This window comes from Antedon bifida, chromosome 4 (genome assembly GCF_963402885.1).
Source record: "Antedon bifida chromosome 4, ecAntBifi1.1, whole genome shotgun sequence".
Classification (NCBI taxonomy): domain Eukaryota; kingdom Metazoa; phylum Echinodermata; class Crinoidea; order Comatulida; family Antedonidae; genus Antedon; species Antedon bifida.
Window position 1 is genome coordinate 7247294 of NC_136229.1, and position 430326 is coordinate 7677619.

General features: G+C 32.7%; 24 protein-coding genes and 1 pseudogene across 31 annotated transcripts in view; 7 read left to right on the top strand and 18 right to left on the bottom strand.

Moving 5' to 3' along the window:
• Window positions 1-1167: 1167 nt before the first annotated feature.
• LOC144839814 (uncharacterized) lies at window positions 1168-33220 on the bottom strand. Of its 2 annotated transcripts, none has more exons than XM_078695320.1 (25): window positions 33023-33220; window positions 32347-32418; window positions 31803-31862; window positions 30009-30080; window positions 29588-29647; window positions 28770-28841; window positions 28303-28362; window positions 27070-27141; window positions 26600-26659; window positions 26386-26454; window positions 25372-25443; window positions 23756-23824; window positions 22269-22346; window positions 21769-21843; window positions 19844-19912; window positions 19569-19640; window positions 19196-19261; window positions 18296-18430; window positions 17945-18013; window positions 17481-17555; window positions 17282-17353; window positions 14693-14752; window positions 4883-5061; window positions 3029-4735; window positions 1168-2900 (listed from the first exon to the last, which is right to left on the bottom strand). In XM_078695320.1, the coding sequence occupies exons 1-25, from the start codon at window positions 33217-33219 to the stop codon at window positions 2776-2778; spliced, it is 3717 nt and encodes a 1238-aa protein (XP_078551446.1). In that variant the 5' UTR covers window position 33220; the 3' UTR covers window positions 1168-2775. The 2 variants fall into 2 exon arrangements, with proteins under 2 accessions (XP_078551446.1, XP_078551448.1); XM_078695322.1 differs by having other exon boundaries at window positions 2796-2900; window positions 3024-4735.
• A 2174-nt stretch (window positions 33221-35394) lies between these two features.
• Window positions 35395-43618, bottom strand: LOC144840652 (uncharacterized). Its single transcript, XM_078696555.1, has 7 exons — window positions 43391-43618; window positions 40294-41332; window positions 39484-39681; window positions 38397-38573; window positions 38016-38078; window positions 37255-37490; window positions 35395-36791 (listed from the first exon to the last, which is right to left on the bottom strand). Exons 2-7 carry the CDS (start codon window positions 41330-41332, stop codon window positions 36669-36671), a joined length of 1836 nt encoding a protein of 611 aa, XP_078552681.1. The 5' UTR covers window positions 43391-43618; the 3' UTR covers window positions 35395-36668.
• A 4619-nt stretch (window positions 43619-48237) lies between these two features.
• Window positions 48238-52359, bottom strand: LOC144840105 (uncharacterized). Its single transcript, XM_078695767.1, has 5 exons — window positions 52250-52359; window positions 51131-51181; window positions 50498-50545; window positions 49444-49603; window positions 48238-49167 (listed from the first exon to the last, which is right to left on the bottom strand). Exons 1-5 carry the CDS (start codon window positions 52308-52310, stop codon window positions 48360-48362), a joined length of 1128 nt encoding a protein of 375 aa, XP_078551893.1. The 5' UTR covers window positions 52311-52359; the 3' UTR covers window positions 48238-48359.
• Window positions 52360-56119: 3760 nt separating this feature from the next.
• LOC144839632 (uncharacterized) lies at window positions 56120-60943 on the bottom strand. Its single transcript, XM_078695074.1, has 6 exons — window positions 60839-60943; window positions 59610-59666; window positions 59418-59468; window positions 58768-58815; window positions 57690-57855; window positions 56120-57043 (listed from the first exon to the last, which is right to left on the bottom strand). Exons 1-6 carry the CDS (start codon window positions 60897-60899, stop codon window positions 56236-56238), a joined length of 1191 nt encoding a protein of 396 aa, XP_078551200.1. The 5' UTR covers window positions 60900-60943; the 3' UTR covers window positions 56120-56235.
• Window positions 60944-73438: 12495 nt separating this feature from the next.
• LOC144839789 (uncharacterized) lies at window positions 73439-78343 on the bottom strand. Its single transcript, XM_078695280.1, has 7 exons — window positions 78187-78343; window positions 77948-78016; window positions 77651-77710; window positions 76490-76591; window positions 76011-76196; window positions 75288-75453; window positions 73439-75110 (listed from the first exon to the last, which is right to left on the bottom strand). Exons 1-7 carry the CDS (start codon window positions 78257-78259, stop codon window positions 74303-74305), a joined length of 1464 nt encoding a protein of 487 aa, XP_078551406.1. The 5' UTR covers window positions 78260-78343; the 3' UTR covers window positions 73439-74302.
• A 1577-nt stretch (window positions 78344-79920) lies between these two features.
• Window positions 79921-88467, bottom strand: LOC144839788 (MFS-type transporter SLC18B1-like). The gene is made up of 12 exons (XM_078695278.1): window positions 88447-88467; window positions 87787-88035; window positions 86981-87076; window positions 86039-86112; window positions 85393-85540; window positions 84714-84782; window positions 84064-84154; window positions 83809-83945; window positions 83125-83315; window positions 82242-82412; window positions 81372-81515; window positions 79921-80541 (listed from the first exon to the last, which is right to left on the bottom strand). Exons 2-12 carry the CDS (start codon window positions 88033-88035, stop codon window positions 80355-80357), a joined length of 1557 nt encoding a protein of 518 aa, XP_078551404.1. The 5' UTR covers window positions 88447-88467; the 3' UTR covers window positions 79921-80354.
• Window positions 88468-89098: 631 nt separating this feature from the next.
• Window positions 89099-99046, bottom strand: LOC144840010 (MFS-type transporter SLC18B1-like). 2 transcript variants are annotated; one of them, XM_078695625.1, is made up of 13 exons: window positions 98791-99046; window positions 97858-97976; window positions 96761-96982; window positions 95344-95439; window positions 95030-95103; window positions 94477-94624; window positions 93417-93485; window positions 93092-93182; window positions 92664-92800; window positions 91670-91860; window positions 90728-90898; window positions 90217-90360; window positions 89099-89980 (listed from the first exon to the last, which is right to left on the bottom strand). In XM_078695625.1, the coding sequence occupies exons 2-13, from the start codon at window positions 97900-97902 to the stop codon at window positions 89884-89886; spliced, it is 1485 nt and encodes a 494-aa protein (XP_078551751.1). In that variant the 5' UTR covers window positions 97903-97976; window positions 98791-99046; the 3' UTR covers window positions 89099-89883. The 2 variants fall into 2 exon arrangements, with proteins under 2 accessions (XP_078551751.1, XP_078551750.1); XM_078695624.1 differs by lacking the exon at window positions 98791-99046 and adding an exon at window positions 98600-98757.
• Window positions 99047-100729: 1683 nt separating this feature from the next.
• Window positions 100730-108636, bottom strand: LOC144840189 (MFS-type transporter SLC18B1-like). The gene is made up of 12 exons (XM_078695914.1): window positions 108426-108636; window positions 107834-108097; window positions 107251-107346; window positions 106821-106894; window positions 105955-106102; window positions 105296-105364; window positions 104434-104524; window positions 103915-104051; window positions 102933-103123; window positions 101988-102158; window positions 101230-101373; window positions 100730-100944 (listed from the first exon to the last, which is right to left on the bottom strand). Exons 2-12 carry the CDS (start codon window positions 108056-108058, stop codon window positions 100812-100814), a joined length of 1479 nt encoding a protein of 492 aa, XP_078552040.1. The 5' UTR covers window positions 108059-108097; window positions 108426-108636; the 3' UTR covers window positions 100730-100811.
• A 691-nt stretch (window positions 108637-109327) lies between these two features.
• On the bottom strand, window positions 109328-116989 carry LOC144840196 (MFS-type transporter SLC18B1-like). Its single transcript, XM_078695920.1, has 11 exons — window positions 116736-116989; window positions 115405-115500; window positions 113855-113928; window positions 113284-113431; window positions 113102-113170; window positions 112625-112715; window positions 112027-112163; window positions 111396-111586; window positions 110815-110985; window positions 110063-110206; window positions 109328-109961 (listed from the first exon to the last, which is right to left on the bottom strand). Exons 1-11 carry the CDS (start codon window positions 116976-116978, stop codon window positions 109889-109891), a joined length of 1437 nt encoding a protein of 478 aa, XP_078552046.1. The 5' UTR covers window positions 116979-116989; the 3' UTR covers window positions 109328-109888.
• A 1917-nt stretch (window positions 116990-118906) lies between these two features.
• On the bottom strand, window positions 118907-134895 carry LOC144839813 (uncharacterized). The gene is made up of 24 exons (XM_078695319.1): window positions 134874-134895; window positions 133708-133829; window positions 133261-133299; window positions 132801-132833; window positions 132597-132662; window positions 132149-132487; window positions 131412-131750; window positions 130758-131011; window positions 130290-130451; window positions 129948-130058; window positions 128935-129076; window positions 128400-128542; window positions 127948-128117; window positions 127067-127198; window positions 126017-126165; window positions 125614-125789; window positions 125108-125308; window positions 124595-124734; window positions 124243-124461; window positions 123533-123788; window positions 122929-123095; window positions 122216-122411; window positions 121782-121937; window positions 118907-121416 (listed from the first exon to the last, which is right to left on the bottom strand). The coding sequence occupies exons 2-24, from the start codon at window positions 133781-133783 to the stop codon at window positions 120910-120912; spliced, it is 4173 nt and encodes a 1390-aa protein (XP_078551445.1). The 5' UTR covers window positions 133784-133829; window positions 134874-134895; the 3' UTR covers window positions 118907-120909.
• A 5035-nt stretch (window positions 134896-139930) lies between these two features.
• Window positions 139931-216881, bottom strand: LOC144839818 (exostosin-1-like). The gene is made up of 8 exons (XM_078695332.1): window positions 215855-216881; window positions 152458-152659; window positions 151754-151873; window positions 149526-149777; window positions 147650-147745; window positions 144877-144966; window positions 143581-143741; window positions 139931-142026 (listed from the first exon to the last, which is right to left on the bottom strand). The coding sequence occupies exons 1-8, from the start codon at window positions 216742-216744 to the stop codon at window positions 141645-141647; spliced, it is 2193 nt and encodes a 730-aa protein (XP_078551458.1). The 5' UTR covers window positions 216745-216881; the 3' UTR covers window positions 139931-141644.
• On the bottom strand, window positions 163554-249913 carry LOC144839820 (GATA-binding factor 2-like). 3 transcript variants are annotated; one of them, XR_013611786.1, is made up of 8 exons: window positions 249764-249913; window positions 245219-246142; window positions 237038-237076; window positions 236581-236726; window positions 235346-235471; window positions 231970-232080; window positions 230857-231502; window positions 163554-163575 (listed from the first exon to the last, which is right to left on the bottom strand). XR_013611786.1 is itself a non-coding variant. In XM_078695336.1 (7 exons), the coding sequence occupies exons 2-7, from the start codon at window positions 246099-246101 to the stop codon at window positions 231194-231196; spliced, it is 1614 nt and encodes a 537-aa protein (XP_078551462.1). In that variant the 5' UTR covers window positions 246102-246142; window positions 249764-249913; the 3' UTR covers window positions 230513-231193. The 3 variants fall into 3 exon arrangements, 2 of the variants coding, with proteins under 2 accessions (XP_078551462.1, XP_078551463.1); XM_078695336.1 differs by lacking the exon at window positions 163554-163575 and having other exon boundaries at window positions 230513-231502; XM_078695337.1 differs by lacking the exons at window positions 163554-163575; window positions 249764-249913 and adding an exon at window positions 249403-249484 and having other exon boundaries at window positions 230513-231502.
• On the bottom strand, window positions 206415-277311 carry LOC144839821 (uncharacterized). 2 transcript variants are annotated; one of them, XR_013611787.1, is made up of 6 exons: window positions 276536-277311; window positions 274295-274390; window positions 273363-273483; window positions 271427-271551; window positions 270408-270815; window positions 206415-206427 (listed from the first exon to the last, which is right to left on the bottom strand). XR_013611787.1 is itself a non-coding variant. In XM_078695338.1 (5 exons), exons 1-5 carry the CDS (start codon window positions 277083-277085, stop codon window positions 270553-270555), a joined length of 1155 nt encoding a protein of 384 aa, XP_078551464.1. In that variant the 5' UTR covers window positions 277086-277311; the 3' UTR covers window positions 269039-270552. The 2 variants fall into 2 exon arrangements, 1 of the variants encoding a protein (XP_078551464.1); XM_078695338.1 differs by lacking the exon at window positions 206415-206427 and having other exon boundaries at window positions 269039-270815.
• LOC144841491 (serine/threonine-protein kinase RIO3-like) lies at window positions 218659-227161 on the top strand. The gene is made up of 12 exons (XM_078697844.1): window positions 218659-218761; window positions 219422-219698; window positions 220224-220378; window positions 220836-220934; window positions 221137-221252; window positions 221999-222142; window positions 222765-222892; window positions 223464-223646; window positions 224058-224217; window positions 224464-224634; window positions 225092-225199; window positions 225688-227161. Exons 2-12 carry the CDS (start codon window positions 219514-219516, stop codon window positions 225835-225837), a joined length of 1599 nt encoding a protein of 532 aa, XP_078553970.1. The 5' UTR covers window positions 218659-218761; window positions 219422-219513; the 3' UTR covers window positions 225838-227161.
• Window positions 277312-283050: 5739 nt separating the features above from the next.
• LOC144839544 (solute carrier family 22 member 18-like) lies at window positions 283051-289696 on the bottom strand. The gene is made up of 8 exons (XM_078694957.1): window positions 289276-289696; window positions 288823-289066; window positions 288321-288453; window positions 287348-287460; window positions 286501-286715; window positions 285852-285953; window positions 284349-284469; window positions 283051-283991 (listed from the first exon to the last, which is right to left on the bottom strand). Exons 1-8 carry the CDS (start codon window positions 289558-289560, stop codon window positions 283837-283839), a joined length of 1368 nt encoding a protein of 455 aa, XP_078551083.1. The 5' UTR covers window positions 289561-289696; the 3' UTR covers window positions 283051-283836.
• Window positions 289697-289952: 256 nt separating this feature from the next.
• Window positions 289953-309249, top strand: LOC144839513 (uncharacterized). Of its 3 annotated transcripts, XR_013611760.1 has the most exons (15): window positions 289953-290086; window positions 295245-295536; window positions 296324-296482; window positions 298190-298288; window positions 298785-298988; window positions 299288-299495; window positions 299795-299981; window positions 300333-300490; window positions 303982-304110; window positions 304329-305240; window positions 305435-305860; window positions 305982-306316; window positions 306538-306635; window positions 306912-308628; window positions 308772-309249. XR_013611760.1 is itself a non-coding variant. In XM_078694904.1 (14 exons), the coding sequence occupies exons 1-14, from the start codon at window positions 290067-290069 to the stop codon at window positions 307444-307446; spliced, it is 3762 nt and encodes a 1253-aa protein (XP_078551030.1). In that variant the 5' UTR covers window positions 289953-290066; the 3' UTR covers window positions 307447-309249. The 3 variants fall into 3 exon arrangements, 2 of the variants coding, with proteins under 2 accessions (XP_078551030.1, XP_078551031.1); XM_078694904.1 differs by having other exon boundaries at window positions 306912-309249; XM_078694905.1 differs by having other exon boundaries at window positions 305985-306316; window positions 306912-309249.
• A 1217-nt stretch (window positions 309250-310466) lies between these two features.
• Window positions 310467-312750, bottom strand: LOC144840651 (uncharacterized). The gene is made up of 2 exons (XM_078696554.1): window positions 312672-312750; window positions 310467-311446 (listed from the first exon to the last, which is right to left on the bottom strand). The coding sequence occupies exon 2, from the start codon at window positions 311444-311446 to the stop codon at window positions 310619-310621; it is 828 nt and encodes a 275-aa protein (XP_078552680.1). The 5' UTR covers window positions 312672-312750; the 3' UTR covers window positions 310467-310618.
• Window positions 312751-315422: 2672 nt separating this feature from the next.
• Window positions 315423-316752, top strand: LOC144840818 (uncharacterized). The gene is made up of 2 exons (XM_078696856.1): window positions 315423-315457; window positions 315873-316752. Exon 2 carries the CDS (start codon window positions 315873-315875, stop codon window positions 316698-316700), a length of 828 nt encoding a protein of 275 aa, XP_078552982.1. The 5' UTR covers window positions 315423-315457; the 3' UTR covers window positions 316701-316752.
• A 3373-nt stretch (window positions 316753-320125) lies between these two features.
• On the bottom strand, window positions 320126-321277 carry LOC144840562 (uncharacterized). The gene is made up of 2 exons (XM_078696412.1): window positions 321234-321277; window positions 320126-320989 (listed from the first exon to the last, which is right to left on the bottom strand). The coding sequence occupies exon 2, from the start codon at window positions 320987-320989 to the stop codon at window positions 320162-320164; it is 828 nt and encodes a 275-aa protein (XP_078552538.1). The 5' UTR covers window positions 321234-321277; the 3' UTR covers window positions 320126-320161.
• A 540-nt stretch (window positions 321278-321817) lies between these two features.
• LOC144839142 (leucine-rich repeat-containing protein 51 pseudogene) lies at window positions 321818-322432 on the bottom strand (annotated as a pseudogene).
• Window positions 322433-325595: 3163 nt separating this feature from the next.
• LOC144840930 (intermembrane lipid transfer protein VPS13B-like) lies at window positions 325596-365695 on the top strand. The gene is made up of 50 exons (XM_078697023.1): window positions 325596-325664; window positions 326122-327055; window positions 327447-327640; window positions 328286-328519; window positions 329335-329569; window positions 329992-330186; window positions 330663-330823; window positions 331212-331397; window positions 332026-332153; window positions 332290-332468; window positions 332704-332838; window positions 333670-333849; window positions 334309-334479; window positions 334945-335111; window positions 335737-335968; window positions 336512-336723; window positions 336938-337292; window positions 337818-337932; window positions 338042-338773; window positions 338890-339105; window positions 339348-339462; window positions 339726-340503; window positions 340913-341050; window positions 341524-341703; window positions 346447-346647; window positions 346760-347031; window positions 347181-347298; window positions 348205-348389; window positions 348789-348970; window positions 349057-349229; window positions 349495-349631; window positions 350117-350320; window positions 350941-351111; window positions 351468-351623; window positions 351923-352186; window positions 352722-352802; window positions 353178-353353; window positions 353816-354001; window positions 354325-354577; window positions 355199-355363; window positions 355868-356008; window positions 357038-357280; window positions 357513-357687; window positions 357849-359186; window positions 359494-359670; window positions 359795-359965; window positions 360225-360395; window positions 360788-360890; window positions 361372-361621; window positions 363053-365695. Exons 2-50 carry the CDS (start codon window positions 326131-326133, stop codon window positions 363329-363331), a joined length of 12135 nt encoding a protein of 4044 aa, XP_078553149.1. The 5' UTR covers window positions 325596-325664; window positions 326122-326130; the 3' UTR covers window positions 363332-365695.
• On the bottom strand, window positions 342166-346127 carry LOC144840931 (uncharacterized). The gene is made up of 5 exons (XM_078697024.1): window positions 346091-346127; window positions 343546-343821; window positions 343100-343237; window positions 342910-342996; window positions 342166-342645 (listed from the first exon to the last, which is right to left on the bottom strand). The coding sequence occupies exons 2-5, from the start codon at window positions 343808-343810 to the stop codon at window positions 342197-342199; spliced, it is 939 nt and encodes a 312-aa protein (XP_078553150.1). The 5' UTR covers window positions 343811-343821; window positions 346091-346127; the 3' UTR covers window positions 342166-342196.
• A 51508-nt stretch (window positions 365696-417203) lies between the features above and the next one.
• Window positions 417204-418360, top strand: LOC144839117 (perlucin-like protein). The gene is made up of 2 exons (XM_078694425.1): window positions 417204-417521; window positions 418142-418360. Exons 1-2 carry the CDS (start codon window positions 417218-417220, stop codon window positions 418282-418284), a joined length of 447 nt encoding a protein of 148 aa, XP_078550551.1. The 5' UTR covers window positions 417204-417217; the 3' UTR covers window positions 418285-418360.
• Window positions 418361-425799: 7439 nt separating this feature from the next.
• On the top strand, window positions 425800-428237 carry LOC144839143 (perlucin-like protein). The gene is made up of 2 exons (XM_078694456.1): window positions 425800-426010; window positions 428107-428237. The coding sequence occupies exons 1-2, from the start codon at window positions 425800-425802 to the stop codon at window positions 428235-428237; spliced, it is 342 nt and encodes a 113-aa protein (XP_078550582.1).
• A 1825-nt stretch (window positions 428238-430062) lies between these two features.
• The window catches only part of LOC144839144 (perlucin-like), a 22343-nt gene continuing 22079 nt past the window's right edge, over window positions 430063-430326 (top strand). Inside the window, exon 1 of the mRNA XM_078694457.1 lies at window positions 430063-430192. Coding sequence (XP_078550583.1) covers window positions 430063-430192 — 130 coding nt within the window. The remainder of the gene's footprint in view (window positions 430193-430326) is intronic.

Below are 430326 nucleotides of genomic sequence, written 5' to 3' on the forward strand. Positions count from 1 at the left end.
TTTTTTTTTCACGTTTTAAACTTCTTTCTTCTGGCTAATTATTTTATCGTTTGTATCTGGTATTTGTCCTAGGGTGTATAGTTGTCCTAGAGGGTAGTTGTTCAAGGCAGAGGGGTAGTGGTCATAGGGTGCATAGATGTCCTAGAGGGTAGTTGTCCTAGGGGTGGTTATCTTATGGATTTTTCTCCTAGAGGGTAGTTCTAAGCAGAGGGGTAGTTGTCATAGGGTGCATATATGTCCTAGAGGGTAGTTGTCCTAGGGGTGGTTATCCTATGGATAGTTGTCCTAGATGGTAGTTTTCCTAGATTGTAGTTCTCCTAGAGGGTATTTGCCATAGGGGAATAGTTATCCTAGTTGTCCGGGTGGTAGTTGTTCATAGCGTAGTTGTCCGAATACGCCATTTTATTGTGCGCATGCATTTGAGTTTGGTTGGGCATATTTGGTAAAGTCGTTGGACTCAATTTCATCAATTCTAGGTCCGGTTTACGACTTTAGATTCTGTATCATATACGCATGTCAACCTTGCTTGGTAGCAATGTCGTCGCGAAAGTTAGTGGACGATTCGGGACTAATGACATAATGCATAATTTACTAGGTTTTACTGTAGTTTATCACATATCGAAATCTCCATAATATTTGATACCCTTAAGCTAAGTTAATAATAAATTTAACCCTTTAGATTATGTCTAGATGTTACTGGTTACGTGCGCCAGTTGTTGCACTGTTTGGACTACAATATTTGTTGGCATATTATTTTATGCGCCGATAAAACCAAACAGATAAGAAAAAAAAAGGTACTTGGTTTTTGTCTTTAAATTAGGAAAATATAGTGAGAGTGTACAGTAAAGTAGTGTTCATTGAAATCCACCAGGTTTTGAAACAATCTGACAATATTTTACCTAATTTAAACAAAACAACGAACAAAAAGTTTCCAAAAATTTAAATTTAAAAACATGAGGAAATCTATTTTAAATTAAATCAGTTGGTGTCATATTATTTGCTTCAATGAACCATAGCTAAAAAACTATTCGTCAGGCATATTTGTGTTGTAGTACGTGAGACCATGCCCGGATTAATTTGGAAGTTTGCTCCCCGGGTATCAAGCGTGCGAAGCTTGGCTCAAATGAATACAATATCAAGACCAACAGAAAGACAACAAGTTGTTGATTGCCGTTACCATACCATTTATTGTGCACGAATCAACGTTACTCAGAAAATAAAGAGAACGAAGGAAAGCCCTGCAAATATACAAACAAGCGTTACATAATTTCAATAACAATCAGTTTATAACTTCACTTTACCACTGTATATATTACCACTATAATTACTGTGTACAAACTGGTTACCATTAAGAACAACACAATCAATTGAACGTCATTACAAATGATTAATACCTGAATCAACTTGAATGATGTATTTACAAACTAAGAACGAAAGATCGTACAGCAATCAACCATTTCTCTATATTGAAGTAAAGATTTGAGAACATTATTTGCTTTATTTAAGTTGTATGCAGGCAATTTCGTATAATCAAATAAACAGGCAATGATCTGTCTATCGTGTAATAGATACAAACAAGACACGAACAACAACTGATCCATGACATTTGTAATCGGTGTTAAATGTGTCGCCGTTCAAATCAGCTGGAGAGGTACTATACTATATTAAGAGAAAGAATCGTTTTTTTTTATTCATCAATTTCACTATTCATATAAAATAAACAAAAGGAATCCACATAAAAACAGAAATCGTTAAAAAAACATACCAACCAACAAACATTCCGTTCACATTTGATCTAACAAATCACCAACAAGTTAAAAAGGTACAGTATTATATACGGAATATTGTTAATACGGTACAGCATTATTGAGTTTATACAATTACATTAAACACCCAATAATCCTAAATTAGCTAAAAGTGTGAATATAATAGTGTATATATCACAGGCACAGAATAAATTCTAAACCGCCCGGTGACATACTGAAATTTAACATTCTCGGCGTTGTACGGCGGAACAGCACTAGTCCCTCAGTTGTACGCACGCGCACCAGAGATCAAATTGATACGCCCTCATCTTTCAGTATTTTTATTCACGAAGCGGGATCTCTGAAGAGATACTTTTTTATATATAAACATCACAGGCACAGAATAAATTCTAAACCGCCTGGTGATATACTGAAATGTAATTAATTAATTTGAAACGATAAGATGAGGAAATCTGTGGAAAGAGTCGCTATCCAATCGAGTTTGAACAATGCCATGAAAGCCCCCAGTGGTCTAATGGTTAGGACATAATTATGCATATCAAGCAGAAGGTTCCGGGTTCGAGACTCGAGGCTCGAGATTCTCATAGATTTCCTCATCTAATCGTTTTAAATTATAAATATATATATATTTCCAAAGGCAAATAACTGAAAAAATGACAATGCTGTGGGTATCAGTGGCTGGATCTCAATGGAGATACAAAAAAAAGCAAGCGAAAAGCTAAATCAAAATTATAAAGTAAAACAGCTAGAAAAGTTAGCAGAACTTTCGGGCAACACTAGCCCTTCATCAGTGCAAGTGTATATATATATATATTTATATACAAATATAAATGCAAAATACGCAATGGTATACAACAACAATGTTTACCATACGTATCAACGTTTTGTTTTCTCAATTTACTTAATTTTTATTGACATTCTTATTTGCACTAATATTTATCATTCCAACTGTGATTAACTATAAATTAATAGATTAAATATAAATATTTCCTTAATAAAAAAACTAAAGCTATATTATAACATTATTTTCCTCAATTTGTGATTCTTCAAGCTCATTTTCATCATCGATCTGAAGAAGCAGTGGCCAACTCTTTTGACGACAACAGTCTGTTTTAAGTTTCTTCAAAAAATCCACTGAAAACAAAAGAATAAAATAATTTAATAAAAAGTACTCACAAACTATTTTTGTTATAATCAGTTGGCTAAATCTGGTGGTTTGATAGGCCTATATATCCATTGTAGACCTTCGATAAATACCTTACCAATTACGATCAGCATGATAGAAACATTCAGCATAATTAGAATAACGGGAGTTATCTTGTGTAGCAAACCAATGACGTCATCTTCATTGACATTTTGATTCAAATTTACGATCGCCCCAATGGATAGATTGACAACGATAAAAACAAGAGTCAACAATTGAAATCTCTGCTCTGACTTCTCTTTCATTGGTTGAAGGTACAAATGCAATACAATAAAGATGACAGTAAAAAACAGAGAGTATGACAAACTTGAGGACACGTCATCTTTTAAGTTGGCAATAAGTGCCAACAGAGCTTTGTTGTACAGCTCAAATGATTCCCAAAACCAAAATTTGTGCTTGTATTGTCCACAAAAGAACCTCACACCAATCATCCGTCCTTGATCCTGGTTTTCTTCATGCTGATCACAATGTACATTTAGACAGTATAGCATAATCACTATGACCAATGGGAAGCCAATGATGTATGTTAAAGAAATGTAAACAAGTGTTCTGTTGACTTGATATGTAGATCCATCATTTTGGTCCAGATCAATCGAGTAGTCTGACGTTAGTACTGTTTTATTGACATTACCATCTTCTGTAACGTTATATAAACGAATTGACCATGGTCCAACCGCCATGATGTCTGCACATGTGTTTGCATATGTAAGGTAAAGAAGTAGCATTGACACAACGATACATTTGTCACGTGTGCGGCTCTCAGCTATTGCTACCCCATGACACTTATTCCACGTATAAAACATAAGGTAAATGGCGGACATAGTGATTACTATGAAAAAAGGTGTGGAAATAGCAACTTGAAGTGACGAATATGCATTCCAAGATTCAAGTAAACATCTTGGGCTTAGCATACTAATATATCTTATGACGTCAAAATACTCAAGTATTCTACCAGCATATTCATAATTTTTAGGCCAGTGAATTTCAGTTACTTCTGATAGTATACCTAAAACCTGATAGAAGTTTATAGCAATTTTTAGATATGTCACAAATGAATCTAGTTTTGTTTGTCGGTGTTGGTCGGTATTCCTTTGTTGTAATCTCCAAATGAGACAAATAACTCCAAACGTTACAAAAATAACACAGATGAATGTGATAACAGTCAGAAGAGGGCCTTGGCATTTGTGACATTCGTTAAATAATTGATAATATCCTTTCGAACATGCTGCACAAAGCCAACCAGTGTATCCTTTAGCACAAGTGTCATTCAATTCCAATCCAATACTACAACTATTATTTCCTAGCGGACACAGGTGTATTTGTGGTAATGGACCTTTGTATACAGCATATTTTAGTTTGTTTGGATCGTCAATTGGAAATGTGTCGTTTTTTAAATTAATTATAAATGTGTTGTACGCCGATAAACAAGAGCTTTTGTTGTGTTCTTCATCTACAATACAATCACCAGTGAAATCCCAGGACCACCAGTATCCCCGTGTTAGATTTTGATACCCTCCTTCACACGTAACACCCATCGGGCAAGGCATGCATGGACCAAACCGATCAGTTCTATGGAACTTGTCGAGGCAATAACAAGCATTTAGATTAGCAAAGGTACTGGTATTGGTTCCAGATGGACACGTCTGGCAATCAGCGATGGACGCCGCTCCTGCATTATCTGAAAAACTTCCAATAGGACATTGTTGACAGGTCTCGCTATAATCAATCCTTTCAATAACTCCGAGTTTATCTTGATAGAAGCCACCTGCAACGATGAGATAAAATGTTTGCTAAAAACAATTTAGATAAAATCGTTTATGTTGATCAAATTTGTTTAACTGAAAACAATTTGATGTCATAAAAAATATTGGACATAAAATAATTGAAATAATTAATAAATACCATCAATTACCTGGAGGGCACTTTTTACATGGTGTATGCTCGCTCGACAATATTTTGTATGTCCCCTTTTTGCATGGACTGCACGTTCCCGTTTCTGAATTACACGCCAACCCACTACCTCCATTAATATCACGTAATAGGTCTGCAACAATGTTTATATTGATGTCAGTATTATCAGTAACACAAATACTAGTAAAAAAATAAATTATAATAACAATAACTTTTGAACATTGAATTTTTGTCTTAGTATAAAACATAGGTACTATAACTGATAAGATGCAAAAGTTCGCAGTTAATTGTCTAAATTTATATCTCATCAGGATGAGCCCAACGCGTTGGAGCGTTTAAACTATATTAGAGAGAGTTCACATGCACGGCGTACATCTGGCGTATGTATTGCGCAGCATACGCCTTTATATAACTAAGCAGTAGTTTTATTACGCAACTCACTACGCCACGTCCTTGGCGATAGCTACATACCCTATCTTAACGTACGCCACTAACTACAGCGAATCTTGAATAATTTAAAGCTTATTTCAAGATATTCATCAATTACTTCATGTTTTTTACTGTTGTATTGTAAATGTTATTGCTATATAAAAACTATTTAGCTGCTCTCTGTTCTTCGATATGAAAGCGCATGTTTAGGGTGAAATAAAAGTAAATAATGACTAAAATTAGATTGACTTTTGGGAAAGAATTGAACTCAGAAATTGGAAATCTAGCAATATCAAATAAAGATGGGCGCAAGAAATGAAAAAACCAAAAGACGGCCATCATTCATTTATTCATTCATTTTATTGCAGTTAAGTTTAGTCATTAAAGGGGTTGAACTTTGGCGTGAAATACCTGATACTTGTAAGTTACATAGGAATCCTATAACTTTTAAAATAAAACACAAACATAAATTACTTTTGGTTAAAACAAGTATTTTGTTGTTTGTTTATGTCTCCTTTTTTAATGATTAAAACTGAACAATTCCATTTTACTCTCCTTTTCTTTGTTAAGATAAAAAAAAAAGATTGTTTGCATTTTCTTAAAAGACACATTTTGTTTGCCTATGCCCTTGTGCTTCTTTAACTATTTCTATATATATATATATACTCTTTTGTAACAGGGGGTTTCTACTTACAAGCTGTGATTCCCCCTTTCTATTCTTTTGTTTTGTACTGATTATTTATGTATGTTTATGTTTTGTGAAAGGAAACAAACAAACAAATAACTTAAGAGTGCTTGTCACCAAAAATCAGAAATATTCATAATTTAGTGGTCAAAATTTCGAATTGGCTCATTTTTTGCACATTGGTAGACCTTGATGTAAGTAAACCTAGTGTGTAGTTTGTTTGGTAAAATATCGCTTAGTTTTCGAGAAAATCGAAAAATTACGATTTTCGGCCAATTTTGTTAATTTTTGGTGTATAATTTACATTAAGTTTAACAGCCTCTGGAAGCCAAACGTAGCAACTTAGCATTTTAATATTTTACACTTACGTTAACTAGCATCTTGATAATAAAAAGTAGGGTAAAAACAAACGCGTTTTTTTTCATGTGCGACAATTTACAGTTTAGATACTAATATTTATGAATCAAGTAAAACAAATTTGGGGAAACTATTTTCCGCTCCGCGCCAGAGCCACAAAGTTGTAAGGAATTCAAAGATTTTATCTGTCGGCAAGATCAATCAGATGTACCTATTGTTCTCTATTTACGGATTTAAGGTAAATTTTACTACGAGAAACAAACTTTAAAGGTAAACTGAAAGGTCCCGAATAATTTGGAATTACGGTTTAATATAAAAACATCTAAAAATAAATTTCTAGTCAAATTTAAACGACTAACCCATGATGAAATTAAGCAATTACTATCTGAGCTCAACATTATAACTCGCTTAGCTTCATCACCTGTTATGTTTTTCACTTTATTCTTATTTTGTTTGAAGGTTTGCATGGCGAAATCGAATGTTGATATAAAGTTTGCGGTACACCACGTGTGTTAGTTCTGAAAAGAACTGTTGAGTTTCTCGACGTTTCGATCAATATACTTTGATCGTCCTCAGGAGTGAGAATGCAGAAAGTCCAGGAAACTTGGAATATAAGTGGGAAGGGTGGGACTGGTGTGAAAGCCAGAAACAATGGCAAGTTCACACAGTGGGAGGGATTGAAACTAGCTATAGCAGAGCATTGTTTCTCAAGAACAATAGTGAATGGAAACTTGCTATAGAAGAGCATTGTTTCTGATAGGTGTGAAAAGCAGGGTGAGACAAGCTAAAAACAATAGCATTGTCTCAAAGTTGGGTGTGGACTGGCCAAACAAGACCATGTGTCCAGACTGGGTTGTGAAATGTAAACTGGCCAGAAACTATGGCATTGTTTAATGTCGATGAAGATTCTTGTTGAATAAAGATAGCCAAATGTCACTAATAACAAATCCAATATCTTGATGAACAGTGTTTTGTTTGTAGATTTCAATAGCTTCCGTGGTTCGTCTGGAATGCCAAGAAGGAACGGTAGCAATTAGTTCAGCATCTTTCCAATTAACTCGGTGTTGTTGTTTGTGAGAATGCATAACTATTGATGATTTGTCTTGCTCTCCTCTTCTGGCATGGCCTTGATGTTCTTTAAGCCTGGTTTGAAGGTCGCGTCCAGTTTCCCCAATGTATACCTTTCCACATTCACATGGGATGCAGTATACACCAGGTTGATTGTGTTTAGCTGGTTTGTCCTTGTGTGTTTGAAGACACTGTGACAACTTGTTGACTGCACTATGAAATACTTTTATGTCGGCGTTTTGTAGTACTCGCTGGATACGATGAGAAAGCTGTCCCAAATATGGTAAACATACAGACTTTCTGAACTCTACAGGATCGTTTTTTTTTTTTTTTTGTTGGTTGACGATGACTTGAAGTCCTTCCTGTTGTAACCATTGAGTTCCAATGCTTTGTTGACATGATGTATTTCTTGTCGGAGACACTTCTTGTCGCTGATGGTGTGCGCTCTTTTGATAAGAGTTTTACAAACTGATTTCTTCGTTGACGGATGGTGGAAAGATCGCTTGTGTAAATATCTGTCCGTGTGCGTGGGTTTGCGATATACTTTGTGGGACAGAGTGCCCTCAGGTTCCTTTGTGACAAATACGTCAAGAAATGGTAAACTGTGGTCGTTTTCCTCTTCCATGGTGAATGCTATGTTACAGTGTTGAGAGTTGAGGTGTATTAGAAAACTACCTTGTTGTGCTGCCAGATGATAAAAGTGTCGTCTACATATCGAAGCCAAAGTTTTGGTCGCTTGTTGGCGGAGTAGAGTGCTAGATGTTCGAGCTCCTCCAGAAAGATGTTGGCAATGACCGGGGATAAAGGAGATCCCATAGCCGTGCCTTGAGTTTGTTCAAAGAATTGGTCTCGCCACTTGAAGTTGGTAGATGTAAGACATAGTAGAAGTAACTCATGGATTTCTTCTGCAGAAAGTGCGGTCCTCTGTTGGAGTTTAGGGTCAGCTTGCAGTCGATGTTTGACTATAGTGCAAGCTTCCCTAACTGGAACATTGGTGAATAAAGACTTGATGTCAAAGCTGATCAGTTTGTCTGTTGGTTCCAGGTAGACGTCTTTTATTCTTATTATTATTATAATATAATAATAATAATATTATTATTTTTTGCACTATACGCGCGCATGCGCAGTTTATTTTTATCAACAAAGTGTTCCATTGGGCGTGCGCGTATACGCGAAAATGTTTGATTTGCGCGAATAATTTCGCCAGATAGTCATATTTCCACTCTAATAAGATGCTGTAGGCATTTCGTGTTGAAAGCGAAAAAACATGTGTTTTAGGGTAATAGTGGAAAACAGGCTTTACAACATATTGTTCTTATCTTCTCATATAGGGAGTTTTCGCACGAGCACGTTAACGCTATTTTCCAAGCTCCGCCCACTTTGTAAACAACTTGCTGTGCGTGCGCAAGTATTACGAAAAACTTTAATTACGTGCGTCGAGAACCTTATTTCTGAAAAATAGCGTAAATGAAAACGTTAACCAAAACATGATTAAACATGCCTGGCTAGGCTTAGTCTCTATAAACCCAAGGTATTCCATGATTTGTTTTAATACGTGTGGCGTATGTTGCGTGCGCTACACATGCGTTGCGTTCTACACTTCCCGTCGAAGCGCGAAATCAAAAGGAGCAAGTACGTTAACGCAAATGTTCACTGAACTCTGTTGTTATGCAAATGAGTAGAATGGTGACATCCGATAACGTTCATGTGCTCGTGCGAAATTTCCTAATTCGTAGCCTAAACAATAAATTATTGTTTGGAAACTTGTAAACAATTGTTTCACCCCTTCGCTTTATTAAAAATTTACAGAACGCGACTTTAAATACTAACAACTTAGATAACAGAATCGTCCCACATATTAAATTGTTATTTTAAAGAATTCTCACAGACACAGTTTTACCTTCGTTGCTACCTTAATCAATCAATCAATCGAGCAACTGCACATGAAAACCAGCTTTCCCAGCAAATCAATGTATGACTTCTTGCGCTTTATGGTTATATCTGTGGTATCAAGTTCAAGAGAAGTACAAATTTCTTGCAACATTGGCAAAGAGAATCTGGAGAGTTTTTCTTGAGCTTTCAGTTCACAAATATTATGCCTTTCAAACATTATTGGATGCTGCAAGCCTATTGTGTCCAGTACGGTTTGCGACAAAAGTTGAATTTCTCTTTCTTTTTCCGTTTTTGAATCGTCTCCATTTTCTTCGACTTCGTCACCATCTTCATTACTATCGTAATCATCATCTTCGTCATCATCATCATCATGAACGGCTGCATCTGTCCTCCGTTTTTTAGCCAAGCGTGAGAAAAAACTTTCAATCTGCTGTGCTGTTAAAAATTCAGTCTTGCTAAATTGATGTGAACCTGGCCGATCTCATCTCTCGTGAGACATCACATGGATCAGCTTTCTGTCCTGTCTGCTCTCCAGCGTCAAAAACATCCATAAGGTAGGTTTTCTGTGGTACAGAAAATCGGGTTTTTTTTGCAGAGGACTTTAACGCCCATTTGCAGGTCGGGGCCAATGTCAAACCGTGGCAAATCGTTGGTTCTTGTGGGTTCTGGATTTTTAGAAGTACCCTCTTCTAGTTGTGTTGCGTATAATTTCATTGCCCTGTCATAAAGTGTTTTATGTTCTAGTACGTTCTTGTGATTTTCATAATGTGTTTCTCTAGGGAAGAGTACCTCTGATATGACCTAATGCAACCTTGTTCGCGACAAAAGAACAGTTTGCTGGGGGTGCCAGGACTTTCTTCACTTTTTAGTTGGTCGTCGTCATTTATATCAGCTTGTTCTTCATGAGATGTCTTGGCTTGTATTCTTGCTTTTACCGCAAAAAACGTTGTATCTTTGTTATGAATTAAATTGGGTATTTTAGAGGGCACACAGAATTTACTCAAAAGTAGATTTTGTCCTGCACCAATACCATACGCCATCCACACCTTCATGGACCTGCTTCCATACTCTATGTTTTTGATGTGACTCACACCTTTCCATTTTCCTGCTGCACAAATAGTACCAGTAGGTAAAAGCACAAACTATGACTTTCACTACAGGAATGCCTCCAAAGGATTCAATTGCTGCCTTCAACTGCTATATATAGATATAGATATTTATTCATGTGATTTTTGATATGGGCTGCCTTCCGGTCACATGTACCCTTCCCCCCTTGAGGATCCGAAAAATCCGTCGGATTTTGATATTCGTTTCTTTCGCTATCTCTTTAACGAGAGTAATGTTAGGGCAGACTGGTAGCATCCTGCATTATCTTGACGCAGATACACAGAGTGTATATCGGGTGCAATAGACGGCAGCTGCCTTAACACATCGTCGATGATTGCCACAACAGTAGTACTATCCTGACTGCAAGATTTAAAAATATGCACAAACGTAAGCATCTGTACCTCTCTATCTCTATCTATCTTCTTTTTCGTCAAGACCGTTATGTGCCACGGAAGTCCACGCTTTCCAAACCAGTCTCTTTGGCTTTCGCGATATTTACGTGGTACAAACTTCATCGCCCAGTCTAAAACAATTAGGGCACAACCAGGATTCAAATCTCCTAAAATATCATGTCGTGCAGCGTCTTGGTTAATGGATCTTAAGATATGCGCCTTCCACGTCTCAATGTTTTGAACTGACTGTGTAATTACGTACTCCATGTCATCTTTTTCTTCAGAAGAGCAGCGCACTTCGTTTAAATCTTTATGAATTTCAGACAAAGCTTCTGGAAATATACGACATCTGTCACATCTTGCATTGTGGTCATGATCACAGACAGTATGGTAATCTTTGTCTTCGCAAGAATCAAGAGCATACGCCCTACAATGATCGGCAACTTCAGAATGGTTAGAAATGTGAATCTGCAATAATATATAAAATAAATTGTATAAAAAAATGTAATTAGTCTTGAATGTTTCTTACATGCATTACTGAGCAATACAACGCGCTATTTTGCGTTTTTTTTTTATTATATTGCTTTTCTATTTATACTGTAGCAGTTATCAAGATATTTAAACAAGATTGTTATTACCTTATAGTCACCTTTTAGGTAGCGCTTGTCATCTTTTTTATTTTTTTTGTTTGGCCCAAGTCAAACCCATTTCATAGCAATCTCCCAGCTTATCAACGATGTTCTCCAGTTCATCGAAGGCTTTTCCACAATTGACAGAAATATAATCAAGGCCTTGTAAGGATTTGCGTACAGAAGCAGAACAAACGCTGATAACTCTACGCAATGTACTGCGGCTCATAGGTTGAAATTTCTTCTCTTGACAGTAACTCTCGTATTGAAGAATACATTGTTCTTGGATAAGATTACGCACAACATTTAGGATTTTTATAACTCTGTCTGTAGAAAGTTTTAGAGTTTTTTCTCCAAATGGCAAGTCTTGTATAACTTGAGAACTTGTTATAAATGTAACAAGGTGGTCAATTTTCTCTGGCTGTACGCATACTCTAGTGTTCTTTAGAGGTTGAATTACAGAACCTCTACCATGTAACAATAAATGGTGTTGGCCACGTTAAAACGGTATCTAGTCAAGTTAGGTATCCATCCTTGAAGGTAACCTTATCAACCATGATCGATAAAATCTGACGTCTTGTACTCCAGTGGTTAGTATGAAGATAGCATACTGATAGAGCATCTAATAGAGAAGAATCGGTTCTTTCGTCAGCTTCTGTGGTTTTATCACTTGATAAGCCCTCAAGTAAAGTAGTCGACTGACCAGGTGCGATTTCTTCCAGGCACATAGAGACAACTTGACGAGCCTTGTGCATGTAGAAACGTTTAGTACGGTCTGAAACTTGCTCCAGCGGTGCAGATAAAGGATATCTAATTGGACTGACGTCCCTTGAAATGAGAAATGCATTTAATTTTTCTCTTGGTGTAGATTGAATTGATTCATCTTCTGAGGCAGTTGAAGCAAAAGTTGGATCAAAAAATTGATATAGGCTCATTTGAGTATCCATAACATTACACGCCGGTGTTTGACAAGTTGGAGTTGCTAATGGTATGTAGAACTCATCCTTATTACTTTCCTGAAAATAAGAATAATATTGGTAAAAAATTACTACTGACTTTGATTCAATTATTGACACACTGATTCGTGATATATATAAAATGATGATGACAATGGCAGGGAATGCAGACATTTTTCCTCCTACCACCAACATAAAATGAACAAAGTAACATGAAACACATTATTTACTTATTCTTTCCGCCAATAAATGCGTATTCATAAATGTCATACTGTACGGTATTTTTTAACTTACAGTTGTTAAATTATATTTACCTGAACCAACTTGCAGGAAAGTTCCTGTTTTCTTTAATATTAGTTGCGAATCTTCTTTGCTAATACCCCTATCGCACTTGGGTCCCTTTCCCTTGCTTTGGATGTGATTAGAGAGATCAGGCGGCACTCTACATCTGTTGTTATTTCCTCGAGACCAACCTAAGCCAAGCTCCGATCGATGCAAGGGACAAACAGTCCAACTATGTATATCAGCGGGCAATGTAAACATGGCTGCTCGACTAAGAATTAGGTCTACCTCACTATCGATGCCCGTAAACCTAAACATGTATTTGTGTGCAGCGATTTCCTTCTGGCATGCTTATAAAGGTAGGTTCAGTGCTCTGTTTGCGGTCTTTTCTATCGAATCCACAAGCTCTGCCGACAACCGATTTAAAAGAACATGAAATCTCCATTTTGTTTGAACTTAAAGCCATCAGACAATAATTATACACTATATAACAATTATTTTCAACACGTCTTTACATTGTAAAACATAAACAAAAATGGATAACAAATCAGTTCCGTTGTCAACGTCAATGAAGATATCGTTGTCTATCGAATATACGCAGTAAAGTGTTTTGTCTACCGTGGTTAATGTTTTGAAACATTATCGTTGAGTAAGTTCGACCAGATTCGACAAACAGGAAAACGATAACAAGTTAAAACAAATGTGTTTTTCAGTTTTATCCAATAAATTATGAGAGGATGGAAAATTTATAATAATGTTGTTTGACAAAGAATAAGCGAGTGATTTTTAGTTAATTGCTTAATTTCGTATATTGGTTAGTAATTGAAATTTTACAAGAAACATATTTTTAGTTTGTGTTTAAATTGCAACTTAATTCAAAATTATTCCAGGAACTTTCAGTTTATCTTTCAAGTTTGTTTCTCGTAATAAAAGTTTGGATCAAAGCGACTTAGATTGCTAAATAGAGAACAATAGGTACATCTGATTGCCGACAGATAAAATCTTTGAATTTCTTGCAACTTTGTGGCTCTTGCGCGGAGCTCAAAATAGTTTCCCCAAATTTGTGTTACTTGATTCATAAATATTAGTATCTAAACTTTAGATTGATGACTTTTCTATTTTAAAAAATTTCGTCGCACATGAAAACATGTTTTTACCCTACTTTTTAAGAGTTTTATATATGCTAATTAGTAATTAATTAGTCACTTTGACTGACAAACACGAAGATCTTCGTGTTTGGAAACACAACGCTTGACTGCCAAACACGAAGATCATCGTGTTTCGCGTTTTGTTACGAAATCCGGTAGATAGGTTGATTATTGGTATATACTATAAATGTGGACACTATATTCGGTCTGGTCAAATTTTTTGAAACTTTATTAAATTATTGTCAAGATGCTAGTTAACGTAAGTATAAAATATTAAAACGCTAGGTTGCTACGTTTGGCTTCCAGAGGCTGTTAAATTTAATGTAAATTAAACACCAAAAATTAACAAAATTGGCCGAAAATCGTTATTTTTCGATTTTCTCGAAAACTAAGCGATATTTTACCAAACAAACTACACATCAGGTTCACTTACATCAAGGTCTACCAATGTGTAAAGTATGAACCAATTCGAAATTTTGACCCTTGCCACCTAATGTTTGATTTTTAGTGACTGGCTCTCTTAATTAGTAAACAGAATTACATTAGGTGGTTAAAATCAGTACCGAAAGTACGAACCGACTTTATATACCTTCTAATACAAATTCTAGAAGTTACGCGCGATTAAACGAATTTTGCCTTTACGTAAATTTATATATAGATAAAACCCGTGAACATATAAACAATGTGTAACTTATTGTTTTGAGGCGATGGGCTATCCAATAATACTTGTCTTAGAAAGGAGATAAAATCATAATTTCCCAAATTCCCAAGTTTCGATTACAATAAGTATCATGTTCTTGTTGTCGATGTGTGTAAATGAAACAATAGTAATTCAAATATTTAATTCTGAGAAAAATGTGTTTACGTTTTTATATGTTTTTCAATACCATTCGGGAGTGATTGTAGTCCACCGCAGTTCAGATATCTAAATAAAGATAAGGTTGTATTAAGTGCATGCTAGTTCATTGACATAATGAAAAATGATGATACTAATAGTATACAAATAATTAATGTTTATGAGTGTAATGGTACAAATAATGGCATGAGGTGAATGATGAAAGGTTATATATCAACGAGGCAACGTCGAGTTGATATTAACCTTTCATCATTCACCAAATGCCATTATTTGTACCATTACACGAATATAAAACATTCATTATTTGTTTTATATAACATCTAAATAGATTCCTGTCATTTGAATCAAATAAGGTAAGGTAGCCCTAGCCAAAGGCATACATGTCATTCACACTGATTAAAAACAGTAACATTTGGTTTTTAATATTATATTAAATGTTATATTTATATGGATTTTATAAACACACATACAAACGACCAAACAATCTTAGGCCTAGCAAGGCTAAAACGCCTAGACTAGGCCTAGCCTAATACTAGCATGGCCTAGGCTAGACCTAGGCTAGTAGCCTAGTACTAGCTTGGCTGATCGACAGACAATTGGAACTTATCTAGGCTAATTATGGTTTTTCCAAAAATTCCACGTCTTGTATGGATGTCCCCATTAATTAATCAAAATCATAAAAACGATAAAAAGCTATATTAAATGCCTTTTTGCATTAAATTAGTACATATATATGTCCAAATCGTACACAAATATCTGCTGCTGTTGCATATCTCGCGGTGGTGAATGAAATCAAAGATCTTAGAAAGTAAGATCTTTGATGAAACTGAGACCAGACGACATGTGGCGCTGTTGTATTTCACAGTAATTTGTATAGTAGATTTTTTTTCATCCGCGAAACGTTTTTTTTTTCGTACACAAATGTTTAAAAGAGAAACGAAACTGAGGCCAGACGACAAGTGGTGCTGTTGTACTTCCCAGTACAGAGCCATATTATAGATAGGGTAATTTGTATATTAGATTTTTTTTCATCCGCGAAACGTTTTTTTTTTTCGTACACAAAAATGTTTCAAAAAGTACAATTAAACGATCGTTTAATAGTGCGTACTATTGCACGCCATGTGACCCACAATCGTCCAATCAAATGACAGGAATTTATTTAGGTAATTTTGGATAATGAACAATACTTTTATGAAATAATGATAGTTTGTTTCTATATATAAATTATGATTAATTCCGACAATTGAATACCTTTACCATTGTAAAGCTAAAATCTGTATGATTATTTTAGTCTAAATTACATATAAATCAGATCACATACATAGTTTCAATCAGCTTTAATAAAAACATCGAATTGGGCTAAAAACGCTGGCGGTTTCTAACTGGAACAAGGCCAACAGCCATAAGTCGCGTGCTCTCAGAAAAAAATGAACTTTCAAAAAGTAATGTACTTTGAAACTTTTCTGTACATCAAAACAGTTCAAAAAGTACAGAAAAAGCGATAAAACGCAAAGTGATACCGGACCGACCAACCGACCGACAGACCGACCGACATAGTTAAAACTTGTCTGTACATCAAAACAGTTCAAAAAGTACAGAAAAGCAATAAAACGCATAGTGATTCCGGACCGACAGACCGACAGACCGACCGACCGACATAGTGAACTATTGAGTCGCGTCCAGGCGACTAAAAACCACTGGCAGTCAAAGTGTTAAAATTTCATCAAATTTTTTGAAACTTTATTAAATTATTGTCAAGATGCTAGTTAACGTAAGTATAAAATATTAAAACGCTAGGTTGCTACGTTTGGCTTCCAGAGGCTGTTAAATTTAATGTAAATTATACACTAAAAATTAACAAAATTGGCCGAAAATCGTTATTTTTCGATTTTCTCGAAAACTAAGCGATATTTTACCAAACAAACTACACATCAGGTTTACTTACATCAAGGTCTACCAATGTGTAAAGTATGAACCAATTCGAAATTTTGACCCTTGCCACCTAATGTTTGATTTTTAGTGACTGGCTCTCTTAATTAGTAAACAGAATTACATTAGGTGGTTAAAATCAGTACCGAAAGTACGAACCGACTTTATATTCCTTCTAATACAAATTCTAGAAGTTACGCGCGATTAAACGAATTTTACCTTTACGTAAATTTATATATAGATAAAACCCGTGAACATATTAACAATGTGTAATTCTAATTGAACTAATTGTTTAAATATGCTATTTATTATTCATTTAATCAAATTTAGGTGCGATTCAATGTTACTAGAGGTCTGGTAGGCCTACCAGGAAAACACCTTTACTGTTTATATTATCGATTATTTCTGTGGCTTGCATGCTCTATTTATAATTATAAATTTAAAACGGTGTCTACTATGACCGGGTAAGTAGGCTACGAAAGTTGTTCATGAAACATCACAAAATAAACATACATTACTCATCAGTCATATGCATAGATGTCACCCGGGCTTCAATTTTTTCCGAGGCGTTGGTCATGTTTTCGAGGACCATTCGGATAGACCCACTAAAGGGTGCGCGAGCGAAGCGAGCGAACCCTCTAGTATTTTTAATTTTTCCTATCAACATACATTGTTCCATTTTCTGTCATATGTGAAAAAGCATTTTCCCCAATCTTCTCTAATTTATTGTCAAATAGATATCTGAAAAAAAAAACTTTCATTAGTTTAAAATATCTTTGTATTGGTTAGATTTTTTATTATTAAAACGTGCATAACACAGATAAAAAATTTAGTATTTTACTTATTTTAAAATAGTAACAAATCTCACATGTATTTCAGCGTTTTACCATTGGTTTTTAATGTTTGATACGTAATTTTAGTAATTCCATTCCCATAAAGGAAGCTGGAGAAAAAATAATTAAAACTTTGTTAAATAAATAGGCCTACACAATTGTAAAAGACGATAACGAAAATGAATGACTTTATCATTTAATTAAGTTCAATGGCGTCATCATCATCATCGTCATGATATGTACAGTAAAAGTCCTAACAATTAGAAAAGTTTTTTGCTCGTTTTACGTTAAAATAGCATTTATTATTCTTAAAATGTTCAAGTGGTGAAATTTCAACGTTTAATCTCGTTTGCTTTAAAACATATAAAAGCTGCATGCATTATATAACACTTTCTGTTAATCTAATAGAAAGCCACGGATATCTTTGTAGTCTAATAGTGTTGCAAGTTATTTAACGTGCACTATTATGTACACGGGACCAATATTGTAATTAACTTACAGAAACTGAAGATTAGTTCCACTAAATGCCCCTTCTTGTATAGAGGTAATGTTGTTTCCCATAAGCATTCTAAAAAATAATATTATAGATTAAGTATTGTTTTATATGGCTTTGAAGACGAAAACTTGATTTTTTAAATGAAACTTTTAAAGGACCTATAACTTGTTTAGATTATGGTTCATGAGCAAGACATGTACATGTTTTAAAAACATATCTGAGAAGACGTTTTCCACCACCAGTGTTTTGGTGAAAGAGAGTCTTGAACATGTGCCGCCGACAATGTCGCTGTGACTTTCTTATCCGTTCGGCAATCGATTCGACTATACTCTTGATCTATAGGTTTATACTTACAGCTTCTCAAGGGATACCATACCAGAAAAGATATTTTTAGAAATGTGCTGAATATTATTTTTGTGTAATAGTATGTTCTTAACTGTAGGTATCCGGCCGTCTTCCAAAGATGTCAGATTGTTCCAGCTTAAATCACTAAAAGATACACAGTCGTAAGATGGCATCAAAATAAGGTATTGCCGATTGTTTGACTGAAAACAATACGTAACTACTCCATGTGGTATCATAATAATGGTTTTTTTTTCAACCTTTCAATATAAAACTACCGGTATGATTAATTGAAATCCTCACAGAGTACTTTTATCAGAACTGCAAAATGATTCTCAATTTATATTACATTAATTAAGATACTATAGAAGAGGAACGTACAATTACGAGGAGGGCGTGAAATAGTTAATCACGGACTTTTCTGTAGAAGCAATTGCTTTCAATGCTATAATGTACTAAATACTAATGTTAAATTATTTCGCCTTTATCTTTTATTTTATTATAGTATAAAATTGTAGGTGATATATTGGAAATAAATCAACTTAACGGATAATATCTGTGACAATGACATTCACACAGATTTGTTCATCTTAGTCGTTTTAAAATGAGTTAATTTACCGAATGGTTCAGAGTTGTAAACGTACACTAAATGTATATCAGGTAAATAAAAAGGGTCATTTTAAATACGGTACTATAATTATTGTATGTACCAAATAAATAATGTGTACGTACAGTACACGTTACTATGCTGTAGGCTACAAGATCAAACGTACGACATACCAGGTTTGTAATTTTGTTTTTTTAGTTTACAGCAATATTCCACATTGAATAAAATTTAAAATTGTATTGCATGTACTACCACCAGTCAAGATTATAAATTACTAACAAAGGAGTAGGAACATAAACACTCACAGTATATAATCTATTTGTAAGTTAACAATGTTTGGTAGTTCCGTAAGTTTGTTGTTCGTTAGCCGTCTACATAAAGTATTGATTAAAGAGAAGTAAGAATCATTTAATTTACTATAATAATGAATTTTCATTCATTTACGATATTATAATCATTATAATGAATAATAATTATTAATAAGATTGTGATATCTATAACAAATTCTGGTTTACAGGAGTATACTAAATATGTATAAGTGTAGAGAAGTGAGACAATAGAACTACAAAACTGTTTAAAAAATCTTTTTTTTCTTTTGCATTACCGTTTATATACTATACAAATAAAATTCTTTTACAAGACTTTTGTAGCATTGTTTTACGCATACACCAAACTCACAGTATACGGACATAGTCCACAGCAACGAATGCATCCTTATCTATAAATCGAATTTTGTTTCCTCTGAGTGAGCTGGAAAAAAGTATATCAATAACTGGTAAGACTATTTTGCATGGAATAACCAACATTAGTTGCTCAATCATCTTTTCAAATTACTATCGATAGTAAATTAGGCCTAATATTATTTACAAAACAGCAATATTAACCAATCTAACAAAAGCTAATTCATAGTCAGAGGATTGTTAGCTAAGCAGTGAGGAAACAAAAATACTTACATCTCGCCAAAATATTTACCCTGAAAAGCTCTTGCTGGTATGCTCTGCAGACTGTTTTGAGATAAAAATCTAGGACAATATTATTACAAAAGTTGTTATAGAATTTTAAATCTGTCGAATTATTATAAACACATTTGAAGTGAAACTGCATGCAAAACTTATGTTTCATAGTAAAGTAAACACTATTATGCATAATTTTGCAAAACTTCATAAATATGCACATAACTCGATTGCCTTTCATAGAAAAAAATGTACTACTTTTTTACAACGATAAAATGACAAAAAATTAAATTACATTAAATGCAAATACAAATATTTAATAAATTAATTATGGTAAAGAGACAAAAAAAATGTTTTAAATTTTGTCTTTAAAATTCGTAAATAGTCTATTCCACAAATGCGGACCTGCTACAGTGATAAATAATTGACCTTTCCGAGTCGGTACATTAACATATATACTTCTTAAGTTGTAATCATGGGTTGTATCAAAATCTGTGAACATCAAGCATAGAAGCAGAGAGTTAGTTTTGATGATAATTAAACATAAATATTGCTATTTGGACCTTGTTTAGAGCATGTACATTTAATAATTTAAGTTTAAATAATGAATCAGATGGAGCTCGGAAAGGAGATTGTGTAATTATTCTATTCTATTCTTATTCTTAAATAATGTTGCAGTATTGTAAATATGATTTATACAGGGTAAGCAAAGTACATTTAGGAAAAAAATGCTTTATCTTAATTATTATTTCAATTGCTTTTGATAAATAAAATTATTTTGACTAGTCCATTTCAAATTATCTTGAATAAAAACACCTAAGAATAGTGTTCTTTACGTTCAACAATTCGGTTATTGAGCAGAAGATCGTGATTTAGGTTTACTCTGAATGTTATGAACAATTAAATAATTAGATTGAATAACATTTTAATAAAAAAAAGAATCCGAAAACATATTAATGATCATCTAATCTTGAGTACATTAATTTTTCTATTTTTTTAGAGAATACTGAAAGCAAAGAAATCGGTCTATAATTAGCGAGTTGGTCTTGGCCTCCCTTCTTGAAAATTGGTATAACTTTGGCTATTTAATAAGATTTGGAACTATACCAGATAAAAAGATGTTTTTGTTAAAAATTAGAGAAATTAACTTTAGTAAATATGGTATAACGGAATCATGGCCACTACCCTACCCTACTCTACATTTAAGAACGAATTTGGAGATTGAGCAGACATAATAAATAAAGCATCTTTAGAACAGGAAGAAATTGATTTTGAAATGTTCATACCAATTAAGAAAAATATTTATTGAACAGTTCGCATACTTCTCGTTTATCGGTAATAACTGCATCATCAAATAATACAGTGTGGATTTGTAATGTGTTTCCTTCCAGAGTTTATGACTAAATTTATATCAGACGAAACATATGCTTTCAATTGTTTTGTTTTTAAGTTTAGATGTAGAAATTATTTTTTTTTAGTTCGACAAAGTTTGTTAAATATAATTATTATTATATTGATTGTATTCAAGCTTATGTTTAGGGCTTGGATATATTTTTTGTATAATTGATTTACTGCATTTTAACAAGCTGGATGACATTCATTGCTGTTTGATTTTACATTTCTTTCAATTAATTGGCTTAAGATGTTAGAGTGAATACTATACTAACATTTGTTTAAGAACATTTGAAAACTAAAAACAATCACAATCATAGATTTCAGACATGTTTCGTTGGTTAGATCAATATAAAATGTACTAATATCATTGATTTTTAATGATTGACTTGCAGTGGGCCTTTGAAGATGAAAATCTTCTCAATAAATAATCTGAAAAATTGTATCTCTCCGCTGAGAGAGTATTTTTTTTTTCATTTCGACAGTACAAAAAAATAATATGCGGATATATAATATTAAACAAATATACCTACATGCTTCCGCCGATTGTTATGTTTTTGAAAGTACCAGTAGATATTTTTTCCAGGTTAGGATTGTGTCTTACAAACCTATTAAAAAATATATAAGATATAATTGTTATTTACATTAACAAATAGTTCGCACCCCAGACACCCGCCTCTCCACACTCATTGATACATCTACTATTACAAACTTTTAAGATGTACTAGAGTTTCCACACACCTATATAACACATTTGTTTAGCTGTTTCTTGCCCTATTTGTACAACATTTTGTAATTTACGAGTGCATCGTTTTAACATTGGCGGGTGCAATTATTTGGTATTTCCCTGTGTTATTATTATTTTTACATTTATGGATAAAAAGTGTTGGAGTCTGCAGTACAATGTATTGATGTTCTTGGCATGTTTAGTGTAGTGTAGAATTGTCGCGATTGTAACAAGGGCCTTCAAAACAATTGTTTTTAAAAATAAATTACAGTAAAAGAAAATGAATAATTCACGAATGTTACTTACACTTCAACAGTATAATCTGTAGCCAATGCAAATGCATTTTCACAGAGCACTTGAATTTCGTTGTTAGACTGAATACGCCTAAAGATTAATATATATAATTATATTAACTGCATATCAAGCAGAAGGTCTGGGTTCGAATCTCGGTTGGGGCGACTTTTTCTCATTCTCACAGATTTCCTCATCTTATCGTTTCAAATTAATTATTTAAATTTCACTATAATAATAATTAATTAAATTTCAGTATATCACCGGGCGGTTTAGAAATAAATGGTCTTTGCCTGTTGTGTTATATACAGATTGGAGAAATATATATATTATATATATAAACACAACAGGCAAAGAACATTAATTCTAAACCGCCCGGTGATATACTGAAATTTAATTAATTAATTTGAAACGATAAAGATGAGGAAATCTGTGAGAATGAGAAAAAGTCGCCCCAACCGAGACTCGAACTCGGACCGCCTGCTTGATATGCAGATGTCCTAACCATTAGACCACTGGGGCTTTCATGGTATTGTTCGAACTCGATTGGATAGCGACTCTTTAACACTTTCAGCGTCGTACGGCGGAACAGCACTAGTCCTCAGTTGTACACACGCGCAACAGAGATCAAATTGATACGCCCTCATCTTTCAGTATTTTTATTCACGAGGCGGGATCTCCGAAGAGATACTTTTTATATATATAAACACAACAGGCAAAGAATATTAATTCTAAACCGCCCGGTGATATACTGAAATTTAATTAATTAATTTGAAACGATAAAGATGAGGAAATCTGTGAGAATGAGAAATATATAATATATCCAATCTGCAGACAATGCTGTGGGTATCAGTAGCTGGATCTCAATGGAGATACAACAAAAAAAGCGAAAAAGCTAAATCAAAACGATAAAGTAAAACAGCCAGAAAAGTTAGCAGAGCTTTCGAGCAACACTAGCCCTTCATCAGTGCAAGTGAAGGAATTTGGATAACGTCATAGAATAAGAACTGGCAAGTGCTGCCTGTGTGGACAGGAATAAAAGAAATACAACAAAAGGAGAAAGGGTGGTGAATGCTGGATGGAGACTGAATAGGAGTAGAAAAAAAGAAGGTAGCTTGGTAGAGATATAAACAATTTTGGAATGAAATTAAAAAAAGCTTAAATGGTGGTTAATATTGAAATTTCAATTTTGGTAGTCAATGGAATAATTTTACCGATCTGGGAGTATGTTCCTAATGTTAAGTCCAAAAGGTTTTGTGGTTTTAAGTTGTAATTCCCAGTGGTTTTCTTTGTCTTTGCGAGTTTTTTCGCTCCATTTGACATCGTGGTCTATTGCAATAACTCTGAAATTTACAATCGAGTGACCAGCTGAATTAAAATGTTCGGCTACAGGTTGATTAAGCTTTAATGTTTTGATAGTTTGATAGAAAGTTTTTATTTTTTTTTCTCCATGCAAACCTTTCAATTACAATGAAACACATTACCTATTTCAACAAACTTACAATAAATTTAACTGCACATTTAAGAAAGTAAAAGGTTCAATGACAAGTATATGGTTTGACGATATGTATCTGAAAAAAAAAGTTACATCATTATTATCATTATTATTATTATTATCAGTAGTAGTGGTGGTGTTGGTAGTAGTGGCATTTGTATTAGTGGTAGTAGTGATAATGATAGTGGTAGTAGCACTTGTAGTAATGCTAATGGTAGTAGTGATAGTGACAGTAGAGAGTGGAGTGGTGATAGCGTTGATAGTGGTAAATTAGCGATAGTAGTGGTAGCAGTATTAGCGGTATCGGCAGTAGCGGTAGTGGAAGTAGCATCAATGGCGGCAGCATCAGCAACAAAGTAGTAGCATTATCATTAGTAGTAGTAGTATAAGTAGTAGCAGTAACGGTAGTAGCAGCAGCAGCAGTAGTAGAAGTAGCAGCAGTAGTAGTAGTAGTAGTAGTAGTAGTAGTAGAAGTAGCGGTAGTAGCAGCAGCAGCATTAGCAGCAGCAGCAGCAGTAGTAGTAGTAGCAGTAGTAATAGAAGCAGTAGTAGTAGTAGTAGTAGTAGTAGTAGTAGTAGTAGTAGTAGTAGTAGTAGTAATAGTAGTAGTAGTAGTAGTAGTAGTAGTAGTAGTAGTAGTAGTAGTAGTAGTAGTAGTAGTAGTAGTAGTAGTAGTAGTAGTAGTAGCGGTAGTAGCGGTAGTAGCAGCAGCAGTAGTAGTAGTAGTAGTAGTATTAGTAGTAGTAGCGGTAGTAGCAGCAGCAGTAACAGCAGCAGCAGCAGCAGCAGTAGTAGTAGTAGTAGTAGTAGTAGCAGTAGTAGTAGTAGTAGTAGTAGTAGTAGTAGTAGTAGTAGTAGTATTAGAAGCAGTAGTAGTAGTTGCGGTAGTAGTAGTAGCGGTAGTAGGAGCAGCAGTAGCAGCACCAGTAGTAGAGTAGTAGTAGCGGTAGTAGTAGCAGTAACAGCAGCAGCAGTAGTAGTAGGTAGTAGTAGTAGTAGTAGTAGTAGTAGTAGTAGTAGTAGTAGTAGTAGTAGTAGTAGTAGTAAAAGCAGTAGTAGTAGGTGCGGTCGTAGTAGCGGTAGTAGCAGCAGTAGCAGCACCAGTAGTAGAGTAGTAGTAGCGGTAGTAGTAGCAGTAACAGCAGCTGCAGTAGTAGTAGGTAGTAGTAGTAGTAGTAGTAGTAGTAGTAGTAGTAGTAGTAGTAGTAGTAGTAAAAGCAGTAGTAGTAGGTGCGGTCGTAGTAGCGGTAGTAGCAGCAGTAGCAGCAGCAGTAGTAGTAGTAGTAGTAATAGTAGTAGTAGTAGTAGTAGTAGTAGTAGTAGTAGTAGTAGTAGTAGTAGTAGTAGTAGTAGTAGTAGTAGTAGTAGTAGTAGTAGTAGTAGTAATAGTAGTAGTAGTAGTAGTAGTAGTAGTAGTAGTAGTAGTAGTAGTAGTAGTAGTAGTAGTAGTAGTAGTAGTAGTAGTAGAAGCAGTAGTAGTAGTTGCGGTAGTGGCTGTAGAGTTTGTGGTGCTGGCGGTGGTGGTGGCGGCAGCATTAGCAGTAGCAGTATTAGCTATAGTATTAGTAGTAGTTTTCAGATTTTCGTTATTGTTAATATGCATTAAAAAATGTATTCACTTACAAATGATTTACCAAATTGGAGCCTTTAAATGTAGTATTTTTTAGTATAGATATACTGTTGTGATCTATATTTCTATTCCAAAAGCAACACAAAATAAAATATTATAAATAATAAATATCATAAACTAGCATTGTTATATTCTGTTATTGCAGCAACGACACATTCCCATTGAAGGGTTGTGTCGATTTCCTTTTTTCCAAATACTTTTTTGTCAACAGCTAAAACATTCTCATTTAGTTTCGAGAACGAATGGGTCAACTGCAATAAATATCAAGTGAGAACTATTCTCATCACCTAATATGTTTTCTAAAAACACAAACATAAGAGCAAGCATTGTTTGACATTATTACCAACATTCCTGTCTCTCATTCCTAATAATATCCATCACAGTAGTTTGTTTACAAAACACATTATTAACAGGCAAATTCTCATCTTCACAACCTTGAAACCCACTATCAAGTATAGGTAATTCTATACTGTGTTTCGGTTTATTATTTTTGGAACATTTTTATGGCGTTTCATACGTATAAAACTTTAGCTAAATTCACAGTCTATGAAGACGCCTACATGATGCGCGTACACTTGACGGTGCATACGATTTGGTCACTCGAAACCTGTTGATATTCATATTTTTGAGAGATTTAACAGCTCTGAACATGCGTTCTGTTACGTTCGACGACATGGAAAGACACGTGTACGTCTGAATACACATCAGCTTCGTCAAATTGCGTAATTCAGTCATAGTGTACCGTATTAGGGCAACCATACGGTTATACCAACCTAAATCATTGACCACATGATTGTATAATTCTACTGCAGACTACTTCAACGTTTCATTTATCTAGTTCCGTTGGATTATAAATGCTTTTAGGTAGTAATTACACCTTTATTATTAAGTCAATAATCAATGTATGTTTTGGCATAATACCAACACATCGTTTTTTAATGCAGGCATATAAAAATATATTTTAGAAACAGTTGAGAAATCGATTCTTAAATGGATGATAAACTTACACAGTAAAAAGATGTGGAAGGTCATTAAAACATGTCGATACTTCCGTCAACATGTTATTCATTGCATATCTAGAAAATAAAAACAAAATGTCCGAATATGTCAAATTAAATAGTGTTTTTTCCAATAATAAACAAGCGAAAACAAGATTTTCTTAACGTAGGCCCTAATACCGAATACGATACAACAAGGAGAGATTTTATAAATAGTACTTACACTGAAACGATTGTCTTTGGAAATCTTGGTAAACTAGTAAGTAAATTATTATTAAGGTTTCTATCAAAAACAAAAACAAAATAATTAAAGTTGTATTTTATTTCAGTAATTAAAAACAAACAAACAAGAACTAGCGTATCAATTTGTGTGTAATGGTTCACCCTAATAATTTCGTTATGGGATAACACCTAACTTACACTCAGATCAGGTGTTTTCACTTTGCATTTCACATTTGGTATGTTACGGATGTACACGTAACCAGGAAATAGTGAGGGTTTTATTGTAACACTTTCTTGACGGAACACCAAAGTGTAAATATAGGCTGTGAGTTGTGTTATCAGCATTGATGGCGATATTATGACTTTACTTTCTGTCAAATCTCAAATAGTGGGTTATGTATGTTAAAATATAGTTATCATTACTGCTACTTTATGAGTCATATCAACAAATTATATAAGTCTAAACCTTACATTGATGTAAGTTTATGTAGATCTAACAAAGCATCGTCGTCGATTTCCTTCAGGTTGTTATAGCCCATATTGCTGTAAAATAAATTATGTTAAAAACAAGCCTCTAGTTTAATTTAAATCGGCCACTTATGTAACTAATATAATAAAACCACAATGCAATTTGTAAAGCCCAAAATGTTCGCGGCCTTTCATTTTTAGACTCTACAGCTCACTATGTCGGTCGGTTGGTTGGTCGGTCGTTCGGTTGGTCGGTCGGTCGGTTAGTCGGTAAACACTAACTTGAGCACGCGACTTGAGTTTCTTGCCGTGTTCTACAATTTGGCAAACCAAATTGGCGAATGTATTTCGCCTCCACGGTGAACGTAAAACAATTGAATTAGCGTCAGTCAAAAAAATGACTGAATACGCGATTGTAAATAGTGGCAGTAGACGATATTGATAAATAGTTTGTTTCGTGGTGCGGAGTGTAGAAATATCTTATGCATATCTTCAGTTTAAAATGAAATACAATTAGGTCAGAGGTTATTTAATACACACATCTTTAAGAAAATCCTGAGAAATACAACATCTAGACGTAAACAGTGTAAGTTTAATTGAGTAGTACATTAACTGTACAGCACTTTTATAGTAAATATAGCTTTAAGTGAGTTTTAAGTTTACCGTTTAGTTCACTATATAGCCTTTATATATTGCTTAGTCTTAGCCTATATATTTAAACATTTGTTTATACTATGATTGCGAACATTCTGATCATTCATAATTGTGAAATAAAGATGTTTGAAAACGTTTCAAACGTGTGACACGTGTCTTCTTTACAACTGGACATATATATAGTACCGATAATCGGTTATTTCAAAATCGCAATTCCACATATTACTTGTCTGTATTTTAAATATTCATAATTCATAGATACAATTTATCACATGAAGACATGATGAGCTAAAATCAAAAGAAAAATATGTATGTTTATGTTACGTTTAGCGATGTGTTATCTTGGTTCAAATTGACAATAATTATTTGCATGAATCGCTATCTTTTCAATGCTGCATTGTTGTCTCCTTGTTCTCTCAAATTGGACGTTTTTTTAGGTAATACTTAATTTGTATTCATCAGTAGGAAATACAATAAATCTTCACTACTCTCATTAACTAGTGATCCAAATAATTTAAAAAAAAGATCATGGTTTTAATAAATGTACAGTTAGTAATTAGACGGTATACTAATAGTACTTACACTGATTCTATTGTCTTCGGAAACTTTGGTAGGCTTGTAAGTGAATTATTAGCAAGGTTTCTGTAGAAATGAAAAAGTAAATTAATTAAAAAAAAACTTATTTTATTTTCTTATATGTGTGCCATATTTTAATAGGAAGTATTTAAACATAATGACTATTACAGCGTGATGGTAACTATGTGAACAATTTTGATAACCATCTCTAAAGTCCGAACGTAAAATCAGACAAGGTACAATTGTAGGACATATTCTTTTCCCTATGGATGATGAATGTGTAAGGATGAGAAATCAGGGAATTTCACTCTTCCATTGTGTCAGTACAGTTTTTACGAATATTCTTTTTAGCATTGTTAACAATAACTATGACCTTTCCTGAGTAATGGACACATATAACTTATGTATCATTGATACATTAGATATAAAAAGAGCAAAAATAGATAAAATAACTCTAACTTTTGAAATCTTACATTGAAATAAGTTCCTGTAGCTGTAACAAAGCATTGGTGTCGATTTTCTTCAGGTTGTTATCGCTTAAGTAACTATAAACAAGTAATTATGTTATGTTAAAACTACTAGTTTATTTTGAATCCGTTGTTATTAGCATTAATCAACTATAAACTAATGTTAAGGCACCAAATACTGGAGAAATACATGTTTGTCGAATGTGTTGGGTTGACGACTTCGTATTACTTCCCAAAAGTTGTCTAATAATGAATTTTTGGTTAGCTAAATATTTATGCGATTTTCTCAATACGTTTTCAATTTTGACTTATATTAAAAAAACAATAAATACAATGGTGTTCTACAAGGTTAAGTTCCTGACGGAAGTATGCGCATTCGCTATATTGTATATGGAATTGGGACTACCGTATCCGGGAAATTACATCTGAATTATAACCTACCCTATAACTACAAGTGCAACGTTTTATTACAGAATTATATATTTAATATATTGCAAAGTTTATATTTGTACTACTTTTTAAATATTTTATTCGTGAATAAGCTAAATTACATGGAATGGTTATGATGCTTGGCTACCACTTTAAGGGTCCTTGGTTCAAGTGTCAGGACAAAAGACCCCACTCCCAAAGACTTGCAATAAGACTTTGTTTATTTAGAGCATCTTGTGTATATGTTTGTCTTGTGAACATCTGAGGGTTCCTAATTGCTGAATGGATTACCCTCATTAAATATGGGCCAAAAAAAATAAAAAGTGAAAACAAGATTTTCAGGATGTAATACTAATACCAAATACGATAAGACAAGGAGAGATTTTAGTACTTACACTGAAACGATTGTCTTTGGAAATCTTGGTAAACTAGTAAGTAAATTATTATTAAGGTTTCTATCAAAAACAAAAACAAAATTAAGAACAAACACAAACTAGCGTATAAATGTTGGTGTAATGATTCACCCTAATAATTTCGTTTCGTTTCGTTACACTCGGTACATTACATTACATTCGGTAAGTTTCGGATGTACACGTTACCAGGAAATTAATAGTGAGGGTTTTAATCTCACACTTCTTTGACGGAACACCAGATAGAAAATATAGGCTGTGAGTTGTGTTCTTAGCATTGTTGGCGATAATATTACATTACTTTTTGTCAAATCTTAAATAATGGGTTATTTATATTAAAATATTTTAGTTATTATTACTGCTACTTTATTAGTCATATCTGAAATAATATAAGTTTAAACCTTACATGGATGTAAGTTTATGTAAATCTAACAAAGCATCGTGGTCGATTTCCTTCAGGTTGTTATAGCCTATATTGCTGTAAAAAAAATTATGTTAAAAACAAACCTCTAGTTTAATTTAAATCGGCGGCTAGCCTACTAATTAACCTAGCATCAACCACTTATCTATATTGTAATAGCACTAATCCAAAATGTGTTCCTCTATCTCCTCCTAAACCGCAAGTCGCTTAGTTTACTTTAGCCTTTATATAGAGATCTGCGGTGCTGACGTCACGACGGTAACCAACCAAAAAAGGCGTTCAACCTGCCGAGTGACTCCAAGGTCACCAATTGTTGAAATAGGCTGATTGAATTAACTTAATAAAAACAAACTAAAATTTCAAAAGATCACTAAATATTTGTTTTTAATAATCTTTTTATTGTTCAACTACAGTTTAAGTTTTAAAAAATCAATTTTAAAACTTAAAGATGTATTGTCCCTTGAAACACAAACAAATGAAGGTCAGAATATTCTAAATTTAAATTGGCCATATCAAAGTAATATTAAAGTTATTCACTTTAAGTCGAAAATTCGAGCCAAAAACAACAATTTTACGTAATTAACAGCTAAATTAATTTGATTACATTTCGTCTGGAAAATCGTCGCGAGCGAAAGTAAACAAAGATTTCAAACCATGATTATACATTATGCATGATGCTAATTAGGATTGTTTACAACTCGTCACGGTTGAGAAGGTGTTTTCACACAGATCGCGAGGAAGTTTTATGATTATGCGTACAGAGTAGCCAAATAAGCGCGTTGCATTATGAGATATGTTTTGATCGAAAACTTTGACTGGAAGTCAAAGTTATTTTTTGAACCAAAAAACGTCTGTATTTCAGTTAAATGATTTTTTTTCCCACTAATTTTTGGTGAAAGTTAATAACTATTATGATACTTCAAAATGACCCACGTTTTTTCGAAATATTTAATTTTTTATTTTTTTGGAATTTGACAAAGGGACAATACATCTTTAATAAAAACAAACTAAAATTTTAAAAGATCACTAAATATTTGTTTTTAATAATCTTTTTATTGTTCAACTACAGTTTAAGTAAAAAAAAATCAATCATAATTTTGATAAAAATACACAGATCTATTCAGTTTATCAACATAGTAGCATTGAACGCTTTTTTTGGTAATTTTATGCAGCGCCATCTATCGTTGTGACGTCAAACCGCAGAACTCTATAATTGCATAGTTTTAGACTATATATTTATACATTTGTTTATACTATTATTGTTTACAGATTGCGAACATTCTGATCATTCATAGTGTAATAAAGATGTTTGAAAATGTTTAAAACGTGTGAAACGTGTCTACTTTACAATACTGGACTTAGATATAGTACCGATAATCGGTTATTTAAAATTCACAATTCCACATATTATTACTCGCATGTATTTTCAAAGGTTGACTTATCTGTATTTTACATATTCATAATTTATGGATACAATTTATAACGTAAGACATGATGAGCTAAAATCAAGAGCAAAATATTTATTTTATGTTACTCAAGTGATGTGTGCTTTTTTGACAACTTTTTTCATAAATCGGTCGCTTTTCCATCGGTGCTTTCAATGAAAAATATACCTTTTTATCTCAAATTTGAAGATTTTTTTGCAATACTAATTTTTGGTTTGAGTAAGAATAAAATACACCTTTACTACTCAGACTAGTGATCAAAATAATTTAAAAAAAAGATCGTGATTTTAATAAATGTACAGTTAGTAGTTGGATGGTATGCTATAGTACTTACACTGAAGTGATTGTCATTGGAAACTTCGGTAGGCTTGTAAGTGAATTATTAGCAAGGTTTCTGTAAACATTAAGTAAATTAATTGGTAACTTATTTTATTTTCTTTGAAATAAGCGCATACATGTTTGTGTAATGTGTGCAATAGTCTATTTTAATGGGAAGTATTTCAACATAATGACTATACAGCGTCATTATAATTATGTGAAAAATGTTGCTAACCATCTCTAAAGTCCGAACGTAAAATCAGACAAGGTACCATTGTATGCGATGACATATTCTTTTCCCATGGATGATGAATGAGTAAGGATGACCAACAAAAACACGGTGTCAATCAGGGAATTTCACTCTTCAATCCAGTTTGTGAGAGTGTCGTTTTTAGCATTGTTAACAATAATTATGTTCTTTCTTTCTGTAAATTATATCCTGAGTTATGGACACAGATAACATTAATAAAATATGTATCATTGATAAATTAGACGTATTTAAAAGGACCAAAACTAGATAAAATAACTCAAAACAATAACAATTAATTTTGAAACCTTACATTGAAATAAGTTCCTGTAGCTCTAACAAAGCATTGGTGTCGATTTTCTTCAGGTTGTTATCACTAACGTAACTATAAACACGTCGTTATGTTATTTTATGTTAAAACTACTAGTTTATTTAAAATCCGTTATTATTACCAATAATCAACTATAAACTAATGTAAAAGCACCAAACATTAGAGAAATACATGTTGTCGAATGTTTTAACATCGATGTACGTACCCTCTTTTTTCCAAAATTTTCTAATAATGAGTTTTTGGTTAGCTAAATATTTATATGCGATTCTCTCAATACGTTTTCAATGTTGGCTTATATTAAAAAAAACAATAAATAAAATTGTGTTCTACAAGGTTAAGTTCTTGACGGAAGTATGCGCATGCGCTATATTGTAGATGAAATTGGGACTACCGTATCCGGGAAATTACCACCTGAATTACAACCTACCCTAACTACAATATTGCATCTCACATAACACGTACCGTACATAGTTAGGCCAGGGAAAACTTTATTACAAAATTACATATTTAATATATTACAAAGTTTATATTTGTACTAATTTTTAAATATGTTATTGGTGAATAAGCTGAATTACATGGGATTAAGTTTTATTTACTTACTTTTTGTTAAATTACGAGATTTATAAAATTCAATATTAATTTAAAAATCTAAACTTACAGCACCAGTGTATTTACAGGAATTCCAACCGGCCATTCATTGAGTCCACGGTTTGTACAATTCACTGTTCGTGTTCTTTCTGTACATTCACAAACTGCATTCACATTAGTCTCATTACTACATGCAACCTCAACACATTTAGAAGAATCCACCAACAAACAAAACGAGAACAAAATCAATAAATTATGAGACATCATCTTCAACATTTTTGCAGGTAAATGCAAGTGTAGACTGCGTCTACGACAGTTATAGATTGTTACAAACTTTACTAAAGGACAATGCTTTATTATATGAACCTATAAAATCCAACTATTTAAGGTTTTATTTGTGTTTCTTTATAGAAAAGTATGTTTTGAAACTATTCAGTGTCACCAATACAAACATATTTCCGAGTTCAATGCATGGGTCATGTGTTCTAGTAATATGGGCTGCTCTTTTAATACAAATACCATTAGTACGCAGCCAACAGACATTAAGGAAACGTCAACACAAAGTGCGTAACCTCGTGATTAGTTCAGTCTATTGTTATCTTAACGTTTAACGATCCTAACCATTGACTGTCCCATGGTAAAATACAATGTAGGACTTGATTGTAGAAAAGTAAATGCATCTATATATAAATTATGGATAATTCTGACATAGGCGAGCACAATAGAAAAACTTCGGGACAAATCTCCGCCTTGGATTCCTATTTATCTATCTTAGATGTACCGCGAAACGTAGATTATTATGATATTGTTCCATATTTCTATCTTATGAAGATATTATAAAGGGTTTTATAGCAAAATTTCTGATTTCTTTACGGTGAAGGTATAGTAGTACATAAATATGTTCATAAAACATAGGAGTATTGTGGGGAATAAGTATATAAAATTACATCGAGAGAACTGATGATGAGAGCTTTTGTTTAAAATCGAATAAAACCCTGATAGCCGAGTTGTTGAATAAGCTGCCAGGACTTTATGTATACTGTGCGCTATCTGTGTCCCGTTAAGACCCTGGGATACTTCTGCCCATGTTGCAACCCGTCTAAAACGTCTTCCTTATAGGCCAAAACGGCTCACTGTGTCGCGGAATAATGTATTAATTATACCAATTAGGATGGTATTTATTTGAATAAACACCCAGAACACCTGCTCAATAAAACATCAATTAAAATAAAATTTACATTTTAAAGGAATGAATTCAGAATTCTGATGATGATCTTTTTAATGCAGTGCTGTCTAAAATAAACAATTAAAAAGAATACATAACTTATTTTAAAAACATGCTAAAAATGTTTCACAGCTTTACCTAAATATATAGTTTAAAGTAGTATTGTAACTACCCATAACACAAAACAACTAAAGAATAGTGAGCCCAGCAAGCGATAAATGAATTAATCCAACGTTACTATATTAGCCGACTCATTTATCAACATTTAATGTAGTTCATGAACATTTGAAACTAAGCATCATTGACTGTTTTATGCATATAATATTTCAATAATTCACTTTCCAAACGGCAGTTTTTCGTACCTAAAGTCTGTTTCTGATATGAGTTAAAGTGGTTCCATATTAATAACCTACTTTTTATTGGCCAGTTTTACACACCGTTCGTTTCTTCGTGATTTCATGTCACTAAAATCCATCATGATGGTATACTAGAATTGTAGCAATGTGTTCGAGGATATAAAACATTATTGTCCATAATTAAAACAATGGATACAAATTAGAAAAATATTTTTTTGCGATAAAAAAGAGCATGGGTTCCGTATCTTAATTCACAAGTTCGATTAAAGTATGAACAATGGGGCGTACTTTAATTTATGGAAAGCCATTTTTATTTGAACATTTTTAAACACATATCTGTATATATTTTAGTTTAAATTTGGATTTCTTTTTATGTTATGTATTTCATTATTATTATATTTTCTATTCTAAACATACTGCGTGAATTCCATTATGGTAAGAGCTTATGCCACGATAGGGTGTGATTTTTTACTGGACTAAATACAATGAATACAAATATTAATTAATTCATAAAAATAACCAATGAAAGTAGCATGTTTGTTACAATATTAAAGAGAAGTGATCAGGTGGAATCTAAAGAAATGTATTTTTTTTTCATAGAATAGGTACTTATCTACATTATGTTCTTTTGTTTACATAAAATGTTGTTTTGCTCCCTGGGCTGATTTTCAATATGTTTCTTTTTCGTCAGAGCGGAGTAATAAACATTGTAAACCTTTGGCCTGCAATGTTGTCATGTCAAACTGAGATCAGTTTAAGTGTAATTAAAAGATATATTTCAAAACAAACAAACAATTTAGTATAATGCAATTAAATCCTTTATTCTGTGTATAAGGCTAAAACACTAATAAACTAGCATTATTCAAACAAGTCAGGGATTTTTTTTCATTGAAATCATGTGTCTATTACATACTTTTATTTCACATTGTTTTATCAATTAAAATGTGTACGGAATTAATTTTAAAAAGGTGCCTGTCTGCGTAATATTCAAAATCATGACAACATTTTAAATAAAAGATAGTCTGTTCAATGAAAAGCTTAAGGTATTAACTTTAAAGACATTTTGCTTCAGATTGAAATCTTCATTCTGTGTAATACATTTTTATAATATTGTGGAAAGCTCAGTTTACAAGGAAGAAATAAATATAAAATACCAATAGATCAATGCTATTCTGTCAGGGGCATATATATCACAAGCAAACTTATAAACGTAAACTATGTAATAATCTGGGTATTAGCTTTGGCCATCGTGAAGGGATGAGTATGCGTATTTTCAGTTTCTTTATTAAAGATGTATTGTCCTCTAATGTCTGAGAAGGATTCTCAGAATATGGTGGCCATGAAATGAGGATCTCTGGGTTAGGACTGGACAAGAGCCAGTGGAAATTGAAATTGACAGAAGGAAATATAAATGGATTGGTCACACACTAAGGAAACCAAGACACAACATAACTAGGCATGCCCTAACATAGAATCCCCAGGGAAAACGAAAAAGAGGACGCCCAAGGAACACATGGAGGAGGGAACTGGATAAGGAGGTGAAGGAAGTTGGCTATAACTGGACAGAGGTGGAAGGAATTGCCCAGAACCGTGTGAGATGGAGACGTGTAGTTGATGGCCTATGCACTGCTAGGTGTAAAAAGGCTTAAGGTCAAAGGTCAATTGTCCTCTAAAACATGAAAAATGAAGATTAATTAAATCAGACTTTGAATATGTTATTTGTTGTTTTAATAAAGTAAATCTCTTCAGTAAAAAACCCATTGGCTCAGTTGGCTGCCAGCCAATTTGACCATTTTTTTATTTAAATTACAGTTTTTGTAGGTAAATACATTTGTTTTCGATTAAATTTTTGTTCAAAGAGGATAACTATCATGTGACATTAAAATGGCATATTCAACAAAAGCAATTTAAAAAAAATATTTTAAAATACATCTTTAAGCAATCAAGGTCAATTAAAATATTGTACATACATATCAAAATAACACTTAAATAGAACACATTTGCGCAAAGGAACAGGCCTTGATCACAAGGATGGCCAAGAAAACTTTCCTTATTTCCACTAATAAGGTAAGTATGAAAATGTCGATTTTTAAACACAACAATTTAAAACAAACTATATTGGAACGTTTGGGTTATTACTTCTTACTATCATTACTGGGAACATTCATTGCGACGGCGTTACTTTTACTCACTACAGACGGTTCACTCATGGCAGTGCCATCCGTGTTGATGTACTCGGCTGCTAAAGTACATGTTATCTGAAACAAAAAAAATAAAATAACCTCTAAACGAATCCTAGTTTTTTTTATTGGAGGTTGTGCTGTGGGGTAGTTGTCCTTAGGAAGGAAGTTGTTCCTGATGGAGAGGTTGTTCTGATGGAAAAGTTGCCCTAATAGGGTATGGGGACGTTTTTACTAGTAATAGTTCAGAAAATGTGTCCATTGTTATAATAGTACCGGATTGCTTTGGGAAAACCTAAATAAAGTCTCGTAGTTCCCGGATTTGCGGTGACAAACTAAAAAAACATCGATCAGATCTATGTTTTAAATTTAATTTGAATATAATAATTGTTAATATTTATTTAAATATGCATTTTTGTATGTATTTAAGTTGTTATGTATGATTGATTATTATGTCAATTATGTTTATGAATTTAACACCTTTTTGCTTTTTATTGTAAATGTTTATGTTGTGGTTTTTAATAAGTTGGTTGTTCCTTACCATTGTACTGCCAGAACCAAATACGCTTCTCAGCTGTTGAGTGCCCAATGTTACCGAATTACCATGAACCGCTGAAAATGCAAAGCTGTTTCTATTATCTCCTTCCGCATACCATTTCACAGTATACGACATATTGCTGTAGTGTTGCACATTGAATCTACAGATAAACTCAGTGTCTCCTAAGCTTGTCTGTATAAACTCCAATGTTGGCGAAAGTGAGTTTACAGGAGGATTGTCTGAAAAACATTTTTTGGTACAATTAAAAATAAATGATAACAAATGTAATTTTCTCATCCTTGCTTCTGCAATTTTCTGTTCTTAAATTGTTTAAAAGTTGGAGAGGAAAATGACCTCTTTTCTTACACCAAGGTCCTTTTCACTTCATTATGATGATAATAATACATACATTAATCAAAACCTCAGCTGAGTAGATCATATGATAAATGTATCCCTTTCTAAAGCAACGTTTAATAGTTCATTTGCAAAGTAAAACATATTACTTATTAACGAGAATACTTTGTATTTATTTTTGTTTTTATGTGATTAATTGTTAAATTGTTTTTATGGGTGTATATACTAATGCAATTTTTGTATATGCCTGTGAGCAGGGGCAACAGTATAACAGACTCTATATCTATATATGAAACTTTTTTGTTGTTTTTTTTTTTGTAAATGTACATAATACAATGTTGATGCTTGCTGATTTTCGTCGAAATAAATGTGGAATTGATTTGATTTATACCAAATAAAGATTAACTTACGCATGCAATTAGGCGTGTAACCATTTGATGAACGTTTTCCTTGGGAACAAGGAACCTCTTTACCTGTAAAATATTAACCTTAATATCAGTCAACAAATAATAATAATTTTATTTTATACCTCTACAAATATCGTTTTTCGAAGAGGCCTAAAACGTAATGACTTAATATTATTATTAAACATTATCAGGATCAAAATTTGTCGAACATTTAGATGACGGAAAAATTAATAATTCGATTTAAAACGCGTTTTGTGTGTCGGTGTAATTGATTACGGTATTGTCTAGCTTTCAAGTATGTTTGGTTGAACTTGTGTCATACTAATTGTATAATATATAAAACTGACTAAGAAAATGCGTTAATAAATGATACAAAAAATGTACCTGCACAAAATCCCTCATTACAATTAGGAGGCTGGAACAACTTGTAGACATAGTACCCATTGCAGTTTTTTATATTAATGGTGCGTGTGTCTGTACAGCAGTTATTGTCTCCATCGGTACTTTCACTCGTGCACACTTTTCTTGTCACAATTCCTTCTTGTGGACTTGGATGATTACCTGCAGAATCATACAAACACAAACGTAAGTTACTTGGGGTCGTTAAATTATGATGGAATCAACCGAGATTCGAACCAGGAACCGTCTGCGTGATATTTATTAAAACCCGATTGGCGTGGTGTACGACGGGAGAGCACTAGTCCCTCAATTGTACGCACGCGCACCAGAGATAAAATTGATATGACGCTAGATTTAACCTTTTCACGCACTAAAAAGCAACTATCATTAACTGGATGGCTGGTTTATAATTTGCCCAGTATAATTGTAAATTAAGATACAAGCAGTTAATAGAATGATTTCCCTCTTATTTCTTTTACATTAAAATGTTAACGCGTTAAAATGTCATACTGTAGGTCCAGATCTATTATTTTTAAATAACTCTTACAGTATTGAGTTAAATGGACATGAATAGAAAGTAGTACTTCTGGATCATTTGCATTATTTTCGTCTTTCTAGGATGTACGCTTTACGAGTTCTGAGGAATTGGACATTATCTGAGGTAAAGGTTAAATGTTAAATATAAAATCTTAAAAGTTGCGGATATCCGATATGAGTTGCCATACCAATGTTCATGAAGTATAAACCCTTTTTGTATAAATGTCTAAATTCTATGTTCATTTGTAATCTTGTAAAATGTTTATTGTCTCTATGAATGGTATATTATTTGTTGTAACAACTGTGTTTGTCAAAATCCTGAATTAGATATCTTTTTTGTACCTTTGTGTAAGTGTAAGTGTATTGTGGTCGAGTGAATGTCGGTCAATTTTCTGTCGTCCACTTGTCTGTCGGCGAAGTGTCCTGTTGGCTGTATTTTCATTAATCAATTTCATGTCATGTCGTCCAAATGTTATGTTGTAGACCAAATGTTCGGTCGGCGAAATGTGTGTAAGCAAAACATCCGATAACCTACCAAACAACCATATCGGCTTGAGAACTCCACATCTACCCGTCTTAACACACTCTGTTGGCATCTCCCCACCGCCTGCTCCCGTAAAACGATACCAGTAGTCCATCAGTCCAGTGTAACATATGAGGTTTTCGGCATCAGCAAAGTAGTTAATACTTCGCCAAGGTTGATTAACATCAATATGTGCAGTACAAGGGTTATCTAAAATTAATGTATAGATGTGGAGCTGCAGAATTTTTTTATTGTTAATCTTCATCTTTCGGTAATTGTTAACGAACTATGCGTCAAATTTATTTATTGTCATCAACATATGGTCAACATTTTATTAAAAAGTAGGAATAAACAACTAATGTAAGATTATATCATACTTGTTATATTAGTTATTTTTTTAAAACTCATAATATTGCTTTGCACCCTGGCCCATACATTTTAAAGTTTAGCGGTTTTGTAAATTTACCATATTATTAATCATATTTTCATAACTACTTTTCAGATATCAATTCACTACACATAACTTAAGCACAAAACAAAAACCCTTACGCGTACGTAGAAACTTTGCGTGCGTCAACATTTTAAAATTCTCAAAAAAGTGTTTTACCAATACATTATAAGTTCTCTAAACTAAGCGTACAGTCTTGTTGCCAGTGATCTACGATTACTAAATTTATATTATACTTTATTAATTATTATGTCATATATAATGCGTAGGCTACGTTTACATAAGTGAAAATATTATGGTTATAAAATAGAAATAAAATATGTTATTTAATAAAAACCAGTACTGCATGACTGTAAAGGGTTTATATAACTTACCGTCAATTAATTGTTCACAACAGCTACCTGTATACGGGAAAGGACAATCAACACACAAACCAGATGATGCTGTTCCACGCATACATCCTTGTAAACAAGCGCAACTACTTTGATTTTCACATGTTTTTTGTTGTTCTGATGAGCCATTACATGTCATACCTCCACAGGACTCTGGCGTCATTACAATACGGATTCTTGTCTGTGTACCATTTCCACAAGTTACAGAACAGGATGTCCATTCTTGCCATTCACCCCAAACGCAATTAATACTTTCACCAGAGCAGTTTATTTGTTGATTTTTTGGCCCACTACACACCGCGCCTCCGCAAAACTCTGACGTCTCCACACATCGTGTTCTTGTCTGTGTACCACCACTACCACAAGTTACAGAACAAGCTGTCCATTCTTGCCAATCACCCCAAGTACAATTGACTGGACTGTAACCAGAGCAACTTCTCTGTTGTTCAGAAGGCTCACTACATGTGGTGCCTCCACAATAGTCTGACGTCTCCACACATCGTGTTCTTGTCTGTGTACCACCACTACCACAAGTTACTGAACAAGCCGTCCATTCATGCCAATCACCCCAAGCACAATCGACTGGACTGTAACCAGAGCAACTTCTCTGTTGATGAGAAATTCCAGTGCATGCAGAACCTCCACAGAATTCGGATCTTGCCTTAGTACGTACTCTTGTCTGTGTCCCACCACTACCACACGATACGGAACATGGCGACCATCCTTGCCAGGTATTCCATGAACAATTAACAATAGCTTGACCTGAGCAACTTCGGCTACATGTAGCACTCCCAATACATGAACCTCCACCTGACGCTGCGGTCACCACACTTCGTCTTCTAGTTTGTGTACCGCCATTTCCACAAGTTACAGAACAAGCACTCCATGCTTGCCAATTGCTCCAGACGCAGTTAACGACAGGAGGTGACCTTCGCCGACGTCTACGTCTTCGGAATGCATCCACACAAAGTAGCTGAATTACAACAGCACATAAGAAGAGCATTCCAAAAGAAACCTTCATCTTAAAAAAGCAAAATTCACAAAATAATTATCAATATAGAGTGATATCATTAAAACCCGTATTATTTAAAAGTGTACATAATGGCAACATAACTGAGTATTAACTATAACTTTTGAAAATTTTCTCCTATCTTTTAACACTAGCAGGTCTGAAAATAATATCTTTTTGTTATTTTGTGAAGTTATTAATAAACCGATTTTCTTAATTTTCAATAGCTATTGTCTGTCTACCTATCTACACTGAAAAATTCAAAATGATAACTTGACAAGTGTAGGCTAACAAACATACAAACAAACAAGTAATAAACAGACACACGCGATCGACTACATAATGTGAACAATAAAATAGGAGCGCATGTATAGGAGTGCACAAGAAAAAACATATACATCTGATTGATATTGCAAATGTTGATATAATATATAAAATTAATTACTAAAAAACGTAATTTTATATGAAATTATTATTTCGACAACTGTGTTGTTCGTGAATTCGCAAAATGGTCACAGAGGTCGAAATGTGTTTACATCGTGCGCGTGGTAAAAACAATAACCATTTTCGGCAATGCTTAGGCCCTATAAAATAAAAAATGTGTTATTGCATCATTACCCTTAGTAGTACTACCCCATAGTCTCTATGGAAAGAAAGTTTAAAAAAATACTTATTTATGCTTATGAAATATCATATCAACTGATAAATATAAGTGGGCCGAATCGTCTCAGGGCCGAATCGTTTAATTTTCGGTAAGTAGTATAGCATAATTATTTTAAAATCATTAGTTATAAAACATCTTGTATTAGGATTATAATTTCTTTTAACTATCGTACTTAGGCCTTACATTAGGTCTTAGGTTTTCGTGATATTAGGTTTCGTAACCGTACCTCTGGCTCAGCATATAATTATATTGTGCCAGTTCTGTGTCCGATGGGTTAAAATAGTAAACTATGTAGGCCTAAAGTAAAATGTGTATCCTACTTGGAATCAATTCTACAAACAGGATATTAATACTTAGTATAATTTAGTTCAATTTGAAAAGACGAAAAGATGTAGAATGTTAGGTGGGTAAGCGAGAGAGTATGTAATATTACATCGGACCCACAGTGGTTGGGCTAAAGTAAGAAACGTTTGAGAATATTGATTTGCTTGCCAGGAATTTGACCTCTTAAACTTAAGTCTACATATCTTTCTTTATTACATTATATATTTGAAAATAAAATCTTATATTTTATATTAGTTATTTTTTTACAAAATATTCTATTTATTCATTTATTATACAGCTAAAACTATCGTGGTTACGGTCATGAGATTAGCTATTTTGTCTCGCTTGCGCAAATAATTTGTGAAATGTTTTGGCCTTCCGAAAAAATGATTCCCTTAAGTTTCTTGGCAGAAGGTTCTAGAAATGATTACTATGGTGTCCAGTCAACTTTCTACAACCAGCGCCCAAATTGGCACATATTTGATTCAGTGATTCAGTGGAATTAAGATCACTACGACCTATTAGAGCCTTAATAACTATTTTACTGGTAACAATGTCAAACAAGTTTTGTCAACTTTACAAATTTGCATAAACAATTTATCTCCTAAACAGTGTATATTAACCCTTTGAAGACGTGGCCCGTATCCCATACGGGGTAATTTACTGCCCCATGACACGAGGCCCGTATACGTTCGGGTTGACCTTTTGGTCACTGAATTGCACTTTTTGAGCATTTGGCCTTTTGACCTAGGTTAAAAGCCAAAACAAAAAAAATGCAATTTTTCGGAAGGCCAAAACATTTCATATAACAATAAAACTAAAAATTTCAGAAAGTTATAGTCATAAAAATGTATTTTGCATTTTTTCCTAAACCTATTAAAATACCTTATTTAGCCTCAGTCACTTGGGGTAGAAACCTATATTCATGAAAGAATTCTTGTTACAAGGGAAGTCACTAAAATTATCCCAGCCTGTTTATCTACGACAAAAATGTCACTTTTAATTTAATGATTGGTCGAAATTGTTTCGGTAATTAAACCTGATTAAAACAATTAGTCTAGTAAAAAGAAAAACAAACTTACCTTGATTTTCAGATTCGGAAATAAAACACTGTTTGATAGGGTAACAACGGTGCGCTTAAAAGAAGTTTGTTGTATTACCCTCAAATGAATTAGTCCGAAAGTAAAATATACATACACATTAAAAAGGTGTATTGTTTTACATATTTTCAATTTTGAAGACAATATTACGATTACAAAATTGGTCCACAGCTCGAGTATAAAGAATCGTAATGGTAACGGAAACACAAGTTTAAAAGTTTAATACGTTTATTCAAATGTGTTGATAAAGATGAATGAACAGTCCAACCTCTAAGCATAATTCCCTCATGATATATTCCGAAATAAATCAGTATGCGGAAAAACATTCAATCCAAATCATTTCTTCTGGGGATTTTTTTAGGGATCTAAAACTTCAATTTATATGTTGATATAAGAAATAGTTCTTTAACTGCTTTAGCCTAAATTTAGTGTTTCCAGCGATTATTTCGCCGATGCATAACAATTTAATTTATTTTAATTTATTCCGGATTTTACAAGCAAATTCTACTGTTAGATGATTATGTCCTATAGGAATACAATTAAAAGCTACATTGGGTTCTTTTTCGGAATAAGTTAAAAGATATAGTGTCCCCCAAAAACATGAAAAATTAAGATTAATTAAATCAGACTTTGAATATGTTAATTTGTAGTTTTAATAAAGTTAATCACTTCCATAGAAAAAAAATGAAAAAAAAAATGTTTTCACCTATAAATTGACTAAATAAATGATTAAATTCAACCAAAAACCCACTGGCTCGCAGCCAATTTGGCCATTTTTTGCTTTAAATTACGGGTTTTTTCAGGTAAATACATTTTTTTCGATCCAATTTTTGGTCAAAGTGGATAACTATTATGTTACATTAAAATGGCATAATCAAAAATTTGTTAAGAATTATATTTTCAGGGGGACAATACATCTTTAAGAGCTAGCTTTTGCGATCGTTATTCGACTAATTCGCAAATGTCTTACTGTGTTTGGTACATTTTTTAATAAACACCGAAATACAAATACTGTACACGTTTTAATGCAGTTGTACCCGTAAGTCACTGTTCTGCTACGTGTATTTCAATTAACCATGGCAGTTTGAGCAAAGTATATATAAACTAACAAATACAAATAAACTGTATAGGCCAGTAAGAATTGTAGCTTTATGGCAGTGAAAAATGTATTATGTTGTGTAGACTAATATCTAACTAATCGACTTTACTGTACTGACATTCTATTCTATGTATAATAGTGTGGTTTAATTTACTGGCGTGTGGAAAAAGGGTTGACAATTACAAAGAAGACATTTTTAAATGTTATCTTTTAATCTTATTGTGAAAGAAAATACACTGCCAGAATAATATGTTGATCCGTATTTGCTTTATAAGTACCGTTTATAGGTAAATATTTATTTTCAACATACTGATATTCTTTTATACTAACAACAAATACAGTGTTTTACTTCCTCCTACTTAACATTTAACCTATTCACGATGGGTTTTGTAGGGAAATTACCGAAAACTTTTACACCCCATGTCGTGTTTTTGGGGGGTTCATACACGATTGTTGTTGTTGTATTCATTTCTCTATCCATTGTTTATGATATTTTCTTTTATTTTATACATATCATCTTTAATTTCTCTTTTTATATTCTTATACATATTTTCTACTTATATTCCTTTCTGTATACATACATTATCACTTAACACAATTAATGTTAAATCTCATATGCAAGAAGAAAGAACAATTTCTTACTCTTTTATCTTTTTGGTATTATATTAATTTATTTTGTATCTCACTTTATATCCTGGCTCTAATACTCACAGCATTGACATTTATCCAGTACTCTACATAATACACATTATGTAACTTTACAAAACACAATAGATATAAACATATCTTAATTTTTGTTCTAATATGGCTATTACCCATTTTTATTTAAAAATGCTATTTGTGATAATAACTAACGAAGGCACCGAGGGCCCTGATGGGGAGCCATGCACGCGAACCCAGATGAGACCGTCTTAATAGGGTCAGAATCGTTTTCAAATTTTGCACATATGTTTACTAGACTCGTCACTGTAGCCCAAAAAAATGTGTGCTATATTTGGAGCATTTTCAAAATAGCAACCAAAACTGGTAGGGGTAGAAAGTTCAATTTAGTGTCAAAATGCTCAGAACATAATATTTTTCTATTTACTCTAATACAAATGTTGTTTCGAGGAATTGTGAACTTTTGACCCTATTATGCTCAATAACTACTTGTTATAGAGACATGCGATTGGGTTTAAATTGATAACGACATATATGTTAATATTTGGTATAATGAAATAGTTTGTCCTAAAGTGACCGGAAACCATAGCATTAACCCTTGACCTGATAGTCTCACATTTCGGTAATCAAGGGCATACACAATCGTGATATTGGGCTTAAATTATGCAAGGCGCGTATATATATATATTTGAGCTAATGACTACATTTGGTAATATGTGGTCTAATGAAATTGTTTGTTCTTAAGTGACTGGAAACCATAATGACCCTTGACCTGAGACCTGATAGTCTGACATTTCGGTATACAATGGGCACAACATCGTGATATTGAGCTTAAAAAACTATATAGTTGTGTTGAAGAGGTCTGTCCTAAGAAAAGGCCTGAGAAAAGAAAACAGCCCTGAGAAGATGATGCTGATGAAAGAAAGCAATACAGATCTAATAACTTTCATTTGTCGGTCGCGATGTTAAAATACATAGACATAAAGATATCAGAAAATACCAATAATCAATACCTTCAAAATACGACTGAAAACCCACTTGTACACATTTCCTATTTAACGTTGTCAAGCGCCTTTGAACATTATTTTATGGATACTGGCGCTATATAAGTCTGATTGATAGATTGATTGATTGATACATGAAACCAAGCCTATTTAGGCTAAAACAGTTAGGCATCCATTTTGTCAACCATCTTCAATCACAGATCCTTCCAAATATCTTTTAAACAACCCCGAAAAATCACATTATTCTGTTGATCGATTTTTTTAGTCAAGAAGTGATTAGGCCTACATTTGAATAAACGTATGTTCTACCAAGGTTCTACAAAGTCCAATCGGATTTTATATGAGTTTACTATTACAATATTATTGTACTAAGAGATGTGTACGGAATGTGCATTCAAATCTAACAATGGTACAGAAACTTGTATTTTTGTTTTTTTAAACAAATATGTGAAAACTACACTATTGTAATGGTAGCCTTTGATAGTGTGGTAATTGTCCTAGGGTGTAATTGTCCTAGGTGGGTGTGGGTTGGGGAGTATTGGTTGTCCTAAGAGGGTAGTTGACCGTGGGTAGTTGTCCTAGAAGGGTGATTGTCCGGAGGGTAGTTGTCCGTGTGGTAGTTGTCTGGGGTAGTTATCCTGAGGGTAGTTGTCTGTGTGGTAGTTATCCTGAGGGTAGTTGTCCGTTAGGTAGTTGTCCGTTAGGTAGTTGTCCTAAGAGGGTAGTTGTCCAGAGGGCAGTTGTCCGTGTGGTAGTTGTCTGGGTGTAGTTATCCGGAGGATAGTTGTCCTAGACCCCAGGGAATATGTCAATGACCTTAGGTGATTCGCAGGTAGTCAAATTTATTGATTTATGAGAGTATATTAAAAGTACTCATAAAAATGTCATCAAAGAAACTGTATATTGATTGGAAATAATAAATAATAAGAACAGATTTAGCTTTAGTATTATTTTCATAATGAATTAAGTAAATTTGAGGGTAATCAAAGTAACCGTAATTTTAAATATAACTTTGTACTAACCACTATTAGGTAATAATAACCGATTAATTGAACATAATATAAATACTACTAAAAGTAGCAAATTTATGTTAGGTTAGATAATCTTATAAATCAAAATGATTGATAAGTGATGGACCTATCTAATTTACTGTAGCAGGTTATGACATTTCGTAACAGGATAATTTCACTGAATCGTCATGGGCAGCTGAAATTGAAACTATAATAGTATGTGCAAATGTACCGAGAATCGGGTGTAATAGAAGAAATACTTGAAAATAACCAATATTGATCAATTCAGCTATGTAATGTTAATTATTATCGCCGAATTAAACATATCAGTTGAGTTGTATAGTTTTCTGGTTTATTTACCTCCGCCAAGGAGGTATATGTAATCGATCGCGTGTGTTTGTCTGTTTGTTTTTTACCTCCGCCAAAGAGGTATATGTATAATCGATCGCGTGTGTTTGTCTGTTTACCTCCGCCAAGGAGGTATATGTAATCGATCGCGTGTGTTTTCTGTTTGTTAGCAGGATTACTCAAAAAGTAATTACAGGATCTTTACCAAAATGAATCTACAGATGGATATGTCAAGAACCATTCCATTACATTTGGGACCATTTGGGACCACGGTCCCAATTCTGAACCAGAAGTAAAGTATACTCTTCAGACTTGCTAGTGTTAAAAGAAAGAAATTGCAAAAGCCGGTGAGCAGGCAAGAGTTATATTTTGTGATTCGTAATTTTAAAACATACTTAGATTTAATGTACAATTTGATGCGAGTAGTTTAAAAATCCTATTTCTTTTCAAATTCACTCGTTTGATTTTCGCGTTTCTGTTCTATTGTTAATTGAAAGGCGTGTTACATAACCTTTACACCAAACTCGCATACACATGCTTGTAGTGAAATTAGCCTAAATCACACACAGCATTAAGACACACACTTTCCGGTGACTAAATCTGATGTAGAAGAATGTTACAGTAGGCGGATGTATGCACTCTCGGAGTGGCTTTCTAGTTAATATTATGTATGTAATACACAAAAACACAACCAAAATACAATAATAATTATGTGCAAATCCAACTATTTGTTTATTTCCAAATCGCTGGTATACAATATGCTAAATATATTGTTGAATATCAGTAAGTAAGTGAGTAACCTACTTTAGTATTTTCTAACAATCGAAAATCTATGGCGTTGGTATTTGATTAAAAGCAATGTATTTATTGCCGTTTGACGGGTAATGACATACCATGTCATCCCCGCCATCTCCATTTACGTCAGCAATTATTAACTTATTATCAGACGTACACCAGCCCATATCACTCTCCCAACTTGTTGAAGTAAAGGAACCGTTTTCTCCAGAGTAGGCTATCCATTTTCGACCAGTGGTATCGCTGCACATCATGTCAGAACGCTTATCTTTATTGAAATCACCAATCAAAATTTCAGCGCCTGCGTGGTTGCACCATCCCATATCTGCTTTCCATGTTGTCCCAACAAATGTTCCACTCGGAGTTGCTGCTGCCACCCACTTTTTCCCGTCACTTTTTCCATGGCAGAGAAGATCAGCTCTACGGTCCCCGTTAAAATCTGCGACGAAAAGCTGGTAGTCGTTGCTTATACACCAACCCATTCCTTTTTCCCAACTGGTTCCCGGAAAGGTGCCGTCTTGTTTTGCATACGATACCCATTTGTAGCCGTCTTTGGCTCGGTGACACAGCATATCATATCGGCCATCTGCGTTGATGTCAGCGACAAAGAGCTCAGCACTATCATCTTTACACCAATTCAAATCTTTTTGCCAAGTCGTGCCCAAGAACACACCTCCAGGTTGAGCTAAAGAAACCCATTTTTTACCGGTTTTAGTGTCATGACACAAAATATCTGATCGACCGTCACCGTTGAAATCACCGACAAAAAGTTGAGCCCCCTCGTGGTTGCACCATCCCATGTCCTTTTTCCATACACTCTCAGTCGCTAATGATCCATCGGGCCTTCAAATAAAAACATTTAAAACATTTTTTTGTTCAATACTGTTTATATTATTGCTTTAATTCATGATACGTAACATTAGAAAATTACGGTGCTATTTTCTTAGCTATATAGATCTCATGGAGGGTAGTTGTACTAGGGGGTAGTTGTCCGGGTGGTAGTTGTCCTAAGGGGGTAGTTGTCCTAGAGGGTAGTTGTTCTAGTGGGTAATTGTCCGTAATTGACATTAAACTGTTGTGCTATTTCAAAATGTCAGTATGAGTGGATATAAAATTTACCTTGTAAGATATATCTCTTTGGAGCCGGTGTTGCTATTATGGCAGAGCACTTCTTGCCGACCGTCTCCATTAAAATCCCCAGCAAAAATCTGGTAATCAAGCCCTGTACAAACTCCTACGGGTTGTTCCCATGCCGTACCCACAAATACATCAACAGTTACTGTGGGAGAAAGAAATCAATAATAAATAGATGTTGTTTATTATGATGTTAATTGAGAAATACTGTACTATATGAAATTATGTTTTAATATGTGTATGATAAAGCATAATTTTAGAATGTCACCACTTTTGTCTGACCCAATATAACCCACTTGTATCCAATTAGACCATCTTGGACCTATTTTATAGTAGTCTAAATTTTACCCAATTAGGCTCAACTATAATCACACGTTCAGTTTATTAAATACTTTGGCCCACACTATGTATAGTACCTGGTACAGATGATTGCTCTCTTAGCGACAGGGCGAGAGAGCGTCTTCCACAACTAAACCTCAACATAGGGGGCCCAAATTTGAAACAACAAAATATATATTGAAGGCACATGAATTAACATTTTTTGGAGATAGTCAAGTTACTTTTTTTCATTTTGTGCACTTTATTTATCTATTAATTGTGTTCTTTCATATTGCTGGCACAGTATTATACTAAAATGAGCACCATTTAAGCTGTTTTTTTGTTTAATTTCAAAATTGTTTATATCTCTACCAAGCTACCTTCTTTGTTTTCTACTCTTATTCGGTCTCCACCCACCATTCACCACCCTGTCTCCTTTTGTTGTATTTCTTTTATTCCTGTCCACCCAGGCAGCACTTGCCAGTTCATATTCTATGACGTTATCCAAATTCCTTCACTTGCACTGATGAAGGGCTAGTGTTGCCCGAAAGCTCTGCTAACTTTTCTGGCTGTTTTACTTATCGTTTTGATTTCGCTTTTATTTTTTGTATCTCCATTGAGATCCAGCAACTGATACCCACAGCATTGTCATTTTTTCAGTTATTTGCCTTTGGATTTATATATATATATTTTTAAAGAAGATTAGTTTTTATTGACATACCCCTTTCCTCTGCACTTTCAGATGAGCTTCGGCTTATTGGTCTATGTGCTGCAATGTAGGTGAATATTATTTGTAATTAATGTACAGACAAAAATATTATGATATGTACATGAAGAAATGAAGATGAATTATATTTATGCAGCAGTGGAACAGGCTTATCTCGTGTCCTGGCAAAACAGTAATCAACAATAAAAAATGGTCTCCTCTCAATGCTTGAATCATCAAGCATTCTCCAAGGAATTGAAGATTTTCAAATAATGTAAGCCTAACTTTTCCAGAAATGGAACATTCAGTTAATGTAAAGTAATTTTTTTCAATAAGGTATAACAACATTAAGAACATATTCAATGAAGTCAACTTTTCCCAACATATAATTAATTAAGTTTTCTTTGCCAGGAATCTCCCAAAATAACTTTTTTTGATAGATTAGTTTTTATTTATATACGCGATTTTAAAATAATAATATAAGTCTAACCTTTCTAGAAATGAAACATTCACATAATTTAAAGTAATTTTTTCCAAGAAGATATAGGAATGTTTCCAAAGAATGTTTAGTTTAATTTCCCACAAATTTCCAAAAATAACTTTCTTAATAATATATATTTTTTAAAAGATTAGTTTGTATTGACTTACCCCTGTCCTCTGCACTACTTTCAGATGAACTTCGGCTTCTCGGCCTCAATGCTGCAATGTAGGTGAATATTATTTCTAATTAATGTGCAGAATATGTTGTGCAAAAATATTTTGATACACATATATTAGAAATTAAGATAACATTTAAAGAATGATCAGTCGGTATGGTAGAACAGATGCAAATTGACTTACTGGTATAAAAAGTAGCATCTAAATAAAGATACCATTTCGTTTTTGTCTTACGTAGGTTCGATTCACATTTATTTTTTCATTACTAAAAAGTGTTCACAACTATTGTATTATTGTATTTAAAGTAATTGTCCTTTTCTTCTATTGTATACTCCTTTACATTTTGTTTATAAATAATCAGTGAACCAAGTAAAATAAGTAAACCTAGTAACATGCATAGTGTTCTATTATTAACAATGTAAGTATATTTAATACAAAATTCGTTTAAATAATATTGACACTTTTTTTTCATTTGTTATCTTATCGTTTCAAATTAATTAATTAAATTTCAGTATATCACAGGGCCGAGAGTTTAAATAAAGAGTTTCTATTTAGTTGGGTTTTAACAGTACCATGAAAGCTCTAATAGTCTAATGGTTAGGACATCTGCATATCAAGCAGAAGGTTCCGGATTCGAATCTTGGACAGATTTCCTCATCTTATCGTTTCAAATTAATTAATTAATTTAAACATGTTTGAACATGCACCGTCGGTGGTAATCTGCTTCATTATATTATCAAGACAATGTTCAACAACAAGACGATGAGCTCGTCTTGCCAATATAGGAACTTGTAACATTTTGATTTTCGGAGCTCAGCATCCTGTTGTTAGATTACTTTGATTACATTTAGGCAACCGATGATTATGCTATTGCAAAACTTCAATAAGTTGATAAAGATCGTAAAAAACGGGTTGCAATTTTAATCTCCAAACACTGATGGTCAATAGCAAATCAAAAAACTTAATAACAATCCCTTTCAACAGTTTTTGCAAAAATATTGTGTGCCTAACGCGATTTGTTACTAGAGTGTCCACGGCAGAACCCATTTATGATTAGGTTACGTACGTTAAAATTATAAAAAATATAAGGCCTACAGGCTTAAAACTTACCAAATGTAAGGAGAACAAACGACAGACAGAGACATATCACGAGCAAGGTTGTGCGTGCCATTTTCACTTTTCAATCAATACCGTAACTAAAAGTGAATTATATTCATCATTTCGGGTATTTATGTTTTTTTAACAGAGGGGAAGGACTTAGCTTATCATATTTCGGGGCTGGTGGTAAGATAAGATAAGGTGATCACATACAGAAAGGGTGTGATAAAATAAGTTCAAAAGTTGACATTGAGATGAATTGTCAAATAACATTTTTTAATCTTCTGACAGACCAGCTTCCCAGATCATTGACAGATGCTGCAGTCCTAGAAAGCCCATCAGCCTTCATTAGAAAATTTTACATTCATTTTGATTCGCTTTACCTCTATTTTGTGCCTTGTGTGTGTATAAAACTGACTTTGGGGTTGGGTCAACCGGCTCAGCTACAGTGATTAAGTTCACTTAGGTTGACCCTGGTCTCCACAATTTCAGTTTTGTTTTGTATGTATATACGGAAATATACAGAATAAATACTGAAATGAAATGAAATGACAGAAACAAAGATTTTATATCATTTTAAAGCACACATTAATTAAGTGTATAGATGACTAATTTGCTTTATTGTAAAAAAAAATAAAGGCAGAAAGTTGATAAAAAAAAATAGTGAACTTTTCAAAAATTTAAAATGAGGATCATTTGAAAGTCACATGTATACTCATGAGCATGATTTATTAGCTTCATATCTTATCTTCAACATTTCAAAATGGAAATTATTTTTACAATATGTTTTTTGTTTATCTATTGCTGATTCGCATAGAATGTCAGTGCTATCTGAATCGCAATATGGTGCCATGCTGTATGTGTTCGATCTTTAAAGATGGGACGTCCCCCATAAACAAGAAAAAAATAGGATGAAAAATGAAATGAAAAAAAACATTTTGTAGTTGTAATAAACATAATCACTTCTATAGAAAAATGTCTTACTGTGTTTGGTACATTTTTTAATAAACACCAAAAATACAAATACTGTACACGTTTTAATGCAATTGTACCCGTAAGTCACTGTTCTGCTACGTGTATTTCAATTAACCATGGCAGTTTGAGCAAAGTATATATAAACTAACAAATACAAATGAACTGTATAGACCAGTAAGAATTGTAGCTTTATGGCAGTGAAAAATGTAGTATGTTGTGTAGACTAATATCTAACTAATCGACTTTACTGTACTGACATTCTATTCTATGTATAATAGTGTGGTTTAATTTACTGGCGTGTGGATAAAATGTTGACAATTACAAAGAAGACATTTTTTAAATGTTATCTTTTAATCTTATTGTGAAAGAAAATACACTACATATTTTGATCTTTATTTTCTTTATAAGTACCGTTTATAGGCAAATATTTATTTTAAACATACTGATATTCTTTTATACTAACAACAAATACAGTGTTTTACTTCCTCCTACTTAACATTTAACCTATTCACGATGGGCTTTGTAGGGAAATTACCGAAAACTTTTACACCCCATGTCGTGTTTTTTGGGGGTTCATACATGATTGTTGTTGTTGTATTCATTTCTCTACCCATAGTTTATGATATTTTCTTTTATTTTACACATATCATCTTTAATTTATATTCTTATACATATTTTCTACTTCCTTTCTGTATACATACATTATCACTTAACACAATTTATGTTAAATCTCATATGCAAGAAGACAGAACAAATTCTTACTCTTTTATCTTTTTGGTATTATATTAATTTATTTTGTATCTCACTTTATATCCTGGCTCTAATACTCACAGCATTGACATTTATCCAGTAATCTACATAATACACATTATGCAACTCTACAAAACACAACAGATATAAACATATCTTTATTTTTTTTCTAATATGGATATTACCCATTTTTATTTAAAAATGCTATTTGTGATAATAACTAACGAAGGCACCGAGGGCCCTGATGGGGAGCCATGCACGCGAACCCAGATGAGACCGTCTTAATAGGGTCAGAATCGTTTTCAAATTTTGCACATATGTTTACTAGACTCGAAAAGTCACTGTAGCCCAAAAAAAAATGTGTGCTATATTTGGGGCATTTTCAAAATAGCAACCAAAGCTGGTAGGGGTAGAAAGTTAATTTTAGTGTCAAAATGCTCAGAACATAATATTTTTCTATTTACTCTAATACAAATGTTGTTTCGAGGAATTGTGAACTTTGACCCTAGTATGCTCAATAACTACTTGTTATAGAGACATGCGATTGGGTTTAAATTGATAACGACATATATGTTAATATTTGGTATAATGAAATAGTTTGTCCTAAAGTGACCGGAAACCATAGCATTAACCCTTGACCTGATAGTCTCACATTTCGGTAATCAAGGGCATACACAATCGTGATATTGGGCTTAAATTATGCAAGACGCGTATATATATATATTTGAGCTAATGACTACATTTGGTAATATGTGGTCTAATGAAATTATTTGTTCTAAAGTGACTGGATACCATAATGACCCTTGACCTGAGATCTGATAGTCTGACATTTCGGTATACAATGGGCACAAAATCGTGATATTGAGCTTAAATAACTATATAGTTGTGTTGAAGAGGTCTGTCCTTAGAAAAGGCCTGTGAAATGAAAACAGCCCTGAGAAGATGATGCTGATGAAAGAAAGCAATACAGATCTAATAACTTTCATTTGTCGGTCGCGATGTTAAAATACATAGACATAAAGATATCAGAAAATACAAATAATCAATACCTTCAAAATACGACTGAAAACCCACTTCCTATCGTTGTCAAGCGCCTTTGAACATTATTTTATGGATACTGGCGCTATATAAGTCTCATTGATAGATTGATTGATTGATACATGAAACCCAGCCTATTTAGGCTAAAACAGTTAGGCATCAATTTTGTCTACCATCTTCAATCACAGATCCTTCCAAATATCCTTTAAACAACCCCGAAAAATCACATTATTCTGTTGATCGATTTTTTAGTCAAGAAGTGATTAGGCCTACATTTGAATAAACGTATGTTCTACCAGGGTTCTACAAAGTCCAATCGGATTTTATATGAGTTTACTATTACAATATTATTGTACTAAGAGATGTGTACGGAATGTGCATTCAAATCTAACCATGGTACAGAAACTTGTATTTTTGTTTTTTAAACAAATATGTGAAAACTACACTATTGTAATGGTAGCCTTTGATAGTGTGGTAATTGTCCTAGGGTGTAATTGTCCTAGGTGGGTGGGGGTTGGGGAGTATTGGTTGTCCTAAGAGGGTAGTTGACCGTGGGTAGTTGTCCTAGAAGGGGGATTGTCCGTGTGGTAGTTGTCTGGGGGTAGTTATCCTGAGGGTGATTGTCCGTGTGGTAGTTGTCTGGGGTAGTTATCCTGAGGGTAGTTGTCTGTGTGGTAGTTATCCTGAGGGTAGTTATCCGTTAGGTAGTTGTCCTAAGAGGGTAGTTGTCCAGAGGGTAGTTGTCCGTGTGGTAGTTGTCTGGGTGTAGTTATCCGGAGGATAGTTGTCCTAGACCCCAGGACGCCTAAACTTCATTTTTGTACAAGAGTTATATTTTGTGATTTGTAATTTTATAACATAATTAGATTTAATGTACAATTTGATGCGAGTAGTTTAAAAATCCTATTTCTTTTCAAATTCACTCGTTTGATTTTCGCGTTTCTGTTCTATTGTTAATTGAAAGGCGTGTTACATAACCTTTACACCAAACTCGCATACACATGCTTGTAGTGAAATGTAGGCGGAGGTATGCACTCTCGGAGTGGCTTTCTAGTTAATATTATGTGTTTGCTTCCTACAAAAAATGTAATACACAAAAACACAACCAAAATACAATAATTATTATGTGCAAATCCAACTATTTGTTTATTTCCAAATCGCTGGTATACAATATGCTAAATATATTGTTGAATATCATGAATAACCTACTTTAGTATTTTCTAACAATCGAAAATCTATGGCGTTGGTATTTGATTAAAAGCAATGTATTTATTGCCGTTTGACGGGTAATGACATACCATGTCATCCCCGCCATCTCCATTCACGTCAGCAATTATTAACTTATTATCAGACGTACACCAGCCCATATCACTCTCCCAACTGGTTGAAGTAAAGGAACCGTTTTCTCCAGAGTAGGCTATCCATTTTCGACCAGTGGTATCGCTGCACATCATGTCAGAACGCTTATCTTTATTGAAATCACCAATCAAAATTTCAGCGCCTGCGTGGTTGCACCATCCCATATCTGCTTTCCATGTTGTCCCAACAAATGTTCCACTCGGAGTTGCTGCTGCCACCCACTTTTTCCCGTCACTTTTTCCATGGCAGAGAAGATCAGCTCTACGGTCCCCGTTAAAATCTGCGACGAAAAGCTGGTAGTCGTTGCTTATACACCAACCCATACCTTTTTCCCAACTGGTTCCCGGAAAGGTGCCGTCTTGTTTTGCATACGATACCCATTTGTAGCCGTCTTTGGCTCGGTGACACAGCATATCATATCGGCCATCTGCGTTGATGTCAGCGACAAAGAGCTCAGCACTATCATCTTTACACCAATTCAAATCTTTTTGCCAAGTCGTGCCTAAGAACACACCTCCAGGTTGAGCTAAAGAAACCCATTTTTTACCGGTTTTAGTGTCATGGCACAAAATATCTGATCGACCGTCACCGTTGAAGTCACCTACAAAAAGTTGAGCCCCCTTGTGGTTGCACCATCCCATATCCTTTTTCCATACACTCTCAGTCGCTAATGATCCATCGGGCCTTTAAATAAAAACAGTTAAAAAATGTGACGTTTTTTTTGTTCAATACTGTGATTATTGCTTTAATTCATGATACGTAACATTACAACATTACGGTGCTATTTTCTTAGCTATATAGATCTTGGAGGGTAGCTGTCGTAGGGGGTAGTTGTCTGGGTGGTAGTTGTCCTAAGGGGGTAGTTGTTCTAGGGGGTAGTTGTTCTAGTGGGTAATTGTCCGGGTGGTAGTTGTCCTAAGTGGGTAGTTGTCCGAGAGGGTAGTTTTTCTAGTCGCTAATGATCCATCGGGCCTTCAAATAAAAACATTTAAACAATGTGTATCGTTTTTTTGTGTTCAATACTGTATATATTATTGCTTTAATTCATGATACGTAACATTAGAAAATAACGGTGCTATTTTCTTAGCTATATAGATCTCATGGAGGGTAGTTGTACTAGGGGGTAGTTGTCCGGGTAGTAGTTGTCCTAAGAGGGTAGTTGTCCTAGAGGGTAGTTGTTCTAGTGGGTAATTGTCCGGGTTGTAGTTGTCCTAAGGGTGGTAATTGTTCAAGGGGTAGTTTTCAGGATACGCTCATTTTTGTTGACATTAAACTGTTGTGCTATTTCAAAATGCCAGTATGAGTGGATATTGAGCGGTATAAAATTTACCTTGTAAGATATATCTCTTTGGAGCCGGTGTTGCTATTATGGCAGAGCACTTCTTGCCGACCGTCTCCATTAAAATCCCCAGCAAAAATCTGGTAATCAGGCCCTGTACAAACTCCTACGGGTTGTTCCCATGCCGTACCCACAAATACATCAACAGTTACAGTTACTTTTTGAGAAAAAGAAATCAATAATAAATAGATGTTGTTTAGTATGATGTTAATTGAGAAATACTGTACTATATGAAATTATGTTTTAATATGTGTATGATAAAGCATAATTTTAGAATGTCACCACTTTTGTCTGACCCAATATATATATATATAACCCACTTGTATCCAATTAGACCATCTTGGACCTATTTATAGTAGTCTAAATTTTACCCAATTAGGCTCAACTATAATCACACGTTCAGTTTATTAAATACTTTGGCCCACACTATGTATAGTACCTGGTACAGATGATTGCTCTCTTAGCGACAGGGCGAGAGAGCGTCTTCAACAACTAAACCTCAACATAGGGGGCCCAAATTTGAAACAACAAAATATATATTGAAGGCACATGAATTAACATTTTTTGGAGATAGTCGGGTTACTTTTTTTCATTTTGTGCACTTTATTTATCTATTAATTGTGTTCTTTCATATTGCTGGCACAGTATTATACTAAAATGAGCACCATTTAAGCTGTTTTTTTGTTTCATTCCAAAATTGTTTATATCTCTACCAAGCTACCTTCTTTGTTTTCTACTCTTATTCAGTCTCCACCCACCATTCACCACCCTATCTCCTTTTGTTGTATTTCTTTTATTCCTGTCCACACAGGCAGCACTTGCCAGTTCTTATACTATGACGTTATCCAAATTCCTTCACTTGCACTGATGAAGGGCTAGTGTTGCCCGAAAGCTCTGCTAACTTTTCTGGCTGTTTTACTTATCGTTTTGATTTAGCTTTTCCCTTTTATTTTTTGTATCTTCATTGAGATCCAGCCACTGATACCCACAGCATTGTCATTTTTTCAGTTATTTGCCTTTGGATTTATATATATATATTTTTAAAGAAGATTAGTTTTTATTGACATACCCCTTTCCTCTGCACTTTCAGATGAGCTTCGGCTTATCGGTCTATGTGCTGCAATGTAGGTGAATATTATTTGTAATTAATGTACAGACAAAAATATTATGATATGTACATGAAGAAATGAAGATGAATTATATTTATGCAGCAGTAGAACAGGCTTATCTCGTGTCCTGGCAAAACTTTTTGAGAATAATGAACAGTAATCAACAATAAAAAATGGTCTCCTCTCAATGCTTGAATCATCAAACATTCTCCAAGGAATTGAAGATTTTCAAATAATGTAAGCCTAACTTTTCCAGAAATGGAACATTCAGTTAATGTAAAGTAATTTTTTTCAATAAAATATAACAACATAAGAACATATTCAATGAATTCAACTTTTCCCAACATATAATTAATTAAGTTTTCTTTGCCAGGAATTTCCCAAAATAACTTTTTTTGATAGATTAGTTTTTATTTATATATATTTATTTTAATAATAGTATAAGTCTAACCTTTCTAGAAATGAAACATTCACATAATTTAAAGTAATTTTTTCCAAGAAGATATAAGAATATTTCCAAAGAATGTTTAGTTTAATTTCCCACAAATTTCCAAAAATAACTTTCTTAATAATATATATTTTTTTAGAAGATTAGTTTTTATTGACTTACCCCTGTCCTCTGCACTACTTTCAGATGAACTTCGGCTTCTCGGCCTCAATGCTGCAATGAAGGTAAATATTATTTCTAATTAATGTGCAGAATATGTTGTGCAAAAATATTTTGATACACATATATTAGAAATTAAGATAACATTTAAAGAATGATCAGTCGGTCTGGTAGAACAGATGCAAATTGACTTACTGGTATCCTCCTGTGAATTTAAACGTTCATGTAATGATCTTCGTCCTCCACTGTGACCTGCAATAAAAGTGATTATATCAAATAATATGATGACATCAAATTATACAAAGTTGATGCAAATAAAAAGTAGCATCTAAATAAAGATACCATTTCTTTTTTGTCTTACGTAGGTTCGATTCACATTTATTTTTTCATTAGTAAAAAGTGTTCACAACTATTGTATTATTGTATTTAAAGTAATTGTCTTTTTCCTCTACTGTATACTTCTTTACATATTTTTGTTATACATAATCAGTGAACCAAGTAAAATAAGTAAACCTATTAACATGGCATAGTGTTCTATCATTAACAATGTAAGTATATTACATATATACAAAATTCGTTTATAATAATAATATTGACACTTTTTTTTTCATTTGTTATCTTATCGTTTCAAATTAATTAATTAAATTTCAGCATATCACCGGGCGGTTTAAAATGAATGTTATTTGCCTGTTGTGTTTATTTAAAAAGTATTTCTCCGCTTTGTGAATAAAATACTGAAAAAAAGAGGACGTATAAATCTCTGGTGCACGTGCGTACAATTGAGGGAATAGTGCTGTTCCGCCGTATCACGCCGAGAGTTTAAATAAAGAGTTTCTATTTAATTGGGTTTTAACAGTACCATGAAAGCTCTAATAGTCTCATGGTTAGGACATCTGCATATCAAGCAGAAGGTTCCGGATTCGAATCTCGGACAGATTTCCTCATCTTATCGTTTCAAATTAATTCATTAATTTAAACATGTTTGAACATGCACCGTCGGTGGTAATCTGCTTCATTACATTATCAAGACAATGTTCAACAACAGGACGATGAGCTCGTCTTGCCAATATACGAACGTGTAACATTTTGATTTTCGGAGCTCAGCACCCTGTTGTTAGATTACTTTGATTACATTTAGGCAACCGATGATTATGCTATTGCAAAACTTCAATAAGTTGATAAAGATCGTAAAAAAACGGGTTGCAATTTTAATCGCGATAGGAACGAACCATGTGCCATCTCCAAACACTGATGGTCAATAGCAAATCAAAAAACTTAATAACAATCCCTTTCAACAGTTTTTGCAAAAATATTGTGTGCCTAACGCGATTTGTTACTAGAGTGTCCACGGCAGAACCCATTTATGATTAGGTTACGTACGTTAAAATTATAAAAAATATAAGGCCTACAGGCTTAAAACTTACCAAATGTAAGGAGAACAAACGACAGACAGAGACATATCACGAGCAAGGTTGTGCGTGCCATTTTCACTTTTCAATCAATACCTTAACTAAAAGTGAATTATATTTATTATTTCGGGTATTTATGGTTTTTTAACAGAGGGGAAGGACTTAGCTTATCATATTTCGGGGCTGGTGGTAAGATAAGATAAGGTGACATACAGAAAGGGTGTGATAAAATAAGTTCAAAAGTTGACATTGAGATGAATTGTCAAATAACATTTTTTAATCTTCTGACAGACCAGCTTCCTAGAAAGCCCATCAGCCTTCATTAGAAAAGTTTACATTCATTTTGATTCGATTTACCTCTATTTTGTGCCTTTTGTGTGTATAAAACTGACTTTGGTGTTGGGTCAACCGGCTCAGCTACAGTGATTAAGTTCACTTAGGTTGACCCTGGTCTCCACAATTTCAGTTTTGTTTTGTATGTATATACGGAAATAGACCGAATAAATACTGAAATGAAATGAAATGACAGAAACAAATACTTTATATCATTTTAAAGCACACATTAATAAGTGTATATATGACTAATTTGCTTTATTGTAAAAAAAATAAAGGTAGAAAGTTAATAAAAAAAAAATAGTGAACTTTTCAAAAATTTAAAATGAGGATCATTTGAAAGTCACATGTATACTCATGAGCATGATTTATTAGCTTCATATCTTATCTTCAACATTTCAAAGTGGAAATTATTTTTACAATATGTTTTTTGTTTATCTATTGCTGATTCGCATAGAATGTCAGTGCTATCTGAATCGCAATATGGTGCCATGCTGTATGTGTTCGATCTTTAAAGATGGGACGTCCCCCATAAACAAGAAAAAATAGGATTAATGAAAAAAAAACATTTTTTAGTTGTAATAAACATAATCACTTCTATAGAAAATAAATTTAAAGAAATATTTTCACTTATAAAAAGCCAAATAAACAGTTACATTCAAGCAAAAACCCATTTAGTTCAAAAACAATTTACTATTTTTTTTACGTTAAATTGCAGTTTTTTCAGGTAATTCATTTTTTGTTTTCATCAAAATATTTTGTCAAAGTTAATAACTATTATGGGACGAAATATGAAAAGAAAGAAATACTTATTTCAAGGGACAAAACAACGGGGAAAAATAATCCGCGCGCAATCCATGTAGGGATTTATTTCAGGCCGCTTCAATTATTATAGTCGACTATTTTGCACACTTTTAACAGTTTAAAAACGAAAACAGTTATGGCAATAGGAACAATAGTATTTCTTTTTACATTAAATGTAGTTTATGACCTTAAATTAGATCTAAAATACGCAGGGAATGGGACTTTAACTTTACCAGCTTTTTTCTTAAAACACTGATTGTAACAACAACAACTTTAGACTGTGATATCTCTTTAATTATAGTATTAAGATGTTTTTAAAGTAGTTTCAGTATTAATTCAGTATAAATCTCTATATTTTTTAGGAGAGCATAAAAGCTCTATTGAAAAGGTTCATTTGGATTTCTTATTAGTATTGTTATAGGATTTTCTTTTCATTTTTGTTTTATCATCCAACAATAAATTGAATAAAACAAAAACATATGTTTCATTCATTTTTGTTGGATTATCAAGAAATAAATACAAACAGTTAGAGTTTTTTTAACCCTTCAAAACTGCATGATCGAATAAAAGAAGGATAATGGGCGGACAGCCGTTGTCTAGCCTCGGATAATAGATAGAGCATAACAAAAACCTTTTTTTTTGTCTAAAACCCCATGCTAATTTACCGCCATGCTGATAAAGAAATATTATGACGATTCTTGATTGCAATATATATATTAATAAGATCATTTGATAATAATAATCATTTTTTTAAGGCAGATAATTTAATTCATCTACACCTTGTTTAAGGCGATTTATTATTGTCAGCTAGGATTTCGTCACGTAGCCATTTCCCGTGTTCTCAGTCGTTCCACTGCCAACTAGCTATACCACTCTATGACTCTTTCCAAAGCAATCTGATCTTGTTTGATAGCCTTGCTATTACCATCTTGTCGAAGAAGACGGTAATTTAATAGACCGTGGCGAATGGAACGTGTATTCCGTCCAAGTTACGATCTGTTAAATGTCCGCCTTGATCAAAACAGAAACAGAATACACACGGTAATAATGGAGATAAAACATAAATTTCGTTTTGCAATGCATTTATTATTATTCTTACCAATGGAACAATTAACATGAAATTAATTTTAGGCCTTAATATATTGTGTTAATAATAATAAAATTAATGCAAGGTTTAAAATGATTAATTGTGCTGTAGGGTGTATATATTATTCAATGATTATGTCTACTTATCATTACAATCATCTTTGTTTTCAGTAACATTCTAAATCAACATTCGTTAAATCATTGTACTATATAATAATACAATATGAGATTGTCCTACGGCAAGTCCATTACTAATAGTAATGTTTTACAAACTGAAAATGAAAGGAATAATGTTAGCAAATACAATTTTTGAATTAAAAACAATAATAGGCATAATTGTTAAAATTATTTTTATAATTATTATAACAGAAATTACACAAATATTATGTAGGTATGACATATGCTTTTTGGTAATCCTGTACCTGTATAATAACATAACATAATAAAGCTCCCATGAGCCAATTTGATTTCTACTAACAAATACAATTTTGATCAAAAAACAGTAATATACTGATTTTTTTATGGAAATTGTTTTTACCATGACTATAATACACAATGGTTATTTCAGATCTCCAAATTAATTATTATTATAACGAATGTAATGCACTCATAATATTATTGTTTCAACATTGTTAAGGGAATACGCATTATGGCTGTCGATTCAAGGCTATTTCTTTGATGCCAGCGCTTGGATAATAACACAGTAGATCATCTGCACCATCTCCGTTCACGTCAGCAATTAACACTTGATTACTGGGTTGACACCATGCCCCTCTACGCGACCAGTTGACTATACTAAACGAACCACCCTGAGCAGAGTAGGCTATCCACCAAGGTCCAGCAGTATCGGTGCACATGATATCGTCACGTCTATCTTTATTGAAATCCCCGACTCTTAACTTTATATAGGAGTTAGACTTTTTGCACCAGTTAAGAGCTTTGGACCATGATGTGCCAGTGAAGGTACCAGTCATTGACGCTAATGCTACCCAAATGGTACCACTAGAATCGTCATGGCAGAGCATATCGGCTCTTCGGTCTCCGTTGAAATCTCCAGTAAATAATATTTGTCTGGAACCTGAACACCACCCTTTATTAAATGTATAAAAACTGGCCGAAAAGGTACCACCTTGTCTTGCATAAGTTATCGATTTGTCGCCATTACTGATGGTATGACATAATAGATCATCTCGTCCGTCTCCGTTGAAGTCGGCTACAAACAGTTGTTGACTATTGGATTTACACCAATTTATATAATAGTACCAAGGTGTACCGGGAAATGTGCCTCCAGGTTGAGCCCAAGAAATCCAAATTTTACCAGCTGTATCATGACACAGCATATCAGATCGACCATCACCGTTGAAATCGCCTATATATAGTTGAGCTCCGCTGTGATGACACCAACTCATCTCCCTTTTCCATGTCTGATCTCCAGTAAAAGAGCCAGAATACCTATGAATGATTAAAACATAAACAATAGTTGTGCTGCCCTTACGATATGCGGGTTGATAAGATCCAACACTATATTGAGGGATTGTAAAACGACACTAATTCCCGAAAATACCAATATTTAGTGTTTTTTTTTATGGTGGTACTGTTTTAACTAAATATTGTACTATTATGATTTTTCTAATAATTTGGATAAGTCATACTAGTTATAAGTATTTATAACTCAACATTACGTTGCGTAATATATCCGCTTTGCGCCAGTCTTGGTATCGTGAAACAGAAGATCAGCGTCACCATCACCATTGAAATCTCCAGTAAATGCCTTTTGGTGAGAGCCAATGCAGAAACTCATATCTATTTTGTAATTTGCACCCAGGAAAACATCACTTGAAGCTGGAAATAAACATAAACATGTTTAGATATCAAAACTCAGAAACTGAACGAAGGGAGACGTGTTATTTAAAAATTCGGCCAATATTGAAGATAAGCTACGTGAAATTGACAATTGACATGTACTTCTGTCAGTCTAGATTTTGTATTATTATAAGTATAAAATATTGGGCGTTGCACACCAGTCACAACAAAAGGGTTTGGAAGGATTGGTATAATCTAGCAAATGATTTTGATGACCTAAAAACGAGTAAAATGGATCTACCTTTTTTAGAAAGACTTTTTCCAGTCAGTTGTTCCAATACACTTCCTAAAAGAGGTATGACAAATTCTGAATACAGACCATAACATGTCTTACTATTTCAAAGTGTTACAAACTGATTTTTAATTCCGACAATGGTTACGATAAAGTATCATCACGGAGTGATGTATTAAACGTGAGACCTATTATTAGAATACAATATATTGTTTTAAATGTTAATAGTAGGTTGTGTGAAATTACCGTATATTGCTGACATATTTTTACCCTCTTCAGGTTTACTAACTGAAATAAGCAATACATCAATATAATTTAGCACTTTTGCATATAAATTTTATCTATTTTATTTTTTATTTTACCATTACATGTTATAAATTATTTGCAAGTCTTTTGCACGACGGTTTTCAAAAGTTTACATGTAAAATATCACCTTATTTCAATAGTGCATTATAGTTGTTAATAAATAAGGGGAAAATGGAAGAACCAAAATTAAAATTGTTTTTTTTTTTTCAGATTATTATCATACCTGTTGTTACAATCGTTTCCAGTCGGTCATTATCTGAAATTATCAACAAAAATCATTAATAATAACAACAATGTTTTAATGGCTTAGTGATGGTGAAAAGAAAATGCCGTTATCTAAGATCCTATCCCTATCGCTTGGGACCCACATAAGACGCAAAGTACGTAGACGCAACGTAGACGAGTTGATTAAGGATATGCAACAGTTCATATAATAATTTGAATAATATTACGTACTTGTGTTGCTTCTCTAGTGGTAATTAAGCATAGTATTAGACCCATCATCGAATACAGTTTATTATAAAATAGCGGAAAATGGAAAAATCAAAATTAAAGCTTTTAGTTTTTTCTCAGATATCGGGTACATACTTGTTGAAATACTACTTTCGGTCGGTTTCTGCCGGTCACTTCCTGAAATTAACAAATATTAATAACAATAATGTTTTAATTGTTCAAATAATTTCATTTGGCTTCGTATGATTATTTTCGCCTAGCTCATTCACCTGAAAATGAAAGGTTGAAACTGTAGTGGTATGTAACTTAGCTTAGAAAAAAAAGAAACTTCATAAAAAAAAAATAATAATAATGTTTAATTGCTGTTTAATGTTGCTGTAATAAACATACAAACATAATATAGGCAAACTATAGACACCCGATTGACTACGTAAATAACAAAAAAACAAGAAAATGTATCCTACTACCTACTTTCAGTCGGTTCCTGTGGTTCAGTCAAGTTAACAAATCATATATCAACAAAATTCATTAGTCTACAGTGTGATTAGAAATTAAACTAAACAACCCATAGCTTTGATTGAAATTGAAATTATTGAAATTGAATTATTATTATTAGTATACGACGGAAATTAAATTATACGTTACGCGTATAATTTTTATTTTTATGCCTGATTCCGGACCTGGTGTGCTGAGGTCATTGTTTATAATTGGTTTAAACTTTCATACTAGTTTTATTAATGTAAAACAGAAAACAAATTACCTTTTTTTGCCGGTATACTTTTTTCGACCGGTTGGTGTTTCTTTGGAACACTTCCTAAAATAAACGAGAATAAATATTCTTTACTAGATTATTTATACATATAATAAGATTTAGCCGAAACCATATACTGCTAACTTAATGGGCTGCAATTTTTAACTTAGTTTATCGTCTTCAACTCTGTAAAAGTCAAACGGGCTTAAGACTGCTAATAGCGTTACACCTCATAGTAGCCAGTACAGCCAGTGAAACGCCAACGCCGAGGCGTCGTTAAATAACCTTGCAAACTCGGGTAACCCGAGAGGGAAGTGGAACCCCAATGTAGGAAATTCTATTGAAAACCTATCCGACGGCATCCACAAACCTACCAACCTGCACCCGACCAAGTTATGGTCGAATCCTCTCAACTATGATAGTAGCCTACAACCCAGCAGCTTTGAACCCTTAAATGAAGGCAAACATTTGACAAGTGAAAGAGCAGAGGTGCTAAGAATCTCTGGGGAATAAAGAGTTGCCGGAAGAGAATAAATGTATGTACCTATAATACAAGATCCTTGATAGGCAAAACAGACTTACAGAAGTATAAAATGAGCTTGAAGGACTCAAATTAGACATTAGGACTCAGCGAATTTAAAAGGAGGGATGAGGAACTTATACAACTTAGAAGTGGCTCAAATTTTTATCCAAATTACAGAAAGATACAGACTTCAGATCATTCAAGCATATGTACCAACAAGAAGAAGGAATGGAGATATACGAAGAAATAAATAAACTTTACGATTAAAGTTGGAGATTTCAATACAAAATTCTGGAAAAGGCAAGGAGTGAAAAAATATTGTTTCAGTGGGCAACGGGTATAAAGAGAGAAATAACAGAGGAGAGCTCCTTGTCGAGTTTGCACAGGCAAACAAATTGAAAGTAACAAACACCTTCTTTACAAAAAAGAACTTTCGCAAATGGACATGGATCAGCCGAAAAGAACAACACAACACAACGAAATAGACCATATAATCTGTGATAAACATCAGACGACATTAATTGTATTATTATCAAATACATCGGTCATCACCAGCTTCACCACAGGAAGTGACCGTAGACTCGTAAGATGTAAAATATCTTTTGAAGTAGAGAGGGAAAGCAAGAAACTTATGACAAAGAAAATTAAAGTTTTAAAAGACATGAAAAACATTTTATTTTCGAATTAAAATTGAAGAAGGGATTTGAAGCATTGGATGTAGAAGACTGCATCGAAGAAATCTATAATATGCGACGTCATAAACAATTACAACAGAGTAAATGGAAAGAAAAATTTAAACCACACAAAGAAGCATGGGAAGGATGATGATTGGGTATACGAAGAGGGACATGTAGACCAACGAATGGGTCAGAGGACAAACAAATCCAAAATGTACAAAATAGAGGTGGGAAGGGCACCTAGGAAGAAGATGATGATGATAGATGGACACATTTGACAACTGAGTGACAAGCATTATGGGATAAGAAAGAGGGGTAGACCTCATTCGAGAAGGGGGATGAGACAGACGTTTAGACATTGTTTGAACTGGCACCAATTGAGAGAGGTCTTTGCCCAGCAGTGGGACGATATAGTATGACTGACTAGATTATCGGCTGCTAATAACTGGTTATAGGCTGCTGCCTCTTATTCACTAGGTCACATTTAATCATCACATTTAACGTTGGCAGTATGTTGTCGGTTAATAAATCTAAATCTGTAGGTTATGGGCTGATGATTTTAACTCACAGTACCGTACGTTGCTAACTAGATGTTAGTCGGTCCACTAGGTAAACTTCATATAATTAAGTTACAAACTTACCAGCCTCAGAGTTGTGCAAAGCGCACGCCAAATAGAGAACCAACACAAATACAGTTAGACGAGGCATTTTGTAGATCGTCAATGCAGCTGAATTACTGTAGCTACTTCTTGAATCAAAAGTAACAATGATATTATTCTTCTGGTTTAGCATCCTCACTTATATATGCTCTCAAAAGAGGCTGGCCTCATTTTAAAACTCGGGGCAGTGACAAAAAATAGGCTATCTTATTACATAAATAATTCAACACCTTTTCTCATCACAACATTATTAAACTTTGAGCTTATTATGTAAGAACGCAATTTTATCTTTAAAATGTTTATTGTTTTTCTGTACATAAGGTACTTTGATGTTTACTGGTTGTCCTATTTGTATCAGACGGTTATTATACATTTGGCGCGACAGAACATTAAGTTCAATGAACTTCAAATCAGATCAACATTTTTTTCTGAAAGGGTATAAGCCAAGAATATAGATAAGTAGAAATGATACCAATTACCTTAAACTAATTAATTGAATCAATTTAATTTTAATTTTGTAATAATATAATTTTTTTAATATAAAATTTAAAATTTTACCATTTTACAGTTAAACTTTTAGTACAATCAGTATGGAATAAATCATTTTGTATCCTGTGCCCTTATTCTCTAGGCAAATTTAGTCGCTCGAATCCACTGTTTTCGCAGAGAAAACAATCGCACTATTCGAACTACTGATGTCGCTGAAGCAAAAATTCAACTAGAATTCGTAACAGAAAAGAATTCTGAAAATAAAATTACAAAATAATTTTTTTTAATTCACGCGAACAAATTCGCCTAGTGGAAAGGCTTTGACTTGATGTGGGAGTCAAAGTATGAATTATTCTAGATGTAGATATAAATGGAGTTTTGAAGAAAATTATTAGGCCTAGACGTTTTATAACTTGTTTTTAGTCGAGTGCAACACGACTCTACATCTCACTGTACTCTGTCGTTCGGTTGGTCGGTCGGTCTGTCGGTTGGTCGGTAAAAACTTGAGCACGCGACTGAAGCCATGTATATGGCCTTGTTCCACCTAGACACACATTAATGGTGGCGCGACTATCGCAAGGTTATTGACCTGTTAACTCTCCAGTAGATCCTCTCCTATCGACAATGTTAAGTTTTGTTTAGCTCCGATTGGTTACGTTAATTTTCACACGGAAAACAGCAAATATAAGACGCATGCGCATTGACCAACGTTGCAAAATAAATTCGGCTATCCAAGGCGGATACAAACAGTTGATAACAATTTTAGGTTATCACTTTTTAAAATATGGATGAATTAGATAAACTTAATTAGTTTTAAAAATAATAATAGACAAGTAGGACGTGACAAAAAACATGTTCAAAAGACGCGGTCAACGAACGCAAAAAGGACAAGCTCAACTTGGTTTCAACTAAAGCAGCATGTAAAACAATTGGCGTAGAAATTGAAGGTATAGGTATTCTTTGTGATAAAACGGCTCTTTTTAAATTAGAATGGATACAGATGTGACTAATCCACTAAATAGTATTGTAAGTTTTAATAGATCTGGTAGAATTCGGCAATGCAAAATTAAAACCGACCGTTTTTCTCCCTTATGCTTGTCATCTATATAATGTACATTTGTCAAGATAATTATTTAAGGTGTTACGTTTTTATATTGTGTTTTAAATTGTATTGTATCTATGTTTCTAAGCTCAGCAAAACAAATTCCATGTATGTAATATTATGTGACAATACATTGAATATTGCATCTTGAATCTTAACTCTTCAACTTGAGTTCATTGAAGAATTTAACGTAATTACAAGCGACAGTGTTCAGATGTTCGTGAACAGAAGATTGGCAACCTTAACCATGTATTGTTTAATAGAACTATGTTGGCCCTTAACAACTAGAATCAAGAAAATATAACATGATAAACATTTTAAAAAACTGCAAGAAGCTCATGAGAACAATTACATACTTATAATAATGTTGTGACGTCTTTAGTCGTTTGTGGTACGCAATGAATTATTTGCATATTTTCCACCTTTGGGTTGGTGTAAATAGACGAGGTATTTGTAAAGGGAGGAGTTCGGACAGGAGGTTGTGCACAATGAATGAATAAAGTGAACGGTACCGAGTAAAATATGTTGCGTATTTGTTGTCTAAGCATAAAAATAATATTATGATAATAATACATCAAAAGTCGTTGGTACAATTTTTTTCTCCAAGTAAAAGTATTATGTAACAATTACATTAATACATTATACACTTTAGGAGCATTCTGTATTTATAACAAGAAAAAACATCAATCAATCTCTTACAATTGTTTAATTCTGAAAAAAAAATAAATAAAAAAAAAATAAACTAAATCAAATTAAATATGTTTGTAAATATGCTTTTGAAAAAAGATTTGGAAAGATTTTTGTAGATTATGTAGATGATTAAAAAAACAATGCTGAAGGATAAAAAAACATGTAGCAATTTTAGTTTTATTTACTTATTATCACAAAAAGCATTTTTAAATGAAAATGAGTAATAGTCACAAAACATGTTTAGAAATTTTTTAAAAAGAAGATATGTTTATGTATGGTAGGTATGTTCATACATATACAAAATGGCTGTTTAGAATTAATGTTTATGTGTCTGTTAATTGTGTTTTGTAGAGTTGCATGTATAAATCCAAATATAGATTACTGGAAAAATGCCAATGCTGTGAGTTTCACAGCCTGGATATCAAGTGAGAAACAAAATAAAGTAATGTATAATATAAAATGATAAAGTAAAACAGCTAGAAAAATGTGCACTTTATATGCTTATCTAATAATGTGTATGATGTTTATATGTTTGAAGTAGATAACAGGCAGAGACATGCGTACAACAACAACAATAATCTTGTATGTAAACATGTTACCGACTCGCTCATTTATTTTAGGAACCATATCAAAATTATTTCTGCAATTACTCCAGTAAGTATATTTTTTTACTGCAATGACGTATGACTTCAGTTTGTAGTATACATAAATGTTTATGAGGCAATATACAATGTGAATAATTACCACAAATAATTGGCGAGTTTCTGCTCGCTGGTCGATGCGTATGAAAAAAAAGCTTAATAGATAATATTAAATAAAGTAATCATGTTAGTCCGGCCCTTACATAATTTTCGTTGATAATGCATGATCAACAAATAATAATATTATTTCGGTTAATCATGGGTAAATGACACCACTAATTGTAAGTCTTCTTATATACGGTATAAAGTGCTTATTAGAAGAATAAACAAATAATTTGATCACGTAGACCTTTTGTAATTATACTATGTGCCAATGACCTATACATTCAACAGCTACTAAAGTTCGTTTCTGTTTTCCTTCGTAGACTAGTCTACTAATGTTTGCTTTTCGTCTTGACTATTACAATTGGGAGGGTAAACGAAGGGAAGGGTAATTAACAGAGCGTGACGGTTATTTCGAGACATAGTCCGCAGACAACGGGCGTGTTTGAAAAGGTTATGCCTAAGTCTTGGATTCGCGAAGTTAGTTCAAAGGATGAACTAAAATACCAAATTAAAACCAAGAGGCGTACGAGAATGTTTTTTTGTAATGAATCTAAGATAAGTGCATTCACAGTCTACACATACTATATATTAATATACATACAATATGATGTTTTAATTAATTTTACAACAAAAATTGAAAAACCTAGGCCTGCCGCGTGCATTCGCTTCGTACTGATCGACCGTTTTTTACTGTTGACAAGTTTTAAAAAAATTACGTCATAAACTATGCTCCTTCTGTCGAACCGAACCTTAAATCGACCAATTATAGTCGAATAGTGACAATCCAAGCATTTAGTTGTGTGTTGTGCTTGTGTTGGTAGCTCATCGGTACCCATCACAATAGATATGACCATCAATTAAGTGTAACAACCATGGTTTATGCAAATTAGGACATAGCTTGATAGTGAAAACATTTTCTTCTGGTTTCTATTGTTATATTAATATGATAGTTCGTTGAGTGTAAACCTGTATATATTTTACCTTACGTTTCAAGACAGGTTCTTTCTAGCTGTCAGCTTGACTTCTTCAGTTGCTATCCTTTTTAACAAACGAAAATATAGTACAGGGAAATTGCCAAATTTCAACCTTTTAATTTTTGTGACATAATTGATTTCTATAATCATTAATAATTTACATGCGCAGAATCACACAATATGTCCTGCGCATGTTACCTCAACATTTAAAAAGACGATATGTTGGCAATTTTGATTTTAAATCTGGTTACTATTATCATTATTGACGAAGAAGAAGAATCGTATACTGTGCATGTTACTTCAACATAAATTGATGACGTGATATTTTGGCCAATATTCGAAATAATATCTGTAGGCCTACAGGGAAAGTTTCGAAAAATTGACAAATTTCAAGCCTTTTATTGTTTGGCATATTTGATTATTATAATCACAGATGACATGCGCAGAATCCCACAATGTGTTCTGCGGATGTTACCTCAATACTTTTTCGATATTTTTCCATTTTTAAAATAAATCCATGTATTATTATAATACAGAGAAATTGTCGAAAAATTGCCAAATTTCGATCATTTTATTTTAGACATAATGGCATGCGCATAATACATACAAAATGAAACGGCTTAATGTTAGTTCTCATCTCATTCATATGTTTTATTCCTCTGTTGTTCAATCAATCATTTCTTATTGTATTATTGTTTGGTTTTCTCATATCAATGTAAACAGTAAAAGTCAAATTCAGAGAGTAGTAAATAAGGCCAGCAGAGTTATCGGTGTAGAAGTGAAACCTTTAGATGAAATGTTTAATACATTCATACTTCAGAAATTTGACACAATTATGCAAGACCCATCACACCCATTACATTCAGACATCATTGTAAGTAGATCAGGTAGGGTTAGACTGACACAGAAAGAAATATCCACAAATCGTTTCAGATTTTCACCAATGTACATAGCATGCAATTTATTTAACAAAAACTTTTCAAGATAGTCACTTGTATCATTTGTATTTATTTATATAGTTATCACATCGTATTATTTATTCTACTCAGGTACAAAACATATCTCGAAATTGTTAACAATTTTGACAATAAAGTTATCTTGTATCTTGTATCTTGTATAATCACATCAAATGGTCTACCCATATTTCCTCAATACATTTTGAAACAGTCGATATTTGCCCATGCTTTTGAAAAAAATATATTGTTAAATTAATTGTGGTAATTGTGATGTACCCAAATGTGGTAGCGATATTCCCAAATATGGTAGTGAGATGATGTCATTGTTTATTTTATTATTATTTTTTTTTTTTTATTTATTTATTCAACTTCTCACTAACACTGTTAGTGAAGGATCGGGACCAACAGGTGGTAAACACCTCTAAAAACGGTCAAGTCCCAATTGCACAGTGACTGTGTGTGACTGTGGCTGTGTTTGTGTGGACTAGTACACCGGGGTAGCCCCCTACTCGTCTCGAAAGTTGTACTTGGTTCTTTAAAGTGCACATGAGCTATGTGTACACTGGACCTACGGTTTATAGTCCTTATCTGAGAAGACTGGTTCTACCATAATATGGGCACATCACATAGAGTACACAGAGATTTAAGACATCAATCATGAAGATAATTGTAATAATAGTAGCTCATATAATTTCTAAATGTCTAAATGTTATTTTTATTTGACGTTTATTACAGTAATCTCTGGTATAGGTCTATTCTTAACAATTTTAATTAAACGAAGAAACTATTATTTTAAAACAATCGATGTAAGTATCAAACGTTGGGTATCAATACTCTATGACGTTGGTACTTGATTAAATGCAATGTACGTATCGCCGTTCTGCCGTGTGTGACATACCATGTCATCCCCACCATCTCCATTCACATCAGCGATTAACAAGGTATCACCATTGCTGCACCAACCCATGTCACGATGCCAACTTCCAGGTTCCTTGAATGAACCGTCTTCTCCAGAGAAGGATATACATTTATTACCATCAAAATCACTGCACATCATATCAGAACGCTTATCTTTATTGAAGTCACCAATATAAAGTTCTTCGCCTTCGCGACTGCACCATGTACCATATGATGATCTCCATGATGTACCAGTGAACGTGCCTTTCGGTGTTGCTAAGGCCACCCACTTACGTCCATCATTTCTTTCATGGCAGAGAAGATCAGCTCTACGGTCACCATTAAAATCTGCAGTGAAAAGCTGGCCTGAACCTGTACACCAACCCATTCCAAGTTCCCAACTGGTTCCCGTAAAGCTGCCGTCTTGGTTTGCATACGATACCCATTTGTAGCCGTCTTTGGATCGGTGACACAACATATCATATCGGCCATCTGCGTTGATATCAGCAACGTGGAGATCAGTATTACCTGTACACCAATTCATATCTTTCTGCCAAGACGTACCTAAGAATACACCTCCAGGTTGAGCTAAAGAAACCCATTTGTAACCGTTATTAATGTCATGACACATCATATCTGATCGACCGTCACCGTTGAAATCGCCAATGAAAAGTTGAGCCCCCTCGTGGTTGCACCATACCATATCTTTTTTCCATGCACTCTCAGTCGCCAATGATCCATCGGGCCTTTAAATAAGAAAGATGCATTTGATACGTAATGTACAGTTACAAAATCACGGCTCTATTGTAGTGTTTGATTAGTTTAAACAGTATAAATTTGACTAAAATGTAGGCCTAATTATTTTGAAAGGAAGAGTAACCCTCTTGGTGTGAATTAGATATTAGGCGGTGCAATCGTTTTACCTTGTAGGATATATCTCTTTAGAGCCAGTGTATGTATTGTGACAGAGTACTTCTTGTCGGCCGTCTCCATTGAAATCCCCAACATAAAGTCGGTAACCACGTTCTGTACAAACTCCCCTAGTTAATTCCCATGCTGTATCCAAAAATACATCAACAGTGTCTTTTACTGTGAAAAAAAAGAAATTAATGGAAATGTTGTTGAAAATGTATATGACAGAGCATCATTTTATATATACGCATTAGTTGTTCGATTTTGATACAATTTTGCAAAATGCGGCCATCTTTGATTCATTATTTTGCCAATAGCTCAGCTTGGGCCCCTACTATTAGTAGTGGCTTATAATTTGTAAACAGAATGTAAACCTCTAGCTCACCTCACTACCGATAGGCCTACACAATGTTTGGAATAAGGGTTCAAGAGTTGGACGGACTAGAACTATTCAAATGATTGTGGCTAAAGTGAGACAATTTTGGAAATATGTCCATAGGCTCCCAGCAATTACTTTTATGCTTGTAAAACCTCACGGGTAGGCCTACTATGTTATATTGTTTATATACAAATAATAATACAATATTAAATTAAACTATGAAATAAAGTTTGAAAGTCTAAGGTATTATTGACAAAAAATATAGTATAAACCTAGAAAGAGAATCTGATTTAGTCGTTCAAGAGATCGAACAGTTTCAACAAGAATAGGTTTATGTTATGTCCTCAGAACTAACCTCTTGGCCTATCGCAGAACTTTCCAGTATAATCGTCTTCGCAGTGACATTGGAATCCAGTCGTCACAACTTCTGAGGGTAGATCACTTGAAGTTCTAGTTTCGTTACACCCAGCTCCATTCTTGCAAGGGGATGGAACACATGGCCCGATCTTATTTCTTGCTTTATCGGCTATTTTTTTCTCACCTTATATACAAAACAAGGCATAATTTATTTAAATAATTTCAAAAATAGAATCATCTTGTAAAACATTAGAAAGTTGTATTAGAGTATAAAGTATGTCAGTTTATTGACCCTCGCTGGTCAGCCGATTCTAGGTAAAGTTATACAACAAGGAAACAATTTGAAAACAAACTTTAAATTCAATACACTATAAAATGTTTAAATCTTCATACACAATAGATTTGATTATTGTATATTAACCTCAATAGTTTTTACTGTAAATTGTTACTGTTATTTATTTTAAAATTTGCTTTTACTTTTGATTCTTGACCGGTTGGCTTGAAAGGCATAGCACGACCCACCATTTAAACACGGATGAGAATCGCATCCAGTATCTGTATCAACGTTTCCTGAATGACCTATGACATTACAGAAGTTTGTAAATAATAATGGTAATAATTCACATTATATAAATTTGCTACGAACATTACCACGATTGAGCAACATTATTTAAAGGTCGGTTTGTGAAAGTATCTATGAGTCGTTTGGTAAATCGTTCCAGATAATATTTTTTGGTGATATTAACAGTCAAACGAAAAGATTTGAAACTAACGATAGTTTTACGTTTTGTACAAAGTATATAGATTTAAAGTCAAGAATTTAAATTTGATGAGGCATTAGGTAGAGCTAGAACAGTTCATTTTACAGATAACACTAGTGAAATTGAAGACACCAATATTTTCTGAGCATTTAATCATTATTCACCTAAATTCCATATGTATTTCCGCCAAAATCAAACATTTACATACAATAAAAAGATAAAAAACAATCGTTTTGTCGATGGAGGACATGCAATACTTTGATAAAAAATTGCGGTACACCACGTATATAGTTTTGATCTGAAAAGAACTGTTGAGTTTCTCGAGGTTTCGATCAATATACAGTACTACTCCTGAGGACGATCGAAGTATATATGGGCCGTACATGGTGTACCGCAAACGTTATAAATAATTGTTGATGAATGCAACTTTTTTAGAAAAATTTGTTTTTTTATGAACCAGAATTGTTTATAAAGATAAGTCCTATATATATATATATTCTTCCCCTGAGTTTATAGCCTCTCTACCCAGACACGGACACGAACAGAATAAAACAATAATAATCACTTTTTCATAAGTACGTTTTTTTAAAATCAATTTTTATCGTCATTTTATTGCCATCGACATATTTTAACTAATTGTATTTTTAAAAATGTATATGAATGTAAATGTGGTTTCTTTTTAACATCAAAATAATCTTAGCCTATGTATATACTGTTTAAAAGAGATGTATTTTTTTTAGCAATATACCTTATAAATAAGAGAAATATATAAATGTGCATATATATATAATATTATATTTATAACTGTCAGAGAACTATAATAAAAGTGGGACGAACCCACACAAGACAAAAAAAAGATAAGTCCTTATTGACTCACTTTTATCCTCTTGTAAATTTACAGCTTGAAATCGTCGTCTTGATGATAAAGGCTTCGGCGCTACAAGATAACATTATTTTAAAAATACTACCATAAAAATAATAACAATGACATGAATGGCATACAAATGTACAATAAAGATTATGCAAAGAAATAGCATTCAAGGAAGATAACAAATCAGAGAAACATTAGGAAACGTCTGTTGATTATTTGGAATATTAAAATGTAGGCATTGAGCCGAAGAGTGGCACAGACTTAATTTAGTGGCCAGGTAGAAGTATATGAGAATTGACTTACTTCCATAATCTTGCGAATTCGGCGTTCGTCTTCTTCTCCTGCTAGCACTCGGCAGTCGTCGAACATTCTCTTATTAATAAACATTTAAAATGTATTGAAATTTGAAACACAAATGAGTGCATTCAGAGAACATGCGCCGACAATAATGCTTTATTAAATGTAGGCTACTGATTTTAGCCATTGGAGTACTTACGATTACCCGTAATCTAAATGATATATGCTGTAGGCTTGAAACTTACCGGTACCACTTCCAAAGGCAAGGAGAACAAACGACAGACAGACACATAACAATAACAAGGTTGAGAGTTTCATGTTTACTCTCCAAGAAATAACTAGAATTGAATATTGTTTATCATTTCAGGTATATATGGTTGTCGACAAGAAAGAAGGACTTAATTTAGCACATTGAGGGGCTGGCCAGATAAGATAATGTGGTGACATACAGAAAAGATAAGTTCAAATTTTGACATTTGAGATGCAACAAAAATAAGGACAGTGGTATCATCTAAGAGTATGAATATTAGAGCTATGTGTACCTATATGAATTAAGGATAGTTTTGGTATATCTTGGGCGATAATGGATGATGGATTCTATATATTGGAGGGAAGAAAAATCAGAAAAACCACGTGCCATTATACAAAGCGAATAAGATGATATTATTTCTAAAGTTGTGTATAGGCCTACGCCTGTACATTTTAACAAGAGAGAGATTCCATCACTATTCCTTGTTAACAACATACGTCAAGGCTGACCGAGATACAAGAGACTTAGTGGTGCAGCCAGTCATGCATTTGGACGTCTAGGGTTTTTGACAAGGATCTATTCATCAAATAAAGATGAAGGTTGCCATAATATCAACTTTGTTCTATGGATCTAAAACATAGGTAACATAAAGCATACATACATCTGAAAACAAAGAGAGATTGTCTATTTAGCATCAAACAATGGATGGACAGACATATACAAGTATTCTGGAAGAATCTAATGCTACTAGTATCGATACCTGCATAATCAGAAGTAAACTACGCTGGATAGGTCATGACGGATTTCAAAATCAGATTTTGTGGATAGAATTTAATGCAACGGAAAAAGAACAAAAGTAGAGAACAACGTAAGTGTTTCAAAGTTAACTTAAAGCAGTGTAACAGATACAGACATAAACAGACAACAGCGAAAATCTACAATTCGAGATCCGAGATACACCAAATGGATCAGTACTAGGCCTACCTAAAAGATACTGGTGAGTTCATATATCACCATTGCCAGGGGAAATGACGATCCATCTAAGATTTAAATCTTTTCAATCATAGCAAAATGTATCATCAAGCATCGTATTCTAACTAAATGGATTGCAGATGATGAAGATGATGAGCAGCAGCGACCACACGCTACGTAATAAGTTTGCAATGCAAAACTTAACGGTTTGAGAATAATAACCGAAAATGTAACATGCTTTGGGGTGTGCGCATGCTCAGTCCAAGTTTATAAATACCCTTTTCTTCAGCCTTAGCAAACTATATGCTTTAACATGGTAACTGTTTCCGGATGCTTCCATTCTCTTAAATATAACGGCCTAAAGGCGCGGGGCGAAAGCAAAAAGTAATGTCGTCAGTAGGGTCAGTGTAAAGTCAGACATGTCATACAATCATGATTTATTACTATTAGCTTCATATTTGATATGTCTACAAAATGGAAACTAATATTACATTGTCTTTTTTCTCCTATCGATCCGTATAGAACACTGTAATGTAATCACTGCTATCTGAAGCGCAATATGGAACCATATTTATCCAATCAAAAACACCTCAGGAAAGAGTGAAATATATTCTGTACTCACTTATTTTTCAAGGCAGTATTACAATTACGGTTTTTTATATCCCTTGGGAAACTGCATAATATACCGACCGAACGAATAATGATACAGATTCTGAACCATATAATACTGCGCAACAATTATACACAGCACGACAATTTACAACAAGTTGTGCAGTACGATCGTTTTCGTTTAATTTTCAGTCAATATCACTAAACAGGCTGGCAGAAACTTGTATATCAACTATACCTAAAGTTAATCAATCAATTATCAAGGCTTTGTATTTACTCTTAAATAATAATAGTGCCTCATCTAGATAGACAACGTACACATATTTCAATGCATAATCCATATAAACTTATTAGAGAAATATTGCATTATAAAAATATAGTTAAATGAATTAAAATGATTGTATTTATATATTATATAGAACTAAAATCAATAATAAAATAATTGTAAAAATTTAATTTTGCATCCTTGATTCACATTATGTTAAATTATAACAATCAACTTTGATGGGGACTAGTCACAGATAGATTACGCCTATTGATAAAATAATTTTTAATAATTTAATTGAATAATTATTTGTACAATCAATTTATCTTTATTGCTGTTTCCCCATTTAATTTATTTTTCATTACTGTATTAGGTGCTTCTGTTTCGTCTATATTTTCGTTACGCTCTACTGAGTCGGAGTTAACACCATTTTCATTATCTATCAGGTTATCTGTGTCCTCGTTGGTAACACGGAACTTTGCGACATACATTGTTTTACGTCTCCTGTAGAAGATATAGTTACTTTAATATTTATCTTTCGTTACCTATTTTCTTTATTTATGAAAAAAAACATTGAGAAATATATATCCAGGAATTATTAAATTGAGATATAAATTATTATAGAGTCATCAAGTTGAGATATAAATTATTATAGAGTCATCAAGGCAATGTAGCTTTAAATCAAGACCACTTTTTAATACACCCTTGTTGTATACAGTTCTTTTGGCTTGGATTCTTCACCTGTACCTAAACCAGTATATGTTTCTTATAAGATGCAAATGATTCAACAAAGGCAACTAACAAGATAGAGCAAAGGGTTTATCTGTAGTTGCGGCACAATTAGTTCCATGCCCCCTAAACGATTGACTGATTTTTGATTGTCCAATTGGTTTCCTCAAATTTTTTATTAACAGATACTGTGCCGGAGAATATATGTACAGTACTGTATTTGGTAATCATTTATCTAAATCAACCACTTTCAATTATTCAATAAGGTAATTTTCGGTAACATTAAAATTAGTCTACATAATAATTAGTTTGTGCAACTAGTACGCATTTGTCGCAGCCAATCATAAAAGTTTAATTCCTTTCTTGGCAAGGCGAGCTCAGCATCCTATTGTTAGTTTGTCTTGATTCAACGCAACAAGTCCCACCAAAGTACCAAGAGTTTTTTGTTAAAGGGCGGTATTTTTGGCTGGGTCAGCCATCTACAAACACCAGAGTTTCCTATATCCACTCTTTTTTCAAAAAGTGTGGGGCTTTAACCAACCCTACTGACCTCTGAACCTATGCATAGTGTGTCCAAAATAAATAGATTTTGTTGAATTACTCACCCTTTTCCACATCTGAATTCCCATAACGAAAATACAATAATTCCAGCTGCAGATATTAGGTTGAGCAAACCGAATATAGATGAAGACACAGCAAAGTTAAATTTATCCACTAAAAGCCCTCCCATAGTAGGACCAAAAAAGGACCTGCAGAAATAGAGTTAACATTTTGTTATACACAACCAAAAAGCAATCTTGTTTTGGGAAACTTTTTTATAAACATTTTTTTATTTCAGCATGATGCTGAGCAGTTTCTTTTTGTCTTTGAATTCTAAAGCTGTCTACACTATCAAACTAGTGATAAAAAAAGTGTTATGTGCCGAAATATGGTAGTGATATCACATCATTGTGTCCGTATCACACATCACAGTTTGTTGTCACATTTTGATAGTGTAGACAGACCTTAAAAAAAGTTGAAGGCATACCAATTTGACTGTTGATACGTGTTGCTATCTAATAGTAATACTATGAACATGTTCAAATTGTTGGACATATTAAGCAAAACTGTTCAAGTCTAGTTAGTGTCTCCTTTTTCCTAGTCTTGGAAGATCACTGTTTAGCATAGCATGTATATGAGAAAGTTTATCTTAAATTGTAACATCAACGTGTTAAGGGTCTTTCACACCTGTTCCGGTCTGGCGAATCGAATGTCAATGTTTCGTTTCACAACTCTGCACACAGTTATGCGCCAATCGATATGCGCATAGCCGTGTGTAAAGGAAACATTGACGTTCGATTGCATTTACCAGCGCCGGACTGGAACCGTGCCGAAACGGGTGTGAAATACCCTTTATGCATGTTCTACTTTATACTTGCATCAGGGATAAAAGTTAAAATTAAGGTAAATTCAAAAGAACAGCAATGCATACTTACCCAAGCGAAAAGGCACTATTAAACATCCCTGAAACGACACTATGTGTTGATATTACATCTGGCATACCATTGTGTACTACTGTCGTTAGCAAATCTTGGTATGTAGGTGTTATTGCACAGCCAAGTGCCACATACATCAGTACAACACCAATAGTGATTAGATACAGTTTACTGGTTGAAAACAAAAAATAAAATTGTGAGACAGTTTAGTGTACTGATGTTTAGTGTAATGAAGTTTACCCTATTCAAATTTAGACTGGAAGAAGTGAATTTACAAAGCAAATATCAAATTCATTTCAAGAACTTTCATTTGGGATTATGTAAATGTAAATGGGGGAATAACCTGTTGCTTGCAGCCTATTGGGTTGAATTGCGCACAGGTGTGGACGACACATACTACAACTCTCTACTCTCCTAAGGGCCCCTTCGTGTCCCACCAAACGGTGCTCGTTCGTCTGTCTACGACAGGGACTGAATGGACCAGTACACCTGGGTAACCCCTACTCTTTCGAAAGATGTACTGAGTTCTTTAAAGTGCAAATTGAGTCAGATGTGTACTGGACATCCAGTTATAAGTCCTTATCTGAGAAAACTTGTTCTACCACCAGAACAGCTCGGCGACTCGAATTATGACATGTATACGAGGCAAGGCATATTTAGTAATATTAACAACCTCATTTTCATAATGTACCTATGCAGCGGTAAAGACGAAAATTTATTCTGTGCACGCTGAAAAACATGAGCATGAGCAGAATGGCTGTTAGACTCAATAACTGCAGTCTTGCTTTTTGAAAAAGAAAGTTCACAAATGCAGCCTTAGTACTTGGTACAGTATACAGACCTAACAAAAATTAAAAAGCTATAGAAAATAAGACTGACTTACTTTGGTAAATGAAGGACAGGCCATGGGCCTGCTATGAGGTATGATATCCCAGCTAAAATGTAACCAAATGAAAGTAGAGTGCGTGTGTTCTGACGTTTATCAGCAATCCAGCCAACTATTGGTGCCGATATTGTGTATCCCAAACCCATCAACAGAAAGACAAGGCCAACTTGTGTAGGTGTCAAGTTATACTAAACATTATAGAAAAATGTGTGTTATATATACAGTATAAAGTAAATAAAATAATAATATTAATAATAATAATGGTAGTCTTATATATAGGTAGCGCCTAATACAATGTTTCTAAGTGCTTTACACACAAAATTGATCCATTTTAATGGATCAATTTAAAAATATCCTAAGATTCAAAAATGAAGAAGCAGAGGAACCATTTACACCGCTCCGTTCTCACATCTGAGAGCTCATCGGAACAGAATTCACAGGAGTTAAAGTGAAAAAAGGCATCTGTCTATCCTAGAATTCATTGATTATTGAATTGATGATCTATAATTTACCAAGCATTTTTATTTTGTACTGTATTTTATCACTTCATTTTATCAATTGTTTTGCATTTTGTTCATGTCTAGGGGTTGGCGTTTATTCAAATAATTATGGTATTTTCTTTTTTTGTACACATATGTTTATTTCTTATAGAAACAATTAAAAACAACTAATTACTCAAACCTGTTGTAGTTCAGTTGAGAGAGTAGGTTCCATAAATGTTAGCGCTGCTGCCCCAATAAAAAGGCTAAAAACAACTACCCATGTTCCAGGAATACTCATTAGGTGGATAAAAGAACCAGTTTTCTGCTCGGATAAATCTGGAATGCAAACATTTAAACAAAATATACAATTCCAGGAAATAAGACATAATCTCATAAACTAAAAAAAATGCAGTATAGAACTTAAGAATATCTGCATACATAATACTATACCTACGATTATCAGCTGGTAAGATGAAAAATAAACATAGCGATAAAATCATGGAAAATCCTCCAATGGCTACGAAGGGCAACATAAATCCACCAAGCTAATATAAAAAGGAAAACAAAAAACAACAAATACATAATACACACCACAATAATTATTCAAGGGCCGAATATCCAGAAGCATTAACATGTAATAATAATAATAATTATCCAAAAAAAATATCAAAAAGCAGTATAATAATGTTATAGAACTAAGGAAATGGGGAAGCACATGCTCCAAGCCCCTGAATTCATAAAATAAAACGTTTTCTATATCATATAAACAACTACTGTCGGTAATTTGTTTTACCTAGTGCGTATATAAATTATGCTTTTTATTCTGATATAGCAGCTATTACAATATAGGCGAACACAATGTGAAAACTTTGTGTAAATAACCTTCTTGGTAAAACAGTATTTTGAATAATGGTTGTTTTTTGTCACAAAAACGGTTCATGATATATCCGAAGATAACCAAAAAGAAGAAGCAGAGAAACCATTAGTAGTAATATTATAATAGTGGAGTAGTGGTTTCTGGCCCCATAATACACCTGCACAATCTCATTTGTCATGTACTACACACTATTATGTAATGTGTCAGATGAGGGAATCACAAATTACCTGATATAAAACACCACCTAGAAAAGGTCCAATTGTGAGACCAATACCAGCAAAAATCTCAATATTACCCTAGAATAAAAACATATATGCAGTAAGAACCAAATGCATGAATGAGTTGAGGATTATTGAAAAGGGCATAAGGGAGACCTGGAGGGAAACCTGAAGGGAGACTTGAAGGGAGACTTGAAGGGAGACTTGAAGGGAGACTTAAAAGGAGACCTAAAAAGAGACTTAAAGGGAGACCTAAAGTGAGACCTGAAGGGAAACTTAAAGGGAGACCTAAAGTGAGGGGAGACCTGAAGGGAGAATTGAAGAGAGACCTGAAGGGAGACTTAAAGGGACACCTAAAAGAGAGACTTAAAGGGAGACTTAAAGAGAGACTTAAACGGAGACCTAAAGGGATAGCTGAACGGAGACTTAAAGGGAGACCTGGAGTGAGACCTGAAGGGACACTTAAAGGGAGACGCAAAATGAAATTTCCCAAGCAATTGATAAAACATGGACGACAAAGTACAAAATAGACAGTCTTGGAAAGGTATGCCAGTGAGTTGAAAACGGTTAGAAATGATAGGATCATTTTCAATTTTCATTTTTACAGAAAAATAAAAACAGTAGATTATGTAATTTATTTTTTCCCCTCCATGATGAATTCATTCCATTTCTACATTATTTAACTCACCATTGTCTGCCCAACTGAATCTGGAAATTTGTTTGGAACCAATGCCATTAATGCAGTAAGGAATGAGGTAGTACCAATAGCTTCTATACTTCTTATTAAAATACAGTACACAAGAAACTCTGTACCTGGCTCCACTCGGTCTAAAAATCTGAAACCAACATTTAGTTACATTTATAAGAAGATTTATGGATAATATTAATTTTTCTCTTTATTTTAAAAGTTAATTTAAGTTAGTTTAATTACTAGAGAACTTTCAATTTGGGACGACCAACAACACATGTGTACCATTTCCTCACCTCAATACAGGTACGATGGTTTCTAGGGCCAGACGACGACCTAGATCAGTCGTCATCCGTCACAAATCGGAAGCTTGCTATTATAAGCAACATTTTATATATTGAATACAATTTCTTATTTGGTGATCGTTTATGTTTGGTTGTGGAATGACGTCATCAATACTATCCACAGAGAGTATTCAAATGTTCATGCCATTTAGTGACCTTTTGAGGTGAGGTCAATTAATACTGGATCAATGTTGAAACTAGAAACTATTTTGTTCTGACTTGCACAGGCCTTTAAGCTTGGTACCCACTTTAAAAAAAACACCTTACATGTGTTTTTTTTATAGTCATCCTTTAATACTTACCCGTATAAAATGTTACAACCAGAATTGACAAAAAATCCGGATATAAATGCAAACCTACAACCAATTGTTGGAAGCTAAAAGTAAAAAAAAAGGTTTAAAATACTGAATAAAATACTACCCATAAAATGCTGATTAAAATACTACCCATCAAATGCTGATTAAAATACTACCCATAAAATGCTGATTAGAATGCTACCCATAAAATGCTGATTAAAATACTACCCATAAAATGCTGATTAAAATACTACCCATAAAATGCTGATTAGAATACTACCCATAAAATGCTGATTTGAATACTACCCATAAAATGCTGATTAGAATACTACCCATAAAATGCTGATTTGAATACTACCCATAAAATGCTGATTAGAATACTATCCATAAAATGTTATAGATCATGTCATTATCAAACCGTATGCAAGCAGGTACGAATTATTTGCCATATCTATTTGTTTTGATTTTCTGTTGTATAAGTCTGTTACTACGTTTTCTTTTATTAAATTTATAGTGCGGAGGGTAAGCGTGAACTTTCAAAAATAATTTTACACTAATGTTAAACATGGCGAAGAACCTCAAGAAAAAGATGTTCTAAACAAAGTTTTGGAACAAGTCTTTGGGAGTTAAACATGCGGGAAAGAATGCTGAATTAAAGGATTTGAAGGCAGGACCTGCAAGTGCGTGCGGGATGCCTTTTTAGACTCGACAGGAGCATAGTAAAATGGTAAAAAGCATTTAAAAAAAAGGAAAAATGTACAGATTAGTTAGTGCGATTAACATACAGTAACATTGATGTGCTGGAGACGGATACTGGTATGCAGAGAGAGGAACTGGCTGTCACAATGGCAGATAGGAAGTTATGGAGGAATCTAGTCATAATCATTTAAGTTTGGGTATGTCCCGAACTAAGTAAGTAATATTTAACACATACAATGTAAAACTTACAAACTTTCCAATGATTGGTGCTGCAATGAACTGCACTAATGAATAAACACTAAATATTAAACCAACTTGAACTTTTGTAGCCCCTTGCTTGGCAGCCTACAAAAAATAGTGTTTAAATCGTAAGTATAAAAAAGATGGGACTCTCTTTTGTTCAAAATAAAAATGTTGCTTTTGCCTCACTTTGCCAAGAAAATTGTAAAACTGAGAATTTAATTGTTCTTTAATTTCTTAATTAAAAAGAAATAAATAAAAATGTTCTTTAAATAAATTAAAAAAAAAAAGAATGTTATTGAATAATAATTTTAATTTATTAAATGAAAATAAAAAATGTTAAAACTTTTGTTTTTGCCTACTTTGCCCAGAAAGTTGTCAAACTCAGAATAATGTTCTTTAATATCTCAATTGAAAAGAAATACTTGAATTAAAATGGATGTTTTTTAAATAAATTAAACAAAGTAAAAAATTAATTTGAGAATGCATTTTATTAAAGACGTATTGTCCCCATAAAAATAATTATTAAATTTTTTTTTTTTACCAAAAATTAGATCGAAAAAAAATGTATTTACCTGAAAAAACTGTAATTTAAAGCAAACAATAGTCAAATTGGCTGCCAGCCAATGGATTTTGGTTGAATTTAACCATTTATTTTGTCATTTTATAAGGGAAAACATTTTTTTTCTACGGAAGTGATTAACTTTATTAAAATTACAAATTAACCTATTCAAAGTCTGATTTAATTAATCTTCATTTTTCATGTTTTTGGGGGACAATACATCTTTAATTTAAAAATGAAATTAGAGAATTACCTCTGCAGGAAAGAAAGGGGCTAAAATAGAAAATGTTAATTCATTGGTTAAATTTGTTAATCCAAAAATAATAAATAGGATCTTCTGTTCTCTTGTCATTGAAGATTTCTTAACCTTAACTTCTTCTGAACTACCTCCAGGTGTCAACATACTATCCGACTCCTGTTGACAGCCATCTCCATTTAGAAGGCGAGTTTGATCGTCGTTTATAATGGTAGTTTTATCTGAATCTTCTTCTGCACTATCCATCTGTGCTTGATTAAATAAAAGAAATACAAACCAAAGTCAGTAGAAGTACGCCACTTGCAGGGCTGTAAACATTTGAAATAATATGCTAGACCATGGTCTAGTTGGGCTAAAATATTAACTAGCCTAGGCCTATCCCAGCCTCAATTTGCCTACTACTTTCTAGGCCTACTACTGCATGCATAGCCTACAGTATGGTGAGTACGATGGGGTTAGATAGATAGAGGGTTAGGAGGCCGCTCGGCCTAGCAAGTACTACTAGGCCTAGGCCTAGTTGTAGTATTAGCTAGGCCTAGCCTATCTACTCATTAGCTATCCTGCAGTCAGGATGTATATGAATGAAATATTTGGGTAAATTTAAGTAGCTAGTCTACCTAGGCCTAGGCCTAGATAGTTAATTTAGGCCTGGCTTACGTTTTGTTTACTTCGAGAAAATCTTTTGCACACATGAATTTTGAGCATGCGCAGCAAAATCCAAACTTATCTTTGCCGTTGGCGGCGTTGTCTTAGAAAGAATTAAAGGTCACCTCCGGATTTAAAAAATTGCATTGATTAAAATTTTATATTGCTTAAAAAATGACATTTACAACTTCATGCCTAATAATAAACACTCTTTTCCAGCAACAGCCAAGCAGAACAATATTCGTAAAATGACTACCTAAGTCGGAGTCGGATTTACCCCTTTAAATGTTGTTAATCAGTGTTTAGATGTTCATTTAATAATTGTCGAGGATCCCTTCTGAAACAAGCTTCCCAGCTTAAAGGGTTATCCTCTGATATACCATAACAGTATAATTATTTAGTTTCTGTATGATTTTGTTAATTCCAAATTGTAATGTATTGTATTGTGTATATTATGGATAGCAATATTGCAAACAAACAAACAAGCCTCCCCCCCCCCCCGCCCCTAGAGTTAGGCCCCAGTTGGCACAACAAATGCTTTCGAATTTGTAGTTCACAGAAACTAAGGCACGTTATTTATCACATGTTTGGAAGCTTTTAATGCAAGACTATACAAGAATATACACAAGAAAACATTGTTTTTTTTTGTTTTTTTTTATTAGAATATTCCTGGTATTATTTGTGACTTTCTAAAATTTATTCAATATGCCTGCCCTGAAGCCCTCTCACATTTCGGATACTGTTAATGTCTCACAAAATGTTCTTTATGTTGGGCATTAACAAAAACTGTTCGGTTTCACATTTGGCGCGCAAAACATACACTAGAGGCATATTTCTGTTTATATTACCTCGTCGACGTCTCTCTTGCAATCCCTTAATGTGACGCATGCGAATGGCATGAGCCACAAACACGTACGTAGGCCTATCAGAACACACCCTTTATTATAAGCTTTTATGCAGCAGCAACCCACCATCTCTCTGAAATATTAAACCACGACTCTAAAACAGCACCCTCCTCGCCCTCAATCTATTACGCCTCGTCGAACCACCACGACATCCGCATAAAAAACCTTCAAATCCTCCCCGCTCCCATCTACACTACGCTTAAACACCACCCGGCCCATATCGCCTTTAATGCAAAAAAAAATCCCCCGCTCCCACCCACAATCTTCTCGCCCGTAACATTCACCCGCTATCGCATTGCTTTTGCAGCTACTCCCTCCCCACAATGTTCCATTGTATTTAATGTATAGCTGACTGACGACTCCCCTCAACACTAAACTAATAAAATTCACCTACGCTACCAAGTGCAGCAGAGTAAGGGTTTTCACAAGAACTAGTTTGTTCTTGAATTTAACTCCAGTGAACGTGCATGCTTATTGTAGATAGGCAGGGCATTGTATAGTGAACAATAGACTGAGCAATTGTGTGATTCCAGGATCTTCCTAGTTATGCGGTTGCATTTGAAAGTAAACGAACTTCTTCGCTGTCAACTTCATTAATCTCTGCGTATTCAAACCGTCTTGAAATAATGCATTTTCGCCGCCTGGAAAATAAAAATTTGATTGAAGAAAGTTGGATTATCATTATCATTTAAAATAGTTTTGCACGTGTAAATGTCTGTGTACACAAATGTTGGGCCCCGGTAAAATGAATTAATTAATTGTCGACATATTCAAATGTGTATACTACTGTATCATTATCCTATATAGGCGTATTCTTTGTTTTTTCGACTCGGAGACTTTATATATAATATCTTGCACATGTTTTGCAATGACTTACCCTCTACCAAAATTGAACTCCCATAAGCTAAAAGCGATGGATATAATCAGCATCAGAAGATTTATTAGAGCTATCGTTGAACATAAAAAAGAAAAGCCTTTAGCCTCTACCAATGCTCCTCCCACAACCGGTCCAACAAACGACCTAGAAAAGAAAAACACAGTGTTATTTCGTTGATTGAGGAACCATATTAAAGGATGCTTTCGGGACCCTTTTAATAGTGCATGTGTTTCTTAAAGAGGTTGGCCATAATGTTAAACCGTATATTTCCCCTCGTTCGTTTGACGGGAAAATGTACTTTTATTATAGGGGTGTCTTCTGAAGATGGGTTTATTATAGGCCTATATTGGGATATAAATATCGTAAGAATAGCCACTTCAGAAAAGATCTTCAGATGGTGGATAGACTGTGACCAACCGACCAATCAGGGGTGATGTTTTATATGTGTTGGCTATATAAACAGTATCCTATGAACTGTGTAATGCAAACAGGCCTCATCTTTACTTCTTACCCAAGTGAGAAGGCACTATTGAACGTTCCCGATAACACGCCGTACGTCGACACATTTGACGGCATCCCGTTAAACCTAGCACTTATCAAAATCTCCTGGAAACATGGCGCAAATGAAAATCCAAAAGCAAGACTGATCAGCACAATACCCAGGCACACCAGTACTAAAGAGCTATACAAAAATAGTAGGTTTATTGATAAGACAAAATAAAAAAAAACGAAAACAAATCAGGAATGAACATTAAACAAACGACAAACATTAAATCATTACTAATTCGTCTGTCCACATGAGATAGACCCGGGGCATTATTTTTTTCCTATTACGTTAAGGCAGAGATCATGAATAATTCATGAACCTATAATTATTTCTATGATAAAGAATTATAAGACATGGATTACTTCCTAAATATAACCTAACCTTCTAAATAATCTCTCTCAACTATTAAAAAACACGGATGATTGTTGATGAGCATCGAACCCAGATCGCCAGACTATTAGTCTGAGGCATATGCATATCGACCATCTGTTTGGTATGACAAATCCGGTTGACACAAGGTATTTGGTCTCTGTCCATGCTAATTACAGTGATCTCAATGATTTCATAATTAATCTCATGAATTATTAATGATTTACTGCCTTAGTCTCACTAGGAGAAAAAATAATGCAAACCCGCGGTAATTCCCTACTCTGGTTCTTTAAGGTACACACGAGCCAGATGTGTACACTGGACCTCTAGTTGTAAGTCTTTCCGTGAAGATCTGTTTTACCACCAGAGAACAATGGTTGACTGAGTGACGATTGGATAGCTAATAGGCCTATGGTTTTATGCGCCCTGCCGAGCGGTTGGTTAGCTTGATTACTCGACTTGACTAACTCCATAACCACAAAACAATTACAAAAGCCACCGTCATTATGTTAATTAATAACATTTAAAATGACTTACTTTGGTAGATTTAGCGGCGGCCATGGACCGAGTATGATATAACCTACAAAGGCTATGAGCATACCGCCAATTACTAGTTTACGGGATGAGACACGCCCTTCGGCTAACCATCCAAAAAACGGTGACGTAAAACCGTAAACCAGACCGAGCAGTAGAAACACGGAGCCAACTTGAATACTATTTAAATTGAACTTGAAAAAAAAACAATACAATTGTTAATTAATATTAAATGGTAACAACAATGATAAGACGGGGATGGACATGTCAACGATGACGATGATTACGGTAAAGTTATGAGAATTCATAATGATGTATTGAGGATATCAAGATGTCATTCATTCATGTATTCTATACAGTAGTATGTAGGACACTGGCCCCAAGTACAATAATACAATATTATAACATTTAAGTAGTAGTAACAGCAAAATAATTAGTTCTCTATTTATATGCGAAAAAGGCAAATCTTTAACCGGTTATTGATTGGTTTTTTTCTTTTTCACTAGTAAAATAAACTTTTTATTTGTTGGTTGATTAAAATAGTAAGGTTTTAAAAAGGAGTGTCTAATTTCGTTGTAGTATGGAGATACTAAAACAAAGTGATATTCATTCATTCCTTTTCAATTCCTGTCCATCTCCCCTTTTCGTTTTCAAGATCTAAAATTCCTAATCTTAACTACTATTTGAAAAAGTAAATTCTTAACGCAAAAAAACACGCGGTGATGGTGTCATTTGACGCATATGTCATCATGCCTTGTTGGAGAAGATGGATGAGTCGACACATGTAACCACTTGCAAAACAATTGTTTCCAGAAATGTTATTATCAATGTACAATGTGTAACGTATGTATGAAGTTTAAATGAAACGCAAAAGGGTATAGTATTAGCAAGGAAGAGCGACTCTTTCCTGGTATTAGCGATTCAAAGTGAGAAAGTGTGTCTTTCTAAAGTTTTTGCTTGACACGCAAATAATCATAATCAATGTGGAACACTGTACCTGTTCTAATTCTAAAGAAAGCGTAGGTTCCAAAACCAGAAAGGTGAGAGCCGCCAAAAAACCTGAAAGAATTCCGACCCACGTTCCAGGAATGTTTAGAAGTGGCAAGAATGATCCAGCCTTACTTGTAGAAGTATCTATTTTAAAACAAAGAATACTAGTTAAAACATTACCAATGGGAAAATAATAAAAAGAGCAGAAGTTTCATGGTTGGGGTTTTGTATTTGATATTTATGATAATACAAACATGTAATCGATAGTCCAGTGGCCGTTTACGTTTGACACGCCGATGATCATAAATATTTTGTATACGCCCATAAACTCTGCTGAAGAAGGCGGTTAGTTTAAAAAGGGACCACTCATCTTCCACCCCGCCCCAATGTAATGGTCTAGCTATTTTCACTAAAACTTGAACACACGATACTTACATGAATCTTTAGGCAATACGAACATCAGAATAACACTGACGAGTAACATTAAGCAACCCAGGGATACAAATGGCAGACTGAACCCACCATACTGGAAATAAACAAGAAATAGGTTTTTACAAAAAAACGCCAAAAACAAAAATACTTTCAATATTTAACAATGTTCCAAATTAAATTTTGGAAAAAAATGTCAAATTGTATGTCGAGTATTATAATAATTAGTTTGTTGTTTCTGAAAACTCTATTTCAACCTCGGCGGTTAAGAGTCAGAGTTGTATAAAACGTACAGAGATTATAATGATTGGATTAGGATACATTTACCTACCTCATACAAAACACCACCGATGAATGGTCCAATCATTAAGCCAATGCCAGTAAAAACTTCCAATAGGCCCTTTAAAATGTAAAAGTAAATTAACTCAACTATCACAAACAATTAGAAATAAACTCGAAAACGATCATATACTGAAATAGGCTTAGGCCTATAATATGAACGGGTTAAGACTTGATATGGCCCGATTGAAAAGGGGGAAAAACAACGGACATTTTGTTAGATTATGTATAGATTAATTCTATCACTAAAGATGGATACTGCATTCAGATGAGATTATGCATGTTTCAAGAAATAATACTTCATTTGATTATTTAGCCAGATAGATTGATAAAACAGGTGTATTTTTTAAATACCATTTTTAGGTTTCTTAATAGATGTTATTATTGTGCAATTTGTCTCTTTTTAGTGTACGGTATTGTATTTTAACATGTTTTTAAAGGATTTTATAATAATCGTTTTGCTTAATGTAATTTTGTGTGCATTTGTAACGGTTTATAATGAATATTCGTTTACCGTGACCAATTTCGCAATTTTGGATAATAAAGTTTTATTGAATTTTATTGGTTGACCATACACCCGGAAAACGTTTACCACTGCTTTTGAAATTAATTAAATTGTAAAATCTAATGGCTATTGAGGTAAAGGTTGATGAATCTTATAAAACAAGTGTGGAAAATGACTTTGCTTTTTTAGAACAGTTTTCCCAGTACAATTGCGGCAATGTTGATAGTCTATGTGTATGGGTGCCTGCAGTATATACATTTGTATAACGTAAACATTATATATGCAATACATTTTACCGACTACGGTACCGGTTTGTGTTTTATCCAAATAGTTTATAGATCTACTAGAGGGTGGACTTCAATGTTATCGCAGTTCAAACAGTTATTCTTCATCGATAGGGAGACCAAAGTAGTTTATATATAGATTGGCTAGAGAAAGGACTAGTACTGTACTTATATTAATCTATGGTTATAACATTTTACTCAGGGGTACCGGTACTCTTAAAATGCATAATCAAGGACCGCCTTAAAGCACTAATCAAACCTACCACTAGCCGTCCGATTTTATTTGGGAAAGTATAGGCAACCATTGTCATGGCTGCCGTGAAGACACCAGATGTTCCAACTCCTTGAAATGCACGCGCTAACAAACACGTGGCCACAAATGGATTGCCTGATGGTATACGATCAAAAAATCTATTAAAAAAAAAGAATTGGAAGGTCAGAAATGAGGACGGTATTAACTTAGTTATAACCAGTAGAACTGGTTTCAGCAACTGGGGTACCAGCACAAACGCCAGTAACTACAAATGTTTGACACACAGCCATCAATTTAATAGCTTGTATTATATAAAATGAAAAGAAGAAAGAAATATGTTTATGTACTAATTATGTACAATCAGATAAATTGCTAGTGTTAGGATAAAAAAGTGTCTATATATATAACATCAACGGGTTTGTAAATAATGAAACTTTATAGTTCTTTTATTAAAGACAGTGTTAGTATTACTCCTTAAAATAAATTATTACAATTTTGTATAAAACATAATTAGAACTAATATTGTTGTTGCTAAGTTTAAAAACAAAGCAAATGTGTCTTACCCAAATGAAACATTTGTGGCACCGGCTATTATGTAGCCTAAAATGAAAACAAATCTAGCTCCAAGAACAGGAATCTAAAATTTATTGTTAAAACAATGGTTAAACATGTTAAATAACACATTTGCATAGTATTAAAATATAGGCTAATATAGTATAATTTATTTACGGATAAAATTAACTTGATCATTCGAACCTCTTCTTCAAGGTGGCCAATGTAGAGTGAAATTAAAATACATAATGATAATATGGCAATTTAGCATTTATTACAATCAACATAGGCATGCTGTAAGGAACTTCTGTAACTATTTACTTACAAATTTTCCCCAAAGAGGTGCTACAATGAATTGAACACCGGAATAGATACCGAATATAAATCCGATTTCCGTTTGACTGGCACCTTTTGCAGAAGCCTACAGAAAAGATGAAAACAGAAATAAATTATAAACAAACCGGCGCTTTCTCAAAATTACATTTGGGACAGAAACATATTTGACAACACTTTGAAAGCCGTAAGGTGATCGCTACCTCCCACTATCTAATTAGTTTAATTAAATCTGTCGATGGTAATGGTAAACAATGTCAATTTATGCACGGTTGTTTTTGGTCGGGTTGATCACATGATAGTTATTCAAAAACTAATTGATGGAGTGAGATCATCCATGATACCCATCATCTACAGCTTCCTAACAAATAGAGGCATTTGTAGGCCTACTAAGTTTAGTAAGACCATCTCGGGCATAAGGAAAACCTTTGTCTTATTTCTGGTCCTTATACTGGTCATTATTAAAAATGATAGTTGTGGATGCTGCAGAAGATGGAAGTATATGTATATGTATAAGTATATATGTAATCAACGAGAAGTTGTGAACAAAATTGCAACTTGAAGTACTGGTGCAACATCAATAATATGTTGCCCAAACCTTCTAAGTGCCATGTTATGAACAAAATTTGTTTACGTAATATTCTGGGTAATAAATATAAATCCTATGACTCATGCCTTAAAAGAAGTTTAACTTCTAACAAGAAGAGATAGCATTGTTCTTTTATTTGGTTGGTCAGGGCCTTCTGAAGTCAGTTTAACCTCAGACCTCAATTTGATGTTACCAAGTGCCAATGTGTAGAACAGATAGTTATAAACGTCCTGCCATTCTCTTCATTGTCAGACTAATTCTCAATAGTTTTTGCCGAATTTTTTATTTTAGTATAGTAATTGAATTTTGCAGTAACTTAGAAGTGAAAGACTTTTTGATATTTAGATATACAGTATTCTTTTGCCTATTTTACACTTTACAGATAAACTTTAATGGATACAGCAAAGTACATTATAGAGGTGATCTAACATATTTAACATAGATATCTTTATTAATCAATAATTCATATCATCCATCTGCTTTATATTTCTATTTTTGTATAATTATGTATTGTTTTGTCGGTGTTTTAGTATTTGTATTTATTATGTGTACTTTATGTTCAACCTGTATACATTTATATATCTACATAATAGTAGTTTTATAATATCTAATTAAATATTATTATCTTTTTTCATACAATTTTTATTTTGTGTTATTATTATCTTTGTAATACAATATTTTCAGATTTTTTGTAGACACAGGGTCCCCACTAGTTTGACAAAATTCCAGATCTGTCACTGTGCATATATAATATCATTATTTTCAATAATTTCAATTTCAATAATCCGCTTTGTACGATTAAACAAAATCTGTATCTCACCTCTGGTGGAAGAAATGGAGCTATAATTGACCATGACATAAACAGAAAAAGCTGAGATATAGCAATTAAAGCAATCAGCAGTTTCCCATTCTCTGAACTACCGGTACCAGTCCACACTCTTCCATTGGTAATTTCTGGTTCTGATCCGCCATTTTGAATTTTTGTACTACCGTTTCCATTTTTGTCACTGTTGACATCATTAGAAGTAGTTCCATCCGAAATCTTGAAGACAATCGTGTAAATTACGATTAATGATTATTATTATTATTTTTAATAAAAGCAATGATTCAGAATATCAAATGATCACTGTTGTATTAAAGGTTTACAATTTCTATTATATATTTCTGTTATATGAATGTGAACTTTTAGAAAATTGTCTAATAACCCCCATTACCTTTTCGGCAATCTGTGGAGAAATAGACCTATTCTATTTTGTTGAAAATGTTATATTTTATAATAAACAATGGGATTTTAAAACCAGGAGCTACAGTACCTTTTAAGTAAGTTTTCCAAACCAATCATTATTGAAAAGAATCTCCAGTTCAAGTGATATTGTTTACCGAATTGTATAAATATTATTTTTTTCCAATAATTAATTCTGAGATAAATAGAGGTTATAAGTAGGCCTACTGCTAATATAATGCTTGATATAATGCTTGATATGATGCTATAAACAAATATTGTCATCACTACTAGTAACCATGTAACAATAAATCAGTAAATTACATTAAACAACGAATAGGCTAAAAAACAGTGTCTCTTTTAGGCCCTCGTAGATATAGAGTTGCTGGTTATAATTTTTATTTTTTATTTTATTTTATGTCTTTAGGCAATGTGGCCAAGGATTACCAATAGTGAATTAATCACTGTCCTATCAGATAGGTGGTAATCCCCCTGATACAGGGGCTATTGTGTGAACCAGTTCACCGGGGTAACCCCCTACTCTTCTTCGAATAATGAACTGGGTTCTTTAAAGTACACACAGGTTATAACTGTGTACACTGGACCTACGGTTTATAGTCCTTATCCGAGAAGACTTGTTCCACCACCAGAACTAGGAGCGAGTCGGCCTATTATAGATAGATAAATAATCTTACCGTATCATAGCTCTTCTGAAATGAAGATGTATACACGCTAGGCATTCTCTTCTGTGTATCGCAAATCACGTTTGGTGGAGTTTGTAGGATATTTCTTTTTATATCTGGTCCCGATGAGTCTGCATTTAAAACAGATGTCAGAAGTATTGCACCATACTTATAGCAGGTACGTATCTTTCCGAAGGATAAATCAATGAAACTTTATTGAAATAATAAAAGGTTATCTTTGATAGTTAGGGCCTACATGTAGTTGTGTAATTTCTATCTCAGAAAAGAAGGGTGTAAATTTGAGATGTTAATTGCCCGTGTACTAATTAAAAGTGGATGCCCATACGAGAAAGAAAATATCCGCCCTGAAAAACCGTATCAATATCTGCAGAATGTGAGTTTTAACAATATTATTATATGTCTTAGGAAAAATAGAGGAACTTCCTCCATGGCGAAACATTGCAATTGTGATAATTCAACACAAATACAGCCGGCTAGAAAGGGGTTAAATGCGAACTTACATTTAAAAGCTAGACTCAAGTGACAATTGTTTATGATTTGAAAATAGCCCTAGAGTAGAAAAAGGGGTGTTTGAACATAGGGGTTCTCGCTCTGGGGCGGGTATCTAATCTAATAATAGGCATAAATGTAATGAAACAAAACATAGGCCTATCACTCTGTGGTATTAAGAGAGATTGTTTTAATTGTTACGAAAATGATTTGATCGTTACATCTTTAGTGAATATATATTTACAATGTCCGCCCATATTCAGTGTTTTCCCAACACCAGAAGATTACTTGCTTATTTCATCATGCTGCTACTGCTACTTAAAATAAATGTCCAGTGGCTATGTTAATTATCATGGTTGGTTTCCACTAAAAGAAATAGTCCATAATTTAATTATTACTGTGGTCAAATGACGACAACAAACAATAAAACTTTACCTTTACAGCGTCTTGTAGGCCAACATCGACATGTCTTGAGCGGTCACTGTTCACTGATCTATTATACATAACAATAGGCCTACACCTGGTATGCGTTTTGTACGCCCTCTTGCAGTTTTCGATTCTCAGGAACGACACGCTTATAGCTTTCTTGTGAAACTATAAAATTGTGTCTAGTTTAGTTCTTGAAAGGAAACAATAATGATATAGTACCGCGTCTATCAAACACGCATGTAGTGTAGATAACTGTGATTTGAGCAAAAGTAGGCTTGTATGTCAGATTCAACCCATAACAGCTTGCTTTACATAATGAACAACTAACACACTTGGTTTTGATTCAATAATAATATATGGAAATCGTCTATTTATTATAATAAACGCGTTGTTGCTCAGCAGCTGTTTTAGTCGGATAGGCATTCTGCGCACGGTCAGAAATATTTAACTATACGCAGAATGACTGATAAAAAATGCTAATAAATAATAAATCTTTAAATAAACTATATATAAGTCTCGTATTATATTTTAATATGTGTTTAAAAGAAAAAAATATATATATAGCACCGTAGCTATTAAACAATCGTCACGTAGAATAGATAACTCTGACTTTTAAAAAAGTACGCTCAGCTTGCTTTACATAACGACTCACACACATGGTGCTGATTCAATAATAATATGGAAATCGTCTGTTAATTATAACAATTGCTATATTGTTTTACAGTTGTCGTTTGGATTTTGTTAAGAGTTAATGAAATCAAGAGAAATCGGTGCAAGATATTATATTTTAATCTTGTGCCCAAAACTAACTATACTATACATAGCTCCTGCTGTTGGCAGGCAGACCCGACTCGAGAACCTACATCTATCTTGGATCCTGCCTTTCTTTTTATTTTCTCAAATTTAGATTATTTAGTTATGGTTCAATCACCTAAAAGTAAAAAATGTTTAATGAAATGAATGAACAAGTAAATAAGACACTCTTTATTTAGTTTATTTTAAATAAATCTGACTTTATATTACATAAGGATGGTAAGAAGCTCCATGAACATTACATTTGCTTACTGCTCTATATATGGTTTTTACACGTTTGTATGGGCGTACTGTTTAAAAAAACTAAAAACTCTACCCGCATGTAAAAACATATGGAGATCAGCTTCGATTAGGCCTACACTCTTTACCCAACTTGCCAAATTTAAGTGACCTCGTCACAGGTCACAGTTCACCATTTCTCTTTATTACGAAATTATTATCTTAATCTATACGAAAAATACACTATCAATGTTTATGTATATTCATTATATATTTATGTACACCTAGTATAAAAATACACAACCAAGTTACACACGCTATATAACTAAAAATACCTGAACTTAAATAACTTATTGTTAAGTCAAGATAAGTTATTTTGTAAGACACGCACACGTCATGCAGGCACGTAAGCTGTAAAGAGATGTGCACATTTTGGAAGATGAAATTAAAATTAAGGAAATCAGAACACATTACTAACGTTGTCCGTGTCGTATTGGTTTAAGATGTTGAAGAGTAGGGGTGTGCGCACATCTGGAGAGTATGGACTCGGCGATGGCATCTACCCGGGTGGATTCGGTGCGCTGCTGTCAATGTAGAAGGCAAAGAAAGAACGGAAACAATAGGTCACTCCCATTCATAGTTTTTAAAAAGTTGATTTAAGTGAATCTGCTCTGTGTCATTGATAGATGCAATGACATTTCACTTATATTTCGGTAAATTAAAAATACACATGATTATACTCATACAAAGGCGGATTCAAGCCCTCTCCCCACCACCCCCACTACATTTTTATTTAAAGATAGGACACTAAGGTTGGGCACCTAGCATTTACACCGCCCTACCCCCCCCCCCCCTCCCCCTTATTTCAAAATCCTGGATCCGCCACTTGCCAAGCCTTTTTGGAGAGGCCTACCAGTAAATTATGTAGCGTCTATATTCTAGCGTCCATCCAAATCATGGACGACGAGTCACTGAATTGGAACGATTGACATCTTTCAATGATAACCGCGAGAATAATTTCTTTCTTTGTCAACGTTATTCTTAGCGTTTGCCAGTAGACTGGTGCGCTCGTTGTACCTATCCGTAGAGTTTGAGAAAAACCTCGAAAACAAGACTGATTGACGTCTTCTAAAAAAGACAACGAAATAAATATACATGTTAAGCAACTAATCAAAGAAACAATGGTTGATAGTTATTTTAGCAATTGATTGTATTTTTGATTTTCTTCTAGAAGGTCTAAAGTTTGTTCAAAACCAATAATTAACCATTATTAACAGAATTCTTCCTCAATTTGTCGTTTTAACTTAAAACTTAATTTATGATGGTTTTTTCATCAGCTTAGTGTATTTTCATGCTCCATTACATAGGCCCAACGCTGTGCTTACAGAAAAAAAATCCCTATACGGTACTTACCCTTTTCCGCATCTATACTCCCAGAAACAAAACAATATTGTCATGAAACAAACAAATAAAGTCAACAGTCCGTAGATCAGTGTAGCAGTTGCAAAATTAAACTGTTCAACCAAAATTCCACCCAAAGTGGGTCCAATAAATGCACTGTGTAAAAATGAATTGCAACACCAGAATTAAGCTCTGTCTAAATATGGTAGTGATATATGACATCATCGTGTCTATAGATGGGCACATCACATTTTGTTATCACACAAAGTTTGTAGACAGAGCTTTATAACAATTGTAAAAGAGACGAAAATGAATATTTTCTATCTTAAATCAGTTAGAATAACTTGTTATTATTAATAATATGTATAATACATTCTCATTAAGTATTCAGGAAGTCCCCCCAAAACATGAAAAATATGTTATTTTGTAGTTTTAATAAAGTTAATCACTTCAGTAGAAAAAGGAAATTCTGTTTTCACTTATAAAATGATAAAATAAATGATTAAATAAAACCAAAAACCCATTGGCTGGCAGCCAATTTGACCATTTTTTTGCTTTGACAGTTTTTTTCAGGTAAATACAATTTATTTCAAACCAATTTTTGGTCAAAGTGTATACCTATTATGTTACATTGAAATGGTATATTCAACAACAATTTTGTTAAGAATTAATTTTCAGGGGGACAATACATCTTTAAGAAAACCAAATGTATTTTTAAATTCCATGTTATTATAAATTGAAAGCCAGATTAGTGTTTCTTTTGCACTTACCCAAACGAGTATGCGCATGTTCTTATTCCTGAGAGAACACTGTATGTTTTTGTGTCTTCTGTAAAACCATTAAAGACTGCTGCAATTATCATATCTTGTAAACCTGCAGTAAGACCACTTGCTAGCCCGATGTTCAGCACGAAAATACCGACGCATATCGTCACGAGTGTACTGTAAATATTCAAATAAGCAGGTATGGTACGACATCTTTATTCTACATTGTATCGTGTCCAAAACAGAAATTGCCAAATGTAAGACATATTTACATTTTCTGAGTTTCCAATTATTCACAGAAATATATATTGGGACAGTTTTTTATTTTGGAGACAACAATGTCGCTATTCTGGACAAAAAATGTCCACATTTTGGACAAATTTGAATTTCTCTATATTGGAAAGTTTCTCTATTTTAGACACACTATAGTACCGGTACCAATGTCACTATTCTTGACAAATTTCCACATTTTGGACAAATTCGAATTTCTATAATATTTGAATTTATCTATTTTGAACACGATATAGCGCCACCTATCAATATTGTCGTTATTCTGGACAAATATTATCTATGTTGGCGGACAAGTCTCACCACACCCACTGAGATTTTCTAGTATTTTATTTTATTCGATTGAAATTCAAGAACTAAACATTTGCCCTATGATTCATATATAAAGATGTGAAGTTGCTCACTCGCGCGTCTCACCAATATTACACTCGTGTCACTCACGAGGCATTGGTGAAAGAATTGTTACATAATATAAGGCTATGTAGGATAATCGATTAAATTAACATAATGCACAAAGACATTGTTTTGTTTCAAGGGTTTGTACCTGATACATCTATAATACATTCTACACGCAGAAATTAAATGCCAAATTCATTTTGTAAAATTGGTGATTTATCCGTTTATTCGTATTGGTATAAGGAATAATTGTCAATATTGTCTTACTGTGGAATATTTCCGATTGGCCATGGTCCAGTGATGATATAACCTATGACACTGCCAAAATATCCGAAGATGACTACTTTCCGGGGACAGTTATATTTGTCAGCAAGGAACCCGAATATAGGTGAAGAGACGGAAAATGCTACTCCCATTAACAAGAATACAGATCCCGTTTCAAATGCGTCGAGATTAAACTGTATAGAAAAAAAAGACTACAAATGAATACAAATCTAAATCAACTTGCATTATTTTATATTATATAACACCTAACTAGATTCTTTTCATCTGATTGAATAATTGTGTTTATGTGTTTTTATTCACGAAAGATCACAGCACACAATACATCAACATGACTAAATATAAATAATACAATTACCAGAAGACAAAAAGAAGCAAAGGATAAGCCAATAAACCCTGATGTTTGTATCCTGGTGGGTTCTGTGGGTCACATCACATTCAACAACTACTCCATTTAACACCTACGTTCCATTTGGTATATGACCGTTGGACTTCGTTATATGGTCGTTGAACATCGTTATTATGTGCTCGACTCGAGCCTATGAGCTGTTCGAAAATCAACCCTATAGTGTGCGTCGTTTACACTACGTCTAAATTGGATTGCTTTTTGGAATGGTTTAGGTAATTGGCTAAGCTCCTCATTAAAAGTAGATGTGTTATAAAACAAATAGTGATTTTTTTTATATTTGTGCAATACAACAAATAAGTTAATTCATTGAAAGATGACATTTTATAAAATATTTAGATATAATATTTATCTTTCACATGATTGAATTATTTTTAATTTGTACCATTGCACTCGTATAAAGTATATACTGTATTACTTTTATTAGCGACCCTGTTTTTCAGAACAAGACGGCGATTACGTAGCTGTATCCTAACGTTTCAATTATACTAGTATCAGTAATAACAGTAATTATAGTACTGTAAAATTGGTCAATACATTAGATAAAAAAAAGTTACAGACCTTTTGTAACTCTTGAGAAAGTGTTGGTTCCAGAAAAGACAGTGAGACTCCTCCTAATACAGTTGCAATGGTTCCCGCCCATACTCCAGGGACGCACATTGTGTGTAGAAGCGACCCTGTTACTTTTGAGCTAGAGGCTATTGAAAAAAACAATATAATATAACAAATAATATAATGAGTTATATTGCACGACAATGCGTATAACCTAACTATGTACTACGATCAATGAATATTATAATATTTAATTAATCTTTAACAACCAAGTAGCGTTTCTTTGGCAAAATGATTTCATATAATTTGGGTAATAAATATGTGACGGGAAAATATATTTTACAAAAGCAAGTACCATTGTATATATATACTAAACTTAACATTAGGAAGACCGTACAACCTCTGAAAATAGACCTCTCGAAATAAAGTCCACACAAGAGTCCTAACAAACTGAAGCAACACATGGGTTTCTTTTAGTTACTATTATAATATTATGCTGCGTTTTTGTTACGGTATCACTCGACTTACGTGCGTTTTCTGGAATTATATATGAAACGGCAATCACATTGATAAACATTGCGACACCCACTGCAACAAATGGTAAAATGAAGCCACCAATCTGGAAGTAAATTATAAAAAAGATAGAATGAACAACTTGCAGTATGTTTATAAAGTAGGCAAGTTGCTTGTTGATGAGTTATGACCAAAATATATTTTCTTCCGAAAGAAGTACGAGAAAGATTTTGAAAAAACCCATTAGAAATGCTGTGCGTACGAGATGCCAATGAGCTCAAGTTGATGCCAACATCTTCCATATCCGTAAGATATACTCTTTCATTCTGTCTTCATACAGGTAATGTAGCCAAATCAAAGGTTTGCGGTAAAAATCAATTAGAATGGATCGAATTCTACAGAATTCTAAAGTTTCAAATCTTTATCAAAAGTAGCGAGTTAGGTTGAATATCTGTACAGTATGCCAGGTATGTCGTTATAAACTATTGCTATTCAAATTATGGGTTTAAATATCAAGCTTCAGTATAGGTTGAGGAAGTTTCCAAGTCATAAAAACCTTTGTAGTAGTCAAGTCAAATCCTCGTCAAAGCCATGCCCTATTGTTGGAGATTATCCCCAGTTTGTCTAGGTCCGGTTACTATTGTACTCTCATTTTCACTGACACCGTACACCCAAGAGAAATGTTGATCATCTTGCTACACATGGCCTAGAAATCCTAACTTCATAGTCAATCTCTACCAGGGCTGTTGCGTTGTAATGCTGTACAAAACATAACAGTGTGTTTTAGAAATGAATTAGGCCTAAAGATTTGTAAAATGTATTGAATTATGGCCAAGAGGTATTCATCATACGTATAATAGATTTAAGAAACACTGACCTCATAAAGTAAGCCACCAACAAATGGACCTAATATCATACCGAGTCCGGCACTTGCAGCAATATTTCCCTGTAAATAATAAAAGTTACATAATTATCATTAAACTAAAAGATGGAAACTTTATTTTTAGATGACTTTGTGTTAATGCCAATGATGTAGCCTTCAATCGTCGCTGCGCATGTGCAGTTAAGCTAACTACTCCATAGAAGCCGCGGTTTAAGATCAAGTGATTGACGTAGTGACGTAGATGAGCAGTTGTTATAACCAGGCACTAAAATGATCCTATATAAATTAGTTATATTATTGATTATTGGATTGCGGATTGGATAGTTTGTTATGTTACCGACGACGCAAATCCTTCTCAATACATGGACAAACATCTCTGAGCCAATATTTAAAATAAAAAATAGAGGGCGCTTCAGAAAATTTACTCATATGGTCGATTGATTAAATTGCGTTGTTGTCCAAGCTCATGCTCAACCTACCCACATATTTGTGTCTATTTATGTATACAATGTAGATCTTACAGATATAAATACATATTTAAACCTGTATGCCTATTTCGTAATTCTCTTTTATCATGTTTAGCTATTTTCAACAGCAATGACGTTAAGAGCAAAACTATATCAACATCAATGAAAACAGATAGTTACACTCACCATTGGTTGGGACATTGTTCCCTGAAAGCAATTTGCAAGTATTGTTAAGCTCGCCGTTATAGCTGCTGCTCCTCCCATGGATGTCAAAACTCGTAACGAAAAACAGACGGCCAAAAATGTTGATTTCTCTTCGAAAATGTCAACAAACCTAAAATCAAATAATTATTATTTTGTAGCATAGCAGAGTGGTAGCATGCGCAAACAAAATAAATACACAATATTCAGATAGGTTTTGAGCATCCTACGCGTTGTGCAGTTTAACTGCAGACTATGGATTTATAATGATAAGAACTTCTCACAAAATACACCACACCACATTACTGGAAATTTGAGGAAAATATTGTTTGATAAATTATTTCTAATTTGCTCTGTCGATTAAGAACACTTTCCAAAATAATTTAAATGGGTTTGTGATTTTGTGACAATCAATCAACTTTATTTTGTTCCATAGGCACAGAATTGTTTTCATCGACAGAAAAATAATATATCCCATTATGAATCTGACTTGGTTCGTATGCAATCTATCATGTAATGAATGCCTCTAAGATTTTACTTAATTTATTTAGGAGCCTTTTTCATAAAAAAATATTTATTTCATAATGCTAATTACAAAGCAAAGATAAGGATCAACAAAGAAGTATGTATTGATAGCATCGAGGCCCTACCTAACGTTTAACCTCTAGAATGTCGTGGCGATTATATTAGCTGTTCCAATACTATTAGCTACCAACAATTTGGCGGCAATGGTCAATATTAATTAAGTAAAAAGCAATCAAAACAGGATCAATCTAGAAGTAACTTATCTTGGCAGCTAATTTTATGTTGAAATTATGAATAAATAATAAAGTGACATGATAAAAACCTACCCAAACAGGATATTTCCTATTGCCGCAATGACGTAACCCACTGTAAAGGTTGGCTTTAAACCAAACACTGGGATCTACAAACACAATTGTAATATTTATTCATAAAACCTCGGAGGTTATAAAATGGTAAATCTTGCCAAATTTTTGTCATTGTTAAGTTGAAAAATTGTATTTTTACTGTAATTTCACCACCAGCATTTTGTTTTAATGCTTGTAATAAACATGTTTTCATTTTTTCATTTTTTTTTGCCATTCAATGGAAATAAATCCTTGCCATATTTCCCCGAGTTTTCTGAATTTCATTGGCTGCAATAATTGGTCTAATTTCTACACTATCTTTACTATCCTAATACATACATTGTGCTTCTACATGCTGAATTTCATTTTTTTTTCAGTTTTAATAAATAAAAAATGTGTTTCTTAGACTCACAAGTTTTCCGGTGATTAGTGCAAAGACAAACATTGACACGTAGTAAACACCAAATATTAACCCTACTTCAGACGGTGTAACCCCGTGCTCTTCTGCCTGTAAAAATAGAATAGGCCTATGACATATAAAAATATGTAGTTACATTTTTTAAAATAAAAATACAAACATTGCGGATTAGATTTCTGTTCCATATTTGTTGACTCTTAATTTGTGTTTACGGGAGGTTATGATATTTGTAGAAAGCCTAAAAGATAATTTATTGTAATGATATATGCATATTGCATTATCGTTATTCATTTTGAGCAAAACATTTTATGTCAAAGTGACAAACGATTGATTTCTTCAATTTCCCTATTTAATAGGAAAATTTAAAAAAATCATTCAAGTCAACGATTTTTTTTGTGTTAAATTTAACAGTTTATTTTTAGGTTTTTTTTCTGCGAAAGTGAATAAGTTAATGGTTTTAAATTTAAATGGTTAATGGTTTAAAATTTATATACTATGCGCTGACAATTATTTTATTCATTTTTGTGTTAGGTGGCAATACATCTTCATTAAGAAACTGAACTTAAAGTATACTCACGGTTAGAGGGAAAAACGGAGTAAGAACAGAATATGCCATATTGTTTAAGACGTGTGATAACGCAATACACACCATGATGATTTTCTGTACACGGGTCCATGACACATTAGACTTTGCTGGTGATGGTTCATCGGCAATTCGGGCAGGAGCAATGGGATCAGTAGTAATGTCAACTGACGACAGTTCAACTGACGACAGTTGGTCCATTGAAAATCCGTGTGGCATAGCTAAATAAGTTGGTATTGCTTAGGATCAGAACGGTCTCTGAAATAAGTAATGGTTATTTTCTATTTTATATCAGTAATTCAAATAATGGATTTCACTCCTTAAAAGCTCAGCTATAGGCATGGCTTTTAGATATAACATTTGGTTACATATATTCAGTTATCTGAACTGAACTTCCAATACAATGACTATTTTGTAGAACTGTTCCTTTTAAATAAACAACATGTACTTGTGTTTTATTGACTAACTTGTATTGTACCTGAATCAAATACAGTAGTTCTAAAAAGAACATTCCACAAATAAATTATACAATTATAACTAAATTATGTATGAAAATAATAACGAAATGTAACAAACTTGTACTCACCTTTAATCAAAATGAACCAATTCGCTTCAAAATTGTTTTGTGAATGATCAAAATTGTAATTTTCAATCCTAATGTTTGTTATTTATAAACATTAACAAGGTTTGACAAGTCATCAAAATTAAAGATCTTCTTTCTTCTTGTTCTAGCATGAAGCTCCATTCTTCTGGATTAAACTAGAACGCTATTAGTTTGGCAGGCATTCAATTAAAGTTCTCTAACCTTGTAAACGACCAGCAAGCTAACATATTTCTCGGCTTAAGGGTCTTCCACACCTGTTCCGGCACGGTTCCGGTCCGGCGCCGGCAAATCCAATCGAACGTCAATGTTTCGTTTTTACGCGGCTACGCGCATATCGATTGGCGCATAGCCGCGTGGAGCGTCGTGAAAACGAAACATTGATGTTCGATTCGCCGGACCGGAACCGTGCCGGAACAGGTGTGAAAGGCCCTTTACGCAGTTACAAAAAACGAATTGATTCGACATAAGTAGCAATGAGAATAGCAAACGCCATGGAGCAAATAGTTCAATTTCTTTATATTAATTCGATTTGGTTTTACTAGTTGACTGTTTGCTTGTAAGTGCATTTCAGATTTCTAGCTAAAAATGTTAAGATGACTTGCAGGATCTGTTTAAATGTGTTGAAATTTCGTAAAATAAAAATGCATATCGATCTTTACTTAATCTTTTCCGCATTTATATTCACACGACCGTTGTAGAGGCGCACATCGTCGTAAAAATCAACGAAAAACGTAACAAGGCCATATACAGTCAGTCAGTCAGTTGCGTGCGCAAATTTGAGTTAGTGTTTACCGACCGACCGACGGACCGACATAGTGACCTACAGAAATAACAGAAAACCTTATAGATCAACGCAATTTGCCATTTTTTTAACGGAATCTGCTTCTTGAAAACAAGGTTTACACCAATATTTTATTTAATAAATAAAACTTATATAATATAATTATTTATAAAATAGACCGTATTATTATTCAGCGCACCTTGATCATCAAAATTAAAATGACTACAACATTTTTCTCTAATATAAAAAAATATATCTTAACCTTTTATGTTCAGTTATGGGCTATGTAACAAATTATATTATCACTGAGGAAGATTAAAGGTACAATTTCCAGAAGATCAGGGATATTTTCGTGGTGGAATTTCGACAAAGGAATATAATGACAAGATTTCCGAAAGTTAAAAACGATTAACACAATATAACTTTAGAAATGTCATAACTGGTTCTATTCCTGGTTTTATCTGTTTTATCATCATGTAAAGGACCATAAGAGGAGATTTCAGAAAGTTAACAACTGTCGAGTAACCCATTATGACGAGATTTTAAAGAGTTAACGAGTAACTAGAAACTAGTAGCAGAACTATCACTTAGTTCAATTCCTGCTTCGTCTGCGATAGTTGGTGTTAAGTCAATGAGAACAATTATGTTATTTCTTTATTTTAATTCAATCAACCAGAAGACCTTGACCTTCATCTGTCCTATGATTAAATCTTGAGGTACATATCATTTTTCTTCTCCTAACAAAAGACAAATTAATTAATTAGTTAAGTAAAAACAAAATCCCAATTGTTATGCAATAGGATTGGAACAATATTTGAAATGAAATATATTTACTTACCCTTTTCCACATCTGTATTCGAATAAAGAGAAAATCAAAATTACAACAGCAAAAATGAAGTTTAGAAACCCCAAAAATGAAGATGCCGTTCCAAAATTAAGATTTTCAACTAATAAGCCTCCAAGAAATGGTCCAGTAAATGACCTAAAGAACAAATACTATCAAAATTAATTTCTGAACTCAAGTGTGTAGGCTTTGGTTAGGGTTGTACAACTGGGCACTAAAGCCAGAAGAATTTCGCTTCTGGCAAGCAAAAGAAATGGACATCGTTTTCTGCTTTCAACAGTTTATTCAAATAAGGAACCACTGCTGAACTGTATCGACCAACACAACAATGGTTGTGATGCTCATCAGATTTTCTAAATCTTAGTTCCAACTCCTTAATTCAAAGTCCAAATTAGCCTACACGATTTGACATTATTTTACAATATCAACATACAGTAGGCCACATTGTTATGAATACAATGTTAGTCAGATTCACGCATCGAGCTGCTGGCTGTTTCTCTGAGACGTGTTAAACTGCTCTCACGACACTGCACCTCGGTGTAGGTAGGACTTAGACAAATAGTATTTTTATTAACTTCAAGTTGATACAAAACTGAATAAAACAACTAGAATCAATAACTCATATAGACATACAGATATCTGTGATGAATTTAAAAATTGTCTTTGATAATGGCACACATTTTAGAAACAGTATACACCAACCTGCATTCATTTTCCACCACCTTTGGACAAGTCAATCCACTTACCCTAATGAATATGCGCACATGAACATTCCAGAGACTACTCCATATGTTGACATGTTGTCTGGCATACCATTAAATGTCACAGTACCTAGGTAATCCTGGTATGTTGGTGTTATAGCAGACCCAAAAGCTACGTTTAGTACTATTATGCCAATGCACATAGTGGCTACTGAGCTGTACATATATAATCAACAATGATTGTATTAAATAGGATCATAACAATTTTAATTCTAGGTTTACTGGGAATCATTAGCCTGTATAAAACAAGTCAAGAACCCCTGTGCATCATAAATAGTAAAAGTGTTAGCAGTTGAAAAAACACAAATTATAGGGTAGCTAAATGTAAATGTCTCCGATATAAGCCCACCATGGGGTATAATTCTCTTACAAAATTTGGACTGAAACATTCATATACAGCGTGTGTGTAATCTACATTTTATGCATAAGCCTATACTAAGCAATACTGTACAAACTCAATTGGTGAAATTGGCGGTACGATTATATTAACTACTTTATTTTTTATTTTACAATATACAAACTACCATAATAATTTATAAAATAAACATATATGAATAAAATCTTACTGAGGAATATGTAAAGGAAGCCATGGTCCAATTGTGAGATAACCGACACAGGCTAGAAAACATCCAAAAATTATGAGTAATCGTGAAATGTTATATTTGTCAGCTAGCCATCCGAATATAGGAGCCGTAATACCATATGATACACCCATCAACAAGAACACAAGACCAACTTGAATCGGTGTTAAATTAAACTATAAGGAAGATTTTAAAAGATGGGGAGATAAAGTAAAGAGTAGTGACTCGAGGATAAACACATTACCTCTCTGAGTTAGAAGAATCAAAATTAGTGGTCTAGGCCTACATCCACATGACCACATGTCATGAAAATTGATGTGGGCGTATTTGCATATGGGCATTATACTCGAGTTAGCAAAGACAATTCAAATAAGTAAGGTAGAATAGGTTATCTTGATAACATGAGATGCATTGACTTTATAAGCGTATCCAAGATCCACCCGGCCAACTCAACCATCCCACTCCTCAATTTAGCTGCAAGAATAGATTACTAATTTAATAAATAAACCCTTCCCATACCTTTTCTCACCAAACAATCCAAAACAAACAAACAAAAACAAACAAAAATCTTTTTGCCGTCTTTAACTTTCATAATTTTCAAAAATACTTTACTTACCTTTTCTAACTCAGGTGATAAAGTAGGATCTAAAAATGTCACTGAGGCTGCTCCAATAAATGATGCAGAGGTAGCAACCCAAGTCCCAGGTATACTTAAAAGCCAAAGATATGAGCCACTTTTTGTGCGTATATTTTCTGAAGTTAGAAATGATATTTTAACACATTTAGCAAATTGATAAACATATCCTAATTGCTATTGTTTAAGCATTCTTCATAAGCCAGTCCTATTTTTAGCTTCTGAAATATTTGTTTTTCTCAGATCAGATATAAAAAAAATTTATCTCACAGAAAACATCCCAATAATGTCCTATAATAAAGCAATAAAGCTCTGTCTACACCAGCAAACTTTACAGTTATGTAACAAAAAAATGTGATGTACCCATAATATTGACTTGATGATGGCATATCTTATATTTGTGCACATCACACTTTTTTTGTCAAACTAGTTTGATAGTGTACACAGAGCTTTAGATTAGCATGTTTTGACAGCTTTGATTGATTAGAACTATCAGAATAATACAACATAAATTTGCTGACACTGCAAAATTACTAAAAACAAACTTAGAAAACACAACATTAAGATTACATAAACATACCATCATCCAATGGTAAAATAAATAGTAGTAGAAAAGAATGCAGAAGCATTACTCCACCTAAAACAGCAAACGGTAAAGTGTACCCTCCTATCTATAAGAAAAATACATTGTTATTAATGTAGAGTGTGGCGTAGCCTGATTCTTTTCAACACGTTGGGAATGAAACATTGGAAACACTATGTACATCTATGATAGTAAAGCTAAACATTCATTTATTAAAGGAAACGGTTACAAAGAAAACAGTAGGTCTCTGACAAAACATCTAAACACCAGGTTTTTTCGACAGCCTTATGTTTGTGGAAACCAATAGATGCACTGAGTCTGTGTAAATAACATAGTATAGTTTGCCTCTCGTTATTTGGAGTTGGTTTTGTACTATGTTATGTTTGTGGAGAGTTGTATAATGTATTACAGTAACATAACATTACTTTGGTATGAACACATTACTTTAAATATTTCTGTAAATACAGAACTTACCTCATAAAGGACGCCACCTATAAATGGACCTATCATCAATCCAACTCCAACAAAGACTTCCACAGTCCCCTGGAAAAAGAAATATATGGTAATAATACATACATATAGAAATATTAATTCTCTGATATACCTCCTCACAATTTTGTATCCAAGCATTTTAGTTTATTTTTTTTTTTGCTTACCATTACTTGACCAATTGCATCTGGAAACTTATTAGCAATGAGTGACATTCCAGCCGTCATGACGGCAGCAGTACCTAACGCTTCCAAAGACCTTGTAACTGCACAGAATATCACAAATTCAAGACCAGGATCAAGTTCATCTAAAAATCTAAATACATTTTATAGATACAAATTGAATAAAACGGATTCTGTTGATGCCTTAGTTTGATGTACAGCATGTTGCCATAATTTGTTTAATTTCGGGAATTGAAAACATGCAACTTGGTTCTAGTCACTGCATAATGTATTAAGCACTATGAAAATGCGTTTAGGGACTTCCACACCAACCTTCACTAAGGTGCAACCTTGCTGCCACCACTCATCTTATGTCATGATTAATTTTAGGAAGGTCTACTATAAATAAATAATAAAGCTCAGATTCTGTTTCATGTCCATTTCAGTCAGATTGTGCGTGGGTGCCCTTTTTTGACAAGTAAAATGAGAACTACTTTTTGTTAACTTTCTGTCAACTGTCAAACATTTAGTATTTTATTATCTTAAAAACATCGTTGCATAATAAATACACATTTACCCAAATACAATGTTACACCCTGCAGTCAAGAAGTAACCAGCAATGTACATAAACCGAGCACCAATCACTGGAAGCTAACAAATAATTTAAATAAAAATAAATTAAACCACTCAGAAACTGAGTGAAGTACTTGGCAAAATATTGCCACAGAGGGCGCATGTTATATTTCGGCCCCAGTTAAAAGAATACACATTTTTCTTTTTTTTTATTTTTGAAATTATTAATGAACCGATTTTCTTGAATTTCAATAGGCATGTTCTTTATATATACCGTACCTATTTACACCGAACAATTCCGAATGATTGTAGGGGCTATCGTGCTAGCAAACAAACAAAGGAAGTACTATACTTAAAAAATCACAGAAATATCTTTAACGCATATTTTTTTTTTAAACATCAAAAAAGAATGGAAATGTTTTCATACTGTTTCAGTCGCGTGCAACGCGACTCTACAGCTCACTATGTCGGTCGGTCTGTAAACACTCACTTGAGCACACGACTGCAGCCATGTATATGGCCTTGTTTTATTTACTTTTATGTGCGTAAGTATTATATGTGTGGGTTAACATGTTAGGATTTTAATAGTTATATCTTGCAAAAATCAATTTCTATGAAGCCGGTACACAGATGGCTAGTATTAATTATTAATTTATAATAACCTTTATTTATACATACTGCGTGTTTATTAATTTTAAAAATTATGATAAAAATAAACATACACACAAATATTGTGTATTGATATAATTGCAAAATAATTGTATTACCGTTTTATACAGCATTATTTTATTTTTTATCAAGCTGGTAGACAGATGGTTATTATATTATCATAATTACCACATTATTACTTTACATTACCATGGAACCATACCGTATTTCAAGAAAAATGAGTTAATTATTTAAAAAAAAATAAAGTATTCTTTAATAACAGGCTACAAAACTGAAGCTACCTAGTTACAATAGCGCAAGCATGATGTTTGTCACCGAATAACATTCCCTTTTTTTAGTCGCATGCAAACGCGACTCTACAGCTCACTATGTCGGTCGGTTTGTCGGTCGGTAAACACTAACTCACATTTTAGCACGCGACTGTAGCCATGTATATGGCCTTATAAACATTGGAGGAACGCCATTCAAAGTTTTAACAAGGACATATACAATACATGGCCGGCTGCAGACGCATGCGAAAATTTGAGTAAGTGTTTACCGACCGACAGACCGACCGACCGACAAACAAACCGACCAACCGATAGAGTCGCGTTTGCACGCGACTGAAAAACAGAATTAATGAAAGTTGGAATGGTTTAATATGCAATGTACTTCCACAATCCTACCTTAGTCAGCGTTTGTTTTTAAGTTGTGATTGTGGAAGAATGTTTTCTGTTTTGTTATGTGAATGTACTATCCGAAATAATAGGAAATATGCCTACATGAATGAATGGTTCCTTGATGGTTTCGAAATGTTGATCTTTTTGATCATTTAGGCTTACATTTATTTTGAAGTTTTATATAGCAAGCGTCTTTTAATAAATATAATAAAATTAGATTACTTACATATTTTCCAAATACAGGTGAAGACAAACACTGTACTAAGGAATAAATGCCGAAAATCAATCCAACTTGAGTGGGTGAGGCATCCAACCTAGCTGCCTAGACAGAAAACGATTTTAAAATATGAATATCAAATACATTGGCATACACATGTTGCAACTCTCTGTATTGGAGTTTTTTAAGAACACTAAATCTCCCAAGTGACTAAAATAAGAGAAAAACAATTCAAGCGAAATCTTTTTATTTGGCCTTTTGTCAAATCATAATTTGAATAATATATATATTATTTTATGTTTTTACAATATAAGGATATGTATAATTCAAATGACATCATGACAATACAAATGTAAAATTATAATAAGTAGTATCGATAAAATAAAATATGAATTAAAACAAAATATTTTTGCCGTAAATGATTAAAGCAATTTTAAAACATGAAAAGAAAATGAACAATTCTGAAAAATCAAGGATACATTTTAACAAGGCCAACAGCCATAAGTCGCGTGCTCTCAGAAAAAAATGAACTTTCAAAAAGTAATGTACTTTAAAACTTTTCTGTACATCAAAACAGTTCAAAAAGTACAGAAAAGCGATAAAACGCATAGTGTTACCGGTCCGACAGACAGACCGACAGACCGACAGACCGACCGACCGACCGACATAGTGAACTATAGAGACTAACAAGTTGAAGATTTTTTATTAGGTCAAATTTTGCTAAGACTCCAACAAACATGTTAAAATGTCCCAACCCCAACAAGTGAAGGTAGTGCTGTTCAGGCAAACTGCTATAGAATCAACCTGTTTATGGACACAATGACCAAAACTATCACCATATCCCCACAAAAGCACAGAGAATATATAGAGCGGAGGGTAGGCCTATAATAAACGTAATTATAATATTGATCTACAACATTTCTTATTACACAGAAGGAAGTACTGATGCAAGAACAAAACTATAGTAGTTCTTTGAGTTCTCTCCAAAAATATTTTAGACCATTGCCGATACTCGTCTCGTATCCTTGGGTAAAACACACTTTACCTTCGTGTGTGTAGGCCTACACATGGTACCTGGTATAGGTCAAAACATAGTTGCGCTGACTAGCTGGTACGCGAGCAAAGGCGCGATTTACCCAAATTTGCCCTTACGTAAATGTATATTATAGTTTACTAGCTGCATCATGGGAGTATGTTTCCATTCATCTTTGATTTAAAAAAATAAAAATATCTGGTAGGCCTAATAATGTGAAGCGCTTATAAGCTTTGTGCATTAGGAACGAGTATTATTATTTTTACTATTACACAATTACAAAGTAGAGAAGGAAGACAACAAGTACCTCGGTTGGAAAGAACGGTGCAAGAACAGACCATGAGATGTACTGAAACAAATTTGAAAGAGCAATGCATATGAATAAAATTTTCTGTTCTCGTGTGTACACAGAATTTGTTTTTTCTTCTTTAATAAGAACGCCATTCTCTTTGATCACATTGTCATTCACTTCGGAACACGATTTGTAATTTCTGTTTTCAAGAAGTAATAGTTCTTCTTCGGTGCTTTCATCGTTTTCGAAGTTCAGCATTTTGACTTTAATTTGTTCTGAAGAGAAAAGAATATCAGATTTTATTCATGTACAATTTGGTTAGGCATGGCCTAATTCAAGATCTAATTTAAGAATTTAAAATACACAAATAGGCCTATATTGATTGTAGTTATTATAAGCCCTAGATATAAATAAATAATAATGTTTAATAATTCAAGCAGTTAAACTAATTTTAATGAGTTCACTTGTTAAGCATTAATGTTTATACTCGTTCTGTTTTAGTTTTGCTGGTTTTAATATTTCAATATTTGTACACCAGCCAGTAATTTGAATATGCATATTATCCACTGGCGAAGATATTGGGGCACAGAAGATCCCCTAACTTTTCAATGATAATTCCATAGAATGTGTGTATTTTACGCAGCAACTGTTTTTGCTGCATAAATGGTCATCGAACCAACACTTAACACGGATCGGCATCCTTGTCCTTATGGAATTAAAACACACAGATAAAAATAAAATGAATATAAATTAGAAGAAAAATAGCACTGACATAATATGACTGAGTCATATTAATTTATGAGATTTCACAACAAAGTCCTGGAAATGCAGTACGTAAAAAGTTAATCAGTGACAAACTACACTTATAAAATCTATAGGGTGAATAAAATACAAGAAGAAGAGTGTTAGAGATAATGTAAAACAGAAAAGATAGTATCATTTATTAAGTAACAACAGGACAAATGTGCATGCTCATAACGTGAGGCAACCAAATTACAGCCAGACCAAAAATATCATAAAACGGTATTCATGAAAGGGGACTATCTTTAGTCCTATACTAAACCTGGACTAAGCCTGTACTAAAATCGGCAAAAGGTAGTCCACCCAAGGGCCAGGATTAAAAAAGTTAGTCCTGGACTATCTAAAGAATACCTCGAAAAAATGGCGGCCTGGGGTAAGGTAGTTTACAAGTGTGACAACCTTAAACCATAGTTAGTCCAGGACTAAAGATAGTCCCCTTTCTGAATACGGGTCTTACTGTTTAATGATGATACAAATCGTAAAATTGGACATGGTACCAAATTTGATTAAAACAGCAGTTTAATTTTAGGATTTTCCGACACATACCACTTTACTAGAGAAACATTCCATTTTTTAAAAGTCTAGTTACATGCAAACATAACTGAGAACACCTGTGAGTTATGTACTAGTGCACCATACATTTCTGTCAAACGGAATGCATTTATGTGGATTTTGCTCTGGATTTAGTAGCTTAAGAAATCGTATTATTATTGATTGATCAGTTGGTGTTTGGTATTTTTTTTAGTTATCTGCAAAGTTAATTTTTGTGTAAAGGTAACCATCAAAAGTTTGTAAATTACAAACCCGATGAATCAACTACGTGTGCTTGTATGTAAAATAGAATTTCGAGTAGGATACCTATTATAAAAACCCAACATCCACAAACAAATACGTATATTAAACTGGGATATCGTAGGCATAGGCTTATTTTATAATCATAAATAAAGTCCTCACAGATGGTATTCCCCTCTGCCTATTGGAAATTCATTTCCTTTCCAATATACAGTAGTAGGTCAGTAGAAGGTCTTAAATGTAAGCCTAACACATTTTTAACTACAATAATAATAGCTAAACAGTAAACTAACAGTTGATAACAAACTTACCTTATATCATTAGTATAAAGCAACCATGCTCTATAAAGCACATTAATGACACACTAGGTGAATGATACCACTACTAATGACAGATACCATTGGATTATATCTGAACAGACTGTTCAAAGTTGAGGGCATGCTCTAAAATATTAATTATTTAATTTTGTCCTCAATATTTTCTTACTTGCAGAATACCATTTTCAGAAAAAAAAAAAGGAAACCAGCTTTACACGGTGGAATCTTCTCAAAGATATTATATCTATCAATTAAACAATAAATAGTAACAGAACATTTTTAGCTCAAATGAGAATTTAATTCTAGTGTAAACAGAGAGTAGTAGAGAAAACGTAATTGTGAAGTTATCTTAAAATATTTAGACATAATACAACAATAATTAAATTATTCAATTATTAAATAAATGGACGGAATAACATTTTTTATCTCATATTTGACTTATTAATTATTAATTGAACTGTTGGTCTAGGCATCTTATCTTTGGAATATTTCACCTTCTTCAGATCAATTTTAAAACTATTCTGTTAACAAAATATCATTAATCATTTTTTTTCACTGTTCCTTCCATGTTTGAAGTGGACATTATACAATTCTATATATTATTATTAATGTATGCTAATGCTATAAGTATAAAAATATGACTGTGACTAAAATGTATAAGCATTGATATTACATAAAAATATATTATTGTTATTATATTATTTTGATAATATTAAATTATGTCTCAACATACTGTAATAACAGTACATTTATAAGCACATGGACGGAAATGTAATTTATTGATGACAAAACTAAAGATACAAGCTAACATTTATAAGCAGTGACAAAGATATTATGTTAAAAACTGGTTAACCAATTCAACTAGTGTTAAATTAATTAAATGTCTCAACATATTGTAATACCAGTACATATCATATGGACGGAGGAAAAGTAATTATTATAAGAACTCATCTGGCGTTCAATCACTAATCATCCTAATGTATATATAGAAAAATAATGAATGAAAGTACAAAGTTATGGAATGTTTTTTTCAAGGTTTTAAGTTAAATTAATATTAATAAAAAATAACATTTTAAAGTAAATTATATTATATTTAGGAATGCTTTTTAAAAAAATGATCAAGGTGACACTGAAATTAATATTACATATTGGGTCTCATGTATATAATGAATGGTTGGGCCGGTGAGGAGTTTATTTATTTATTTCAACAATATTTTACGAGGGTGGTCCATCCAGCCAAAGCTGATCATTAGGGACCCTCACATATTAAATAAATACCTATCTTTCCATCCACCCTTTATTGACACCCAAACAAAAAATAGACAAAATGTTGTCTTTACAAGAAATAAAAACGAATAAATTATTTCACATCAAGAAACCTGCTAATTATTTACAATTTGAGCAAAATAAAGTCACCGCACATTATCAAACTCTAAATTTTTCATTAATTATTGAAATTTTAAATTTAAAACAATGTAAACATGATTAGTCATTTTCATAAATGATATAATATTAAAAATAAACAATTTTGTTTTCACTTATTATCCTAAATTTTTACATTGGATAAAACTATGCTTTTATGCTTTACCTAATATCAGAAAATTATTATTTTTATTTTGCAAATTGTGTCAAGCGTGCTTTAAAAGTACTTAAAATATTGCTAAAACTTTTTTTAGTGCTGTTCTATCAAAACACTAATTATACAGCAAACATTTTAAGCTACTTTCAAATATTGATGAAGTTTGTTTCACAAACCATTTTACTACCAATTAAAATCACAGTAAAAATGTATCTCAAAAATATCTTTTTAAAAACCGTATAGTAAACCTGAAGGTTCTTGTCAATATAATAAAATATAAGTACTTAATCTTAGTGTTTTTAACTATCTATTTAATCCTAAAAATAAACAATATCAATATTGCCTCCGCTTAATATACTACATATGTATTTTTTAAAGAAAATGAAATTTGTAGTAAAGAACACTACATAAAACTAAGAAATGAAGAAATATTTTAAAATAACTGGAATTTACCATTCTGATGGTTACTGGTATCTACCAAAAAATAAGGAATAGAATACATAACACATGAGAAATGGGTTCAATATCTGCATATAAATGATTATTACTTTTTAGGGTTTTTCTTTATCTTTATACCATCAGTGTATGTTTCATTATTATTTGAAAAAAAATTTAAAACCAATAATTTAAACTGTCTAAAAATGATTAATTACACAATTATACATTCTGAATGTAATTGCTCTGCAAAGTAATCGTTTTCTTATACAGCAGATGTGATTTCTTCAGGTTTAGCAGATGCTGGTCTATCAACTGATCCAGCTGGCTGGCTAGCACTAGTTGGACGATTGCCACTTTTAGGTCGATTGCCGCTGGTTGGTCGAGAACCTGTCATGGGGCGTGTTGCACTTAATGGGCGTGTTGCACTTAGTGGGCGTGTTGCACTTAATGGGCGTGTTGCACTTAATGGACGTGTTGCACTTAATGGTCGTGTAGAGCTCATTGGACGAGTGCCACTCTTGGGACGTACACCACTCAGAGGGCGCGTTTTCTCCAGAGGATTTCTACCACTTGTAGGTCGTTGGCCTGTAGCTGTCATGGGTGGTAAATTCGCAAGGTCTTGTGAACCGAGTCCGCCAACTGTCTTTGGTCTTGTTGGCATTTTGAGACTGGTTGTTGATCCCATCAGTTGGGTTATACCCTGTGTTCCCCTCATGAGGGCAGTCTTCATATCTTTGTCCATGCCAACCACTCCCATTTCACCAAAAACCTAAAAATAACCAACAGAAATTAGTACAAGTCAAGGGTCATTCTTTTCTAAGCTAGAGTTGTAGAGTGGGAGGTCGCCCTTAAAGTTTCAGCAGTGGTAAACAGAAACTACTGGTGCTTCTCATGACAATCATGCTACCCAACTAGCAGTATGCTTTAAGAGGGGACTGACAAGTACCGAAAGTAAAATTGGAGTACTTCCGCCATTCTTTTAGTTATTTTGCGCACATTTATATAATTTATTAAAAGAGTCTTCCGATATTAGTTCCTTTAAATTTATTTATATAGTGTATTTTATATTGTAAAGAGTTTAATATAGTTAAGTTTAATAGATGAATGATCAATAGGTTAGACATATTTTCTTACCTCAACAATAGCGCCATCTGGCAGACGCAAGAAGTGTCGAAACAGCTCCCTCAAACCATCCAGATGCAGTGAATGGATAGAGATATGTGTGGTGATTTCCTTGAATGGTTTCCGGTTGGTTTCGTTCTCCCTCTCCCCCCACATATTCTCCTCAGTCTGAAATTTCAGGGGTAGAAATATTTTAATATTTCAAAACATACAAATTATGCTGTATTTGGCGAGTGCACTAAACATATACTTTTACACATAGTTTGTGCATCTTCCAATCCAAATAATAACAGATCAAAGTAGGTTAAAAAAAGTTTTTGTTTGATAATTGAAATTGGAGCAAATAAATAATGTTGTTCAATCATTTATTCTACAAAAAGTAATGCATTTGTGTTCCCCACTAAGTGACAAATGTTGTATACTAATGCGCAATAAACAATACTAACTTGTTCCTCCTCCCATATATAGTCATAGACAGCAATCTTGCGTCTTTCTCCCTCTTCACCCCGCCACTGCTCAGCCTTCTTGCAAATGTACGCCAATTCCTGGTTACTCAATTCGAGGTCATAGGGCACAAAGAAGTCATCGTTGTTAGCATGGAGGCGATGGTACACATCCAACATGCGGCCATTATTATGGAGTCTGTGAACATGTATATTAAAAACGAAAATAAAATCATCCACAGGAACATAAATAACTTTCAAAATACAAAATTAACTGATTGAATATTAATGTGGGTGAAAACATGTGTACATCTAGGTTGAACTTTTCGACAGGCAAAAGATCGACACAAAGGAAACCTTTGGAGAGAAGTAAGTTATTGTAGGTGTTGTCCAATTCAGCCCACTCATCTCTCCACAGCAATAGGGGCTGAGATGGATCCTTTACCCTAAAAGATTGGAGTTTTTGGTTCTTTAAAGTGCACACAAGCTGTACAAGGTGTACACTCAACCTCAGATTTTAAGTCCTAATACAAGAAGACTTGTTCTACCACCAAAACTACTGTTTATTTGAGGAAAGACTTGAACCTGTGTCGATAATTTGGCTATGGTTACAAATTATTATCACCATACACTTTTGAGTAGAGACATGATAATGTTGCAAGAAATTAACCCTAGGATAACTGAACCCTAGAATAAAGGACTCGCAAGATGCTTACCTCAAAAAGTACATGTAAAAGATTACACAGGCCAAGAAGATAACAAATAAGTAAAGGATGACTGTAATTATTATCCCCATCGTACCACTGCCCTGTGTTCGGTCAAAATGCCAGTAGAGCTTTGCCATATCTGCTACAGGTTCGTCACCACCAATATAGTTGTAACGCTGAAAAAAAAGCATTAAAAATGTATTGTCCACCAAAACATGAAATTAATCTTTGAATAGTCCAATTTGTTGTTTTAAGTGTTATTAAGTGAGATTAAAATGGTCTATTATTTTTTCAGGGCAACACTATGTCTGCAAATTAATCAAACACTATAAAACATTAGTTCAGTTAGAAGCTAAATAAATTGGTCATTGAATTGCAGTTTCCATTGTCACAAACACCTATTACGTGTATAAGGAATTGTAATTTATTACACCTATCAGGCAGAGGTTTTTTCTCCCATAATTTTAACGTCTTCGATGAGATTTATAAAGTCTTGTATGTTTGACCCATAAAGGGGTTGTGCAAATGTCCATATCATTATCAAGTACCAATTGTCAGGCCTGTCATCTATTCAATTCATCTTATCTTAAAGTCATCTGTTAAATCAATTTACCTGAAGAGCAGCATCGACTATGGCAATAAAAACGACATCCAAAATTGCAGCCTGGATTCCAAAGACTAGCACAAACTTAGAAAACAGTCCAGGAAATGTGCCTACAATCTTCTGGAACCCCCAACAAAAGAGGAGCAGTAAAACAAATGCTAGGATGTTGGTGAAAGGTCCTATGAGAACAACCGCTATCTCTTCCTGCGTGTAGAGAAGGCTGCTCTGATAGTTAAGGTAGATGGTGTAGGCAACATAGTCAAACCTAGTGGAAAAAACATCATGTTATCATACATTTTTCCAGACCTTGAATTGCGTTCTATTTGTACTTAGGATTCTTTGAAATTGATTGAAAAGCAAAAAGCCCTGAACCAGATATGCATTCAATTTGATTCAAATTAATTTTCCTTTCTTCTTTCTTATCTTAAGATGATCTTTTCTTGTGTAAAAACTGATGTTATTCTTATTAATCATGGTTGCCAGATTTAAAAAAATAAACAAACATCAGCCATAAAAAAATCATATGGTAAGTGTTTTAGTATTGCATTGTATTGATTTTGATACAAGAATAAAGTCAGGAATATAGTTTTTAATTTAGTCTTGAATGTGGCTTTGATAGTGGTAATGTTATTAGTGGTCTTGGTACTATGAATGGCTTTAAATATGATAGAACTTGGTAAACAAGATATTATAAAAATAATATCATTTATTTCACTAACCTGTTAATAGGTATGTTAATGATATGCAGGAACGCAAACTGCCCGATATAATGCAGGTACACTCTGAGAAAGTATATGAGACAGAACATGAGCAGAAGAACCCAGAAGTCTCGGGACCGCCACTGTGACAGACCAAGCTCTGACAGCAACTGACGGAACACATACTGAACCTTCTCTTGGCTCTTGTGGTGGATGTGACCTTTTGTTGAAAAGGGTCGTCTGTTGATGAAAAAAATTTATTAAAACCTATTACAATTTGTTTATTAACAAAGAAAGGCTAAAAAGGAATACAAATACAAGAAATAGAAGTTGGTTTATTGTTGAAATATTAAAACAAAATAAATGTTCTTACTGAACACCAAATGAGTGAGTTTCAAGTTGTTCCAGGTATGTCAGTTTCTTCTTGCGTTTTGCCGGATTCAAGAGGGCAGTCTTTGGTAGCATTGTGTACAGTTTGTTCATGTACTCTGTAGCAGGTGGATGCGAGTGTTTCTAATTTAATGGAAATAAAAGTGTGGGTGTCAAAATCTACAGCAGTTACTGGATATGAATATTTGTGAAACGTCGTTGTTTACAACAAGTCCAGTGGATTAGATTGATATCTTTCTAAACTTACAGCAGTTACTACTACTTAACATCCATATATCAGGTGCTCCACCCACGACAGTGCTTATGTTAATCAGTGCACTGTGGTAACACCATACACGTCTCAAAGATTGATTAAGTCTTTATCCATGAGGAGACTTGTTCTAAACATGAACTAAGGAGCAAACTTGTGGGACATAGAATTCAATTTTCTTTTGACTTAAGATCACAAATAAATTAAAAATAGTAAATTTTGGTAAAAATATTGTACACATCCTACCTTGTAATACAGTCCTGGTTCACCTCTAACTTGTGTAAAGCCATCAATTCGTTTCTTTACCACATCATCATCATCTGATTCAGAGTCACTAGAGTATTGCTTGCCCATTTTGTCCATTAACTTTCGGGAGCCTATCACAGTTGTGGGAGGGGCATCTCTCTTCATTCCACGGTACCGAAGACTTGCGGTATCGTCATCAAACTAAACGAGCAAAGAGAATAAATACATATTCCACTTTTATATATACACATATAGTGTCAACTGAGTTGTATACCATAAACTCAGTCAAACCAGACTTCCTGAAAACATTTTCTTCAAAAGATTCCATTAATACTATTGCAATTGAAATCAGAAAAACCAGATATTGTGGAAAAACAGACATTTTGGACTACATCCCAAAAGGCATTGTAAGAGATGACCGAGAGAAAACAATTACTAAAGATATCTGGTTACTGCAGAACCTTAAAGAATAAAAATGAACTGGTGTATTGACAATTGGTCCATACCTTTCCAGACTTGTCAATTGAGTCACTGGAGTTCTTGAAGCTCATTGTCTCAATACTGGAGCTTAACTCGTTTTTAGCTTTAGGTGAAGCTGTTGAACTGGTGCTAGGCAAATCTTCAGCAGCCTCTGTGGCTAGCTCCACACTGTCAGTGGTTGAATCCTTTAAGTTTGCACTACCTAATTAATTAAGCAATGTAAATTACGATCAAGTAAAAAATCACATCAGTCAATACAGAGCCACTACCTAAATAGATTCATATGAGTGACATGGTTTAGAAAACATGAATTTCCCATCCTGTATTGGTGTGTTGTGTGTAATTGTTGTTGATGGTGTGAATGAAATAAATAAAGGCTGCAATAAATTCATCTATGGAAGGAAGTACAGCAATCATGTACATTCTTACCTGCTTCTGATGCCATCTCCACTGCAGATCCTGATATAGGTTCCTCGCCATCCACTGCTTCCTCTGCTGTCTTCACACGATCAGGGTGAGCTAGCATCTCAGATGTAAACTGAAGCTCAATCTCATACTCTTTCTGCCCTGCTAGATATCTGAGTAAGTTCAAATCAAAGTAGTGTAATCAGATACTCCCTCTCAATACCTGGTTTCCCAGAGTGACCTTTTTACATATACTTTAATTATCAGCCACAACAAGGTTAAGGTTTCTCAAGCTACTCCTCTACTACTAATGTTAATGGAGCATGTCAAGGAACAATAGTACGCTAAAAAAACCGACCTTTATTGTTTGCAATTATAAATAGTTCTTGTAGCAGCTAATCATAATTTGCATTTAAATGTACATTGTATAATATGACTTTATAGATCATCTATTTTAAAGACACTAAACCTGCAATTTTTGATGTTTTGTAAAAATAATGCATATATAAAACTTTAAAAACATTAACTAGGTAATTTCTTGTTTTAAATGTTTGTTCTAAGGTTAATTATGATTTAAAGATGTATTGTCCCTCAAAAACATGACAAAAATGAAGATTAATTAAATCAGACTTTGAATATGTTATTTTATAGTTTTAATAAAGTTAATCACTTCAATAGAAAAAAAACAAAAACAAAATCATGTTTTCACTTATAAAATGAAAAAATAAATGTTAAAATTCAACCAAAAATCCATTGGCTGGCAGCCAATTTGACCATTTGTTGCTTTAAATTACATTTTTTCAGGTAAATACATTTTTTTTTCCATCCAATTTTTGGTCAAAGTGGATAACTATTATGTTACATTAAAATGGAATATTGAACAAAAATTTTTTTAAGAATTATTTTTTCAGGGGGACAATACACCTTTAAGAGTTTAAAGACAAAAAAAGTATTTATTATATTTATTTTTACATAAAATGTAGTGTGTGACCTTAAATTATGTCGAAACAATGTAGGTCTAGTGTCTTTAAATATGTAAATTTGCATTCTATAGAAGATTGAAATGTTTTATACCTTGGTAGCTTGACAATATCAAAGTAGATATTACATAGCCAATGGTCAAGATCTGATGCAACCAGCTTCTCAACGGTTTCATGACGTTCAACCTGTGTGTCCATCTCACCACGCAACATTGGAGCTTTGTACCTGAAATCCATGTGATATATTTAAATTTGTTTATGCAATTTGCATATTACATGATTACAACTCAACTATATTATAATAGTAGTACCTCAAAATGTCAACAGACAAACCCATCACCCACCTAAACCCCCACTCCCTAAAATGTTTAAGATAGAGTACCATCTAATTCCCATTTAGTCATTTGGCAATATAAGAAGGGCAATTATTTGCCAACAAAGGCAGGAGCACTATTGAATCCCCTTTATTCATTTGGCAGATACAAATTTTGAGAGGTCATCATAAATTCACAAATCAGATTTAAATTTGTTTGAATTTGTTATTTATTCATACTGGGTAACCACCTCTTCAGTCAAAGATTGATCACCCAGAGGGCCCAGTTATGATCAGTGGCTGTGATTCAAACCCTTTTACTAGTACACCGGTGTAAGTATTCGAGGTATGTATGTTTTTTAAAGTGCACATGAGCTAGATGTGTACATTGGACCTACGGTTTATAGTTCTTTTTTTTTTTTATTATTATTTTATTTTCTGTTTATAGTTCTTATCCAAGAAGACTTCTACTAACAGAACCATGAAGAGAGTGAGCCACGAACTGCTTGCCGATGTTATGGCAACCCAAATAAGGTTCCACAGAGGGTGACTGTCCATTGGAAAACTGCTAGTTAGTACAGTCAATCCTCGACAAGCTGATTTACAGATTATGCTACGTAGTTCTTTATTTAAAAGAATTTGGTTGCCACAAAAACATTTACCTTCCTTCCACAACGTTGAACTGAGCATCACAAATAGGAAAGACACCCCATGCAACTACTTTGTCAACAGGCAGGAGAGATCCCCTTAGGAGAAACAGTTCAAACATAAACACCATTCCTGGACGGATATCTGGTTTTGATGGGCACACGGTGAATACACTTTGATCAATCTAAATAAATGTTAAGGAAAAAAAGAACAGGGGAAGAATTTAAAATCATTAATAAATTGACATGTCATGTAATATAATGCAGATACAAGACTTTGTATTTGTTTAGTGTACAAACTAGTCAATGTAATGCTCAGCATTAGGTTTGCACTTAGGAGAATATAAATCACAAGATATCTGATAGATAATATTATTATTGTAAGAAAAAATATATAGTATAATTGTTCACCTAAACACTACAGTAATATAATGATATAAAGGAAAAGGAGGAATGTTAAAATGTACCGTCATTTCTACATCAGAGAAGTGTCCGCCATGATGGAGGGGCAGTGTAGCACCACCCCATTCCTGACCTCGTAGGTTTGACCATCGCTGGACGTGTCCTCCAAGTCTGTTGTACATAGAAGTCATAAGAACATATCGACCACCTACAAACAAGAAAATTATTATTTACTAATTATAAAAAAACAGAAAAAAAAAAAACAAACAAAATCATCATCATTTAAAGGTGCGACTAGAAACAGTTGTAGCTTAACAACTTTAAAACAAAACTTTGTTTAATTTCCTTCTTGGAAAAACTTACAAAACTAGTATTTATTCACTATGAAAACCTTTAAATAATATAAATAAATTACAATCATTTACATTAAAATAGTTTCTTTATGTTCCATTAACAATTTAAAAATGTTAATTGTTATTTATGGTTATTATCAAAAGTAAAGAGCAACATTATAGTTACGTCTGGAAAATAAACCATATTAACGTGTTTGTCTAAACACGCAATCAGACGTTGTCTGGACACATAAAAACAACTGCGTACCTGGAAGCTTGTCTTTGACTCCCCGGAGGCACTTGAGTTTAACCTGCACTGGTTGTGGAGTCTTTGTCCAGTCAACTTTCCATCTGCGACCCTTTGACCCGCCATACTGACCGTCTGATATCATCAGATCACCATACATTGTCTAGTGATCAAAATATTTTAAAATTTAAAATGACCTTTTTTGTTGATTGATACAAAGCAAATTATTGTTAACTAACTTATCGTTTGAAGTGTGGGGGCATAAAAATGTTTTTAAACAATTTGACTATAATAAAGGCCAATTTACACAGACGAGTGGTAACCAGTAATAAAAATATAGAATATATCTTATTCCTTATGACCATTTACACAAAGACGGTAAGGATAAGGATTGATACAAATTCTACGTGTGACAAGCCACACGGATTTTTGCTTACCGTTACCGCTCGTCTGTGTAAATTGGCCTTTAATGTTTAAAAATGGCAATCTCTATTATACGATAATATAATCTATAGATACAGTTTACAAAAGACGGCTATTTTAAAGACATCCTCTATGTGTTTAGGGTCCTGTTTCTGTAGCGAAAAAATAACCGGTTATTATTGTGTGAATAAATTGACCCCAATTTCTTGACAGCAGAAACAGGACAAATTTTCAGAAACTGGTTAAAAACACCTAATTGATTCGGTGTTAGAACGCTGTGCAATGCAAAATAACAGTTATTTGATTGACAGTTGCTTCAGTCAACTACACTGCAGTAACATTAAATTAACTGCCAGAGCCCATTGCATTTTGTGTAATGATTTCCACTGATTTAAATGGTTATTTAGGAGCATAAATGCAGTTGATATAAAAATTTTATTTTAAACTTAATTTTGAAATAAACGGTTTATTTGGGGGGGGGGGGGGGGGGGGAGGGAAGAGACCCTAGGAAATGTTACATGCAGGGTTATACTGTATACCCTTAACCTTTATTATGCAATCACTACGGTATAGTAATTGTATTAAATAAGAGGTCAATTTCAAAACAATACCTTGACTTCTCCTTTACGTATAGCTAGAGACCTCTGCAGTTGGCTCTCTGCCTTCTTGAAGGTTTTATGTAACTGGTCATGCTGAAGTCTTTCTTTCTGAAGCCCAAGTTCCTATAGTTGACAAATGGCAGAATGAGAGATCAGTCAAGCATAAGAGAAATTTCTGTACGCAGTGCACATTTTTTCCTAACTTAAATTACAATAAGCTCCTCTAGAAAAGCTACAAACAACTTTCTAAGAATAATCTGTAGATGAAAAAACATTTCTAACATCTCATAGAAAGACAGATGTATTGACATTGGTAGTTATATTGAATAAATATTATAACAATTTTCTACTGACCTCTCTCCGGGCTAATTCCTTTCTTCGGTCTTTCATAACAGTCATGACATGTTTCTTAGCGTGCTCTTCTCGTAATAAAATCTCCTCCTGACGTTTCTTAGCAACGGAAGCTTCCTGCTGCTGGTATAAAATATGTTCATCTCGTAGCCGTCTCTCTTCCTCCTACAATCATAAAAAAAAAAATTGAAGTAAGATCATTGTAAGAAGTTCAAGTGAAGATGATGATCTGCAGAGATTTGAGGAGGCATCTCAGATCTGCTCTTTTATGCACAAAAAATCAGGTGGTAGCATTCAAAGGTATTTTCATTTTCACATAAAGTTTGATAGTATAGACAGAGCTTAAGACATTGAAGAGGCAACCAGAGCCAAATCACAAATAATTTTTTCAATAAATTTCATTCATTCATAAGAAAGTGGCGTTTTTTACTATTTCATTAATCCAAAAAACACACAAATCAAATAACGTACCTGAACTTCTTCTAAAGAAATATTGCCAATCATGAGAACATCATCATGTACATTGTCTTCAAACTCTTTGATGTAAGGATCGATACCTTCTTCCTCCATCCTCAAACGCAGATCTTCAATAAGCTTGTAATTCGGTTTGTGTTCTGGTTGTTTAAATAGGGACAGTGGTTCTGTCTCCGCTTCTAAATCCGATTCTCCTCCATCCAATGTGCCCATCAGGTGGTTTAAGTCGGGTAGATCCTTGTTTGGTGGTTCTAGTAAAAATCATAATGTCATTTTTAAATATGTGAAATCTAGGAGAAGTAGAATACTTAAGACAAATAGAGAAAGGTAGCAGAATCAGTGTTGTGTGCATGATCAGAGAGCAATGTGGACAGAAAGTTGATGGCAGATATACAACATGAAGGGAATCTTAGGAAAAACAACATTTTTGTATACATTTTTCACACCTATGTACAATTCAGTGGAATTAGGCTGCAAGACACATGTTATTTCTCCTACACTGAAATGTGATGATTTAAACATTATTCCTGGTCAAGAGTTAACCGTCTCATTCAACTTAAAAGGTTTAGTGGTCAAACTCTCCTGAAACACAATTACTGTAATCATGGTTATCAAGTGTCACAATGTATTCTGAAGACTGCAAGAACTTACCATAGTTAAACTCTTCATCAGATTCAAACTCCAAGCCATAGTCTTTGGGATCAATACTATCAAAATCTCTGTTTTCATATTCTACTGGTGTCCCCTTCCTCAAAGGTGTCCCGGTTCTCATTGGGGTTCCAGACCTTGTTGGTGTTTCTGTTCTCACAGGTGTCCCAGACCTTGTTGGCGTCCCCATTCTCATTGGTGTTCCAGATCTTGATGGTGTTTCTGTTCTTACTGGTGTGTCCATCCTCTGCTCCATTCCATCAACTGCTATTGGTTCCATGTGTGGGTCCTCTGCATTGTCCATTCCTTCTGTGTTAATTCCATCTGGTGCTTCTGCAAAGTCTGAAATAAAATTAGCAATACTGTCAATGATCTGGAAACAAACACTATGACTACTCCCAGATAGTAAAATGAATTAAAAATCTGACCAAAATTTAATCTTCTACACATATACTACTCTGCTACAGTAGTTTAGACTTACGTTAAGTGTTAATTTCAACAGGGCTCTATATATAGGCTTAAAGCATTTATAAAAGGGGCTGTCACTCTTACATGATGTGCAGTGTACTGGTTTATAAGGTTTAAATTGAAATTAACTCTCTACAAAAAAGTGATGTGCTCAAATGGTAGTGATATGCCCATATATGGTAGTGATATGACATCATCCTGTTTATATATGGGCACATCAGGGTTTTTCACATAAAGTTTGATAGTGTTGACAGTAGTTTAGAATCACTTACCATTGTCTTCACCCTGTTGATTTCCACCAGAAGAAAAGTGGATACGCTTCTTTGAATCTTTTACAACCTTTGCTTTGTCATCACCCATTTCAATAATGGTTTGCTCCGTAGTAACCTTATCAGAACCTGTTGGTGACTTTCTTGCAGGAAAAGCAGTATTTTCAATGGCAACTTCTTTAACTAAGTCTGTAGTATCTTCTTGGATGGCAGTGTCTTGGATCACAGCTTCTGTCACGGTAGGCTCTGAACGTACGGAAAATGTTTCCTTTTGAGAAATTGTACGTGCTGGAAATTGTGTGGCATCTGGAGATAGTCTTTTATAATCCTGGACTGCAGACTCTATTAAACAAGACACAATTACATGTTAATTTCACAAAAAAAAAAAAACTAAAAATAATGATTGTCTTATTCATTGATTGCTTCAAACTAAACTTAAAAATGTATTTACCCCTACTAATATATTTAGTATCTTGGATCACAGCTGTTTCCCTTTGAGGAACTGTATGTGTAAATTCTGTAAATTGATGAAACAAATAAAAATAAGAATTTAAATATCTTGAATAGTACATAGACTGGTGAAAATTGCCATAAATTTAGGTAATTTAGTGTCTTCATACCTATTTCAAACAAGAACAAAATTACATGTATTTACCTTCATCATCTACTCCAAGTTGAACACTTTCATCTGTAAATTAACAAAATTTGTAAAGACACTAGACCTACTTTACGTTTTTTTTTATACCTAATATAGGCTAGACCTATAGCTAGCATACGATGTTCATACGTTTACCACTCTTTACCAGCTAGGCCTACATAACTAAGCTAGGCCTAGAAACATCTACGAGAGAACTTTTGACGCAAGGTGCATTGTTTTTCTCTTTTTATCATAATTAACCTTATAACGCACAATTAAGACAAAAAATGACCTGGTTAAATGTTTTTAAAGTTATATATAATATATATATATATGCATTATTTTTACAAAACATCAACAATTGCAGGTCTAGTTTCTTTGACATTCAGGAATCCCCATTGACATAACTTCAGGGCAAAATTTCCATTAGGAAAAAAAGGCATCTATCATTTCTTAAAACGGTACAAATCTAGTTTACCTCCACCAGCCACTCCAAGTCCATCTGGAAAATTGTCTTCTATTGAATAAAAAAAATATGATAAGGAATCAGTTTATTTTTTCATAATTAAAATAGCAGTGTACCAGTAATTAAAAATTGCTATAATATGGGTTATCTAATATTGGTGGGTTTTAAACCTTTCTTTTTCTTTTTTCTTGAAGAAAAATATTGGATCACTACATTTTGGTCTTCAAATATGATAAGGAATCAGTTTATTTTTCATAAATAAAATAACAGTGTACAGTTAGTACACTATTAAAAATTACTACAATATGGTTTATCTGATATGGGTGGGTTTTAAAACCATGAGGCATATAATAATAAGTGCTTTCTTGAAGAAAAATACTCGATTTCAAGATAAATTAAATACTGTAGGGCCTAGTATGTGTATAATGCTTATAGGAGAAAAAGGACAAATGAATGAACCTTTTATTTGTACTACATTTTCAATAGTAGTTGCTCTCTTCTTTCCCTTCCCCTTTTTGCCTTTCTTTGGTGGCATGATTGCTACATTAGTCTCTCTCCAATATCAGCTATTACATAACAGCCTACATATATAAAAAAAATTAAAATTAAGTAATTTGAAAAAGTGCATCAGCCTAGAGCTACAGACAGTAGTCTAGTCTAGTAGTAGTAGTTTCTATACTAACTACAAATCGCGTCATGCCCATATTTGGCAACCATGACTAGTTACAATCAGTTCCAGTGCTCGTTCACTGGTTCCACTCAGTTCTGTTCCTGTCAGTTTTTCGAAAGTCGACATTAAGCTTTTTCGTGCAACTAGTTCCTTTCAGTTGAGTTGAGTTTCATACGCTGACACAAGCATATACCAGTAACCAGCAGCAGGAATATATCCACCAGGTGTGCTATTTACCTTAACTCAAGATTAAAAAGTCAACCATAAGCAGAGAATTGAACTCGCAAAGCAAATCCATTATTTCTCGGTTGACAAGAAGTTCTCTATAATGAATATCTAGGCCTAAAAATAGGCTACTTACAAATCATGGATTGTAGTGTAGCCTATCTATCTAGGGGCATAATAGGCTACTAGCTAGAGTCTAGACCTACGCCCTACTATGCCTAGGCCTAGTAGTAGGATAGTAAAGTTACTAGCCTAGCCCTAGGCTAGACTAGCCTAGGCCTAGTTATTATTATTACTATTTTAGTAGGCTGTCTAGGCCTAGGCCTAGCCTAGGCCCTAGGTAGGCCTAGTAGTAGCTAGGCTAGGCCTAATACAAGATTAGATGGCCTAGCCTAGGCCAGGTCTAACTAGGCCTAGCATATTAGTCCAATCTGGCCTAGCTAGAGGGCCAGGCCTCGGTCCTAATGCACTTTCGCACCACACTCTCTCGAGTTTACAAAATTAAAAACATTCACCCGCTGCGCGACGGTGATGATGGTGAGTGACCGTCGTGAAGTTTTATGCCCAGTATTAGGTGCGAAAAAATGCAGTAGGTCTAGCGTCATCTACTCGTGGTGAGTAATAATATAATCCCTTAATATTACTCAACAATTCCACTTGCAAAATAATCCGTATTTCCACCTAGGTAATTAAATATTTAAGTTATTCATAATAAATAATGCGTACTTACCACTAAATCGGCCATCTTGTTTGGTATCACCCAAAGCGACAGTGACGTCAATAACGTCAAAATGATTTCCGAGCGGTATAGCGCCACCAATTATTGTGTACATGGAAACTTCTAAAAATAATGTAGGTTGGTATGTCGTTTATATGAATGTCGTGTATATTTTTTGTTAAAAGCAAACTTTGACTTTATTTCATATCTTGATAATATAAGGAATGAAAAAAAATATGTTGCCATTTTTTCTAAAGAAATTTAAAGGACCAAATTCAAGATGGCCGCCAATACTCAAATAACCATATTTAAAACCAGAATATCACCAATAACACAAATTATGAATGTGGAACAAGTCCGTTTTGATGGTATTACACATTATACAATCTTAACTATGTATAGCGATAATCTGTCGGCCATCTTGGATTTCAAAATGGCCGCCCCTAAAAAATAAATTTAAATAATTTTTGTTGTTTCAACACAATGTTCTAAAATAGTCACTTCTCATAGGATTGTCTAAATATAAGGCTGTCTAAAGTTGTCAATGTTCTCTATATAATAGATATATAATACCTCTACTATGACCCTTGAATTACCTAATCGTTCAAAGTTGGAGTTGCAAAAGTATGGAACAACTTACATTGATATCAAATATTCAGCAACAATTAATTCTAAATCTAAATTATAGATCTCATTTCTTTTCATAAAAGTGAAACTTGTATTTCAATGTTTGTATCTCAGACAGGACCACAATATAAAACAAGTGTATTTATACCTTACTGGCAATTATACCCGCCACAGGGCGGCTTTCTAAATTAGTTTCAAGCCTTCTCAGACCCCAGTGTCCCTATACCCGCCAACCTCCACCCCCCTTCAATAACATCCCACACTCTTTTTTAAAAACAAATTCTTCCCAGGACAAATGTCAATTCAACTTTAGGGTTAGGGGTATACATAGCTATGATAGGCCTATGTTTTAAGTACGTTGTAAACTGTGTAAATGAATAGGTCATATTGGCTGATATATATAATTTAGATACTGCGGCCCCCAGCCTTCTTTCTCCTATCACCATCCCAGCCACAAAAACAAACTCCTCCCATGGACAGTTCAAATGTAGTAACTTTTCCTAGTACAATTCCAATCACGTTATACTTCATTACGCCAGTATTTCCGCCCCTCTTCCTCCCTCCCAACACATCCCAGATACTGGGTGATTGTGTTTAAGACGTTTCCAGTACAAATTATGTTAGCCATCACTACCAACTCATAATCCCTCAGTGCCTGTTTTCAGATGTAGTTTAAAACATTCCCAGTACAGTTTCGGTCTTGGTGACAGGCATACATCCCCACCCCCTTTCCAGGGCTAATTAAAATACTTTATAACAATTTCCTACCACACAGTTCTGGTCAATTTGATAGCTTATTACCCCTAGCCTAAGCAAAATTAAATTCCCGGTACAATTGCGGTCATTTTGATACCCCATATGCATGGTTACGTGCTGAAACAGAACTAACATCGAAAGTGAGCCATTTTGACCACATTTTGGCCCCTAATGCTTGGTTCCCACTAGAGACGCAACAAAACGACGTAACGCAACGTAAGGGATTTGACCAATCACAAGCGATGGATTTATTTGACGGTCGCTTGTCATTGGTCAACTGGTTTGCGTTGCGTCTACGTCCTTGCATTGCGTCCTAGTGAGAACCAAGCTTAACTTAGATCCTAGATGGCGGATGATGTTCAAATTAGAACTTTCCCGGTACAATTCTGGTCATTTTGATACCCAATATATAAGGTTATGTGCAGTAACAAAAAATTGTATAACGAACAAACAAACAAACGTACAAACTCCCTAACTTATAATATAGATTGTGAAATCCTGTATAAATATGGTGTTCAATAATAAATGCGTTATTGCCATGTAATTCAATGTCTGAAACTTCAAGGCCATGGTCACCAGTATGGTTGGTAAGTTTTCAACCTGTCAACTTTTGGCAGAAGCTTGAAGAAAGATACAGCTCATTCACAAGCTTCATGGGCAGCATTAACTCCCACTTCTCATCTTCTACAATCTCAACCGATTTCATTAGATGTACCTTAAAGTTGACCACCATTATACACTGGTTTGATGAGTGCACATGGTTGTGGTATAAAAACTCATGTACTAGGGAAATACAAGATAATGCCTGGTGATGACTCTTGCCCGAGATGAGTGGAGGTGGACAGAGATGACATCAAGAAGCAATTATTTCGACCTGGTGAATTATATGGCTTTTAAACATGTAGCATTGTGAAAATAGTGTTGCGGCCAGTGCTTTTGTTGTATTGTATTACCTATACAACAGTGACACAAATATCTTAAAAACTCTGCTTTCTCTCTACAACTTCTGACACTTTTCTCGAAAAAATTCAGACAGAGAAAATGATTCTAAGTGACAATCATTTTGTTTGAAAAACGCTGATCATAAAGATATTAACTTGAATACAGAGAGATGTGGTTAAACTATCCCTATATATGTCAGAGACACAAGACAACGATATCTGCACACATGGAAAGTAAACATGCTTTTATAAAATATTTCTTTGCTCATAACCACCTGAACTATGGCCGGTTACTTCAGCTGTATCACTTTCAACAGATTACTGATATTGGAGTATATGAGACGACATGTATGTGTGACAAAGGGAATTGCTGGATTTACATCAATTGATGGTATCATTGGAATAACACAAATTAATAATTTCATCAGAGCTGGCAAATCTAGTTGATGAGTTTGAAAGCCAACATTTAAAGAGAGACGATATCTTGATTAATGAAGAATGCTGCAAATCCCACAGAGGTGTTTGTTGGCCATGGCATGATGACATTGGACAGAAAATGTTTGAGGCATTGGTAAAAGTTTTGTAGAAGGCAAACTATATGGGATCCTAAGAAAATGATGAATATTGGCAAAAAATATATATGACGGTGAATACAGGTGACAAACTTATCAAAGTAAAAGAGGACTCCAATAGAGATTCTTTGTCGTATCACATAGTCAGCTGGTACAGTAGGCTACTGTATATAAGAACGTATGAGCATTTGGGGGTGAAATGAGGTATTGACTGCAGTACTTTTGCCAATTTGTTTCTGAACAAGCTTGTTGGGATCACATATCAGTCTGTTGAAGTTTGATGGATACAATAGTAGAGAACGAAGGAAGGTCAACTTACTATATTGCATGCATAATATATGCATTCAAGACAGCGCACTGATTAGAAATATTTCATTTGGCAGAGTTAGTTAATCACCATGTTGTCATGGGCATATCATTTTGTGTCATTTCAATCTAATTTAACTTACACACGTTTTAATAAGAAATTTAACCCTTTAAAAAAAAATGGCGGCCATTTTGAAATTCAAAATGGCCACCATTTTGTGTTAATAACCGTGTTGTTGTCATAGGCCTATCATTTTATGTGATTTCAATCAACGTCATAACTTGCACATGTTTTAATAAGAAATTTAATCCATTTTTTTAAAATGGCGGCCATTTTGAAATTCAAAATGTCAAAATACTAATGAATATAGGTTTATAATAATTTTTATATAGCAGATAACCCATATAGCATTAATTTTAACTTAAAATATTATTCATAATGGGTGTTACTTTGTCCAATATGGTACATTTATTGGATATTTTACGTATTGGCGGCCATCTTGGATTTGACACCCTTAAGCTTTTTTAAAAAAATGGCAACATATTTTTTTTATTACTTTACATCCTAAAGACACTAAATCAGCTGGAATTTTGCTTTTAACAAAAAAATGACACGAAATTACATAGTGGCCTACACTAAAAAATGAACTCTGTTTGGGCCATACAGTAGTCAATATTGACTATAAGTTAATTATATAAATTATATAACCCATTGATGCTATATGAATAGACTATGCACATGCATGTGAAACAATTCACGCAACAATTGCATGATGGTTCATTTATGAGTAAATAAATTCCTGACATTGCAATTAATTCAAGTTAAACATGGTATGAGCAAAAAGAAATACTACTACAGCAGCATCTTCCTACACCCAATAAAAAGATTTTTTATAGGAAAGAAGATTCAGGATTGTCATTTTATACCAGGACGATAGTGAAACTTTTCGACAGCCAAGATTTCAATCAGCGATAGAAACAAATCTTATCCAAATTATCCGAATTGGTATACTTTATGAAGTTTTGAATATGCATTATTTTTATATCCTAATTAGAACTGAATTTCATTTTCACTCTCCTAAAATTATTATCGGCTATTCTTCTAAAATAAAGTAGAATACTGTAGTTGACAATGAAAAATGAACAGTAGGCCTACATAGAAAATAGACTACTGGTAAAAAAATGCAAAATAGATGAAATGATGAAGTTGATGAAGTTTCATGCATGGTTGACCATGTCGATAGTCATTTCCATGTAATTTTCTAGTGACTGACGATTTATAATTGTTTTTTAAACGAAAAGGAGAGTCAACTGGCGGAATATAACTCCTACTCTAGAACACCCCTATTAAAGGGAAACTTTCTTTTGAAAATGAACAAGAGCAATATAGGTTTTAACATTACGGCCAACTCCTATTCAGGTAAATTCCCTACAGTAATCTCTCAAAGATGATCAGTGGCCCAACGGTTATGTTAGTGGCCTAACTGTTATGTTAGTTTAAAGGTATCAGAGTATGAGTAGCCCAATGCAACTACCCAGTGTTGGAGCACCCCCAGCAGTGCTAAGCCTGGGGCCTTTGCGCCCTACATTACGCCACTAGATATGATGGTAATAACTTGCATTCAATGGATTTCATTTGATTTTCTTTTATTTCTATAATAAAATACTTATTGTTTAAATAATTATTGAGGTTATTTGATAACAAACAACAGTACCATTATTTATTTTGAAATGCAAACAAAAATATCTCTGGTTTTGTTTGGTTAAACATACTATTTGCATGTTTCTAAAATGATTTTGTTCTTTAAGGTATTGGAAAATTAGTGGAAGAAAATACGGTATAAGATAAAATTATTTGCATTTGAAGTCAATTCTGGTTCTGTATGTTCATACTACCTCATAACAGTTTTAACAATCAACTTAAAATATAAACAACTTAACATTAAACAACAATTTGTTTACCTTTATTACTTTATGTAAAAAATATACATTTGGAAAAATAACATAAAATATCAAAACACGAGGATTTAAAAAATACAAGTGGAACTTATGTTGCATGAAAAAGCAGATTTGGGACAGGGCAGTTACTGCATTAAATCAAAACAAGCAGTACCAGTTAACTGTTTCAGTTCTAATTGCTGCTGTATTTCTGCAGTAACTACACATTTCTGCAGTAATTTCAAAGCTGTTATACAGCAGTTATAAGTTTCAGCAGTCATTTTTACTGCATTAATACTACTGCAGTTACTGAAGTAAGCATATTGTTATAAACAAATAAATGGAATATGTTGCTATAATATATTTTAAAATCATTTTTCTCTTCATGTATATCTCTGCAGCAAAAATTACTGCAGTAACTGCAATAGGCTTGTTTTGAAACAGCTTCTAAATAAAATCACACATACAATAACATCTTTTGCATCCAAATGTTACTGTTTTAAGTATATTTTTAAAAATACATAATTAAAACAAACCTCTTACTAAATACTGTTGTTCCAATTTTTACTCTAATAAGGTTAAAGGTCACAAATTAGAATGTATTTTGTCTTTATTAGCTAATACTTAATGAATAATCATACACCTTTATATAAAAAATGCCAAATATAAAAACACACTCTCTCAGTGTCACTCGGTCAAAACATAGTACAAAACCTCTTGCTCACTTTTTATACAAATAATGATGTCCATTTCTCATCACACAACACACAACAAAAAAAGCAGTTGCTGCTTTCTTTGAAAAATAAAAAAAAATCAATAAAACTCTGAGATTAAAATCTGGAATGGAAAGTCTACAATATTTATCTTGATTTCATAAATTTTTACAAGAATAAATGCGGATATTTATTTGCTTTGAAATTAAAATAAAAGGGCTGTGTTCCGTTATAGTTATTCTTCTAAAAACTCAAAAGAAATCATTTACTTCTAACATAGCTTTCCTTATTTCCTTAGCAATCTATTGTTAGGAATTTGCTTCTGGACAATCAAACACTTCCTAAACTTGACGTGACCAATAGATTCTGCTTTTAAACAAAATCAAACACTAATAGATATTTACTTTATTTCTTTAACATTCTATAATTAGGATCTTTTACTGACCAAATGATATAGAATTGTAATTAATTATGACCGTTAAAAATGTGTTGCTGGCAAATCAATTCTAACACAAATTAGGCCCAACTTTTCATATTTTCATGGCATCCTACTGTTAGGATCTTTTACTGACCAATCAAACATTTCCTAACAAAATTCTGCATCATACATGACCAATGAAGATTCTGCTTTTAAACAAAATCTAACACTAACAATAACATTCTAAGAACTTTCCTGCCGACTATATTAGCCTGGACGGTAGATTATTCAAATAGTTTCTTTTACAACTCAACATTCAACTCAGTCTGGTTGGTTTGAATATCATTCAAACGATACTAGCACATTATTTTATAATTTAAAACAATTTAAAACATTCTTTCAATACCCTCTTTTACCCTATCCATGAACGTAACAACATAAATACTGCAAACTCTTTTTTGTTACACACACAGTTAAAGCTATAAATATTATAATCTTCTCATCTGTCACGGTCATGATGGTTTACAGCCATCATTTACTAGTTCAATTTGTCGGTATCGGCGGCGAAAGTTACCGACTGGGTCTTGATAGAGTTGCGGATCTAACCGCATCTGAGAGCGGGTTAGCGGCATTGTGCCAAAGTTTTCTGCAAATAGATTCATACAGTTTTGTCTCTGTATAAAGTGGTCTGGCGATCTCCACGATGATTTTCCTTTTGGATCGTCGCCCATTAAAAGCTGTTTGTAGCATTTCCTCTGTGATACTTTGATGGGTGGAAGGTGGGTCACACTTGCAACTAAGAAGTTCATTAAAATGTCTTCACAATTATTTATGCTGTTCACGTGATCCAGCAAAACTTTCGGCAGAGTCTCGCTATACAGATGGTGGTAGTACCTACAAAAAAAATGAAACAAAAAACAAACTTAAGAGTTTTACCTCTACAAATGTACAGTTGGAAGGAAGTACAGTACTGCGGTAGCATTTTAATATAAAATACTACAGTAAATTCAACATATACTCCTCTGTAAGTTATTTATAATATATTACATATTTTTAATAACCAGTGAAGGAACTGAAACTATGGTACATCATAATATTGAGGAATTAGTTTAAGTGCATACAACAACATAATTATTATAATGCATTGCATGCGCATAAGTGGAGACAGACAGTGAAACCGTAATCCAGAGACATAGAGTGTAACATCGGAAAGGGTTCGAGGCTCACTTGCTTCATGGTTCTGGTGGTAGATAAAGACTATAAACCATAGGTCTATTGTACACTTAAAGTGCATAATAAAACTTTCGAGACCAGTAGGGGTTATCCCGGTGTACTAGTTAACAAACAGCCACTGACGTGGACAGATGAGAGAGCGCCTTAAAGTGGCTGCACTGGCGTGACCCTTAGGAGAGAAGCATGTAGTCGACAGCGCCATGAGCAATGATTCATTCATTGGAATTGGTGCTATACAAGATCTGTTATATTATCATTATTGAATTACAATACGACTCTGTTGGGATAAAGGTGTTTATGGATTTATTTATGATGGAATATGGTATGATTATAGGTCATTATGGTGGGCCTCCTAAAGGAACATCAAATAAACAATTTGTGCTATAATAAATTGACTATTTAATTGTTATTATCACAACAAATGAAATAAAACAAAACATTAAAAACAATATTAGAAATGACAAAATGTCAGGTTATTAAGAGAATAGCTTTCTTTACATTGACTGGGGTCTTATTTAAAAAATATTATTTCAGCACAAACAGAATGGCAATACATTAATTATATATGGATAATCATATGCATTCCATGTCAATCTATATTAATGGTACCATTTTGTCATTTGAAAACAAAAAGAATAAATCATGCCCATAAAAATTCATAGGTCATGGGTCATATAGGTCAGTAGCATGACCTACTAAAATACAGCATGTTCAGCTTTCACAGCACCAGGCACATTTTCATGCAAATGTTACCAACATAGGTCATAGGTCATATGTCAGTGGGAGGTATATACTAAGATACATTTAGAACGCACACATCGACTCAATTAAATAGCGCACTCTGCAAATTGGATTTTGACGCAATAAAGTATTAATCACTCGACAACTATTGATTTTCTACAACAGGAGAACTAATATTTGATTATTATGTGTGTTGGTTTCAATCAATTGCGACCTCCAAGTGCATACAAGAGAAGAAAAAAAAATATAAAGAAATAAAATGATAAAGAATAAAAAACAAAAAAAGTATTTATATAATAATAAATGAAAAACAGAAAAAAAGGGTTTGTTAGGAAGATCAAATTGGCACTATATAACAACGATTGTGTAAAGCAAAATTCACAGTTTGAATTGTACAGAACGGAAGGAAGATCAAATTGGCGCTATAATGATTGTGTAAGGCATTAATAATAGTAACATAAACATATACAGTACCTGTGATAAAAAGCTGCGCCTGTTAGCACCATTGAATACTCGTTGGTCCATTTAGAGGTGTAGGCCCAACGGTGTTGGCCTTCATCCCAGTAGTGTGATCGGGCAGGATAGCCTACAATACGATCTGGAAATGATTTCCACACACTAAATGCAAAGTCAATCTAAAGAAAGGAAATATTAGAATTTAGTAAAAAAAAAAAAACAGATTTTTATTTTATTTTATTCAATTAATGCACAGCCAACAGAGATAAAATTTTGGTATCAAAATGTATCAGTCCTTGAATTAAATTTTGGATATTAAAATGTCTATAAATCAAGTTTATTTATTCACAAATTTCCTTAAATATTTGTTTGCTAAATTATTTTTTTAGTATATTATTATATATGCTTCTTTATCCTGCTAACTATGAAAGTTCAACACGACCTTTAAGGTCAAGCTTCAGTTTGATCAAAAGAGACATTGATAAATCAAGTAGGTGAACGCTTTTACCCTAAATATAGGAACGATGCAATTAAGGATTTAATCATCAGATTCATTTAGCGATCAATGTTACGTATTTACTGAGAAATGTCTAGATCGCCTACAGTACTGTAGAATTGATCTTACTGTATGAGAACGAAATAATTGATTATTAAAATAATACTTTTTGACCCTGTCGGAAGTGCATTTCTGCACTAAATCAATCTACTGATATGACAATATTATTATATTTAATTATCTTGTATACTTTTAATTCATTTTAAAACAGTCAATTCGCACAAAAAAAGACACTCTAGTCTGAGAATTGTAAACGAATTGTACAGAACAGAAGGGAATTTGGTACTGTAACAACAGTCTCTGGGTTACTGAGTGTTTGGCTTTGATTTTTTGGGTCTTGTGAGAGATGAGATGTTATGGTTATTTAATAATTTATCATTACCAACCATCCATCTAATATTTCATAAATAATAAAAAAATATTATATTATAATAATTATTATTATTATTTAATTACACTGAAATAGTAATAAAGAAAAGTAATAATAGCATCTTTAGCTCTTTTCACTATAAAATGCACTTGTTTAACCTAATGTGTGATCTAATGTAACAACCTAAACCTGAAACCTACCTACCTGAGTTATGTCAAAGTATACCACAGTTTTATTAAAGTTAACAAGAGAGTTAACCAATCTCATAAGCCCTTTTTATATCAGTTAAGACTATATGATTTGGATCAGCTTAAATCCAATAAAAGCTAACACTAGTAGATTTTAACACATTAACTAAATAAAAATGTGTACAAAATTGTTTACAAACCTCATCTGTTGTTAAAACAGTATCTTCATCCAAACTTAGAACCGCATCAGTTTTTATCATACTAACTGGCTTAAAGCGATCACCAATTTGCTGTGGGAAAACAAGAGTATTATTTTTTAAGTATTACATGATTTTAAAGTAAAAAATGGTCAGAATAAAAAATAAAGTATTTAGAAACTAAGGATATTGTAGGATAGAGAAAGAAAATAATGAAATATTTACAATGACTGCAAAGGATTCAAACTTTTTAATACGTTTTTTTTAGAGTTTCTGAAAGTATTGTTTTGAGATAGTATAACCATAAATATTACAAGAATATACAAAGAAACTTGGACTGATGATAAATAGAGATGTTGAGAGTCGGGCAATTAACCACCAATAAAGAAGACACTTGGCAAAAGAACACAAAATGATATGGAAGTTTTTTAGAAGTTACTGATAGTTAGACAATTTGGAGCGTTATAACTACCAATAAAGAAGACAAAAGAAACAAAAGAACTTAAATACTGTACTGAAAATCGAACAAATTATCAAGCCATAATCACTCATGTTCTCGTATGAAGTGGTACATGACTATGATGATGATTAAAAACAAACACACATTTCTGGAACAATCATAAGTATGTCTATTTTTCACCATTTTAAGAAAACTATTTTTTTATTTTCACAGAAAGTAATAATTGAAAAAAAAAAATGATTTACAAAGATATATCTATTTTAGAAAAAAAGTTATTTCAAGAAAACAATTAAAACTATAGTATAGACTTTCACAAATAACTAATTAAAAATAGAATTGATTCCTACTGATAGACAATCATTATTTCTGTTTTATAAAAAAAAAATTAATAGATAGCGAGATGAACATATTGAACAAGTTACTGTCCAGTAATTGGCTTCCTGTTCACTCATTATTTCTTAATTTGTTCACGTAGTGCCAAGCTCTTTACTTAAAATGGTGATTAAAGATATAGACTTCTTGTATCACAGGTAAAGTGTTATCAACATGTGTATGCATATTTGTGGCGCACGTTTCATTTGTGATTAGAAGTTTCTTGGTAAAAAAACCAGCATACATAGAAATGTTGACTTGAATGTATTAAAGTTAAGTTATATTATGTTTTCACATTAAAGATCTAGAAGTTTTTTAATATCAAGACAATTCTGGAGTGGTGTGTCTTCCGCATCTTTTTCTTGAGTATAGTAAGTGTCACTGTCTGTTTCCTATTAATTAAGGCTTAAAATAGACTACACCATTTTTAAAAACCAACATTTTACCATTAGGCAGAGATATTATCTTTGTTTTGCCAATGGTAGCCATGTTTGCAACAAGGATAACCTACTGTAGTATAGTGTTTACAGACTAGGTAAGAGTTGAAATAGTTATTGAAAATCAACTTATAACTTATAATGATGAGTAACAAGAAGACGAACAATTCTTAATTCATACCAAAATTATTTTTTTAGTTATTTTTCTTATTTAGTTTAACCCATGTAATGTAAATTTATATATTGTTATTTCTTTATTTTATTTATTTTTTTTTCTTTTTCCGTGTTGTTTAAATCTAGTCTTTGTTTGGGCATGTCTGTCACAAGCTTTTTGCTTTTTTTTACTTTGAATTGAATTGAATTGAACTGGTGTACAGCGCAGGTTCTCAAGCCTGTGCCATAATTGAAAAAAATCCTAGTGTGATCTCTATTGTTAATGTATAGATACTGTATATGAAAGTTATTTTCTGAAGAAAAACAATTTTTTTTTTCAATTTTAAATCTGCTTTAAAATGTGTTTTTTTCTTGGACTAGGACAGCACAGAACAGAAAGGAATGGCAGAGGCTTGAGGAGGGCTATATCTACCAGGGGATGATTGAGCCGAGGTTAGTGGTGAGTTTTGCTTTTTGCAGTTCTCTGACTTCAATTCTATCACTAAACATGACTCCTATATAATTACAGTAGTAGAATGCTGCCCTCACTACTAAAGGAAAGAATGAAAATCTTCAAGAATAACCAATGATTGATGACAAATCAGAAAATAAATGAAAATATTTGAATCAATGGATTGATGGTGAATGTACTGAATAATTCAACAGGATTCTATGTACAACTTTTGATGACCTAAGAATCTTTAATTTACACGTGGAGTGATCGGCGCGGAAAAAGGAGGTAAACACTAATTTGATTGATGAGGAGTTATATACTACATTGATTGGCCAAGTGAATCTCCGCAAAATATACAGTAGCTATGAGGGTGATGAAGTAGAAATAACATGAATAAAATAATTGGTAAAATTGTATATGTTTGATTTTTATTGAATAAACAAATGAATAGAAAAAATTAATAGAAAACAATTGACATTTTGCAAATTATTTCAAACAAGGTTTTATGGGGGTGGGGATTGGGGTTTTTATTTTAAAATTACATTTTAAATTCATTTTTAATGTTTCTGTGGTAAAATTGATAAAAACAATAAAAATTAGATAGCCAAGATTTTTACAGTTCAGGTAGGTTCTTTCCCTCCAAAAAATAGAGAAAGGTGGATGGAGCCATACATACCCCCTACTGATGCCTAGCGACTAGGTACTGTAATTATCAAAAATGATCTAGCTAGTCCTATTATTTATAACACTTCCATTGTTGGTTTTTGGTTATAAAAGAGAATTTTAGGATTTAAGAGAACCCTATGAATCTCCCTGACTTGAATAACAATGATGATGTGGTTATGGCAATATCTTATGTGCCATATAGAAGATAACAGATAATAATGCAGTACTACATACCTTAGTACCACCTTCTACCACTGTCAATGGAAAGTATGTTGTAGGCCAACGTGTTTTTGGTGGAAGTGGGTGTTCTACATGCCATAATACAATAACCTATTAAAAAAAAAGAGAACAAATGTTTACAATTAAAAATATTATTTTCTTAATATTGACACATATCTGCACATGTGACTATCAATTCTCAAATCAGATGTGGTTACTAAAAAAATACCTCTTCTTAGGACAGAAGATGTTCAGGGGACTTTCTGTCAAATGAAAATTGGTAATACTTAAATATATTTTAAAATTATGGCCAACTCATATTCAGGGGACATATTAATAAGAGTGTCTCCTGAATAGGTGTCCCCTGAATATGGGTTGGCCAAATTTTAAAAATATATTACCAATTTTCTATTATTTATCTTTAATTGCACAAAAGATACATTTGTGTAACCATTGTTCATTCCAATTTCTTATCTGTTGATCGGCATAAATCATTTTTTTAAATTGTTTAAATATTCATATTGCCTCAAAGGTACAATAATCATGTATTGCATACTTATTGTTTGATGTTGGGTGGAATGTATTAGAAATAATTTTGCAAATGAAAGAATTATGAAAGAATTACTGTATGTATTCAAGTTGTGCACAACTCAAAGGCAATGTACAGTACACGCTACCTTTATAAAAAGATATTATATTTATAGTTTATTAGAAAATCAATAGCAACAAATCATCAGTTACGAATTGATCAACAACTACCGTACTTAGCCCCTTTTAGTTGCCGCTGCTACGTGGATTCGGTTACAATATTTAAAGATTTGAATTTGAAAAATAAATTTGAAACTTTAGCACAAAAATGGTATTCAAAATGTACAATTTGTCATTATAACAAACAGTTAGGATATAATTTAATGAGCCGATGTTTCTATTTTGTTTACGTCAATAAAATGCAATACGAGAGAAAATCTATATATAGTGTATGTTAATGGTCGTTATAAAAAATGACAATAGGATGCTTTCTTTTCTACTACAATGAAACCAACAATTGGCCATACATAAAGATGGATGTCAGGGTTATAGATAATCTTTTACATAAAAAGTTATAGAAGTTTGATTGAACATTTAATCTCTTAAGTAGAATTTGGCATTAAATATATAATTACTATCGAACAGTATTTAATGGAATTAACCTTCAATTTCAAGAAGATTCAATATTATCAATTTATTTCTTGGGTAAAAAAAATTAATTTATATATGTTAAAATTAATTTTAAAAAAGATAATTAATTAAAGGTTTACCAATCAGGAGCACCTGCGATAGTGTAATAACCTAAATATGGTAGGATCACCTGTCATATTCAAATCTGAGGATCCTTTATCCTTCACTGTGAATGTGACAATATATTTCACTGCTGTAATGGGTCTTATCTACATAATTAATTAACCAATTTCTGGCTGCAATTTCTTTCTGGCTGTTTTACTTTATCGTTTTGATTTAGCTTTCTGCTTATTTTATTTGTATTTCCATTGAGATCCTGCCACACATACCCATCATCATTGTCATTTTTTTAGTAATTTGCCTTTGATTTATATTGTTATCATTAAACTGTATGAAATTATTATACATTTATATAGTAGTAGGATATATTTAGGTAAAAAATGACAATGTATATGCTATATTTAAGGATAAAATATTTAAAATAATAAATGAATTGTGTGAATTAAGGTCAAACTCAATAAATTATGGTTTGTACCAGCTAAGTCTGTGTTCAAATCATTGGATACTCAGGTTCAAGAGTACCTGACTATGTACCATATACTAATCATAATTTTTAAATACGTTTTTTAAAAGATTTTTTTTAAATTGATATTTAATATGACATATTACTCACCTGTGCTACGTTTGTTGATTGGTTTATGCTCTTAATTAGTTTTATTATTGGAGCTGCTGATGAATAGATGGGGGATGTTGCCAGGATGACCGCTGTAAACTTTGCAGATAGGGGCATAGACAAGGCAATTTTAAAGAAGGGGTAAGTTGATAGGTCAGTGGAATATTTTGGATCTATCGCAAGAGCACCGGGTGGTGTGTTCCACACCAGTAAATGCCGAGCATTCTCTCGATTAATTCTATCTTTGATAATCTGGAAAGATAAAAAATACATTTACTATTAAACATAATTTAAATTTTGAGACACAATTTGTATCAAATTTGATGTTGATATAAAATTATAATTAACTTAAGGAAATAAGAATTTGTTTTGCAATATTTTTCATAGATCACCATCCAACATCGTATTAAATCACAAATTGCAAAAATGAAAATTTATAAACTGATTTTATCACAAAATCCAGTTACCAGTTTTTTTTCTTTTTTTCCTTTTTCTTACGAGTTTATAATGCCTCCAGTAAAGATTTTGAAGACTTTCTTGCATGAATCCTAATTTTAATCTTACAAAACATCCTCACAATGGTAACTATTTTCTGCCTTTTTCAGAAACGTTAATTTTTCTCACCTTGACAATATAAATATAAAAAAAACATTTTGTTTGGAGGAAACAAATAACAGTTTAATACTATTGTCAAGATATAATCACCAATTATAAAGAAGAAAATGAAAATACCAAAATATCTTTCAAAAAGCTATTTTCTGATTAATTTCACGATCCTAACATTCCATATTTGGTAATCTACGTCTTATTACTAATCAATATTGATTATTTTATGAGGTTGAAATATGAAACACTTTAGCAACTTACAGGCATGTACATGTTATGTACACACAACTGGACTTACAGAAAAAGAAGAAAAATATTTGCACTGATTTTATCATAATTGGTGTTGTCATTTAGCTTTTTAAATGCTTAAAAATTAGCATTGATTTTGTAGTATACAACATTTTGATACATTTACTTTAAGTTTTCTTCCCTTACACTGCTCTTTTGTACCTCATACATACATTAACTCCTAAAAAACCTACTCAAAGTTTCCTTTGACTTGGGTATTAAGACTATCTTAAAGGCCAATTTACACAGACGAGTGGTAACGGTAATAACAAATATGGAATGATTATTCCTTATGACCATTTACACACAACGTTTCAGCTCAGGATACAGTAGATACAGATACTACCTTGAATAGGCTACGCAGTTTTCCTTCTTACCATTACCGCTCGTCTGTGTAAATTGGCCATAAGTTTACTACCCACAGAATGTATGCGTCAATTAACCCTTGAACTTAAATGGTAAAGTAGGTCTGAACAGGGCTTAACTTTTTGGGATTTGGCAGCCTTCATTACCATAGGGAAACAAAATTGTGAACATGGGTATTTTTCTCAAGTTTATAATTCACATCTAGGTAATTTAGTTTAGGCCTATATTGAGTGGAATTTGATCAGCCTTTACATTATCTATCAAATTTCAAAATGTATTAACTTAAGATGTAGTAATACAATCATATTGATCTATTCTGATATAATCAAAATTACAACTATGAGATAAGTAAAATGATTATTAGATTATAATATTCCAAGACGAATCTAATTATATTAAAATTGAAAAAACTTTCATCGTAGCGGGTTGAAAATACAGTAATCTATCGCAATAAACAAGTCAGAAGTTTGTTATTTATCTAAAACCGAATTGCAATTGAATTTGAGGAAGATAAAATAGAATGATGATAATGACTAGAGCTGGCATCTCCCGGAGTCTAGACTTTGCCAAATTTATTGACTAGTTTTGAACTAAAATCATTTCCTGCAATTCTATCATGAGTGTGCGTCCACTCTAATCATGTCACGCAATCAAACACGAAGGATCTTGCGACGTTTTGGTTGACATAGCTTAGAGCCAAAAAAAAGTGTATTATTAATGACTTCCATTTGCCGCATTAAGAACGCATTGGCAAGGCTGATGGATATTGATTCAGCCAATGGAAACTTTTTCAAATGTTCATACTGTACTGTACTTTATACAAAATTAATGCACTTTAGTGTTATATTATAAAAATGGTTCACACTGAAAATCCAGTTGGATCTATTCTTAGTTGTATGCATATGAAGAAAAAAATATATATATATACAATTCACCATCCTTTTTTATATTATTTGATTATTACTTACTTCAAATGTTGTACTTATAATTTTCTCAAGTGATGAAAAATATGTTTCCCATAAAAATTGACTTTGTTGTCGCAGGGCTAAAATACGCTCATTTGTAATGGACCTTGTGATTGATGGTACCTGAAAAAAAAAATTTGATCAAATTCAAAATATTCTGTATTTTTAACAATATTCTCATGTGAAACATCGGCCTCATACTAAAAACAGATGTTTGAGGGAATGACATAATTTACAGTCATAACATAATTTTCTATTCTACTACAGTAGTAAACATATTTTCTTTAAATATTCATTTTTTTAAATGGATATTAATACTTAAAAGTTTCAGTACTACTTCTTATGATCTAATAAATTAAATTAAAAAAGTGAAAATCTAATGAAATGATCAATTAAAATTATAATTAAATGAGAATGTTAATATTTTTAAAGACATATTATACATTTGTCACAATGACAGAAAATATTCTGAAGTGAGCCCTCTATAGTTTGATTTTGACAGGTGTATGGAAACCATTTCCTATACCAACACACACATATCAATATTGTACTGTATTTTCATTTGACAGATAAATAATTACAAATTTGCAGAGTACCTTTATTACAATTTAAGAGTACAATGTTTTGGATATGAAAATACATTTACAAATTTCTTTGTTTGAACACGTTGTTATGATAAATATGTAAAATAAATTGTGAAAACTTACTTGTAATAATAACCTTTCATCACCCTCTATGGTAGCTCTGTCCCAGTCTATAACCTCTGAGAACGGCAACTCCCAACCATTGCTAAGAAGAACTGGTATACACGCTGCCTGCAGCGCTTCTAAGAAACGAAAAGACCCAAGACGGCGCCCTCGTGGCACTAAACAAAACGTTGAATTGTGCAACAGTGCCTGGTAATCATATCTGTAAGATAGAATGGTGTGAAAGGACAATTAACAACTTTATTCTCATACGTAAATAGACAAAAGTATATTTTTTTCATCTGTTAAAGAAAAAAATCATACTGATTTGGGCCAAGGCAATCTAACAACAGGACACTGAGCTCGCCTTGCCAAGATATAGGAACTCGTAACAGTCCTTTGATCTTATGTCTGGCAGCGACAAATACCAACATATTACTGTACTATGTACATTATTCTCTGTGGTGAGCGGTCTGTTATTGTTAAGGGGGCAGAACTGATTGTGTCGCAGCCACAGATAAATCCTTTATCTCCGGAGTTCAGCATCCATCTCCTAAAAGTTGCTCTGATTTCATAGGTCAACTTGTGAGATATAGATGGAAATGATTGGACAGTAATTCAACTGTAAAATTAGAGAACCTTTTGTTAACCAACATTTTAGACAGAACAGAATTAGACAGAATTCTGGCAAAGTGTAAATAATGCCAAAATTGGGCTATATTAATTCAATCTGATTACAGACATCTTTCAGGATAACAACAGTAAACACACACACTGTACTCTACAATCAGAGACTAGTATATTATCAAGATAGGATATAACCAATAGTCACTATAACAACATACCTAATCAAATTATTAGAAATCTATAAATTCTCTGTGGGTGTTATTTGATGATTAGTAAATCAGAATAATAATAAGTCTACTACATTTTTATTGAGATCAACATTACTGCATGGACATGCTGAACGAAAAACTGTATAGTATTACATTTACAAACTTGTAATAAATGGATCGCGGTTCGAATCCAACTCTGCGCATTGCTTGTATCCTTAGGCAAGATACTTACGTTTGCCTCTCTCCACCCAGGTGTATAAATGGGTACACGGTTAGATCAAGACACAACTTTGCGCTGATTACTAGCTGCATTATGGGAGTATGTTTCCATACATGTTGATACAAAAAATAACCGGGGGAATAATGTTCACAACATTAGGTGCTATATAAATCAAGGATATTATTATTTATTATTATTAAATAAATTTCATAGCTTAAAGATGTATTGTCCCCCTGAAAAAATATTAAAAAAAAAAAAAAATGGTTGAATATTCCACTTTAATGTAACCTAATTTAAAGCAAAACATGGTCAAATTGGTTGCCAGCCAATGGATTTTTGGTTGAATTTAACCATTTATTGAAAACATTTTTTTTTTCGTTTTTTTTTCTATGGAAGTGATTAACTTTATTAAAACTACAAAATAACATATTCAAAGTCTGATTTAATTAATTTTCATTATTCATGTTTTTGGGGGACAATACATCTTTAAGAAATGTTTAAACTGCCCAGAAATCATAATTACAATACTTGCAGTATTCTCACTACACAATGTTTCACCATTACACATTCATACAGTACATTGAACAGAGTGTCCAAAAAACGGTATGGTTTTATTCGAGTGCAAGCAACATAACAGCTGCATGGTTATCTTACGAATGTGCTCATCTCCAGTACATGTCAGAGTTCACATACTCTCCACAGGTAGTCCATTTGGAAGGCAACTTAAATTCATAACCAGAGGCTAGTCTGGCAGGTGTAAAAGGCCAAGAGAAACCGGTGTAGCTGCCAAAGGGATTCCAATGTTTAATATGCAAACAGATACTGTATAAATCCATGACACAATCCAAAGTGTAAACTGTAATGAAATGATACCTTAACTGGGAAACTGATGGCTGGAATGTAAAATGGACACGACTTTATGTATACAAGGAAGGAATGTCATTGTATGAAATGACAGTCATGAATCTACAATGCATTGGGACACCCCTATTATGGGGTAAACTCTCCTGTCAAATGAACGAGGTGACTAAATATATTTTTAAACATACGGTCAATCCTTATTCAAGCTTAATAGTGAAAAACTTTCCAGTGAAAAAACCAAGGTGAAATAAACAGAACATAACATTGTCATTTATACAGCACCTTTTACAATGATCAAAGCGCTTGTTTATGTATAGTCAACCCTTTTCAGGGGGTAGTAGCCATATTAAGGCACTTTGTTGGGTATTGAAGGTGTCCTCTACATGTAAAGGGTTCTACTGTATAACTTTTAAAAGTAAATGCACATCTTCAAACTTGAGATATAAAGAACATGTTTCCTTAAAAACAGATTTTTTTAAAATGAAAAACCAACCAACATCAGGTAATATGTAATGACAAGCTGGTTCTACGAACAATATCACAGCAACAATTTTAAAATGACTTTTGCGACGATGGCATCATTTCGTTCGGCTAGCATCTTAGGACACTTATCGCAAAAGGCAACGTTTCAAAATAAATTGCTCCAGTATGACAGAAAGGCCATTTAATATCTGTCCACATCTTTTCAAAAATAAATACAGAAATATTGCTGTCATAAATTCAAAAAAAGTTTGCAAAAAGCTATCGATTAAAGTGACACTTTCCTTTTTGGATTGATAAATAGAAGTTTTATTATTATTAGTGCAAAGTAAGTTGTTACTAGGAAGAATATTGAGTAGATATTTGTATTGACTTTAATGAAATTTATTAATGTTTTTTTAATTGTTTATATAAACACTACAGACACATCACATGAACTCAAAATCGCCTGGTGATATATATTTAATTTAATTAATTAATATATATCTATGTACATATATTAATCCATTTAGTTAGTGAAGGGTTTCCGGCTGTTGAATGCGACTTAAACTTTAAAAATAATAATGAATTTGTACTATACCAAACATAAGGTATTTTAAACAGGTTTTATTTTTAAATTACCAAATTGAATGCGTTGTCACAGTAGGAAAACAATTGACATAAAATATTTGCAATTTTACATTCTCCTTCTGATCCTACAGTTATTTTTTTATCCAGTTGTCATTGTACTGTCAGTGTCAGTCAATATAATTATTCATTTTAAACATATCCTCTCTTTATTGCACAATATTCAACATTTTATACAAAAAATTTGACCTATAAGGACTATAGTTCATGACCCTTTAAAAATGAAAATGATAATTGTTGGTAGTAAGAAGAATAAGGAAGTTTGACACATAAACATGAGAACTGAAGATAGAAAGAACTTTTATCAGAAAATCTCCTCATAATGGGTATTACATGAACTTCAAATTACACACAAGTCCACTTATTATTTACATGCTAAATTTCCAAGGCTTTCTAGGAAATGCAATTCATCCCCCCACCCCCCACCTCCTCTCCTAACCATGAAAACTATAGTATGCTTAATTTTAATGCTCTTTTGAGGAGGATCATACAACGATGTTTACATTCGAAAATTGCAACAGAATGTTTTGTCAAAAATAACTGTTCCAGCATAGATACTTTAGGTGTCCAGCTAGCCCAAACTGTATGAGTATTGGCCACATGTTTTAGGAGAAATAGCTTACATTGGTCCAGTCCTACAGCTCCAAAGTCATCCTTACACCACAGCCTACTCATGGAAAACTATTATTAGTGTAACAGGAAAAATCGAGGATTGCTCATTATGATATATTTTGGTCCTATCAATTCTACTAACTACTAGATGAATTAATGCAAAACAGTGTAATATTCAAAACTGCCTCTTGTTTGAATTAAACCAAATGAGCTGCTCACGGGGGAGCATATTCAAATGGATTACTCTATTAAGCTCTTCCCCATTTAGGGAACGGGGTAGCGTATATTCAAGAGGGAAACCTTTCCAGCATACGGTAAGCTTATTTAAATACGTTGTACATCTCAAACTACTTATAAATACAAATTCATGTCAAAGTTGTAACATTCACAATTATGAATGACAAATTTTAATGATGAATTATTTGCTTTATAGCCATAATCTGCATTAATAAATGCCAAAATAGACAGGCAGGTTGATTTCACTGAAGGCTCTGTCGTGAAAAGTCAAGCTGCAAGAATATGAGATAGAAGGTAAAGAATACAAATTGCCATCAATGGCGCTCCGCCAATGAGTGGTAGTAAAAATTAAAGAAACCTACGTGAACAGAAGATCATTAATGCATACATAATTTCATAAATGTCTGTAATAATTAAACTAAACCAAGTGGTCTGCTAGCAGTAGTGTAATGGCTATATGAGTACTCACTGGCAAAACCCAGGGGTCCAGAATTTAATGGGCCCCAGAACTTAATGGGCCCAGACCATGAGCAGTCAGTCAGTGAACCCAGCGTTGTAGGCCCTTAAGAGTTCTAAACCAGGGGCCCTTACCCAGTGCATTATGCCACTGCCTGCTAGAGTAAACACATAGATCTTAATAGCATTAAATCATGCTGGATATCCTGACATGAAATTAGTTAAATGTTTAATCACTAAAAACAAGAACAAATCATTTTTATTGCCCGTCCATAGACATCCAATTAGTTATTCATAAAAAAAAAAACACACATAAAAGTATGCTGTAAAAAAACAATTGTTTTTATTATAAATTTTCTTATATTTATTAATACTGTATATTCCAATATTTTCTTAATTCAATTTTATTTCATAAATCATTTTATTAATATTTATATTAATATCAGTATTATTTAACACAACAAATTATAATAATTTCCTATAGTAGTAGGATAGTTTACCTATAATCATTCAAACGTAACGATTCTGAATTTGATATGCAGTGACTGTCAGCTAAACTAGAACGTCAGCTAGATGTGGGATGCAATTTACATGGGCTCTAAGGTGCAATATAATACATAATAGCATATAAGAACACAGGATGGATGTGATCTAATGAGCGTGTTTATTACTCATAGGATTCTACGTTCTCGTTGTCTCATTAATCATTGTGTAAATGACTAGCTAATATTAAATAGACATGGAGGAGTAACACTCTACAACCTTCATTCAACAAAGCAAGTGACGAAAGCTACAGTATTTTTATCAAATGGATTGGGTGAAATAAAAATATATAAACATCTATCACACGAACTCATTTTAAGCTAACCATCTTCATGGTATTGGTATAGCTATACAACTTCTGCATATTATATGTTTATGTAGACTAGCCAGTTGAATAAACTAAATAGCTAAAGACAATACCAAATTCATACTAAATTTAACACTTAATGAAAGTTAACAAACGAGAATTATAACCATTATATTTAAATTGGGTTTTCAAGTTTTGAAAAGTTTGACACCTGAAAATGAGAAAGAAAACTGTCTTATGAGGTTCAGGTAGTGGCATTATAGTTTACTGTTTATACCTTGCTTATCCCAGGATCATACGTTCAAATCACTGTAATAGTCCTATGCCAAACTGCAACCACTACCAAAGCTAAGAGTCTCAAAAGGATGTTTTGGAAACAAGCAATCTTATTTGTCTATGTTAAATACAAAGAAATGACACTGACAAAAACAACAGTAACAATAAAAAAAAAAGTTGGCTTACAAAGAAATTATTCTTGAGACACCCATGTTTAAAATATTAATAGAAATTTGGCACAAAACAAATTTATAAATTGACATTTCATTGTAATCATATAAAACTGGTAGTTTATATTCTCTGATTAAATATAAACATCTAAACTGCAACATATGTATATTTATCTTTCTTTCACATAAATTTCTCTTTGCATGAGATTTGTTCTCTCCAAGCTGAGTATATACATTTTGACGGAAACATTACGAATTTCAAGCTTGTTATTAAGTTAATTACGTATGTATTATTCAAGAGCATTTGTTTAATTTCTTCACCATTCAAACAATACAATACATAGTGTATATTACGACACATAACAAGCTGTTCATGCCACATGATATTATCCAACTCATTGATAAATGCTATGTTCTGTACTATTGTCAATAAAATAGTTTCTTAAATGCACAATCTACGGTGACTTTTAGTACTCATTAGTTGCTTATCGAGTCCATTACAGGTCATATCGCATCAAACATCAAGTCAGATAACTTAAAATATCGCTTGCTAAACACGAGATATTCTTTATAGCAACTGAAACTTATTTTAAATTGCTTTCCGACATAAAGTGTAAGCATGTCAACAACGTAACATGGATTTTAAAGTAATATTATATATTTTTATGTGTGTCGACACGACAACCACGATTTTAAAGTAATATTATATATTTTGTTATAACCTTTTATAAAGATAAATGAAGAGAGTGTGGGCAGATAGCAACTGCTAGTTGCAATACTACTATAAATAATGTATAGTAATAGTAACATTAGAAAAGAAGGACGCTATACCATCAAAGGGCAGATAATCGTAAAAAATTGTTGTCTTATAAAATGTTATCTATCTACAACTAGGAAACTCATTAGTGAGAATTTCCAGAAAATATCTGAACTCTTTGTCACCCAAATGTTCAATACCATTAAAAATTATAGGTATCAGAAACATGGGCAAATTACATTAAAAGAATGGATTGGAAAGGATGGTCATTTTCAGCTATGGATAGAGAATGTTGGTGTGAAAAAGTGACAACACTATTTAAATTCCACCAACCAAAAATGCACTGCAGTGCCATCTATATTATTAAAGAGAGAAAGTGTATATTACACAGATCCACAAAGATTGGGTATAAAAATGATCGATTGTACTGGGAAGGTTTTTAACTTCATTGGAAAACTGCCCTCAATTGGTATTTTTTCTAGTCTAATTGTAAAATCATATTTGGTGACCATCAAAATGTAAAAAACTACCCTATAGATGTTTTTTTTATTTGACCAAAACCTAATATTGAATGTCCGAGTTAACACTATAACACCCAAGGCTTAACAAAAGATTAAGTACCTACAGTTTATGTTTAACAATAGAAATGTCTTTATCATTGTTACGCAAATTAGAAAAGACTGGAAATACTGACATGGTTGTCCATGGAAAGGTAGGCCGGACATACTGATATTGTTTTCTATGGGAAGGTCAACAGAACAATACAATTGAAATCAAATCGAAGTAATTATTTTATTGCAAGATAAAACAGATTATAAGTCTTTGGGATGATATTTTAGTATGTCATGTGAAATACTATGTATCCTTGAAATTAAAGACCTCAGCCTCCAAGACCTCTCCAATTAGCATAAAAAACATTTGAACAATTATTACTCTCCAGACAAGTTAAGAAATAGTAATTCACAAAATAAGATTGAAACAAAATAATTAAAGGAGGGGGTCAGAACATCTTGCGTCAGGCAAAGCTGACAATTGATACACATCTTGCTGAAATAGTACTTGTGTAATCCTACAATAGAAGTCAACTAATCTAATACATTATAATCAACAATAAATAGGTTGTCCTAATAACCAAAGATTTGATAATCTAATTCAAACATAAATCGTAGTATACAGTATTTACTATTAGTAATATCTAGAGTCTAGTATCTAGACTATACATACCACAGGGGCAGTATGAAAAATTATTAATTTTATACTTGAGAGATTTTCAATTTCAAAAAGCTCAAACTTAATGCAACATCCTAAATATTTATGGTAAACTCGGATATAACTACTGTACCAATGTACTAGTGTCCCTTATAATCCCTACAGCAAATTGCTTTGTTTAATGAATAAAGAAGTCATAGAAAACAAAATAATATTACATTCAGTTTAACAAAATGGTTTAACCTAAACACACTGAATGTTAGCATCAGGTACCGACTTTCCCCAAACTTTGTACCGTTCATGATAAGAGGGCTGGACGGTACCTAGACGCCAAAGAAAGGATATTGTTGAATTTCCTATAAAATTAACTAACTGTAAACTCTACTGTTTCTTATCTTAATCTTCTTCTAATTTCAAATTCAGAATTTATGAATTTAAAGTATATTTAATCTGGTTTTTTTGGTGGATATTACACTTACAGATCTGAGAACAACTAGAAATTTATTTTAAAGCATTGGAAATCTTTTTCTATCTACTACTAGTAGTAGTAGTAGTAAAGATATCTGTAATTTATCATACAGAACATATCAGGCAAGAATACTAAATATAAAGAAGACTTAGAATCCGATTTCATTAGTTGAGGCATCCTTTCACATTTGAAATATACCTGTTACATTCACATCATAAATCTGAGAATGACAGATATTGCCAGTTGTCTTTCTTCGCTTATACAAAGTGATAGACAAAAACAAACATTAGAATTTAGGTGAATGAATCAAACGTCTTCTTTATAGTAATTTCTTCACATATTGCAGTTTACTTTATTCCTATTAAAACCTCAATGTCTCCAGTCAGATACAAATACATAATCAGATTTCAAATTTTATAATTATATTTTACAGTTAGTCTTTTACAGTTACAATTACTGCTTCCTACCTGGATAAACAGGCAATAGACATTCTTCATGAAGAGCGAGATTTAACTCGAAAAGTAGACAATTGAACAACCATTCCATAAATGGTACAATCCACGAACTATGCCTCCTTAACAATACACAACAATCATTACACATTACATAATGTTTTTTTTTTTCTTTTTGCACGAAATGACAGATTAACTAACAACAGTAACTGTAGCTTAATTAAATTGGGGTAATGTTATTATGTAATAGAATATCTATGGATTGGTACAGAATATAGAGCAAGACATGAAATAGTACAAAAGATGAAGCAATCATAAAGTAATAACAGCATAATATGAACAGAATTGCTTTTTGAATTGATGAAATTTGATAATAAAGTTATAAACGCAACTAGAGCAATCTAACACATGCTATAGGTAGATTTGTTAATGATTTTCAGATTATTTCTTAACTACTAAATCATCAAATTGCAATTGGTGCTGCTAATAGTTAAATAATTTGAAAAGTGCATAGACAAGGCTGAACTGAGGATTTACACAGGTTAGATTATGTTATTAGTTGATGGTGATCATACACAATTAGATTAACTTATTCAAGTCAACTTACAGTAGTTTTTAACTGGATAAACACACACACATAACATACATTATTTATGGGTCAAGCTTTAATAGTAACCTCAATACAACAATGAGATATTATTAGAATGACATCATCTTTTGACACATGATGGTAATGTTCTTTATTTAAAGAAAGTATAATGTTTATTTCAAACTAATTGATCTATTTACTGTAACCAAGGTCTACAGTAACCTCTAACCAATGTTTATATTCCAGATTACTACAATAAATTTTAACCAATCAGATGGTTGTATGGGTATCTACAGTAACTTTTAACCAAACAGATGGTTGTATGGGTATCTACAGTAACTTTTAAACCAATCAGATGGTTGCACTATTGGGATCTACAGTAACTTTTAACCAACCAGATGGTTACATTATGGGTATCTAAAGTAACATTTAACCAATCAGATGATTGCATTCTGGATCAAAACATCTAATAATAATTTAAACACTTAAATCTTCTAATATTTATAGGCATACCCTATTTGAAAAGTAGATCATGGAATGTTGATATACCCATCAATACATAAAACCAAATTTGAGAATGTTTACAGTAATCTGGTCTCAAGGGTTTTGGCTTTAAAAGCAAGTTGTTGATAAATATATTTATTATCAAAATAGTGTTAAATTTATGTCAAATAAGTAGAGTACTGCAGTTAATTTTTAAAAGCATAATTTCTTATTGAGTCAGGTGTGCACATTAGCAACAATTTACTGGGATTTGAGATTTCATTCTGCAGATGGTATTTGGGTTAATATATTGATTTATTTAACAAAATTGCCTGTAACCATTACATGTGTAAATCTCCTATACAAGTTCAAATACACATACTGTACCAGCACAACAAGTAAGTTAAAACTTTATTACAGCAAATAAAGTTTTATACTTAAAACAGGATTGGCAATTAATACCAGAGGCTTATATAATTCATTTGAAATACTAATATTACACTATTACTATACTTTTATATTATCGCCATTAGTATTGGGAAAGTTACGATAAATTTTACTAGTCCAGATATTATTTTACTGACCCGCTGTAAAATGAATGTTACATGTATTCTGAATGTAGGTCACTTCCGATTCTGTACAATTACGTAAAAATTGGCAACTCATCTGATTATGTAACCACATTTGATGCACTACCCACTACTAGTACAATTAGTGGTACAGTGATGTACGTAGTCACGAGAAATAAAGTGGTCCGGTTTTCGCAAGAAAAGGGAACAATCTCTGTTCAAACCAATGGGTTGTCAACAAAGGCCTCTGTGAAAAAGTGGTCAGGTTGAAACCTTACCAACTGTACTAGTGGCTATGGTCCTGTAGTATGAACCCCAGGCTAGAGAAGTTGAGGTTTTGGGTTTGAATCCAACCTGACAACAATTGTGTTTTAACTAGTAGTACTAGTCTCAAATACTGAGTATTCTTTACAATAGCAGTCAGAGTTTGGAAAAAAAGCCCGACTACTATTTATAGTATTATCTTAGATTAGCTCCAAGAGTTATTTAATATAGGTCAACTATAGTTAATATAATTCAGTAAGCCATCATAACATTGAACCTTAAATGTGTCAAGTCAAAAATCCCCCAATTGTCCCCCTGCTCTTAACATCCACTACAGCTAAGCCAATTTAAAAGCAACCTGGCTTGTAAACCTTTTACACAGACGCAAAAAATCTATATCATTAGTCAATTTATGCGAACATACTAGCAATTTCGACACGATTCTGTATAAATGAAACATTAAAGTACTCGTAGTATATTGAACGATTTAAACCAGGGAAACAAACGAGTTAAAAGCATGTACTCTCCAGAGGATACGATGACTCTGGGACAAGTGCTTCATAATAGTCAACATAACCTAATAATAATATTTATTCAGCAATTATGCAGTGGAATAGAAAACAAGCTTTATTAATTAGCGTGTACTTAAAAGCATTCCATTACAAATGTTTCCATAAACCCATGATTAATTCACAGAGTACTAATAATATTAGTTCATGAAACTAGTTTATATCATTTTCCAAGGCACTATAGGATAAATAGTACACAGGAACACTAGGGGTTTTATATTCTGTGAAGATGCTACATGAAATGCCATGATGTCTAAGAATCTTTAATTTGATTAAAGTCTGATGGGTCTTTGACAAAACCCACAACCCAACATTTAAAACAAATAGGTTTAGAGACATATTTCATCAGCTATCAGGCAAATAATATAGATTTTTAGTTATTACCTGCCAATTCCATGGGTTTTTTTTCACTATGGCTTCTTGCTTATATTCAAATTCAATTCAATATTTGATAAATTGATATAAGCACATCACATCAATGTATAACCTGTGCTATTGAACAGCACAATATTTTATTCAAATTTGAAAACAGTCTCACAAGACCGAACAAAGGTTGTCTAGTATAGCATTAATGTCAACAAGAAAGTGTTATAAATCTCTCATTAAAGCTCCCACAAAAAAATGTAAAAAATAAATAACAAACTAGAATTTAATTCGTCACTTTGACGAATTATAGGTGATCATTTTTATCATTTTACTGAAATAAATTTTTTTTAAACATGCACGTACGTTAACATACGATCGGAAAATGTTGATGTATGCCATCCTATTATATGCTTATAGTGCTGAGTTGTGCCTATATGCCATATACAATATGTACAGTATATACTGTATATCTATATACAGTGTAGCATAGGTGAAATTACGGGACACACATGTTCTAATTTTTTGGCATGATGACGTTATCAAACTAAACTTTAAGATGACAATTTCGAAAGATAATTAATTGAGCAAAAAAATATAAGATTTGGAAAAAAATTTGGCACGTAGAAGCGCTGTGCGCGCTCTTTGAATTGTGTATAACTTTGACGAAAAATATGAAAAAACTACTTTTTCACTTCAACTGGCCATATGTTAACGTCACAACATCCGATAGGCTTAATTTTTATATGAATTAATATCTACATTTCATCAGCTTTCATAATAAATTATAATCATCAAGGTAACCTTCAATTCTGAAGAGCTGTAAGATATTCAAATTTACTGCGAAGGTGAAATTACACGGCCTACGTTATTCAAGTTTTTACGCGTGATGACGTCATTAAAATGAAGATAGTGTCAACTCATGATAAAGATAATTAATTAAGCAAGCACATACTGAAAGTTGTGCGAAATTCGAGCCCACATAACCAAGATGCGCTCTATTGAATGTGATAATCTACACAAAAAGATAACAAATCCTAATTTTTAAATTCAAGTGGCCATTTGATGACGTCAAAACATTTTGTACGTAAAATGTGTACATGAATTCATATCTACAACTCAATGGCTTCCAGAATAAGTTAAAAAAATCGGGGGTCATCTTGCATTCTGAAGAATTATTTTCATTTTAAAAAAGACCTATTTTTCACCATTTTCAGAACTTTTGTAAAATTAATGTGCGCACTTTGTCATTTTTAACGTCCTCGTATAGCGTTATTTTAAGTCGGAACTGACTCAAATTTGGTGAATGTACTAAGGATGGTGAGTAGAATGAGATTTGTAAAAAAAATTCATGTTTTTACGCTTTTTAAGTATCGCGCGCGCAAAAACGCATTTTTGCGCAGTAATTTTTTGAAACACGCAAATGGCCTAATTCATGCTCTAAATTGATCAAAACTTAATTTTGAGCGTTTTAAATTTTTAACGCGCGATATCACGCGCATGAACCTACGTGCGCGTGCGTTTTTATTTGCTAATATTTTTACCCTTGATGTGAAGTTTACGTGTAGTGAATTTCATTAATATGTGATAATGAATTATGGAGATATGATTGATAATGTGATTTCGCAAAATGGCGTATAAATGTCGTCACGGATGAGTGATCACGCTGGAAAGCTTATTAGGATTAAGTTATATTATTTGAAAGATATTCTGAAATTTTTGTAATCATTGACATTAAACTTTTTGAGATAATTGTTACACAAAATAGTGTACAGAAACAATAAAAAGAAAAAAAAAAATAATAACTAGAATTTAATTCGTCACTTTGACGAATTATAGGTGATCATTTTTATCATTTTAATGAAATTAACATTTTTTAAACAAGCATGTACGTTAACATACGATCGTAAAAAGTTGATGTAAACCATCCTATGACATGATGCTGCATATACACTTATAGTGCTGAGTTGTACCTATTATGTGTCATATACAATATGTACAGTATATTGTATATCTATATACAGTGTAGCATAGGTGAAATTACGGGACCCACATCATGTTCTAAATTTTTGGTATGATGGAATTATCAAAATGAACTCGAAGATGACAATTTCGAAAGATAATGAATTGAGCAAATAAATATAAGGATTGGAAGAGAATTTGACACGTAGAAGCGCAATGCGCGCTCTTTGAAATTTGTATAACTTCGACTAAAGAAATTTAAAAACTACGTTTTAACTTCAACTGGCCATATGATAACATCACAACATCCGATAGGCTTAATTTTTATATGAATTCATATCTACATTTCATCAGCTTTCATAATAAGTTATAATCTTCAAGGTCACCTTTAATTCTGAAGAGCTATTAGATATTCAAATGTATGGTGTAGCTGAAATTACACGACCTAGGTTATTCAAGTTTTTACGCGTGATAACGTCATCAAAATAAAAATGTTTACAAACCATGAGAAAGATAATCAATTGAGCAAGCACATACTAAAATTTTGGCGAAAATCGGGCTCAAATAAGGGAGATGCGCTCTATTGAATGTGATAACCCACACAAAAAGATAAAAATTACTAATTTTTAAATTCAAGTGGCCATTTGATGACGTCATACCATTTTGTACGTCTAATGTGTACATGAATATGTATCTACAACCCAATGGCTTCCCGAATAAGTTAAAAAAATTGGGGGTCACCTGCCATTCTGAAGATTTATATTCATTTTAAAAAGGCCTTATTTTTCACCATTTTCAGCACTTTGATGCAATTAATTTGCGCATTTTGTCATTTTTAACCTGCTCGTATAGCGTTATTTTAAGTTGGAACTGACTCAAATTTGGTGAATGTACTAAGGATGGTGAGTAGAATGCGATTTGTATAAAAAAATTGCATTTTTTACGCTTTGTAAGTATCGCGCGCGTAAAATATTTTTTTTGCGCAGTAATTTTTTGAAACACGCAAATGGCCTAATTCATGCTCTAAATTGATCAAAACTTAATTTTGAGCTTTTTAAATTTTTAACGCGCGATTTTACGCGCATGACCCTACGTGTGCGTGCGTTTTTATTTCTTAATATTTTTACCCTTGACCTAAAGTTTACGTGTAGTGAATTTCATTAATATGTGATAATGAATTATAGAGATATGATTGATAATGTGATTTCACAAAATGGCGTATAAATGACGTCACGGATGAGTGATCACGCTGAAAAGCTTATTAGGACTAAGTTAAAGTATTTGAAAGACATTCAGAAATTTTGGTAATCATTGACATTAAACTTTTTGAGATATTTGTTACACAAAATCTGTACAGAAAGAAATTGCAAAGAAACATTTTTTGTTTTACAAAAACAATTTCTCACTAGAATTTAATTCGTCACTTTGACGAATTATAGGTGATCATTTTTATAATTTTATTGACATTAATATTTTTTAAACATGCACGTATGTTAAAATACAATCATAAAATGTTGATGTATGCCATCCTATTATACGGTTATACTATAGTGCTGTGCCTATTATATGCCATATACATTATGTACAGTATATACTGTATATCTATATACAGTGTAGCATTGGTGAAATTACGGACACACATCATGTTCTAATTTTTCGGCACTGATGACATTATCAAAATAAACTTGTGGATAACAATATCGAAAGATAATGAATTGAGCAATAAAATATAACAATTGGAAGAAAATTTGGCACGTAGAAGGGCGGTGCGCGCTCTTTAAAAATTGTATAACTTTGACGAAAGAGATGAAAAAACTACTTTTTAACTTCAACTGGCCATATGATAACGTCACAACATCCGATAGGCTTAATTTTTATAATAATTCATATCTACATTTCACCAGCTCTCATAATAAGTTATAAACATCAAGGTCAACTTTAATTCAGAAGAGCTGTAAGGTATTCAAGTATACCTTGTAGGTGAAATTACGTAACCACCGTTATTTAAATTTTAAGACGTGATGACATCATCCAAATAAAAATATTGGCAACTCATAAGTAACATAATTGGTTGAGGTAGAATATATTAAAAATTTAAAGAAAATCGATCACAGATAAGCGAGTTGCGCTCTGTTGAATATGGTGGTCCATTACAAAAGGGGAAAAAACCCTATTTTAAAAATTCATGTGGCCAAATGATGACGTCATACCATTTTGTACGTCTAATGTGTATATACATTTATATCTACAACTCATTGGCTTCCAGAATAAGTTAAAAAAATTGGGGGTCATCGTGCATTCTGAAGAGTTATATTAATTTTAAAAAGGCCTTATTTTTTACTATTTTTAGCACTTTTGTACAATTAATGTGCGCATTTTGTCATTTTTAACCTGCTCGTATAGCGTTATTTTAAGTCGGAACAGATTCAAATTTGGTGAATGTACTAAGGATGGTGAGTAGAATACGATTTGTAAAAAAAATTCATATTTTTTACGCATTTTAAGAATTGCGCACGCAAAAACGCATTTTTGCGCAGTAATTTTTTGAAACACGCAAATGGCCTAACTCATGCTCTAAATTGATCAAAACTTAATTTGGAGCTTTTTAAATTTTTAACGCGCAATTTCACGTGCATGACCTTGAAAAATGTAAGTTTTTATTTGGTAATATTTTTATCCTTCACCTGAAGTTTACGTATAGTGAATTTTATTGATATGTGATAAAGAGTTATGGAGATATGATTGATAGTGTGATTTCACAAAATCGCGTATTAATGACGTCACGGTTGAGTGATCACGCTGAAAAGCTTATTATGGCTAAGTTAAAGTATTTGAAGGACATTGTGAAATTTTTGTGATCATTGTTATTCAACTTTTTGAGATAATTGTTAAACAAAAAGTGTACAGAAAGAATAATAATAATAACAATAATAAAGATTTTGTACAATAACAATAGGTGATCATTTTATTCTAAATGATCACCTAACTAGAATTTAATTCGTCACTTTGACGAATTATAGGTGATCATTTTTATCATTTTAATGAAATTAACATTTTTTAAACATGCACGTACGTTAACATACGATCGTAAAAAGCTGATGTACGCCATCCTATGACATGATGCATATACACTTATAGTGCTGAGTTGTACCTATTATGTGTCATATACAATATATACAGTATATACTGTATATCTATATACAGTGTTGCATAGGTAAAATTACGGGACCCACATCATGTTCAAATTTGTTGGTATGATGGAATTATCAAAATAAACTCGAAGATGACAATTTCGAAAGATAATGAATTGAGCAAATAAATATAAGGATTGGAAGAGAATTTGATACGTAGAAGCGCAATGCGCGCTCATTGAAATTTGTATAACTTCGACTAAAGAAATCTAAAAACTACGTTTTAACTTCAACTGGCCATCACAACATCCGATAGGCTTAGATTTTATATGAATTCATATCTACATTTCAACAGCTTTTATAATAAGTTATAATCTTCAAGATCACCTTTAATTCTGAAGAGCTATTAGATATTCAAATGTATGGTGTAGCTAAAATTACACGACCTAGGTAATATTCAAGTTTTTTTTGCGTGATGACGTCATCAAAATAAAAATGTTTACAACCCATGAGAAAGATAATCAATTGAGCAAGCACATTCTAAAATTTTTGCGAAAATCGGGCTCAAATAACGGAGATGCGCTCTATTGAATGTGATAACCCACACAAAAAGATAAAAATTACTAATTTTTAAATTCAAGTGGCCATTTGATGACGTCATACCATTTTGTACATCTAATGTGTACATGAATATGTATCTACAACCCAATGGCTTCCCGAATAAGTTAAAAAAATTAGGGGTCACCTGCCATTCTGAAGATTTATATTCATTTTAAAAAGGCCTTATTTTTCACCATTTTCAGCACTTTGATGCAATTAATTTGCGCATTTTGTCATTTTTAACCTGCTCGTATAGCGTTATTTTAAGTTGGAACTGACTCAAATTTAGTGAATGTACTAAGGAAGATGAGTAGAATGGAATTAGTACAAAAAATTGTTATTTTTTACGCTTTCTATATACGCACGCGCAAAAACGTGTTTTTGCGCAGTAATTTTTTGAAAAACGCAAATGGCCTAATTCATGCTCTAAATTGATCAAAACTTAATTTTGAGCTTTTTAAATTTTTAACGCGCGATTTCACGCGCATGACCCTACGTGTGCGCGCGTTTTTATTTGTTAATATTTTTACCCTTGACCTAAAGTTTACGTGTAGTGAATTTCATTAATATGTGATAATGAATTATGGAGATATGATTGATAATGTGATTTCACAAAATGGCGTCTAAATGACGTCACGGATGAGTGATCACGCTGAAAAGCTTATTAGGACTAAGTTAAAGTATTTGAAAGACATTCAGAAATTTTGGTAATCATTGACATTAAACTTTTTGAGATATTTGTTACACAAAATCTGTACAGAAAGAAATTGCGAAGAAACATTTTTTGTTTTACAAAAACAATTTCTCACTAGAATTTAATTCGTCACTTTGACGAATTATAGGTGATCATTTTTATAAATTTATTGACATTAATATTTTTTAAACATGCACGTATGTTAACATACGATCGGAAAATGTTGATGTATGCCATCCTATTACAGTATACGCTTATAGTGCTTAGTTGTGCCTATTATATGTCATATCACATTATGTACAGTATACTGTATATCTATATACAGTGTAGCATTGGTGAAATTACGGACACACATCATGTTCTAATTTTTCGGCACTGATGACATTATCAAAATAAACTTGTGGATTACAATATCGAAAGATAATGAATTGAGCAATAAAATATAACAATTGGAAGAAAATTTGGCACGTAGAAGGGCGGTGCGCGCTCTTTAAAAATTGTATAACTTTGACGAAAGAGATGAAAAAACTACTTTTTAACTTCAACTGGCCATATGATAACGTCACAACATCCGATAGGCTTAATTTCTATAATAATTCATATCTACATTTCACCAGCTCTCATAATAAGTTATAAACATCAAGGTCAACTTTAATTCAGAAGAGCTGTAAGGTATTCAAGTATACCTTGTAGGTGAAATTACGTAACCACCGTTATTTAAATTTTAAGACGTGATGACATCATCCAAATGAAAATATTGGCAACTCATAAGTAACATAATTGGTTGAGGTAGAATATATTAAAAATTTAAAGAAAATCGATCACAGATAAGGGAGTTGCGCTCTGTTGAATATGGTGGTCCATTACAAAATGGGAAAAAACCCTATTTTAAAAATTAATGTGGCCAAATGATGACGTCATACCATTTTGTACGTCTAATGTGTATATACATTTATATCTACAACTCATTGGCTTCCAGAATAAGTTAAAAAAATTGGGGGTCATCGTGCATTCTGAAGAGTTATATTAATTTTAAAAAGGCCTTATTTTTTACCATTTTTAGCACTTTTGTACAATTAATGTGCGCATTTTGTCATTTTTAACCTGCTCGTATAGCGTTATTTTAAGTCGGAACAGACTCAAATTTGGTGAATGTACTAAGGATGGTGAGTAGAATACGATTTGTAAAAAAAATTCATATTTTTTACGCATTTTAAGAATTGCGCACGCAAAAACGCATTTTTGCGCAGTAATTTTTTGAAACACGCAAATGGCCTAACTCATGCTCTAAATTGATCAAAACTTAATTTGGAGCTTTTTAAATTTTTAACGCGCAATTTCACGTGCATGACCTTGAAAAATGTAAGTTTTTATTTGTTAATATTTTTATCCTTCACCTGAAGTTTACGTATAGTGAATTTTATTGATATGTCATAAAGAGTTATGGAGATATGATTGATAGTGTGATTTCACAAAATCGCGTATTAATGACGTCACGGTTGAGTGATCACGCTGAAAAGCTTATTATGGCTAAGTTAAAGTATTTGAAAGACATTGTTAAATTTTTGTGATCATTGTTATTCAACTTTTTGAGATAATTGCTAAACAAAAGTGTACAGAAAGAAGAAGAAGAAGAATAATAATAATAACAATAATAAAGATTTTGTACAATAACAATAGGTGATCATTTTATTCTAAATGATCACCTAACTAGAATTTAATTCGTCACTTTGACGAATTATAGGTGATCATTTTTATAAATTTATTGACATTAATATTTTTTAAACATGCACGTATGTTAACATACGATCGGAAAATGTTGATGTATGCCATCCTATTATACGCTTATAGTGCTTAGTTGTGCCTATTATATGTCATATCACATTATGTACAGTATACTGCATATCTATATACAGTGTAGCATTGGTGAAATTATGGACACACATCATGTTCTAAGTTTTTTGCACTGATGACATTATCAAAATAAACTTGTGGATACCAATATCGAAAGATAATGAATTGAGCAATAAAATATAACAATTAGAAGAAAATTTGGCACGTAGAAGCGCGGTGCGTGCTCTTCAAAATGTGTATAACTTTGACGAAAGAGATGAAAAAACTACTTTTTAACTTCAACTGGCCATATGTTAACTTCATAACATTCGATAGGCTTAATTTTTATATGCATTCATATCTACATTTCACCAGCTCTCATAATAAGTTATAAACATCAAGGTCAACTTTAATTCAGAAGAGCTGTAAGGTATTCAACTATACGTTGTAGGTGAAATTACGTAACCCCCGTTATTCAAATTTTAAGATGTGATGACGTCATCGAAATGAAAATATTGGCAACTCATGAGTAACATAATTGGTTGAGGTAGAATATATTAAAAATTAAAAAAAAATCGAGCACAGATAAGCGAGTTATGCTCTGTTGAATATGGTGGTCTATGACAAAATGGGAAAAAACCCTATTTTAAAAATTCATGTGGCCAAATGATGACGTCATACCATTTTGTACGTCTAATAGGTATATACATTTATATCTACAACTCATTAACTTCCATAATAAGTTTAAAAAAATGGGGGTCATCTTCCATTCTGAAGAGTTATATTCATTTTAAAAAGGCCTTATTTTTTACCATTTTTAGCACTTTTGTACAATTAATGTGCGCATTTTGTCATTTTTAACGTGCTTGTATAGCGTTATTTTAAGTCTGAATGGACTCAAATTTAGTGAATGTACTAAGGAAGATGAGTAGAATGCAATTTGTACAAAAAAATTGTATTTTTTACGCATTCTATGTACGCACGCGCAAAAACGTGTTTTTGCGCAGTAATTTTTTGAAACACACAAATGGCCTGATTCATGCTCTAAATTGATCAAAACTTAATTTTGGGCTTTTTAAATTTTTAACGCGCGATTTCACGCACATGACCTTGAAACGCGCAAGTTTTTATTTTCTAATATTTTTACCTTGACCTGAAGTTTACTTGTAGTGAATTTCATTAATATGTGATAATGAATAGTAAAGATATGATTGATATTGTGATTTCACAAAATGGCGTATAAATGACGTCACGGATGAGTGATTACGCTGAAAAGCTTATTATGTCTAAGTTAAAGTATTTGAAAGACATTGTGTAATTTTTGTGATCATTGCCATTCAACTTTTTGAGATATTTGTTACACAAAAAGTGTACAGAAAGAATAAAAAAAATAAAAAAAAAAATAAAGATTTCATACAATAACAATAGGTGATCATTTTATTCTAAATGATCACCTAACTAGAATTTAATTCGTCACTTTGACGAATTATAGGTGATCATTTTTATCATTTTATTGACATTAATATTTTTTAAACATGCACGTATGTTAACATACGATCAGAAAATGTTGATTTATACCATCCTATTATACGCTTCTAGTGCTGAGTTGTGCCTATTATATGCCATATACATTATGTACAGTATATCTATATACAGTGTAGCATTGGTGAAATTACGGACACACATCATGATCTAACTTTTTGGTATGATGACATTATCAAAATAAACTTGTGGATAACAATATCGAAAGATAATGAATTGAGCAATAAAATATAACAATTGGAAGAAAATTTGGCACGTAGAAGCGCTGTGCGCGCCCTTTGAAATTTGTATAACTTTGACTAAAGAAATTAAAAAACTACTTTTTAAATTCAACTGGCCATATGATAACATCAAAACATCCGATCGGCTTAATTTTTTTATGAATTCATATCTACATTTCATCAGCTTTCTTAATAAGTTAAAATTTTCAAAGGCACCTTTAATTCTGATGAGCTGTAAGATATTAAACTGTATGGTGTAGGTGAAATTACACGACTCACGTTCTTAAAGTTTTTACACGTGATAACGTCATCAAAATGAAAACGCTGACAACTTATGAGAAAGATAAATAATTAAGCAAGCAAACACTGAAATTTGTGCGAAAATCGGGCTCAAATAGCGGAGATGCGCTCTATTGAATGTGATAACCTACACAAAACGGAAAAAAATCCTAATTTTTAAATTCAAGTGGCCATTTGATGACGTAATACCATTTTGTACGTCTAATGTGTATATACATTTATATCTACAACTTATTGGCTTCCATATTAAGTTAAAAAAATTGGGGGTCACCTGCCATTCTGAAGAGTTATATTCATTTTAAAAAGGCCTTAATTTTTACCATTTTTAGCACTTTTGTGCAATTAATGTGCGCATTTTGTCATGTTTAACATGCTCGTATAGCGTTATTTTAAGTCGGAATGGACTCAAAATCGGAGAATGTACTAAGGATTGTGAGTAGAATGTGATGTATACATTAAATTTTATTTTTTACGCATTTTAAGAATCGCGTGCACAAAAACGTGTTTTTGCGCAGTAATTTTTTGAAATACGCAAATGGCCTAATTCATGCTCTAAATTGATCAAAACTTAATTTTGAGCTTTTTAAAATTTTAAGGCTCGATTTCAAGTGCATGACCTTGAAACGCGCGAGTTTTTATTTGCCAATATATTTTAGCTTGACCTCAAGTTTACGTGTAGTGAATTTCATTAATATGTGATAATGAATTATGGAGATATGATTGATAATGTGATTTCACAAAATGGCGTATACGTGACGTCACGGATGAGTGATCACGCTGAAAAGCTTATTATGGCTAAGTTAAAGTATTTGAAAGACATTGTGTAATTTTTGTGATCATTGCCATTCAACTTTTTGAGATATTTGTTACACAAAAAGTGTACAGAAAGAATAAAAAAAAAAAAAATAAAAAAAAAAATAAATAAAGATTTCATACAATAACAATAGGTGATCATTTTATTCTAAATGATCACCTAATAAAGATTTTATACAATAACAATAGGTGATCATTTTATTCTAAATGATCACCTAAAAAAGATCACAATAGAAAAAAAAAATATGATTGCACTATTATAGAGGGCAGCAAATATTATATGTTAAATAAACAATCATCGTATATATTCTGCTCTGGTTTCATTTCCTCTGGGATGCCATATAGGCATTTATATAATTCTTTTACTAATTGCATCCAGTCACATTTGAAATCTTTTATAATGGTTTAAAGGACTGATATCCCTTCCCATGTTCATGACCCCTGTAATCCCAGGTACAGACAATGCAGTGTGTAATCAATAATGTGAACAGACTGGGTGATGGACATTGTATTATTTATTGTCTGGCACAACCAGGCCATATTTGAAATCCATATTTCATTATGTGGAAAGGCTATAGTCATTTGAAAGAGTACCATATTTAATTTGGTATTAATTATCAATGATAGTATACTATTCAACTAATTTGAAATTCCCAGAAAAATGTGCCCAAATCCAAGAGAATTGTACTGTAGGTAACACTGAGTCCCTGGAAATCATGCATAACTCCCAGGGATAATGTACAACTCCCAAGGAATCATAGAATAAACTCTAGGAATTCATAGGCAACTCTAGGAATACATAGGCAACTCTAGGAATACATAGGCAACTCTAGTTCAGTAACTCCCATGGAATCATAAGTAACTCCCATGGAATCATAGCTAACTTCCAGGGAATCATAATAAGTAACTCGCATTCTGGTTAAATATTTTACTTGGTTTTAACATGAATTTGTATTAACGTAATCATCGTATCAATCTAGATTTAAAATTGATAAAAATGAAAAAAAAAATCTAATGGTGGCGATTTATTTTAAATCAGATTACCCCCTGAAAATAGCTGCTAGCCAAAAACATGCGATCTTTTGACACTCTAAATTTATTCATTTGTATCATCTGTATGAGACACCCTGACATTAAACATCACACACAATGATATCTATCTATCTAGATATTATCAACTGTATGAATATTTGCTGTATAATGAATATTTATTTGGTTTTGGAGTGTTGACAGATGACTGAAGCCCAAGATAACTTAATTTGATGTAACAGTTGAGAATAAGATGCTTATCAGGGCTTAAGTTGATATTTAACCAACTTAATGTCGGATATCAACCATTCCAGGCTAGGCAAATATAGCTATGCTTCTTTTCTCTATCGGATAAAAATTGAGGTCTACCAGTGTTACATTGCAGTTCAGCTTGTTCTGTGTTTAAACAAATAATAATTATTTAAACATCCGTTATAACTTCAATAGGAAGTGCTTGTCTAATTTTACTGTACATTCTTCTTTCTTTCTTATATTTACCCATAATAAACATTGTACACAATAAAAACATAAATCATGAGAATTACAGCTAAAAAATAGTCACAACTAGTCAACTTTAGCACCTAAACATTGAAAAATAAATATGTAAATCAATAAGGGAAATTACCTTTGTAAACTTAATACGGTATACACATTTTTTTAACCTTCTCCCCAAATAATTATATAATTCTCTTCTGAAACTTATAAGAGAAAAAGATACCGCTGAAATCTACAGTATAAGTATATTCAAGGTACACAATGGTACAATTCGGCAATAGTTTCTGCCTAGATGATCTTAAAGACAGTTTGGACTAGAAAATGCGAGGGCTATTGTAACAGTTGCAGTATTCTACATTAAGTGAACAAATACAGTAGACCCTGTGTATACAGTACAGTGGGTCAATTTTACAATATATGACTGTGTGTATGATAATCATGGGTGTACATTTATAATCTGTCTTTAATTAACCAGTTTGTATGACAGCCTGTGTTAGGAACTGACGAGGGTTATGCAGCACTGAACGTCACTCTTAATTGGTTTTTACTAGGTACTATCCCCGAAGGAAATTGTCAAAATGTTGCAAAATTAGCTTCATCTAATCATAACTACATTATCAATAATTAATTTACTTCGGTATTGATTGTAAATCAACAAAAACCAACTTAATATTGAGAGTCTTCCAATTTGGTGGTTTGAAAGTAATCTGGTGCAACATTGACAAATTTCAATCTTTAAGTTCCGGATAGTTCATTTTCTTCATTATTGATTTTAAACCAAAATTAGACAGACTAATTTCAGGTATACAGTAGGAAAGCCGAGTGGGGAAAAAACAAATTCAATCAATCATTAATTGCTCTCCTGTTTACAAAGTAGATATAATTTAATAATTGTATAAAATAATTTAAAATACCTCACAAAACCAAGTTAAAAAACAAATTTTGGAAAAATTTAGCATCAAGACGCAATTGAGGACCATTGGCAAAATAGAAGTAGATTTGTAATGTAATGTATTTGAAGGTTGACTGTTACTTATTAAAAAACATAATCCATTCAAATATGATGAACCAATTCTTGTTGTATAATTCAAATTAAAATTATGATTTGATTTTACTACCAAACAGTTTATTAATGTGTTTCAATTTTCGCAAAATATATCTAGACTAACTACCACGATCTATAATTGTCATTCAAAAAGTACACTCACCGACAATCTTTTATGACAACATCATTTACTATATTTCATTAAAATATAATCTTGTATGCTGATGAACTCACGTTATTGTCGATAAATGGCTTTTAATATGCAAAGAAAGAAACTATAATTCAGTTCCTAAACTCTAGATAGAATTAAGTAGAGAATAGATTGAGCGTTAGAAATGGAAGCCTTCAGGTAACATGCCATTTTGGCAAATAATTTGTTCTTTATATTGGGGTTAACGAACCCTTTTATATTATACTGTTTTAGAAAATTCAATATACTGAATATACTGCATACTCTAGTGGCATACATCTTTAATGTCCATTTTCAATGACAATAGAAAGTGGTGTAATGGTTTTACCAAAGTGCATGACAATTTAATTACGGTTATTTAAAACATACAAAAAACCTTTATCAACATCTTTAGACCAAACTGAATAAATTATAATTGTAAATTTAAAAAAAATATTTTCAAATGAATCATTTGACGTACAGTATGATGTGCATTTATAGGGTTTTAAACAGTATTTTTACAGTAAGTTCCAACTTTTTTTATTTCAAAAAGACGATATTTTGCTTTTACTAGGCAATGGGAGTTAGGGTATATTATTAGAGGAGAGGGGTGGGGGCAAGGTTGGCCCAGAAATGTTCATGGTATACACCAGCCCTTTGGGACTGTGCATTCAAATATATTCAAATATAGACAGACTTTTATTAGAATACCATGAAAAAGTTAATTTAAATTTCAGGGAAAATTATTTGGTGGCATTCAGTTTTCATAAATGGTTATTTGGTGCCACCTTCAAAATTCTATAAATACGGCCGTTTATTAGATTTAACCATTTACAGTGTACAACAGACAATAGCCATAACATATTCAACAACCATGCATGTTAACAGAGTTACTGGATAGAAAATCCTTATTTAATTGAATGTAGAAAAAAAATGGAAAGAATTAGAGCAATGGAAGTTGATTGACTGATTGATGACAAGAAATGCATTTGTTTGGATTTATTTTTATTTGTTAAATGGTTTACTAATAGTTGGCTTGGATAACAGGGATTAGGCAACTGCAGTACCAATGACAGATATGTTTGTATTAATTCCCTTGGTTTGAAACTCCATCACAGTTTTTAATTGTTACTACAACATTTTATTTAGATATGACGATATCTATTGTGTTCACATTTGATAATACTGTTGTAACTGATTAGATATACTGTAAAAGTAAAGAATAAATATTGGATGCAAATTTTGTAGTTTTTGTTAATTATTAAATTAATTATTAACTCTTAAAAAACAGAAAAAAAAAAGATTTATAAAAAGAAAATAAAAAAAAAACGTTCTTATGGCCTTCCGGTTTCTTAAAATTACGGGCGACTTTATCATGTTTTCCACATGGAGTGGAGTTGTGGCTTGGTGGTTATGATGCTTGGCTGCCACTCTAAGGGTCCTGGGTTCAAGTCCCGTCACATGTCAGGATTTTTTCTAAGGACCAAATTACAACTCCACTCCCAAAGACTTGTAATAAGACTTTGTTTATGTAGAGCATCAAGTGTATATGTTTGTATTGTGAACCTCTGAGGGTCCCTAATGATCAGCAATTGCTGGATGGATCACCCTCATTAAATATGGTGTAGTAAAAAAAAAAAAAAAAAAAAAAAAAAATTTAAAATCATGGAATTTAAGGCAGTAAATCACTATCCTATTGTTTTATTAATCTGACAGACTTGCTTTTTTATCACATCATTTTGTTTGTTTAAAAGAATATTAATGTTACTAAACTACTCATAACATACAACACAACAAAAGAATAATTGTACAGGTATTATGTATAACAGATAATAAATATTCATGACTCTTGACTGTCAATTTATATCCCAGCCGATGTAACGTTTTGTATACACGTACATTACTTATGAATTGAATATTGCCAATTAGCAATAATGCACGTTCCGGTATTAACAATGCTAATTTTAACGATTCCATAAAGTGTTGGGTAATCAAGTAATTTTCTACCTTTAGATCAATTGGTAGAAATGTAATGAAACTGGGTATTATATTCATCCCCAACTATTTTGGTTGAAATATTATATTTTTAACATGTTTTAGAGCAGATTTTGAAAAAATATTTTTCAAAATGTTTTTAAAGTATTAAATATCTAAGAAAATGACCAATGTTAATAATAGGTAAATGACTAAAAACATGGAATATGAAAATAACTATAACATTATATGTATATTTTTATTTTTCTGCAAAATTGAACTACAGTACTTATCATTTTTATTAGATGGGCCAAAAACATTCCTGAAAATGGAAATATATATGAATTATTTTTCAGTTTAAAAATTATGAAAATTAACAAATTTAGGGGAAAATATTTTGCAAAATGACTATTTGTTTAAGTTGATTTCTTTTGATTAGGGACCAACATGACTATTAAGGGAATGGAAAAAATGTTCTAAATGAGAAAGTTTCTAAATTGTTAGGAAGTTATTATACCACCCATCTTCCATTTTCTTAACAGGTTTTATCTTTCTCCACTTGGAAGTAAACATAACACTTTTTTTAAATGGTGTTCTCTTAATAGTTGTATTGAAGAGTTTAACGATAACGTACTATCTTGTAAGAAAGTCTAATTCTTATCAAATACACATAGATGGTAATTATCTAGTTTAATAGCGCAATTAATTAGTAATGCTCATAATTTCCTATGTCTCATTGTCGTATTTATTCACTCTAACAATTCCCTGATGACACGTCAGTTCGATTTTGAATCATCATTTCAAGTAAAAACTTGTTTTTAGTTACAGAAAAATTATATTTGCATACAAGCAGGTGTTACTGTTATTGAGGATATTCTATGTGACCTAGTTCCAAAGTGAGGCTCACATGAAAAACATGTTTAGTTGTGCAAATGATGGCTGTATGTGCATGTTTGTGTATGTTACTTTGAACTACTACTGAAAATTATAAATACATAAAACTAGTTAAAAACCAGTGTAGGTGGTTAATGCAATAGGATTGACATTGGATCATAAGATTTATATACCTTTTTAAATTATGCAAATCTTTGTAGTTGTATTTTATACAACATGCAACTATTTTAGTTATATTTTATGAGGCTTTAAAAGCATGGATATGCATGATACGAAAAGTGTACAATTATTTTAACACTAAACTAAGGAAACAGTCCATCTTCACACCAACATTCAAAGAAATAGCCGCTTTCACACCTGATCCGAAAAAGAATTTGGAGAGCATCTTACCAAGTATATGGTTCAGTGACCTGCTTTATCCTTATTTAAGAAGCAAGCTTCATCTTACTGTAGTATTAACTGTGTTCACATAATGTTAAGCTGCTTGCGTGATCAACTCATATGTTGCCTTGTTGATAATCCTGATACAACTCTGAGGTACCTTTTGTTTGATAGGTTCAGAGGTATTCTATGTAATGTTGACCACAGACGTTTGAAAGCAGAACAAGTTAAACTAGAATTTAATTCGTCACTTTGACGAATTATAGGTGATCATTTTACCGAAATAATTTTTTTGCACGTACGTTAACATACGATCAGAAAATGTTGATGTATGCCATCCTATTATACGCTTTAGTGCTGAGTTGTGCCTATTATATGCCATATACAATATGTACAGTATATAATGTATCTATATACAGTGTAGAAATTACGGGACACACATCATGTTCTAATTTTTTGGTATGATGGAATTATCAAAATAAACTCGAAGATGACAATTTCGAAAGATAATGAATTGAGCAAATAAATATAAGAATTGGAAGAGAATTTGGCACGTAGAAGCGCTGTGCGCGCTCTTTGAAATTTGTATAACTTTGACGAAAAAGATGAAAAAACTACTTTTTAACTTCAACTGGCCATATGTTAACGTCACAACATCCGATAGGCTTAATTTTTATATGAATTCATATCTACATTTTATCAGCTTTCATAATAAATTATAATTATCAAGGTAACCTTTAATTCTGAAGAGCTGTAAGATATTCAAATTTACGGCGAAGGTGAAATTACACGACCTACGTTATTCAAGGTTTTCCGCGTGATGACGTCATCAAAATAAAAATAGTGGCAGGTCATGAGAAAGTCAATTAATAGAGAAATCACATACTAAAATTTGAGAGAAAATCAGGCACAAATTATTAGAGACGCGTTCTATTGAATGTGATAAAATATGACAAAAGAGAAAAAAAACTTAATTTTAAATTCAAGTGGCCATTTGATGACGTCACAACATTTTGTACGTCAAATGTGTACATGAATTCATATCTACAACTCAATGGCTTCCCGAATAAGTTAAAAAAAATGGGGGTCATCTTGCATTCTGAAGAGTTATTTTCATTTTAAAAATGCCTTATTTTTCACCATTTTCAGCACTTTGATGCAATTAATTTGCGCATTTTGTCATTTTTAACGTGCTCGTATAGCGTTATCTTAAGTCGGAATGGACTCAAAATCGGTGAATGTACTAAGAATTGTGAGTAGATTGTGATTTATACATCAAATTTTATTTTTTACGCTTTCTAAGAATCGCGTGCGCAAAAACGTGTTTTTGCGCAGTAATTTTTTGAAACGCGCAAATGGCCTAATTCATGCTCTAAATTGATCAACATTTAATTTTGAGCGTTCTAAATTTTTAACACGCGATTTCACGTGCATGACCTTGAAACGCGCAACTTTTTATTTGCTAATATTTTTACCCTTGACCTGAAGTTTACGTGTAGTGAATTTCATTAATATGTGATAATGAATTATGAAGATATATTTGATAATGTGATTTCACAAAATGGCGTATAAATGACGTCACGGATGAGTGATCACGCTGGAAAGCTTATTAGGATTAAGTTATATCATTTGAAAGATATTCTGAAATTTTGGTAATCATTGACATTAAACTTTTTGAGATATCTGTTACACAAAATAGTGTACAGAAACAATAAAAAGAAAAATAAAGATTTGATACAATAACAATAGGTGATCATTTTATTCTAAATGATCACCTAATAAATTGACACACTGTATTTAACTCCAATAGAGAAAAGAACTTGTAAACACTCTAGATATTGAACGTGATTGTGGTACAGATAAATTAAAATGTCAAAACTCAGAACTCCAACTCTCTCTATACAGGCCCTATCTTGATGACTGAGAGACCTGTTTTAATAGTTTCATAATCAATTAGTTATTAAAAGCAGTCACTGAATATTCTATCTTGGGTTAATTTTTCACAGAAAACAATATATTAATTCATAAATAATACTATTATACGTAATATAATAATATTAATACATTCTAGTATTATACTAATGCAAATTTAATGACATTGTATAAAGCCCAAGCGTCCAATACAATGAATTGATAGCCTATTCATCATTGAATGATGAAATAGAAATTTCAGAATTTATATTGAATTCAAAGTCGACATTTTCAGCACAACATGCTTTCATTAAAAGGTGTTTAGCCTAGTTTTTAAGCTTATAATGTTTGTAATGTAACCTAAATTTTCCAAAAAATATTATAAATATTTAAAATAAGAGAAGTAGAGAAGAGAGGAATAGAAAGAAGAATAATTGCTGGGAATCTGACTATGTGACATTTGATGACGGTATATTTCAATTGACAAAGAATTGTGATTCAATTTTAAAACGTTTTAAGTAAATGTACTGATCCTACTGTTACCATGGTTACATACCTTTAAAAAGAAACATTCTTTAATCATGTATTTAATGTTACTTAAACTATAAAACATGTCATGTCATTCTGAAGCTTTTAATGCCTTCAAATATGGATCAACTGTAGTTGCATCTTGAAAAACGTCATAGAGTATAATAATGTTTTATTGACATACTCGTTGTTTCTTATTAATTGTTTTAAAGCTCTTTGCCATTTGAGAAAGTAACACAAATTAAACATAAACAATAAACGTAAACTTTAACTGACACAATTTTGTTTAATGACCATGTACTATTTTTGGTTGCACAATCCTCATAGTCATACTCAGCCTGAACAGTAGGCCTACTTTGGTTTGGTCCATATAGTTTTTTAGAAGAATTGAAATTGAACTGATAAACAAAGTGCAGATATTTTGCTTGTACAGACATTATTATTACTTTCATTACATTATTGATTATGATATATTTTATTATATCATCTTCTGTTGTTTGATGAGCTTTTTAGTTTGAAAGTGAAACAATTAGTTTATAAGTAGGTTGACTGCAAAGTACATTGTTATATTTTATTGTGTATGCTATTAAAAAGATTTCTTCAAAATGATATCATTAATTTTTTTTTTTTTTGAGTACAGTTTATAACCATGCCAAAATAATCTTGTCATGTTTAACATTATTGTTCGACAAGAAACATTTTTTGTTAAAATAGAAAAGTTACAGTACATTAATGTATGAACAAAAATATTTTAACTACTGGTCATTAAATGTTGTTGTTTCATTGGGGTTCCTCCATGAATTGAAAACGTCTGTACCACAAAATGTGGATTAAAATATTCAAACTCTAAGGTACCTTCCTTGTTCAAAGTTCAATAACACAACATTCATCAGACAAGAAAAAAATAATCGTTTCATTATACTCGAGAAGTGAAAAATGTTGGCCATGACATCAACTTAATGAAAATTATTATAGAAAATTAAATACAAAAAACAATACCAAAAGTGCACTTAGTATTCACTGTGTATCAAAATGCCATCAGCAATAAGAAAAAAACACAAACCTTGGAACCAGAATGCGGCAACTATTACTACTACAGTAGAATCTGCAAAGACCTTTTAAACATAAGTCCGCGATTAATAAATTACTATAAATGATAGTGCATTGACCTTGATATGCCGACAATGTTTTATATTAGACTTGAGTAATTAAAAGTAAAACCTCAATTCTTCCTAAAGGAAAGAAGTAATTCATAAAGAATATTAGTCACATCATCTCATGTATAATGCATGTATAATGATCTAGTGGAATCTAGATTAGTTGCTGGGGGCTTGACTTGCTTCCCTAGTAAAAACTCAGGGCCAGTGTGTTCCTACTGGGCTAGTAAAAACTAGAACAAATCAGTGAAATCCATACTCTTTGTACTTCTATACTTCACTATACTTTATACTTGGCAAAATATAGTTACACGGTTAAACTCGTACTTCAACTACTTTGTTCCTTCAACAGAATTTTCTAGACAGAGTTGATAAACCTTCATACATTCTAACTACTGTACTGTGTACCTGTTAAAACGAACAGTAAATATACAAGTACAACACTGCAAATCTAATCAGTAAGTTCAAAGCCTAACAAACTACACTACCAATTCAAAGCCTAGCAAACATTGTGTATTTTGCAGTATTTGTCTATAAAGTCTCAGTCTACAAATTAAATATTTAACAGGATGTATAGGCGAAGGTTAGACCTCAAGTCAACAACAGGACTGTGGTTGTAGGGTGTGCTGTACACAAAAGCTGGTGTGTACATATGGATACTGATAGATGGTAAGCAATGATGTAATCTTTCCTTTTAGCAATAACATACTTTTAATTTATTTATAACAATTTCCTAATACTGTACATTCACTAACTGTGTAACTTGTTGAGTATCAACTCAATGGTTATGTTAATTCTACTACCAGCAATGATTCTACAGTACCTTTAAATTGTTGATAGACATTTTAATACATCAAAACCATCGACAACAAACAAGATGAAAACAGTTTCTTATATAATATAACTGAACAATACCTGAGAGAATATCTAAAATTAGTTTATAAATATTTAGGGACTCAAAGAAACTCAAATTTCCAGTAAAGAATCTTGAATCATATTATTCAATTTGCTGCATTATGTTTTTTTTTTCATATGCACTCAACATTATAAAATATATTTAAATAAGCAACATTCAGTAAAAATATGAACATGTTATCACATAACAGCGAACATACTTTGGTAAACAGTTTTAAGAGAATGGCAATTCTATAGAAGAGAAGCCAAGTTCCCGGGAGAGTCAGTAGTATGCGAAATAAGGAGCGTTCACAATTTCATAGTGATATCTTAGCAGAAAACTGGACATTTTGTTTTGAAAAGATAGAAAAACAATTGGAAATGCTTTAGTTAGGCACATCTTTAACAACATGGTTTATGAATGTTCATCCCTTTCATCATATTACTGTAGTAACACTCGAAAGAGGAAACTAAATGATGGAACAAAAAAGAAAAGATGAGACAGCTTGCAAGTTAGACGTAGGAGTAAGATGGCCAAACATAATGTGGAAAGATATGGAAAAAGAAAGCATGAAGAACAGCTTGGATGGAAGAAGAAGGAGCAAGAAGTGGAGAAAGTTAGATTACTTTTGCAGTACGAAAGAGTAAGCTCTTGAAAGAAGAAATTTACTTTTAAAAAAGATGATGTATGATGAAGATGATGAAACAAAGTGTTAATCCTCTTTTGAAAAAAAAAACTAAAGCAAACAAATCTTTAGAAAAAACATTCAAACATTTCTTAAATTACAAAACTTGTTCAAAAGAGAATTTTAATCATCTTTTCAATGAACATTATCCAAGACCACATAAAAAAGATAATATATTTTTATGAGTGTTATTTTTATGATATACATTCGATATTAGCTGTCTAAGATTTCATGCCTTCAAAGTCAACAGTAGACAATGATAATGATCTTTTTTCCCACATGAATATCGCATACAATTTTTGTATTAACTTCTTCAAATTGTCTTTCGCCAGGTTGACTTAACTTGATATCTTTGATGTTATATAGGTATTAAGAAAGTTTTAACAACCATACAAGAATTTTACATAAAAAAAATGAAATACTATAGTTTATTAATAAAAAATTATTACTGTGTTCTATCAAATTACCAATTACTAGAATACTAATATCTGATGTGAGCGATGAAAAAAATAAATAGTTTATACATAAAATGTGTTTATTAAGTAGAAAAATGTATAACCTGACACTTTGAGCTTAGATGCTTTGCACTGCATTATATAGTTACTAGCAAGAATATATCATTTTCCCCAAGATGAACCAGAATCTCCCTAATATTTATTTTGTAATTTCAGTCTCAAAATGTTCTATAGTTGGTGAATTTATTCATTATTCTCCTTAATGTTGGTAATCCTATTCACAGGACAAACAAGATGCTCTACAAAAAGTCTTGAGTGGAGTTATATAAATACTGAAACTATATAATGCAGCTTCAAGATCTATTTTCAGCTTAACTAATGACTTCCCAATAGTAAGGAGTAGGAATAAGCAACAACAGCCCAATAGATTATTGTTGCTGTTTTAAGTTATTGCATCCTCAATGTTTCATTTTCTTTGATTTCCATCAAAGTGTTTCAAACTCTATAGGAGTTGTTCATGCAACAAATGACTGAAAATCTCTTACTGTTTGTCAATAGCACAATAATTATTAAGTGGAATGTTAATATTATTAATCAAAACATATCACACTTATTAGTGATAAATCTGGCTAATATCCAATAAAATAACTGGAATATACTGAAAGGCCATTGTTCGTACATGAGCATATGCGGTTTATCAACCATTTGAAAAAATATCCCCCAAACGGTTAAAGACATGACGATTGAATGTTGGAACCAACCTGCTTCAAATGAATAAATATAATTGATTAGATCACAACTAGAATTTTACAAGGAGCCAATGTACAATATGGAAACAACATTTTATATGAAAAACTTTAAATGTTGGGAAATTACAGATTTCAAAGTGCAAAACCCCACAAAATCCTATGCAAACCTCCTCCAAAACATAATTTCACCATTTATCACAACTGACTGAACTTTACTTTGAGTCTACCATAACATCTTAACCATTTGACTGCCAAAGAGAGTTGTATTTTGGGTTATGTTATAAACATATTTACTACAGTATGAAATTCAAGTAATTGTTAATGAAATATGAATTATAATAATTATTAAATCATAACTACAGTATACATGATTTCAAACAGATAAACTGAATCATTGACATGTAAAATGTGACTGATTCTTCACCTTTAAACTGATTTCAGTTTCACCTGGCCAACTCTTATGAAGTAATTACAGTTAGCAACAAATACAGCATTCATCTACCTACTGTATTAGAATGCTGATCTATCAATCCAAGATGACAGTCAAAAGTAGAATACATAGATGAAAATGGAATGTGAACAGAAGTATTTTTGACGGATGATTTATTTTCATCACAAGAGATGTTTTTTTTTTCATTTTTTTTCCATTCAAACTGCTGCATGGAATATAATGTGAACTGGTAAGACAATGTGTAATTGATCATTTTAACAAACTAGTTTACCAGTGAACTAAAATGTTGTTAATAGATATGAATATCTAAATAGTGACAATACAAGTTTGTTTTGGTCAAAACTCCAATTTCATTCTAGTTCGAAGGTAAAGTAGGTAGTTTCAGTTTTAACATTATGACTCTATTCTACCAACTTCCAATCTAAAAAGATTCATTAATTATCATCATCACTTCCCCAAACTGCACCTCTTCTCCGCCCTGTTTGATGTTCTTAAAATCTTATACTACACACATTATTCTTTTAAAATCAGCAAAATTTTTATCAAAATGTAACAGTCTCTCATGGCATAGTTTACAAGCCAAATGTGACCACAGTTACTGTGAAATAATAATGTTATTAAGGCCAGATGTTCTCACAGGTAGCCCTGTATTATTAACTGAAAATAATAATTAATGACATAAGTATACAGTACTACAGACTTTGTCAACTCTATTTGAACCCAATCACAACAAAATCTAGCCAACAGTACCATAAACCATTTTTTTACCAGGAATTTAATTTTGTCTGTTATTTTTATACTTCAGGGAACAGAATGTTGTGACTCTGAGTATAAACAAACAATTTATATGACAACATCTTTGGTTAATTAAATATCGTTCTGATAAATAGCCTTTTGCTAATACCTATTTTATTTGTATCTCCATTGAGATCCAGTGCCATTGATACCCACAGCATTGTTATTTTTTCAGTATATTTAATTTACTTTTTAATTTGTATATTTTATCTTCTAATATTTATGTATTTTTATTATTTTTTATTTATTCAATTAAAAAAAAAGACGACAAAACAAATATAAAACTAAAAGGTAAGGAAAGACCAAACAGGTGCTAAACACCTATGCTAGTTGGTCAACCCAGAACGGAGCACAGAAATAAACCCCCAAAACATAATTACATTCTACAATTAAAGCATCTACAAGAAAGCGACCAACTACACACATTTTCAACATCAAAAGTATTTAAAAAAATAAGTAATATTGAGATAATTTTAATAATTTAAATAAATTGTATGACATTGATACATTTAGCAATAGAAGAATGTAAACACTTTTTTTTAATGTTTTGTACACATACATCTATTTAACAAGTTAGAATCTGGCCATGGCAGTTTCCAAGCTATCTTGATTATTTCCTTCCATCACTAACGAACTGTGAACAAGGCCTCCGGTAAGAATACTTATTTCAAATTATAGAAAATAAGTGATTCTAGTATACAACAGTTGTCACTATTAATAGTTAATTTTTTTCAGCAAAATAGGAATTTGATTTCCTAGGTGTGAAGTTGTATTACAGTATCATAAAGCACTGCAATTCATATGCTGCCTACTTTGGTCGTCCTAGTTACAGACAGATGTGACAGTTGAAAAAATTGCATGAAATAATCGGAAATAAATGTTTATACCAAAAAGATGGAAAAAATTGTTTAAAACAGGGAAAATTTTCAACAGTATAGCATAGCAAAATGTTACACAATACCTCCTTATTGCCTTAGTTAGACAGATGTGACAGTTCAAAAAAAGTGCATAAAATAATCGGCAATGTTTACAAAAAAGAAGGAAAAGGTGTTTAAAACAGGAAAAATGTAAGCATACAGTATGTTGCAAAATTTACCTCTTTATTTCTATGCAAATGGTATCATACCAAAAAAGGATTTGAACATTTTTCAAACAACTATAAATATAGAAGTGATTAGCAGTTATGTCTAATCATTTTAAAATGAAAATATTCTCTGGAAAATTGCATATTATTTTACTGTCCAGTTGGCGTGTTGTGAATTGTATTTAAATACAGTCCAACAACCATTGGAAATGGATTCTAAACTCATTTTACAGAATTGTCCTTGGTTTATTAGCCAATGACTTCCTAAACAAAATTTTAAAAATATGCAATATCCGTATAATAATATGATCATGATAATAATATCAATCATATGATACTTATTAAAGAAAATACAGATTATATTAGATCTTTTAAACACCAAAACAAACACATGTTCAGTAAAAAATGGTAATAACAATTTTGGAGATGAACATAAACGACTACAAAATAGGCTAACAAGTATTACCCCTTCCATGATAAATTAGACCATCGTTTTTTGGGGTTTATCTATATAAAACGTACTTTACCAACCATATTATTAGTCAAAATTCAATGTTTCTGTTGCATTTATTTCTTTACACATGATCAAATTAACAGTTACATTCTATCATGTAGAAATTTAATTCTACTATGAACTCACATTCAGATACAATTACATTATAAAAAAACTTTACCTGAGGGATACTCTGAAACCTTGAACCAGACCAAACAATTAAGATTATTTTACCTAAGGAGATTCCGAATATCAAATTAAATAGGTTTAATAAGCTTACAAATTTCGTCATTTGTTTTTATTGGAACACATTAAATTGAAATTTAATTAAAATAGATATAATCTGTAACATTTCTTCCATACTTCTTCTTCTGTACAAAGAGGATTATATTCCACATTATAATTAAAAGATTGGTTGTAGGCAATGAATTATCAATTTCTGAATTATATTATATATTAAATCATAAATTACCCAAACTAGAAATGGTGTTGGTAGTCTATGAGTGCCGCTTACCTGGGTAAACAGACATCAATTTCCGATTTGGGGGACAAATACAAAGAATCATTTTTAATGGAATACCCCTACCTGTCTATCAGACATTCCATCAATACACAGCAAACATTATTTCATGAGAAATGGAAATTATGGAATAGGCTATTACTACTAAGTCACTACTATTGCTTAGTCAATTTTAGTCAATCGGTACTCCCAAGATTGCTTCTTTAGATTTTAGCTTTAATTACTACCGAAAAATTAACTGAACTACTGTATGCTTCATTAAAAAAACAATAACCATTGAACATCACATAAGATACCCAAGATTTACTACTGTACAACAAACAGATTTATTATCTTCAGCAATAGTAGCAACTTCTATAAAGATGTCTCTTTTTTAGATGATCTGCAATATTCCAATGGGTTTTATTTTCCGCAGCAACCTCCAAGGTGTCTTTCTTCTCTTGCGACTGGTTCGTCATCTTCAACCGTATTTCATCCATAGCAAACTGTACTTACACACGCTAACCATCACTCCCTTAAGGTTTGAACAGAAGTTCTCTTTATGAAACTCGTATATGAAACATTGTAAGAAATGTGCGCATAATACTAAACCATATGTAGGACACTTTATCCACCTGGCCTGGAGAACATGCACTCCTCTAGCCAACAATAAATAATCCAAGTTTGCACAAAAAAAATATAATAAAAACACACTAGTTGCCTTTAAGATAGATCGTTGTCTTAAAAATCCACCAACTACTGCATTAATAATCAGTAGTTAATAATACCTTGTAGTATATCTTGTTGTGAACTGTCATAGTTTGCAGTCTGGAAACTAAAAAACAAAACTGAATACCAAAGTCAAAAACAAATCTTAATACAGTCACTATTTATAGTATAAAAATAAAGAACATTAAAAAATAGTTTAAGAAAGAAAATTATTGAAATATTTAAAAAGAAAAATTATTATTTAATAAGATTAAAATAAAAACATTTATTTGAACTATTTGGTTGAGGTCAGTTTTAAATTGTTTTCAAATCACTTGGTATTGGAGTCCAGTTAGTCATTTGTATACCATATGTAACGATTTTTAGGTTGTGGCAACTCTAGAGGAAATTTTTGTAAACCCCTTTTTCAGACATACACTTATTCAAGAATATTATTAACCTTTCAAGAAATCAAGCGGCATATTACTTTAAAAAAAACAAAACCTCATAATTAAAATCAATTTTTTTTCTCTTTCTTTCCACGGGCAAAGTTGGCTAGGATATCAGTTCTAGATTAAAATTCTCATAAATTCATTCTTAAAACATGTCAGAGACGGACACTAAACGCAGTAAACCGCTTCCACATCAATAAAACAGTATCTGTAATGAATTGCTAGTTTTTCATTTCAAAGAACATTGTTCAGTCGTTTAGTGGTTTCTAGGGAATTACTACGAGCCATTTTCTATTCAAAATCAGCATACAAATAGTATTAAAGTTAAGAAAATAGCACGATTAGTTTTATTACTGTGATATTCTCGCCAGAAGTTGGAAACGTGGAAATAATCAAACGACCATGTGATGGCTAAAGAAATAGAACAATCATTGAAAGATACTGCTGCACAAAATGTCCAAAATATCTATGTTTTATTAAGATTATTGAGTTAAAATGAATACATGACTACAGTAAAGTAAACAATCACAGAAAAACTACAGAAAGATTGATTATTATTTTTACTGACCACTTTGAATTCAGTAAACTACTGTATGATTCAAAACTAAAATATTTTTTTAATAACGAAAAAAAAAGGTAAGGAGGTGCCTGAAGCGACCTGTATTGCAACAATATCAATGGAGCTAAAGTCAGTAGTACAGTGTTGAGTTTGTCAAGTACAGCATTTACTTAAACCTCTGTGATAATTGGTTATTGAGAAATCATTAAAAAACTCTTTATTCATAAATCCAACATTGAAAAAATGCTAAACAATTAATCTCATGGGGTAACATTTGAAAACTCACTATAGATAGCATAAAGACCCGTTCCTACCATACTCTACTGTATAAGAAGCAACCTCTATTTAACAAAATATCAACATGTACTGTAGGCCTACAGTAGTACTGTTTAGTAAAAAGGTTGAGTTTTATAAAGTACTTTAGCACCTTGAATGCCTGGCCTATTGTTTGAAACCGCAAGATATGATTGTTCTGCTATATTCATGCAAGTGGCAATATAACACAAAGCATTTCAATAGAAAGCGGAAATTCCATACATATCTGCAATTCAATAAAAGTAAATACATTGGTTTTGATAAACTCTCTATAATAAGTTGAATTTTACTTCTGGGCAATCTTTTTTGTTAATTCTAAGAGTTTATTGACTAAATTCAGTCATTTATTATGTCATTAACAAAAGAAGTGGGTTTAAAAGTAAAAAAAAAAGCCATGAAACTTTGTAAAAGGTTAGAAGTAACCCAGAGGACAAAGCTCAGATAGAAATGTGGGGGTGTGTCTGTCAGTAATCAGAAACAAGTAGAAATAAACAAGAAATTAAAAAATCACTGTTGTACAAAAGTGTTGAGAGAAGTGAGTGGGCAGGAAAGAAAAATCAAACAATAATTAACAGTCAGTGTTGGTCAATAGACAGTAACAAATGACAGAAATGTCATACTGTATATACTTAATTTGCATACATTTTTTAAAATAACGATGAGCAGTAAAAATGAATTTAGGTCAATAAGAAATCCATAAAAGATATCTTATACACCTTATTAAATGTACACTGTATACCATTAAAGTTCTCACATGAAATTCAATGCCATTGCCGAAAGGTAGCAGCAGTATACATTTTATGTGTTTTATTTCTATTCTTTTTTATGATCATACAGTATATAAACAAGGTGAGAATCGTAGAGATAATGTTTATAGAGTTGATTTGTAATAGTTAATAACTTGAAAAAGTTATAAATCAATGTGAAACGATGACTACAATTTGTTAATATTTTAATTTCAATATAAATGTTTAATTAAATGCACTGTGTAAAAGCCCTAAAGTCATTGTTAATAAATGTGTACAAATATATAAGTTGCTTTTTCTACCAGTTACTATAATAAATAGGATTTACGCTATAATCGCTATAAAAGTTGGCAATGTTATTGAATTTTCATGTATTCTATCATATCCATCAATCAGAAAACAATTTGGGTAGACTTTTGGTGGATGAATGCAAAATATACAATAGAAACATTTAGTATTTTAAAAATTCTGTTTGAAAAAGACTACAAAATATACAATTCAACCAAATATGCAGTAGACTGAGACCTACATTTCAATTCTGTCTGCATTTCCAACTTATAGCAAATTCCTCTTAGATCATTTTTGGTAAACTTATATGTATCATCAGTACTTTTTAAATTCTACATTTAGCAGTATTATTGCGGCCTAGTTTTGAGTTTACTGTATCCATCTTCATTGCAGCTATCAATCAATGCACATCAGTTTTGACATCACACCATCAATTTCTCATCAGACATGTTTCACGAAATCCAAATAAGAAATAAAGATCTTCAATAGGTATCCCTCTGGAATAGCAAAAGAACATCATAAACACTGATTGTTCTATTTCACTATAGGCTTTTATTTAATGTATTCCACACTCCAAAAACTGGACAGCATTGTAGCATATGTCAACACTGAAAATACTGTAGTTAAACTGGTGGACATCCTTCCTTGTGGTGGTGCCTTGTGCTGTTTACAGTATGTAACATTATGACAACTGGAGGTTTTAGTCAACACTATTCATAGACACTGTTGTGGTGTTTATAGCCAACACATAACTGGTGGATACAACATTAACATGGTGAACATTCTTGTGGTGTGTACTGTATAGTCTTAACATGAAGACACCCTTGTGACGTTGACGTAGTGGTGGACACCTTTGTAGGTTTATAAATAAAATAAACATATGGTGGACATCCGTGTGGTGTTTATAGTCAACACTAACATGGCGGACATCCTTGTGGTGTTTATAGTCTTAACATGAAGACACCCTTGTTTTGTTGATGTACAGTAGTCAACACATAACTGGTGGACACCCTTGTGGTGTTGATGTAGTCAACACATAACTGGTGGACACCCTTGTAGCATTGATGTAGTCAACACATACTGTAACTGGTGGACATCTTTGTGGCATTTATAGACAACATTAACATGGTGGACATCCTTGTGGTGTTTATAGCCTTAACATGAAGACACCCTTTTGGCGCTGATGTAGTAGTAATACAGAAGCACACAAATTGTTTTTGTCAGGGACAAGTGTAGTATTGTACAACAGAAATGATGTGGAAATGTTGACATTTTTTGCCACTCCTTGCCATGTACAGCTTGGATTTGCCGCTTGATTATGTCTTCTAACAAAGTCTACGAACCAAAGTCAAAAGTGTGAAATTGTGCTTGCTGTAATTTGATTATCTAGCGATAACGAACGGTTAATTTGATGTGAAGATTATCTCTACCACTGAAAAAATACGTAAATGGAAAATATTAAATGTGTAAACTTAAATCTAATCCACCATTTAGCTATGCTACAATGGCAAACTTCCAATGAAGATCAGACATTTGAATCAGAGTTTGTGTTGGCTAGGACCTCACTGATGATCCTTGGAGAATACTGGCTAGAATCTTGCATTTAAAATAAGATAATGCTATTAGGGGGATGTTACAGGTATTGTAGAATGGAACATTGATATTACCATGCATCATGAAATAGTAGAAAATGAGTCAATTTGGACATTCTAGCTTTTTCCTGTAGCAACACTGATACCCAAAGGAAGCCGGATTGTACACTGTAAACCATCCTGTATACAATATTAAACTATCACAATACATACAGTACTATAGTCACTATAGTGCATGTACTGTAATATTTCTTCATCAACATCGATAACAAAGACAACATCCTATGGACTTGTATCTGACTTGGGCTTGAGTCAATCTAAGTTTGGCTAGGATCTTCCTTAAATTCCCATTGGAATGTGGATATGGCCTGGTTTTTCAAATTAGATTAAGCTATTATTAAATTTATAGAATACACATGGGAAGTACCTGAATAGCATGGGAATGTTACTGGGCCTATGTAGTGTTTTACAGTAAGGTTGAAAATGAACATTTTATTTGAGGTCTATAAAAATGCAGAAAAATCAAATTAAGAATTAGCCTACTGTACATGCGATGATAATCATTTAAGATTTAAGAAAATAGTTGGCGAAAGGACCACTCACTTATCTTAAGGGATTCCTTGGCCAAGTCCCAGTTTTCACAATTTTATCAGGAAATTCTGTATGAGGGATGGTACAGGAAACTAATCGTTTTCAATAGAAAATAATTTCTGTTTATTTCCGGTTAAATCAACAAGAGAAATATTCATACTTTTGGAATCTATCCAGAAAGAAAATTCTTTATTTTTATAAACTCAGCATGTGTACAGTGTAGTGATGAACATGTGATGGTGGTATCAAAAAAAGGGGAAAAACAACACTAATGAGTTATGAGGTAATCAGTTCATTGTACTGTATTGACTATTGAAATGCCTTAGACCTGAGCATGACAGGAGCATGGGATGGATGACATCAAGAACTATACTATGGACACTTGTTTCAAAGATTGCTGGTCAAACATCATTTTTAGTCAACGAACATTGACTGTAAATACAGTAACTTTCATCTTAACAGACCTGTCTAACATTTCTAGTTATAATCTTGTTCATGTTGAATATGTTAGTATCTTTATGAGCACCACCAAACAACAGATCATAAAGTTTTGATAATTTTGTACTTCAGTATGATATGCCTTTTGTGCCAAAAAATGTTATCAATATTAAGCAGAATCGCAGTCTACAACCTACAGTACTGTAGACTAATTTACAAAATGTACTTTGACCCTTGTCTCTTTTAAATGATATCACATTATTTATCAGCAACACTTCCTTCTTATTATGAATTATTAATATCATATTTCATCTTTAAAACCACTTTTACAGTACAACACCTAAATTGGAAAACAATGCAACATAAAAAATATCAATATTATTATTATTTCAGATCAAAATGTGCAGAGCAATGCGATAATAAATTTAGACAATAGATGCAGGAATGGTGTTGGGAATAACAAGAGTGTTGTTGACATATTCAGACCAGCGTAAAGTAATAGGTGTGATACAACAAAGACGAGAACGGTACAAAAGCACAGGCGTGTGATTCGGCATTTTTCCAAGTGCATTCAGGATAAATTCAGGATAAAACGTACTTTAATTCTACTGATTCCTTTACATTAAAGAAACAATGCTGAATAAACAATATTTAAAGTTTAATGACTTTTTTTCACTATGAATTTAAATATTTGTTTTCTCATTAACAGTCTTTCAGTAATTAAAAATGTTGATCGTGTGGGGTAGTTGGAAGTTGGACTTCTGATCACGAGATCAGGAGTTCAAGTCCAATACATGCTCGTTATATAGCCTATGTTCTTACGTTTGCCAAATGGGTATCTCAATATCAAAAAACAAACTGCCGTTGATTACTGGATGCATGCAACATTATGGAAGTATGTTTCCATGCATACAGTATTTGATCAAAATAACTGGGTAATTTAAAATAATGTAATTTGAACATGTAATTTCGGGATTTAAATTATCAACAAAATAAAACTTGAAAGAACAATTAAAGAGTGTTCAACAGAATTACTATTGATATTAAAAAACAAATAAATTATTATTTTTATAAACTCAGCATGTGTACAGTGTAGTGATGAACATGTGATGGTGGTATCAAAAAAAGGAGAAAAACAACACTGATGAGTTATGAGGTAATCAGTTCATAATTTGAACATGTAATTTCGGGATTTAAATTATCAACAAAATAAAACTTGAAAGAACAATTAAAGAGTGTTCAACAGAATTACTATTGATATTAAAAAACAAATAAAACCATCATTCATTAATGCAATGTAATCAACTTGTCACACAATTGACAAAACAGACTTTAGAAATAAATTACTCATTTTGACAAATTTGGATCAGTTATTTGATTAGTCAATTGACACTTAATAGAGAAGAGATCAATTGTCATGTCCTTGACAATTAAAAGAGCTATTAGTATTATAATGTAAACTATAAATTTATCAACAGAGAGAAGTTGTCCTATTGAAACCATTACCTACTGTTTTCAAAGAACAGTATAACTACAGTATTATATAACAACTCAATTTGTAATAATAACTTTTAAATTGTAATCTACAATGTATATAATATGGACTTTGTTGGTTTATCTGGGTATCCCAAAGATAAAAGAAACTAGCATTGTGTGAACACAAATAATTTAGGGCCACTTTCAAATTTGCAAAAACACACTATGCCGGTTTGATAAACTGCAACTTTTTAAGAATGGGTCTCCTGGAATTGAGAATGACAAGAAATGGGTCAATATATTATTAAAACCAAGAAAAGAAAAAAAAAACAGTCTCAGAATAATTAATGGTTTTAAAATTCAATAATTGATGCCTGTCGCGTTTTTTTCAAAACCCCTCTTCGTTTGAATGAAAGAAACATAGAGGTACATTAGACAAATTTGAGCCTGAGAAAATGTTCATGCATAACATTTACCAACAATATCAATCATCAGTTATTACTAATAGTAGAATAATACCAGCAATTGATATCAATTCTCAACAACAGGTGGTTCTATTATTTTACATCTTTATTAAAAAAACATAGGTCACCTCAAGTTCAACATATGTATGAAGAACAGAATGCTTTGTTTCAGATAAAAACAGTGTGTTCACTGTGTTTTGTGTCTGTGCTCTGTGCTGATTCTTTTTCTCCTATTAAATTTTGCAACCATAAGATGAAATAACTTTAGGGTATGTTCAAAATCGTTGCATGACTTTCGTATAGTAACAAAGTCTGAACAGGCCCTTAGTGATGAATGTCAATAAAGTTTTAACAACATATTAATGTTACCATACCAAACCATCTTTCATTTCTTTCAGTTCAATACATTTACTAAAAGTTTCAAAACTAATTTTAACTGGACTGTTGGATTTACAAGATGCTAACATGCCATGTGGGACTGATGAGATTGATCCACTGTCTACTAAGGAAAAAACTAAAGGATGTTCCGATAATACTACACATTTAGACAGGAAAACAATATCAGTAGGGTGTCTACAACTGTACATATTTGTAATGTTGAGATGTCTCAGTATTTAATTATTTGGTCAGGCTCATTTGAAATGCAGGAACTTTTAAATACAAACAGTGGTGTTGGCAGTCTCATGAGCACATTTTTATTTAAATAATAATTCATAGTTGATTGATCAGAAGTCAAAATATATTTACTGAAGTACTAATGCAATAATAAAATGTATCAAGTACCATTATAACAGTTCAACTGCTTCCTACATTGTTACCATTGTTTAACGCACTGCCCTCAAATTCAAGTCATTTCATATTACAGTTTAAAAGCCAACCTATCTTCAAGTTAAAACACTTTTTAATTCAATCCACACTTCACAGATCACTTGATCACTAACTATTTTATTATAAAACTATTTTAATAAGTCTTCTTTATACAATACACCCCATACTTAAATCTTTGTATTTGTTGCCTCAAGACAAGATTCTTTTTCCTGTGATAGCCACAAACACTCAAGTACACTCATAATACAATTTCCATTCTTCAAAATGTCAACGTTTCTTTATTGAATACTCTCCCTTCTACTTGACTATCCATAAACTATTAAAATACTATACCCCTATACAATTTCCACCTCTTTGATTCTAACCGCAGCCGCCTTCAAGTCCAAATTCACTCTAATCTTCAATGTGTACCTGAAACCATCTACTATTCTTTTATTTTTATCAATATGCAATAGCTTATAAGTACTGTACAGGTATGTTTACATTCTAGTTCTATATTATGTCGGTTTGTATGGTTTTTGATCTATACCTACCCCTGGGTATTGCGTTCTATTATAGTTTATTTAAGACTTTATACTGTTTAGAACAAGCTACTCTTACAGGCCCTTAATAGTAACACAATATCATTATTAAGCTAAAGTGTAGTCATTTTCAGTGTGTATTACACGAGCAAAAAGAAAAGCGGCTATCGAAAGGAAAATGCCGAAACCGATAAGGTACCATACAATGCAGGTGGCTGACTTACGACATGTCTTGGATAAACTGAAAACTATGAACTATGGGTAATCTGATCTGTCTGAACCATGCACATTCCAGTAGACATGCTGAGCTTATTTGAAATGAGCCATATAAAAAATGTAATATTTACAGCAATGGCACAGTAGGCCCACAGTATATTAGTATTTTAGTACTACTAAATTATTTAATTTTGTATTTTACACTACTGTACAGTACATTAGGCTACAATTTATGTTTAAGAAATGTTAAAATATTATGTGAATTTCCCTTTCTATAAATACTGTATAAGAGATTAATAAATTACCATCTTCTGTTTTTAACCATTTTCATAGATCTTTAAACATTTAGAGAATTTGACCTTCAGAAAAGTATAATTATAGGATATATCTATCATCCCAAAATACCGAAATTAAATATTTTTTAATAACCCATTAAACATTGACTTTTTATTCTTTATTTTTTCTCCATCTATATTAAATCTTATATTTAAAACATATTTTATATCATAATTTCCTTTATTTTATTATTTTTTGATACTTTTATTGTTCTTTTGAAAGCTTTTTGTTTTAATGGGTATATTTTGTATGCACTAGATTGTTATTCTACGTATAAAGCTCTGTCTACACTATAAGTATAAATAAAACTAGTTTGGGAAAAAAAGTTCGATCATGTGCCCAAATATGGTACTGATATGCCCAAACATGGTAGTGATATGACATCTTTTGATCACATAAAGTTTCATATTGTAGACAAGGAAAGGGATGAGTGTCTAAATGGCATGTTCTTACACTGATCGAGTTCATGGCGTATAAAGCATGACACAGTAACTGAGTATTAAGGTGAAATTAAAAACTGCAGAAAAAAAACCAAGGGTGTTCAAGCTCAGAGAAATGCTCATCGTTTTAATGAGAGTTTTCTCCTTCAAGACGCAATATTCATAGGAAACTTTTGATTGGATAGAATTTAGAAAGCTGATCATTACTGTACATCAGCATCTACTGTTTTTAAATAACGGTTCAGCATTCTATAAATGCATCATACACTAAATAAAACACTGACTAAACATAAAAGTTTTCAGCACTAAAACACTGTCAATAAGTCTTTGTTTATGTAGAGCATCTTGTGTATATGTTTGTCTTGTGAATGGGATTGCCACCTTTGGGAAGGATAGTGAATGAATTCACTTGTGGTTATCCTTGGCAATTTGCCTAAAATGAGAATTAAAAAAAAAAAAAATTAATACTGTAGTAGTAATTAAAAAAATTAGTAGTCATGATTTTAATATTCTGTTGCCGTTATCTTCACCCGATTATTAAATTTGTCTGATGAAAGCATGAAAATAATTTTAAAATAAGGTAGTTTTAACCAACTTTGATTTACTGTACTGTTCGCTGCCTATGTTGCTCTTTAGAATTTAATTAGAAAAAATTACTGGCCACCTCCGTTGGTTGGAAGGTTTCAAATATTTTGTTGATGGCAAGACATTTCCAGAATCACAATAGTAGTATAAACTTTGAACATCATCTGCCTACGACATTCTCTTATAATCATTGGCCTCAAAGGCAAAGATTTTACTTTCTCATTATGGATTAACCATGCCTCAAAGCAGTTTGCTGCAAACAAACAGGGTTTTGAACAGTCTGAATAGGAGTTGAAAGAGCAACATCAATTGCATGAAACAATATTAATTATATCTAACATTTCAGACAGTCAGTCATCAAATCTGAGTCAAAAGCTATTTCATTTAATACCATCATCTTATCTGATTGACAATGTATCTCGGTTAAGTACTGTATCTGACAGTAAAGTTTTGATCACATGATCGATCGGCACATTTATTGAATCAAAAGGAATTACAAGTAAACAGAAAAAAATCTCCAGCCTTCTGAATATTCTATTCTGTAAATCTTTATTCCACAACTACAGTATCTAAAAAACAAATTTCATATCTTCACATTTATAAACCATATATTTAACTGCTTTTTAGAATGTTTAAAAGTTTTGCATTTACATTTTGCTTAATAGTAATACAAGTGTAGGATTTTAAGAACACTGTGCATTATCATACATAATGTTCTTTTTTAAATTTTAAGAAAAATAATTTTGTGAAACATTATACTTTAAAAGCTCATGTTTAAGTTTATTTAGGTAGTTTAAAACCGATTCTGCAATTACAAACAAGAATTTATTTTTTTCTATCCTGACTTTTTACAAAGAAAAGCATTTTGATAAATTATGGCTTAATGGGTTCAGAGTAAAAATTCATTTTAAATTGATATAGTGAGTATGAAATTTGCCGCCAGTGAGGTTAATGCATTCCAACTACTTTCTCAGTAAACTTGCCGCCAGGTGAAAAGGTAACATCCAGGGCATGTAGGAAACCTCCTCATCGACCAATCAGATATTAGACAAATGGACCAACTCAATGAAAGAAATGGGCAGGAAATTTGCTTAGGAGAAAATGATTGTTCACCAAGTAGTGACATGAATTTGTTCTCAGGATTTCATTGAAATCAGATTGTACCTTGGGTTCAAACTTAAAATCGAGTTCACTGGTGGAAATTAAAGGCAGACAACTATTTTCCTCACAAAGATTTACTCTTAAGCAAAGAAAATGGAATGGAAAGATTTTAAAAGCGATATATCCTGCATACCGTACTGTACCTAAATAAAACGATGCCAATTTCTTTTCAATGCTTATTAACTAAAAAAAATATACAATTACAATATGTCACTTCATAATTTTTTAAAAAAGCAATCCTTGAAAGAGAATATTTGGTTTTACTTATTTGAAATCCAATGCCAATATATCTGGATAAACCAATACATAGGCTTTCAATAAACCTTATTGAAACCACACATAATGATTCACAATGGAATCACCCAAAGAACAATTCATTTGTCATTTCAAGATGCATTATAGTATTTAACCATTAAGATATATCTCTGATACAGTACTTTAAAATAATGAATTAATATTCTATTATTGTGACTTGTGGTAATTGCTTTATTTTATGATTTTCCATTTCTTCACCTAACTAGTTAAAAAATTGGGTTTTCCGGATAAAAAAAAGTCAAAATACTCATCAAATTTTATCTATTACTATGATCTTTGGTTTCAACACCACTGCATTAGGATGGCAATTTATAATCGATTATATGCTAGGGATAATTCTATGGGAAAGTTTGCCTTGAAGTGGGTCGAGGTGTTACAATATAGCAATTCTTATTATCTGATGAATACAACGTGCAATCATAGGTGTGCGATAATGTCACCAAGTAATCAACCTTGCACTATCGAAATATTGTAGGTCACTTAAACTCGACCCATCATGCTTTGCACATCGCTTGGAGTAATGCTGGCACAGAAAAAGAAATCTCGGGGGAAGGCAGTATCTGATGAAGCCCAGGGGCAGCGATCGAGAATAAGGAATCCTTAAATCTCCTGCATCTTATACCACTTTAGTTAGTTAAATTTTATTGATTAAATGAACTTGATGTGACAAAATGCAATGCGATTATAGCAAAAGCCAATATTTCTGTTACAATGAAACTGTTGAATGAAGAGATTGTCATTAATTATTATTTAAGAAAAATTAGGTTTGTTGCATTGAAATAATTGTAATATAAAACTTACAAAAATAAGACAATCAAAACCAGTGTTCATTTTAGATTGAACATGTCAATGATATCAAGTATAATATCTCATCAATCAAAAATATTTTTTTTCATGTGTATGATAATGCGAAAAATTGTTTGAGGATGTGCCATACATTTGTTTAATTTTATCTTAGGATGTACAGACGTACTATTCAATAAAAATGTTTGATCTTTTAACAATTTTGTCTATTCAATGCATTTGATGGCACCAATCTGTGATCATCTAATCAGCTTTGAAAAAAAAATGTATTGAGATCTTGTGTTTTTCAATTCAATGTGAACGTTGCAATGCATTTCTATATTTTTTTTTCTTTTTAAAGTATCAATGTACAGTATCCTCCGAATTGTCAATCATTCATCTCATAAATATTCTCCCTTATTCAACATTATTCATTATTTGTATACTATTTTACAATATTAACTTAAATAAACAGAATAAATGATAATCGAAGGTCTTTGAACCTGCTGGTTAATGTATCAATTATTAATATAATATTCCAAGGTCATAATAATATAATTATATTAATATTTCCATTATTAAATTCAATATGTCATTTAAAAGCATAGCAAATAATTATGCATTATTGTACAATGTTTTGAATTACAATTGCTATACATGAATAAATGTTGACAGAACATGTTGAAGCTACAGTACAGTACAGTATCAGACAATCTGTCCATAATATGCAAAATATGAAATATTATACTTCGCAGTTGAACAATAAGACAAATTAACCAGCATCTCTGGCGATCATAAATTTCTTAGGAATGAGGCGTCACTTCATCAGTGAGTTGAGCACATTGACCACATTGAAATAATGATATCTAATTATGCCCTTATTAGTACAACACATTCAGATGCAGTAAGGATGTTTATTATTGTATCAGCTCTAATTGTTTTGACCAATTGTGCATTTGGATCTTTTAATTAATATTATTAACCTCTAATTTCTAATAAATGCATTTTTTGGGCTCTTTGTAACAATACTTTTAATGTGATAGATAATTATCATTTTAAGATTGCAATATTAAGTGTGCTCCCACTCACTATGATGCAATGCGAGGAAGCGCAACACAAGTACATGACGCAATTCATCGACCGAACCGTCGCTTGTGATTGGTCATCTAACTTGTGTTCAATACATCGTTGCGTTGCATCCTAGTAGTGGGAACCAAGCTTCACTATCGTTGCTAATATTTGATTTTTTTTTTAATCTGGAATTTTAATAATTTGTGGACACCTTTTTTTTAAACTAATTCTTATGTTTTTGTATATTGTATTTTATTAATGGAATGAGTATGTGGTAGAATGCCTGGTACAGTAGATACCATGCAACTCGTATGGGTATAGTATTGTGACAAATACACTGAAAACAAATGTCTTTGTTTTGTACTTTTCTGAAATGTAACATTAAGGTAACCCTTACAATTATTTTAATGCTATTTTTATATTCAAAATAAGCAGTATAATCATAGTAAAAGTTAAAAATGTCTTGATACATAGTCTGCACTCTTGTAATTGGCATTCTAATTTAAATAGAACACATACTACTAGAAAGTGAGTCAAACTAATCGGCTTAGTTGACTGATCATCCGTGGTAAAGCTTAAATAAGATGAATTAAAACAATTATAATTACATTGCTGCCTTCATGTTGTTATTAATGTGTGCTTCATCAGCATAGTTCGATTTACATAATATTACAATTGAAGTTATCCGAGTTTGCTTGCCCGTCACCAGGTCGATTGGACGCACTTTCGTGACCAATCTTCTGCATGAAACCGTAATTTACTGTCGAGTTCAGAAAACTTAAAATGCTGGAATTAAGCCAGAATGCATTTTATCCTAAAGAAAATGATTACTTTGCAGATATTAAGGTAAATTCTAATGGGTAATAAAAGCAATGAAACAAAGTGATTAAGCCATCTACAGATGAAAATGACTCAGTTGTATGGTAATCTTATTTCACCTTTGACCTCTTGTACCCACTTGATACCTTTTTATTGTACTTTTGATAAGAGGTTATAATTATTATTACTCAGCTAGACAAAAAGAAATTAGTATAAAATTGCCAAATTCCAAGTATAGTAGATGAGTTCAGAAGTCATAAAACCACAAAATTGGTTGAAATTAGTCAGAAAGTCAACAGAAAATGCACATTCACCAACTATAGTAGAATAGTGAAGTGAATCAAGCTGAAACCAGTATAATAAAGTTACATTTACTGTACATACAGTACTTCACAACTGAAGTTTGTAATGTCTTCTATAATCTTTTTCCAAGCATTGAACTAAAATTCCAAGTACAGAAAATTGGTTAAGAACCCATTAAAACCACAAAATTGGTAAAATATTAAGCAGAAAGTCAGTGTATTAACTAACATTCACCAACCAGAAAAATGAAAAATTCTATGAATCTGAAAACCCAGTATAAAAATAGTACTTCAAAGATGTACTTCGAGTCTGATAAATGTAATGTCTTTTATAATTTATTGAGATTATTCTCGAACACTGAACTTACGGAATTATCAAAAAGTAATTATATCATCAATCAACAAAAGCAAATGAACATAATTACAAACACAATATATTGTTGAACCAAATCCATTCCTAAAAATGCATTAATTTCTATGATTACGGTGATATTATTATACAAGTGCAAAAAATGAAGGAAATAATTGTACTGTATGTAAAAGTGTGTCACTACACAAAGGGAATAAGATACAAATTTTCAATATTGTGACCAATATGGTAACAATAATGCACATGGTTTACTTTACAGGTCTAAAGAACATTCAAACTGAAGCTCAAATAAATCAGCAAGAAATATTTCTTACAAAAAACGCAGCTCGACATTTTGATAACAGGTTTAATTTAATATTGTTCTTTCATCATTAAATTATGCTTAGTTTTTTTTTTATTGATATTCTATCAATGATTTAAGAAATAATGATTTATTAATATTACTGTACTAAACATATGTTTAACACTTCCAATACCAGATCTACCTTTGGGCTGGCCTACTGTAATATGTCCGGTTTTTCCGAAAATGTTGGTATTCAGAATGTGTTTTCAATGTTAAAAAAAGAATTTGGGATATTCCATATCACCAGAAAAGTCCAGTATTTGGAGAGGTACAGAAAGAGTTTCCAGTTTTCCGAGTGTCTTGTATTGTATTGGGACAGTTGTAGTAAAAAGCTCTGGATAAAAAACTGTTCACATCTTGAATAATATATTGGCCTTACAGTATGACCTTGTGTAGTAAAAAGTACATTGTACAGGAAATCTACAATACTGTATACATGTATAAGGATGTACAAATAGTGCTAACATATTTAGCAATCCCCTATGGGCTTGAACTACAGTATGGAGCTATGGAGTTTGCTTGACATAGGAAAGAAAGGAACAGGGCAATCCAGATTGAAATATGATATGGATAATGCTAGTATGACCTACATCTTCTTTACAAAAATATACAATAAAAGGATTAGACTGTCAAAACAAGGCAGTGCTCAACATTGCTGTTGGAAAGTGTAATGTGTGGGACTGGATGGACACCTTAATATGTTGGCAGATAAAACAAGAAAGTATACAGTATAGTACCAATTCTGATACAGTAAAACTCAACTGTACTATTTAGAAATTACACAAATACTTAATACCGGAAAGGGGGGGATGTACCGGTACTAAACCGGTACTAAACTGGAGCTTTGCTAGTTGAAGATCGAATAATGTAATTTTAGGATGAGTGGAATAAAGTGAAATATCAACTTCACCTCATTTAATTATCATACATCTGGTGGATTCAAATGGTGTAAAGTACCGATCCTGATCTGGTAGGCGCTGCCCTGCTGGCTGCCGTAGGTCCGTGGAGGGCCTAATCCGAATTTCCTCAGTTTCCAGTTAAGCTTGAGGACAAATATATTATACCTTATACTTATACTACAATAGAGCAATTAGATACATGTACAGTACAGTACACTTGCAATGTTAAAAAATAGGTTAAAGTCCACAGGCAATTTATTAGTTAAAACTAACATTTGAATGCTAGGGGCATGTAACAAACTGTTGTAATAATTGTTCCTCCTTGAACCTTTGCTGGGCTTAATAGGGTGTAAACAAGTTTTATGTTATTATTACTATAAAACATTTCCCTGCTTTGCATTCAGTCCAGGCTAAACTCAGATGACCTATCTGTAAAACCTCTAAAGGGAGGCTTAAAATTATTATCCAAGTAATAAATTATACCCCAGCTTTTCCCCTGGCTTTATGTGGGGACAACAATACATACAGTACCATAATTTATGGACCTGAAATTCATACTGTACTCCAATATGTCAATGTAGCTTTAATATAGAAATTTCTCATAGTATGGTTAGGTGGTAATTATGTTTAGCCAACATGGGAACAATAAAAACAAAAGTGAAAACAAATAATACAGTGTGTGGATGATAAAAAATAAAACATTCAATTGTTCAGTTACAATAATTTATTGAAATCCCCAAGTAGCAATTTATACAACAAAAACTTGTTTCAAAGAAAACCATTGAAATTTCAAATCAATCATACAGTAGTAGAGTACTGTACTGTTTTTTCAGTGGTGGTCAATACAAAGAAATAAATGTCCATATTTCACCCATAAAAAAATGGAGAATCTCAAATTTACTTTACTACCTATAAAGAAAGTTTTTAATCATTACTCAATTCTCTACAGATTGCAAATGATATATTTAATGTGTTACAGAAATTCTAGTGAATTGATGTTCAAATCATGCTATATATTTTATTAATTCATATTTCAAAATAGTATTATTAAAGTTCTACATTTTATACTGTCATACACAGCCAGTCAATTTTATTACCACCACTGGAAACAGCACTTAGACATCATGTACAATACAACCTTATTTTAAGTACTGAATTTGTTTTATATGTACCAGGCTGTAGGATACTAAGTGAGTCGAAAAGTCACTCTGCTCAGATGATGCATTGTAAAAGCAATACAAACTACAGTGCCACTGCCATTAGTATTAATATACTGTAGTGCACGTCTGTACTGTGCGTTTCATACTGTACAAAACAGAACAGGTTGCAACCGAACTGTGTAAACCAGTTATAAAAACATTTTGTTACTGACTTTTTTTTGTTCTATTTATTTATTAAAAATACCTTGGCTGTTACTTGAAAGTTCAAGGTAAATTGTAAATTATACATTTGTATCATGCTGCTACCACCAGCATGAAACCAAAAGGTTTGAGTGGTCACACCATAATACTGTATACTATAACATGAAATTCAACACAGAAAGTAAAGTACTGTACTGCTACTACTTTATTATATGGTCTTTTTTGACAATTTTTTTTCTTCTGTTATTCTTGATGATACTACAATCTTAACATCTTTGTTTATAAAACCAGTTTCAAAGAAAACTGTTCTTTGGAATTTTTCAATAATACAGTTTTTTTTTGTTCTGCTTTATTGTTTTTATTTTATGAATAAAACTCTAAATACTGCATTCTTAGCATTCCTATGCAAATTACTGTATTTTTCTTCAAGGAAGTTCTGCCTGTTTTCAATAAAATGTGTTACTAAAAAGTCCTGCGAATTACAGTAACAGGCCTATTTCATTTTTTATTCAATAAATGCAATAAAGTCAAGTTTTTATTTATTTATTTTTATTACAGATTTTTTTTTATTGCTTTCATACTAATTTGCAAATTAAATTGAATTGATCTAATTACCATCTGTGCTTTATTTTTATGCCATATTATAATCTTCTTCCATACAATATTGTACCTTTAAATCCATTTACTTTATTGTCAAGTTCTTCTTCAATCCCTTTGTAGATTATACTGAGAGTTTACACATTTCCTGTCTCTGTTAAAATCAATTTCATATTTCCATTGTATTCTGTGCTGTTACTGTACACCTTCTTCTTTAATTCTCTAAACCACAGCAACAATACAATTTTTTTAACAATAGAGATATGATAAAACTAAATTTCTTTGTTTATGAATCCAAAGATCCATGAGAGTTACAGTACTGTAGTTCTATTATTATTTTCATGGATCTGTGAATTTATATTTTTATTTTCAATTTTTTAAATGAAATTATTACTTTGTTTTGTTTTGTTTCAGTTTTGTTATAAAAAGAAAGAATTGAATGAAAAAAAAAAGAAATATATTGATGATCTAAAGTAATTAAAGTATAGACAAAATTAGGTAAAAAATAATAATGGATTTTATTATACAATCATACAGGATGCAGTTTTATATCCATAAATTACAGATACTGCAATTTTCTTGCTTGCACTAGATGTACACATGGGTTTCTATCATTATGCATAAATCATGGACCTATTAAATAATTATGTCCATGCATAAATACAGTAAATGTCTTTATGAATGATCATACATAGACAAAAACATAGAACAAATTGACCGAGTTCTTAAACAATGACTGCCTAATTAGATATCAATTTTTAACTAAAAAAGTACAGAGAAAAGAACTGGAAACAGTAGCAGAAGCTAATGAAAGGTTTCAATAATCGATTTTAGATCTATTGTTGTCTTGGGGAAGAACACGGTATCACACCTTTGATATAGTTTCAAATGTAGCTTTTCAAGCACAATGATCAATGTTTCTTGCTTTGTTAATTTCCTGTAATCAATGAACAACAGGTCAATAATATTCAATAAGATGTTAAATGACAAAGCCAAATGAATGACAAAGTCAAATATTGGAGCTAATGTCTTATTTAAATTGATATAATATTCATCAAAATACCCTAAAACAAGTTTACTACAAGACTATAGTACTAGTAGGGTACTTGAAATATTTTATTTTTACTGGGCGACCTCTTCAGTCAAAGACTGGTCTACCAGAGGGCCCAGTTGCGATCAGTGGCTGTGATGTACAAGTACTGTACACCGGGGTAACCCCCTACTCGTCTCGAAAGATGTACTAGTTTTCTTTAAAGTGCACATGAGCCAGATGTGTACATTGGACCTATGGGTTACAGTTCTTATACAGTCCTTAAGACTCGTTCTTCCACCAGAACCAGAGTGAGCCTCGAACCCTTGCCGATGTTATGGCTACGGTTGGAATCACTGTCTTAACCGCTTGGCTCACTCAACTGTATGTTTGAATATAATAATTTGATTCTTCACTAAACCTTAAATTTGTACCAAACTGATTAAACAATTAACAGGATCTAAAATAAATCGGCTTAGTTTGAAGCTAAAACTACCAAGTTGGAATCATTTTAAATGCATTAAGCATCCAGTCATTTAATGACTGTTATTGGTATGCAAAAACAAATTAATCAAATTATTCAATTAATAGTAACTAGTGGTGGTACTGTAGTTACAGTACTGTATAAAAAGCAGTTACACTTACAGGTTCTGTACGTGTAGAGCATGGAGCATATGATACAGAAGCATACAGTAGCCAATTGCTACACAATATCATATACTGTACCTATCAAATAAACTGTATGTTTCCTAGTACTAAAAATTTAGATTGATCATCAATTATTGCTAATCAAAATGTTCAATGAAAATCTTTCCTACATTTAGCGAGTTCGTAGTAGGCACAAAAACGAAGAAACTTTAATAGTCCAAAATTATTATTAACGTGAAAATGTATCAGTCTCAATAAAGCAACAGTAGAAATTGAACCCTGCATGAATAGTAGGCCTACGTATATTACTAACTGTAGTTAAAGATGTAATAGATCTTAATTAGTAAATTACAGTTTCCACAGACCTTCATAACTACCTAATACAGCAACGAAAATCAATCACAACGTCATGTTAAATGCCCAATGACACAGTTTTGAAATGGTTCATCGTTTTTTCATTGAAAATCATTTTAAAACATGGACAGCAATCACCTATAGTAAAGCCATAATCATTTCTACTTTATCCTTTAGTATTAAATTTATTTTACGATTTTACAAAGGTAATTCTACATTTCCTGTGTTAAGGAATCTTGCGTATTATATCACTACACTGTATACTGAATACAGTACCAGACTGATAATCTTGGTCTGCAGTACACCAAAATACTGTTTTATCAATACCTCTTTACCCTGACCAAGGCAATCTAAAGCAAGACACTGAGGTCACCTTGCCAAGATATGAACTGAATAACAGTGTATGTCTGACTGCGACAAATATCAACAGTTACTGTACTACATATTCTCCGCGCGGTGCACAGTGTCTTTTAATGGGGGTGGAACTGAACGTGCTACAGCCACAGATAAACCCTTTGATCTCTGGAGTTCAGCATCCTGTTGTTAGATTGCCTTGCCCTGACTAGCCCAAAAACCATCAGTAAACTTCAAAGCAATGAATAGTTTTTAGTGAGAGATTGGCTGGAGAGTAACATTAAACTCTCTGGGATACGCCTTTTACTGTCTTAATCAGTTTGATGATTAAACTGTATCCTTCCTAAAATAGAGTATCTCAAAATTAGGATTAGAATTAGAGGATAGTCAATGTCAGATGTTGACTTTTGGAAATCCAAATTTCCTTCCAAAGAATAGACATAAATTAGGATATTCTGTATGGAATATCCAAAGGATCCATACACAATTTGGTTCCATTCTGGAACTAGAAAACTCAGATATTGATATCTGAGTTTTCTAGATCTAGAAAAGTCAGATATCTGAGTTTTCTAGAACTAGAAAAGTCAGATCTGAGTTTTCTAGATCTAGAAAACTCAGATATATCTGAGATCTGAGTTTTCTATACACCCGTAATACCATACACTTACTGTATTTCCATTTTTTAAATGTAATTGTAATAGATAAAATGCATAATATAAAATCATTTGCAATCTAAAAATTTCAAGTGCATGCAAGCTGACAATTTACAAGCTCCACTGATCAGGGAATGTGAATATTTGATCATTTCTTGACAACATGTCTAAATATTTGTATGATCTTTGACACCTATATCATCTCCACATTCAAAGTAAAAGGAAATTACATGATAAGTATAAACTAAAAAATTACAGTGTACATTCCTCAATGCAGGTGAAAAATGGGGTTATAAATGATATGCAAAAGGTTAAACCACTCCACATTGCACAGTGGTTTTGTCATATATGGAAATCAGGTTGGACTTATTCATCACAGGTAGACAGGTGCAGATTTAGGCGGGAAGGGAGGAGAGTGTTAAACAGGCTTTAGCCCCTTCTCCCACCCCCCTAAAATTTAACAGTCATGTCTTTTAAAAAAAAAAAATATTTTTATTTTTCTAGTCCCGACGGATCGTTTTTATCATTTTACAGTAGGCTATAACAATGCTGGATCCGCCCCTGGTGGTAGATGGAAACTCAATTGTACAGTATTGTAAACATTTTCCTATAAACACCATTTTTAAGGGAAATTCTTAAATACAATATTGACTATAATTGAAATATTGTATTGTTGCATTGAAGGTTACGTACTATATGTATACAATGATCCCATAATACATCTGCAATCTCTGATGTAATAAAAAATCCATGATTATTTTATTAGTATTATCTATTGTACAGGGGGTATCAGATTATTTTTAGACTATGGAACTCCATTACTGTACAGTATTATGCTTTACAAATTACAATGATCCCATGTACAATCCATTATGGTACAGTAATACTACACAAACCAGATCCTGACATATTAATTATTTACATAGTAATGAACGCTATGGTTATTTTTGGGCATTTCCATCTTACTAAACTCCCAATTACGAATATAGTATATTACAACAATCCCATGAACAGTATACAGGTGTTGTACAGTACAGATCCGGTACAAGTGTCATGTTTTTCTCCCCTTTTTTATTTGTTCAACTAATCAATGATTTATTAAATTCAATGTCTATAGGTTATTTTTAGACATTGTCCCATTAGTTTTCTATGATTGTAATGTATGTTTACAAAAATCACTTGTGCAACAATGTAATATATCACTATAGTATCAGGTAATTTAACATTTTCTCCTTCTGTAATCTTTTTTTGTTTGTTTAAAAAAACTTGATAAATAATGTAGGTTATTTTTGGCCGTTGACACATGGTAATTCCCTGTACTGTATTTCTACAAAAACTGCATTAACTTGAGCAAAAAAACTAACAATGCATAACCATAAAATGAACTAACTGTAAGTAACAATACTGTAATACTCTAAAGTTTTATTGTGTCAGAGCTTTACAATGGAATTACAGAGAAAAGTATGCAGAGTTGAAGACTGTAAAACCACGTTATAATATTCATCCACCCATGCATATTAATCTATACATTATTTGTAATAAGGTGGAAAAACGTAAACCACAGCTGACGGCTGGGGATTTAAATTTTCTTTGACTTGAGTTAAAAGTGTTAAGAATATTCATAGTAAACATACAGTACTGTCCTAATCAGTATGAGTTTTTCACTATAGTAGGCAATCTACAGGCCATATTGCTAATGCTATAGTAGCCCAAATGACCACCTACTGTAGTACAAATTCTACTGTATAATACAGTGGTGATCTTTCGTTTTTCGACACACCACATGACTACAAAACTATCGAGTATTCATTCTGCGCAACAATAACTTTTAGACTTAATTTTAAGTTTTCATTCCATTAAACAAGGCACAGATGAAGAAGGCTTAAGGTTTTAATATTCTTTACTTTTTGTTACAGTTACAGGTACTGTCTATAGTTAGTATAGTATGTCTGTATTGAGCACTATTAAAGGTATTAAAATATAGAAAGTTATTCAGTCCTTAGCCTTAGCTTGACTCAATTTTGTGTTAAAAAAAGAAGAGGGAAAAGGAGTCAGATATAGGCATTATACACCAAGTCAATGGCAATTGAATGAAAGAAAGCCATGAATTTATTCTTGAATGCAGTGTAAACACAGTATTATTACTGTAGTAGCATAGTGCTCTCATCAGATAAAACATATTCAACTAACCCATCTTCATTCATTCCAGTCATTACAGAAAGAGCAATAAATAAATGCATTACATAAATCAATATGCTATAGCTGGCCAACACATTAGAAACAGTGGAATAGATATGGTATGTGCATGAACTGTGGAGCTATAAACAGAATGGCCTGTTTATCAATTAGACACTGTTATGTAAATCAAGTTGATGGCTTGATTAACACTGAAACAACTATCAGTAAGGTGTTTATATAAAGTGAAGGTAATACTGCAATTTAATAAAGGAAGTAGTAAAACTGTAAAGTATCAGTTAAATGTTAACCACAATGATAATAAGCATTACAACTGAGGTATACCATATGAAATTTGAGTTGTTGACCTAAAACCATGTACAGTACAGTATTGATGAAATTACATAATAATCTAATTTTCAGTTAAAATGAAGGGAAGAGTTTATAAGGATCAGTTTAAATAATGCGGTTGCCATGGTTTTGTTGCTGTCAAGATGGATACATACAGCAGGCCTTGTCTTTTGAAAATCATAGGTGTGCTACAAATTGCACTCCTCAATACATTCAGGGGTGCTGTAGGTGTGCTGTTTGTATTTTCGTGTGTAGAAGTTTACCAAATTAAGGCGTGTAATTCGCACTCCTCAAGGGCAGTTTAGGAGTGCGTTAGGTGAGTGATCGCACTCACTTGCCTTAAAAGACAAGGCCTGATAGAAAGATTTATGTCTACAGTAAGACAAATGATGAATGGAATGGTACAAATAATTTCACAAGCAAAAGTAGAGTGGAAATGGAATTTCGTCTTTCATCGAATTAGCCTAACACAGTGTTTCAGTGACCAAGTCTGTATGCAGTGTACTTGACATCATCAGTTGAGAATCAAGATTAAATGGTAATTACTCTACTGTATGAAGGTGGCTTATATTTAAACAGCAAAATATTTTAGTCAATCACATGATTTAATAATGATAGACAATGTTATGTTGAAATGTCAATCATCAGGCTCACCATCATTTTGACGGAATTCCTTTTCAAATCAAAATCAAGTTTATAATAAAATATAATAAACGAATGGTTGTACAATATGTAATTTGAATGGCTCATTAAGAGCGCTTTACACCTGTCTTTTTACATCATGATAAATATGTTGACAGCCAATGAATGTTATTAAATTCCTTGTACTTATTTTGTTGTAACACTTAAGTCAGCTCAGAACCTTCAATTAAAATTGGGTTCAAATTACTGGTTGACTTTCATTCAGGGATATAGACTCACAGAAGACAGTTAACATAAATTAATACCACTACGATGTGATGACTACATATTGAGCAACTTTCTCAATAACTGGACACCACATGGTCTGGTTGGAAATTTGAGAACATTTATAGGAATTGTGGTTTTGGATCGCTACAGCACTGTATACAATTTTGGTTGAAAAGCTGGAAAGAACATGTTAAATGTGTAATATTAATAATGCAAATATGTAAAATCACTTACTTTTCAAACTCAGCATTGTCACTGTTGCACCGAGAGTCCATAAGCTTTTTCCAATTCTTCCCGTGTTTGCAAGTTGTCAAAAGAATTATATCCTTGCCGTTATGCACATGATGCAAGGCATTCCTTGTATCGGATCCTATTCCTGTGAGGTAACGCTTTCCTTTGAAAACCATTAAGTACTTTCCCGTAAGCGGAAAATTATTTCCTGCCATTTCGCCGGGAGCTCCTCGTTTCTGAGGATGATCTTTCGGAAATAGTGGCAGTGAAATATCAAATCCTGTCCGGAAGTTTTTTTTAGTAAAACTAGCTTTTGCCATGATGGCGTAACCTAAATTAAACCCGAATTCTTCAAAATAATCGGGCCATGTTCCGGAGTACAAGTTAAATATAACGTGATTCCTACCGTTGTTCCAGTACGGAAGGCTCGTTATTTTATACTCCAATTCTTGTATATATCCCGGACTTAAAACATCACGGTCTAGCGTATCGAGAGAAAGCACAAACAAACATGCTTCTTTCGGATTATTCGTATAGTACCTAGACTCTCTTATTGAAGTTAAAATATTATTGTAACTTTGACTTACTTTGGAAGAACTTTGATAAACATAAACTTTGAATCCTTTTTTACAAAGTGAAAAATCAAAACATGTTTCCATACGACATTTACTATTTTTATATAAATTATTTCTCGAGTCTCTTCTTTGACTCGGTGCTATATGAACATCATAATCATAGTTAATATCGTCTGAATTTACAAATGACCGTAGGCTTCGACGAGACAGTGGAGGAATCCGAATCGACCCGTAGTTCATGTGTAAGCCTCCATAGTAAAATAACAGTAATAACACACCACTTACGAGCACCAAAGCGTACCGTTTAATCGCCTTCATTGAGGCTGACTTTGTCCTACTTACAACAGACAGAAATTCAAGGTTTGAGAACGATAAAATGCAACATTATTAGAGAAAACATTGAAGAGAAAAGTCCACCACACTCACGTTACGCCGCCATTTTAAGAAATGAAACTTAGTGCCCGAGATTTGTTTACAAGCACTTGAGGGCGGTATGTAAAGTTTTGTTAATTTTCATTTTTTTTTCTAAACGTTTTTTTTTAGATTAAAATTGTATAAACAAGCTTACAGCAAGTAAATTCAACATACCTTATTTGGTTTGGCTGGTTTCTTTTCTGTCAAAACTCAATTCAAGATGTGTTTAAACTCTTTAGAAATCAATATTATCATTATAATAAAAAAGTCAACAAAACTTTCATCGTAAATTTTATTTGTGAATAAATATGACGTCATACCTAACGTCCTGGTTTTTGTGAAGGAAGTGCGTAGGTAGAAGGTATTATTACGTATGGAACCTAATTGTGTCTGTCTGTACCACCATCTTATTGGAATAAGACATTCCATAATTGGTTTATGCCTCATGCAATTTGAGTCCGTTATTTTTATTAGCATCAATATAAATATCATAATAGCGTGTGCGTCCGCAAGTTCAGTGTCGTGTTTTTAATTAATTAATTCCAATATAATAATTTCATAAAAGTTGATAGGTCTAGTAACATTTATATAAGTGAATGCTACATTTTAAACGTTCTTTCTTTAAAGAAAATATTAAATGATTATGGAATATAACAGTTTGAAGGACTGTCAGCACACTAGGCCTACGAATACAACGATTTTCTATTTATTAACTTTGTTTCTATGCTAAACTAACAGAACATAACTAACTTTACTCTAATTCTCTATAGCTTCTTTAGGCAGCTAGATTGATCAGTGCTTTGTTGTCTTAGGTTATGGATAACACTAATTTTACACCATAATAGTCTTTCTTTCTAATCTATTTTTCTTCGATACTTTCTGCTGCTATGTTTAAAATTGTGCAAAAATTTATAAGCAAATGAAAACAAACGTAAATATATTTACAAACTTTTTTTTTTTGGAGAGGATCATATCACATATTTAAAAGGGGCTAAATAAGCAAAGATTGTATAGCGCTATCTATAATTAAAATCTTCAATATTTTAGTACGTTACTAAAAAATAAATCTCGAAACTAGAGGGCGCTAACCAAGAATAAAAACCGTGTTTTATTGAGTAAGGGTTTAATTAAAGGCGTCAACTTATCGTTTAACGCTTTTTTTTAGTATTAACTAAAGAAAGGAAATCTCAATTTTATTGTAATATGGTGCCCACTAACTTATTAATTTGAAAAAGCTTAAACTTCAAACTTTTACAATCCTTGCACAGTCGGGGTAAGTGGATTCCAAAGGGACACTAATATTAATAATTACTTCCCTCAGGAAAACGAGCAATCAGCGACAATAGTCTTAAAAGCTTTAGGTCCATTATCTAATATCGGGACTTAGCTCAATGTATATCTTAAACATACTGTCCCCATATATTATATGCATACGGACTGATTGTATTTTTCTAGAGTCCTGTTTAAGCATTCTAGTCTATTTATTTCGATGTGAAAGAACGAGGCTTTGTCAGTCAGATGTATTGTCCGAAAAAACATGAAAAATGAAGATGAAAATCAGACTTTTTGAAGAACTCGGAGTAAGGATCAATAATTAAGGGTTGTAAGATCACTATATTATTCAATATAAATAAACAAAATTGTTTTTATTTTTGTTCTATGTCCTTTGTTTGATATTCAACAGCCCATCACTTATCTTGAATTGACTTAGAGACTGGACTTATCGAGATTAAATTTGTGTCAACAATGCGTTTGAAACCAATCTTGAAACGCATTTGAATGCTGTCGTCGGAGAGTAGCAGTGATGTCAGCTGCTACATTTGCGCGAAAGCCACATTTCGTTCGGTTGTGCAACATCAACAAAAGAACATAAATTTATCATTTCACTGGCAACATTTCATTTTACAAAGATTTTATAAAGGTAACGGCGAAGGTAACATTGTCAAAATATAGTGATTACTGCCCTAGGCCTAGCTTAATTCAGAAAATTAGGTTAAAGTAGGCTAGGCCTAGGCCTAGCTAGCCTGACTGGTACTGTCTGTGGGATTATTTTTTGTTTGGCTGGACCCGCGGTTGGCTGGGCTGGGGGCCCTACCTATCTCTCCTTGTGGCTAGGCCTAGCCTGGGTAGAGAATGTGTATAGCTAGTTTAGACCGGCCCTATAGTGGGCTACAGTAGGCAGCAGGCTTATTATTGCAGTAGTCCTAGCTAGGCTATTTATTAATATGATTGTTGATATTTTCTTACAACATTTTTATTTAAGAAATAAGAGAAGAGGGCTCCACAGCTGTGTGAGGCCTACAGCTGTGTGAGGCCTACTGTATGTCTGGCTAGAGAGAGAAAGGGCCTTCTGACAACTAACTACTACTTTGCATCCTAATTGATATTGTAATGAATTCTTTGAGTAGGACTACTGTTGTAGACCTCTACCTAGCATGTAGGACTGTCTGCTAGGCATGATGGATAACTATACCTTGTTACTTGTATAATTAATAACTAGGCCTAAATAAATTTAAAAATCTATTGATTTATATTACAGATTTTTTGTAATGTATTGATTGATAATGTTATTACTTTTCAGTACTACCAAACCAAAAGAAAAAAACCAACCAACCAGTGCAATATATTTAATAACAAATTTTAAGAACTTTAAGCAATACAGTACTATTAAAAATGGAGGGTAGAAGTGAAGTTATTGTGCAAAAACCTGAAACAACATTAAAATCAAGTCCATGGGGTGTTACAGCTCAGCCCACTGTGCCTTGTTCATTAGCAACTGTCATGGATGAAGAGTTAGCCAGAGAATATCAGAAACAAGAAGAGGTTGTGGATGTCTCAATACTAGATGCTGACAAAGAGTGAGATTTTTTTGTTTAATTGTAATTGAGCTTGCAATGTATTAGAATGTCTCTAGGCCTATGTGTTTTTCTGACCGATTGACTGCCGGCCTCTTGAAAGCTTGGTTCCCACTAGAGACATAACACAAGGATGTAGATGCAACGTAAGCGAGTTAACCAATGACAATCAACAGTTTGAACAATCCATCTAATGTGATTGGTTGAATTAGTTGTGTTGTATAATACGTCCTTGTGTTTGTGTCTCTGGTGTGAACCAAGCATTACATTGAGTAGTAAGAACAGTATAATCCAACAAACTTCATTTGGTTCTGAACGAACCAGCCCCGTATGGCACCCAGTATTTTCTCACTTATATGATGTCATTTTTGTGTTGTGTCAGCAGCAGATCTTCCACCTAGCCTAAAGCAGTTTAATAATTGTATAATATAAATCAACATTTTAACTTTAAAAAATGCTTTCCATAGTAAAATAAACGTTAATTCATGATTGTTAATAAAATATTACATTTTTTAAAAATATTTTCAGCAATTCAGATGGTATAAGTGAGTTTCTAACAGGTGATTCTGACTTAGACACAAGTAATGATCTGCTACTGGCCCAGATGTTACAACTAGAATATGACAAAGAACATGACAAGTTGCTGACAAAAGAAGAGAGACACTTCAATAAAGATAGCAAAGGTTAATATAATGAACATATATAAATATAATATTGTAAATGTTGCACAAATGCATTAGTACTGAGAGAAATTGATTGTATTATTTATTTGTTTACCTTATTTAATGAGGGTGATCCATCCAGCACTTGTTGATCATTTGGGACCCTCAGGTAAGGCAATGAGAGTAAAGCATCTTGCCTAATGATGCAATTAGTATGGTACAGATAGATTTATTAGCACAAGTCACACAAAAACATACAATATAAATATTTAAAACAATTGAAATTCAGTACAACAGTAAGACTTGAGTCCATAAGTCTAGCAGCCACAAAACAGTGCTAATTCCTCTCTCCACGACAAACTGGAGGATGAGATCTTTACATTGCGGCAAGATGGACTTGGTTCAGTACACTGGACATCTAGTTTTAAAGCTTTATAATTGCTGAACCTTAACCACTTTTCTTATTTTGTTCTTGCAGTTCAAATTTCATTCAATAATTATCGAACAGTTCACCCTGCTGTTGAAGACAGTGATGATGAAGATTCAGATGAACTTGAGGAATCTCTTTATTTTCCAGGTAAAACTTGATATTTAGTACAAGCATTATATATACATATTTTATTAAAAGTTGTCTGGAGGGTAGTTGCTCTTCTTGAGGGTAGTTGTTTGGGTGGTAGTTGTCTGAGTAAAGTTATTGAGGGAATAGTCCAATTGATAGTTGTCCGAGAGGTCACATGCATAAACTAAATATTTTACTGTAAATGTTAATATTTTTCCAGTTACACCAACGGCAGTGTCATCAAAGAAAGGGTATATTGGACAAGGTAAAAACATAACAACAAAACATGATGCAGCCACTTGCGGCCGACGTAATGCTTCACGAGTAGTAGAACAGGTAAGTTTTGAGAAAGTTTTTTTTGATGGGTGTGGATAGAGTTGGGGAGTTTATTTTGGAATATTTCTGCTTGGATTGGATTTTAAAAGAACTGTACATTCTAATTTAGCAGATTAAATGCAACTTTAGTCTTTTAAGTTAATCATTTTGGTTTTAAGTAGCCATTTTTTTAAAAAGTTTCATCAATGAGGAAATTCTATGAAATAATTTATCTTTTTTTTTATAAATAGTACAATAACATTGCTGTATACTTTGGAATTTGATAATGTTCAATAGATACTTTTCTTAATTGATAGTATCTGATAATACAGTTTAATCTCTATCTCATTAATTCATGATTATCTCAATCATATATAGTTTTTAAATAATAGTTTAAATAGTTTTTCTTTCATTTTCATAATGTCAAATACCAATATTGACTTTTGGTTTTAGTTTTCATCTATTATCTCTAGAATATAAACAAATTTGTTTTGATAATAATCAATATTTTGTTTCATATTCTAAATTTTCGTGCGAAGTATTAGTCCTGAGTTAAAATTTTAATTAATTAATAATTAGTAGTATGATTTGTAGGAAAATGGTGAGAAAATATCTATGAAAATGTGAAAGGAAAAAGAACCCAAATGAACCAATTTTAATTGAAATAAAATATGAACTCAAATACAATATTTGGATACAGAAAATCTTATTTATTTCGAATCTTTCTCTCCCTTCTGAAATTGAAATAAATATTTGTGTTTTTTTAGTTCCCACCTGGTTTCCATAGCGGTGACAGTCTTGGCATGGACATGCAACTATCAAATAGAGTGTACAACTCACTGAAAAAGCACTCAAAATCAGAGGAAAAGAAAGCACAGAAAATAGCTGACAAGAAGGAACATTCCACAGTGGTAAGTATTTGGGAGCTTGATATTTGCAACGATCAATGACCTACCTACCTAGGTTAGGTCAATTGATGTGTTGTTGGTCATCACTGGACCTAGAAACCATCAAACCTATGTGATTAGCAAGGACACATGCCTCAATATTCCTGCATGAGCAGAATAAACTAACATGACGTAGTTCGGTTGTCAGTCATCATAAAGAGAGATAAAGACTCTGTATTGTGCATAAGCAGTGAAGGGGTGGGGGGGGGGGGAGGTCCTCTGAGACACCTTATTAAAAGGACACTTTCCCGAGAAATGAAAAAGGGGAAATATAGATTTTAACATTACAACCAACCCTTATTCACAAGTGGGATTTAAATACGGATTTAGAGTGTCATGAGACCTCGTCTAGGCCTAGACTTGCCAGGAAAAAATGGCCGTCTATTTGACCTTTGTAATACAAAATGATCGTAATTTATGGTACGTTATACTTTAGACTTAGTCTAAGCTAGATCTTAACCTTTAAACTAATATGGCATCTGTGAAATTATAAACACACAAAAACGTCAAGTTAATGGTAAACCGCAAACAATTCTATACACAAAAATTATAATATTATAATTATTATATATAAAATTAATTCTAGGAACAAGCTGTTGATCCAAAGACTCGTCTCTTGCTCTACAAACTTGTAAACAATGAGATCCTAGACAGTGTGAACGGTATCATTAGCACTGGAAAAGAATCTGTTGTGATACATGCAAATGGAGGACAGTAAGTAATAAAATAATAATAGTAGTCTTATATAGCGCCTAATACAGTGTTTCTAAGTGCTTTACACACAAAAATGATCATAAAATATCCTAAGATAACCAAAAAAAGAAAAAAATGCAGAGGAAACATTTACACCATTCTGTTCTCCAGCACTTTGAAGCTCCCATATGAAAGCTTGCCTAAACAGTATTCACAGGAGCTTGAGTGGAAAAGTCATCTGTCTACTACTACTACTGTCTCCTATCCTACCGAAATTGGAAGAAAAAAGATGTTGCTTAAGAAAAAAAAAATATCGATTGATATTGCCTCTTTAATAGCTTGTGGCAGATCATTCCAAAGATGAGCAGATGAAAAGATAAATGCTCTGTTGCCATAGAAAATCATTGACCTGTTTTAAAAAAATAAGTTTATTTTGCGTAGATGATCTTAATGACCTAGAAGAACAACATGGTGTGATAAGCTCATCAATGTAGGATGGCAAAATAATAATAAAAAATAAACAAAAACCTTTTTTCGAGTTTTCTAAGAATTCTTTTCCCAACTACTCAATATTATGTTTTTATTGCTACAGAGTAGAGACTCAATTAGTACCGAAGGAGTGTGCCCTCAAGGTATTCAAGACAACCTTGAATGAGTTTCGCACGCGAGACAAATACATTAGAGATGACTTCCGATTTAAGGACCGCTTCAGTAAGCTGAATCCAAGGAAGATTATCCGGATGTGGGCCGAGAAGGAGATGCATAACTTAAATAGGTGAGAAATTCAGTATTATAATATTAATAATATCCTGGATTTATAAAGGGCCTAATGTTGTGAAACCTCAAAGCACTACATATTATTACCCCGATCATTTTTGGATTAAACATGTATGGAAACATACTCCCATAATGCAGCTATTAATCAGTGCAAAGTTGTGTTTTGACCTTACCAGGTACCCATTTGCACACCTGGGTGAAGAGAGGCAAACGTAAGTAAAGTGTCTTGCCCAAGTTTACAAGCAATGCAACAAGAGTTAGATTTCGAACCCATGCTCTCACATCAGTAGTCCTATGTCCAACAAACTGTGCCACATGCCCTTATTGTTTTTAGTAATGCTGTAGTTGTAAGCACATAACATGTCTGTGTTTTTTTTTAACAATTTATTATTAATAAATACTTTTTCAGAATGCGAAATGCTGGAATTTGCTGTCCAGATGTTATAATGCTAAAGAAGCATATTCTTGTTCTCTCGTTTATTGGAGAAGACCGCGTCCCTGCACCAAAGTTAAAAGATGCTCATCTTACAATCAGTGATATGACTGTTGCGTATGAGCAGTGCATAAAGGTAAGAATCATTTGTACGCTTGCAAGCATGTTTATCATCATCTTCCTATACTGTGCAGAACCTCATTAAAGTATAGTCGCACATGTGTTGGTCACATTTATGCAGCTGGGCTTCCTAATTTCCCTTAAATTTTGTGTTCTACACATTTCATATTATTGTTATTACATTCAATTTTTTTTGTCAAACTAGTTTGATAGTGTAGACAGATCTTAACTTAAACAATTATATTTCGTTTGTTTTCTACAGATGATGGAAACTATGTATAACGAGTGCAACCTGGTTCACGCCGATCTCAGTGAATACAACATGCTATGGTTCAACAGTCAGGTCTGCTTCATTGATGTCAGCCAATCTGTAGAACCAACCCATCCTCTTGCACTTGAGTTCCTTCTAAGAGATTGTACAAATGTTTCTAAGGTAAGGATTAAATGTGAATAATTTTGTGAGATTTCATTGGTGTTAATAAAAAAAATCTTAGGAATTATTTATTATTATTTAATTGATCATTCGTTTTGCTCTCCTCCGACATATTTGTGCTACACTGCTATTATACTACCTAGGGTAGGCAAATATTTCTTGGGTCGTACTCGAACCCACGACCTCTATATGACCAGCTTGCCATTCATACATGTACACCACAAAGCTGATTGTTGATTACGCCCAGAGCCCTGACAAATTAGCTTAGCTTCTGAGGCAAAGCTACTTGTAGTAGTTATACAATCTTAGTACAGTACCCAATGTTTCCTTTTCCTCAAATTGTTGACTATCTTCCAGTTTCTCTATTTCTTGACTTACCTTTAAAAAAGGTCTGAAGATTGACTGACAGTTGTATTGATAACACAGTAAATCAATTTCTCATTTTGTATGTTCACAGTTCTTTAGCAGTAACGGATTACAAGGAGTGCTGAAGCCTCACGATCTCTTCAATAAAGTAACAAAGCTGAATATAGATGCAGATAATGAAAAGGAATTTCTGACACAGGTGAATAAGCTTATATAATGTATATTTTATTATTCACGTCCACTGTTTGTATAGATTACGACTGTAGTCTTGGGGTTGATTCAGAGTTTTTTTGGAGTAGGGAGGGATTTCCACATGCGTATAGCAATAAACAAAGAATAAAATTATCTGTAACAGAACATGAGGTTGACTAAACTGCACCTGTTTATACACATCATCAGTACTGTAACACAGGTCCCCATGTTTAGCACTCCTAGGGGCCCTTCAATGCTGGGTGCTTAAGCTCTGGGTTTAGCCAGTGAGTGCTCATAACAGTGAAATCACTGAACATCAGTAACAAATAGATTTTATTACCTACAAAAAGACAACTCAGTGGATTTTGTACACTGTGTACTCTAGCAGCACATTGTTGTTGTCTTAGGTGACTCATATATTCAAATTAGACCACCTCCACCTGACACATGCTAATATCCTACCTAACTTTTACAAAACTGTTTCTTTTTTCTTAGATTGAGGCTCTGCAAGAAAAAAGATCAGTTGAACAAACAATGACACAAGAAGAAAATTTTGCTTTTGAATATTTTTTCGAAAAAACAAGAAATGAAAAGATGAAAGAAGAAGACTCTGAAACAGAAGATGTTACAAGTGACAGTGTTTAAAGATTTAAAATAGGTTTATCTACGCCATATCAAGTTTTAGTGATTTATTAATGTTATTAATATAGCTACCAAAGTGGGTTCCAACAAACTGAGTTTTAAACAATATTAGGATGTTTTTTGTTTTGTTTTTTTCTCAGCCAGGAACTAGTAGTCGTCGTATACAATGTTGGATATCAGAACTGTGCGCCATTTGTTCACTCAAATGTACTAGGAATTAGTGTAAACATTTATATAGCCCCCCTCTAGGGACAAGGTTTTTGCCATGAAAACAAGACAAGTTGTAGCACCCTTTCCTTAAAAGAATTTTCTGGTCATGAATCAACTGATTATTTGTTTGGGATGTGCCAGTTAGAAATCGGCCATAAGACCAATTTACACACAAAAGCAGTAAGTGGAAAACCGCATAGCTTGTCCCACGTAGAATCTGTATCCTGACAGAGTTTCTGCTCAACCACCTGTCCGCTCTGCATTTTGTGTAAATGGTCATAAGAAATAACATATATTCCATATATTTTGTTTTCTGCTTACTGTTACCACTCGTCTGTGTAAATTGGCCTTTAACCAATTTTCTATCAAATTGCAGGTTGCTGTGTATAGAAACTTTCTACTATCTGTTCCTAATTAACTGTAGCGATTAGCCTTGCTTAAAAGTAATATAAATTAATAGAACTTAATACAATTTAAAAAATTGCTTACGATAAAAGAAAAAACCGTGAGAGTGATATGGAATAATTGTAAGGGATATCGGACTAGCATGTGAGAAGCATGGGTTCAAGACCTGCATGTGCCATATTGCTTGTATCCTTAGGCAAGATACTTTACTCTTGTTGCCTGATCCTTTGGATGGGATGTAAAGCTGTTGGTCCTATGTACATACAGTTCACATGTACATAATAAAGAATATAAAAAGTTGGTTCACAAATCGTGAACAGCAGTCTCTCCTGTGTGCAGATCATGGTGGCGCTGGACTATGGATAGATTAAAATATATTGGCTTACAATTAAATATGAATGTTTAGAATATTTTGATCACTGATTATAACATTGTAAACACAGTACAAAACATTTGATATACAGTATTTACAGAATTACTTTAGTAATATTAAACCACTAATAATGATACTACTTTGATTTTATAGTGTTTAACTTCTATCAATGTTTATCAAATTAATTTTATATTATTAATTACAGACTATATCATATTAATTTTATTATGTTGTTTAATATCAGAACGGATTGTTTTATTTCCAATTTCTCACTTCTATACCATAGGGTAGATATATATATATTTATTTGTTGTTCATAACTTTTAATCCAATAAACAGTCATCCAAAAAAAAAAATGTGTTGGAAGTTTGTATTAAATAGCCACCTGTATTTTCCAATGTTTTAATGACCGCCTGTATTTTGCAATCATCTGCTTTTAGCAACCACCTTTTTTTTGCAACCATATATTTACCAACCACATGCATTTTGCAACTATCTGTATACAGGTACTACCAATCACTTTTTTTCAAACACCAGTCATGTGCAACCACTATATAATCCACCTGTATTTTCAACAATTCTATATTACAACCACCTGTATTTTCAACCATCTGTATTTAGCATTCACCATCTTTATTACCAACCACCTGTATTTAGCAACCACCTGTATTTTCAACTATTCAATATTACCAACCACATTTATTTTCAACCATCTGTATTTAGCAACCACCTGTATTTTCAACTATTCAATATTACCAACCACATTTATTTACAACCATTTAAAATACCAACCACACGTATTTACAACCATCTGTATTAAGCAAGCACCACCTGTATTTACAAATAATATTTGCATTTAGTAACCACCTGTACTAACAATCCACATGTATTTAGAAAAAGCGCGTATGTAAGTGTGTTTTTTACGCGCTTAGGTATTTTTTTCGTCTCTGGCGATGCGTGGTATCCAGTCCAGCTCAAGTTACTGATAGAGATCGAGATGTTATGGAATGTACAAAATATGCGAGAATGATTTCAATCCAAGGTATTGTTTTGTGGACAATTCAATGAACGGTTCATATTCTCATGATACTCTACACCTTCGTTATCGACGTTGTTTTTGTTGTACCTGCAATGTTTTTAAATTTTCTTCACTTGTCAAGTATATATTGTAATGCTTTGTGAAGAACATTCGATTGTGGTGTCATAGCCAACGTGAGTGTTGATTTGAAACTAAACAGCACATATTATAATATACGTCATTTTCAGTATTTTGAATGGATCTGCTGCTCGATATGTTCCTAAGTTAGTATTACGTTTCTAACTACTCCTTTATTTTATGTGTCCAGTAAACTAAACGTTTCACCCTTAAATTCCCTTCAATATGCCTACGGTATATCTCATAGTTGAACCCCTCTTTTCCAGTTAAAGAAAGGGTAAATATAGGCCTACATGTTTTAACACTACAACCAACCAATATTCAAATTATTGCGTCTCGAATGTGCCGCTCTGATAGTGTTAGTAAGGGAAATGTTGAAACAGTTACAAAATCACCTGTATTCAAATAAACGAATTAATCGTTCAGATATTTATTTATAATAAACACTTCATTGCCACCAATCTAATCACTCGTATTTTACATAATTAACCAACAATCTGGTGAAGCACACTTTTAAAGATCTACGTTCATACGGAGCGTGACATTGTTTGAAATAGAATACACTCTTATACAATAGCTTGCGTTCACATTAGAAACTGATGACTACCGTGTATGTTTGTACTGCTCCGTGTGAACAGAGATTATGGTACATTAATTGGATTCATCATTACTTTGTCTAATAAAGTAAATGGCTTAAATGACTGTATATCAAAAATATTTAAGTATGTGCGCCTGTTAATGATTTCACTATCAATTCTGACTGTTGCATTTAATGCTTCTAGTTTTTACACAAACAAGAAGTAACACAGAATCAAATATATCAAATACATATACATTGTAACTAAAAGTAAAGGCTATCAATTCAGAATAAAACAAGGCAATTATGCTTTTAAAATCATAAAAACAAAACATATAACTTATATTAAAACAATTTTCCTTTAATTTCGTGTTGAATAAAGAACAAACATTGGTGAGTTGATAGATAAAGTTTGTATTGTTTACAATCAAAGAATAAACACAAATAGTTTGTACTTTTACCTCCCCCGTTTTGTTATCTATTACGGTATCACAAGGCCTACTGTATCAATACTGTTGTCTTTAATCAGTATGTTGTTCAATGTACAGCGTTACCGTTACCTAGTTAAAATATATGATCACCCTGAGCATTTAAAGTAGGCCTAACATTCTACTGTATAAGTAGTTATCAGTAAAATTAAAAGTTTGAATTTAACATTTAAATCGTAGTTTATACCATTCCTGGTGATGGTATATCCAGTATTTTCAAAGGCCATTTCAATTTATGAAGTTGATGATGATAATACACTTAAAATGAACAGGTCTATTTTTAATTGAATTGTTAAGAAAATGTACCGTAATTAATATGTTTAATATACAGATATTATTTGCTAAAATGTTAAGTAGAATTTAAATAGCGAGTTTCCGATTTGCGACGACCAATGGAGCTAGTAAAATGTTGTTCTCACTAGCGCAACGCATGCAATTTGACCAATCACAGTGCGATGGATTGTCTGAACGGTCGCTTGTGATTGGCTAATTACGTCCGTTGAAGTGGGAACCAAGCTTTATGATCATGCTGTGTTAGTACCATGAAGGAATCCTCGTTTCCTCGATAACGTTTTGGCGAATTCTAGGTTCAGTCGATCACGTTATGCGTAGGTCCTATGAAATTGATAGTTCCCTATTCAAAGAACGGCACGTCATATTCAGAAAAAGGTCGAACTACCAGTTTGTTTTAAATATTTACAGACATTTTAATATCATTTCTTTCTTACATTTTTTAACAGCCATTAATACTTCCATGACATTTCTCTAATTGAATGTCAGATAATTTGCACATTTTCATTTTAAGTAATAACATAGGCCTAATCTATAATTATACATAATATTTAAATACAGTATATCATTTTAACACTGTACAATCACTTGATGTCAGTACATATTAAATAACAAATACCAACAACTTGTACATATTTGTAGGCTATACATACCTATCTGAAATTTGTGGACTAATTATTAATAAGGAAAAGTACCTCAACTGGTTTTATACTTGGGTGTATAGGGGTCTTCGCCTTGGCCTCGTAGCTTTGTGCCGGGGGGAAAACAAGATTGCAGTGAATACTGCCATAGACAGTTATAATTTGTAAGAGACCACTTAGGCTACAAAAACATATACCCAGACCCGATATACATTATGCCTTTTTAAAGCTTAATAGTCAAAAGGTATTTTTCAACAGTTAAATTTCATATTCACCAGTCAAGCAATGATTTAACTTAACTATAATAATGGTATGATATAGAAACGATAATATCACCTAAATAAATCAGTGTACTAATAATGCTTATTAATAAAAGAGTATTTACTCCACCGTTATAACTAATAAAGTAAAGATCGGTTGCATATTTGTTTTTTTAACATTAAGTCCAGTTTCGTTAGTTGTCTGATTCACCCTGTGTTAGGTACATTACTGTGCTTTTAATCGCGTTATGCGCAATGTTTTCCTAAATGCTTTGACAAATTGGTAAATTTTGAATAAAATACAATTGCACATAATGTCTTTTGAGTACCAATACTACGACATTTATTTGCAAATTACTGTAAAAATCATAACTTTTTCATCAGCTAAACTTAACTATAAAACAAACTTATTGCTTAACACAGTGTTTCCAAGCAATGAGTAACCTATTTGGAAGACATATTGAATTTGTTATTTATACTTAAACATCAATAGATGCAAAGTTGTACAATTCTAAGCACACATTGGAAGCGGTGTCCAAATTGTAGGAAAATAATACAACGAAATAAAAAAAAAACTAAACTTAAAACAATTACTGTGGCCTTATTAATATTAGTTAGAACAATTTTTTTACGATGCAACTTAACACATCGGCCTAAGAACTAAGCAATAGAGCGTAACGAACCGCCGTTGTGATAGCATCCGTGCCTACGCCAAGCATTACGCTTTATCGGTTTTCACTCTTAATTCGCATAGTGTAATCTGAAGTTTCCATTAATATGGTGACACCATTATAAATAATATTTGATTCTAAATCAAACACGTGTAAATGTACTGTACACGTTTAGGACGTCACGTCTACCTCTTGTCAACAGTTCTATTAAATCCTAATTTTGTCTCCATGAGCACACTTTTGGCGCAATTATTTTATCTATATACAGATTGTTACACATTAATGTTTCATTCGGTTTTAACTGTTATAATTGGACTGTGTCGCTCGAGATTAACAGCAACCGCTACCGGTGGAGATGGGTTGACAGTGTTGAAGATCGTCTGGGCTACACTCGTCTGAATGTTCGGGCTAGCCTCCGGCGTAGGGTTAGCAAGATTCAGTGGATTTGATGATCCGTTTGATAAGATGATGTTACTTGTTGGGGTGGTCATTATCGGATGCGTACTCTGCATGTTGACGATGGAGTGAGGGCCGCCGATCGAGTGAGGGTTAGCAAGAGAATGGACGTTGGTAATTCCATTGTTGTACGAGTCCATCTAAAAGAGAAAATAAAAAAATATATTACACTGAGATATCCCATGAGTTGGTCCCAAAATTTAGTAGGAGCCATGTTGTATTATGATGGCACTAGTCACAGTACACTAAATGTGGAGAAAGATTGGTATTCGGCGTTTATTGCAATAATAGTTAATACATTTTGCAATTCTTTTTTCCAAAATGTACACATTCAAATCCTTTTATTACAACAATATTAATTTGAATTATTTTTTTCCAATCGTGTATACTTTTACTTATTTCTTTTTATAGTCCATTACCGAATTCAAAATAATTATGGTTTATTAGATGCTTAATTGGGTTATCCGGGTCCAAAGCATTCAATTCATTTTTCTTCACTTTTCCTTCAGTTTGTTTTGCTCTTTGAAGCAAAATAAATCAAATAAAACTAGGGATTTTTGGAGAATTTACTGTATTAATATTTAAGGCCCACAACAAACAAACATACCTTCATTGAACTGTGATCTTTTGGTGTTGACTGTTGAGATGGTTTGGAACCCTTTGGTTTTCTCTTTCTTGTCTGTATTCCATCTTTTTTCATAGCTAGTGGTCTATTAACCTGTAAGACAAAAACAAAACCTTTAGAAAATGCAAATCTTTTTTTCGTTATTATGATACAATATTGTTATTAAAACAAATATCCCGGATGTGTTCTCTGCGTTGACTTTAGTGTAAAATAAACGAACGAAGAAGAATACACTGTGTAGGCCTACGTTTGGATGCATTTGGGCTTTTTATTTAAAACATAATAATAAGTATAATAATACTTAATAGAATGTCAATAAAGAAAGCCATATAAATGGCTGCAGTTGCGTGCGCAAATTTGAGTTAGTGTTTACCGACCGACCGACCGACCAACACAGTGAGCTATAGAGTCGCGTTTGCACGACTAAAAACCACGGTAATGTAATATCAAAATATCGGACAATGTCTTCTAGAGCAGCGTTCTACAGAGCATTTAACTCGAGAAATATAATTTATGTCAAAATAGATTACATGGGATGCATGGTTATGAACATCAATCATGTTTTTGAAATAAAAACAAGTCGAACACCCCATGACGAAAGTAACTTCTACTCACAATATTTTGACGTTCATTTCCGTTCAGTAAATTTGTAGGAGAAAAAAAAAACACAAATAAGCCTAAACTATTTCAACTCGAGCGCAATTCTACTAAAATGGAATTTAAGAATATACAGAGGGTCTAAATTGTTACTTAATATCGCTAAATTGGACAATTACTTCCGAAGTAGTCGCTCGTTTTATTTTAAATAAATAGAAAAAAACAAAACTTGACAAACAAACTTTCATCTCGAGCGCATTGTCATCTAAATATGGAATTTTTAAAATATACAGACGGTCTAAACTGGTACTGAATATCGCTAAATTGGGCAATTACTTCCGAAGTAGTCGCTCGTTTTATTTTAAATTTACAAAGTGCAATGTTATAATGCAACAATTGTAGCTCGTATATCGTGCATAATTTGGTTGTAAACCCAGTCCTCTAAATCATAATTAACATAGGCAAGGCGTATTTATGTAATGTTTAAGATTCGCGTCTCCGCGGCATTTTTTTCCAATAGATATGTCGTACTGTCTGAATGAGGATTTATCAAAAAGTCATAATATGTCGCACGCACCTAACATTATAGTAAACTGTCTTACACTTTACATTATACAACATTACTAAAGGGTTAAGTTAAAATAAACACTATATATCATGGACGTATAGTATTGAGTCTACTTAAAATAGTTTGTGAAAAACATGCGCATGAGATCGTTTGACGCTTTGTGTATGTCGTTTAAAGAGTAGCGTAAGATATTCTAATAATGTTCACACTTCTGGAATAGTGCCAATTATTACAACCAGTAATTACAGTTAGGGACGTATACTTGTAGATGAAGAATATATATTTAATAAGATAACACATATTGTGATGCCTTGAAAACATACGCGCACTAAAATAAACCCGCGCGTGAGTAAAATCGGTAAGACAACAATGACGAAAATCCGAATCGGCGTTGTAGAATACAACACGTGGACAATGTGCAATATCCATCCTCGTACCAATCCTGCGCAACTGCGAGATTTAACTGCATAAGTTCTTTAAACGCTTCGTTGCGCTCGATGTGAATGGATCCACTGAATATTCCATTGACATTTGATTGAACTTGTAGTTTTATCTTTACATTCGCGACAGTTTCCGTTTTACAGGAAGAACTGTGTATCGAATTGAAATGAACTGTTTTGCAGTAGGTCTACAGTAAAAGTTAATCGATGTTTCGGAAGACAAATGATGCTTTTGAAGTTGCACATACTTTATTTAAGAGGTCTCTTAATAGGTCAAGAGTTAGTTTATTTGATAAAGTCAGTTGTACCTGATGTCGATAGCAGCGAGAAATGATGTAAAAAAATGTTGTACCGTTGATTTTCTGTCAATAGTTTCTTGTAGGTTACGGTTCTCCTGCTCCTGACGTTTGCGTGCGCGCTCTGAAAGCGCATACTCAGTGACGGATCTATAGTCTTAAACCGGGGCTTAAACGTAGGAAAACGAAATGCTAGCCTAAACTATTTGGCATTTGTTCCTCGAATCCGCATGTGTAACTGATTTCGAATAAGCTTCGCGGCGGAGGAGATATGCCTACCGGTATAAATATTATTTAGTACAGTCCGGTGTACTTTCTGTTCACAAACTATATCTGGTTCACCAGTGATTCGTGTCATAAGTCAGTGTTGAATCTCTATATCGTGAAGGTTTTGTTTTTGCATTCAAGAAATGATCAGTGTATTATTTCGTGGTATAATAGTAGGCCACCTAAGTTGTAAAATAATACAAGAGACACCCAGCCCGACCTACGTGCTGACACCCTATTTACGCCTTTCTGTCCTGTACCATGATAAAACAGCATAGGCACTGGGTCAGTAACCAATTCGTGCTTCTTTTCCCTTCGCGGTAACCCCTCATCGCGACTCGGAAGGATTTTACTATGTTCAATATACAAAGAAATACTTTAAGTAGAGAGTAACAAATAAACATTGGTGACATGAACACATAAATTATGTTTTACTAGTGGGTACTTTGTGTTCAATTTAGTTTTGACGAGAAGTTTGACTGCTTTTTAAACAATCAGGTTGATGTAAAGTGAACAAGATCATTAGTCCCGGAAAATAGTTGTAAACCTGTCTCGATTTTACACTGTTTCGTAATTCATGGCTTGGAAGAAGCTTAAGACAAGTAGGCGTAATGGAAAATGTTATTTTTAATAGTTGTAAATGCAGAAAACATTCAAGTTTTCATTTGTTAATTCGTTTTTAGAGTGTGAAACCCGTATCATTTCAACCTCGTTTGTACTTTAATTAATTTGAATTTGTTGGGTCTTTTTTCGCACACGGTGTATTGTGAGACAAAGTTGCAAGTCAGGGCAACTTTATGTTACAATTTAAAATAAACATACTATTCTATGACGTTAGATAAATACAAATTGAAAAAAAATCCACAATTAAAGATATATTTTCTCTATGAAAAAATATATTTTTTAATGACAAGTAATAGTTATTCACTTTGACCAAAAATATAATCGAAACAAAATTATTTACCTGAAAATAACTGTAATTTAAACCAAGTAAATGGGTTTTTGGTTGAATTTAACCTTTTATTATTTTTTTTTCGAAAGTAATTAACTTTATTAAACTACAAGAGGGACTATTCAAAATCTGATCTATTAATCTTCATTTTTTATGTTTTTGAGGGACAGACAATACATCTTTAACGCTTTAATAAAACACTTTGTATAAATATACTGTAAATGAATCTATCTCTTACATTGTGAAGTTTGTAGTAGAGTCCGCATGCGTTGCAAACGGGTTCACCTTCTTTGTTCCTTCGCCAAAGTGTTGTCGTAGATGTTCTGCAGTTAGCACAAGCAATGCCCTCTCGTCTTGATCCAGACTAAGAAAATAAAAGAAAATTAAATCCATTTAATAAAGCCACTAATCTAGGCTCTACATGGCGATTCGACTTCATTGGTAAAAAGATAAATATTTTGCCACAAATGGCGTTTCATATGTATAATACTTTAGTTGAAATCTGTAAACCGAAGGCGGCTAGATCAAAAAACCTATGCATATATAAATTTGAACAGAGGTCGATCAAATATTTTTACTATTCAGTCTATAACAAGTGGGAAAAAGTTGTAATCATACAAGAATATATACATGTGCTGTTTAATTAGAGCTTATAAGGCCTCACACATCTGCCCCCTCCCCAGACGCGAACACAAAGCAGATACAATTTCAATCAAATATCTTATTAATCATTACAATTGAACAAACGGAAACTATATTTCAACCTAATGTAATCATTACAAACAGTTGAACATGTTGGAACGTTGTTGTTATATAAGACGAGCCGTTAAAAAAATCTAAACATTCTATTTACTTTTAGACATGTGCTTTTATGTTTAAAAATACGTATTGCAGACATATCAATCACAAATTGTTTGTTGAATTTAAACAAAAGTGACATGAAAAGTTCTTAGGCCAATTGCGTTAGCAGGGCAGCTACAATCATCTCTCTTTAAGTAGGCCTATAAGATTATATTGCTTCTGAAAATATAGTTCCGTTTCGTATGATTGCAAAACCTTCTTATTAACAATATGTTGTTTTTTTAACCTAAACAGTTCGATTATCAGAACTTCGTGGAAATGTATATATAAATATGAATTCGCATTAATCTCCGTCTACAATATCAAACTATTTTGACAAAATGTGTGATGTGCCCAAATATGGTAGTGATATAACATCATATCGTGTACATGTATGGGAACACCACAATTTTTGTCACATAAAGTTAATTTGTTAAGGAACGAATTACAACCAAACTATAGGCCTAGAGCAATTGAGGTTGGGAAACTTTTAAGATAAAGTTTTTTTTTAAAGTAAACATGAACATATAAATTAACAACATAATTTTTTCAGATCATCATTCTGAACCGCAATGGGAAAGATATCAACTTATCTCTAAGTAATTTGAGAGACGAGTAACATATGATTCTTACCATTCTTCTTTGCGGTTTTATGAGCGGCCTATTCATACCGTTCATCTTGTGATAAAGGCCGCACGCGTTACAGAGATAGTGACCTGTGCCATCTCGCCTCCATAAAGGTGTGGACATCGCTCCACAGTTGACGCATTCTCTACCCTCTGTAACGAAAACAATATGGATATGGATGAAATATTTCCGAAATAAAAGAAATTGAATTGAATATAATAGAATAAAAATAGTTTGTGAAGAAATGAAATGATGCATTTTAAAAGTAATATTTTGGAGTGAAATGTTATAATTGTTCGAGTCTTCAAAATCATATCATATTACAACCCAATACCTATTTCTTTTTTCCTGGGTAGCCCTATCATCTATACAGACGCAAGCAGTCCCGTCAAAAGACATTTAGGACTTAAAGTCGTTAATTTCATCAAATTGCATAAAAATCGTTTATTGAATGTGTTTTTACCTCCATAATCTGGGGTCCACATTTCGCCAGGGCAGCCATCTATAAATAAACAAAAATCATAGCATTCATTAGTTTGTGTGCTTAAAAAAATAAAACTATAGAACAGTAACAAACGACGATACATTAGATATATATGTTTGTCTACAGAAATATAAATGAATTAGAAATCCGTAGAAATATATCTATTTAGGCCTATACTGAAAATAATAATGTTCAAAAAATCTAATCAATCAACCGATTTAATATTTAGAACAATACAATTCATACGATAGCGTTTTAACTGTCTTCATCAAAGACAGTATAAAGTGGTTACCGGTATCCTGATTCAATGATGACAACGTATAAATTATTATATGAACAAATGTTTATTATATTTATCTATCGTCGTTCGGTATCATCCGTATAAACGGACCTTTGGGCTTCGTAGTATAAACGGGCCTTTAGGCATCGTAGTATAAACGGACCTTTATGTCATTTAATAGATGAAATACAGTGTGCGAGAATAATACGTCATTTGTTGGATATGTTTAACCTATGTCATATTATTACTAACAATGTTCTTTTGCAAGGCTCGCGTTACTGGTTGAAAGATCTTCCATCTAGATTGACAAATCGGATATTCCTTTAGCTTTGACATTGATCGAGCGAGTTGAGATAAAACCAAAATATTCTGAGTTTTAAATTTCAGAAATAAGTCTTCCTTTATCAACTATTAGTCTGGGGAGACAGCTGGACCTTATTTCAATTGGCGAATGGAAAATGACAAACTGAACTTTTTGTATTCGTCCTAGCTATTTGCACAATGTAATCATGTATGTACCTCATTTCGGTAATTGCACTACGATTGAGTTTACATATTCTATTCGCAGAACCCACACAGATGAGGTACACTGTTATAAAAATATGAATTATTTTGATTGGTTCACGTGATGAGTAGCTTTTGATCTAACACATTACTTGAAAATGACATTATTTTTATGTTGTTGTCTTTTTTCAAAACAGAAATACATTGCACAAACGATAACAAGAAACGATAAGGTATTTTACAACTATTAAAGTAGAAACTACATAAACCTGGAACAGGAGGAGGCTATACTCTAGGCCTACTTATATGTCTTTGGCCTATCAGTTTCAGCTCTGCTAAACCTTGACATCCCCCTCCCTAACAAACCAAAGAGATAATAATTGCCATAAATTAAACAATTATTTTTTGTTTATTAGTCAACAAAAACAGGTCATTATCCGGCAGATCAAGAATCCCACACCAACCTGCTTAACCCAGATTTTCTTAACCGCATGGTATTTTTAACTTTCATATTTGTTTCTATGGTTAAGCGTGACACTTTAGAATTGAGTAATGCAAACGGTAAGTCTAAGCAGCTAAACAATGCAATTTGCTGACACAATAGAAGGATACTATATTATTTACGAGCCTAACAAGACCAAATCCTTTCGATACAAAAGGTGTACCATAGCAGGAACAAACAGTTTTATTGCGGTATCTATTTGACGTGGTTTATTGCCGTCCCATCAGAGAAAAATATGATATTAAACCGCTATTAGTTTTGTCAGGTTTTTTTCTCTGGTTTTGTATTGGTCGTGGTGTCGACAACACGTCCAACTCATCAACTTAATTAATGCTTTTACAAGTTCGGTATTATTAAACGTTCCTGACAATTATTAATAACATCAACACTTTAAGTTATATAGCGCACATTTCTATGACATAAATCATAATCAGTGGCGTTTACATCAATTACTGTCACAACATTGGTTGAAATATAATGTCTTTAACCGTTTTTTATAAACTTAATGTAGTCGTCTCGTCGCATGAACAATTGTTTAATTTGGGTTCAGCTACAGTAAACTGACTGTTAGCAAATTAATGTCTTTCGTTTATTTCGTGGGATGGGTTGTCAGAATTACCTCACTTTTTGGCGCTTAAACGTTTACTGCGAGTTACTAAATTCCGTATGGAACGTAAAGGTTGGTGGCCATAATGCGCTATACAAGGCATGCTACAGATTTTAAATTGACATCTATAATGGACGTCGGGATTATCCAGGGCAAAGATAGCATTCGGTCATTCGGTACAACTCCCTGGCCACCAACCTTTCCTGGGAATATTGCTTGGAAACAATTAGAATTAGAAACAATCATACGAATTTATAATAAAATCTTCAATATCATGATCACAAGTTGTTTACGTATAATTAAAGCTTAGTTCCACTAGAGGCGCAACGCAAGGGCGTAGATGCAACGCAAACGAGTTGACCAATGACAAGCGACAGTTCAAATTATCCATTGCTTGCGATTGGTCAAATCACTTGCGTTGCATTACGTCCTCGTGTTGCGTGAGAATCAAGCATAACTAGACATTAAACAAGCGGACATTTAACCTACATACATGTTAATGTATAGACACATGTATAATTAGTTACCAACGAATTAATAACATTTACTTTACTTATAGTAATGTATGACTTAGTTAGTAATTCAAATAATAAATCAGCCAATAATGAATATAGAGAAATGAATAGGCCTAAAGGCTTAGACCAAAATGTTTAGCAGTCGACTAGGCCTGTGCTATTTTGAATTTTATTAAAATTCAAAAGACATTGTCTTTGCAGTTAGTCGATTCGTTTACGTGTTTACTTCATTCAAACAATTTTAAATTACTAATCGTACCATATACCTCATTAATTTCATTTTTTTTAATGTATAGGCCTAATATACTGTGCATTGCTCAGATCATCGCTAACAGCGTATCTCACTTCACTAAAGACACCGTTCTTTTATGTCTTTATAACGATAACTTTTCCTAACCATGGAGGTAAACACACGTTTGCTTAACTTGTGTTTTTTATACAATATTTCGCAACTCCAGAGGAATCCCAACTCCAGCAACCAGATAGTTCAAAGGTCATTCCTTTAAAATTTAACTTTATTTACTCTTGCAATTACTGATTAATAATTGTTATGAACTTTGCCCTTCCCTGCCTTGTATAATATCAAGACTAGTTAAAGAGTATTTTCTTTTGGCCAGTAAACACTCGAAACAACAATAGACTTGTTCAAAAGTCAAAATGAACGAACAAACCGACAGCAACCAAAGTAAATAATGTAAAAGTAAATAAAACACAGTACTAACATATTACTGTACAAATAATTTCGAAACAAACGCTTTTACAACAAATCACAAACGGTAAAAATCAGGCCTACCGAAAGAGGATTGTGAATGTCCTTCCTATACCAAAATGTGTGTCGATACATTAATCATTAACGTTAAAAGTTTCGATTCTTTGTTATTTAGGTCTACCGTACCGAAACTTAACCCTTACTGCGCAGTTGAACGCCGGCAACGAAAGGGGTTATAGGCCTACTCATTGTTAATAATAAATGAATGGTTCCCGGTTTTGTAAAGCGCGAAAAAAAACGAACGCTGTTTAATTAAGACAATGGTTCCAAAATGTACTTACTTCTAAAATTACATTTTAAAATAGTAAACAATGAAGTAGGCCTAATGTATTTAGTTTCGATTGATTTTTAAGCATTGGTTCGCGACGTAGTTTCCTCTCGTTAATGATTATGAATTTAAAAAGAGAGACAAAAAGCCTAGAAACAATTTCGTTAAAACAGTTTAGCAAATAGTTCAATAAATTCATAACATTTATTTTTTTCAAAATTTAACATTTATTTAACTGATGATTTGTTCATTTTAAAATTAAATTATTGTTTCGGAAAAGAAACAAGATTACGTTAGTATTAACACATTAATCAGATAAGTTTATCTGGTTAGGCCAGGTATTTATCTGATATCTGTCTTACTCTTGTGTTTGCATTAACTAACTGTAAAAATGTCACATTTATATCTTTATAACTGAATTTAATGTCACATTCTTTATTTATTACTGAATTACTAGTGCCACCGTTTTGTATAAACTAATTTGATAACGTGTGTGTGCGATACTAGTTGGGCTGATCGACTAACGGCTTCTTGCGTCGTAAAAATCAGGCCTCACTATTTATTTTACAGTATATATACTGTTGTTCACTATATAATATATTTATAATCCGACAGACTACGATTGAATTAAAATGAAAACTACTACATTCACTACTGTATGTTTTATATTTTCAACTTCTTGCCATTAAAAACATGTTTTAATGTTAGGCCTACTTTAGTTTGGGCCTAAACAAATGACTGTAACCGGAAAACCAGACTTTCTCCGGATACCCGCTTAGTTTGTAGTCAGTATAAACTGCAGATGCTGTTTAATGTTAGTGCCCTATAACAATCAAGTGCAGTTTATTTTGTTCACAATGTTTCGGTAACTTAAATTTAGTGGTCTTAAAAAATAATTAATTAATACTGAACACGGTAATTTAATTTTTTTTTTTTTGAATATGCCATTTTAATGTCACATAAAAAAAATTATTTACCCGAAAGTGTAATTTAAAGCAAAAAGTACTTAAATTATCTGTCAGACAATTGTTTTTTGGTTAAAATTACCCGTTTCTTTTGTCTTTTTAGAAGTGAAATAATAATTATTTTTTTAACAGAAGTGAACTTTATTAAAACTGCAAAAAATGGCTTATTTAAATTGATTTTATTAATCTCATTTTCATGTATTTTGCGAACAATACATCTTTAACCGGAATAGCATGTTTGTTAAGATGTCCACCACCAAGGCTACAGTGCCGGTGGTAGATGTTCTGCAACTTGTTTTGTAGGCTAAACCTCGTTATTTACAACAATTAGCAGAAAGTTTTAAGATTTAAATTAGATACACACAGTGATACTATTTTGACAGCTAGGACAAACTAAAGTGAATCTTCGGGATTATTTGTTTAGGTGGTCTCGATAAAACAATTAGAAAGGGCTTTAGGTGTTTCTTAGGCAAGGACGGCAGGGTAGCACCAGGCACATAGGCCTACGTCATATGAAACGCTATTAAATGTATCTGTGCATACGCGGCCTAAACAACGATAAAAACAAAATAGGCCTAAAATCATACAAACCAAATAAAAATTAAAGCTGTCTTTTACTGTATCAATGCGATAGAATTGTATTGATTGAACGTTGTTTTTTAGCTATTCTTTAGGCCTAGTAGCCTACAATGTTTCCTTTTTGATCAAATGTTGACTGACTCAATCGCACCGCTGTGACAGGTTGAGTGTTTTATACCAATGTGTCCATTTTCATTAGAGAAAGTGTCGATCGCACGTTTATCAATTAGGCATTAACTTATTTCATTAAATGTTCGGTAATTGTTAACGATGCAAACATAACGTAGGTTATACTGTATGTTAGGTTTCTTTCGTAATCTCCCCAACATTTATTTATTTTAATTGATCAAACTTAAAACTATTTAAAATTTGACGAAACATAAAGTACTTTAGCCTACACGGCATACGAACGCATCATTTCTCAGAGCGGAACAGAACGAGTTTAAACGCAGCATTGGCAAATACATTTCTTTTACTTATTTGTTGCATTATAATAATTATTATTATATAAGTATATTTATTAAAATAACCAATATTCCAATTCGTTAAAAAAATATGCGTGATGGTCTTTCTCGCTTCATATTTTCAGCAAAACTCCCAGATGTTACTTCGCATCGAGTTTCTATAATATTGTTTGAATTTGAAGTTAAATAGTAACTAATTTGTAAACTACGTTACTAGAGAAACGTTAGGGTAGAACTGATGTAATAATCTAATTGGCAAATCGTGTGTGAAGTTTTAATTAGGTAATTAATTTGCAAATGTTTGCTATTGGTTCATATATTGTTTTTACTATTCGCTAATTAAGACATGTGGTCTGGTTCCCGACTTGAAAACAGCAACAAGTATTACTATACAGTCGGTTAATATGAATGATACTGGGATTAGTCCCCACCAAATCGGTACATAAACATTTTTCGCTGCATTATTTAATGAAAATATCGGAAAAATTAATTATTATCGTTATAAATCAAGGAAATCGGCCCAATATGATTTTTGTTTAAATTTTTGCGAAAATGAATGTTTTAAGAGAGTTAAATAAAATATATTAGATCTGATGAATGAATTGAATCGTAAGTAGCACTGAAGTACGTAATAAAAATGTTTATTATTGTTCATTAAAAAGATTCATTCAGTTGGTATTACAAATAAAATATAATAGTTAATTAACTATGATATTTTATATATTATTGTTGTTCAGTTGTTTTCGGTTGTGTTGTGTACGGTATTTTAGGCTACGTTGATATATTCCTATAGGCCTAAGCTGCTAGAAAAAAAGAAAAATAAGACAATTTTGATTTGTATTGGGCCTTAGGCCTATCATGGAGAAATAAGTTAGCTCCATGGGCCTATGTAGCAGAAAATCGTCACAAATTGCCGTAGCAGCTATAGCCACCTACCGGTATTATTTCCGTTCCTATACTAACATACACACTCCAAACCAAGCATCATTTACTACACAACACTGAATACTAGTATCAATTAACGAAGGCTATTGTGTATATAGGCACGAAATATCACAACACTAACACATTAGCTCTCGCTAAACGCTCGTATCTGTCAGCATAGCTCCTTAAACACGCCAGCTCTGGACATGTGAGCGTGCTTAAACGGCGATGAAGTTGGCGTTGTCAACGCTGTTTAAAATGTGATGCTATTAAACGTAATTACAATCAATTCAAAATTAACTACTGATTGGGATAAACAGTTACTGAAATATGTCAAGAGTTTACCAAGTTTAGAGTTTAAAAAATCGTTTTAGGCCTATGTTTTAAAAGATGTCAAACGTTAGAAGCTTTCAGTAACTCATCTTAAATCCATCGTGTTTATTATTAACAAAGCTACCGACCGATGACGACATTAAAGTACTACAGTTGATTCTCGTGGTGGCAAAGGATAAAGAAAAACTATTTAAAACATTGCCTCTTTACGCTAGATACTAAGTTTAATGCGAGCGTAACATTATTATCAACTTGTGAACGCGCGCGTTAAATTGTTTTTGTCTTCGTGGTGCCAACTGATGAGCTCCTCGTGACGTATACTTTATAGTCCTATACGCAGGATTTAAATAAACAGATCTCATTTTATTACCCATGTTGCAATGTGGCGCCGTGTATTTATGAAATCATCGGAATCGTTACCTGTAGGAATGTTCTATAGAAGATAATTTATATTATAATTATTGTTTATTTTTCTTGTCGTAAGATTGTCAAACTTATTCAACTTTATTATATCACGCCGAATACCTAAACTGTTATACCGATTGACGACTATTAAAAACGACACCCCCTAAAATACAAACTCTAAACACTGGAAATATCTAAGAAAGACCGAAATAGCTTGCTGAAAATAATGCGTCTACCACGGTTAACAAATAACAAGTCCGGGCTTTATAATAATCAAGGCCCACACCTGAATATAGTTTCTGTACAGTATTTCATTTACAATACATCCATGATTTTGTTTCTCCGAGAGAAAGTTATTCAATTGACAATTATCTTACACCTCCTTGCTATGAATCAATATTACCACCTTGTTATACTACAAGGAAATCACTAATTAGGTAAGAAATACAAGTACGACAGCGACCAAAAATAAACATGGAAGTTTCACCTTCCCAGCTCAAAACTTCTCAACGCAACATGATGTACGGGAATAAATAACTTGCATCCCTGTTTACTTTCTCCGTCTCAGTGGGCGCGAAGGGTATGGCACGCCCATCAAACTTAGATAAGTTGTCTAGACAGGGCCTGAAGCTTTAGAAGTTGGACAGTTCACATCGACATGTAAACTGGTTTATGTCAATTGTCGCAATCCCTTTTTATATTGATTAACACCAATGTTGTGTATAATTATTTTAAACGCTGTGATGTTCTACAACTACCTGCGTATGACCTTAGTGGATAGTAGACTGCATTTTTATATCGTCCATAGGATAACAATCCGAATTCTTACATACACCACGTTTAATTTGAAATAAACTACGGTATACTAATCAACCGACCGACAATAGTTTAAAGTAGATGTTGTTAACATTTAATAACGTTTTAAAATATAACATTTCGAATGATCAAATAAAACAGAAACTTTAGAAAATAGAAAAAGTTATAGAATCTTCTGAAAATAAAGAAAATGTTTTAACAAAAAGTTTAAAACTATATTATTGCTTACCTAGCCGTCGGTTTGCAAGTGCTGCGCTTGTACGAGCGTTGTGTAGAGAGTCATAAGATGCAGCGGCTGTCCAAGAGCTGAACTCTGTTCCAACATACGGTGTGTAAGGACTGAGGCCATTGTGATGTCTCGATGTCCCTGAGCTGATCGGAGGGCTAGGCGGAAAAGAAAATCTTTGGTTGACGGAATTCGCTGAGTACGTCCCCGTTGGGTCCGCTTGTGTTGACCAAACGTGAGAGCTTGACTGAACTGGTGACTGCTGCTGAGCGCTACCTGGTTGAATGTACTGGTGAGCCATGGTCAGCATGGTGGGCCTTGTAGTTGGCACGTATACTGGACTCGTTGCTGAGTGGATGTATGATGCTGGGGAGGTCTCGTAAGCAGGCTGAACCCCCACACAGGTTGGCACTGGAATTCCCCCTTGTGACGGATACATTTGACTAAAAGGGTGGTGGTGATCGGCGAGAACGGTCGAGGTGGTCAGGTTTGAATGATTACTTGAGGTAGGCATCGGTTGATCTAGGTGATGAAAGAATACTTCAACGTCCTCTGATGGCAGTAATTGGCTTGGTTCTGAGAGGGGTCCTAAGACAACACCAGAGGGCATACCACGTGTATAGTACGCTGTTGTGTAATGGTGATGGTCACTCAGTACAGGTCTTAACTCTTCTTGTCGTCTGTGATCCTCTTTTGGTGGTGTCTGATGGATTTGTTCTGGTGAAGAAGTTGTCGATTGACGTGAATCGCAATTGCTGGTCGATGGGCTATGAATTGACTGCTCTGATCGGTTGCTGGACAAATCTGTCTGTTCAGTCTGTTCCGTTGATGTGGTTTCGGAGTTGACAACACCAGCACACCAGTTGGTTGATTCAGGACGTTCCATGTACCATTGGGAAAAAAACAAAGTTTAAATGTGACGACAATCTGCAAGAAATTAAAGAATTGTTTAGAAAAATCTAATGCATCTTTAAGACTGGCAAATTTGTCTTTTTGTTCATCCTTTATAGAGATAATATTAAATAATTTGTTCTGATTTTTTTTTCTAAATTTGTTGGTGAAGGTGTTGCCTACTTATATAATGAAAAGTTGAGTGATTGAATACCAACAATCTGTCATGACCAAATCAATCAAAGGTATAATTATGTCCACTGACGGAAGTGATCATTTACAATACAATATTGTTGTTACATAATTAAATCTCGTCTTTCAAGCGTGATTTCCGGTTACCAGCACATCCGAACCGGTCACTCTCGAGGGTCGTTTTTCCAAGCTTCAATTGGAGCCTAATTCCCAAATATAATGTCCCGCACAAAACATAAATACAAAATGTTCTTTAGCTATTGTTTTACAATGTATACAAAGTACCATACACCCACAAAGATTCATTATGTTGTATATTATTCTACTCGGAATATAACTATATAAACCGTAAATGCAATACTATCAATTCGAGAATTATATTTTTAAGTAGCCGTATAAATATTTGTTTATGCATTTTCATGCAGATCAGGCGAGTATACATTCTAATAATTGTGGTAGTTTATGCCAGCTCTGTTTGACGAATTCGGCCAAACGATTTTTGCCGAGTGAGAAGATACTATTGATATTGCTAGGTTTTAATGTTGAAGTGTTAGGTTGATATCTATTGGTTTTATAATGTTACTAGGGAGTTAAATTGATTGCCAATTGATTGTATATACAGTGAAGTGGGTATACCGTAGTTGGCTAACATTATGCGGCCAATTTCGTTGGCGGCCCTAAACGATAAAATGGGCTTTTAGTCAATCGTTTGGATGTATAAAATAAAAGCCATTCTACATTACGATAGGCCATTACTGTAATCACAGATAGGCCTAAATGAAAACAGAGAGTAAACAAAGATTAACCGGCTTTTGATTATAATTTACTCGACGTATCGAAGTATCTTGGATAAAATTCTTTCAAGATAAAATTAAAAGTCTAAATAAATGCCAATATAAACAGACATGCATTTATTTGCATTAAAGAAGAGTGTTTAATCACATCGTGATGTACAATTAATGGATTAATCTCTCAAGAATATGTACTTGATAATGATTCCGTACAAGTTTAGCATTCCACTTATCAGACACGCTAATTTGAAGTGATTTTAGAAAGAAAAGATTATTTAGGCCTAACTCAACAGAAGGACGTTAGCGCAAATTGACTAAAGCCGTCGCTCTTGTGAGTAGCCAAATTAGGTTTACAGTTCTTGCGTTACCCCGTTAAAGGTGATTTTAGTAAGAAAACTTGAACTTATTGGACTTGTGTAGGCCTATAATTCGAAACTGACAAAATAAAAAAAATGTAAATACAAACAGTCGCTCTCAGATTAATTGCGTTTGTCCATCATCTTTGCGTTGCCTTTCTACCCGGAACAAAAGTGTATATTGTACTGCAGTTAGCGTACTAATTTTACTGCTTACCAATAAGAAAACCCGAAACCGTAAACATAATGTTAAATATATTGTTTAAAGCTGTACTAAAATAGTTGAAATCGTATACAATTTAATAAAATAAGAATTTAAGCTAGAGTAGAAAAATGAATAATACAAAAATATCGAGGACATACAAAAACATCTGAGCGTAAAGTTGGTACAACTTTTTAAAATATTTATCTTTAAATAACAATGCATCATGTAATTCTATCGATGAAATTAATTTAGTCTTTAGGCTCGCATTGTTATTGAGAATTCAACAATTTTTATAAACTTGTTCTTTCTTAATTTTATAAGTAAAAGAAATTGAGACTTTTAACACGATTTTATATAACTAAGAAACAAACCCATTAATTGTATAACCAAAGAGATCATAAATAAGAATATTTTCTAAATAAATTGTCATTAATGTGAATTCTCTTTTGGAAGTAAATACACTATATTTCCTATTATCTATACAGTAATTATAATAATATCAAATAAAGAAAATATTTCAACTTACGGTTTCCGAATCGATATTTCTATTAAATTTATGAAAACATTTTAACGCTGCCGACTATTAGTTATATTTGTACTATAGAAGTTGTTAAATTTCGAAAATTTATTATTTTATTATTAGTCTATATTCTAAGAATCCACCAATTAGCAAACAATACCAAGAAGTCCATGCATTATATTTTAAAGTTACATAACATTAGGGCGTCTATTGTTTATTCAAAACAATCGAAGCTGCATAAAATGAGGGTGATTGACAATTGCTTATGCAACGCGACCACAATAGGGGAGAGTGACCCTAATACGGTACTAGCAAAAAGCTACCAACAAGCGGAAAAGCAAAACAAAAGACTACAAAAACTCCAGCCGAACATTAACAGTTTGTTATTTACCATGAGCGTCGACAATAACAGTTCTTTTCTATGACTGTATAAAGGTTAACTCCCTAAAAATCGTGCTGGTACATGCATGAATGAAGAACACTACGTATAATAAATAAAGGCATAGGAGTTGAAATTAAATATTAAATTAAAAAATGGTTTAATCCCTTAGTTTACAGGCCTAAAATATCGAATTCAACTTGTGTCCTCTCCTAATCGATAGTGTAAAATAATTGTTGGCGATGTCATTATGGCCGGCGGGGCTAAAAGTCTGTATACGTGTATATCATTTATTGGAGAATATGAAATTAGTTAAACTTGAATTCATATTTCACAACATACTAAAAAAAAAAAAAAAAAAATACTGCGACTTTATATAGAAATACAGACTAGCCAACGTTAGTAATATGGAGGGTAATAGACAATCCAAATATTATTTGAGATATTAAATTAAAATAATTACCGCCGAAGGGTAAATTGTTGTAGGAATAACATGATAAATTCTACTCACCACCAGTATAATATATTATATAAACATTTAAACCAAACATAAAATAGAAATTAAAATTAAGGAAATTAATTGATTAAAAAGAAAATAATATTAGGTGAAAGTAAACTGAAATAAAAATACCATGTCTTTTTTTGTTTTAAGATTTTTAAACATTAAAAATACTGCAAACAAATGAGTATAGAGGCAATAAATAACTAGTAGTGTAGTAAATTTAATAGGCCTGAATAATGTTATAGAGTGAATCCCTATATTAACAGTACACTAAATAAACCAAGGCTTTAAACAAGATAATTTAGATTAAAAAGTCTTTCGTTACAATTACCAACTTATATAAATACCTACGCTTTCAATCATGTCCTGATATTAAAGATATTGCGCATTATCTCACAATAATATTAGGAAATTAGGCCCATTATCTTGAAGCCGTTCCTATGGGCCTTCGGTGACTCGAAAACGCAACTAACTCGCGTTCGTCTACAACAGCGATAACTTGTGATAACTTAGGATGATAAGAGGTTCACAAACCAATGAGCCTTTCTGGTATTCTGAAGTTCCCTATCTCAAATCCTATAAACTTGATACTGTATAAATGACTGTAGTAATACGATTTCCTTGACAGAGTGCTATTGGGTACCGTATTAGCGATAGATAAACTTTAACGTTAACTTGCAGGGATTATAATATAACGGATTTTTAAACTTACCAATATTATCGAAAATGAGATTGTGTGATCTGATTCTTCTGATTCAAAAGTTTGTTGCAATAGCGGAAGACGAGTGTTGTGGACTCGTAGTTGACATTGGATTTTCTATTCAACAAGACCCACAGTATTTACTCAACACGAGTTAGCCAACCGTATACGGCAGTGGGCCATGCGTGTCACGTGGTGAGGCTTTTCCAAAATCGCCTCGGATGGTACGTTGTTTTCATTGGCTGTGTGATTCGCCTATTGGTCAAGCCACCGTAGCTTGTGAAAAACTTGTGAAGATGAGTTATAGGCCTATTAAAGTTGTATTTTATACCGTGTCCGTGTAATTCCATCGAATTTGTTCGAATTTGTTTAAAAGTAAAACGTTTAAATTATTTATAATTCTGCCAATTAATGTACATTAATTGACTTTTTATTAAAGTGAACAATGTGTTTATTATACAGTTTTATGTCTACCTGAGAAAAACATATCCTGCTTTGAATAAGGATATGATTATAACTGATATAGTACATGTGTTATCATAATTGTTATTATAATATATCTGATGTTAAACACTACAGACATTATTTGATATCTCTACATCCCATATCGCTATCTTCACAACCAATAATGTTTAAATTTATTTCTTATTACTTTATGGAATCTTGTTGAGTATATTATTGTATTTACTTTATTCATTTTAGATTAATAGATACCGTACGCCGGTGTGACCCTACATTGTTATAAATGCCTAATTTATAATCCGCTACATTATCTAATATTATAATTGCGCCGTCTAAATTCGTCTAGTCAGAAACATTACGGTACGTAATTTTATTATGCTATAAAAAAATAATGAATTAGAACCCTTTTTTGTTTAGGTAGCACTTTTATAACCAGAAATTACGAAAATAAAATGTATTGTATTTGCCCAGATGTAAAACATTCAAATTCAAAATATCTAACAAAAAAATGATATTTTTCTTGATCTATGAAAGTCATAAATTACAGTTAAAATAATATTTGTTTTATTGTGTTGTGATTGTGTTATTCTATAATTCCATAATTGTTGGTAAATTAATAATAATTAATTAAAATGGTAAATGTTCGGTTAATAATAATAAAAATGTTATTACAGTATTATATTATCGTTATCATATCAATGCAATCAAAGTGTTACATAATTCTTTTTCGTTGTTTATTATGATTTGCCGTTGTGTCAAATGAAATATGAGGCGCGTTACGTATCGAAGGAGGGGAATGGATAGTGTCTCCTCCTCTGAGTCCACCCCACTCCCCTTTATAATCTGGATTTTTGATCAACTTTATACACAAGTTATTCAATGATTCTGAATATTAAACGTTACTCTTAATAGTAAGATGAATAATATCATTTGTACAATTATTAAATGTTATTATTTTTATCATATTATTAGGGTCCTATTTTTTATTTGTTACGCCTTCCTAAGCGCAAGTTATAATTCGCCGCGCCTGGATATTGATGTTTATAACATCAGGATGTAAGTGTATGTACTGTATTGATTTCAGTATTCCATAAAACATATTTATTAGATTAGTTATCCAGTAAAAAGTGATCATTATGAGATCTTGTTTTCAATCACTCAAAACACAAACACAGTGTAGTTAAAACTTAACTAAATCACGAAGTAATCGTAATTATTACTAATTAATAATTAATTATTATTCTCCATAAACTAATTAGTCCATCAAATAGACAAATTCTACGACCATGTTATAAACCGTAGCTAAGTATTTTAAATGTTGCAAGCTGGCATTACATCGTTACTTGGCACTATTTCGAAAGTTGGCAGGGTACAAAAACGCCCCTATTTGTGATGCAATTTCAAACCCCTTTTACCAGGTCCTATATTTATTTAGGCCTACGAATTTCATTCCGGGAGTTCAGGTGGACCGCTCGAGAATTTATACAAACTGATAAGGCACTTAGATTATCGAAAACGACCGATAACAACTGTGAACTAACAGATTATGATAAATTGGTCGCTGGGATTCAAAGGTCGACTTGTTTAGCAATCGTAAGAGTTTTGTTGGTGTCGTTCTTCCCCCAGTGTACTTACCCTCTAGGTCAAATATTTATGTTTATGAACCAAGGCCTAGTGCATGGATATAGAAAACACATTTTTGTCTAGGCTTATATGCGCTTCATGTTGCCATGTTTTTATCTCATTCTGTTCTATAAATTATGTATAAGCTACGTATGAAAATATACAATATTCATATACGTGAACTTTGACCCAAAAAATAAATAATATCGCTCTGAAATTTACAAATTGTATCCATCGTAGGTTTAAGTGATTGAAAAAAATATCTATACATCGAATATGTGTTTACTTCTTTTAGTTTTCGTTAAAAGCGTTTATAATTGATATTGAATAATAGTCTAGTATAATAACGATTTAGTAGTCACGTTAGATGTTTAGCTTTAGCAATAATTGTAAACCTATGCATAGAGAACCAGAACTTTTTTTTTTATAATAAATGCATATCTACAATATTGTAAATCAATCATATTTATAATGTATGCTAGGCCGCCTTTATGTATTAAAAATAACACAACATGGGCAGGACATACATACTTTTATGTGAGAAGAACGCAGCGTCGTCGCCTATCGGGTGGAGAAATCATCGCACTATTTGGGGCTACTGTTTTAGATTTAATTCTCTTTCATAAACTCAAAATTCTTATGTACACTAACATATAATTAATGTAAATATTTTGGTTATAATAATTAAGTAAATAAAGCAAGCAATATATCGTTATTATCTGTTAATTCGTTATCATTAATAATGGTCGTAATTTTTTTTGTTTGTTATCACTGTGTTCAGGAAACGTGCATATGGAATGTGTTCATAACGGGACATGGTATCTATTATAAGAATAATATCAATACGTTGACATTATCAACATGTATTATGCTTATTACTGATTGACGTTGGATTATATTATAATATAATCTCCTTATTTATTTCCAAAAAATAACAAAAATAACAACATATTAAGACGAAATCCATACATTTAATTTGATTCATACACATACATTTTAATTATTAATTTTTTTTAATGTAGCTGGTTTTAATAACACATCAAAGTGTATGATAATTAATATTCATTATTTCAGTACATCATTTAAAAATCAAAATGTAATTCGTATTGGATACTCATACAGATATTGTAGTGAACCATATTAAAATTAATACACTCTATGATATACTGAGCCTGCATTGAAAATAACAGTATAGAAACTAATACTACCGGCATTTTATAGATAGATTAGTTGTAGGCCTATCCATTTTTTAATTACAAATTATAATTGATATTAAAGAGGACAACAAATGTGTAATGTATAGAAATTATATAATCATTATCACTGTATTTATGAAACATAATGAATAAATGTCGTTTTATCCACAAAACTTACAAATTATAAATGATCATAAATATTTTTAATTGAAAATGAAAAATTAATTTTAAAAAATCTTTTTTTTGTATCTTAATAGGCCTAATACTTTTCTTTGGAATTTAATCACAATATTTTTTTTTATTTTTTTATTAGAGAACATTTTGTCTTCATTCTTTTTTTATGGCCAGCTCTTAATTTTTAATTTCGTTTTATAACATGACTTGAAGCTATCATATTTTCAATCCTAATAATTTATTGCTGCATGATGTTCACATTACATAAACAGTTGCCAATAAAAGAATAACAATTATTGTCATAATTAAGCTAATACAATGTATTCTAGGAAGTGCTCATTAGCATAATAATGACGTAAATTAATTACGTATGACTCACAAGTTTCAAAGCATGATGGATGTTTAAAAATTAGGCGTATATTATAATGTCTCTTTATACCAATCAGAAATAAGTTTAATAATAATTTCTCAAGTTTATCTTAGTTTTCTCAACAATACTTTTAACGAAATGTTAGAATCAAATTATTGTAAAAAAATAACAAATAATACGAATTAATAATTTCTTTTGAATATAATTTCAATTTCAAAAGAGATCAAATAAACAGGCAAACGTGTAACACATTTCCTCAATAAAAATAGTCGGTATAGCAGCTCGAGAGATGTATAATTGCATTAATAATATATATATAGCATTAAATTATCCGATAGAGCCGCCGCCAGCGCTCTTCAAACTGATAGACTAAAGGACATCTCAAACTCTCGTGCCTAGCCATTTACTTATCTTTATGTTTACTGTAATCATGTTGTTACACCAAATATAAAGTAGGTTTAAGATATACCAAAGCTTAATCGGCAAAGAATTCATTTTACGAGCGACGGCCAAACAGTCCTACTATCTCTACTGGAACGTGACAGGGAGAGAGCCATTTCTTCACTTCTCGATTAGGACGATACGCGGCCAATCGGCCTAGATAGCTACATCTCTTGATTACGTTTACAATCAAAACACAATTGGAAATAAACAAAAGATACTATAATGTACATTATCGCTTTTCCAAATAGAATTATCGAATGTATACACAATAATTGTTTTATAAAGCGATATTTTAAATGATTTATCAGAGAATTCCCTATAAAAATGGAGGCCCTTGGCTGTCAGATACAGCTCCGCTTCTTCATCGTAAAATACAGTATGTTTACGATTCAAAGTCTGATTATTCATTTAAAGGTGTTTTTTTTTTAAACAAGGATAAGATCATGATTTTTTTTTGCCAACAAAAGATTTATAATTTCTTAAGTTTTTGACAATTCATTTTAATTTTATAAGCCAAACAAGAAAATTTACACAAAAATAATAAATCACGCTATAAGAAAATAAAAAATGAAATGAACCAAAAAAATGCCAAACTACATTTAAACCTATACATTGTGATAGATATAATGAAGCCAGTCATTTATATACCATAATAAGCCAAACACTAACTTATGCTATTTAAAAGTCGTGGCTAATTATTACTCAATGATTCCAAGCGAAAAGTGTTGGCCACTAACTCATTCACCCATTAATGACCTTATCTAATAGTCAATTAATCAAATAACTTAAGAAATGTAAAGATATTAAAAATACAGTCAATAATATTTGACTTTTATACTAAAGTTGTTGCCACTATGCACCGTAAGCCACAAACCAAACACTTTCTGGCTGTAACTGTTCGGTTATTCGCTCGGTCTTTGTTCGCTAAGTTTATAATAGGATTATAGCAATAAGTAGGCTCTCCGCCTGTTTGTTTTACAACAATTCGATACAACTTTATGACCCAAAAACGGTTTGACTTTCTGGCTGAGTTCATATCTAACTTAGGACTAGAATAGAATTTCTTAATAAACATAAATAACTATAATTTATATTTATTTGGAAATCTAAACTCTTTTAGATCTGTACCACATGTCTATGAAGGGGTGTCCAAAACAATTACACTATTAAATGAAAGAAAAAATAATTATCTGTTTAAACTAAACAAAAAAACATAAGCAAAGAAAAAGGAAAACAAGTAAATTACAGATTTACAAAATAAAAAAGTATTAAAATTATTAATTGGAAATTATAAAATGTAGTCGAAAGGAATGTAGCTTCTTTTTATTGTATCTATCTTCATTTGAGGGTGTGTTATCAAATGTGTATATCGATTCTTATATACAATCTATAAGACAAAACAATAACAAAACAAATCACAATAACAAAATTGCTGCTTTGTTTTACCTTGGAGTACTCGATGGTTTTACTGGGTTCTTTTGTTAACAGAGAATTCTTGAATCGACTACCTACCAGCAACTTTGAGTGGCGCAATACGGTAGGCCTACAGATCAGGATAATGTTACGCAACATAACTGTTACTTCATAAAAACCAATGGATGAACCGTAGAGATATTGTGTTAAAACATGGACCTAATTTATAAGTCCATGGTTTAAATAACATAGTATAAAACTAACTCCATCAAATAACGAGAGGGAAGTCGACGTTTCGTTTCCTGATGATGATCAAATAAAGACCGAAACGTTGAATCTGACTTCCCTCTGGAGTTTGTTCGTTTGATTACAACAGTTACTTTACTGTAATATGCATGTTCATGAACACAAATTATTTTTCAGTTAAGATTAGGATATATACGTGTTTATTTTGTTGTTTGTTTTAATGTTCATTATTTTGTGTTGATTAAATGTTCATGTTTTTAAAGTATGTAAAAATCAATGTATTGTCCCCCAAAAACATGAAAAATGAAGATTTATTATGAAGATAAATCAGACTTTGAATAGGTTATTTTGTAGTTTTAATCAAGTTTAAACAAATAATGTTTTCTCATATAAAATGACAAAAATAAAGAGGGGATTCAACCAAAAACCCATTGGCTGGTAGCCCATTTTACTAGTTTAGGCTTCAAATTACATTATTTTCATTTAAATAAATTTGGTTTCGATTCAATTTTTGTTCAAAGTGAATAATTATTATGTGACATTAAAATGATATATTAAAAAACAACAATGTAACAAATTGTTTTTCAGGGGAACAATACATCTTTAAGTTAAGTCTACAGTCAACGAGTGACGGTGCAAAACCAACAACATGACATTTGACATTGATTTTGTTACAATAGGCCTAGCTCAGATAGGAAGGGACACAGCATTTGTGCGATATTTTATAAATGGAGGATTGACTAAAGTCCCTAATCTCATTCATGTCAACGGGAATAAACAAGGGGCGTCAAATATAAATGAATGAATTAATTTAATTCCTCTATGTATAAACACACCAAACAAGTTAAGCCCGGCAGGCACGAGCCAGAATTTAATGGTGGCTTAGTGTCAATGCTTGGATGTCTCAAAAACGCTTTTTATAAGGCTTAGTTGTTGGTGGTCTATCATACATGGTGGCATGAATTTTATGTAGTTAATACGAGTTTTAAAACGATATGTGTGTTATAGAAGAATGAAGGTTTTTAAAATGTGTATCAATTAAAAAAAACCTCAATTCAAATTGTGTTTAACATTAACGTTGTCTCTTACCGGTCAGTACGGTGTGAATTATGAGTTGTATATTAATTATAATTGTGGTTCCATGATAATGTATTTGACATTTCATGGATAATGGAATTAACAGCAACAATTAAAAGCATGTTAATAATAATAATTACATTATGCTGTACATAATATGCCAGTATAGTGATATCTGTATAATAGGCCTATAACCATAAAGGATTTTATTATTTATGTCAGCATCTCAGGGCGGAACCGTAGAGTATAATACATGTTGAATTAATGAACCAATTACTGAATATCAGGAAGCAAAAGAACAAAAACAAACAAACACAGAACATAAAATTAGAATATATCAGGGAAGAGTGAAATTTAAAAAGTAAATTTACTCTTTCCTGGAATACGACTTCAATCATATTTTAAAATGTTAACAGATATTTACATCTTAATATGACTATTTTAATTCTAATTTTGAAGCGATTATTAAGTCAAGATAATCGCTTTGAAAATAATTATCTTTAGTAAGTTCAACGTAATATTGTCCTTCACTATAAACGGAAGTTTGGTTTCAAATAATACTGTTGGAAGGAGATGATTTTTTTCAATTTATTATTAACCTCATTTTCTTCTTCAAATCATTTCGAAAGCAGGTATGATTTACGGATCGGTCCGCTTCTCTTCATTGTAACATACCAATGAAATATCCATACCAGTTCTGTCAATGACTCATTTCCCTGTTATATATCAATATGACAATCTTGTATAAAAGTGGTAGTGTTGCATCAGCTTGCAATGACACTGTACAGTTTTCTTTGTTAATAAGACATGAATCGTCTGCTGTAAGATGACAAAACAATGGTAGATGAAGTCTGTAATCGGGTAATTATACCAACTGACGCAATGCAAGCCTATCCCAATTCCTCATTTTGATTTGTACATTTATTTAGGATGCAGGACCTCATTATTGGAGGAAAGTTCAATATACCCGGCCTAGGCCTAACATGATCATCACCATAAAATAAAACAATTGTATGTGTCCGTTATTACTTTTATAGGAACTATGCATCTTTTGTATGATCCAACTGCTTATTTAAAATAAAAAGAAAATAACAAGATTTATTCAGCTTTATTACAGTGCAATCATGATTAACTATTATATCAATCATTATATAAAACACATCTTCTTTTGTAGAGCGTACTTCAAAATGTATAGGCCTACTGTATTCCAGTATTTGAAGGCCTGTATGGAATCAAATCAAACGTAGGCCTATAATTGGAAATAAGTTAATGGTTTTTGAATATAATTTACATTGACTGCAGTAGCCTAACGGTTTGATTGTATGGGCTCATTACTTAAATCATTATCACAGCTGTTCCATCATGTAATAAATATTAATAAAAGTCAAGCGCCCTCAATATTAGCAGACGACGCTCGAGCAACGGCGCAAATTATGATTTTCGCTATCGATCGTATTTTCGCGAGATCGATAGCTATTTTTTTCACCTTGTAGTACTTATTAGTTTAATAATTCTTAACATACTGTTTTTGTTCAATATTAAATTCATTTGGTTAAAACATAAACATGTTATTGTTTGACCACGCTTAAAATATAAAAAAATCTTATAAAGCAGATTTTAATCACATTTAGTACAGTACATGAAACCAGGAAATACTATGGCTAGCGCTACAAATAGTAAACAAACGTAAGTGAACAAAAATGATCGTATTATTTTACTGTTTTTGTTTAAATGTAATTTTTTGTAGATAAACAGCAAATATTATGTAAAACAAAATTTGTATATGATTCAATTGAGCAAAGGTTTAAATAGAGTTGCTGGTTAGAAACCTGGTAAAATCCCGTAATGTGCAACCCTTTTTTATACGATCAGCGTATCGGCGATTTCAGCGGAGCGCTCAGGCCTAGGTGATGACCGCGACAAGAGCGGTATAGGTGGGGGCCTAGGATGACGCTAGGCCCAACGCTAGAAAATTTGATATTTACTATTATTAAAACATAGTTATTTGTTTTTTTTTCTAGGCCTACAGTTTGGCATTATTTATTGTTGACAAAATAAAATTATTATTTAGATTTTAGAATATTATAAATATAATTAAATATTAATAATACTAGGCCCTACTACTAGCCTATATGCCTAGACCAGTCTGACAGTGTAGGCATGATAGTATATTATAGGCATAGCATATAACTAATTAGTTATAACTAATAATACGAAACCCAACATTGCACTGTTGCGCCCAATTGTTTTTTTTTTAAATTCATAGATTGATGATATAATTTTTTTACAGGGAGGAGCAGTTTCATGAGAGGGCTATAGACTCCATCTGTCATTGCTGTGGTAAAAAAATTAAAGAAAATGAAAAAAAGTATAAAAGTGAGAATATGAAAATTCAACTACAAATAAATGACATACATTTTGAATGGATCTGTTCAACATGTCACTCAAAAGTTATTAAAGGACAGACCATATCACCATTTTTTCAATTAGCTAAATTACATACATCGAAATGCCTTGCTTGCTACTTATTGAGGCAGCAATTGAGACCAGGAAGACGGTTGAAACAATACAAGTTTCCTGATTCCCGTAACATTAGGGGAAATTTTGTATCGGCACAAAGCGAACTCGCTTTAAATCGCCAATATCGTATTTTTGATGATGCTGATAATATATACGAATGCAATGTTTGTGGCAATCTACTTTCTGTTGACAGTATACAGACACCGTGTCAACATTTCTATTGCAATTTCTGCATACAGAAAGTCTTTAAGGCAGTTGGAAGAGGAGAAATTGAATGCTTCAGTTGTGACAACGTATTGACCCCTCACAACATTCAGTCAATTCCACCAATTGTGGAACAGTCCATTTTAAAGGTGCCTCTAAAATGCACTAACTGCAATCTGAAGCTGGTGCTAGCTGAAACAGAAAGCCACTTTTGTAAATCTATAAAGGAACAAGCATTTGCAACGATTGTGAATGCTGTTAAAGAAATAAGTGCGACAACAAATCAAGTACATGTGTATCCAGCAGAACTAAAGAACATGGCACATGGCCTTGTGAGAAAAGAAATAGTTGATGGGAAAATGTCCCTCACAACTCAAGGACGAGTAAGTTTTACAGCCAACTTGATATAAATAAACACAAAGATGTACATTAAAAAACATTAATAAATTGTAATTCATAAATTTATTTTAATCAATGTACATATAAAAATATAACATGTATACAGTACTGTAGTAAATGAAAAAAAAACTCTTTATATACAGTAATAAAGTCTATACAAATATACAGGCTGGCAAATACAGTATATATTATATCATTTTATATTATAATTAATAGTAATGATGAATATATTTATGTTTTTCAAATTCAGCCACTAAAACTTGTCACCGAGACAATAGCCTCACCACCACCAGCCATTCCAATCAATTTCGTTTATCCCCAAATGGATGCCAAAAAATGCCTAGCAGTGATGAACAAATGCAGAATAAACTGGAGTCAACAACGGGCGCTGCGGAGGTATGTAAATTATAATAGTTATAATAATTGTTATCCAAACTAATGATAACCCAGTCAGTAAGTAAATGCAGTATTTTCTTTTTCAGATTCTGTCCAGGTTTATTTGCATCAGAGCGCAAAATGCGAATATGTCAAGAAGAGATTGTAGGCGATTACCTAAGAAAATCCTTAGAATACATGTTTCTAAAGAGAGACTGTGCTACCTCTATCGGAGGGCTGGTGCTAGAAGAGGTAGCAGTCGTACGACTAACAAAGATTAAAGAACTTGTATACGACTACTTGAATAAATATGACATGTAGGTTTTTCATAGGATTAATTTTTCAATTGTATTTATTTAAATCCATAAAATAAAAAACACATTTAGTTTTGAAAGGATAAAATACATAAATTACAAAAATGTCTTGCTTTCTACACTACATTTTTATAATTATATGCTATTTTAGGTCAGATGAACTCACCTTCAATAGGCCTAATGACGAGATCTTTATCAAATTTGGTGGTGATAAGGGTGGTGACACCACCAAATTCGAATTGCAAATTTGTGGTTTGGAAAAGCCGAACGCCCTGCAGAACATCATCGTGATTCTGATATTTCAAGCCCCAGACCTTACCATCAACATAGAAAAGGGACTAAACTTAGTGATCGATGAGGTCATGGAATTAGATGGAAGTCAGTGGGTCTCACCCAAAACAAAGAGGTAATGTACAGTATAGCAGAACAATTAATCCAAAATATATAGGTGATGGTATAATTGTTATAAAACCTAGTGTATGTTATGGTTATAATTTACTCATATTGCAGAACTCATAACATCAGGCTCTTTTGTTTTGGGGACTACGACTTTTTATCCCGAATATATGGACTGGTTGGCCCCAATGGTGAGTAAATAATTGCGAGTTAATAAATATTTAATTGTATTGTTGAAACTTCCTTGGACAATTTTTTGTTATGGGATTTTCATGTGCTGTATAATTTAGAATTTTAAAAAACTATACTTTAAATCCCTGCTAAAAATATTAAGTATTGCCTTTTTATTTTTTTATTAAAATGCATCTTTAACTAAGATGTTTTAGCTGTGTTTTTCCTATAGGCAAATACAGTTGCATCTACTGCTATTGCAACCAGGATGATATAAAGCAAAACAGGGCACCTCAGAGCAGCAGATGCCTGAAATCGTATAATCGCGATTTTAAGTCATTTGTAGACCATGGCCAAGACATAAAGAAAAGCAAGCTGGTGTCAAATAGTGTAATTAGACCTTACATGGTCAACATTGAGTTAAACAGGGTAAGCGAATTAGTCGTTAGTTGAACAGTTAAATAGAATTTTAGTTATGACATTTTGCAACAGTGAGTTTTGATTTGCATGTCCTCTAATCGACACAACATGTACAGTATAATAAATCCATTTTTTAGCTGGTTGAAGCATCAACCTATTTGATGCATGTGCAAAGTGTTGACATGGTGGACATGCAAATTGTTTAAAAATTAAAACAAAAAAATAACAATCATAATATAGCATGCATACCTTTGTTTGTCAGTGTAATTAATTCCAAGTATTAAAATTATATTTTCCAGGTATCCATTCCAGCTTTGCACATATCGCTTGGTCTATTTAAAAAAATGTATGACATGCTGGAAAAGGACATACATAACCTGGACCTCATCATTTTTAATATGAGACAGGATGCATCCAATCAAATATATGAGGGTGAATTGCTTTTTTTTAAACCAGAAATTTAAATCTGTTGCCATCTTCCTTTGTAAATGCTTGACTAAATAAATTTAAAATCTATTATTCCAGGTGAATTTTTACCAGACTTTGACAAAAAAGTAGCTGAAGCCACATCCAATCGAAACTCTTGTGCAGAAAAAATTAAGTCTTTGGATGCAGAAATTGATGAGTTGCGCAACCAACTCTCATTGTCACTTGTTCAACGTGAATATAATGCGGATACCATTTCACAGCTTGGACACCAGATCAATCTAAAAGATCAAGAAGTTAAAGACTTGGTAAATATAAATACAATGTAGTTAATTAAAATGGATTCAATTAAACGCTTTTAATACACATTTTATATTTCCTAATAGCGTACTTCATTAAACAGCGACCTAAAATTTGGAACTGGACCTCTTGCGACGCAAATGGATGAAATTCTACGGAAAAACAAAATTCCTCGCCAACAATACCATGGAAAGAGTTTTGTTGGAAATCATGTATATAGAGCCTGTAAAGTAAGTGTTTACATTGTCATAGAAGATTGATTAATAATAATAATTTCAAAATACAATGCTCCTTCAATCATTATTTGGAATTAGTCAAGTTCAATTTTTATATAACTGATATTGAAAGAATGTGAATATGCCAGTGATTTTTATCTTTCCTGATGTGCTTGTGTTTCTAAGTTTCACTTACCTTGGTAAAAGGCTTCCTACTTTCTAGGAGTTTTATCAGATAATCAATATTGTTTTGAAAACACTTGCTGATGTTGCCATTTTGTTGTTGTTTCAGTTTAATATAATAGACAAACTTATGGATGGAGTTGAAGTTACACTCAAGCAACAACTAAATCACTGCCCTGAACACTGCAAGAATCTGTTGAAGATCAAGATACAGAAGATACGTCAATCATTTACACCTGTGTTTAACACATTCAGTAAAGTACATGCCTGCATAAACCATACTAGATGTATTGATGATGCAGAAATTGATGGATATGGTAAGCTAACAAAAATGCTTTATTATTGGCAATTTATATTACAAAATTGTACACGAATTTATCGTAACAAATTTTCATTTATAACTAATTAAACTTCAATACAGAAAATGCAATAAACAAGTTCTCAAAAGAGTACAGACGAATAGCACCAGGGGTCATACAACCCAAGCTCCACATGCTGGAACATCATGCCATTCCATTCATGAGGGAGTGGGGAGTCGGAATAGGTCTTTTATCAGAACAAGGAGGAGAGCTCATACACGCGGAATTCAATCGACGTAAAAGGGCTGTTTATGGGATCCGCAGCAATTTGGACCAATTGATGTCGATGATGACATCACATTTAGTGTTCACTTCACCTGAAATTCAGCATGAAGTTACCCAACCTAAGAAATGCAGGAAAGATGAAGAATGATGTGTGTATGACAATGAATTAGAAGTTGAATGTAAAAAAATGTAATACCTGTCATAATAATAGAATATTAGAATATACAGTATATATTATTACTGTAACACCCTAAATAATATGGTTAATATTATCTTGGATAGTTACAGTATTATTATATATTTGTACAAACATTCATGACAAGAATCAAATAGTAGTTTGTTTTTTAATTGCACTTTATAATTAATATACATACTAACCATTCAGTGATAATACGATTAATACTGTTATGTTAATGTTGCAGTTGACCATTTTCTTTCATCTCTGACATGGGCTGTCCTTGATGAGATGTCGGTTAATGCAGTGCTTTTTTAATCGCTAATGTTCACGTTAGCTGTTAACATTTAATTTGTTATTACATGATCATCATAGCGAATTGATACTGTAGAAAATAATAATAACAAAAATGTTAATTATCATTAATGATAAATTGTACTGTATCAACAGCATGCACTTCTAGAAAATTGAACATGACAATGAATTAGAAGTTGATGTAAAAAAATGTAATACCTGTCATAATAATAAAAAAATATATATAATATTATTATTAACATCCTAAATAATATGGTTAATATTATCTTGGATAGTTACAGTATTATTATATATTTGTACAAATATTCATGACAAGAATCAAATAGTAGTTTGTTTTTTAATTGCACTTTATAATTAATATACATACTAACCATTCAGTGATAATACGATTAATACTGTTATGTTAACGTTGCAGTTGACCATTTTCTTTCATCTCTGACATGGGCTGTCCTTGATGAGATGTCGGTTAATGCAGTGCATTTTTAATCGCTAATGTTCACGTTAGCTGTTAACATTTAATTTGTTATTACATGATCATCATAGCGAATTGATACTGTAGAAAATAATAATAACAAAAATGTTAATTATCATTAATGATAAATTGTACTGTATCAACAGCATGCACTTCTAGAAAATTGAACATGACAATGAATTAGAAGTTGATGTAAAAAAATGTAATACCTGTCATAATAATAAAAAAATATATATAATATTATTATTAACATCCTAAATAATATGGTTAATATTATCTTGGATAGTTACAGTATTATTATATATTTGTACAAATATTCATGACAAGAATCAAATAGTAGTTTGTTTTTTAATTGCACTTTATAATTAATATACATACTAACCATTCAGTGATAATACGATTAATACTGTTATGTTAATGTTGCAGTTGACCATTTTCTTTCATCTCTGACATGGGCTGTCCTTGATGAGATGTCGGTTAATGCAGTGCATTTTTAATCGCTAATGTTCACGTTAGCTGTTAACATTTAATTTGTTATTACATGATCATCATAGCGAATTGATACTGTAGAAAATAATAATAACAAAAATGTTAATTATCATTAATGATAAATTGTACTGTATCAACAGCATGCACTTCTAGAAAATTGAACATGACAATGAATTAGAAGTTGATGTAAAAAAATGTAATACCTGTCATAATAATAAAAAAATATATATAATATTATTATTAACATCCTAAATAATATGGTTAATATTATCTTGGATAGTTACAGTATTATTATATATTTGTACAAATATTCATGACAAGAATCAAATAGTTGTTTGTTTTATTAATTGCACTTTATAATTAATATACATACTAACCATTCAGTGATAATACGATTAATACTGTTATGTTAATGTTGCAGTTGACCATTTTCTTTCATCTCTGACATGGGCTGTCCTTGATGAGATGTCGGTTAATGCAGTGTTTTTTGATGAGTAAAGAAAATAAACAATAAATTAATATGAATGCAAAAAAAAATGTTGTAATTGGAAAATTTAAAATGTAATTTTCATGTTACATTACAATACAGTACTTAATAATTAATCGCTAATGTTCATTTTTCTGTTATCCGTTATGTTAGCTGTTAACTTTTAACTTGTTATTACATAATGGCTGCGAATTGATACTGTGGAAAATAATAATAACAAAAATGTTAATTATCATTAATAATGATAAATTGTACTGTATCAACAGCATGCACTTCTAGAAAATTGAACATGACAATGATAATGTCAGAAGTTGATGTAAAAAAATGTAATACCTGTCATAATGAATAAAATATATATAATATTATTATTAACATCCTAAATAATATGGTTAATATTATCTTGGATAGTTACAGTATCAAACAAGAATCAAATAGTTGTTTGTTTTTTTAATTGCACTTTGTATCTTATATTATTCTTATTCTATTAGTATTAAATTAGGTACACCAGTCATTAGGCCTATTTAAGTATTATTTGTGTATTATGTTAACATTGCATGGAAGAAATGTATTTAGGTAGCTAGCTAGGCTATAATACCGAACCAAATAAATAGGCCTACTACTAAGACTAGGCCTAGCTAGGCTAGGCCCTAGCTAGGCCTATGTAAAATAAAATGATAGGCTAGGCCTAGCCTAGGCCTGAGCTTATTAGGCTAGGTAAAACATCATTATGTTCCGGTGATTTTAAACTTGCTTGGGTGATGATACAGAGTACTTTGCGCTTGAAATACACTGCAACTGGATTATCTAGGCCCACTATAATGGCTAGCCTTAGACCGAAAATATTCATATTGGCAAACGGCCATAATACAAATCTCAGCCAGCAACTCTCCTTATCTACCCTTTTAAAACACTCACAAGATAACTAACTATCAAACCATATCAATGACTACTACTTAAAAAATCAGTTTTAATATATACGGGCAAACAAAGTTACACCTACTTTATAATCTCTTCAAGATTGTTTGTAATGTTGTAGACTTGGCATTTTTGGCTTGACTTTTCGTTGAACTTTTTGTCCTCAATCACACGTGAGAAGACCATATCAACACATTTCCAGCTTCGTCGAGAGTTGTTGTAATGAATATTCATATTTTTTAAACCAGCTTGATCTTTACTTTATTTTTATTGGCTGTTTAATTACAGCCATTCTATGCCTGACCGGGTTTATTCTTTACACGTGGTTTGTATACAACTGTTAACGCATTCTTAACTCCACAGTGCGTCGTTTAAACGTTGGTGGCGCCAGACTTAATTTGTATAGGTGGAACAGCTGTGTTATGCAGTGACGCTACAAGAGACCGTGGAACTGGTTAGTACGATTATAGTATGGATTGAACATTATATTGCAGAGAATCATACTGTTTTGTTTCATGAGTGGGTCTTAACTATTAGGATTAACAGCATCGTGCGAAAACCAAACTCATAATGCAGGGATACTATCTTTCCACTTCATACCTTGTCCCTGTCCCTTCCCTCCCCTCTAATTAATATAGTAGGCCTAAGTAGGCCTACCGTGACCTAAATTAAAGAATAGTGAATCTTTACAATATGTTCAGTTAGGCCTCAAGGAAACAGTAAACACGTGTTTCGAAATGGTTTGTTCTCAGCGCATACGTACGTTGCCATGTTGCCAGGTACCGGAGGTGGGGTTTGGCATCAAATAATACTTTGCCCTATCATTAATACAAATATAGAATTTGAGATAACATTGTTTAACCAACCGTGGTAGTGTTTACTTGTTGTTAGATTAGTATGGTAATCCCATGAACTTAATATGTTATGCAAACTCACCAATTTCATTCGGAAAAAAAATAGTTTTGATCAGGATCAAATTCAATCTAATCTTACGTGGTTAATCTTTGTGGATCGACACTACAAATTGGATTGAATGTTACTCTTTTTTATCAGATCAGATGACTGGGGACTAGGCTGAACTATTTTAAAGTGGATATTAATATTGGGAGTGGTATACATTGTGTAAGAATGTTGGTATATTCGGCAGACTTACTGATTTTAGGCCTATTAGGGGTGTTTTTGAATTTGGCACTGTCTATTGTTTAATTGTCCATACTGAAACATACCCGCAATTTTATAAAAAATCTCATTATTACAAAACATTACATCATGGAGGGCGGCATCAGAGGCCGTATTTACCATTCAGACATAAACAGGGAAAAGCCACCGCCAAACGTCAGTGAAATCCATATTAAGTGATATACTTGAACAGCAGCATTATGTTTACTAGATCCATTCTACATTTTATTCGGATATTTTATTTTTTTGTTATTTGGATCAAATAGGCCTAAAATGATCTTCTTGATGCTTCTTGAAAAGCGTAATTTAAATAGTTTAGGCCTATTGGTGATTTGAAGGTAAAATAACTTTTTGGCATTCCATACTCTGTTTATATACTTGCTAACTAAATTATTAAATAATGTTCGAAAGAAAAGCATTGTAGGCTAAATAAATATCACCAAACAAAGCCATCATCCCGTCATTATTTTAATGAACGGCGTTTCTGTTTTCCCCCTTAACGAATGGATAGAAGCTACATGTTAATATACGTTTTTTAAATGAAATAATATAGAGAAACGTTCATTTGCTTGTACACGCCCTCATAGCATTAGGCCAACCAACTGTTAAGTATTCACCCGGATTTAAAAACCCGGTAACCGTTTACGCAAAGTTGATTGCGGTACAAAGTCAACGAAAGTTCATATTATGCAAATTTGTTTAACGTGTAACTGGCATTTTTATACAGTGTGGATAATTAATGATTAACTGAATAGAGACACGGAAGGTTACAAATTACTTCTAAACAATTAAAAGAAGAATAATTTTGATATACATTTAGCTCACGCAGGTATATTTGCTAGGCATCTCTGTTTGATGTTTGGCGACAAACAGTCCCCCTAAAATACAGTCTGTGACCTCCAGCAAATACGATTAATCATTTTTAACGTCCCGATATTCTGACATACGTAGGAGTATAATGGTCCTGCCATTTAACTTCACGCTACATTATTATGTGGAAAACAATGTTTTTAAAATAAACACACAACAGTTAGGCCAACTTGGTGATTATGTCCAGAAAGTTAATCGTAAGTTTCCGCGATATGGGAAATAAAATTAATAATTGATGCGCGTTATTTATTCTGCTGCGCTAATTCGAGCAAATTAGGCCCCAATTAATTCAACTTCAACTGCGATCCGCTCTGCGTGCAAGTGTTTCAACCACCTGAGTTGTCCCTATGTACCATATTCGAATGAGACGCTTATATTCGTTTGTGACTCTTTAGCATGTTCCCAATGACGCCCACGCAAAGACGTAAGCCGCAACGCAAGCGAATTGATCATAATGAACAGTTCGAATAATCCATCGCTTTTGATTGGCTAATTCGCTTGCGTTGCGGGTAACGTCTTTGCGTTACGTCGTAGTGGGAACCAAGTTTAATTATACCTAGGCCTGTAGAGGGCGATATAAAGAAGAAAATAGAGACGTACTTGTATGCCTCATTTCGATTGATCGTTCTGTGTAGCGGGCGCTAAACGATTGTTCATTTTAAACAAAAGTTCTGCTATTACTTACCATTGGAAATAATATCAAGTTCATCTTTCTTTGTATAACCTTTACAGTTCACTTTAAGTTGAGTTGCACCAGCTTATTTCATATCACTTTCATATAAATTAGTTACGCAAATAAAACTAAACTAAAACTAAAATAAGCCAAACAGAACAATCAACAAAATATCAAATTGACAAGACATATTTATTTTATACATTATACATCTATTCGAATTATTGTAAGTATATTTATGCATACTATTATGATGTATTAGTTTTTATAAACAAAATTAACAAACCTACACAAGAACTTGACAAGTATAATGTGTTCTTATTACATAAGTATTATATGCAGTGCCTGACAAAGCTTAACCTTGGTTCCCACTAGGACGTAACACAAGGACGTAAATCACTTGCGTTGAGCGTACGTCATTGCGTCCTAGTGGAAACCAAGCTTAAATTTTAAAATACTTAGTATATACACTTATTCAACAACATTGTTTCAGACCTGTGATCGATACTAATTAAAATATCGGCATAATAGCCATTATTATAAAAATGACAATTATATGTGGCTCTGTCGTTGGCGTCGAGTCGTGCAAATCGAAAAGTCTGTAGTCATATTCATAACACTGTTGGCCGGTCATCGTCTTCGTCGTCATAAGAACTATTTAGTCCTGCGTCTAAGTCTAAATACAAGCTATAAATGTCAGCTTATCATAAATCGTCGTCACAAAATCCAATGGCCCGTTAAAAAACCAAGATGATGCGCAAAATGTTTTCACGGTCGATCATGGCGTAGTAATATGGCATGGTAAAATCGAAAGCTGCGTTTATCATCTGTGCTATTGCTCCAAAAAAATCATAATTTGTACAATCACTGTTCTGATATCATTAACATCGTCGCCATGGTCATGTCGTCGTCAATGTTTCGTGTCAAAGTCGACATTAGGGAGCTTTCGATTCGTGACCACCGGCGACCGACCCTTTTGTGTGAAAATAAATAAAGAATACTCAGAACAAACTGCATCCTGTTGACATAGGTTTGATGGTTTAGGTCTAGGCGACGACCGACACGGCACATCCAACTAAGGTTGGTCATCGGTCCTCGGTCGTCTCAAATCGAAAGGTCCCTATTATTAATATCGTCACCGTCGTCGTCGACGTATATTTCCCTCTTCATCACATCAGTTTCGTGGGTGTTATAATCGTCCTCATCAACATCTAATATTTCTCATCATGAACATTGTAATTTTTACTTTATCAAATGTCATTTCTTTAATCACCATCAACATCATTACCGTTGTATAAAGTATACAACAAAATCTCTTAATTATTAACTTTGCGACAATCAACTTATTATTGCATTATTACCACTAATATATATTTTGTTTCACATTTTTAAAGTGAATATGATCATTTGCATATCTTGGTGAGTCCCTAATATTTGCATAGTAGTAATAACATCAGGTGCCAAATTTAATTGCATGCACCTATTGCGCTGTTTCGTATTTACAATTATTTACAGAAATAATAATAATAAACAAAGTGGTTGGATTCCGGCAGATTGATTCAGAATCACGGCGAATAATAAAACGGGTAAGTACAGTGTCGTACTAGACGCTGAGCCTTTTCAAGGCTGAATGGGGGACATAGGAAGGGACCAATTGCGTTGTGTGCACACAGAGTAGTTTTTTTCCGTCTCCAATGAAAACAAAAGTTATTGACTAATTTAAGGCGGTTTCCATGGGTTTTCGTCTGGGTTTAGTTTCTGGAGCTTTAGTTCCAGGAGCTTTGGTTTCCACCGGAGCTTTAGTTTCCCCAGGAGCTTTTTCTGGCTTAGCACCATTATCATCGCCTGGCTCGCTCTCTCGTCTGCTGTTGTCTTTGTTTTCCCGGTTTTCTGTCTTAGTGCTATGATGGTACGTTGATTCTAACTCATCAAAGTTCTGTGGTATAGGTGTACTCAATGGTCGGACTGGACGATGTGCTGTTAGAAAATAAATACAAGAAGATAAATAAATTTGTAATTACCATAAATTCAGACTTATGTTACCAAGACAGAGACAGTGATGGCTGAAACACTGATTTCAAACTTAATGCGGTGTTATTTTAGAATCATGCTTTTGACAAAATGCATTGTTTTAAATATTCACATTGGTTTACTTCCAAACACCTCTCAACGTCAGAGAATTTACTGTAATTATAGCTGGCCCATGTTTTAGAGCACTTGGCCATTGTATGAGACTGGTCTTGAGACCGCATACACGTACCTAGTGTTTTCAGTATTACGGTTGATTAGCTTAATTTCAAAGTTGGTTAGTTTTTTAATGTATCAAAATTCAGTTGGGTGTTTCTGCGGACGTTTCCTCTTGTTTAATTTGTTATTAAATGCTGAAATGTTTCATTTACCAAAGGTATGTTATATAAAGTAATAAAAAATACTTGTCCACATGCTCAAATCAATCCAACATGCTGTGGCCAAACGCACCATACGCCGCACGCCATTGCACAAACCAATTTAACTGAAAATTGAAATTTCCAAAATGCATTTCCAATGTGCAAGTCGAATGCATTATTAGCCCATGCTTTATAAGCTACCTTGGAAATTCCTGTAAGCGCTCAGATTATGCATGTCTGCATGTACGGTGACGCGGGCACCCCTCTCAAAACATTGGGGTATCCTTGTAGAAACTGGCTGGTCCCCATCATCACCATTATTTTGACTAAAATTATTAATGATATTAAGCAACATGAGTGTCATGCCTGTGTCATTGATGAAGAAATATATAATTATTTAGCTGTATAGCCCTACATCAGTTATGTTATCAGTCCCACTGGCTGCTATTTGGAATCTCATAGGTTTATGTTTTTAACAGCATCTTTATACAGCAGGATTAAACAATTAGATAAAAGAAAACCTGTTTTGCATTGTGGTCTTGTCTTAAATACAAAATAAATCGGGGTGGGGTGAAAGAATTTTAGGTTTGTGAAAAAAAATGAGATCGATATCTAGCTTTGAATGGAGCATGGAGAATATTTAATTTCAGTTGATAAGTTATTCCATATTTTATGGCCTGCAACTTGGTATGGCAATCGTGTTTTATTAAAATGTACAATGTTATTTCATGTATTTCTCCATGGTTAAATTATTTAATATAAAATCATGGACACGTGTACAATTAGCGAGATACAAAAGCGAAATAACTTAAAGAAATATACGTGTTTTTTTGTAAGTAACTGGCCTGTGAATTTCATTGCCATGCGATACACAGTTCTGATTCATATTTCCGGGCGATTTGCAACCTCTTAATCATAGGTTATTGCCTGCCACTTTGGGATGCTTAACGACAGATATTAAGAAACTTATTGAATCTTTCAAATTATTATAATTGCACTAACGCTATTTCCAATACTAGGCCTACATGTTCTTATCCTTACAGGTCTATTGTATTTTCATTACATCATTTAGGCTTAAGAGTTGTATTGACCCTCGTGAATTATTGTTAAGCCTGCCTTAAAATAATAGAATAGGCCTAGGTCTACGAATTAGTGCTATTAATTTCTACATGGTTTTTAGGCCTATATTTCATTTTTATAAAATAAAAATGTCTGGATGATTGATCATTTTTGTTTTCGTAATGTTAAAAATAGTTCGTATTCAAAGAGGTTAGGCCTATATAATTATTGATGATTGATCTTTAAATTGTATCGTAAGTATAATCTGTTGAATATTGTATTGCACAAAAAATGTTTGCAACAGTTAAACCCTTATGATTGTTATTTTGACATTGGTATCATAATATTTCATAGGCTTTCTAATCAGCCAAATATACATTTTCCAAGAACACTTGTGACTCATAAGAAGTGTGTAAATACTTTTTTTTTTGGCAGAGACATAATGCGATGCAGATAAGTAATGCAGAAAGATCTCGGCCTAGTAAATTTAGAAAAGTTCAAGAATAATTTTATACAAACGTTTCTTCAATTGTAAACAAAGCTACTAAATCCCTGGATATATTCAGTCCAGACAATTCAATTGGATTTTATTAAATTTGTAAGACGATGTTCTTTTATTATTATATACTATTATAGTTTGGCATGAGTGTGTTCAAAACTGTTATTTCATTTTCTTCCCTGGGAAATGAGTTGCGATTGTCTACAACAAGGAGCATTAACTGGTACCAGACATACTGGCACTATTAATCTAGATTGGTTGTCGAGAGTCGTGAGTCCTGTTGTGAGCATCACATCAACTACAACGTAAGAGCATGATACATTATCCTATAATCTCTCCAATGGTTCATAAAAGTGCATTAGGCCTAATGCTCGAGAATTTCTCCATTTCTTCTTTGACTTACTTATTTAACTTACTGAATCGTTTGGTTTTACTGAAATACTTCCTTAGAAAAAAAGCTGGGACTTTTCTTTTAGAAACACATTTTAAACCATATGAAAGAAAGCGTTACACTTTAAACGCTTAGGAAATCATAAACGCGTTTTGTAAATGAGTAACGATATGTGAAAGTTTACCCACCTTTTGATGAGTGGTTTGATGAGTAAAACAACTGATCCTTGTATCGATCGTATTTGCTGAGCGACTTCTTCTGCTTCTTGCTCCAATATTTCAATGCCGTTCACATTGAGTATTTCATCTCCTATTATCGAAGAATTGTAAAGTAAATGAAATTATAAACTGAATTATATAGACCATAAAGTACTATTAAAATGCAATTTATGCTGCGTATTATTACAATAATACATATTTTTTTCAATAAGAGCGTGACTGGCGAAATGTTTAGATTGTATCACAATTATGTTTTCTCATAATGTATAACACAACATCCAGATCTGTCGGTTCATGTACTAGCCTGACTAGCAAAGCATGCAAACTCCGAGTTTATCAAGCACATTTTTCTAATTGTTGACCAACTTTGACAAACTGCAGAAAACCAGTTTGCAGAAGTCTGCAAAAGCAAACTTTGCAAACTCCCCTGAGTAGTGTAGACCAGTTGACCAACTGCGACAAACTGCAGAAAACCAGTTTGCAGAAGTCTGCACTAGCAAGTTTTACTTTAGACTATAGGCTACGCAACTAGTTGGCAAAGTTAACAGTTAGGAGGCATAACAATGCTTGGCCACTATACAAGTAATTAATTATAACTATACGGTTATGGCTTGTTCATATTAAATAATAGCCTACTTGGCTCAATAACAAACACACGCGGTAAATCATCAAACGCGTGCGACGTATCACTGCGTTTGAAATTACTCTAACACGCTTATTGGGCTGTGAGGCGTTTACGACTGGGGAAGTTTAAAACGTGATCATGCTAGACGCTCTTGCTAAATTCAAAGCAGACAATTTAAAGTTTAATCACTTGGTTAAGTTATCTAATAAAAAAAGATTGCTTCCGGTACCTTGTCAAAAACAAAGTGCTTATTAAACGGTGATTTATTTGTACCTACCTGGCTGTAACTTCTGTGTCTTTTCAACTGGTCCATCAGGCAAGATTCTGGACACGACTATACACCCTCCTGCTCGTCGGATCGTAATACCTATTCCTAAAAAAATATATGATTTCTCAATAAATATGTAAAAATACAACAATATCTATTAATTCTTTAACAGATATTTTGCCGACCGGCTATAATTATGTTACAGGATATTTTGCTTATTTTAAGGTCTGGGGCCTACTATTTTATGTTAACTTAATATACTGTAGGGCCTACATCGAACTGTATTACTTGTCGAGGAAGTAATTCAGATTTATCACGTATTTATTTGTAGGCCTACAGTATTATTGATTCAATTGGAAAGCAATTTGTTTAAACAATAACGATTTATTATACTCAATATTGCGTCTAATGTAATTGCAAAGTGAAAGATAGACATAGGCCTAAGGCACTGTAAACTAAATTGGACCGCCTTTAAAATTAATTTTAATAAATGACAATTGATAAAATCTATTAATTTACTTTTTGATATTCATGGATATAATATTTTCCTACATGATATACTGAATAATATAGGCCTAACAATGAGTAAATAGTGATAATTGGATATATTTGTTGGAATCCTTGAAAGTTATATTATGACGTTTACATTTACGGTACCACGGGAAAACAATCTTTGTTACAGACAGGCTGAAGAACGAGACAGCTGAGTCATATGTAGTACTCTATTCCTTTCCATCTTGATTTTATCTTAAGTACAGTATATGTTTTATTCAAGTGTAGGCCTATAAAGGCAGTAGACCTAACTGGTACGAACAATCCCATGATGACACTTGTCATATGGAACGCCACACGTGTCATCACACCTGTTACGTTCACTAACATCATGTGACATTTTAAGAAAAAAACGGCTAATTCATCTAACCACTGAAATGATCGCTGAATATTAAAGAAAAACAAACAGAGTCTGCTCCAAACCCAAGAGAAATGAATGAAACCCGCTACGATTCTATTTTAATTGACACGTGTGGTTAAAGTAACAGGCCTAGCTATGTGGCCTGTTCTTCGGTGTGTTAAATATAGGTCTAACCCTCTCTTGCAAATTAGGCTCACCCCAGGCATAGTCTATATCTCTGATGTAGATACACTTGGTTCCCACTAGAGGCGTAACACAAGTACGTAACGAAGCGTAATAGATTTGACCAATCACAAGTGATAGATTATTCAAATTGTCACTTGTCATTGGTCAACGCATTTGCGTTGCGTCTACGTCCTTGCGTTGTGCCTCTATTGGGAACCAAAAGTTAAATGATTTCTCGTTACGTTCCACAGATAAGTATCCCATTTGATGTGTAGCAAACTTACTAAACGTTGCAGAAGAATTCTGTATTAAGAAGAACACCTTATTTCATAACGTGCTAATTGGATAATGTTTGATGTCTTCATAATAATTCGATTAGATAGAAACCACTACTGTAAAATTAAATTACTCAATACAAATTACCCACTTGATAGAAATTAGGCCTCCTAATTATTGTAATGAATATGTGGCTTAGCTTTATTATACAATTTATTAGAAAAAATAACATTCAAAATTGGATAATTTGTCAATAATATTATCATAGAAACACAATTTGAAATCCACATTCATTATTAACAGAGAGAAGGAATGACAGATCGTTCAAGGCAACGATGTGTTTTGTGTGTCTGTTGTTAAAGAAAATCAAAATTAGAAACCACTTTTGGCTATACACTACATTTTTACTAGTTAAACACTTAAGTGCAGCCATGCTTTTTTTTCAAATGTAGGACCTGTTATGTATTCTGTGTTTTCCGTTGATTACCAGCTTAAATAGTTTTACTTTCAGTTCACAATATGAACACACACACTTAATTTAAAAGACTAATGTTCAAGAAACTTACATTCGTTCTTGAAATCAAGGCAATCTAACAGCAGGATGCTGAGCTCCGGAGATCAAAGGGTTTATCTGTTGCTGCGACACGATCAGACACCGCGCGCCGCGGAGAATATGTAAATAGTAGGCCTACTGTACTGTACTGTTGGTATTTGTCGCAGTCAAACATAAAACCCAAGGACTGTTACAAGTTATTATCTTGGAAAAGTTTCCCGTTGTTAGATTGCCTTGTTTAAACTATGTATTCCTTTCACCTGGGAAAAGAGAAACTAGTAATTTTACTCTTCACTGATTTCACCAACTCTCAACGCACGTTCGTTTGAAATGTTAAACTTACCTTCTCCATATTCTTCGTCTTTATCTAGAATAACTTCCTGCAAGTTCTTTGTGTTTTTCTTTAAATTGTACTTTGTTGCGATAAGAGAAGTTTTGGTAGTGAGTTCTCGTCGAAAGTCATTCCTGTTCTTACAAGCAACTACAGCCAGTTGTATCTGGATAAGCCAGTCAACATCTCTTGAAGGAACTCTCAAACCAATTCTCTGTGTCTGCGTCACCAGATCAAAATGGATATGCCTTCTGCCTTTTTCTATTTTCTCAACCGACGTGACTTCTACGAGAGAGATCTTATGCGAATACTCCGAATCATCGCACGATGATTTTTTATGCAGCGTTAAACTGTCTGCCGTCAAAATGCAGAACTTCGGTCTCCAAGTATTATTTGGTAACTTCTTAGGATCCCGTCGCTTTTCAATAACCCCGTCCTTAATGATCGCTTCTTTCGTGATAGGATTAGAATTTCCATCAGATATCGTTTTCACCTTTTTATTCACATCAAACTCTTTCAGAGATTTTAAAGTAAAGTTTCTAAAAACCGCTTCCAAAGTCATGATTGTCTTCTATGTATTGTTATTGGTCTTGTTAAACGAAGAAATATTCTTTTTTTTTCTGCCAATAAAACAAGTCAACTGGTTAATGTAACTAATTATAATCCTGAATAATGTCGGTACTTAATAAAAATGTATCTTGTAGAGCCACTCGTATCGCTAACTGTTCTGAACTAGTGCCAGTAAGCACAGTCGCTTAAATACAGTTTCCCAGGGTAAGTCACTGATTGCCCTCGCAGAAATGACTCGAAGCGACCTTAGCTGTTACTGTACTCAAAAAGGAAACTCTATTTCCGGCTGAAATTAATTCAATTTTGAAGAACACAAAATGTTCGCGAAATGTTTTGTAAGTCTTTTAAATCGTCACATCAGTGCATGATATTAATTACGGCATACGCTGTCTTAAAATTTAATTTCTAAAACTAAACGATTTCATTCACTATTAATTGGGCGCGGTTTTGGCAAATCGCTATTAATTAATTAACTAATTGGGTCTAAATGAGAAAAATAGAAAAAAAAATATAGAGTCATTAAAATATAGCTAGTCTTAGAATTTATTTGACTTTGACTATTCATATTATTTATTTACGTGCAACAGAGATTATTGATATACTCTATAAAAAAAAAATAGTTTTCAACAATACAGTATTTGTTTTCCACTATTATACATTTTAGCCACAAATAATCGTTCCTAATAACGTAGGCTGAACAGGTTTCCGTTAATAAGATACACCTCTAACCCATTTAATGTAGGCTGGTTCACTAGGTGAACTTTTACATAAATGCCATCAATCGGATCACATTTTACGAGTGCGTTTACACGCTGATATTTTTGTTGGTACACGCAGTTAACTTTGCAAATCTGTTTGTCAATATTTTTTTTCTTAAGTTAAGATAGTTAAGACTCATGAGTACCTACTTATTTTACGTAATTTAAGTATAATAGTAGGTACGTGAAAATCAGAAGCTTTAGTTAAAAACCAGTTTTTTTTTTAATCTTATGGATTCGACTTCTTTAACAAAGGCAGCCCTTGCTTTAAATCTTTGACTTACAACAAAGTTAAGATGAAAAAACAGAAAATAATGAAAACTAGGCCAACAGCCATAAGTCGCGTGCTAAAACGCATAGTGATACCGGACCGACAGACAGACAGACCGACCGAACGACATAGTGAACTATAGAGTCGCGTCCACGCGACTAAAAAGTAGAAAATGTTTAGAAATGATGTAATGAAACATTGAATGAATAAAGGTGGTGGTGAACCACAAAAGATAAAAAGAAAGTTAAGATGATATTTTTGCCATGCACGTTTTCTGAATCTGACAAGTGTTGGTGTAACTGCTGTAATGTGTGGTACCCCTTTAACTTACTCAATCAGAGTTATTTTATCTCTCAGCAACAGTAGGCCTAGCTTTCCAGACTACTAATAGAATATAGAATTCTTTTACAACCAACAGATGAATCTTTTTATATGTTTTTAGGCTACTATAACGGATATGTATGTAATACTGAATGGTCATTGACATCACGTCCCCGAAGGCGATTGGGGTGATTTCAAGATTTGATGAGTTAAATAGGTTTATGCATTTTTGTAAAAGTCTTGGTTGAGCGACAGATATCACATGGAGTCATAATTTGAACATCTCCGGTCCCATTAGTTCATTAAAAAGAAATTAATCTGGAAATAACTTATATGTTTCTTTTATATGTATTTAAAGAAATATAAAGTGATAGACTTAGCTTATCAGATTAAACCATACATCTGGTGGTAATTTTAGCCTTAACTCTTTCTTTATAATGTATTCCTACTAGGCTTACTTTCTAAACTTTGGTAATATTTAGTCAGATCTGTGTGTAAGTGAACAAAAATTGTCAGGATTTATTAAGTTGTATCTTAAAATGTAGGCCTAACTAAAACGTAATAGTGACAATGTTGAATTTACTACGTCTTCGGATGAAACTGCGGCAGTTAATTCACCGAAAAAGTAGAAATTAAAAAAATAATTATGCTTTCTAATTCATGGGGCTTCGTACTGTAAATTACGAAAAACATTCTATATTATGTAAATAATAAACAAGCTACTAAAAACATCTAGTAGTAAAACTATTATTAACAGTTTAATTTGAATATTCCATTATGAATATTCTATTTTTAACAATTTCTATTCCTCATTTTTGCATAAATTTGTAGGCATATTAATAACATTATTATGATGTACGTTGTTTTAGAATTAAACAGGGTACTTAATTATCAATCCGTTGTCATGTCGAGTGTCGCTTTCGTTGAGGCATAAGCCTACTGATAATTAAGCGAAGTATAAATAACCGCAGTCATAAACTTTGTTAAATTATAAAATGACAACAATTGTCGAAGGAGGTGTAGAAGGACTGTAGCACAGACGACAGACAGACAGACACAATCATGACATTCTATTTCAGACAAGCTGCCTTGAACTACCAATCTGTGGTGAACGCGAAGTAATTTAGCTATGCTAAACTCTATTTATGGAAAAATACTGTAAACATTTTAAAATAGTCGAACGATACAGGATTCTGCCACACGTTCATGTCTGAGGATATGTAGGAACGTGATGGATATCCTCTATTGGTACAAAGGTGATCCGGATGTCACCTTTTGTAAGTTCTGTGTACTACCGATACAGACCTACTGATTTATAGGCTACATTAATCGTTTCGAATAATGTTTATGTTGTAGACTTAAATTTTAATAATTATAATATGAAATGTTGTGTAAATAGAGATAGGTGGAGAGAGAAAAGACCACGGAGATTATACTTACCCAATCATTTTTATTAATTTAAACATTTCTTCATTGATGAAAGTGATTTAACGGTAGGCTTATAATTCTAGGCCCAGAAAAAGACATTTGCTAGAGTCGCAACAACCAAACCAAAAAGAATCGAATATGGATATTTCTATACAAGAAGATACCATGAGATCACATCGGGCCGGTGTGGGGCTAAAGAATGGGCTGGAATTTATATCAAAGATATACTACTGTATTATGACATATGTCTACTTAATTTAAGTTTAAATTAGATATAAAGTTCAACATTGATATTAGTGTCAGTTCATAGATCAAGACTACTTGAAAAAGTCTGTAGTAGACCACATTATGACCAAGCGTTTCCGATAGAACCCTCCGATTTCGTGGAAACTGGAAGTCAACCACGCAACTTGGGTCTAATCAACGTAAAATGATTCAACACTAAGTGGCATATCAATGGTAATTGTCATGCTTACAAACGCATCATATTTTGCAATCTATTTTTCTAAACGCTTCTTCAATCAATGTTTTCCTCCCAAATGTGAACCATTATTAACATCTGAAAAGTGTAATTTCAGTCTTCTGAATATAGAATTGTCATAATGGCATTGAAACAAAGTTTGAAATAACGAAAGACACGACATACTTATTGAGAACAGAAAAGTATGTCCTCCACACGATACTGATTCATCTTTCTGACTCACATTTTCTAGAATTTTAGTTTCTAAAGAAGCTTGTGTCCTCTTGTAAGTTACATGTTTTCTAACATAAATAAAATGTTTTTGAAACAAAGAGACAATCATTCCTTTATGCAGAATATTCTGGAATGAAAGTTGTAAAGGCCTATAAGTATAGACTATAAGTATAATATATATAATAAGAAACAGCAACTTGCATTAATACTGTAGGCCTATTACCTAATTAATCGATCAAATCATTTTTGCATAATTACACATTTTCATGAGCAAAATTTGAAGTATTACAATAACATAGTATAAAGGAGTATCTCAATATTCTGGTACCATGTCCAACAATACAATGTTAAGTCAGACTATTTAACCGTGGAGATGTAAAATAAAAAAAAATAATATTTTGTCATAAAAAATTGTTTTTTTAATGTATTTTAGGCCTATATGTTGGTCCAGTTACCCCACTGACGGGGCAAGTGGTCCCGCAGATCAGTCACTAATTGATTCAAATTAATTAATTCCAAATACTTAATCCAAAATAACTTTTGAACATAAGTAACCAAGTATATAGACCATCTAATCATGGTAGTTATATTCAGTTTTACTACCACTGGCTGTATTTATTTTATGATAAGTCACTATTGTACCACTTACCCCATCCTCCCCTAAACTTATATAAGTGTGGGCTGGGAGAGTGGGGTGGGGACAACTATGATGCATTTTATTTCTTTTTCCTTTTTTTCTTTCTTCTGCAATTTATTCCTCTGCAAATTATAAGAAATAAGGTTGATTTTATTATGTTATGTTTATTATTATTGTGGATTGAAACAAATAAAGAAATGAATGAATGAACGTTAACTAATTTACGTTTTAATGCAAGATGTAAACCTGTCTAATAAGACAATATCTTTTGTCCCTGATGTTTCCTCCGCTTTTCATGTTGGTTCTGATTGTAGTTATTGATGTCAACGTTTATTCCAGTTTTAAGTTGTGACATTTTCCACATTTTCATGAAAAAGGTTACAGTAGGCCTACTATGGAATTCGAATGGAAAAAGAGAATCTCACTTCCCGATGTCCAATAATAGGTCTTTGTCAGTCTAATGTCATTTAAGGCTATTTAAAATGTGAATCATATCGTCATTCATATCATAACCGAAAGTGAACATTTGAAAAAATGTTTTCCACATGCGAATAACCCGTGAGAACATCTTGTGCAAAGGACAATATTTCCTTCAAGATATGACTAGTGAGTGAGTCATTTAAAAAACCATACTAAAAACATAATTTTTAAACACATTTTTATGAGAAGGCCAATTTACACAGACGAGCGTTAACGTTGATACATAGAATCTATGTTAATCTTTATGACCATTTGTACACAACGCGGAGCGGGCGAGTCGTTTCCGCTCAGGATAGATACAGATTGTACGTGGGACAAGCTACGCGGTTTCCGCGTCAGCTTACCGTTACCACTCGTCTATGTGCATTTCTTTTTTTTTTCATAGCCTATCAATTGTAAAAAATGTAACTATTTGAATATTATACAGTATCTCGTTGGAAGAGATTGTGAAATACATTTATTTAAAGACAATAAGTCCCTTTTTTTAAATTGAAATTGAATTAGGATTGAAGTTCATACCCTAAATAATATTGTGACAAATTGTATTTAAAATACAGTATAATTAATTGAAGGTATTAAAAAAAAAGACCAAAAATAAAAATAATTTTAGCAGCACATTTCCTAGTGTTTAGTTCAGTTTAGTACTATGACTGGGCCTACTATAACTTCATAAAACATTATATTGGAACTACAATAGACCAGGATTGTCCATGAATAAATATAGGCCTACCAGTTCACTGAATAAGCCAACTACGGCGTACTTAATTTTCTGAGCAATAATATTGACCGTCCGTCCGACATATTAATGCACACGTGCAATAAACGACAGTATAGCACTAATTAGATATGTTTAATGGATGAACAGATGTTTGTCAGATCACAGGACGGGTACAACCTGAAGGCATGTGTAGGCTAAACGTGAACTTGTCTGTTGCTTTTTAATCATCATCATTGTCAAATGATATAATAGGCCCTAATATTATAATCTTATATAGGGTCGGTTATTTGCTTATCATTTCCACGTGTTAATAATACGCATCCTGTTTGTCATAAGACAGACGTAAAGATGTCAGGTTTACTCTTGTTATTCTTTACGGGTAGTTAGGACTGCGTCAAACTCTTTCGGACGCGCACCAATCAGCAGACAGTAGCCGTGTACTATGCTTCTAGGTGGTTAATCACGTGACAGAGGATGTACTGTCACTCGGCCCCCATTTTTCGTTCTAACCTTCGTCTAATCATCGAGGTATAAAGGTCTGATTAACGATTGACCTTTAAATACTTGCAGAAAAAATTATCTTAAAATTGACCTCTAAATAGTTAAATTAGTAATAATAATAGTAATATGTTATTCACACACGCCTGACGTAAAAATAAATATTATTTTATTTCATAATCTACATTACAATAAAATATGAAATTTCAATTGCTGACCATTATTGTCCAAATTATAGGACCTATGTGCAAATTAAACATAAATATTTATTGCAGTCATCAACTTTATGATTGCAATGGCTCTCCGATGTCATTTTAATAGTCATTTTGACTGAAGGTGAAAGTAGTACAGTACTGTGGTAGATTAAAAAACCATCACCAATTAGTAATAATACAGTAGCACCTCTTATTCCACTTAATAATACCACATTCCCCTTAATAATAATTAATAATACCACGTTTATAAAGCACCATTTTCATGAGTAATCATGCTCAAAGGCACTTTACATAGCATTATTACCCCGGTCACAGTGGATCAAACACATATACTCCCATAATGCAGCTAGTAATCAGCGCAAAGTTGTGTCTAACTGGGTACCCATTTTATACACCTGGGTGGAGAGAGGCAAAGTTAAGTAAGTAAGTGTCTTGCCTATTAGGATACAAGCAACAAGCAATGCGGCGAGAGTTGGATTCGAACCACGATCTCACGATCAGTAATCCAGCGTCCAACACACTGCGCCACACGCCCTCATAATAGGAGTGTTGTCTGAATAGGGGTTGAATGTAATGTTATTGTATACAGTATATGTCATCTCATTCTTTTCACAGGAGTCCCCTTAAAAGAGATTTCCAAAACGAGGGATTCTACTGTATTAATAATAAAAACAAATATGTATCATAGTGTTACAAAGTGATATAAAGCATAGGAAGACAACGCTATTTCTTTGGCGCAAATAGCAACATTATGTATACCACAACACCAACTATTCCGAATGAGGTAAGACCAAATCGTTCAAGCAAATAAGCTCCAGCAGTCGGTGACATTGTTGAAACAAGAGACTGAGAGGCATGTCCAAGGCCTAGCATTGTACCTGAGGAGAAAAATACATTTTTAGAAATTTTATAGAATAGAATATTCTTCAAAATGCTAAATCATTGTCTATAACTATAAGAAATTTAATTTGAGTTCTCAAATTTACAGAACATTTCTGGAGATTTCATATAAAACAAATAATAAAAAATAAAATATATAAATAAATATCATATCAGATAATAAAAGTTAGAAAATGACAATAATTATTTAATTTACTATGTATGAAAAAATACCCAAAAACCACAAGAGAGACAAAACAATATATATATAATTAGCATATTTCTAAAAAATTATTGACTAAAAAATTGAACAATTTACTAATAGGATTATTACTGTATCTAGATTTAAAACTTACCTGTATCTGTGACTGAAACTGTTTTTGTTAGTGAGCTGGTAAGTACTGTACCTATGACCCCATTACCACACGTTATTAGTACAAGAACTACAATCAAATGAGTTGTGGTTGAAACGAAACACTGCAAAAGAGAACATATTAATTAACATATATATAATTTCATATTACATAATGTAACCATTTTCTTTCTTGATGGAAATACAGAAAAGGGTTAGCTTCTGTACAAAAGAAGTGTTTATATAGGATAATTAAAATTGATGTTGAAGAACATCTAGGTAAAATTTCCTAATTTTTTGATTGAACATGTATTTAGAACTTGCTTGTGATAACAAATATTAGTCTTGTTAAATGTACTTCTGTAATATACAGTAACAAATGTTTTATCTATTTTAACATCATCATAGGCTCCATCTGTTACAAGCATATACAAATAAAAACTCAAACTGTATGTACATTGGCAACATATGTTCTTCCAAGCCTATAAAATATTATAACTAGAGGGTACTCCGAGAGTACAAACCTCCGCCTACTGTAAAATTCCCCTACATAAAATGTCCCCGGAAAATAAATATATTTTTTTTACATTTTTTTAATTATTTCTAAGTGTAAATAGGCTAAATGCACACTACAAAGTTGTGGATGACAGTGTGGTGTAATGGTTATGTATCCAGCCTCTCACAGTTGAGATCACTGGTTCAAGTCCCACTGAGTTTTTTTTTTATTTATTTTTTTTTTTTTGTGGACCTTGATCTTTGACCCTGACCATTCAAAATTTAACCACAATTATATGATGAGTCATTGATCATTGTGGCTAAGTTTGGTGAGAATCGGATAAAAACTGTGGTCTCTAGACACACACACAAACGCACACACACACACACACACACGCACACACAAACATACAGGGGTGAAAACATAACCTCCTTGGCGGAGGTAATAAATACAATTTTGGGATTGTTTTAGCTCTCAAAAATGAAACTATAAAATTATTCTACTGCAGCAACTGCAGTAACTACACCTTAACTGTTAATCTGATTATTGATTGATCACTTTATTTCAGAATAAAAATTCCATATATACAAAAAACAAAAGAAAACGGAAAATCACACTAAAATAGGGTTTTCTCCCATTTAGTGAAGAGATTTTAAGATCGTAACAGATAGTTCGTAGTACACCTAACTATATCATTTTCAATATTCAAAACTCTTATTCTAAAACCATAGATGCATTTGTGGACATGCTCATAAAAAGAGGGAATTCTCTTTGTGGAAAACATGTAGTAGCACTACAATGCTTAGGTAAGCCTAGCAACATTCTCAATGAGTTATGAGTTTATCTGTTGTGTTTATATATATATATTATTTAGAAAGTTTTTCATATTATATATACTGTTTATTACAGTGACTGTCCTATAAACATTGACACTAAAAAAAAACCCCTTCATTTTTAGTTAGTTAGTACAATAATTTTGACATGATCTGTTCTATATTTTTATTGACTTACCAGAAATGAATAAGAAATAAGTAGAGTGATAATAGACCCGTTTAAAATGACTGCTTCGCTGTATCTCTTTGTCAGAATACCAATACCAAAGCCTTGAACAAGCTGGGTAAACAAATTAAGTCAATGTTAATGGTGACTGTTTAAGTTAACTTTTTTTTATACACATCAATATGATTATTCTCCTCATGAGAAAAGAAACACAGTGAAGATTAAAAATTCAAATTTCAAATTACCATATTTATCGCTTTGAATAAACGAAACGAATAAATGCCTCTCCTAGAACATCATTTGGAATAAATGCCCCAGTGCGTTTATTCGCATAGTTTTTCTTGACAAAGACTGGTCCTAGAAAAGGTTTTTCCAAAGTCTCCCAAAAGTGAATACATATAGGCTCTTTCCTAGGCCCATTTTGGTTAACCAACGGCAAAGTTGTCCATTGCCATATGCCACGCTTTAGAAAACGAGATTTAGAGATGCTGATGCCAAAGATTTATTTTTTTAAATGGCGCCCTTTATGTTTGGATGCATTTAAAACAAATTATAGCACCCTCTATGGTTTGGTAAAGCTTTATACAGTTTAATTTCTTCAACCTCCATAAAACTCAACTAACAAATCTTAACGTGTAAGTGTAATGTTGTAAAACTTTACCATTGAAATCACTCCTGAAAATGAAAGTATGAAACCCGTCTGATCTGGGGTTAATTTAAATGTTTCCATGGTGATGACGGACAACATGCCTTCAAACAAGTAACTTGGAGCACCAGCAATCATCATGAAGAAAATGAAGAATATTGCCCCTGGAGATTTGGTGAGAATGGAAGTAATCTTGGAGATGTTGAAAATTCCTTCGGAAGACTTGGTTTCTAAAAATATAAGAAGAATTCAATTAAAGATTGGAGTAGCTTAACAAGAAGAGTAAATCAGAGGAGGAAAATAATAGTATACAAAGTGCATTGACATAATTTAAAAAACAAACTTAAATCAGTATTTTAATGTTTAAATGGAGTAGAAAAATCAATAAATTCAAGCATGCAATTTGCTTAATGTTTAATTGCCAGATAAATAAATATATAAAGGCATATGCTCAGGTATTTCACAGTTGTGCTTAATTTAATAAACAGCTGTTTAAATTTGAGTAAATCAAGTGTAAAATTATGTTGGCTGATACTGTAACTTAGCTGGCGTCAGGTCAACTAAAACTTCTTGATAACTAAAACTTCTTGATAACTAAAACTTCTTGATAATTGAAACTTCAATTCAACATTTATTTGACCAAAATCAAATATATACAATACAATGATAATACAACAAAAAATATAATTTGGTCGAGGGATGACCTGTCCATCACTGTCGTCATAGACACATAATAAAAGTATAACATTAAGTTCAGTATAAATGAACAACATAATAATAAAATAAAAAACATAATATTATTTTACAAGTGTTCAATGAACACTATAGCATGACACAAATCTGTAAACAAATTTATAATCACCTCCACTAGCATCTTTAGCACCAGAGGTTTTTGTGTTTTTTGGAATGAATTTTAGGATGATTAAAACACTTAGTAAAGAACCTCCACACGCAACAAAGGCACTTGACTGCTCACTATACAGAAAAAAATTAAAGAAAACAGAAGATTGTAAACAAAAATAATAATGCTTTTGGTAATTTGGTACAAAGAAGGTGAAAATGATGATGGCAATTATGGCATGTCAGCAGTATTCAGTAGAACCCCTATTTAGGGGTCACCTTCAGGACCAAGCAAAGTGTCCAGTCTTAATAGGGGTGTCGGCAGCTTGAATAGGGATCATGGAGATAAAACATATTGTCTCTGATTTGTTTTACAGAAAAATTTCTCCGGAATAGTGGGTGGCTGTGGTGTTAAAACTTATATTGCAAGTCTTTCGTTTCATGGAAAAGTTTCACCTTACAGTGGTGTCTGTCTCTTGAATAGGACTGTCCAATAGGAGGGCACCACTTCTACTGGAAGTATGGTTGTAATTTTGATTTAAAACATTGATCAATTCTAGTACTAACTAAATTATTGTAAAACCCTTATTATGGGGACACGTTCAGGACAAACAAAGTGTCTGCTTAATATAGGGGTTAAAGCATATACAGTACTGTCCTTCATTTGTTTCACAGGAAAGTGTCCACTGAATATGGCTGTTCCAAGAAAGGGGTTCTGCTGTACGTCTGTGTCACAATTATCTGTAGCATGGTGCCACAGTGGTGTAACGGCTATGAGTGCTCACTGGCTAAACACAGGGGCCCCGAGCTTATTTGGGCCCCTGAGCAGTGCCCAGGGGAAAAAATATATTAAAATATGTCGAAAAATGCTAAAAAAACGCCCGACGCCTCCAGCGTTGGAGGGCCACTTAGTGCTCCTAAACTTCTCAGACCTCTGCGTTACGCCACTATTGATTTTAAACAATTTCTAGTAGAGTGATGAACTTATTGTATACCTGAATCTGCTTGCAACTTGGCCTCCAATTAACGGACCAACCACTCTTCCTAATCCATATGATAATGACATGCGACCTAATGCAGCAGCTCGTTTTGATGGTTCCGTCACGTCAACAATAACTATTTGTGAAGCTTTAAAAAAAAAGTTTTTTTAATTAACAGTTTTTTTTATATCAAGACTTATATTCATTAGAATAGAATACATCATATTTTTAACTATAGTTTGTTAATGATCATTTATGTTTTAAGTTATTTTTATTTTAACTAATTAAATTATCATGATTAAAGTGATTTTGTCAACAAATTTGAAGATTGGTGAAAACTAAAATAGGTAAAAGATTTCAAAGGTAAGGTGTCTAAACATTAAAATACACTCCATTAGTTAGCTTTAAAAGTAAAAGTTTGTAGTTTAAAAGTTACCAAAGTTTTAAAATAGCATGTCTTAAAGCTGAGGTTTATTATTAAATACTTTTGTCTAACACATTTGAGAACAATACCAACCATGAAATGCATGAAGAAACAATGACGGTAGCCTTGATAAAAAGACGCCAAATGCAGAAGTAGCAGCTCCAAGAATTCCATACATAAGAGCTGCAGATGAAAATGCGAGAAGCATTGCAATACGACTGCCGTGTACATCTGCGAACCGGCCATACAAAGGGCCACCTATTAATTGTACAAGATAAAACGTTGTTTGGAGGTAGCCAAACTGAACAGTGTCTAGGTTCAATGACCGAGTAAGGTACTGAAAAAACAATTTACATTCACATTATTATAAATAAAAACAAAATGAACAATTTATTTTATTTTTAAATAATAAAAAGCATAAATAATTAAAGTAGCCATAGCCTAGGCCTAGCAAAATAAAATAAATACCATGTTTTTTATAATTAATAAAATTACAATAAAAATTACATATAATAGCCTTTGATATATAATTTAATGATTTCTCACCGGCAGAACACCTGTTTGAATCGAAAAACATGTTGAATACAAAAACAGGTTAACGTGAACGACTTTTATCACGTCCATATCTAGGCCTAGATAGGCCCACTGTCTAGTTTTTTTAAGTCTAGGCCCATATGTGCTACTGTCACCATCCATCAAACGTGGCAGTGCTGCCTGCTTATCATCATCGGTGTCTGATTTCGTCGTCGCCTCCTCTTCCGTGTTTGGCCTAGCTTGGGAATCACTAGGATTTAACTGATTTGAAAGCATTTTATGGGATCGCAACTTCATTTTTTATTATACCATCATTCAAGTCAATCAATGAAAACTATTTTTTAACTCTAGGTACCGGATGTTTCTTTTGGTTTTACACACTCGACGTATTTTCAGGTGTAAACTTCAACACTTCCGGTGTTTTTTTTGTGTGACCCCTGCCCTCCTTTCACTATGCGCAAACAAAACCACGACGAAAAGCTGGCTGCTATTTTAATAAGCCAAGAAAATGAACATATTTACATATTATGACATTTAAAACAAGATACTTATATTGCTGAATTTTTGTTAAATATTTTGAACTCAAATTAAAATTTAAAATTTTGTAATTATTATTCCTAATATGGACAAACAAATTAAATTTGTACCAACAAAATAAAACGTATGCTGTTTTGCCCTTTGACCTGGCCTAACAACGTTTTGACAACCGAGAAAAATAAACTGAAAGTTGCGTTTGTGAGAGTGCGATCGACGTGATTAAAATCACTCTTTTCTATATGTATATGTTGTAATTAAGTTATATAATGTCGCATGCAGACCCAGGGTAAGACAATTATATCTGTCATAAATACGAAAATGATAGTCAGAGATGAGATACTGCTAGGCTAGCTTTTTAATTTTGTTGTTTAATGTTTTACTAAAAAAACGCGGTAGGTAGGCCTACTAAGCCTAGCCTAGCTGCCTACTATAGGAGTATAGCCTAGGCTAGGCCTAGGCCTGATAACTAAGGTTAGGCCTAGCCTATATAATGTACGCCTAGTACTGAGTAGATAGTATATTATTATTATTATAAATAAATTATTATTAATTAGGCCTTCGCCTAACTAGAAAGTGACAGATAAAATCGTTCAAGAGATTTCTTGAATTTTTTAAATAGGCCTAGGCCTATTTATTATTAAATAATAAATTATGATGGAACGTCTGTCTGCTACTCTGTACAGTCAGTCAGTGACGTGTGCTACATACGTACTAACTATATCTATTAAGTTCTACTACTTGCCTGCCCTAGGCCTACCTAATCCAGAGACTCCAGATTCAGATTTTTGGTTGGTTTCCATCGTCTTTGTTTTGCTCACTAGTTACATTTCTAGATTAGATTGGGGAGGAGTGGGGTTGAGGTGCCTTCCTTAGATATTGGCAGACGGATTTGCCACCAATGTCATGCTAAACCGACTTTTGCTTTCCTGTTTTAAATATATTTCACAACATTTTACAAACATGGTTTTATTAATGTTAATGATTTCAGTGTACATTTAACATGTGGAGTATAGGAAGGGAGTAGCGCATTACATAGCTCAACGTGTCAACTTCAATGACAAATTTAAATTGCAATATCTTGAAAACTGCTAGTCCAATAAAATTAAAATGTACTCGCTACCCATACAGTACACAAAGTTTCACGAAAATTGAAAGAGGTAGGATTTAAAAATGCCTTTTTTGGGGGAGATGAAATGATCCATGGATATTGATAAGTGTACGCATACAATCATTTTTCGCATGTTCCTTTTTGCCAAACATTTGAACCCCTATCCTGTTGTAAAGCATGTTTGTTATAGATCTCTGTTAAGGTTTTTTTAACTAGACAAGAGGACCAGTAACATTACATTTACATTTTTACTGGTCCTCCACTCCTGGTCACAGAATGTGGGCCTATATAGTAGGGAGGCCTTCAATTAACATTCAAATTACTGTTTGTTACCTAACTAAACATTAAATTAATTAAACAAACTGAAATTGAGATACAAAAAAATCGATCTTGTTTAGTTGAGGTGGGAAATATTTTGTAAGGACATCATGACATGGTGAATTGAGTAAAATTATTGATATTTATTTTAGTCAGATTTTAAGTTTTAAGTTTAACGGACTTGTTACTTGACTATTTAACTAGTCCGCCACACATTTAACTGGCCATTGGCCGGCGGACCAGTGTTATTGTGAACGTTAACAGTACAGTTCACACGATCTGGAAGTTGTTTATTAATTAATTTATTTATTATTGAGACCATTTTGAAATTCTACTGTAACTGTATGGTTTCATTCTTAAATTAATTGCGTCAACTAATTAGCATTGGAACAATAGTAATGGCTAAAAATAATTTATTTAAATAAGTCAATCAGAGCTGCACTACTGTAGGACTTCACAAACGCTTTGGAACAATGATTTAGGACACACCTACCACACTCCTGACATGCTCTTGAGGTGTGCGATTTAACTTCTACACACTAATATTCAAACAAAACACTTACAGCATTCCTGAAGGGTCCTCTTAAATACCAAGCCCTACCAAGTCCTACAGCAGGTCTTTTCTTTTGAGGTGAGCGAGTGCGATCACTTACTATACCTAACACATTCCTAAACTGCCCTTGTGGAGTGCGATTTACAACGCACTTAAATTTGGTAAACTTCTACACACCAAAATACAAATGGCACACCCACAGCACCCCTGAATGTATTGAGGAGTGCAGTTTGTAGCACACCTATATGAACTGTTTTATAAGTTGTTTTGTGACTGTGCAATTTGGTAATAGTCACTCTCATACTGTACATTTAAAAGTAACACATCCAAATGCTAACTTCAAGTCAATGGCTACCAGATGTCTCTGTGAGACGGTTATATGAACCAGTACCAGTACCAGTACTACAGTACAATTTTAAAAAGACCAGGCCTGCTACAGTATAAATTATCCAAGCCATCCAGTATGAATTTATACATAGAATATATTTTGAGTGTTTTAATTTTAATAATAGTGTCAACATTAGATTTGCCATCATACTGTATGTCAACGCAAACATACTATGTACTACTAGTTGATGCAATTACACATTATTAGCGCATTGTACATTCATGGGGCTGATCGATTGTTTCAAATTTTTTACACCAAAATCGCCTCAAAAAATGATTTTATTCATGAAAATGCAATTAACACTATAAATATTCTATTCTGTATAATATATACAGTATTGTTAATTTTAATAATCGTGTCAACAGTAGATTTGCCATCATATGTCAACGCAAACATACTAACTACAGTACAGTTGATGCAATCACACATTATTACCAATACCACATTGTACATTCATGGGGCTGATCGATTGTTTCACATTTTTTACACCAAAATCCTCAAAAGTATGATTTCATTGATGAAAATGCAAGTAACACTATAAATATTCTATTCTGTATAATTGTACACTTTATACTGCTAGGGCTTGGTTATAATTGATATGACTTGGTAGGACTTTGTATTTAGGAGGACCCCTCCTGAATGTGTTGAGGACTGCAATTTTTAGCACACATATGCAAGACAAGAGGACTATGATTGTCCCATGTTTCAAGTTTAATTTCACACAGTTAGTAGTACATAACATTAGCAATACCATTTCGCACTTCATAATAAATAATTGCCTACGTAATGGTCTGCTGAAGATAATTGAGAAGGTTGCCTGGACGCATCATGTTTCATTATTTGTTAAACACTGAAACGTAAACAAATCAGACTTTTGAATGGTGTGTGTAATTAGATAAAGGGTGGCACGATTCACTTACAGTAATTGAAGCGTAATTTCCACTGTCAACTTTACCATGATTTACTGTATTTGACTGGCAAACAAAGATAAGACTTGAAGCCTTTACACAACCTAATCTAGGACCTACTTTAAGATACTACTGTAGCCAGTAGGAATAGGGTACTAACTTTTAAGCCTTGATAATATGGTATTCACTTTTGGTTAAAATAACCATGAATTATGTGCATTTGTTGAATACATTTTTACTATTACAATTGTTATCTGTATCAATACTGTAAAATGTGTATGCATAGCGAATACCCTAAGAGATATGTACTAGCCTAAACCTGTGATGGCCGTCATAAGTATAAAGTAGTAGTTGGCCTGGGTAGATCTCATTGCATTGAAATATTTGTTATACCTCAAACAGTTTTTAACAGAATATTCTATATCTAACTTTACAGTATGTGATTAAAAATATGTGATGTGCCCATATATGGACATGATGATGTCATACTGTATCACTATATCATATGATATTTAGGCACATTCTGCACACTAGTTTGATAGTGTAGACAGAGCTTAAGTACATGATGTAAGCCAAAAAATAAAACAACAAAAGACAAAAGAAGAAGAAATAAATGTAAAGACAACAACAAAAATGAACTTATATACTTTTGAAATTTGAGATTATTGTAATTACTTAAAAAAAAACTAATGTATAATGATTTTTTAATACTACAGTGTGTTGTTGGTTTAACATTGATAATTAACCTACCTACAGAAATATGTAATTGATTTTTTGCATTGATTTCTTGTGGATAAATTATATTGTGTATGCATGAATTTGTGCTATAATTCATTCATTCACTTGACGTCATATTTGCTTGACCAACCTCAGTTATAAATTATCATGTCAACAGTCATCCTACAGTATACACTACTACTGTATGTAGTGGGCAAATATGATATTTATGTTATGTACATTGAGGATAGGCATATTCAGGGGTTAGTGGATTATCAATCCAATTCACCAACTAAATGGCAAACAATACTGTGTCTGTAAAGTACGCTCACACAGACAAGTGATTTTGTATTATCTGTGACAATAAAACCTATTTTTCCTCATCTGGACATGACATAGTAAACATCAGTATACTATTGTACAAAGATTCACTATAGTTATAATTTCTATTATTAGTAAATAAAATGTTGTAATGATAAATGATATAATATACTGTAGTACTGTGTAAGCGCTTTATTGAATATTAATGTTTGGACTTGGTGTTTAACTTTTTCTATTTAGAACTACAGTACAATGACCCTGAATAATGAATTTAAGTGTTACTTAACATGCACAAGCAGAACTTGAACTGTTTAACATTTAAAATATCTTGCTGTACCTAATTACAAAATGCATTAACATTCTAAATTGTTCTATAATGCTTTTATTTGCTATAGTATCATCATGGTATGAAATTATCTTTCAAACTATCAATCAATGTCTTATTTTAAACTTTTTCACCACCATTATGCTTTTTAAGATGCTAATTATAGAACGATCGCTGTGTACAGTAATTCCACTTTACAAAGCAATTTCATTTCCTTCATTATAATCGATTCATAGATTATTTGTAGATTGTACTGTAGAGAAGTATTTGTCCTTCAAAAGCATTATTCCTTGATTTTGAAGAAGAGTACTATTATTATCTCAGTGGATTCTGAAACAATGTGATAATTAGCAAATAATTACAGAGTCCATTCGTTAGCCAAAACAGAAAGCTCAATCACTGCTAAGTATGCTAGCATACTCGACATGTCTCTAAACATGTCGGAGCGTAAGCCATATGGCTTTTCGCATAAGCCTGTGTGTCAACTATGTGATAGGAGAAAGCATACACTTTTGCAGGAGACTAATGAACATTTTATAAAGCGTATTAGAAGACAAATTCCATTTGCTAAAATTTTGTGTGAAAATAACTGGAAGTCATGTGTCAAGGAAGAGTTCGAAAAGAAGAAGATGTAGGCCTACAATAATTTAAATTTACACTGACAATACTTTAGTACAAAATTAGTTACATAGTTTAATTTGGTGTAAATATAATTTCATAATGTATTATGCTTACCTAGTTGTTAATGTTGTTTGTTTTTTCTTGTTAATTTAAATATATTTAAAGTATATTCTACTCTCTTTCAGGCCGCTGTCAAGCTACAACAGCTTGCAGGACAAGCACTTATCTGGCTACTTCAACAATACCCGAATGCGGAGACACCTTCGCAGGGCTGGCCTGATCTCCAAAAGTGGAGACCTCGTAACAGAAACAACGTACAGGCTTAATATGGCCCGTAAGGAGCATCAGAAACATGTTCGAGATCTACTTGCGCAGGCCATCGTGCACAAGGCTCTTGATATAGAGCGCCATCGCCAGAGTGATATTAAAAAGAAACTGGAGGAGATTGCAAAGATTGAGTTGGTTCGAAGAGTCAGGGTAAGATTGGAAGCGTGTTACATGAAACCATAAACCAGTAGAGAATTATTCCACTGTAGTTACTGCAGTAACTACATTTTTTACTGCAGTAATGTGATGTTAGTTTGTTTTAATGTAAACGGTTTTGACGCTGTTTCTGCAATAAACAATGTGTATTAATACCCTAAAAGAGCTTGCTATTAAATAATTACAAAAGCAGTACAACATTGCAAAAGACAATAACTCAGGGAGGGAGCGAATTACTTGTCCCCATTACGATGTTTTCTGTGCTCTCACAACATCTCTATCACTAGGGCTAGGCTGTTGAAAGTGAGGCGTAAAACTTCCTTTATTGCGACTTTTAATTATCGACCAAATAAATGAATGGCAATTTGGGTAAAAAGGATGAAATTTAACACGACCACTCAAGAAGTATTGTTAGCAGAAACGGGCTACTAAAAAATATGGTATAAAAAATACCGTATTTTTATACCGTATTTTGAGCAGTTGCAGCAGAAACAGGCCCTTAGTGTTTCTGTAGTATAATGTGTGTTTTGATTTGATTGAATTTTTCCAATCTATTAATGAGCTACTGTACAGTAGGAATAAAATGAAGCCCTTTTCAACATTGTTGTTAACATACTGTATTATTGAAAAACATTATGACAGTGCAAATTATTGATTTTACTTCTTTCTTCTCCTTAATATTAATAATAATAATGTGTTTTTGCATTCATTATTCAGCTGCATATTTCCGTAAAAAAAAAAAAAATGAGTTGATTAATTAAATTTGCAATTTCATTTTCAGCTTGAAAAGGCTCATCAAGGAGATGAAGACATTGTGCCATACTTGTCCCCTCGCTCCAGACGACCTAAATCTGCCGTTGAACCGACTCCCAGCCATCCCCCTGGTAGCAGAAGACCATACACAGCACCATCAAAACGACCAAAGTCTAGCAAGAAAAAGGTAGAAAGAAATGTTAAATTATAATTATTCTAGTTGGACATTACTGTATTACCTTACATTTTACGACTATTATTTTCTTCTATTTTTAAAATTTAATCCTGTTATTAATTTTTTCCTCTTATCATGAATTTTCTTGTTCTCTTAAAATTCAAATGTATTTCCATTTTAATTTAAACCAGGGATATTAAAATGGTTATCTGAAATTTAGTGTTTAGTGCTTTGTTATTCTGCATAGTATTCATTATTCTATGATCTAATAACTACTGCTGTTAGGAAAAAAAATGACTGCTCTTTGTTTGTGGATAATATGATGATCAATGACATAGAATGTGTATTTTATCTTTGTAACAATTGTATTAGTACCATAATAGTGTCTTAAGGAAACTTTTACGACAGCCCAGGTATTGTAGTGTGTGCTAACAATTGATTATATTTTTATAGTTTATTTAAAAATCGATAAGAAATTTAATTATCATCACATAACACAATACATAATAGTCAATGGATGGAAGGAAACAATTTGCTGCTATATGCTATAGGCTGACATGGTGGATCCAGCATTTTGAGATAGTCGGTTGTGCGCTTAATATTTTTTGGTGTAAAGGGGGAAAAAAATACAACAAAATTACATATTTTAAAAAAGGAATAGATGGTATAACATAAAACATTACACTACATTTTATTTAAATGAGCAAATTAGAAATTTAAAAATGCTAAAAAGAATTCAGCTTATAGAAAAGTTCCAGTCCTAATCTCTCATTAGGGAGTAATGACTCTACAGGTACCCAAAAAATACTGATTTATAAATTTGTATTTTCTCTTTCTAAAATGAATTGAAACTATGCTGAATTTAATTAACTAAATCAATGACTGATTTATGATAGAATGCGCAACCAGCTGTTATCTGTTTTTTAATTCCAATGACGAAAATTTGATTTAATAGAAAAAAAAACAGAAATTTCATACATTTATTCATCATTATAAAGTTTGCATTAACATTATATAGTATTTCTACTTCAAATTTTTAAACTTAAAATTATTATTTTTTATTTTTTTTTATTTTTTACATACAATATTATGATAATCATGAGATTACAAATTGTATTAGGGTTTAAAGGGTTTCTCCCATTATAGTATTTTGTCTCCACATCAAATCATTTACCTTCGCCAAGGAGGTATATGTACTCGATCACGTGTGTCTGTCTGTTTGTTAGCAGGATTACCTAACAAGTTATTTTAAGATATTTACCAAAATGAAAATACACATAGATATGGGGTCAAGGACAACTCCATTAAATTTTGGAGGCAATCCAGACCACGGTCCCAATTCTGGACCACTTTTTAGTATTATGCGGCAAGAGTTAACATTTGTGATTAGTAATTTTAAAACATAAATTGATTTAATATACAGGTTTTTTGATACAAGTAGTTTTAAAAAACCTATTTCTTTTCAAATTCACCCGTTTGTTTTTGCCGTTCCTGTTCTATTCTATACAGTATACTGTATATATATTTTTTTCTGGAGAAATCTAATGTAGGAGAATTTTACAGTAGGCGGAGGTATGCACTCTCGAAGTGGCTTTCTAGTTTGTTATGCAACAAATGAGTTTTCATTGATTACAGTTGACTTTCTAAATTTTAAACATTTCCTTATTTGGCTTTAATTAATAAGCTCTGTTAGTGTTATTGATTTGTATATCTTTCTAGTCATCTGTGTATGTCGACAAAGACGGATTTCCAGTGCATCGTGTAAAACATGATCCCGACAGTGATAGCCAGGACTTGGATTCATCATGTTTAAAGGGTGTATGTATTAAAATCTTTCATTTATCAATTAATATTTAATAAGGATACATAATTATATGATTAATTGACATAATACATTTTAACAAATAGTTAATTCATTCATCAATTGATTATTATTTTAGTTTATTTTTTGCCTAGCCTATTTGGATAACCAATAGCCTTGCTCTTCTAAAGGAGAGCTATGATCCGAAAAGATAAAAGTTACTTTACATCTCTTGACAATAATTGAATGGAATTACATTACTTTTAGTATTGCAACATACTCTTTTATAATGTTGTATATTCAAAGATAGGAATTTAGTTATTTAACAAATGTATTAATTATTGTAGTAAACAGTACAACAAAACATGGAATTTATTTATTTCTATTCAGCGTTTTTTGTCACATAAAGTTTAATAGTGTAGATAGAGCTTGTATGTATTCTGACGATATTTTGCTTTTTTTGTGAATTATTATGGGATGTTCAAATTAAATTATTTAAAAAATATGTTTTAGCTTGATTCACATGCTTTGAACAGTGCTTCATTGCACATGACAGAGGAGCCAGACACAGGCGGCAAATCACCATACAAATTGGACTATGCACTTTCACCTCAGCCACCAAAGAGTGCCAGAGGAGGTCGATCAGCATCTGGCCGTAATGGACGAAGACCTATTTACAGTAAAGATGGAAAACGCATAAAGGCTCAGTCAACACGGGTAAGTTTATTACATTTTTAATATTAACACTGTAATGCATTCCAAAAATGTGTATACAGTACAGCAACATAATTTGGGACACCTAGTATTATTTCTTTGGTACCAAAGTAGGGGTTCTACAGTAATGTAATTTAAAAACAAATTGATTAAAACCATTCGTTTACTTATGGTTTTATTTTTGATTTGAGAACAGAGGAACTGATTGCCTGTGCTTAACTAGCATTATACCTGTAGGCCTAATAGTTCTATTAAATAATAATTTATTTGAGATACGGCAGTCTTGTAATGTTTCTCTACAGGGAGGAGGATCCTCATTGCATCGTAAAGAGCCAGCTTACTCTCATGCCACGCAACCGCAGACTATGTGTGACGTGACAGTACGCTATAGAGGGCAGAGTTTTAAGGTATCGTATGAGAAGGAAGATAACCGTGATGAGATCATGATATGTCAACAACACTGTGGAGGCGAGAATCTTACCGTGTTTCAAGGATGGGTCGAACCAGGAAGTGAGTTTTTAATTAGCTAGTTTTTATTATGGATGTTTTTAAAATTTTTAGCTTGATTCATATGTTTGAACATTTTATTGCTCATGGCAAGTTAGCCTGAATGGAAAACAGAACAATTTTGGATGGTTTTTTTTTGTTTCTGCTCTTTCCACTGAGCGCTAACAACTACAAACTTGTGCCCTTTTAACTATTAATCAAAATAAATACATAGCTATCTCATGCAATTAAAAATAATAGTTATGTATCACAGTTGTTTGTATTTACAAAGCAAAAGTAATATTTGTACAATTCTTTTTTAGCTGATTGTGTGTTTACATCAAGACGGCACAGAGGCTACCCATTTGGCATGACCTTCTATGTAAATCGAGTTCAAGTTCTGACAATCAGTGCCTGTTGCGAGTACAAGTACAAACCAGGTGTCATCCTTGGTGGAAGGAGAGGCCATTTCAGATATGTCAGTGTAGAGGGCGCTTCACCATGTTACAAGTAAGCATTTATATAAAAACACTTTTGAATAGAGAATCATTTTTCTATTAGATAAAAAAAATTGTAATCAAAAACTGTAAACTCAAATTTGTTGTGTTGGTGTATAGCTTGGTAGTAGTATACATGCCTAGCTAGTACTATCATGGTGCTAAGGTCTAAACTAATTTTAAAATTTACTATGGATACATAGTTTTGTTTATGACAAATTGCCAAGTTTCCATTCTATATCCCTCAGAAAAAAAGTAATTTCATGATATTACAGTGTTTACTACAAAGTAGGGTAGAATGTCCTTATTATAGAACATCAGTTTGCAAAAAGAAATAATATTTAATTTATAACCTTTTTGCTAGATGTCTCGTTGAGGCTGACCTGGCAAAACGTGAGAGAGACAGGTACAAAGGAACGCAGACCGAACATCCTCCAGAAGAGCCTGAGCCTGAATTGGTGACTGATGCAAAATCAACGCAAGCTGACATTGAAGATGAGGAAAAGACAGAAGAGGGTGCAGGTGAGACAAATTATGATAGTGATTATAATAATGATGATGATTGGGAAGATTGTGATGATTAAATTATTAAAAAAAAAAACAATCATAAATAATTGGATTGACTACAAACATAAAGAAAAGCAGTTGTAGACAAAAGTAGCCTTTCTCTTCGAGTAGTTTCAATGTCCAGTAATGCTATGGACTGTTTTGCTAAACATAGTATCCTGGGTAATACTTGGCACTAACCCTTTACTAATCTACATTTATAAATTAGTGGAACAATAACCCTTAAGCTCTGTCTACACTATCAAACTAGATTGACAAAAGTCGAAAGTGTGAGGTACCCAAATATGGTAGTGATATGCCCAAATATGGCAGTGATATGACATATCATATACTTCAACACAATCTTTTTGTGACATAAAGTTTGATAGTGTAGACATCGGTTTATGAGAGATTAAAGTTGTTGTGTAACCTGGTTTAATGTGGCAAATGCTACATATATAAGTGATTTCATACAAATTATGATATTTTTAATAATGATTTAGCAAATATTAAATATATATTACTGTAAAATTGTATTTAATGTGTATATTATTTGTGAAATTGGTGTCTGTTGCATTTAATAATGGTAGCTATTTTTAATAACGGTAAGACATTTTATAGCATATTTTATGTCTCATAGAAATGCTGCTAGAAATCTATAGTTTTTTGTCATCCAAATCTTACAATCTATTACACATAGTGAATGACTGCTGTTTGATTATTCTGTTGCCGTGAACTATACTGAATGTAATAATTTAAAAATTCAATATCATACCTTTCATGTTAGTTAGCATCATAATTCAAAATTACTATTGATTTCATCTTGATAATGGTAATTTCAATATTGTCAGGCTGCTGCTATGGTAACTGTCTTATAGGCTTTTGATTGGTAGATCACGTGATAGTATATTTTATATGATTGGTGCATGCATAATTGTAAATGAGGTGAATTTTGCATTACGTTTTAAAATAATTCATTACAGTTATTTTTTTAGGTAGTTGAGTATGCAACTCAGTAAAATATGAAAATGTTAACATTTGTTGACAGATACATGTGCAATATAAAAACAGTTTAATAAAATTATTATATATATCTTTAAACAAATTGTGATTCAATCTTCTATTAAAATTTTCATCTGAAACCACTACTACCATTTTAATAAATCACTAATCATTAATTTAATTAATTAAATAACAAAATGGAATGACTAAAATTAAACTCAACCATTTACACAAGATTTCAAAATATTTTATAGTCCTCAAATATTATAATCTCACTCTTTCCTACTGATACTTAAATGCAGTATACACGTATAGAAACAGATAGAATACAGTACATCAGTAATTAGGTTATAAATTATTAATCATTAATTACACTAGACATTTTCCTTACTATTGTGTATGAAGTATTTTATAGGTTACATTAATTTACGATGCAGCAGTAATGTATGTGAGAGTGTGTGTTGTACTGTATTCAATGTTAGACTTATAATTGCAAGATCAGAAGTTTGAGTTGAATGCTTGGCGCATTACTTGTATCGAGAAAAGACACTACTACGTTTGTCTCTTTTTCCACCCACGTGTACAAATGAGTACCTGGTAAGGTCAAAACACAACTGAGCTGATTACTAGCTGCAACATTATGGAAGTTTCCATACGTGTTTGATCCAAAATATTAAACAGGATAATTAAGCGATATATATTATTTTATAAGAATGTAAAATAACAGTAGTTATATTACAAACGGTATTTGTTTGTAGATGTATCTGTCCCTCCTGATCTAAAATATGTAAAACAAGAGGGCACTCATGTTAATATCAGGTATTAAAGAAGTATTTATTACAGTAGTATATTGCTCGCTGGCCCAACAAAAGATGTGTATCTTCCCAGGCATCTACTTACTTCCTGTAATTCCTTTCTCTCATTTTAAGTAGTATTCCTAATTCGTTACACGTTTAATATGTTGAAGGAAGAAAAAATTGTTCTGTTGAAATTGAGAATTAGACACATTTAGAATATATAAATATATATTTTCAATAATAAATTCATAGGCAAATTACTGAAAATATCATGCCACATGCTGTGGGTATCAATTAATATTTGTTGTTGTTCGGTGATAGTTGATTTATCTGTCAGAATAATAAAGTTTGATATTATTGATGTTGCAGATTATTATGTTCTTTTGTGCATAATTTTATCCTGTTGATGACAAATACATAAAATAATTGCTTTAATATTATTCGCAGTAACTATAGCAACTTGGCTGCCTTAGGGCAATTTCATAATTCCACGCTTCTTGCACCGATATTAAAATACTAATTGCTGATTGGCTGGTTCACAAAGAAACGACACAATTATATACAACTCTTTTCAATTTTTGTTTATTAATGACATAATTAATCGGTTTCTGGCTTTCGAAGTCTACCACCGTCCATGTTATTATTCTGGTAATAAAGTCTAATAAATTTTAATATATATCATTTTATATGGGTGTCTTATGAGGGCTCAAACTGTGTAGTGTGTCCATGTATGAATTAGAATCTGCAAAAAATACATTTTTAAAACAGAATTTTATTATTTTGATACATTTAGACAAATTTATGAATGTGCTTATATTAGTAAACAGAGAATGTTTTTAAGAACCCCCTTTGGTAGATCGATCTTTGTGTTTTAATTAGGATTTTCATAGTCTGTCTGTCTATAATTTGTTATTTTCAATAGCATTCAGTTTCATTGTACCAAATTAAAATAACATTATTCTGATACTTAATTTTAGTAGAAATTGTATGTTGCTATAGATACTAAATAAACAATTTTTCAAATTTGCTTTTGAATGTTAAGGCGATTTAGTGCGATATAAAATTTAATAGAAAAATATAAAAATCAATTTCTCTTTGTATACTTTTTTATTGTCATGAACTATTCCCTTGCAATTCATAATTTCTTGATTGTTGTCAGTTTTTATGGTTTTTCACATAAAAATAGAATATAAATGTTTTTATTTTGTATGCTCATTTTTTAACACATTTTAAGTTAATAATGAATGCTATACTTTTCAGCATATTTGAATAGAATTATATTACTCCATCCCAGTTAAATTGTGTATGTGTATTGTGTGTGTAAATAAAGCATACTATATGGTACGGTACAGTATTATATATGTAATAAATAACACTTCACATTTTAGTTGTACTGTACATATGTTTTGGAAATTATTTCCCATCATCAGTGTTGAATTTTTCTGTTTGATTCATGTATGGTCAGGAAGAAATATATTTGTTTTACCCTGTAGTAACATGTTTTATTTCACATCATGTTAAATTGTTATTGATTTCCCTTTTATGGAAAACAAGACATTTTTCTTGATGGTTTTTCAAAAACATGCTCATGGGTTTGAAATTATGTTAATATCATTTCTAAATACGGATTTGTTAATCTATTTTTTATTTCTGTGTCATATCTTGTAGGTGATGCAGGAACATCCTATGACAATGATGATGATTTTGAAAAAGATGAAGATGAAGAGAAGAAAGAAGCAGCTGATCTGAAGGAAGATGAAAAAGATGATATCATAGAACAGGAACAGGCTGCTGAAGGTAATAATGATGACCACCACAATGATTGTATTTGTCCCTTAACCTCTCATTATTGACAGGAACTTTTGCAAATAAGATGGTGATAATAATTTCGAAAGCAATAGTATTTCAGTAAATCAACCATTTTTATTGTTCAACATACACATTGTCACATTTTAACACCTTTACATAACCTACCTATTACCAAAATGTTATGCAGACAAATTTTTTTTTCCCAGATGATTATGAGGATGAATTCTTTGAAGAAGAGGACGTTAAAGAGACTTCGAATGAGAAAGAAAAATCTGACATTGAGAGTGAGAATGAGACAGTGCAGGAAGATAAAAAAACTGATGCAAAGAAAGAAGAAATTGCAAACGCATCAGATGCTGAGAGTAGAAGAAAGTCGTCAGAAGGCAAACAAGATTCTAATAACAAACAACATACTTCTGATAATGACAGTACAATGGAGAAGTCTGATAGAGAAAGCATAAAACAGACATCTGATAGAGAAAGTGTAAAAGAGGCATCTGATAGAGAAAGCGTAAAAGAGGCATCTGATAGAGAAAGTATAAAAGAAGCATCTGATAGAGAAAGCGTAAAAGAAATGTCTGATAGAGAAAGTGTAAAAGAGGGATCTGATAGTGAAAGTATAAAAGAGGCCTCTGATAGAGAAAGTATTAAAGAGACATCTGATAATGAAAACATTGAAGAAGCACCTGACAGTGAAATAAAACAACAACAAGATAATGAAAAAGATGAAACACTCATAAGAAAAATTGATGAATCGGAAAATGATGAACCAATTGCAGAAGAACAAAACACAAAAGAGAGCTCAGCAGATGAAAGAAAAAAGGATACTGAAGAAGGTGAAAGAAGAAGTACAATGTCTGATGAAGATGAGAATAAAGATGATGATAAAAGAAGTACTTCATCATACGTAATTGAGAAAGAGAATTTTTGTCATGAAGGAGCAAGTAATAACGAAAACTTAAATAAAGAGGTCGTGAACGATGTACAGAGAGACGTGAGTAGTGATCAAGAATCAATGGCAGAAAAGCCAGTAGGGGTGAATTCTGAAAGTACCTCTAATAAGAATGATGAACAACTTGCGGAAGAGGAGTTTGATTATGCTGAAGAATCTGAACCTGGTTAGTATTAATTTTACTGGTTTCCAACATATATTGTGAATGTGAATATATATAACTAATATATTTGTTTTTCCACTTGTTGGGAATTCAAAGATTTATTTCAAATATGAATGTTATATGAAGTTATCTCCTCTGCTCTGAGTAAGCATTTATCATAGTTGATAATTCTAGCTATTTGTTCTATACATTTTCAGAAAGTATAAAGTCAGTTAGTGCAACCTCTGGTAGTGTCCATTCGGTAAAAGTTGAAGGTCGTAAAACATCTTTTGGACATTACAATTCAGAGGATGTTGTAGCTACAGACTCTGAAGAAGAAAGGGACAAAGAAGATTCAAATAGGCAGGCAAATGAGGAACTAGATAAAGAGAAGGATAATTCAAAATCTGATGAAGACTCCGTAAAAGAACATAAAGATAAAATGCCAATGCATTCTGATACAGAGGACAGAGAAAAAGAAATACATGAACAGCTTAATGGTGTACATAATGGAGAACCTACGCAAGATAATGCTGGAATACTACATGAAAATAAAAACAATGGGGAAGAACACAATGATGAAAAACATCAGGACGGAGAATCACCTCATGAATCAAAAGAAGAAAAGAAAGAAAGCGATAATGGTATGTATACCATTTTACCAAAATTATTAACTTCTCAAATTACACGCTTTAATTATTCAGTAATTGTTCATTACTGGTACATAGTTTATGTACTGTATACTTAATATTTATATCATTTCAGAAGATGTGAAAGAACCAACATTAATGGGATCTGCCAGTAGTTTGAGAAGTAAGACAGGAAGACAGAGTCCACCAGAGACTGTAGGACCTTCTGCCATAAGAGAATCTGAAACTGATGTTAAGAATGATGGCCATTCAGAGCAAATGTCAACAGAAACACATGTGACTAAGCCGGATACTGAGACTAAGGAACCAGTTATTGAAGAAAGTACAGCAGTAGAGTCAAACCAAAAGATCAGTGACAGACGGCCTAGCTCTGCTTCAAGTAGTGGAAGCTCTAGTAGCAGCATAAGCAGCTCATCATCGGACTCTGATGCAGAGAAGAAGGAAGAGAAGGTTTGTTATTGTAACAAGTTATTTAAATTTGAAAGATAATAGCTGGAACTGACAATACATATCAGTAGTCATCATCATTTACGCCTTACTCCGCCAACAATATCTTATGCCTAGATTATCGTTCAGTGTTTTATGACATAATTTACACCTTAATCCGGCAACACTATCTTCATTTAAAATGTTGTATGTCAATTCAAATTGTGAATTTTCTTTTTTTCTAGACTCTGAATTTTAGCAAGAGGGACCTGTCTCCACGTGGTGCTCGTAAGGTTGCAAAGGCTCTTAAAAAGCCAGAGAGCAAGAACATTGAATCCTTAATGTAAGATATCTACTTTGCCTTGTATTAGTCATGTTTGTCAATCTTTCCTGTAAATTATCTGATTTCATTAACAATACATGCACCAGATTCTTCTTTATTCATTTTGCATATTTTTTTTTATTCTGAGAACTGCCTTATGTTTGTCGACTGGCCTCCCACAATACAAAGTTGAACTTCATTATTACAATTGAATGTGGGTGATCTTATTTTAGTATACAGTAATACTTGTTTTGATTTCCAAGTTTAAAATATATTCATTATTTTTTTATTACACAGATTACGTGGAAACCCTATTGGTGACAGAGGTGTCAAAACGATCATAAGAGCATTGGCTGACCACCAAAAAGACCAAATAGAAGATGGAAAGAAGTCAAAGCTGTCAGAGGTTGATCTTACCGATTGTAAAATTGGCACATCAGGAATGGAGGAAATCTCAAAGTTCTTAAAGACCAACTCTGGGGTTGCAAACCTGAATGTAAGTGCCAATCCTGATATTGCCCTTGATGGATGGAAGCAATTAGCAGATGTTCTCCAGACTGATGCAAGCCTTAAGTCTCTGAGTGTCAGTGATTGTCAGATGGGAGGAGAGTCAAGTGCTGCACTTCTACAAGGACTTGTCGACAATGAGTCTTTATTGGAGCTTGATATTGAAGGGAATAAACTATCCAGAGATGATGGCAGACATCTTTTGGATTTAGTGAAAGACAATGGAGTAATAACATCAATACAATTTGAGCGTGGCAATGACATAGAGCAACAAACTGGTTTGGAAATCAAGGAAATATTGGAGACAGGATCATTTGTACCATAATGTTTTGTGCTGATACATCTCTCTTCCTCTTGTGTACTTTAAATGGTTAATCGTGTATTTTAATTTGGTTTAGAAACCAGCTTTGATTTTATACTCTTTTAACATTACTGAATGGTTGAGGCCAAGACTTTTGCTGTAGAAGTTGTTTTAAGAGTTGATTGAACTCTTTAGTATACATACCTATTGTTTTGATATTTAAAGCTGGATGCTTGCATTCCTTTTAGGAAGATAGATTACATTAATATACAAATAATGAATGTTTATGAGTGCAATGGTAGATGGAAGATGAAAGGTTATATTTTTACAAAGCTATTAGCCTATTGAAAATAGAACAAATTTGCATCTTTCACCGAATGAAATGGTTTGTTCCATGCACGAACATAAAACCTTCATTATTTGTTTTATAACACACCTAAAGTAATAACAATAATGATTATTTTCTCAATTCTTTTTTAGCAATATAGATTAAAAGTTGTCTTTCAGTGTAAATTGGACAATGTGTGATATATAGAGTGTGAATATTTTGTGTGTGAATTTACTACAGATAAAAAGTATATTTTAAAAATGCATTGTATATAATATTAATTTTAGATAAAAAACTACATTTTTGCAATAATTGTATAACCTTGATAATTTTAAATTCTAAATTAATATTTTTAATATTGGTTTTATCATTTGTGAATGTGTATTATGCAGGCTTGTAAACAGTTACTGTAGGCTTATAAATTTATCAATTTTTTATGAGGATATAGATTGTGTTGGATTTGACTGTTAAATGTACCTAGTTACTAGTCTATTTTTCAGAACTCAAATCTTGGATCCAGGATTAGAAAAAGGTTAAAGAATAATAAATGATTTAAGTAATAATAAATAAAATACAAGAAATCACTTCACCATTAATTTAATATCACTGATAGTATTTAATAGTATATCATCAATATTGTTTAATCGTCTACACTTACTGGAAGTGGTCCATGATTGAATCATCGATTGTGCGGTAAAGCTTGAAGAAAGGCCAATGGAAGAGTGATGTTGTAATCTCACTCTCCAGTTAAAGAAAGAGCGAGAGGATTATAACCTCTCTTCATTTAAGGGAAACAATCTCACTGTCCAGTTCAGAAAAGATCTCACCCGCTTCTTGGAAGATTGAAGTTGTAATCTCAATGTCCTGTTCAAGAAAGAGTGAGATGATTATAATCTCTCTTCATTTAAGGGAAACAATCTTACTGTCAAGTTCAGGGAAGATCTCAATCTGGGTTCTTTCTCAATCTTCCCACAGAAGAGCGAGGTTGCAATCCCACTTCCCAGTTCCCAGTTCAAGGAAGATCTCACTCCCCATGGAAGCATTAGGTTGCAATCTCACTATTCCCATATGGTATAGTTATGGCTTTATAGACGATGTACCAAGATTGACATTTTATAGATGAATAATTATAAATATAGATTTTGGACAAATACTGTATATGTACTAATGAAAAATAAATGTGTAGATATCGGTGTAAATTAATGTTGTTATGCCAAGCAAGTTAGTTTTTTTGTTTGCACACCACACATTCCAATACAAATACATCTTTTTAAAATTCTGTTAAGAATTTTTAGATTGACGTCAAAATAATATAATCTGGTCAACATGCAAATGATTTAGACAGACTTCGGATGTTTTACTTTGTTGTATCTCATTATCTAATGTGTTTTACATGATATAATGTTATCTGGTGGCACACTTTCACATTTAAACATATTGACTCTTGACAATCATGTTAAACTTCACATTTTAGCGCTTAATAAATTGAGCTATTTAAATTATGGTTTTCCTCCTTTGTTTTGTCTTTCGTGGGTCAGTCCCGGTTACACTGTAGGCCTAATGCATTTACGTTAATAACAGTTTGTATACTGACATTGTTCTTCTAGTCAAATAGAAAGATTAAACGAGAACTACTTCTCTATTTCACGAAGTAATGGTAGCGGTAGCGATTATGTATATCTTTTATTTATGTCTATCTGGCCAAGGATTACCAATAGTAAATTAATCGCTGTCTGATAGGTGGTACTTCCCGTCATATTGGTGCTATTTTGTGAACTTGTTCACCGGAGTAACCCCATATACTCGTCTCTGATGATGAACTGGGTTCTTTAAAGTGCGCACGGACTATGACTGTGTACACTGGACCTACGGTTTATAGTCCTTATCCGAGAAGACTTGTTCCACCACCAGAACTAGAAGCGAGTCGGCCTCGAATCCTTGCCGATATCTACCACCATTCATAAAATAGTGATCAAAGTTTATTAGTAAGTTTTCGTTTAATCTTTCTATTTCGTCTCGTAATACGTGGTTGCGAGATTACAGTCCGTGAAACCGTACCTCCTCTTCGTCAATAGTTTGAATGAAACGTCCGCACATTTCATTTTCGGTAAATAAACATTCGATCACATCACAAATTGGAAAGGTATACACTTACGTCAGCAGCTTATTCAAGTGGTTGATTAAATAAAAACATAATGTTTTCTGGCATGTTAGTCTTAGATTCTAAAAGAAATCATTAAATACTGGAAACCGAATTCTTCTACAAACAAACTTTTAAATGTAGTACAGAATACTAATAATACGGTACCGTAATGTTTTATTCATAAAAAAAATAACAATTAACAATCATGAATCAAAATTCAACAATATTTAACACTTCGAAGTTAGCATACGTTTTTAATCAATTTAATAAACAAATGATGAATCTTGAGTTGAATGGGACAACATTATAGTTATTATTCATAAGACTCTTTCAACAAGGTGAAGCCTAGTTTAGTAGGTAATAAGGTTTCAACGAATGAAATATTCTCCCCCGGGTCAACAAACACAACACATTCAATATTTGTTTGATAGCACACCACTGTTCTAGAGTAAACTTAATTAATCTACTGCTGTCATCTTGAATTGGACATGAACATGGACTCTTTGACTTTCAATAGCGGAATAGAACGGGTGGTTAAAATACAAATAGTGATTCCAATCGGTGCAATAGCTAACTAATGCATGGCACATAATACGAAATGTATCAATCAAATGCAAAAGATGCCCTTATGCGCGTTACTAAATAATGTTCACACAACTAACTAAAAAGTTATCTAAAACAAAATGATCTTGTTTCCAAAGTATATCTTTTTACAGATTATATTTTTAATCGAGAGTCATCCTCATTTTATACAACTCCTTATAATAAGGTTCAGAGTCTTCAATAGACTTCTTAACATGTTCTGGTACATCCGCTTTACTGTGATCACTGGCAACTCCGGAACTAAAACCGGTACTGTTAAACGCATTCTTTGAAGCTTCGGGAGAAAGTTCCATAAACATTTTGTGTCCTTTAGACATTTCCCATTTAATCTCACCGTTCTTTTCCCAATTCATCATATCTGGTTTAAATGGAACACCAACAGCCTCGCACCATTTCTTCATCATAGCTTCAGGATTAGCTAGTAGATCATCTCCATCGATGAGTATAATCTTTTGTTTGAGTTCGTCCCGAACATACTTTACCAGTTCAAACATGGCATAAAATGGCGATCTAATACTATTTGCTCTAGAAGATGCAAATTGCTGGAATGAAGTCCTAGCGTGCTTCTTGGCATTTTCAAATAGTAAGTGTTCCGAAATGTGAACTTTATGTGGACTTTTAATGAGGAAGGTATGTGTATAACCTTTCGGTAAATACTCAAAGTTCCCGTAGATGACGCTTGATGCGTCTTTCGCAAAAACAATTGGAGCGTCGTAGTCGGCTTCAAGTTTCGCCTTAACCTTCTTAAAGGTGAAATCTTCTTCTATTGGTACGTTCATTTTCTTGGCGATATCAGTGCGTGCTTCTGGTCCAATAAAAGTACATGCCACGAACAGTTCACGAAAGGCTTTGACATCATCTCTATTGGAGATACATCGAAGGAACGCCGTTGAACCTGCGCGTGGTACGCACCACAACATTACACGTGTTTGCTTTTGCTCAGTAGCCATCTAATTTAAGGAAAAAAAAATCAACTTAATAAACAACTTGTTTGATATAAAACAGTTTGGGCCTATAATGTTTGTGTTAAAAAACATTGCTGCCTTTAGTTTTTCTCAACATGGATACCACGGTTTAAAACTGCTATCTTTCCCTTAATATAAGGGCAAAGAGTTCGGAAAAGGAAAACAAATGCAGCCACGCTTCTATTTCTATTTTAAATTTAGGCTACATTGGCTTGTTTAGTTGCTATTTTAACCATCTGAATAACATTGCACACAGACACTAAAATATCATTATAAGTAGTATTATAGTAGGGATGATCAATGGGAAATTACAGATCCATATTCTCAAATTTTCCCACCTCAGTCCCAAAAAGAAGTGGAGCGAAGAATTTCAATTTTTTTCAGTTTAGTTACTATTTTGAACATTTTGAATAATAGTAGCTGTATGACTTTATACAGACATTTTTAGTTAAAAGGTGAAATTTCCGGGCAAGTAGGCCTACAGGTTCATCACCCTCAAGTTTGGTGTCCAGTACATCAGTTATTTACATCTTTTTTTAACCTTTTAAATTTAGTACCAGTTCTAAGAATGTTAGTGTAAGAGTGCCATTTCCGGGCAAGTAGGTTCATACCCTCAAATTTTCCAACCTGTTTAATTTCTAAAGTTATATATTTACATGGCCAAAAAAAATCAGTTATTATTTGTTTAAACAATCATTTTTAATAATAGTGAAAGGTTGCAATCCTAAAATTAATTCCACCACCCTAAGATGCGCACCTCCCCGTGGCTGGACAGGCTTATACTGAAAAATGAAGCTTATAAAATTAAATCAGACTTTGATAGGCCTTTTTGTAGTTTTAATCAAGTTAATCACTTCCGTAGAAAAAAAAACAGAAATAGAACCTTCTGGCTGGCAGCCAATTTGACTATTTTGTTTGATTTAAATTACTTTTTCTTTCAGGTAAATACTTTTATTGAAAAACGTCTATGTGACATTAAAATGTCATATTTTCAGGGGAACAATATAAGTGGAATTAGTCTACATCAAAGTAGAATAAAAGCTTACAAAATCTAAACGGTAGAAACCTGTTTGGAAAATGTGCATCTCGACATTGACACATCTAGGTTGTAACATGCACATTTTAGACTGTGAATAACTGCAATGGAACTTGGTCACATTGTCATTGCAAAAAAAAAGAATGATTAAGTAAAATTAAGTAAAACACTAACCTCACTTTTTAAAGAAATATCTTGGACAGGTTACTCTAACGAATGTCAAGCAAAGAACAGTTTGATTGAAACACAGTGCTTTTTAAATTTATATGCCTATATTAAGTAATTGTAGATCTTAAGCTGATTTAGATTAAGTTATCCACGTGATTAGATACGTTCTTGAATCGAATCTGCAACGACCAGCAACTCTTTCGCCACTGTGATTATAATATGTGGCATGATCATATCACAGAATCTGTATTATGTTACGCTGCGACACTATAATCACAGTAATACGAATTTTAGAATGATCCAATTTAATTCCACTAGGCCTATACTTTTTAGTACCAGTAGGTCACGTTTCACGTTAGACCTCTAGTAATCAAGGTCGAAAATGCACCCGCAGTTTTTACGTTTTAGTCAAAATCAGTGATCCATAAAGAAAGAGCCCATGAATTCATGTGATTACAGCTGGCTAAATATAGGTGATAGGTGGCGACGATAGGCCTACACTCAAAGTAAATGTGTTTAGTACTGTTCATAGTGTATTTCTTTTTTATTTAAAATCCACAGGCTAGCACAATTTACATATTTAACTAAAAATAAAAGCTATGTTAGTGGTAAATATTAACATAATACAATAAAGCTAGTTTGTCCCGACCCAAATTTGACACAATTTAAGCCAGTGTATTAAGCGAAAACTATTGAAAAACAGTAAAATAATCATACTAAATCACATTTGAAGAATTGCATTTCTAAATTAAATTTCACATCAAAGAAAACTAGTTATTCTATATTATGCCCATGAATACATTCATCAATAAACACTGGAGTATAATTTGATCAAATTAGCTTACAACTGCTATGTTTATTTTTTTTTTCATCGAGAAACGCGAGATTTACCGAACGAGGCTGTTGTGTGTTACATTTAAACCAGATATGATGAATTGGAAAAGGAAGGTGAAATTAAATGGGAAATGTCTGAAGGACACAAAATGTTTATGAACATTTTCCCAGAAGCTTCACAGAATGCGTTTAACAGCACTAGTTTTAGTACTCGAGTTGCCACAGATCATAGTAAAACAGATGTCCCAGAAGATGTCAGAAAGTGTATTGAAGATTCTGAAGCTTATTATAAAGAGTTGTATAAAATGAGGATGACCCTAGATTAGAAATGTGTCTCTAAAGATATAATATTGTGAAAAAAAGCTTAGAGAAGTTAGTTTTTAATAGGCCTAATGCAGTTTAGAAAATTGTCCTGCTGTACAAGAAAAAGTCAATGAACTTATGATTCTTATTACACCGAAACACTTATTTTGCGGTAGAGGCCTAAGCTTTTCATACAGAGTATATTATATATATTTGTTAATTACGTATCTACCTATACTAAATGTTGGTTTCTTGTCAACGTAAGAATCCCAGTTTTGTTACGACTATGTATATTTGTCGTAAAAACGTGCGGTTTAACAGGAAACTCCCATTGAATAATTGCGAAATCGACGCAACGTAAAATGTTTGTAACGACAAGATGTAAAAGTAATAAATTATAGTGATAATTAATGGTTCTAATGCACGTTTGAATGAGGTTTATTTATAAAAAGCATGTCCTACTGTTTATAAACTATTGGTCTTGTCTAGTTAGAGTTCATCATTTCAACTCATGAACTATTCTCCTAATTAATCGCATTTTTTAACTTATTAAATTTCAACGTGTTACTAATTTTGTTTGTGATTTGTTATTGATTATCCTTTTTATTTATTTTGTTGATGAATAAAATAAGTCAGTAATGCTAGTTTGAAATGTGTTAACTGAATTTAAAATCTGTTGCAGAAATTGGTTTTCCTGTAATCAACAATTTTCAGCCATAACACTGAAAATAGCTGCTGAAGTTAAATAAATTGGTATCTTTACAATTTTCTGTGAATGTACATGTTGTGATGGAATGTATAGTCGTTCACCGAAAAATAGCATTTCTGTAAACAACTGGCATTTCAGATTGATTTGAAAAATATAATTTGGGCAACATGCTGGGTATACGGTCAAAAACGTTTTCACTTTCACTGATGTGATAAAATATTATTTAATGTTGTCATCTGGGTTCGACCTATGAACTTGAAAATAAAAGGCCAAAATCCTTAAAATTACACAAACATTTGAAACTTGTGTTTACCTAATTCGCCTGTGTAACGTTTAATACTTCGGGAAGTAGTGCCGCTATGTCTCACTTCAATTAAGACTAGACTAGATCCGTGAATTTAAAGTTTGACTCTATGATTTAGAAAACTTTAAAACTACTTTAAACGATACATGAATGAATGGATTGATGAATGGAATTCGTGTTCTAGACATATAAATAGAAAAGGTGGATGGAGCGAAGCACACTTGTTTTATGTAAAACTAGTTTTATAGTAAGACAGAGATTAACACGACATGCTTGACTTTGATGCAACTCAGGGACGTAAGCCGGCCGTAAGTATTTTGACTTTGTATTGGTGTCAAATCATACGCGTTGCGCTTTACGTTATTGCGTTTCGTCGAAAGTAGGGGGAGATTTAACAGCGCGCTAATTAAACCTGGATTACATTGTGGTGACACAGGTACTCCAGGAATTAATGCAGTTAAGCCTTTTGTTATCGTACCAGTATAACATGATACATTTTTTAGATGAAATATTTGCTGGTATGTAATAACATATTTTATTACAAAATGTTGTATAACAATCCACTTTCACATTCAATCACGCTTGTTGTCTTCTGCTTGTCGTGCGTGTGTGACCTGCCCAAGATATTTCTAAACACTTAAGGTTAGTAATACAGTAAACTTTATTATTCATCCACGTTTTTATTAAACCGATCAACAGGACCGGTGGATACAACATTTCTGAACCCATGGCCCTATTAGATAGAGGAAATTATGCCTACAGTAAGTCACCTTTGAGAGTGAGTGGCTTAAACAAGTCCCAGTACTAGGTCTTTATCTCCCAATTTAGAATCTAAAGTATTTATGTTATAAGAGGGATGTAGGGGATTATTAACGGTCAATGAATCAGGCCCCACTCTGTTTGAATTTTGTAGGTCTACAAAATTAGTACAATAATGCAAATCAACTTGTGTTGTTGGATAAATTAAGAACTGGAAATGATAACAGTTTTAAACAGAAAACAGGAATATAGACTATATCGTTTTTATAAAACTAAAATTAAGATGTTTATATTTTAGATGGCTGCTGAGCAAAAACAAATACGTGTAATGTTGTGGTGCGTACCACGCGCAGGTTCAACGGCGTTCCTTCGATGTATCTCCAATAGAGATGATGTCAAAGCTTTTCGTGAACTGTTCGTGGCATGCAATTTCGTTGGCCCAGAGGCACGCATTGATATGGCCGAGAAAATGAACGTACCAGTAGAAAAAGATCTCACCTATAAGAAAGTTAAAGCAAAGCTAGAAGCCCAGTACGACGCTCCAATTATTTTGGCGAAAGACGCATCGCAAGCTATCTACGGGAACTTTGAGTTTTTACCAAAAGGCTATACACATACCTTCCTCATCAAAAGTCCACATAAAATTCACATATCCACACACTTACTATTTGAAAATGCCAGGAAGCACATTGGGGCTTCAAATCTGCCAATTTGCCAAGCATCTACAGCGAATATTATATCACCATTTTATGCGATGCTTGAACTGGTAAAGTATGTTCGGGACGAACTCAAACAAAAGATTATACTCATCGATGGAGATGATCTACTAGCCAATCCTGAAGCTATGATGAAGAAATGGTGCGAGGCTGTTGGTGTTCCATTTAAACCAGATATGATGAATTGGGAACAGAACGGTGAGATTAAATGGGAAATGTCTGAAGGACACAAAATGTTTATGGAACTTTTCCCCGAAGCTTCAAAGAATGCGTTTAACAGTACTGGTTTTAGTACTCGAGTTGCCACAGATCATAGTAAAACGGATGTCCCAGAAGATGTTAGAAAGCGTATTGAAGAATCTGAACCTTATTATAAAGAGTTGTATAAAATGAAAATGACCTTAGATTAGAAATAATATAATCTTTATAGATATACAGGTATTCTGGAAACCTCACTTTGTAACAATTATATTTTGTTTCAACGATTTTATTTATAATAATGAGTTGAAATTGGTAAAATATGAGCTTTTCGATTAGAATATACGACATAAATTTTTAAACGGAACATTAAGATAAATAAAAACATACTTTGAATAGATTACTTTGTAGTTTTAATAAAGTTACTTCCGTAGTAAAAAACACACGAAAAAATTAACAAATAACTTCGCCTCGTTGAAATACAACGTCCATTCACCTCATGCCATTATTTGTACAATAACACTCATAAGCATTCATTATTTGTATACTATTGCACAGAAACATTTTTTGCACGTTAAATATGTTGAAAAGGTTGTATGACGCACTAGGCTTCGGTGGATAATATAATGCTAACAAAAAATAATAGAGCAAATACTTTTTTGGCTTCAGTGAGTGATGTCTATTAATACAACATATCCAATTTTTACCAAATATAGCACAACAAAAAGCAACTTATCATATGACTACATTTCATACTGGATCAACTATAACCAAGGTAGCAAAGCGAAAGCTTCCTATAATCATATCTCTTTTTAAATTTCTCCCTCAAATACATGAAAAATGAAGATTAATAAAAATAAAGAATTTGAATAGGCCATAGGCAGTTAATCATTTCCGTAGAAAAAGAAGGTTAAATTCAACCAAAAACCCATTGACTTCCAGTCAATTTGACTTTTTTTTTTGCTTTAAATTATTACAGTTTCAGGTAAATATTTTTTTTCAAACAACAATTTTTAGTCAAAGTGAATAACTATTATGTGACAATAAAATGGCATATTCATATTTGTTCAGGGGGACACTAATACCTCTAAAAGTTGTGTTTGTTCTGAAGTATATATATTTTATTAACGTGAATAACTTGCTCATTCAAGAAGACACTGCTTACCTATTGTGTTTCGCTTCTTCGTTACGTTTGTACTTCAAACTTCAAGCCGTTAGTTTATCTCATTGAATAGAATATTATACAATACAATAGTTGAAAAGTAAATTTGAAAATAGAAATAATTATGTTGAAATGTCGATACAATCCAGTTCCGATTTTGATGGGGTAATACTAATAGTCCAGGCAGCAACCTAAAAATGGAAAAAAAAAAGTTTTTTAATCTTTGTTAGGACTTTCTTTTCAAAATCTACCAAAATGTGGCTAGTGGAACACATAATTTAGAGTCATTAGAGGTCAATTTGGTATTAATCACTTTTTTAGATATAACTTATGACTACTTTAACATACCTTATCAAACGAAGTATCATATGATAGCTATCTATCTAATGATAGCAAACATTATAATAGTCTTGCGTCAAATTGACATTTTTATCTAAAAGTAACATTTTTTCAATAACTTTATGTTAGTAAAAATATAACTTAACGACATATTTTTTAAACACAGTTTTACAAATATTTTTTCTATAATAGTTATGTTAAATTTATAATATCAAAACTGATATTGCACAGTGATATAATGAGTAGGATACGATTAAAATCAATGAGAAGTTTACAACTGTGCGCTTCTAATCCCATTTTGATTGTACTTGCGAACAGTGATAATGAATAGGATACGTTTAAAATCAATGAAAAGTTTATCACTGTGCGCTTCTATTCCCATTTTGATTGTACTTGCGTACAGTGATAATGAATAGGATACGTTTAAAATCAGTGAAAGGTTTATCACTGTGCGCTTCTATTCCCATTTTTATTTTACTTGCATACAGTGATAATGAATAGGATACGTTTAAAATCAGTGAAAAGTTTAGCATGTGCGCTACTATTCATATTTTTGTTGTATTTGCGTACAGTGATAATGAATGAGATACGTTTAAAATCAGTGAAAAGTTTAGCATGTGCGCTACTATTCCCATTTTTGTTATATTTGCGCACATGATAATGAATGGGATACGTTTAAAATCAGTAAAAAGGTCATCACTGTGCGCTACTATTCCCATTTTTATTATACTTGCGTACAGTGATCATGAACAGGATACGTTTAAAATCAGTGAAAAGTTTACTCTGTGAATAGGATACGATTAAAACCAATGAGAAGTTTAGCACTGTGCACTACTATACTCATTTTGATTGTACTTGCGCACAGTGATAATGAATAGGATGCGATTAAAACCAATGAGAAGTTTAGCACTGTGCGCTACTATACCAATTTTGGTTGTACTTGCGCACAATAATAATGAATAGCTTAACGATTAAAATCATCCAGAAGTTTAGCACTGTGAGCTACCATACCCATTTTGGTTGTACGTGCGCACAGTGACAATGAATATCATACGATTAAAATCAGTGACAAGTTTAGCACTATGCGCTATATTATATCCATTTTGATTGTACTTGCGTACAGTGACAATGAATACCATACGATTAAAATCAGTGAAAAGTTTAGCTCTATGCGCTATACCATACCCATTTTGGTTGTACTTGCGCACAGTGATAATGAATAGGATACGACTCAAATCAGTGAAAAGTATAGCATTATGCGCTATGCCATACCCATTTTGGTTGTACTTGCGCACAGTGATAATGAATAGGATACGACTCAAATCAGTGAAAAGTTTAGCACTATGCGCTATACCATACCCATTTTGGTTGTACTTGCGCACAGTGATAATGAACAGGATACGATTAAATCAGTGAAAAGTTTAGCACTCTGCGCTATACCATACCCATTTTGGCTGTATTTGCGCACAGTGATAATGAATAGGATACGACTCAAATCAGTGAAAAGTTTAGCACTATGCGCTATACCATACCCATTTTGGCTGTACTTGCGCACAGTGATAATGAATAGGATACTATTAAATCAGTGAAAAGTTTAGCACTATGCGCTATACCATACCCATTTTGGTTGTACTTGCGCACAGTGATAATGAATAGGATACGATTAAATCAGTGAAAAGTTTAGCACTATGCGCTATACCATACCCATTTTGGCTGTACTTGCGTACAGTGATAATGAATAGGATACGATTAAAATCACTGAAAAGTTTATCACGCACAACAACTACAGAATCAGGAAAAAGACTATTGCCATTTATCCACAAATTGCCTTGACTATTAAGGTTAATGCAACTATTTGACCTTGTTTGCCAGTCATTACGCTTACATCAAATTTAAAACACAATATACAAAAACAATGATTCATGAAGATGACGATGAATTTATTATAAACTTATTATTTATTAACTTACATAATGTTATTTATTTATCATAGACATCAAAATTCATGCTTGTATTAAACAAAACATAACTCGTCTGTCCTTGAAAGAGAGATACAATACAAATAAAAAATATATCATTTTGAAATTACGATGTATTAACATCGTGTCTCTGATGCAATTTTATAAGTTCTAGCGAGGCTTTTGAATTAATGTATATTTCAGAAGTTAATCCCTAATCAAGAGTTATCCTCATTTTATACAACTCTTTATAATACGGTTCAGAATCTTCAATACACTTTCTAACATCTTCTGGGACATCTGTTTTACTATGATCTGTGGCAACTCGGGTACTAAAACCAGTGCTGTTAAACGCATTCTTTGAAGCTTCGGGGAAAAAGTTCATAAACATTTTGTGTCCTTCAGACATTTCCCATTTAATCTCACCGTTCTTTTCCCAATTCATCATATCTGGTTTAAATGGAACACCAACAGCTTCGCACCATTTCTTCATCATACCTTCAGGATTGGTGATTAGATCATCTCCGTCGAGGAGGATGACCTCTTGTTTAAGCACATCACGGACATACTTTACAAGCTCTAACATCTCATGGAAGGGTGACCCGGTTATGTTGTTTTTATTAGAATCGTTGTAATTTGCACCTTCATTTCCAAAGCACTTTTTTGCATTTTCGAATATTGCATTTTTAGACATATGAATTTTGTGTGGACTTTTAATCAGGAACGTGTGCGTGTATCCTTTTGGCAATGCTTCGTAGTGACCATAGATTGATGCAGCTCCGTCTTTTGCGAAAATGATTGGTGCGTCGTATTCAGCTTCCAGCTTCCTTTGAACTTTCTCATAAGTGAAGTCGTCTTCTACTTGAGCGTTCATTTTATCAGCAATACTACTTTTTGAATCTGGTCCAAAGAAAGAACATGCTACGAACATTTCACGAAATGCTTTGACGTCATCTCGATTGGACATGCAGCGAATGAACGCCGTTGAACCTGAGCGTGGTACGCACCACAGCATCACACGTACTTGTTTTTTATCCGCCATCTAAATCAAGATACAAGAATAATATATACGATTTAGATTAGTTTGTGTAACATCACCAAACCCCACCTCAAATTATGACCGGGCGGACGGTACGTAGAATTGAATTCGGTGGTTGCCGACTTTAAAGGGTTTCAATGGGATCACACTCGCTTTCTGAAACATGTGGCTGCGTACGTTCAATGTTAAAGACGTTTTCAAGTCGATTTGAATTTTTATTATAAGAGTGAAAATCAAGAAAACTTACCTTAAAATTCGATGTTTAACAGAAGAAGTACAGAAACTCAAAAGTCTGATTGCAAAATATCTCAATTAACGATCCCCAATAAATGCAAGCTTACGTATATATAGTATCCGATACTACCAGTAGAAATTTTCTTCTGTAACCGATCCAGAAACTTGAACACCATTTAACGTTATTGACATCTTAGACAGACAAGAATCGCTTCTAGACCTTTATGAGTTATGTTTATGAGTCCAATTCCAAGAACAGTCATTATTGTTAAAATATCAATTCTTAAAAGTTGCATTTTCTCCCGATTGGTATCATACAAGTAAAGATAACCACCACAGGGCAGTTTTCAAATGTAGGCCTACATTTCCGGTCATTTTGATACCCCGCAAATGTGCAAACATTTTGTATAACAAACAAACTAAAAGCTCTCTTTTACCACATTTTTTAGGATGATTAATGCTTTCTTAAAAGGGTACAAAAGGAACTTATATAAAGAAAATAAAAAGAATTTAGAAAGGGGAACTGAATATTTTTTTCCAATGATACCTTCATGGTGCTATTTAGATATTACTTTTTGTTTTATACACGACGTAGACTTACAATGTAGTGGTGTGTTTTCTTTTACCAGTTTTCTTTGTATTTTGAAAACCTCTGATACAGCGAGCCGTTACTCTGTCTGATCGAATAATAGTACTGAAATCTAAAATCGAAATATGTGGTAATGTCGATACAACATATTGTTTATATCCAGTCTCGATTTCGATAGGGTTTCCATGCAACGTCAAACTTCGCAGATTTGTCAGATGAGTCAACTTATCAATTTCGTCCAGATTGTCAATACTGTTACCGTGCAGATACAAAATATTCAAGTTTTTAAACACGAGTACAACTCCATCAACAGAGCTAAGGTAGTTAAACGACAGATCAAGCCACATCAGTGCCTCTGGCTGGTGCATTGCACTGGAAACAAACGCATCCAAGCCGTCCCAATTTGCCAGTAAATTGTTATTCAGTTTCATAGTTGCACTGTGATATTTTCCGTCTTTGTCCCTTTTAATTTTTTTCACTCCATCTCTTGGGTATTCGACATTAAGAATTTCGTTACTAATTGCTTTCAAACTTTTAAATGAGAAGTCAATTGGTGCTGCCACGAACACAGATGTCTTCAAGTTAGATTTGAAGGTTTTATTTGATTCATTTTTCGACTCCATTATTCCTGGTGAAAAATAACATTTATTTATGTTTTTGTTTTGAATAAATTATATAAATAAATAAAAACAATAATCAACCAATTTATTCGCCACACAACACAACAGCATAAAAGACACAATGACATAGAATATGATGTTATTAACAGTTATTTAAATATTTCATTTCGTTGCTATTGATGTTTCAATTATCAATTGACATTGTTGCTTCATGGCACAGATAACTCATCATCATCATGTTTTCTAAATTAATATGGTAACACCAAAACGCATTTATTTCTATTTTTAATGTTCTATAAAAATAGAAAACATTTCATCCTAAAATTAAATGAAATGAAAAAGGTATGAAACAAGAATTAAATAACATTGAATAACATGGGGAAATTCGACTGATTAGGCCTATATTAGGTTATAATTGAGCAATAACAAATTGTTATTGTACAATGTGTAAATTAAGGCAATGGTCTCAATTGCACAATTAGGGTAATTATAATATTGTATTTCTTCCCTTTTGTTTTGACAAGACCATTAAAAGTTAAAATACGTTTTTCAGCGGGCTCCAGTAGGCCACAATAACGGTTTGATTACAGTTAACAACTAAATATATTAAATAATCATACCGGTAGACAAGTTATACTGACAAAACAAAACAAAAAACAATGTCATGCGCAAAGACTTGCATGTTTAAGGACCACATTTTTTCTGCAGGAGGAGCATGTTCCTCGCGAATTGACGTCACTCGAAAACGGACGCAGGAATTTCACTTGCTAATGTATTCAAATGCATTCGGAAAAGTGGATTTATTGCGAGCCCTTCAATGGTCTGGTTTTTGGATGTAGAGCTCTAGCAACTTATCGTCTAATAACGATACTGTATTTTGATACAATAATGTAGGCATATTCGATTATTAATTACCCCGTTTAGGCCTACACAATTTATTCTCCCCACACATTATATGATGGAAGACCATTTTGATTGACAGTCACTAATCATGTGTTGTTCCAAACATTAAGCTTTAGGCCTACATAGAAGTAGCATGACAAGTGTATGTTATATTTAGGCTACAAAGGACAAAACTGCCAAAGCCAATAAAAAAGAATTTTCAATTTAGGCCTAACTTGAAAAAAAAAACTAAAATGAAACTTACCTGAGATGTTTGGCAATGCAATTAACTGTATGTAGTATGTTTATTGTCTGCTTGACAGCAATTGATGGTTCTTTCTTTCAAATCTACAATCAATTCTTCGTCACCGTGTCTGGTTGCTATGCAGGGGAGAAGTTCATTTCCTTTCAGATCTTTAACATAACAATAATAAGAAAAAATCTATTTCACAAAATACCGTAGTGCATTTAAACAGGCCTACGTTGCGTGGACAACCACATGTAATTAACGAGTAAATTAAAAATAAACCTACAAAAATATAACCACAATGAATGCGATTATACAGAATTTTTGTTGTCGTTGAGTTATAAATGAAAAGGAAGGCCTTATTGAGACTGTCAAGTAGGTTATCCAGGGATCGTAGATCTGTTTTCACAAACGACTTAAGTGTATACGAATCAATTTGTAAATATTTGAATTAATTTGGATAACAATATTAAGATCATAGTCTCGCGTTCTTTATTGGAGAGAATTCAAGGGCGTAAGACTAACTTCACTTTAGATAGAGCCCTTGATAAAGTTGGCTTCAGGCTTATAATCATTATCTAAAAAATAAATAACCATTTGATTAATCAAGGATTATGCCAATGCGAGGATTTTGCAGAAGAATATGTTAATTATGATAAATTAACACTCTCGTGTGAATTGTATTTTTACCATGATTTTTACACCCACGTTGGATAATTATGTCTATTTTGTTAATCAATTTTATCATATTTTATTACTTGACACTGTATACACATTTTGACAATGCATTTTGTATCTTTATAAACAACAATTGCCAACGTGGATTTGTAGAAGAATATGTTAATTAAGATAAATTAACACTCTCATGTGAATCGGATGTATTTGGATAAGTCTAAATCAATTTTATCATATTTTATTGCTTGACAATGTATACCTTTTATGACATTTTGAAAATGCATTTTCTATCTTTATCTATCATTTTGTTATATGATTTTATATTAAAAAAAGGGGAATACCCTTTACTTTATAGATGACGTCTCGGCGACGGTATTAGGCCTATCGTAACATTATTAAAGAACATATAAAAGCGAGGCAGAATTAAAGAGTAGTAAAGTTGGCATTTTCCATCCAACCGGAAAAAAAAGGAGTGTAGTGTTTTATCAAGGCACAACATATTTTCTTGTTCTGAGTTTTCTGCTAATTATTGCTGTCTTCTAGAGTATACAGACCAATACTGAAATTCAAACAATGGTCGAAAATATACGTGCGTCACCGGTGTTAGTAGTCGTTGTTGTAACTACATTTACATCTACATTTAGTTACAACAACGACTACTAACACCGGTGACGCACGTATATTTTCGACCATTGGTCTCCGAGCCTATTACAACACGCAGGTGCCTTAACTATTGTCGCATATTGTGAGACGTCACTGTACCTTAATCAATTAACAAATAATTACACATTAAAAACGAAGGAAATGAGATATCGTACACGATGACATAAATCAATACTGATGTCGATGTTATAGGCTATCTTTATCTTTAATCTATCTATCATTTACCGTGTTGTACAATAGGCTCGGAGACCAATTTTTTCAACCACTCTAGGCTAGTACTGAAACATAGCAGGCCTACAGTAGATCATCTGATACCGTCCCGTACAAAAGTACAACTTTATTTTAATTGTAAAATTATTATAAATCTAGGTGTCTAATTGATGTACTTCAAGGGTATTAAAAATCTCAGCAACGATCTATTATTTTTGCGTTACACTTTCTATTGTCTCATTTTTATAATCCGTAATGAAAGTAGGCTTAATCGATCACGTTCGGTATTGATTTATGGCCGGTTATACCGGAGCCACAGTAAAATAAGTTGGAACATTGTTAATAAAATTAATATTAATTATTACGTTGATTGTTGAACTCTCTCTCTCTTACAACAAAAAAGTAATGGAACACATGAGGGCGCTCGTAATCAAAACATCAGATAAATCATGGACGTGACAGGGAGTTTAGTACTGTAAGTACAGCTGCAGTAGACGTGGAATCTGGGCAGTAATTGTTTAAAAGTCGACATGAAAAACCGACTCTGGTTTATAAAAGGTACAGTTTTATTCAGTTTAGGGTGTTAGAACGTTCCTGATAAACGAGTTCTAGGCCTAGGCCTAGCTAGTTTTCTTTGTTAGTCGCTTAGTAGTTAGGCCTAGGCCCTAGTAGCGGAGGTAGCTAGCTAGGCCGTAATAATAATTAATAAAGTGGCTGGCCTAGAGAGGGCCTACCTAGCCTAGGCTAGGGTCTAGGCTATATTAGGCGAATACCCTATTAGGCCTCTGGCCTAGGCTAGTTACTAGCAGGAGTATTGGGTCCTACTAGGCCAGGCATGTATGCCTAGGCCTGTATGTATAATAATGATTATCTTATTTTAAATAGTAGACCACCCCACCACTGCTACAATCTAGGCCTATGCTAGGCTAGTAGAAGGCCTAATTAGAGAACTTTTTAATATTAATAATTGATTTTTAATGAGACATATGATTAACTATTTTTCTTTTTTTTATAGGAAATAAAGATGCTGGAATCATATGTGTCACCATTTCTCCTGGGATACATAAATAAATATATCAAGAACCTGAAACCAGAAGATCTGCAGCTCTCGCTATGGGGAGGCGACCTGGTACTGAACCACCTAGATCTACGTTTGGACACCCTAGAAAAAGAGCTAAACCTGCCTTTAACATTTGTCAGTGGACACATCCATGAGCTGCGTATTCATGTGCCATGGTCGCGACTTGGTTCAGAACCAGTGGTAGTTTCAATCAACACGATAGATATCAGCTTAAAGTTACGAGATTCTGAATTGTCCGATCATGACAGTGACACATCTAGCAGTACGTCAAAGTCAAAAGCAGTATCTGAAGTCAAATCACCCAAACGTCAGTCACATGGTAGCGAGGAAATGCCACCTGGTTACGTACAGTCGTTGATGAATCGCATAATTAATAACGTTCAAATTGTCGTCAACAACCTCATTTTAAAGTACACAGAGGGAGATATTGTGTTATCTATTAATATTAAGTCTTTAGAATCTTTTGGTGCAAATCAACACTGGGAGCAACAATTTGTAGACGTAGCGTTACCAGATTTAGTCTTGCGAAGAATTGTTCAAGTGTCCGATTTAACAGTATGTCTTGACAAACGTAACGCAAGCGGAAAGATTGAGAACTATCAAGAACCAGTAGTTTATCGCTGTCAATTGGACATCCGAATACTTTCGACGTATGCGCACTTGAACTCGAAGCGTGCGACTGCTGTCAAGTTGAGTTTAAAATGTGATGAACTGAACATGTCGTTGAATGATACGCAGCTTCCAATGTTCATACGTATTGTTCAGTTGGTGTTGGCGCTTTATTACGGTGATATTGACTTACCTGGTGATGAGGACAATGAAGGTTTGATAAATGAAAACAGTACAACAGATGCAGTGGCTAATGTTGGTTAGTTAACCAAATTAATTCATAGTATGTTTGTATTTTTTAATAGTGGCAGTATCAGGTGCTGTATAGACAAACAGAGCAGGAGCATTTTTCAAAACAAATTTGTATCTATTACGGCCATTGAAACACTGGTTCTCGTCAGATTACCGAAGTTAAGCAATGTTCAGCCCGGTTGCATTCTGGATGGGAGACCATCTGGAGTCGTGACTAAATACCTTTACCTTTATATATTATTAGTAAAATACTAGATTACAGATAAAGTGTATCTGTACCATTTATGATTTGATTGGTGGTTGATTTTATATCATACATAATCTGACCACCACATTTAGAAGTGTATTCATTTGAATAAATTATTATCTGATATATTTAAAAACCTAATACACTTCAGATGCAGGTTCCTCAGATGATGATCAAAGTCAGCACCAACCTGGATGGATGGCATGGGCCTGGTCATATGTTCCAGAGATAATTTCTTATGAGGATGATGAAGAGCTTGAAGGTGATGCTGGAACCTCTAGAAAACCAGCTAATACCACCCTCTCGGTTGGCATGTACTGTTCTACGGCTTCCATCACATTTAAGGTATTGAATTAAAATAGCATAAATGCTTACTTTCACAATCTAACAAAAGGATGCTGAGCTTGTCTTGCCAAGATAGGAACTCGTAACAGACCTCAGATCTTATGTCTGGCTGCAACAAATACCAACAGTACTATTTACATATTATTCTTCGCAGCGCCAAACAGTTAAGGAAGCCAATTGGCCAATCCAAAAGTTTTAAGGGACGTAGAATTGATCGTGTCGCAGCCACAGATAAACCCTTTAATCTCCGGAGCTCAGTATCCTGAGTATTACCATGGTTTACTTATTTTCCTCCAAGACCACAGCCAAAAGGGAAGGGGATTCTTTTTCTCACAGAAAAGGAGAAATCATGACATACTAATTGGGCCTATTCACCATCACTTTCACTGGTCTCTACTTTTAGGAAGTTTCAGGAATATGGTTCGTCAAACTTTAGGGTGTTTTCTTTTAATACATGCAGACAATTGAACTTGTATAATATAATATTGTAATGAATTTTTTTTATCTTCTACAGTATTTTTTTATGCCAGTTTTGAATGGACAAATAAAGAATAAACAGTATAAAATAAGTTTTTATTCCCAAACATGCATTACTTTTACCTTAAAAGGAATATATAAGTATTAGTATAAATAATTATATTTCAGATGACAGAATATACTGCAAACAGATCATTTTATGGACCATGTAAACCAACGTTTAAACCATACTTAAAATTACACTTAAATGGTGCAACTCTGCAAGTCCTTTTGCATGGCCTGTTGTTCTTCAATGTACAAATAGCATTTAGTGAGATACAATTGAATGGTATTGGAGACTGCACATGTGGAGTCGATGAAGCGTTTCAAGATTATATTGAGACTCATAGCATTAAACCACAGGTAGATGTTTTTGTTTAGTATGCGAGGACTGAGAGCAAGTTATTGTCATTTGGACAGGCTTCCAGAAAAATGAACTACTGTAATAATAAGCTTAGGACAGACCTCCCAGCTTGGAAAAATGAAATAATAGTTTCATAAAAGAGAGTTTTATGAAACTATAGAGGGTGCTATAATAATGAATTAAACCATAGGAGGCGCTGTGAAAAAACCTAAAGATAATTATTGGGATTTTACTTTATAATTGTAAACAAAGGCAGGAAATGTGGTGCCAACTCATTATTTTATCGATTAAAGTTTAAGTTCCCTTTATACCCACAAAGCAATATCCATAAAAGTATGATACAATAAACATTAATGGTAAACAGTTTTTCCATTGTGTCTGTAGAGACCAATAAGCTCAAAGACTTCAACATCTGGTTCAACCAAGAAAAATAAAATGTGGATCAACCAAAGCATGAACAAAACAAAAAATTAAATTAAATGTTTTGTATTCATCGAATGAGGAGAATATTTTCAGTCTGCACCCCATACCTTAACTTTTTCAACTCGTGGTCCATGGGCTATTATTATTGTATTGTTTTATTATGTAATTATGTTTATTAGTTAAGAGCTTTGCATCTGTAATACTGTATATGTACATTTGAATACGAAATAAAGAATAAATAAATGAAATGAAATAAGTATATTTCTCAAGCTGTATTTCATACAGCTCTTTCAACTCAAGCTGTTCAGAACCCTATCCAAGAATAACAAAATGTTTAATTAGTAGTAATAATTATATCAATAATCCAATATTTGTTTTCTATCAACTATAGGCCCATTTTATCAGTATCGGTGACAAAGACTACGAGACGAAGCTACCAAACTACACATACAACTCACTGTTTGACCCAATGAGTGCTGAGAACAATTTGTCACGTACACTGTACATCTTGGACACTGAACATCACCAGCAAAAGTACACTGAGAGCTGGGCAAAGACCCGATGGGGAGCCTTCTGGGTTGACTACCTGTACACCATGGAGGAACAAAATGAGGAGCAAACTGATGGTATAAACTCATTTTTTTAGTTGGGGGCGTACGAAGAGGGGAGGGAGTCTTGACCTTATTTTTAGTACGGGGAATTATTCGGTGAGGTGGGTTGAGAATTTGAAAATTTAAAATTAATACGGTAAATGTTTACTGCTAGACATTTTTGTCTTGTTCTCCTGCCAGAACTAATGGTACTGTACATAACAAATAGGACATTTTACAGAAACTACAAACAAATGGTAAAAAACTATCCTACATATGCTTTGTCTTTGTAAGGTATAATGGTTTCGTCCTAACAAGCAGTGCAGTATTATACCTTAATAGATACATGCCATTTTCTGAAATTTTCTTTTGAGAACAAAATGTTTTCTGAATGCAGATATGTGAATACACGTACCTTCATCTTTGATTAATGATAATAACTATTTCTTTTTCATCAGCTTCAGAAAGCTCAAGTCAGCACTCACATCATAGTACTAAAGAGGCAGTCTTTGAGGCCAAGGAAGTCTCCAACAAACGTATTGTGTTTTTTCCCGGAAAAGTGGACATCACCAGTAGCATGGTTCATCGGGTTCAGAAGGCGATTACGTTTGCCAATGACCATGACTACGAACCATACAGCCAAGTTAAACCAGGTATTTTATTAGTTGTATTAAAGTTGAAGTTTTAGAGAGATTGCTTTAGTGGGTGTTGCACATTTTTGAGAAATTTAAGAGAAATAATTTATATTTGATTTTTTGAAAATTTTGGTTTGGGAGAAAGTCTTTGGTAGTGTCTTTTAGTATTCACCAGAACAAGATCGTATTGACATTTAAATAAGAAGACTTTATATGGCATTATATGACTGTGGTGTGTCTATTGTGTTTTCAGCAGACAGTATTTGACGTCTTCACTATGTAAACTATGGTGTATTTTACCAGTTCTAAAGCTCTGTCTACACTAAAACAAAACAAAAATGTGTGATGTGCCCAAAATGGTAGTGATATGATGTCATCATGTCCATATAAGAGCACATTTTTTTGTCACATAAAATTTCATAGATATTGCTATTCATGACAAACATGTAAGAATATGGAAAGTATTTTCTCATTTCTTTTTTCATTCCTTCCAGAAATCGTGGATGAATCACGCCCAACTCCTACTTCTGATCAAATCGAACAGCTTGAAGACTTTGTACCGAGTCGCAGCACACATATCACCATCCTGGGATTAAACTTAACTGTAAATGCGGCAGAGCACCCACGTTATGATGAAAAGCAACCTGCAAAAATGGTAGTTAAAATGAAATGATTTATAAAATTCATGAACTACCCACTTTTGTTTTGTTAGATGATTGTAGTAATTGGTGGTAAATTTTTAAACTAGCACTACTAGGTTTTGTAAATAGATTTCAATTTACATTGACCTACAACCTGTGTATCTTGTATCATTGGTTGTTGCCTTAGAATCAACCAAAATTATGATGTCAAAGTTTCAAGAGAGGAAGCACATCTCAATGTTATCAACTACGAAACTAGTTCTTAACTCCATATTATCAAATGGTGCCATGACATCTCCCTCCAGTTAAAATAAGTCCATTTTTTTCTGTAACACCTACATAAATAATATACAAACACAAACTCTTTCTTGAAAAATAAATAGTTGCACAATTTGTACATAGGATTTAAAAGATGGAGATTTTGGAACCAAGGCCTCACTTCTACCGGCGCTTGCAGTTCAGATTGATCGAATTGACATTCAGTCAAATCTTCCAATGTACACTAGAAAGTTGATCAAAGCAGTCAGCAAAGTTCAACGACCTACAGATAATCTGCTACATTATTGTTATTCTCACAACTATTATAAGGTATATATACTATGACTGAATGGATTTAAAGCTATATCTACACTATTTTATGTGACAAATATTGTGATGTACATGATGGACATGATGACATCATGTAACTACCATATTTGGGCACATCACACTGTTTTTGTCAAGCTAGTTTGAAGTGTAGACAGATCTTTAGATATAGAACTACCTGTCAAATATGTTTGATTGAAATGGATATAGAACTTCCATCAAAGATCTGTGATCAAAATAGAATTCAGATCTGAAATTTGTCATCTGAATCGGAATTAAGATACTGAACTTTCTGCCAAAATGTGTTGGAATTAGCAAAATGAAACTTACCAGACATCAGAATGTAATTGAGATTATGTTTATCATTTCCTGAGTTTGTGTATGCTTTTCTTTGGTATATAACTTAGTACAGGACCATAATCATGTTCCTTTGTACACATTCGTGGGGATCCAAAAGGGCTTTTACTGGCACTGTCTTTCCATTTCTGGCTGTCTTGTGCATCAAGTTCCTCCAAACTGATCATGACAGGCCTTCTTTACCATATCATTCTATATTAACCATCCTCCTTTCTCCCTCCATCATGTGATTTCACGTGTACAGCACAAGTATCGTATTTTTATTATTAAACAGTTGTTTGGCGTTCAAGTTGGACTTACTCAGGTTGACTACAAGGAGATCAACTCTTCTATAATTCTTAACCTCCTGCCATCATTCAGTGCTGCTGCATACCAAAAGAAATTACTTTTACCTATGTATTGGTGAGTGTTTATTGGAATATTGATTATAATTGTCTTTGTCAAGCCCATAGCCGGGGGATGGTAGGCTCAAAGATTTGAACCCTATTTTTACTGAAGTTCTAGTTTTTAAACTAATGTAATAATTTTGGTTCTCCAGGACAAACCCCAGGATAGTTAACTCTGAGATGTTAGTTGAGCTTCCAAGTATTGCAGCTAATGCCACCAAAGCTCAGTTGCTACTCTTACAAGAATTGTACAAGACCTGGTCAGAAGATGTGCCAATGCTGGCCAGGTTTGATGAAGACACTCTTCAACAAGATATTTTTAAACCATCAGGTAATTATTTGAATTTGTACAAGGTTGGACAATGGTTTTATCCCATGCACTAACTCCTTTATCAATTGGTAATACAAACGGTTTTTGAATTAGTTCTAATACAATTACTCTATATAATATTCTTTCTAAAAGGAATAAATATGATGACTGCAGTCAATATATATACTAATAAATCACTAATATTAATATAAATATAACTCGCTTGACTGAATTTTAAACATTTTGTTTATGGCAGTGAAAGCTTTCCCATCTGGACAACCAATGCTGGAGATGTCATTATCAGACATTGAGATCAAGATTAGTGAAAGCTGTCGTGTGAAAGCAATGTCAGGAACTCTAGGTGGCGCCACTCTTTGTATGCAGTCACTAGGTTTGTATGAAATTCTTTTTAAGTATAATTGGAGAAATCAAATTTGGATTGATATTACATTTATTATTTAGGATGAAAACACCTGATTCTCTGAATTATGTCACAACATATGTCATTATATTATTTGTCCAGTATCATAAGCATATTTTGTATTTTGTACAGTGTATCATATCATATGTGGCATCTGTATTATGCATTATGTTATGAACTTATATGAATAGATTCCTCCATAACTTCCTATCTGCCATTGTGACAGCCAGTTCCTCTCTCTGCATACCAGTATCCGTCTCTAGTACATCAATGTGTGTGAGTGCTGGTCTTCCTTGGTTTGCAAGCCCATGTTTTGGGTGCCACAGCTGCTGCAATGATTTCTTCTGCAAATGTCAGTCTTCTTATTTTTCTGTTATTTTTGGTACGGCCAAAGAGCCATATAGTACTTCGTTACTGATTCTTTGTTGCCATTTTATTCCCAAAGCAGCACGAAGTAGTAGTGATCAATTGCTTTTCTTTGTAATGGTCCAACTTTCTGATCCATAATACAGTAGAAATACTGATTCAACAGTACACTTGAAGAGCTGTAGTTTAAGGTTTTGACTCATAATACAGACAACACTGATCACACATGTCATTATGTGACACAGTATTACAGAATTTGCCTATAATGCTGTAAAAATGATATAGATACTGTACATATATATATATTACCAGTCTTTGTGTGTCAATAGGTGATCAGAAGCTCAACCAATGGGAGGCATGACATTTAAAGTTCATATAACATGTTTTGCAAACACCATACTGTAGAAATTAAATGTAATTTACTTTTTATATCAGAAAATGGAAAAGTAGTAGCGACACCACTTTTTCAAGCACCTGTAGAAACAGGTAAAGTGCATTCAGTGGAATACTACAAGAAGACAGACAAGTCAGACAACGTTACCGGAGTCTACCAGCAAGACGCCATTACATTCACAGTGCAAATACCAAAGACAGCCGATAGTGCTACAATGCATGGTAGATTTTTACTGACTTTAGAAGATTTTTTGTAGTTGTCTGTTTTGTAACTTTAAAATATTCTTTGATATCACTTTTTATTATTGACAAGATGTAGAAGAACAGTTTTGTTTTTAAAGCTTTATTATGTTTTGAATAATTATCATCAATTTTTGTTTAACTAGAACCTTTTTTTCTATTGTCACACTTTTTAAATTTTTATTACATGCTTGTGAAAATCTGCCAACAGCTAAGCATTTCTTTCTAAAGTAATAGCTTATCCAACATAAATTATATTTCTTTTATGATTTAATCAAACTTTAGTGTAGGCCTATTCTTTTATTAAACTAGGCTTTCAAGAATGCAACTTTTTTCCCGTTTTAAGTCCAGATAGACTTCTTATCAAATAAACTTTATTCCTATTAAAGTATTATTCTCACTGACTTGGAAATATAAAAGAAAATTTAAATTTTCTTTCAGATGAAGTGGGCTTTATATTAATTGACATTCAAGGCATGGCATTCTGTGTTGATCCGCTTCTCTACCAATGGTTAACCTACTCACCTCGTCCTGTGAGCATACTGAAGCAAGCTGCAAGAGATTCCGCAAAGTTAAGCAAGACAACTGTGTTTCCGACAAAACCAGCTAAAGGTATACTTTTTGTATTGTGCACTGATCTTGACTGTATGACATTTTCTTGTGCTATATATGCCCATCTTATTTCCCCATCTCTCGTGCACTGAGGGACCATAGTATGTCAATCGATCAAATAAAACTTTAATGCAATCAGTATAATATACAAGAGATAAAATACAAATTGATATTTAACATACAAGGATCTACAATAAAAAATCTGCAATCTTTGTATGCATGTGTGTTAAAGAGTTATTTTAATTAATTATGCGGTTTGCAAGCCTTTGTATTGTTTTTTTAAATATTTTCCAAGACATTGTTTATTGTTCTTGTTATTATTGCATCTTCTGGATTGCAATCTGTGTAAATGTTTTATGAAAATTATTGAATTTCAAAGCCTTTGATTGAGAACTCAATTTTTTAAGCTGTACACTCTACTTTTGAAATTGAACAGTTTATGTCATTTTTTGTTCAATTCCAAAGGATCAAGTAACAAATCCATAACAAAGGAAGAAGTGACAAAGCTTAGCGCTACGAAAGCTCAAACTCAACAGCCTAATGTGGACGCTAAGAAGAAAGATAGCAAGAATGAAGATTCAAATGCTATAGTCCAAGAATACCTTGACAAACTAAAGAAATTCAGCATACAGGTATATATAGATTTTGTTAACTTTTTCGAACATTACAGCATGGTTTAAAATGACTATAGCGAGGCATTTAATGAAAACTGCCTTAAAATGTGACATGTTTCTAGAAACTATTCTCATCATCAGAAGAACAGAAAACAACGCCTAGAGTACTTATATACCAATAGGACAGGTTGTATGTAAATAAGAGAGTAATTAGCATGATAAAGCAACAATGAACGTAGGCAACAAACAATCATATGGCAAGCGTGACGCCTAAGTTATAGCATGTTTAAATTAAGTTTGCAATTCAACGTCAGTGACAAAACCCTTTTTTCCTATAAGTAATGTTAACCAAATGATTGGTTATTGTAAAGCGCTTTCATCATTGTAAAAGCGCTATATAACTGATGTTATGTTATGTTGCTTGTTAAACAATCCCTGAATTCTGGGTTCAATTCCCGGATTCTATGCATTACTAGTGTTTTTCTCAAACAGAAAATAGTGACAGCATTTTAGCTTCATAAATAATATCGTTCTTGACAGATGTTTTTAAGGCATTTAATTATAGGCACCATCTTTGACACTGATTATACTATACATTTATGGTATTTATGTTACAGTATGTCTTTTCATTTTGTTTCTTCAGGTTGATTTTCAATGCTGTTCCATCTATCTACCTTCCACCCATCTTCATTTAACAAGAGATACACCAAAGATTATCCCACAAGTATTTAGGCATTTGGCTCTTCCAGGAAACAATGTGCCTCCAACTGCTGTCATTTGTTTGCCAACTTTAACAATCAACAGTGTTGGTCATAGGAAGATTGCAGCTTTACAAGACATACCTTTAAACCCAAACATCCTGGCTAAAGAAACAGGTATTTTGTATAAAAATTATAACATTTGTAAGATTTTGAGATGTAGGATTTGAAGAAAATTAGATGGTGTAAACATGGGGGAGAGAATTGAAAATGCAAAAACCTCAAAAAAGGTCAAATGAACAGAAGCATATTTGGGAAAAGATTGGTAAGAGGAATGAAGTGTTAAAGCAAGTAATTAAAAAAAAATTGAAAGCCAAAAAAAATCGATATCTATAGATATTTTTGACATGTGAAGTTGACAGACTCTAACAGCAGATAGACAACTGGAGGGAAAGCATGCAGATTACTATATTGAAGTGGTAAAGTTAGGTGTTCGGTACATCATGTGCTTACAAAATAAAGGTGAAACTAATGGTGTACCACAAACCTAACATTAGCCTTGTATTAAAACCATATTATATTTAGGTGATATATTAAAGAAATGGTAAAAAAATACCTGACAGTGTATTTATTGGCTTTAATACACGCCCATTGTATTTTAAATAGTAGAAAGGAAAGGTCGGTTTTGAGAGAGTTGATTGTACACATTTTCTTTTTTAGGTCAAAAGTTTCCCTGGTCTATATCAGCAACATCATTCAGCTTGTATACTCTACATCCACAATCTACTGCCCTCTATCTTCTTGAACCAATGAGTATTAATTCAACGCTGGCCGTCACTAGTAGTGCTGGAACGCTCTCCCCTAAAAATGTTTTTGGATTTTGTCTTCATTCGGATATGAAGACTGTTAAAGTGAACTGCTCAAAACCACAGGTATATATTTATAGATATACAGCTGCCTTGGTGTATAATTATTGTAAGATAGGCCCTGTTATTGATGGCCTACATCGGTCTGGATTAACTATATAACTCATACTAATCATTTGTGTCTTAAGTCTTAATTCATTTCTGCTTAATGTTTAAAAGGACTAGATTTTACTCCTTTATTGAATTGTTTTTGTAAAGAATGCAATTGATGATTTTTTAGGTGACTCTTCTTGTGGCCGTTACATGTGCTGCATTAGATGCAGTAAAACAAGCAGCATCTCAGCCCAAAGAAAGACTAAAGCTCACATTGAGAAGCCAAGGTGCTAAACCGGCAACTCGGCAGTCCCCTGTTAAGACGCTAAGTAGCCTGTCATCATCTGGACAGCCTGAGAAACTTCACCCTCAGGATACATCCACCAGCATGTCATCAACACTTGATGTTTCATCAACACCTGATAGTGATGAGTATGAGGGCGGTGTAGGCGGTATAAAGTTGTCACTTTGGCTACAACTAACGCTGAATAAATTTTCGGTCAACTTGTTTGCAACTGAGGATTGCAATGGTAAAACTCAAGGTGAATATTTTTGTTGTTAAAAAATTCCCGAACCTCTTAAAGTCAATTTACACAGACGATAACGGTAAAGCAGAACATGTAGCTTGTCCCACGTAGAATATTATCTATCCTGACCAGGTTTCTGATCAACCGCTGGAGAAGAACATAGATTCTATTATTTGTTTTCCGTTTACTGCTTACCATTACAGCTGAGCTGTCTGTGTAAATTGGCTTTAATTAAGTAAAAATAATAATTCCAAGATTTTGAATGCTGGCAATAGTTTGTAGTTTAGACATTTTAGAGAATAGTATTTGTACTGAAGAGGTCATCCAATATGTAGAAGAAATAAATTGTGATATATTATTAAACCAATATATAAGCTCTGTCCGCACTATCATTACCAAATTTGTGCATATCACACTTTTTTGTCACATAAAGTTTGATAGTTTAGACAGAGCTTTACAAGTCCAGGTTTTAATTGACATTTCAATGAGTTTACAAGCTCCACAAAAAACTACTATCTTTTCTTCTGTTCGTCTTCAAAGATTTGAATCTGCAGTCAGATTTAGAAGATCTGACGTTTTCTCTTGATATTCAAGAAGTTTATTCCAAGCTCAAATGTAAGATTGGAGGGCTGAATGTTAAGCATTACATCAAACGGTAAGCTTTGTTGAATATGCCATTTTAATGTCACATAATAGTTAGTCACTTCAACCAAAAAACATGTAGGATAAATCTGACCCTTGACCCTCCTTATTTCTATATGCAGGAACAAATCATGGACTACTGGTCCATACAAAGGTGTCATACTTTCCTGTACAGACACCATTACAAAACAACTGCCGCTAGTCACCAAAGTCACTTCTCAGAAATCATCTACTTCGTACGGACTCTATAGTCAGCGTTCTCCGGCAAAATCCCGCGATTCAAAGGCACATGGTTTTCTGACACTTACATTTACACGTGCCTTAAGCAAATCCGTCAAAAAGAGATTGTATCGGTCGAAAAGTAAACCACAAGAACCAATCGCAAAAATGAACCAGTATGTCAACGAGGTCGTCTTGTCTACGCAGCCTTGTGACATCGTTGTCTGGTGTCCAGTTTTAGCTTCCATGTTAAATATCTTCATGATCGATTTATCACCAAGTTCTTCTATAAAATCAGAAGCAACTCCGAACATATTCAGTCGTCATGACAGATTTAGGCGGTCTTTGCGGGGAGCACCCTCAGTAGCTAGCTCAGTGAGTGCGTCCGAGATTACCAAAACGAGCATCAGTAAGAAGTCTACCAATGAGGAGATAATCTCAACTAGAAAGCTCCCTCTATTGTACATTGATTGTCAAGAGTTTAGGCTCTTTGTTCCAGGCTGCGATTCAAATACACCAATATTGTCTGGAGAAATCAACCAAGATTGTTTCTTGACCCATGTCAAGTCCATTTCTCTGACTCCGAATGTAGACAACCCGCTACAAAGAATGGTTCTCAAACAAGAAATATACAGGTTAGACATGATACTGTTCTATGCCTACATTTTTCTAAAATTGCATCGAAAACCATGAAACATACAGTAGGTTAAGTTGAGCCCTTCATTCATTAAAAAAATAATTTATTCTTCAGAAAAGCAATGCATGCTGGGATAACACAGCAACCTGGGTCAGAGGTCGAAGATAGGCAATATCAACTAGATATTAATGCAGTGAGCCTATGTACTATTCTGTGGGATGACTTAGCCAAGGCCAGCGAACAAGGCATTCAAGAGTTAGGTTCAGCTGATGATGGTAGTGTAACACTGACTCAGAATCCAGCATTGGAGTGGAACATGGCCAAAGCAAGGTGGGCAGACATTAGATATTTTGGTTTTACTTTTTAAATCTGACATCTGATGCTATAAATGCATGGTTCAGAAAAGTTGTTAAACATACATACTGAATTCCTGTAATTTGCTACTCTTAATTATAAATAGTATATTTCTTTTAATTGATACAATTGAATAAGTGGAGTTTGTATTCATTCAAGAACTTAGAGCAGTTAAATTGAAAATAAAAAAAATTGTTTCTTACTTTTTTTTATTATAGGCAAAGCCCTCAACAAATCAGTGTTAGCCCGATAATGCATAGCTTTGACCTAAGGGTTGTTGCAGCACCAGCAATAATCATGGACAAGCCTTCTACAGATACAAATAGTAAAAAGGTATTTTTGATACTGTATAAATGTATTATTTAGACTCTACCTTTTCAGCCTTTCGAAGGTGTTTGGCATATTTATTTTTTTATTCAACTTTGTTTTACAAGGGTAGCTCTAACAGCTGACTTGAAGATGCCCTCTTTCCATTTGTTTATTATAAATGCAGATGTCAAGGTTGTTTTGTTGATAGCTCTTTAGTTATTAATTCTTTCATAAATTCTACTGATATTTAGATTAAGGAAAATTATTTTTTAACTTTTCTGTTTAAGCGGATTACTGTCTGTGGACATTCACTGGAGTTTAACATCACAAGTGACATTGACTTATATCTGAGTGCTGGACAAGTCTTATTGGCACAGATGGTATTACAAACGAACATCGGTGCCTTTGCTAAGTTGTCCCCTTCATCAAAAACCAAAGCTAAATCATTTAGTACTAAAGAGTATGAGGACAAACCACTTTTGAGGGTACGGCCAGTGGAGGACAGTGGTCTTGGAAGCGAGACATCATCAGTGAACATTACATCAGCAGGGTTTGAAAGCCAACCTGGTGAAAGAACTACCAATCTAATCGCAGGAAAAATTGAAAAACCAAAAAAGAAAAGGCCAAAGTTCACACCATTTGATGTTCTGTTAACGGCTGGGAAAATTTCTTTCATGATATACTCATGTAGACTTGCGTCAGAGAGTTCTCGACATCAAAAAACCGGTAGTGATTCAATAAAGAAGACAGCATCAATACCGAAGCAGATGTCAGCGATGTCTCTTGAGCAAGACATCACCAGAAAGAACCGCATGAATACTTGGAATAATGCTGATGGAAGTGCAAGCTCAGTTGCCATTGAGATGGATGCATATGATGCTGATGAAGAAAGCAATGATGACAAGGATTATGAAGAGAATTTAATAAAAGTTATACACCCATTTCTGTATATGGTGCTGTCTCAACCACATGTTATTATATCCATGGAAAAGATCAATCAGAGAGCAGAATTTTCAGTCTATGATTTCTCAATTGATGGAACGTCAATCAATTTTCGTGAAACAGGCAAGTACATATTACAAATATAGAAATAGCTTTAGTTAACAATTTTCCAGGATTTTGTATTATAATTTTATATTAGTGTATGCTTACTATCTGATTGGTTAATTTTGTATCACATGCTATTCAATATTAGTTCTACTGTTAATTTAATGGTGATATTTAAATTGTTCTATTGCAAATTTAGCTTTTTGTAAACATTTGAAAAATTAAGCAACACAGGGCATGCTCGAAAACCAACCTGTAGTGTGCCGATGGTCTAATCCACAGCCAAAATCGGAGCACGCCGTTTTTGAATGGCCTAGCCTTCCATCTACCTGTAGCCTTTCGTGTTTGGGTTATGGTTATTTGTACCTTCATTTCAGTACAGATAAAATGTACTAACTGATTCGATGTATGTTTCTTTATTTGCTAGATCCAACCAAGCAAGTGCCAGACAGTGGTGACTACACAGTGTCATGGCTTGAGACATGCCCTGGTGATCCAGACCCAAAGACTGGTATACTACCATCGCTCTTCACTTTTACTGTCAAAGATTTCTTTTCTAGGCCTGGTGAGTTTCGAGTAACTTTCCTGTTATTATCATTGATTGCTATGTAGTTAGCAGTTTACTTCATGAATGATTGTTGAAATTTAAAATGGATTTGAATAAAGATTAATAAATCAGACTTTGAATAGGCCATTTTATAGTTTTAACAATATTAATCACTTTCGAAGAAAAAAAAGCACAGAAAAAAATTATAAAGTAAACAGTTAAATTCAACCAAAAACCATGGCAGTTACTTTTTAGGTAAATAATTTTTTTTTTGAAGTGAATAACTATTATGTGACATTAAAATGGCATATTCAACAACAAAAATTATTTTTTTTGGGGGGATAATACAGCTTTAATGTTTTGAATTTTTGTTTTGTGAATTAATAAAGAGATATATTGAATTTTTTATAGAATTATAGACTTTGAACAGCATGAACATTGTTGGCAACCTGCATTTATTTTTCATTGATTCTTTCTTTTCTTGCCCAAAGCTATCATGAATATGAGTGTTTGCCGACCATTGAGGGCACATCTAAGTCTCACTAAAATGGATCAGTTTTATGACTTTGTACAAAAACTCACTCTTCCAACATCGTCTGAATTAAATGCTGATGTAATGAAGATGGAATCAAACCAAGCAAGAACACCAACAAATCTTGGCAGTCTCAAAGGTAGTCAACTGTTTTTTTTTATTTAGCTTCTTTACAACAAGTTTATGAAATTTTATTTCATAATCAATGTGTCACTTTGGTCCTCTCCAGCCATTCTTGTGTTAATACGTAACAACAAATGCCTTTACAATATCAACATTAGTTAAAAAATTACAGTATTTTTATATGTACAACTTGGACATATTCTTCTTCAGCGTGTTGTGCCATGTTAAACATTATAATTACCTTGAGCTAAACATGATAAATTATTGTGATTAACTTGAGTTAAACATAATTAACCATCATGATTAAGTGGGATAAACATGACATGATTAAACTTGAGTTACGCATGATAAATTGTCTTGATTAATTTGAGTTAACTTGATCATGATTAACTTATTTAAACATGATAACTATATCATGATTAACTTGAGTTAACAGTAAATAATGCTATATTATCAGTTAATTTTTCCTTTTTTTCCATTTGCTATTATTATTTATGCTACATTCTAAATTAGTCCCATGCAAATAAAAAGCCTGAAAATGTTGTATGACGGTTAGTTCCGCTAAAGAGTGCTTTCCCAGCATCAAGCGATAACCAAACTCTGTCACCCTTTACTAGATGAAGGATAAGACTGTTACTGGTCGAGTCTGTTGAATCAGAACCATAATCCATGAATGCCAGCTGGTTCTCGTTGTTCTTTATCAGTCTTACTATCGGCCACGTATTTGACGATGCTTTGTAAATGTGTCCTATAAAGTAGTATGTACCGTTGATTGCGCACGTGAAAATACCGGTACGTCTATTGAAATGATTACCAAGGTTGATAAACTCGTGTGAGAACGTGACGATAACGTTTGACGACGTTGGGGCTTTAAGCAATGTTTCACGTGCTACAGAGAAAGCAGACTGTGGAGGTCGTGGTGGGTCATCTCCACGCTTTCCTTTTAATCCAGTAGTTCCTAAAAGAAATGTTTTATTACGTTAATATACAAATTAGCAATGCATATCCATAAAGGTTAACCTTTGACATTGTTTAACCCTGTGTAATATCACTTGAATCTTGTTGTATGAGAATAGTTTTTATTTAAAATTTGTATACATTTTAGTCATGTACTACTAGGTGATTATTATTTGTGCTTATAAGTTACCAACATTTGAAATGATGGTGTAATTTTGATACAGAAGTCTTGTATGTATGTTATTGACTAGAGAATACTTTTTACCTTTTTCTCCTTGAGGTCCTGTTATGCCAGGGGGTCCTGCTTCTCCTTTGATTCCTGGTGGGCCTGGGTCTCCTGCTCCTCTTGGACCTTACATTGGTTGAAGAAAATATTTAAATTTTAAAGTGAAATATAAGATAAAATAAACAAAATGATTAAATATCTTCAAACCATAAAATGATGTCATCATTACCTGGGAATCCCTGCGGTCCTTCTGGTCCAGGAACACCCTGAGGTCCTGGAGGGCCTCCAGGGTTTCCTGGAATACCGCTCGTCCCACGATCTCCTTTTGGCCCATACGGACCTCGATCACCTTTATCACCTCTTCCACCTGAAAAGAGCAAACACTTGATTGATTTCAGTCATGGTATACAATTTGCAGTGCTTAATTTAAACACATTCAATAAAGCAGTATAGACAAAGAACAGCAACATCATCAGCTATCACATATCCATCAATTGTATGACAATTACATTATCATTGCAGATGATGAAAATAACCTGTGTAACTGGAATACATTCCAGTTGCTTTTCATTAACTTTTGTCACTATATTTGTCAAGAACCAGCTGAGACTTACTGTACATCTGCCTGAAAATATTTTAATTATTTATATTTTTTTAGATTAAAATGAATTTCACCTTTAGAGCCAATTGGTCCAGGCATGCCATTACTTCCATGGTTACCATGCATTCCTGGTTGTCCACTTGGACCCTGTTGGCCAGGTATACCAGGCGGTCCTTGTATACCTTGTGGTCCCATATCGCCACGCTCACAGCATGACAGGCAAGTCGTGCCTTGGTTGCTCTCACTGTATTTGTTGGCTTTTCTCTCTGCTCGCTCTTCAGCTGTCTTAGCTCCCATTGCAATAACAGCCATGCTTACAATAAGACATGTTGAAAACATGACTTTGATATCTGTAATTGATTATTTTTATTGTAAGTCCACACTTCCATGTGTAGTTTTGTAGAAATGTTTGCCAATTAAATGTAAGTTAGTTAGGTATAAGATTTGCCAGTATTTATACAAGGGTGTACTCCTATCATATATTATCATACTGTACTAGTGTATTATAATAGTTATTAGTTTTAAATGTATTTTCGTAACACAAAATTATTCAAATCAATTTTACTATACAGTATTATAGCAACACCTGAACTCATGGTAATAGATTTTTGCATTGGGTAAATGAATGAAGGTGTCTTAGTCTACCTAATTTTGTAATACCGACTACTACATATGTACGTAAAAGAAAACAAAATCACAAATTGTGGTTGATCCAAACACATTATTTCCAAATTACTAGCCTGGAATCATACCTAAACTTGGATTGGGTAGGAATAAGAAAACTAAATAAAAACTGATGCAGTTTTATTTCTTTAACAGTAATAATACATATATCTGTTACAAGAGTACACAAACACACTTGTTCAAAATGGAGATAGAAGCAATTACATTAATGTCATGGAGCTTTGGCTATTAGGTCTAAGATACCTTCACACTAGGGGCTAGGATGTTGTCACAACAGGGCTAGGAAGCTGTCACAACAGGGCCAGGGAGCTGTGACAACAAGGCTATAATTCTGTCACAAAGGCTAAAGTTATTTTATCTGATGCTGTGTTTTTGTGTCAAAGATGTCAAAAAATAGACACAGCTATTAAAGAACCTAATTAACATGTTTATAAAGTAATTTCCAGAAATATGTATAATGTTTAATGGTGGTATAAGCCTATTAATTTTACATGCAAATATATAAGGCTTTGGGTTATACATTTCTAGTACAAATTCTGGAAGATTTTCTCAAATCAGTTTGATCATCTAGTGAGTCACATTCAGCCAAAAATCGTAATAGAAAACATGTTGGTGGGATGATGCTATAATCAGAAACATAAAGTAGTTGATATATATGAAATAATCTTTTCATAGAATTGTAGTGAAAACTTTATAAACTTTTGTTCTATGTACTAAATTATATACAGTTACTTTGATATATCACACCATATGTAATTAATTCATTTTCTTTTGGATTGTGTTGTTGAAAATTTAACACTAAGTGATATTGAAAAATATTAGTATATTATTAAATGTATTTACTTTATGTAATTGAATTAAATGTGTGTTTCTATTTCACTTGTAACAAGTTTGACCAAGAAAACCAAATCAAAATTTAATCGCAACCCACAGAGATAATTCTATAAAATTAGTAGCCAAGCAGAGCTTGGAATGTACCTAATGGGAGCCCAACTGCTCCCGGTCTTGGTTCTCATATAAAAGCCCGCGGGACAGATATCAATTGGGCCAGCTATCTTTTAGCATAAAGTTTATTTTTTTAGAATGATATTGCAAGGAATACTGAACTCATGTGTATGTTTCATAATAGCTGGGCCTCCTACTTTGTATAATAATTATTTAAAATTATTAAATTTATATTTGCACTTTTGTTGTTGTATGTTTTCGATAGTGCTTTAAAAGTTGAATACACTTTTTTTGAAGTTTATTATATAAAAAATTGATAACAGACAGATAAAAACATAGGCCTACATTAAATTAATAAGAATAATGTTTAAATGTAGCCTCACTTTCCACTTCTATAAGTTAAGATAGAGTGTAAAAAACATGAAATATGTTAAAATAATGTTTATGATTCTTTTTAAATCTGTCAACGTACAAGGTAGCAGGGGACTACACTCGGGTCCTCCGCTTTTTACACTGGAATCATCACAATTGTTTGAATACTAGGACGCAACGCAAAATATTGACGCAAAGTGCTGTATTGCATAATCACAAGTGGGAATCGACGACGCAATAGTGCTGCAAACATCAATATGAGAAATCAAATCAGTTTTGAACACAGAGAATCATAATATACGTGGGGTGAACCAGGTCAAAGTCTACGGCCAACTAAAGTTGATGTGGAATCGAGTATGTTTGATTTCACGCAGACGGAGGAAAACACAATTATTAGGAAGGCCTTTTCTTATGTTGCGTAGGTTGCGTTGCATCGATAGTGGGAACCACGCTTTACTAATCTTACAATCTGGTTTTATTTGACTATAGTATCTACTAAATAACAATATTTTTTCTATTTTTTACTGGTTTGTATGACTAATTTAAAATTACTATTTTTAAAGGAAATTTTCTATAAATGAAACTTTTCGAAATATATGAACACTGTTAAATTCTTACCTTAACTGTTTCTTGGTGGTATAAGGTACTGTAGCAGTGTGTCTTGTGATAACATTTTAGCACTTTACATTCTTTTTATAAGGAAAGATTATTGGAATGTTCCATTTGTTGGTAGGGTTAGTAGGAAAAGTAGGGAAAGTTCTGAAACCTGAAAATAGTCTTTGAAATGTACAAACAGTACTACAAATTGTATTTGAAATGAATTAATGTTGTATTTGAGGATTTTAACATTTTTAGGAAAAAGGAAATTTATGATTTTTTTACTAAATTGCCAAATTTTAAAAATTGGATCGATTATTGAGAATTTCTGTACAAACTTTTTAATAAAAGAAATTATTTTTCTTCTCTCCATATAGAATTGGAGGCTGATGAAACTGTAGAGGGTGATGGATCTCAGTATTCTGGTGTGTTGTCATACCTTGCTATGATACAACAAGTAACATTGAATATGCATCAAGTAGTGGTTGTCATGACCACAAAGCCACACCCTAAATTACCAATACTGTTGTTTTCATTGGGCGGTTGCCAAGGAAGTGTTGCAGTAAAGAGTGAGGATGGTAAGTATTTTTGTATGTTTGTTTCTATCAACTTTTTCCACTATGTTATATATTTTCAATTCTAATCAATAACTTATAACATTCAAGTGTATTTATTTCTCTTGTTCATTAGGAATGCCAAGCCAGTTGGTCTCAACTTTAGCTTTGAAGGAACTCCTTCTAAGGACTTCTCTCCAACATGTAACCAAACCATTTATTGGTCCATGTAAAGCAGACATGGGCTTAGATGCCAGGTGGTGTTATCATAGTGGCAATACATTCAGTGACCTGATTCCCAGGTGTCACTTTGATTTGCATATGGGACACATCCAGGTGTCATTTGGGCAGGAACATCTCAGCTGCTTCCAGCTTATCACAGAACAGGTGCAGGAAGCTGGTGAAAAGGTATCAAGTAAAGATTTCAGTTAGATTTTGGATATTAACTAAAATATTTTATATTGAAACTGTGTAGAATTAAGCCATGCCAAGAAATTCTATTTAAATGCAATAAATAAACAACAAAAATGTTATGTATGTATGTTTTCTACTTTCAGCCCTTAAAAGAAAATACTACTAAAAAAAGAAAAAGAAAGTACACACATTCTGAAGAGGTCATATCGAGGTCAACTGATGACTTGCGTGCTGGAGCATTTCGCTATCTAAGTGACATAGGTAGATTTGCAGCTTTTTAGGCATTCAAGCATGACCCTAAGTATATTAAACTAGAGAGTTTATGAGGCCATACCATGCAACCAACAAATCCTGTACTGGGATAATAATGTTAAGGGCATTCCACAAACAATGCTGTCAGTCAATGTGCTGGTGGACTTAGATGTTACACTTTTCAAGTTCATGCCTCTCCCCATGGTGGACTTAGATGTTCATGCCACTCCTCATGGTGGACTTAGATGTTCATGCCTCTCCCCATGGTGGACTTAGATGTTCATGCCTCTCCCCATGGTGGACTTAGATGTTCATGCCTCTCCCCATGGTGGACTTAGATGTTCATGCCTCTCCCCATGGTGGACTTAGATGTTCATGCCTCTCCTCATGGTGGACTTAGATGTTCATGCCTCTCCCCATGGTGGACTTAGATGTTCATGCCTCTCCCTATGGTGGACTTAGATGTTCATGCCTCTCCCCATGGTGGACTTAGATGTTCATGCCTCTTACCTAAGCGTCACGTCATGTCAGTGCTGCCAACTACGGTGCAATTTGTCTGTCCACAACTGTGGATGTGTAAGCTTACAGCGAGTAACCCTCTACTTGTCTCATAAGATGTACTAGGTTATAGGCTCACATGAGTATTATGTGTACACTTGACATACAGTGGCTGTGATGTACTACTACACCGGAGTAACCCCCTACTCATCTTGAAAGATGTACTAGGTTCTTAAAAGTGCACATGAGCAAGATAAGTGCACTCGACGTACTGTTTATAGTCCTTATCCCAGAAGACTCATTCTACCACCAGAACCATGGAGCAAGTGATCCCTCAAACCCTTGCCATAAGGCCACTCACTCCCTAATACCTGTGCTAACAAATAAATAACTATAAAGTGCTTTATCTCTTGACAGACGGCCTTGGTCTTCTACCAAAACCCAATGAGATCATGTTCTGTTCTGAACCTGATGGTAATGTATGGAATCAAGGTGCTATGACTTGGTGTTATCCTGAACCAAGAGTTCTTACCAAAGTCCTGGTGACACCACTGCCGCTAAATGCTGCTGTGACATCGAGAGAAACAGAGAGAAATACAGAGGTTAACAATCTCCTTATTCAATATTTCATAAGACATTTAAAAGTGCTCTTTTCAAATATTATGTGATGCATATTTAACAATACATTGTAATTCTAACTTTTCTTTATGGCTCCTGTAAACCATAGAATAGTTCCAAGATTCTAGATCATCCAACAGAGAATAACTTCACAATTACAGGATTGATAAACTATTTTATAATTTATCGTGCTTAACTAAGTCTCATTTGAGAATTATGGAATGGAGTTGAAAGAGTTGTGAGTTACAACCATGACACTACCTGTAGGTCAGGATTGAACCTTGGGATGGGAAGGTAAGCTTGTTAACCACCAAGCTACAGACCTTCTATTTTGATCATCATATCACATTTTTCATTTTGATCATATTTGTAATTACTTACAGGTTCCATGTTTAATCCAGTACTGGGATAACATCCGAAAGTGCTTTACTGCCTTCCGTCTACTGTGTCTATCTGAATCAAGTTCATGCGAGGTCAAATTGCCATCAGTTGAAGATGAACCTTCTCACCACTTGGTGGCAGCAGAGCTTTGGAGAGTTATTGTTAATTATACCAGTGAAGATCTGTAAGTGTTAACCCATTAATAATTAACTGTTATATTATATGTTACATAATTCTATAATACATGACTTTGACAATGTTTTTTTATAGGCCAGAAGGAACAGTTCAAGCTGTCTATCCTCTTCTTTCTCCAATGGCGTTAGCAGCATCAATGCGTGTTGATTCTTGTTTCTGTCCACGTTTCGTACCAGCATTTACCTCTGCAGTTCATTTTGATATCGTGGAAGTGAAACTTATCAACCATTTTAATCAACTTGGAAAAGGTGATCTATTTAATTAAATTTAGATTTCTTTAGCTCTAACTCTTGTATATCTAGGTGCTCAAGGGTTAGAGAAATGAGGAAATAAAATATAGAAAAGGATATGGTGGAAGACTTTTATGAACAATATTGTAGAATTCTAATTATAAATGATGGAATAGGTATTTGACTACACAGAGACTCATATGAATAAATGATGTACATATAATAATCATGATCTCTAAATTTGTATATAATAATTACTCAAAAATCTTTTTTTTTATGTTAGTCCCATCTGAGAGATTCGAACCATTTAAGTTGGACAAGCTAAACCCTAAAGATCAAGAGTTCATGACATTGACAATAGAAGAATCTTTAGTCATGGCAAGCACATGGGGTTCAGAGCAAGAAAAGATCATACTTCAGGTACGCTTCATGCAAACCTTCAAACAGTATATTAATAGCTTTGTTTATCAGTTTTAAAACCCATGACAATGCAGTTAATTTCAAAGTTATAGTCTGAGAGGACACATACTGAACAGATTTCCTGAACACTTTTTTCAATGAATACAACCAAATAATAAAGATACCACTCAACTTTGACAAAACAGGAAATGCAGGAAATTAAGAAAATCTAGACTTTCTAGAAAATTTATTTAAGCTTTATGGACCAGTGTATTATCAGTTTTCAGTTAAAAGTAAATTCTCTTTGATTGATTTAAAATTGATGGAAACTAGTAACTGTACTACTATCCCTAAAGTTGTGGTATGTGTCGTCCAGACCTGTGCGCAATTCAGCCCAGTAGGCTACAAATCGCAGGTTATTCCCCCATTTACATTTCTTTTATTGGAAATTTTATGTGAAATTATTCAATTAATCTTCTGGTAACATATATTCACATTTAATTCAGGCTACTTCAACTTTATCCTGTAAACTGCTGGAATACAGAAATTTGACTGTACAACAATTTCTTGAACCATGCGAGTTAGAAGCATCTCTGGATCTGGATTCAGGTGTTGTGTGCGAGATGCAGGCAGACCTTGGACCTATGAATATTAACATTGGTCAGAGCACACTTCATACTTTGAATCTGGCTGTACAGGCGTGGAATCAGGTAACGTCATTAGTAGACTAATGTTTGATAACTGAAATGGTGAGTTAATTCTGTGGCAAATGTTTATTCATATCAGTATATCACTTAATCGTTTTCATATTCTTTTCTTTGTAAAAGCTATCCATAAGCGATATTTCTATGTTTAAAAACTGGATGAAATTGAGTGACACTACCAATGTCTTCCAAGACATATGTTCGCAAGATATGGATGTTTTAGTATCATCATTCATTCTTTTCTTAAATTTTTGAGCAATTTATCAAAAATCTGAATTTCCCAAACACATAATGCAAGTTAAACTTTGTGACAGATAAGATGTCCTGCAGAGCTTAGGAGAAATGTCTTTATATTAAAAGCAAGTTACTATCAGCACAGTGTACCGTGCGGCTAGTTCTCTGTTCCGATAAACAGCAATATAAAGGCACATAGTCTGTCTGCCCGAAAAAAAATAAGGCATGATCAACATGCTGATAGGGAACAATGAATTTGATGCATAATCAACCATGCCAATAGCCTCCAGACCAAATGATAGCCGATAGCCTCATCAAACATATCTCTATATAAAAAGTGTCTTTAATTAATTCCAAAGATCTACTTCATAAAATTGTTTTTCTCTTAACAGTATAAACAGAAAGATAAAGAAGAACTTGTGTTAACTTACTACACAATATGTAATGACACCGTTGAAACACTACGATTTGGCCAAGTACACACAGATGAATCAATTGTTTTGAAATGCAGAGAGATGCATGCTTACAGTTGGCGTACACATAAGACTGTGCACTGGGGACAGGTGCGTACATTTACAGTAGCATTCATATTGTAGCCAGTGGCTGATTGCAATTTAGGGTCCTATAAGCTTGACGATTTAAACCTGTTAGGAGGAGAACCATATGAAGCAACTAGTTGTCAGTAAAAATTGTCAATACTTTTGTGTACAATTGTGTACCACTAACATTATTTATGGTTTTCTAACACTACTTTTGACTCATCAGACTATTAAAGCATACAATTACCTTTTCATTTGTTTTTCATTCCTACCCCAATCATGAAAATGCTGGTGCCACCTCTGTTAAAAGGTCACCAGTTAGCTTACTGACAATTATAAGACCATCAGTATCTGTTTACAATACCTTTTACTTTTTGTAGAAAATACATGTGTGCATTGAAGGTTGGCGTAACTGGCGTTGGTCTGAACCCTTCAGTATAGATGAACGATCAACCATCGTGCGTAAGCTGCAACACAAAGGACATTCTGCCACTTTGTTCATTAACATCAGAAATGTTACTCCACTTCAGAAACAGGTGAGTAAGTCTTACATATTATTATTGTACTTGTATGTTTTATGGTTTCTTCTCTTCAAGCAGGTAACTCTGAGCTTAGCTAGCAGATACAATCAATCAATTCTTTTTAAAGCCCCATTCCATGATTCATTTTTCATAGTAGACTATGTGTGCCGAATAATGAATGTTTTATATTTGTACAGTGAAACAAATAATTTGATTTAGTGAAAGGTAAAAATTTGTTATATTTTCACCTCATAAAATTATTTGTACCATTGCACTGATAAACATTCATTATTTGTATTATAACTTTCTTTCAGGTTGTGTTCTATGGACGACAACTCTTCTCCAGTCGTGTGAACATACCTTTAGAAATACAATTAAATAAAATCGTGCAAGTTGGTGGCAGCAGTATGGAGTGTAAGCAGACACTCTTGCTACCTGCAGAGGGCGTCCTACCTTCATTGGCATGTGATGACGAATCAATTACAAGTATGCGAATTAAGGTTGGCAACAGAGATTCAGAATGGTCTGAGCAGATGGCTGTGTGTGGTGAAATGAGTAGAAAGAATGCCGTTATTAAGGTGAGAAAATGTACAGTATGTTTATCGTGTTTGTATACTTGGAAGCATTTACCAAATACATTACAGTACTTGCTTGTTTTGCTTGATAATGTCCACAATTTTAAATTACCTGAATGTAACAACAGACCATGCCATTTCATGAAAATCGATATTATTGAAATCACAACAATTTGACCAAATGTTATCCTGAATGACTGGCTTATTTGTATTTTTACTTTTCTAAACTATTACTACTACTTTTTTTCATGTTTTCTTTCTTTATTTTTATATTATTTCACTTCATCTCATATTTACTTGAATTGTACTTATCTCAGGATTTCCTTTGGGAAATAGAGGCAAAGTAAGTTAGATATGAAATAACATGTCCAATAATTATATAAAATAAACTTTATTTATTCATCTGCAATTTGAAATATTGAATCACAAATAGCATGCCTCACTTTTTTTGGAGTTTGTTTTATATTATCATATCGAACTTATTAGTGGACCCTCTGGTTTCATTTAATTATGTTTATAAGATTTTTTTTCTCAATAGATTTCCTGTAAAGATAGCAGTGTGGTACAGCTGTGGTGTCGTATATACACTGAAGAGCACTGTGGAGAAACACAGAGATTGGTATGTACTAGCATATTTAGGCAGTTAAAATTTAAATTAATAGGACATTATCACTGGTAATCCATTTTAAATTAATCTATCTTTTGAAAACAGCAAACAATAATATGAGGTTAAAAATTACTATTTTGTAGCAGTTAAAGTTGTCTCCATGGTAACTTTCTTTGAAAACTCAATAATCAAATGTTTGCAATCTTATTTTCACAGACTGGCACACACAAAAAATAAGTTAGCTAATCAAAGATTGTATTTACTATACATTTCATATAGCTGTGTTTTCTTTTCACATTCTAAAGTTTCTAAATTAGTCATACAGCAGCCATTGCTTTTTCTCCTTCTAATCACTTTGTAATAAGCATTGTACCTCTTATTTTCTAGATAATTTTTAGCCCGCTGTTTACAGTGCGAAGCCACCTTCCAAGGCCTTTAGTAATGAGCCTACAAAGTAAAAAGTTTAATTCAGTGCAGGTGTATAATGTCAAAGGTCAGGGTAACAAGCTAGATCTGTATAATGTTGTCCCGGCAACATGGCACTCTGCTACCTTTCAACTGAGGTAAATTGTGTACTGGAATTTTTTTTAGGTCAATTCAAATATAATTCAGAAATATATGCCAGAAAACTGTTTCTAGAATCATTGTTGTTGTTGTTTATTGATTTTCCACAAATAATACATATATATTCTTAATAAATCATTATTTATAAATGTGGATGGTGGTCAAAATAAGTCTAGAAATAGACTTTAAGCAGAGGCCACCATTAACAAAATAGAAAAAAATTACAATGAGATTACTTTAAAATAAATATGTAAATAGAAACAAATAAAGGTAGAATTGTTTATAACCTGTATCTTCTGTCACTGTACATGTCATAATTCAGATTACTACACTGAGAATTGCCATGCTTCCAATGATATTACTATTCAAATAATTTGGTCTTACTCTAATGATAGGAAAAATGATTATAAAATGAATATACCTATGGCATGCTAACTATGTTTTATTGGCTTTTATTTTAGTGAGAATACATCACCTTCAAATCCAGGCATACCAGTATCAACTGAATTACTGGATGACATAGTTCAAAGGAATGAAGAATCAGAAGAAGATGGTGATGAACCGAAGCTAACAATTCCTATGATGGCATATGACTGGAAGAAAGAGATTGAAGCTAGTTGGCCATATATTGGATCAAGTGGAAAGAGGTATATTGTAGTATTGTTAATGAGCTGTTTTTGATAACAACTTATATATTAAACTTTTTTTAGGAAAGACACACACACAAGGTGCAATCTCTACTTCTTTTGTAAATAATGCACATTTTAGAGTATTGTAGATCATAGACTAAAAACATCAATGATGAAGATGAATACAATGTGTTTTAGTTTTAAATTTATAATCACCAATTCTACAGACACTTTACTATAAGAAGCTATCATCCTAATTTTTCAAAAGTCCTGGAATTTTTACTATAAAGGCATGGAAATACACTTGAATACTCTAAAAGTTGAATAAATAAATACTCTAGATTATCCAGTATTGATACAGATACAAACAACACAGAGGAGGCAGAAGATGACATAGATAATATACAACAACCAAATACTGACCTGAAGGTCAGCCTCCACCAGCATTGGTCAGAGGTCAACACAATCATTATTGATGTAATGCCCTGGTGTCTTATTGTGAATCAATCCAAGTTAGACTTGGTGATTTTGGAAGAAGGGGAACCAAGCCTAGCACTAAAGCAAGGCAAAGCTGTTGCACCTCAGAAATTTAAGGTAACTAAATTATTCACATATGCCTGTAAATAAATGTTATATGGTCTAGTAGTTTAGAACATCTGCATATAATAAATAAAATCATTTGTTAAAAGTTCAGTATTCTCATGTTATGTATGCAAAAACGTTTTTTTTTTTGTATGGTTGCCCAATCATATATGGTTTAGTTCAAACCTTTCATGTAATTTAAAATATATGTACATTTGTTTGTTTTGTTAATGTTCATAAATCCAAAGGCAAATTACTGAAAAATGACAATGCTGTGGGTATCAGTGGCTGGATCTCAATGGAGATGCAAAATAAAAGAAGCAAAAAAACAGCCATAAAAATTTGCAGAGCTTTTGGGCAACACTCTAGCCCTTCAATATAAATATATATATTTTTATGTAAATCAATTTTTATATTGTATGGAAATCTTGTATTGGTGTTTTGACACACTGTAGGATTTTGAATAAATAAATAATACATAAATTTATATCAAGCAGAAAGTTTGAATCACAGTTGGGATAGATTTTTCCTCATTCTCACAGATTTCCCCAACTTCATCGTTTATTTATTAACTTTCTGAAAATCAGGGGACGGTTCAGTATTTATTCTTTATATACATTTTTCATAATATAGAGCCACATAAACTTGGTATTTGATGGCATTGCACAAGATGGTATTTCTGCAGATCCAATTTTTGTACTTGCTGATAAACCACCAGCATGGCATGAAATCGGGCCCAATGAACTCTCTCCAGAGGGCAGTATATTCTACGCGATGACAAAGAAGGAAGATGCAGAGGTATTTAAATCTGATTTGGTTTTGTATTTTTCAATTGCATACACATCTTGCTATAGATTAAGTGTCATATGATAGTGTGGTAGGTTTACAGCAGTCGTGAGTTACAACCCTGGCACTAGTATCAAATTAAAACCATGACTATCAAAACATTATAAATTATACATATTGAAATCATGTTTAGCAGGTAGTTTATAAATTGCCAACATACAGTAGACCATGTTCAGGATTGAGAGATTTGATTGTTGTACTGTATATCTCAAGACACATGCAGTAAATTTGTGTTGTAGTGGCACTACAATTAACATATGGCATAATGTTGTCTACTGGTGAAATACTGTATTCAAATTCAACCGTCTGCAATCAATTTTATTAAGGATTTGTTTAAATATTCAATTATTGTATTGTATCTTTGTCTGAAAACTACTTTTTCATTTTCAATCCTTTTAATGTCAGTAAAAAGTTGAAAAGAAAGAACATAATAATTTTGTACTTTTGTTTTTTCAGAGTGTTTGGCATCTTAACATTACTTCATCCATGAAATATGGAATGAGAATAATTAGTATTAGAGAGAGGGCGCTGTTGATTAACAACAGCAAGCACAATCTTATGCTGCGGCTTGTTGATACAAGTAGATGTAAACAAATGGTAAAATATTTTTGTTTAACCTATTTTTATTATTATCATCTTTGTGAACTTTATAATCAACACTACTATCTAATTATTAATCAATATTATTATCATCTTCTTCATTCTCCATATGAAGAACTTTAAAAAGATCTCCTTTAAGTAACCCAACACCACTATTGTAATCATCATCATTGTAATCACCCTAATTGACATAATTATAATAATATGCCATTCTTTTAATGATTCTTTGTTTGGCCACATCATTAATGACTTTCCTCGACTAGTACAGTAACCAAGCAGGACCTTAGACAGTTTGAGAAACTTAACAAGAAGGTCGCAAAAGCAGACGCGGATATCAATTTCTTAAAGAATTGTAAAACATTCGGCGTTTTTCCCAGATTCATGCATAATTATATGCACATTATTACCCCAGTCATTTTTTGATCAAAAACTAAACAGAAACATACTCCCATAATGCAGCCTAGCATAGTGTTGTCCTTTTGACCTATTTCTACTTATCCCCAACCTATATCATTCTTCATCCTTATTTACCTCCATTCCATCCTTCCTCTTCCATCCTTTTTTCTCTCCATTATATTCCTCTTTTTTTCATTTAATTCATTTAAAGAAAAAAATAAAATAAAATATTTTTTTTAATTTTTTTGTTGAATATGTTATTTTAATGTCACATAATAGTTATTCACTCTCACAAAAAATTGGGTCTGAAAAAAATTTATTTACCTGAGAAAAATGTAATTTAAAGCAAAAAATGGTCAAATTGTCTGGAAGACAATGAGTTTTTGGGTAATTTAACTGTTTATTTTGTCTTTTTATAGGTGAAATAATTTTTTTCCCCCGTTTTTTTTCTTATGGAAGTGAACAACTTCATTAAAACTGCAAAATGGCCTATTCAAAGTCCGATTTTAAAAATCTTTATTTTTTTTATGATTTTGGGGGACAATACATCTTTAAAGACCACTACTATTATCATTTTTACTAATTTCCGATTTGTGTTCTATTTACAGTATTTATCTATTGTTTCCTCAGATTCCAGTAAAGAATCAATATTCAATACGTGCAATACCAATTCCCTTTTGTAACAATAAAGTTCACCCCATATCTGAATGGAATTTCCCAAACAGTACTGAACACTTATCGATCTCATCAAGACAGTTCTACATATCAGTTGCTATCAGTGATTCAGCAAGCCTAGTTCAGGACGGCTGGGAGAGCTGGAGTAAATGGGTTAAACTGGATAATTCACGGCCTAGACAGGCTATAGCAGTTCCAGTAAGTTCAGTTTACATCCAACATATTTGAAAATACTAATAATAGTTAAGTGTCTTGTCTCCAGAAAGCTGACGCAGAGAAATCTGGACAAATGAGATGAGTAATCTCCCAGTCAATCAATTGTAACTCAACTTTGAAAGCAAATATTATACAAAAATTATGAATTTTGGATTGACTTTTTTTGTTTATATCACTCCACTTAAATAATACTACTTTCTTGCTCTATACTTAGTACTCTCAAGCAACCTCTCAACTTGAAACAGAACCACTGCTGGTCATTTACCATGAACACGAGGGCGTACTTTACATAACTGTGGATGTCGATCCGACTCCTCGAACTGTTATTAAAAACAAATGCCGTACAGGTTTAAGATTTGCACAAACCTTCTTGGAAAGTGAATTTAGAGGTAATTTTACTATTTGGAATAATAAATAATAAAATATGATGTCATCTGACTAAACAAATGTTGATTCAAAATTAGAGCAGCTCAATCTGATACACATTTTCTGTATCAAATTTTGATAGTTTGTACTAAATATCAAACAAATTATCTTGTCTGATTTTTAGACAATGGATATATTTTGGAAAATGATGAACGTCTTCAAAGTATATCTTTCATCCATGGTCAATCAACAAGGCATTTCGACATCCAGCAGAAACCAAACCTTCAAACAGAAAGTCAGCATGCCACTCCTGCTCTAAAATTTGCTCACTGTACATCACCTCAGAACAGCCTTCGAGCAGAGCCTAGGCTAGAAACAACTGTTATGGAAGATCAAAATGGTTCAGGAAGGGTGGGTGAGGAGCAGCTTGATGTGGAAGAAGTTGATGTGGATGAACCAACTGCTTTTGGTAGATGGAGTAAAGAATCTACAATGGAAGCACAAGATGTGGATGAATTGCCTGCTTTGAGCAGGTGGAGTGAAGCTGTAGCATTGGCATCCAGTAGTGATCTTAAATCAGAGATTCTTACGATTCCTGGTGTTGGATATATTCTAGTCAGCAGTTACTGCATTGCATCCTGCCTTCAGGTAATTGTGGAACCATTAAGTATGCATGAAAAAGAAGATGATAGACAAAAGATTGAATGTCAGGAGCTCATAGAAGAAGTAGAAGACATTACAGATAGTATCGGAGCAGCAACAGAAATGAAAATTGGCCTCTTTTTCTCAGAGCTATCTATGAAGATTCTTGATCAAGCCTCACAGCCAGTGCAGGTTACAGAGTTGCTCTGTCTGTTCCTTGAGGACATGTGTCTGCTGTACTATCCATCAAGTAATGCTAACTCAGAAGTCATTCAGCAGAATCTTCATATTGCAATTGGACATGTACAGCTAGACAATCAATCATTCAACAATGGCGTCTTCAACTTCCCTGTTATCTTGGTCTCGTGTGATGAAGCTACTAAGAAAACTGTTGTTAAAAGTGTTCAGAAGATTTCAATAGAGGAACAAGCTGAACTCAGTCATGCTGAAGATACTTTAGTAGTGCATGTCATTCTGGAGAAAGAAAGGTTAAACGGTTCTGGGGGTGTGCAATCTGTAAATGTAAAAGTCAGGCCTTTAGCAGTATACCTTGAAGATCAGCTTATCTTTCAGCTGATGACAAAATACAAGAGCTTCATTCCGGGTAAACTAGTAGAATCTGTTCAAAAAGTCCATGACATACCGTTAGTTGTTAGAGCTGTGAATCAGAGCTTGAAGTTACCAATCTGCATGCAGCATTTAACTATTCAACCAATCACGGTACAGGCAAGTGTTCATGCTTCACTGAAGATGTTTATCTCGTTAGACAGCACACCGTTATCTTTCAGAAAGTTTGACTGTCGCCCGGTGTTTACTACAAGCCGGCAACTTATTCAGGCTTTAACAATGCATTACACGTCAGGAGCACTTTTCAAAGCAGGTAAGACAAATACTTCACAGTATGCAACACTAAAAAGAAATAGAACTATACAGTCTGCACACCCTTATACAGTAAGTTGTCCAACATGTTTTGTGTTTCTATCATGCAGACCTACTTGCAAACACATAATTTGCTACTTTCAGTTTCATATTTAGTCAGAAATGTATGGTGAGAACTTGTGAATTTATATGTATGCTATGACATCATATGGCAGCATTCTTAACAGCTATGATATTTCCAACAACAGATTAAAAGTTATTTCATGGAACATTTAAGTTATTTAAATTTAGTATTTTTATTTTCTCAGGTTGGGCTATTGGATCACTAGAGATATTAGGTAATCCAGCAGGACTTGTTCGGAATATTCGTAGTGGCATTGCAGATTCAATCTACCTTCCATATGAGGGCCTAACCAGAGGTCCAGCAGCATTTATATCTGGTGTTACTGGAGGAGTGTCATCACTCATCAAACATGTGTCCGCAGGTAAAGAATGCACATATTTTTTTCTTCTTAATGCTTGATCGCTTTTGTTTTTTTGTATTCTTAACTAATTTTATAAGCATGTGATTGTTTAATTTTCATCAATTTCATTCACTCTATTTTCTAGGTACACTCTCTTCTGTTACCAATTTTGCATCTAGTGTTTCAAGAAATCTTGATCGTTTGACACTTGATCCAGACCATATTGCAATGCAAGAACAACAGAGAAGAATGGTGCCAGACAGAATGTCAGCTGGTCTAATGAATGGTCTCAGTAGCTTTGGAATCAGTGTTTTAGGTATGTTTGCCATGTATTTATCTACTGATCGTTTTCCTATCGAATCCACAAACTAGATGATGTTCATGATATCTAGTTGCTGTGGTGTTAGGATTAGTTTGCTACAAATAGGGTGAAGTCAGCTACACTATTATAGTCACTATTACAGTAATATAGGGACTGTGATTCAGGGCCGCATGTAAATATATTTATGTGACATTGTATTGTAAACTCCGCTTAATGATGGTTATAATAACAGTAACATTATGTCTTTTTGTAGGTGCAATAGCTGGCATAGCTGACCAGCCAATCAGAGGATTTCAACAAGCATATAATGAAACGCTAGCTCAACAAGCAACATGTGTTATATCAGGAGTAGGACGTGGAGTAATGGGGGTTGTCATCAAACCATTAGGTGGAGCAGCTCAGTTAGTGTCTCAAACTGGCAAAGGTAAGAATATACTGTATGTGTGGTGCTTTTTCACAAGTTCCCTGGTCCTGAGATCGAATCTTGTATGATGCCAATACTTTTTTGCAACTCCACAAAGAACGAGAGTTTTTTTGGAAGATTGGAAGACACTTGCAAGGGAATAGGGAAGAGAGTATTAATGTTGAAAGCCCTGTCTTTATTATCATAGCCAAAAGACAGCAGCATCACCTAAGCTTAATAGAAGATTTAGTTTAGAAAAATTGTGTTTATCAATCCTATCATTGTAAAAAAAATGTAAAAAAGAAAAGAAGAACCACTTGAGCTTTGGATCTTCACTGTTAGGTCTGATTAAATTGATCTATGTTATATCATGATTCAAGATATATTGTACACAATAATAATTTATTATTAAGGAATCTTGCATAGTACTGGACTCTCACCCACACTGAAGCAAAGGAACCCAGCCAGTAACCAACTTGCTGCAATGGCCGTCAACGGACAAGTAAAATATATGTGGTAAGATAAAAGATTTATTTCAAAATGTAAATTTTTTTAACTGGTTATAATGATAAGAATTTACATATAGACACGATGCAACAATGTAGGCACAACTAAAGTGAGTCGACCAATCCATCGCATTATGATTGGTCAAATTACTTCAGGCTCCATGTGGGAACCAAGCTTTAATATAAGAATTGAAATGTTGTAGAATCACAGATTAGAAGGAAAACTCTTATAATAGATGTAGAACATTCTGTTAAGACCACAGAGATAATTGAATATCTTCTTGGTTTTGACATATAAGATTTTACGCTCAGTCTTTTTGCAATTAAGTGTAGCAATTGGTGGCTGAGAAAAGGGAGGTTCTTCAAACTAAAATCTGATTGGCTGATTTGTAGAAGCCATTGTGTGGGAATGTTCCTCAGATTTGACACGTTTTGAGCTTAAGATCAGTTGTACAAACAAATAAAGCATAAACTGGATTCATATTTTGCAGGAAGATGCTGCATACACTACGCAACCCAACAATCCTTATGTGCCTTGATGCAGTGTCTGTGACATACCACGGCCTTCACCATAGTGGGGTGCTCCTGCTCACGCCTGAGATTTTGTTTATTGTTAGCAGTAGCGAGGACACCCAGCAGCAGGCATTTCCAGTGTCAGAGATTGACTGTCACTCCAAGCCTCATCAAGAGGACATGTTGTATCTGTGTATTAAACAAGCTGCAACACCTTCAAACCAGGATGTAAGCTTTCACTCAAAATCTGTTTTTAGCAGTTTTTTGCTACATTTTGTTTTAATTTCTAAAATCTTTTTATAAGACATTAATTGCTTTGAATGTGGCTGCAGACACTTTAGAGACATAATATCCAGATAGAATTAAGATTCTTCATGGCGGTGATGTTTTGTAGTTGTGGCGATGGTTTGTAGTGGTTTGATGGTTTGTAGTGGTTATGATGGTTTTCAGTGCCGGTGATGTTTTGTAGTTTTGCTGATGTTTTGTAGTTGTGGCGATGGTTTGTAGTGGTTTGATGGTTTGTAGTGGTTATGATGGTTTTCAGTGGTGGTGATGTTTTGTAGTTATGGTGATGTTTTGTAGTTGTGGTGATGTTTTGTAGTTGTGGTGATGGTTTGTAGTGGTTTTATGGTTTGAGGTGGTTGTGATGGTTTGCAATGGTGGTGATGATTTGTAGTGGTGGTGATGGTTTGAAGTGGTATGATGGTTTGAAGTGGTGGTGTTGGGTTGCAGTGGTGGTTATGGTTTGCAATGGTGGTGATGATTTGCAGTGGTCGTGATGATTTGCAGTGGTGGTGATGTTTTGTAGTTGTGGTGATGGTTTGTAGTGGTATGATGGTTTGAGGTGGTGGTGTTGGGTTGCAGTGGTGGTTATGGTTTGCAATGGTGGTGATGATTTGCAGTGGTCGTGATGATTTGCAGTGGTGGTGATGTTTTGTAGTTGTGGTGATGGTTTGTAGTGGTATGATGGTTTGAGGTGGTGGTGTTGGGTTGCAGTGGTGGTTATGGTTTGCAATGGTGGTGATGATTTGCAGTGGTCGTGATGGTTTGTAGTTGTGATGGTTTGTAGTGGTGGTGATGGTTTGTAGTGGTATACTGGTTTTTGTAATGGTGGTGATGGTTTGTAGTTGTGGTGATGGTTTGTAGTGTTGGTGATGGTTTGTAGTGGTGGTTCTGGTTTGCAGTGGTGGTGATGGTTTGCAGTGCTGATAATGATAGTTTGCAGTGGTGGTGGTGATGGTTTGCAGTGGTGGTAATGATGGTTTGCAGTGGTGGTGGTGATGGTTTGCAGTGGTGATAATGATGGTTTGCAGTGGTGGTGGTGATGGTTTTCAGTGGTGGTAATGATGGTTTGCAGTTTTGGTGATGATTTGCAGTGGTGGTTTTGATGATCGGTTATGTGTTGTGTGTTGGTTATATATTTTTTCATGGAGTGATATTTTGTAGTGGTATGATGGTTTGTAGTTGTAACAATTATCGTTTTGGTAATTATTGCTGTTTTGTTAATGATTGTTGTGTTGGTGATGGTTTACAGTGGTGATAATTGATTGTGGTAGTGGTGTGTGGGTTTTGATGGCAGTGGACGGTACCTATAAAAGAGAGGTGTTGTTCCTGAGTTAAATAATAGTGATAATGATTTTGTTTTTTTTAATGTAACAGAAAGACACCACTGCTAGTCGAGTAGCTGATTTTGTTGACGCAACATCAGGTTTCATTCCCGAGAGTGACAGCCGATCAGAAAGCTCAAACACTGCCGAATCCAATCCAAATTATTGTTATGAAGTTGATTCAAGGATGCGTGACACGTTCATCGCCATTTTTCAACAAGCCAAAAATCGTTTGTTAGGGAAGGGTTTTCACGGTGATGATGCTCAGAGCTCAACATTAAGTAAATTTAAAGTTTGGCATCTGTCAGCAAAAAAATCATTGGATTTATGATTGTAGAAATGTACAGGGAGAGGATTTAACTCTTCTGTGGTGGCACAGGATAATCTGAAGAGTTATTTCTGCTTACTTACCATCCAAAATATAAATTCACGATGGCACTTTATTTTATAACATCTCATCAGATGTAAGCCACAACAAGAGCAACATGCAGGATTATGGGATGTGGTCATGCATTTATTTAGCACACCAGGATAATCTAAAGGACGAGTTCATAATAATTTGTTTGATAGTGTATTATGTTATTTCGGCTTTTACTTCCCATCCAAAAGGACAATGGCATATTTTTCAATCTTTATTGCTTAATTAACAAAAAAAAAAAATCATAATTAATCTCCTTTTGTTGAAAGAAATTGTAAAAGTTGCCACCATTTATGGACCAATGATACACATTTTCAATTTCCAGACGATGACTAAACTCACTAAACCTTTTTAGACATGCATTCATTAGAACTCAAAAAAGCAAATACATCGATCGCAAAATTAATGACAGACCATCAGACCACCGAAAGAGAGTCATGGAAACGATTAGCGTACGCAATGTCTACCCAAGACGAATAGCATAACGGATGATGATGATTCATTAGTGACACTGAATTCAACAGCTTTCAAAACATGGTGTTTTAAGTAACAGGATGGTTGTAGTCGACAAACGCTACTTAAGCCTAAACAAGACTCGGTTTAAAAAGCATAGGTTCATCACCTTTTTAACAATACCGTGTTATAATTGTAATGTTTATCCCCTTTTTTTTTCTTACCAAACACATAACAGGGTTTGGTAGAAATCATAACATCATATGTGGTCCCTGTAGTGTGTAAGGTTAGCATGACGTGTCCCTTAGATTTTTGAACCAAAGTCAAATAACCTGTCAAAATTGTAATGAGGTATCCTGTTGTGAATTGTTTACACAAACACAGCAGGGTCCTTGCTAAGGGGCTTGTACACGTAATGGATTAAGGGTGAGATTTTGGTCTAAGACACTAGGTGATGCTGTGTTGCTCAATTTTCCTTTAATACTGGGGACGTTTAATATAAGTAGTGCTAAACTTTTTCTTTTGGCAAAATCAAAATATTGTATATATCTTCTCAATGTGTTTATCGGATTATCTTATAATAGCTACTGCTTTCTCGATGAGTTTTGTACATTTTGTATATAATATATATTTCTATTTTATTGTCCCAGACTGTAATTGCTATATTATGACTATGAAATTACTGTATTTACAGACTACAGTATACTGTAGGTTTGAATTTAAACTTATTTTATTTATTTAATTACTACTGAATTTATGGCAAATGACAAATTTATATTAATGATGTATGTATTTATTAAACTATGGAGGATTTCCTCCATTATTAAACTTAGTACAACATTCAGCATCATCATTAAGGCTACCACTCGGAGACGCAATGGCACAGCGGGTTGACCAATGAAAAGTGACAAATACAGTACTATGATGTCGGTCAATGATCTTGACAAGTACAAAACAACAATAATCAGCTATTCATCATTCGTATTTTATTAAATACATATCGGGTTTGTTACAATATTAATACACATACCGTATTCCCGTACTCGCAGTGAACCAATGGTACACATTTTCCTCCCCATTTATGCTAATCTGTGCTTTACGTCAGTCTAGAATTAATCACGCATAACGGATTGTAACTGGCGCTTGTGATTGGTCAAATCGTTGTGCTTACGTTCTTGCTTTGCGTCCTTATTAATCTAATCATGGAGGAAATATACATTGATAGCTCCATGCTATAATTAATATTATTATTTATGAATGTATAAATTAACATTTATCGGTGGATGCCGAACAGTCTTCAGTCTTCCTCAAAAAATGAAAAAATACTTTTTACAAAGGTTCTAAGGAAGAAACAAATGCATAACACTTTCTTTTCTATGTAAGAATCGCATGTTAGATGGTGAATCAATTAATATATTAATGTTATATTATAATTTGTTCTTAAACATGAGGTCTTATGCCATGCTGGCGTATTGGCTGTTTGTGATTATTTAATTAATCAAAACCAGGGAATGGTGATATTCAGGTTATTGTATCTCTTCATATATGGTCTTCTAAACACCTTAACCCCGATATATAAAATCAAAATAAATTGGCGTTTTTGCGCAGTTTTAACCCCACCCAACAACACAACCCCTCGCCCCTCCTTCCACCCCCACCCTGATTGTTAATTAAAAATAACTAAAGCATATGTAACTGTATGTATGTGTTTTATTCGATATCTTAAATTACTTGGTATACAATTAATTTTATATATTGAGTTAAAAATTACTGGTCATCAACAATTATTTACGGATTATTGAGGCAGCTTTTTCAACAAAAGAACGGAGTATGATTAACATGAAATTAATCATTTTGTTAATAATTTGTTACAACAAACATCAGGTAAGAAATTCATTCTTATACTTTTTTGTTTATTTTGTTAAACCTATACCTTTTTTTTATATTTTCCCCTGTTGATTAATTAAAAGTAACTAAGGCAAATGCATATGTAGCCTATGTATGTATTTTTCGATATCATAAATTACTTCGTATACAATTAATTTTATATTATATTGAGGTAAAAATTACCTTGAAAATCAACAATTGGTCATTAACAATAACTTACGGATTATTGAGGCAGCTTTTTTAACGAAAGAACGGAGTATAATTACATGAAATTAATCATTTTTTAATAATTTGTTACAATGAACATATCAGGTAAGGAATTAATTCATATTTTGTATTGTTTATTTTGTTAAACCTTTATTTTTGTATACTTTCCCCGATCGATAAATTAAAAGTAACTAAAGCAAATGGTATGTATGTATTTTTTGGATATCATAAATTACTTCGTCCGTATAAAATTAATTTGATATATTGAGAGGTAAAAATTACCTTGAAAATCAACAGTTGTTCTTAAACAATAACTTACGGATTATTGAGGCTTATTCAACAAAAGAACGGAGTATAATTAACATGAAATTAACCATTTTTAATAATTTGTTACAATGAAAATATCAGGTAAGGACTTCCTTTTGTTATTGTTTATTTTGTTAAACGTATACTTTTTTTATATTTTCTCCGATCTATAAATTAAAAGTAACTAATGCATGTATTTTGTTCGATATTTTGAATTACTTGGTATACAATTAATTTTATATATTTTGAGGTTAAAATTACCTTGAAAATCAACAATTGGTCAATAACAATAACTTACGGATTATTGAGGCAGCTTTTTCAACAAAAGAACGGAGTATAATTAACACGAAATTAATCATTTTTTTAATAATTTGTTACAATGAAAATATCAGGAAAGAAATTAATTCATATTTTGTATTGTTTATTTTAATAAACGTATACTTTTCTATACTATTCTTGTGACGTGTAATCGAAAAACCATGGTAACTTGCGGAAAATATAATGGTAAAGACAAATACAAAATTCCTTACTTGCTAAGTACGTTTGATAGGAGAATGTTTCTTTCAATCAAGTTCGTACCCGTGTATATCATATGATCCATTCATTCAGGTATGAGAAAAATAGTTTATACATCGTACTATTTCTTTAAAGTGTATAGAGTAATACCAATAGAGTCTACATCGTAATATTTCTTTAAAGTGTATAGAGTAATACCAATAGAGTCTACATCGTAATAGTTCTTCAAAGTGTATAGAGTAATACTAATAGAGTCTACATCTTAATATTTCTTCAAAGTGTAAGAGTAATACCAATAGAGTCTACATCGTAATATTTCTTCTAAGTGTAAGAGTAATACTAATAGAGTCTACATCGTAATATTTCTTCAAAGTGTATGAGTAATACCAATAGAGTCTACATCATAATATTTCTTCAAAGTGTAAGAGTAATACTAATATAGTCTACATCGTAATATTTCTTCAAAGTGTATAGAGTAATACCAATAGAGTCTACATCGTAATATTTCTTAAAAGTGTAAGAGTAATACCAATAGAGTCTACATCGTAATAGTTCTTCAAAGTGTATAGAGTAATACTAATAGAGTCTACATCTTAATATTTCTTCAAAGTGTAAGAGTAATACCAATAGAGTCTACATCGTAATATTTCTTAAAAGTGTAAGAGTAATACTAATAGAGTCTACATCGTAATATTTCTTCAAAGTGTATAGAGTAATACCAATAGAGTCTACATCGTAATATTTCTTCAAAGTGTAAGAGTAATACCAATAGAGTCTACATCGTAATAGTTCTTCAAAGTGTATAGAGTAATACTAATAGAGTCTACATCTTAATATTTCTTCAAAGTGTAAGAGTAATACCAATAGAGTCTACATCGTAATATTTCTTCAAAGTTTATAGAGTAATACCAATAGAGTCTACATCGTAATATTTCTTCAAAGTGTAAGAGTAATACTAATACAGTCTACATCGTAATATTTCTTCAAAGTGTAAGAGTAATACCAATAAAGTCTATATCGTAATATTTCTTCAAAGTGTATAGAGTAATACCAATAGAGTCTACATCGTAATATTTCTTCAAAGTGTATAGAGTAATACCAATAGAGTCTACATCGTAATATTTCTTCAAAGTGTATAGAGTAATACCAATAGAGTCTACATCGTAATATTTCTTAAAAGTGTAAGAGTAATACTAATAGAGTCTACATCATAATATTTCTTCAAAGTGTAAGAGTAATACCAATAGAGTCTACATCGTAATAGTTCTTTAAAGTGTAAGAGTAATACTAATAGAGTCTACATCGTAATATTTCTTCAAAGTGTATAGAGTAATACCAATAGAGTCTACATCGTAATATTTCTTAAAAGTGTAAGAGTAATACCAATAGAGTCTACATCGTAATATTTCTTCAAAGTGTATAGAGTAATACCAATAGAGTCTACATCGTAATATTTCTTCTAAGTGTAAGAGTAATACCAATAGAGTCTACATCGTAATATTTCTTAAAAGTGTAAGAGTAATACTAATAGAGTCTACATCATAATATTTCTTCAAAGTGTAAGAGTAATACCAATAGAGTTTACATCGTAATATTTCTTTAAAGTGTAAGAGTAATACCAATAGAGTCTACATCGTAATATTTCTTCAATGTGCATAGAGTAATACCAATAGAGTCTACATCGTAATAGTTCTTCTAAGTGTAAGAGTAATACCAATAGAGTCTGCATCATAATATTTCTTCAAAGTGTAAGAGCAATAGAGTTTACATCGTAATATTTCTTTGAAGTGTAAGAGTATTTCTGGTATATCATAACTTTAATCAATTTGATTTTTCTAGGCCAAACTGCGTGTAAAATGGGACCACGTACATTACTGTCGATTCTGTTTGTTACATATTACGTCGAATGTGTTGCTGGTGAGTAGAGAATAATAGGCATGTTGTTTTTAACAGTGGCAGAATACGCTTTTCTAAGATGAAAACAAATAGATTACGTAATTATTTTCTCTCATCATTCTGAAATTGTTTTTAGGTGAACATATTTTTATCCAATTTTAATATGACACTGTTTTCTAACCATTTTATGATGTTTAATACTTGCAATTTCTTAAGTTGTTTTTGTATGTGTTGAATTATTATTGTACCCTGGTTTTTATATGTGACAAGCAAGACAAAGTTCGAGCCAGAGTGTTTGACTAAATAAAATAATTGAATCGAATTGAGTTTCACTAGAGACGTAACTCAAGGACGTAACCGCAACGTATAGTGAGTGATATGGAATGTTCAAACAGTTCATTGGTCAACTCGCTTGCGTTGCGTGTGCGTCACAGCATTGCGAGTCCATTGGGATTGTATTTTACGGTCTATAAGTGATTTTTGTGCACACTATAACAATGAGTTCACTCTCCATTTTCACAGGATAAGAAACTAATTTCATGTTAATTAATCTAATAATATGAACCAGAAATCTGGCATTAGAAATATGATAACCATCTAGGTGCGTATTGTTTATTCGTAGACTAAAAATGTCATTAAAAATTGCCAAAATATGCCTGTTTCTTTTGAATTAGGTGCAGCCAAGCCTAGTCGAAATATAGGAATTTATTTTATTTTCAGGGTGTCCAACTAATGAATGGATTTACAAATTCGAATTTTCAAAATGCTACTGGTTCAGCGAAGTATCTATGAAGTGGGATTCCATGAGAGGGAGATGCCTAAAAAAAACTGGCGATTTGCTTAGAATTTCAAGTGAAAACGAAAACATGTGGATATTCGAGCAACACTTTTTTAAGTCAGATTCAGCTTGGATTGGCTACAATGATAGACAAACAGAAGGCGAATTTGAATGGGTGTCAGGAAGTAGTTCAGGATATACAAGTAGGTTTGCGATTCTATACATTTTCTAAATAGATTTATCGACAATGGTAAAATAGCCGTCTCAGTCGAATAACGCCACACAAAACCACGATATTTTACAAACATAATGAATATTTAGGCCTACATATACTACTCGTTCTATTCTTATCAATATTGTTGTTGTAGTTGTAGTAGTTGATGTTTATTTAAGTTATTTGTTAATCATCTATATGAATGAGTTGGGAATAGAATAGTTGGGCTTTGACTATCATTTCTTCAATGCCGATAGTGTCGGCTTGGGTTAGGAAACTTCGAGTTAGTGCGATATTCCTTTCATGTTTAAAATGTACCAGAGAGTGATCTTTTACATGTCGTCTGTGAATCGTATCTATTATGTTGTGTTTATTGTTTTATGTTTTTTTATGTAAAAGGGTCCTGCGAAAACAGAAGTGTAAGCTTCTCTATGCAGGATCCTTGCCATCATTTATGCTATGAAACTTATGCTATGATTGTCATGTTTTGGTAAAAAAATCCGACTACATATAGATGAACAGACAGACATATGTTACCAACACTATCCTTTTACCCAAATAAGTAAAAGGTAACATAAAAAAATATGATGATAAATAATACTACTTACTGTACAAACTTAATCGAGATATCATCATAATGGCTATTTATTGATGGTACAGTATTTGTATTAGTAAAGTACTATAGGCTTAATCCTTAAAAATGTATTGTCCCCCAGAAATATAAAAAATGAAGATTAATAAAAGAAAGACTTTGAATAGGCAATTTCACTTTTTTTACATTTATGCTATGAAACTTATGCTATGATTGTCATGTTTTGGTAAAAAAATCCGACTACATATAGATGAACAGACAGGCATATGTTACCAACACTATCCTTTTACCCAAATAAGTAAAAGGTAACATAAAAAAATATGATGATAAATAATACTACTTACTGTACAAACTTAATCGAGATATCATCATAATGGCTATTTATTGATGGTACAGTATTTGTATTAGTAAAGTACTATAGGCTTAATCCTTAAAAATGTATTGTCCCCCAGAAATATAAAAAATGAAGATTAATAAAAAAAAGACTTTGAATAGGCAATTTCACTTTTTTTACACAGTTTAAAATCACTTCCGTATAAAAAAAAAGAACAAAACCAATGTTTTCACCTATAATAATAAGTATTTCGTTTCTTTAGATTGGAATGCTAGTGAACCCAACGATTTGTCTGGTTGGGAAGATTGTGTTTATTTTAATCAATCCTCACATGGTACATGGTTTGACGACTCGTGTGATTTGAATTTGTTTGCTATATGTGAAAAGTGTAAGTAATTAATTACATATTGTACATTTAGACATTGACTGTTGCATTATTTCATATTTTACCCAGTTTACACAGTTATGGTTACAGAACTGAGAAAAATAAGAAAGGTGACCTATATCAATAACAATTTCGGTATTAGTGTAATATATTTGTTTGAATAGTAATCAGTAAGCAAGTTGTATAACGTGTATTTATCCAGTAAGGTGCTTTTCTGTTATGAAGCATACATACGCCATTGCGAAACCCTCCCGCCCCACACAGAGAAAGAAATATTGGAGACAGTCTAGTTGAACGTACATTTGTTTATCTTAAGTGTGTTTTTATTTTGGTATGGGTCATGGGTTATGCTTCTATTCAGTTTCTATTTGATTTGTAATTTTACATGCAATTATAACCTAATAAACTATGACTAGTTTAAATGTATCTATCATTATGAACGATATAGAAATTAATTGAACATTGTAAATTTGACCATGGTATTCAAAATATCTTCCAGATATCAACTTATCCAATGTTCTTCGGTGTCCGTCTGATGTGACCGTAGACCTAACTACTACTGCAGCAGCCGGTGCGACCTACGAGATATGGGTAGCCACATCCTTCATTCACTATGTTGTTCTTGCACCGGAATTTTATGAAGTAGTTTTTAGTGAGATAGATGTTGGTGTATCTATGTATATTTTACAAGCTTTGGCCATTTACAATAATGTGTTACTGAATTGTCAGTTGATCCTACGTGTTGAAGGTTAGTTTATATATATTTTAAATCACAGTGAATACTATGCAATAAGAACGTTATAGCATTATTATTGTTATTTTTGTCATTGTCGTTGTCGTCGTCGTCTTACGATGGAGATAGGATATTGGCACGATAACTTCGCAACAGTATTACGAATTATTGCGACAGTGCTAAAACGGCATCAGGATGCTATGGCACACTACGAAAATACTAAGAGTAGGCCTACTATGAAGTAATTTCGTCTTCAATACGATCTTGTCAAGAAGTTTGTACGTCAATGTTTTGATCACTCTGATGCTATAACGAATTTGAACATTTTCTAATTCGTGTTCATTCTTTGTGTAGCCAATAGCCGGATAACTGCTTTTTGTTACCGTATTACTGCACCTAGTATTTATTTCCTCCACGGCATCGCATAGAGAAAGAGAGAATGCTATAAAAACACAATACTAATTTCGCTGATGACGCTGCCACCACAGCCCACAGTGTAGAAGCACTCCAGCGCCTCATTGACTGCTTCTCACATGCATGCGAGGAGTTTGGCCTTACCATCAGCCTTAAGACGATGCCGCCAATGCTCCTGAGATCAAAATTGGCGATTATACCCTTGAGGTGGTGGACAAGTTCACTTACCTTGGTTCCATTGTTTCCAGTAACCTCTCATTGGACGCCGAACTCAACATCAGGATCGGAAAAGCGACATCAGCCATGGCTCGCCTAACAGATAAGGTTTGGAAAACCGCAACTGTAGAGAGTCCGCAGGCGATTTTGAAAATGTAACACCTCTAGATGGTCGGAAATGGCACTCTCACGTTAAATAAATGTATTCAAAATTGATATTTTAAATATGAAAACTGAGGTTACTGACCTACATTTTTAAAATGGCTGGTTTTATAATATTATAATGCACTTGGTCCACCTGTAATCCAAAGCAGTTTAAAGCAAATAAAACAAAAATATGTTAACAAATAAAAAGTAGAAAAAAGAAAAAATGCAGACGTTAGAACAGTGGACATAGAGCAACGTTCTATCAATTCATTGTAAAACATTGATATTGGTATACACAACACAATTAATAACCCTTTAATTATTTTTACGGTTATTGAAAGTGTACTCACCTTTAGTTTTGGTTTGTGGTTCAACCGGGCCACAAGTAAAGATAAGTCAGATCTACAACATGTCGTTATTACATATCATTGGAATTGAACAGAGCTCTAGAATCCGTTTTTGAAAATCGATTGATTAAGAAAACACATTCTAATAATTGAAAGATTCTACTCATCCCGTTCATAATGTATTACTTGTTTACTTGTTCCCGGAGCTCATCATCTGCTGGATCGGGGGTCGAGGCTAGGCTATGACTATAAGCCCCTCTTGAAAATGACATCATATCTCGAATACGGGGCAAATTTTAAAGGGTGATTAGTTGATATTGAAGATATTACATCCTCCGGTAATGCATTCCATAGTATGATTGCTTTATAACCAAACGAGCCTCTCATCCAATTTGTGCGTGAAAACTTAAATTTTAATTTGAAGAATGACCAAGTGTTCTGACATCTTCATCAAGTTTAAAAAAAGAATCAGCTGAAACATTATCAACTCCGTAATATGGTGTCATAGTGGTAGACGTTATCGGTCCATCATCTCTCGTACAAATAGGTGTAACAGCTTTTATCCAGTTGCCGTTCGGGCCGTACTGAATGCTTGTCAGTAAACCGTACGAAAGTGACACTTTGACTTGTATTTGTTTTTGTTGGTTTTTTATTTATCTGTTTTCTGTATATCTCAGAACAAGCATAATTTTGTATACATATTATTGTATTTAAAAATGACGTAAATGGAAATAATTTTCCACTGATGAAAAAATTGGATCAGACAATGAATACAGAGTGGGGAAGCAGTGCAAAATAAAGCATAATCAGAAATAAATAAAGCAAAAAAAAGTAAAATAATCAAATTATAAATATTGCTTCTCAAGATATGACATCAAAGTTCGGTATTCAGTTTTTTTCTTATTTTGTAATATAATTATTTTTCTCCATAGGCACCATAGGAGGCACAACATCTGATTTGACTTGTCCGTCTGGAAATTTGAATCTAGTCACTGATTTCGGTAAACCCACGGCCACTGTTGACTATTCAACCAACATAAGTGCAACTGACAACTTAGGCGAACCATTGGAAATCTCCCCGAATCCAGAAGATATTTTTCCCGCTGTTATTGGGATTGGAAGTCACTTGTTTGTGTTTGAGGCTACAGATGTGGAGAGTTGCAATTTTACAATATTAGTCAAAGGTCAGTGAAATACATTACATTAAATAGGCAGTTTGGGCAATTTCCGTATCCGTATACGTGTGGGAAAGTTGGTGTACTAAGTCACACATCCTGTGTAGCTTGACATCAGCACCATTGTGCGTTTCGATGTGCGGATTACATGTCACACGTCTATGGCTCGACTGTCTATACACTATCAAACTAGTTCGAAGCTAAAAAAAAGTGCGATCTGTCCAAATATGGAAATGATATACACAGATATGGTAGTGATATGACATCATAATGTCCATATATGGACACATCACATTTTTGTTGATAGTTCAGACAGAACTTTAAATGAATTCGCTAAAATGTAAGTTGTTACGAATGCGGCACAGATCACATGACTTGCACATAAATTAATCAAGACATTTAAGACACAGTTTTAAGTTTAAGAAATGTTTTGAGAAAACGACAAAGAAGTAATCAATAATGATGCGACAATGCTGTGAACCTAGGCTAGGATCCTTATACGTGTTGTGATACGGATACGGATACGTATGCGTGAGTTTGCCGAAACTCTCTATTTATGTTTTGTACCATACGTAGTTAATCAATGTAAATATTGAATTTAATGAATTAGCACAAATATAATTGCATTCACATACCTTGTATTCCTTAAAAAAGTGCTTTAGTTTGTTTGTAAACCAACACTCGACCCTGACATAGATACAATATTTCATATAATGCGGTACAATTTATGATAGGTCTAATTAATTATACATTTTAATACAATAGAATAAAAGGTAATACTCTCTAAGGCTAAAATAAAAAGTCATTGAAAACGCATAAGCCTACCAAACGAATAATACCGTACTAATAATGCACTGTATTATAATACGCGTACGATGTTGGATGTGTATTCTTGTTTGAAATTAATATTTGTTAACATTATGAGAGAAATAATATTAAGTACATGTATTGTGGGATAATAATGGACATATACATGTACAATCAGATTACTTAACCAATCATCGCTTGAAACACAAAAAATGAAGGTCAAAATATTCTAAATTTAAATTGGCCATATCAAAGTAATATTAAAGTTAAAAGAAAATTCGAGCCAAAAACAGCAAGTTTACGTAATTAACAGGTAAATTAATTTGATTACATTTCGTCTGGAAAATCGTCGCGAGCGAAGTAAACAAAGATTTCAAACCACGAGTATGCATTATGCATGATGCTAATTAGGATTGTTTACAACTCGTCATGGTTGAGAAGGTGTTTTCACACAGATTGCGAGGAAATTTTATGATTATGCATACAGAGTAGCCAAACAAGCGCATTGAGATATGTTTTGATCGAAAACTTTGACTGGAAGTCAAAGATATTTTTTGAACAAAAAACGTCTGTATTTCAGTTAAATTTTTTTTTTCGACTAATTTTTGGTGAAAGTTTATAACTATTATGATACTTCAAAATGACCGACTTTTTTTCGAAATCTTTTTTTTTTTATTTTGTTTTAAATTAGTCAAAGGGACAATTAAGACATCTTTAAATATTGGTGCAAGTTGGTTACCGTTTTCATATCATTTATTTATATCCAAATAATATTGTGACCTTTATTGTTACTACGTTACAACTATAAAGTCCTTGGTTCAGCTCAGTAGGGCAAATCCAGAGCAATATAAAGAGTTACGACTTTGAAGATTAGAAGCCATTTTTGTGTTAAAGAATTCGCACGCATATATATGGCTCTGCTTTGTATAGCGTTTTCCTGTAGTTCATGCAATTTTTTTAATAGATTTTGTTGCCTATGAAATAATGCATATACTCCGTTTTTATTTTAGTAATTAATTTTATTAATGGTATTGATTTTGTAACATATATATATTTTTATAATAACAAAAAAATAAATGCTAGGGCCTACATGCAAGTTAGGATACATCAAAGCATGAACCAATACAAAAAACACGCAAATTCACCCTTCTTTTTATACAGTATATGGCTTTCTGTTTGTTGTTATTGCATATCACGTGACTTTAATCCAATGTCGTAACTCTTATGGCTCTGGGCAAATCCATCTAATACGACATTTAATATATTTTTCTTGTATGCATATGCAAGATAATGTCCACGAGGCTTTTGTTTGTTCATTCATTTTTAAATTATCTCATTAAATTCGAGGACCACCATTAAGCCATCTAGCTCACTAACCGCTCCCAATGCACTAGATATTTTAACTCTATTTCCAATGCTTGTCCTATCACCTGTGGCGTCCCCAAGACTCCTTACTTGGCCCACTTCTTCTGTCCACCATATACACAATAATGTCTACCGTGCCCCAAACTTAATATTTTATTTATGCAGATGATACTACAGCCAACAAAAATAATAAAACACTTTTTGACACCTTTAATACCAACGTTATCACCTTGTTGTCCCAGTACTTTGCTGCTAACAAACTCTCCCTCAATCATCATAACAAAAGTAGCAACTTTTTGGAACCCACAGTTCAAAAACAATTATTTTTTCACTTATAAATGACAAAATAAATGGTTAAATTCAACCAAAAATCCATTAGCTGGCAGCCAATTTGTCTATTTTTTGCTTTAAACTACAGTTTTTTCAGGTAAATACATTTTTTTTCGATCTAATTTTTGGTCAAAGTGGATAAATATTATGTGACATTAAAATGGCATATTCAACAGAAAAATGTTTAATATTATTTTTTTCGGGGGGACAATACATCTTTAAAAAAACGTTATCATGATTATATTTTCAACACTGTATTAGATACTCATGTATAACAATTTACCTCCCTCAATTTCTTGTGCTGCCACGCGAAAATTAAAGATCACTTTTTGTCTCGATATGTTTGATATGGTCGTTGTTTCATGTTCTGTCGCTTGATTAATTTATTCTATCGTCAATTTTATCTGCTCATCATTTTTACTTCATGTTTTCTTTACTGGAATAATCTCTATTTTTTATTACTTTATTTTTATTTTATTTATTTCTTTAATTTTAATTTCAGTGTTTTATATTATTAATTTGTCAAGGCAATTCAATTCCGCCACAAGATGTTCATCTTTTTACGATTCTACCTTCGTCCATTACTTTTCTTTCAATCTGTCATTACTGGGATTATTTTACTTATTGTCTGTTAGACGAAAATAAATGTCTTTTGAAATTGATTTTGTCCTTCTAATAATACGAGCAATCATAGACATAGAGATTTTGACCTGGTATTTGAAGCTTGCTATCAATTTAACATAACTTCCTAATTCATAATGTTTTTTTATTTGTATGACGTATGTATACTTGGGTAATAAATCGAGAATTGTTTTTCACTAGATACCGAAAATCCTGTTTTGACCTGTCCGTCTAACAATTTGACTGTAGGCGTGGATTTCGGTAAACGCACGGCCACCGTTGACTATTCTAACGACGTAAATGCAACTGACAACTCAGACGAACCATTGGAAATCTCTCCGAATCCAGCAGATGTATTTCCCGCTGTTCTTGCGATTGGAAGTCATCTGTTTGTGTTCAATGTTACGGATGCGTATAACAACACAGGGAGCTGTAATTTTGCAATAATAGTTGAATGTTAGTAACATAGAAGTACAAATGTTTATACCTATAAAAAAAGTTAAGCTTTTAATAAACTCTGGTCTGCTTTTATAAACCATGGTTTGTCTCCCTTGAAAGAAAAACAATGGTTTGTAAAAGGAAAACTATGGTATGTTTTTTTTTATCGAGACAAAACATTGTTTTTAAAAGACAAACCGTGTAGAAATGAATGAACATAATTATTTGTTTTATGTATAAATCACATTGATAGATCTAAAAGCCTAACATCTAAAGACTGACCTCGAAATAATCTTCATCACTCGATAACATAAGATAAAGTTTACTCACGCCTAGCATTTTATTTTATTAACGGTAGCCAAGACATATATACGAAAGGAATCCCAGTGTCAGATATCAACTGTTACAAGCAGATTCACTAAAATGGAAATCTTGATCCACGATGATCCATCAAAGAACCTGCAAGATCTTCAACACAAGAGGTGAGTTTTCAGACCTATGCTTTTTGTATTATTGTTATTATATTTTTGGAACGTTTTATCTGACAATTTCTTGGAGTTTCATTTAACGTAGTTTGTTAGTTTGGATTATTAGAATAATTACTGATAACTGTATAATTTAATTTTATGTTTCAATGTAATAGAAGAACACTGTTTCCCGACGATTAGCTGATTTTGACATCCAGTGATCAAATGTCTGCTTTCATTCCTGACATGACAGTTAGAAAGGTTGATTGGACAACATTATCACCATGATTTCGACTGCTTGAAAATATTAGATTTTGATTTAATAAAAATAAATAGAATAAATAAATAAATTTATTTTCTTTTTCTCTTTCAATGTAAACAAAAATACAAATTTTAATATAAATTATAAAGAGGCAAAACCCAGGAAGGGTCCTCCAACAAAAAACATGTGAAGGCTAGCCATTTAAAAAAAATAAATAAATTGTAATCATATTGATATTTGATTTAACATACAGAAACAAAAGGGGACAGCAAAGCACAAAAAGACAAGATGATTGATACCATGGAAGCACAGAAAACCAAAATGTTTTTATTCTGTTTTACTTTTTTCTGATATTGTTAGTGAAGTATAGAGTATTGTATTGTAAGCCTTTATAAAAAAAGGTAATTAGGCTGTGGTCACACAACAGACATGGCCAATCGAAAGAATGTCCGCATTCTGCACCTGTAAGTTTGTGCTTAATCCTTCATCTGAATAACGAGCCAAATCACTTTGGATGAGGCAAGATTTTTCTTTCCCTTTCTTCTATATTTAATTTTGTTATTTCTTTTATTCTTTTCTTTTGTTTTCTTTCATTATTCTCTTTCATCATTTTGTTTTCCTTCATTATTTTCTTTTCTTTCATTATTTTCTTTCTTTCTTTTTTTTTCTTTTTTATCCTCTTTATTCTTTCTTTTTTTCTTTCTTTCATTCCTTTCTCTTTCATTATTTCAATTTATTTGTTTTCTTTCATTTATTTCTTTCTTTCTCTTCTTTTTTCATTCTTTTATTTCCTTTAATTTCTATCTTAGTAATCAATGTACGTGGTTCAATTAGGGACATATACATGTGATATGTTTTTATTTTTAGATAGATATTTATCGGGATAAACGTTTACCATGATAACAATCTTGTTTAAATCTTATATTAGATAGATAATAGACTAAAGCATACAGTATAATTTGTATGTTCAAAGAAGAATAAGAAATTTGGTTTTACACTCTATAATGATTATGATTATCATTATTATAGATACTATTTATCAATGTAAATTATGTTAGACTTAACATTTTAAAATCCATATAGGCAAGGCAAGTGTGGTTTTATTTCGGGATGCTTTTATTAATATTACGTTCAATTCACTTTTGATCAGAACTAGTGGTTTTCGCTAAACAGAATCGCTAACTTACCTTAGATCATTTTTGCCAGGTTTTTAAATGGATTTATATTTCTAGCACTGTTTCAACCGAATTTTACCTCTGTTATTTTATCAGGGAAGGATATACGGTGGAAAAAACCCGTTTATCATTTTAACAATCTTTAAAACAATTTGTAATTTAACAACAAAGATTGTAGATAGATTATAGACTAAAACATAATAGTAAAGGTAATATTTTGCACTCTGTAATGATTATGATTATTATATGATTATGGATACTATTATATCAATGTAAAGTTGTAAAATGTTTGGTTTAATGTTGGAATGCTTTGATATTACGTTCAAATCACTTCTGATCAGAACTAGTGGTTTTCACTAAACAGAATCGCTAACCTACCTTAGATAATTTGTGCAATGTTATCAAATGGATTTATATTTCCTGCACTGTGTCAACTGAATTTTACCACTGTTATTTAAACAATATTTTTGAATTTTATCACTGTTTTAACTGAATTGTATGCACCGGTGACATGATTTTATGAGGGAAGAGTAAATTTCACACTTCCCTGATTATATAAATATTATAACTGAATTTTATTACTGGATTTCATGCGTAAAAAAGTAGGGGTTTTTTGTTGTAAAATCATATGTTTTGCAATTTTGTTCTGTGTTTCAATGCTAAGCGTCATATACTTTATATATAAGTAATGATTTTAACATAAAATACTACAAGAACTGAGATGTGCCGTACTTACAGTAAAATATACAAACGATACTTGTCCTGTTGGCCTTGTGAAATCCTACTCAGGTCTACTTTAATAATGTTGATCGTTTAAAAATTCACTTAAAGTTGAATTGAATTAATCAAATGGATGAAATCATAATTGAATTTAGAAAATGTTATAAGACCCACAGCCAATTGTCGGTTAAGAATGATACGGTAGAGATTTTCAACAAATATCAATGTATGTTACAAAGTAATCATGCACTCTACTTTTTCAAACATATGAAGATAAATGCAATAGTCTAAAGCTCTGTCTACACTATCACATCACAAAAAAAATGTGATGTTCCCAAATATGGAAATGATGTCTTATCACTACCATATTTGGGCATATCACTACCATATTTTGGCACATCACATTTTAATAATTTATCGTGCTTATAAACTAAGTCTTATTTGAGGCTTAGGGAGTGAAGTTGAAAGAGTCATGTGACAACCCTGCACTAGGTCAGGATTGAACCTTGGGATTGGAAGGCAAGTACGTTAACCACCAAGCTACAGCTCCACTACAAAAATAGTTTGTTGGTAGTTTGATAGTGTAGACATAGCTTTATGATGGTGTTTTATGAGTGATCAGTTTTAAATTTTAGGTTACAGTTTTTCATCGATATAAAAGTGAATGTCTATATTCAACAAACAAAATTAAATAATATGTTTTCAGGGGGACAATATACCTTTAAGGGTTTTACTGGTATTTTTAAAACATTTTAACTATTTTAAGTAACGTTTAACATGAACTTTGTTTTTTCTTGTATAGTATTTTATCTGCCTTGTACCTTAATAAAAAAGATTTGTTTGACTTGTGCACCAATTATACATAAAATGTCAAATAGCATTAATTGATATCATCAAAAATGTTTTTGGGGTTTTCTGTGTAATATGTATGTAACAATGATCATTACAAGGTTTTTACACAATTAAAAAAATGTTATTATTTATCTGAATAGCAATTATACCCGCCCCAGGGCGGGTTTCAAAATTAGTTTACAGCCTTCTCAGTACATAACACTCGACGCCAGTATCTGTCTATACTCACCAACCTCTACCCCTCTTCAATAACACCCCATACTCTTTCTTAAAAAACGAATTCTTCCCAGTGATGGACAAATTTAATTCAACCTAAGCTAAATTGAGAGGAGTATACATAGCTATGATGGGTCTAATAATGGTTGAAGTACGTTGTAAATTGTGTAAATGAATAGGTGTCATATTGGCTGATAATTAAAATATCTAATTTAGATACTGCGGTCTCCAGCCTTCTTTCTCCTTTCACCACCCCAGCCACCATCAACAAACCTTAATTCCTCCCCTGGACAGTTCAAATATAGTAACTTTTCCTAGTACAATTCCAATCATATAGGTTACTTCATTACGCTAGTATTTTCGCTCCTCCTCCCCCTACAAACACACCCCAGATACACTGGGTGATGTGTTGAAGATGGTTTCAGTACAAATTATGTTATTATCACTCCCAACCCATAATCCCTCAGTGGCAAATGTAGTTTAAAACATTCCAAATACAGTTTCGGTGGTGATAGGCCTACATCCCCACCCCAAACTCCCAGCCGCTTCCCAGGGATAATTAATTACTTTAACATTTTCCAACCACAATTCTGGTGTAAGCAAAATCCCCACTATCTCCCAACCCCACTCTCCCTCAATTGACGTTTTTTTCCGTGGAGGAATGGTGATGTAGTTGAACACAGTAACAGATAACAACGTGTGTATTTTCACACAGGAATGGATGTCTGTAATGAGACAATCCAAGAGACCGATACATAGCTGGATATGGTTAAAGTACTTTGCTAAATGTGTAATTGAATAGGTGTCATATTGGTTAATGAATAAAATATCTATATCTATACTTTTGTAGTACAATTTTACAATTCGATAGCCCCCACCCCCCCCCCCCTTCTACAAAAACCTCAGGAGTGGGGGCATTTTTTAAATGTAGTCTAAAACCTTCCGGGTACAATTGCCATCATTTTGATACCCCATATGTATGGTTACGTGCAGAAACAGAAATTTGTATAACGAACACACATCGAAAGTGGGGGTTTTGACCACATTTTGGTTCCTAACTTGGATCCTAGGTGGCGGATGATGTTGAAATATAGCTTAGAACATTCCCGGTACAATTGCGGTCATTTTGATATCCCATATGTAAGATTACGTGCAGTAACAAAAATTTGTATAACGAACAAACAGACAGACAGACGTACAAACTCTCTCACTTATAATATAGATTGTGTCATCAAGTCGATGGATAACAAGAACCCATTGTAACTTGAGGATAAGCTTTTTGAAATCATTAATGCAGTTAATAATTGCGAAGTTCAAAAATAATTATTATATCATAAGGTGTCCATTAATCAAATTCTTCGGCGTGTAAATTGTATATAGATTATACATAATGTCAAATAGCATTAATTGTCATCAGAAATGTTTTTGGTGTTTTACATAATACAAACCTGTTTACTTACAGTATAATATGTGTAATATGTATGTAACAATGATCATTACAAGGTTTTTACACAACAAAAAAATGGTATTATTCTGAACTGCAATGTTGTCATTTTTACTTAGACGTTATCTTCAACCAAGTTTGTTTACATGCAACCATTTTAAGTTCGAATGTATTGTCAAACACATCATGTCAATTAAAATGTGTATTAGGCAAGGTTAAAAAGTCACGATTAAAATAGTTACAAACAAAAAATTACAGATTCTAGGTCACCGCTAATATTCTGTATTGTGTCATCAAGTCGATGGATAACGAGAACCCATTGTAACTTGCGGGTAAGCTTTTTAAAATCATGAATGCAGTTAATAATTGCGAAGTTAAAAAATAATTATTATATCGGAAGCTGTCCATCAATCAAATTCTTCGGCGTGTAAATTGTGATCTTAATCATGTTTTTATTCATTCAGGTAGGGAGCCAGTTTTACACGATAACATTAGTAGTTTCTACTTTTTGCGAAGCGACTAATTTTGCAACCAATCAGAGCTCAAGGAATGAGTTGTCATGCCTTCATGAACACTAATGCTTATCGAAAAGCTCAGGAAACACACCATGGAAATACAAATATTTTAGTAGAGAAACGGAGGTAGTGCGATTGTTTACCTGCAAGACAGGCTTTGAGAGAAATAGTAGCCCTACATGTACGATATATATTAAAGAAATTCTGTATTATTGCTGTATTATTTTACTTCATAATCGACAGTAAAACGTTTTGTATTAGTTATATTTCTATAGCGTTGTGAATTTTATTGTCAAAATGGAACCAAGAGGACGTACAATAGACCTACTGCCACTATTTTTAATTTTTGCACATTGCATCATCTGTGTTGCTGGTGAGTTATCTATGTATACAGTAGTATAGAAACTAAAGCTCTGTTTACACTATCAAACTTTATGTTAGTGGTAGTGGTATGCCCAAAGAGGGTAGTGATATGACATCATCATGTCCATATATGGGCACATCACAATTTTTGTCACATAAAGTTTGATAGTGTAGACAAGGTTTAAGGACGAGAATTGTGTTTATGGCCTACAGTTTTGATCATTTTTGCACACATGTGATCTGACCGTGAATTTGTATTCGCCACTTTTTTATGCTTCGTTGTAAATAATAATATGGTAGTGGTATAACCAAAGAGGGTTGTGATATAACATCATCATGTCCATATATGGGCATATCGCATTTTTTGTCACATTGAGTTTGATAGTGTAGACAAGGTTTAGGACATCTGATCTGACCGTGAACTTGTAATCGCCACTTGTTCGATACTTCGTTGTAGATAATAATAGACTAAAGATATTGCATTATACAACTTACTTCATGTTCTCCCAAGTTTACTGTACAATACCTTTGAAATGCCATTGCAGTCGTCAAATCAAGTATACATAACGTTTAAATAAATGGGAATTTATTTTATTTCAGGGTGTCCAACTGGATGGCATTACAACGCCGCATTTTCAAAATGCTACTGGGTCACCAACGCATCTGGTACGTGGAATTATACAAGAGATATATGCACATATTTTACCGGTGATTTAATCGAAATTTCAACTGAAGAAGAAAGCTTGTGGATACTTGAACGATTTGCTGAAGATTCCACATCAGATGGAGCTTGGATTGCCTATAATGATATCGCAATAGAAGGCTATTTTCAGTGGCTGTCTGGGATGAGTGGGAACTATACACGTATGGGTTTATTACAATTTTAATTAGAGAGAACTATCCGTATTAAGATAATTTACTGTTATAATAATTTATTATAGATTTAATAAAACAACTTCAATACAGAAATACATTTTCGATAGTTAAATGTTAATCTTAGTATTTTAGCCTACTTGATTATAATATTTTGATGGTCGATAAAACGTTCGACTAGATACGGCAGACAAACCTACCAAAAGTATCAACTTACACAAATAAAAAGGCGGTAACATTTAGAACCCCTTAAACGATCGTTGTTGTATCTACATAAAGCTCTGCCTACACTATTAATGTGACCAAAAAATGGGATATTCCCATATTTGGACATACAGTTGTCATATCACTACAATATTTGGGAATCTTACTTCCATTTTTGGGCACATCACATTTTGTTGTTTGTCAAATTAATTTGATAGTGTAGACAGAGCTTAAGACGAAGATAGCAGTATGTAATTGATACAGGGTCAACAAATGCAATTTTAAAAGCAGTGGTATCGGAATGTACCTACATGTCTTGCTAGCGAAGCAAAGACACATGAAAGCAGATTTAATAAAAATATATATATATATTTAAAAAGTTCATTTAATTGCTCAATCGTCCAATCAAATGACAAGAATATATTTAGATTATTTAGGTCTGTTATAATTATATTTTACGTTTCTTTAGATTGGTATGATGGTGAACCCAATCAATTGGGTAACGAAGATTGTGCTGTTCTGCATAAACCTTCAAACGGTGCTTGGCATGACATCTCGTGTGCAGAAACAGCGTGGGTAGCGTTATGTAACAAATGTAAGTAATACAATATGATTATATTACGTTTGGTATATTTACACACAGGCTACTGTAGATATTATTATTAATATTATTTCTTCATTATTACCTCCACCTAAGAGATGTGGTGGTGTGTGTGTGTGTGTGTGTGTGTATGGGCGAGATGTTAATTGGCATCTTTCCCAAATAATCACAAAACTTTTTAAAACCGAATTAGGTCTTCGCAATATTCTTGACGTATTCTTACGTATGTGATATCTTTAGGTTACAACTACCGAAACGCCATGCCGTTACCCCCTGCTGCGTCTAGACCGGGGGGACCCCGAAAGGTGGTAAACAATCGGCACCAATTAGATGAGATACCACCTAATTTCACCATGGTATCTACAATATCTAAGCCAGGCTAGTTGGGGGAGGGGGTCTCTAGTCGAAATTTAGAGGGGTCTGCCAGGACCAAGGCAGTGTACAGATAGTCTGTAATAGGTCATTTGGTATTTCTTACAATGTGCTAAATCATATAATATTGGTTGCTGGTGGTATCTACAATATCTAAGCTAGGCTAGTTGGGCGGAGGGGGTTTCTAGTCGAAATTTAGAGGGGTCTGCCAGGGCCAAGGCAGTGTATAGATAGTCTGTAATAGGTCATTTGGAATTTGTTACAATGTGCTAAATTATATAACATTGGTTTCTGGTGGTATCTACAATATCTAATCTAGGCCAGTTGGGTGAAGGGGGATCTCTAGTCAAACTTTAGGGTGTCTGGCACTTGTGGTGCAGCAGACAATTAGTCTGTCGTTACCTATTTGGTATTGTATGAACACAACTTGTTTATTTGGCATTAATTTTGAGTGGTACCTCACTCATCTATGCTATCCCCATTTTAAGGCCCTCTCTGGGGGTCTGGTGAGCCTATTGCAGCAGACAAAATGTCTGTCGTTGGTGATATTGGTATAAGGATGCCAATGGGCATTCCATGGTGGTGAAATTAGGTGGTATCTCTCTTATCTAATTGGTACCGATTTTTTTAGCACCTTTTGGGGTCCCCCCGGTCTCTAGACGTATCAAGGGGTACCCGGCAGAATCCCATTTACATTGACTTCAATTGACCCCCAACACACTTAAATAGTCAGATATAGGTACCTAGCTCATCTAAACAAATGTCTCTGGGCTGTCTGTCTAATTGTCACTACTCTTTAACATAGAAAGCATTAAAAGGTAAATTAATTGAAATACCTTTTCCTTTCAACATTAATATACACTGACGCTTGTTGTTTGCAGCGATATTGTTTATCTTCTGCTTCATATTGCTTCTTTCTTGCTTTATTCAATTCTTTCTTCAAATTCTCCAATTCTTCGTTGAAAATCTCACTAAATCGACACATTTCTGATTCATTCTACAAAGAAAACTTAGTATTATGCTCTGTCTACACTATCAAACTTTATGTGACAAACAAATGTGATGTGCCCATATATTTGAACCCGATGACGTCATATCACTACCTCACATACACCTCACACATTTTTGTCAAACTAGTTTGATAGTGCAGACATAGCATTAGAAACAATCTACCCTTTTTTCAAAATTACCTACTACATTATCTTGTACACATGCGCACAATCAAAGATTTGTTACATTCTATATACGTCTTCTTTATTAATCAATTGCTCCTTAAGCTTTTTCATTTCTTCTTCATGCTTTTCTTTCCTAGCTAGGCCCTACTAGATGGCCGGTAATGTACCACTTTTAAAAATCCACACAATGTCGTAACTCTTTATATATATGGCTAGCTCTGGACTTTATCTAGCTTGGTAGTGGTATCAATGACTATCAAATAAATAAATGTTACGTAGCATAAAAAATAAAGCTGAGGTCGGATCTGACAGAAAAAAAGACGGTCGTTTTTAATCACATTTGTTGTAGTTAATACAAAGTATGTACATTTGTATTTATAATCTACTACACGCGTACAGTAATAATATCAAATTCGCCGATTTCCTCTCTATTGTTAATAAATGCCAAACCGGCCATGATTGACAACTTTAATATAGATCGACGTCGTTGTAATTACCAGGACTTTCAATTTGATAACACAGCAATTTCGTAATTTTTAAGAATCAAATAAGACAGTCAAACAATATGTTAAATTCAAAATTCATTTATTAATCCTTTCGGAAATGTAAAAAAATACAAAAGAGGAAGAAAACGTCATAAAATATGAGTACAAATTTAACAATAACCTTATTGCAAATCATCAGTTACGTTTAAAATTTTATTAAAAATGACTTGTGGAATATGGAACAATGGAATATGATTGACAACTTGAATATAGATCGACGTAGTGGTAATTAGCAGGACTTTAAATAACTGCAATTTGATAATACAGCAATTTCGAAATTTTAAAGAATCAAATAAGACAGTCAAACAATATGTTTTAGTAAGTCGAAAACAACGGAATATGAATAATTAAGATTAAAAGAAGTAAAGAAGTATGACTTTGCTTCATTTACTTTTTTCGGCCGTACTGAAGAAGTTAGCCATTTTGTCTGTAGTTTGCTGTGCTTAATCATGGTCAGCGAATTGTAGTTGTATTTATAGAGCATTCCACAAACAATGTCGTCTCAATGCGTTTTGGATGTTTTCAATTACATGCTTTTCCCATTACTGTACTATTATATAACATGCTTAGACTAATCATATTTCCAGATATCAACCCGCCCAATATTCAGTGTCCGTCTAACGAGACTTTAGTAACAGAATTAGGTACTGCAGCATCAGCCAATGTGAACTATTCAATCACAATAGAAGAGGCCTTCATTTCCTGTGTAACAATTGTACCGAACCCAGTTGACATATTCCCTGCTGATCTACATTTGGGAAAACATCATTTTTACTTCGAAGCTTACGATCGTTACAATAATTCCGTAACGTCGTGTGCATTTACAATAATTGTTGAAGGTTAGTACGTCGATATGGATGTTGTGATTATTGAAATTAACGTGATTTATCTTACAAATATTGAAAGCCCATGCATAGGTTTTATGTTTGCATGACATTTTTGTTCAGAACAAAATGCAATCAAACTTAAGAGATTATAGTGGAAAAACACCATCTATAAAAATGTATATGTTTGAAAATATTCAATACAACCCAATCTATATTATAAACTCAACATTCAAATGAATATTCCAATGATAATTAATTAGCTTATGTTAAGACGCATTTAGTAAAAATGTGATTTTATAAAAACAAAATAATAATATGATGTTTATTTATTGTGGTCAGTGACAGTAATAGTTATATCAACTTATGTAAACTATTTAAACTCAATTATACCAACTTGAAACTTGTACATACTTATTTTATATTTTTTTATAAACTTTAATCATTGCTTCAATGTGGATTCTTCGAACAGAATTGGTAGGATAATTAATATTTATTACAACATACCAACATTGTCGATTTAGAGTAGACTTATTTTAGATAAATTAATAAATGAAAACAAAAGTAACTTAACAATTTGAAGGAATAAAAACAGATCCTTAAATTGTAACTTACTTTTAACTAGGCAATGGATTTATTCGTAACTGAATTCCACGAGTTTGAACAAGAAGTTTTATCCGAAATAAAGACCTTACGATCAACGTGGAAAATTTATGAAGAAGAAAGATATGGCAAGTTTTGTATAATAATACTTGTAGGCATCCTAAAAAATGTTGTCTTTAAATCAATTCATCAAGTTTATCGTGTGAACTCAAAACTAAATGTATAAGCCATAAATAATTATATGTTTATTCAGGCATCGAACGTGTATGAATCACTGAAAAAAAGACATGATTTCGTCTTTATTTCAGCTAATAATGTACAGTAAGCAAATTATATATGCAACTCTTTTATTTCTTTTGTTTATTTTATTTTTGTAGTTGGATTAGCCGTCGTTGAGAGCAATAAATCAGTAAATGCTAGTTTGGAACACGACGATAGCCAAATGGATTTTGATCTGAATATTAAAGTTGAAACTACAGGTTTGATTGCCAGCAATTGCTATGTTTAATAGAGATCTATAGACTATGTCATTCTTAAAATTACAATTTCTTTTTATTTAGTAGGACTACGCATAGGCAAGTGTGTTGCAAAGGACACTTCTACTCATACATTAACTCTTGTAGTTTTAGTATTGTTAGTTATAATTGAGTTATTTTCCTTAAAGATGTCCTTGTTTTACATCTTACAGTAACAATACAATGTCCGCTAAATAGATAACATACACTCATTATATTCTTTGTTGCAAATGACACTTCTTCTCGTCCATTCACTTGTTTTTGTTATTGTTATTATTAACTATAATTAATTTATTTTCCAACAAGATGATGTCCTTGTAATAGCATGTTACAGTAACAACACACTGGGCGCTAATAAACCTGTTAACGAAAATGTTAATATTTCTAGCTTGTAAGTATCTTTAATGTTTTTTTTAACAAATGAAAAAGAAATTAATTCATAAAAACTATTCTTTTTGCTTTACCATTATTGGCTTAATTAATTATTATTTGTTGTATTTCTAACAGGTCAAATGAAAAAATTGACTTTAGATATTTCAATGGAATGGTATTTTCCTGTAGCGTTTACGATTTCAATGACCAAATGCCCTTGAATGCGAAAATAGAATTCACCATGACCAAGCGAATTGTAAGTATGATTGAAAACGTCTCCTCGTTCGGTTGTGTTACAAAACTGTCTATCCACTTCACTGTATTTATTCATTATGCTTAGCCATACAATAATACATATACATGCTAAAAGACAATTAACAAAGTTTAGGAACAACAGAAATTTACTTTCTTTCTTTTTGGAAACACATCATCAACCTTACGTTACTAGTGTGTATTCACCATGTCATTTAAACAAAAGGTCTTTATAAAACTTATGTTGAAACAATAGTATCGAAGACTTTATTCAAGATATCAGTATGTACTGTATTACTTTCAATCGAATGCCTCTTCCATAAGTACTACCTTTTATGATCAATACGGTTGGCGATGTAGCAGCATAAGCCTATTTAAACTTTAAAATGGTAATATACAGCAGTAGAGATGTGTATAACTAATCAATATAGTCTCTTCTTTAGAGTTCCTCGGTGACCAAAAAAGATGAATTGGAGATGGTTTGCGTTTACTTTGATGAAAAACGAAGGTATGTTTGTACTGTGTCTATACCGTACGGTTAGACAATCGTTCAAATCATCTAAGTAGTCTTTTTTTAACTTTTAGAAATTGTACACTAAATTAATGTTCTATTTTCCATGTTTTTACTGGTGTTTAGAGACAGACAGACTGTCACTCACAAATACTGTTTTTCTCATGTTATTCTTTTGACAGTACTTGGAGTGATGCCGGTGTTGTAACCACGTCGTATTCTCATGACAAAGTGTCGTGCTATTCTGAACATCTAACGAGTTTTAGCGTGTTAATGAAAGTTACAACAGACAATGTAAGCCTAAATTATATTTATTTGCTATTAATTGAGTACGCTTGTTTACATTTTGAACAGAATAAATTTGTACCACAAACCTTAATATACTTTCTTCTACTAGACTAAGAAATGAAACCTTGCTAAATGTATTAAGCTAATTTCATTTTACTTTACATTAGTGTATAATCTTATTATGCTGTATACTTGCTCCAATCGTTTATTGTGATAACTTTAATAAAACGATTGTATTTCTACAGATTTCTGAGGACAGTCAATCATTGAGTTTAATGTCAACAGTCTGTGTATCACTATCTATCATTGCTCTGGCGATAACACTCATCATTTACTTCTCATTTTCGTAAGTTTTTTTCTATTTATAACTAAATTGTATCAATCTAATGTGTATACCAATATATAAAAAAAAACTTAATATTATGACTTGTGTTATATTGAAGCACAAAACAATTATATAGTTTAAAAATACAAAGAATAAGACCATGTAAAATAAGTTAGAGAAGACGAACAGAAATATACTTTTACACTTTTACATTACATTCTTAGAGAATTGCTGAAATCTGTCCGCAATTCAATTCACAAGAACCTGGTGATAAATATGCTTATAATGCAATCTCTGTTCTTATTTGGAATCGATGAAACAGAAATTGAGGTAATATTAGTATGAAAGTTTTTGAAAATATTGTAATATAACACGAAGGTATATAGTAGAAGTTTGCAATCTATATATATATTATGGTTAATTCTGACATAGGCGAGCACAATGGAAAAACTTCGGGACAAATCTCCGCCTTGGATACCTACTTTATCTATCTCAGATGTACCGCGAAACATAGATTTAGTAACATTTGTATCCACTATTACGATATTGTTCCATATTTCTATCTTAGGAAGATATTATAAAAGGTTTTATAACAAAATTTGTGATTTCATCGGTAGATTTTTAACTCTACCCGCGGTAGATGTAATTTCCGGGGGCACGGTGTAAGGTGTGTCAATCACCTTGCCACTTCCTGCATGGTTGGTTTCAACTAAGTTGGCGAGCAAAGCGAGCTCACCCTCTAGTACTGTTCAATTGTCTTTAAATAAATCCATAATATAATAATTTTGATAATATTGATAATGAGTTCAGGTTTTAAACAAGATACAAATGTTTCAACGTGTTTACATTATGTGCTGTTGCATTGCAGAAACGACGACTAAATAGGCGCTTAATACTGTAAATAACAACAGCGCCACCTGTTTAAACACAAACAACTGCAAACTGTTAAATTGCTTCCTTTGTAGTTGTACTACAGTAAATACCTCATTTTAGATTGTGTTTTACTGTCCTTGTGTAAAAACCTTGTTTCTGATTTGTTTTGCTACATGTTTCCTTACTCTGTACTAAAAGTAAACTTTTTTTAATGAGCGTTTTAAAAGATCTCCTGACTATTGCCGATATCATTGCCTGTTGTAATTGATTATGTGCGACACGTTTTCAGCATTTGTCTTCTTGTTTTTTATGTTATTGGATTTTGATTTAAGTTTACCTGAGAACATTTTTTTTCAGATTGTGTGTAAATGTATAAGCATTCTCCTCCATTTTACATCACTTAATACATTCACTTGGATGTGCGCAGAAGCAGTATACTTACTGTCTAAGGTTTCTATGTCAAGTAACGCCAACTTCTACCTACTTCGCTATTATTTAGTGTTCTGTTATGGAATTTCCTTTGTGATCGTAGCGATTTCTATTGGGGCGTTTTCTTCTAAGTTAGATGTCGATATCATGTAAGTTATTTCTATTCTGTTGTTTTTTCCAATTATCAGAAATTAGTAAGTATGAACAGTAATGACCAATGCATCAAAGTCACTTTATCTAAACTCTAATTTCCACTTTATTTTTTTATTTACATTTGTAATGATGCTTTCTCATTTTAATTTTGAATTCTAAATCTAGATGTTGGCTTAGTCCAGAAACAGGTATGGTTTGGACGTTTGTAGCACCTGCTACCTGCATTGCTTTGGTAAGAACTAATGTGACAAGCTGTATGGTTATTGGCAAAATAATTTGTTTAGATTATACCGTCTTTCACTTACAATTTCAAAACACTGTAATTCGTGGGTAATTAGAAAGACACGAACCGAATACCAACGCTTCTCATAAGACATCTTACGTACTATGCAGTGTAAATCGTCGTCTGCAAGATTATTGATGAGAGCAAAAAACTTTGCCTTGGTTGTTGTAGGCCAACGTTTTGTAGACAAATATGATCATGACAAGCAATGAAGCATGACTGGATGTCAAACTGCTGTAAATACTATGAATACCTACTTACGTAGACTAGGTTCTAGACGGAGTGTTTATCTAATTAGTAAAAAGATGCATATTTGGGCACATATGGCGTTTCATACGTATACTAATTGAGCTCGTATTTTTAGACAAAAATCGGCTAACATAAAAAACAATAACTAAGACTTGAGGCAAGTCTAATCTGATACGCAGCAAGTAAATTATTCATTTATTCATTTTCTTTATATATACAAATCAAACAAAAAAACAAAAAGAGAAACCATTCCACCAGGAAATTAACAATATAAGGAACTTCCACAAAACCAACTTACAATATCCTAAAATATCAATTTGCATCAATGCTGATGCAGGTTGGATTGTGAAAGGATGTTAACTATGGTTTGAATCAGACTATTCAACTGTCATGAATTCTGTTCTTAAAACTATGTATTGAGTTATTCCGATATTCATAAAATGAGGGAACGTTATTCGTTACAAACATCATACTTGCCCTATTATACTAGTCAATTCCAGTAGATTATGTAACCCGTTATTAAAGCAAACTCTAAATGAGTTCACAGTACCTTTATTGAATTTACTCCATATAGCTATGTTAATATGAAATTCAAACTTTGATACTTAAACCCAAAATAAGGTGTGTAAGTCATCAATCTTTTTTTTTTTTAAAGATTAATACAGCTATTTTGATCTACGTTGTCTTGACAATCTACAAAAGATCTGGAAACATGGTAGGAAAATCAACAAGAGAGAAAACTAAACTTAAACAGTTGAGGTTAGAGATTTTAAAGTTACAAGTTACAATGTTGTTGTTGTTCGTAGTTCTAAAGTATATACCCTATCAAACTGGTTTGACAAAAATATATGGAAAATACGATATTTGGCCATACCACTACCATATTTGGGCATATCCAACATTTTAGAATTTATACGTTAGAATTCCATTAATGTTTTTTCCTTGAAATGTTACAGGAAAGCAGCCAAAGGAACTGCAATGCTTCTACCTCTAATGGGTACCACGTGGCTCATTGGACCATTCGCTGTCAGTTCTGATACAACATTTATTGATTATATATTCAACGTGTTGAACGGATGCCAAGGCATATTTATTTTTATCATCTTCTGTGTATTTGATCACGAGGTATTATTAGCATTATTTTAGTACTATACAATACTATTATTTAATTCTACTGTTAGTACTGTGCCATAGAATAGGTTGCACATGGTAAACATTACATAATATATTGTGTTTTAAGTTTTTGGGAGTGGAGTTATTTTTACAGTGTTGAAGCATATGAACTCATAACATTTGAGTTGATATAGCAAATAATCTTAATCACCCATATCACATCCACCAACACCACACTTATTGTAACGACGATTATCACACTGTTGTGAGGCTAACTTTGTATTAGACCTGCTATAAGACTACCTATGTATTTTAAATTTACTTCAATTACGTACGTGTGATACCGATATGTTTTTCTTACTTTGTATAGACAAACGAATGCTTTAAGAAGAGGTTTAAGAGGAACCGAATTACTACATCAACAATGACATAATTGTATGGCACCTGTGTTGAAAAACTTTAGGCCAATTGTGGCATGAGATTCATTGAATTCACCAACCCACCTAACCATGTTAATTGCGATACATGCTAGACTAAAGTTCAACTAAAGTTATACAGTGCCTTGGTTAAACCAATACTATCGTATAACTCGGCAACATTGAGATTAACAAAAGAAGAAGAACGAAAACTCGATACATTTAATCGGAAGCAACTATCCACATAAAATCAAAAACATAAAATTATACGATAGGTGTAAGGCAAGACCAATATCATTGAACATTTTGGAATCGAGATGGCGGCTATACGGACACATCCTCAGATTGCAAAAGAATTCCCAGCCAATAAAGTAATAAACTATTATATTAAAAACTGCAAGCAACAAAAGTATAGAGGACGACCACGATCCCCTAGGATCAATAGAATAAACGATTCTGAGAATAGCAGAAAACAGACAGGACTGGAGAAAAGCAATCCGAGATATAAGCACAGCAGCCGAGGCGGGAAAGTCATCAGACTATCAGGCGGACCGGCAATAAATAAATTTAAAAAAAATAAAATGATAGGACTACACATTTGATATTTGATACAACATTTTTTAAATTGGATTGGAGAAATTTAATAATTTTCAATTAGAAACGGTAATTGACATCATGTGGAATGATAAATATTATCGTACAATTTAATAAAAGATTCACTTAGCTTGCACGCAATAACCGAACCGGAGTTGATACAGCTTGGACACAATATAGAATGTGGCGAAATATGTACTAATTCATTTCATTTCATTTCATTTCAAAAGACATTTATTTTCCTCCATAGCAATACAGTACAAAATAATAAACAAAAATGGTAAGGAATATAAAAAATGAAATAGATGTTTGTTGGATAAAACAACAGAAAAGTGAATTTAAGAAAATTGGCTATGGAGGAAGGCATAATCCCGAGAAGATGAGGAAATCTTGTGCTGGGTATGCCTATGCAAATAAAATGGATAATTGAATAAGAGTGGAAATAAAGAGAAACAAACAAGACAAAAAAACGTACAGAAAAGGAAAAATAAAAAATAAATAAATAAATTAATTAATTAAAAAAAAATAAATAAAATAAATAAATAAATTGATAAAAAATAGATCAATCAAATTGTAGAATCAGAAAATAAAACTCAAAAACCACAGTAGATCAATGTTCAGCAGCATAAATCAAATTGCGACATTCGATTGTTGTCTTTTTAATACTTTAACATTAGGTGTTGTTTTAATTTTTTGGAAAATAAAGAAATTGAAACAGCATTTGTAATTGGGGGTGGTAAACTGTTCATCATTGATGGACCGGAGTATCTAATACTGTTTTGAAAATAATTGGTGTTGTGGATAGGTATGTGTATATTAGTTCTAGAACGTGTAGGGTAATTGTGAATAGAAAAATTCGGAATAAACATATTGATTAAATGATTTGGAGAAGTGGAATGCAGGGCGGAGAATACAAATTTGCCTTGTTGCATTATGTTTATATCAATGAGTTTGAGGAGATTAAGTTTGGAAAATAAATGGGAAGAATGGGACCGCGGTGGAGCGCCAGATATAATCCTGATAGCCTTCTTTTGTATAATTTGCAGTTTACTGAGGTTGGATACGTAAGTATTGGCCCAGACAATGTTACAGTAGCTCAAATAGGGAAGAATGAGGGAGCAGTAAAGGGTTCGAAGAATATTAAGGGGTACAAATGAGGATAACCTAGAAATGATACCAACGCTTTTGGAAGTTTTATTCTCTACTTCTTTAATATGATTTTTCCATGTTAGATTGCTGTCCATAACTACACCTAAAAACTTAGCTGATTGAACACAAGGTATATCATGGTTGTCAATGGTAATTCTGTTGGCTGATAAGTCAATAGATTTTAATAGTTGTGGGGTCCCAAAGAGGATGAAGCTACATTTTTTTTCATTCATTCATTCATATTCATTCATATTATATTAATGTGGGTAAGTAAATATGCATTCATAAAAATATTCTTTCGTTATTAATTTCCATTCTCAAACAAACATACAAAGCTTAGTGTAGTTTGAATATTCATGTCGTTCCTCTGGTGAAAGAAAAACTTTCTATTATTATGTCTAACCTGTGCATTTTGTGTGCGCTACTCTTTACCCAGTTTAGTTGTACTTTTTTTTTCTTTCATGTGGGATCATCCCACTTTTATTTCAAACAAACATCATATAAAAAACAGTAATATATATTTATGCAATTGATAATATTGATTGATAAGATATGCAATCTGTATTATTCACCATAGTTATTTTCTATTTTTTATACATTCTCATTCATCATCAATGCATTTAATTTCTTTTATAATCATATATATATAAATTATACTTATATTCTTGGTACATACATTATCAATTAACAAAATATTTTTCTCTTTTTAACAATTTTTATCTTTTTAATTCTTACTTTTGCTTGAAAATAAATACAACTTAAATTGCGTTTTTATCTTTAATTAATTTTTATACATGTTAACGTTAATGCATTTTCTTTCTTTTAGGCCTATAATCTTATATACCTTTCTTTATACATGCGTTATCAATTAACATAATAAATAACATCATAAATACAAATATGATGCGTTTTTATCTTTAATTAGTTTTTATACATGTCGTCATTAATACATTTCCTTTCTTTTATAATCTTATACATTAACTATACTTATTTATGTTTTTTTATACATACATTATCAATTAACAAAAATTGATTTCTCTTTTTAATTCTTGCTTTGCTTGAAAATAAATACAAATTAAAAAGTGTTTTTATCTTTAATTAGACCGTTTTTGGTATTGCTAGTTGTACTTTAGCACAGTGGTAATACATAGGAATTAGTTTACCACTGTGCGCCACTATACCCATTTTGGTTGTACTTGCGCACAGTGATAATTAATAGGATTTAGTTTACCACTGTGCGCCACTATAACCATTTTGGTTGTACTTGAGCACAGTTATAATAAATAGGATTTAGTTTACCACTGTGGGCTTTTATTCCCATTTTGGTTGTACTTGCGCACAGTGATAATAAATAGGAATTAGTTTACCACTGTGCGCTACTATACCCATTTTGGTTGTACTTTCGCTTATTGACATCTAAAAAGCTTCCTCCATTCGGAACCAACGATGTATTGGATTATATTTCAACATTCTTTAAATATCGTTGATTTCCACTAATTGCGTTAGAGGTACATTTCCATTAAAACATTTAAACATAATATAGCACAATTTCTTCTTATTTGAAATATTTTCCATGATATTGATTATGTCATCACCACGTGTTGTTTTATAATTAAAATTATTTGTATATTAATATTTCAAACAAGATGTCTGTATTATTATTTTCATTATTTGTAATAGAACACATAACAGTACTATAAATAACTTTCATCATTGCAACTATTACAACATTAATAGTAACCAGCGCTTGATTTATATTTTTGAGGATGAATTTGTAGCAAAAAATAAGAATTGAATTGAATCTATAACAAAGCCTAAAGAAAAGAAACAACATAGATGATATTGAACAACATATGTTAAAATGTAACCTAAAATAAAACTGAACATACCATAATAAAACGAAACAAAAAAGGAAGAATTTGGAGGAAAAAAAATAGGATCACTGATCACTTCTGGGAGCTAGCGAGAATATCCCACGCCGCAAGCAACTCGCGTCAGTAACATTTCACCGTTTACATAATATATGGATACGAAAGGACAAAGTTAAAGAAGAAGTTCGACTAAAGTTATACAATGCCTTAGTTAAACCAGTGTTATCGTATAACTCGGCAACATTGGGATTAAAAAAAGAAGAAGAACGAAAACTCGATACATTTAATCGGAAGCAGCTATCCACATAAAATTAAAAACATAAAATTATACGATAGGTGTAAGGCAAGACCAATATCATTGAACATTTTGGAATCGAGATGGCGGCTATACGGACACATCCTCAGATTGCAAAAGGAAGTCCCAGCCAATAAAGTAATATACTATTATTTTAAAAACTGCAAGCAACAACAGTATAGAGGACGACAACGATCCCCTAGGATCAATAGAATAAACGATTCGGAGAATAGCAGAAACAGACAGGACTGGAGAAAAGCAATCCGAGATATAAGCACAGCAGCCGAGGCGTCAGACTATCAGGCGGACCGGCAATAAATAAATTAAAAAAATAAAATGATTACACATTTGATATTTGATACAACATTTTGAAATTACTGTATACATTAGATTAGAGAAATTTAATAATTTTAAATTAAAAACGGTAATTGACATCATGTGGAATGATAAATATTATCGTACAATTTAATAAGGATACACATTTCACTAAAAGATTCACTTAGCTTGCACGCAATACACAAACCGGAGTTGATACAGCTTGGACACAATATAGAATGTGGCGAAAATATGTACTAATTCATATTATATTAATGTGGGTAAGTAAATATGCATTCACAACAATATTCTTTCGTTATTAATTTCCATTCTCAAACAAACATACAAAGCTTAGTGTAGTTTGAATATTCATGTCGTTCCTCTGGTGAAAGAAAAACTTTCTATTATTATGTCTAACCTGTGCATTTTGTGTGCACTGCTCTTTACCCAGTTTATTTGTACTTTAGCACAGTGGTAATACATAGGACTTAGTTTACTACTGTGCGGTACTATACTCATTTTGGTTGTACTTGCGCACAGTGATAATTAATAGGATTTAGTTTACCAATGTGCGTCACTATACCCATTTTGGTTGTACTTTAGCACAGTGGTAATACATAGGAATTAGTTTACTACTGTGCGGTTCTATACTCATTTTGGTTGTACTTGCGCACAGTGATAATTAATAGGATTTAGTTTACCACTGTGCGCCACTATACCCATTTTGGTTGTACTTGAGCACAGTTATAATAAATAGGATTTAGTTTACCACTGTGGGCTGCTATTCCCATTTTGGTTGTACTTGCGCACAGTGATAATAAATAGGATTTAGTTTACCACTGTGCGCCACTATACCCATTTTGGTTGTACTTGAGCACAGTTATAATAAATAGGATTTAGTTTACCACTGTGGGCTGCTATTCCCATTTTGGTTGTACTTGCACACAGTGATAATAAATAGGATTTAGTTTACCACTGTGCGCTGCTATACTCATTTTGGTTGTACTTGAGCAAAGTGTTAATACAAGGATTTAGTTTACCACTGTGCGCTACTATATTCATTTTGGCTGTACTTGAGCAAAGTGTTAATACATATAATTTAGTTTACCACTGTGGGCTACTATACTCATTTTGGTTGTACTTGAGCAAAGTATTAATACGTAGGATTTAGTTTACCACTGTGCGCTACTATACTCATTTTGGCTGTACTTGAGCAAAGTGTTAATACATATAATTTAGTTTACCACTGTGGGCTACTATACTCATTTTGGTTGTACTTGAGCAAAGTATTAATACGTAGGATTTAGTTTACCACTGTGGGCTACTATACTCATTTTGGCTGTACTTGAGCAAAGTGTTAATACATAGGATTTAGTTTACCACTGTGGGCTACTATACACAGTTTGGTTGTACTTGAGCAAGGTATTAAAATATATATGATTTAGTTCAGCACTGTGTGTTACTATATACACATTTTTGTTGCACTGTCACACAATGATAATAATAGGATTTAGTTTACCACTGTGCGCGGCTTCTAAACTTATGCTGTTGTACTTGCGCACCGTGATAATAAATATGATTTCGTTTACCACTGTGCGCTACTATACCCATTTTGGTTGTAATTTCGCTTATTGACATCTAAAAAGCTTCCTCCATTCGGAACCAACGATGTATTGGAATATATTTCAACATTCTTTAAATATTGTTGCTTTCCAATAATTGCGTTACACTTTCTTTTGATCTAAAATAGAGTCACTACCTAACCTTACTTTAAATCTGTTCATTTCCTGCACTAATTAGGCCTGTCAATTATCAGCTATTTATTATAATTTAAATTGATGTACAGTGCAAACGATTTTAATACAAGCAATACAAGTACAATTAGTATTATTATCATTGGTTATTACTACCTTGTAAATTATTATTTTGCTTTAGTAAATGCTTCTCGTGACGTGTAAATGAGAAACTATGGTAACATGCGGAGAATCATTGTACAATTATTTAGTTATTTTACTAAGTACGACACTATTCAGGTGTCATTTAATACCATTCTTTGACAGGTAAAACGTGCTGTCGTTTGATCATGATCATTTTTCGATTTATTCAGGTAGGTTACCTTTTAGGTAAAAGTATATTGTATATATCGTAGTGCTGTATTACTTTTGTTTAATGTTAATTTATTTATTATATAGCGCATTTCCCAAAGAATGTCGTCTCAATGCGTTGTGGACTTACAGTAGATGTTACACTCTTATTATTCTCTCATAAGAGTCCCGTCATGTCGGTATTGTATACGCTAGTTATAATATTTAAGAGCAACGAAAGATGCCACTTAATATTTTTTTAACCAGCCGTACTTTTTAATATATAGTTTACCGAATGTGTGTAAAAATGGGACCAAGAGGACTTGCATTACTTTCAATTTTGGTTGTTACACATGACGTCATCTGTGATGCTGGTGAGTAGAGTATCTAAAGACGAGGATTATGTTTTGTGACCAACAAAATTGCTGTGATTAAGCCAAAGTCAAGTCGAGAGATAAATGCTAATGTTGCTGCATGCTTTAATACTAAGTCTCGGTCTTCTATTTTCACACATAAAGTCGGACGTCCATACATGTTATTAAAAAAATTACATTTTTTGTCGTGATTGATTCACTTTAAATAATATACTCGTAATGTATCGTTTTAAATTAATGTAAACTTAAATAGTCTTCCACTAATTTAATGTTAAGGTGCTACTGAAAATGTTAGTATACTTCGTCTAAATAGACAAAACATTTGTGTGTGATGCTGGGTTCGGGTTACAAAATGTAGGCATAACCTAGAACATTTCGAGGCAACTGTGCATTTCCTTTCAGGGTGTCCAACTGGATGGCATTACAATGCTGTATTTTCAAAATGCTACTGGGTCACCAACACCAAGGCTAGCTGGGATTCTACAAGAGATATATGCCAGAATGTTGGGGATTTGGTTGAAATTTCAAGTGAAGAAGAAAACTCATGGATACTTAACCGATTTATAGAAGATTCCACATCAGATGGAGCTTGGATTGGCTACAATGATAAAGATATAGAAAACCAATTTCAGTGGGTGTCAGGGAGAAGTGCAACCTATATAAGTAGGCCTAAATGCTTTGATACTTTTACATTTTGTAAATAGGAAGATATTTGTGAACAGTAGATTGATTACCCAGTAAATGATAGAAAATACGACTGGGTCGACAGCGATACTAAACGGATGATGCTAATGAATGTTCGAGAGTGGAATGTTTTTTAATGTTTTATAATACATTTTTATAACACTGTCCGTAAGTAGTAAACTATTATACAACTTTCTCTGTCGAATAGAGACGGCGCCCACAGGTTGGTTTTTAATAAATGAATTGTCAATTATATACAAATATTTAGAACGTGTTGTTTGTACACAGACAAAGTTCTTAAGGTTAATTATAAAAAAAGCATAAAAAAACTTTTAAACACGATAATGAAAAAAACATCAAATTATTTAAAAGCATATAGGCAAAAAATGAAATTCCTATAATATAAAAAATTGTCATGAGGCCTACTATGAGACACAGTTTATCATTTTAGTTTTGCTGTTATAGAGTTCGGAATAAATGACTTTGTATATCTACCAGTTCGGGATCTAATACGGACTAATGATGGGAGAAATTCGTATTCCAATAATAAGGGATGAGACGGTTATGCGAGTATACGCTCTACCATTTTAAGGATGGCAACTATACATATTTAGACTTGATGTCGCACACGTTTAACTTTACTATATTTATTAGATATTTTACGGATTCTTTCTAAGAGACCCATGTAATTAGCTGTAAGGCTACCGCCCCGAGCTATAAATTAAAATCACATTGGATTTCATCGAGTTATAATACAATTCTATGATCTTTGGATCAATATTAAATTTACGTAATTGGCGCATTATGTAAAGTGTATTGGTAGTCCAAATAAGTCGTCCAAGACAGTACCTAAATATCGCTAACCATCACCAGAACCTTTACATTAGTTTGTTGTATTAATGTATCTACATGAGAATATTAGTAAAACTCATTTTTTAATCATATAAAAGAACCTGAGAAACTACTAATAATATAATAAATATAATATATATAATAAATAATAATAATAAATATATAAAAATATTTTTTTTTGTTACAATTGGAACTTCAACAATTCATGTCTACACTTATTATAATTCCTTAGATGTTCATAATACTAATAGAAAATTTGATTGACACCAAAACATTTGTCCCTGTTCTAATTCGTTTTTTTTTTCTAGATTGGGATCCTGCTGAACCCAGCAACAGCGGGAACGGAGAAGATTGTGCTGTACTGTATAAACCTACGACAGGTACTTGGCATGATAACTCGTGTGCAACAACGATGTGGGTAGCTATATGTGAAAAGTGTAAGTGATAATATTGCATTTAGTAGATTCACATCACATTGATAAAACAATATTTTATATCAGTTTTTCTAACTATGATATTATCAATAATTTCTCCAGATATTCACAAACCAAATGTTATGTGTCCGTCTAATCAGACCATAGCCACTGATTTAGGTACGGCATCTGTGAAAGTACATTATTCAGTGACGGTAGAGGAGATCTTTGTTGACTTCGTTACAATTGTACCGAACCCTGTCAACATATTTCCCGATGATATAGATATTGGAAAACATCATTTTCATTTTGAAGTTTACGATCGTTACGATAATTATATAACGTCTTGTACGTTTACAATAATTGTCAAAGGTTAGTGTATATTATATTGAAATTAATGTTATGCTTAATTATTAGAATATGATCTTGAGCATGCGTACATTGGAAACCCCAATTGTACAATTTCATTTCATTTTATTGCATATCAAAATCGCGGCCAATGACTGAATTACATGATACTTACAAATATAAAAACATTTTGAAACAGGCATAAAACAGTATATAAAGTGCACGTACAAATCAAAGAACGAATAAAAGGGGAAACAAACATATTACACAAGAAAAAATACATAAAAATACTAATTTATCTAAAATTTATCTACAAATTTAAGTAAGGGAAATAAGGAAATTGATAATTTATTTACAAGATTATGAAATTTGATATAATTAGAAAATGTGGAAATTATGGAGTTATTAAGTGATTTGCAGTAATATTATATTTATTTGTACATATTCACATATTATGTTTGATTTATTTATACATCTTCACAACATTTCTTTAGTTTTACTGAATTAAAATCTATCTCTCATTAAGGAGGCGTGTAAGATAAAGCATAGGGCTACTATAGTATCGGTTTGCTCAACAAAATGTATGACAAGCTGAATATTACGAGCTCAAGCTTTTCACAGCTGTCTTATCGTAGCTACTACATTAGGTTTTGGCTTTCACTCTTTTCTAATATTGCTACTGTAGTTTGTATGGCCATTTTCCGTAAATACCCATATGCTAAGAGCGATATATAGGCCTATAAATAGTTACGACATTCCGTTCTGGAATTCTAGAAAGTCACGTGGTACACTACCGGCCATCTTTGTGCCCAACTATTCCAATGTAGAGTGTGGAGTTAATCATTTGTTATAACAATGTGTATACAGTTCACAAGGCTTAACTGTCAACTTTAATGTAAAAACAATCAATTTATTTAAAGGTTTTTGTAAGTAATTATTAAAGTTACCGAACATGAATTTAAGCATCATGAAAAAAAAAAACAATGCATTACTAATAAGACACTGATTAAAAAGCGCACGCATGGGGCGCGCAATATTTTGAAAAATCTATTAAATGTCGTGAAAAAACATATTATAGCTCTCATTCCATAGAGACCAAGGTGTTTAAAAAATTGTTTGTTTTTTTCACGGAAGAAACACATTTTAAACTTTGGTCTAAAATTGTATCACTTTCCAAATTATTATTTGTGAGGATGTACGTATATTTATCTGTCTGTTTCTTAGATACCGAAAAGCCCGTTTTGACCTGCCCGGCTGACAATTTGACTGTAGTGACTGATTTCGGTATACCCACGGCCACCGTTGACTATTCAGCCGACATTCATGCAACGGACAATTCAGAAGAACCATTGGAAATCTCCCCGAATCCAGTAGATGTATTTCCCGTTTTTCTTGCGATTGGAAAATACCTGTTTGAATTCAATGTTACAGATACTTATAACAATAGAGGAAGCTGCAATTTTACCTTAACGGTTAAAGGTTTGTGAAATACAATACATTATTACGACAGCCACTTCTGTTAAAAAATTACAGATTGATACTGACTAATGCGCACTTTGAAATGTCCATAATGTTGTTAATTGTTTGACAGATACGGAATCCCCTACAGTGGAATGTCCCGCAAATGTTACTATAGAAACGACCACAGTCTCCATATCAGTGGACTACTCCACCGATATAACTGCAAATGACAACTCAAACGACTTTATTGTATCACCAGTTCCTAATGCAATATTCCCATCTAATATTGGAGTAGGAGTGCATGTGTATACGTTTACAGTTATAGACTCATCCAACAATTCAAACAGTTGTATGTTTACAATAAACGTTGAACGTAAGTTGATTTCTATTCTTAGATCTGCAAAACAATTGAAAACACATACTACTTACGTAACAAGTGGTACTTTGTGGTTATTATCTTAAATACAGGAAGCCTGATCAAGAGACCAGGAATGATTTATTAATTGTATATTATCTCATTGAATTGAAAACTTCAACTCTTTTGGTAAATTTGTTTAATATAAATCTACTGTAGCTGCGATTTCAAATAGTATGGCAATATTGCTCCTTCAAGGTTCGGTGCAAAACATTTTTTTTACATAAAGTAGCTTATATATATAAGTGTGTAGACAACGTTACTATTAACGACTGATCTTATTTCACATATGAACATGTCTTAGATATCAAAAGCCAGTTTGTGCATCAATTAATTATTATTCCATTGTTTATGTCATGAACAAACATTAATAAGATTTATTTATTACCTCCATGGTATAATACAACTGTTATCTCACTACAGCAAGTCATCTTCACAAACCTGTATTGATTTGTCCATCTGACAATACCGTACATACTGACGTCGGATACCCAATTGCATCTGTTGACTACTCCGACTCAGTATTTGTAAATGGAAGCGTACTGACAATAGACGGAATGGACATCTTACCGATTCCTTCTGAAGCATTTCCTGTGAAACTCGGCATTGGAAAACATGAATTCAAGTTCAACTATACTGATGAGTTTGAAAAAACTGGAAATTGTTCTTTTGAAATCAATGTCGAAGGTAAGAATGGTCACTTTTAGTTATGCATTGTTTATTCCCTTATTATTCATTTAATTCTTTAAATTAAAAACTATAATTACGGTAACAGATAATATTTGAGGGTTGACGTGTTTGCGTGTACATGTACAAATTAGTGAATCTATTTATCGTAACATTATTAAAGTCAATTTTCAAATTATATTGGTTGAACATTATGTCTCTATAATTGCAAATACGCTCTGAAATTAATGTACTTTGTAATACGAAAATTGCTAACACGTATGATCATAATAGGCTATAAGTCTTAACAAGAACTCGTGTCGTATTTATTGTACATTTTTCACGTGTCAAAATGAATGTCTTATTGGATATGTATTTTTGATTAATATTTTTTAAAGTAATTAACGATAACAATGTTCAATTGAACCATAAATCATTATAGGATGATGGAAATACAAATACAATCAAACATCCATCTTTATTTATATTGAAAATAGAAAATTGGGTACATAGGCTACACAATTAAAACATAGAACTGAAAATAATGTGTTAGTGAATGCAATTGTTGTTTTAATAGTTTATTTCTTATATTTGTGGATATATCAAAAGTTAATATATGTTTTTTAATATCTTTTTTACACAATTAATTACTTTTACTTATTTTTAATATAAAAAAATACTCAAATAAATTGGAAGTTAATTGCTTTGTTTATTTTTTATTTTGATATTACTTTTCACCAATAACTAAATTTTGCGTTGAAAAAGTTCATTTACAGAAGATACCTGAAACATTTTTTTTACCTTTAAAAAAATGTTCTGATCTTTAGAAAAGCTGTACCGTATTTAAAAAGCATTATGAAAGATGATTTGTTTTTAAATGTTTAATGGCGTAAATACAATCAGTCTGTATACATAATAACATAACCATGTACATGAAGTACCATGATAATAATAATAGCCATATAGTATCAACGTTGGTGCAAATTGATATTTTAGTATATTAATTTAGGTTGTTTTTGTGGAAGATAATATTGTTAATTTCCTGGTGACATATTTTATCATTTTCTTTTGTGTGTTGTGTATGTATGTATTGTTTGTTAATGTTAATTTATACTGGGTGACCTCTTCAGTCAAATACTAGTCTCGCAGATGGCCCAGTTATGATCAGTGGCTGTGATATAATATCAGTATCTGTACACCGGGCTAACCCCTACTCGTCTCGAAAGATGTACCAAGTTCACATGAGCAATATGTGTACAGTGAACCTAAATGAATGATTAGTTTATACTGTTTGATTAGACACAGAAGAACCAACATTGAAATGTCCATCAGATGGGATAATTGAGTCTGAATCATCTTCAACAACAAGTCTTTACTATTCATGTGCAATAGATGCTGACGATAATTCTGAAGATGTTACTCACATTTCACCAGACCCATCTGTAATATTTCCAGCAAGGCTGTGGGTTGGCGAAAATTCCTTTACATTTAACGTCACAGACCAGTCCGGAAATACTATGAACTGTACATTCGTAATCACTTTTAGAGGTTAGTAATCCTAAGTAGAGAAAGGATAAGGTTTAAATGTTGTAGTGAAAACAAGTTTATTAATCAAATAGGTGTGAACGGTAGATTTGAACGTGGCAGCGATATTCGGAAAATGGTGTAAATTTTGTGACAAAATGTATTTAATTAATGTTTAAGGTCATGTATAGATTAGCCATTAGAAAATAACTATATAATAATTGTTTAACTATACAATAAATAATTTTTTTTTTTATGCAATTTAGGTAGTCAACAAGACGTGAAAATATTCTTTGTTATCCGCCATTCAACGTACCGAAATTGATACCGATTTAGCCTAAGCTCATATAACTGTATAACTATAACACGTACATATATATTTCCATTTTAACAAGTTTATCATTATTGTTTTGTTTGCTTCAATGTGGATTCTTCAAACAGATATGGTAGGCTAATTATAGATTATTTATTATTACAACATACTATTAATCATTACTTAATGTTATTTTATATCATTCGTTTCTCTTTTAACAATTTATTTTTCGAAATTATTTTGTATATAAGAATACGTACATTAAATAACAATTAAAACAAATAATTCCAATCTATGCGTGATCGTCAGAGAATAAAATTCCGTCAGTAGATCCTTACAATTATAGTTGTAATTACAGCATACTTAATTATTTTTTAGAAAATGGAATCATTTGTAACTGAATTCCACGAGTTTGAACACGGAGTTTTATCCGAAATATCGAACTTACAATCAATGGAGCGGAAAGTGTATGTGGAAGAAACATATGGCAAGTTCTTATGTATTTGAGCTTCCAATTGGAGCTTCCTAAAAAGTGTATAGACAAATTAAACCACTGTTTGAAACTGGAGTCATTAGCAGTGAATAATCAGGTGTTGGAAGTGTCTTGTAGTGTTGTTAGAAATAGACATAATGATATATTTATGTTTTTTTGTAGTTGGATTAGTAGTGATAGAGAGCGAGATATTCGTTAATAGCAGTCTGGAACATGACGATAATCAGCTGGATTTTGATCTGAAGATCGAAGCTGAAAATACAGGTTTGACCTATCACTTGATATCTATTTATGTTTATTGAAGATGTTTCCCAATATGGAGATCGTGCCATTCTTACAATTACAAAATTTTAATATGATAGGACTAAGAATAGAATAGTAATTCGAATCGAATGTAAAGTAACATATCGATACAAAACAACAAACGAAAAAAGCCAAATGCTTTGATGCTGCTAATCAGACGAAACTCATTTTTCTTTTCTCTATTCAATTTATTTCTATATGTTATTTTGTTATTACTTTATTTTACAAATGACACTTCATACATTCATTCTTCTTGTATTTTGGTAGTAATAAATAATAATACGGCTTATAGCACTTCTTGACCGATTTTTAAAATAGATAAAACATATTCATTCTTCTTTTCTCTATAATATTTTGTATTATGTTCTTTTTATGACTAAGAATATAGATTCGCTATTTTATTTTGGTAATTATTATTTGTAATTTTAATTTATTTTTCTTCAAGGTGATATGCTAATTATAGCATCTTACAGTAACAACACAATGGGCGAGAATGAAGCTGTAAATAAAGGTGTTGATATTTCTAATTTGTAAGTTATTTCTTTATAAAAGATTTTAAAAAACGAGAATAATTTTTTTTTACTTTACTCTTTAAAACAAATCCTATATATATATATATATATATATATATAAATCCTATATCTTACTTTTCTGCATTTCTTTCCATCAGATCTAATGCAAACATTGCATTTAGATATTTCAACGGAATGATATTTTCCTGTAGCGTTTACGATTTCAATGACCAAATGCCTTTGGAAGCGAAAATAGAATTCACCATAACCAAGCGAATTGTAAGTACAACAACTTTGAATTTATTATACATTTATACTGGGCAACCTCTTGTATACCAAATGAACAACTTTGTTTTGTATATTTTAGTGGATTTGTTTCAAGTTCCTGCTTCGTTAAACCCATTGAATTACTCACGTTTGTATGGTGAAACGCGCTGAATACCTTATTGGTAAACATGTTGAATACCTAAGCACATTATTGGTAAACATGTGAATACCTAAGCACATTATTGGTAAACATGTTGACCACCTAAGCACATTATTGGTAAACATGTTGAATACCTAAGCACATTAAATCTAAACACGTTTAACAACTAAACGCGTCAAAAAAAGAGGGGACAAGCATCGTGTGGAGCTTTGTGCTTAGACTCTAAACACTGTTTTTAGAGTGACTAGTACACCGGGGTAACCTCCTACTGTTCTCAAAAGATGTACTAGGTTCTTTAATGAGTAGTTTAATTAATCCTCTTTTAGAGTTCCTCAGTGACTGACAAGGATGAATGGGAGATGTTTTGCGTGTTCTACGATGAAACACGAAGGTAAGTTTATGCAGTATCTATGCAGTACTGTTATAGTATATTTTCACGATCCTCGGGTAATTCCGTACACAGTATTGTGTTGCCTGACGATGTCTTACTGCGTGTTCTACTTCCATATTCTAGAATCGAACACACATGAAAATGTTCTAATCTTCAGTGTTTATAATCGTTTCTTTCCTAAACATTTTTTTTATCGTTACTCACCAATGCTGCCTTCTGGTATTGTTCTTGTGCAGTACTTGGAGTGATGCTGGTATGGTAACCACGTCGTATTCTCAGGACAAAGTGTCGTGCTATTCCGAACATCTAACGAGTTTTAGCGTGTTAATGAAAGTTACATCAGATAATGTAAGTTAGCAAAATAATGGAAAAATGTTTGTTGCGATTTTTCATTTTTCGAGTGCTTCCGTCCAAATCATATTTAACTCAATAAGTGTGTATCACAACCTTTTAACCACCATACGATTGCATAGATTACATTTGCAGAAAGTAAACCTTACAACACAATAATAAACGTCAAGTTTACTTTAATCTAATATTTGTATCTAATAATCTAATATTGTTGTAGTTTAACCCAATTTCATAATTTAATTTAATAGCTTAATAATAAAATATTTATCCATAAAGGTTTCTGTTGAAAACAGTGAATCTCTTAGTTTGATGTCAACAGTGTGTGTATCACTATCAGTTATCGCTTTGGTGATAACACTCATCATTTACTTCTCGTTTTCGTAAGTTTCAATTTTATTATATTTATAATGCGTAAGGCATATTTTAACAACGTAGTATATTCGTAAACGAACATAATAATGTGACATTTAATTTTTAGAGAGTTGTGGAAATCTGTGCGCAATTCAATTCATAAGAACTTGGTGATTAATATGATTATAATGCAATCTCTGTTCTTATTTGGAATCGACAAAACAGAAAATGAGGTAAGTTGTTTTTATTTCTTTTGGAGGCATTTCGTTTATTCGTTTAAATTATACAATATATTATTACTTACGATGGCCAAAAAATTGGAATTTATAAAATCGCACTGGGCATGCGCGCACCCTAATGCACGTCTGAGAGAAGAGAGTTTATGGAAACATTTCGGACTGGGCATGAGCACACCTAAAAGCAAATCTGGGAGAAGAGAGTCTATGAAAAAATCTGCTGATAATAATATAATATGCACCTCAGCGCCCGTGAACGGTCTATGCACATTACATGAACAAACGAGGTAACCAAATAGAGCATTTCAGATGTTTACTGATTGTTAAACAAAAAAGTATTGATCACTGTTTCTTAATTTATTAAATGAAATATCAATAAAAGCATCATTTAATTAAGAAAAAAACAACAATTCAAATTGTCAATGAGTCGAGCGGCGTTTCTTGTGAGAAATATTTCTTGTTTAAATAACACTTTACATTTATTAAACTAAGCCAACATGTTTCATTTAAATCATGTTTTTCAGATTGTATGTAAATGCATAAGTATTCTTCTTCATTTCACATTACTTAATACATTCACTTGGATGTGCGCAGAAGCAGTATACTTACTGTCTAAGCTTTCTATGTCAAGTAACGCCAACTTCTACCTACTTCGGTATTATTTCATATTCTGTTATGGAGTTTCCTTCGTGGTCGTTGCGATTTCTGTTGGTGCATTTGCTTCGAAGTTTAATGTCGATAGCCTGTAAGTTTTCTTTGTTTTTCTTTTTTTTATAATGGTTTATGTTCACATTACGGTTCAGTAATTAGATAATATTAGGTAGTAATGGTCAATGCATCACTGAAGTTCTTCTATTTCTACTACAATTATTAGGAAAGTTTAATGTTATTTCAATTGTGCTTGTTGAAATTGTTATTCTAGATGTTGGCTCAGTCCAGAAACAGGCATGATATGGACGTTTGTAGCACCCGCAGCATGTATTGCTTTGGTAAGACCAATTAACATGATTAAATGTATGTATACATAAATTGCGAGGGAGAAAGATCACTGGAGACAAAATATAATTTGTTGAGATCATACCGTCTTTCGAATAAGATTTTAACCTGTTTTCTTTGGTCATGCGAAATAAACCAAACACCGCACCATTACTGCGTAATTATTTCGTGGTCAATACCAAAAACAAATAGGCCTATTCACTAATGTTGCTGTTATTATGAAATCCAAACCTCAAACTCAAAATCAACACATTTTTTCAGATTAATACAGCTATTTTGATCTACGTTGTCTTGACAATCTACAAAAGATCTGGAAACATGGTAGGAAAATCAACAGGAAAGAAAACTACATTTAAACAGTTGAGGTTAGAAATAATTTTGAAATTACAATATCCTTTAAATTATCAACTTTATAGAATATTGTTCGTTAGATATACGTTGGAATTTCAATTAATTACAAGTCTTATTAAAATGTACAGGAAAGCAGCCAAAGGAACTGCAATGCTTCTACCTTTAATGGGTACCACGTGGCTCATTGGACCATTCGCTGTCAGTTCTGATACAACATTTATTGATTACATATTCAACGTGTTGAACGGATGCCAAGGCTTATTTATATTCGTCATCTACTGTCTACTTGATAACGAGGTATTATTATCATTATTGATGTTTAGGCCTGCAGTAAGATTACAACAGAAACCAGTGTCCCAAAATATGCTAAACCAGGTGGCGCATGACAAATTATAGTATATTTAGGATCATATTTTAGGAGTATGTAGTTTTGCTAAAAAAAAGACACAATAACTCAAAACCAGTTTTTACTCAGCCATCCTTCTCACATCTCGTACCATTATTCGTACAGTAGATTACCTCACTATGATATGTTCCGATTAAAGTTTACGAAGATTAAATCTTTTAGACTTTTATTATGTATTTGGTATAAGGAAACGATTGTACGATTGCTATTTTATTCAATTATAATAATACTGGTATTTTATCGTTTCGTAGATAAACGAATGTTTTAAGAAGAGATTTAAGAAGAACCGAATTACTACGTCAACTGTGACAACGCAAATGACTTGAATTTAAAGTTATTTTCTTCACGCTAATGCAAACATTATGTCACCAAGGCTTGAGTCGATTGAAATGATGATATTCACATACGCATGTTATTGTAGTTCGTTGATGCAATACTGAAAGATATTTCAGTTTCGTTTTCGATATTTCGTGGCTCTAGAATTATAATTTATTCATACTCTGCATTTGCCACACATCAGATTATATTTGTATAATATAATGCACTTATATAATTTATTCATTTTCTATAAGTAATATTTAACTAAAAATGTATATAATGGCACTACACTTTTATTTAGTAATAACGTACATATTAAAGAAAACAGTGATGATGATATGTGTCAGGAACACGTTTGATAAATCTAGTTTTAAAATATCAATCAATTTACGGTCAATGTATTTATTGAATAATGTTCTTGTTCAGATTGTCAACATAATTCTTACAAGCAGTACCCACATAACTAGTTTAATGACAATATATCGTATTACTAATTATGATGATGAAATTAGGAATGTAAGTTAATTTTTTGTATTTATTTATTTATTAGTAACAACATTGAAGCAGATTTCTTCTGGGTTGAAATCAATACGGTTACAATCTTAAATAGTTTTCATGAGTGAAAATAGTTGTTCACTAATTGTTTGTCCCCCTAAAAAAATATTTGTTGAATATGCGATTTTAATGTCACATAATAACTATTCACTTTGTCCAAATTTGAATCGAAACAAATTATTTGCCTGACATTTCAACTGGAAGTAAATAGTTTTTGGTTGAATTTAACGAATTATTTTGTATTTTCATAATTGAAAACAATTTTTAATTTTTTCTTTTTATGGAAGTTATTAACATTATTAACACTGCAAAATATCCTATTCAAAGTTTTTTTAAATGAATCTTTATTTCATGTTTTAGGAACAATACATCTTAAAGCTAATAATAGTAATATGAACTCCAAATAAACTTGACGGAAAAAAGGTTTTCTATCTCATTGTTATATCATTGTCTAGTCATAGCTCGTTTGTGAGTTTGAGAAGCTATTTGACAGCTATGTATTATTGTAATTGCTAATTTTGTATACATTTCATTCTGAACCTACAGTTTTCAAAATCATGGAAGAAGCTGATAGTAACTAATATTAGTTGGAATTGACAAGCTAATATTGTAAACGATATATTCTACTTGTACTTTTCAGTTTTCCTAATTCTAGTTTCTAAGTAGTTTAATTAATACAATGATGTGAGGTAATATGATAGTAGTAGCTTTTAAAACATGATACAAATAATGTTATTCTATAGTACATTTGATATAACAATATCAGATGTCATAACACGTCTAATGTTATCCTTGGTGTTTCATTAGATTATTCTCGTATTGGTTATTTGGTGCACATAAAAATTCCAATCAGTGGAATAAGTTCAGTGATATTTTTGCTTGTATTTACACTGATTTTAGTTGTTTGGTGTCAAAATGATACCAAAAGAACGTATTTTACTGTCAATTTTGGTTGGTACATACTACGTCATTTGTGATGCTGGTGAGTTTGAAAATAGTTATACTTTAGTATAGCAGTATTTGTTTAAAATATCATTATTACCCGGAAGTATCGGGTTGTTGTACACATATCCAACATTTCACATACTCAAACTTAACTAGTCGTAAGATAACTTCTGATATCGTGACAGACCCATGACTTGAAGCCATGGCTCTATGATTCAAAACATGTTAACCACGACCAATAAACATCTTACATTTGCATGATAATGTAAATTACAAGAGGCGAAGGAATATTAAAAACTATTATGTATTCTTTAAAAAATGATATATTTCCCTAAGGTATACATTTTTGTTAAAAATTAAAATGACTTATCGGAGTCGAAAATTTGTCAGAAGAAAATATAATTAAACACTACAAATATATTCATTAAGAAAATGATGAAACCTCTTATAGGTTACAATTATGTTATAAATTTAAAAACACATTTACAACTTTACAATTTGTTAGCATTACTTGAATGTGGTGGTAGACATAATAAATAAATATTATTGATAGTATTATTAGTATTAATATAAGTGGGAAATGATTATGTGTTAAAATAATATTAAAGAGGATACAAAAACAGAATACAGTATTACGTAAGAAAAAACAAGGCCATATACATGGCATTGTACAGTCGCGTGCTCAAATTTGATTTAGTGTTTACCGATCGATCAACCGACCGACACGCACGCGACTAAAAAGGTAGAAAATGTATAAAAACTTGAATTGAAAAGAATGAATGAATAAAGGTGGTGGTTAACCACGAAAGATAAAAAAAATCTTACATTTGCATGATGATTGTAGTGATTAGTTACACATGTAAATGTATGCAAATTATGAGTGATGATTGATTAAAACCTGACGCTAGCAGCTACCGCGGCAGTCAATACAATTATAGAAGGCAGTGTGTAACGTTGTTTTAATTACCTGGCAGTTCGGTCTACTACATTGACGATTGATGTCGACATGTAATCCATGTTTCTGTCTGTTTAGGTACGCCTACCTACTAGTTATTAAGCTTTCTCGCGTTTGAAGCTTTTGGGACAAATACAATACAGAAGGTTTTATGGTTATTAAGTATACATGGGCATCTAATATAGGAATGGACACCATCTATTTTGTTGTTGAAATAACGTTTAGACACACAGCTGTATAACGCAGGATTACAATTGTATATTTTAAAGAGAACGCAGCATACGACGTCTGGGACACTTTAAGACGTTGTATGTTGATCATCATATTTAGAGTAGTGGAAGTATTACAGTTGATCAATGTACATCTATAAAAGTATGCTTAATTCTAGAAATAGGTAGCCACAATGCAAAAACTGTTGTACAGATCTATACCTTTTTGATACCTACCCTATCTGTCTCAAATGTTCCACGTAACGTAGATTGAGTAACAGTAGTGTCCACCACATTACAATATTGTTCCATATATCAATTCGGCTATCTCCTCGTTGACATATAAACTTTCATCATTCACCTCATGCCATTATTTGTACCATTACATCAGTATTTGTATAGTATTTTATACTTTATATGCTCCAATTATGTTTGTCTGTAACTGAAATTAAAGTGGATGAAAGAGAAAGAAAAACGTATGCATTTAGTTTGCTTCAAAGTGGAAGTTTGTAAGACAGACCGTGTGAATAATAAAAACATATAAACTAATTATGTTATAACATTCTTTTTGTTGGATATGCCATTTTAGAGTCACATAATAGTTATTCAGTTTTACCAACAATCTGATTTGTGTTTACATTTATTAGCAGGCACAGAACAAATTTTAACCCGCCCAATTAGGCCTATATACTAAAAATGCCTTAATTTAGAAACGATTATTGTTTTTTATATTAAACTAAATTTCATTTGATACTGTGACTTGACGTGTAGACAATATACCATGGTAACTTATAGAGAAGCTTTAAAAATAGTAATTATAGAATTTAATTGTACTTGTCAAGTACCTTTTATACGAGAATATCAGGTGATGTTGATCATTTTCAAGATTGATTACAATCTTACTATTTCATGATACATCGTTGTGTATTCATCGAAAAATATAAGGTTAGTTGTGGAATACTTTTATAACTTTATAGCCAATTATTTATATATTATTACGTTGTTACTTGAATTATGTTTATGAACGAGCTGTATTTCTATAGTTTGAAAAATGAATGTAAACATGAGAGGACTTGCGTTACTGTCAATGCTTGTTACACGTTACGCCATCTGTGATGCCTGTGAGTTTAGTATCTTATTCGTTTCTTGTTGACCCGGTTATTTATACAATATTCATTTCAACATGAACAAAATAGTACATAACGTGGAATTATTCAATATCATCAGTTATCTTCTTTCTTTTGACTAGTAACATTTTTATGTTCTTTGTATTTATTTTTTTTATGTTATAAGTATAGTAGAATAGCTAAAGACGAGGATTGTGTTTTATGATCTACAAATTAGCATATTCATTACCTCCTTTTTTACCAGCCACTTTTGCAGGAGGAGAAACTAATTCCATGTTCAATAAACTGCGAGCCTCATGACTATAATATATCTTTATATAATTTGAGCAGGAACTGATCCCATTTTTCTAAAACTGGAAGCACGATGTTAACAAACATGATACATGACACTAATACTATTTTTCCAGGGTGTCCAAGATGGCATTACAACTCAGCATTTTCAAAGTGTTACTGTGTTACAAACACACTTGGTACTTGGTATTCTATGAGAGATATATGCCAACGAATGAATGGTGATTTGATTGAAATTTCAAGTGAAGACGAGAACTCGTGGGTATTCCAACGATTTACTGAAAACTATAGATATTACGCTGCTTGGATTGGCTACAATGATATAGATACAGAAGGCCAGTTTCAATGGGTGTCTGGAAGAAGTGCGAACTATACAAGTAGGCCTGGTTTAATCATTTCGTTAATTTAAAGATCTCCGTGTATAATTATTAACATTTGACATAAGTCTAAATTCATTTTAGAGTATTAGTATTAGTAATAATAAAAATAATGTAAAATATTCGTACAGTGACACACAAAACAGTGACACACATAGTAATGGTGCATCCTCAATAATAAACTATACACAAATATATACATTTAAAATAATAAAGAGTAAACTAAATTAAACAGATAACACTCAGATAATACCACACTCCACAAAACCAAAATTAATACCCATATTACACTGGAGACTTAATTATCATTGGTGTATAAAAGGACAGAAAAAAGAATACTGTATTGTCATACTAAAATAACTATGTTAAAAAACAAATACTTGGTTTACATCAATAAACCAGAAAAATGTAAGAACAAATTGATAAAAAAAACCTAGGTGTTTCATTTTTATTTTAATTAGTTAATTCCTTTTTTTTAGTGTTATTGGCACCGGAAGATTACGTACGTTTCTTGATATTAAAACATGTCATTAGCTCCTTATTACCACAACACATGAGAAATACCGAATACAAACACTCGCCCTGTCTTGTTTAATAGTTATATTACTTCATTTCTTTAGATTGGCTTGTTAATGAACCCAATGATTTGAGTAACGAGGATTGTGCTGCTTTGGGTAATTATGTAAACAGTACCGGTACTTGGTTTGGTGGTTCGTGTCGAAACAAGAATTTTGTAGCTATATGTGAAATGCGTAAGAATTAATTTATTCCATTTGGTAGATTTACACATAGGCTAAAGTATTTCTGATATTTCTTTATCAGAATTTCAGCTTCAAATTGTATATCAGAATACTTGGCAAAATAGAATGTTGCTAAAAGCCCTGTTAGTATGATAGCGTGCACATTTTTTAAGTTATCGTTCTGAATGAATACATACTTAACATGTCAATTGATTTTCAGTGAAAATGGTCACGTCACAAAAAGCTTATATTAAAATCTTACTTACCTGATCTTTCAAACGAGATATTAAGTAGAACGCCCTCTGTATTCTTTTAACATGGACCGAATAAAGATGTGAACCTTCTCTCTCCGAATATAGTTTTCCCTGATATAATTTACGATGTCATCAATCAGATTATACTGTGAATGATAACGAACGACTATAAATAGATACACATACATTTCATTTTAGAACCAAGGACATCCATTTCCACTGTCTTTAAATAATACATAATATTTTGAAAAATCTAATCAAATAACGTCATGATCAATATTACTATCGTCACGATAATATTACTCTTACTAATCATGACTAATCATGTCATTACTTTTAAAACTTTAATTAGCCAAAATTGTTTGTATTTGTCATGTAATTATAATGTCAGGTACTATATAAAATATTTAAACTGTTTTTGAAGTACGATATGACATTGATTAAACAATATTATAAAAATCATCTTTTGCTGAATATGATACATTAATTTCTTTCAGATATCGAACCACCAGATATGAAGGGTCCTTCTAATGAGATCGTAGGCGCAGATTTACCTTCATCAGCCAATGTGAATTATTCAGTGACGGTAGAAAATGCCTTCATTGACTTTGTTACAATTGTACCGAACCACTTCGGAAATATGTCCTGGTGATCTAGATATTGGAAAACATAATTTTCACTTTGAAATTTACGATCATTATAATAATTATATAACGTCGTGTACGTTTACAATTGTTGTAGGTTGGTAAATTTATCATTTTCCAAAAATATTGATATATCATTATTATGTAAATAAACTTATATTATATTTTGGTTTAACTACATATTTTCAATTTTAATCAACTTGTTATAGTTTTATTTTATGTTTTTTTTTTTGCTTCAATGTGGATTCTTGGAACAGAAATGGTAGGATACTGAATATTTTATCAATTGAAACAAGCGAAGAGTGAGATTCACTCAATCATTAATTTATTTATTTTATAGCATACTTTTTTCAATCAATATGGAATAATATGGAAACTGGTATTTTGTGTTTAGGAACATAATAAATAACAATTCAATTTTCAAATTGTTATGTATTATGTTCCTAAACACAAAATGCTTAGTTGTAATCTATGCGTACAAAAATGATAAATCTAGTAATTATAAATAGATTTTAACCTAATCGTCGTAATTACAGTATAATTAATTATTAATTATTTTCAGACAATGAATTTATTCAGCACTGAATTCCACAAATTTGAACAAGAAGTTTTAACCGAAATATTGAACTTACAATCAATGAAGCGGAAACTTTATGAAGAAGATACATACGGCAAGTGTTATTATACAATACACATAAGATGCAGTTTGAAGGCTAATTAGGAATCACTGTTTAGAATGGATATTAAGTTGAAATAAAACTAATTATTAGACATAACGTATGTGTTCGTTTAAAAAACAGAAATTCTAACATTACAATAATTGAAAACATTATCGTAACATTGTATACATTTTTTTATTTCTTGCATATCTCGAACCACATTCACATTTTGTAGTTGAATTAGCAGTCGTTGAAAGCGGGGACTATGTTAATAGTAGCCTGGAACATGGCGATAATCAGCTGGATTTTAATCTGAAGATTAACGCTAAAACTCCAGGTTTGCTGTTCAGGCCTGTATTTTTCTTGTTCAATATATGAATTTAGCAGGAATATAAATAGCAACGCTATACTAAACAATTAATAAATTTATAATAATCTAATCTTATTATATTGAAAACGTTGAGATCATGTGAGGAAGTATTAGTATTATCACTTCAGAATAATATAAATGCATTGAAATAAGGCTAATGACGTCAACAAATAAACAACAACACAAAACAACCCAAGTCAATAAATAATAAAATAAATAATTGAAATTTTTTTTTTTTTTTTTGCAAAATGAAGTAACTACAGAAACAGAAAAAACCCCACTTTTTTTCTCCTCGTGTACTGTACATGCTTATTCGCACGGATCATAATGCATGCATGATCTGTTTTCTATTTCCGTAATGACCACTTTTAAAACCTAATTGTTATGTACCACTACAATACCAATATTATTTGTAATTATTATTTTAAGGTGATATGCTAATTATAGCATCTTACTCACAATTGTATTCACAAGAACTTGGTAATTAATATGATTATAATGCAATCTTTGTTCTTATTTGGAATCGACAAAACAGAAAATGAGGTAAGTTTTAATAATGTAAACATTAGTATTTCCTTTGTTCATTTAAGTTAATCATCAAGTTAAAATTCTATTCTTAGTAGGCCTATTTTGATGTGTTCCATTCTTTTGAATTCTACTTATTATGTTGAAAATTTCTTTTAAAGATGTTATGTAAATGTATAAGCATTTTCCTACATTTCACATCACTTAATACATTTACTTGGATGTGCGCAGAAGCAGTATACTTATTTATACTTTCTACGTCGAGTAACGCCAACTTTTACCTACTTCGGTATTATTTCGTATTCTGTTATGGAGTTTCCTTCGTGATCGTATCGATTTCTGTTGGAGCATTTGCTTCTAAGTTTAATGTCGATAACCTGTAAGTTATCTAATAATGTTATTTGTTTACATTAGTAACTAAGCAGTAATTCGATAATTATTATAATACCAATGTTATTTCAATGGTTTTTTTTTAAATTCTTAATTGTAGATGTTGGCTCAGTGCAGAAACAGGAATGATATAGACGTTTGTAGCACCCGCAGCGTGCATTGCTTTGGTAAGACAAAATTCGCTTGTTAGTATATTTTTACAAAATGGCGAGGGCATTCTACTTTCTTTCCCCAATTTGTGTTGGCAGCGTATCTCTCAGATGTGTAAGTATAACATTTTGTAACTTAACCAGAATTTAAACCTTAAACAGTTTTAAATGAAACTTGACATGTATTTTTTCATTTGAATGGTGAGGTTTCTGTAATGGTTACATGCACGAACAAATTTTAAAAACGGTAAAAAAATCTATCTGTAATCATACATTTCAGGTAATTTTAAGTACTAGATCTAGGTCGTGCCCACAGATGGTTCTCTCGAATACACAGTAATTTTAGCGTAAAAAAAATGGCGATTTAAAATGTACTATGCAGGACTATACTACATTGTCGTTCACAGAAACGAATAGACACAATGATTTATGTATTCAACCAAAATTAGCACTCTGGGAATTACTTCCGAAAGAGAAACTTGTCACAAAATGAATGTTTGATTAGGACTCATTTAAACAAAACCAATTTGTGTTTAATTATGTAACATTAGGGTTGAGGGAAGGGGAAGAGGATAGGTACAAATATATTCTTTATCCACTCAGTAACGAAATCTTGTTTTCATGTTTTATAGGCCTATAAATAATATACCACTAACTACAGTAAAACATTTTCGATTTAATACCTTGTTAAAACTGTCACTGTCATAGTCGATTGAAATAGTAAAGTACATGTAACAATACACTACGACGTTTGTATTTTTTGTAATTATTAATTAATACAAACGTTGAGAAGCTAATAAAGTTTATTTGTATATTATGTGTTTATAACCTAACAGTAGCGGCTACCCACACTCACAGAAATAAAGTTTATTTGTATGTTTGTTTTTTATATCTAACAGTACCAACACTCACAATAAGAAATTTGCGATTCAAATGGCGATCAAGTGGTTAAATACCTATTTACAGTATTGTATAGAATTGCAATAATATTATGTTTATTCTCCAAGGGCCCATAAATTTACCTACTTGTGTTAAACCATGGATGCATACGTCCATGGTTAAACCAAATAATTTGGAATGTTCCTTTCATCGCAAATCAATACATTTGTATAAACGTATATTAAATCTATCAAAATAGTATTTTTTAATGAAAATCGGCCTGTCTTCAACATTATGACGCTGGACCCGAGCTGTTCAATCGGTTTTCAGCTATTTAAACAATTATCGTAGGAGGAGATAAGAAAATGCGAAGCATCCTCGTATTATTGTGTGCGGGTATTTTTCAAGATTGACATCCATTAAACAGTGTATCGGGAAACACCCCTATTTGGGGCAAATCGTTAAACCTAAATTCGTTTTAATTGTCAATAACTAATTATCTAACTCAATTTAATTAGTAAACAGGTGGTTAAAATCAGTACTGAAAGTACGAACCAACGTTACATACCATCGAGTAAACATTCTAGAAACGATTTACCGAATTTTGCCATTACGTAAATTTATATATAGATTGCGCACACATAGCATAAAAAAGCCGTTTTTTAAATAAATGTTGTTCTTTATTTTTGTTACTGAAAAGCTTGTACAATTTGACCAATTATTTCAAAAGTTATAATTGAACAAAATTAACCAATGTTTACAATTTTAATATCTGAAGATCTAAGATGCTTCAAGAACCAAGGAATTCTAAAATAAGGATACTGAGCTTCGGAGATCAACGTATTTATCTGTGGCTGCGACACGATCAGATACACGCTCCTTACAGACACGGAGTGCCGCGGAGAATAATGTACATTGCACAGTATTATTGGTATTTGTCGCAGCCAAAGACTGTTACTATCTTGGCAAGGCGAGCTCAATACCCTGTTGTTAGATTGCCTTGCTAGAATTTCATATAGAGTATTAATTAAGTAGTAGCTTTAATTCACATTTATTTGCAATATGTCGACATTAAATAAATATAAAAAATGTGTTAAAATCCCTCGTGATCGGCAAAACCAGTGGTTTCGTTAAACAAAGAATCTCTCAACAGTTGTGCATGTTCAAATGAATTAACCAGCAATTGATTTTTAAATAATTTCTTTAACTGTTGTAACTAAATTTTATCAGTTTTTTAACTGATTATCAACAACTTATTTTATAACGGGTTTATTACTGAAAGTTATTAATTTGTACATTGAATTTTATCAATGTTTGCTGAATCTCATATCTGTAACTAAATCACGGTTTTATATTTCTGTATTTATTAGAATTTCATGAATGTTTTAACTGTTTTCTTATTATTATCTACCGCTTTCTAATCAGGTTTGACATTTGTTTATATTACTACTCAATCGAGATATTGTATTCAATATATTCAGTAAATAAAATGCACGTATGTTGGCATATTGTTTTCTTGTTATTGTTTTAATTGAATGAAATATAAATTATATAATCTTTAATAATTGTTCATCAAAACATTATTCATGATTTACGTATGACAAGTAAAAGCACGGTAAATTGTTGAGATGCATTGTAAGCCTACAATATTTTAGTTATTTCGTTCAATGTACAAGAATATTAGTGTTTTTCAATCAAACTAATTGGCGTGTATTTTATGTTCATTATTTTGTTTGATCCATTCAGGTAGGTATTTTACCTCATCGTAGTAATATTCCATCAAGTGTAATAGTTTGTTGTATGATTACTCAATACTATTTAAATTAGCCGTTTCATTAATATTTTTTATTTCTATACTTTGATGAAATAACATTTGAAAAAACGGGACCAAGAAGAGGTACACTACTCAATTTTGGTTATTACGCATTCCATGATCTGTGATGCTGGTAAGTTTCTATTTGAGTTTCTGTGCTGTTCATATTTTGTTAGTCCATATTCTTTTATTATGTTTTTCATAATGTCGGGGTGATTTGCTTATTAAATGTCTTATAGCGTTACTTCGTTCTCGTATATAAATTTACGAAATAAATGGTATTATATTAGTTGTATCTTAGCATTAGAGTAACTAAAGACGAGACAAAGTGGCATGGTCATTGCATTCTTTTTCACACGGCTGAACAAATGTATTTGCCATCTTCGCAGAAAATCTAATTATACTTGAGTTTATCTTTTCAGATATAAAATGTATAGTCTACATTTGCGACTAAAAATAGCTTACATGCATACAATACACTTAATGTCATGTTTCCCAAGTACCACCGGGCATGTATAACATTTTTTCTGTTGTGTCTTTTAAATGATTTTATTATTTTTATTTTCAATTTGCTGTACTCTGTTTATATTTAATTTAATAGTTAATGTGATTGATATCCAATTTCTTTAACATATAATCTTTCGTATACAAATTTACACCAACCGTCAATTCTCATTATACAAGATCTATGGATTATTGTGGCAGCTCTTGCAACAAAAGAACGGAGTGATAAAGATGGCAAATTAACAATACTAACATGACAATTATTTTTGCCAGGTAAAAAGGATTTTTTTTTACTCTTTTATTAATTTTATGCGTGACTTGTAAAACCATGGTAACTTGCGGAAAAGCATCTTATAATTATTTAGTTATTCCTTGTTTCTTCTTCCAATAAAATTCAATGGCGTGTAATTCATGTTCATCAATTGTTTGATCCATTCGGGTAGGTATTTTACATTTATGAGAAGGGTAGGTACCGTATAGATCGTAGTAACAGTTCATCAAGTGTAAAAAGTAATTGTTGTGTGCTTACTCAATAACAGCAACGAATGTTGCAACTTCAATAATGTTTTAAATTAGCCGTTTTATTTGATAATTTGATGAATTTTTGTAAAAATGGGAGCAAGAAGTACACTACTGTCAATTTTGATTATTACACTTTACGTCATCTGTGATGCTGGTGAGATTCTATTTCATATTGTTTTAGTCATGATTTTAGGCCGATTTGCTGTTTTTTGTTTGTTTTTATTTTGTGTTTTTGCATGATATTTGTTTTTAGTTCGTATAAATGTGAACGTCTTATTGTATTAGTATCTAAGTATTAGATAATTACGCGTATGGCCTCAAAAGTGCCATGCTCATTTCATCTTTTTGCACACATCTGTCTGAATGCATTTACTTGCCACCTTTGCAGAGAAATTAATTAGACCCGATACTCATAGTTTTTAAAGATATAGGCCTTACACTACCAAATATATTACATGTATACAATACACTTAATTTTATGTATTATGATATCATGTAGTATATTGAGTAACATCTATCTATGAAAATACAGTAAACTCTATATTTTCCCTGTTATGTTAATGATTGGACGTGATTTGTCTATTTTTATATTTGAATTGCTTGTATTTATTTTTCTCTTAATGGTCGAGTGATTTATGTGCAATCTTTTAAATAATTAATATAAGAAATATTGTAAATATAATTCGAATTTTGAGCTCCTTTTTTATATCTTTGTTTTTTCTTGAATAATAATAATAACATTGTTTAATTAATTAATTTCTCTTCAAACACGTCAGGGTGTCCGACAGGATGGCATTACAACGCCGTATTTTCAAAATGTTACTGGGTCATGAACACAACTGGTACGTGGAGTTCTACAAGGAGTACATGTCAGACTTTTACTGGTGATTTGGTTGAAATTTCAAGTGCAGAAGAAAACGAATGGATACTTGAACGATTTACTGAGGATTTCAATTCATATGAAGCTTGGATTTCCTACAATGATATAAACACAGAAGGCGTTTTTGAGTGGCTGTCTGGGATGAGTGCGAACTTTACAAGTATGGTTTTATTCATGTTTTATGTAGGAAGAACTCCTTATTATCACATGGCACCTCTCCATAATCACCTTCCCCAAATAAACGATGGCATCAGAACCCCTTTAAACGATGATTTAACAATGACTTTACTTTATTTCGTAATCCTCTTCGGATCCTTGCACACGTCATGTTGTTTTTACCGCATTGATCTTCATACCCCACTTTTTACACGCTATCTCAAGCTCTTCGGTCGACAGTTGTAATTTCGTAAAGATGCATGCAATTTAGGAACGTTGAATACTATTTAGATCTTTCATAAAAAATTCCTGAAAAATGTTAAAAAGTGTTGGTGATAGGAGACATCCTTGACGAACTCCCACCAGCACATCAAACCAGTTAGTAATCTCACCATCTATCACCACTTCACACTTGTCACGTGTCACAATAAATGATTTCTGATGATGTTGATGATCTTTGGATTGATACTAATGGCGCTGAGCATTTTCCAAAGGGCTTTTCTCTATATTGTATCAAATGCAGCTTTGAAGTCAATAAAATGGAAGTGTACAGGTATCTAGTGTTCTTTTTGGCCTTTTCCATTACCTGTCGAAAATTGCGTCCACTTGGCTTTCTTCTAAGGTTGCTTCAACTTGTTCTGTTATCCTAGAATTAGAATAACAGAATACTTTACTGGGAAAAGAAATCGCTCTATAATTTGATGGGTCTAGCTTGTCTCATTTATTGTGTATTGGTATAACTAACATCTTTTGCCAATCTGTTGGTAGTATCTCTTCTTCCCAGATACAATCAAATATTCTGGTTAGCATTTTTAGTCGCGTACAACGCGACTCTACAACTCACTATGTCGGTCGGTTGGTCGGTAAACACTAACTTGAGCACGCGACTGCAGCCATGTATATGGCCTTGTTTGCATTGTTGGCTCCACCTGCCTTTAATACTTCCGGTGGTGATCTCATATATTCCTGGTGATTTTCTAGTTTTTAGTGATTTAATTGCTAACGCTATTTCTTCGATGGACGAGCTTTCCTGAGGGGTTACCACTCACTGTTATGTTATTTATCGCTGCTGGTTCATTGGAGAATTCCGTGTTGAGATGTTTTTCAAAATGTTCTTCCCAGCGCTTTAAAACGTTTCCCTTTTCAGTTAGCTTCTTGTCATCCTTGTCTTTAATAACGGTTAGTGATTTTTCGGCTTTCCTTCTAGTTCTTTGACTGTTTTAAACAGGTTGTAAATGTTATTCAACCTGAAGTCACTTTCTATTTGTTTCACTTTCTTTTCGATTGCCTTCGCTTTGCATCTCTTAATCTCCTTCTTTACATCTTTGTTTAGTTGGCGGTATAGCTCTCTTATTTCTATATTATTTGGGTTGCTTAACATATTTAGTCTTGTTTCTCTTCGTTTCTCGCATAATTAATCAATTTCTATTGGCATATTGCTGATTGGTTTTCGTTTCTTATATCCTATTACTTCTTTTGTGGTATTATTTGTTATTATTTTGAATTTTCCATATAACTCTTCTATATCTAAATATTCGTTTTCCGTTTGTATAAGACGTCCAAAGGCTTGGTTTAATCGCAATCGGAAGTCTTCTTCAACATTCTTATTAATCTGTTTGTCTACATTATACGCTTGGTTGTTTTGTGGTTTTTAAATGAACGTTTTTTAAAATTCACTTTGATGTTTGCTAGTACTAGGATGCTGTTAGAGCCAATATCCGCAGAGTTGTATGCACGAGCGTTCTTTGTACTATGCTTCATCTGTTTTTGCACAGTATAGTCTATCTGATTTCGCGTCTTTCCGTCTGGAGATATCCATATTGCTTCTACCTTTTTTGTGTTTAAATAGGGTGTTACAAATAACAAGACAGTTTATTGCGCAGAACTGTGTGATTTAATAATATTTAACCTCATATTAAATCATAAGCCTCAAAAGCTAATACGCAAAATGTATTTTAATCATGGCAGTTTTATTTATTTTTTTAAATTGTCGAATTCTTTTTTTTTTTTATCAGTTTTGGTATTTGTGCTTCGTTTTACTAAACACTAAAGCAGTACCGATTACAAAAACTTGTGGTTTGTTTACTTACGTTTCTTTAGATTGGAAACAAGGTGAACCTAATAATAACAAAAACGAAGATTGTGTTATTCTGCATAAATCCAGTGGTACTTGGAATGATAAAAAGTGTTCACATCAAAATGTGGTAGCTATATGTGAAAAACGTAAGTAATGATTTGTTACATAGTGTAGATTTACACTAGATATATTCAAGCTTTAAATTGTTAAATTCCCTTTAATTACACTCAAGAGCTGCTTGGGAGAAAAAAACAACTTTGAAACATCTTTGTAGTCAACTCTCTTGTGTTGTTGTTTTGTAAAGATGATACTTTGTACTGTGCATTCATATGTTAATTATTCCATATAATAGACGCTAACGTATCTCATTGTCTCACTCACGCATTACCGACAAGAAAAAGGGGAAAAAATGAGGAAAATAAGAGAAAGATATAAAAAAATAAAAAAGGACAGGATTTTATGCGTAAATATTACAAACCTGAGCATTCATATGCTAATTAATCTTCAATATAATAGAAGCTACTTTATCTAATTGTCTCAAATAAAATACTAGAGGATTGTATGCGTACTAATAATAAAAGTACATGTGAATAAAGCTCTAGAACTTCCGTAATGAGTACAGTGTGTTCGTGTGAATATAATAGTTTGATACATTATGTTTACTGTTTAAAAAATATGACATTATTTTCCAATTCATAGTTAGCATTGCATTATGATGATAACGTGTATCTAACTCAAGCAATTCGTCTATTTCTTAGATATCGAAAAGCTTATTATAATCTGTCCGTCTGACAATTTGAGAGTAGTCACTGATTTTAATAGTCCCACGGCCACCGTTGACTATTTAACCGATATTAATGCAACGGACAACTCTAACCAACCATTGGAAATCTCCCCAAGTCCAATAGAAATATTTCCCGCTGTTCTTGCGATTGGAAGTCACCTGTTTGTGTTCAATGTTACAGATGCTTATAACAATAGAGCGAGCTGCAATTTTACCTTAAAGGTTGAAGGTTTGTGAAATATAGTACATTATTACGAAAGCCACAATTGCATTTGACAATGCTCACTTTGAAATGTCCATAATATTGTTATTGTTTAACAGATACGGAATCCCCTACAGTGGAATGTCCTGTAAATGTTACTATAGAAACGACCACAGTCTCCATATCAGTGGACTACTCCACCGATATAACTGCAAATGACAACTCAAACGACTTTGTTGTATCACCAGTTCCTAATTCAATATTCCCATCTGATATTGGAGTAGGAGTACATGTGTATACGTTTACAGTTACAGACCCATCCAACAATTCAAACAGTTGTACGTTTACAATTAACGTTGAGCGTAAGTTAATTTAAAGTCTTAGTTCTACTGTACAAATACTATTTACTTAGTACGTCGTGGTTGTCCTCCTAATACTTAAGACTTGTGAAAAAGAGGTCTAGAAGGAGTCCATGGCTTATTGATGTGAAATAATCTCCTTGAATTGATCTCAAATAGTGGCTTCAATAACTTCTTGGGTCAGTTTGTTCCATTTTCCGAACCTTTTTTTGGAAGGAATAAATTATTATAATATTTACTGTCTTAGCTGCGATTTCAAATTAGTGGAGCGTTACTGTTCTTTCGAGGTTCGGTGCAAAACAGTTCTACTTGAGTAGCTTATATTCCGTATAACAACGATTGTGTAATTATTCATGCACCTATTCATGGTCCTTCTTCACCCCTGAGCGCAGGCATATGTATAAGAAGAAAGTATGTGCATAATGTAATTACTTTTTATTTTTATTTTATTTTGTGTTACACACTAAGTTTAATACAAACGCACTGTTATCTCACTACAGCAAGTCATCTGCACAAGCCTGTATTGATTTGTCCATCTGACAATACCGTACATACTGACGTTGGATACCCATCTGCATCTGTTGACTACTCCGATTCGGTATATGTAAATGGAAGCGTACTAATGATAGACGGAATGGAAATTTCACCGATTCCTTCTGAAGTATATCCCGTTATACTCACCATTGGAAAGCATGAGTTCAAGTTTAACTATGCGGATGCATTTGAAAACATTGCCAATTGTTCTTTTGAAATCAATGTCAAAGGTCAGTGTTAATAATATTTTTTAGGATATTATTGATTTTTTTTTCTAAATGTGTTTAATTTAGATTAATATAAAAGAGACACGGATTTGTTATGTTTTCTAAAGATTATCCCCATATATGCATATCATTTTTTA

Excerpts from the sequence above, each read along its gene's own strand:
- LOC144839814 (XM_078695320.1), bottom strand. The coding sequence starts at position 33,219 with ATGATGTCTCATAATTTATTGATTTTGTTCTCGTTTTGTTTGTTGGTG. Across the intron at positions 19,913-21,768 it reads ATAACAATCGGCGGAAGCAT|ATTTTTATCTCAAAACAGTC; the intron begins GTAGGTATATTT and ends ATATTGTCCTAG. Across the intron at positions 2,901-3,028 it reads TATCATGCTGATCGTAATTG|TGGATTTTTTGAAGAAACTT; the intron begins GTAAGGTATTTA and ends TTTTGTTTTCAG.
- LOC144840652 (XM_078696555.1), bottom strand. The coding sequence starts at position 41,332 with ATGAAGGTTTCTTTTGGAATGCTCTTCTTATGTGCTGTTGTAATTCAG. Across the intron at positions 39,682-40,293 it reads TTGTGAACAATTAATTGACG|ATAACCCTTGTACTGCACAT; the intron begins GTAAGTTATATA and ends CATTAATTTTAG. Across the intron at positions 37,491-38,015 it reads TTACACGCCTAATTGCATGC|ACAATCCTCCTGTAAACTCA; the intron begins GTAAGTTAATCT and ends AATGTTTTTCAG.
- LOC144840105 (XM_078695767.1), bottom strand. The coding sequence starts at position 52,310 with ATGGCACGCACAACCTTGCTCGTGATATGTCTCTGTCTGTCGTTTGTT. Across the intron at positions 51,182-52,249 it reads GTTTGTTCTCCTTACATTTG|CATTGAGGCCGAGAAGCCGA; the intron begins GTAAGTTTTAAG and ends CCTACATTGCAG. Across the intron at positions 50,546-51,130 it reads AAGTAGTGCAGAGGACAGGG|CACATAGACCAATAAGCCGA; the intron begins GTAAGTCAATAC and ends CCTACATTGCAG.
- LOC144839632 (XM_078695074.1), bottom strand. The coding sequence starts at position 60,899 with ATGGCACGCACAACCTTGCTCGTGATATGTCTCTGTCTGTCGTTTGTT. Across the intron at positions 59,667-60,838 it reads GTTTGTTCTCCTTACATTTG|GTCACAGTGGAGGACGAAGA; the intron begins GTAAGTTTTAAG and ends CTTTTATTGCAG. Across the intron at positions 58,816-59,417 it reads AAGTAGTGCAGAGGACAGGG|CACATAGACCGATAAGCCGA; the intron begins GTAAGTCAATAA and ends CCTACATTGCAG.
- LOC144839789 (XM_078695280.1), bottom strand. The coding sequence starts at position 78,259 with ATGAAACTCTCAACCTTGTTATTGTTATGTGTCTGTCTGTCGTTTGTT. Across the intron at positions 76,197-76,489 it reads CAACCGGTCAAGAATCAAAA|GTGAGAAAAAAATAGCCGAT; the intron begins GTAAAAGCAAAT and ends TTTGTATATAAG. Across the intron at positions 75,111-75,287 it reads AAAGAGATATATCCTACAAG|GCCCGATGGATCATTGGCGA; the intron begins GTAAAACGATTG and ends TCTTATTTAAAG.
- LOC144839788 (XM_078695278.1), bottom strand. The coding sequence starts at position 88,035 with ATGGATAGTGCAGAAGAAGATTCAGATAAAACTACCATTATAAACGAC. Across the intron at positions 86,113-86,980 it reads CACCAATCATTGGAAAGTTT|CTTCCAACAATTGGTTGTAG; the intron begins GTAAGTTTTACA and ends TTTTACTTTTAG. Across the intron at positions 82,413-83,124 it reads CCTGTCCTTCATTTACCAAA|TAAACTGTATCTAATCACTA; the intron begins GTAAGTCAGTCT and ends GTTTTCAACCAG.
- LOC144840010 (XM_078695624.1), bottom strand. Across the intron at positions 94,625-95,029 it reads GCCACAAATGTTTCATTTGG|ATTTTTTGATCGTATACCAT; the intron begins GTAAGACACATT and ends TTTTTTTAATAG. Across the intron at positions 90,899-91,669 it reads CCGCCGCTAAATCTACCAAA|CTCTTTAGTACTGGTGTGCC; the intron begins GTAAGTCATTTT and ends ATTTTTGTATAG.
- LOC144840189 (XM_078695914.1), bottom strand. The coding sequence starts at position 108,058 with ATGCCACACGGATTTTCAATGGACCAACTGTCGTCAGTTGAACTGTCG. Across the intron at positions 107,347-107,833 it reads CTCCGTTTTTCCCTCTAACC|GCAGAAGAGCACGGGGTTAC; the intron begins GTGAGTATACTT and ends CTATTTTTACAG. Across the intron at positions 102,159-102,932 it reads CCAATCGGAAATATTCCACA|TACACTCGTGACGATATGCG; the intron begins GTAAGACAATAT and ends GAATATTTACAG.
- LOC144840196 (XM_078695920.1), bottom strand. The coding sequence starts at position 116,978 with ATGCTGAACTTCGAAAACGATGAAAGCACCGAAGAAGAACTATTACTT. Across the intron at positions 113,171-113,283 it reads ATGCAATTGGTCAAGTAATG|GGGACTGTGGAAGTCTTTGT; the intron begins GTAAGCAAAAAA and ends TTCTTTTTCCAG. Across the intron at positions 109,962-110,062 it reads GAATACAGATGTGGAAAAGG|GAGAAGAAAAATGATATGTA; the intron begins GTAAGTAAATAT and ends GTCTTTTGTTAG.
- LOC144839813 (XM_078695319.1), bottom strand. The coding sequence starts at position 133,783 with ATGCCACCAAAGAAAGGCAAAAAGGGGAAGGGAAAGAAGAGAGCAACT. Across the intron at positions 131,012-131,411 it reads TGATGAAGAGTTTAACTATG|AACCACCAAACAAGGATCTA; the intron begins GTAAGTTCTTGC and ends GATTTTTACTAG. Across the intron at positions 126,166-127,066 it reads GATATTGTCAAGCTACCAAG|ATATCTAGCAGGGCAGAAAG; the intron begins GTATAAAACATT and ends GAACTTACTCAG.
- LOC144839818 (XM_078695332.1), bottom strand. The coding sequence starts at position 216,744 with ATGAAGGCGATTAAACGGTACGCTTTGGTGCTCGTAAGTGGTGTGTTA. Across the intron at positions 152,660-215,854 it reads GACAATGCTGAGTTTGAAAA|ATATGATTACCAGGCACTGT; the intron begins GTAAGTGATTTT and ends TCTATCTTACAG. Across the intron at positions 144,967-147,649 it reads TGGTAGAAGGTGGTACTAAG|CAAATTGGTGATCGCTTTAA; the intron begins GTATGTAGTACT and ends GTTTTCCCACAG.
- LOC144841491 (XM_078697844.1), top strand. The coding sequence starts at position 219,514 with ATGGAGGGTAGAAGTGAAGTTATTGTGCAAAAACCTGAAACAACATTA. Across the intron at positions 222,893-223,463 it reads ATACATGCAAATGGAGGACA|AGTAGAGACTCAATTAGTAC; the intron begins GTAAGTAATAAA and ends TTATTGCTACAG. Across the intron at positions 224,218-224,463 it reads CGTATGAGCAGTGCATAAAG|ATGATGGAAACTATGTATAA; the intron begins GTAAGAATCATT and ends TGTTTTCTACAG.
- LOC144839820 (XM_078695336.1), bottom strand. The coding sequence starts at position 246,101 with ATGGAACGTCCTGAATCAACCAACTGGTGTGCTGGTGTTGTCAACTCC. Across the intron at positions 237,077-245,218 it reads ACTTGCAAACCGACGGCTAG|ATGGCTGCCCTGGCGAAATG; the intron begins GTAAGCAATAAT and ends GTTTATTTATAG. Across the intron at positions 231,503-231,969 it reads AAGATCACAGTTCAATGAAG|ATGGACTCGTACAACAATGG; the intron begins GTATGTTTGTTT and ends TTTCTCTTTTAG.
- LOC144839821 (XM_078695338.1), bottom strand. The coding sequence starts at position 277,085 with ATGACTTTGGAAGCGGTTTTTAGAAACTTTACTTTAAAATCTCTGAAA. Across the intron at positions 273,484-274,294 it reads GACACAGAAGTTACAGCCAG|GAGATGAAATACTCAATGTG; the intron begins GTAGGTACAAAT and ends CTTCGATAATAG. Across the intron at positions 271,552-273,362 it reads ATCAAACCACTCATCAAAAG|TCAAAATAATGGTGATGATG; the intron begins GTGGGTAAACTT and ends TAATAATTTTAG.
- LOC144839544 (XM_078694957.1), bottom strand. The coding sequence starts at position 289,560 with ATGAAGTTGCGATCCCATAAAATGCTTTCAAATCAGTTAAATCCTAGT. Across the intron at positions 287,461-288,320 it reads CAAGTTGCAAGCAGATTCAG|TGAGCAGTCAAGTGCCTTTG; the intron begins GTATACAATAAG and ends TTTTCTGTATAG. Across the intron at positions 283,992-284,348 it reads AGTTTCAGTCACAGATACAG|GTACAATGCTAGGCCTTGGA; the intron begins GTAAGTTTTAAA and ends TTTTCTCCTCAG.
- LOC144839513 (XM_078694904.1), top strand. The coding sequence starts at position 290,067 with ATGTCGCATGCAGACCCAGG. Across the intron at positions 304,111-304,328 it reads ACAGGAACAGGCTGCTGAAG|ATGATTATGAGGATGAATTC; the intron begins GTAATAATGATG and ends TTTTTTTCCCAG. Across the intron at positions 306,317-306,537 it reads CAGAGAAGAAGGAAGAGAAG|ACTCTGAATTTTAGCAAGAG; the intron begins GTTTGTTATTGT and ends CTTTTTTTCTAG.
- LOC144840651 (XM_078696554.1), bottom strand. The coding sequence starts at position 311,446 with ATGGCTACTGAGCAAAAGCAAACACGTGTAATGTTGTGGTGCGTACCA.
- LOC144840818 (XM_078696856.1), top strand. The coding sequence starts at position 315,873 with ATGGCTGCTGAGCAAAAACAAATACGTGTAATGTTGTGGTGCGTACCA.
- LOC144840562 (XM_078696412.1), bottom strand. The coding sequence starts at position 320,989 with ATGGCGGATAAAAAACAAGTACGTGTGATGCTGTGGTGCGTACCACGC.
- LOC144840930 (XM_078697023.1), top strand. The coding sequence starts at position 326,131 with ATGCTGGAATCATATGTGTCACCATTTCTCCTGGGATACATAAATAAA. Across the intron at positions 335,112-335,736 it reads TAAAGAAATTCAGCATACAG|GTTGATTTTCAATGCTGTTC; the intron begins GTATATATAGAT and ends TTGTTTCTTCAG. Across the intron at positions 341,704-346,446 it reads AAATCTTGGCAGTCTCAAAG|AATTGGAGGCTGATGAAACT; the intron begins GTAGTCAACTGT and ends CTCTCCATATAG.
- LOC144840931 (XM_078697024.1), bottom strand. The coding sequence starts at position 343,810 with ATGTTTTCAACATGTCTTATTGTAAGCATGGCTGTTATTGCAATGGGA. Across the intron at positions 343,238-343,545 it reads TGGACCAATTGGCTCTAAAG|GTGGAAGAGGTGATAAAGGT; the intron begins GTGAAATTCATT and ends TGCTCTTTTCAG. Across the intron at positions 342,997-343,099 it reads AGGACCGCAGGGATTCCCAG|GTCCAAGAGGAGCAGGAGAC; the intron begins GTAATGATGACA and ends AACCAATGTAAG.
- LOC144839117 (XM_078694425.1), top strand. The coding sequence starts at position 417,218 with ATGTTAACAAACATGATACATGACACTAATACTATTTTTCCAGGGTGT. Across the intron at positions 417,522-418,141 it reads AAGAAGTGCGAACTATACAA|ATTGGCTTGTTAATGAACCC; the intron begins GTAGGCCTGGTT and ends TCATTTCTTTAG.
- LOC144839143 (XM_078694456.1), top strand. The coding sequence starts at position 425,800 with ATGAACACAACTGGTACGTGGAGTTCTACAAGGAGTACATGTCAGACT. Across the intron at positions 426,011-428,106 it reads GATGAGTGCGAACTTTACAA|ATTGGAAACAAGGTGAACCT; the intron begins GTATGGTTTTAT and ends ACGTTTCTTTAG.